The sequence below is a fragment of the Acanthaster planci genome, linkage group LG02 (assembly GCF_054643075.1).
Source record: "Acanthaster planci isolate LZ-2023a linkage group LG02, COTS_SCS, whole genome shotgun sequence".
NCBI classification, from domain to species: Eukaryota; Metazoa; Echinodermata; class Asteroidea; order Valvatida; family Acanthasteridae; genus Acanthaster; species Acanthaster planci.
Genome location: NC_141778.1, coordinates 17,862,165 through 18,384,556, shown reverse-complemented (window position 1 = coordinate 18,384,556; position 522,392 = coordinate 17,862,165). Strand labels below are relative to the sequence as shown.

The 522,392-nt window shown below is 41.1% G+C and overlaps 27 protein-coding genes, 5 long non-coding RNA genes and 2 pseudogenes across 68 annotated transcripts; 15 read left to right on the top strand and 19 right to left on the bottom strand.

The window, feature by feature from the left end:
• The first annotated feature begins 2,907 nt into the window (after positions 1-2,907).
• On the top strand, positions 2,908-16,552 carry LOC110989359 (uncharacterized). Of its 2 annotated transcripts, XR_015424335.1 has the most exons (4): positions 2,908-3,088; positions 5,720-5,808; positions 6,238-16,380; positions 16,419-16,552. It is a non-coding gene; the product is annotated as an uncharacterized LOC110989359 (long non-coding RNA). The 2 variants fall into 2 exon arrangements; XR_002599598.2 differs by having other exon boundaries at positions 2,937-3,088; positions 6,238-16,552.
• LOC110983827 (uncharacterized) lies at positions 16,525-134,707 on the bottom strand. Of its 10 annotated transcripts, XR_015424325.1 has the most exons (8): positions 134,480-134,707; positions 112,390-112,478; positions 111,027-111,105; positions 82,660-82,763; positions 59,302-59,466; positions 46,454-46,618; positions 33,478-33,642; positions 16,525-20,073 (listed from the first exon to the last, which is right to left on the bottom strand). It is a non-coding gene; the product is annotated as an uncharacterized LOC110983827 (long non-coding RNA). The 10 variants fall into 10 exon arrangements; XR_015424327.1 differs by lacking the exon at positions 112,390-112,478; XR_015424331.1 differs by lacking the exons at positions 112,390-112,478; positions 134,480-134,707 and adding an exon at positions 128,213-128,231.
• LOC110983826 (neuropeptides B/W receptor type 1-like) lies at positions 71,817-77,447 on the bottom strand. The gene has a single exon (XM_087133635.1). It carries the CDS (start codon positions 75,568-75,570, stop codon positions 74,338-74,340), a length of 1,233 nt encoding a protein of 410 aa, XP_086989761.1. The 5' UTR covers positions 75,571-77,447; the 3' UTR covers positions 71,817-74,337.
• A 3,824-nt stretch (positions 134,708-138,531) lies between the features above and the next one.
• LOC110983795 (neuromedin-U receptor 2-like) lies at positions 138,532-149,303 on the bottom strand. The gene is made up of 2 exons (XM_022243358.2): positions 147,341-149,303; positions 138,532-147,027 (listed from the first exon to the last, which is right to left on the bottom strand). Exon 2 carries the CDS (start codon positions 146,124-146,126, stop codon positions 144,948-144,950), a length of 1,179 nt encoding a protein of 392 aa, XP_022099050.2. The 5' UTR covers positions 146,127-147,027; positions 147,341-149,303; the 3' UTR covers positions 138,532-144,947.
• Positions 149,304-151,786: 2,483 nt separating this feature from the next.
• On the bottom strand, positions 151,787-178,790 carry LOC110983804 (iduronate 2-sulfatase-like). Its single transcript, XM_022243369.2, has 8 exons — positions 178,646-178,790; positions 175,891-176,027; positions 175,152-175,332; positions 170,669-170,757; positions 168,975-169,237; positions 168,165-168,348; positions 161,108-161,234; positions 151,787-160,104 (listed from the first exon to the last, which is right to left on the bottom strand). Exons 1-8 carry the CDS (start codon positions 178,710-178,712, stop codon positions 159,188-159,190), a joined length of 1,965 nt encoding a protein of 654 aa, XP_022099061.2. The 5' UTR covers positions 178,713-178,790; the 3' UTR covers positions 151,787-159,187.
• Positions 178,791-179,927: 1,137 nt separating this feature from the next.
• LOC110983813 (DOMON domain-containing protein FRRS1L-like) lies at positions 179,928-187,169 on the top strand. Its single transcript, XM_022243379.2, has 5 exons — positions 179,928-180,475; positions 183,947-184,048; positions 185,187-185,334; positions 185,629-185,766; positions 186,527-187,169. The coding sequence occupies exons 1-5, from the start codon at positions 180,227-180,229 to the stop codon at positions 186,580-186,582; spliced, it is 693 nt and encodes a 230-aa protein (XP_022099071.2). The 5' UTR covers positions 179,928-180,226; the 3' UTR covers positions 186,583-187,169.
• Positions 186,707-194,922, bottom strand: LOC110983812 (DOMON domain-containing protein FRRS1L-like). Its single transcript, XM_022243378.2, has 7 exons — positions 192,661-194,922; positions 191,833-191,895; positions 191,313-191,523; positions 190,568-190,675; positions 189,373-189,526; positions 188,400-188,576; positions 186,707-187,413 (listed from the first exon to the last, which is right to left on the bottom strand). The coding sequence occupies exons 1-7, from the start codon at positions 192,816-192,818 to the stop codon at positions 187,349-187,351; spliced, it is 936 nt and encodes a 311-aa protein (XP_022099070.2). The 5' UTR covers positions 192,819-194,922; the 3' UTR covers positions 186,707-187,348.
• Positions 194,923-196,584: 1,662 nt separating this feature from the next.
• Positions 196,585-197,613, top strand: LOC110983788 (alpha-1B adrenergic receptor-like). The gene has a single exon (XM_022243351.1). It carries the CDS (start codon positions 196,585-196,587, stop codon positions 197,611-197,613), a length of 1,029 nt encoding a protein of 342 aa, XP_022099043.1.
• Positions 197,614-197,976: 363 nt separating this feature from the next.
• LOC110983767 (major facilitator superfamily domain-containing protein 6-like) lies at positions 197,977-227,305 on the bottom strand. 6 transcript variants are annotated; one of them, XM_087130285.1, is made up of 8 exons: positions 227,254-227,305; positions 224,508-224,711; positions 223,215-223,592; positions 214,730-214,876; positions 210,547-212,106; positions 209,408-209,608; positions 202,324-202,508; positions 197,977-201,368 (listed from the first exon to the last, which is right to left on the bottom strand). In XM_087130285.1, exons 2-8 carry the CDS (start codon positions 224,596-224,598, stop codon positions 201,168-201,170), a joined length of 2,763 nt encoding a protein of 920 aa, XP_086986411.1. In that variant the 5' UTR covers positions 224,599-224,711; positions 227,254-227,305; the 3' UTR covers positions 197,977-201,167. The 6 variants fall into 6 exon arrangements, with proteins under 6 accessions (XP_086986411.1, XP_086986414.1, XP_086986426.1 ...); XM_087130288.1 differs by lacking the exon at positions 227,254-227,305 and adding an exon at positions 227,003-227,143; XM_087130300.1 differs by lacking the exons at positions 224,508-224,711; positions 227,254-227,305 and adding an exon at positions 212,638-212,692 and having other exon boundaries at positions 223,215-223,290.
• A 340-nt stretch (positions 227,306-227,645) lies between these two features.
• LOC110983766 (centrosomal protein of 135 kDa-like) lies at positions 227,646-246,833 on the top strand. 2 transcript variants are annotated; one of them, XM_087130273.1, is made up of 22 exons: positions 227,646-227,828; positions 229,869-229,997; positions 230,501-230,635; positions 231,451-231,732; positions 232,086-232,236; positions 232,510-232,766; positions 233,086-233,226; positions 233,458-233,550; positions 233,835-233,897; positions 235,409-235,582; positions 235,931-236,008; positions 236,737-236,888; positions 237,168-237,283; positions 237,887-238,097; positions 239,029-239,197; positions 239,688-239,798; positions 240,427-240,612; positions 243,893-244,102; positions 244,461-244,663; positions 245,220-245,324; positions 245,444-245,679; positions 246,236-246,833. In XM_087130273.1, the coding sequence occupies exons 1-22, from the start codon at positions 227,781-227,783 to the stop codon at positions 246,268-246,270; spliced, it is 3,285 nt and encodes a 1,094-aa protein (XP_086986399.1). In that variant the 5' UTR covers positions 227,646-227,780; the 3' UTR covers positions 246,271-246,833. The 2 variants fall into 2 exon arrangements, with proteins under 2 accessions (XP_086986399.1, XP_086986406.1); XM_087130280.1 differs by lacking the exon at positions 230,501-230,635 and having other exon boundaries at positions 246,236-246,831.
• Positions 246,834-251,595: 4,762 nt separating this feature from the next.
• Positions 251,596-257,944, bottom strand: LOC110983794 (lengsin-like). Its single transcript, XM_022243357.2, has 2 exons — positions 257,122-257,944; positions 251,596-255,026 (listed from the first exon to the last, which is right to left on the bottom strand). Exon 2 carries the CDS (start codon positions 255,003-255,005, stop codon positions 253,641-253,643), a length of 1,365 nt encoding a protein of 454 aa, XP_022099049.2. The 5' UTR covers positions 255,006-255,026; positions 257,122-257,944; the 3' UTR covers positions 251,596-253,640.
• A 446-nt stretch (positions 257,945-258,390) lies between these two features.
• On the top strand, positions 258,391-261,711 carry LOC147799979 (lengsin-like). Its single transcript, XM_087133191.1, has 2 exons — positions 258,391-258,695; positions 259,014-261,711. Exon 2 carries the CDS (start codon positions 259,057-259,059, stop codon positions 260,236-260,238), a length of 1,182 nt encoding a protein of 393 aa, XP_086989317.1. The 5' UTR covers positions 258,391-258,695; positions 259,014-259,056; the 3' UTR covers positions 260,239-261,711.
• A 2,147-nt stretch (positions 261,712-263,858) lies between these two features.
• Positions 263,859-267,326, top strand: LOC110983805 (lengsin-like; annotated as a pseudogene). Its single transcript, XR_015424389.1, has 2 exons — positions 263,859-263,986; positions 265,167-267,326. The product of XR_015424389.1 is annotated as a lengsin-like (transcript).
• A 2,126-nt stretch (positions 267,327-269,452) lies between these two features.
• On the top strand, positions 269,453-274,699 carry LOC110983815 (lengsin-like). Of its 2 annotated transcripts, XR_015424388.1 has the most exons (3): positions 269,453-269,610; positions 271,430-273,622; positions 273,659-274,699. XR_015424388.1 is itself a non-coding variant. In XM_022243381.2 (2 exons), the coding sequence occupies exon 2, from the start codon at positions 271,465-271,467 to the stop codon at positions 272,668-272,670; it is 1,206 nt and encodes a 401-aa protein (XP_022099073.2). In that variant the 5' UTR covers positions 269,453-269,610; positions 271,430-271,464; the 3' UTR covers positions 272,671-274,699. The 2 variants fall into 2 exon arrangements, 1 of the variants encoding a protein (XP_022099073.2); XM_022243381.2 differs by having other exon boundaries at positions 271,430-274,699.
• On the bottom strand, positions 274,671-277,058 carry LOC110983792 (P-selectin-like). 2 transcript variants are annotated; one of them, XM_022243356.2, is made up of 4 exons: positions 276,840-277,058; positions 276,356-276,529; positions 275,183-275,356; positions 274,671-274,852 (listed from the first exon to the last, which is right to left on the bottom strand). In XM_022243356.2, exons 1-4 carry the CDS (start codon positions 276,907-276,909, stop codon positions 274,671-274,673), a joined length of 600 nt encoding a protein of 199 aa, XP_022099048.1. In that variant the 5' UTR covers positions 276,910-277,058. The 2 variants fall into 2 exon arrangements, with proteins under 2 accessions (XP_022099048.1, XP_086989318.1); XM_087133192.1 differs by having other exon boundaries at positions 276,903-277,046.
• Positions 277,059-277,805: 747 nt separating this feature from the next.
• Positions 277,806-299,415, bottom strand: LOC110983783 (phosphatidylinositol-3,5-bisphosphate 3-phosphatase MTMR8-like). 2 transcript variants are annotated; one of them, XM_022243338.2, is made up of 15 exons: positions 299,291-299,415; positions 296,072-296,188; positions 289,454-289,616; positions 288,868-289,025; positions 288,199-288,327; positions 287,629-287,763; positions 287,063-287,195; positions 286,305-286,414; positions 285,843-285,968; positions 284,919-284,968; positions 284,283-284,483; positions 283,706-283,840; positions 282,889-283,015; positions 281,798-282,190; positions 277,806-280,619 (listed from the first exon to the last, which is right to left on the bottom strand). In XM_022243338.2, the coding sequence occupies exons 1-15, from the start codon at positions 299,339-299,341 to the stop codon at positions 280,389-280,391; spliced, it is 2,259 nt and encodes a 752-aa protein (XP_022099030.2). In that variant the 5' UTR covers positions 299,342-299,415; the 3' UTR covers positions 277,806-280,388. The 2 variants fall into 2 exon arrangements, with proteins under 2 accessions (XP_022099030.2, XP_022099033.2); XM_022243341.2 differs by lacking the exons at positions 296,072-296,188; positions 299,291-299,415 and adding an exon at positions 293,666-296,032.
• A 198-nt stretch (positions 299,416-299,613) lies between these two features.
• nup58 (nucleoporin 58) lies at positions 299,614-312,612 on the top strand. Of its 3 annotated transcripts, XM_022243344.2 has the most exons (12): positions 299,614-299,714; positions 300,203-300,336; positions 301,070-301,246; positions 302,185-302,413; positions 302,855-302,920; positions 303,446-303,700; positions 304,090-304,208; positions 304,742-304,824; positions 306,263-306,461; positions 306,974-307,387; positions 309,723-309,774; positions 311,656-312,612. In XM_022243344.2, the coding sequence occupies exons 1-11, from the start codon at positions 299,629-299,631 to the stop codon at positions 309,734-309,736; spliced, it is 1,776 nt and encodes a 591-aa protein (XP_022099036.1). In that variant the 5' UTR covers positions 299,614-299,628; the 3' UTR covers positions 309,737-309,774; positions 311,656-312,612. The 3 variants fall into 3 exon arrangements, with proteins under 3 accessions (XP_022099036.1, XP_022099035.1, XP_022099034.1); XM_022243343.2 differs by lacking the exon at positions 309,723-309,774 and having other exon boundaries at positions 301,073-301,246; XM_022243342.2 differs by lacking the exon at positions 309,723-309,774.
• Positions 312,613-312,807: 195 nt separating this feature from the next.
• On the bottom strand, positions 312,808-315,783 carry txndc9 (thioredoxin domain containing 9). Of its 3 annotated transcripts, none has more exons than XM_022243346.2 (3): positions 315,676-315,783; positions 314,092-314,586; positions 312,808-313,823 (listed from the first exon to the last, which is right to left on the bottom strand). In XM_022243346.2, exons 2-3 carry the CDS (start codon positions 314,541-314,543, stop codon positions 313,616-313,618), a joined length of 660 nt encoding a protein of 219 aa, XP_022099038.1. In that variant the 5' UTR covers positions 314,544-314,586; positions 315,676-315,783; the 3' UTR covers positions 312,808-313,615. The 3 variants fall into 3 exon arrangements, with proteins under 3 accessions (XP_022099038.1, XP_022099037.1, XP_022099039.1); XM_022243345.2 differs by having other exon boundaries at positions 315,624-315,762; XM_022243347.2 differs by having other exon boundaries at positions 315,601-315,720.
• Positions 315,784-315,863: 80 nt separating this feature from the next.
• Positions 315,864-318,485, bottom strand: LOC110983789 (uncharacterized). The gene is made up of 2 exons (XM_087133372.1): positions 317,875-318,485; positions 315,864-317,204 (listed from the first exon to the last, which is right to left on the bottom strand). The coding sequence occupies exons 1-2, from the start codon at positions 318,467-318,469 to the stop codon at positions 316,669-316,671; spliced, it is 1,131 nt and encodes a 376-aa protein (XP_086989498.1). The 5' UTR covers positions 318,470-318,485; the 3' UTR covers positions 315,864-316,668.
• A 746-nt stretch (positions 318,486-319,231) lies between these two features.
• Positions 319,232-325,446, bottom strand: LOC110983810 (carboxypeptidase B-like). The gene is made up of 11 exons (XM_022243376.2): positions 325,222-325,446; positions 324,694-324,775; positions 324,199-324,312; positions 323,900-324,028; positions 323,412-323,513; positions 323,003-323,125; positions 322,062-322,181; positions 321,868-321,958; positions 321,065-321,270; positions 320,674-320,761; positions 319,232-320,276 (listed from the first exon to the last, which is right to left on the bottom strand). Exons 1-11 carry the CDS (start codon positions 325,311-325,313, stop codon positions 320,071-320,073), a joined length of 1,353 nt encoding a protein of 450 aa, XP_022099068.2. The 5' UTR covers positions 325,314-325,446; the 3' UTR covers positions 319,232-320,070.
• Positions 325,447-326,777: 1,331 nt separating this feature from the next.
• Positions 326,778-334,583, bottom strand: mrpl28 (mitochondrial ribosomal protein L28). The gene is made up of 8 exons (XM_022243377.2): positions 334,426-334,583; positions 332,452-332,557; positions 331,950-332,103; positions 331,560-331,701; positions 330,627-330,773; positions 329,446-329,578; positions 328,317-328,368; positions 326,778-327,490 (listed from the first exon to the last, which is right to left on the bottom strand). Exons 1-8 carry the CDS (start codon positions 334,546-334,548, stop codon positions 327,427-327,429), a joined length of 921 nt encoding a protein of 306 aa, XP_022099069.1. The 5' UTR covers positions 334,549-334,583; the 3' UTR covers positions 326,778-327,426.
• Positions 334,584-334,920: 337 nt separating this feature from the next.
• On the top strand, positions 334,921-376,121 carry LOC110983798 (uncharacterized). 3 transcript variants are annotated; one of them, XM_022243361.2, is made up of 51 exons: positions 334,921-335,185; positions 335,931-336,025; positions 336,924-337,076; positions 338,083-338,100; positions 339,028-339,133; positions 339,643-339,754; positions 340,039-340,175; positions 340,882-341,131; positions 341,921-342,194; positions 342,860-343,003; positions 343,548-343,729; positions 344,018-344,133; positions 344,508-344,705; positions 345,306-345,494; positions 346,943-347,107; positions 348,257-348,478; positions 349,215-349,492; positions 350,000-350,196; positions 351,822-351,872; positions 352,734-352,881; positions 354,223-354,397; positions 354,921-354,981; positions 355,390-355,462; positions 355,967-355,994; positions 356,368-356,423; positions 356,663-356,719; positions 356,985-357,062; positions 357,328-357,465; positions 358,197-358,287; positions 358,871-358,969; positions 359,308-359,492; positions 360,601-360,721; positions 361,246-361,355; positions 361,879-362,076; positions 362,337-362,450; positions 362,995-363,108; positions 363,292-363,385; positions 363,624-363,698; positions 364,532-364,584; positions 365,552-365,771; positions 366,551-366,697; positions 368,311-368,525; positions 369,234-369,426; positions 370,334-370,414; positions 370,836-370,888; positions 371,361-371,495; positions 372,140-372,276; positions 372,620-372,882; positions 373,149-373,226; positions 373,873-374,020; positions 374,644-376,121. In XM_022243361.2, exons 2-51 carry the CDS (start codon positions 336,015-336,017, stop codon positions 374,781-374,783), a joined length of 6,681 nt encoding a protein of 2,226 aa, XP_022099053.2. In that variant the 5' UTR covers positions 334,921-335,185; positions 335,931-336,014; the 3' UTR covers positions 374,784-376,121. The 3 variants fall into 3 exon arrangements, with proteins under 3 accessions (XP_022099053.2, XP_022099054.2, XP_022099055.2); XM_022243362.2 differs by lacking the exon at positions 338,083-338,100; XM_022243363.2 differs by lacking the exon at positions 351,822-351,872.
• LOC110983828 (uncharacterized) lies at positions 375,912-379,593 on the bottom strand. 2 transcript variants are annotated; one of them, XM_022243408.2, is made up of 4 exons: positions 379,499-379,593; positions 378,159-378,317; positions 377,767-377,808; positions 375,912-377,409 (listed from the first exon to the last, which is right to left on the bottom strand). In XM_022243408.2, exons 1-4 carry the CDS (start codon positions 379,534-379,536, stop codon positions 377,154-377,156), a joined length of 495 nt encoding a protein of 164 aa, XP_022099100.2. In that variant the 5' UTR covers positions 379,537-379,593; the 3' UTR covers positions 375,912-377,153. The 2 variants fall into 2 exon arrangements, with proteins under 2 accessions (XP_022099100.2, XP_086989193.1); XM_087133067.1 differs by lacking the exon at positions 379,499-379,593 and adding an exon at positions 378,761-379,333.
• A 155-nt stretch (positions 379,594-379,748) lies between these two features.
• Positions 379,749-424,463, top strand: LOC110983772 (uncharacterized). Of its 6 annotated transcripts, none has more exons than XM_022243316.2 (3): positions 379,749-380,123; positions 380,448-380,529; positions 416,506-419,466. In XM_022243316.2, exon 3 carries the CDS (start codon positions 416,795-416,797, stop codon positions 417,677-417,679), a length of 885 nt encoding a protein of 294 aa, XP_022099008.2. In that variant the 5' UTR covers positions 379,749-380,123; positions 380,448-380,529; positions 416,506-416,794; the 3' UTR covers positions 417,680-419,466. The 6 variants fall into 6 exon arrangements, 5 of the variants coding, with proteins under 5 accessions (XP_022099008.2, XP_086988833.1, XP_086988830.1 ...); XR_002598779.2 differs by lacking the exons at positions 379,749-380,123; positions 380,448-380,529 and adding exons at positions 386,573-386,824; positions 388,562-390,209 and having other exon boundaries at positions 416,506-416,795; XM_087132707.1 differs by lacking the exons at positions 379,749-380,123; positions 380,448-380,529 and adding an exon at positions 386,553-386,824.
• On the bottom strand, positions 380,745-384,149 carry LOC110983773 (uncharacterized; annotated as a pseudogene). The gene is made up of 2 exons (XR_015424275.1): positions 383,897-384,149; positions 380,745-383,226 (listed from the first exon to the last, which is right to left on the bottom strand). The product of XR_015424275.1 is annotated as an uncharacterized LOC110983773 (transcript).
• On the bottom strand, positions 408,859-410,785 carry LOC147799978 (uncharacterized). The gene has a single exon (XM_087133787.1). The coding sequence runs from the start codon at positions 410,783-410,785 to the stop codon at positions 409,844-409,846; it is 942 nt and encodes a 313-aa protein (XP_086989913.1). The 3' UTR covers positions 408,859-409,843.
• LOC147799977 (uncharacterized) lies at positions 411,448-414,044 on the bottom strand. Its single transcript, XM_087132708.1, has one exon. The coding sequence runs from the start codon at positions 414,008-414,010 to the stop codon at positions 413,021-413,023; it is 990 nt and encodes a 329-aa protein (XP_086988834.1). The 5' UTR covers positions 414,011-414,044; the 3' UTR covers positions 411,448-413,020.
• Positions 424,464-425,141: 678 nt separating the features above from the next.
• Positions 425,142-450,081, top strand: rnf14 (ring finger protein 14). Its single transcript, XM_022243380.2, has 8 exons — positions 425,142-425,367; positions 427,219-427,369; positions 440,590-440,636; positions 441,527-441,678; positions 442,435-443,007; positions 444,157-444,385; positions 445,700-445,872; positions 446,381-450,081. The coding sequence occupies exons 2-8, from the start codon at positions 427,233-427,235 to the stop codon at positions 446,573-446,575; spliced, it is 1,506 nt and encodes a 501-aa protein (XP_022099072.2). The 5' UTR covers positions 425,142-425,367; positions 427,219-427,232; the 3' UTR covers positions 446,576-450,081.
• LOC147799975 (uncharacterized) lies at positions 429,929-437,111 on the top strand. Of its 2 annotated transcripts, none has more exons than XR_015424290.1 (5): positions 429,929-430,068; positions 430,469-430,527; positions 432,140-432,253; positions 433,692-433,750; positions 435,690-437,111. It is a non-coding gene; the product is annotated as an uncharacterized LOC147799975 (long non-coding RNA). The 2 variants fall into 2 exon arrangements; XR_015424289.1 differs by having other exon boundaries at positions 429,994-430,133.
• Positions 430,561-435,889, bottom strand: LOC147799976 (uncharacterized). Of its 3 annotated transcripts, none has more exons than XM_087132800.1 (8): positions 435,703-435,889; positions 435,305-435,372; positions 434,734-434,820; positions 434,443-434,502; positions 434,254-434,334; positions 433,981-434,043; positions 432,949-433,548; positions 430,562-432,247 (listed from the first exon to the last, which is right to left on the bottom strand). In XM_087132800.1, the coding sequence occupies exons 1-8, from the start codon at positions 435,887-435,889 to the stop codon at positions 431,732-431,734; spliced, it is 1,662 nt and encodes a 553-aa protein (XP_086988926.1). In that variant the 3' UTR covers positions 430,562-431,731. The 3 variants fall into 3 exon arrangements, with proteins under 3 accessions (XP_086988928.1, XP_086988926.1, XP_086988927.1); XM_087132801.1 differs by having other exon boundaries at positions 430,563-432,247; positions 432,949-433,545; XM_087132802.1 differs by lacking the exon at positions 434,443-434,502 and having other exon boundaries at positions 430,561-432,247.
• A 632-nt stretch (positions 450,082-450,713) lies between the features above and the next one.
• Positions 450,714-456,830, top strand: LOC110983790 (E3 ubiquitin-protein ligase RNF14-like). Its single transcript, XM_022243354.2, has 6 exons — positions 450,714-451,001; positions 451,860-452,011; positions 452,596-453,075; positions 453,581-453,809; positions 454,134-454,417; positions 455,004-456,830. The coding sequence occupies exons 1-6, from the start codon at positions 450,818-450,820 to the stop codon at positions 455,172-455,174; spliced, it is 1,500 nt and encodes a 499-aa protein (XP_022099046.2). The 5' UTR covers positions 450,714-450,817; the 3' UTR covers positions 455,175-456,830.
• A 918-nt stretch (positions 456,831-457,748) lies between these two features.
• LOC110983799 (uncharacterized) lies at positions 457,749-486,618 on the top strand. Its single transcript, XR_002598782.2, has 4 exons — positions 457,749-457,850; positions 459,496-459,735; positions 461,825-461,910; positions 483,701-486,618. It is a non-coding gene; the product is annotated as an uncharacterized LOC110983799 (long non-coding RNA).
• Positions 486,506-507,132, bottom strand: LOC110983801 (uncharacterized). Its single transcript, XR_002598783.2, has 3 exons — positions 507,001-507,132; positions 498,377-498,483; positions 486,506-497,985 (listed from the first exon to the last, which is right to left on the bottom strand). It is a non-coding gene; the product is annotated as an uncharacterized LOC110983801 (long non-coding RNA).
• Positions 507,133-509,789: 2,657 nt separating this feature from the next.
• Positions 509,790-510,782, top strand: LOC147799974 (5-hydroxytryptamine receptor 4-like). Its single transcript, XM_087148739.1, has one exon. It carries the CDS (start codon positions 509,790-509,792, stop codon positions 510,780-510,782), a length of 993 nt encoding a protein of 330 aa, XP_087004865.1.
• Positions 510,783-522,392: the final 11,610 nt, after the last annotated feature.

Sequence of the window (522,392 nt, the reverse complement as noted above, 5' to 3'; positions counted from 1 at the left end):
GACTGTCGATGGAGATTTGAATTGTTTGATTAGGTCTTATGGATGACTAGTTTGATGTTTGCGTTCAACCATGCTTTCAACATTCCGAAGTGAAAAGACAGCAAGGAAATTGTTTTTGTTTGCTTAAAGTTTTATTGTTTGGATGTCAGGGACTGAAGTGCAAATCTGAGTACAAAAAATGAAATGTTCTTGAGATTAGATTCAGTAATAAGGTTGCTTTTTTGTTCCTGTCTTAATCTTCGAAAACTTTCAGGGTTAAATCCTATTAGAGAAAAGATGGAGCTTTGTAGACTTTTCTCTAATTTCAATGCTGATCGTATATACCAGTTGGACACATCTGATTAAGCTAAACTGCCAACACAGAGAGATTAGTTAATGATTGATGTTGCTGGGCGTACTTTGCCCTAATCTCTGAACAGCTAGACACTTCAAACATTTTTCCCTTAATGTAATTAATCGGCACTTCATTTAATGGAACTGCCAAAACCTGCACAATATCTGTTAATGGACGTGATATTTCAGTCCTCGATCTAAACACAGATTGACAAGTCTGAAATTTATTTTGGAGCACCGTGACAACCCATTAAGCCCGAGGTCTTAAAAAAACAGAGTCCAATATACAATACCTTCCTGTTTTTCTCACTGGAGCCACTATCAAAGGAAGGCTGAGGTTTGGTTTTGTAAGCAGGAATATAATCTCGGTTTTGCTAATAATGGCAATAAGTGGCCGAGTCTTGTTCCGTGTCAGTTGAATTTTTTTAACCTTAGCCAGAGAGAAAAAATGTTGACGAGAGGAATCGCTGATTCCTTGGCTTCCGCAAGGACTGAGGATCCGCACGTAGCACACACCACGTTTACCAATGTTATTTCAGTCGATTTTTTAAAATCAATTTCCAACATTGACAGCATTTGATATACCTTGCAAATGTGATCTTCCTTAAGGGATGTTTTTTGGATGGCCATTAGTGTCTGGTTTCAGTCTTGCTGTATTCGTGCTGGTAAGCTGCATTCGCTGTCATTAAGCTGACGGGATTCATGCTAACTTTTTCCTGGATGGAGTGCATGAACATCACCGAGAAATTTCGTCAATATAGTGAAGTAGATAAATGGACTTACATGCAAGGTGGTGGTGACGAAGGTACATTTGGGGGGATTTTTTGACGGCGAAAAAATTTACATAGTTGATTGGCTAGATAAAAAGCAGCCTCTGGCAGCTTTTGTATACCTTCAATGTCTTCGAATCTTGGCCCATCTGCAGCCATTGGTCTTGGCGCCACTAAGAAGTTTCGAGCTTTCCTGAAACCGAAATCCAGGATGATGTTCACATCACATCAGGCAACTGGCCTTTGCGCAAACTGATCTAAGGGGGAGAAATTATCTGAGCATGCCATGTCGATTTTTCCATAGAATGTGGTGAAACGGCACGGACAAAAAATGGAGTTAAATCGCACAGACGTCAATTAAATTAAGGTGTTTTGACATTTGTGTTTGACGCAACGGCCTAAATTGGAGAGAACATCATCCCAGCTAACAATTTGACGTTGTGACGACGTTGCCACAAGGTCACGTTTTCGTTTCCGCAACGTTACAAAAGTGACGTTGTAGCGACGTAAAAATGTCGACTCCCAGTTTCGTTGCCACAACGTTATAACACAACGTTATGAAGACGTTTTTACAAAGTCAATACAACGTAATGTTTTGACGTGTCTACAACAATGCTGCAACCTTCAGACAATCACGTTTTTACAACATTTGGGCACGTAATAGCAACATATTTACGACCTGATTTTTACCAAGGCACAACATTTTGGCAACTTAATGGGCACGTAACAGATACGTCTTTACAACCCTGTAGGAACCCGACCACGACTTAACTGCCACATTACTGCAACCTTGGCGAGGACGTTTGTGCAACTTGTGGGTACGTCAATACAACTATGCAGCTTCCTAAATGCAACGTATATGACACTGCATTGCAACACATTTGGAACGTAGTAGCTAAATGTAGTTGTAGATACGCGTATGCAACCTCTTTGGGACGTGATTACAAATTGATGAGCACGATATTGAAACCTATTTGCAACCCTTTGGGCACGTCTATGCAACTTTAATGTAACATTCCAGTGACGTTACTGCAACGTCGTGAGTACAACACTACAACATTGGAGGGACGTTTTAGCAACTAAGTTGGTACGGTACTGAAACATTTGGAGCGTTACTGCAACTTGTACTGCAACCATTTAGACACTGTACTGCAACCATTGTTGACAACATTCCTGCAACTTTGAGGGCACCACTTATTTGAAGCTTAGTGGCTGCACTTATGCACATTTTTACATCAGTCCTACCACATTAAACATACCTGTCGACGAATGACAACAAAACAACTGAATCAGAATTACTTTTTTCTACTTTTATTACAAAGTAATTCCACGTGTTTTTTGGGTCTGTTTTATCAAAGTGAACAGTTATGGCATGTTTCCAGGCTCTGAAATATCAAACAAGATAAATATTTACGGCAAGACAAAATTGGGTTGGTACAAACAGCTGTGGAACTTGGGGGGGGGTGCAGTTGGGAGGCCGGGCATCAGCTATTAAACGGTGTATAGCTTTTTTCTTTTTGCCTCTTTAAGTACTATTAAATACATTTGGTTGTTGGGACGTCTAAACATGCTCAAAATCTGCCGCCTTCATATTTTTTCTCACAAAAATGGGGGATGATTCAAAAGCCCTTCCCAGCCTCCCCCCCCCCAAAGTGAGGAACATACCCCCACCCCCAGGACTACGCTCCAGGTAAACATTTTGGTTTTTCATTTAAAAAGCCTCCATATTTTTTCAGTGGTTCCTTGCCATGTAACAAGTACCAGCCGTGTTGCTTGGTGGAGCACACATACTGTCTCTCTGGATTTTTGCTGTTTCAACTTAAAACAAACAAACAAACATACATATTCCGCCATTTTTAAAAAAAGTCCATTCGTGCACAGCGCCATGGATTTTTCTCACAAATTTAAACTTTTGCTGCCCTTATTGAATTCACTCAACTACAGTATACGCAACACGCCAGCATAACGACTGATACAACCTCAAGGTATGTTTAAATATTTCTTAAACTGTCTTGTGTTGTTAATAGATTTATGTGAATCTTGGTATGGGCCAGTTTTCGGACGGGGCACGTGTTCCGTCCGGTTGGGATGCGCCATGCGCGCCACGGTTACGCCGAGCCCCACACGTGTACGGCTGTGGTGGCTCTCTTTTACAATCTGTCTCTTATCTGTCGCCACCTCAGCCTTACTTCAAGGCATGTCTTAAATGCCTGAAATCCAAACTGCAGGATGTCTCAAACTTTGAATCCTACTCGTAGGCCTATCTGAATATTTTTCAAAATGAGAATGACCAACTATTCCTCATAGTTTGATCTTTTATATGAGCTCCCTAAAGCTTTCCAAAACCGAATATTTTCCGATGTAAGCCTATGGCGCTTTGAAAAACCTGGCCTGTGATATTTATGTGTAGGAGCCTGGCTTATGTGCTGACCGTGGGTGTCGCAGTTTTGAAAAACGAAGGCAGTGCTTCATGCGTCAGATTTCAAGGCACCCAACAGGCGCTCTGGTGATAGGATGTACCACACAAAACTGGTTCCCTGTCACCTTGCGTGACAAATGAACAAGAAACCAGTGAAATTAAATTTGAATAAATAATGTACCATGCTCCACACACGTGCTGTGGGCGTATTGTACACTAGCAAAATGTGCGCGCAACTTATTACTAAGCAATACCGTGAAAACATCTACGACACCCGTCGGGTGCCTTGACTTCCGATACACAAAGCACTGCCTTTACGGTTTTTCAAAATGGCGACACCCACGGTCAGGCTATCACAGGCGGGGCTCTTACATTGGAAAATAGGCCTGTACGGTTTTTTAAAGCTTTAGGGTGCTCATATAAAAGTCCAAACTCTGAGGAGTATGCCGGTGTAAGTAAAATTGTTGAGTCATTCTCATTTTGGAAGATATTTGGATTCAAAGTTTGCAGTTTAGATTTCAGGCATTAAAGACATGCCTTGAAGTTGGGCTGTGGTGGCGACAGATAAGAGACAGATTGTAACAGAGAGCCACTATAGCCTACGTGTGGGGCTACATAATATGCCGTAATACCTGGCATGCCTGGCCCACTGGGAAAGGAATCCTCCCTATCTAGGCTTTCCGGACTCAGGACTCGCGAAGAAAACAATACTAAATCAGTTTCAAGAAGATAGCCCTGAGAGCTTAAAACAATAATTTATATGTATCCAAGGTAGTCACAGTAGTGCCAGCGTGTCTGGTCCCAGCAGGGTCCGAGTAACAAGGACTCTCTACAAATAGAGGTGTAGCATCCAAGAACCCTTCATAGTCCTTCTCAACAGATTGCTCTCCAAATACATGTAGCTAGTACACTGCCGTACCCTGAATCAAATTCCTCAGAATTCACCCCCAAAATGATCCTTAAACTGTCTAATGCACTCACTGTAGGATTCAGTGGGAATTAAAGATTCCAATGATTGTGGTAAAGTTTACTTACATTTGGGGGAAAAGAGCAATTCCCCTTCTAATCAGAAACTCTCCTGTTGCTGGGTTAGAAATCGAAGTTGCCATCTTCTTGTGCTTTTCAAAGTGTATGCAAAAGACAGAGTATTGAAATGTCATGAGCGGATCATTGAGAATAGTTTTAATTGATCATGTCCATGCCTAAGTGATAAAAAAAACAATTTGTAGGGTCCTAGTTACTCGGACTATGGCATATCCAGGTCTTGGATTGATCGGGGGGTGGGCAAAATGAAAATTTTTGAAAGAATTCCATATATGGAAAGCCTATTGCTAAAAAGTCGACTTAAGCAGTGAAAATATTGAGGTAATCACTTAAAAAACACAGTTTTTAAAGAGCAGTCTCCGAGGTTTTGTGCTTAGTGTGTTATGTGGCGTTCCGTATATGGAATTCTTTCTGAAATTTTAAACTAAAAAATCCCATTACCCCTCCCCTGGCAGTTATTTTTAGTCCAAGGAGCGAGATCTCTAATGTTATAAAGAGAGGTACATGTAGGTGTCTTTAAGTGAAGACTGCGCGTCTTTCAATAATCCATAGTATTTGTTTTTTCTGCCTGTTTAATCTTCATTACCAGTTCAGTAGAAACTCATTGAGCACCATGCATTGGCTACCAAAAAGTTCAAACCATTGAAAACCATTGAACATGCATGTACCTGTACATGCAGTTAATGTCATTGTACAGGTTTAAAATGACAACTCCTACATGTACATGTACATACACCTGCTGATCCAAGTGATTTAGATATCCCATTAGAACTTGTTTGTCATTTTCTTAATCCTTCCTTCACATCAGCTACATGTACATGTCACAGCTTTGCTTACGCTCTGTCATTTGTATTTGGGTCATTCCATGAGGTTGGGGCACAATTTGTGACCGTGTCCTCGTTACTTGGGTAACTTTTGCAATCTGTCATGATCTGTAGAGTACGTCATTTATTCTGTAAAAATAACACACACCTCTGTATTTAGCCTTGCAAGATGTATAATTTGGAATCCTTATGCAGGGAAATAGCTGTTCATTTTTACGGAACCCACGTAGCAATAGACACCATCACAAACTGTGCCCCAACCTCATGGAATGACCCCTTTGCACAAGAGTAAAAAAAAGATTTTACTCCTTTTTAATTTTTTTCTTCAGACTGGAAATATTGCCATGACTTGCAAGCTTCTTTGGTAGCAGTGTAACGTGCACATGGTTGATCAGTGTTGCAGAACTAGCCTTCCAAGGTGAGATTCAAAAAGATTTTGTTACTCCGCATACATGTTTCTACTTGTAACATATACATATAATTTGTCATTATTTTCCAATTGGCAGTCAAAATGCCATTTGTGTTACCTTCCATGTATAGCCTGAACGTGCCTTTCAACTTATTTAGCATTGATGCCATAATAAATGATTTCCAAATGCTAAATCGCTCAAGGAATTGTACCAAATAGCATTTGAGACTAAAGAAGTTGTTTGTTGGCATGTCACTCAATCAAGATTCACCTTCACTGCAGTGTTCCTGTTTGATACATTTGTCCCTCAAAGCTGTAAATTGTGGCACTAAATACTTGCACCACAAGGGTTGTACATGTATATGTAGTCAGACTGGCGGACAATCTCAGTTGACTTATTGTTTTGTATTTTTTGCTTTCCTTTTGATATACACACAGAAGAATTCTTGCCACAGTGTTGATGTACATGTTACATGTATCATCATTCAAGAGAGGAAAATTCTTCAGAGACACAGGGGAAGCCACCGCAGGTTGATGATATCAGTTGCCATACTTGAGGCCTCAACAATTTGCTGAAAGTCACTGTTGGCTCGACATGTCACCTGACCAAACAGATACATGTGTATGACAGTTCCACGGTGTGGTTGCTTGATGTCACCAGAGGTCTCTGACTACCACTGCTGATTTGATGATGTGGGTTTTTTGTGGTCATTTGGATTCCTTCACCAGCACTACCATTCCACAGTTTGGACGTCGAGAAGTATGAAGATGCAGTTCGAACAGAACTAAATGGACGAGACCCTCAGACCCCTTAGGTTAACTTGGTGCTAGTAGTGCTTGTCCCACAAGTTGTTTTTTGCAGTTCTGCTGGACCATCTCTGTTCTGCTGCCATTGGCCAGATACTCAGAAGAGGACGCAAAGAATGAATCAACTTGAGTTAGGCAGATCTTAGTCTGTCAAGTTTGGTGTTCTGTTAATTGATGCCAGTTACTCACAGACGAGTTTCAGCTTTTAGAATGAATGCTGCGGTACATGTTTGTTTGTGCATTCATGTATGTGCCTGATTCAACTTGTCTTGTGATGTCTCTGTCTACCAAACTGGATAATGCAAGAGCCATCCACGCTAAGTATAGAAGGATGCAGTGTCAGCCTAGATCAACCCCTTCTTGTTTGAGATTGAGCAAGATGGAGAGGCACTCACTTGCTCTAAAGCTGAGACCTATCCAGCAAGCACACCAACAGCCCTGTATAATACCTTCATTGCACAATTTGATGTTAACTCTTGCGGGATGTTCTGAGTGGTTTCTGCAGGTCTTCCATGTCTTAGTGACTGTGCAGATGAGCTCAGCTTGGGCACATGTCCTCTAGCAGAATGTCAGACAAACCCTTCAACACAATTCATCTCTGCCCATGGCTATGATACATTCAAAGCTTGGGAGAGAGAGCAAGTTTGCCGATAAGCCCTTTCAGACAATGGTGTGATGGATGATCTATACCATGACTTGCTCCAAGGAAGGAACAAAGTGTGCTTGGGAGATGCAACAGTTGCTAAGGAGATGCCAGGGATGTGTGCTGCCACAGCCTACTGGGATGGGATGACATGAATGCCATAAATGAACTGACTCTTGGCAATTTGAGGCATATACTGCCATGGACACTCGAACACAGCATGGAACTTGAACTCTTAGAATATGTCAAAGAGCACTTGACCTCTCTTGCCTGAGTGTCATAAGGAATCATTAAGGTTTTGTTGGATCACAAAAAATCATCCTTGGGTAGGCCTACTCTAAGCCAAGTATTTCAAGGATAATCCTTACAAATTGGTCAGAGCAATGTAATTTGTTTTTTTCCTACAATGTACATGTACTCAATGAACAACACTATACATGTACCATAACGGAGACAAACTGGTACCTCCAGTTGATTGAAAATGAATGTAGACTGTCTGGTGGACTTCATCCTTTCAAAAAGAATAAAAAATTCTGGAAATGGTTATCAAATTTCAGGGCACCCAAGGGCAGGAGAGGTGGAGTATTAGACAAAGCTTGAGATGGAAAGACATTCACCTGAAAGGCAGTCAACAACTTCCCTGAAGATTTTCATTTATTTTCTTTCATTCTTTCTTGTACCAGAATTCCATTTTGGCTCCATCTCTTAGTCATTTTGCTGTAAAATCTATTGTTGATAGTACCCTTTTAATCCTTGGGGAAAACAGAGTTTCTGTTGGTGTTGATCAAATTTCAATTTTAATGAAACAATTTATGTTGACTGCCTTAAGGTATGTCAAAATTATACCTTATCTGGTCATTGCCAAGGTAACTGGGTTCTCACAAAAGCAAACTGATTAATTCTGGAAATTTTTGGCTTTGGTTTGCATGTTTTCAGTCTGCACAAAATTGTGGCCCCTCTTTAGATGAAATGTGAGGGGTCATACAATTTCTTTTCGAACATCATTCTAAATCAGATTGAAATCAGTGCTGTGTCACTCTGACTTACCTTACTCTGACTTCCATCAAAGAAGTTTGTGTAAAGATATCTCAATCCCAGAAAATGCAGTAGCAAATTAGACACTTTGCTCCGTGTAACAAAATCTCTGGTAGATCAATTGCTTTCAGAGGCTCCTTTATTTGTCATCAATCCAATTGACTGTTTTTGTGAGAGTCGGTTATGTGGAGTGAAAGATAATCGGAAGTGATTTTAAAAATGCCTGGATGGTAATGCCTGTATTTTATCTGGGCACAAGATTGGTCATCTGTCATGCCAGCTAATTGTTGAGAAAAAAGTGTTGCTGTTTTGAATTGATATCTGCATATTGGATGCTGATAGAAATGCCAGTCATGGTCCTACTTCGCGCTTTGCTTGCCGAATGGTACATGTACAAATACCTGAGCTTGAAATTTACATACATGTACATGTACATACAATTTTTGTCTTATTTAAGAAGAAAGCAAAAAGACAACCTTTTGTCATTGTTTCAGACAAACAGCAAAAAAAGTGCATACGTTTTCATTTAGTTTTACAAATTTGATGATTTATTTCCTTTGATACAGAACACTTAATTTCAAATGTGAGCTTGTCAGTACTCCATTCAAAAGATTTTTTGGCAAAGTCATTTGGTGTTGTTTAAACTGTTCACGGCACATGTTTATTTGAAATTTGGAGATACATGTATGTTATCTCTGAGTTACCAGCTAGCTCTAATATCAAAGTAAACCCTTGTGTTTCCATTTCTGAGTCATCTGTTTTGGAAGATTACTTTGATCACACTGGAGCACTTTATCTTGAATTGTGTAACGGTGCATCTGATCCTAAACTCTAGTCTCCTTTCAACACAGATCAATCTTGTGCCCACCATGTCATTCATTTTTTGTATAACCAGCACTGGCATGTAAGTCAAACTTGAAGGTATCCATTCAGTTGGACTCTTAACTGGTAGTTTTCAGGAGAAGTACCTCATCACAAATGCTGTCAAATTCAAATGTGCACTTGTCAGCATTCCATTCAATTTTTTTTGGCAAAGTCATGAAATTCAGTAATAAAGATACATGTAACATGTTTACTTTGGAGAAATGCCAAAAGATTCTCAAGAAATTAATTCTCCCAAACTTATCACAAACAAACACTTGCATCATTTCTCTATCTCTGGTGCTGATTGTACGATTTATGCCATCATAAAAACCCAATACATGTAACAATGTATAACAATCTATTACTTCATGTTTCACCTACAGGCATTCCATCCTAAAATCACTCGAAGCCCAATGCATGCAGGTCCCCCCTGCTGCACGCCCGGGTGGTGTTCCCCGCCCTGCAGGCACCGACAGGCCTGGTGAGTCACCCCTGCTGTCTGTCATCGGCTGGTGGTTGGCTGTTCTTTGTGTGTGCACCTTCTTCCTGCTTCTTGTTGTCTGGGCGATCATGGATACCTCAGTTGACTGCAATGGGTAAGGATCACTTGTGCTCTTACAGTTGGCTTGCTTTCCTTCAAAGGAGCTGGCATCGAGGCTGCTTGTACGATGTGTTACCGTGGCAACCAATGAATCCATCCTGCACTCTTAGGATTGCGAATTGAGAGATAACTCTTACACCTACTCTTGATCTGACACCCACAACTTCAGATGTCCTCAGTTACATCGTGTTTTGAACCAGACAGAGGAAATGTTTACCCATGCTAACTTTTTGTGAGTTATCTCTGATGTTTCTCAGTGTTGTGAATTTTGGGACAATTGTCGTAACTCCTGTTTGTGTTGATAACTTCCTTGTGCAACTCCTAAATTGATCTACATTGTATTGTGTTACCATGTTCCAAGACAAACCTGTTCTCAAAAGGACAGAGCAGACGCAGTCATCAAAACTGTAATAAAATGAAAAAGGTGTGGACGGTTTATATTCCTAGCCATAATATCTGTATGATTTATTCTTTGAGCCATGCCACTGAAAATGAGATCATTTAAACCAACCCTCTGCTTTTTGCCTTTTGTACACTCACTCGCAAGGCAAACATTCTTGTAAAAACTGAAAGACAAAAAGTTCCATTCCTAATCTCAGAGCCGAAATTGTAAAATAGTCCTGCTGCACGTGAGACACTCTGGTTTAATCACAACAAAGCCAAAACTGATTCCTGATTGAGAAGCTATTGCAAACCATTCAAAAAGATTTGAATTCAGTCTCAAAGAAATTGTATCTATCTTTTCGTTTTGTGAAAGAAAGAAAGTTGAAGCAAAAATTCATCTGAAGTGAAATCAGTAGTAAGGAAAATAGGCAGTTGAATCTGAGTCCAGTTTCAAGATTGCCACTGCTGTTATTTAGCTATATCAATTGTAATAAATCAACTTTTAAAAGCCATTGTGCCAACATCTATCTGTATTAAAAATGAAATGTGTAGCTCAACTTTGAAAATCCATTGACACCAAAATATGTTTGGGAGAATTAAAACAGGTAAAAGGAAACAAAGAAAGTCCTGTGAAAGGCCAAACTCTTGAATTTACAAGGAGAAGTTGTGCAGAGATTGGGAAACCATACTGCCTCCTTGCCAGATGATGGATGCGGTGGACAAGATGCCCTCTGCATCCTGACAAGAAGCTGTGGTGTCAGACACGGGGAGCCAGTCCTGCCTAAAGGCATCCATGGTAAGCTTAATTGGAGTTTGAAGGATCAATTCATGCACTGATTGACAAGGTTGTACATCCTCACATCTTGCCCATTGAACCCAAAGTCCCAATTGTGTGTCTCATGGCTAGGAGTCATGCTGCCTGTATGTCTGTGTAATAAGATCCAATGGCTCTGTGCATGTAGTCTTCAGTCTTTGGCAGTACTGTGTGTAAGGGCCCATTTACACTGACGAGTGGCAACAGAAAAGTGGCTATGGTAGCAATTACAGGTATGTACAAATTGGAAATCCATCCAGTATGCGGATCGTGACATTAATGACTTTCAACCTTGCCAGTGGTGCCCTCATGGGAAGAGTTGAATGCACAAATGAATGCATGCCTATTCTCACTTTAACACTCTGAGAGCTAGTTCATGATGTCATACGTAATGAAGCCACTGATTGGTCAGTCTCAATGTAGAATCTTTGAAAAGTCAGTGATGTTTCCTAATGCAGCAGTTTATCGTCCTGCTGCAGGGTTTGTCTGCTCTCAGTGTAAAAGCAGTGAAAGCAGTGTGTGCAATATTTGTTACAATTGGGAATTCTATTGCCACTTGTCTGTGTAAATGGGCCCGTAGAAGGGAAAAGGTTACCTGAAAAGTTGACCTGTATTGTTACTGAATTCTTGATGAAGGCATTGACAGTGAAAAAAGATATGAACACTGTTGATTCAGTGAACATGCCACTCTGGAATATGCGACTCAAAATTGTTCTCTCCTCTTGGCTTGTTTTCCAAACTTCTCGGAATCTTCATGAATTCAAATCAGTGGCAGAGCTGTGAGAAATCAAAAAAGTCACTCACTGTTGCAGCTAAAGACAAACCTGATTGTCTGGACAGAGAGAAACAGCCTGTATCAAGGTGCCATCAGTGATCAAGAAAGGCATCACATCAAATGATACAAGGCACATCAATGGATAAAACTTCCACCCGTGTCAGAGTTCCAGTGATCATGAGTGCTTGAATGCAGCACAGTGAAGTGCAATTGCACATTGTAATGCCGTCTGCACCTGGGCCATGATAGCTCAAACTATCAAGCGCTAGAATCTGGAGAGCACATGTACCCCAGTGGATGCCAAGTAGCATTCTTTGCTCTCTAGCAGAAGTGAATAAAAGTCACAGATTCTGTGATGGTCATTTGATTTATGTGAGTCGCAGGTAAAACAAGACAAACTTTACATGCCAGCAGGCCAACAAGATATTGTCATATGGTTTCATCCCAGTTTAAATGCAACACACAGTTGAAGGGCTTTAATTAGCTTGCCTTACAACTGTACTTGGCCCAAAGGATGAACTGGTCTTTCCAGTATTAAGCAATGTGTCCCAAACAGTTCTTGACCTAAATGCCAAATCTTTAAAGCGTGATTGTTTGGAAAATTGTAGTCCACATGCAGATGATCCAAATCAAAATTACAGTCGACTCTCGTTATTACGAAATCAGCTAAATTCCGGTTATAACAAACAAAAGTGTGTAGTCCTGGCAAAAACATGCAATGAAAGACATTTGGTTGAAAGAAAGTAATGGTACCCCCTCTCTGTACCATGCTATTCAAAATTTCAGCCCATGACTAAACTTGTGCAAATGAAAGGAAAAAAGACTACAGTGCATTTAATTGTAAACCTTCATCACCAAATGTACATGTACCTCATCAATTGAGGCTTTGTAAAGAAAGACAGGCTAAGGGTACATGTACTTTGTACAATGGATTGTTCATACTTAGTTCTCATGAAAGAGTACTTGCTAACCACAGCCTGTAAATCTTGTGCTTGTTCAGTATCCTGCCCCCAGCAGCTAACATTGCATGTTTATAGGTGGAGAACGTTTGGGACCTGTTGCACTTCTATTGCCAAAGACTGAAGACTAACCAGCTCCATGCATTTTTTTCAGTGATGTAGTAGACAAAATACCAAACTTGCTCAGGCAATGGTTGCAAATGTACGTGTACATGCAGAGAAATGTGTTTCTTTTGGCAATCGTGGACGTTCCTCTCGTCCTCTTATGTTCATAACTTTTTTGGAAGGCCTCTAATATGCTTTGTACACGTTTGGCAATCGTGGACGTATCGGGAATCGTGGACGGTCATTAATTCTTTTGTTTAACGTCCACAATTGTTTGGGAACATCAACGCATGTGTACCGTGGCACTTGCATGTGATTAATTCTCTTGAACAATCTAGTGCAGTGCTACACACCCACTACTTGAATGTACCATTCAAAAGTGGTGTAAGCACCAAATCTTGATTTCTGTCACTCTAGATATTACATAGGGTACCGCCTTCTTGTAATCTTTCTATGCAACATTCTGTGTAATGTTGCATCTGCTTCTATATGTACATCATTGAATTGATTTTGGTCAGATGTCAAAGGTAAAAGAAATGGGCCTCTATTTTGATACAAACATGACATTCAGAATGCACTGGTACTGAATACTGGTTACATTTAGCTTCCAAACTGGATTTTATCAACCCAATTGGTTGGAGGAGCATGACTGTAAGGATTGAATCTAGGAATTGCAATTGAAATAAAAGTATGAACAACTGTTGTGAAAAATACACAACTGCAATAGATTAAGGTCAAGGAGCCTATATCTTAATACAAACGACAATGTTAGAATCTGCTGAGAATCTGTTAGAATAGTAAGATTTTTCTGAAAAAACTGTCAAAGATGCTTAAATTGTAGGAAAGTTGATACCAAACCATAGAAAAAAAGTTATTGCTTGTTTGCAGTAACATATGGCATGTTGTCAGTATTTTTCATCTGAGAGCACAGAGTGTGATGCCAGATCGTCATACCAGTTACAATCAGTCATGTTTGTTTCAGAAAGGCCATTGTTAAACAGAATTCAATGTCAAAGGTCACTTTGCTGAGGCAGGCTCTAAGAAACTCTGCACAGTCGGATCAGAGACCATCATGTTGCTTGAAAATGTTGACCTTTTTGCAGTGTTGACAGTAAAAAATGTCTCGCATGTAAGTTGCATGAAGTGCTTCGAATATGAAGAATCATCAACCATTTGTGCCACTTGTTGGTTTCAAGTAAATGCTAAATGGCATGTACATTTATGCTCATATGTCAAAATAACTGCTTTGAAAAAGTAGTTGACCGAAATAAAATAGATACAAGGCAAAAAACCCCACAATTTTACCGAATTCTTTGGCATCCAAGCTTTTGAATGATTAGCACACATCACTACTAACATTGGACTGACAACGAACAGTCTTGAAGAAGCATCAAATATGATTACATATATATGCTTCTGATGCCAATTCTGGCCTGTATTCAAGTTTATTTGTAATCTATCCTGCTTACAATCTAACAACTTATCGCCAGAGTGCAACTACCTCTCCTTGAAGAAAGTTCAACCTATGTACATGGAAAAGTGCTCCACTAGAAGCAATGGCATAGGTTAGCAACAAAGGTGGCACTGAGGACAACATGCAATCAAGAAAGATTAGTTTTTGAACCTTTTCAAGTCAGTACATTCGTCACTTGTCAGATGCATTACTTGCATATGCACATCTAGACAATCTGTCCTTTTGTGCATGAGTGACACTGTTTTGAAATTGGCTCACTTTGAAAAATCACAGCTTTTCTTGTGGCCTGCCTCAGCTTTGCATGTGAGCTATACACATGCACAATCCATTTGTTATGTAGACATGCAGTGTATGTGTACCCCAAACATTGCCATGTTAGAAGACACACTATCTTTGGGTTGATAGGAGTGAGGATGTATAACCAATTGTACAGTGCATTGAATTGATGAAAACTCCAATTAAGCTTAACCATGGGTGCCGTTGCAGGAGCAGGACTGGTAGAATCCCTGTGTCGTCACGACGCCACAGCTTCTGAGGATGCTGAGGGGTAGGTAGCTGCCGCATTCACAGTGGCATAGCCGGAAATGGGGAGCCGTGCCTTGGATGAAAAGGAATTCCTGAAAAAGTTGCCATTTTAAAAAGAAAATAAAAGAAGAAAAAACGACTCTGGACAAAAACAGTGTCCAAAATCCAGCCATCCTTTTCTTCCTACAAGGGCACTGTCTCCAATTGGGGAAATTGCCCAAGAGAAAAACCCCACTGCTATGCCACTGCACACTGTTTATCTAGCAGTGAGGCAGTATGGTTTGTTCCCCATTGCATGTCTGACTTAAAACCATAAAATGTACATGTGTGCAATGAAAAAATGAAACAGAACCAACTGCTACCTATTTCAATTTCTTATTGATGGATAAATGCTAACTAATTTTCCACAAAATATAACAAAGGGTTTGGCCTTGTGTTAAAGTTGTCCTGTATTTGCAGTTGCAAAGAAGATAATTGAAAAGTAGATGAAAGAGACCATTCTTTCAGGAATGCTAGAATGCGTCAGAATACTGGTGAATACTCTACATAATTGATAGAGCAAAATAAGACGGATGATGGCATAAATCAACCTTTTAGTCTTACCATGCGACACTTTAAGAACATACTTAGATATTTCTGGAAATGAACCAATTTATGGCGGAAAAGAAAATGCTTCTCAATCAGGAAAATTAAAAGAAGAAAGCAAGTGGTATTTTCCCTGATTCATTTGACTTTTTTTAATTGTAAAAGTGTAAAAAAGAATTAGAAAGACTGTTTGCCCAGCAAAACTAATCTGTATGTGCAGCTAAAAGGGACAAATTCTGTTTCTTTTTGATCAGATTTCGGCTCACAAGTCATTTCTAAGGAGTCATTTTGTGTACTTTAAATAGAATGAATTCGTATGTATGAGGGATTAGCTCTGTAAGCTAATCGGTGTCCACACATGACAAATAGTCAAGTTCACTGGGCTTATACAGACTGCTTTTTGAAAAAGGAACATGGTTTACACAGTACTTGTAGGTTGTATTGGAGTTGTCATGGAAGTTATTTATGTGGACAAGAGCTACGATAAATGCCCTACAAATTTGTAACATTGTCAAATGTCGTAGAAAGCTTGCAAAACGTTAGAGTGTGTTAAATGCTTCATCTGGTTGATTCAGGCACAGAATGTAACTTGTGGCTCTGGAAATGTCGGTTGCAAAGATCATGACGAGTAGCCCGTGTGGGAGGGTTCTCTTTAATGAGCAATTCTTGGGAGTAATGGAGTGATCACTGGTATCCATAGCAACACAGAGTATAAACAACCAAGATGCCGTACTTTGATAGAAAAGCAATGCCGATGGTAAGAGTTCAAGTGATCCTTGTCCTGTTGGAGTTAACTGAAGTCATTCATGAATGCTTGGATTTCAAGAGTGGGGAAATGTGTGCACATGAAGAAAAAGCGATCACTAGTTGGTGCAGATAGTTAGGGGGACTCCCTGGTCTGAAGGTGTCTGTAGGGCGGGGACACACCACTTGGGTGTGCAGCAGGGGGGGGCCTGCATGCATTGGGCTTTTTTTTTGGCTGCCCTTAGAGGTCAAAGTTCAAAGGTCAGGTCAAAGTTCAAAGGTTGGGTCAAAGTTGAAAGGTCAGGTCAAAGTTGAAAGGTCGGATCAAAGTTGAAAGGTCGGGTCAAAGTTGAAAGGTCAGGTCAAAGTTCAGGAATCTTAATTTACAGAAAACACATTTGCACAGTATCTGTTGGAATAAAGACTTTATTGAAACTATTTTCTTTACGCATCACCCAATGGATTGCCAAAAGTTTCAACAAAACAAACTGATATAACCCGCTTGTTTCATGTATCCATATTTTGGTCTTAAAAATTTACTCACCATGCCCAGTCTGCTTAATCCCCACCCACTGTTTGGCCCACTTCTGGTTAAATTAATTTGTCAATGGTCTTTTATGAACACGCTGCATCAAGTTTTAACAAGTAATGTTCACTTTTATATAGCGCCCTCTACAGACACATAAAAAGGTCTTTTAAGGAGTTTCTTAATTTCAGAAAGACTACTGTAAATTCAACATACATTGATAGGGAAAAAATCTCAATTGTTTTTACATTTGATGCAGTGTGTTCATTGGGGCATAGAGGGGAAAGCAGAAGTTCAAGACATAAGACCTGCTGTCCATTTCAGATTTCTGCAGTAAGAAAAATATTTGCAGAACAGATACTTTGCCAAAGTTCCAACTACAGTGCAACATACATGTAACTCTTAATGGTTCCAAGATGAACATTTGCCGTCAAGTGTTACATTTAGAAATAAAACCCTGTTACACAGGCGCATACAGATTTAATGGCCAATGGTGAACAGTGTAACTATAAACATAAATGTTTTCAAACACTGCCAACTTGATGCAGAAATAGAAAGTTAACTGCAAGGCTCTAACTGCATGCTTGGAAACTTGCGAAATGGACAGCAGACCCCCTACAGGAAAGAAGACACCATTCAGAACCGGAAGCTTGTTATAAACAAATTAAAACAAAGTCTACAATGGCACATCATGTAAAACGTAAGCAATATACACACTATTTCCTTTCCAGCAAATGTAATCCGAGAATCTTTTATCAGTGTTGGACACGTTGTCTACCATTGATTACTGGTTTGGAGTTCCCAGGTTTTTTTTAGTTTGCATTTTTAAATGAAAAAAAAAAAAAAACACAACAAATGAAGTATTCTAAAAAGTCGGGTATGGCCAAAAAAAGTCCCAGCTTCTGGTTAGCTCACGTGTTGACGTAGACCTGCGCATCAGCCAAATAAGTTTTTTATTTGGTATAAATGATGTTGAAAAGCTGCCAAACTTGCTTAATCAAGTGGAATCCTGCTACTGCATAAATTTAACGTGTTTTTGATGGGGTACAGTCGAGTAATATGTACAAGTTAAGGAATTGCTGAAGTTCCCCAGTCGTTTAATTGGACACTCTTTTCAGATGACGTCATTTCTGTTTTATATGTTTGCATCCGGTAACCAGACAAACAAGGTGGTCTCATGTCCCGTGTACATGTACAAGCTGAAAATGCTTTTAAACTGTAAAATTGCAGGCGCCAGTCTATATAAGTGTCGGTGCACATCGGAAGACATCGTGCGTTATCACACATCAGTTCAAAAAAAAAAAAAAGCTGCATCACTATACCACTTTTGGAGCCAACTTCCTCACCAGAAACTCGAGACCTTTTTGGGGGGCCTAATATCGGTCTTGCAAAATCTGTCCGGGCCCCAGACAGAAATTAAATGAGTACATGAATAAATCAAACAAATTTAAAAGGGGCTGTCAGGCAAACATTAAAAATAAGAAAAATATTGTCAAGAAAAAAAAATTTCTGCTAACACAAAGCTGGAAAAATGTTTCATCAATGGTAAACAACTTTAAAGGCAAAACCCATAATTCAGAACCTACCATAGAAGTTGGTAAAGTAACTTGCATCCACTGTCACTACTGACTTTTCAAACCTCTTGAAGGCTAACACTGATATCTTGAAATCATCAGCTCTAACATGCACATATTGAGGACTTGGTAAACATTTCAAAGGAATACTTGGCTGCAAAATCACTGTTTAAATTGCAGGTCAGTTATGAATACAATCACAGAAAAAGCACAGTAAAATAAAAATACCGAAAGTCCATTTTGTATTAGTGAACACACTGTGTCTAATGTACAATATACAGTATATCATGTGTATTATATGCCATTGTAGACTATACACTACAGTGTACATGTATGATAATTTGAAAGTCACTTTGTACTTAAACACAAAAGTTGTTCAATTTATACACGACTGAAATTTGAATCACCAAGAAAACCAGGCACATGTCTGATGATTATCTGTTCTTGTCAAACTTTTATCGCAGGGCATAGACGAACAGGAATCACAGACAAAACCATACTCTTTTTTGAATTACTATTTTTACAGCATTGAGACCTTTCCAACAGTTTTAAAACAATTTATTTAAAAAAATGTCTGTAATTCACATTTTATCTTGACCTGGAAAAAAAAAACTTGTCCCGAAAAAAAAAAACAATGTTGATTAGATGACTTAATTAAAGTCGTGCTACTTAATGCTACTTGAAGCAACTATCCAGTTAAACCCTTCACAGACATGTGCCTGGTTCTTTATCTAAAAACTTTTTTATTCATATCTAGAAACTACACATACATTTGTTTTATTCATTTTCAGTGACTAGTGAAGTGTAACACTGTTAAAGCTTTAAAAAACCTCAAGACTTTAGCAATGATGTGACCTGCTCCATCCAAATCAAAACTTCAAGATTTACAACACTCAGCTCTCCTTTCAACATGGAAAAGTGGACTTTTTGTTATTGTAGTTATCACAATCACAAGTGGGAATAGAACTAAGTCATTAAGTAATTGGCATTGCAATTTGTATATTAGTACCTTCAACATTTGGAATAGTTTCTGACAAATCTCAAATCCAAAAGATGTTTTGGGAAAGAATTCCCTCCCCCCATATGTTCTCCAGTATTTCCACAGAGCAGAAATAAATGCCGAATGTTACACACTTCTTTTAAGCAATAAAAAGCAGTCTCAGTTCCAAGTCTTTTATTTTCCAATGACATCCTTGATGGATGCAGACAACATGCTTGAGGCCATGAACTTCAAACAGCCATAACATGAAAGCCCAATATCAGATTTAATTTGTGCTTTTACGTGCATGACTAGTTTCCAAAAGATCAAGCATGTGACGACCGAGTTCTTTGGAAGTCCCATCCTCCCTTGGCTGAGAGATGGTCTGAAAAAGCCAAGCTCTTTGAAAGTGAAGTCAAACCTGCTAAGGCTCTTTTTGTGACAGTTTGCGCTTCAAAGGTTTTCTTTAATGATGCCACCCTTCGATAAACTGTCATTTCTCAACTTACTCCTGATTTCGATAGAGCTGGTCACATAAATAACTCCAAGCAAATCCACAGCAATGTAAATATGATGGGTGGAAGCCAAATAAATCTTAAATTCATTCTAATTTAAAAAAAGTACAAGAGTTTCCAACTACATGCAATGAGTTTTCTCCTCAAAGGGCATTTTTCGCAGGGGGTGAAGTAGTGGCGGGATAAAGTGGAAGAAAGATTGCTATGGATTTGCTCTTTTCATAAACAGTCCTAATGCAGAGTCACACCAAGTGTTCCCCTTCTTGCAGGCAAGCAGGTCCTCAACTGATGCAACAGATTCTTCATATCCACAGAATAGCCACACAAGAACCCTGCATCAGTAAGTCTTGGGGTAGAGGCATAAGCTGTTGGGGAAAGAAAAACAATGCAGCAGAAATCAGTTGGTCTTGCAAACAGGTGCATCTATAACAACACACACGATCCTCACCTAACAGCTGATTTTATCACTTTTGTCAAAGTATTTGTCAAATTTTATCAAATACATGTATTTACTGTCATTTTTTGAGCACTTATCCATAAATATATATGTTTAATAGAAAATGTTATGAGGACCCAAGTGCTCTTTTGGAAATGCTGAAATTGTTTTTCTCTAAGTTAGATTACTTTTCAAAGTGACAGTAGCACATACATCCCCTTTTGATACTTTCCTGCTGCTGTCAGGCGTGGTTTTGCAAAAGACTGAGCAACTTAAAGGCAGGGATATCATGGCTAAAAAGCCTACTGATTACAAAGAAGAAATGTATACTTTCTTTCATCTCCATTTCTACATGGAGTTTTTGTATTTTTATTTCTGCCATAATGAAAACAGTTTTATTGAGGTTACAGTTGCCAGCCAAAAATGATATTTATGAAAGGATCCAATAAAATGAGTCTTGAGGCCAGTTTGATTTATGACTCAGTTTGGCAACCCGATAAAAACTGATACCACATGCATACAAATTGTATTTGGTTCCTGTTGATATTGTGTAAGATGCTTTTAAAGACCTTTATTACTCAAAACAGTAGCTCTTGTAACTTGAGATTCATTTTGTTCTGGTGGGTCAAATTAGAGGGAAAAGCGTTAACATCAGCTGTTAGGGATCAATCTGTCACATTTCATTTGCACACACATTTATTGAAACATTGCCCTACAAAGACAAATAGGTACAACATTGCTACACTTCAAGACGAGAGTGTACATATTTAGATTCAAAATGCATTAAAACAATTAAAATTATTACACAGAACATATATTAACATTTGAGGACAAAAACAGAGGGCAACATCTAGTTAAGTGGTGAAGCTAAAAGCTTTTGCATTTGAAAAAACACCTAAGAATGGTTTTCAATAATTGGAGAAAAATGTTTGGTAGAGAATCAAGCCCAATCCCACATTTTCATTACAGAAACTTGTATCCATCATAGTCATACTGCAGCACACACTACTCTAGACAGTTACTATTAATTGCCATACATGCACTTCCACCTGTTACTCTGGTAGTACTGATTGATCTAAGCCATGGTTTTTATTTCAGTTTTCTTCAAACACCGTCTTAGCGTGTGTTGATTTCGGTTTTAACGACCCATATGGATGAAAGCTTTTGGAGTCTCAGTTATACAATACCTTTAAAAATGAGATGTGCCGTTGTGCAATAAAGCATGCCACTGTCAATTTTGTATAACGAAACATTAAGTGAGCATTACGTGTCCATGCATGGGGATTAAAAATTATTGAAATATCCTTGCATTATGGTCTTAGGTTTGTCCAAGTTCAAAAAGGGAATCGTATTAAGATTGACAGAAGAGCTATGGGGAGTGTCAAATATTCATGATTGTCTCTGACAGATTCTTAGAGTCTGCGGGCTAATCAAAGAGGCCTCAGAACCCATTGTGACCTGCATGCTTGAAAACGAAGCAAAAGGGAGAGGAAAAGGCATGAAAATGACATGTACAGTAGGCCATGTTGAATCCAATTCATTTAAGTGTGGCAAACGTGTGAAAGAGTCAGCATTTATGTCAAATGTCGAATTTAATTGTCAAATGATAGTTATATTTAATGGAAGATGACGTGGTGGAGAGACTGATGTATGCAGGATTTTAAGGAGTGTCGTTGCTATCTTTGGTGACAAGATCATTGTTTAGTTAATCATAACATTTCATTTTACAGTTAGTTTTGCTGTTCCGTTTGATGATTTCACTATTCAATGGCAATTTTGACCTTCAATTTGCCAATTTCAGAAATTATCTTGCCATTTTCACCATTTCGTTTTGCAATTTCACCATTAATTTGGCAATTTCACCATTTTATTTGGTACGTTTTCCATCACATTTGGCAATTTCACCGTTCAATCCCGCAATAGTCGCCTTGCCAGTCAGCTATCCTCCAAAGCAATATTATTACTTGATTCAGCTGTGCACCATTCGATTTTGTGGATTCTTCGTTTGACTCTGCAATTTCACCATCCAATGCAGTGATTTCGTTATTTAGTCTCCAAATTCTGTTTTAAAAATTCATGGATGCACATCAATTCATTTTTCTACCCTGTTATTTCATTTTACAAAAACTTTTAATTTCCTGTTGCAAGTTTGTGTAGATTAAAAACAAATGTTTGTTCCAAACGATGCTGGAGGCTGCATGCACATGCAAAAAACTGCTACATGTAAAACTTTTTGGGGTGTTGAAATGTCACTTTAATTTCATGAATTTTCCAGCAACCACAAATCAGATGATGACTCACTGCCACTTGGGATTTGTTAAAATGTTTTTATGCTGTTTGTGTTGAATTATCATCCTGAAGTACATGTATGTTGCTACACATGCGCATTCCAATATGTCAGACTCAAGTGCAAATTTCATTTGACTGGACATGATGGTGGCATGACATTTGATGCCATGCCGTGTAGCTGCCCTGTGACATGACAGAGGCTGTTGTGATAGCACAGCAGGGTCGTACTCAAAGCTTTTGGGTTAAATCACGTGTTTCTGCCGCAATTAACATGGTGTTTGACTTTCGACAATTCGACATGGCAGAAGCACATTTGACACTGGCCTAAATATCAGACAGACATAAAATCAGAAACAGATCAAGACAGAATGTAGAAAGTTACACACTACATGGAATGAAATAGTCATGGGCAAAGATGACTGCCCAAAAGGGTGACAGTAAATTGATCAAGACTGGTACAGAATCAGGAAAGTGTGCATTGAGGTACTGGAAGGCTGTCTACCTAGAAACTGAACTGGTTGTGGCAGGCACATATAAGTTTAATGAATGATTACTTGATGGCTCACAACTTGGGCAGACACGAACAATTTCTGTTGACAGCGCATGGCCTCATGTCAACCAGAAGAACCAACTAACATGAAAAGTTTCAATGACTTCATGTTACGTGCGTAACTTTGCAATTTGATCAACCAGCCAATCAACGGACTACACCTCAGCAAAAATTATCTGTGGATTCAGAGAAAAGAAGGCTGAATTGTTTTTACACTTATTGACATTTACAAACAGGTCATTATATAAATTTGGGGTCAATTTTTTTCCTCTCCCTGTTATATCTGACAAATAAATTTTGTAACTTTAAAAACATTCATAAATTTCTAACTGATTAAGTACTACAGATTTTCTACCGAATGAATAAATTAGTTAAAAATCAATTTTAGTTACATGTATATTCTGTGTCAGACGGGTCAGGTGTAAGGAGGACAGAAAAACATGTCACATGTCAGACCCCATATTTCAAGAAAGGCCCCAAAATCGTTGCCACTAAATATTCTACGCAAAGTAACATTTTAAACTCTGGCAAAGTATTAAGTGAGAACTGGACTTTGTCGGTACAACATTCATATAAAGAATAAATTGTGGTCAATAAAAAAAAAAGGTGGTAGCTTCTAAGGTTAAGGGCAAAATAACCAAATACGAGGAATTTTTGACTCTTTGGAAATAAGGGCACTATTCAAACCCTCTGCTTGCCGCCACATGTACATGTATGTATGTAACCTAGCACGGTAAAACAAATCTATTACATCAGTTCAATGTCATCTTACACAGGTAATGATAAGCACTCCCAGTGTACTCAAAGCTAATGGATGCTTTTCCTGTTGCATAGGGATGATACATTCAATTATGAAACTGTTTTTACCTTTGAAATGTCTATAGTCAAACAGGAAGAAAACAAGCAAAGGCAGAGGGTATACTCCCAATGCACATACAGAAATATAATGCGGGCGCACCACACTCGGGTTGAACTGGAGGAACCGTGCGAACGTAGCCAACCACTACTGGTCCATATTGCCTGGTACCCAGGTTACGTGTAATGCATGGGTTACCACAGAAAATTGAACTCTGAGAGCAAGACCTATGTTTTACGATACGCCAAGAATTAAGGAGTGATTTCATGTCTGTGCAAGTAAGATATACACATGTATGTTCATACACGCGTAGCGCTGGGTGACATGAGCCGGTGATGAGCGATCAGCCCTGATGAATGCCCTGGGCATAATTAACGTAATTCTAACACAAAACTAATCATAAATTGGATGCCATAATCCCACATACTGTGTTGATATTTTGAGCTATTATTGACATGTTAGTCAGACACGCGCTGTGATTACCGTCCATGTCAACAGTGAAAATGAAATTCACTCTTTAACCCTAACCCTCCTCAATCCTCCAACAGGTGAAGGATTCAGGAGGGTTAGGGTTAAGTGAGCCTCATCCATGAACAACGTTGTCCGAATGGAAAACCATCCAGAAAGTCTGTAAAGATAGCTTTGAAAAGTTCAAATACTTTGGAAAGGCCTTCAACTGGAAGTAAACTGTCAAATGAAAAAAAACTAAGTGAACTTTCTATGGTTCCAACCTGCTGATTTTCACGTGGCCCATCCTGATCCTATTAGATTTAAGGTTGAGTTTTGCAATTCAATGGGACACTCTAGATGGAACACTTCTCTGAGACATGTGCACACCTTGACTGCACTATTTTGCAGGCCCTAAAACATTCCTTTCATCACTGGCTGCAAAAGGGGAGGGGGGCAGTGGATCGACTACTGTTTCAACTTGGGGGGGTCCTATAATTGATGAGTCAGTAGCTGATGCCTGATGGTCTCACAACTGGCACCCCACTTTGAAAGTTGCTCTGATGCCATTGCCTTAAACTACAAGTGCTACAACTAAGTGCTCCAAATCCATCAAGGCTCAGCCTCTCCATGATTTAATAATAAAAATAGTAAGTTTTTATAAAGCGCCCTCCATAAAAATGATCTCAGAGCCCTGTACAACAATATATACTACAAACTATAACACCCAATAGGCCCTAATTAAAAATCCTTACATATTACAAACTACAGGGATCAATTAAATAAAACCACAACTATTTAAAAATCAACATAAAACTTATTTCACTTATAACTAATCTTAAATAAATATGTTTTAAGAGAGGAATTAAAAATATCATATGATGCTGAAGCACGTATCGGCAGGGGCAATGCATTCCAAAGACAAGGTGCACAAGCCTGGAATGCCCTGTCACTGTAATACTTATTGCCCCGTACTGGCTGAAAGAAAGTTAAACTTCCCTGGGAATTCGATCTCAACTGATGACCAACATTGTGAATATGTATAAGTTCTTGCAAATAGCAAGGAGCCAGACCATACACGATTTTATATGTCAAACAAAGAATTTTTATCCTCTGTGAGACATGAAGCCAATCGAAGCTCTTTCAATACCGAGGTAATACTATCATACTTATGAATCCGCATAACTAAACGAGCGGCAGAATTCGGAATGGATTGTAGTTTAGAAGTTTTGTTGACATGAATACCAAACAAAAGGCTATTACAATAATCCATTCTCGAAGTTACAAAAGCGTGCACCAGCCTTTGTGTAATATTGGAATCCAAAGGAGAAGGAATTTTTCCGATCTTCCAAAGTGCAAAATATGCCTTCTTGCACAAATCCGAAACATGGACAGACATAGTACCTTCCGAATCAAATATTTTTTTACACTAAGATTTGATGGTTATAAAGCCACCACACTTAAAATGACTACATGTACTTTGTAGCGTTGACTATATCAATTATCAAAGCATGAACATTGATGTCATCAGGCGAAGTGGACATATGCTACACTACTTCAAAGTCGGAAAATAATTACATGCACGCACTTTGCTGAACTGGACCCCCAAACCACAGTCTGGGGTTACGCCTTCTCCGCAGCTGGGAACTGACACCCAGCCACACCCTGATGTTAGGCCATTCCAAGGATCAGGCGCCTCCTAAAAGAACCTTGCCAATGCATAGTGCAAAACAGTACATACTCTGGGTGTTTCTCAATGCAGATGCTGCAGTTAGAGCTGCACAGTTCATGTACACTGTAGTACAACTTGCATGTACACATGTACTATACAAATTGCGGCTCAAATTGTAAACGTACACAGTCTTTTCTTATCACTTGGCTGGAGCAATTCTGCAGGAGTTTTGAACGCTGTGCAGAGCTAATGAAATTACAATACTTCCGCCCCATTCCAACTGAATTTGTTGCATCCCATAGCTAACAACATACATGTAGAGTAGGAATCCAGTTTGGCAATTTTTAGCTTCATCCATCCAACAGAAACTTGTTACTGATGACATCCTGATACCAGGCTTTCCTTTTAAGGATCAGGTGCTTCTTATGGTGGTACTGTATATTTGATGAGGTCTTACACATCGACTCCCTGAACATGCACAGGTTATTCCTATTCCATCAGAAAGTCTCAATGCTTGGCTTCTCATCAAGGATGGTGTCACCTTCACAACTGGCATATGAATTTTCCAGCACAACTCACAAAACTCACTATTGACCTCAGCTCATGAGAAACTACTTCCAGATATTTTTCTGTATCCTCCAAAATCTTCCACAGTGCAGGAAACCATGATACATTCTTTGTACTATCATTTTCATGGTGCATCTCTAAGTAAAATTTCAGTGGTAGAAACCAACCGACTTGTGAAAAATGCTGAAGATTTAAGGTTCAAAGGTTCTTACAAAAATCATTAAAGGTTATTTTGAAATCAAAAACAGACTTCTCCCAATTTTTCCACTTTTCTTTTGCAAAGCCAAGGTCATCTGCACATATTTCAACTACATTTAATGTCCTAATACAAGAAACACATTTCAAAATATCTGATCCATGACATACACTTAACAACCATTACAGCTGTGGCAATGTTGCCAGATCTGCAAAATGTCTTAAAACAGAAGTTTACACACAGAAGTCAGACGTGAGGAAACATAGACATGGCTCTTGTTTCTGATTAATTTTGAACCCTCCCTCCCTACCAGGTTTCCCCAGATATATGCTAATAAGTTCTATGTTTTGTCTGACATTTAATGACATTTAAAAAAAGTGAATGTGGTTTATTTACTTGGTTAATCTTAGTGATAATCCTGGCTACAAGTCTGATAGACGGCTTCACAAAATGAATGTTTTGCCATCAAAAATAACATTAATTGCCTAGAAAATTTACTATATCCAACATTTTGAAACTAAAGTGATTTCTGCTAATGGCAAGTCACATTACTTTTGCCAAATACTCTTAGGACCTTAGTTTGGGCACAAAAAATGTGTAACTCCAACAGAACTTGTTCAAAATTATTTCATTTGTATAACCAGTTTTTTGACCAATACACTTAAATTTAGAATATTCTTGCCCAATTTAATCAACCAATATTTTTCAATAAGGACCTCTCAGTTCAAATTGTAAACAGGGAATAGGTTGTACTGACATTGGAATGTGCAAAATCAGAATATGATGCTAAATTGCACACAGAAAAATAATTAACCCTAACCCCTAGGGTGTATGTAAAATTGTATTGAAATTGCAGGATTTGGGACTGTTAGGGTTAATGTTCTGTTCACCAACAAGTGTTAGCAACGAGCAGACATGGTGTCCCAAATCATGTTGGCACAGGATATAATTGCTCAGGGCTGCCAATTTTGAGAGAGAGCTGAGAATAAGAATCTGGCAACACAGCACGTGAGCGTGAAACCTTAATGGTGTTGGGGTTTGGGGACTGCTTAATTAAAGATGCCAAAACCTTTAGATTCTAGATGTTGTGTGGTTTGATTGGAGGCAATTTCTGACTACTAGTCCCATGTTAGCATATGAAAGCTTGAGATAACCAGAAATGCATGAGTCTCATGCTCAATGTCTGTGAGTAAGCAGCTCTATAAATAATCAATATTCAACCTTCATGTACTGCACCTACGTGGTCAAATCTGCATAAACATTTAGCTGATAAGGTCAAGCTTTAAGACTGAAACAAATGGTAACAACTGTGCACCAGTGTAAAAGTTGCACGCCACTGATTTGAGAAGCCTTCAGCTCTAAATCCACGATGCTTTGATGCAGTGTGCACTTTAAAAAAGAAGCCACTGGTTTCAACTAAATTTTAGAATCAATTAGCCTGCTGAATTAAAGGAAAAAAATGATTGCGGTAATTCTAGTTGTCTCCGCAACATTAGAAGCAAATACATGTACATATATACTTGTACCAGCTCAAGTATGACATTTCAATTCAAAGTAGACAGCCTTCTCTTCTCAGAAACAATAAACTCTGACCTGGAGATATTTTGCTGAATATTTCTTGTCTCTAGGAAGATTTGATCAAATGAAAAGATATGAACGTGACAGTTACAGAATTCCTGTAGAAAATGTGAGGGGTAAAAAAAAGAAACCAAGTTGCTTTAAATTTGATGCGAGTCAAAGAGAAGAGAGTTATGAACTGCCAATTGGATTGGCACAATATTATACTGTGGAAAAGTTTTGAAAGAATGTAGTTGTGAGACAGATATATGAATATGCATGAGCTTAAGGGGATAGAGAGATGAAGTTTTCAGAGATGTAAGAAAAATTGACAGTCCTTATTTCACATTGCAAAGATTGTACTGTAACTGGAGAGCAGGTAAGATTTCCAGAAAAGAAAGAAATTGCTTGATATTTGTCTTGAAATGCTCTATATTTCCATAATAAGTAAACTTGACAAAACTTTATTTCCTTGCCAGTAAAGGCTAGGGCCTATGCAAATATTCTTTACTAAAGATGTTTGCAACAATACATGAGATATTTTACTAAGAGTGACTGCAATGAAGCTTAAATGTACATGTGTATTTGCCTGTATAGATTTGGCGAAGCAAGAAAAGTGAGAACTTTTTACCTTCATTAATCTCCGACCACAACTATACTGCAGGAAAGTGAGGTATGCAGAGCTTACAAAGAAATGTGTATTAACCAGTTTCCCTTTGAGGAAACAATTGACCCAAATTTCATGGGAAGAAAGGGAAGTATCTGGAAGTATACAGGAACTTCTCAAGTTGGTCTGATAGAAATTAGAGACAATTTCAAGCCATCTAGATGTGGGTGACTTCCACAAACTGGCAGGCCAATTGTACTTGTCACTGAGGCAATATTAGATGATTTATCCATGATGAATATGAAGAATTATTTATCCAGATAGAAATGACCATGTAAAAACCTTTAGATATGTAGATGCAGTGACGTAGTTGTGGTGAGGTGATAAATGCAACTTTGATTACAAATTGCACACTAGTTGTTGCGTACATGCATGCGAATGTGCGTGCATCAGGAAAGTTTGAGAATAATAATAAAAGAATTTAGATAACAGTGAAAGGATAAATCTTCTGTTAAGCTTACAAAGAATGTATATGTAGTGAGGAGATGTTTGGCATTTGAAGAGGAATGATATTGTTTAGGCTTTGGAGAAAGAAGTAAAGAGAGATTTTGCAAAGACAACCTCTTGAAATGTAACTATTTCTGAATAATTCAATGATATCTGAGAATATCATCTGGAAGTTCCCCTCCTTAAACCCTAAACTTGGGGGGGGTAGAATCTGCCCCCATCTCCGTGCATTTTTTACATGAGCTGAGCCTTAGCTGAGTTCTCAGCATAATTATTAACCAAATGATGATAGAAGACAGATAGAAGTGAAATAGAAGACATCAAGGGGCCCCCTATCGCAGTCCAACAGCTGCGTCAAGAAAAGAGGAGGATATGAATACCGACAAGATAAAGATTAGTTGGAAAGGACAGAATGTCAGTGGTTCTTACATAAATTAACATGTAGTTAAGTCTATGAGACATTAACCTTGTTTGGTTTCTTGTAGTTTGAGGTCAATAAGAGATAATTAGGAGCAGCGTCTGTGTATATTCTGCTTTTGTTGGGTTTATATAGAATTTCATTGCCTCTCATACAAATTGAGATGGCTGAAGGTTAATATAGGAAGCGTCCACCTCCAAATTTGGGAAATACACTTGAAGAAATAAATGTTACCCAATCACAAGAGAACTTGATTAATAACCCACCTCAATCCTCTGAATCCTTCAGGTGGTTTTGGAGGATTGAGGATGAATGCAGTTTTTGAAGTTGGGTTATTGGAGGATTTTGGAGGATTGAGGATGTGGGTTAGGGTTAGGATTTTGATGGATGTACATGTAAGGCCATACCACCCAGGCAGTGGCCAGACCAGGGTAGTATTCATGGCCCTCCAGGCAATTAATGCGCAAGTTCAAGAATGGTTGAGGGAATTCCTCAATTGCTGTGTTCAGTGTCATCCAATGATATCACAGATAGAATATTTGGAAATACATACAAAGTATCCCTTGTTGTTTGGTTAAAATTTGAGTGCACGTTTGAGTGGTAGATGGCTTCAGTATGGGTGAGGTGCTTATCTGTAGATAGGAGAAAGTGCCCCTCATGTTAAATGGATTCATCATAATGACTATCAGCTGAAAGAAACAAACACATTGACCCTCTGCTATTATAAAACTTTGGCCAATCAGTTATTGTACATGGATAAACTAGGAAATGGGATGCTAGGTCCAAGTTTATTTAGTGTACATATATAGTGCGTACAATGTACATGTATTTATACTCAAAGATGCATTCTCGACACAGTTGTCCTGTCAGTCAAATCAGTCAAGTGACATACGATATGTCTACATACTGCACAAGGAGAAGTGGAAGGGATTTTTGACTGTGACTGTTACAGCAAAAGGAGGGTTGAATTAATTGCTTTCCTGTTCATGTGACACAGGTTGAAGTAATTTCTTTGTATTTGATTTCTGATTACATGTTCATTTGCATCATTTGCAATTCAAATTTATACCCTTATATCTGAAGGGGCACATGGTGTGATACTGTTCAAAACATGGGAGATAGTTCCATAGAGATGTGAAAAATGGTACTGTAAGTATGCATGGCACATGAGCAGCTGGGCACATGGATGCCTGGGTGTTTTTATTAGAATTAAGATTGATTATGGAAAAGAACTGCAGTAACAGTTGAAGGTTTATCTTCTCTTCTTAAAGAGAATGTATTGAATTGGTGTTCAGTTTGCAAAGAGAAAGTCTAGGCCTATTGTTTGGGATTTGGAGAAAGAAAAAGATAGATTTTGAAAAGTAAACCTTTTGAAATGTGACTGTTTCAGTTGATTCAGCAATGTTTGAGAACCACCCAGAAGTTCTCAATCCTTCTTAACTTCACATGAAAATCTGTGATTTGGAGAAAGACACCGTTATTCAGGTGCGCAAAATTTATTTATGAACTGTTGATTCATCCACTGAGTGTGTTGCAACAGCATTCAGGAAAAAACCACATACACGTACATGTACAAGTGTACATATCCCAGCTAAGTAGTCAGTTGTATGAAAGATTAGAGTTTTGAGAGGCATCTTAGGTGCAGAGTTCTAACACAGAGATCCTTGTTAGGCTTGTTCTTGATGTCTTGAACTGATGATGTACATGTAACACTCCTGGACTTTGACCATTCTTAAACATTTGTTGGTGTTGAAAGCAGTTAAAGTAGGCTTTGGGCATGAGTTCAATTTTGCATGTTAAAAGTTTAACAATTGTCCTTGTCATAAAGTTATAGCAATAGAGGTTGAATTGCAAGGAAGGTTAAGTGCTTGGAAAAATTTAGAGTTCTGTATTCAGAAAAGAAAGTTTGTTATCAGCATCGAAAAACTGACATAATAAAGCTTGTGCATGAAAAGAATTGGAATCAACTTTGTAAAAAGATATCTTGCCAAATTTTCAGATGAAGAAATCGGGTTCTTGTGTATTCAGAGAGTATAACATGAAAACAGATTTTAGTGAACAAGGAAACCTTACTTTGGAGAGAGTTCTGCAAAAAAGGACATTACAAAGAATACTGTGGGTGAAGTTCTTGGTTCGTATTATTAACACCAGAGAGAAGTCCCTTTCAGCTTACTATTGGTAGAAAATAAATATTTAGAAATAGAAATATACCTCACTGAGCAGTTTCATTAATGTGCTTCTGATCTGATTGAGAGAATAACTTGGAGGAAAAAGGCACAAAGGAAAAAGAATTCCACTGCTGCTTTTCCCAAGTTCAGAGGAAACCTTAAAAGACATCTAGTGATTAGAATATTTGGTTTGATACTCCTAAATATGAACTTGATCAATTTCATATGTGTACATGCCCTCATCTGAACTAGCTAATGCTACACAGGAGATAATGTGAAGGGTCACATGTCAAGCTAATGACTGGTAGTCGTAGCAAGATATTTCATGTGACATGTACATGTACAACAGTGCACATACGTGTATCATTCAATTTACATTCAGTGGCATGTAAGCCTATGATGTAATATCAGAACCATAGATCAGATCAATTTTTCCTGAAAAATTGAATGGTTCTTATTGCAGGGAATACAAAATTTATGCACTGAGTGGGGTAGCTGCCTTAATTACGCGGCCCTTTATGAATAGTTGTTCAGTGCTACACATCAATTCTACTTGTATTTGGCCCACTTGCACATGTTCTCGCCGCTTATGTAAAATAGCAAGAGTTACAATGAATTCAACTGAAATATTATTGCCTTCCAGTCCATTTGAAATGTGCATGGCAAGGAACAACCTTCCAATGGATTTATTTCTTGGCTGATCAATTTTGCATACTGCGTTAGTTGTTATACTTTTGGCTTTTGGAGGGGCCTGGGCATGGGTCAACCTATGTGATCCACTAAAACAGGATGACATATTTTGCATTGCACTTGAAAAAGTACGAATGACAATACAGATTATCATGTCAATTCTGCTGTTTTAGAAACCACACCCCATTGTGGCGTATTTAAATGCAAAAAGATAGTCACTAAGAATCTATACCACATGCTTTCCCCCAAAGAATCATTTCTGAAGTGAAGAAAACTCATGGCCCACTCCATCAAAACTCTGCTCAACAGCAATTCTATGAACACATGAACATTTGTGTAGTTTAAAGTTCAGCACTTTGTGAATCTTTTCACACATACATGTAGAGAGGAAGCAATAATTCTGAAGGCTGTAGGCAGCTAGCTGCATTATTCTAACACTTGTATCCAATTTTTCACAATGTTGTGTACAAAAGATAGCCTTTGTTTGTGCTGCCCTAAATAGCAGGACTGCCTTTCAACTTCAAGTAAAGCCAAATTAACCAACAAAGACAAAAACTCAGTTTGCATGGTTTCAGGGAATCTGCTGCAATTTCACGGACAAACACCGCATGACAGTGAACGCTATGTGACTTACTGGACTGAACTGACCCAATGCAGGTATAACTACTGATGTGATACATGGGCAAAGTCGCTCTGCAGGTAGACGTACATTACTTGTACATGTAATTCAAGCAGTTAAATGCCTTGGGTAACAGTTTGTTACACAAATTCTTGCTGTGACGGAGTGGGCCCTACTCTGTTTGACTCACCCAATAGTAGAAGGCTGTTTGATAACAAGTGATGTATCCTCATAGTGGGTAGTCTTGAGATTACAGGTGTAAGCTTAAATGTGCGAAGGCTGTACATGTACGTGCTTGATTAGAGATGTACCCTCATGGCTGGCAATTTTACAGTCTACAGGTGTGATCTTGTATCTGTGAAAGGAAGAACATGGACTTGTATTCAGCTGAAAAGAGTTCATTATTTCACAGAACCATACTTCATGCTTGACCACTGGACTTAAAATGAGTTGTGAGCTCTATAGATCTAGCTCAGCGCGGTACAATGAAACATAGTGATTGCAGTGCCAAAGTTGAAGTTGTCAATCAACAGTTTCAGAGTGTCTCTACACAAGTGCCTGATGGAGAAGATACAAGGCTAGCAGGAGACAGATTCTATGAAACTTCCCAGCTTCAAATTATTGTTAAGGGTGTTGAGAGACAGCTTATTAATAGAGTTCAACTGAGGCACCTGGACCTGATGACGTGATGAGGCACCACCTTAAATTAGCAGCAAAACCCTTGGGTCTTATTCTTCAGGATTTATTCCAAACTTGAAATTTCGCTTGATAGCAGAGTAACACCACTTCTTGTAAAATGGCAAATGTCATTGCAGTCTGAAAGGCTACGTAATGAAGTATCTTCATTTATATAACATCTCCGTGGATTGCCAACACTGGGTTTTGTCCAAAGAGATTTACATTAACACAACTTATCATGAAGTGTAACCTGTCACAACAAAATGAGCGGAAAGTCATATTTCGCTCCTTTTTGGTTCTGAGGGTTTAAACTCATCCCAGTGGGCATACGACGCGTGAAAGACATCTTTTTGTGGTTGTTATGTGGTCGTGTGTCGTAAAGTGGTCGTGACAAAAAAACGACGTCTTAAAGACGTCGTTTTGCAGTCGTTATCAAATCATCGGTACCACACATACAGTGAAAGGAGAAAACGACGTCTTAACGACGTCTTTTTTCTCTATTTGAATTGTTTCCTTCATTTTACAGTCATTATCAAATCGTCAACATACTACAGAAAAAGAAAAAGATTTAGATAACTTTATGAAGATTTTGCACGGTGACTTTTAGTTTGTCTCAGATTTTGCCGGTTCTCACTCGGTTTCACCGCGGAAGGTCCGACAAAGCAATGGCATACAGTGTATTGCAAAATCCCGCCTGCGGCCGCAGGTGACTGTTCTGTTTGACTGTTCTCATCTATTCGTCAAGAGGGATGTGTGAGATAGTAATAGTGCGAGTGTCCAGTTTACAGGGAAATTTTAACACAAGAGGAAATGCGAGTGTGGTTTAGTACACTTGCTTGTGACTTATGATTATTTGCAGTGGATGTGACCCTCAACCCCCTGGTCTGATTTAAAATAACATGACATTAAAATACCCCTACATTTAGAATGGATGAGGCTATTTTCTTTCTTTGCCAGCTGCATGCTCGCAAGTAACGACTGGCTTCGAGCGTGTGCACCGCCCTACTATAGTGGCTCTGGCTTAGTCTTAGCTGGTTCCAGCCTTCCGAGTAGACTCTGAGCATGCCGACTGGAACCAGCGATGGCAAAGACTGAGGTCATGTCCAAAAGACAAAACGGGCTTCCAGAACTACGGTTAGGTCTATTGACTTTGGCGTCTACAGGTATTTCCAATGGAATAAAGATCTTCAGGTCAGGGAACCAGACTACTTCATAATTTTGTCCGTGCTTTGAATTAACTGAGCTCGAGTACATGTACATGTACAAGTATCACTGCAAGCAGCTTGTCCGTTTAAAGAAGAGTAAGACAGGTTAGGCCCTTCCTTAAAAGGTAAGTGCTTATAAAATGTAGTTCTTTTACGTATTGGCATTGTTGGTGAAGCAGAGGTCAGGCTTAAATGCAATAATTTTAATCCTCAACAGTCAACCGGGTTGGCCACGGTTGTTTCCTACCTCCATGGGTGGACTACAGACAGTGTTTATTCGTAGTTGTACGTAGACTCGCAGTCGTAGTGCAGTAAGGAGCATCTGGGCTAGCCACAGTGCCCATACTTCAGCGTCATCAAATATGGCAAATACGAACAGCGTCAACAAATCTAATTTACCCTTTTAAGATTAAACGTTATACCATTGTATTGGTGAGACTAAACTGTGAAAATGTAATGGCAGTACATGTATGTGATGCAATGTATATTGGCCACTCGATGTAGACATGTTAGAGACAGTTGGTGGCAGAGAAATTCTTTTTCATTTTCAATCACAATGAACCTGCACACTTAAGCTCAGACGTGGTGTAAACAATGGTAGAGGACCGGTTTATTTGCTGCCACCAAAGTCCTTATAGTTTTTACAAAAATAAATTGTCTTATTTGTCTAACATTTGCAGAAAGTGTTGCATCACACGGCACAACAGTGTCTGCAGTAAGACAACGAATAGCGAAGTACCTCAAGCTTAGTATTCCTACCAGAGACAAACCAAGAGCCCTGAGTAATTCAGCAGGCATGCCCAGCGGATAACTGTGGGACCAGTCTAGTGCATCAGATGGCCTGTTTCCTGGCTGTTTCATATATTTCGGTGATATTTAACTAATGAGCATAAAGCCTATTTTTGTATTGGGTCTTATTTGAAAACTTTAAACCTTTTGTTGTTCAAGTAAAATATGTACATTGTTTCCTCGGGTTTATTTCCTCAGGTTGAAGTAATGAACGCTGTTTAAAGTACGGTTATAACAAAATTACACGTCTGATCGTTTTTTGGGGGGAGGGGGGCTTTGGTAAAATTGTTTGCGGGATTAAAACACGTACAGTGATTTAAATTGTAACTGACTAGATCATCCTGTTCCAGGATAGTCTGTTTTCTAAAAATTTGACAAACCACTGCATGAGACAAAATTTTCTCAAAAAAGTGTTCAATATTTCCATTTTTTTTAAATTCTAAGCCAACTCGATTTGAATTGTCTTATTAGTACAAGCATTCATCTTTTCATCAACTGATGTCTGTTTTTCTACCTCTCATAAATGCCATTACATGTACATCTAAAACGTATTTTACTAAGTCTTGCCTGGTTGGAAATGTTTTGTTCTGCCAAATATTCAGTTACATGGCTTATACTACATGTACATGTACTGTGTGTTTCCCATTCTTGCCTTGTCCGTAAAAGTAAAACCTTTTAACTGCTTTTATCCAGGAAGTGTAAACACAAGTGTACCTTGTTTCATTGTCACTTTGATCGTGCCGGGTGCAATTGTAATGGTCCGTCCAAAGCCATTGAATTTACCAGAAATATTATTGGTACATAATATTTGTGTAGACCATCATTTTCAGCAAAGTGTGCTAACAGGTTATTATAATATGAAGAATCAGAGTTAAATAAAAAAAATTGTTTAGTTGTAAACAGTCGCTTCAGTCAAAATTTATTTTATAGCCAGGCAGCGTGTTAAGGCATGTGAACTTCTTTTTATCATAAAAAAGTATAAAAAAAATGACTCGTTCAATGCAGATGTCTTTTTTCCTTGATATTTGATGGATAAAAGACGTCTTAATGCTGACGTCTTTTACTGCTCAATATGCTGACGTCTTTTATTAGTCGCAATGTTGACATCTTTTATTAGTCGCAATGTTGACGTCTTTTATCAGTCTCAATGTTGACGTCTTTTATTAGTCTCAATGTTGACGTCTTTTATTAATCTCAATGTTGACGTCTTTTATTAGTCGCAATGTTGACGTTGTTTACTCGTCATAACGCTGACATCTTTTTCTAGTCGGACCACTGACGTCGTTTACTTGTCAGGATGCCGACGTCTTTTGGCTTTGCATATACAACTCAAAAAAGACATTAATAAGACGTCAATATTGGACGTCTTTAAGACGTCATAACAACGTCTCGTGCCCACTGGGATATTGAAGTTGAGGTCAATTTTGGGGTACTGTAATACAGTTAAATCTCGATAAGTCGAAGTTCAAGGGAATGGACGAAAAGTTCGAGTTACACGATGTTCGAGTTATCGAAAGTTACATGCTTCGGTGCACATGCAGCCTTACTGGCTTACGGCAGCTGGCCTGCAAGCTGAGTCGAACACAAAGTGGATTTTAGGCTATCCCTACTGTGCAAGTTTTCCTCAAACATCATCATTAAACATGTTTTTATGTGGTACATTAATAAATAAACCAATGAAGTTATGTACCGGTACCTGTGTCTATGCCTTGAGAATTCATTCTTTTGCTTTGCTTGATCGGGCTGTTACTGCATAAAGCAGCGTGCAGGCTGCGCCAGTCGGTCAGGGTTTACGTGCTGAGTCACGTGATACATGTACAAAGCGCTTGAGGGTGCATCATTTGTGCCTGATTTAGGTTGCATCCGAATCTCTTGTCTAGAGCAAGGTCTTGGTATTCACTCCATTCGAAATGCATGACGCGCAGACAATAGACCTAGCCATAGCTCTGGAAGTCCGTTTCAGACACGGCCTTTTTTACGGTTGCGGTTGATGCCGACCCAGTGCTTGTCGACGTGACAATGGCAGCCCGTGTGAACATGCTCGGCTCATCAAAGAAAAAGCCGTGCGCCTGACAGTAGTGACTCATAATGAAGGCAAGCGTTCTTTCACCACTTTCTATTCATCATTTTTCAGTGTTTTTTTTTAATTGGCCTACCAAAACTTCGAGATAAGCGGCTTTAGTGGTATTGACGCTTCGGGTTACGGATAGTTTATTGTACATAAAGGCCTATTCTTTTATCGGCAATACAGAAAGACGTCAAGGTAAACAGAGTTTCGACTTAACGGCTTTGACTTATCCAGATTTTACTCTATTTGGAAATAGTAAGCCGTCTCCAATTTTATTAGAAATATTTCACATGATCACGCATTTAAAATTATATTTTCTCAGCAGTTTTTATGATAGAATTATTGGTACCTTGTCAGAAATGTTGAAACAATGTCGGGAACAAAGACGCAAAGCCCCCCAAATAATGTCACATTGTTATCTCATACTTTTACTCCAAGTGTTCCAAATACATACCATTGGGAAAGCTCTCCTTTACTGAATTCAAATACACCAATATCTCAATTTTTGAAAATTCCGCCTTTTAGCTGATTTTGTGGTGACAGGTCACAAATGGGAAAAGCCTTTTATGACAGGCACACTGCTATAGCTGTTTTGGATAAATTCTCAAAAGCCTTCAAGTTTCCCCAAAGATATTTTAAAGCAAGCTTTATCACAATGGCACAGTAGGCAGCTTGCTTGAATGGATAAAATTAGTCGATGGGTGTAGGCCTATACCCAAAAAGTAGTTGAGGAAGGAAAGTCCTCAATACTTGTCCAAGTGACCACTGAACTCCCATTGAAGGATCAGGATGGGTCTGCTACTAGGGCCCCTATTCCTAACATTTATGATCTACTGACAAATCCGTCGTCAGATGATGGGTCTTGTACCATCTGTACAACACGATACCAACAAATTATAACGTACTTTGAGGCTTAGCAGAATATCAAAGGCCTCTGATAAGTGGTTTAAAATTAACTAGCCACAGAGCCTAATGCACTCCATGTTTTGCTGGGTGTGTGACCGTAGTATGTGTTAGCCTGATGGTTCAGTTTCCATGTGGACGGAAACGGAAACGGTTCACTTCAAAATAGGTTTATTAAAACCCACAGGCTACATACCGCCTTAAGTTACATGTATGTTGAAGATTATATATCACTTTAAAAAATAAGTGACCGCATAGTAAGTTTACAGTCTGCCATACTGCTGATGAAAACAAAGCAGAAACATCGAAATACTTCGGTCCCCAACTCCTTCCGACCATATTCCACGTCAGATTAAAAAATGGCAGGCCGTCACTCTCGTGGTCATGACGTGATTCAATTTCAGGCAGGTTGCAGCACGATCAATGAACCAATCAGAGAACAGCCATTTTTCTCACTTGTGAAAAAATGCAGCTGTTCGCACACCTCGATATGTTTTAATAATTCTTTAACGAGTACCAAAGAATATTCAAATATGTATTTCAAGTCACTTGTTTCAGAAAAGTAATTTCTTATACCGACTGTCCTCTGCATGATGCATGAGACTCATGTGTCATCCCTACAACTGTAATGAACTCTTTCGTTCTTGAATTCCCGGAGGAGGGAATGCTCTCTCTCTTCCCTTCTACAAATTGATTGTGGTAATTCTAGTTGTCTCTGTAACATTAGAAGCACATACAAGTACATATATACTTGTACCAGCTCAAGTATGACATTTCATTTTAAAGTAGACAGCCTTCTCTTCTCAGAAATAATAAACTCTGGCCTGGAGATATTTTGCTGAATACTTCTTGTCTCTAGGAAGATTTGATCAAATGAAAAGAAATGCAAGTGACATTTACAGAACTCCTGTAGAAAATGTGAGTGTTAAGAAAAAAGAAAGGAAGTTGCTTTAATGTGAGTCAAAAGGAAGAAATTATGAACTGCCAACATGGATTGGCACAATATTACACTGTGGAAAAGTTTTGAAAGAATTTTGAGAGAGAGCTGAGAATAAGAATCTGGCAACACAGCACGTGAGCGTGAAACCTTAATGGTGTTGGGGTTTGGGGACTGCTTAAATAAAGATGCCAAAACCTTTAGATTCTAGATGATGTGTGGTTTGATCCGAGGCAATTTCTGACTACTAATCCTATGTAAGCATATGACAGCTTGAGATAACCAGAAATGCACGAGTCTCATGCTCAATGTCTGCGAGTAAGCAGCTCTATACATAATAAATATTCAACCTTCATGTACTGCACCTACGTGTTCAAATCTGCATACAAATTTCGCTAATAAGGTCAAGTTTTAAGACTGAAACAAATGGTAACAACTGTGCACCAGTGTAAAAGTTGCAAGCCATTGATTTGAGAAGCCTTCAGCTCTAAATCCACAATGCTTTGATGCAGTGTGCACTTTAAAAAAGAAGCCACTGGTTTCAACTAAAGAATAAAATCAACTAGCCTACTGAATTAAAGGAAACAAATTGAATTGATGTCTGCAACATTAGAAGAAAATACACGTACATATATACTTGTACCAGCTCTAGTATGACATTTCAATTCAAAGTAGACAGCCTTCTCTTCTCAGAAACAATAAACTCTGGCCTGGAGATATTTTGCTGAATACTTCTTGTCTCTAGGAAGATTTGATCAAATGAAAAGATATGAACATGACAGTTACAGAATTCCTGTAGAAAATGTGAGTGTTAAAAAAAAGACACTAAGTTGCTTTAATATGAGTCAAAATGAAGAAATTATGAACTGCCAATTGGATTTGCACAATATTAAACTGTGGAAAAGTTTTGAAAGAACGTAGTTGTAGGACTAAACTCAAGTGGTGAGACAGATATATGAATATGCATGAGCTTAAGGGGATAGAGCGAATAAGTTTTCAGAGATGTAAGAAAAATTGACAGTCCTTATTTCACATTGCAAAGATTGTTACTCAAAGCACTGTAACTGGAGAACAGGTAAGATTTCCAGAAAAGAAAGAAATTGGTTGATATTTGTTTTGAAATGCTCTGCATTTCCATAATAAGAAAACTTGACAAAACTTTATTTCCTTGCCAGTAAAGGCTAGGGCCTATGCAAATATTCTTTACTAAAGATGTTTGCAACAATACATGAGATATTTTACTAAGAGTGACTGCAATGAAGCTTAAATATGTACATGTGTATTTGCCTGTATAGATTTGGCAAAGCAAGAAAAGTGAGAACTTTTTACCTTCATTAATCTCAGACCACAACTAGACTGTAGGAAAGTGAGGTATGCAGAGCTTACAAAGAAATGTGTATTAACCAGTTTCCCTTTGAGGAAACAATTGACCCAAATTTCATGGGAAGAAAGGGAAGTATCTGGAAGTATACAGGAACTTCTCAAGTTGGTCTGATAGAAATTAGAGACAATTTCAAGCCATCTAGATGTGGGTGACTTCCACAAACTGGCAGGCCAATTGTACTTGTCACTGAGGCAATTTTAGATGATTTATCCATGATGAATATTAAGAATTATTTATCCAGATAGAAATGGCCATGTAAAAACCTTAAGATTTGTAGATGCAGTGATGTAGTTGTGGTGAGGTGATAAATGCAACTTTGATTACAAATTGCACACTAGTAGTTGCGTAGTTGCGATGTGTTTGAATGTGCATGCGTACGTGCATCAGGAAAGTTTGAGAATAAAAATATGTAAAGAATTCCAATCAAAGTGAAAGGATAAATCTTCTGTTACTACAAAAGAATGTACATGTAGTCAGTTGGTGTTTGGGATTTGATGAGGAAGGATGTTTTTTAGGCTTTGGAGAAAGAAGTAAAGATAGATTTTGTTGCTTCTGAATGATTCAATAATATCTGAGAATATCATCTCGAATAGTTCCCCTCCTTAAACCCCAAAGAGCGGGGGGGGTGGGGTGGAATCTGCCCCCACCTTCATGCATTTTTTACATGAGCTGAGCCTTAGCTGAGTTCTCAGCATAATTATTAACCAAATGATGATACGGATGAAATACAAGACATCAAGGGGCCCCCTATCGCAGTCAAACAGCTGCGTCAAGAAAAGAGGAGGATATGAATACCGACAAGATAAAGATTAGTTGGAAAGGACAGAATGTCAGTGGTTCTTACATAAATTAACATGTAGTTAAGTCTATGAGACATTAACCTTGTTTGGTTTTTTGTAGTTTGAGGTCAATCAGAGATAATTAGGAGCAGCGTCTGTGTATATTCTGCTTTTGTTGGGTTTATATAGAATTTCATTGCCTCTCATACAAATTGAGATGGCTGAAGGTTGAAATACATGTAGGAAGGGTCCACTTCCTAATTTGGGAAATACACTTGAAGAAATAAATGTTACCCAATCACAAGAGGGATTGATTAATAACCCACCTCAATCCTCTGAATCCTCCAGGTGGTTTTGGAGGATTGAGGATGAATGCAGTTTTTGAAGTTGGTTTATTGGAGGATTTTGGAGGATTGAGGATGTGCCCTAAAAAAAGGCCCTAGTGGGTTAGGGTTAGGACTTTAGATGGATGTACAAGTAGGGCCATGCCACCCAGGCAGTGGCCAGACCAGAACCCATCTCTCAGGCTTTCCAATCATGTATTTATCCCCTTGTTTGTTTTTAGTATAATGAAGTATTGTTCTTTTTATATTGTTAATACGTAGACTGTATATATCAGTAATTATGCAAATGAAATTCAAAAAATTTATTTTATCAGTTAACTTTTTCCAATTTAATTTTGTTAATTTTACTTTAATGTCAGTTAATATGTGTTTTGTATTTCAATTAGTCTGGAGAGCCCCTTTGACAGAATTTATTTCTTTTGGGCAATCCTTTGGGAGCTGATTGGAATTCATGTTAGTCACTGTAACTGTTTCTTACTTTGTTTACTTACAAGTTACTGTCCTCATAACCTGTTTTTCCTGAGAAATGAATTAAATGTAAATGTAGTATTCATGGCCCTCCTGGCAATTAATGTGCGAGTTCAAGAATGGTTGAGGAAATTCTTCAATTTCTGTGTGAATTCTTCAATTAATGTGCGAGTTCAAGAATGGTTGAGGGAATTCTTCAATTACTGTGTTCAGTGTCATCCAATGATATCAAACATAAAATATTTAGAAATATATACAAAGTATTCCTAAAGTTGTTTGGTCAAAATTTAAGTGCATACGTTTGGGTGGTAGATGGCTTTAGTATGGGTGAGACGCCCTCCTGTAGATAGGAGAAAGTGCCCCTCGTGTTAAAATGGATGCATCGTAATGACTATGAGCTGAAAGAAATAAACACATTGACAAAAGCAAAGCAAATGAAGGAGTTTGGAGTACGGTTCTACAGTTGTAAAGCTGGCAAAGGTCTTCCTTGAGGGGCATATGTATGAAACGGAAGCAATGTTTGCAATGTAAATGTAGCAGATACATGTACATGTAAGTAGGGAACACTTTTTGTAGGCTCTGTCTATAGGCTATTCAGAACCCTATGCTGTTACGAAACTTTGGCCAATCAGTTATTGTACATGTATAAACTAGGAAATGGGATGCTAGGTCCAAGTTTATTTAGTGCATATATATAGTGCGTACAATGTACATGTATTTATACTCAAAGATGCATTCTCGACACAGTCGTCCTATCAGTCAAATCAGTCAAGTGACATACGATATGTCTGCATACTGCACAAGGAGAAGTGGAAGGGATTTTTGACTGTGACTGTTACAGCAAAAGGAGGGCTAAATTAATTGTTTTCATGTTCATGTGACACAGTTTGAAGTAATTTCTTTGTATTTGATTTCTGATTACTTGTTCATTTGCATCCTTTGCAATTCAAATTTATACCCTTATATCTGAAGGGGCACATGGTGTGGTACTGTTCAAAACATGGGAGATAGTTCCATAGAGATGTGAAAAATGGTACTGTAAGTATGCATGGCACATGAGCAGCTGGGCACATGGATGCCTGGGTGTTTTTATTAGAATTGTTTAAAAATGATATTATGGAAAAGAACTGCAGTAACAGTTGAAGGTTTATCTTCTCTTCTCAAAAAGAATGTATTGAATTGGTGTTAAGTTTTTAAAGAGAAAGTCTTTTGTTTGGGATTTGGAGAAAGAAATAAGATAGATTTTGAAAAGTAAACCTTTTGAAATGTGACTGTTTCAGTTGATTCAGCAATGTTTGAGAACAACCCAGAAGTTCCCTTTATTAAGTTCACATAAAATTTGTGATTTGGAGAAAGACACTGTTATTCAGGTGTGCAAAATTTAATTATGAACTGTTGGTTCATCCACTGAGTGTGTTGCAACAGCATTCAGGAAAAAAACCACATACATGTACACTTACAAGTACAAGTGTACATATCCCAGCTAAGTAGTCAGTTGTATGAAAGATGAGAGTTTTGAGAGGCATCTTAGGTGCAGAGATCCTTGTTAGGCTTTTTCTTGATGTCTTGAACTGATGATGTACATGTACCACACTACTGGACTTTGACCATTCTTAAACATTTGTTGGTGTGAAAGCAGTTAAAGTAGGCTTTGGGCATGAGTTCACTTTTGCATGTTAAAAGTTTAACAATTGTCCTTGTCATAAAGTTATAGCAAATAGAGGTTGAATTGCAAGGAAGGTTCAGTGCTTAGAAAAATTTTGAGTTCTGTATTCAGAAAAGAAAGTTTGCCATCAGCTTTGAAAAACTGACAGAATAAAGCTTGTGCATGAAAAGAATTGGAATCAACTTTGAAAAAGATATCTTGCCAAATTTTCAGATGAAGAAATCGGGTTCTTGTGTATTCAGAGAGTATAACGTGTAAACAGATGCAAGTGAACAAGGAAACTTACTTTTGGGTAGAGTTCTGCAAAAAAAGGAAATTACAAAGAATATTGTGGGTGAAGTTCTTGGTTCGTATTATTTACACCAGAGAGAAGTCTCTTTCAGCTTATTACAATGTATTGGTAAAAAATAAATGTTTAAAAATGGAAATATACCTCACTGAGCAGTTTCATTAACCCTAACCCTCCTGAATCCTTCACCTGTTGGAGGATTGAGGAGGGTTAGGGTTAATGTGCTTCTGATCTGATTGAGAGAATAACTTGGAGGAAAAAGGCACAAAGGAAAAAGAATTCCACTGCTGCTTTTCACAAGATCAGAGGAAAACCTTAACAGACATCTAGTGATTAGAATATTTGGTTTGATACTCCTAAATATGAACTTGATCAATTTCATATGTGTACATGCCCTCATCTGAACTAGCTAATGCTACACAGGAGATAATGTGAAGGGTCACATGTCAAGCTAATGACTGGTAGTCGTAGCAAGAAATTTCATGTGACATGTACATGTACAACAGTGCACATACATGTATCATTCAATTTACATTCAGTGGCATGTAAGCCTATGATATAATATCAGAACCATAGATCAGATCAATTTTTCCTGAAAAATTGAATGGTTCTTATTGCAGGGAATACAAAATTTATGCACTGAGTGGGGTAGCTGCCTTAATTATGCGGCCCTTTATGAATAGTTGTTCAGTGCTACACATCAATTCTACTTGTATTTGGCCCACTTGCACATGTTCTCGCCGCTTATGTAAAATAGCAAGAGTTACAATGAATTCAACTGAAATATTATTGCCTTCCAGTCCATTTGAAATGTGCATGGCAAGGAACAACCTTCCAATGGATTTATTTCTTGGCTGATCAATTTTGCATACTGGGTTAGTTGTTATACTTTTGGCTTTTGGAGGGGCCTGGGCATGGGTCAACCTATGTGATCCACTAAAACAGGATGACATATTTTGCATTGCACTTGAAAAAGTACGAATGACAATACAGATTATCATGTCAATTCTGCTGTTTTAGAAACCACACCCCATTGTGGCGTATTTAAATGCAAAAAGATAGTTACTAAGAATCTATACCACATGCTTTCCCCCAAAGAATCATTTCTGAAGTGAAGAAAACTCATGGCCCACTCCATCAAAACTCTGCTCAACAGCAATTCTATGAACACATGAACATTTGTGTAGTTTAAAGTTCAGCACTTTGTGAATCTTTCCACACATGCATGTAGAGAGGAAGCAATAATTCTGAAGGCTGTAGGCAGCTAGCTGCATTATTCTAACACTTGTATCCAATTTTTCACAATGTTGTGTACAAAAGATAGCGTTTGTTTGTGCTGCCCTAAATAGCAGGACTGCGTTTCAACTTCAAGTAAAGCCAAATTTACCAACAAAGACAAAAACTCAGTTTGCATGGTTTCAGGGAATCTGCTGCAATTTCACGGACAAACACCGCATGACAGTGAACGCTATGTGACTTACTGGACTGAACTGACCCAATGCAGGTATAACTACTGATGTGATGCATGGGCAAAGTCACTCTGCAGGTAGACGTACATTACTTGTACATGTAATTCAAGCAGTTAAATGCCTTGGGTAACAGTTTGTTACACAAATTCTTGCTGTGACGGAGTGGGCCCTACTCTGTTTGACTCACCCAATAGTAGAAGGCTGTTTGATAACAAGTGATGTATCCTCGTCATGGGTCCTCTTGAGATTACAGGTGTAAGCTTAAATCTGCGAAGGCTGTACATGTACGTGCTTGATTAGAGATGTACCCTCATGGCTGGCAATTTTACAGTCTACAGGTGTGATCTTGTATCTGTGAAAGGAAGAACATGGACTTGTATTCAGCTGAAAAGAGTTCATTATTTCACAGAACCATACTTCATGCTTGACCACTGGACTTAAAATGAGTTGTGAGCTCTATAGATCTAGCTCAGCGTGGTACAATGAAACATAGTGATTGCAGTGCCAAAGTTGAAGTTGTCAATCAACAGTTTCAGAGTGTTTCTACACAAGTGCCTGATGGAGAAGATACAAGGCTAGCAGGAGACAGATTCTATGAAACTTCCCAGCTTCAAATTACTGTTAAGGGTGTTGAGAGACAGCTTATTGATAGAGTTCAACTGAGGCACCTGGACCTGATGACGTGATGAGGCACCACCATAAATTAGCAGCAAAACCTCTTATTCGTCAGGATTTATTCCAAACTTGAAATTTCACTTGATAGCAGAGTAACACCACTTCTTGTAAAATGGCAAATGTCATTGCAGTCTGAAAGGCTACGTAATGAAGTATCTTCATTTATATAACATCTCCCTGGATTGCCAACACTGGGTTTTGTCCAAAGAGATTTACATGAACACAACTTATCATGAAATGTAACCTGTCACAACAAAATGAGCGGAAAGTCGTATTTCGCTCCTTTTTGGTTCTGAGGGTTTAAACTCATCCCAGTGGGCATACGACGCGTGAAAGACGTCGTTATGTGGTCGTGTGTCGTAAAGTGGTCGTGACAAAAAAACGACGTCTTAAAGACGTCGTTTTGCAGTCGTTATCAAATCATCGGTACCACACATACAGTGAAAGGAGAAAACGACGTCTTAACGACGTCTTTTTTCTCTATTTGAATTGTTTTCTTCAACAAGCAATACATGAAACACACGACGTCTTTACGACGTCATTTTACAGTCGTTATCAAATCGTCAACATACTACAGAAAAAGAAAAAGATTTAGATAACTTTATGAAGATTTTGCACGGTGACTTTTAGTTTGTCTCGGATTTTGCCGGTTCTCACTCGGTTTCACCGCGGAAGGTTCGACAAAGCAATGGCATACAGTGTATCGCAAAATCCCACCTGCAGCCGCAGGTGACTGTTCTGTTTGACTGTTCTCATCTATTCGTCAAGAGGGACGTGTGAGATAGCAATAGTGCGAGTGTCCAGTTTACAGGGAAATTTTAACACAAGAGGAATTGCGAGTGTGGTTTAGTACACTTGCTTGTGACTTATGATTATTTGCAGTGGATCTGACCCTCAACCCCCTCGTCTGATTTAAAATAACATGACATTAAAATACCCCTACATTTAGAATGGTTGAGGCTATTTTCTTTCTTTGCCAGCTGCATGCTCGCAAGCAACGACTGGCTTCGAGCGTGTGCACCGCCCTACTATAGTGGCTCTGGCTTAGTCTTAGCTGGTTCCAGCCTTCCGAGGAGACTCTGAGCATGCCGACTGGAACCAGCGATGGCAAAGACTGAGGTCATGTCCAAAAGACAAAACGGGCTTCCAGAACTACGGTTAGGTCTATTGACTTTGGCATCTACACGTATTTCCAATGGAATAAAGATCTTCAGGTCAGGGAACCAGTACTACTTCATAATTTTGTCCGTGCTTTGAATTAACTGAGCTCGAGTACATGTACATGTACAAGTATCGCTGCAAGCAGCTTGTCCGTTTAGACAGGTTAGGCCCTTCCTTAAAAGGTAAGTGCTTATAAAATGTAGTTCTTTTACGTATTGGCATTGTTGGTGAAGCAGAGGTCAGGCTTAAACGCAATAATTTTAATCCTCAACAGTCAACCGGGTTGGCCCCGGTTGTTTCCAACATGTACCTCCATGGGTGGACCACAGACAGTGTTTATTCATAGTCGTACGTAGACTCGCAGTCGTAGTGCAGTAAGGAGCATCTGGGCTTGCCACAGTGCCCATACTTCAGCGTCATCAAATATGGCAAATACTAACAGCGTCAATAAATCTAATTTACCCTTTTAAGATTAAACGTTATACCATTGTATTGGTGAGACTAAACTGTGAAAATGTAACGGCAGTACATGTATGTGATGCAATGTACAATATTGGCCACTCGATGTAGACATGTTAGAGACAGTTGGTGGCAGAAAAATTCTTTTTCATTCTCAATCACAATGAACATGCGCACTTAAGCTCAGACGTGGTGTAAACAATGGTAGAGGACCGGTTTATTTACTGCCACCAAAGTCCTTATAGTTTTTACAAAAATAAATTGTCTTATTTGTCTAACATTTGCAGAAAGTGTTGCATCACACGGCACAACAGTGTCTGCAGTAAGACAACAAATAGCGAAGTACTTCAAGCTTAGTATTTCTATCAGAGACAAACCAAGAGCCCTGAGTAATTCAGCAGGCATGCCCACCGGATAACTGTGGGACCAGTCTAGTGCATCAGATGGCCTGTTTCCTGGCTGTTTCATATATTTCGGTGATATTTAACTAATGAGCATAAAGCCTATTTTTGTATTGGGTCTTATTTGAAAACTTTAAACCTTTTGTTGTTCAAGTAAAATATGTACATTGTTTCCTCGGGTTTATTTCCTCGGGTTGAAGTAATGAAGGCTGTTTAAAGTACGGTTATAACAAAATTACACGTCTGATTGTTTTATTTTGGGGGGGGCTTTGGTAAAATTGTTTGCGGGATTAAAACACGTACAGTGATTTAAATTGTAACTGACTAGATCATCCTGTTCCAGGATAGTCTGTTTTCTAAAAATTTGACAAACCACTGCATGAGACAAAATTTTCTCAAAAAAGTGTTCCATGTTTCCTTTTTTTTAAATTCTAAGCCAACTCGATTTGAATTGTCTTATTAGTACAAGCATACATCTTTTCATCAACTGATGTCTTTTTTTCTACCTCTCATAAATGCCATTACATGTACATCTAAAACGTATTTTACTAAGTCTTGCCTGGTTGGAAATGTTTTGTTCTGCCAAATATTCAGTTACATGGCTTATACTACATGTACTGTGTGATTAATGTTTCCCATTCTTGCCTTGTCCGTAAAAGTAAAACCTTTTAACTGCTTTTATCCAGGAAGTGTAAACACAAATGTACCTTGTTTCATCGTCACGTTGATCGTGCTTGGTGCAATTGTAATGGTCCGTCCAAAGCCATTGAATTTACCAGAAATATTATTGGTACATAATATTTGTGTAGACCATCATTTTCAGCAAAGTGTGCTAACAGGTTATTATAATATGAAGAATCAGAGTTAAATAAAAGAAAAATTATGTTTAGTTGTAAACAGTCGCTTCAGTCAAAATTTATTTCATAGCCAGGCAGCGTGTTCAGGCAGGTGAACTTCTTTTTATCATAAAAAAGTAAAAAAAAAAAAAACATGACTCGTCCAATGCAGATGTCTTTTTTCCTTGATATTTGATGGATAAAACACGTCTTAATGCTGACGTCTTTTACTGCTCAATATGTTGACGTCTTTCATTAGTCGCAATGTTGACGTCTTTTATTAGTCGCAATGTTGACGTCTTTTATTAGTCTCAATGTTGACGTCTTTTATTAGTCTCGATGTTGACGTCTTTTGTTAGTCGCGATGTTGACGTCGTTTACTCGTCATAACGCTAACATCTTTTTCTAGTCGGACCACTGACGTCGTTTACTTGTCAGGATGCCGACGTCTTTTGGCTTTGCACATACGACTCAAAAAAGACATTAATAAGACGTCAATATTGGACGTCTTTAAGACGTCTTAACAACGTCTCGTGCCAACTGGGATATTGAAGTTGAGGTCAATTTTGGGGTACTGTAATACAGTTAAATCTCGATAAGTCGAAGTTCAAGGGAATGGACGAAAAGTTCGAGTTACACGATGTTCGAGTTATCGAAAGTTACATGCTTCGGTGCACATGCAGCCTTACTGGCTTACGGCAGTTGGCCTGCAAGCTGAGTCGAACACAAAGTGGATTTTAGGCTATCCCTACTGTGCAAGTTTTCCTCAAACATCATCATTAAACATGTTTTTATGTGGTACATTAATAAATAAACCAATGAAGTTATGTACCGGTACCTGTGTCTATGCCTTGAGATTTCATTCTTTTGGTTTGCTTGATCGGGCTGTTACCGCATAACGCAGCGTGCAGGCTGCGCCAGTCGGTCAGGGTTTCCATGCTGGGTCACGTGATACATGTACAAAGCGCTTGAGGGTGCATCATTTGTGCCTGATTTAGGTTGCATCCGAATCTCTTGTCTAGAGCAAGGTCTTGGTATTCTCTCCATTGGAAATGCATGGAGACGCGCAGACAATAGACCTAGCCGTAGCTCTGGAAGTCCGTTTCAGACACGGCCTTTTTTACGGTTGCGGTTGATGCCGACCCAGTGCTTGTCGACGTGACAATGGCAGCCCGTGTGAACATGCTCGGCTCATCAAAGAAAAAGCCGTGCGCTTGACAGTAGTGACTCATAATGAAGGCAAGCGTTCTTTCACCACTTTCTATTCATCATTTTTCAGTGTTTTTTTTTAATTGGCCTACCAAAACTTCGAGATAAGCGGCTTTAGTGGTATTGACGCTTCGGGTTACGGATAGTTTATTGTACATAAAGGCCTATTCTTTTGTCGGCAATACAGAAAGACGTCAAGGTAAACAGACTTTCGACTTAACGGCTTTGACTTATCGAGATTTTACTCTATTTGGAAATAGTAAGCCGTCTCCAATTTTATTAGAAATATTTCACAGGATCACGCATTCAAAATTTTATTTTCTCAGCAGTTTTTATGATAGAATTATTTGTACCTTGTCAGAAATGCTGAAACAATGTCGGGAACAAAGACGCAAAGCCCCCCAAATAAGGTCACATTGTTATCTCATACTTTTACTCCAAGTGTTCCAAATACATACCATTGGGAAAGCTCTCCTTTACTGAATTCAAATACACCAATATCTCAATTTTTGCAAATTCCGCCTTTTAGCTGATTTTGTGGTGACAGGTCACAAATGGGAAAAGCCTTTTATGACAGGCACACTGCTATAGCTGTTTTGGATAAATTCTCAAAAGCCTTAAAGTTTCCCCAAAGATATTTTAAAGCAAGCTTTATCACAATGGCACAGTAGGCAGCTTGATTGAGTGGATAAAATTATTTGACAGGTGTAGGCCTATACCCAAAGAGTAGTTGAGGAAGGAAAGTCCTCAATACTTGTCCAAGTGACCACTGGACTCCCATTGAAGGATCAGGATGGGTCTGCTACTAGGGCCCCTATTCCTAACATTTATGATCTAGTGACAAATCCGTCGTCAAATGATGGGTCTTGTACCATCTGTACAACACGATACCAACAAATTATAACGTACTTTGAGGCTTGAGCAGAATATCAAAGGCCTCTGATAAGTGGTTTAAAATTAACTAGCCACAGAGCCTAATGCACTCCATGTTTTGCTGGGTGTGTGACCGTAGTATGTGTTAGCCTGATGGTTCAGTTTCCATGTGGACCGAAACGGAAACGGTTCACTTCAAAATAGGTTTATTAAAACCCACAGGCTACATACCGCCTTAAGTTATGTTGAAGATTATATATCACTTTAAAAAATAAGTGACCGCATAGTAAGCTTACAGTCTGCCATACTGCTGATGAAAACAAAGCAGAAACATCGAAATACTTCGATCCCCAACTCCTTCCGACCATATTCCACGTCAGATTAAAAAATGGCAGGCCGTCACTCTCGTGGTCATGACGTGATTCAATTTCAGGCAGGTTGCAGCACGATCAAAGAACCAATCAGAGAACAGCCATTTTTCTCACTTGTGAAAAAATGCAGCTGTTCGCACACCTCGATATGTTTTAATAATTCTTTAACGAGTACCAAAGAATATTCAAATATGTATTTCAAGTCACTTGTTTCAGAAAAGTAATTTCTTATACCAACGCTCCTCTGCTTGATGCATGAGACTCATGTGTCATCCCTACAACTGTAATGAACTCTTTCGTTCTTGAATTCCCGGAGGAGGGAATGCTCTCTCTCTTCCCTTCTACAAATTGATTGCGGTAATTCTAGTTGTCTCTGCAACATTAGAAGCAAATACATGTACATATACACTTGTACCAGCTCAAGTATGACATTTCATTTTAAAGTAGACAGCCTTCTCTTCTCAGAAATAATAAACTCTGGCCTGGAGATATTTTGCTGAATACTTCTTGTCTCTAGGAAGATTTGATCAAATGAAAAGAAATGCAAGTGACATTTACAGAATTCCTGTAGAAAATGTGAGTGTTAAAAAAAAGACACCAAGTTGCTTTAATGTGAGTCAAAAGGACGAAATTATGAACCGCCAACATGGATTGGCACAATATTACACTGTGGAAAAGTTTTGAAAGAATTTTGAGAGAGAGCTGAGAATAAGAATCTGGCAACACAGCACGTGAGCGTGAAACCTTAATGGTGTTGGGGTTTGGGGACTGCTTAATTAAAGATGCCAAAACCTTTAGATTCTAGATGTTGTGTGGTTTGATTGGAGGCAATTTCTGACTACTAGTCCCATGTTAGCATATGATGACAGCTTGAGATAACCAGAAATGCATGAGTCTCATGCTCAATGTCTGTGAGTAAGCAGCTCTATAAATAATCAATATTCAACCTTCATGTACTGCACCTACGTGGTCAAATCTGCATAAACATTTAGCTGATAAGGTCAAGCTTTAAGACTGAAACAAATGGTAACAACTGTGCACCAGTGTAAAAGTTGTAAGCCATTGATTTGAGAAGCCTTCAGCTCTAAATCCACGATGCTTAGATGCAGTGTGCACTTTAAAAAAGAAGCCACTGGTTTCAACTAAAGAATAAAATCAACTAGCCTACTGAATTAAAGGAAACAAATTGAATTGATCTCCGCAACATTAGAAGCAAATACATGTACATATATACATGTACTTGTACCAGCTCAAGTATGACATTTCAATTCAAAGTAGACAGCCTTCTCTTCTCAGAAACAATAAACTCTGGCCTGGAGATATTTTGCTGAATACTTCTTGTCTCTAGGAAGATTTGATCAAATGAAAAGATATGAACATGACAGTTACAGAATTCCTGTAGAAAATGTGAGGGTTGAAAAAAAGAAACCAAGTTGCTTTAATGTGAGTCAAAATGAAGAAATTATGAACTGCCAATTGGATTTGCACAATATTACACTGTGGAAAAGTTTTGAAAGAACGTAGTTGTAGGACTAAACTCAAGTGGTGAGACAGATATATGAATATGCATGAGCTTAAGAGGATAGAGAGATGAAGTTTTCAGAGATGTAAGAAAAATTGACAGTCCTTATTTCACATTGCAAAGATTGTTACTCAAAGCACTGTAACTGGAGAACAGGTAAGATTTCCAGAAAAGAAAGAAATTGGTTGATATTTGTTTTGAAATGCTCTGCATTTCCATAATAAGAAAACTTGAGAAAACTTTATTTCCTTGCCAGTAAAGGCTAGGGCCTATGCAAATATTCTTTACTAAAGATGTTTGCAACAATACATGAGATATTTTACTAAGAGTGACTGCAATGAAGCTTAAATATGTACATGTGTATTTGCCTGTATAGATTTGGCGAAGCAAGAAAAGTGAGAACTTTTTACCTTCATTAATCTCAGACCACAACTAGACTGTAGGAAAGTGAGGTATGCAGAGCTTACAAAGAAATGTGTATTAACCAGTTTCCCTTTGAGGAAACAATTGACCCAAATTTCATGTGAAAAACGAGGAATTATCTGGAAATATACAGGAACTTGTCAAGTTGGTCTGACAGAAATTAGAGACAATTTCAAGCCATCTAGTTCTGGGTGACTTCCACAAACTGGCAGGCCAATTGTACTTGTCACTGAGGCAATATTAGATGATTTATCCATGATGAATATTAAGAATTATTTATCCAGATAGAAATGGCCATGTAAAAACCTTAAGATTTGTAGATGCAGTGATGTAGTTGTGGTGAGGTGATAAATGCAACTTTGATTACAAATTGCACACTAGTAGTTGCGTAGTTGCGATGTGTTTGAATGTGCATGCGTACGTGCATCAGGAAAGTTTGAGAATAAAAATATGTAAAGAATTCCAATCAAAATGAAACGATAAATCTTCTGTTATTACAAAAGAATGTACATGTAGTCAGTTGGTGTTTGGGATTTGATGAGGAAGGATGTTGTTTAGGCTTTGGAGAAAGAAGTAAAGATAGATTTTGTTGCTTCTGAATGATTCAATAATATCTGAGAATATCATCTCGAATAGTTCCCCTCCTTAAACCCCAAAGAGCGGGGGGGGGGGTGGAATCTGCCCCCACCTTCATGCATTTTTTACACGAGCTGAGCATTAGCTGAGTTCTCAGCATAATTATTAACCAAATGATGATACGGGTGAAATACAAGACATCAAGGGGCCCCCTATCGCAGTCAAACCGTATCGTAGTTTGAGGTCAATCAGAGATAATTAGGAGCAGCGTCTGTGTATATTCTGCTTTTGTTGGGTTTATATAGAATTTCATTGCCTCTCATACAAATTGAGATGGCTGAAGGTTGATATACATGTAGGAAGGGTCCACTTCCTAATTTGGGAAATACACATGAAGAAATAAATGTTACCCAGTCACAAGAGAACTTGATTAATAACCCACCTCAATCCTCTGAATCCTCCAGGTGGTTTTGGAGGATTTTGGAGGATTGAGGATGAATGCAGTTTTTGAAGTTGGGTTATTGAAGAATTTTGGAGGATTGAGGATGTGCCCTAAAAAAAGGCCCTAGTGGGTTAGGACTTTAGATGGATGTACAAGTAGGGCCATGCCACCCAGGCAGTGGCCAGACCAGAACCCATCTCTCAGGCTTTCCAATCATGTATTTATCCCCTTGTTTGTTTTTAGTATAATGAACTATTGTTCTTTTTATATTGTTAATACGTAGACTGTATCAGTAATTATGCAAATGAAATTCAAATAATTTATTTTATCAGTTAACTTTTTCCAATTTAATTTTGTTAATTTTATTTTAATGTCAGTTAATATGTGTTTTGTATTTCAATTAGTCTGGAGAGCCCCTTTGACAGAATTTATTTCTTTTGGGCAATCCTTTGGGAGCTGATTGGAATTCATGTTAGTCACTGTAACTGTTTCTTACTTTGTTTACTTACAAGTTACTGTCCTCATAACCTGTTTTTCCTGAGAAATGAATTAAATGTAAATGTAGTATTCATGGCCCTCCTGGCAATTAATGTGCGAGTTCAAGAATGGTTGAGGAAATTCTTCAATTACTGTGTGAATTCTTCAATTAATGTGCGAGTTCAAGAATGGTTGAGGGAATTCTTCAATTACTGTGTTCAGTGTCATCCAATGATATCAAACATAAAATATTTAGAAATATATACAAAGTATTCCTAAAGTTGTTTGGTCAAAATTTAAGTGCATACGTTTGGGTGGTAGATGGCTTTAGTATGGGTGAGACGCCCTCCTGTAGATAGGAGAAAGTGCCCCTCGTGTTAAAATGGATGCATCGTAATGACTATGAGCTGAAAGAAATAAACACATTGACAAAAGCAAAGCGAATGAAGGAGTTTGGATTACAGTTCTACAGTTGTAAAGCTGGCAAAGGTCTTCCTTGAGGGGCATATGTATGAAACGGAAGCAATGTTTGCAATGTAAATGTAGCAGATACATGTACATGTAAGTAGGGAACACTTTTTGTAGGCTCTGTCTATAGGCTATTCAGAACCCTATGCTGTTATGAAACTTTGGCCAATCAGTTATTGTACATGTACATGTATAAACTAGGAAATGGGATGCTAGGTCCAAGTTTATTTAGTGTACATATATAGTGCGTACAATGTACATGTATTTATACTCAAAGATGCATTCTCGACACACTCGTCCTATCAGTCAAATCAGTCAAGTGACATACGATATGTCTGCATACTGCACAAGGAGAAGTGGAAGGGATTTTTGACTGTGACTGTTACGGCAAATGGAGGGTTAAATTAATTGCTTTCCTGTTCATGTGACACAGTTTGAAGTAATTTCTTTGTATTTGATTTCTGATTACATGTTCATTTGCATCCTTTACAATTAAAATTTATACCCTTATATCTGAAGGGGCACATGGTGTGGTACTGTTCAAAACATGGGAGATAGTTCCATAGAGATGTGAAAAATGGTACTGTAAGTATGCATGGCACATGAGCAGCTGGGCACATGGATGCCTGGGTGTTTTTATTAGAATTGTTTAAGAATGATATTATGGAAAAGAACTGCAGTAACAGTTGAAGGTTTATCTTCTCTTCTCAAAAAGAATGTATTGAATTGGTGTTAAGTTTTTAAAGAGAAGTCTTTTGTTTGGGATTTGGAGAAAGAAATAAGATAGATTTTGAAAAGTAAACCTTTTGAAATGTGACTGTTTCAGTTGATTCAGCAATGTTTGAGAACAACCCAGAAGTTCCCTTTATTAAGTTCACATAAAATTTGTGATTTGGAGAAAGACACTGTTATTCAGGTGTGCAAAATTTAATTATGAACTGTTGGTTCATCCACTGAGTGTGCTGCAACAGCATTCAGAAAAAAACCACATACATGTACATATCCCAGCTACATGTAAGTAGTCAGTTGTATGAAAGATTAGAGTTTTGAGAGGCATCTTAGGTGCAGAGATCCTTGTTAGGCTTTTTCTTGATGTCTTGAACTGATGATGTACATGTACCACACTACTGGACTTTGACCATTCTTAAACATTTGTTGGTGTTGAAAGCAGTTAAAGTAGGTTTTGAGCATGAGTTCACTTTTGCATGTTAAAAGTTTAACAATTGTCCTTGTCATAAAGTTATAGCAATAGAGGTTGAATTGCAAGGAAGGTTCAGTGCTTGGAAAAATTTAGAGTTCTGTATTCAGAAAAGAAAGTTTGTTATCAGCATCCAAAAACTGACAGAATAAAGCTTGTGCATGAAAAGAATTGGAATCAACTTTGAAAAAGATATCTTGCCAAATTTTCAGATGAAGAAATCGGGTTCTTGTGTATTCAGAGAGTATAACGTGTAAACAGATGCAAGTGAACAAGGAAACTTACTTTTGGGTAGAGTTCTGCAAAAAAAGGAAATTACAAAGAATATTGTGGGTGAAGTTCTTGGTTCGTATTATTTACACCAGAGAGAAGTCTCTTTCAGCTTATTACAATGTATTGGTAAAAAATAAATGTTTAAAAATGGAAATATACCTCACTGAGCAATTTCATTAACCCTAACAGTCCTTAGTCCTCCAACAGGTGAAGGATCGAGGAATGTTAGGGTTAATGTGCTTCTGATCTGATTGAGAGAATAACTTGGAGGAAAAAGGCACAAAGGAAAAAGAATTCCACTGCTGCTTTTCACAAGATCAGAGGAAAACCTTAACAGACATCTAGTGATTAGAATATTTGGTTTGATACTCCTAAATATGAACTTGATCAATTTCATATGTGTACACGCCCTCATCTGAACAGGCTAATGCTACACAGGAGATAATGTGAAGGGTCACATGTCAAGCTAATGACTGGTAGTCGTAGCAAGAAATTTCATGTGACATGTACATGTACAACAGTGCACATACGTGTATCATTCAATTTACACTCAGTGGCATGTAAGCCTATGATATAATATCAGAACCATAGATCAGATCAATTTTTCCTGAAAAATTGAATGGTTCTTATTGCAGGGAATACAAAATTTATGCACTGAGTGGGGTAGCTGCCTTAATTATGCGGCCCTTTATGAATAGTTGTTCAGTGCTACACATCAATTCTACTTGTATTTGGCCCACTTGCACATGTTCTCGATGCTTATGTAAAATAGCAAGAGTTACAATGAATTCAACTGAAATATTATTGCCTTCCAGTGCATTTGAAATGTGCATGGCAAGGAACAACCTTCCAATGGATTTATTTCTTGGCTGATCAATTTTGCATACTGCTTTAGTTGTTATACTTTTGGCTTTTGGAGGGCCCTGGGCATGGGTCAACCTATGTGATCCACTAAAACAGGATGACATATTTTGCATTGCACTTGAAAAAGTACGAATGACAATACAGATTATCATGTCAATTCTGCTGTTTTAGAAACCACACCCCATTGTGGCGTATTTAAATGCAAAAAGATAGTCACTAGGAGTCTATACCACATGCTTTCCCCCAAAGAATCATTTCTGAAGTGAAGAAAACTCATGGCCCACTCCATCAAAACTCTGCTCAACAGCAATTCTATGAACACATGAACATTTGTGTAGTTTAAAGTTCAGCACTTTGTGAATCTTTTCACACATACATGTAGAGAGGAAGCAATAATTCTGAAGGCTGTAGGCAGCTAGCTGCATTATTCTAACACTTGTATCCAATTTTTCACAATGTTGTGTACAAAAGATAGCCTTTGTTTGTGCTGCCCTAAATAGCAGGACTGCCTTTCAACTTCAAGTAAAGCCAAATTTACCAACAAAGACAAAAACTCAGTTTGCATGGTTTCAGGGAATCTGCTGCAATTCCACGGACAAACACCGCATGACAGTGAACGCTATGTGACTTACTGGACTGGACTGACCCATTGCAGGTATAACTACTGATGTGATGCATGGGCAAAGTCGCTCTGCAGGTACGCGAATATTACTTGTACATGTAATTCAAGCAGTAAAATGCCTTGGGTAGCAGTTTGTTACACAAATTCTTGCTCTGACGGAGTGGGCCCTACTCTGTTTGACTCACCCAATAGTAGAAGGCTGTTTGATAACAAGTGATGTATCCTCGTCACGGGTCCTCTTGAGATTACAAGTGTAAGCTTAAATCTGCGAAGGCTGTACATGTACGTGCTTGATTAGAGATGTACCCTCATGGCTGGCAATTTTACAGTCTACAGGTGTGATCTTGTATCTGTGAAAGGAAGAACATGGACTTGTATTCAGCTGAAAAGAGTTCATTATTTCACAGAACCATACTTCATGCTTGACCACTGGACTTAAAATGAGTTGTGAGCTAGAGCAGTGGGGTAAGAGACAGCGCAGTACAATGAAACATAGTGATTGCAGTGCCAAATTGGAAGTTGTCAGTCAACAGTTTCAGAGTGTCTCTACACAAGTGTCTGATGGAGAAGATACAAGGCTAGCAGGAGACAGATTCTATGAAACTTCCCAGCTTCAAATTATTGTTCAGGGTGTTGAGAGACGGCTTATTGATAGAGTTCCAACCAGGCCACCAGGACCTGATGAGGGACCACCGTAAATTATGGCAGGAAAGCCCTTGGGTCTTGTTCTTCAGGATTTATTCCAAACTTGAAATTTCAGTTGATAGCAGAGTAACACCACTGCTTGGAAAATGGCAAATGTCATTGCAGTCCGAAATGCTGGGATATGGGTCTATCAGCCACTGTAACTCCCTTGTGTCACTTTGCTTAAACATGTCATTTTCAGTCACATAATGAAGTATCTTCATTTATATAACATCTCCGTGGATTGCCAACACTGGGTTTTGTCCAAAGAGATCTACCTAAACACAACTTATCATGAAATGTAACCTGTCCCAAAAAATGAGTGGAAAGTAGTATTTCGCTCTTTTTTGTTCTGAGGGTTTAAACTTATATTGAAGTTGAGGTCAATTTTGGGGTACTGTAATACAGTTAAATCTTGATAAGTCGAAGTTCAAGGGAATGGACGAAAAGTTCGAGTTACACGACGTTCGAGTTATCGAAAGTTACATGCTTCGGTGTACATGCAACCTTACTGGCTTACAGCAGTTGGCCTGCAAGCTGAGTCGAACACAAAGTGGATTTTAGGCTATCCCTACTGTGCTAGTTTTCCTCAAACATCATCATTAACCCTAACACTCCTCAGTCCTCCAACAGGTGAGGGATTGAGGAGGGTTAGGGTTAAACATGTTTTTATGTGGTACATTAATAAATAAACCAATGAAGTTATGTACCGGTACCTGTGTCTACGTCTTGAGAATTCATTCTTTTGCTTTGCTTGATCAGGCTGTTACCGCATAACGCCGCAGCGCGCAGGCTGCGCCAGTCGGTCACGGTTTCCGTGCTGGGTCACATGATACATGTACAAAGTGCTTGAGGGCTCATCATTCGTGTCTGATTAAGGTTGCATCCGAATCTCTTGTCTAGACAAAGGTCTTGGTATTCACTCCATTGGAAATGCATGGAGGCGTGCAGACAATAGACTTAGCCGTTGCTCTGGAAGCCCGTTTCGGACACGGCCTTTTTTACGGTTGCGGTTGATGCCGACCCAGTGCTTGTTGACATGACAATGGTAGCCCGTGTGAACATGCTCGGCTCATCAAAGAAAAAGCCGTGCGCATGACAGTAGTGACTCATAATGAAGGCAAGCGTTCTTTCACCACTTTCTATTCATCATTCTTCTGTGTTTTTTTTTAATTGGCCTACCAAAACTTCGAGATAAGTGGCTTTAGTGGCATTGACGCTTCGGGTTACGGATAGTTTATTGTACATAAAGGCCTATTCTTTTGTCAGCAATACAGAAAGACGTCGAGGTAAACGGAGTTTCGACTTAATAGGCTTTGATTTATCGAGATTTTACTCTATTTGGAAATAGTAAGCCGTCTCCAATTTGATTAGAAATATTTCACAGGATCATATATTTAAACATGTTATTTTCTCAGCAATTTTTATGATAGCATTATTTGTACCCTGTCAGAAATGTTGAAACAATGTGAGGAACAAAGACGCAAAGCCCCCAAAATAATATCACATTGTTATCTCCTACTTTTACTCCAAGTGTTCCAAATACATACCATTGAGAAAGCTCTCCTTTACTGAATTCAAATATACCAATATCTCAATTTTTGAAAATTCCGCCTTTTAGCTGATTTTGTGGTGACAGGTCACAAATGGGAAAAGCCATTGATGATAGGCACACTAGTGCTATAGCTGTTTTGGATAAATTCTCAAAAGCCTTAAAGTTTCCCCAAAAAATTTTAAAGCAAGCTTTATCACAATGGCACAGTAGGCAGCTTGATTGAGTGGATAAAATTATTTGACAGGTGTAGGCCTATACCCAAAGAGTAGTTGAGGAAGGAAAGTCCTCAATACTTGTCCAAGTGACCACTGGACTCCCATATCGGATCAGGATGGATCTGCTACTAGGGCCCCTATTCCTAACATTTATGATCTAGTGACAAATCTGTCGTCAAATGATGGGTCTTGCAATTACCACCTGTACAACACGATACCAACAAATTACAATGTACTTTGAGGCTTGAGCAGAATATCAAAGGCCTCTGACAAGTGGTATAACGTTAACTAGCCACAGAGCCTAATGCACTCCATGTTTTGCTGGGTGTGTGACTGTAGTACGTGTTAGCCTGATGGTTCAATTTCCACGTGGACCGAAACGGTTCACTTCAAAATAAGTTTATTAAAACCCACAGGCTACATACCGGATTAAGTTATGTTGAAAATTATGTATCACTTTAAAAAATAAATGACCGCATTTTAAGCTTACAGTCTGCCATACTGCTGATGAAAACAAAATAGAATGAACATCGAAATACTTCGGTCCTCAACCCGCTCCGACCATATTTCACGTTAAATTTAAAATGGCGGACCTTTCACTCACGTGGTCATGTCGCGGTTCAATTTCATAAGGGCAGGGTGCAGTACGATCAATGAACCAATCAGAGTTGTGCAAACCATTTTCGGCATTTAGGAATAGGGTCCATGAAGTAGAGCGGTCACTTTTCTTGCTCGTGAAAATACGCAGTTATTCGCACACCTCAGTATGTTTTAATAATTCTTGAACGAGTACCAAAGAACATTCAAATATGAATTTGAAGTCACTCAAGTTGTTTTAGAAAAGTAATTTCTTATACCGACTGTACTCTGATTGATGCATGAGACTAATATCATCCCTACAACTGTAATGAACTCTTCCGGCCGATCTAGTTATCTTGGGCCGTTTTCCAATACTCAACTTTGTCTCCGTCTCACGCTTCGTCCCCCAAACCAATCCCCGATCGTGGCCTGAAGCGTTTAAATTAAATTGTATTACTGTACGTTTTTGCTCTTTTGCATCTTATTTGATTTTTTTGTGGCACTATTAGACTAATTAGTGCGCTTACAGCTTCAATGGTGGTAAAAAAAAACAGTTGAAGCCTCAGACGCCGGCGCAGTTGAGTATTGGAAAACGGCCCTGAATTCCCGGAGGAGGGAATGCTCTCTGTCTTCCCTTCTACAAAATAGTACAGCTTTTTCAGGTTACTGTGAATTTTATGCTAGAAAATCCCTAAAGCTGGCTTAAAACGCCAATATTAACGCAATTATATTTTCAATCTCCAATTGATGGCGTCTTAATCCCTGTTAAACAATGAGATTGGCGGATGAATTTAGTGGTTAGTCACAATGAGTAATTATTCAAAATGAGCCAGAGTATAATGATTTCTGGAAGGGAGAATTCAATTCAGCCTCCAGTGATATAGCAATGGTCCCCATAATGGGCAGATGGGGGGGGGACAGGGCCTTGCCTTAAAAACGGAGCCAAAAAAATGTAATAAAAATGACAGATGGCGATATTTTGGCTCTATTCTCTTTTCATTTCTATTCAGTTCTCTTCTTGTCAAAATTGTTGGAAAAGACCTTGAATGCAGCCCAAGCTACATTCTAACCACGAAATTATAGCAACATTAAAGGCCACAAATTTAAAGGTTATATGAAATATTCAAATGTTGTCGTCCCCCAAAACGAGTTTGGTGCTGGATCTGCCCTTGGGCTTCCATACAAGCACCCATGGCAGCAAAGAATTTCGGGGGAAAAACAGCCAATTTGCTGCTAAGTACCAAATTTTTGGCTTTGTCTCCGTACAAATTGCCTCGTCACAGCCAAAAATTTCATCTCAGGTCTTAACCTCCACGTTCCCAAACTGACAATCTGACAACCCCCAACTGGTCACATCTCACCAACTGTCATTTTGAATGCTGGTGCCAAAATACGATTAATAATGCTAACACCCATGTTATTATAGTTGAAAGTTCTTATTATATTCTTCAAGTTATGAAATTAATGAAACCGAGACGGGTTTGCGAACTGCTGATCAAACAAGTTTAGTAACACAAACAGGTTTGATATCAATCAACGATGTCAGAAGAAAGGGGATACAGAGAAAAAGTTACTGTTGAAAAAAAAAGAAAGGCAAAAGGTCGAAATTGAGAAAAGGTGAAAATCATGGACCAAGCGAGCAACCCTATGTTTCAGAGACTCCCAAAATGAAAGATTATATTTCCAATATAAATAACATTTCACGGCTGAAAAGTTTTTGGCCTGGTTTTGTTTTGAGTAACTGAAACTCACTTTGTGTGGGATTTGAATAAAAAAGTGCACCGCAGAGTTAATGTGTATAGGCCCTAGTCGGCACTGTAAATATTCCCACAGTCCACTGTTGTAATATACAGTGGTATTCGTATACGTTGGTGTACTGGTGGGCTGACTTTTGTTTGTAAGATTAGTAGAGCCTGAAAGTATAAAAGGTCAAGCAGTGAGCACCCGAAACCCTCGCGCGGCCCGCCAATGAGGAGTTTCCATGGGGCCACCCTATCATGTTCTATAATTTTAAGAAAAATGAAGCCACCCAAGAAACACTCATGTAGGAACTTTACCTCAAGTAACATTGCAGAAAAGCTACCTGGGTGTGGGTAAAAAACAAAGTCAATCATTAACGACCTTTCACTTCCGGTATTATCGTCCACACGTCTACTTGGCTCTTGCATTTTTGCTTTGATTTCATGCGCTTACGTGATGGGAACGAGAATGAATAACATTGCACAGATTGCAGTTGATGGGTTTTAGATTCAGTCGAGCAGACCTGACACAGTTGGATGGGAATATTTATCTCCAACTTTTTTGACAGGTAGGGATGGGCAATTGAATCACCTGCTCATCATTTACATGGTGAGAAAAAATTAAGCGGATTGTAAATTTGTGGAGGACTTCCCAGCAACCAAATGTATTTAACATAGCACTCAAAAAGGAAGACAATTATTTTAAAAAGGCATCAACACGCTGTTTTGATATAAAGTTCTGCAGGAGTGTATTACAGATGTACATCTGTATCATGAACATCGCCCCCTTTTGCTGTAATGATATCAGTACCTCCCGCTTTTCAAAAGTCCATGGCTGCGCAGGTCATCTTCCCACAATCACCCTTTCCACATCCTCCAGTTCACGACACATTAAGCCTCTGGTCGTCAGCTGATCAAAATTACTATGAGGCCGATGAATGAGGTTTTAAATTTACAGGGGTATTATTATACGTTACTCTGTGATTTGACATTTTTCGAAAATCCCCGAAGGAAGACCTCTGTCATCCTTTGAAAGTAAAGCTGGATTTCTTACTCTTTCTCACACTTTTTAATATGTACAAGATTCACTCCCAAAATCCCCGTTGGGAAAACACATTTTGGTTGCAGATTAGACCTGTGATTACTGTCCATCATCCCAAGTTATAGAAGTATTTGTATTCTCCATTGTCTTGGAGGTTTGTCACCAAATCCCCACATCACAATACATGAAATCAAAGTCAGATGTTAGTCAAGAGACCTCTTGTTGTTTATGAAAGTCCCCAACGCATGATATTCCTTACGCATGCTTTTCCACCGTATATATCTCAGGAATACTGTAGCGTAAGTGCGCTTTTAAAGGCAAAGCTTAACACGATCAGATATCGGGTTCATGCATTAAAAATTTTTACCATTTCACTGCGAAATTTTCAAAAGAAACCATAATTACAATTTGTGACTGCTGAGGTGTCTTCTTTTTCAGATTAAATCGCTGATATATAGTTTGAATTTCATTGAAAGTTAGGTCAGTGTTTCACATGGCAAATGATGGACATTTTAAATGAAATATCCAAAGATAAATCTGAAAGAAATATGACTTTTTCAACTTATAAAGAAGAATCTCCTACACAATGAACGCATTTCATGACACAACTTTCATTAAAAACAACATTTTATGGAAAGAAGTGCAACTAAAAACTATCATCATTCGTAATGAAGTAACCTATTAAACCCAATGCTCCATTTCTGCGAGAAATGAACTATACAGCGATGTCGTATAAAACACAGGTCCTGAACTCTGCGAGTCAAATGTTTTGGGTTAAGCCTTGCCTGAAGACTTGGATTATTACGTGCAATTCAGGAAAGTCTTCCCCCACTCCGTAGGACTAAATTGAACCTCAAAGGGCAAATTCAACTCAATTGCTCCGAAATAGCCATAAAAGATGGGGATTACTGCATTTAAAGAAGAGCATTTATCACAAAATTAGCTGACAATTATACTGGGTGATCAATGCATAGGATTTTCTACGGTTGAGACTATGCTCTTCAATTCTGTATCCAAAATTACCAGAGAAATATGTCTTGATTTTTGAAGTCTTTAAATCACATCTTAAGCTTGGAAAACTAAAGAGGATCAACTCGTCACGAATGTTCTTGATATCTGAAAAATGCAACAGTAAGTCAAGAACTTGAAACTGGCGCAGTTGTTGAGAGCTGAGCAAGAGAGCATGCTGCACATCGTTTCGGTTTTCACCAAGTTACGCAGTCATTTTCTCCTTTAATATAAAAAGAGGCTATAATGACCGGTGCAACAAAGCTGGATAAAACCACCCACACAACTGAATACACCAAAAGCATCCACAAGATTCATGGTACAGTCTTAAGCCGATGGCTTATTTCGTAAGGATGGAGGGAGATCAGGCCGGCAATTTTGGTTGTATCCAAATCAACTCGTCCACTTCAATTTCCAACGAATATCGAATAAAATTCACAAGAAGTCGCCCTCCTCAATGTTTCATCTGCTTCTGCGTGCAATGCAATTAGTTGTGAATGCCCACAGTGCCTTTCCTGTGTATCCTTGGGCGGCAACACTATAACCTAACGTGTTCATGTATCGGCTTTCATTACTTTTGTTTCAGTATGCCGACAAATTAAATCCATTTCAACCCATTTGAAGATTCTGGAATTAACTACTCATCCACGTCCATCAAGAATACAGTTCATCACCGTTTGTTGTTTGTTTATAACCTTCAGCAAACAGCATCTTCCCGTGAATAAAATATGGCAATAACATTAATAGGAACATGTATGCACGTTGAGATTGAACATAACTGCAGGGATATTTTTATAATCAAATTCTACGAAATGTAAGATTGTGGCAAATACTAGCCCCCCCCCCCCTCGCCAGGGCAGAAACCAATTAAAGAGAGACTGTCGTCACTGGATTTATTGAGCAGCAGTAAGACAAACTGGCAAAATGCACGAGGCAATATATGCTTGAATGTGGTTGAGCGCAGAACAAACGCACCCAGCCGCTCCTGTGGTAATATTCAACTTTCAATATGGAATTCTGGCGATCGTAGCTCTTGAGGTATGCCCTAGACTATAAGGACCCATTTTATCAAAGGCAGGATTCTTCGGGGATGCGGACAGTACAGGCCCGTGAAACAAAGTGAATATATAATTTTAGGTAAAGGGCTGATTGGTTACAAAAAATCACATATTTCTATTCACTGCACTGGTATTGCGTTGGTGTATGTTCCCTCTTGCCATTTCGAACTATACGAAGAGGCCATACAGGATGTCGGTTGATACATGATGCAAAATCCTGCAGAATAAGGCAGACAGAATTTGTCATTTTGCTACATTTTAAAAGCTACCAGGAACTCGGGATGGGGTAATACAAATCAAAGAAGATCGTCTGCCTGTAGGTATACGGGCAAGCTCACTTTTGAACTCCATATGGTGATATGGGTCACTGAAGGAAATTTAATGTCAAATTTTTGCCTTGGTTTGTAAAACAGTTGCATTAACGGAATACTAGTCTTACAAACGTTGGCCAACCATTTATAGTTCACTTATGACATTACGAAGGGACATTTTACATACGCATTTTACGCATACGCATAATACGCAGGTATACCTTAATGACACGGTGTTCCTGCTCCTTATATAGCGATGCTAATAAAAGAAAAGATATGGTTGTGTAAATAAGCTGTTTTTCAATTTAAAAAAAAAACCGATTTCTCAACGTTTAATACCAATACAAAATGTGCGGGTAGACATTTGTTATATGATCGACATCAAATGCATGTTAAATTAAATTCGAGCGACGGCAAACAGAGTTATTTAATGCAATACGTGCCTCATTTTTTCCGAATAACTTACAGTCCGTGAACCGTAATAGATTTTTATTTTAAGCAGATGATAGGGCTATGTAGGCTAACATTTCTAATGCATGTTGCTTAAATAATTTTAAATTAAAACTTACTGCCAAGTCATTGTAAATTTTTTTTTTCCTTTTTGTCTTAAAATGGACAAATCACAAATCAAGAGAAACGCAGATGATAATTACTCTTGGAAAAAAACACAAAATATCCCAATGCATCTCTGGGCTCTCTCATGGCTATGAGAGTAGCTTTAATACACCAGACCACTGTTAAGCTTGATAATGCTCTGTGTTAATTACTTGCGCGACGAACGGAACCTATGTACTTATAAAGAATAGGATAGGTAAAAGCCAGTTATTGGTAATTAACTGTGCAGAGTACCTCCGACTGGCATTGTACTAGATAATTCGCCAATTACAACTTTGACAGAGAAATTGCTAGCCCTTTGTTCATTTGCGATCATCCGCTGCAATTTTGAAACAATGTCATACCAAACGTAATTACATAATGGCCTGAAAAGGTAATTACATTCATTACAACTCGGAAAAGCCGTTTCTCTGTCAAGTCAGTGTGGAACACTATATGTTTTAACAAACAGGCTTGCAGAAAATGATAGAACGTGCAGCGGTACGGGCAGAAAGGGTACCAGGTCCATCCCATATCTCCGAGGTATTTCCGTGAGCTCTCGTCCTATAATTGCATCTGCTCCCTACAGTTTACTAGACGTCAACTCATTTGTGTCTCCAGGTTAAATCATTAATACTCGCATAGAGGCGGCGAGCGATGTACGCGATAATCCAACAAGATACTCAATTACCGTACTCGTGTGGAATTGCCAAGGGCACTTGCAGTGCGAAGTAGTAAATGTATCCCACTGCTTGCTACACAACCTTTTAACGATGCATTTTTTTGAAATTCAAAATTTAAAAATTGGCTCTCTACACATTTGAGTTCACTGTGGTATGCAGTTATTACATGTACAAAATCAATGGATAGCCGTTTTTTCAAGAAAAATAAGGCAACAACCCTTCGCTGCAGCTGGAAGTAGGGACACTAAAGAGAAACAATGCTCACCAGTTCCTAGATTTATATTTCTTTTTTAAATTTAACCTATTCTGCACCACCGGGTGGAGGCGTATATAGGTCCTATGTCATTACGACCAGTTTAAATGGTATGTAGGGATCAGTTTTGGGCAATACTCGAACAGCTATCGTGAAATATTTGAAAGATGACTTGATTAATAATTTTTAGTTACACAAGTTCTGTTCTTATGAAAGCAGGTTATTAGAATATTGATTAGAGACACCCAATAGGCCATATAATATAGTCCCTCTCTCTAAAGCGGGTCAACGCGAAGAAGAACATGCACGAATAATGGCCACTGGCATACGCACAACCGAAAGCATCAACATGCCTCTCCTGTCAGTCTGCCTTCATGATCGTCACTTGCCCGGGGTATCCCCTTGACTTTAGAAGCAATACCTACTCGCGGGAATAATGGGGTATCATATTAGGGACAATATTATGATATTATGATATTTGCTTGCTCCATCGTAGAATTTTCCACCACATTATTCATCAAAAATCAAGGTGAGGGTACGGTTTCAAGGTTAGCGGACCTTTTAGAAAATTGAATTTGTTGGATGCATGAGAAGCTTGAGACAAATATAACAGGAGTGGTAAAATGGTAACCGGGAGTGAATTTGCATAATTTTCCTATCACTACAGCAGTGCTGCAAATTAGCCACGCAAACATGATTTTTCCAACCGTCAAATGGTCGAGCGCCGTAGCGAGTCCGCACGTATTTGAAATCAATTTACGACGGTTGCTCTCCGCGGCTCTTTGGTCTTTGGAGATGATTGACCTGCACGTAAGAATTACCTTGCGCCCATATCCATTAACCAACCCCGATCACCCCTACAAAACGTATAGGCCTACTTCGGTGTTGTGATGGAAAAACAGCAGTCTGTTCTGTTTCAAAGAAATTTCGCCATAAGATGAGTAAACAATGCAAGCCAGCGCCTCTTGCTTGAAATTTCATCTGATCTAATAATACCAATTTCATTTCTTCCATGAATTATCATTTAACCTTTTAAAATAGCAATGTATGTAGTATTACAATTTTTCAGGAAAAAGTAGCTTTGGATGTTTGTACAATTTACTTTGATCGGTTTTGGTTATAACAATTCTGAGTATAGATGATAGTTACTTGTCGAATGTTATTTACATGACATCTGATATCCTCTCGTGGTTTTATTCTGCACATAGTTACAAGGTTGCTTTTAAATGATCCCAGACAAATTTCGTGACAAATTTTCGTTTTCATGTCGTCCAGTGTGTTATTTTAATCATCATCTTTCATGCATGACATAAGCAGTCAGTAATCCAGCAAGCTAATCGACAAGGCATCTGGCAGCGCAAATTTCCAGGAGCGAAACCACGAAAAACAAAAATCACTACAATGAATCGTTTTAGCCAGTCAGTCGAATATTTTCCAGTAAATCCTGTCCCATTTTCCGGGCGAAAGTCTGTTTTGTTCCCTCCTTGAATGGGCCAGCTGCTGCACCTGCTCATCGGTAGCTCGGTGTCGTAGCTCCCACGGCCCGGGGAGGTGGCGGATAGTACTAAGCCTGGGTATGAAACTGGGCGAGGGTGAGGCTATTGATTTTCCATGTACTCGACTCTGTGTCAATATTTATAAAACATGCACTGCAGGCAAAGAGACAGACTAGCATTTGGCTCCAGTAATGTACCGCATGCACAATTTTATTTCCTAACAATTGTGTTAATAAAGGTGCGGGGTCAAGGGGAACATGCACTCCAATCAGGAATTATTACTTTGTTCTTATTCTTTTGAATTCTATTCTATTTGATCTGTCTTTTATCAAAATGCACACAGGCGGTGTTGTGTCAATTTTTCTACAGTACATGTACAAGAATAAAAATTACTGAAAGTGCCGTACGTTCTTCACATAGGCCTACATTAAGTTCGCAGTCTTCATATCATCATGAGTGTGAGTGCAGTTGTGACAGGGTCAACGAATCTGAAAATTGATCCAGCTTTGAAAAGTAGTCAACAGTTCATGGTTACGGTGAAATTTTCTTTGCAATGGTTCAACTGATATTGCAATGTATCAGATAGTGTGTGTTATAGAGAATTTAGCAAAAGAAAGAAAGAAAGACAACCCCCCAAAAACCCAAAGCAAGACAAAACAAAAACAAGCCAAATAAACAAAGTAACTTTATTGTTGCACCAGAGGTCAATCACTGCATGCAAGAGGTCATCAACATCTTCTCGATCATTCTCTTCATTATCATGACCAACCATCGGCTAATTGCTATCTCTGCTCAGTCTGGTTGGAATCCTTTAATGTAAAGGTCAGATCGCGTGTCACGTGTCGTTAAAATGTCATTTCTTTCGAAAGGTTGACTGAAGAGAGAAAGAGAGAAATTTTTAAGGCTATGAGTAATGCGTGCCTTTTAAGGAACGTATTAATAATTTATACTGAGAGATTAAAAATAAATACTTAGTCAAAGGCAAAAAGCTGCCCACTTTGAAATAAAGTATGATTTTGAACTGTATGATCAGACACAACGAGTACATCCGTGCGTTGCTGTGGGCTAAGATATAAAAATGTATGGAAACAAAATACAGACGAGTTGAAACGTGCTTGGGATGTTTTTGTGGCGAGTTGAAAAGCCTTGTGTCATTTACAACGAACACACAGTATCTTAGTATGGCAAGTTTGAAACTGAACAAAACAAGGAACCAAGCTTACGAAAACGCGCATTCACGGCACGTCTCCGAGTTGCAATCGAGTCGGGGTAGGATCAGCACTGTTTTCAATTACCCTCTTAAATCTCGCGGGACTTTGGCGGCGTGAGGCAAGCATTTAGACTGTTACTAGCAACGGACACGGGTCGTACTGTGGACCTAGCTCTGCATACGCGTGTGAACGAGATAATGTACCAAACTGTAAATCAGAAGCACCAGGAGCAACACTCAAGGGATAAATATGAGACAGTGCTCAGCCTCGAATCGAATGACAAGTCAGCACTGTAATTTATTGAGATTTACAGGCAAACACCACAGATCCACAATTAATTGGAAAAGTTTGAACGATACATTTACAGCCAGACTAGAGGGCAATTATGAGAAATATTACACATCGTGACCAAAATATAAAGAAAGTATGTAGGAGCCAGAAAAACAAAATAACTGACCGCAGATGGGATGACGCAGTTGAAAAAGCGAAGTGATAATAATTGCCAATGCCGGCAGGCTGAAATATAAATTGAGATGGGCTCTTGCTACATACATTATTGATTGAGGCCGAAAAGCATGTAGACAATAACAGCAGCTTAGCAAGGACCTATCTGTTTTTCCTTTGGAAAGGCTGATTGACAGGGAGTGCAGAGAAAGCCATTACATACGGGGGCCAGCCTGTTCCATTCTATTTCAGAATGCCGGAATTTGTCAGGATCTTAACAACTTGGACGTCGCTTCAGGATCTCTGTAAGTGAGAGTAACCCGAGGGTTTAAATTCGGTTATATTCCGAAACATTAACAGCAGGAAATACTGAGTATGCAACAAAAGTAAAAAAAAAAGGGTTTAAAATTTGAAGCTATCACTTCAGTATATGCATGCGTTGGTAAGTCGAACAAGCAAGACATGGATGAAGAGAAAGGCGGCAAAGAAGGAAGAAATTTTTAGGTAAACGAGCCCGTATTCTGAAATAAATAAGAGGGTAGAAACCGGAAGAGGGCGCACGTTTTAGCCCCCCCCTTCAAGAACGAGCGAAGAAATACATAATAGCCACGTTAACATGTTCGGCTGGTGTAACTGACTACAGTTAGATTTCATACACTTCACAATTGTCCATGAGAGAACACACATATGGGGGCAGTGTGACAACTATTACAACCCCCTCCATTTATTGCCAGTTAACCCCGTCGGCATCAGAGCGGAATTTTGCCGAAATGGTACAACGAGACATAGCCGAATGACGACAAAACAAAAACAAGCGATGACGATGGGATTGTTGTTAAAACATATATACTACTGGCACAAAATGGCACCGTACTTTATCACTGTCAGAAAATGTGGGTAAGTGGTGACAGGAGACAATTTTTTTGCTATTGCCTTCTTTTCAAGCCAAGGGCTACATTCTCAGATACGCCTACAATGACAAGATTCGGTTTCTTTCATAACGGCATAAGTACCTAGCTGTAAGCTCCAGGTTGTTCTGCGCACTGCAAGCCCTATAGGCTGTTTCCCAGGTTGGAGTTCAGATATTCTGCTCTGGTTTTTTTTTTTGCTTTATATCTAAGTGTCAACTCCGTCCATTAACCCACTTTTCTCCCTAAATCACCCGGAGTTTTACCCAAGGCTATTGGCTTGATTTAAATCTGGGGGGATTTATTTTCGCAACTTTTCCTTGTCTTTAGAAGAGCATCAAAGGGCAGTTTCATTTTGATTTTCAAAACTGATCTTCGACAAAAAAATGCAAACAGATGTCGACACCAACATTTAATAGTAACATAGGATTTCAGTAATAAATTTATACTATCGGGCAACTTAAACTAAAAAGGAACAAGGAAAAAAACTTTAAATTTGCGACTAAAAGAATACTAATTTTTATTTTTAAGATATTTAACCTTTTCCTGATTTTGTTTGAAAAGCGATTTCTTGGGTGAAACATGCCACAAAATATATACACACAATACAATCAAACTGATACGATATGTGTACTGTTAATCATCAGACCAATGTGTCGCTGATTCAGAAAACTAACTGAAAGAGGCAATTAAATATTGAAATTATGTACAACTAAACAATCAATTTATCTAGAAAACAAACACCTCCTTCAAGATTACATGTACTTAAATCCAAACAACACGTATAACGCTTTACAAGCTGGAGATCTGTGGATTAAAAATAAAACATACTTCATATGATTAGTATGTAATACCAACCCTATTCGTGTGAACAGCTAGCATAAGAAATATGAGCAATGCTTTTGGGAGAGTGTTCTTGTTTTAAAGCCACTGGAAAGTACGGTAGGCAACATCTCTTTGTGAATAATCATTAAATCATTTGTTGAATTAAAGTTTTAAGGTATACCCCTAAAAAAACGTCTTTTCGGCTGCAATTTCCTCTTCTTAACAAGGCTGCTTATGCACAAACACGTAAACAACAAATTTTGGCGACTCGGCCTGACTCGAGCCCCAACGGATTACTCGACTCAACTTGAGTCACTGCTAGCAATGACTCAATTCAAGTCCCTTGTCATAAAACTCCAGTCGATTGAAGCTTCCTTAAGGTGGCTCACTCGACTCAAGTCAAGAGGTCAGTACCTAGTCGACTCGATTCCATCATCAGAAAACTCTACTCGAGTCACAAGATCAGTGGTGGTACAACGCTAAAAGAGATCGCTCAGAAAATACCAAATGTACAATTTTAATGAAACCATTTTTTGGTTTCATTATTTCATCATTTGGTTTCTCATGGTGCTAGCCACATCCCAAAGGGCGTGGCTAGCACCATGAGGGGCAGTTTTTACAAGTTGGTTGAGCAAAAACCTTGCGTCGATTGACCACGGTGGCTTTTCTGCTTGAGGAAAGTACTCCTATCTGAAGTATTGGCGTTTGGGGGCCTGGTAGGCACGTCCTTTGTATTTTGAGAAAATTCTCTGGTCCGACCGGCTCGGCTGCATGTGAACACCACTCGGAAGGCCCTCCTGTAGCGAGGATTAGCCACGTTGTAGATGAAAGGATTGATTGCCGAGTTGAGATGCACCAGCATGCGGCAAACCTGCATGGCCGACACTATGTTACCGTCGAAGGTGGGAAGGATCATCACCAGTGCCGACAAGAGCTCGTAGGGAGCTAGACAGAGGAAGAACACGACCCCCGTGGCCACCACCATACGGGTTATCTTTCCCTCGATGGAGGATCTGCCGGTGGAGGGCACCCGGCGAGCGTGTGGACGGGCTGAGGTGCACTGCACGGCGCGGGTGATCTTGACGTAAAATGCGGTGTTGACTGCCATAGCTAGCACGAAGAGAACGAGCTGGATGCTCTTGGCAACGATGGCAATCCACTCCGCGGCCGGCCGACACTCACCGACGACTCCTGGGTAATCCAGGTAAGCGTCATTGTCTGGCCACAGGAGGCAATAGACTCTGTACCGGCAGCAGGACGCAGAGACTCGGAGACTTGCCATGGCAAGGGACAAGACCCAAGCCCCAGTGGCTAGCCTGGCCGTCCGTGCCCTCAGCTTAGCCCCTTTGCTCTGCCGCTGCTTCAGGGGCCGGCAGGCCGCGTTGAATCGCTCCGCCGAGATGCAGGTCACCAAGAAGAGGGAAGAGAAGAAGCAGAGGTCTTTGGTGAAGGGGACCAGAATGCAGCCGGTGGGGCCCTTGGGCAAGTCGTCGTAGACGAAGGGGGTCCGCGTGTACTGGTGAAGCTTTTCCCCAATCGAGACGACCAGGAAGGTCATGTCAGCCACAGCCAGGTTCACCAGGTAGCAGTTGGTGATGGTTCGCATCCACTCGATCCGTAATACCACAATCAAAAAGGCCACGTTTCCCAGGAGCCCAATACTAAGAATGAAGGGAAGGATGATAGTGTGGACTAGGGTATCAGACCAGCTGTAGGCATATGTGCCCAGGAACCATTGTGCATTCACCTCATTGGTTAAGTTATATGTGACTTCCATTGTCAAGCAAATTGATTGTGTTCGTGCGTCTATAAAGTGTATAGCATCCAACGTATCATTCAGTTCTGACATATTAACTTCCCTCTTTCCCTTATTTCCACAGCAATCATAACTCACAAGCGGAAGACGAACACCCAATGCGTATCACAGATGTAACCGTAAACGATAAAGCGAGTCGTGTTTAGTACCACGTGGCCGCATTTTTCTTTCAGTGGAGGTTGCGTGGCAGTTGTAAACGAAGGGCTAATGTAAAGATATCCGCTGATGACAGACTTCAAGTCTGTGTGCATGTATAGCACTGAATCGGATTCTTTCTCCTACTCGCACTGCACTGGGATAGCGGGTGTAAAGGGTCTCACGTGTTGTTCCAACATCCAAGATGGGGCTGTTAGCGCATCGTTGACCGATGAGACGGGATTAGTCCTGTGACATGTGCATTACGCACGGTGAATTCATGCCATTTCCAAAGCCATTACAAATAGATCTGGGCTTTCCTCGTGATATCAGGGCGATATGGGAGTGGCTTCTACTAACTCTTCCTTGGCGGGTTGGCTGGAAGTGGTTAAGGATTACGAGCTAGGAAGTGCAGAAAACAGACAATAATGAGCAGATAAGTGTGTCGAAAATTACAAAACATTCTAGATGGGAAAATTGGGCATTGACGTTTTCTTAGTTGTAGAATTTTTAAAGGTTGACGTCATTTTGCTCAATTATTGTATGTAAAATTGCATGTAAGGAAGGAGCAAATGAATTCACATAAAATGAATCAAGTTATGAACTGGTCGTCATCTCATTTACGGGACTGTATTCAATCTACCAACTTGTGCCAAGTTTCAACAGGAACCTCAAATTATCATATTCGTCTCGCATTACAATTTTGTAACAGCAACAAATTGTTTCTTCATCGTCAAGAACCGTCTCGGCAGTTATCATCTGGTCCTGCGTTGGCGCCACCTTAAGCCGGTCGTGGACCTCGCGTTACAACCTCATGCCGCGCGGCCACTTGTGTCAACGTCCACTCTACTTAAGTGTGTGGCTATCCACAGATGTTTTCCTCGTTCACGTCGCGAGCAGTTAACTGGTTATATCCCAGTCGAGGACACAACCAGTCCTTCGACGCACAAACCGCGCGGCAGACGTAAGTGAACTTCCAGAAACTCAGCAGTTCGCAGGGAATTCCCTAAGGTTATTTTTGGTTGAAGAGATGATGCCTGCATGTCATCCATATCGATCCATTAATGGAGATTTCACGGCGGTAGCACGAGCCTGTCTTCAGGACCGTGATTCTCAAAGAGTGCACTACACGTCAAGTGTAGAAAACTGAGTACTGATTTAAACAGACTAGATACTGCAGTTTGTCAGTGTTCTCCCTCTTATGGACAACACTGCCTTTGCACCGACTCTAATGAAGGAATTGTCACTTCTACTCTAGCATTGCTGCATACGATACCTTGTCGACGAAGCCGTATTGGAAAAGTACGGATAGACCATATAGGTCCAACACCAATGGACAACCCGAAAGCAGGTCTTTCCACAAAGTGATGAAACTCGAATGACGTCAGAGGGTTTATCTGCTGCGGATATATCGAAAATAGATTACGCCAGAAACAATCCAACACTTGCACTCGTCACAACGTCTACCATGGTGGAAGCGAATCCCAACAAAGACTATTCCCCGCACAGGACAAGGCCAGGACGGTGCAACTGAAGAGAGTGAGGACGGTAGGCGGCCGTGACTGTCATTAATACAGAAAGTCTCATAATTTAAACTCATTACTGTCGAAGGTGATTCAATTGACTGGTGTGCATTACATTTAATCACAAGAATGTTCTCATCAATTGGCATGGTTTCTGCCTCCATGATTAAGGTTATGTCCGGCCCGTTTTAGGTTTCTACGGTTTGCCCACAGATAAAGACACGTGTTGAAATTCACTTGGCAAATAAAAAAATTCTCTCCGCTAGAAGGCGCTCTTCAGACTTTCATTGGAGAGAGTTATCCCCAAGTTTTATTGCAATCTACTTCCACAGTGGTTCGCTATCGCGATGACTTTCCAAGGTGCCATTCTGAATTGAACTCTTTGAAATTTGAAGAAATATAACAAAACTGCCGAACAGACAAAGATAAACAGAAAACAAATTCACACAAAACCCTGAAGGGGAAACTCAATATTCTGTCTGTCAGACGTCAATCAGTCTACCGAAACCAATTATTCACAAAATAATTTCAGATTTAAAGGAACATGGAAAAATATGAACGGTTTAATTCCAAAATGAAATGTACGCCATTCAAAAATTGAGTACTTTGTCCACTAAGTACTTAAATACAAAATGAACTGAGGTACCTGAACGTTATTTCCACTCATCTGACTCTTTCAGTTTTTTTTAACTGAATAAAACCTCGTCGAATCTGGCTGGCGGCAATCACAAGAAGGTGGAATTCAGAGGACTAAAACAGCGATTATCTCATTTGCGAAATATACTCTTCATGTTGTATTTCATTTGCGACATATAAAAAAAATAAGTTTGATCCTGTTAAAATGACAAATGATCAATATTAAATTAGGCCTATGAGATACTGTTATGTGAAATTTCCTTTTGATTATACCATGCACTTAGCAGCCACAGTTCAAATATTTTAAGGCTTAGACCATTTGCGCGCACCTGGTGGCCATCATTTGACCACCTAACACTTTATGTAGCGCCATCTACCGCTTCACGCAGAAAGGACGGCTTCAAATCTCTTCAAGTTTGGCGGAAGGAATTGCGCCCTCTTATGTCTGATCGGACCCTCAACAAGTCACGTGTAAGCACATCAGCCCAAACCGTACATTTACAATAAAATAGACGTGTTTTCACTATTTGGGTCTAGTAATATGTTGATATGAAGAAGCAGGAAATTTATCAAAAAGACAAAAACTTGGTTTTTATTCAATAGGGCCTATAATTTTTTTCTTAGTGGACAGGCACAGGCCTGGACCTTTTAGGCCGATCCTTAGTGGTTCCCCAAAACACCCCCCCCCCAAAAAAATACCAGGAAATATATTTAAAAAGTCATACGACTGATTTTTTTTGTTTTGAAAATAATGAAACTAAAACCCCGTTTATATGTCAAGCTTACATGATAGAGGATTTGTATATATTAGTGCTGGAGTAGGACCAGCAGAGCTGGTACCCATTAACAAAATTAATAATTTTGTCGTCCTTTGCCAGCTGAGCTTGCTGCAGTCAGAATTATGATGGTGAAGCAAACGAGATTAAATGGCCTCATGTGGTGATATGGAAGATTATGCTGATGATGTGACCAAATTGGGTTGTCAATTAATTACACAATCCAGGCAGGTGGATGTTTTGTCAAAAAGCAATCACTGCACGGGCAGCCGTCAACATTTGGTTGAAGTTTTGATTACAATTCTTGTGCTGGAGGCTATCCCGTCACATACAGTGCGTTTAGAGGGTTGTTTTTTTACATCAAGGTGTCTCAGGAAATTACAAGTGACTTTGTCCATGGAAGTGAAGGAGATATTTCAACTGGGCATAAACATAAGTTCTTTCTTGTACATTAAACGGTTTGAGCGTTTCTAAATGCATAAAAATTATAGGTGAAGAAAATATTGCCAAACGTCATGTACGCTGCATGTATTCTGGCTGCGTCTTCACTTAGATTTAGACAAAAATAGCCTTGAGTTTAGTGTTGCGCTAAGCATACATAAAACGCAAAGAGGCCTACCTAGCAGACTGAACTTGACTCTCTGAGGTCAGGATACGGAAAACGTGTACGCGACGAGTGAATGCTACCGTTGGGCTCATGTTGTAAAGGTCATGAAACACTGGCTGTAAATTAGCGCTCACGCGATACCTTAGACCGCGTCCAAATAGAGCCTGAAAGTTGACCTCTGATGGCGCGCTTCTAGAACCTTTGGATATGAAAAATAACGTACAAAGATACTAGAATTTGTATTTTTTGGGGGGTTCAGTTAATTCTTTGAAAGATCCAACTCAAAAATGGGGCTTTTAAAAATATTTGCTAGCATATCAATTTATAGAAACTGAAAAATCACCTGACCTAAAAGAGAAAGATCCTGCCAAAAATTGACCCATCACTTCCCAAAAATGAAGAACAGTGCAATGCAGCAGTCTCGTTCACAGATGAACATTTACGGTTTGAATTTTTATGGTAGTCTGTCGGTAAAAGCCGAAAAAAATGAAAACATTTTCACACTTTTATACTGTATAAGGTAATAAACTTAAAGCAATATTTTATTTCAACGAGAGATTCTGATATTTTATCTAACTTTTGCTAACAACAACTGCGTGATGTCAACTAAACAGAATCTGGAACCCATCGACTGTAGGTTGGTAAATCTTTGCAAGGTTGTACCACCTCGTTTTCAAGAAAGCACGGCGAATGAAAACAAACGTGCATGAACAAGGAGACCTTGGTACGATATCGTCGTACGTGAAAGGTCGTTAATAAAATTCGTTTTTTACCCATCTCCAGGTGACTTTTCCAAAATATTACTTGAGGAAGACAAACCCCAAATTCCAACATGAGTATTTCATGGGGTGGTTTCAATTAAGAATTATTCTTTCAAAAATTATCGAACGTGACAGGACGGCCCAATGTAAAATCCCCACAGGCAGACCGCGCAAGGGTTCCAGAAGCTCGCTGCGAGACCTTTTATTTTCAGGCTCTATCACTTGGCTACGGCTAGAATGAAGACACAAGTCAATGGAAAATGGATGAAGACGCTAACTGGCGGCATTCATAGGTGCAGATGTTTATTCGAACCACAGTCGGGTAATTTGGTCCAGGCCTTATTGGCCTCTTGTCTAGTCTCCTTTACATATACTGTGCAAAGTCTGCACAAATTGCGGGGTAAGCCCTCTGAAGTGGCCTCTTTCGAGAACATTTGAGGCGACTAATACATGCACGTACAGGCACAATGATCTTACCTAACTCCGAGAAGCAAAACCTTGATTAGTTTCTTGTCAACAGTGCAAGTCTACCAATTTAAATACAGAGTGCCAATGTCTCAATGTCTTCGTTAAGTTGAGCAAGGCCCAAAGCACGGGGATGCTGCGCTGCATTGAAACCAACGGATGGGGGGGGGGATAACTACCAATTCTCAGGGAAAAAACGGCCTGTCATTTGCAAGTATTGGTTTGCAGTGTTCCTGGCCACCTCGGGATGTTGTCCGTCCACTATGCGGTTACAAATACAACAGTGTTAAGCAATGTAGCGCATACGAACTTACGTGGAGGTACGGCGTTTGGAGCTGTATCCCTTTACGCCATAATTGCCATAATTGCACAGCCGTTTCTCAAACTTGGGCTTCAATTTCTGCTCGTGGCTTTTTTGTGTGTGGCCGGCATTAGAATTATTCGTTCTTGTGAGCCTTGAAAGGTCATACCGAATGAAAATACTGCAGAACGTCGTGTAATTTTAAGAAATCGTACCCCTAAATGATAGGTGGTGAAAATCAATGTTCGGATCAGCTTTGCTTCGCATTTCTTGTAATTCGATATCAGCAGAACTCTCGGTATTCGGTACGCTTCTCTCGCAATTCTCCTTTATCTCTACCGAGAGATTTTTAGTGGTCTCTCCTTTTCGACTCGCCTGTTCAAGTTTTTCCTGAGAGAAGTGCAAACAGAATAACCACTTCGCAAAGTACCGGTAACTACTCAGCGAGAGCAGAGCAGTACATGGGTGTTATACCGGAAATCGATCCGGACAAACTGTGTTGGGTTAAAGTCGGCCCAACGCTCCAACGCTAATACGCGGACGCACTGGCAAAACCATGGTTTTCCAACATAATACCCAGCTCCAGGTTGCTAGAAGTGAATTTGCTCGTTGACACGGCCTTATACGTGACTGAGTGGATTGGCTTATTTTGAGCTGCATTTTTGAATTCTCAGTTGCACCATGGTTGCACAGAATCGACACAGGTCGACATGTTTGCGTGACAGAATGTACGTGCATTAATTAAACCGGCGTAGAGGAATTTACCCACAAAGCCCTCCGACACTTGGACTTCCTTTACAAAATTTTGTGAAGGCTATAGACCTCTTCGCCAATAAATTCATAATTATGCACACATGCGCACAAATGGCCTCGGCGGCAAGAAGTTTGAGCGGGCCATTGAAAATTTACAGGTGCGACTTCGATGATCATTTTCTCTCAGGTTTTCTGAGGAAAAGGTACGATTTTAAAATCTTTTTACAGAGCACTAAAAATTCCACTTAAGGTAGAAACTAATAGCGAAAGCGATTTAACGGGATTTTCTGAAGAAAAAATGAACAAAGTCAGAAAACCTGAGAGAAAATGATCATCGAAGTCGCACCCCTGTTCATTTTCAATGGCCCGCTCACACTTCTTGCCGCCAAGGCTATTTATGCGCATGCATGTATAATTATGAATTTATTAGTGAAGAGGTCTATAAGCCCTTCTGAGCGCCCTCAAAAGACGGTTGGAACGACTGAAACAAAGTGGTAGACGTGAAACACTCGAATACGATCCTATTGGCGGCCATCCTTCTCCAAATGTCATGCAAAGCCTCCTTACGGTTTGAATACTTGCCACATATTACAGGAGTGTCATTAGAAACAGCCTTGGGCAATGCATTTGTTGACTATGCCGCGGCTCAGCAATCAAATTACAGTGGCCAGATCTAGCACATGTGCTACTGGGTCATTCTTGGGGTAAATTAAATCTAAAAACCTTCATGAAAATGCACTTTGAAGAACGTGAAAACTTCGCACTAATGGGACTTTGGCCGCATACCGGCCCAAACGATAGCGAGGCGCCCTTTCCAGAATCCAATCAAGTGGGCAATCGGAGTGTCTGGCAGCATTGCCTCCCAGATTAGGACCTGCAATGCCTAGGGGATTCAGCAGAATTGGTTTTCCTGTCTTTAACGTGGAGAACACATAATAGAACACGTCTCCGACTGCATCTCTGTGCCTGTGCGCCTGACGCAGTGAGCGATGATGTACATGCCAAAAGCAGGATGAGAAAAAATGGCGCGTTTCAGCAACGAAGACAAAAACAAATCAGGCATTTTAAAGATAAAATGTTATATTTACGTTAAAAAAAAAGCATTGAATGTTGATTACCATGTCTTGCCATTTTTTTTAAATTCAAAGCTCTTATCCCGGCTTACGATTATTGGACATGCGAGTCATCCGTGGAATATTTCTGCCGTTGACAAAACCCTTCAGTCCTAGGCAATCAGAGGTCAGTGGTTACCGAGCAGAGACGGCGAATCTGCGGAGAGAGAGAGAGGGGGAGGGCAAAGTAATTGTTGGACGCCATAAAATTTGAACATTTCTGTCTGTAATCTTTTATGACCTTTCTGAAAAGTGAGGATGCATTTGGAACTTTCTATATTTTATTGGAACGGAAACAAATTAGTCGGAAATTTATCTCATTATTTCTGAAAAACTTTCTCTTTGTGGAGGGGACAGGCCTACCCCTCGTTGCCTCCTTGATCTGCCGATGGAAAAAAGAAGTGAACCAAAGCACGTTTTACAGTGAATTGACGCATTTATGATATTCTCAACGACCCGTCACGCTTATGAGGTCAGTACACAGTAAAGAAAATGGCTGTAAATATCACCCTTTTAGTTTTATTTATAGACGTGACCGTGCCTGCTTCCCCCGTTCCACGTCCAAAGGGGGCCTATGCATTAATTTCGATCTGGGGTCCAACCTACTAAACGATGTGCGAAGGAAAATAATAAGAAAAGGTGAAACGTGACACCACTGTTAACTTACAGGGCGTTTGTGGCATGACCAACTGAGAGAAATTTCAGTCAGTACCACATGCTGAATATGTTTTGGTTTTGAATTTGAAAACAAATTTCGGGAAACCATTTCAGCCTGAGGTGAAAATAAAAATTCCACAAGGAGAGTTTCAAGCGATGTTAGTGAGAATGCTAGTCTACATTCTAGCTTGCAATTTGACCTGTGCGTGCAAAGCCGGTCAAAACAAAAATCGATGTTTTCCTGAGTTAGAATCCCGTCCCCCACAGCCCTGAAACCCGATTAATGCTGCCGTTGACAGTGTTTTCTGTATATAGTCGTCTCTCTTCTTCCCCTTTTGCGGTCAAGGCAGTTTCTTGGCAGAGCTTGGGCACAGGACAGGATCTAATTTTGGGCATACACAGAGCAGTAGCAGTCACATGTCGATGGACCGACGGGTCACTTTAATATCTGCCGACCTCACCCAGGGTTCGTCAAATTCACGCCGGGCCTTTGACGGAGGTTCTCTGGTGGATAATGCCTTTCGACAAGTAAGAAGATACTCTCGGAAAAAAATTAGTCGGAGAGATTCAATGGACCCCAACAAGTAAACAAATCCAACAAAGGAAGATCTAGACTCAACAAAAAAGTACTGGCGCGTAAGTGTTACCCAATAGCGCACAGTTCAATAAATCTAGAGATAAATTATATGCCAACTGCACCGAATTAATAAAACCTTGTCAATTTTATATTCATCTGCAGGCGTCGCCATAAAGGCAGTGGAGACTTCACATAGGCCTACTAAAACTTCGTATTTTCTCAATAGGCTGCAGAAAGGACCGACTTTTCAACGGCGATGTGTAGGGCAAAGGCATCGACCCTATACACTCATGGTGCACTGTTTTTCAGCGACATGCATGCAGTCAGGGAGATTGATAACATGATCGTCTCCACGCTCCAACGATTGCAAAGCTTGACCGGCACCTGTGAACACCGGGGAAATCATTGCAAGATCTTGGGAAATTAATAAATGACTAATGAAGTCCGGCGTGTATTTCATCTCCATCTTTGGTGTCGATGGACTCAAAGGGGGAAAGAATGGGCGCTATCGTCCAATCTTTTCCTTAAATTTCTATAAACATCGGGCTGTACATAATAAGGGTGATACAGAAAACACGGAATGTTCTGTGGAAAGAAAAGTACTTAAATACAACTGGATTATGCCAGAGGGCAACTTTCAGATGAAAATAAAATAAAACGGGGAAAACGCCTGAGACCCTACTTACAGCAAACCTGGAGCTCCACTTTAAAGTAACCGTGCAATAGGTTTTTATGACTTGTGTACGTGAAATACTGTTTCAGTTTTCTTTACACGTGACAATGACTGTCCCCCTCCTTTGTAGAAATATTCTGCATTTCATGCTGATGAAGATTTCTATATTCCTGGGCCAAAACATGATGTCATTCACGGCACAACGGGAGTGTACGGTAGCTTGGTGTATACCACGTATCACACTTTTCTACATCTGCTGGCTGTAGGTTGGTTTTCATGTTGAACGGATTGTTTGGGCAGTAACAGTGACCAACATTACTTTGAAACATTATTGGTTGATGATTTAAAAGGATTGATATTCGCAATGTTTCTACGCTCCTTGACAAGGAGTGCCTTATATCACAACATTAAAATAGCGCCCTCGTTCATAACGTTATGAACATATTTCTAAGAACTGGAAAAACGACCGAGCTTCTTTCATTTCAAATGAAAACCTGCATTTAAATCTTGTTTGTATTTTGACACATTACTATACATGAAAACAAGTTGAGCTGACTCTCCACTGTATGTTTCCTTTAATTTCTCTCCGTTTCAAGAGGGGTTGGCAACGACTAACTAACGCTTTTCGTATTTAAGAGAAGTATATTGATACAGCATGCCCGTAATATTTGGTAATAGTCTGTGCACAAAACACTGTCTGGGTAATGGTTGTCATTATGGTTATCGCATGGCTGCGCAAACCGTCATTTGACAATCAGAAAAGGTGGCATACCTGAGTAAAGCTCCACATTGTAAAAGGAAACTAGTCAAAACATCACGATTGGCACGATTTCATCATGGCTGGCTCCAAAGGTCATCGGTCAAATTGATACCACTCACACAGTCAGTTGATTTTCTTAATAAAATTTTCTCACCGACGCGGTGGACGCGGCAGCCTCAGATTCTACCTGTTCGCGATATCACCCCCATAAGTTGTGACTGAACAAAGCGTTTTTAAAATTTCCTTAAAGAATATCAAAAAGGAATGCTTCAATAAATTCCAGCTTACATACCCCGAGCCCTCCGTCTAGATTTTATCGTGGGTAATAAAATGAGACGTACAAATAGACACATTATGTTTTGCACGACACAAAACAAAAAATGGAACAAAAATTCTAACAAACGCAAATTGCTCTTGTTTGTTTGTGTATTAAACTATGCAAATTTGGGACAGGAAGTATAGTGGATTTTGTAACAAGCTTTATATTGCGAGGGATGGATGAAATCATCTTTGCATCTGCAAAGTAAGCCCGCACGTCACTGATGCTGAATATCAATGCTTCAGCCCGGTACAGACGTCTGTTTTTCCTCCTCCAATCGACGGGGTCCTTCACCTGCAGACTGGTGGTTCGACGCACCTGGCCAGATGTCATACAAACACCCAGTATGCAAGCGACGGATGTTACGGATTTCGGTGCGATGGAAGCAAGATAAGCAGAGCAAAGGAGCGACAACGGATCGGCGGAGTTCTCGGGGCACGTGGCAGCTCCAACTCTGACGATCTAACAACGTTATTAAACAAACCCCCCGGTGATGTAAACTCGTCCCCACTAACAGTGTGCTTGACGCGAATGGTAACGAAGAAATGATGTATACTCGCAGGTGCTCAGGTGGATGAACCACAACGAGCATTCATTGATGTTTTATTGAGAGAACTTTTTTTCAGAGGTATTTCTGTATCGTTGAATTACGAGATGAGATGGCGCCATTCCATCCCCAACTCGATACTCTGCATCATTATGGACACCGAGTGTCAACAAGACGGGCCGTTAATTTATTTATTTTTTGTACTTGGTAAGGAGTGCGCGTCATCCCGCCCAGCGCACATCCAGGAACGCATCACCTAAAGCCTCTGGCGACATGAATTTCTATTGAATCTGGTAAACTGAGTTCTTTAAATTCATGTGAACATAACAATTTGAATTCTACATATTCTACTGCTGCTATACCTCATGATTCAGGGCAAGATTTTGCATAGTTACATACGAGACACCTTGCATAAACACACTGTTTTCAATGGATAAGAAGGGCACACAAAGGAACCAGTCCATTCCAGAGATGGTGGTCGCTATGCAAAAACTTGCCCCGAATCGCGAGGTATAGGAACAGTGTCTTTAGTCTAGGGAATTCAAATCGTTATGTTTATGTGCAATCAGTTTACCAGGTTTTATTCAAATTTAATTCACAAACGGCTTGTTGTCACGTGAATGCACACAAAATACAGAGGTTTGCGCACTGGAGAGTTTGAAAGGTCGTCCCAACCACGTGCGTCACCTCTGCGCGACTTAAGCTTCTTCACCCAGTGACGCAATGCAGTGAATGATCACATACCGGTACGACGGAACCAATATCCTGAAACAAAGTCCCTTACATTACCCCCAAAACACTCTGTGCGGTTCTTCAGTCTTTCACGGCGCTATTCTGAAAAATGAAGACCATTGAGGCTTATATTGAAACAGAAAAGAACATGAAGCTTATATTCAAAGGGCCAGTATGTAACATTCTTTTTTTAGCCTCGTTTTGACATTTAGGGAGTTTCACCGCCCTCTACGATTATGCTAAATGTAAATATTCAAGAGCAAAAAAATTAACGTCATCTTTGGCAGAATTTAACGCTAATATAACTGCTTCTACAGCCTATATCAGTATTTGTAGGAGGTTCAATTGTTCGATTGATGCCCAAACGTGGAAACGTGTGTCAATGATCGAAGAGAACCTTTTTGGTCACCATTCGCACGAAACATCTATTAATAGATGTTGTTTTGACATCAAAATAGCATCGCCCATAGTTGTAAGAAGCTCGTTGCAGACAGTAATAAATGTGAACTGAAAAACCTCGGCCCACCAAATTGATTAATTCATTTCTTTCATACCGGTATGTGGAAAGGATACTTTGGCAAGATGAGTGGAGAACAATTTTCCGGGTCCCCTCAATATACCTCTTAATCAAATGTCCCTGTCAACGAGAAGAAAAATAAAAACTGTCGGCCCATATCATAGGATTCAATTGACAAGGATGAGACGCCAAATGCCAAAAGCAATTAGATAAGGATTTCATCGTCATGTATTGGCTTTTCTACCCCACTGGGTAAAGAGCACTACATAGAGACTCATAAGCTCCTTCACATCGCAGCTGTTATATTTTATGACTGTGCCGACGGACGATTGTGTACTTGTAACGATGCCAGAAAGCGCTTTTATGAATTCCATACAGGTTTACTGTATAAAAGTGTGGTTATGGCCGTCTCTATTAAAAGCCCATTGCTCTTGGAATGTTTTGCTGATGCTCTGTGTGAGATTTACGGCTTTTGGAGGCCTTTGGTCACAATCTTGGGTTTCAAAATGCGATAAAAGGATTATTGGTCAGACGAGGAAATGCAAGACGCAGGAAAAAGCCAAGTAGCCTTGTAACTGGGTTACAAAACAACAGGACAAAATAATCGCTGGCGGGGTCACTGTCTGTGAAAAACCACAAGAAAAAAAAGGGGGGAAAGAGATCATGATAAAGCTTCCGACAAATTGAAGGGGAACTGAGTACAAGAGCTTGAAGCTTGTCCTCTGGTAAACATCTCAGTTTACACAAATGGTACTGCAAAGAACTCGCGACAACTGTAGCATCCTCAATAAGGCGGCCAGGCCACCGGGACAGTCCTCAACCATAGTTATGTAGGCGTCTTGAATTTCTCAACTCCAAGACTACTCTCTTAACTTTGACAAAATGGCCTAAAGAACGTCAGGCACAGGACCGGATGAAGGGTGCATGAGGACAGAAGGAGTCCAGCTATACTCTCGAAAAACTGATCGTGCCAAAGAAGTGATAACACACTGAACATGTGTAAATTAAGGAACCAGTTACCGAGTACCGATTGTATGGGGTTTCTTCTGCACTGCTTTCAAACTATTGCTTCGTCATCAAAGGTGAAACGTACGTCGGTAGAAACGTGAAACGATAATGCACTTCTCATTTACTATTATCATATACTGGCATTGATTCCCATGCATTAAAGCAGTTTCTATTGCTGAATAAAAGGTGGGGGACATGGGACCCTGTCCCCATTCAAAAGGAGCAAGTTGGTTTCGAAAATCTAATGAGGAAAGGGCAATGTTGATCTGTTTCCATTTTCTTTCCTTTCAAAAGCGAGTAAACAGCTCCACAATGCAGCCTCATCAAGCAAACAGGCCGTATCAGGTTTCTCAACAAAAGTTGCAAATTCCTGCTCCTCAAATCATAAGTTCAGCCCCGAATGTATTTCTGGATACGCCCTTGTCCTCAATCGATGCAGTTGACAAACAAGCTTGGGAGTGAAAACATCGATTTGGAGCAATTCGTGAAAAGGCCAATGGGCATTACAGTTCTTAACATTGCAGATTCAGTTGCTTTTAAAAGTCTCTTTTAATACGCAGTTCCTGTGGATTCACAGGCATATCTCTCTTCTTACCACGAGATTTTACGGACAGAGACTTGCAACAAAACGTAAGCGGGTAAAGTAAGGCGAGTACGATTATGTTTGGCCAAATTTGGTTTCGTTTGTTTTATTATCTTATAATGATGGATGTACAGAAATAGTGAAAAACAATATATATCAGGAAAATTTTCATTGAGAAGAGACTTCACTTTAAATGTATGCAGCTTCATAAAACTGAGCCACGACTTTTTAAACTACACTTTTCAAAAACTCACTGCTCAATTTTCCAAGACTAAAGAAGCAAGCCACTCACCTATACATGATCTCTTTATTTCTCTTGTGTTTTAAAGAAATATTAAGAAGTCAAAAAAAAAAAAAAAAAAAAAAAAAAAAGAGAGAGAGAGTGAGAGAGAGAAAAAGAAAAACAGATTTTATTGATTGGTTTCCGTTCCCCGGAGCACGTGCCTGTAAAACCAAGCGCAGAGTCACGCCAAATTTACCAGTTCGTTCATGACGAATGCCCCCAACAAAACATCCGGTTGGCAGGCCGAACGCGAAACCATAGCAATGGGCCGAGCGAGTAGAAAAGCACGAATCGAGCCATGACCGGACGGCGGAGAGGCACAGACCATCAAGGGGAAAACCTGAGTCGTCGGGCAGAGTCAGCATGGCCACTTCCGGGCTCTTGGGTCGAGAGGGTGGAGGAAGGAAGGGTGAACAGGAAGGGTCCGCCCGTCGATGCTATCTGTGGAATTCCCCTGACTGTCCCCGGACTGCCAGAACAAGAACACTCTCTGAAAAGAAGCGTCCAAGTTCCAGAGCCCGATTCTCGAGGGATGTATAATTGTTTGCGTTTTTAGTGAACAACTGACAATCAGAGATGCATCAAAGAATAAACGCAGATGGTGCCAGTGTTGACTGTTACTAAAATCGGCTTCCGTTAGTACATGAAACTACAGTATAAAAAATTCCCAAATAAATGATCATGTTTTACAAGTATCATACCGTTGTAGCCGACGACTGTTGATTCCCCATGTTCAAGTACGCTTTATTAAACTAACTTTATCACTAATGTTTTCCCCAGGGGTTCTTAGAGGCATGTATCGCCGGTATTGGCATCATGAACTTGGGAAGAGGACCAACGGTCCGGTAATAGTGGCCCCACTAATGGAAATTTAAAAGATTTACACGGCCCCCGAATCGATTCACCTTAAGCCACAACGACTGCCTTGGGTACCAACTCACGTACTTTTTCAACAAAGCGTTTGGTGGCAAAAGTCATATCCATGACGAAAAAGACTAATCAGACGGGTGGAAATTGGGACGGCTGGGCCTACATGTGTCGTCTGCACAGAAATGATGATGACGCAGATGGCACTCATGCTGCGCTGAGTGACTGGTCCAAAGAAAAAATGTACATACAACAAGGAATAATTCGGCGTAAAAGTTTGGAAAACGGGTTGGTAATTTGAGGCAGTCGGGGAAGCAAGCTGTGATTTGAAACCATCACCGCGATTGCCTTGACATAAGCGCTGACTAGGCCTACAGGTCAAACATATAGCTATAGGTATAAATCGTCCAATCTTCTTTCAGAGTTTACACACAACGCCAAACCACTGAGCCTGTTTTGGTGTCTGTTTTGTTTTATGCCTTGGGGAAATACACTCTTCAATCCTGACATGAGTTATATTCAAGAGCATGCCCGAAGAAAGATGCGAATGCAGGACAGAGCTACATTAGCCACGAACTCTTTCCTCGATGGGGCAAGTAACCGGAATGACCTATGTTGATTTGCGTCTGGATGTGACCCACATCTATTGGTCACTGACGCCTTCTGATTGCAAGTGGTCACAGTGCAAGACTCTCATAACTGATTGCTAAGATAACCCAAAACATCTTCACAAATTTTGATGCCGGGCTTTGGCCTTAAACGCCAACGTATAATATCCACACTGAATTCTGAATGTAGTCTTACCTTTGTTCCCCCCCCCAGACTTCTCGGACCGCAAGCGCAAAGCCTAGGATAAAATTGACATCCACGACCCAAAGCTAAATAATTGATTAAGCCACTACTTGCGATACCCGCTGCATCCCTGGATTCGTGCCAGTCCCCCGATTTGGGACAACGCGGTGGTAGAGTGTAAGAGAGACGTCTGCAGTGGTATCAGCAGGAAGTGGTGGGATCGCGTCTCACCCGAGCAAGCTTATGATTTTTTGCAGCTCTCGGAGCACACTGAGAATACGATGTGAAAATATACGTCAGTGTAAGTTAAAAACCTGGTATTAAATTAACACCCTGGCGCAAAGCTGAATATCACTGAGCATCAAGTACAAAGACTTTAACCCTAACACTCCTGAATCCTCCAACAGGTGAAGGATTGAGGAGTGTTAGGGTTAAGGTAGTATGCCCCATTTTGCGTCTTTATCTGACAAAAAGCGACCCGCTTTCAAGAGCAGAAATAGGCGCTATAGCAGTCTCCATGGCCGGAGAAGATAGACGGGTTATTAACGTCTCTTTGCCATTTGACGTCCAACTTCTGTGATGAAGTTGAGTTTTACGCTAATAGTTGGAAATAGGATTGAAAGATTTCAGCATTCGTCCTTTGTGGTATGCATGGCACTTTCAATTCCCACAAGTTTCCACTACATTATACAGGCATATAAGATGTAAACAAAGAGATGGTGGACAGAATGCATCACAATTCCTTCATTTAGTCCTTGTTTTTCAATGTCAGGAAAGGGCCGCGGTTGGAATATCCCTTCTGTCAGTAACCAAACGGCAAAACACTTCGCGAATTATCTGCATTCATCGCAGGCCCAATATTCCGCGTCTGGTCTAATCGAGTGGGTAGGCGAGCGATCCCCGGGCGACTCCAAAATCACTCGCACTGAAACGCGGTCCCCGGTCCCCCAGTTCACTGGGGGCTACGTGACCAATATCCCGGGGATTAAAGGAATTCCCGCCGGCGTCATTCAATCTGCAAGAGGGGCTCCGGGACCCGTCCAACTGCGACGGCAGGGGTACCTTCATCATCATCAACTCTCCTCCCACGGGAATGGTACTGAGGCTGGAATGAGGAGTACCAACACTTGTACATGGCCGTCTGCTCGTCAATATCTGGATATTGATTTCCAGGTATGAAGACAATCGTGGGTACAAAGATGAGAGTAGATAAATAAAGTATTTTATTCATCGCTCCCTGTACAAGCTAACACAACTTTGCAGTGTCAACACATTCGATTAGAAGCTTTCAAGGCCGTATTGGCTTTTGTTCTTATTCCTAGGCCCGACTGGCCGAATGCGTACGTCAATTATGAATAAAAGCTCAGTATAAACCCAGATAGATTATAATTTTTTACATAATTGGATCAAGGGAATATTACACCTTGCCTGCTTAGCTCAATGTTCACCCCTATGGTGTATGTCGATTAATATAGTCAATTAATGCATTACAGGATCCATGCAATGAGGTTTTCTTAGACTTTTTGTGCAACTTTACTCTCAACAATCTGTAACAATCTGATATCATCATTTGGCTTTGTGGTATAGAAAAAAAGCACTTCAAAAACTCAAGAGGTTGTTCGTTCCCGCAAAAGAGGGCGCTTTTGCTGGGACGTCAATTTGGGAGGACACTGCTCAGTTAATACGCTTTTCCCCAAATTTGCTCACTGAAAACATTTCCGAGGAGAGGTTGCCTGTCGGTTTATTACCATTTACTTACATACCAATGATTCACAAGCGAAAAGGACAATATATAGTAGCTAATTTCAAAACGTCACGTACTTTTTTGCGCACAAATCAATGAAACAATGAGATTTTTTCCCTGGAATGACAAAGCGAATTTGTTTATGAACATGGGACTTTGTATTAGCATAAATATAAAAACGCAACACAGTTCCTCTCAGAACAGCAAAACGAAAATTGCAAATGACTTAATTTGAAACATAAAGGCGCATCTTTGAAGATTGTATTAATATAGTTGCACTGCAAAGATCCTTTAAATGCCAGTGCACATGGTCTACAGTGATTGCTATATGACCTACGGCCTTGGTCTCAGGCTCTGCGCACAGTTATACAAATAATATGTGCCCTACCCGAATCAACGACAAAAACTGTAGTTCAGGGGTCCGAATTCGGTGTCTGATTTTAAACGGAACGTACTCAGAGCTACCTAGCCCCGAACATGATTGAACTTTTGCAATTCAAACAAAATTCACAACTAAACAACAAAACTCAAACAAAATTCACAAGCAGAATCCACTGACGATACACACACAAAACGTTTTTGGAAAGGAAACGAAATGGACCCAAAAATTCGCCCGTCTCATTAGTATGTTTGGAAATGCAGGTGTGGTATAGTGTCCTGTGTGTGGGAGGGGAGGTGGCTTGACCCCAAGGATCCGATCTGACCTTGTTCTTCGACCTTGACATTTTACTTGTCCAGACGGTGCAATGTTACTGTCACTGCAAGTTACGTAGGCTGCGAGCCTCGGACGCCCTCTATTGACCGAAACAACAAAGAATCGCATGGACTGAGCTTGATGCATATGCCAAAAAATTTGGATCCAGCCTTACTGAAACAACACGATATGACTGCAAGCAATAAAACATCACGCAATGTTTAGGATGCCCTCTCTATGTTAAACAGCGTGCTTGTCCGTAAGTTCTTAAATAGTCAGCCTAATCCAAGTTGTGCACACGTGAAAATCTGTGTGCAAAAGAATAGTTAAAATAATTTTAGAATGTTTGAATTGTAATGCATGTTAAGGAATCTGCACAAAGAAAAAACGTATTTAGGCCTATGCCCAATATTCGCAAATAGTGACGACAGCACCGAAAATGAACGAAACTGATTTGGATGTTGTTGGTTAAAAAAGGGAAATTCCTCCCGTTGGTTAGCCTACAAGTGAACGTTGTGGCTATACCAGACCTAAAGATCTCTAAAAAATATTTTGAATCTTTTGGACCGGTAACCAGACTAGTTCTTAATGCAATTACGCACGCACAAAAACTCCCCCACAGTAAGCATCTCGACAACTGAAAGAACTCGATATTACCTAGCAAATCAAACTTACACAGCTGTTTCAGCACTGTATTCTGATGTATGTAATTACCTCCTGCCATGACATCAATGAAAATGAAAAATTTGATAAAAAATGACAGACCTCAAATGAGGATTAAAACTCAGGGACACGGATTTGCCAAGATTGGATACAGATTCACTGGAAAAAGGTGCTCCGTAATTCATAATTATAATGCAGCTGAAAATGTAAACAAGAATGATTTGGTTTGGCTACACTCTTAAAAACTACAGTCAAATTTGACTAGAAAACAGTCAAATTTGGCTAGGCATTTAGGGTCAGCTGGGCGCAACTAGAAATTAGCCAATATGACCAGATATTTCTTGTCAGAATTACTGACTACAAAATTTAGTCACATGGATTAATTAAAATATTTGTCAATCCCTACCATGTGTCGAAGTTAACATGACTAGATTTCTTGTCAACCACACTTTCTACAATATGGGTCAAGTCCTATTACACATCCCAGTCATTATTACTAGATTTCTTGTAAAACATACTTTTTGTCCAATATAGCCCTTCTTTGAAAAGCAGAAATATTCTAGAAATATTACCTCTAAACACTTCCATTAGGTTCTCCATCCCCATTCCCTTAATGTGTCTTGAACAAACTTGTCCATTCTGGTAATCTTGACTGAGACCCTTCCGGTACGTCGACGTTGTCCAGTAAGTACGTAACATACATGTAGGCCTACATGTATGTACAGTACAGTACATACACCGTACATATACATGTACTGTACATACAGGCCATGCATGCGTCTGCTCGAAAAATAGTGTCCTTTTGAACAGTGTAGGAAACCCGTACGTATGACGTAGATCGCGCGCCACTAGAATATTAGTCACGGCTCATTGTTCAATGAAGAGCCTAGTAAAAACAGCTTTCGTTTGGCGTTAAGTTCCAACACAGTGACTAAATTTCCAGTCAATTTGCAAACACTAGGAAAACTAGTCAAAAATTTGACTATCGACAAGAACATAATATCAAATCAGTGCTCTGAAATATATGATTGCCGAGCCTTACCGAGTTCCTTCTTCAGGGCAAGCAGATTCAGTTCTTGGTTGTTTTAAGAGTGTATATATCCGGTTCGTAGCTGACTTCGTCACAAAGGTGGACGCGCCACAATTTGCAGGCTCCCATTGGACGATAGCTTAAGTTGCGCATTAACTTCCGGTTCCATGGTTCCGTGTAAACGGCGATTAGTATATGTAACTCTTTTTACAGTGTATGTGCAGTGGGTTTGGTCAAAACTGAAGTGACGTCACACTTACGAACCGGATACATAAGATACAATCTCAGGGGCGAAGGTATTGGTCTAAAAATCCACTTAGGGGCAAAACAAGGAAGACGAAAGATATATGATTATTACAACTGTATCCATAACGGTCGGTGTTCAGACAGAAAGCCCCCACTTCCAATATTAACGTAGACGAACTGATACATTGATCGCTGATTACTGGCCGCGTTTCTTAGCATGTATGCTGGATTGTGCTGTTCTGTTGTGTTCACCACGAACGCCCTGGCATATTTAGCAAGTATAATCACGTTATCCATATGCCTGCTCTCCCTCTCTCGAATTGTAAATAGGGGCAAAAATAGCAAGTCAAATTCTGCCAGATTCCTGTAGCCCGTGTGCAAGTCTTAATTCCCACAGCGCCGACCACTCCAAACATTTCCTGAGAATGATTTCATATTGTCCTATTAATTTCTTGCTTATAGGTGGGCCTTTTTAAGAATTCTGAATCTGACATATTGATGCTCAAAAACTGTGGCGCGCCTAGGCATAACTTCAGAGTTATTAGGCGGAACGGCAGACGCCGCGCATAGTCGGTGCCAAGAAGGAAAATAAACAACGCCGTGGACTGCACGATTACTGCAAAAATAATCCGGCGGAACCCACCCGTGTGGTTTCCCCTTCACGCCCGTAGCGACATGTACACGCCGGCAAATGGCGACCGAGGTGAATGAACGAGGAGTGTTTGTTTACTCAGTAAGTTGCAAAGTGTCACCAATGAGATCCAGGGTGTGAGATTCCTATAATCAGAAAAGGCGTAAAATATTCCGGCTGATTGTTATCCACTTCATCATCAAATTATGGGCTGAGCAATCGGCGTGAAATCCTGTCGGCTTGCGTCAAGTTACAATGAACATCAGCCGTTTTGACTGATTTATAACCTTAGCTTAAAAAACATCCGAAAAACGTAGTATTTATTGCGCATGTACGGGAGATAAGACTTGGTGTATGTCTAAATATATTGATTGCTGATTATTTTTGTTTAGTTTTCAGTTGAAGAAACACGTTTCTTATGATAAAATCCAAAAAAGCAGATGACTCTTTTAAAAATCAATACTGTACGCATGAGACTCAGGAGAGCTGTGTAACGCATCCTGCTGCATCGTTTGCAGTCATCCTATTCACTCTCGTAGTCAGCGACACTTTCAACGCCAAAGTAACAACTTGGAATGTAACAAGGTTTAACCACAAACCATGGACGTAAGGGGGGTTGGGGTGGGGTTGGGGTGGGGTTGGGGGTATATATCCCCAGTGGGACGGACCACTGAATCATCCCCTACATTTTGTGGCGAGAAAAAGAAAAACACGCGGATGGTGAAGAATTTGTTTGACTTGCATGCCAACGACCAAAATTTATTCAATAGCACTCAAAATGGAAAACAAGCCATAAATATGCCGTTCTGACGTAAGACAGGCCTACTGCGTGAATGTAATGCATATTGCAGATACACCTCTGTATCATGAACATAACCCCCTATGGCATAGTGTCAGATAGTTTCAGCAACCCTCCCCCCATTCTCAAATTTCCATCATGGCAAGTTACCCCCTACGAGTCCCCATCCCCCAAATTTCCAGCCAAAATTTTCCCACTGCCGCAAAGAATGCATGTTGGTAAATATAAATTATCACAAAGACAATTGATGTAACCACAACCACGTGAGAAGTACAGAAATCGTGACAACTAGCAGAATTACCAAGTAACGATGCCTACATCTCCTTATTTGGTACTTCCCCCCAAAGCATGTCTGCCCTACATAACTTTGATTTCAAGAGCACAAAACCCTATCAAAGTTATGAAAACAAAGACATTCACGTCTTTGCTGAGCACATACTGCAAGACGGGAAAGTAGCCGAAAATGACGTAAGGTTAACCACCCAAATACCACTTTCCATCGGGGATTGCACAAAGAAACCTTTTTCTTTTCTTGCCCCCAAAACGTTCAAACATCATTGCAGCGCATACCACTGCATTGGTGTATGACTGTGCCGTAGCTCCACCCATAAACTCAACATAACATGTACAGACCACATGGATGAAGCAGACTATTGATCCATACGATTTTTTTAGTGTGCCATGGTAAAATGCAGAGCCTCATAGGGAAAAAGATTGCTTCTGTTTTTCTTTGTTACAAGCGGATTCAATTCATGCTGACTGTCAAGAAATTATAATTGGAAATACGTTTCCCCGAACTGAAAGAATATAATAGTCGATTTGATAGGTTGAGGCACGTCCATTAGAGCAGACAGATCTCAGCAACTAAAGGCTATTTTGCTTCGCGCCGCTACCCATTGATTCCAGACAGCCGAAAAATGAAACAATTTGCCAAAAAATCCAACGTAGTTGTTTTTACATTACCTAGAAGGAATCGATTTACAAGATTCATTTTTCGGCACTGTCTGGGAATGTTTGGATAGCTCACGGGGCGAGAGCGGTTTAGGCACACCAAGAATTGACAACACGCACGGCTGCACAAGGTACCCTTTTGCGGCCGCTGGGAAGCCCTGGATGAAGGAGTTACCAAGAGCCGGTCTGACGATGACGTGCACTGGCGTTATAATAACAATAATGGCGCAGAGTCGGGCTGGCCCCCGACCACGCTCAGAGTACCGTTAATTATTAACGCCAAGCTGCCGTGTCATATCAACCGGAATTAATGTTTCGCTCATCGCCTCATGCAGCTTTTGATCAATACAGTCAGAGGCGCGTCCAGAGTTAAACACTCAGATTCGGTAGAAATAAATCACTGTGTTCAAGTGCTACAATCAGCAAAGACTAACAGATTTTCAAAAATCCTTCAAACTCTATACTTTGTATTGAGAAGTAATGTAGGTTGACGTCTGCTCTTCACATAAGCACAACAGCGGTTCAATATAGCAAGCACGACTGCTTCTCTATCTTGGACGTAAAGATTTAGTAAAGTGAGCTTGCGAGTCTTAAAAAAGCCTGGCCAACTGAACTTTACCGAAGTATTTTCAGTTTGATTTCTATTGTAGTAAAAATGGATGTCCGGCGAAAAGCTTGTCACGTCGTGAATTTTCGGTTTAGACAACACAATACGTTGGTTCAGTATGTTTATCCTTTGTTTGAAATTCTCCAAAAATCTAATCTCTACATTACAATTGAATTCATATGGGATGAATTCCTAGACGTTCGGTTTCAGATGTTAATCTTTATTAACTTAGCTTAAAGAACACCTTTGGAGACCTTAAAATGAATTTCTTGTTCCCACATCTAAAATGAGCGGGAAGCCGGGAGCCCTAAAATCTAAAACACGACGACGGCTTTTGTATTATAACATGTATAAAGGACAATACCATAGATCTTCTACGAAGAGATAACTTGAAGTTATCTATTGCTGTGCATGATGAAGACACTGTAGCACTCTGTTCCTACCAGTAACCCTGAAGCAAGTCTGCCCTTAAAACATTCCTCGAATGCTCAGCAAGGATTTCTTTATCGAGGATTTCTTTTTTCAAGGATTTCTTTATCGACGTGGGGGTGTAATGCTTGAAGCATGCATACACCCAACGCCTCTCTCATCGGTGATCAGTCTTTTAAATTGGTCAACTACACCATGAAGACGCGGATACTTTTGCAAGCCGTCAAATATTGATACAATCCAGGGCAGCCTGGACCCTTGACGAGAGTTTCGTTTTAAACGGGACACCAATTTGTCCGTAATTACACCGCACTGGAGCAGTCACGACATATGCATGACAAGCAGCAACATACCTCTGCTTGGACTGCATGGATAAGATTAGAATAAAGACGTTTCTATTATAGCATCTTTATTCGGACTGTCACTTAAATTCTCTGTCTTGAAGCTGTGCAATTTTACGAAGGGCTTTGTCAACATTTATTGGAAGCTGCTCTTTCCAAAATTTTACTGTCACTATATACTAATTGAGCTCATTGAAACTGTTCGCATTAACTCACATTAAGGAATTTTATGTGTTTTGTAGAATTTTGTGTCATTTTCGAGAATGAGCAAAATCGATCTGGGTCGTGCTCACACTTATGCGCAATAAATACAGCAAACAGTTACAAAAGTTGTTTGTTTTTCACAGTGTTCATCCAGGTAAATCCACCATAGCTTCATGTCGGCCAACGATCGACACAAATTGCATGACCACACGAAAAAAACTGAACGAAGGAAATCTATGGTTAATGATGCGTGCATTAAAAGCATTCCATCATCATTAATGACAGGCAAACTGCATCAGGATATTTCATGCTGCTCTGCATGACTCAGAGGCTCAAATCGGGCGGCTTGTTCCCGTATGTTCACGAACAGTTCGATTTGTTGTTCGTGGGTCGGCCGCTCGAACGCCGGGAAGAAACAAAGAACATGCAACATGGCGGCGTCCATGTACGTTACTCGACAGTTAAGGTTTGGATGGGTTGAATTCTTTTCTATATACACAGGAACATTCATTTCTGTTTTTGGAAAAATAATTAATGTCAATGTTGCAAAACTTCCCATTGTCTACATGGTCTATGGCTTTGGAAGCCACCTCTCCACTTTTTGCGGCTGTCCAAAAATCAAAATCTCACGAGTTTTTCCGTGTGTTCCTGTAAATCCCTGACGAGGAGTTGGTGTGTGATCCTGTTCCGAGAACAGTGTTCTTGAGTCGTGTTCCCGCCGTTCGAGCGTGAGAGCAAGAAGCCCGTGTCAAGAACAGACCGCCCGAACTCGACCAGAAGACCTAAAGAAATGGTTGTGGTAACACAAGTAAAGAGCCGTCGTGTTCTGGTACGAGGGAGGCTATGAAGATTGTGCCCCAAATATTTCAACTTCTCTCCAACCCATACTATGCCATGGCAAACGAGTGTTTTCCTGAGATCCAGGCCGCAGCATACAACTAGCGTATTAATCCCGTTGAGGAGATTATTGCTAAAGTACTCATGCAGAAGCAAAACTTGAGAGCCTCTTTTCAGAAATTTTCATTTCAAAGCCATTCGTAACAAACAGTTTCCGCCTTAAGTTTTTGAGGCCCTTCGACCGAATAGTTTTTTTGGGGGGTGAGGTTCTTCCCCTAAATATTACCGCACTGTACGTTTATGCCGTTTTCCTGTGACGTAAACGAGGGAAATGTATGCCACTCGGCATTTTTTTATTATTGATCTCAGGATCAAAAGTGGTCTCTTTGTCGGGACAGTAATCGAATACTTATCGACGATTCTAGTCACCTACAGGCAAAGCAGTATCGATCATTACCCTTAAGTGTAACATTAACCCCCATGGAAGCTGGGTTAATTGCATCTAGTCATGCCGTATCGGAAACAGTCGGGGTTAAAGACGTAACATAAAAACGACTCGATCTGATGTCTATCGGACAGTGCGTTACATTTTAGGCGCACTGCACAAATCTCTCTCTTGAGAGTCTCCTCCGCCGAAACCATTACAAAATTCAACGCGGCAAATGTCATAACCACTTACAACTGCGGATCCCTTGGATATCTTGCCACAAATTGACAAATTAACCGTGAGTATAACGCGGGCACCTGGCATGACATCAGGGTATTTATACAACATGCAACTTGATGGTTTGCGATGATGCCATGTACGACACACAATTTAATGAAAATGCCGGTACCGAAAGACTGCCGTTGACTCATTTTACTTTCATTACTGTAACACTGCCTCTCCAAGACTGCCATTTAGTGTCACGGCAGAGCCACGGTTGCTTTCCGGTCACGTAAGAATGCTGTGTTCGCTAGCCTACCGTGTCTTTCCAAGTAAGGGGGGGGCTCAGATCAATTATACGCTGCGAGCACTTAGGGAAAAAGTGTTCTGTGTTTTTCATTTTCACAACGGGTTAATCTTCATAAATGCATGCTACGCCTATATCTATGGCTTCACATGATCCATTTAGAGAAACAAGTAGATAACCAAGTGGATGAAGAACGTTCATTTTAGACAGACAACATTCAAGCAAATTGGTTGTCGGCTATGTGCACTATGATATATGAGCTACATATGGACGAAACCGAGTGTGACAGGTCCTACTCAGTTAAAGAAGAACGTAAAGCGGAGGAAAACTGAGAATGTCAGGATACAGAAGAATCGTGTGTCAGCATTTAGAAGAATCGAATTTTGATATCGAATGACGTTTCTACTTATTTCAGGGATGACACAATGGGCCCCCACTCGCCTGTATACCCAGCTCTTGGGAATTTGTTTGACGACTCTAGTGTTTTCACAGAAACTCTACCCTAAGACAGTCTTGCTGGCAGTATTAGGATAGTGAGTGGTTAGCATGCATAATTCTGCCCACCAGGTGTCACCAAACCTCTTGCTTGCGAAGTCTCACGACCGCCTCGCTTTTCCTGAAGAAATTTCACACATGATCTGCAAATGCATGGGTAAGAGAGGAATGTTTTTTTTCCCTGATACAGGTCATTCGCTGCATTTCCACGTGAGCAATCCCACGAGGCGGCAGACAGTGTTTCAATTTGATTTCATGGTCACCCTGATTGGGGAGAAGCGAGCGTCAACATCGCTGTTTTTGGAAGGCTTAAGGCCGCTTCATACTACAGGCGAATTTGAAAGCGAAGCGAATTTGAAGTCAAGAAAGATCTGCGGCGCAATTTCGCTAGAGTTGAAAGGTGCTCAACTTTTGCGAATTCGGAGCGCAAATATTTGATCTGACGTCACAAATACGGGTGTTTCACAATAGTGTGCCTCCAAGAGTTTGCAACGCGTTGGCCAATCACGATGCGCTTAATCTGTCGATCCAATGCCTGTCTGGAAAGGGTCGACAGATTTCACGCTTTGGCCAGCGTGTTGCAAATTCTTGGAAGTGGGCTACTGTGAATTGCCCGTATTCGTGTCTGTGTTTGCTTTCGCGTGAACAATATGAGCCGACGTTTACGCAAAGATACAGTACCCAGACGAGTGGTGAGCCTCGAGATGAGTGCCCTCCTTCCCCACAGGGCAGATGCTGACTCGAACGCTAACCGAATGAACTCTTTCGTGGATTTATCCCTCGGGTTTCTCTTCACGGACGAGTTTTCCTTTGAAGTTTGTGGTAAAACATTTTCAGGGGAAACGATTTCCCGACAGCGTACCCTGGTTAGAAGCTCAGTTATGTGTAATATCGCGCTCTGTAAACAACCTTTTCGCGCCGCCGCTGCTCGGCACTGGGCAACAAATGGGTGTACATGGAATAGTGGTAATATGTAACCACGTGAATGACAACGTGCACATGCCAAGCACAACCCGGCAAAGCGATGGTATGGCACGCACGCGTCGTCAAAAAGTTTAAAATATGACCCAAACCGACTTCAATTCTCATTTATATCCCGAAATGAACACTGTCAAAAGTGCACAGGTGAAGCAACCGAAAATTCCTAGAGGACTGTGCAAGTTAATCATCGTTAGACTGTTTCCAGCATTTTTAAAAGGTTTTCTTCTCTTTTTTTTTGCATCTCCTTCCGGATTTGATAAATATTTTGGCGTCCTGGAGAAAATATTGTATTTGCAATGTCGAAAGTCGACTTTTATACCTATCTCCATCTAAAGATTCGTTCATGCGAACAGTTTCGATGCGTCCTGATTATCCTTTTCGCATTTCTGACACTCTTTTGGAGGGCTCCTAATGGCTGTTTTGGTTGTTAAAGTAATGACAATGTCCAAAGGTAAAGTCTTCAACTTGATTGCTATTTCAGCGCAGAAAGTTGTCATTTGTTCTCTTGGTTTACTGCTCAGTTGTGACTTTATTATGCTCCTTCATTTTGCGTACACGCTGGACAATGGGCAAAACATGCATGGAAATTGCTAGAAAAACTATTATCAACCAATTTAAGTTCGAAATTCTTAGAGGTGTTTGCGTACATGTAGAACAATAATTAGTCTTTTTCCTTGTCAAAGAGATAACACATTAGATCGGGCACCAAAAAAGGAAAGCACAAAAAGGCCTACTCTCGTGCACATCCCCGTGGATCGAAGGATGACGCATACCTCGAAGATGGATGAGGCTCGTACGGAGGACCTATCGAGATTTAGTTACAAGCGCTCTTCTGAATGTTTTCTGTACTTCCATCAGATTGGACTCGACATATTTGTGTGCCGCGTGCACTTGCTCCGTAATTTCGAGAAGAGGGTGGGGGGATCCTCCGTGCAAACTGACCCAAGTTTCACGAGGGGGGGCATTTGCGTGATGCCAAGGGGTGGGTAAACACGCAGGACTCGTGTAACCGCCGCGGGTAAGTACGTCTGGCCCCGGTGAGGTGACGCCCCGGGTGTCGCTACGTGCCTTCTATTCTGAGAGATGGCCACCAATATTGACTGAACACCAAGCGCCGTGTTTGACTGTGGCTTTCCACGAGCAAGCCAATGTTTTACTCTCCATTTAATCTCTTTGTTGATTAATACTGCCGATATGTATCTGATACATCAGGCTTTTCACTGAAAATTTTGTGAATCGTAGTGGGAAAGAGTTCAAAGATGGCAAAAAATTGGAAAAAAGTACAAGACCTACTCACCAATAGCACTTACGACACAAATACAAGAAAAGAAACTAAATCAACAAAGAGATTATTATCTCAACGCTTTCTAGATCTGCAGCTTTTCTGTGAGGAAGAGCAATATGAATGGTATGCTTCCACTTTGACACTACATGGAACGTTCTGTGAAAACGAATGCTAATATAATAAAATCCTTAGTGACACATCTCTTCAAAAATGCCACTTACCCAAACGTTAGTAGCCGTAAACCTACTTGTCACTAAAATGATTAGCTGTTTCGAACAAGACCCCCAAGACTGTCACTTCAAAGGAATTTCAGGCGTGTTGTGAAAATTGTGGTAGAAATTGTTAATATAATATAAATGTAACAGATATCAACCCACTCGTCAAATTCCGTGTTGTTCCACTTCGATCTACCGAATTCAAACGCTGACTAAGCTCACTGATGACATTTTGACCACACTGCTAAAGGTACACCGGCTTTAATCAATCGTTGTGTCCGTCTGACATGATTCCCCTTACCTTCGTTTTGGTAATTACCTGTCGTGTCGAAAGAAGTAAGCTGAAAAAATAACTATTTGCACAAAAGTCATGGGTAAGAATTGTAGTCGCATATTTTCATTTAAATTGCGGGCGTTTCGAATTCCTCATCAGAAAAAAAAACGGGTTGCGCCTAAGAGGGACAGACATAGCGCAGCATACATGTACAGGCTACGGTTGAGATTCGGGCAAATATGCGAAATCCCAGCCAGGTGTTTTTTACCCAGCGTGCGTCCGCTTCAGTCAAGGCAGGAAGAAGTGGCACAACGACAGACCTCATCAGCGATGATCCAGTACCCGTTCTTGACAAGCTGGGTAATTGAAAGTTGCCTGCAGCCATTTTACCAGAGACATGGTTTTTCTTCCGCGTGAGCGCACGCGTGTCACATTAAGTTGTATACACAAGAGGGCAAATTAGCCAAGTTCCTTTTCTTGTGTGTTATAAACTACCTTCTTCTCCCTCTAATCCATTAAATGTACGTTAGATGCCTCGCATGAACTATTGACACAGTACATGCAAAATTCAGGAATAATATAGAAGCAGTCTAGTAGAATCATTTTTATTTATTCAAAGGTCATTGTAATTTTTCTAAGATATACCGGTATACAAATTGCGTTTACTGTCGCATCATTTGATTTGTTGTATTTTTATATAATGTACAGTAACTGTTGGTACATTTGCTCCGAAATGGAGTAATTCATTTGACTGCACAAGTCAACAGTCCCGAGTAGCGTAATGGAGTCTCTTCAATCCGAGTGATATTACGGAAGCGACCTAGGTAGATACATTTTTGTTTTGGGTGGAGACAGGCGTACTTAATGTAAGGCGTGTGTGATACCGTACTCAAGAAGCATGCCTGGTGACAGACTATTAGGAATGAAAACAGGCAAGGGAAGACGGAAAATACAGAACGTTGTCGTTTCCATTTGACGCTGATCATTATTTTGTAATGTCAAACAAATTCTGTCCAATGATAAGTCCCGAACCAAAATCAATTTTTCCTACATCTCATCCGTTACAGATACGGATATTCTTTCAAGACCAAGAGCATCCTTGAATACAGCAAAACTGCCATTAGTTGGATTGTCGGATTCCCGATGTCAGATTTTCGTTATAATTGCAAAAAAATGCACTGAGTTAGGCCACTAAAGCGACTGCGATCCAGAATCGTTTTGAACGATCACAGCAGTCCACCTTTATTTTCAGCGTCTTGTGCGTAAAGTCGGTTCCTATTTCATACGTCGAGCACGGGAATCTCGGGAACCTTGGGAATAAATCTTACTTTTGCACGATTCTGATACACCGTTCTGAACTGGATGTGAAACTCTCCAAAGCCCTTTCAAGGGAACATACCACATTTTACTATGACTAGGTCAGACACGTGAAGCTCTCGAGGGAGAGATAAAAGCTCTCAACTTGTAACGGGAGAGTTTCCGTGCAGATGACCCGTGTGATGTTGTAGCAGAATCACTGATAAAATATTAAGCATGTCTTGCTCAGCGCAATTACTATTGGCGTATCCTGCACTTCATATGCAGGCTCAAGCGTCATTGTTTGTTAGCTTTTATGTTCCATTTTTGCCAGATGGAGGGGAATTTAAAGAGAATCTATGCTTCTCATTTATCCCTATATGTTGGTATCTAAGAGATTAGTCAAATATATGTTAAAAAAAATGTAATACATGTATATCTGAAAGTTTGATCCATTTGGGACACATTAGGACCTGACGTGGTCGTAAACACATTAATCAATAGTGTACAAGAAGTCCTTGTTCGATGAGCGGTGTACTCCTGGCTAGCTCATCTCCCGTGCAACACATCAGCAGCCCGCGCCAAAAGAAAGCAAATACACAAAACAACCAAACCCAAAACAACGCGAAACAAAGAAAGAACCAAACGCGAAAGTAAACCATGGACTCTGCATATATGTCCCTTAGTTGCATTTATCACCAAAAAACACCTGAGTAGCTGAAGTAGGAAGTGTTTTGCTTTTTAGAGGCGAGCTCTCGGGTCAATGGGAATCCAAGAGGTCTTTCGAGTGGTTGCACCGAATGGAAATGACTAGCACTAACTGGGAGATCTTCAGTCTGAGCAGTTGGAGAGATCCCCGACAGGAGAGGCCGAGCGAGGCGGTCGTCAATTTGGCCCCCCTTTAATTTCAAGCGGAATTAGTTTCCCTGGGTCAGCAAAAAAAAACACGCCCCCATGTGCCAGCTTTCGAGGGCTGGCCGCAATGCAGGCTATATATAGGGACATCGCTCGAAGACTGAGTGTCTATATTGCAAAAGGATTAGATGCACTCCTCTAGCGCGTGTGTGCTTACACCTAGTGGAGTATCAGGGTATTGGGCTGAGGGGTGCACAATCGAGATTTTTACAAAGCTGACTGACTAGATTTTTTTTCATCCGTTAAAGAATCCTCATTTACCACCACCATAGTGCCACTTCTAAAATGCTGGCGCTTATAATTCCTTCAACACTGGTAACATGCGTCCGTTGCTCATAACGTATTTGATTAGGCTCAATTTCTAACTGGCTCTGACTGTGCCCTACTAAAGAGATGAGTCGAATTAACACTTCAGTGCCAAACTTAATCTTTCCATTGATACAACACTCAACTCTCAGAGCTATTGGATAGTGCACTTCATCACTGCAGAATCATGTAGAACAAAGTATACAGAAACTCTATTGCTTGTTTAAAGTTGCATATTTATCAGTACAAATTAAGGGAATTTTGCGAGATATAAAAGGGGTTATAAACATGCCTCATAATATGTGCACGCTTCCTCTAAAAATGGTTAGAGGCTGAACATTACGTACAAAATTCGTAAATGGTACCTGTGATCAGTTTGTTTTAACACAAACCTTCAAATGCATCTTTGCGTCTCAGTTGACCTTATTTTCAACTTTTGTTTCACTGTTTCAAAGGGTATTTTAGTGTGTTTTTGGTTTTTACGCCAAAATGAGTATTCCATATTCATTTGCAAAACTGTGATGTCATCCCACCCTTGAAACGGTGAATGGATTCTCCCTTACATCATCAACGGCCTACTCTGCGTTCAGGTCGCCAACACAAGATATTGCTGCCAGGTCATGTTGCCGAATTAAGCCCCTTAAAAACACACGGCACTTGTGTGTGTCAACACGGGTAATGGCACCTTTGCGCTTGATATCGCGTATAGATTTCTGGTTCATGCAAAATGCATTTAAAGATGCGGCGCGATTTGATTTGATGCGCTGATAAGATGTGGGACACCGAAGTATCGCACACGAAGCCGCATTCGCGCTGCTAAATCAAACGTTTTTGCCATCAAGCTGGAGGGCACATTACATTGGAGATAACTGTCGAGTCTATGTGTGTTCCCTTTTTCCAAATACCTCAACACCAAATGAAAGGAAATACGTTCGTGTTGACAGAAGAGATGAGTAGCTGAACGGCAAGTCTACACGGTATGAACCTCTGCGCGCACAAACAAAAAGCAGATGGAAAAACAAACGTCCATTTCGCCAGGATATTTTGCCTCCCCCCCCACAATTTTCTTTCCCATGTGTAAAATTTTGTGTGCCCCAATCAATGGAATGCCAGCCTTTTGTTGACGTAGACTTGTTTGAGAATCCATCGATAATTTTCAGATTCTCTCGCAAAGAATGCCAAACGATAGAAAAAATCCCGGCGCAACAACGTAGCTACTTCAGAAGAAATATCACGAATTGCAGGTTTTGGTCTCGGGTATATTGGCACGAGATTCTGCGGGCCGATTCACAATAGTCCACCTCCAAGAGTTTGCAACGCGTTGGCCAATCACAACACGCGAAATATGTCGAAACTTTTCAAACGTTCACTGGGTCATCAGATTTGTCGCACTGTGATTGGTCAACGCGTTGCAAACTCTTGAACGTGCACTATTGTGAATCGCCCGTATTGACTTCAAACTCGAAGAATATTTTCCTAACTGGAGAGTTGAATGCAATATGATATCTCGCAGTCCATTGAGCCGTGATTCCCCAAACTGTCAAGATCGGATGATGAATGTGTGGGACGCGATGATGAAAATACGCCTTGGTTTGGCGATTGTCTTCGCTGGAAATGCTAACGGGCTGCATCCTATGTGGTGACAAGGAAGAAAAATGCGAGAGTGCACTCTGACAGGGTCATGTTGTTTGTCATCTCCAAGGTTTAAATGAAACAGCTGATACGTGCCACCCCAGGCCGCGATATACGCCATGTCTTGCACCAAAGTGGCCAGCGAGGTGTGTACAACAATTGTTAGTGCCGTTATTCCCCGATGCGCCCAGCCGCTCCTCAGCGGAGGGATCTCCGGAAGCGAAGCAAGTCGTCAGAAGGGAGAAACACTTGCAAAGATGTTTGAGGATCACGCATCCACTTTTACAGTAGGCCTACATCAAACTGCTTTACATTGGTTCTTTTCATAATCCATCGAGAGTATATCAAACCTGAGAATGTGATTTTGGAAACTAATCCCCCACTCATCAAAAAAAGCAGCTATGATCTCATCCAGCCATATTCAACGCCACTGTAAAACTTTAACAAAAAATGTCAAACTTGTTGTCCTCTTTTATTTTTTTATTTAGCTATCAACAAGGACAACTTGAATTATTTAATGAGCGGTGGCTCTCCACCCTCAATTATTTAAAAGCATTCATCTTTTCTGAGGGTTAACCCCCGGTTAATAGCCCGATTGAGTGGTGTATGAGCCATGCTGGAGACAGAAAACGGTTAGGATAAAAACTCCTTTAGCTTGAGGCCAATGTGGCTGCAGTGAAAGATTGACTCAATCACTCGTATGAAGCTACCTGGTCGTCATAATCCGCCTCTCTCCCAGTCATTACTCGGTTCAATCCGACTTTAAAGAAAGAAGTAAAATATATATCGCGGGAAAGAAAAGGCTTGCAGAGAGGCACAAAAGGGTAAAAATAAGTTTTCGTTTTGGTTCTTCTGGTAGATTTTGTAATTGGTTATTGGCTCGATTTTAAAATGTCAAGGGAACCGGCAATCGCACGCGGCGGATGTCTGTGCGAGCAGATTTTGTGCTTAATTCATGCCATCAGCATTTTGACACACCAATCAACAAACGTCTACCTTAAGTGAAAAAAGTTAACTGAATCCCATCGAACAACTGACGGCTCTAATTTGCCTCCGTGCTAAATCGTTAATGAACACGTGATAATAAAACTAGGTTTCAAAGTGACATTCTTGAAACGAATGTCATTTATGTTTAGTGAAAACTTACAATTCATAAACTGACTGTACACGAGCGGCAGAAGTTTGAATTTTATCCGATCCGAATATACCCGACAGTGTCAATAGACCGTAGCGAAAATGCTACCCCTGGGATGCTTGTTGGCGTGTTGATAGTATCAGCGCATGTTGGGTTGTGGGTATAAAAGGAGGAAAAAGAAGAGTTTGGTCAGCTGGCTTGCGGAGTGTAGTAGGTAAGGAAAAGCCTACAACTTGGATATCTGTGGTTCAAATCACACAGGGTCTTCTTTTGTCCAATTTTTCAGTCGGTTTCCTGTCAGAAAAGAACAATCTGTAAAAGTTATTTAAATTACTGCCGAAGTTTGCGGCCTTGAGGTTTGGTTTTATTAAAGGAAGAATACGCTCACTTCAACGTGTAATCGACTTGAGCCTCGCATAATAGCGTGGCACTCATACCACATAATACGATATCTTCTTATACTTGCACGGTCCGAATATTGGCGCTTTGCATAATATGGCTCGTTCATTAACCGCTGTGGCTATTCGGATCGTGTGATACATCCACGCGTTCATAATCATTCTAAGGCCCGTATATACCGCCTCTTCTAGCTCGTCGCCGATTCATGCTAACGTGTGTTAATCTTTCAAGTCCAGCTGCAGGGACAAGCTTGGCAAGAGACGCTCGTCCGTTCATGTGGAAAGAATTGCGGAAAGGCTTCGATTTGCACTAAGATCCTTGAGCGCAGATTCCACACAGGTATCATTAGATAGAATCCCTACCGAACTTATAGATTTGCCTTTGCCAGGCTATCGGAGCTTAATTCACATCTTGTTAAGCAATCAAATCTCAAGACCTTAGTAAGGTTTTGACTGAAAGATTACTGCTGAAAATGCGATTACAGGTTTCTCTAATCAAGGGCGACAGCGTGTAACGACTACTGCACGGGGCACATAGTTATCTAATAAAGCTCAACCACCACCTACGTCAAGACAAACGAGAACACGGCAGTCTGTTAATCCAGCCAATGTCCTAATTCAAATTCGTGCACTTTGCGCAACATTTGCAGAGGGCGCCACACTTCGTGCACTTATGGCATAGGGTATACCGTACGGGTCAAGAACATCAGCCATGCTCGCTTAAAAGCCTGTATGATTTTTTTCAACCGTTAAACGGTATTTATTATTTATCACGACTCGTCAATTTTTACATCGTGATACTGCATTATTCAAACAGAGATGCAATAAAGGAAGGCAGATGCTATCAAACGCAGTCTCACTGGGGATTCCTTGCAGGGAAAATCAGCCTGATAATTGTTTCTTAGAGAATCAATAATTCACATACATGTTATTAAAACACGTTGGTGACGAAGGAATCAATCAATCATGTAATGGTGGTTTTTCTTATTAAATACACCGATTAAAAAAGAACCAAGCAGAGCAAAGCTACTCCGTTTAACTTACCGCTCCATCAAACGAACGATGTAAAAGGTCATGACGTGTGTTGGCAGCATTTTCTGAGAGACAGCATGGACGAACGAACCTGAAAGTGAAACCAAAAACAAGGAGAAAAGAAATTGTCAGAGTGATTGAATCGAAAATGTCAGAGTTCCTGAAACTTCAGTTCGCCAAAGGGAATTTAATCGCCCCGGATCAGCTTGCAGTTGGCGTTTAAAATGCTCTTTGTAGTTTACGGAATATATTCTTTGTCCACTTAGACCTAGATAGAGAATAATACGCGATTGTTCAGAGAGGTGTCGAGTACTAGTAGATATTTTATATCCGTGAAATGTTCTAAATTTGCTCAAATTGGTAATTGTAAAACGGGCTACGGGTTATTCCACGATTTAAAATACCTTGAGGAAACACTGTTGGATGTGTTATGGGACGAATGTAATTGATTCTTTTTTATCATGTAACTGTATTTTATGTTAAAGTACACACTCGAAACGGTCTGCTTACATTATACTTCTGCTGAATGATGTCTCCAAATCGACAAGCAAAGAGACAATCGTGTGGTTGAGAACTGAGTTTTCAAGCGAACGTATCACTGGAATCGGACGGATACGTTTAATAATTGGCAGGTATGTTAAAAACGTGGACTTGTGCCAGAGGAAACTCCGTGATGACAACGATATTGGTACTGCGCCAATGACGACTAATTTTGTCCCCTCCCCGGTCCATGTCGTACCGGCAACCGCTTTAGTCGACAGTCTACCGGAATGAAAGTCTGAATCGGCGCTTCTGTGGTGGCCTTTTGTGACTGAGAAACCCGCCGGTGATGCATCGTTCTGCTTAAAGGACTGAGGGGTGCGACGACCGTAATAAAACGGAAATTGCACCGGCAACCTTCCTCTATTAGCTGGCAATGCATTATGGCCAATTACCGAATTTTCGTTTTTTTTTTGAAATAAGAAAACTGCAGATGAAATGAAAGAGACGGTCGGTGTCTCCTTTTGGCTTTATTAACTGCAAACACCTTTCAATAAATGATTTTGATTGAGGATCTGCAAGGGATTGGGAATCACACGAAAAGACATCAATACTCCGGACTGATTGGAGAGCTTGACGGTATGAGATTCCATGATTTCATTAATCACATTGGGCAGAGGGTTACTAAAGAGTCGCGTCTGTGTAATGGCCGACTGAAGTATTGAATAAGTACCGATCCACTCACCACTGATGCAATTGTGTCGTAAAAACCCAAGTGATAACGACCATAGAAAAAATGTCACCCCTTGTTCAATCGAAACCATTCGCCCACGGTTTGTCGACAGCGAAGACGACGAACTACAGCATTGCCCAGTAACGAGGTTCTCCCGCTTACCGAATCCCAGCAGACGTGACACTGGCGCGGCTTGAGGCTGTCGAGTACCCTGCTCGCAGCAGGAACTGCCTCCGTTGTTTTGTCAGCTTCTGATTAAAAAAAAAATCATCGAGTTAATATCGAAAACGCCCCCCTAATCTTGTTCTCCCGCAATTTCCGTCATGTCATCCGAATAACAATGATTTCGCGGTTTCCCAAAGGCTTTCAAGTCCGCTGAGGAAAAGCACTGATTTCCGGATCTCTATGGGCTGTCCGAGGGGCAAATGACCCGAGAGACGGGTTTACAAACAGGTAGGCTGATAATTCTCTCACCACCATTTTCTGAAATTTGCATCGTGCAAAAAATACCATTAGATCTTGTTTTGGTTTTTCGCACGGTATGCACCCTTCAGCACAATATTGTTTGATATATATATATATGAAAGCGGATTGAGGAGGTTTTTTTGCCAGAAAACAGTTGTTTTAATACCTTGCAGCTTTAAAATCACCCTGGTCACTTTACAAATTGATCCACATTTCTCACGATCCACACTCGCTCCCCCAACCGGAACACGTGAAAGATGACTTTTCCTTTCCCATGTCAAACTTTGTTTCCAAACTCCCCTATATACAGGACGGTTGTGTAAAGGTTGCTAACCCAGGTTAAAGGTTGTGTAAAGGTTCACATGTAATACTGAATAAACAACCGTTCCCAAAACGTCAGTCAGTCTTGATCCTCAAAAAATATTCATATTTAAAGCTAAGAGAGGGAAACATTCAAAAGTATTTTATAGAACATCTTAAATCATAAATCCTTCATTCAGCCGTTGATTTTTCAAGAAAGCCATTTTGATCGCTGTTCCTGAATCTGTGTTTAAAAGTGTGAAATGTCACATAACATGTTGTATTATCTCAATTCTGGAGAACTTCAAAGCCTTCCTTCAAATTGTTTATAAAGTGTGAAATAAAACGTGAAGGTCTATTTAATCATAAACCGTGGTTATGAAATTTATTTTATTGATTTCAAGTCTACTCCCAAGATCTTGAAATTAAGTTTACCTCGGTTTCAGCACGGGGTGGGGGTGGGGGTGGGTGTGATTTACAACACAGTGTGACACCAAGAGGTTGCCACGGGGAAGGCCATTTTTAGGTTTACAGTCGACAAAAGGATCGCCACCTTACAGCGATTTGCGTTTGAGCTTATGTCAAAAGGCAACTCCGGGAAGTTTTCGGGTACATACAGTAAAATGAATTAAAAGTGCTGTTTGAGATACACTTGCGAATGATCCAGGTTTTGAAAACCAAACTGAAAATAAATGATAAATCATAAGCTTTGATTAAATCCCAGGAAAATTCATGAGAATGACACTGTTTAGAACCCTTGATTTTATTCAACCATCTGCTGACAAGTAAGAACGAATCTGTAAGCCATTCCAGTTTGACCCAGAAATTTGTTTGCTTAAACTGTGGATCTGGGCAGTCACTTGTCAAACAGGCAGAGTCTGGTTTAGATACTCAATCGTCAGGGATTCCTCTATCGGTCAATTATTCATAGAGTCAGTCAGGCAAGAAATAACAGCAACGAACTATATCCGGAGGGAATATAAGGTCTTCCCTTTCTACATTACAGTCGTACAAATTTTTCCTAACGGGCTGATAATCTAAGGCTGGCCTGGTTACACAAAAAGCAAATGAGCGTTCAAAATTTCTCGTATAGGTATCAAACACTCAAACAAAAAAGCACTACCTCCAAAAAGCAAATGAGCGTTCAAAATCTCTCGTATAGCTATTAAACAGCCAAACAAAAAAGCACTACCAGCAAATGAACATAATGCTAAATGAAAACACGACCCTTAAGGTAATGGGGCAAAGGTACAATTTATGGTAAACTCTGAAACCAACCAAAGGTGGAGGATTAGATACACTTTGGTCGCTCATAATGGCAGGCAATATGGGTACGGTGAATACTTTGGTGAGGAGTAACATCAAAGTTAAAGTCTAAAAATACAGCACCTAGAAAGCTTTTTAAATGCCACATCTCCTGGAATTTGAAAGACACACGAATGAGTGAATAAATTTTGGTAAAGGAAATTGTTAATTTATGAGCTGATGGTGTTCACAGCCTTCAAATACGCACATTATTTATTAAAGGTGACAGTAGAATTTTGGACGTCATAAACCACGTTGCACAAGGGCTTTTAGTGCAGGGTAGAATTTGGCAAACCGGTTGTGCTTTGATTACTACTAATGATTATTGTTACTGATTTATTCTGGTAATAAAACCCAAGGATTCCTCAAAAACGCCAACATGCACTATACCTCGCCAGCCAGACAAAACAAATAGATGGGAAACGGTAAGAAATTTAAAGTTCTGAGGAGTACCAATACGTCGACAACACTGTCATGACAACGTTAAGTCCTCGCACAGCTTTTTTTTTCTCAACACAAATGGGAAGGTTTATAATGGGGGAGAGATATAAAGAAATGATTGTGTGAGACAGGAAAACCTTCAAGGTTACAAATCAGGTTGAAAATAAATTTAGATTTATTCTTGTGAAGAAGAACGAACATTCTTTTTGGGGATGTTTCACACACCCTTAAATTTCATTGGTCATCAAGGGTCTCCCAAAAGACGTCACCCAGTTACTTTCACAGAGCGTCATCAATGCCAACATGCAACGCTCGAAACAAGATTTAAAGGAGCTCGCCGCATTAATTCATCAGCAATACGTTCGCTTTTTCGGGATGGGTCATTCTGTAAATTTGGGGTCCAATTTTTTCCTGTCCCTGTTACGTCTGACGTATTTTTTTAATGTTCAGAACTCATTCTTAACTTTCCAAGGTTGGATAAATACTGCAAACTACCTGATAAACTAATAGAAATCAATTTCAGTGAGATATCCTTTCTCAACGTATACATGTCAGGTGTAACAAGGACGGGAAAATGTCACACGTCGAACCCCACACTTATAGAATGACCTAGATACATTTTAGTTGGAGCAGTAAGTAGAAAGCCACAACAACTGAAAGGCCACTGTTTTTCAAGGGATTTTGGGCTTTTGCAGCTTATGCCTAAGTTAGATAAAGTGCACACTAGTCTTGTGCACATCTCAATCATCCACGTCTCTATTGCACCCGTTCTAGTCTCTCCGAAAAGTAAGGCAGCCAACAAAATTATCCAGTCCTTGGCATCCCCCTCAAAAAATGAAGGCAGGAACTGTGAAGAAAGGGAGCCAATTGTGTTGTCTCGTGTCAAGGGACTATACTAAGCGAATGGTGACCAAGGCACGACCGTAATCGAGCAATCTATCATGGGACATAACCGCGATAAACAAGTCAATACAGAGCGGTCATGAAACCCTCTCCACACATCCTGCTTTCAGCGATGAATGAGATTCCTTATCATTCACGCAGATTTACCCGCGTCAGACGCTGTTCAGAACCACGGAGGTAATGCATCTTGAGCGCGCACCAGACAACATGAACCAAGAGCCTCTAATGAGTGTTGAATGGCACGGAACGATCGCTTTATTTACAACATTTCGATAGAAAAACACTTCCAAAAAAGTAAATAAGATTTTTATTTCCTGAAACAAAAATTTTGACTTGAATGTGTTCTGACTTTATAGTGGGAACGCATGCATTACAGGTTACACTAATTGTAACAGCAACGATAGGGTGGCGATTGAAACTGCTATGAAGCGAAACACGTTGACATGAATATCTCATTTAAAAGATACTATTTACGTGCATAACTTTGAATAAAAAAACCTAAGTCTTTTCCGATTTGGAATCAATCAAAACTCTTTTTATTTTGCCTTTGAAAATTTTGATGCTGTCTTCCTTGCGATGATAATATTTGATTAAACATGGGAATAAATCACTCAGTCTGCAATGCCATTACAAAACTGAAACGAGCACCAGACGTATAATTGTTTGGGGATGCTTTATATACTGAATGAAATGAAGTTTGAATCTTACTGACATAAACGGGGAAATTCTACTTGAATCCAAGCCAGCAATTTCCCCCTTGACGCCAATTCATTTAGTTAATTGCCTTTATCTAGCCGAAATAAGTGTAATTGGACATTTGGATAAAAAAAATTGTTGGAAGAGAGACATCAGACCTCAAACAACCTCTTTTACAGATCGTTCTTGTGTACATTACGCCTAAAGCTCTTTCAAGTTTGGAAGTCTCTGCGGCCCTCGTAAAGCTCGGGACTCATACGCCGCAACTGAACAACCGAGCCCTTCTCCCACTTTTAGTAATTTTCACAATCGAAATCCACCTGCAAGTTGTTTGGGACGAGTCTGCAAACCCGAGAAGTCTGACCGTAATAGCCCCACAGAAAATCAGTCAAGATCGCAGATTTAGAGTGAACGATGGGAGAAGAACAAGTTGAGTCGACCGCCTTGTTGCTTAGCCTATCGCAGTGATGTGAATGACCCTCTCTAAGCACCGCTGACAAGGTAAACCTGACGGTAACAGGGTGTATGAGAGATAATAATGATTCAAGTCAAATGCTTCACGTGTACTTGGAATGTAGTTTGGGTCCTGGAGCGTATGCACGGGGAAACAAAAACAACTGCTGCCCGACCAGGGAGAGAAGTGGGTTTTCGAAGGGAAATAGCTTTGAATCCTATACGTGGTTTCTCGATCAAGTCATTGAGCATTCATGGTATTTGAGTCCTTCATCGAATATAATGAAAACATCTTGGCATGCAAATATCCCCAGGCCTGCAAGCAAATCACCTGCTTCTGTAGGTTGGGCTGTGTGTGCTGAAAAGAGGTAGGGGCGAATGACTCGCTAGTTTTGATGACATGTTTTTTTCTGGATTACAAAATCATGTAAGGAATTCTTTTTGTAACCAACTTTAATTACTACAGGAGGAATTTTATCTTGTTCTTTAAGTGGAGGAAGTAATGGGAAATAGATAAAAATCGAGACATGTTACGTAAATGAAGCCTCATTTATTTAAAAATGGTAAAACTGTGGGATATTAGAGAAATGGGGCCAAAGTTATTACGCTTCGGCGAATCATCACATATTGATGAATAAAGATACCACTATATCAAAGGCCTCCTCGTCTTAAACGTTTAAATGGAAATTTGAATGGTTAAAATTGAAATTGAATAATTTATTGGACATGAAAGACTACAGCAGATGTGAGACCAGGAGCCAATGCCGGTGTTAAAAAAACAAATTAAAAATAGAAACAAAACTATGCTTAGAACTACCTGAACATCGGGGCCTCACTTAGGTCAGCAATTGTAAAAACTGAAATGTGATGTCTTGACTAATAAACTGAGCGACGTCTTATAAATAAAACCACTGTCTCGTTCTAATCTTTATCAATTTAAAGCAACACGGAAAAGTGGGTCGGCGTATACGTTTAATACTACTTTTTCTGTTCGCGTCCTAGAATCATTCACTTTTCAACAGTGGAAGATGTTGCCTTAAGGGCTGATCCAGAATCTTTTCGAGGGGGGGGGCATAAGAATATTCTATATGTATTCTGTTCTGGACTGTCCTGAGGCATGAGGCTTAGTCTGCAGAGGCTTTCCACACGCTTCTGGAGGGGAGACAAAAAGACCCCAAACGCCCAACTGTCATACAAGACCTAGAAAATGCATTTGAACTCAAAGTTGATCATTCACGAAGCAAGCATGAGTTGTGATCATCACTTTACGTCGAGGGCTCTGACGGTAATGAAGTATCCGCTCCGAGTGCAACAAAAGAGGGCGTGCTTTTTTGGGACTCGCCGCATAAGCGCGCGTTTATAATGGAGATCAGTGGCGCGTTGGACGCGGAGCACGCCGAGTACGCGTAACGAATTTATTCCTTAATGTATGGTCTTTGCGTACACACAGAACGAGTGTAAGAACCCGCTTGGAAAACTTACAACCTTCTGCCTTTCTTTTGCCGCTTGGGGGTGCACTTCAACTCGGTGCGGATAGCCTTATTGGTGTGAGACTCAAAAACAAAAACAAAAAAAAAAACCCCACCTGAGCTGTATTTTTTGCCTCCCCGTGAAAGGTCAGGTCCGAACGATGGTGGCTAATTACCAGTTTTCCTTGCATGTATCCGTTCTTCCCCGGAGGCTATCTACTGGCTAATTACCGTGCTCTGCCACAGGCACAGTTGCAAGGAATTGCTGGGTTGACGCAGAGACGATTTTGGGGGACGTATGAGTGACACTTGATGGGGTCTACGGGGAATGGTATGCCCGACTACAACTCATGCGCGCCAGTTAATTCTGCATTGTGCTGTGCATTGAAATGCCTTCTTGGAGGAGCGACTCGTCTCTGTGTTGGCGTTGCAGGAAACCTCTATATCGAATCACGCAGCTGAGTTCATTTCCATCTGAATATCCCCCTCTTTTAAAACTCAGCTCAAAATGATCGTGCCCGTATGTCGTTATCGAGAGTAATTTGACGAAATTTAATTTGGCAGTGAAATACTATATCGGTAAACATCCTCGCTGTACCTACAGGCCTTTTGCATATTGAAAAATAAAAGAAGTTGATTAAAGTGTGAAGTGAAGGTGCATTATATGCGAGCATATAGCCAGCAAAAACTAAGAGAAAAATGAAACCTTTTGTCTACCAGGAGGCTATTCACAACTTTTAGGTGTAGTGTTAATAAAGTCTTGGAACTGGCCGGACAAAGGTAATAGAAAAGTTCAAATGCTTCAGTGTTCTTCGATCAAGCGACTCAAATGCGGATATTTCTGAAAGCATGGATCACGTACGTGCTATTTGGAAATCAAAGTAAATAGTATCAAATTTCAATGGTTCTTTCCACTTGAAGACTTGGCCACAACAACTCTTAAATTTCACTGAAGTGTCGACTTGAGCGTGGGCGAAGTTCCTATCTCAAAGCTTTATTTAGTTCAAGTAACATCCCGAACAAACCCCACGCATGTTAGGGTCATATAAGCCTCACCACAGATTTAAAAACAAAGTTTTTTTCGAACCCTATACCCCCAACCCCAGACCTCTAATTCTCCAATCCTACTCTTATGCATGCGTACCCTTTGTCAAAATTTTAGCTTTTCAAAACCTTTCGCGACGCCGAGTAAATTGACAAGCTGTCACATCTTTCTGACCTTGTTATTTCCTGACTCGGGCTGCAGTCGAGGCGGCAGAAAGATTTAATGATGTCTTAGTTAGCCTTCAGACTTAAGGCGTTGCCGTGGCAACCGATAAGACGTCCTCAGCCGTATGCCCTACCTCGTCCCCCATGCCTGGTGAAAGTATCACTTGAGAATCTGAATGCGTTCTGTACCAAACACCACAAGGGAAAAATTAATGTAAGAGAAACTAGAATGTGTACGTTTTATCACTGTCGACGTTCGGTTTCGCTATAAGACGTAGGACGACTGCAGAAGGAGTTCCTGCAGATGTCATAATGCATGCGTTGCGATATAGAAAAAGTTGAACCCATCTTTATATTGCTTTATGTGCCTGTATTTAATCACAAAAATGTCGCGATCCGTGGCTAAACAGGTGTTTCGGGCATGCCGAACAAGATTTCCTGTTTTTCTGAAGGAGCTGTAAGGTTATTTGATTACGGTATTTTGCGAAGAATACTGACGCTTAACGTGACTTGATGCAGCGGCAAACAAGTTCATACGCAGCATGGGAATAAATCCTTTCGGGGGGGCTATTGAATAATCCCCCAACTTTTTCGTAATGAGAAAAAATTAACCCGAATTGTGAAGATTTTCGGACTTCTCAACAACCAAAATGTAGTCAATGGCACTTAAAAAGGAGAACAATAAAAAACATACATATGCCATTCTGATGTAAGATTCTGCAGGAAAGTAATACATATTACAGATGTACATCTGTAGATATGTCATATCATGTCAGCACCCCCCGGTCCAATTTTCAAATTTCCTTGGCGGGGCAAGTCATCCCCCCACAATTCCCCATCCCCCATCCCCCAATTTCCGGCACAAATTTACACCACTCGAGTTTACACATAAGAGCACCATAGAGCTTGATATCACTTTCTGGTTGCATTATTGGCTGGCTGAAACACGGTTAGGCGGGGTTCACTATTATAGGTTAGTGCATCACATGGGTCTCAGCATCAACAAGACACGCTTCAAGACATCCCGCGTAATATCATAAAACACCAACTCTACAACTCAATCTAGGGAAACTATGAAAGCTGTCACTTATTGTTACATTGCTGTCGAATTGCTCATGATTGTTGAATCAATATATAAAACCCTGAAAAATTTCCTGCTTTGATATTTTGGACAGAGGTGTGTTGTTAAACGCATATGGACTCCATAATATACTTGCTCCTAGTACATATACGTTTATGCCCCTGTTGGGCCTGTGAGTGACCACAAAATGGCCCTATATCCCTGGCCCGTAACCTGTAGGACTCTTTTTCTGGTCATTGTAGTCCCAGAGCTCGCATAGACCTGTACCAGTAAACCTAGTTGCTAGTCCAGTATGTGGATAATATTCAGTATACCTACATAGGGGGCAGAGATACAGACCACCATGTCCATAGAAAAAGAGGATTTCGCGGCGGTCATGAGGCCCGACTAAATACAACAAAAGTGGACTAATTATGTTTGGAGGTAGGATTTCATATACAGGTCTGTAGAAATTACTTAGAAGGCGTTGGATTATTAATTTTTAGGGCACTGGTTTCTTTTCACCCACGAACTAAACTCAAAACTCTCACAGCATGGGAAATATAGCGTAATTTTCAAGGCAGATTACGTGCAAAGTCATGATTCAACGAGCAAAGCTGTCCACTGGCTGGGTCGTTTTTGTGTCCTTTCCAGGCCAGGCTGCTTGCAAAGGCACTGTACTATATGCATCATGTCCACCAAAAAGGGGGCGTTACATCACAGGTATGGCCACGCAGTTGAAGTTGCAGGTTGACCAGTTCGGCCCCGGTCTTTCTAAAATGGCCGCCGATAATTAGATACAGCTTCGTGTAGCTTCGCACGTAAACAAGCCCTTATAGCAGTAAGGGTTTTTATTTCTAGAAACGTTTCAAAAATTCCTTTTCTCGGCGAAAGACTTCCTAGGAATTCACATGAAGCTCACTATGATGTGACGGGTGCAGTGCAGGCGCACGCGCATGAATTCAAAAGTGTTGCGCTTACGTCTGATCTTTCCAAAATATAGCTTCATTATTGGATTTCTTGTGTGGCTCTTCGACCGTTATAATATCCAATCTTTACAAAGGTATGAGTGGTTAACACACAGGAAACCCAAATTGGGAAGACAATCCACTTCATTTGCTCAACCTTCACCCCACACGCAACTCGGTCTATAATGATTGGTTCACGCACGTGCGCGTTACCTTTTGGTGTCTTCAGTTGGACGACGCATTGTACATGGAGAGAAACAATAGATAATTATGAGCCAGTTCGGTATTTCAAAACCCAAGGTTTTTCGGGAACAAAGCGCGCGTGAGTCAGGGTATGGTTGCGCTGATAGGATAGACTACCGGTATCTCGTGCGCTTGTATCTGTTCCCAAATAGCCTCGTTTTGGGCATACGCTGATGGAATACCGAAGTGGCTCATTACACGAGCAAGGATACATGCGTACGGATACGCGCAAGGTAGACGCGCCTCCAATCGTTTTGCCAATGATTTTCATTACCCCCGGTTTTGTGTTTTGCCTGACTGAGGTAATCTAACATACCTAGTGTGGACTTGTGAACAAATGATGTCCACGCGATGCAGGATGTGGAGACGTTCTGTGGACTTACCAATGTCCACTGGACGTTTCCCCTTCTCTGAAAAACAAGAATAGAGGCATTTTGGGGTAGGGGTCATCAGTCGTAGAACGAAGAGGAACAGTCTAGGAAACCTTTTACGAAATCCAGCTGAAAATCATCGTGTTCCCAGTTCAAAAAAAATGAGTATTTTCACGGAGTTTTTTTAATAATTGCACACACACACACAAAAGAAATCTCCACACTAGGTATGTAGGTGGGTGTGTGTGTGGGAGGGGGGGTCCCGTGAAATCAAATTTTAAGGTAGTGCCCTCTATTGTTGGAGGCACCCCGGCTTTATTGACTGCAAGTAGAATTGGACTGCTCAAGTCCCCACACTCCGAAGCTATCGATTGAAGGGTCTCTCGAATTGCTAACTAGCAAGCATAAAAAAGACCGACGGCGTACAACTGCACTTCTGCGACCGAGTCGGAGCATGTGCATGCACCGTGAGGGCTTTCAGTTCTTCGGCGACGGGCGGCTTATTCACTGGCCCAGCCACAGAATTCATTCGCGAACGTGGGCTGTCTGGCTTACTAAGGTGCCCCCCCAAACAACGGATGAATGGATATTGAACAAAGCTAACAAAAGCTTACCCCAAAAAAGCCACACCACTGAAAGCTGGTGCCCCCCAATAAGATGCTGGTGCTCTCTTGTGCCCTCCACTAGTAAAATCCTAGCTACGCCACTGTTACTAAGAACTTAGTAAACATTGACCGAGACAGCTCTCGAACACCCCTCATGAATACCATTCACAATGCAGAAAAAGACACGTTGTGGGGAAAAAGCCACTCTGCTGCCTTTCCACAGGCAGGAAGTGATCATTTCTCATGCACTTTGAAAGTCAACACTTTCACTTGAATTTTTTGTATACACTATACACGCCTTTATATGTGACTTTATACCTCCCTACAGAACTCAATCAATTCCATTCAAAAACAGCCGCGTAGCCAGGTTTTTCCGTTGCAAATTATACTTTTTATGCAATTCAGAAACAATGGAAAGATGAAGAGCCAATTTAGGATTTTGTGTGCCGTTCCAGCTTTGCATGCATGATATATTTTTTCGCCGTTCCGTTCTGCATTCACAATGGTCTATCTGCCGTGCAGGTTTCGCTCTTAATTTCTCTAGTCAGTCGTATTTTGCTTCTTTTCACCTCGTTTGCTACGCTAATCGTCAACAGTTTGTTTTTCAAAATCCTACCATGACATTGCATCACCACGCCAAGGTATTATGTCGTGTATCTTTTCATATGCAATTGGAGAAGCCTGGACTGTAGTCCTAGCGCCATCCCATCTGAAAAAAAGATTACTTCGGGTATAAAGTTAACCAAATATTAAGATTAATTTCCCCAAAGAATTTAATAAAATTTGATAGTTTGAAAATAATTCCTCGGTATTTTAGATATTTTCGCATAGGCCTATTTCTTCTTCGTCATTTCTTTTTCGTCACTCCCCCTAAATTAAGGATGTTCAAATTTTCACACGGTACCAATATGAAATCTTGTAAAAAGTCGTAGCGGCACCCGCAAAAAAACCCAGTCTAATTAACATCGTGAGGAATCTTCAACACAGATATCGCGCACAGGGAGCATCAACAAATTGGACAACTTTTCTCAATGTAAACAAAAATAGAAGTAACAAAACGAATTTAATACAAGTGAGGACCATTAGTTCACCCCGAGAAAAAAATCATTCTTAAGTGGGTGAAATATCCGTCACAATAACTTCAAATATGACGTTAGAAGAGCAGGGGTGGAGCAGGTTGCAAATCCAGAGTGCATAGTGCCCGCAGGCATCGTTCCAACCATGACTTCCATTCTACACATGTTGCACACATTCAGTACATACAACATTATTGCATCACCTGGCATTCGCTTCCACGCCTGAGGATTGCATTGGAGACGATATGTCGTGGAAAACATCATGCCCGTGCACGTTGTAATAACAAGTGTCATGACAGTGACAGGTTTAAAAAACTTGGGGGAGAAAGTGAAATCTGTTTGCCTCGGTCATGCCGTTTTTTCCATGACTTTTCTCTGTCTTCTTGTTTAAGGAAAGTACACGTAATTCCAATGTATAATGACGTCGGTTATATATTTGTAGAAACACTGGTTTCCCTTGCCATTAAAGGACAAGCTTGTGACAAAGACATTCTTTTCGTATAGGGAGTCTAGAGAAATAATTCTGTCATTTCTCTGATTCTTGGAAGCATATTTGGACAAAAACAACCCGCAAATATTTGTGTCCTCAAACCCGTGGCTCAATTCAGAGCTCAGTGTCGTCACAGAAACCACACCAGGGGCGGATCCAGGAGTTTTTCCGGGGGGTGGGGGTCAGGCTAGAAATGTTTTTCAATGTCTCAATTTTGCAGACAAGCGGAAACAATGAATGAAACATTATACATGACATACATTGTTTACAATGGTATTGGTGCCCTTGCTTTTTTATGTCAAGAAGAATGGACGAGGAATTGTGGATTGCCGAGCTTCTTTGCACGAATCGGCAGTTCTGAGTCTATTCTCCGACTTGTACTATTTCCCATTGTTCACGAAAATGGAGTCCTGAGTCTATGACGCTCTCGCCTAAATGCACACCTTTGTTCCATTCATTATTGTGCATGGGCTGTGGCTACGTGAAACACTGAGAGAATTTATGCAGTCAACACCGTCAATGCTGGATACATGTTCTACTGTTTTCCTTTTGCGCCTTGGAGTAATTACTATACTTGCGCCATTACAGCGAAACCTACCAGACTATAACTTCAACATGACTCTTTGAAATTGAGAAGTGCTATACCAACATCATGAAAGTATGGTGTGCACTTTTCGAACTGCTTTACAAACCACTCAAAATGAGGTTTACTGCCATAGTTCTCATGTATGAATCATTACGAAACACCCACTTATTACATATTTTCATTTCGTTTGGAGAATGAGCAGACTTGGATTCAAATTACGATGCAAAGTTTGGGGTAAATTAAAGCATTTTTTATAAAGCGCACATATCCATCTAAAATTGCTTTTAGCGCTACAAAAATTAACAACACAAGAAAATTTACTGGCTAACTCTTGAAGCGAGATTATACAAGTACGTCTGATAGCCGTTTAAGTGAACTGAGATATATGTCTTGGACTCTCCACTCAGGGAGCAGTAATCCTGACAGATTTTCCTATGATCTAGGAAAAACTAGAGGATGTACCTGAGTTTGTGTCAATTCAATTGAACTATAATCCAACATGTCAGAAAGACTGGGCAAAACGTAGACACAGAAAAACAGCCAAAACGCATAAAATTTATTCCTTATTGAAAGGTGAAGAGAAAAGTCAAATCCCTAATCCCTGTTGTTGTTGTTGTTGTTGTTATGTAGGAGTTAGGAAGAAGGTCCAGTTTCAGAGGCAGGAGGAAACCTGCGAGAGCGAGATTCAAATTCTGCTGAAACTCTTGCTTTAGAAAGCACTGATCCTGAAAACACGAAAGGTAAGAAATTATGCATCATTTTCTATGGAAAAAGGCAAACATACACTATATGGCCGAAGTGTGAGCGTTCGTTGTATCACTTGAATTAGCCCATCGTGCCTGTTACGAGGGCCGGTAGAAGAAGTGTCATGGCCGGAGCACCATTATGTTTGAAAGGGCAGCGGGTCAATAGCGTTGCGGTTCTTTCCTCGCTATGCACCAAAGAGGCCCGGATTCGAGTCCTGGCTTAGCCCAGGCTTCAAGTGCATTTGGTTTCCAGTCCAGTCTCGCAGGTTTCCTCCTGCTTCTAAAGCTGAAGCTTCTTCCTAACTACGTAATGTGATGCTGATTAATAAAGTTTATTAATAAACGTATATTCATTGGCGCGAATAGCCTGAGTAGCTGAAAGCGCCATTAGAACAATTATGTTTTACCCCAACCCTCCGGTCACAACCACTTTGACCGAAGGGGGGTGGGCTAGCGTAATTCTTCGTTGTTACAAATTTAAATTAATTGTAGATTCTTCACATTAATTTTTTTTTCCTTTTTGGGGTGGGGTGAGGGATCCTCACCTGCACATATTTCGTTAAAGTGCAGCACTGAATTTGTCTCGGACATAATTTTTCCCGAACTTTACACTCTTCCTCACTGTATGAAAATTATTTGATGTCCCTTTTCGGTGAAGTGTATCGAACAGTAGAGTTTTTACGTCATCGAAAATTTACCGTGCATTCCTGGACAACTGAGGGTGCCGATGCTGTGATTTCATTCAAGGAAGAGGAAGACATATTGAAGTTGCAGTGCATAAATGTTTCTGTTCAAATTGTGAACCAAACATTAACTCACTGAAAATGGGTTGCATGCTTCCTTATTGCTATAAACTCACGCAACATTGTGTCACCAAAGAAAAGAACCATGCGGCCGGCAAAATCTAAAAAAAGTTTTTATGCGCAAACCACTGCAACACGGGATGACAACACAGTTGCTCATGAATATGAGAATATCATTAGCATGTAAACAAAAAGGCAACCAAAAACCCTTTAAAAGAGTGAACCAAAAATTAAAAATAAAGTTGAGAGAAACACAAGGTGCATTTTGGAGATGTGTGCTTAAAAATTGCATCGCAGCTACCCTTTAACGGCGGTGTCGACATAAAAACCACTTATATTTTAAATTCAACTGTTATGTAGCGAATGCAATAACAAAAGGCACCCGCTACGTTATTTTGGGAATGCTCTCTGGACAGGCCTGTCATTTCTAATACAATAACCGCAATATCAAGTGGTAAAGTCTCTTGATAAAATTTGGACACTGACATCACCACATACGGCTAATGGAACTTAAATGCGTGTCATGTCATCTTCAATAATTCATGCATCTTATTGTGACATGCGTAGTGGCATTGGTCACGACATGTTCGATGAATTTGGGTGTAACGTCTGCATGAAAGCTACAGAAATGAGTTCAGGGTGCGCAAAGAAGCCACTGAAGACGCTTGTCATGCCATCTAAGGATAATGTGAAAACCATATAATGAAAAACGGTGAAAAGGCAACGCAGTCAATGGAAAACGAGTTCTGCAGTTTTAGTGTCACGCATGGGATGAAAATAAGGGCTCCTAGAAAGCCGTGGTACAATCTTGACGTTCAAAGGGGAATCAGAGGAAGTAGAAGGGTGGCGAATTCAGAACTGCCAAAGTCAAGTGGAATATGTTCCAGTGGGCCGTACTTTAATTCTACAGAGCACGATACATGTTTTTTGTCAGGCAGTTCCTGTTTTAGATTTCAATTTAAAGGACGGAGCAAAAAAAAAAGAAAAATCTCCCGGAAAACTGTGTGATTTGTGGGAACAGAACAGCCGGGTACCCTGTGCACATGCACGCCCCGGTGAGGCCCCGGGCGGCGTCACCACGTTTGACGCCGCTGTTGATTGTAATCTACACATTGCTGAAGCAGTGGCTGCAAGTTCTTGTGGCGATTTCTCCCGGAACAAACCTTTCCAAAATGTAACAGAATCTAGGAGAATATCTGTCTGAGGATTTTCTTTTACCTTTTGTACAAACAAGCAAATGGAAACGCGGGTGCGACTTTTACGCTTAAAAGGTGGCTACCAACAAGACGAATGCTGAACTTGTTAACCGGACTAGGTGCATGCATCTCCCATATCATATTGCATAAAGTGTGCTAACAATACAAAAAATAGATGCCTTTTCGGATGTAGTACCCTTCCAGGATCGCCATCCACATTTTGGTCTTTACTCTGCCCACAAACTTGGAATCAATTTCCCTGGGCTTGCCCTCAACTTTAGACTGGGCAATACTTACCTTTATTTGAAATTCAACCTCGGTCCTTAATTTCTATGACGCGAAGTATAGCACCATCCGAGCTGTCGTTCCTTTAAAAAGGTTCTCTGTTTGTTTCGCTGTCCGTTTTGCTCACAATTTGAAGTAAAGAGAGAAAATACATTATCTTTCGATCAGGTCCAACTACAAGCATCTGACCCAGCTTAACAATACACACAATGTGTCTTGAGATGATGGTCTACCACATAAGACTTGACCGCCGTAAGAAAAGCTAACATTTTATACTACGCATAATAACTTCATTTTTATATTTCCCCCATGTACCTTTCTACCCATGCAGATTCGTGCATCAGATGATTTCCCTGCTGGGCTATCTATACATCTCGACTCAATCTTCCGGTCAGTGGTAATTCCTCAACATCTTATCTCAGCTGCATCCTCACCTGTCCCCACTGTCCTCTCCTTGGTGCTTCTATACCTCCCACCTTATCGTAAGTATCTGCCTGTGCCTTTCTCCAGGCACAATGTGTTGGAAATTAACGAGCTAATCCCACCCCAGGAGTGTGTCCCATAGATATTCTGATGGCCGCCTAAAAAAAAGATCAAAGGAGAAGAACTCTTCTTTCGTCAACCAGGGCTTGCATCGAAAACTCTCTCGGGATTTGCAAGAGTACACGTACTCCCCCATCCCTGGGCTGTCTCCTTAACCACAACATTGACTATAAAAATGTTTTGGTCTCATACGGAGCGTGGCACACGAGGCAATCGACCGAGCACGTTCCCGTGCGACAAATGCAGTGGAAACCATGCAGTTCCCCCCCCCCCGAACGCACTTTGCCTATACAAATAAATTGGCGTTTCCTCGTCAGCATGCAGTCCCCGCGGGTAATCTCTTGGGTATGCTTCAGGTTTCAGAAGGGGAGGGTTCTTAATCGTCAGGAAGATCCTTTCTATCGCAGACTGCGATTGAAGACGTGTGTCAACTCACATCGCAAGTGTAAGGCTTTACAACAGTCCCTGCATTACTGTGTCTGTACTGTACACATGTAAACATTCAATATTTTGTACTAAACATACACAGTGAAAATAAATATAAGAAATGTATAAAGGTAAACGGGCTATCGGTTATTCATCTGGGATTTCCCTTCGGCCGATCTTAGTGTACGCAAAGATAGTAAAAACTGGTGTGAAGACTAGATTCACAATCACCAGCACCGCTCACCTGATGAAATGGACAAGCAACAGCTACTGCACGAGTGGTTATCAACAATTTTCCTTCCGGTAAAGTTGTTCGTTCAAGAGATTGATATATTCTACATTAATGAATAACACGGCCTGTAACACAATGACAATTGGAACTGCCATCTCGGTGTCTCCCAGAAATTACATGATGCCCATTAAACTAGATGCTGTCTTTCTGCTATATCTTGCTTTTTTTGCTCTTATTTGGTTTATTATTATTTATTTCTTCTTCACCCTGGGGAGACGTATCAGAGTTGAAGCACCGTTTTCCATAGGTGCCCAGCAATCACAACATTAGAAATTCACTAACAATAGTTAAAAACTACTCACCAAAACCTAAAAGTCCAATAATACACAACACTAACAACAAAATACAAACATACGAGGCACATAATTAAAAACAACAAAGAAGACAGTGAGAAGTTGGCACAGGAAAGTAACAAAACATCAAGATTAAACTTAAAAACAGCAAAAATGAGGTTTACGATTTAATGTAGGTTCCAAAATGAGTTTTTAAAACTCACTACTGATGTAGGAAGGAGACACTTCAATGGTGTTGGAAGATCATTAAATGCACGGGTTCCACCAACCACAAATTTACGTTCTCTAGAGTTAGTTTTACTAAATGGAACAACAAGGTCATCATAAGAAACAGCCCTTGTACTACACGTATGCTTGTTGGCAACGTGGATGAATGATTGCATAACTGCGAAGGTAATTTTATTGTGAGACTATAAACAAGAGATGATGAATGGCGGATACCAGACAGAAAGCAAAGGCTTGTTCATGGCCTGGTTTCTTATTTGTCACAATAATATCCATATGCAGCTATAATTAAAAGGTTGAAGAGAGAGAGAGAGAGAGAGAGAGAGAGAGAGAGGAGAGAGAGAGGAGAGAGAGAGAGAGGAGAGAGAGAGGAGAGAGGAGAGAGAGAGAGAGAGAGAGAGAGAGAGAGAGAGAGAGAGTAAAATAACCGAATATATCAAGGGAGAGCGGTGAAAGAAAACAAAACCAACATCAGTCTGCACACATGCTCACAAAGCAAACAACTACAAAACTCAGAACAAAACGAAAACGAAAGCTACACAAAACTCAGGTCTTATTGGAAGTTATCCTGTCCTCCAGAGTCATAAAACCAAAAAACACAGGGTAGATATCGGTCTCTCCCTCCGAGAAATCAGCTCAGTCGCACCAAAGACTACCGGGATTGTCCAGGTTATGAAATAACAATCCAATAATTCTCTCTGATGAAACGGTCTTTTCAGCCTCCTGACAGCTCTGGATCAAAGTAAAGACTTTTTCCTGTCTCATTTTCACCTTACCTTCATGAGAAGTGAAAATTAAGAAGTGACTGACAGATAGTAACGAGGCCAAATCCCAGATTTCGCTGCTCATAACTGCTAGGGAATACGGTGTGGGTATGATTCTGCGGCGAGACAGACACACTGAGAACGACAGAATTGGGAGCGTCGTATCACTGGACATTCACGATGACCCTCTTTAATGGTGGAAAGCTGTGCGTTAGGGTTCCTGTACAGAGCAACTGGCAAGGGAAATGTGGCTCCGTACACTAGTTATCATATTTCTTTCCGCCATAGGTGAAGAACGCAGAAAATGACTAGTGACAGCGTTACCAAAGTCACATCAATACGCTTTCCTGTATTGGCATACCCGTGTACGCCCAATCAAAAAGACCTTCGTAGAACTTTCATAACCTCTTCTATGGGAAGCTGAATAAATTTGTAAAACACCGCGGCGTTTCTCTTCCAAACTGTTCAGTACATAAGTATGCCCGAATAAAAGTCAGTAATCATTGGTAGTCACGACAGAATTCGTATAAAGAAAGGTGGTCGTGTAGTTGTCAAGACATAAAGTTTGACACTCACATATTGTTTTCCTTAAAGGGAGTCCTAGTCAGCACGAAAGGCCAGTTTCATGAGTTTTACAGTAAACAAAAAACAAACAAACAAACAAACAAAAAAACAAACAAAAAAACAAACAAACGAAAACCCGCTACCTTTTGAAAGCTCTGGGCGTGGCAGTGTTTTAAAGAAATCGTCACCTTTTAAGTAACAGCCGCTGCGTTCCCCTGGTCAAAAGATGGCACGACTGTTATAGGCGACAGTGCTCAAGCCTCCCCCGGGGGAGAGAGTGTGAATAGGGATATTTATTTCAGAGCGCCACCTTTAACTGCAGTTCCTTACAGGTACAGGGTTCGTAGTATTTAAACCATGTCAGTCACACCTAATGAGGAACTACCACGCCAAACGTAGCGCCTTCGTGTCCAGAAAAACACAACCACTTTTATATTTTTGTATGTATGTTGACTGTATTTTAAAGAACCTACACTGGACATTTTTTTCTAAAATTTGTAGATTTTTTACTTATAATTTCCTGAGACCGATGCAATAGAGGATCCATTTCTTATTTCCCCTACATGTCAACGTCATTATGAAATGTTGAAGTAGAATATTTTGGTTGACCAGGAAATCTAACACAGATTTTACCTTGTGTCCAGAATATTGGCAATACAAGATTCATACCGGTACTTAAAATAATGACGATGCGCATTTCACATTTACAGTAATTACTGGTACTGTTAATTATGACAAATGACAAAGTTACATATTCCTATAGATGCATGTTAACCATGATGTTAACATAAACGAAAGTCACACACTGTATGTGATAATACAAACACAGTTTGCAGACAGAAAAAACGCCATAACCTTAAAGCACGCATTGTTCTCACGTGCCCGTCATTTTTCAGCTTATGCACGGAAACTAAGCTGGCATAACTAATTAGATGCATGCACCAAAGGCGGGAAATTGCCTGAACCGTGATTGCCAGTGAAAAGATGTGTGAACGCTTGTAAACTAAAATGCATAAAAGTTCACACATGATAATGCGCCTTGAGCACCAAGCAGGGTGGATACGTTCGCAACATAAGAAATCGGTACTATTGTTATTATTATTATCATATATGTTGGGGCAATTCTTTCCCCACATTGGCCACAATATTAACTCAAAACACACTGACACAAATGGTTAACTATAAAATAACTTCTGGTTGACGCTGCCTTTGTAAAACCAGAAGTTGTTTGCATTATACTATGGTCGAAGTGGACATAAATTCAGACATCGTGTGTCTTTAAAGTCTTCGTAGAACTGAACAACTCGGTAGAAACATCTGCCACTTTTTTCAGTCTGTGTCACCACGAAATCGATACTTTTCTTTCGATTCAACCCAAAACACCCTCCAATAACAAATCCTGGCTCATATCAGTAGCTGCAGAGAGGAGCTGTTAACGAACCGATTCTGCAGAAGTCAAGACCCGGACTTCGAGACAATTTCATCTTGAAACTCGCCCCCGTGGGATTCACACACTTCCTTCACGGATAGGTTACGGCTTTTGCCGACAGCCTACACGCTTGACATAATATCTTCAGGGAATAAATACGGGAGGCAAAGTCTCCGAGACCCACAGGACTCACACTACACCTGCATCAGATGAAGTGAAACAGAGCAGGCCCATGAGCCCGCAGGACAAGGGCATGCGGTGTTGGACAGTGAAATATACCCCACAAGTGTAATTAGTTGAAACCGACCAATGAATAAGACCTAAGAAGCTAAATTGCCGTGTTTATGAAAATGTTAGTAGCTGAAGAAATTTCAGTAGGTGTTGAGTTTGTAATGGCATTTATAGGTCTCGCAAGGTTTTTTGAAGTGAATTATTCATTTATTTTATATATCTGCTGACAAAAATTTATAAATTGAGTAAAAGGGGAAATCGCCCTAGTCTGGACAAAAGTTTGAACAAAATGTGATCATTAATATGTTAGTAAAACTATGATACACATGATGTGAAGTCTGCAATTAGATTCTGTTGTGGGTTAATTACAATCTTCAGAGTTTTGATATTTGTATATAATTCGACTCAGGTTATTAGCTTTTGACGGACAATTCCCACTTCAACCAACCCCTGGCTATTTTGGAATACGTATGCTGACGACTACGAGAGATTTGATAACACACTCTTGGGAAAAGGAACAAAACCCCAATTTTCTTTTTTGTCATTCTATGAATTCTGTTAATATATCACAAGTTTAATATATAGTAAGCGTAGGCCTATAATAACATTTACTTAAAAAGAGTCTTCCGTTTCACAAAGGTACCATAAGGTGCTCTAAAGTGACTGACCAAAAGTAAAGTCGACATACCGTTAATGAATTCTTGGTCATTTTGTTGAAGGCTTTTTCCAGAAATAACTCGATTCAAGTGATTTCGTAAGACTTATTGGGAACACAAATACCACTACATGGTTACCAGCCTATACTGCCGCACGGTATACCTAATTGGCGTCAACCGTCGCCGCCAACTACTAACTTATAAACATGCAAAGCACCAAAGCATAATCATGAGTCTAAAGGAAATATTCTGAAAAAGGGGTTGATTTCTGTCAAACAGTGTTTGTTTTTCGTTGAAATATTGAGAACGGTTAGACAGCTTGTAGTGTCACACCAGCTTCCCTTACATGCATTTTGCTGCGGGTCTGTTTCAGACAGCGAAGGTATCTGATGAATTCAGGCAAAAAGTATATTTACTTCCTAGTTACTACTGGGGGATTACAGTAATATCTGGTCTTAAAATCCAACAGCTTAGTCAAGATTCCTTGGCCCGGGTAGGTATCGATTGAATGTAAATTGCAACCTAAGTTGAGTCAGTATAGTGCCTTGGGTGCCTTTTCCATCCGATTCCTTGAAGTGAAAAGTCGAATGAATTCCAGAAAAAAGTACCTAAGCCACTATTAATTAGTGTAACCGCAGCCACCGAACAGAAGTCAGTCTTGATTCGTTTTTCGACAATCTTAATTTTTACGACACTTCTGCTTGTTCGTTCCAGTTTATTTTAACTGCTTACGGCTTATAAGTCAAAAATACCGTTTGCAACCTCAAGCGACTTTCTTTCTACAGTTGAAGGATTGAGGAGTACTTTCGTGGAAGTTACCAGAAAATGGGAAATCCTGATTAGTTTTGGAAGTTGAAGACATTTATTGTTGACCCGTCTGTATGGTGTTTGCGCGTCCGTGTGCGCTCATCATGGTCTAAAGTATAGATCTCTAAGCAAACATGAGCCCCAATTAAACAGATGATAATGATCATTTGGTTTCACGCAAAACAGCTACACTCGCGAATCTGACTATGCAAGCAAGGCGGTCAAAGTTCATACATAGGCCTATCAGTAGAACTCGACCTGACGTGTAATAAATCGTCTCGACAAAATGGCGGGCTTTCTGAAACCAGGCCAATTCTGCATACGAGCCTCAAAACATACAAGGCTTACTTACTGCGCTGCTGTGTTCTCCCACTGCCAGTTCCACTAGTGCAAAATTCTGCTTCCGTCAGTCCAAGCATAGAGTTTGTAGCTCAGTGGTCCAAGCGACTCTGAGGATGTACAGGCAGTGCTGCTGAAGTCCAACGTTGCTTTCTTGAAAAGCAAAATCCATTCCAAGTTTTGTCGATTGTTGTCTGCAAGTACAGCTACGTCGTCTCTTCCTCCAAAGCCATTTGCACATACAAGCCTGCGCGAGCACATTGTAATGAAGCGCGTGAGCCACATACTGTGCATTTTTGTCACTCAATTCAACAGGTGCTGCAGCGCTTAATTTGCATATTTCTTTCTTTGAGGTGAAGCGGGTTCCTACTGAAGTAGCCGGTGGCGTGTTCTCATGGTGAAGATTCGGGTTTTGTTTGCAAATGTAAGTAAAAATTTCGACGGTTTGAATTGGCGTGAGTGTTATACAAAAGAAACTGACTACTGCAAAAAAAATCACTCTGGCGAGAATTTTAGAAAAAGTAACAGTGCACTTACAGGCAGTGTGGACAAATGAGAAAAACGTGTAGCAAGGTTGGATGTATACCTCGTTCCAACATCAGTTCAAATGAAAGTACTTTGTGACGTCATCTGAATTTCTACCTCGTGTTATGTCTCTGACATGGCATAAAGACACCTTGGGAACTCTCACCTTCGATATCACTTTTGGGCATTCATACCCAATCCAGGCCGAAACTGCACCCGAATTTTTGGGCCGAGAGCGGGACTAAACCGGGCCTGAGGTAGCCACTATAGCCAGCGTCTCCATATAGCCATATCTCATGGTATTCTGTGTGAATTGGTTGGCAATAGCCCTTTCAGGCGCGACTTTCCACCCACAGCTATAATTGCACTCCGTTTGCTTTTTTTTTTTGATGCAAGGTTGGGCTGTTTACAAAGCAAAATAATGACGTTAATTGACATGGCATAAACATGTGTGAGCTAAGGGCTCCCAACTAAAGCCCCGCCCGCTTCCAAAGAGAAGCCATTTTTGGTCTGTAAATATCAGAGACGATCAAAAATATTTGTGCCCTTTCCGTCCCAAAGCGCATAGCCCCCTCCGGAAAATTGGCTTCAACCTCGACTATATTCTATAAAGGTTGTATTTTAAAATATCAAATTTTTATTCCCTTAAAAGCCCACCGGAAATTATGTTCTATAGTTCCGCCATGCCAAACCTCTTTCATAAGCAAACGGGTCATCAGCAATCGATACTGGAATATCATTTTGCCAACAGATGCAAATAATTGAGAGCGTCTATTTGTTATGTGATATTTTTAGCGGGAAAATTTGCCACGTCAAATAACGGATTTGAAACACAGTCGACCTGACTGCGCCGTGCCACTCCCAGAATGCTTTACCTTTAGGGCCCTTTTTCTTTGCCAAGAAATGCAATGCTATCTTTTTTTCTAAACGGACAATGACTGAAGGTAAGGAACAACACTGTGTTTAAAAATACGACCTTCCAACCAGCAGAACCAGCTATTTCATTTTTAAATTGCGCAAGGATCGTGTGTCTCTTTACAATATTTGAGAGAGCGAAACTGAGATATTGTATTTAACTGCTTTATATCAAACATCTGTGTCAAAGAAACTTTCCGTTGAAACTCAAGTACTGGGATGACAGCAATCAAGTAACTCATTGCATATAGGTCTTAGTCATCGTTTCAACGTCAGAGAAAGAGTAACAAACTTTGTCCTTTTTTAGAGGACCATTCGTGACCATGAATAAGGTTCGGTGTACTATAAAAAGTAAAAGCACCGTTGCATGCTGTCAATATTTGTTATAGCGAGGCCGACATTTACCAGACATGCAGCCAACTCGATCGTGTTACATGGTGGATTGTGTTTAAGATGGAAAAAAATCATTATCTGGCTTTGTTCTGGTCATCAATATCTCAGAAAGGTGGAGGCCATCGTTTCATATGAGCCAATGACCGGCGCTGTATGACACACGGTATGAAATAATTACACGTCACATGTATATGTTCCAGAGGTAAACAGTCCGCGAGGGGGTTTATGACTTCGCGAGGAAATACTAATAACGCCTGACTTCGGTGGGCAAACAAAGCCGCGGCTTTGTCATGACAGACTTACGGTGAATCCAAAGTGAGGTGCGGTTCAAGAGATGAATAATCTTTGGAATTGAATTGACCGTTTTGGTGAATGAACACCTCATTCAACCGTCGTTTGTCTTTAAAAAGTAAAAGCTGGAACGAAACTGCGTGGCACTGAGCATGCAGACTTCCAGCTGCAGGAAAACTGGTTCTCATTCTTTGGCTGCTTGAATGAAGAACAGAGCAGAATAAATTATCCCGAAGGTGTGACTAAAAGTTGACTAACCTCATTGTGTTGACGGAGTTTTAATAGGCTTATTCAACTCTTCCGCAGTAATGAGTCACACTGCATTCATCTGTTTGTCCTCCATGATTCAGTCATTATCATATAACCTTCCCGCTTACCCTTCAAAATTGCCAGCGGAAATAAATGAAAATCAATGATGATCACACAAATCTAAGATGTAATAATAACTGCACTGGGACGCACTGCTCCCTCCAAAAAATATAACATTTTGAGAGTGAACCCTGGTGTGCCATAGTCTCAACATTAGAGTGCCTTCGAAAAGAAATATGAGTTTTAAATCTGGACAAGAATTGTATGGATCCATAAGGCAGTTTGTAGGCAGCCTCCCTTCCGGTATTCGAGTCTATGAATGCCATAGCCCCATTCAAAAATTTCCCGACTTACAAGACTTCTTGCCGGAAGACATGCTGCCGGTATAGCATACCGTAGAAAGGCATAGTCTTCAGTAGCTCCCGGCACCACTTCCCCTCTTAAAGTATTCATGACGAAGAAATTTTGGTTTATTTTGGTCCCTCTCCATTTTATGGCAAGTCTAGCCTTCATCCCCAGGAGCATGAACTTTGTAGTCAGCTACACCTTATTGCTGTTGCGTTAATAAGACCTCTGAAACTCAAAGCCGAGGAAAGATTAGACTTGAATGGTGATGAGTCCTCGTCTGGTTCCATGCAGAAAAAAAACAGGGATTAAGCACCACATGGTTTTTAATTACACGCCTTTCAGAGAGACTCAAGAGCGAAAAGAGAGACAGAATTTTGTTCTTTGGCACACAACAACCTCATGTTTGTATTCCAGGCAGCTAAAGATTATGCTACGTTGCCAGCGTGGAAACTACATCTAAGTTCACACGCTCAACCACTGACTCGGCACTGAACTATTCCAAATATCCGCTCAGAAATTGGCGCTGATTAATGTTTCATTGCCTCTGATTAATGTTTCATTGCTGCATTTATTTTCAATTTGGTGGATTCACGGAAAGGGTGTAATTGCTGCTGCCCTAGTGCTCCGTGTCTAGACGGCATATGGTATCGAGCGCGCTCTCATAAAAAAAGTCAGTCGCATACCATCCAATTTTGGCTCGGCGGCAATGAAATGGGCAGTTCATGCACGCTCTCCAGTGATGGCTTTGTCTTCCCTACAAATGCACATGCGCGCATGTGGCCGGGGGGGGGGATTCTCCTTATAGGGCCTATGCAATAAACACAATAAACAATGGAATGCGATCTCTTAACGTAGGGCCAGCTGAGGAAGCGAAGCTGGGCTAATTCCTAACAAATTTTTCCATAAAATTTGGAATTGAAATTGAAAGAAAAAAAAAGAAGTGGCTGTCTTGACGTTGTAGTAGACAAGACTGGCAGACTATTTCTAAAATAAGACATGTTCATTCTCCTTTTTGAAATCACGAAGGGATGAGGTGGAGACCTTTTGGGGCTTTCTACACGCTTTGGGAAGAAAGAGACATGAAAAAGGTCACCCCAAATTGCTTTTCACTCATTGTATTTCCAAAAGCCACAAATGCCCCTTCAGAAGGCGTGGCCTTCATTCCCCTGGATATGCCAAAAAAAGAGGCCGGGGCTTTGTAAGTTGGCTTTATAAAGTGAAATATAAAAGGTGCAATATGGGAGTGGAAGCGAATGGTTGACAATGGAATGCGAAGCAAAAATATTCATTCCTTTAAAAAGAAGCAGATTTTTATTTCAGTTTGAAAAAAAGAAAAGACTGTGCATGGCTCCACATTGCAACGACACCATAACAGACAATTTATTTTCAGATACTGTACAACTTTTGGAACGACCAACATTCCTTTTCGAAATCTGTCTGAATATAATTCATTCCCGGATTTTTGCATCCGCCTCATACTAGTCCAATAATGTCAAGTCAATAAAACCAGACTGACTAAAATGCTTGAAACGAAGAGCCAAGGAGGGAAAGCACCAGAGGATCCTATGCACACTTGGTATATGCCCACACGGACTGTGTGGGAAAATCGTACCAAAGTGATCACGACGCAAACAGAAACAGCACCAAGCCATGCCACAACCACTGCAGCGGGGGAAAATTAGTTCAATAGATGCGGAAATTTTATCCGAAGCAGAAAGGCGAGGAAAAATAAGTTTAGGGAATTTTGAAATAGTATCCAAAGCACAAAGGATTGGGCTTAATACCGCCCGGTGTAGTTTTCCAGTCCAGATTTCCATGGTGAGTGATACCGCTCTTCCCCAAAGGAAAAAGTTCGTAGAAGGAATCTAAGATAATATTTACAAAACGTACTAGAGCATACACGGAATATTACAACATTACAAATTGAGGGTTTTGCAATATTTTTCACGACAATCACATTTCAAAATCAATGTTTAGTGAGCAAAAATAATTATAATGGAAGCATTGGCTACAACATAAGACAAAATGGTCATCGCCGAAGAATTTTAATACACAGCTTGCTGAGAATAATGCAGGTCTATACAGAAGTAAAATAAACCGCAACAGGCCTACATCAACAAAAGAGATCCTACAATAAATATGATATTCAAAAAAGCGTGTTTTATGTTTTATTTTCGACAGTCGTTCTGTTCACTACACCATCAATCAACAGACAACAGGCATATTTGGGTTCGCTGGAGGCAGGAATGTCAGTGCACGTGTACAGAGCTTGGGGCTTTTATTCTCCATTTTGTTTATTACATTTCGGCGTGACAACAGAAGACCATTATTTTGCCGCTGAACGCTCACGGACGGACTGGCGTTTCTGTGGCACTGTCTCACCGAAATCATTAATTTCAATCGTGCACACGACACAGAAGGTTATTAAACCGCTTCACTGACAGACACAGTGCCTTTCACGCCTTTTCGTTGCATATTTTGCGGGTACCTAATAGGTTATCTCGGTTAATTATGACAACTTAGCAGCAAAATTTAATCACTTGGTTATTCTATTTCGGGCACAATTGAATGCTGATGCAAATAGTCATTTGTTTTCATTTGATGACACGGCCAGGGTACTGATGTGTCATTCGATTTAACAAAAATAGCAATCAAATTTAACATTTAAAAGAATGGCATTCAAATTTTGCAGAAGCTTTTCGAGGCATGTGTGTGGTCATTCAAAATCATTATTGGGCAGGCATCTGTCATTTGTGCAATCTATAAAATAGGAATCCATTCAGAGAATAGATGCCATCACCTAAGTGAAGTGCATGCAGTCGTATAACCATACGAAAATATATATGCCAAGATGTCTGACACACCAACAGATTGATGGTTGAGGAAGAACCTATATAAAAAAGAAACCTGAGCTAAAAACATAAAAAACACCCCAAAAATAACAAACATTATTGTTTCACAAACGCAAATTAGGCCTTGGTTCGTTAGCCTAATTAAGATCCCCCAAAACAAAAGAGATAAATGAAAAATATAGGCTCATATCAAATTCAGGGAAACATAAAAATGAATCAGGAAGAAAAGATTTTCCTCACTTAAAGTGAAGATACAAAACAGTTGTTTCGTTTAATCAACTTGTTTTTCTGTTTGTTTGCATTTTGTTTATCACACTTTTAGTGAAATCGATTGCAACTTTTGGAAATTGAAAACAAATCAACAGAAATCTCGAGTCGAGCCAGCTTTGCTAAATTGAAAGATAATTGTACATCATGAAAAAAACGACGATAAAGCCAAATTAAAACCGCTGCTTAAGGAATTCGAATGCATCAAAACGGAAATGAATGCCCGAGTTCTAAATTTGTAACACACTTAAATCTGGAGAGGATGGCTTGAAATGAAGCCCAAGAAAATTCAATTAGCTGCTCATCAGTTGCTGAAATTGACCGAGAAAGCCCACATCAAAATGGTTCAAACGTGGAAGAAAAATTACAGAGGAGAATTTAATTCAGTACTGCCAGATTGCCACCTGAACAAAATGGGTCACACATAAAAGGGTTTTCCTTGTAAAATTCAAGGCCAATATCATATTCGATGACCATTTCGTCCCGTTGCGCTTAAACTTAAGGAATCTTATTTTGAATTAGTTCCATCCTAATTTTTCTGCAATGTTATTCACCACTGCAGTATTATATACTCGCTTCATACCTTGATTCGGCATCCTTGTGTGCCAGTTATGATGGTATTGAAGAAGCAATTTAGTCTTTTGTTATCCATTTCAGTGATTTGTTCTCTACCGTTTCTTTAGAGGAAAGGTTAATTGTTCATGTCAGCCATGAACAATCTTTTGCCTTTTACTTCTTTAATAATTCATATTGTGTTATGGGCTTATTTATGGGATTTGATTTCGAATTAGCACCATTAAGGATTTCTATGTCTCCAAGTTTATTACGTCATTTACAGTACTCTAATTCTTGCTATGTATTTTCGTCTTGTTCGTCGATTACGTTGGTATATAAATCAAAAAGCAAATTTTTCTTTTGTTATTGAGATTGGTGATTTAGTTTGTTAGTTTCTCTCAAGGAAAGTTGAAATGTTAATGTCATTAATATAGATATGTAATCTTTTGGACGAATACTAATACAGGCACATCACGTTTAAAAAACCCAACATATTTGCAATGAAGTGATTCAAACGCAGTCCAAGACTCTTTTCAACATTTTGTTCCTTTGTTTCTTATTTTTGTGTGCTGATGGCCAGCCACGGTTCGCCAATCGGAAGTGTGTGACCTTTGACATTTACTTGTGTTGCGCCAAAGGCTTTTGGCGCGTTCGAGTATCCAGCCTGCATCTCCCTTAACCCTAGTCTATCCGGTTAAACTATACTCAAACGCACCCGTAATGAAATTTGGTGGTGCAAATTCGCAATCGAATTTCGCACCATATGGGTAACGAGATTTGGCAAAGAAATTGAAGTAGCTTTCCAAATTTTGTATGACAAGCGCTATATTTACCGGTTAGATCCATAACATTAAGACGAATGAAAATATCTATTTCCCAACAGACAATAAATCTTCGACAATCTTGGTTTACCCCCGTACAAAGTTGACGTTGCATGTAGCTTTTTTTAGTGTTCATGTTTAATGCAGTAAAGCCTTTTTGAATGCAAATCCAATTCTTGCATCGTGTTTACCGCCCAAAAGTGAATTAGTCTCGATTCTTTGACGTGGGACCGAAGACTGCGTGTAATTTGATAAAGAGTCCATTAGCGGCTCCTAATTAATTGAGTTTTACCCTCCCTGTGACTCTTCTGACATCAGTCAGTTAGATTTCATAGGGCACTCATTATTAATACAAGTTTGGTCAATTCCAGCAACCGCCTCTCCAGAGAGTGAATACAGACACTGCTCAAAATACAAAATACAGAGAAAGGAACACAGCGGCAGGGGCGCAGCGTGCAAGGTCGTACTTCAAGTCAACCGACGTCATGACTTTGCATGATTTTTGCATTTCCCTCTCGTTTCGCATACTTTTCTTTTGGCGCATCCGGAGACTGTTGCCCCCCCCCCCAGTTTTCCCCAAACGCCAGGAAACCTGATGGCGTTTGTGTTTCCCGGTTAACATGCTCTGGGGAAATCAACCCCAACTACACAAGATGGCACAAATTTGGCAAGAAACGAGAGCCCAATGTATTTCACATGAGCTCTACAGAAAAAAAATGCCTCAATGGTAACTTGTAACTGAACAAAAAATGGCGCATAGGCGTGTAATACACAGGCCTAGCCCCGCAAGCTGACAACTCAAAACTAAATTAAGCAGGAAAGATGTCGTGCAGTGGGTCATTGTAATTGATAAACGGCCGTTTCTGTACTTTAACAATTATCATAATATCGACTACTATCCAGACTGTATAATAGTTTTACTACACTTTTCAATTATTCACAATACCGATATACGCTAGATACAAATAAGATACGATCTAGGAAACTATATATCGTGGTACGAAGATTCTCACCGAGAACTATATGTATTCTAAAAAGTACTATCAAAATAAAATAAAATCGAATCACTTTATCCAGAAATGGAACAGTCCAGCATGTGTATCAGACGTTTAATACCACTTATTACAATTCCGTTTATTCATAAATAGACCCTTGAGTATAAAACATCAACACAACTTTTGTATAGCCTGCACGCACTGTACACCATGACATTAAGCTTGATGCGTTTTTGGAGTTCATAATTATTCCACGTGAGTTACTGTTTTCATCCCCATGGCATCGTTGATTCGATGAACCCCCTGCTATTACACTTGGGAGGGATCGACTGGGGCACGTCTGGTTGAATCAAGGTCGTTTTCTGTCCGCGTCTACGGGGCAAATGATCCCCAGATAGTCGTCACTAGCAATTTGTTTACCATCACACATCAACCAAACGAACAGACCAAACTTGACCTGGCTAACTGGGTAACTCATGATCAAGGCCCGTTCTATCCCACGATCTAACTACTTGAGCGGAAGCATGCACCGTCAAAAATGAAAGTCGGTGTCTTGCAATCAGGTCTGTTTGTTTGTTTACTATTGTACAATCCATCACACTAGATTTCTCTGCAACCGTGGCCTATAGAGACCTGAGATAATGAGTGAAATAATTTCACGCAAACCTTTCCTCAGACATTTTTGCCTACCCGCCCGTCTAGTTTTCATAAACGGTAGTACAGTATGACGTCACTGTGATTCTGGGTACATGTCCGCGAGGTGCAGTCCAACGCCAAGAGGCTTCCCAGCATTGCGAGAACTTGTCGGTCAACCAACCTGTCCGTGTCCATGATACGTGCGAACATGTCGGTAGGCGGTCCGGACACATATCCCTGCCTGTCAGTCCACCACCTGTTACTGGTTGCTTGAGTCAAACCATACATTCATCTTTATCAGTGTTTGAAAATGTGCCGCAACTTTGTGTATACACATATGCCAACATCATAACCGATCGCTACTCTTTACAGCCATGGTGTACATTACGCACTTGAGAACAGAATAAGAACAACCCCACCCCCGAAAAAACAAATAAGCAAACAAACAAGCAGCAAGAGAGACCAGACCAACAAATATGTACTCATCCCCACCCACTGTCCTCCCAAAAATTACATGAAACATCTTTACACAGGAACACATGGGCGCGTATCACCGTCACTAAAGTGCACTGGACGTAGATTATACTAACAATTGTCAAAGTACTCGTTGACATGGCTCATTCCAGTCACACCTATAACTCTGACCTAAAAATGACAATTACCATTTTTGAAAGCTCTGATTAACCATGATATAACACACAAACGTGACTTACTACCTACATGCACGTAGATTTTAGAATCTCTAGTATTCGTGTGTGACCTATTAAACACATTTCGCAAATTCGTAAGCGCGTCCTCCCATGACTTCTTCCCACAGACCTTGATCAGTGATCAGTTTGGAAGTGCAGACTCTAAAAAAGTTGAGAGGTTTAATAAATACTTCCTGGCTGACTGGGGCCGCCCCTTGCCCGCTGCATGCCCTGAGCAGTAGGCATTCAACCGCTCGTGGGTTGAAGCGTCTTGCCATTAAAACTTGTAAGGGTAAATATGTGATTTACACCGCGAGTCACGATCCTTCACGAGTGGGAGAGTTCAAAGTGAGGTTGCCGTTAGCTCAGCATCGACTCAGAAATTTTGACAACGCTGCAACCCAGTGTCGTCAGTTAATAAGTACTTTTCTGGAGTTATGGTCTACATGTCAAAAGAGAAAATGAAAACAAAAACTAGCTTAACAAACAAAAATTTCCTTTTTTCCCCTTTCTAACTTGGGAAGTTAACCATTTTATACCTTTGGTAAAATATATCTAAACCTAGACTGAGACGTGAAACAAACGGAACAGAATTCCAGTACCGACTGAGTTAGCGATACATAATGGCACATGTCAACAGCATGCTATCTTCATTAATTTAAATACGGAGAGATTTAACTGCCAACCCTCCGTAGACAAAAATGTCTAAGGTCCTAATTAAAAGTTATCATCCCAGACAGTTCTAATTCCCGATGATAACCGTAAGGAGTCTTTCGTATTAACTTTACCAAAACTGAGTGGCAGGACGAACCACTCTGACAGGGCTTAATTTACGGTAATTTCGACGAAATTACTTCTGACTAAATATTTACATGTTTCTCTCCACTACGAATCTCCTCCGCGTACCCTGCAATCGGTTACCGCTGTGGTGGGCCGATCTTTCATTCGATTTAAAGGTATACTCAGTTCGTACTTTACCATGTCCGAGGATTTTGACTTGTAGCAGGCGTAGGCAAGCGCATACGCTTTGCGATACTTGGAGTTGGTTACGCCATAGATGATAGGGTTAACGGTGGAATTGATGTACAGCAACATGCGGACACAGTGTGACCAGGCTACATTGATTTCCACGCCCCCGGACACGGACAGCAGGGAGGTTAGCTCAAAAGGGAACAAGCACATGAAGAAGACGCAACCGTTAGCAACCAACATCTTGGTGACCCTGTTGCGTATGCGTTCGTTGACGTCCTTGCAGCCAAATTCACTCCCCTTGGCCACAATGTGATTCAGGGACATGATGATTCGTATGTACATTAAGGTGTTGGCAGTCATGGCCACGAAGAAAGGCACAGTTTGGACCAGGTTGACCGCGGTGGGCATCCAGTCCTCGATGGGTTGGCAGAAGCCGATCACCTGTGGGAGCTGGCTGTACTTGGGGGTGTCCGGCCAGGCAGGGATGTCGTACAACGTCAGGACGCAGTAGCTGGGAACGAGAGAGCTGGCCAGGAGGATCCCTCCCAGCCAGGCCCCGGCGATCCATCGCCTGGTACTGGCTTTGTTCTGCTGGTGGCTGCCTGAGTGTGGACGGCAGACGGCGTTGAAACGATGCAAGGACACCAGGGTGACGAGGAACAGCCCGGTGAAATAGACGGAGTCCAGCAGGAGATCGATCAGGACGCAGCCGACGGTCCCACGGAACGCCTCGTCCAACATGAATGGCGTCTCCATATAGTGCCACAACTTGTCCCCGACCCCCAGGGTCAGGACCAAAATGTCGGCAATGGCGAGGTTGAAGAGGTAAGCGTTCACGTTGGTCCTCATCCAGGCTACACGGTACATGACGAATAGGAAAGTAAAGTTGGTTACCAATCCGACGACCATGATACACGGCATGACAGCAGTGACAATGGCGACTTCCATCGCGTCGTACCTCTGTAGCCGTTTGTCCGTGAGTACTTTTTCCCAGAAGTCATCGTCTTGAACTGATGAGTTTCCAGACTCCATGTTCACGTAGGGTTTGCCGGTGCCACCGATTGTTACCAAACTCTCAACACCACTAGCCATTGTGATCTACCTGTTGGGTAGTCTTGGAAGTTGTGAATATCAGTCTTTATGAGAGTACACAAACCTGCACCGAATCTCAGACTGATGTGCCGTGCGAGGTTTGGGGGCAATGCAAACGCGCGATGACGCTTTTATAACCGAGCATTTCAGTCGTGCAGGGTAGATTTGACCAATCACATTGCCTAATACAGTCTGGTGATTTAAAGCTGAGTGTGTGATGCTTACAGTCTAATTCCTGACGCCACGGCTAGTCCAAACATGACTGAAATTGTCGACTGCGCGCCGTGTGTCCACCGCTGGACCACAGAATATTCCGTACTTATGTCAATGTTTCCTCTAGACTCCAATTAGTCTCCGTCCATCGAATCGAGACTCATTTTCTATCGCTCAGCAACTTACATGTAAACGTACGCGAACGGAAAGCATGCCGTCGTTAACTGTTCTTGACGACCTCTCTAATAATGTTTGCAATGATCATCTGAACTCGGTTATTGCCCTGGTACCGTTAGCAAACTGCAGGAACTTCAGGACTCCTTCCGCGAGCCTAATGAGGGCTGAGGCAGACGGCCGACTGACTCACAAGCACTGCGTCCTGCAGTCATCCGTTCCGGTTTACCAGCCAAACACTGCCATGAGTCAGTGTCTGCCTCTCTTTTCGGGCTTCGATGGCGATGCGCGATAGGGTGACTGGGTCGCAGATAATATCCGCTATCTCTCTCTCTCTCCCTCTTTGGTCTAAAAGAATTCCCCGGAGGCAGTAGCGGCATGGACATGAAAGAGGAGGTTGATACGAGGAAGTGTCTGGTCTTTTGATACACTTTTATATTTTTCTCTTTATGTATCTTTGGCTCAGCCTATCATGCAATTGTACTGTTCCGATCAACGTCACCCAAATCACCATCTGGACACAATGAAACACGGTGAATAATTATGCAGTTTGATCTCGGATTTCGCGTGTTACTTGTACGACACGCACACCGTCAGCGTCAGTCAAATAAAGTTTCATGATATAGTAACATAACACAGGCTACTGTACTGCAAACAGGGGGCACGGGCGGACGGTCGATTAAGACTGGGCCGATGTGCCAGCTCATCGGGGGATTTCAACTACCCCGTGGACGTGCGGACCGGTGTGCATGTCACTTGTACTGTCTTCAGCAGACGTCGATAATTCTTCAGCAGTCCAAAACTGAAAAATAAAATGAGAAATGTACCTGTGGAGATCGCCTCGCTTCTCTATACCGGCATCTCAGTTCCGACACGACCAACCAGATACGAATTTTCATTACGAGTCGCACTTAACCAGGCACGGCCGAGCCATTAAATCGTACGCTACACCGTCCAGGTATATCTCCCAACTGGCTATCGCTTTACCTGCCGAGCCCTGTACATACATGTACAGCTGCTTCTCACCAGCGTGTTAGTGATGCTTGGGCCGGACTCTATAGTCCCTGTCACTTCCACCCAATCAATGCGCTCTGAATTTCGGTGCGTGGTATATACTGCCCTCTACTGTCGGATGCGCTGCACTCGCAGTAGCATGTGGCCAGTGTGACTAGGGGTGTTTGAGAGGACTCTGCGATGCTTCTGCCATTGAATTTATAGGCAATCGGTGGAATTAATCAAGATTTGGACAATGCCATAAATCATTCCCATTCAAGAATTCCTAAATCTTCACAAGTTCTGCAGAATTGAGACAAACCATGAACCTAAAAAAAGAATTGCCAGAAATAATGCCACAGCTTTCGTAAACACCAGAGCAGGCTCGGGAATGGATTTATTACCGGGAATTATGCTTGCTTTTTATGTAGAATAATATAAATTGAAAAAAAAAATTGTCACGTATATCAGCAGCCATATTTCGCAGTAAAATGAGGTAAAGTGCACTTGACAGTTCAATCTTTCTCACACATGGACACGTCTATAATATATTCCAACATGTGCAATTTATTACATCGGTGGTGACAGCGGTGCTCGAGCGTGAAAATGCAATTTCCTTTTCGACAGACAATATAATAGGGAGGGCTTTATATTATTTTATTGTATTATTTTTGTTTCCTCCACGCACTGCGCGTTATAGTTTTCGACACAAGGTTTATCGGGAAAAATTTCCTCGCACGTGAATTTTGTTCATTGTTTTGGTCTCACTCTACCGGGCACTAAATTCCTGTTAAAAGACATTTTAGGTATATATTTATATTACAAAACTGCATTAAATTTATATTGCATTAGATTCCTTCTATCAATTCTTGTATGTATTTATAAGAAATAGGTGTAACAAGATTGTAACATTAATTTTCGAGCTTGTATTTCTGCTTAAGGGCTTGTATTTCTGCTTAAGGACTTGTATTTCCGCTTAAAGGCTTGTATTTCTGCTTAACGGCTTTTCAATACAGAGCTCTAGAGTTCAAAATTTCATTAATAATATACAGACTGACACGGCATTAATTCTAATATCTTCGTCATATTCATGTGCAATATGAACCTTTTAGGTGAAAATGACCGCACATTTTTTTTCTATCGAAGACACTCAATGCAAGCAAACCTCGGGAAACGCAAACAAGGAACTACGAAACAATTATCATCAATCCAATATAACAGTCAGCGACAAGACACATATTTTCCATGCAACAGTCTCTTCAACACCGCGACACAGCTCACATAATCATATTATTATTGCAAAAACGGAATGCTAAATGATGATGAAAATAAACAATTCCTCTTCGGGTAAGGGTCTACTGCGAAGCAAAACACCTTTTGTGGGACTTGTGCTAGTTGTTATAGGCCTACACGGTAAAAAAGCTCCTGTCAAATTCGTAACATCTTAATCTATTTAGAAAAATATAGCCCTGATGGCGACAGTAAACCTTTCCGGTACGGAAGCTATTAGTTTCCATTAAGCGCTACTGCCGCAGCCGTCGGGTGGTTATTCATCATGTACAAAGTCAGCAATTTCCACCGAGCAAACTATATGTCGGGGAAAAAAGGGGTTAACAATTTCGGAGAAACTGTTACGCCAGGAACAATAATGAATGCAAGACCAAGGAATCACCGACAAATCCGTTTCCTAAGAGCAGGGGGCAAGAGCGGTGCAAGAGGAAGCTTCGAAGGGAAATTTTTAAAAGCATTTCATCCCCGAAGGAACGTCAAGATGAACCGTGATGCAGCGCCCGACAGCTGCCAAACCAACGGCTTCCTCGCACTGAGGCCATGGGGAAAAGGGAGGCTCCAGTCAATGTGGTGTAAAGGCGTTCAGTGTCGTGCTGGAAGCACGTTCGGGCAAATTGCGTTGGTACGTGCGGCATCGCGGCCAAGTGAGGTCTACCGACCACAGACATCGTGTCAAGTTGTACCGCTCCCGCAAGGGGGAATCGAATGCGATTGATGGCCAAAATGTTATCAAGGAAATTGAAGCCATGAATAGGTGCCGGGGAAAAAAATTGAAAAAGTCCACAAGCGCCCTCTGCTTGAATGATTTCTCACGTACGTGTTGTATTATCTCAACGACTTTATGCCACTAACGACACACAAAATATCTTTGCCGTGCAAGATTATGTTCCCTGAAGGCCGTACGACAGCTTGACCAATGTGAGGCCATCTTATGCTGGACACAAGGGTTAGATAAGGTCCCGAAGCCGACCAGTTCGAGCACAAACTTTGCCATGGACAAAACGTCCGGCTGCTTACCATGGGTATATCATGCACTGTAAATATACCTTGAAACTTGACATGGGGTTATCGTGATTTCCAAGATCCATTCCTTACAGAGACTGTCCGCGTAGAGGCCGGTTCACTCTTTACGCAAAAGCGCCCCCGAACGGAAAATGGTGTATCTCACATCAAAATTAGTGCTGCAAATGCGCAAAAGTTGAACACGTTCCAACTCGAGCAAAATTTCCGGCAAATATCTTTATGGTGTCAAATGTCGTTTCCCTTTCGCTTACACAAGATATATGAATTACGACCTTCAATATTCCATCATCCCGTTACTCGAGCAGTTTAAAAATGCAAATCCAGTGCGCAGCATGGGGGGGGAGATGATCCGATCGGTCCGTGGCCATGGTACAGTACGCACGCTCGCCATACGACACTCCCCAGAACACTTCACAGGTTCAATGCCACGCAACAACAGCGTCACCCTAACACGGTTAACCTACATCATGGAGCAAAAAATAACACTGGCTGTGTGATAAGAGGTGGATGAGTGGGTCATTTCATCCGCGTGCTGTGATTACAGATTATCATTCACAACCTCATCACCATGTGGTGCTTCTCCTTGGGGTGAATTATCAAGAGATAGGGTGGGTGTTGAGGTGTACCGGGATTTAAATATGGTACCTCTTCGTTAGCTGTGGAAATGATTTATACACGTTGGAGTTCGGAGCTTAATAGTATGAATCATGGAGGAAGGAAAGAATCTGCGTTTTTTTGCGTTGGCTGATTAAGGGGAAACTCAGGCAATCACTCTGATAGGGCCATGAATAACCAACATAGCATGTTCCTCGGTGTGACTCAGCGTGCGTGGTGTAAACACGTTAACCAATGCAGGAACGCGATCCTGACTCATCAATAAACGCGGCACAGGGAAGGCATTAGGATTACAAGGCCTGCAAAATTCACGTACGAGTTTCCATGCTGGTTGTTGGCGCGTATACAGGCCTTGTTTTTAAACTGACAAGTTGTATCTAGCTAATACGATGGTAAGCCTATATCATACGCCCTTCAGTTCCATGTCAAGGAAACAGCAGCGTACTAAAGTGGGCCTCCAGGATTATAAGGCAAAATACTGACTCACTGTCGACGACGAATCCAAAGCGAACTTGACAAAGTCGTCGCGGCAAATTTGCCACAATTTGACTGACTCCGTTCTACTTTTTAACGGCTTGGCAGCAAAAGTATCTACTGTGATATCAAGTTATCGAGAACTATGGCCGTGTCCGAAACGGGCTTCCAGAGCTAGGGCTAGGTCTATTGTCTACGCCTCTCCACGCATTTCCAATGGAGGGAAGACCTAGACCTACAGGCAAGAGATTCGGATGCAGCCTGTAATACAGACGATGCCTTGAAAGATTTGAAATAAAAGATACTTAGCCAAAGTGGAAACCGGTGTTTGGCATCAATCAAGTGCAATGTGACATCATGTGAACGGTTTGAAGATGTGCCTTCAAATCCGCTCCTCTCCCAGTCCGATGCCCGACCTTTTCCTGGTGACTTAACTACGAGATTTGTTGAACAGACACGAAGCAGCACACAAAATGTAAGCCGCCGCCGTACCTCGAATCGTCGACCGAGAGTAAACCCGGTTATCGGGATGGGGGCGCTTGTTCTGACCAGAAATGACCAGGAGATTTCGACGCGTGCAGGCGGTCGAGAAGGGGGAAATCGATGCCACGAGTGACATTAAGTGTTCGCTGTTACTGGGAAAATTGTCCAATTCGTCGAAAAATTTGAAATGCGGTTACATTTCTGACCAAAAACGTTGGGTCAAGTTATTCAGCAAGAAACAACACCGTCTCAGCTTGCAGTATTCTGTGTTGTAGAGTGCATTTGCATTGTCTGGGAGATTAACCAATCTGAAATGGAACAGTGGATAATAGAAATATTCCACATTTTTGTATGTACAACAAAAGTCCAATTACGAATTGCAGTGAGCGAATCGATTTAAACGCAGCAGGATTTTAATGAGTGATTAATCTGAAAGAATCCAAACTTGAATTTTATTGTATATAAACTATCAATTATTCAAAAATATCTTAATAATTGCTTAAATCATTGGAAATCATTTATAATTACTATACATAAAACTAAACTGACACACGCGCATATTTTCCAGTACTATAATTTGAAATTTATCATTCCTTTTTCAATGTACTGTCAAAGAAGTAATAAAGCATTGAAAAATGACTATACATGTCAATGAAAATAGTTTGTCTGGTTTGGTTGAGGTAATCTTTTAGTACTATTCACCTCAAACACTTTGCAGAATAACTAATGGAACTCAAATTTCATTTCCGTCATTTTTGTACGAGACACAACACTTACAAACACCTAATCCTTTCTGTCCGACCAAACGCAAATTACGGAACACCAGTAAAAACCAAAGTGCATATGTACCTCGATCTGCGAGGTATTCCCACTGTACATTAGTTACATGAGTTTTACATCCCACGGCAATACCATCACAAGTGACCAATCAGACCACGAGATAAAGTGCCGCTGAACCCAATTCTGCTTCCTGATTGGGCAGGCAACTAATGCTGCAATTAACTCTCTTAAGAGAACACATACATTTGGAATTATGGTTCCATCGAACTTTCTGATTGGTCTATAGTGCTGATACATCATGTGAGATTGTAGTTCATACCTGAAACAACAAGTCGTCAGACAGCGGGCAACGCTTCACCTAAAGTAAATATACTTTTCATCCGCATAATTAACAGTTGTACACTTCCTAACTGATTCAGTATAATATTCATATTGCTGTACAATAATGCGTTACATCTGAGTACTGACAATTAGTTTATTTAATAAATTGTACAAGTTAATTAAATCTTTTTCTTTAATAGAAAATAAGCTGGTAATGTTAAATGGCATAGTTAATAATCAATGCCGCTTAAATAGTTCATTCTTGACACAAAGAGCGTACATTTCAAGCACTTTACCAAATTTATGTAACACAAAGTAAGGTACTTCTGTTTGTACACTAAAGAATACATTAATGGAAAAACTCCAGGCGAGAGAGAAAATAGACAAAGTTAATATCAACTTACAATCAATATACACAACGCAGACGTGCGACTTTCTCGCAGTGGAATGCATGAGCTAAAAATAATCTTGCAACTTGACAATGTCACAAACTTCCAAGAGCCTGCCAAAACCAAGATTTGGTGGGAACAGAGCCGTCTGCTCATCATACAATCGAGATCGAATAAGTGGTTGAAGCTCTACCAATCCGACCAGCTATTCTTCTCCTACTTGAGCAATAACATTAACCCTGTCAAAAAAGGTACTCTAATTTATCGGTGTGGTCATTACTTCAATAACAACTTTCATCAATCATACACAAGCTAACATGCAAACAGTACTTTTCATTCCATTTCAAGCAAACAACTTCAATTAACCATCGTTATTTCACCTGACGCTGTTCAAATACATGTTGAACTGCAATAAGCGCTACGCACGCAAGCAATGAGACCAGAGCTTGAACTAAGGACAATCACACCACACAAGGGCGAGCCAACAGCGAACCCTAATGTAACTATCTGAAACCAAAACGAACAAATGTGCGACACCAGCTCTTGGACTGGTGCATAAACAGACAACCAGCAATTTAAGGTTCAGATTTGCTAATGTTCGTGAACAAATTATACCCCAGAATAAAATGATAAAAAAATGGTGAGCAAGATAAAAAGAAAACGAGGACGGTGATTACTGAAAGGAAATCGGAACAGTAGCTAGCTCACTCAGTGAAATGTGTGTTTTTGAAAGGTCACGTTTGAATCCAGCTCCAACCTTTTTTTCTCTTTTTTTCAACTATAAGAAAAACGTAATTCTCAATAATGCAAATATAAAGGAACACAACTCTTTCCACTGAACTTGTAAGGTAAACATTTTACTATATTTGGCATCACAGTTTTGGGGAATTCTGCTTTATAGTAATGCCAATAGTTGGATATCTAAATTCATCACACAATCGGTTTTGTGCTTATTTGGCTATGAATGCTTTGAAAATTCTTCGCAGAAGTTTAAATCAGAATATACAATTTCTCTCTTAAAAAAAACCCAGAATTCATCCGTCAATGATTTAACACACTTGAAAGGTTCTGCATGTTAACGGTTCATGCAGATCACACACCTTACCTCTATGAAAAAAAATCATCAAAAATAAAAAGGTTGCTAATTATCAAATAAAATGGCTAAGTAATATTTAGTATCAAAAATAAACTGCTTTGTTTACAATGACTTTTCAAATAAACAACAAAATGTCGAGGGAATGAATCCAAATATTTGAACAGTAAGACAAACTTAGGAATAAACTGTCAGCAAAAAGCAAAATGAAAGCTTACCATGAACATGTACAAAAAATGAGAGATAACTTGTAAATGTGCAAAACAAATACCACTTCAATCGTAAGTTTAAAAATATTTGGCTGGAAAGTGTGACTTGAAAAATACACAAAAGCACAACGCATGAATTATCGAATGTTAGTTAGATACTAGAAAATTATTGTTACACTCACACACATCTGACACTCGTGAGACACCTTTTATTATGATGCTGTAAGTGGACAAGCATGAATCCATCCAGTACGGAAAAGTCAAAGGGCATCCAAGGTTATTTCAGAAGTGACCAAAATGGCATCAAATTACTTATTAACAAGGAGCAAAGTTTGATATTATGGTCAAAAATCTTGGAGGGATGTGATGTTTACTTTTTTGTTGGAGGGAGCACCATATCGAATAAATATTTGCAGAGGGATACTACCCACCACTTGCCTGGAAAAAGACAAATATTGTGATGAATTATTGTGGAAAATATTGATACAATATTGTCAGTGGATTGGTACTTATTCATAGGTGCATTTCTGTTGGTGACTTGCAGCTCTGATCAGATGCCAATTCCTACATGTGTCACATCTAAAGACAGACATTTTGAACGTTTTCGCAACTGTTCAGTTACCACAGCCTAATTGTGTCAGTGTCTGATCAGGTCAAAGTCTCCATGTCTCCCCCACTCACATCAGATAACGTGCATGTTGTTATTGCAAAGCATGAGTGGAATTTGTAAAACTCATGACCCCTAAAATAGTATGACCACCACGCTATACATGACAAAAAAATGTGACCAACAGCAACATCAATTAGCTTGATGACTTATAAGCACAAGTACAGCCTAAGGAAAGTCATAGAACAAACAAACAAAACACAAACAAACTGACAAACAAATCAACAAACAGCTACAAACAAAACCAGATAGATTTGGCCATGTAAGCAAAATCAACTAGCTTCTCACATCTGCTACTTCTTCCACTCCTATCCGCCAACTTCTTGTTTTATATATTTGTTGCTCCCTTTGGGGGGTAAACTTTTCTAAGTATTTTGTCCTTTTATTTCTTTTATTTCTTACAACCTGTCAAATGGGCGACCCCCCCAAAGTATATGCAAATCAGTCAAGAGAATCCAATCACTATGGCCTGAAAAATTACATCATCAAACAAAACAAAACAAAGATAAAAACTTGTTTTCACTGTGCCTAACATTTTAAGAAGCAACAAGAGAAATGAGACAGGTTCTTCATTGAAGACAAAAAAAACTTACGCACAATACAGACGATTTGCAATACAGTGTGCCACTAAGAGTCTGCCGCAGAAAGGCCACTGTTCAAGTTGACAGTCGACGTGCTGCCGTGATTGCACGCACTTTGGTACGTAATTTAAGGATACATGTATTTGATCGATTGAGTTGTTTCTTGCACAACACAAAAGTATTATTTTGACTACTCTCTAGTCCACTGTAACACCCATTTTGCAATAAGTGATTTCAAATTGTCAACCAAGGTAAACAAATATTTGGAAAAATTGAAGTTTCCTGCACGCAGTGCAGTTAGCGAATGAGACTTTGTTGACCATTTATCCCATAATGCATTACAAAAAAACCTTTCCATGACAACCTCTTGGTGGCGCACTGCATTATGAATCACCCATGAGAAACTACTTTAAGACACTGATCTTTGCTTGCTCTCTCCAGAGGACAAATTTCAGTGAATCAAGCTCAAGTAGCCACACAGCGATGATTGATTAGTTGGAGAGTATACACATACATTAAATGCATCTGTTAGTCTCACATGCCATGAACCACCTTCCTATGTACAATGTTGCAATGGGGCGGTGCAGTCATCAGGGAGTTTCGCAGAATGGTGGGTGGCAACCACATCGCGGTGATGAAAACAACTGCAATGAACGCGCAAGTACATACTGATCAAAGGAACGATTTTCTAATCCACTCCTCTGACTGGCTGGTGCACGCATACGTTGCAATGGTCACTGTTTTCATCGGTTACTACCCGCCACTTTGCAAGAGTCCCAGATGCCCGCGCAGCCCCATAAGCACGCAATAGTTGGATTTTGTTGATACATCAATTTACAATAAAATGGGAAAAAAAGTATATAACTTATAAAACATGATTGCATTTTTGAAAGCAGCTAATTCAGAGTCTGCTACTCTGCATGTATCAATGCACACACAATGATTATGACTTATTTTATTGTAGGTTGGAAGGCACATGTTGACTTGCAAATATTGTGATAACATGCCAGCCCAGTATTTCAATGTGGTGAGGTTGTCTGGGATAAAAACCACCTCATGTCATGCCAGCTCCAATACGTTCAGTGGATGCGAGCTGGCATATGGCCAAACCGATAGGGTACATGTAGATCTCTCACATGCGATTGATTATCCCAACTGAATTACAACATGTGCTGTTGGAACACCAAACTGACTAGTAAGAGAGATCAGATTCCAAGTCTGAATTTGGCAAACATGAGAGCATACACAGGCTGCGGAATGTTAGTTTAACTTACTTCACAAACAATGCAATATGCTAAACTAACACTAATTCTGCCAAGAGTCAATTTCGGCCCAGCTGCCGGCTCCAGAACTAACCGCATTTGGCCAAAACACTCGGTACAGATCTTGACAAAATAACAATTGCGAACTTAAATGGCTGTTGCATCACTAGGCATCCACTACGGCTGGTTCTTACTTGGTGTGAAAGTAAATTTGAGAAATCAAATGAAATATTTACATAGGAAACTCCCAAAAGTTGCACACATTTTATCTCAAGCGAAATTCGCGGCAAATGTTTCATGATGTCAAATCGCTTTGCTTTCACATTATTATTGACTGGCATTAAAGGATGTCTCTTTAAATTCTCCCTATTACTTGGCCAAGCTGGCACAGGCTGGCAACACATTGTGGGGAAGTTGTCATTTGTTAGGACATTGGGGCTGGAGTATGGGGACTTTGGTTGTGTTCCCACAACATTTTAGGTCTTTGCAATAATTATCCTGTAACGCAAATTTGGTCCACAACACTGCAGCACAAGACTTTGCATTTGTTCAGGTGCATGATGCAGTGTATGCACATTACTTTTTCCGCAGAATGTGCACAAACCCATGGCTTCTCTGTGGAAATGAACCACATGCTCTACCACGGTCATAATATTATGCAAGTTCATTGCCTGAGGTTACAGTCACGGAGAGTCTTTACTTCATCAACAGATTCTGTCTTTTGATTGGGCTGAGAGTGTGTTGCTGCACTCGAAAAAGGACTTCTGAAAAACTACTTTGCATGGCAACCATTCCCAACCAAAATACTTTCATTAGCAACAAGAACTCCACATCTACATGCATACATGTATGCATGAAGAGAAGTTGAAAAATGCATGAGTGTGCAGAACCCACAGGTGAAGTTTGTAAGGAATTTTTTTTAATATGACTTCTTTCTCTGATGGTACAGAAAAACTAGCCTTCCTCAGTGACCTTCTAAGCGTTGTGATTCCCTCAGCGTTGCTTCACAGTGGATCACCTAGGGAGACTAAGTTTACTTATACCATTCACAGCAGTCAATATTGGTGTGATAGGCCACTGCTGGAGTAAACGATTTTTTTTTTTACAAAGAAACGAGCATCTCACATCACACATTACCATGTGAGCCGTAAGGAACAGGACACTCATTCATTAATTCTTCGTTATTGCACTGCCATCATTCATTTCTGGGAAAGTGGGCAAGGAGACGGTAGCACTGTGGGCACAGGGTGGTTAAGGCAAAACTAACAGGTGGATGGGATCCCCTCTTATGATAGAGTGGCTGGACACATGTGGATTGGGTTTTCAGTCTCTACCTGATTCCGTGGGTTTTACCCAGAATATTCCTCTGGGGTTTTCCTCCAACCTCTGAAACTGTAACTGCTTCTCACTGTCTCCTCTCTACAGGTTTCTTCAGGCATGCGAGCTACAGTGCCTAGGGCACTTTTGAGGAATCCTTGGTGGCATTACCAGAAATATAATGATAATACTTCTGGCCTCGATTTCAAGTCAGTACGTACTGGACGGAAGCTACAAGTGCTATTGCATTCAGGGACACCATCAGGGTTTGCATTCCAATTGTGTACATGCATAGAAACAAGGTACGCTGATAGTAAGGCCAGTATAAATATTGAGTGGTAGGCCTGTCAAAAATACGAGGCTAAATTGCATACCTAAACATTAAATGATCGTTCAATAAAAAAAACAACCCCCCCCCCAAAAAAATGGACTTTGTCCCTTAGAATCACTGTATATACATGTACATGTATGAAAACATACCACATTTATATGTTTCTTAGGATCTCATTGCCTTGAAAACAAAGTGCACCTACCTGGCTTGCTGTCGCGGCCAAACTGACAACATTATTCCCAAGGAACATTAAGATTCATATCATGATGGGTGGCTGCACTATCCAGCCCGGGTCATTTTTCTTGGATTGCACTTTACAGCCATTACTTCAATTTTAAACTGGCACTGCAGAGAAGCCATTAAGCCCTTCTCTTGTGTCGCTAGCATGTCTGTTAGACCACTTGCATTATAAAAAAATCTTTTTTTAGTCGATTATCTCCAATTAAATTTTGAAAGAAAAGAAAAATTAAAATCTCCTCTATGCCTTCAACTTGGTTGGCATTATTGTATTTTGCGTCTGAGATCATCTCCTCTCTCTAAAACACTGATATCAGAACAAAACCCTGCTTCTTTAGCTAATCCAAAATGAAGTACTCTACTCAGTCTTTTCCCTAAATATACGACCCATCTCCTGTAGGTTATGTGATCCGATGAAAGGTTAAATAATTCAGGCAACACTGAGCTCGTCAGACTAACATAATTTGTTATCGCAACACTCATCTAGAATTACCACCAACATACGACAACAGATACTGAATTGCATTGTGGAACACTAGAAGGGTAAAAAAGTAGCTTACAGTTTATAGTACGGTAACATTTCAGTTGCTAGGAATATGCCATACTGTATTAAACTTGCAACACTGGACTTTGATAGAAGAAATGACAAGCCATCTTGACCACTTGGAATACAGCCACTGCCCTGGCGAAAGCATTGCCGCTGATTGAAGATGCACTGTTACTGGTCAGCCAGCTGGCTGAGCTGGTTTGCGCTGTCGTGGTCGGCTCGCTGTCCTGAAGGACTGGCAGGGCATGCCTCCAGCCCAGCCGGAGCTGGTGGGACAGTGCTTTGACAAGCTGGATGTTGTCGGGGCTCTCAGCCACATTGACATTCTCCTCGGGGTCTGACCCGTAGCGGTAGAGCTCCCTGGCCAGCAGGCCTGACCAGTCCACTTGATAGTTGGTGTTGTTGAAGGGCAGCCACTCGGCGTAGCGGTGCTGCTTCGTCCGCATGGAGTAGCCCATGATCTTGATGCGGGCCAGCGAAGGCGTGTTGGTCTTGTGGGAAGGAAAGAACGTCGGGCGTGGGTACTGGCTGAAAGCGGCACTCTTCCAGTGCTTGATTTTTGGCTCGCTGGGACGACCAATGGCTTGGTGGATTAAAGGCACTGCACTGACACCCTCTGTACAAAAGGTGACATTTGTGGGGGAAGCAGGGCAGAGAGGGGGGACCAGTAACCCGGCCAGCTCGGCCAATGTTGGGAAAACGTCGACTAGCTCCACCAGGGCGTCACTGACAAACCCTGGGGAGTGTCGGCGAGGGGTGGACTCACCTGTCAAGTAGTTGGGAGTCGCGTCAGCTCTTGCCTGGTTACTGCGGTGGTGGGACTGGGCCGTGGTGAAGGCACTGACAAGGGGAAACTTGCGATGGTGTAACGACCCAGTCACGTCAGTGACCCCTGGCACGTGGAACATGAGTGGGACCCGAGTTGCTGAGGCAAAGTTGCTATATTTAGACCATTCCTCGTGCTCCCCCAACTGCCATCCTGCAAAGCAAGATGGTTGACGACTACAATAAATATCTACGATGACATGATGCTGATTAATCAGAGAATCAATAATACATGCATAACACCGATTGATCAAAATTCAACACTACGCTGATTGATCCAACAATCAATAATATTACACTGACTGATCCAACAGTCAGTACAAAAACAGCAATTTAACAATAAATTCTATTGTACTGATTGATCAAACCATCAATGCTATGACATCGATTGACTCAACAATCAATACTATGACGCTGATAACACAACATTCAATTCTATGACACCAACTGTTCTAACAATCATTACCATGAACCGGGTTGCTCCAATAATCAATACCAAAACAGTTATGGATTTCGAAGGTCCTGGAAAGGTCAGGGTTCAGCCTACTCAACCCCTAAAATTCAAATGCCCAGAACCAATCAACTACATGTATAACTACACATGTGAAAAAGAGAAAATAAAATTAGGGTTTTCATTTCATATTTCCGGACTTGGATGAGAGATTTTGTTGTCATTCTGTAAACATTTCATTACACCCATTTTTACTACACTTAAGAGGTCTCATATGGGTGAAACATCTTGAAAAATTGTAAATACACTCAAAAGAACCTCTCAAACAAAGCAGGAGGTGTTTGAGGATTTTGTAGGATGAACAAAGGAACAGCCTAGCCACTTTTACTATTCAACGAGCCTGATGTCCTTTGAAGGTTTAAATACATATACAAAGAAAGTGCCATTGGAGGAATGTGAAGGAAAACGACAATTAAACTTCAACTACGGTAAAAAAAAAAACCATCAACAACATGAAACATTGCCTTATTTCTCAGATTCAGTTCTCATTTAAACTGTACAAATTAAGTTAGAAACACATAATCCATTTTAGTTTATAGCTGAATTCCAAATACATAGCAGAATTCCAAATACATGGCAGACTGTTGGAGAACAGTTGGAGACTTGTTGGGGAGGGATAAGCATAAGATTTCTATAACTTACGCACCATGGTCTCCAAGCAAAGCAATGATGGTATTATCTGCCAGACCCTCCTCTTCTAACGTGGACAGGACTCTGCCTACTTGGTAGTCGATGTAGGAGGTAGTGGCAAAGTAGGCTTGCCTCATCAGCAGCTAAAATGACAACAAGGACACAAAATCTGCTTAGCCACAACAAAGGTTTGCTGAACTACATGTATAAGAGGGTCTAATTTTGTGGAGTTGAAAGCTAGAGAAATTACTGAGCAAAAAAAATAATTTCCTAAGCAGTTCACAGGTTACCAGCCAAAATCTTGTGTAATATATAGCGTCCAACTGATTTTTTGGAATATAAGCAATTTTATCTGGTATTTGTGAACTGAAGTACAGAATTTGCTTATGTTGTAATCTCCAGGCCTGATTTCCAAAGAGCTGGGTCAAATATATAAATGTGGTGTTTGAGTACTTCTGTACATGTAGAGTCCATGTGTTCTGTTTGAAGTATAAGGACAAGTACTTTACTAGTACCTCCTTTGAATAAATAAGCCCAAAGAGTCCTGCTAAGGTTGATCTTATACCAAAGATGTTTTGTGGTCAGTAGCCTGGGCACGTATGGCCTTTAGCAGTGCATTCAAGGCTACACAAGATCAAATCGGTCAATCTACACATGTGCTCTTTATAAACTAACTAGATTACAGAGTAATTATTATTGTAGGTTGTACTGCTTGTGATGGCTTCATGTGCGAAGAGAACTGATCTGCTAAAAACTCGTTACTTTTTGTAGACAAGATTACTGAGTTTAAGTGAACAAAACCTGAGCTCTAGTGAAGAGCTCTGAAGTGAAATGTTCCCGACATATAAACATTGTGATATTTGAGATTTATTTTCAAGTGGCAACTGAAGAGATCCTGATTAGGCAGTATGCTTCTATGGAAACATCTAATTCAGATCCAGTTGCAAAGAGCATTAGAAATTATTACAAACAGGGTCCACAGGGAGTAAAATGCAACCCTAAGTCTGATGGTGTCACATCCAAAATTAGGAGATTCAAGGAATAGGAGCCAAGTCTTTAAAAATTTCTGGATATCTACACATGTAAATGTAAAGCTCTCCATCTTCCAGATTGCAGAGATAACTGTACAACAATTTATCACAGAGATAGCTATAAAACAGAATGCGATTTTGTCCATTTAAACTAAGATTGTCACAAAAATGAGGTTCTGGAAAGATTAGTTCAGCTTTTGTTCTCATAAAAGGGATATTGTGATCTTTAAAAGTTACTTGGGACACCTCCAACAATTACCAAAATTGCATGGAGAGAAACAGACAAATGAAGAGAGGAAATATAAGCATGAAAAATGGCTCACACACAACAACCCCAAAAGGAACCTGAGAGCATGCCACCTACTTCATATCAAACAGGCTTTTCATCATCACCAAGGAATGAGACGGAGAGCGGTAATATCGAATTTAAGCCCCAGCATTGTGTGAAAACAAAAACGAATAAACACAACTCCTCTACCAGGACTAGCCCAAGTTTGTGACTGGTATGGACTCAGTAACAGAGCAGGAGCAGCTCCTACAACCTTACTGCAACACTCATTGATTTCAACATTGTGTCTAAAGATGGCAAGAATTGATCACCACAAGCCAGCAAGGGAAAATTCTGATTGGACGGAAAAACTCTGTTATTTTTACTTTGAAAGAAAAAGAGACGCAACTCTCTCTCCAAATAAGGTTGGTGACAAAGTCTGCCAAATCAAGGTCAGTCATAGAAGACCACTGTGATTGTTGCAGAGCAAGTTGAATATCACTTGCAGCATGTTACCCCGAAGTCAGAACATGGAGTAAATATTGCAAAGGCAATCTACAAATTTTTACTTTCAAATATAACTAGAGCAAATTACTGGTTGTTGGGAGGATATGGCCTTAATGTCATTGTTTGATGGCAGGCAGGTGGTCTCTATCACCTTGAAATGTTCCTAGGAAGACCACTGCAAAGGCAGACATGCATATTACACGGCAATAAACTACCAATACTCTTTACCCTCTCTGATGGTCATACTGCAGGCCGGCGGTCATACTGCAGGCCGGCGGTCATACTGCAGGCCGGCGGTCATACTACAGGCCGGCGGTCATACTGCAGGCCGGCAGTCATACTACAGGCCGGCAGTCATACTGTAGGCCGGCGGTCATACTGCAGGCCGGCGGTCATACAACAGGCCGGCGGTCATACTACAGGCCGGCAGTCATACTGCAGGCCGGCGGTCATACTGCAGGCCGGCGGTCATACTGCAGGCCGGTGGTCATACTGCAGGCCGGCAGTCATACTACAGGCCGGCAGTCATACTACAGGCCGGCGGTCATACTGCAGGCCGGCGGTCATACTGCAGGCCGGTGGTCATACTGCAGGCCGGCGGTCATACTGCAGGCCGGCGGTCATACTGCAGGCCGGTGGTCATACTGCAGGCCGGCAGTCATACTACAGGCCGGCAGTCATACTGCAGGCCGGCGGTCATACTGCAGGCCGGCGGTCATACTACAGGCCGGCGGTCATACTACAGGCCGGCGGTCATACTACAGGCCGGCAGTCATACTGCAGGCCGGACATCATTCAGTGGACAATTAGGAAAAACATTATTGAAGGAGCAGTTCTGAGTCATCCAGACAGGACGTGGGAGCCTTATGAGCACTGATTTTGGTTACTTTATTTTTTTAAAAAAAGAGAAAAACTAGAGAAAACTTCAAGGAAAAAAGAAACCAGAGATGAAACCTTTAAAAATAACTTGGTTCGCCATAACTCGGCACTTTTGGGGAGAAATTTCAATCCATTTTTCGGTTGGGCAAAGTTCTTTGGGGATTTTTTTTTCAATATGGTAGTTTTCAATATTGCCCAAACATCATTCTAGCCTATTCTGAACTTAAAATGCAAACTGTTTTGAAATTCACTGCCCCCTACTGCATGCTGGACACTGAAGACCTAAGGGCAGATCCAGGGGAGATGGGAACAACGGGGAAAGAAAATATTTCAGAAAAATTATGCCAGGAAGGCAATTTTTTGTCCATTTTCTTTCTCTTCCTTTCAAAAGCTTGTAAAAACAACAAATTCAGCCTAAGCTACATGTACCATAAAAGGTTACATACAAACATTTCCAAAATCCCCCCCCCAAAAAAGCCCATTTCGCCCCAACCTCTGAAAATTTGGTTCTGTTTTGTGTACACCCTCCAACATCCTTCGATCACATATTTGGCTGGATCACTCCAATATATCAAATACGAGCAAACCAGAATGCAAGTGAGGTGTGCTGGCCTAACTGGATGTTGTTTGCCGTTAATGAACATCATTTAGATATATTTGGGGCTCCACTTCCTTCATTCTTTGGCTTTCTGGGGTTTCAGAGATTATATAATAGCCATGACTGAGGAAATTAAGCACTACAAAATTGTCGGCTTCGGCAGACTGGTAAGTCTTCTGCACTGAAAATCTGTCCATCAGTTTGTTTGGGGGATTTGTAAAAGCTTTTCTGGCTTTTTGAGACAGATGATTATCTGTGAATATCAAAGCAGTTGTTTTTCTGTTTTTGATCCATCACACGAACATGTTGAACACTGTCACTCGTGTCTACTCCACTGACTTTGATGAGTTCTGTCCCTACAGAAATTTTAGTATGTCGCTGGAGTTTGTCACGCACCCACGGCTAAATAAATGCAGCCTCCCTCTTCAAATGTTTGCTACCTGAGAAGACAAACTCTCTGACACATGCATGTTTAAGGAGACAGGGGGTATTCAGCATACAGGCAGAAATCCTAGGCTATTTGGCTTCCAGATCAGGCAAATAAAACTCTGCATGTCCTTCCTGTTTGTGTAGACTACTTCAAGTTTGCTCACACATTATGAAAGCACCTCAAACCTATCAAGCGGCGAAATTCAGACATGAGAGAATCAACAGAAAATTCGGACAAATATTTGTATTTTGCACTAATGCATTAGTCTGCAGACAGACGGAATCTTCAGACGTTTACCTTTCAGATGAGTAGACTCAAGGTATTAGAAATAAAATAAGTGACGTGTTTGCTGTCTTACACTCAAATGTATAGAAGTGTGATGTTGCCATGGACCCTGGGTGTAGCTACTCCCCTTTATGGTAAAAATATCAAAGATCACTTTGAGTAAAGGACACTTCAGTGCGACTTCAGCGATGCTGCCATGCTTAAGCTATGACTCTTTAGGTGCGTGGATATTTGCTTGAACATAGGTCATACACCCTGTGGGTGTACACAAGGCTCAGCATTGCTGGGGAGCGTGGCCTAGTGGTTTGGGGGGTTAATAATTCCCAATAATAGGGTTGGGGATTTTAAAGCCAGAAACAGGGTACAGCCAGTGACCTTGGCCAAGTCACTTTACTCCAAACTTGTCTCTCTCTCTCCACCCAGAAGTATCACTGGGTGCCTGTAAGGACAGCGAGTATTGTTGTAGTTGATTAGTAAGGTAGTGCTGTGTGGAGCTGTATACTCTTCGGGGATCTGAGATGGGTTTTTAGGAATGTTTCCAGGACCTGCGACCAGGGATAACAATGATGATGCCCAACATCTGAAGTGCCACTACTGGCGGATACCGTAACGGTGACGCATGTTTACTACAATATCTTTATTATCATCTGCAACTTAATTTTCTTCTTGACTTATTACCTGCTACGACTGAGGGAGCTGTGACTAAACAAAAGCACCAAAATATTTTTAAAACAATCAGTTTCTTATCGGACACGTACGACTATAGAACAGGTTGTTCCATGTTGCTAGCGAGAATTTCTTCTTCCTAAATGGTGTGCCTTCTAGTCTCAGGCCACATCCAAATCTGTTGTCTAGAGCTACAGTACATGTACGTCTGGGCCTCTGCTCCATTGGAAATATGTGGGGATGTGCTGACAACAGACATAGTAACCGTAGCTCTGGAAGCCCCTTCAGACACTGGATCACTAAGCCACATAGCACTATCCACAAGTCCTTCAATGAATTGGCATCGTGCCACTTCGGAAAATACCAACGCTGTTAGGCAATGAAGAATGCTGCCATATACAAGCTGTATGCTGGTGATCCTAAGCACTTGAGCTATGAGCCACTGGACTTAAAAACAGGTACTTGTGAAGCAATCAATCGTTCTCTGAAAGATTTCATAAGTGGGTCATTAAGTACAATGTGTCCAAGTGCCCTTTGGGCATAACACAAAGACTGTTCTGTGTATCAACTTCAAGAACAACAAATAATTACTTGACACTCAGCGAAAAGCCGTCAGATTGTCATTTGAAAAGCAACATACCAGAAAACAATATGAAAGATATGTTTGCTATTTGACTTTATCTTTATGACTTCAAATATGTTACAAGTACATGTATCTCTACATTTATATGTATATAATCTGGAATTTTTATCATAAAGCTGGTTCTAAAAAGGCACTTCTGAAGACCCAAATCTCATTGTAACTTCTGATGTTTTGTTACAATGCATTCTACACACTGTAAGCTCTTTAGGCCCTTTTCAGAGTTTTCAACTGTACACATAGGTTAATTTGTGTTGAAAAAACTCTGAAAGACCCAGGTATAAATTTGAGACCATCTCACAGTTGATGAGGATGTTGAGGAACTTCAACTGAATCTTACATGCTGTTTGGTTGCTTGTCAGTTGGAGCTGAAGGCTAAACACATGCCAGCCTGCGTGCATGGAGCACGGCAGTAGAAAAGTATACACTTTGGGCTGACCTGTCGTAAAATAATGGTAGCTGCATGAGAATGGCAGGTTTGACTCTCACAAAATTGGTGTTCAAAATGATCACAAACAGCTCCTGAAGACACTCATGAGGGCTTAACTCGTAAAAAAATGCAGGTATCAGGAAAAGTGTCGGGGGGAGGGGAGATTCCTCAAGCTCTTACAGGGATTAGTTGCCTCAAATGTGAAATGGAGTTTTGAGTTGACGCTCAGTGGTCTCAGACAATGACAGTTCTTTGGAGTCTGGGAATGACATTGACAAATAGAAGCCAGATGCCCGATGAAGCCAAGGTCAGATGCTGACGTTTCCAGAACCAAGACAAAGACAGAGTTCCCACAGACATCTGAAAATAAAATTCCTTGACTTTCTAGGACTTTCAAGGAGCTGAGGACTACACTATGACAAGCTCCAAGACATTTAAGCATATCAAAGAAAAATGTTTAGTATTAAGAACTAAAAGGCTGCCGCTGTCACAACAATAGACTGGAAAGGATATAGCCTGTAACTTTATCATTCCCTTATCATATCAAAAGTAGCTCATCATAAATAATCCTTGCATAATCTTGATTTCAATGACTTTTCCCATGAATGTTTTTCTCCTAACAACAAAGATCCAATTTTCCTCTAGTTTTCCATGACTTTTCCTTAACTTTCCATAGAGCTACCGTTTCCAGAACCAAGACAGAGAACATCAATTTTTGGCAACAAAGGGGAGGAGGTGTGTTCCAAATTGTAGATTTGTCCCTGTCTTGGACTTTTAGGCTTCAAGTGCATGAATTTTGCTCCAAGTTGAGACCCTTAACCCTAACTTTCCCAAAGATCCCCTAATCCTCCATGCATATAAAAGTAGACGATTTCAGAAGGATACACCGATCCAAGGTTTTGGGCTTGGACCTTGTGTTGTTTGCACACATTTGGACCTAGATCATGCTGGAAATCTTTCAAACTGCTCCATGACTTCATTCATAGTATTTAAATAAACTGTCTGGAATTGCCAGAAGACTGCGAAGGACTGAGGCAGTGGTTACCCCCCCCACCGAACACATTAAAAAAATACATGTAACAGGGGACTCTAGAGGAACACCGGCTACTGACAATTCTTACATGGAAGCAGTTGGAGGATTTTGCAGGATTGAGGTTGCATCCTTGGTGAAAGGAGTTAGGATAAATGAAGCTCAATGCAGCCTCCTTTGTCTGTGATATAAGCCTGTATTTGTGTAACATGAGGCCAAGTTTTGAAGCTTGACATGAAGAGGTACAATGTAGACGACACACAGATGCAAGTTTGAGTCTGGTTCCCCTGCCCTACAACACTGACTTACATGATACTCCTTGGGCATGGGCTCAAAATAGTTAGGTAACTTCTTTGAGAGTGGAATGTCCTCGCCGCGTCGGACGTCCTTCCAGTGTTCCCAGGCCACAGGGGGAAGGTTGACCGTGTGGAAAGCATTCTTGGCTATCTGCATGCTTTCCACAGGGTACAAGTCTTTGTACTCCTGAGGGTACCTGCACAGTCAATGAGATTTTGGGATACTGTAACTCAAGCTAAATTGTGCTTGCTTGAAGAGAAATCATATTGGAATCAAAGTCTTTGCACTTGACTGGGTTTCAGCTAACTTGTCTGCTTGTCTCACATCTTTAGCAGGTGGCCACCGCGAAGGAAGCACATATTCAGATATTAAGAGTTTAGGGGGCTGGTACATAGCCATGTTCTTGGAGTTGGGGTGGAAAAAGAAGAAAGACAATACAATTTGGAAAAACCTTACACAATACAAAAAGCAAAAAGGCAAGAGATAAAATACTCAAATGCTAACCAAATCAGGTAGAAGCTGACTATAAAAGCAAATATGTCTAAACCGGATTTGGCCCCAGAACACAGTGGTACGGGGTGCTTCATCCTCTCCACAGTTTACATACCACTCTAGTCACTTCTTTATCTCACCTTAAAGGAAGTCAGTTTGTAGTATTAAACCTACATGTACAGCCAGCAAGAGGGGTGGGTTGGACCTGGTGACATGCGTCTAAGTTGGATTTGAACCCAGTCCACAGAGACACACGGTGCTCCACCCAGCCACCTCCACACACATTCAAACGGATCACCCACCACCACTTCGACTGCCGGTGCGACTCACCTGAAAGGCAGGTGGGGTTTGTAGTATCCGACAGCCAGGAAGAAAGGCAGGTGGGGCTTGGTGAGTTCCTCGGGCAGCGGAGTGTTGTTCTTCCTCTTCTTTTTATTTCCGCTCTTCTTGCCACGGGTCTGGGAAAGACTTTGTAAGATGGAGATGGCGTAGTCAGAGGTCTCGATGTCGGGTAGCGTCCCCTCTGGCATGTGGGTGACGTTGACAGGGCACATGGTGTAGGAGTAGAGGGCACCGTCTGCTCCTGGGCACAGCTGTGTATGGATGTGAGAAAATACAGGTACGGCCAAATGAAAAGAGTAGCTTTGGGGTTACCCAAACTAACCCAGAAATGAATATTTTTATTAAAAAATGAAAAAACCCAGAAACTTAAACATATGGTGCAAACCCCACAGCCTAAACTTTGGTCTTTTCCTTTTTTTTTTTTAAAAAAAGCTGGTTGGCTCAAACAAGCAGCTTCCCCTTGTGCATCTCTACTAACAACCACCTGCTTTCAAAAATCGGACATTCAACTAGTCAGCAAGAGAAAACACAGTAAGGACACATATGCCCTTTAAAAATGTACAGTCTGGGCTCTTGGGGGTTTGGCACCTCGAAAAATAGATTTCCAAACTGAACTGATGATTTTCTAGGACTACATTTGTTCTGACCTTTCTAGTGAGACATCACTCAAAACTTGAACACCAATAAGTAATCAAATAATTGGTTTCAATGTTTGAACTGTCCTGTTCCTAATGCAAATTAGAAGCCAGGTGGGAACTACGTTCGCATGCAGTTTTGCGACTGCACTTTATGAATAATAATCTAAACACAATACTCGGCCATGTGTGTACGCTATATACATGCCAAAAGTGACAGTGCATGGCTCGGATTGGACAAGTCGAAAAATGCTTGATGAAAAAAGAACATACTACTCGGCCATGTCACTAGAATACTACCAGGCCATGTCACTAGAATACTACCCGGCCATGTCACTAGAATACTACCCGGCCATGTCACTAGAACACTACCCGGCCATGTCACTAGAACACTACCCGGCCATGTCACTAGAATAGAACAGATACAGAGACCTCACTGTTGAGCACTTTACCACTAAGGCCTGCAATTATGAACAAGCAACTTTGTTTGGTACAGAACATTATATTCCTTCAACCTTAATTGGAAAAGAAAATCAGTAAACTGGTGAGAATCTGTGAATGTGATGCTGAGAGTCAACCCTCAACACTGGACATCACAAGTCATCAGGCTTTTTCTGTCATGTCAAGCTCAAGTAACAACTTTGACGGGCAACTTTGAAAGCAGCTCTGACACTGCACTCTGGCCACTTCAGACTGGAGGACGTGCAAACACAATCTGGTGAGTGGTGACCTACATACAGGGGAATGGCTGTAGGGGTTAAAACAGTGCAGTGTGGTTTCAGGGAGGAATGCTAATATGACACACATGTAAGTAACCTTAAACTGTACTTCCAGGCAACAGCGTAATCCTGTCAGAGGGCTGCTTTTGAAAATGAATATTTGAAGGCTACAGAGCCCACTAATTCAGAAAGCTTCTTTGGTATGCTGTAAAAGTGGTTGCAAATGCCAGGTAAGCTCCAATAAAGCACAGCCTGGTACATTAATTTTTTAGTTCTCTCAAACATTGTGGAACAAATCCTCTGGGAGTTTTTGAATTCCAGCCCTTACCTTGATCCCCTTCTCTCTCTTTGACGTGGGCCGATGAACTGGAATCGACCAGCTCAGTGGGTAGTCATCCGTGAAGTTGGAACAGGCTCCTGTTTTTTTTCCCAACAAAACACAAGGGAACAAACATCCTGGTAAACAAGCTGTCCAGTGAGCAGTCGAGCAGAAACAAGCCCCATGATAAATGGCCTTCTCTTCCTACTTCATATATATCATAAAGGTGAGCTTTGGAATATTCAGCATACAATGGATGGGTTCCACCACGTGGTTCAGTGCACTGTGCGACTGGGAGACTGCACTTTTACCATTCTTTCTGAACTTCAACCAATTCCCAGGAAAATGTACCACACACTAAATCCAAAATAGATGAGCACAAAATATGACATGGAAATATGTGTCACATGAAAATGAAAGAAATTGCCAATTTTACATTTTGTGCTCGTCAAGCCTCATACAGCTACATGTAAATTATCTGTCATACGGTCAGGAAACTTATGCACAATTTCACATTTTAATTTTGCATATGACTTATTCAGACCTAGCCCTCGGTAGTCAACATTCCCATTAGTCAAAAAGTAGACTAAGTTTTGATGTGTCTGATTGTGAAGCATCCAAATTTAGTTTCCAGAAATATACAAGAAATGGAGAGGCAAAGATAGGAAATGACTGGCCAGATGAAACGTCCCGCAGTGCAAGTAAAGCATGAAAACTGATTAAATTGCTGTCCAAAATTTCAGGGCTGGTCAACTTCATCCCAGCAGATGCAGAATTTTAATGCTGTCAGGCTGAGGACGATGCTTGCATTATCCAAACAAGGAGATGAGTGCCCTGACAATAGCTTCAATGAAATGAGGACAGCTCTCCTCAACAAGATTGCAGACGACAGACGCTGTCTCCACTGATGAATTGAGGGTTTTCGCGGGGGGGGGAAGGGGAGAGGAGGGAAAGAAGACCCAAAAGCAATTTTAATCAAATGAGGCCCTAGTAGCTGAATAGGGCCTTATTGACCGTTTGTCCTTGGTAAAAAATTAATGTGTTATGGAAGGGCCTGCTGGAAATTAAGCCAGGTGGGAGATAATAGCGAGTACTATTCTTGCCAAGGGCAGATTCAGAACCAACTTTTGATGGAGACATAAATTGGGGGCAGTGCTAAAAATTGAGAAGTTTTTACGTAGACTTTTATGGCCTGAGGAGTGCGTCTCCAGGTGGGTACCTGTAATTATATACATAATCCTCCTAAAACAGCTTGATCTTGTTATTCTTTAAAAACAGAAAATTTGGGTGGGTGCAAGGGGGGGCAATGACCCCCACTGACCTCTCTCATGAATCCTCCAATGAGTAACGCCGAGCCTTTCAATCTCAATATGCAAGGACAGTACCAAAAACCTCACACACATATTTACATGTACATGTACTGTGAATGAAATACCTCAGCACCCGAAGATTGAAAATCTTTGCGATGAAATGCTCTTGAAATTGTTTTCAAAGTTGTATTTTTCAAAGTGCATTCACCCTTCAAGATTTTTTTGTAACTGATTTGATAGAATGACAGGAAAATGACAATGATATAGCATTCATAGAGAAAACCTCCCATAATATTGACAAAAGCTTATAACTTTTTATGTAGCATTACAACACAACATCTGCATTTGCATGATTTTTTTTCCAAAAGTTAATAGAGGGATTTCACATTGCATATCCGCATCGAAAACGAGGCTAGTGTACATGTATATCTCACTGTGCCGTTGAGGATGTGCGTGTGAAGCTGACACATACAGCCTCATTTTCAAATGCGGAAATGTGCAGTTCGTTACTAAACGTGTTGTATTGGGATCCCTCAATGAGCCTCTTTTATAATTCCTAATTTCTGCTGATTTTAACCTATCAACAATTTTTTTCCATGGCATGCCAGGCCGATCAGTTGTCTTAAAATCTCACCGAGTAAATCACATTATACATGTACATGTATGTGGGCACATGAACGGCTTAAAGCAAAACTTAATCTGGCTTAGCAATCCTCATGCAATGTACAAGTACATATCCGGATGCATACTTACAAAACGATTTACAAGGTACACGGAAATGTACATCACTACATGTACATGTACAAGTACCTCCCAAGTGTGCCAATATCACACGTACTGTACAAGTTGTAACACCCAGCTGTGGTAATGAAAGTCTGTATTCAGGCGCTCACATTCCACCCGAAGTACAAATGTACATGCACGTACGGTAGATCTTTTACATGCAAAATCAGCTGACTGTCTCATTCTTGGTACTTGCATGTGTAGTACACATACATGTATGTACAAATGCTATACGCATTGATGACACTGATGTTTCTGTAGGCTACATGGCAAACGACAATACTTCACGACATGAACTCACATGCTTCCGCATGCCTGGTGTTCTGATTGTCCACAATTTTTGATGAAAAATTTATTTAATCCTACATTTTGAAACAACAAAAAAATTTTTAAAAATCAACAATGTCACTTGAATTCAAAAAGCGATTAAAGCAGGTGACCCAAACTGATCACAGGAGAAGTCAGCCTGCAAATGTTACAAAATTGATTTCTTGTTCACGGTAAGACCCTCACTCAAAGCACGCCCAATCATGCCAATGCAAGTAAGATACGTGTTTGCTGCAGGGTAAGATACACGTACATATTACTTTTCGCACTCAGGATCTGTGCCCCATCTACAGATATTATTTGGCCTTGGTGCCTTACCTACTAGCTGTGGCAACCTCTATAATTTTACTTCATGCAAGGTCGAGGGTGACGTTGCTCTATAAATTATCAAATTCAAGGCCTGTCTTTCCTAATGCGAGTACTGTACATGTACATGTGCTTGCATGGTCTCTGTCAGACAGTCTAAGGCATGGGTGTGCTCATAGTAAACAGTACATTAACCTCAAAAGGGCTGTGGGGGATGTAATCTCCCCCCCACTACATTTTGTCCAACATTGCCTTTGTGCATTTGTTTGGGAGCTTAGCCTTTAGGATTTTTTAGGGTAACTTTTTTGGGTCATTCTGACACCATTTGGTGAATACAGAATACACCATTCTTGCGTGGCGTGCATTTTTCCCGAGACAGGTCAGCCAAAAATGTACATGTATATCATTTCCTCTGTGGTGCTCAATGTATGCAGGCTGGCACACATGTACATGTAGCCTTGAAATTCACATGACTCAAACAACAAAACCATATGTCCAATTGAGTTCAAACTTCACAGTTGTAACACTGAGTGCCTTTACATGCACACCAGTACCAAGTTTCCAAAACAAATTGAGCATGGCACAGCTACATCACATAATGCAGGGTGCACAATAAATACATGTAGTAGCATTATACATGTACATGTACATGTATTCGTTTTCATGACTTAGTTAGTGCAAGGTTTCGTGAGCCACTCCAAGGGAGGAACGCGGGATGGGGGAGATGACTGAGTTTATAGCAACCCTTGGTAGCCTCTAACTATATTCCAACTCTGTTCCTTGTCAAATCAGTCCAAGGGGGAGAGAAGCCTTTTGAGACACTTTGCTACTTTGGGGAAATGTTCCATGACTTAGAGAGCTATCACAATATTTTCCGCAGTGAACAAGAAAATCAGGAAATCTCAAAGTTTTCCAGAGGATTCTCATCATCTCATCGTCTTGTGACAAAAAAGATCACCAGAGTTTCTGAGCAAAGAGTTTAGTGTCCTGATGTCATTTTGGTTACGGCTAAATCTACGGCTTATCAAGTCAGTCAAGTAAATAATAAATCTAACATTAAGTTTGCAGTGTCAGAAATGACTTGAAACTGGGGTAAAGGGAGATTTATTGATCAATGAGAACAGTTCCAAATTCACATCAATCTCAAGGAGCCCCTCTAGTGACACACTAAAGACCTGCACGAGTTGCTTGTTCCCAAGTGGTGATTTGAGGGTATTGACAAACTTGCTGTCATTGCGTAGCATGAAAACAAACAGCACACACCTTTGGTTGTGGATGGAAGACATCCACAGGGTACCATCAATTAATTATAAATCTGTTCAATGTTTGTGTTGACCTTTTTGCAACATCCCCTTAAAATCACCAATAGATCTGAAACGAAACCAGTTGACTTTCACTGGCAACAAGCGCACATGGCCAACGTGTTCTTGTGTGTCATTTCCCTGTTTTGCAACATCCCCTAAAAATCACCAACAGACCCGAGAAAAAAAGTTGACTTTCATTGGCAACAACATGGCCAACGTGTTCACGAGTGTCATTTCCCAGTCTTGCAACTTCGACAATGATTACATCCCGGAAAAAGGCTTTTAAAAGAAAATGTGACAAACACTGTGTCCCCACTTTGTCCATTTTTCCATAAACTGAACCATCCTAATTCCAATAGACTAAACCTATCATGTAGCCAAACCAAACTTTTCTGCTGGCCAATTAATCCACTGATTCAACAGGGTGGAATGTTCAATTTTCATCAGACCGTGTCTCCGTACCTTTGTGAAAGACTTTGCCCGTCGACACTGTGAAGTACCCGTTCTCCTTGAAGTGCTGGGGCAGCGTTGTGAAATTGCCGGCCGAGTCTCGCCAGTAGCTGGACCTGAAGTCCCACAGGAGGGTGGAGTCTGGCCTGCGACTGGTCAAGAATGAGATTCTGCTGGGGGCACACAGGGCTTGCTGTTCAAACAAAAGTGACCAAGCAAGCAGCTAAATTTCACTCGTTTTTTTCAGGCCCTGTCGGAATAACTTGGCTGAGGCTTGCAATTACACACAAATCTGAGGATAACGGCTGCAGCCGCAACAATAGACTCGTTTGCAATTTCCAGCCGCGTGTCAAGCAAACTTTAAATTACAGCTACATGTAAACATTGGGTAAGAAATGATAAGTCAAAATACATTGTTCATTATACCAAATTGAAAAAAAAAACCAGACGACTGTAAAGAAATAAGGACGTGGACGGGGAAAAACTTTATTGTTTTGCTCAGCTTAATATTACAGAGACAATAATGGCATGTACTCATCCAATATTCAGCACTCAATGCACACTGTTCGTTTGCATTCATGAGGCCTACGCGTGCCAAGTGCTCTTTTTCTCAGATTTTTCAAGTGGACCAGAATCAACCGAACACAGTTCCCCTACAGAATCCATTTTACATACTGAACACATTCAGCTCCAGACTGAGGCTTTCGTACTGCAATCAAACAAGGGCACTGTACTCGGCCCTGCACTGTACCTGGGCATGGGCGTCGGTGAACCGAATGGATCGAGCTGCCAGCTGGTCCATGTTGGGAGTGAGGACGTGCTCCCCATAGCTGCCCAGGGCTGGCCGGAAGTCGTCGACGATCAGGAAAAGCACATTGGGTTTGGAGTCTGTCAAAAAATACAGGTACAATTTACTGGTGTGCTTTCAGTGGAGAAAAGTCTCGCAACTGGTCAAAATTTTGTCAAACAAACTGGTTGGATTTTGCATGGTTAGGGCCGCTTGGAGGACACAATGGAAGATGACACCAACAAAATGCATCTACTACTGTTTTAAGTTCAGTCTCTGTTGCTCCTTGACTGACAAGGCAGCAGCACAGTAAGATGACATGTGGGTGACTTACAAATTAGCCTCAACCTTCCTCAATCATCCAAATTCCTCTGAGCAGTTTATGGAGGATTTTGCAGGATTGAGGCTGATTGACACAAAAGTGTTAATCAGTTGGCCATGCATAAACTCATGTCTAGATTAGATATGAAGTCATCTGCACTGCTCCATGATATCATTCAACATCCTCAACACTGTTTTAGTTTAGGAGAGGTTTTTGGCATCTGGTTGTATCCAGTTTTTTGCTGAAAGCATTTGAAGGATTTTGAAGGACTAAGGATGCATCCTAGTTAAAGAACAAAGGGGATTAGGGTTAGGCCTAAAATTAACTGTTGTTAGAATTTATGGCTCTGAAAGTATCTAATAAATATTTCAGAAAACAACAAAATTCTTTAAACGATGGATTTGCGCCAGGGAGATGTAAATTAATTTTGGATTTTTGCCCTGCCCAATGTGTATTTTAACACTGTATACTCAGTGTATGCCTCCAAAGGCTTGTGGAAAAACCCACAAGCGTACTCGGGTGGGACTTGAATCCAAGACCTCCTGCTTACTAGTGAGTCAAATTGGCAAGGTAGTTCTTTCCTCGCCTTCCACCTCTGTGGTCCCCGGTTCGATTCCCGGCCCGGTCCACATGCGGATTGGGTTTTCAGTCCCTACCTGACTCCGTGGGTTTTACCCAGAATATTCCTTTGGGGTTTTCCTCCCACCTCTAAAACAGTAACTGCTTCTTACTGTCTCCCCTTTACTGATGTTGGTGAATATGGGTCATTTGGCAGCTGCCCAAGGCGCCCTTGTATACCATCAACTCAACCATGTTTAAATGTATTCATTGTTCCACGCTTAATGTCTTCATTGTACAGTGCATTGGAACATACATGTACAGTGTACATGTATCTGTATGAAATTTGCGCTTTATAAATGAATAAATTATCATTATTAGTGCCAACGTCTTAATCACTTGACAACCGAGCTTGCCGGTGTCAGCTGGCTGGTTCGAATCAGATGTTGCAGCGGGTACCATGATCAACTATTTCAGGGATTTGTGGGTCTTTTCACATTATTATCCTTGCGGGCTGCAAATTCGATAATTGATCATGTGCCCCGAAGGACGAAGCACGGACGGCAAGCCACTTGCATATCACATCATGACGACAGTGCAGTACATGTACATGTATGTTTTATTTCTCAACATAAACATCAAAACAACATAACCAGTTCATTAAAAACTAAAGAGTTTCTTGAATACCTGCAAATGAAAAGTTTTTAAAAGTGCCGACAGTTCCTTGGATATCCAGCCCGTTAGCTCAAGGATAGTGTCCATGACATGGATGTCACGCGGCCATATGGCCGCCTATAGCATCTTCATCAACCCCTTACTCTATAGTCAACGAAATAAAACTGCTCATATTCTTTGCTGAAAAGACAAGACTTTTACTGATGGGATTCAACTATTTTTGACTGTATTTGAAAGGGCAGGATGTACTATCCCCTGCTATGTCTGATACATGTATTTCAATCTGAAGGGAAATTACAGTCTAGTGGCCCGGTTAAAATAGGCCATGGACAGACCTGTGAAACTTTTCTCCAGTGGCACGAAAAAATACTTCAAACATATGTTGTTGGGGTTAAAGGTTACATCAACCATATTAGGAAGTTTCATTGACTTGTGGGAGGGGGTGAAAGTTGTGTCCATATCAATTAAAAAACGGGGGGTTGTCAGGCAACACTCCAATGAGGGGGATTCTTAAGTTTGCCTCTTCATGACCGGTACTCACTCCACACGTGGAGGGAACTTCAAGGAAAGATTAAATCACCTTGCAAAGATGCTTTTTAAAAAATAAATCCCCAGAACATCAATAAAATAAATACTTCACACACAGGCAAAAATTATCGAAATTTGTTTATTTACACCATATTGCAGCTTCCCCAACAGACAGTCCATTCCATATCAAAGGATCAATGTACATGTACATGCACAGCAGATGGAATGGCTATGTGCTTTGCTATGCCTACTATAGGCCAAGCCTATGTATGCAAACATCAGTCACGTCACGTCAGTAAGTCATTATGCATGTTATGAGAGTGAGGATGATTTTGTAAGATTGTTTTGTTAGGCTAGGCCCCACTTGGTTTATGAAAAGGGGACGATAATTAAATCTTTCCAGACATATAAAATCATGTGAGTGTACCATGGCCTTGGGTCTTCAAATGTAACTCAGTGGAAATTGTGATTTTCGTAGGTAGGCTACATGCAGAAAGTCTACACACGAGAAAAAAACACTATTCACGAAATTGGTTGAACGCAGTGAACACAGTGGATACTCGGAGTTACTGTCGAGCGGTCAAACCTACTTGACGGCGTTATCAAAACAGTTGGCAAGAAAGAGAGGGCCCCTACCGTATTCAGTTACTTGAGACGCAGCTGAAAGACTGATAAGGAATGTTACAAGTAGGATATTTCTCATGTTTTCCCACCCAGTGTTGACCTGTCAAAATCGGAGTACGCATCATGACCTTCTTTCTATCTAACGGATGAATCAGCGTAGCGCGAACGTTGAGGGCGACATGAGGTTTTACAGCGCCGTGATTTACATGTACATGTACTATCTTTGGATTTTACGGGCTACGAGCGTGGGCCAAACACACCACAGGGCGTGTTCGATTTGAAAACGAATCAAAAATTGAAAAACAAGTCGTTTTCGGTTCATTGTGAAAAAAACAAACAAACAATAAAAAAGCGCACAAAACGAGTCGTTTCTCGTTTTTCCATTTGATACGAAAAAATGGAAACAAATCGTTTATCTTTTCACACTTTTGGCGGCAAAATACAAACAACAATCCCCACAGTCGTGGCTTCTCCCTTTCAATTTGTTTCGGGTTAGACGCCCTTTTGCTACCCAGCAATGAAGGCTGTCTGTTGTTAAGTGTGCATTCACAGGCTGGAATGCTGTGACTGAGACGTGTACTCGCGGGAAGCGATAAAGCAGGCCTAATAGGCGGCCTATAGATCCGAACGTTGAATAGTCTGCTTCCTCATTATCTTCTATTTCTGATGAGGGCAGCTAGCACTGAGTATGAATTGAGAGTTAAAATGAACATTTCAAATTTCGAAAGTTTTGGCCCTCTAAAACAATTACCCTCCATGCATACTTCGTTTCTGTATCCACCTTGGAAGAGAAAGGAGCTTGCAGACTGTGGGACATTTTTATTCAACGACTCAGAAGGGTTGAGAAATTACTTTTTAATGTTTAAATTTTCTATGTCATCTTTTCTAAAGTGTATCTTTCAATTTTTTCCGTGTGGAGGAGAAATCCATTATGATAGGCGTAAGACGCTACAGTGAGAACAGCCTGAGAATTCGTGAGCCTCCCCCGGTGTGTGCGAGTTGGTTGCCTCAAATTTGGTGAAACCTAAAGTTTAGCTTCATATTTAGGCTAACACATTTCATTTTATTGTGTTGAACTTACCTACTTTCCATCTGACTGACTGTAGTCAACATTGATGAAAACTGGTAAGTCTATTTTCAACCATGACCCCAGTCAATGCATCTTATTTACATGCAACGAGTTGGAGTAAAAGGGATTTGTTCTGCCTCCGTGTTTCAATATTAGTGCAAGCACTGGTGGCGTAAACCACAATTCTGTCTAGTACGCCAATTTATGGCCAATCGTGCGGGATGGGGACTCTTTTGTAGATTAATACTCTATTTGGTAATTTCAAGTCGCAATTGTTGTCAGACAACAACACTACAATATTCTTCAAGGACGTTTGGGGCTGCTTTCGAAATGAATTAGATTGAAGGAATGAACTCTTCTGTTATTCAAATACATTTTTAACAGTCTTTCTAGAACTTTCGACGGGCTGCAAGCTAGACGGTCACAGACGTGTCGAGGAAAAGTATCGCGCGAAGTTGACGTTCCGACTCTTTCAGCCTCGAAATCTGAACTGGCTTGATATTTTCTCCCGAGCTAGCTTCATCATGGCAGCCAGAGCTTCGAGTTCTACCATTCTTCTCATTCTTGCAATGATGTTGATGCCACCTTGCAAGGCCGACTACTTCTGCGGCATCAACAACGCATGCTACATGATTCCCAGTGGATGTACCTACGGAAACTGTGACTTTGAGGTGGTTTGGAGTCAGCAAGCCAACTCTACCAAGTATGACTTCAAGATCGCTGCAAGGGCAACAGGTTGGGTGGCTATCGCCATTACCCACGATAAAAAAATGGTAGGTCGAATGACGCCCCTCCCCCTTCCTGCCAGAGGAGCAAACATTGACCGAACTTACATTTTGGAAACTTATTTCATGTTGTCCCCATATAACGTGGTATCATTTTAGGACTCAATGTATGTCCGGCTATCTTCTTCACAGTGGAACAGTATTAAATGAACCAAGGAGTTTTATGTAACGGGCGAACGAAAAATGAAATTAGTACCTAGAGACGTACCTCGAATCGGTTGGCCACAAATTAGTGTATGTGTCAGATGAAAACAAGACTTATGAATTCCTGCATCTTTAAATGTTTCTTTGTTGTTTTTGCTTAGCTTACTGTAAACTCCTCCTGTGTGTTCGCATTGCTGTGTGCATCGCATTATGTACATTTCTGCCCGTGACGTCATGTATTTAGTCGTCTGAAATTTACACCGTTTTTTGGGAGGGATGGGGATGGGAAAGAGGTCCGTACAGTTGGATAGCAGCTAGCAGTATCCTGTTTGTTTGCGACAGTACGGTTAAGCATACCGTGAGGCACAAGTCCGACACGGTTTGTCATTTTGACCGGCACAACGCCATTTTTGCTGGCACGCTGCCGCTTTTCCGGCACATTGTCGGTTTGGCCGGTGCATGAGCGGTTTGGCCAGCGCGTAGCGGTTTGACCAGCACTTAGCGGTTTGGTTAGCACATTGTGGTTTGGCCGACACTTATGGTTTGACCAGCGCAGTTTGGTCAGCACATTAGCAGTTTGACCAACGCTTATCGGTATGACCCGGATATTGCTGTTGCTTTTAGCGAGACAGTACGGGCTTGGCGGCACATGCATGATCGGAAGGAGTTTCTCCAGGGGATTCGGCACCCACGCAACGCTGTCAAAATATCCCGTAATTTTCTGGAAATTAATTGGAAGCAATAAATGTTAACGATTTGTCTTTAAAAGTCCAGACAAGTTAGGGTGAGGTGGTTTTCTGCGTACGGAACTCCATAAACTTATCCTAAATTTGTAATTGCAGTGACCACCCGTTTTTACGGGAAATCACTTGGATGCATGGGGGCTAGGTAATTTCCCATAAATACGTGGCATTTTTACTCAAACTGAAACGTGGACCTATTCAAAGTTTGAAAATTTTCATTTACACTTTTTCTAATGAGAAACCGTCAGCGAATACTGAAAAACAAACTTAAGTGGAATGCACCCCGTGCCTTATTTGATGAAAGGCCAATTTGGCCAAAACCTTCGAACCAGATTGACTAAAGCCTTCGGTCAAACCAAGAAAACTCTAGGATGGAACACCTCAATTCGCTCTCGCAAAAATAGCCAAGCCGACAAGACAGTATTCATATTTGATAAAAATTGTGCCGCCATTTATAAAACCAGCTCCAGGTCCTGACAATATCAAAAGAAAAACGGATATGAACAAGATAACTCTTTCCACCCCTCCCTTTTTTAACAGAGCCTGAATGCCACATACTGAACCAATTTCCGGTACTTTGGGGGACACCCTCTCCTCATAAAATGTAGGCCTAGGCGATAAAGTAGCCTTAATGTGCCATCACAAAAGGTTCGGGGTGTAGAAAACGCAGTGACCTCTGTTTTTGAAATGTCTGTAGGAAATGGCCCGTGTCAAAGGAAATTTCTTTGGAGTGTTTTCAAATGAAAACCAGATTGGAAATCAGAAGATTAAATGAAGCGTGAGTTTCCGGTCAAGGAACCTGGAACAACTCTGGCGCTTTTAAAATTAGACCCATACCCTGTTGTGGTGAGAAAACTTCATCACACGTTTCTTTTGAGCCTTTTTATTCAAGTGGGATATAGCTGTAGCAACGTTGGTGCGACATCAAAAGCACAGTTACTAACTTGCCCGAAAGTTGTGCATGCTCTCAGTAATCGTCCTCAGTGTTTGGTTTTTATAAAAGTTTCACAGCGTGTCCCCCCACTCCACTGACGTGGAGTTGTTTCCTTTTAATGGCATTGTTCCGCCTCGTCTAGATCTATTTTCGAACAAAACAGCTGCGAAAGACTTTGGAGTTGATGGTGGGGCTTACTTTCTAAGTTTCACAAGTCCAGTGCAATTTCCGGGGATAAAAAACCTGCTGCAATGCAGGTTTCCACACACCTCCCGTAACTAAAAAGATCATACATTCCAGCGAGTGCCTCACGAATCTGGGCAGTTTTGCCATCATTTTCACGAGTGTTACAAGAGTGCAAAGACCACAAAGAGATGATTTCGAATTCTGTGGTTGTCATCACCATAACGTCCAATATTTTTAAAAGCTTACATCCCTCGTCCTAGCATGCTGTTTATACAATCTTGTAAAGTGTTGGGGGACCAAAGCCAAACCAAATAGGTGTCCCCCTTCAGATTCGTGGAGAATTTGTGGACATCCATTCATTGTGTACGATCTTCTACATGTGCTACCTCTGATTTTGATAATTATTCTGTTTTTCTGAATGACATTGGTGGTAAATTTTAGGCTACTGATTTTGTGTAACGATAAACGTTATCGGCTTTTGTATACAACTTACTGGAGGATTTGGTGACAAAGTTTGAGAACGGGACACACGCCCCGGTGCCAAAAGGTAAACGGGGTGGTGGCTGAGTAAGAGGGTGTAAGTTAACAGACACTCTACGTGAAGAATTGAAAGAGACGTGCACGGGACAGTGCATTTCCTGCTGTCAGAAATACCAAAACATTTCCGTGAAGAAAAACGTTCTCTCTGGAAATGAACATGGCTCGCGATGACCTTGCACGTATAAAAGAGGTAATCTCCACGGGTGAGGAACTCTAACGCTCTGCTAACGCTGAAAAAAAGACCAGGAGACACAAAACATTTCGAAATTATTTGCAGGCGCTGGAAACTATTGTGTTTTTTTCACTTATACGTGATTATGTCCTCCACCAGCTGAGGACGTGAGTGAAAATCGTACATTTAATGGGGCACATCGGACACGAACCAAGTTTCGCAAACTTCGTAGTCATCCTTGGGAGAACTTAGCGAAATAAGATCAGTTTATTAGTTACAACGCAGTCATGTAAGGTGCTAAACATCAATAAATATCAAATTAATGTGAAGTGTCGTACGATTCGTGCGAATATGTACTTTACACATTCGGCTTCGGGGGTGGGTGGATGCAGAATCAAATTTTCGAAGACTGGGTAGGCCTATGGGGGAACCAAACTGTTTTCGAGCTTCAAATCCATCACCACGCTTTAAAAAAACACACAAAAAAAAACACGCGTGAAAAATCAATTTTAATGTCATGAGTACAGAGGCCTGATTGATATCACGCGTATGTGTGTAGCATTGATCGATCAGCACAGGTGAAGAAAAAGGAAAGTAACTGTCGGTGCGATTTGATATGTATCAGGGATATTTCCAAAATTCAAATTTTTCTCTCTTAATCTCTTAACGCAGGTGTCGTTGCACCACATTCCATTTTGGGATTCAAATAATTATTCAAATATTCTTTATTCCTAAAACAGGGAGATGATGACGTATACATGTGTAGCGTAAACGAGACCGGCACGGGGTCCAAGTTTGAGCATCGCTTCAACAGGGGAAGGGCCAACATTGCAGGCAGTGGGGTAAGTTGCATTTGACGGGGGAGGGCGAAGCGACCAATACACCCAGTATGAATGTATAATGAACCGACTTCCCAGCACCCGATATTTCAATGGTTACTACGCACGTCATAATGCCCCCCATTCTGCAAATCATACTGTCTGGACACAACAGCCTCCTTATAAGCAACAGCCAGACTGTGGCTTTGGCGGAGGTACTGGATCCTTTTGGTTTCCATGCATCGAGTTCTGCCCCTGCTCAGAAGTGGAAGTAACAAATCTGCGGGTGTACCGTCCTCCATGATTCGATTAACTTCCACCATTATATAGAGGAAGGGAGACTACTCTCTGCTTCCACAACGCAGGCCTGAGACGATGACCATGATTCGAGTAGCTTTCACGTTCGATAAGAGTCAACCTTATCCCCCACGGTCGCGTTTATTTGACACAGCCTACATGTACTTGGCCTATGATAGGTTGTCTGAGGACATCTACATGATAACTTGAAGCTAACTGAATGCACCCTAGACTTGAATCAAGTCGGAGTTACGTTGCTCTTCCCTAGTCAGCCATCCCATCCCTTGTCGGCAGCTCGCATAACCTTATCATACGCCCTCATTACACAAGAGGGCGCGCCGTGCGAAGCAAGTAACGGCGCGCGGTCTTCATTATGATGTGTATCCAAAGCATAAACGAAGACGTCACAGAGATCCCGTCTCGAGTTAAGACAAAGAAAACTGAGCAGAGAGGCTGCGTAGTGTATGTTGTCAGTTATCTACTAATCACAACCATGATCATTTCTCGGGCCACAGTCAGTGACTTGTTTCTGTGAAGGGCCAAAACGTCAGTGCTCGAACGTGATCGGCCGAACGCATGCGCACAGATTGCATATGCAACGATTCAGTTAGTTAGGTTAGTAGTAGTTAGTTCGTGCACAAATTTTGTGAAAAAAATTGGCCCTTGAAAAAGGCGGTGAATATGAATGAAAACGTTCACTAGCCATGATTAAAGTCACTGGACGGAAGCTCCGGGACCGTCTACTGAGGACATCCTGACTTTCCTTGTCCTCATTTCTCACCAAAGTCATCCACTCCTCAACAAAAAGTCCCAAAATAATGTGATGTCAATGGCTTTTCATCTAAATTTGAAAATCTTCCTACAGGTTGGCGTTGTGAACACTGAACTTACAACCAAAAATGGCGTGGTTAGCTGTCGATTTGAGCGGGACTTGAGTGTGACTAACAATGGCGTGACCTTCAACTTGACCACTGATTGGTACATGTTCTTCGGAAAAGGCCCTCTGGTTTCAGGTCGAGTATCTTTCAATAAACTATTCGAACTTTTGACAAGCGTGTTGCAATGAAAACTCTTGAGGTTTCACAGTAATCCAAACCGATAATAAATAAATGCCAGGGAAATAGTGGCATCTTTGTCAATCCCCCAATCTTTCTTTTATGAGTTGTTGTTGTTTCTCTCGAATTCTTTGATTTTGTTTTCGCCGTAATCCGGTCTCAAATTGATTTACACAAAAAAATTTTCCTGCGACTACTCGGGATTTTCTCTTTATAGAATAACCTAATTCCTCTCGCTGTGGTCATTATCAGGTAATCCTGTGCAGCATGAAAAAATCCCCATGGTCACCAAACAGAAGGTTGACTTCTCGCTGCTCCCAATCATATCCACGGATGACCTGGAAGATCCCCACGTCGAAGACGATAATGGCGCCACTGCCCATCGAGCAGGTAGGAAACGGCGGCCCTCTATCTACCACCTTCCTTCGGAGGGGAGGGGGGGAGGTCATTTATTTATTGAATACCTTATTACGTGCACCGCGTCAGGAATTTTCCCCTGTTAGCCTTTCTCTTCCTTGCCGATGAGGGAGCCCTTAGAGTCAAAGCGCAAACGGGGGATTCTTGCTATTTGAGTGTTCCGTAGTATGTGGAATTGCCAAACATACATGGAGAGCTATTGAAAGGCTTATCCTGGCAAGGTTTCCATTTTATACGAAATTTTACAGTGTACAAGTCTAAGACCCGTTTCAGGCAGCGTTTTAGAGTCGCACCCAACCAAACAGAATTAAGAGTGACTCGGGTCGACCCAATTAAAGTTTGGTTTCAGAGAGACAAACTTAATACATACATTTGTACTGGGTTCGGCCCATGAAGTCGCCCTGGTGTCGTTCCGAGCGCCTTCAAGTGTTGATCTGTCGCCTGTTAGCACGCCTGGTTGCTCCTAATTATTTCAGACGTCGAAGTTTTGCCGTATTTACTTCAATATTTGATTTTCATTTGGTTCGGTGCGGCTGTGGAACGCCTGTCTGAAACGGGGGTAGTTTTGTTGGAGAGTACATGCACTTACAAGAAAACCCAAGAGGCGGTAACTAACATTTTCAATAAATTCTTTTAAGTAACTACATATATATTGCCTTTCTTCATTAACTCATCTTAACTCCTGAACAAAGTGTTTTTAAACAACCATTTTCCTGTCTTGCATCGCCAACAGGTCTTCTGCTGGTGACGTGCAGCATCGTGGCCATTCTGACTGGTACACAGATGTAGACATGGGACATCGTCTGTGAACCGATGCAAACTGATACGCGTACTCAGTGCAAGGTCCTCTACGAGCACGCGTTATTTTTGTACTTATTGGGATTTACTGTAATTTCTATTTCTATGCAGTCAGACCACTGCGATCGGGAATGAGGAGTAATTGATAGGATTTTCATATAGTCATTCTTTAGAATAATTGGTGAGGAACAATTCTTTTGGATGATAGAAATTTGTACAGAAAATCCGACACTGTGGTAAACAAAACGTACCTCAGAGTCATCTGTCTCCGTGTTTAACATGATTATCAAAATTATTTTTCGGTATAGTTTGATTTAATCAGTTATATATAATCAGTTATATTGACTCTCTCATCACAATTTTTCGCTTCATAATAATTTCAAGATACGAAATCGAGATTTCGATCATAAAAGTTCGGCATAGCTGCACTTATCACCTTTAAGACTGCTAATTTGAATGTAAAACTTCAGTCTCTCATTTTGACCATTTTAAAAATGTACACTAAGCATTACGTATTGGCTACTTTTATCATCAGCACATAATCAAAATGACAATAAAATTGCAGTAGTCGTAAAGAATTATTTTTGAGACGAAAGAACATCATTATATTAGCCTACTAAACAGACTTTTAAACTGATTTTTTTTCCGTGCTAAAGTACAGGCGTAATGCCCTGTATCAGCGCCATTCAGCCTTGGCGGTTCCGAAAACTTCCTCCTAGGAAACGTGTACAAAATTGCGAAGCTTGGCCCGCCTTGTCTAGTTCCTGAACCAGAAGATGAGCGAGATGGACAGACCAACGAACAGAGCCATCGCAAAGTGAACTGAAACCAGAGAGCAAACCACACAAACAAGCGCTAAATGCTATAAATCAAGAAGTATCAAAATTTGTTGGTTTAATGGAGGCGCCCTTCAAGCCTACCAGGAGTCGTGAATTCGGCAAGCTGTGACAAGTTCCAAGCGCAAGTTCAAGTTGGACACACAGGTCGAGTTCGGGCGACCTGTTCTTGACACAGGTTTCGCGTTCTCGCTCTCAAACGGCGGGAACATGACCCAAGAACACTGTTCTCGGAACAAGTTCACACACCACCTCCTTGTCGGGGTTTTACACGAACACACGGAAAAACTCGTGAGATTTGATTTTTGAAAAGCTGCAAAAATATTGAGATGGCTTACAAAACTGGAAACGGTCGTGACCGACCAACAAACATCAAATCGAGCTGTTCCTGAACATACGAGAACAAGCCGCCCGAACTCAACCCAAAGGTCTCCATTTGCAAAGGTGCTCGCTATCTTTTTGCGAGCCATTTTGTGTCCCCAGTGTGACTCTGGATTTGTGTAAGTGCAACACTAGACACTCGCGCCGGGGGGGGGGCGAAAAACGTTTACTCTGCTGCCAACTTTAAATGACCACGTGGTGCAAGAGTACACCACCGCCTTGATTGAGATGATACTTTTGCAAAACCGAGGGTTATAGTCTTGGAGTTGGTGCACTCAGCAGTTCTTGAGCCCTAAGGCCTGATCAGATGCAGAGTTGCACCATGATTAGGCAGAATTGCATGTTCGCAGTTACCCATACCAACATTTGTTTCGTAAAAGCACTGTTTATCTGGGGATACACCATGTGCTTCACCGGTCTCGAGAAGAGACTAGTATTCATGCCTCCTACAAGCTTCCCCTGATGAAATGTTGGGAGTTTCTATTGGAAATCAAACCTCCAGAACCACGACAGTAGCCTTTATTCAACTCGAGTTTCCCCAGCGTAGTGGGAAAAAATTGTATTAAAAAGGAATGTGCTTCCTGGACTGACCTGTGTGTTGATGGCCACCGTTGCTGCCGCCCTCCCTCTTCTCGTCAGAAACTCCTGGCTCATCTTGTCCATGTGACTGGGAGCGAGATTCTCCTAGGACGAAGATTTCATCGAGGGAAGAAAGAGTAACCTTCCTGTCCGTGATTGATGGGTTCTTGGAGTGTCGTACCGGTTGACCTGAAAGATAAAAACCCTTTATTCAGATAAGGATCCTGACAAGATAGGACTTTTTTTCAAAAAGGTCACTGTCTATATTCCAAAGTCATCTCCAACTTGGGCCTTATAACAGGCTGCAGACTCAGTTTAAGATACTGCACCATTAAAGCCAATTATTTGGAACTTTAAGGTGGAGTTCGGGCGGCCTGTTCATGACACGGGTTTCTTGTTCCTGCGCTCGAACGGCGGGAACACGACTCAAGAACACTGTTCTCGGAACAGGATCACACACCACCTCCTCGTCAGGGTTTTACAGGAACACACGGAAAAACTCTTGAGATTTTGATTTTTGAGCAGCTGCCAAAAGTAGAGAGATGGCTTCCAAAGCCATAGACAATGGGAAGTTTTGCAAAATTAACATTAATTATTTTCCGTAACACAGAAAAGAATGTTCCTGTTTATATATAAAAGAATTCAGCCCATCCAAACATTAACTCTCGAATAACGTAGCCTACTTGGACGCCGCCATGTTGCATGTCACTAACCACCGGCGATAACCGGTTGTTTGTTCCCTGCGTTCGAGCGGCCGACCCACGAACAACAAATCGAGCTGTTTATGAACATACGGGAACAAGCCTCCCGAACTCGACCAATGGGACAACATGGTGTGGGGGCGCTGTTGACTTTATGTAATAATGCATTTAGGCCTAAGTCGCGTGTGCCTCAATGGCACCTTTATCAACAAACTGCACAGTGCCTGACCCTGTGCAAATTTGGCTCGACAGTACCGACTGAGAGTAGCCGATCTGCTTCTTACCAGATGAAGTGATTGGTCCTTGGGCAAAGAGCATAAACCAATCAAATGACAGATCGAAGGTCATGTGGCTACTGTTGAATACAGTGACTTCACGTGTCACGGAGCATTGGAGTATGCCGTCTGTAAAAGATGCACTGTTTACGGTGATGCCTTCCTGCGAAAATGTTTTCATCAAAACTGCATGATATAAACTGTCCTCTGATCTCACGCTATAATTTCATTACTTCGTAATTGTTGCTATTTTTACAAGGTCCAACAGGATGAGATGATAAAAGCATTCCCTATTTCGTGGGAGACGTGGAGAAGAAAGCCACTGCAATGAATCCATAAACAAGTTCGGGGGACAACTAAAGTTCCACCATTGGTCATTTGCCTTTTTTAACAGAGCCTGACCTGAAAGTAAAAAGTCACGCAGCGAGCTTCTGGAACCCTTGTGCGGTCTTCCTATGGGGGTTTTACATTGGGCCGTCCTATCACGTTCGATAATTTTTGGAAAAATAATTCCTTACTGAAACTTCCCCATGAAACACTTATGTTGGAATTTTGCCTTTGTCTTCCTCAGGGAATATTTTGGAAAAGTCACCTGGAGATGGGTAAAAAAACAATTTTATTATCGACTTTTCATGTCCGGCTATATCGTACCAAGGTCTCCTTGGTCGTACACGTTTTCACTCGCCGTGCTTTCTTGAAAACGAGATTGTACAACCTTGCAAAGATTTACCTACCTGCAATCGATGGGTTCCAGATTCCGTTGAGTTGACATCACGCAGTTGTTGTCAGCAAAGGTTAGATAAAATATGAGAATCTTTCTTAAAAGTGGAATATTGCTTTATGTTTATTACTTTATAAATTATGAAAGTGTGTACAATATTTTGATTTGTTTTATTTCAGCTTTTACCCACAGCCAGAAACTGTGCTTCATTGCCTGCGTGGCTGTAGTCTCGGCCATCATTCGTGTGACGTTGTTCAACTGTGGCCGATCATAGGGCAAGCTCGAGCGACGACTACTTGAATAGGCCTACTGGAAAATTTTCCTTGGTAACTTGTGCACAAAAGATACCCTGGATAACACTCAAATCGCGGTTGACATACATGACTTAATGGTCTTATCGTCGTTGCTCAAACTTGATCTATGTTGGCGGACCATCCTAGGAGCTTCGTCCGGTTTAAGCACAATTTTGCCTAAATAGCTTACCAGTTCTGCCGGCAGGTTGGAGTATCCGTAATTGTAGCGGTGCTCGAATCGTGCACCGGTCGAATTTGCGCCAAGATCTGCTATGCACATAAGGACATCATCGCCTGCCTGTCGAACAAAACAGCAGGATAAATGATACTTAACCTTAAAAGGCGACTGACACTGTCTTCCATCCCAAGCAGAATCTTTCCGAAAGCAAAATACTCCTCTTATTTTGCCATTGATAAATTCAGCTTGGATTGAAACATCAGGCCTTCTAATTTGGAAGCTTTGTTTATTTCCGGACACTCCAGACGTCAAGTAATACAGTGTGTATTCATCAGTTACTGATTTCTGGAGAGAGTTTTCTGCTTAATTGTTTGGCCTGGAAAAGGCTACCAGAAAATACAACTGTCAAATAATTATGCTTCAACATCTCCCTCCCTAAAAGACTGTCGATCATGAAAATATTCACCGCGATCGAATAAACACATTTTCCTTTTGTCCTTTTGAGTTATGACATTCTAATACTTGTCAACAACTAATCGAGTACAGCGAGCAAAACAAAGATAATGAAATACATGTGATGAAATATTTTGCTATATGTCCATTAAGCCCGTGGAAAGGAAATGGTTGAATCGTATAACCCTCCTAGTCACAACTTCTTAACTTCTTCCTCATCCACATTTGGTCCTTCCACCGTGGTATGTGTGACAACTGACTTCGCTGTATCGAGTGAATCAATCTACGTGTTTCCGTTACTTACCATTGCCTGGTCACCGGAGAATCCAACGGCTACCCATCCATTGCTCCTACCGAGGAACGCAAGCGTTATCTCGCCCGTCCCTCGATCGACTGACCACTCGGCTGCGTAATCACAGGCCGTGCCAGCGCAGTCCCGTGGTCGGCGCCAGCAAGCCGTGCCCTGGGTACAAACGCTGGACGAGTGGGCAGCAATGAACGCAGGCCGAGATGGGCTGCCAGGCAGGATCAACAAAAGCAGAAATGTGACAATTCTGGGAACCGACATCATGTCACGCAAATCCCGGGCATTCATTAAAAAAAATCACACGGGAATCACGCTGTTTATACGTTGGAAATATTTTGAGCGCATACGTTGTGGTATCTTGAGTATCTCAAGAACTTATCTCTACTAATCAGTTGCGCAACGCTACTACTTAGAGCTACTTTATGGCGCCACATCCAACAAAAGCATCAAGACTTCGATTTTCAATGCATTCTATAGGACGATGCGGTATGGTTAAGTACATGTGTGGAAATCTTACCATGATTGTCTCAACAAAGAAGTGAATACAATGAATCCCGGTGCCACTAATACAGCGAGGACACTGCAAGACACGGACAAAAACGTCGATAAAAGGATTCGGGTCGAAACTCTTGGCGCTGGAAAACACACTTTGAGTTCAAAAGACCATCTTATGGAATCACCGCTACAAAAGAACCAATTCGTCTCCTCAGTACACTCAAACAAATTCCCACAAACGGAACCTCGTACACATGACATAGTGAAGAAAACAAAGAAATTTATCGTTAAAATTAACCGCAAAACAAGCCAGGATTATTTACTCCTAGGCCTATGCAGCAAATATAGGCGCCCAATTGCCAGTGTCAGCTATACTTACTGCTATTACTACTAATGTTGCTGCTGTTACAGTAAACAACAACAACAACAAAACAAACAATAAACACAAAATAAAAAGGAGGGGCGCCCGACATTTTCAAATGAGGAGACAAATGGAGGTGCAAATTGAAGTATAAACGGGGTATACTTGAGAGATAATTTCTGCCTTTATGATTATCAAAGAACGAGGTAAAAAGAAAAGAAAGGCAGGGAAATGAAAAGTATCTATAAAGAATATAGGCTACAAACAGGAGTACCCTTGATTGACTTCTGAACATCACAATTTCCATGTCACTCCTGCAGAGAATGTAGATTTCTACAAAACTACCAAACAGCGTTTTTTCGCTGAAAGGGTAGCTGTTTTATAGTGAGTACATCCGTGATAACTTTTTTGATTGGGGGCAGTACAAACTCTTAATTAATAAATTAATATTAGTTTTATTTTGGACTCAATGCCCTTCAATGGCACTACCTTATCAGGGTCACAGATAATCGCCAATAGTCTGTGACCCCTCTGACGTCGACGGTCGGAAATACGCCCAGGGCCCACGATGGTTGCTTAGAAACTGTCAGGAGCACAGCACTTTTCCCCTTTATGGATGTCTGTGCTTGGACCCTTTCGCTGCACATACTGCATCAAAGCATTAAGCTATTAATCAACAACACTGTAATAGTTAATGGTTAGTCATCAAAATTTTCACATTCTTTCAATTAGCGTTTTTTCCCTTTACTAAGTGTTTACTTTTAAGATAGACCTACACCAAATTAATTTTTAGGTCCGGACGATGTTCACAAAGCATGTAATCTAACTATTTTGCAAACCCTATAAAACAGTTATGATGAAGTCTCTTTATGTGTGACCTCAATTTCCTCTCAAGATGATAAAGACATGTGTCTCCGAAATGGATGGCTCTTGACGCATGACCGACTAATTGATTGGATCAATTAAAAAAAATCCACACAGAAATGCATCACCGGCGGGTTGTTTGTCACTTTGCAGTGGCCTCACCAGAGTATTAAACCTCATTAAACTTTTGACCTATTAAAGTATAGCCGCAATGAATTTCTCTTAGACACAATATCTCTGCAACTGTATACTCTTCTTCAATTTCTGAAAAGTACCGTAATGAATGGGTAACCCCATGAGGATATCGACTGTTGATTATTTTCAACCCTAAATGCAGTGAGAAATTATCCATGCTTCCCTGCACAACCACGGGTTCTGTTGTGACGTCATCCAGGAAGACAATACTTCAGTGCATTACTTTCATGTTTAAATTGTGTTAAAATGTACTCACTGGAAACATTTCTCAGAAAGAGCTGACTGCTGGCTCATTGCTATGCACTAAAACAACAGTAAATCACCTTAGGAGAAATATATTGCAGTAAATTCTTTTAAAAAGTCCAGACGTTATTTGTGTACAAACCAATATAACATCGAGGCTTGCTTCCTAGGATGACGTCTCAATTTAGCTCATGAATATGGATAAATCATTAGCATAAAACACATGAAAACAGTAAAATACCCTTTGAAATAGTGGAACGCAAATTTAACTGAGTTTAATTGATACATATAAGTGCAGTTTGAAGGTTTGTGTTCAAAAAATTCCATTGCAGCTACCTTTACAACTCTCTGGGCTTATACGCTGTGTTTTGGTGCGCCTTAAAGGCAACATAAAAAATGAAAACAGCAGGTCTACGGGGACGGAATTCCAACTTTACGTCTGAAAGGGCAGACGAAGAAATGGACTTTAACCTGTAGCTCACGAATGGTTTTTTTTTTGTTTGTTTGTTTTTGCTTCGCATTTTAAAGTTTAGTTCCGCTTTTCAGTCTGCTGAAATCTACCTTGACAAGCAAGCAAAAGGCTTTCGGGCTTAACAAAACTGGAGCACCAATAAACGACTATTTAGAGTGATTTGTGGCTGTGTTCCACAATGCCGTCATCCATTAAAGTAACGTATCCGCCTCGAGCAGAAGCCGTATTGGTTGGGAGTGCTCATTTTGTTGGTAGCTATGCGACTGTAACGCGCGCATTTCCTAGTTGTTCGTGAACCAGCAAAAAGTTCAACTCCGACCAAAGGCGCCTCCGTTGCTAAGAAAATAACGCCCTCTCTTGGTCAAACTCAACTGACCGTGCCAATCAAGCTTATGCAGTTCGCTTTGCTCGTCCCCCACCTTTCACCTGTTCATGCAAACTTTATGCAACGGAGCGTGTCAGCCAATTGGAGCTGCCACAAAGTCATTTCCCGTCCGTCCGGACGGAACCATTAGTTGATAGGCTGAATCCGCTCACGTTAATTAAGATTTCGCGGAGGCAGCGGACACCAGTTTCCGCAGTGCACATGATTTATATATAGTGTGCAATCAGGATGGATCCGAAGTTTATAAATCTCCTGCGACTAGATCGATCATGATGAGGTGAATAAACACACACCGGTGATATGCTCGGTGGTACATCCACCGGCTGTGTTTCATTCCCACACCATGGAAATACTTCCGTCTAGATTAAGAGCCTTTGCCTGTTCTCTCTTTCCAGTTTGTGGACGGATGCCTTTCTGGTGTTTCATCATTCTGAGGGTGTCTCAAAAGCTTCTGGCAGTGAAGGTCTTGAACCCGAAGCTGTCACAGAAGAACAGAAAACAATAAAGACAAATTGGTTGGGAACTCCAGAAACTATGTCTTAGTAAATCGTGGACGGTGGTGGGGGTTTGTCCCAATCCATAATAAGCGCAGGGGATTCGAGAGTAGGTAGAAAAGTTAGTCAAAGTGAACGCGGGCATAACCATTCGAGCGGCGCGCAGAGTGCTTGAAAAAAGACTGGCGAGTGCTCGTCAGGGCGACCCCCAGATGAATCGACTTTCTCGCTGATCTTTTTTTCAAAAGGGGGGCCTTTGCGTGTCGCTTGTAGACTTTATAAATTTCATTGTAGCGATCACCTCGACTGAAGCCTAGGGTCAGTGTGGTGGAGAGCCGAGAAAATAACTCTGCCAACTTGACGCGTGCCGTTCTTTCCCGCGTCTTGACGCCTTCGTGTGCCAGCCCTTCTTACACGCCGCGTTACCCATTTTCACAATGCTTTCCTTCTTCACAAGAGTCAGAGCACTGGTTTGCACGGACTCTTCACCAGATGAGTTCATAGTGAAATGAATGAGGAGACGGATAAAAGTACGTGCTCTGACCCTCCATCGGACAATTCTGATGAATGAAGGAAGAGGCGGCAAAACAATTAATTTAAATAGACCGTATGAGGTACGTGAGCACCGCCAAGGTCTGTGTCCGTAAAAAATGTACCCACTTCGACTTCTGTCCATTCTGGTTTTGCTCGACTTTTTAGTTCTGGATTCATTGATAAATGCTGGGAAATGAAAAGCGTCGTTTCATTTGAAACGTATGATCCTTACCGAAAAAAATGGGCCGGTGCATTCATGATTCGATCACTAACAATCGCGGCATGACAAATCCACTTCCCGAAATTAACTGAACGAATGCTTCACGAAGAGAGGGTAAGCATCGAGACTTGGTTAATGATTTACAAAAGCAATCTACCGGGGGACGCAGGCGTCCGCGGGACCCACTCGAGATGCCGAAGGGAGAGCTGAACAGAGTGGACTTTTTTTTGGCTGGAACCGACGTCCATCGACCGCGAAATGTTTCGGGCAACTCAAATACGTGGCTTTGCTGGCATTCTCTTTAGTTTCCAATTAGTTGCTGCTTCACATGAAAATATCTTGACATGGTAGATAAAAAGTCTAATAATAGTACAAAAAAACGAAGCTTCCCGAAGGATGAATGATCCCCGACGTTGTTGCGAAGCCGCGCTGATGCATTGGCCGGAGATAGCTAGTATAGGCCTATATAAAACCGGTATCAGAAGCTCCAAAGTACGACAGATGCAATAGACGAAAGGCCAAATCTTGCTCAGCCAGTCGCGTGCACAGGCGGAGCAGCTATCCAATTAAACACTGTAATAACTGAATGTTGACTCATTAATTGACACACACACGAAGGGTTGTTGACGCTTTCGACAACACGGTCTGGGATGGTGCTTCCACGAGTGTTTTCAACAAGTCGCAAAACGATTTGATAAGTTAATACAACTAATGTGAATGTTGATTTTCTCTGTGAAAACACGAACCTTTGGCAATCGGGATGGGAAATTAAGGTGAAAAGTGTGAAGAGACCATCGTTAGGTTGTCTGCGGTCGGTATTCGCTGCACGGAGCGGTCCTGTAGTAATGACTAAAAGAAATCGTTCGAGAATCAGCACGAAAAGCATAATCGCCATCACTGTAAGGGACCCCAAGAGGTAAACTGGTTGCATCAACAGTAGAAGCATTTGTTTAATGGAGTTTACAAGAGCGCTTTAACTGGAGATCACAGCCTGCAGTGCACAAAAATGATCAGCGAAGCAGCTAACGGCAGTGATGCAGGTGGTCAAGGAACGGACGTGATTATCACACAAGCAGAGATAGTGATTTACGTGATATTTCTAGTGATCGAGTCAACTGTCTCTATTCTCGGCAGCGTTCTGGTCTGCGTGACCTTCACGTGTATTAAGACTCTGAATAGCAAGCCCACCAGTAAGCTCATTGTCAACTTGGCCGTAAGCGATGCGGCCATGGGAGTCCTTGTGTTACCCTTCACCGCTGCTACTGTGGTGAACCAGGCCTGGGTCTACGGGAACGTCGCGTGCCAGATCCAGGCGCTCATCAAGACCTTTCTGAGTCAGGTCCAGCGATCCACTATGCTGCTCATCGCGGTCGACCGCCTCCTCCGTATCAGGTTCCGCTACAGCTACGGCATGAGCCGGCCCAACGTCATGCTATGGCCCATCCTTGTCACCTGGCTGGTGAACCTGGTCCTGGCGGTGCCGCCGCTCTTAGGCTGGGGAAAATTCGAGTGGCTCCCCAACAAACCCTCCTGCACCATCAACTGGCTGGCCAACTTGTCCTACTCCATCGCCTTCCTGACGGTCTTCGGCTTCTCCATGCAGTTCGTCATCTCAGCCTGTTACGTGTTAATCTTCCTGAAGGTACGCGCCAGCAGGAGGCGCGTGCAGCAAACGGCCATGCTCAGCCTGCACGGCGAGCAGCCGTCGGCATCGACCACAGACCGGTCGTCTTCACCGGCGCCCGCCCGGCGAAATCCTGCCGCCAATCCCTTCATGTCCAAGGAAGAAATCGCTGTGGCCCGGACCATGATCATCCTCGTCACCCTGTCCACGGTACTCTCACTGCCGTACATCGTCTGTAATCTCATCTCCCTCATCTTGAACACTCAACTGTCCTACCGAAACGAGATCGCCGTTGTCATGACCGTGTACTTAAATAGCTGCTTGAATCCTGTGATATACGGAGTAACAAATTCTCGTTTCAGGCAAGGATTCCGGACTGTGGTTCGTTGCTCATGCCGGGGTGAACGTTAAATGTCCTGAATAAATATTTTTGGAGATACACATGACAATTTCCTGAACAGGTTAGTTTCAATTTGAAGATCAGCGATAAGCAATGTTTTGAGAGGTACCAACGTCTGGCAAAGAAACAGTGCAGTGTAAAATACCAATGATGAATCGAGACAAAAATGAGGTTTAAATAACTAGATAACTTTTAGGAAATTATTGAAGGTCTAGAAGAGAACCAACGTGCAGGAATGTTTTGCAATTTGGCATAAGAATATCAAAGTTCCAACTGGATATTGAAATTCTTGAATGAAATCTCCCGTTGTAACAAAGATTAACAATACACGTACATGTAAGTACTTGCTTATTCACAAGACTGGCAGCATACCGTTAAGGAAGCGTAGGGATTGCACATGCGTACACCGTTTTATTGGCATTATTGATTGCATAATACAAGAGACATCAATCACCTCTTCCATGATCAACCACGGAGCGATTATCACAGGTACATCCATTGAGATGAACTAAATCTTTAAACTAACCTGAGTGAAACTAGGGAATAGGAAATGACCGGAGCGACATGGATGGAACTTTGAATCACTTGGTTGAGACTAGGGTGCATCATGGGGGGATAAAAACACATTTATTCCTCCATGGGTGCATGAGTCAACGTGAGTACACAGATCAGGTGTACAGGTTAATCACTTCAACTCAAACCTATACAACACATTCTTCTGTCCAGATCATAACAAGTTGTACATTCTTGTATTGCACTTAGTGTCGCATGTGCAGTCGTTTCAGTACATTTTCTTCGATCAGTCAGGATCATTTGCTCGAGAGAAAATCAGCATTTCTCTGACGTGCGACAGAAAATAATACTTATAAGACAAGTACATGTAGATAAAACAAGGCGTATAAATTAGGATTTATACGTCCTTGGGATGTATGATATACTTAAGTGTTTAATACCATTTATAAAGTATTGTAATGGTATTTTGAAGTCCACATAGAAAAACAGTAAATAGTGTAACTTCAACATTTCACCTTTTCCCATGAAATAATGCACATAAGTCACGTCTTGTCAAATTTGTCTCAAACTAAAAATCTCCTTGAAGACCATCTTTATCATAACTGGGTGGGTAATGTCTTATTATAAAAGAATCCATTTCGTTTCAAAGTCGGAGAAAGAGGGCACCGTAAATTTTTCCACCGTCTGGTGGTTCCCTGCGCTGCATGGGCACCGCCCTCTATTGGCCATTATAAGGTAGTGTACTGTAATTGCAAGGTGCAGACAGCACATCCATACTTTCCAACTGGTGCTTAAATCAACTTATCAACTTCAGTGAAATGGCACCTGTAGTCTTCGTCACAACCTAAGCACATAAATTCGTTTTCAAGTTTGGTTTAATTAAAAAAGGACAAAATTTCTGTTGACTAGAATCCTGACGTGGTGCACTGCTTTGACATCCTCAATAATAACCAAGGTTTTCAAAAGTTGGATGCAACTCCCTTGTGTACAGAGTTTGAGCTCACACTCCACAAATAGAATTGACCTTGTACAACGCATGCTAGTTGTGCATGCAATACAAAACTGCACACACAAAGGTTTGCCCTCCTCATTTGGGAGCTGTGAATTTGCCCCAAACACCCTCTACAATTCATGCGGGCAGTACACAGAACGTCCCCCCCCTCAATACAGAATACCGTTAAATTAATAAAGTACTTCAATACATGTACAGAAAAAATGAAAGAACATATAATTGCCCTCCTTCCTTGCGATGACAAATACATACACAACCTCCCATCTTCCAAACAATCCTTGTCCCTTTTTTTATAACGTATTCTCACTGGATGAGTAAAATGTATCCGGTTCGTAAGTGTGACATCACTTCAGTTGAAACCACGCCTAATAATTCATGCATTGATCGCCGTTTACATGGAACCATGGAACCAGAAGTTAACGCGCAACTTCGGCGATTGCCCAATGAGAGCCTGCAAATCGTGGCACGTGGGCCTCTGTGATGAAGTCACTTTACGAACCGGATACTGAAAATAAATACAGACTTTAGTGAGAGTGCACATAGAAACGGTTGTATTTTTAATACTGGCATGTTAAGCAATATTCGTCTCCATTAACATCTGATTCTTCTCCATCAACATCTGCAGTATCTTGGAGACTTGGGCAAACTTAAGTCCACTTACACTCAGGTTGTTTTTCCCCTGCTTTTCCAATATTCAAGACACACGCTGCGGTATTTGGCATGTTAATTACCCTGCAGACAAGAGCTGTGACAACTCAAGCGAACGAGTCACACGTTTTGGCGACTTGATTTGACAAGAGTCCCAACTGAGACACTGCGAGCAAATGAGTTGACTTGAGCCACAAAATTCACTAACCCGCAATAACACTACTCAAAGTGGTTAACACGTTCATATATGTGAAGTTTGATAGCATACCGTTTGGTTAGATAGACTAATGCATATACTGGCCTTATTGGCAGAAAATACCTTGAGTAAGGATTCATGTCCAAACTGAAATGCCGAGAGGTATTAAAACCAGTCGGTCGGTAACGAGAACAAAGATCTTTTATGAGGATCTGAACTGCCAAAGAAATGCAACATTTTCTCAAACTTACAAATATAGAGTGTTCATTTATAACTTTTCCTTGGGAACATGTATGATTCAACATTTCTCTTGCAAATAATGTTAATATTTTTAATTTGTTGTCAACCTGGTCATTTTGTCACCTGAAGTCACCCAAGGGTGAAGTGACAGAATCAAGAGAGAACTTCCCATACCAGTTCAAATTGATCAATTTGGAATGTGCTGCTCCCAGCCTCCAAAAGTCATGCATAAGTACGGGTAACGTTTTGGCAGATCTCAAGAGAAGCACTTTCGTTAGATAGTTAGTAGATTTTCTCAAGAAAACACTGCCTTTGGAACGTGAATCCTTTCATCGTCTTCATTCACACGACAACTTCTGAAGTGAATCACAGTGGAGTTCACATCCCCATTCAGACCATCTCCACCAAAATGACTCATTAAGATGAGGTTTGCAGCAGTACCGAGCATCTCTCTTGAGCGAGTGGGGTTCAAAGCGCAGAATTGGCAAACACTGTGCTCTGTCCACTGTCAGGAGAATGCAGGGGAGCCAACTTTGAGGGGGGGCTTATATGAAATGAGCAGTTTCTAACATTGGAGTCCTAATGTGTGAAGCAAGGGAGCTGCTGGGGATGGGGGGGGGGAACCGTGCCAGTCCTGGGTGGAGGGCAGAGGGGGAAGGTGCCCAGTGGTATGGAAACTCCACAGGATGCGGGGGGGGGACTGGGTACATGTACGTCCTCCATTCTCCTGACGACAGAGCATGCTATCTTATTACTACATTCCCCATGCATTCAAAACCTTCAATTCATATGTAAATTGAAAATTGCATGTTTCGGAACTTTCCAAAAAGCAAGTCAAATTGCCTGTGTCCAAACATGCTGTTTTTGGTCGCTTCTGGGATTGACACACAATAATTTTCAAGGCAAGATAATCAGGTACATTTCCCTCGCCTACGAAGAGTTCTTCCCCGCTCTCTCTACACCACTGTTTGCCTTCCTCCCTTTCCATCATTGTCACATTGTTGAACGGATTCTCTGCCCACAGCCGGGGGCCGTCCCTCCCCGCTCATCTCCAGGACCTCTTGGCCGGCTGCTGGGAGACGTTCCTCCATACGAAGAAGCTTGGAGAGACTGGAGCTGCTGGGAGATGCGTTGTCTGTGTCATCCTCCGGAGAATCCTGGAAAGAGAAATGATAGGAAAACGTAACAAGACAAAAAATCATTTGTAAAGTTTGCGAGAGGTACATCTATTGTGAGTTGTGGGGTTCTGAAAAGAACTAGTTACATGTAACTCCAAGTTTTGATCGGTGTGCTCTTTTCATCTCCAGGAGAATGCCAGCCTCTGTGATGCCCGGAATGAGGTTGTAGAATCTAAAGTAGATGTTGACATTAGACTGGAGAAATAGGGATGCTTGGCGGATGCAAAATGCTGAGATGGTTATGCCAAACATCCCATTGATGTTATGTATAAATGCATTTATCTAAGACATGCGTATCTTACATGTTAGAAGGCTCAGTGGCTTAAGTCGAATCTGAGGAGATGCCATTCCTACTTGAGGTACAAGCATTTCGGCGAGTCGCAGCAACCTGCATTGACCTGCGTACAAGTGTTGTGCCACCGTTTTCTAAGGCTTCTAATTAATTTCAGTTGCTGGTGCAGTCTGTACATGTGTGACGAAAGCAACTTTGCAGGACCAAGGGCTCTGGCCATCTTCATACAGCGACACACACTTACATGTAACATAGATTCGGGTCTCCACTCTGTGCTAAACCTTCCCTTCCCTGGTAAACGGACATTAATGAATGGATCGGCACCAGGGAATGAAAATGCCAATTGCTTGACTATGCGGTTTAGCAATGAGTTAGTTTGGTATATCAAAAAAACATGGTCATTTGAAAACAAAGCACGGGTGAAAGTTAGTGTAAGACCACACTGACAGGGCAGCTCCCGTGAAGGTATTGCTAACCTTGGACACCCCTCATTTTGGGCATGTGCTGTTGGAATATCCTGTTTTGCTGTGCACATGAATTCATATCCAGCCCTGTCTTGTGCAGAATTGCAATCGTGCCTACATGTAAATAAGAAATCATGTTCTGAGAACAGAGGGTACGTGATGGCTCGGGACCCTTTACCGGGATGTTGGGCATAGGCATCTTGTGTAGCACCGGGCGGTGGGTGTGGTAGGTCCTAGTGACAGGTGGACTGTCAGGATGGGATTGGTCGATGGTCGTCATGGTAAGCTGCATCTGTTGGCTGTCCATGGCCTTACACGTATCACTGTCCAGTTCAGACAGGCAGCTGCTCTTCCGTCTACCATCTGTCAAAGGGAAGAATTTGCAAGAGAAAAATGAGATGAAAGATAGGAATTTTTCAATGGCATCTGTCCAATGACCTTGATCCACCTACATGTAGTGTACGTATGTATTGCAATACAGTACAATACTGTACACTACAAGGTACTGCAGAACAGCAATCATACATGTGTGACAATTTACAGCAAGTCAAGTCACCACAGAGAAAAACATATTCATTCTTTTTTAAGCCATTTTATGAGAGATATTTTATTTCTAAAATGTACAAAATAAAAAATAATTCTTTCTTCTAGAAACTAACACAGTCCCTACAGTTGTACCTTTGTATATAACAGCCAGGGGGGTTAAAAATTAAACACTTGCAAAATCTGTTGGGGCGAGTGCCTTGTTCCAATCCCACTTAACCATAGTTTCATTCCATTTAAACTTAACTGAAAGTGTAACCAATCAGGTTTTTGTCATGCTTTTGTTTTGTTTTTTCAAATTAACATATCAGAAATCAAGTAACACCTAAACCATCCATTTCTTCATATCTGTTAGCATAAGTACATGTCCAAGTAAGTTTTTACAAAGAGTGAGCAAATGATTATAAAAAAAATTCTATTTCCTGTATACGTCAACGTGCAGGTGCATGAACATGTGTGGAATGGAGCAAACTTTGCAACAAAGCATGCTCAAGGGTGGTCAGAGACCAGCCATTAGTTTAACTTTTTGGCTAGCCATATGCTGCCGGTGATATTTTGCATCTGTATTACGTTCTCTCCTCTGAGCCACAACTTGAGAGGAATGGCGCCTGTTATCTGCTAATGAAGTCCCCGTCTTTTCTGAGCCATCCGCAGCTTACAGCCTTAACACCTTGGAGTCTTCGGGGGAGAAAGTGGATACTTCTTAACCCCGGGCAAGCCAGGGCCAATTAAGGTTGCTGTTACATTGCTGAAGTGTTTTTTTTTTCCCGGAGATTTTAACAGTGCAGCACTCTGCTTCTGCGTCCTTCCATGCGAGGGAATTGCACAGGGGCACTGCGTCTTGTGGTTTTAATGGCCAGATCATCGGGGGAATACGCGCAGCAGGAGGTTGGCTAGCGTGCGATTTCACTTGCTGCATCAGTGGCAATTGGATTACAGCACATCCCCTAACAGAATTGTCTCCGACTCTCTGAATGTCAAATGCCTTCATGCATGTACTATATGAATGTTACTATGGAAATGATTGGTGTAGTTAATAACTTGCACACAGGAGGAAAAACATGGATGGCGCCTAAATAAGTAAATAAAACTCAAACAGTAAACATTGACAAATATTACAAAATGCCCTCCTAAAAAGCCAAAGAAATGAAAAATTCATTTTCAATTTGATAATCTTTTGGCAAGAATAATTTAAAGCACCTATCAGATTTTCAGTACAAGGGTAATTCCAGACATTAGGGGTCCATTTTGTTTGTTTCCCTGTTACATCTGACATATGATTTGGGAAGTTCAGAACACAGTTTCTAATTTCCAAGAGTGATGAATTAATGCAAATTATCTGTCAAACAAATAGTAATAGTCTGAAAACAATTCTGATGATATTTCCATGTCAAATAACAAAGGTCAGATGTAACAGAGACACAAAAATGTCACACTTTTGGACCCCTAATTTCTGGAATTACCCCTAAAAAAGAATGTTGATTTCTTTCTTGTTTTGATGTTTGTTCTTACATATGTACATGTTCTTACATGTACATCAGCCTGCTTTCCAGTCTTAGGACCATGCGCATTCTCATTCTCCCCCTAAATTTCAACGCCTGGTGTGAGCTTCACATTGAAAATGTGACTCATAAAATACGCCGTGCATACGGAGCAAGGTCAGAAACAGAAACACCGTGTGGTCTGATTCCGACACTGAAAATCCAATGTGTACTGCTGTCTGCCCAAATGTCAGCCTGGGTGACTGCAAGTGCACAATTTCAAAAAGCCATCACAAGGAACGTGTTTACACTTCATTAGAAGTCCGTTTACACTTATCAAATGAGAAATATAAAGGCACTATCAGGCTCAGTGACTTGTCAAGCGTTGTTTTGCTCCTAATAGGCTGAGCTCAGCAAACATGCACGTACATGTATGTTTGAATTAATTTAATTGAATCAATTTATCATTTGAGCGTGGCAGACACGGGGAAACAGTGTCTTGTTTTCAAGTTCTGAGAGGGCAAATAAACTTCTAAGGTCCGAAAAACGTCCATTCTGCATTGTGCCATGTACACTGTAAGCAATGTCATTATGGCACATGACCAGTGAGTCATCAATTACTTGAAGTGTTCTAAGGGAGCTGGGTATTATGGACAAGAAATGTGTGCCATGAGAAGCAACTCTACAATATGCTATGTACCGGTACTTGAGGGCTGGACAAATGTGCACATACATGTGCATGTAAGCAATTTATCCTGATTTGGCGAATGAAACATTGTACTTCTCACTGAATCTGGGCAAAATCTAGTTCAGGGTTACCTCTTGTAATTACATGTTACTCTGATTTCACTGAATGCTGACAAGTCAAACACTGGCACACATTAAAAAATCTTAATCCATCCTTATTTTCAACAAACACGTACTCCTCATCTGAAACTCTTTTGAATACTCTTAAGCTGAAAGTTGCATGCAAAATATACACTTCAACAGACATTCATCTGAACCAACCACAAAAGTGAGCTCTGAAAAATTGCACACAGAAAACAACGAGATGATCCCACTTCCAGCATTGCCATGGAGTGGCGGGGGACTAAATCTAGGCTCCTTATGCATGTTTGAGATGCAATTTGGTAGAATGGGGTTAATGAAAATATTGACCACACAGCTCAATCCAGTCTGGATGCAGAAGAAATCCAATTATGACACAGGTTTTTTTTCCTCACCCTGCTCGGAATGATAGCCAGCTGGTTTGCCGATATCTGTCATTGACACCACCTGCAAATTATTGGCTCCTGGGCTGTTTTTCTGTACATATTAGCTCAGTATCGCCCGAAGGGAACAGAAGGCTAACCCCTCCCAGTGACTCCAAATTTGATTTGTTATTAATTTTCTTAATGACCTAGGAGGGACGTGCGCTACCGCAATGGAGAATTATCAAACCCAGAGAGAGAATGAAACCATGACATTTTGGAGTCGCTTTTGAGCTGGACTGTAGTATCAAATTGGGAAACAGACACCCAGACCATAAACAGTCTATAAAGTGGATAGAGTTGGGATGTGTTCACGGTTTACCAATCAACCTGACTTTCTTACACAAGCACGGCGTGCCAATGGACAAATGACACTTCTTTCTTATGTTTAGTCCCAGGATGGTGATTAAACTGTGAAGTGCAAGCCTCTACAGTCTGTCACCTTGTAATGGCACTGTGATCACTGATAATCAATATTCTCTTTTATGATGCAGAACTGGACAATGCAGAAATTTTGACGACAAAAACACCTACAAAGAACGGAATGTACAACAAAAGCACTGAACACATTTTGTAAGAACTCTTCCCAAATCTTCCTCTACTATGACATGTCCCACTACAGGGTGCCATGTCTAATCCTGACATCCATGTCCGATCCTGACATTGGCAGCAGTCATGTCCCCTTTTCCTTTCTTCTATTGCAACGCCTGTCCAGCTCAAGTGGTTTAACACCCCTACTGGCTTGCTGCTGCCATCCATGGTCTGACAGTAAGTCAGGCGTTGCTGTCTAGGTCAAATTCCTCCTCCAGGAATATGACGGTGACATTCCTTTGTACTTCAACATTCAACAGGCAAATAAAGTCCTACCCTCGAACACTAAATATCTGAACGCTACCTTCTCTGGAAGTTCTGCAAATTCCTCAAAACCCTCCAGATGGATTTGGAAACCCCGACAGATAAAATCTAAAATGTGTAGTACAAGTACAAAATTATCACTGTCTGGCCACTGACTTCAATTTTTATGTTCAAGAAATAATGTGAGGCTGTGATGTGCATGTACCAGCATAAGCACATGTACCTGAACTCGGCATCTTCCAGCAGATCAGTTATGTACATGTACATTTATGCCTGCCGTGATTTACATGCATGATCCACAAGGCTGGACTTCCAATAAACAAGCCATCAGCTACAGCACAGCACAGTTACAAATCAATTTTTTTCTTAACATGTTTTAATGCACTTGTCCCCACATACATGTTCATATACTTGAGTACTGTCCTGACCCTTTCCAGAAAAGAATGGAATCAAAGACATGAAAAGACAGGAAACCAATCACTCTCCACATATTGAGCCGAAGAGACTACATGAACCATATACATATACACGTGTATATACAATGTACATCATTTATGTGCGCAACTAATCCTTTGTTGATAGGCATTAAAAATGGATTCTCTCGTTAATATTCCAAAGACACTTTGCACTCGGTCAGGTACACCTACAGGCACAGGTGATCTGAACCAACAGAAATCATGCCTTTACAACAAACAATAACAATTAAAAAAAAGAACTGTATTGGAGAGGGCAAAACTTCATGTAGGTACAATGTACATTCAAGCATCCTGCATTCACGGAATGGCCCCATTAAGTCTAAATGTTTCATATATTGTTAAATTAGTCAGAAAACTGAAGTGTATGACTGTAAACACTGTGGAATTGCATATGTAGTCAAGGTTGTGTTCATCAAGCGCAGTCCACAAGGCAACAAAATCCAATGTTGAATTCTGTTGCAGGTTGTTGCAATTGGGGTTTATCATTTAGCATTTTAGCATAGCATTTAGTGAGGTGCCTATGGAAAAAGGGTTGGATATGGGTTTATGAAGTTTCAAAGTAACTATGTTTTTAAAAATTTATGCAACATGCACGTGTATCTGAGAAAAAGGAACTGAATTTACTCCCAAGCTCCCTTTACTCATAATGAGCTTTAAAGAAAGAGTTGGCCCCGTGCTTTGGCTCCAGAGCTTCAAGGAAGGGCGTGAAAGAAATGAAACCCAAGCCGGGCTTGGCAGGACTGCCTGCCCATGTAGCCTCTGGGACATGGAGGGATAGTAGAGTATTATTGTGCCAGAATCTTCCCTTGGGGGAGGGGGAAGAGGCCACCTTCTTACTCTGGGGAAAAATCTTGATTACGCACATGCCCTACCATCCTAATGACTTTCTTCAGGTTGCCAAATTTGTGGGAGGTGGATTTTTGCCAGGAACCGCATGCCTAATGAAGAACAGGGGGACTCTTTCCAGATTTTTTTTTTGAGGACTGAAATACATGTAAGTACATGTAGGTCTACATGTAGCTCCATTGAAAATAGTGTAAAATCAACCAAGTTTGGAGCCCCATGGCAGGCAACTGAAGTCGCTGAGGCCTCTCAAACAAAAACAATGTGTTATTTGGTCCTTCAGATTTCATTTGATTTTCAGTTTTTAGTACTGTAGGTTAACTAATGAATTTTTTAATTATCCGCCAAAAACAAACTCAACCCCAAAAAGTCACTGTTCCCAAGTCTTCTCAGCAGCCATTTTTCAAATGACATCCCTCACCTTCCTCGGGCTCTTCTGACAAATTTTCAATCATATTTTTGTCTGCTTTGCCACCAGATGAGTGCCCCTGAATCTACAGATGATCCTGGGCCATACTGGCACAATCCCACCATTTGCTTGACCCCTCTTTTCGAAAGAATCTGTTGGGGTACTTTTCATGCGCCTTCGCCTGGCGTAGAATTTTACTTGAATTGGGACACTGCACCCCTAATGGTTTGGCCCAACTGCTTGCACTCACCCGTGCGATGACTGCCCAATTAGAGCCACAAACCACAGCATGCTCATGCGCAGTGGACCAACCACGTGATTGCAATGCAGAGCTTTTGCGTAGCCAAATCTCACTCCCAAAAAATAAACAAAAGTTTGAAAATAAAGAATGAAGAACAAAAAATAAAAACAGACACCAATACGATTTTTGTTTTTACAAAATTGTATTGAAGCGCAAAAAGGTGCGCCCTCATATGATGAAAAAAGTCGTCTGACTCATCAGGAAACCCCGTCCGAGTACATATGTGCAAGGTGCTGCGGTATCAGAAATGGGACCACCACAATGCGTCACACATGCACAACGCAAAAGAAAGATTTGCCACACAAAGGTACACAGTCTAAATGATTTACAGTACATGTTGTGTGTTATTTATCAGCCGATTGACAACAAAAATCCTCTGCAAAAATGTCTTTCTATGAACAAAAACTTGTGGCACCAAAGTATAAAATAACCACAATGTCATTTCAAAAGTCGTCGTAAGGAGATTTACGGTAACTGTGCATCAGCGTATAGGTACATGTTATGATACACATCGTAATGATGACTTAACTTCGAAAGAAATCTGGACCTTCTTTTCACTCGAAGTTCGGATAACTCGAATTTTTTGTCCATTCCCCAGATATTCGAGGTATCGAAATTTTACTGTACTTTAGAACTAAACATGAAAATGTACATATATATATGTAGCTGTAACAGTGTAAGCATAAACCATTGGTCTGGGGCTAACTCGGCTCCCAATGAAGGCACAGTTAAGACCTCTACCCATATTTAAATGTATTTAATGGTCAGCCAAATACAGTGTGTACGAGAACATATACACTTGGTCATGGCTGCATACAGGCTGACGCGTAAGGCCATGAACGTAAATTGCTTTGATGCGTGTGTAAAATCAAAACTATATAACAGATTAAATTGAAAATTCACAGATGTGATAAAAGAGTGTTTTTCCGTACAAGCCAGGGTTTCAAAAGAATCGGGCATGTGACAGGGAGTCCGGGGGGAGGAGTGGAATCTGTCTCCCCTGGCTGGGAGACAGCCTGAAAAGCACCGCTATGTTAGGGTTTAATTGCTGCTTCACGACCTGAAAAACAAATGGACTTCTAAGTATTGGCTGTCCCTACTCACCTGTGCTGGAGGGCTCTCCCCTGACCAGGGAAAACTTGCGATACATGGCCAGCGGTCCCTCCACCCCCTCCACCAGAAACCGACGTAGCAGAAAGTAGATGACCGCGGTGCCCAGGCACGTGAACAGGCACGCCCTGAACAGTGTCCGACTTCCCCATTCCTGATAGACCACACCCCCTAGGGCGGTGCCCACACCTCTGCCTGTGGAGATTTGGAGATGATGCACCTCAGGAGTTAGTTTCACATCTTAGAACTGGAAATTAGTTCTTAGAACCTGGAACCGGATATCTATTTTTATAACAGTCAGGTGTAGACACGACAAATGGAATGTTATGACTGAGAATAATGCAGCTTAAAGTTAAGCGCTTCTTTCAGAGAGGCGATGTTAAAACCTGTGAAGGTGTCGTTTAAAAGAAATTGTTAAAAAATGGAAACAACGTCTACTTTTACATGTAGCATCATGGCACCGGTATCTTGGTATCAGCTAGTGTTGTAGTCAAGCCTATCACTATGTACATGTAGTCATTACTGTAAACATGGTAAACAATGACAAAAGAATGCTTTTGTCACAGCTCATTTGAATAACTGATGGCTTGGTTTAAGACTGGATGTCTTGCAGGTGTTTGTGGCAGGCTTACTGGGACTTCTGGTGGACTCAACTTCAAAATCTGCACATAGCACATACACCGTTAACATTCACGTACAGGGACATGGGACATGTTGAATTACATCAGGTGATTCTCTTTCTTTCAACATTACTTCTCCTTTGTTATCTTACACAGATTTTCCTTACTTCACTGCTGATGTCTATACATGTACAATGTAATTCAACTTTGTGTCTATTCAGAGTGTGAAATAAATGTGAAGAAATACTGATACATAAATAAAAAAAAAAAGATTATCATCACACTACTACATGAGAAGTGTCATGCACGTCGACAAGAACAAGTATTCCAATACAATGAAAAAACTGAAGTGCCATCCTCTGAACTGGTCGGCTGGAAATGGGGAGTGCCATGCTTGACAAAGGTAGGCTCCCTGATAAAACTTGAGGCCTTTGCTAATGTGGAAAAGCATGCACCAATAGTTGAACTTTCCTTAAATTTTCATTGAATTTTGCTCAAAGTGAGTTGCCTCACCTACTCCAACATGGAATGCTGAGATGACTGCCTGCAGGGTGGTGGTCATTCCAGTGGGGGCATTGGCACTGGCAAACGATGTACAAGCTGCCCAGAAAGCACCGTAGGTAAACCCATGCAGCAGTTCAAATGGAAGGACCAGCCATGCATTGTTGATGAGGGAATAGCCGAGAAATCGCACGGCATAGCACAGCAGCGTCAGATAGGCAACCCCGATGTAGGTGATGCGTTTGATGATGCGGCCTGCAAAAAACAAGAAGGGCACTTCCGATATGCAGTTCACGGTAAGAGTCAGGCCCATCAGCATGTGCGGCCCGTGGATTTCATCCAGGAACAGAAAGAGGAATGTTCCGGTGATGCCAAAGGACATCCCGACCACTGTGACCACCAGGAGGAAGGTCACAATATTTGCCTGCATGAGCAAGCTACAGAGGTTCTTCAGCATCTTCTTGTTGGCCGTGTGAGGCGGGCTGACAATGAAGAAGCTGCACGCAAGGCAGACGGCCTCGAGGACGGCGAACAGGTAAAAGGCAGGGGTGTAGTTGACGTGGCTGGAGCCTCTGCTGAGGGTGTCGATGGCCACGCCGCTGATGAGGGCGAATGCGCCCCAGCCCACGGCACCCCACATACGCTGCTTGCCATAGTCCTGGGGTCTAGTACCCAGCGTCAGCATCAACGTGGAGTCCATCACAGGGAAGACGTTGCAAACAAATACCTTGCTGGACAGGATCAGCATGACCACCAGACCAAAGACGTACAGGTTGCTGGCGTGCGGTGACGTTGCCAGCTGCGGCACAGCTGTCAAATTGGAACAGGTGCACTGCTGCCAATGCAGGCACTCTCGGAGACTCTCAGAAAAGTTTCTTGCAACTGTTGAGCACCATGAATCGCCATCTCTGGTTTCATTGGGACACTTACTTATTTTTTTGCCCATGCTTGAAATATTTGCTCGAATGGGAAGGCACAATACCCTGAGAATATGACCTTGCATTAGCTGCTTCTGAGTCGAGGTTTTATAAGTACTCTGTATAGTTGCGTTGGATTTAATAGGAGGTATCACCACTGGCCCCAATTCAGGGGGCACGCACAATGTACAATATAAATTAAACTCTGATGTCAAATTTGCTGGCATATCAATTCCACTCATCATAACTGCCGTGTCACAAAATTCTGTGCAGACATCTGCTGTCACATAGTCACTCGAGTCAGAATGGTTGCAGAATGAACTCTGTGCCCAAGTGGGTAAACTGCAATTTAAATGCCAATCCAATTTCAACAGCAGTTCCTGGTCAGTCCCGTAACTGTCAGAGGTACTGTTGCTGGCACCCGGCGCTTCGGCGGTAGGAATGAACATGATGGCAAACATCAGTATGCTGCTTCCCGCGATGGATACAATCAGCAGGAGTTTGTGCTTACTGTACTTGTCTGCCAGACTGCCCCAAACAGGGCTGGCTGCAAAACTGATGCAAGGTTCCAGACTACGGACGAGGCCTGTCTCGGCGATCGTCAGGCCCAGTTGGCGCATGTAGACGGGCAGGAACGGGATCAGGCAGGACATACCTGCAGGGGTACAAACGAGAAAAAAGTTTGTCCTTGAGTCAACCCTGGTACAGATTGATGCTACCTCCCTGCCTAGGTACACATTCATTGATACACACAGTATAGACAACAAGTTTAGTATGGATGTAGGAACACAATATCCTTAATCTTTGGAAAACTTACAAACAGCTAATTTCCCTCAATAAATGCAACTGCATTACTGGTAGGTTGTGATACTTGAAACATTGATAATCTATTTCGAAATTTTCGAGGGCACTGTTTGACGGTGGTACGTACAATGTACATGTAAATGTTCTTGCCAGTAAATGCAAGTATTTAATTTTGGCTGATTTCTGTATCTTACAATGTGGTTTTTTTTTTTACTGCAGTCGGCAACATTCCTGCAGCAACGGAATGGCACAAACAGGGCAGGAACTTCAAGGGGGCAACTGGTATTTTCCAATACTAGTACAAGTGCCCTTTGGATAGGGTAACTGCCTTGCCCCTTTAAGAATGAAGCTCCAGCCAAGCACGACATTCTATAAAACTCACCCACAAAACACAGCCTTCTCAAGAAGGCCGCCATTTTCTTGCAACCCGACTCTGACTATTGCACAATAATTCATAAAAACATGACATCTTTTTCAATTAAAAAACTTTAAAAAGGAAAGAAAAAAAAATAAAATGAACATAATGCTGCGACATCTGTAAACAGAAATGGCATTTGTAATGCAAAACACCACACCATCTGGCAAAATAATTCACTTACTACAAAATGGACCTCTCTATGCCATTTTCCAGTTGCATGCACCGAGTGTATGGTGTTTGATAAATCTCACTGCTTTTGATATTTGGTTTTTGCCCTTTCAATCTGTGAAATAAAGCAATTTCTATTCATAGCTGGCCATATTCTATTCATACCTGTTTCACTTAACTTGTTTGCCGAACTACCTGTATCCCGCACAACACTGCGTAAATTTTTTACATGTAGAGTACAAGTCCAAGCCTAAGTAAAAAATCCTCCATTTCAGTTTTGCAGTTACTTCACTTTTGAGCAACTTTATTTTCAGAATTGACCTGACTCCTCAACAAGTACACAGCAATGCCAATGAAGCATGAACAGCCAACTGTCAACTGACACGGTCTTTTCGAGACACAACAGGCCAGACTGGATACTGCAATATCCACGTACCTGTACATGTATGAAGGGCGTGGAATAATATCCAGGCCATTATTGATCAGCACATTACACGCGTGAAGATGTGAAGGTCAATAAAAATGAAGATGTGGCCAAAAAATGAGAGAGCATACATGTACAGGTATGACGAAAAATTGGGATTCATGCCAAATGCTATTACATGTGCAATGACAATGTATGTACAATACCAACACTAAACATAACCATGTGCTAACCCCACTAATAAAGCAGCTTTTTATCATATTATGCATACAATTACACTGTACTGTCAGACAACTACTCATACATATGTAGGCCTACAGCTGCCAGAGAAAGCTACCCATACGGAATTGAGCAGATGGCATTTGTCATTCAATGAAAAGGCATCCAGTACATCATCTAACCAAAACATGTACAGTACTTCTGTCTGATTTGGCGCATTACAGGTGAGACCGGATTTCAATGTTGGCCATGTTTAAAAACGTCCTTCAGTCATGGAAGAAAACATTTCTTCCAATGCAAGAAGAAAACAATTACAAATTTACCAAAGACAAACAAAGAAGTGCAGTCAAAACCAAATCCAAACAGTTACTTAAATGATACAACTTAAATGATGCAATCTGTTTTGCATTAACAGCATCAAAAGTCAGGAAAAATTCCATTTGAATAAAAACACAGATTAATTGCAGTGTATGCCATGTACATGTACATGTAGTTGCGACATTTCTGCAGAGGAAGTAATCATTTCATTTATTACTAAATGATTGAAATGGATGATGGGCTCTTTGATCAAGAAAATCTGTACATCATATGTAAATCAGTGGAATGATCCACATTGGCACTTTGTCATTACTTGAAGCAAACCAACAACCTGTGTCTTCACTAATCAATAATTCCACTTAAGTCATGAAGTTGATCTAGGAATCAATGGTCTGTAAACACTCACCCCCCCCAACAGCAGATAATCTATCAATCCGTCAACCATCAACAGTACTGAGCAATTACAGATTCATAAAAACATCAATGATCTGTAAATATGTAGATTGGTTATCAATTGGAGCAACAAGCCATCAAACAGTTGACTGATAAACAAACCAGGAACACACACTTTGTCAACAAAAAGATCAATGAGTAAGTGGATCCCCAAACAAACTTGACCCCCTTTGTAGAAATACAGGTAGCCACAAGTCACCAGAGAAATTTTTTTAAAATCCTGCACAATGTAAACCAACAAGGAACCTTCTCTATCTGTCGTGCGTATTTCAAAGAGCTCAATCTGTTCTTTCCCAAACAAACTAAAACTCCAATGTGGCTCTGGTGACCTGTGACACATTATTCACAGGTAACAGTGGGTCACAAAATCGGAGAGAATTTTAATACTGTGAACATCAGACTGCATTTCTCAGTGAACAAAGCATTAAGGTGAAAGGAGTAAAGACCAACCTGCCAAAAAGAGTAAAGACCAACCTGCCAAAAAGAAGAAATACACTGCTTTAAACGGTAGCAGGGCACGGTTGACCTGCACATCTAGCTTCATGGCTGCATGCGGGCCGAGTGTCGGGCAACCACTAATGAGATGCAAATCACCGCTTGACTCATCCTCAGGCCGGTATTCTGGTCCAAGAGAAAAGACAAGGAAACGTGACTGGCAGTGCCTCATGAATAATTCACAAAGCTCAGCTCCTATATGTAGCGGAACTCAAGCGCCGATCCCTCCTTCTAAAAAGTACTAGAGTAAAAGATATGGAGGTTGATAATCATAACTGAGATACAGAGCTGAAACACTCAAATTTGTCTGATTCTGGGAAACTAGGCTGAAGCAGAAATTTTGGACTTTATATTTTGATGTGTTTAATCAAGGATTCTTTACAGTGTTTTAATACAAAGTGGTACATGTACCATCAATTATATGACAGTAGGGTCATTCTGGGCCAATTCACACAATTGCCCAAATAACCTGACTCGGTTTGAACATGTATGGTTTGAAGCCCCAAGTCCTGCTTTTGTATGTCATTCAATTGTTCTTGTTTTATTGTTACATTAGATCGAGGGTCTAATTGAATGAATTCATGACTTTGCTCCACATACACTGTATGAATAAGGAGATAGTATTGTACCTTTCCAAACTTGACTTTGCACTGAAGTATTTCCACAGTAATCAGACCTTCAATTGAGGTAATGTGCTCCCAGTTCAGTAAGGCCAATGGTTGAACCAGTGGGCACATGTTGGGGAATTTCAGCTTCCTGGTTAAGGGCTGAAATTTGATTATTTCAAAGCGAGAGAAAGTTTCAGCTATACATCCAGGTCCTGTACATGTACATGTAGTTGATGTCAAATCTCAAACAAGTGACGCAAAATGAAACGGATTAATGTCAAATAATTTTTACAAACAATTCTTGGCTGTCTAACCGGTCAATGGACAGGTCATTGCTCTTCAAATTTCTTATGTCAGTGAATGGTATCAATTAACACTCTGTGAGAAGGTACAAAATCATAAGAGGTAGGGGGCACAGTGAAACCTACTGCCCTAATGGACCCATCTCTAATAGTATCGTTGCCAAGTTTCACAGCAGGACATGTAGTATGTACATGTACATGTATGCACGTGAATGTGGCAGTGCCGTACTTTATACTTCATACATGTGTACATGCATATGTACATGTGCACTACACTCCACCTGAACATGCCAACTAACAGCGGCGGAACAATTTTCAAAGTGGGCGACTAGTTGTACGACCGTCACATATCTGCCATGAATAAGCCGACCCATTATAAGCCTCACCCCATTATAGGACCTGCAAAAAAGGGGATTTTTCCCTCCCTCCCCCTGTCAAAAATGTGGAGGAGTGGTCCCCCTGGCCCCACAGCTTCTGTCACCAGCGCTACTCACCGTTTCTGTAGCATATGTACATGTATTGTGTACCATAGGTACTACTACTGGTTCCCCTACACCTACATGTGGGCCCACATGGTACATGTACATTGTACACGTATATCAAATCTTATTACATGTACACTGTACACGTATGTGGTAAGACTTGTACAAAGTGGCTTATTTCTGAAAAACAAATTACAAAGGCATTGGTATTTAATGCAAATTTTTAATTTATCTTGACTGTTAAGATCTACATGTATATGCATAAATTAGGGATATACATGTAGATGTACCACACCTTGTTCATATTTTATGTGGTTACCTTGATGTTTCAATTCAATTTGCTAAATTCATGAATTTGATATTAAGTACGTACTGCATTTTGGGTGATTGGTCATTCCATGCCTACTGTATGTGTACACATACCAGTACATGTATACAGTATGTTATCAGTTGACTGAATCACAATGAACATATTGCTGATAAAGTGTCCAACTGGTTCCTCAAACTGCATTAAAGTAGGGTACTGTGCGATGGCTCCAAAAAAACAACAGAGGGAAGGGTTGAAAAAGTATTTTACTAAGTTGTTTAAGAAGTTCAAAAATGATACCGGTAAGCTAGCAATTAAATATTTAACCCTAACACTTCTCAATCCTTCACCTGTTGGAGGACTGAGGACTATTAGGGTTAACTTTGCTGGAGTAACATGCAGTTTGTAATGAAATGGATACAGAGCATACATGTACCTGTACTGGCAGTAGATACATACAAATTTTTCAGTAAGTAGATGGGGGGAGGGGTTACCTCCTGCAAGTTCCCTTTTCAGTAAGTAGATGGGGGGAGGGGTTACCTCCTGCAAGTTCCCTTTTCAGTAAGTAGATGGGGGGAGGGGTTACCTCCTGCAAGTTCCCTTTTCAGTGAGTAGATGGGGGGAGGGGTTACCTCCTGCAAGTTCCCTTTTCGATAAATAGATGGGGGAAGGGGTTACCTCCTGCAAGTTCCCTTTTCAGTAAGTAGATGGGGGAAGGGGTTACCTCCTGCAAGTTCCCTTTTCAGTAAGTAGATGGGGGGAGGGGTTACCTCCTGCAAGTTCCCTTTTCAGTAAGTAGATGGGGGAGGGGTTACCTCCTGCAAGTTCCCTTTTCAGTAAGTAGATGGGGGGAGGGGTTACCTCCTGCAAGTTCCCTTTTCAGTAAGTAGATGGGGGAAGGGGTTACCTCCTGCAAGTTCCCTTTTCAGTAAGTAGATGGGGGGAGGGGTTACCTCCTGCAAGTTCCCTTTTCAGTAAGTAGATGGGGGGAGGGGTTACCTCCTGCAAGTTCCCTTTTCAGTGAGTAGATGGGGGAGGGGTTACCTCCTGCAAGTTCCCTTTTCAGTAAATAGATGGGGGAAGGGGTTACCTCCTGCAAGTTCCCTTTTCAGTAAGTAGATGGGGGAAGGGGTTACCTCCTGCAAGTTCCCTTTTCAGTAAGTAGATGGGGGGAGGGGTTACCTCCTGCAAGTTCCCTTTTCAGTAAGTAGATGGGGGAAGGGGTTACCTCCTGCAAGTTCCCTTTTCAGTAAGTAGATGGGGGGAGGGGTTACCTCCTGCAAGTTCCCTTTTCAGTAAGTAGATGGGGGGAGGGGTTACCTCCTGCAAGTTCCCTTTTCAGTAAGTAGATGGGGGGAGGGGTTACCTCCTGCAAGTTCCCTTTTCAGTAAGTAGATGGGGGAAGGGGTTACCTCCTGCAAGTTCCCTTCCCCCCTTTTTTTACATTCACGCCTTTCCCTTTCATCCCTGTTTTCTTTGTGCTCTGAAATGGTTCAATTTAATCATTTCTGTACGTTCAGGTTAGAGCACCCCCTTTCATAAATACCAGGTATTTACCACACCACTGTCTTTTCTCACATCATCCATGCATGGAAAAGAAAAGATTGAAAACTTTGTAAATGAATGGAATACTTTTTCACTTCTGCAGTTACTTTTATCTTCATGCATCGATCTACATGAACAAAAAGGTTCATACATGTACATGTAGAGGTTGAAGCACTGAGGCGGAGATGGAGTACATGCGCTTTGTGTTGCTAGGACAGGCTTGTGTACGCCTTTTGTGCAGTCAATATAACTAACTTAAAACTAGAAAGAAGAGCCTCCAAGGCATCAGGTATATGCATAACCTCTATTAACAGTGTTTTCAGCTACGAATTTAAAAGAAGTTCAGACCGTCACCTGTTTTAACAGTTCAAAAAAAGGTGATCCAAAGGATAAAAAAAAGAGAAGACAGTTTGTAGGCCTTTCCCTCAGATCTTAAATCACACATTTTGTAAGAAATCATGAACTGACATGACTGATATTGCGATAATTACAACATTGCTTAAAGGCTATGCAATATCAAGTTTACATCTGGTCTGAGAGACTAGGATTCTACAAATCACCTCTTTTAACACTTCTACTAGTACTACCACAGTATCAGCGTAACTACAATCCTGGACAAAATAGTTGGAACACCTTGTCAATGCTTGTGGGATGGGAAGCACAGTGAAAAGATCCCCTCTCCCCCATTCAATGTCGCGGTCATGATTTATTAGACCAAGATTAAGCCCAGCTTACCCAATGAGAAACAACATTGACAGCGGGGGTGAGGGGGAGGCATGTTCCAATGAGATTTGTCCAGGATTGTAGCTACAGTACATTATGTGGATGTACTGTGTGTATTACCGACAATTATTATGAATGACCACGGCCGCCTGAACTGGCTAGGGCCAGGCTGCGGATTTATTATTTCTTATTTCTCAGGGAACAACACATAAATATACTCAAACACAAATTGGGAATAACACCAAAAACAGATCTAAAAAACTGATAACACCCCGAGGGATTGCCGAAAAAGCGAACTTAATCGCTGTGTAGAGGCTCTCCTAAAATGATAACAGTTACCAGGTTGGGCAAAAGTGGGACTCACAAACAAATAAGGCACAGTGGGGAAACACAAAGGTAGAAAGTTATTGTGGGAAGCAAAAAGGGGCAATTTTTGCTCCTTTTTCCTTCCCACAATGCCTTTGTAGCATTGTGTAAAATCACCCATGCAGTAATTGCGAAAAAAATTAGCCCAAAGTGAAAGTGATGAGAGTACTGCCAATGGACATGATGGACCAACCCCGAGGACAGCTGATGCGGTCATTCCGCATTCGTGCTCAAAATTTGACACAGGAACAAAGCAGCAAAGCACCGTTGACTTGTAATTTCTGTTTTTCTGCACAAATTAGAAATGAAATGAAACGTTAACTCACTTCGGTCGGCCTCCTTTCTGAGTGCTCATCGCATGGATATCATGGAGTGTCACGGCTGCGCGCGCTTGCTCGGAGCTTTGTTGCACAATCTCACGTATGTGAATCGCCAATGGAGGGCGCTATTCATGAGCGTGCGGCGCGCGGATCGGAGTAGCGAATTTATCTTCGTTCGTGCATCGGATTCTCAATATTATTGACAATTTTATTGCCAAACAGTTCGTGACATCTCACTCATATACACCAGGTAAGATTGTTTGATCTGTATACTTATTTGACGTTAGTTTTTACAACCATCAGCAGAGCAGTTGTTCCTCAACGTGATCTATCATATTTGGCGGTCCTTTTGAAAACCGTTTGGCCGTCATCAGTAGTGACAGTACAGTGGTCATGCTTGTCAGTGTCATGCATGAACTAATCCCCCTGCATGCGAATGCTGTATAACTGTTATTACTCGGATCCTATATTATTGCGGTAATTGTATTATCGTGGTATTGGAAAATTTGAAATTTGCGTTTTCAGCAAGTTCCTAATCAGCAATATTCACCCAGGTAATCAATAGGTTGTACATATATCCTGAGGATTAGTCTCATGAAAACAACAGAAGAGTAAAAATTTCGCAAGGTTCCGTAAGGTTTGATAGTGTTTAATAAAACTCTGAAGATACCTATAACTTTTCTGAAATTCGTAAATTTTCCTTCATCTTGTTTGTCATTACCTACCGTCTGTCTCTTTAACCAGTAGAGCCTGGAGGAACAGATCACAGCTCCGAGACTGTCCCTTAATGTGGAGCAGTCCCTTTATTAGGTCCTAGGGAACAAAAGTCCCCTAAACCTGAAAACAGGGAATGTCCCCCTTAGTGGGGACAATTTTTTTTAAGTGGGTTTGGAGATCCTACTATTGCCCTGGGGGTTCTTTTGTTGCCATAATTAGATTCAGCAGAAAAAACACCCAAGGTTGCCGTTTAAAAAAAAATCATACCGTTTACTTCCAAGATTATGAGTAAAAGTATGCAATTTAGCATAAAGGGTGGGAAAAGACTGTATGCGAACAATTTTTCCAAAATCATTCCTTTACATATACATGTACATGTACAGTATACTTCATCGAGTGGCATTGCACAAAGTTCATAAAAAACAATTTAAACATCTTAAATGAATGGAAAATGTGGGAGAAAACAAAAATGATAATAGTGCGTGGATATTTTGACCCAAGGCCACTTGGGCAAAATGTTCCCTTTTAAGGGGACATTCTCTCATTTGGGGGGACTGGTATTGTCCCCAAATAAAGGGAATTCTCCAAATCCAGGGACAGTCCCTGAGTTGTGATCTGCACCTCTACTGTTAACAGGTATTTCTAACGTCGCCCTGCCCTTGGATATCCATAGCTAGGTTCTCATATGTCAATTCCAAACTGGTCAAAGGTGTCTAAAGGGGCATCTTTGAGGGGAAGACTGGAAAAAATGGAGCCAATTACTGGTAAAATGGAACATTAATATTACAAAATGAAGGTACATGTACATGTATGTATTTTGTTTACCCTGAAAACAAAATCGTTCTGTTATCCTTATTTATACATGTACATTTAAACAAAACGCTGTAAAGGCCATCGTAGACTCCATTTCCCAATACTGCGATAATAGCGACTCCACTTCCGCTCACATGCGGTGCACTTGTAGATTTTCTGAGCTGTCGTGGAGGAAAATAAATTGAACCACAAACAAAATTGTATGATTCAGGTTAAAAAGTAAGAGTTAAACAACAGCAAGGATAGGATAATTCAGGAAGGTGAGCGAGCAATCTTTATTTCGATTGGGAAATGTGATAACTACCACAATAGCAGAGTAATCCATCCTATAGCGTGCATGACTAATCGCGTCCCATGCACAAATGGTGCCAGATACATGTAAGTGGCAAGAAAAACCTGTCTCCATAATATCCTCTTTTTTTTCCAAACCATTCATATGATTTATTGTACTGCTAATTGCACATAATTTAAATTTTCTTTTTCTGATTGGATGCTCTGGTCCAGTCCTGGAATATTTTTAAATGAAGTGGTTATAGTTAAAGGCAAATACAATGTAGGCCTAATATTGCTTCCAAATAGACCATGTATAGTTATGGCATTGCACAATTTTCATTGCCAATCTATATAAGGTTTCGATATGGGATTTTTTCCATTTTTCTCTCCATATTTTCTCAATCTGATTGCATGTTTACTTTCTATGTTTTCTGTTTTGGTCAAATCATATGCCTGGATAATGTTTTCAGGCAGTTAAAGTCATCCGACTGGTACAAAAAAGTAGACAGAAATCTGTAGTGAGCATGTTGTGTGTTGTGAGCCATGGCATGAAACTAAGATTTACCACGTAAGTTTTTTAAAAAAATCAATGCGCATGTTCAGTTGCCAAGCCAGTAACAAAACAAAAAAGAAAAGATGGGACTGATTCACGGTCCAGAGTCCACCAGTCTTGTTGGTTTTCACAGTGGCTATAGTTTTGGAAGTTTAGACAGGTTACTGTCTACTTTTGTCGCACCACTCTGGTGTATTAAAAACAGAAACCAGACCAGTCTACAACGAAAGGATCTCAGCCTTTATTACCCTTTAAAGAAAATCCTCCAGGGGTATGAATCTACTAAATGAAAAAAAATGGGCCTACATGTACAAGTATGTTATTGTATGTGTGTACCCACTGAGCTATCCCTATTTCATGATGGTAAGTGGAAATTGAAACCTAGATTGACCGTGACGATTGTGCAGTGCTGATTTGGGAAAGGACACTTCACAATTAAAACTATGGAAATTTGGAAGTCGCATTATGTTTACCATAACTACATGTACAGTGTAACTGCGTCTTTCACTCTCGAGACTCAAATTTTTAACCATTCCCCTATCAGTTCAAGCAGGTTCAAAGTTTACAGTTCAACAATGGCCACACTAGCGGAGCAGAGGTTCACTGCTCTGCGTAAGCGTCTGGACCAGCTGGGCTACCGTCAAGCCTTAGGCATCGAATCTCTCCCCCTGGTGGAGAAACTCTTCAATGATTTGGTGCACACAACCAGCAGCTTGAAGAATGCCAAACTGCAGGTAAGAAGAGGGAGCCAGACTGGAAACTGACATGCAAAACAGTATCTCGGTCTGAGAAATCCCAAATAATCAGAAATACAGATCCCAGTGGCACTGGGTGCATGGGTGTGACGTTATCCCATCCACAACTTAAATACTTTTTTCATTCCATGTAATAACTGGCTTTCTGAAAACTGTATACATGTAGGTTTCTGTGTGATCTCTTACTGGTGCAGGTGTAGTGTAAGCACAATATGAAAACTGAACATTGCATAGCTTCAGATAACTTTTCCTCTTTACTTTAATCATCATGTTGTAGCAATATGCTAAAATCTTCTTCACGTTGAAACTTATAGAATGAAATTGTCTTTCATACTGAAACATTCATCTCCTATTTGAGAATATTTGAAATGGTGCTTTTGCAACCTGGGAATTTTTGGGGGGGTGATAATTGGGATGAGTAATCTTTTCCATTGCCACTGATACCAATCCCAAATTTCTCTTCCAAAAGTTGCAACATACATCCTGGTTTATTGCCGTTGAGACATCTGTTCTTTGCTGTTGACTTCAACAGCTTTATGCAACCCCGAAAAACTTGGATTCTAACCCTGGACAACCCCCCCCCAAATTTCAGAAGACCTGGATCTGCCCGTATTGGGACTATTTTTTCACTGATTCTTTTTCAGTTTTGATTAAAATTTTGCTTAAGATGCTTTAAAAATGAAACAGTACAGAAACTGACCACAGACTTTTATCTGCAAATCACCATCTTTCCTGTCACTGAAGGCCAGCCGTGCCACTGATGAGAAAACTCCAGTCTGCACGGACGAGGCGTACCGCAGTGACAACGCCAAGCTGGTGCGGGAGAACAACGATCTCCACCTGCAGCTCATCAAGCTCAAGGAGGAGAGCGAGGCCACCATCAAGGACCTCAAGGCAGCCGTGCGCAAGCTGGAGCATGAGAATGCCGACCTACGCTTCCTCAACTCCCAGTTTGTGCACAAGGTGCGGGCGCTGGAGAAGGAGGCCAAGGCGAAGGGAGACCGCATCAGCCAGCTGCAGGAGAAGAACTTCCAGGCAGTGGTGCAGACACCAGGTAGGTTGGACTTGTAGACCTGTGCTGTATGTACGAATATTCAATCTATTATTGAGTAGTCTAATATTTATCTTTCAGTTCAAATATTTGTAGGCATAATGCAGTGAAATAAAAAAGAAAACAAAAGCAATTTTTTGTGACTAAATTCCCTTTTTAACCATATCCCGCTGGGGAGCCCGTTTTCGGGTACCTTGGGTTTGTATGCATAGCTGGGATGCCTGAAATCGGACAAAAGAGCTTGGGCCTTGTAACAAAAAACTGTACTTGGAATAAAGACAGAGCTGCTGGGAATTGCCAACATTTTTTCAGTTGTCAATAGCGAAGGAAATCCGTCATTATTTTGAAAGACTGTTTGTGGCATTCAGCACGAGCGGACTACCAACGGGGACAAAAGTGCACCAGCACTCCAGAGATGAGTGATACAATACCGCTGCACGCTAATCTGGCCCGTATTGAAAAGACGCAGAAGCGCACTGTGCCAGTTTCGGGAACAAAAGAAACTTATGTAACACCACACAATCTGAGACATCTTTGACATTCAAATGATGTGGTTAAAGGTACATATACTTATCAAACCTGCATAAATGTACATGTAATTGTGTCTTTAATCCATCACTGTCAACAGTCAACACTTTAAAAAGGTTAGACTCTAAAGATCAGCTTCTGTCAGACAGTAAGGAGCTTGATACTACAGTTATAAGCGCAAAGAATATGGCATTATATTACTGCACAGTGCTCTTCCCGAGAGAAAGGAATTTCGGAAAGTCACAAACCAAAAATGCTTTGGCACTGAAGGTTTTTCTGTGAAGGAACATGTGTTGTGACTCATTGCTTTCTCCATTTGACGATGGCAATGCATATTCTTTAGCTTTGGAAGTGAGATGTTAAATCCTGCAAATTACTCATGTTCAGACTCGTATATTTTTAAAAAATTTTGACCTCGGCGCAGGCGGCCGCAAGCGGCACATCCCCTTCCGCCGTCAGAGAATGGACATCGACAGCACCGTGCCCGAAGATGGTCCCCGTCCATCTGTTCAGGCCGAGAGGCAGGCTGCAGGCTTCAGCCCGGATGACCCTTACATAGCTGACCTGGTGAAGATTGCAGATAACAGGGCAGAGACTCTACAGCAGGAGGTGGAGAGGCTGAGGGAAAAAGAGGAGAGGAACGAGAAGACAATCAGGAGGCTGACTAAGCAGGTGAGTCACACATGGCTTCTCACTGAGTAATATCGAGTCTTCATGTTACTCACCAAGTGTTGCAAGTTTCAATTTCAAGGATGGAATTCCAGCTAGAGTGAGTGGTTACTTGACATCTTTAAATCCTTAAGACATGCTAAGTCATGCTGAGTCAGCAATTTTTGTGATCCACTTTCTGTTGCAGAGCTCTGGAGCAAACTATTTTGTGTCAGAGTTCCATCTGGCAAATTTGGAATAATTGCCAAAACTTTTAGCTGAATGCACATCTTTGCAGCCTTGGTTTTTATTATATGAAGTTTCTAAACATACACATTTTCTCCCCACTCGCTCAGGATTGTAAAGACTGTAATATTGTAAATACAGTTTGCTAACAGTGATGACTGGCTACTGAAACACTGTAGTATGTTTTCGTTTACTGCATACCACATAAATTGAAAGGTTTGACTGCATGACGTTTGCATTATCTATTGCTTATTTCTTGGTACGACCCAAATACTGTGTGATGTTGAAAATTCCGTGACGTTTTTCAATGTAAAATGTATAAATGTATGTCATTTGTGACAAAACAGCACAGAATATATAGCAATTGCAAACTACAAGTATGCCAGTCTCTTCTTTTTAGGGGCTTGAAGTTCAGTTTTTTTAATACTGTTTCAGTTAACCCTTGGACATTGGGATTGGCAAAATCTTGAGCGAGTTCAGTCAAGGACCACTGGTTGCCTAGTAGCTGGTCCAGAATGTACCAGTAGTTAACTGTGTCTGCATGTTAACATTTATAGGGTAGCTGCAATGAGTTTGTTTTAACACAATCCTTCAAATTGCACCTTTTTGTCTCAGTTAATCTCATTGTTAACTTTTGTTTAACTATTTCAAAGGGTATTTTGCTGTCTTTTTAATATTTATGCCAGTGAGTATTTCCAAAGTCATGCATTTTGTAGGTTTTGCTGGGCTAAATTTTCTCGTCTTTTTTAAGTGGTTGTTGTTTATGTGCATAGCAATAAGTGGGCACCAGTGCTTTTCTCAGAAATATTTTCATTAACCCTAACAGTCCTCAGTCCTTCACCTGTTGGAGGACTGAGGACTGTTGGGGTTAAGTAAATTCTGGGTTCACAATTTTAATAGTTACCCATGCAATGAACTATGCCTTCCCTGGATGACATCACAGCAACAGTACCCTCAGTTGTCCAAGAAAGCATGGATAATTTTAAGAGTTGTAGTAAAGTGCACCTTTCTGTGCATATGAGAGTGTAAAAGAGTGTTCATACATTGAAGAAGAGTACAGAGTTGCAGAAAAATTGTGGCCAAGAAAACTTCATTGCGGCTACCCTTTGAAATGCAAGCATCCTTGAACCAACTTCAGGTGTCTCTGTAGGGAATGTATGTAGAAGTATGGTCCTGGTAGCCTGCTGTACAATTTGATCAGTAGAGCAAAAGACCAGTGACTGGTCTCAAGAGGCCCACTAGACTAGTCCAATTTGATAAGAGCTGAACTAAGTTTGTGTGTAGTTTCCACACACAAAGTTGTATATATTTCAAATTATTGAACATCACATATTCTTAGAGTTTGTTGAATTTTAAGCTTCGACTGCAAATGTGGATATGATACGTGGGCCCGTACGTGTATATAATGCATAACTGTCAATTTTGGTTTTACATCATTACAGTTTTCTTATGGATAACTCTCTACTTTGAGCCGGCACATACACGATGTACAGGAAATAATCATGGGGCTATGCAGAGTACATGTAGCTCCATTATATGATCAAACATAAATAATGAAATAATACCAGCTACAAATTTTCACATTTTCCTATTTGATTCTTTGATAATAATAATAATAATAATGGCCATACTTGTATTTTTAAAAGTGCCAAACGTCCACCATGAATGTGATCAAGGTACTATTATCGCTGCACATTACAGAAAACGAGAGGCTATAATACTAAAGAGGTCACGAAGTGGTCATTTAATCCAAAAGAAAATAATTGGCTACATGTACATTAGTAGGAGTGCCTTCAAAAATTTCCTGTATGTTGCAGCCTGGGCTTGTGTAGTTCTACATTTATAACCTGTTGCCTAGTCACCACAAAATTTCATTAGAGAAAGACCTTCAGGTACATGAACATGCAATGCAAATTTATATTAGACTCAGGTGTAGATGTAGACCAGAGGATTTCATTCACTGGCAATATTCTGCATAGTGTACCACAGAGCTTGTTGCACAAATTGAGGTGTACCTGTACATGTATGACTATACAGCCAGGAACACATGGTATGACACATACAACCAGTTTCCTTCCGCCAATAACTGGTTGCAAATAATTCCCAGTTGTCTTGGGAGACTTTTTGCTGGATTCTTTTCTCACATTACCAATGGCAGTTGATTTCATCTGAAATGCATCAAAACAATCAGGCAACAAACGAGAAATTATACAAACTGTGGAAATAACTACATGTACATGTAGGTAAATTTGTGTGCAAAACATACCACTCAGATTGCGTAGACTTGAAAACCCCCTCTGTGAATAATGGAATCTCCCATTGTCCCTCACAACTGTTACCAAGCACGCCACTCTTTACAACCCCTCTCCTGGACTGACCTTTGATCAGGCCAATCCATATGTAAATAAGTATTCAAAAGTAGTCACTGTGATTGGACAAGGGAAGTTATTGACAAGCTGAGTTGTTGAATGAAAGGGGACGAGACCTGGATCATTGATAAAGTGGAGAGAAGTGGCATACACCAGGGATTTCAGTGGTGATTGTTGGGCATAACCTCATTAGCATGTGGGGGTCAACACTCCATTGATAAGCGTGGGTGCCCATCCCACTACACACTCACACACTGCTGCATGCACACAGCTGTTCAACTGCCGTTAGGTTTAAAAACCAGGATCTAATTCCTTCAGCACACTGCTGGAGACTGTGCAAGTTGGAATGTAAAATGTCAGGCTTGTCTACATTAGTGAAGATTATTTAGGAAGTTCGTAGTGACTGGTTTCAACCTGGGAAAAAATGGCTGATAGCTCTAAGCGCAAGACTAAGCCTAAAAGCAGAAGAAAGGTAAGTTGCTTTGAATAGGCCCTTGGGTATGGCAATTATTGGAAAGGAACTCGACTCATTATAGTATCAATTATCTCTCCAATCTGCGTAATGGAGTCGTACATCCTACATTGCAATCGGCCTCTCTAGCAGGTGACAGGTGTTATTTATTTCTGATGGTACCCCTTCATTGTCATCTGCTGTGCATGTAGACTATAGAATTGATTTTGTAATTTTATTTCACCATGGAGGAATAAATCGCGCACGGTTTCACAATGCCTCATAAAATTACCTCATTGAATTGCTTTTTTGTCAATACATGTATGTGTGTGGCATTTGTTTCTAATGTCGCGGAGGATTGCATGCTGGTGAAATGCCAGACACGTGCATTTTATTTGTGGTGGAATTTAATGCGCTCACTGTGTAAAATTGATTTAAACGATGGCTATTTTGTGGTTTCATTTCAGTCACCCTACCTCTAAGCCTTTTTTTAGTCCACTTTCATCTTATTCTCTCTTACATTGTACCATGTTAATGAGTGTAACTGATACCTCCGATTGCTTAGGGCCTTCACAAAAAAGTCACAGTGAAGGAGACAATGAAGAAATGTTCAAGTTTAAGAGGTGGGAAGAAAAGCCCAGATAACTTTATCTAAGAAAAACCCAAGGAATCAAGTACCGGTAGGGAATGAAACCCTCCATGGAGCTGTTTGTAATTTCACAGAATCTCGTGGGATTAAATATTGGTTGGGCCATTGTCCTTTTTAGATCAGAATTACCAGTAACTAGTGTTTTGTGCTTATTCTAATCACTGGCCAGATGATCAGGCTACATTTTGAAGTTGCTACATTTTGAATTAGAAATAACAGTTCTATAAGTTTATTGTAAAAGCGTCAAGAATCCTCTGAGGAATAAATGTACATGTATTCAACGTTTCTCTTGTTGGGTCAGTTATCAACTTAAAAGATAGACCCAAACCCACACAAGATTTCACAATAACCCCAGGGAAATGACTATTGTACATGTATTTGGAGATACCACACGAGTTGCATCAGAGCATTGAGAATGGTCAGGTGCTACTCAAGGAGAGCTTAATTACACCTTTGCCAACAGTGAAGTGCTCTGGGAGACCTGGAAATGTACTGACCTGTCAACTTCTTGAGCCATTACTGGGAATAAATTGTTTTTGTGTTCACTTTGGACGATAAATGTACATTGTGTGCAATGGAATTAACACTCCAACCCTGATAATGCTTGTACCTGCGCCAGATTTTCATTGCTTACTCTGAAGTGTATTTAGACAGTGTCAAATGTTGGAGAAAATGGTGCTAAATGAAACTGTGTGAAAGCAAGTGCCAATCTTGTCATCTTTGTGTGGACCTGAGAACTAAAAGGTCCACATAATGCAGGTTGTGTGAACCTTGTGTGGACTAAACCCTGTCCCCACAAGGGATTTCCCTCTCTGGAAACCAAGTTTAGGAGCACTGTGGGCTCAGGTTTATCAGTGACAAAAAGAAGAGGTGAAGTTAAGGACATTGTCAACCAAAACCCAGTGTAAAATATTGTTTGCTGTTCAAGAAAAATGGGTAATTGTACATGTACGTAACATGAACACGTGTGCCATTGTAAATGATTCCATCAGTTTCCACCTTTCCAATCACTGAGTGACTAAGAAGAAAATAATTACTCGACAAATCCATACGCTTAGTAAAAATGAGCGGGGAACTAGCCACATGCAGAAAATATCAAGTGTCATTTAGTTGGTAACCTGTATTTTCTCTACAAGTCTTTCCTAAATTCAGCAAAGTTCTTCCATCAACTCCATCACATTCGTCTCTAGTCATTTGGCCGAATGCACGGGCAGTGTGCAAAAAAGTCAACAGCACTTCTTACCTATGGAGTCCAAGGAGTAAAACACTCAACACCAATTCTATCTTGAAAGTACAACTATCGCGCGTGTGCTCAATTGAAACAGTTACCCGTCAGCTTCTCCTGCTGCCAGTCGGGAGTGCTCATGCACAAAGAGGTCAGCCCATTCTTTTCTCTTTCATTGGATCCCCAGGTTGAAACACGGGACAGCGAGATGAACCGTCTGTCACGGCAGCTGGAAGGAGGCCGCCCTTTTGACGTTGTGTCCACAGAGGCAAAGAACAGGAGCAATGAAAGGCTTATATCTCATCTGAATGTACAGGTTGGTGATGATTTTGCACTTTAATTTGCACAACCTCGTAAGAAATGGTTCAACACGATGACGGGTACTGCTTTATACTGTCTGTTTAAATTTGAACAGTTTTATGGAAAAATGCTTTTAGAACTTAAATTAGGCAACTAGAAATTGGGGAGGTTTCAGTGTCAAGACCAACCTGGCATCGCCTGCGCAATATCCCCAAAAGGATGGGAGGCCTGCGTGTAAAGGTCCCCTCTGTTACAAGTTGAATTGAACCGACAAAATTTGGATTATCCACCTGTAACGAATAAAAATACCCTCAAGTTTAGTGTCACCCCGAGATGCATTCCTGATACGCACATGTACATGTATGTGATGATACATTTGATAGAGAAGAAATCAACTAGATGATTATTATTTTTCCGTCAGTCATCTGCTTCAACCACTTATCTTCAAAATAGAACCTCAGAGAGAACTTTCATACTTTCCAATTGTGGCATTGTTTCCATGCTGACTTGTTGGACAAGGAGTCACCAACATGCACTTGTAATCGCAATCCACATACGTCAGACTGCATTTGTGCCTGCGTGCCCATTAATTTACACCTCCACTTGCCAAGAAAGAATGGACAGTGGCAGTGCACATGTAATTGCCTCACAAAGGTATGCAATGTGCTGAATTGGTGCTGGTTGACTTGTTGTGGTAGTGTATTTTATTTGCTCTCTCTGTGAAAGACGTTACTTTGCAATACACGTACAATAAAGTTTGTGTTTGAAGAACATTGTCGAGGAATCTGTGTACAGTAGCTGTCTTCCATATCAGTGCTGGATGATACTGCAATGCATGTGTACGTAACATGTTTATATTCCCACAAGTTGGTGTGAGTCTGCCTGCTTTACTGTGAATAAAGTCTGTAAAACGATGCACTTGTTAATGAACTCCTTTGACAACGCACAAGTGCTGCAAATGCACTCAAGTAACAATACTCCTGACAATGAGAGCGGAATTGTGTTGAAGGTCAGCTATTTCATTTCTTACATGTGAATAGTGTACATGCATGGATAGGTTTGAACAATGACCATGTGTCAACCACTTGTTGTTTATCAATCAGTTGCCTCTCAAACTGATGATTTTTTTCTAAACGTGCACGCATTAGGTCAGAATTGGAGCATGCTTTGTATATTGCTTTTTTCATTTGTGCATGAAGACCCGCCACTCCTTTCCTCCCTCACAGCAGGAGCATGAACTCTGGATAATTACATACATGTACACCCTCAGTGCTGTGTGAGCAATAACCTAACAGCAAGCGCATTTTTATATCCAAAAATCTTGAACTCGCTCTTCACCATATACATGTAAGCTTGGAAATGTACATAAATTGTACAGGTCTCAAACTCTGTGCTGCAAGAAGCCCATAGCATCATGGGATGGAACCAGTGCAGTATTGCCGCAAATCGTTTGACCAATCTCTCCACAGATTGACTACCTACAACAAGCCAACCGGGATGCTGAGCGGCGCCTTCGCGAAGCCTCCATCGCCCGCGACAACGCCGACCAGAAAGCCCTGGAGCTCAGCCGGAAGAACGAGGAGCTGGCCGAGGAGCTGCGCAGTGTGGACCGGCTGGCCCACCGGCTGAAGGCCGACAAGGACAGCGTGATCCGGGCGGCCGACCAGGACGTGATCGAGGCCAAGGTGGAGCTGCAGGAGACTTCGCGGGAGGTGGAGGTGCTGGATCGGGAGCTAGAGCAGCTGAAACAGGTGCTGCACAAGAAAGTGAAAGATGGAATATCTTATCTGGCAGGCAGAATTAGGAATCCTCCCCTGCTAGAAGCAAACCACTGCCATTACTGGCCATTGTACAATGTTGATGCATTACCTTGATGTGTCACCTTATAAAATTCTGCCTAATTAAATTGCCTACTCCAAATATTTATATATATGAATTTGGACTTGACTTGCTTAAGATTGGATTTGAATTTGCCCGCACACTCATCTGGGTAAGACCAAGCTGTCTCCACGACTCATTATTATAGAACGCATTGTTTGATTGCATGAAATTGCCTTTAACTACATTGGACTGATTATTTGACTTCCCGGTGCTTTCTTTTCAGGACAATAAGAGTCTGGTTGCTGACATTGATCAGGTCAATCTGGAGCTTTCACTTCAGAAACAGGAAACTGAGAGGGTGCAAGATCTGTTAGTGAGGGTCCAAGATGACAAGAGGTGGTTGAGTGACAAAGTCAACAGGCTCACGTCAAATGGTTGGTGTACACTATGTGTCCATACCATGATTAATTATTAGCTGATCTATGTCTGCAGATTTAGAGCCATGCTAAAAGAACTTATTTAACTCCTTAATTCTGTAATTATACTGCCATAACACCATGATTTCAAATCAGCCGAAGGAGCTGCCACCTAACTGGCTAGTTGTTATATTGGTTCACCTCTGTTTTCATTTCTCTAACTCTTTCAATAAACCTTGGCTTCTGATCTGATCGTCATTGGTATTCTGACTTGGTTTTATTTGGATGCAGAGAGAGAACTTGTTCTAGAACTTGAACGGATCAGAAACAAAGCTGGTGGCAAGGCCAAGACCAAATCCCCCACCAAGATGGACACCTACCTCAAGAGCCTTGAGGAGGAGCGGAATTACTACAAGGGGGAGGTGGATGTCCTGAACAAAGTGCTGAAGGGGCAGCACCTATCCCTGTCTGTTTCCAGAGACCGGAGTCCGACCAGGTCCGGACGAGGAACCAGTCCGTCAAGGACACCCAGCAAGATGGACAAGAAGGTAAGATTGGGCTGTGCTAACAAGTTGAATTGAAATGCCCTGAATCTACAGAAAAGTGCATTTTAAGGAGTGATGTTTGATAGAATGAACTGGTTGATTGTTGAATGAAACCCCTTGGTTGAAACCGATGCCTCTCCTAATCCTTGTTCTGTCATCATTATTTGCCACAATGTGGAATTTCAATATGCCTCACCTGTTGTGTGCTGTGTTGTCAGAAAGTAATGGCAGTCATTGAACAAATTATTGGGAGTGATACCCTGAATTTTATTATTATAGTGTAACACTCAGGATCCATTCACTTCTCCCTGTTTTCATCTAGTCTGCCTCTCACTATGAGGCCATCATACGTGTGCTGGAAGATGAGAGGGATTTTTACAAGCGCGAGTATGACACTCTCAGGGTGATCCGCTCGTCCGGCAGTCCCAAGAAATCCAGCATGTCTCCCGCAGCAAGGGACAGGGTAAAGTATTGCTGCATTCAATTTGAACAGTTTTCAAAGTAAAAGGATTTTTGGTGAGCTGAGAAATTCCTTGCATTCCTTAGCAAAGACAAAGCAGTACTTGCACTTGCTGCGCAGTGATGTTGGTGTGTTGACCTACCCTGTTCGTGCAGACTGACTTGACCCAAGCTGGCCTGACCTGACCCAACATGACCTGACCTGACCTCTGCTCCTTTGGTTCAATGCACACAGAGTGTAGCCGAGGATACTGAGATTATCAAATTGAGAAGAGAGCGCGATGAGCTACAATCACTCCTGGACAAGTTTGAGAGGCACCTTGCTGAGGTAGGTGTCACTGCTAGATTAACGAAGCATTAAAAAAGATGCAGGCCAAATATTTGGTTCTGGAATGGTGGGTGATTCTTTATCTAGAAACTCCCAACAGTTCGTTGAATATTTCACGTAGGAATCTAGGCCAGGACACGAGCAAAGGAGGATACAGCCTTCAACTCTTATAAATGTATGCTGTCCCTGGGCATTCAACTGCTTCACTTATCTAAAAAAAATCTTCAAACTTGAGTTTGTTATTGTCATGGTATTTTCTCTCCTTTCAATTTGTGTACCTCTAGATTCAAGCAAATGTTAAAGTCCTGACAAACGAGAGAGACAAGACAAATATTTTGTATGAACAGGTAAGGCACCAAACTGCAATTTGATTTGTGGACTCAGTGAAGCGGGCAGTCTATAGCCTACATGTAGCGGCAAGGGGTAACAAGTGAAGACACTTCCTCACTGAATACACTTCTTCACATTTGGATATTATAAATGGAATAGGGAAGCAGGTTTTCAGACTACATGTAAGTTCAGGAATGAAATGTTTAGCCCTAACCCACTAGGGTGTATGTAAAATCATATTGAAATCGGAGGATTTGGAACTGTTGGGGCTACAGTGCAAAAATTGGAAAATATTTTTTAAATCAGATCTGTGTAGAAACGAAAGCATGACACAAGTGAACTTTGGACATAGAAACTGAGTGTCTGCAGAGTGAACATTCACACTGAGCCTTGTGGTAAAGAAGTAGGTTTTACCTCATCTTATTAGAGCACTTTGGGTAATGAACTCAGGGATTCCTCAACAGCACCCTAGGCACTGTAGCTCACAAGCCTGAAGAAACCTGTAGAGAGGAGACAGTGAGAAGCAGTTACAGTTTTAGAAGTGGGAGGAAAACTCAGGCAGAAATTTCAGAGTATAATCCGCAGAGTCAGGTTGGGATTGCAGACCAACCCAATCCATGTGTAAACTGGGCCGGGAATCGAACCTAGGTCACATGGATGAAAGGCAGAAATTTCAGAGTAAAACCCGCAGAGTCAGGTTGGGATTGCAGACCAACCCAATCCACGTGTAAACTGGGCCGGGAATCGAACCTAGGTCACATGGATGAAAGGCAGAAATTTCAGAGTAAAACCCGCAGAGTCAGGTTGGGATTGCAGACCAACCCAATCCATGTGTAAACTGGGCCGGGAATCGAACCTAGGTCACATGGATGAAAGGTAGAAATTTCAGAGTAAAACCCGCAGAGTCAGGTTGGGATTGCAGACCAACCCAATCCACGTGTAAACTGGGCCGGGAATCGAACCTAGGTCACATGGATGAAAGGCAGAAATTTCAGAGTAAAACCCGCAGAGTCAGGTTGGGATTGCAGACCAACCCAATCCATGTGTAAACTGGGCCGGGAATCAAACCTAGGTCACATGGATGAAAGGCAGAAATTTCAGAGTAAAACCCGCAGAGTCAGGTTTGGATTGCAGACCAACCCAATCCATGTGTAAACTGGGCCGGGAATCGAACCTAGGTCACATGGATGAAAGGCAGAAATTTCAGAGTAAAACCCGCAGAGTCAGGTTGGGATTGAAGACCAACCCAATCCATGTGTAAACTGGGCCGGGAATTGAACCTGGGTCACATGGATGAAAGGCAGAAATTTCAGAGTAAAACCCGCAGAGTCAGGTTGGGATTGAAGACCAACCCAATCCATGTGTAAACTGGGCCGGGAATTGAACCTGGGTCACATGGATGAAAGGCAAGGAAAGAGCCACTATGCCAGCCTGACTCCCCACAGGTTTGTCCCCCCCACGTAGAAACCTCCACTCCACTTAGAATGGGAAAAACATTAATTTATGATCAATGCTTGTCCTCATTCAGGCAAACAGCGAACTGCAACGACTGCGGCGAGAAGCAGTTAAGTCGCCCAAGACATCCAGAGCCTCCGTGGCAGCTCAGTCCATCCTGCAGCGGGTGGAGCTGGAGAGGGATGAGGCCCTGGCTGACCTGAGAAGGATGGTGACCGAGAGGGACAGCCTCAGAGAGAGATTAAAGGTCAGGGATTATCTGAGTAGCTTCTAACAGTCTGTCACAAGTCAAAGGCTGGAGGAACTAATTGATTGAATTGATGAAATGGGTAAGGTCCTGGCTGTTCAAGAAGTGATTAGAGCTAGGCCATTATGGGGTCTGACTCAAACTATAAAGCCTTGACCAAGAGGAGAAGTCCACTTTCTTGCATAAGTTGAACATCTGCATTGAAACTTGTCATGTTGAGCAACTGCATACTTGAGAATTGGTGGGGAAAATTTTCATACCACCTGTTCCATGAGTTTGAAAAGTTTGCATAAAATGCTGGTGAAAATACTGTAAGAGGCTAAACCTTGTTTTTCTCCTTTCATTCAGATTTCCACGGACACTCATTTGAATGAAAAGGCGCGTCTTGAGCAGAAAGTTGAAGACTTGGAAAAAGCTGTTGAACATGTGAGCACTTAAAGTTTACTGAACATGCTGAATGCTGTTATGTTTTGGTCAGTATATGCAATGTGTGCTCACTGATGTCACTGTACGTATGTAGCACGTTATGTCCTGATGGAAACTACACGTACATATATTTTTGACGTTTCCTAGACACCTGTTTCTCGTATACATTGTTGGTATTTTTTGGCAACTGGTAATTAAAAAAATAGTTTGAACTTATATGTACATCGGAAGGTAGCGCTGTACATTAAAGTCAGTGATGAGCGGAGATGATTTAACTTGACTTGACCTGTACTGAAATTTTCAAGTCCGTCATGAGTCAAATAAAAGGACCCAGTTACAAGTAACAGAGTGAATTATGGCAAAGGAATACCGTTGTCACAGTGCATTTGAATAGCTCAAGACCCAACCATTGAAACTAGATGACTTTTGATCAACTTGTAATGCACTGAACTGTCGGTGCCCATGTTGAAGGGGTTGGAAGTACATAGGATCATTAGCATGATTTTTTTTCCTTAAAAAAAAAACAGGATTACCAACCAAAATGTTCATGTGTTTTACATTGCTTGTGACTGGTGTTCAGCTGGTGTTTGCTTTGCATGCACTCGTTTGCCTGTCTGCTTTAGAACATCACATGGTCTAGCTCAAAGTTGGAAAGGTAATAAGTAAAATTTGTCACCTTGCCTGGCAAGCAGACTGATTGCATATATCTTTCATTCAATCCACTGCAGGCTGAGCAGGACCGCAGTAGCCTCCAATCCAGGGTCCAGTCATTCCAGGCTATGATATCCACTCTGGAGGAACAGGTCCGCTCCCAGGCTCTGCGGATAGAGGAAGCTTACGAGGAGTCTTCCCAACACAAGGCCACCTCCACTCAGATGAGGTTAGGCGATGACTGCCTTTTGCTCTGTGGCTTTCAAATTCACATTTTAAAAAGCTCAGGGGAAATGCCTCTTTAGAAGAATAAAAATGAATTCTTCTGACACAGAAAGAAGAGGAATTTCAATTATGTTTGGGTCATTTTCAGCTGTAGACAATTACAGCACAATATATTTTCCACTTCAGAAATTAATGGGCAGAATTATTGAATTCTTCCATATTTGGACTTGCCATTTTAATAGTAGTTTTGGATGAATCACCTTGATCCTGTGTTGGGTTGCAGATTGCTAGCTGAGCAGGCAGAGACATCACTAGGGGATCACCAACGAAGGTTGAACCAACGTTCAGGGGAGTTACAAGCAGCTGACGAGAGAAATGCCCGACAGGAGGAGCGTATCAGTAAGTAAACTATTCTGGATTACCTGTTTACCCTCTGTTGCCTCCTAAAGATTTTGCCGTGAAATCCATCCATTACAAGGGCGTTTCTTAGTAACTGAATGTTTTAGAAGTGCAAACATAACTGTCGGAAAAAAAATAACATGGTGTCTGGTTGTAATCATTTCATTGGATGAACTTTGAACATTCCTTTCTCTGTTTAAACTATTTTGCTCTGATTATGAAAATGAACTCTAGCTAAAGGAAGATCCGCTTGCCCTGTCCAATTTTTGAAGCATACAAATATAGTAGTACGTAGTATCAGTCAACTGTCAAATGTAGTATACTGCACAATTACCATGTGTGTGAAGGTAGCAAGCAAATTTGGCAAGAAAATCTGTGATCTTTTGAATGGTCAGTTGATAAGTAAAACAAGCGTTACTCCTCGGTGAGTGATACAAGTATTCAAATCACCGCAGCATTCCATTCTCTACAGTATGAACCTGAAGTTCTTCACTTTTACAGACAGTATCATTTGAAGGGAATTCAAGAAATTGACCTTGTGACATCAAGACGACTTGAAAGTGCCTTCTATATAGCAATCCCAATATCTATCAATTTCTCCAGCCGATTTGACAATAACCAACAACGCCTTACACGATGAGGTGAGGCAGCTTCGCGGGACCATCAGCTCACTAGACAGAGAGAAGGACACCCTCCAGAATGCAGTCGATGACAAGACGGAGAAGATTGCTGCCTTGGAGCAGGAGCTGCTTGGGAGAGGACGGACGCTGAGTGACACCAGGGCAACACTGGAGGATCTCCAAGACAGACTGGAGTAAGCAAATGAACCGTTTGCAATTTAATGAGGGATAATCTGGGATCGTGGTATTTTCTACTCACAGGGTTCCCACGGTCATGGAGAATCTTGGAAAAAAAGTTGACCTAAAAAGTGATGGAAGTCTTGGAAAATTGGGGGAAAAAATAGGTAGCCCTGAAATCCTGTTTTCAGAGGGAAAAAAGACTTGGGGAAAAGTCACTGGCATCAAGATCATGCTAGGTTAGGTTTTGATGGGCTGCTTTTGATGTGATAATGGAATAATGATGAATTGACTGGCTATCCTTGTCAGTCTGACAGCTGTGGCATTCTTCCAGTTCATTGTACTAAACAACTTTTCTGTGTAAAACGGCATTAAATGTTCATGGAAATCTTCATATTTTAGTCCTGGAAAAGTCCTGGAATTTGGTTTTCAGATATCTGAAGGAACCCTGTACTCAGCAACATCCAACTGTGGAATGGTCTGAAGTCTTGTGCCATTCTCACCCGCTGTGAACAGTGTGTTGGTGATAGGGAATACTTGTTGCTGTATGGGGGGGGCTTTCTCTGTAGCATGTGATGTAGCAAGTCAGCACCAGATGTTATTCTTTACTTACCACACAAAAAGCACAGGTCACCCAGAGATACTTTCTGTACTTGTGTCGTGCTGTGACAAAATCACAAACAAGTTTGTGCAAAAGACAGATTCTTCGCTTTTTACCTCACTGTCAACGGAAAAGCAAGTTTGCACACTTGTTAGAAATATAAAGCATTATGTTTTCTGTACACATTTTAAATGCTATGACTGATGATTACTTTTTCAGGATCAAAAAGTCAAGCTTCCTGTTCAATATGATGGGGAGATTCACAAAATTTAATGAGAAAACTGTCGTGCGTGGTCACCCAAGATTTTAGTCGGCGTATTATTGACAGCTGTTTCACCACATTTCAGGCGTGCCAATGACGAACTGGGAACTAAAGATCGTGAGGTGCGCAGCCTACGCAGGCAGCTAGACTCATCACGCGATGAGTTGACGGAGACAGTGCGAGGCCGAGATGCTACCATGAGAGAAAACAGGAGGCTGCAAGAAGACTTGGCAACAATGACAAGAGAAAACCAGGTAAATAATCCTGATGAAAATTGAACATTGTACACCTTTTTTATTTAACTTGTTTAGGGAAAAATGCACTGAAGAAATATTTTATCAATTCTTATTTAACCAGGGGCCCCAGGGGAGAAGACATTGAAGAAATGTTCACTTTAAGAGGTGGGAAGAAAAATCCTTTTAAATGTTTTGGGGAACCCATGGACACCCACACATTGGCCTGTTTGGTGTCAAACCTAAGTCACAGAGGTGGAAAGCATGGAAAGTGCCACTTCTCCAACCTGACATTCCTTGAAATACTCACTCTGATGTTGTACGAATCAGAGGTACACGGGACGCTATAACACTGCTGTTGGTATTAAACCAGTCAGTGTAGAAGATTCAAGTTCGCTTGAACATAAGTGGTACATTTTTTCCCCGGAGTTACCTGGTGGAGTTTTGCCAGGAGTATTGCCAGGAGACCCAAGTTGGACTTGATGCCTTACACTCTGTCTTGTCACCTCAGGCAGTCAATATCGAGCTGGAGGAGGCAATAGAGGAGAGAGAATCTCTCAAGGAGCAAGTTCAGGAGTACATCGCTGAGGTTGCTAGGATCGAGGACTTGCTGGCTGCCAAGGTTGGGAGGAAAAAGGCAGTGTAACGATGATCACAAGGGACTTGTATTGGGGTTGTTTGGGTGTGCCATCCTTCAGAAATGAAGACAGAACAGGAAAACGGAAAGACAAAGTTTTCTTGAGAGAAATTAGTAGAATTGAGAAAACAGGAAAATTTATGAACATGCGTTGCTGTGTTTGATTACTTTGTTTAGTCGCATTTGGATATTGATACCCATCTGATTTTGACTCACCCCAAAAAAGAGATAACAAAATGTGTTATTGCCCATTACCTCTCGAATCAGTTGGAAAGTGTTTATGCTAGTTGAAACAATGCAAACACCTGAAAATTGTATTTGAAACTTCCATGCACAGTGCAGTACTGAGACCTTAGTAGAAGATAACTGTTATCACCAAGAGTAAACTGCCTATTGTTGGGCCCGTATCCATGTTGCTGCAAAGCAGAATCGTCGCTTAACCAATTTCCATGCTAAGCAAAAGTGAGCAGAGAACCAGTCACAATTATAAACGGTCACTGCATGGCAACTTGACTTGTAGCCTGTTTTTTGCTAAGCGTGTATTTTGTGAGCTCAGCAAATGGCAGTGCTCAGCAGTTGCGGGTGCAATTAATGCCTCACTTGTCTCACTCAGGAGCGTGAAAACAGGGACCTGCTAGAGAACTACCGCTCTGCCACCTCAGAGGCTCAGCGCTGGGAGACAGAGGCCTCACAGCGCTCCGGGGAGACGTCGACCTTCAAGGTGGAACTGATGACCAAAGATGCTGAAATGAAGAGACTCAGGGACAAGATCACCCTCCAGGAGAGAGACATCCAACAGGTACTCGGACATTCAGTTATTTGTTCAATCTATCGAAAGTCCATGCCAACCTTTGTTGAGCACTTGCAGACAGTAACGATGGACTGGTGCCATTTTCTATTCGGCAGAATATGTCACGTTTCTAAACTGACTAGATAACATCGCCATTTTTCATGTTTAAGTTGGAGACCACAAACGCTGACTTCTGTGGCTAGTCGGGTGGGCATTGACAGATGACGGCAGGTGGTAACCATTAGCCTGGTTTAGGGTTTTGGGGAGTTTAATACATGTAGGTTACATTTGTTGTACAATTTGTTTATTATTGGTATTATTATTTATGTGGCCAACAAGAGAAACAAGTAGATTGACAGAGGAGAATATATAAAAACTATACATACAAAATTGAAAATGGAGGGGGTGGGGTGGGATGGAGGGGGTGGAGGAAGGTGGGGAGGAGGGAAGGGTGGGAGCAGGGGTGTGTTTGTATGTTTTACAATCACTTCGCCCATTTGCCACTTTGCCCACGCACCACTTCGCCCACGCACCACTTCGCCCACGCTGTACATGTACATATCAGACAGAATGCACCACCACCACCACCTTAACTTCACTTATAAAAGTTGAAAATTTGAGTATCACGGCATTGTAACAAGTAAGTGTTACACCAGCAGAATTATGATGTTCATGGGGAGAGTATATGTATGATGAATGATACATGTATGTGGCGACCACTCTTGATCAAAGAGATCCATCGTCATTTCTGTACATGTATCTGTCTTTTTCTGTTTCTTTTCTTTTTCCTTTTGGCCATTGTCAAAGTAGTTCTACAAAAGTACAAGGCTCACACATGCATCACCACATGCACATGCATCACTCAACCAACCGCGTTTCTTTGGCTGAATCCTCATCTGAAACAAGGCTTTCTAACTTAAAAATGGGTTATGGGCAATCAGGACGATGACGCAACTTTCAACTTTTACAAGTGAAGTTAAGGTACGTGACTTGGCGGTGCATTCTGTTGGATATGTACAGCGTGGGCGAAGTGACGCGTCGGCGAAGTGGCAAATGGGCGAAGGGGTAAATGGGCGAAGGGGTAAATGGGCGAAGTGGCAAATGGGCGAAGTGGTAAATGGGCGAAGTGACCGACACCTGTTTGTACATGTACATCATGTACAAAAAATAGATATATTAGGGGTGTTTTATCTAGCTTTGGGCTTGACTTTCTTTCACGTCACATCAGTTACTTTTCTACATAATGTTCATGCCTAAACCATGTACATGAACTTCGACTTTTCAGACATATAAGTTTTTATGGGCGGGGTATATAACAATGTTTTCATGTACATGTACATGGCTATTGAAATTTATATGCACTTTGGGTCCACACAGGTACCATTTATGACAGGGATTACTTGGAATATTGATAGCTTCCATAAATAGAAAGTTATATCCACAAATTGTAATTTATCTTTCTTTTGTGTACATAACCTGTTTCAATGTGTCGGACTTGTACATGATAGGAGTGTACAATGTATTACGCTAAAATTCATTGTATGCGTGCGTTAACTTGTGCAATACTATAAAATATTTCCAGTAGACTGTATACTTCATTGTGCGTAATCCTTCAATAATACGATTTCATAATTTCCCTCTCTTGCTTTTGTTCATCTTTTCCTGCTGATATCGATCAATTCCACATATCTGCAACCCATAGTATATGTATTATAATAACCACATACCTATTAAGGGAAAAAGAAGATCTGATGTTCCAAAATATTTTCATTATTGACAGGTTTATGCCGAAGTTGAAATTATTAAGTGGAAGTTGTTGAACAACTATGTATGGCACATTTTGATTGGTTTTCAATATCACATTATATTAAATTCCTTCCTGCACTTGACTCTGACCTCAATCAATACGGGTGATTCACAATAGTGCGCCACCAAGAGTTTGCAATGTGTTGGCCAATCATAACGTGCAAAATTTGTTGACCCTTTCCAACCACGCACAGGGTCGACAAATTTTGCATGTTAATTTGTCGACCCTTTCCAAACACGCACAGGGTCGACAAATTTTGCACATTATCACACACACATTGTGATTGGCCAACGCGTTGCAAACTCTTGTTGGCGCACTATTGTGAAACGGCCGTATTGTGAAGAATAACAGGCTTGTGGCAACACAGCAAAACATTACAGAATAAAAGTCGCTGCGGAATACCAGTGAAGAGCAGAGAACAAAGGAAAGAGGGTCATTATCTGATGCAAGCCACTCATGGGATATCCATCAACTATGACTTGTATTGAGTCATTATCTAATGCGAGCCACACATGGGATATCCATCAACTATGACTTGTATTGAGTGAATAATGGTGGGGTTGTTGCTCCACTAAAACCACACAGCCTTGGGAGTACTTCAACGTATCAGTGGAGCCGAAGGCATTTATGGTTAGAATTGGCCCCTTGACAACACTAATCGATAATAAATGTATCGGTCAGACCGTTCTGTCGGACACCTAGGCAATAGGAATTTGGAAATGGTGCCTTACTTTCATACCACCTTTCCAACATGCCCAGGCATTGCCATGGAGCGATGCATTGCTACCATGGCTGGCCATTGCTCTTGGCTGTGTCAGGGTACCGGGTACATTCAGCCTCCACAGACTGATTAGTCCCTCTGTGTGTTCGTAAAAAACAATAGGAACCACTGATGGGGGAGGGCCTGTACACAGCACCTGCCTCTGTGAACATAACTTGATAGACTGGTTCCCGTTCCGTACGTAGTCTCCAGACGTCTTATAGGCGTCCTCTGAACGCGGGGACTGGTAGCGGGTGATGAATCCAGCAGAATCCTGCCGAGTGTATGTAAATGAGGAAACGATTCCTGCTCAATGCACAAATCAAGCAGCAGCTGATAGCATATTATTCTGTTTCTTCATTACCGAAAAAAACTTCACCATAAATATTTCATACATCTAAAATTAACACAATGACCACTGACTTGAGATAAGTTACTGTCAAATGATCTATTGATGAAAAGGATTAAAAAATATATTACCTTTACTGTGATCGACAGAGGCGTAGCAAGGATAGTTACTTGTGATTTATTTACTTTTCGCTGCAACGTAATTGGTCTGACAAAAATTTAAATATTCAGCATCCAAAGCTAATCGCATATGTTAAACTGCAGCTAGCTATCGGTCCCTCTTTAGTCCATCACAGGGCCAATGCTTTGTTGCAGTTGGCTTTTAATAACCCAATTGGGTAAATCCTGAAAATTTTGTTCAATACCCCCCTCAGCACATATCAGCAGTCCAAGCCTACGAGCTGCAGGTGTCTAGCCTGACAAGGTCCATCGCTAACTTGGAGGACAGCGTCAGACAGCTGCAGGACGAGAAGGAGTCGCTCGTCCAGGACCTCTCAGCCGTCAGGGATCTGTGCGTTAAGCTGGAGAACACAAAAGAGGCAATGTCACGACAGCTGACCACCAGAAACATTGACACAGAGCAGGTAGGACTGGAGACGTTACACCTCAATGGGAAGTAGGAGATCTGCAGAAATGAGTGGGGTTTCAGGCTCCCGATGCCTTGTTGACGATGCAGATAACAATTTTTTTCAATGTAGAGATCAGTCACCCTTTTTTCTTCATGCATGACAAATGTCAACCATACAGATGAAAGATGTCCTACTTGTCACTGTGTTCCATTTTTCGGAGACGATAAGCCTTGGAGTTGAGCACATGTAACTTGAATTAGAATTCAGGAGCATGACATGTCTTGTCACAGAAGTAGTCAAACACGACTACTTTACACCATGATCCACACTGAGTAGATCAAGTTTAACCTTGTCTTCATCGCCTGTTGAACAGCTTGAGTCCACAGTAGAAGACCAGAGGCACGAGATTGAGATGTTACGCAACCAGGTGGTGACAGAGAGGGCCTCCGTGCGTAATCTGGAGACTCTCCTCTCCAACAATAGAGAGAAGGAATTCCAAGCTCAGCTGGACAGCCAGGAGCAGCGATCCGAGCTGCAGCTGGTCAAAGACAGGCTGGCGTTAGCCGACAGCAAAGTGTATGTCTCGTTGCATTTTTTTCTTTTGTTCAGTGGCACGGGCAGGCAAGCATTCAAGTTGATCCATAGAAATGCTAAGTCTTACTGAGATTATGGCACTTTCTAAAATGAGCTTCCAGAGCTGCAGCGTCGCTATTTCAGCATACTCCCAGGTATTTCAACCTCTCAAAACACCGACTTCACTCTCAAAAGATAACAAAAATTAGTGCTTATAATGCTTTATCACTAAAGCTGCAAAAGCATCTTCACAGTTATTACCCCAACTCACTGGACCATGAGGTCCATTTCTGCAGAAGCGCAAAAGTGCTAGGAGTTGATCTCTATCCTGGTAGCTCATGTACACTCCCGGTCGGATAGTGGCGATTGTGGTCAATTGTCTTGCCCAAGGAACACAAACACTATTGTACCTCTGTGGTTTCAAACCCACGCACCGTCACACGGGTCGAACACCAGAGCCGGTGCACCACAGTACTCTGGTCAGGTTCAGAGTTTCAACTACAGATGCAATAAAATTCAGGATTTTTAAATTTTTCCTTTTTGGTTGTGTTGATTGCAGTCAGAGCCAGAGCAGGGAGATCCAGACATTGAGATCCAGGGCAGCCCAGCTGGAAGCAGACCTGGAAAAAGTCCGACGGCAGCTCACCAGTGAGCGATTCGATAAGTGAGTGTAATTCTCTCAGACCATGAAATTTACACAGCACAAACAACATTGTTGTGGTCATTTATTTGTCTCATGTATTTATATAGATTTTTTCACTGTAACTGTATTTTTCTTGACAGGGAACGAATTTCACAGGAGCTTCGTCGATCCACTCTCTCCCCATCCACCGTTGAGAACGCCAGCTACACCCGCACCTCCCTGACTAATCACACTACCTCAAGGAGGTCCACCAGTCCGCCCCGGTCATCATCTCCAACCCTCAGGTCGCTCTCGCCCAGCAAGTCGGGTCGGAGGTCGCCTGACAGGTCGATCCTGAAGTCCTCGCCGGCCTATCGCTCGTCCTCGCCCGAGAGAAGTACGGAGGATGAATTTTCAGATTTGGATGGGTTTAAAAATGGCTCAGTCAGGCACAATGGGGCAGGCAGGGACCAGGGGGAGCCCGAAGTACCCCGTTTGAATTTGTCGTGGTTGGTGAGTCTGGAAAAACTCGACAAGTCCGTGATCTCATCCTGAGTAGAGCTTTCTCTATCCATTTATGTTATCACTGTGTGCGGTGACTCTGCTCGTCATAAGTGTAGTTAGGGGCAGATTCTGTTCTCCTCTTTCCCTGGTGCCCTTACGTACTCCTGTGTTACTGATCATGGGTATCATTCATTGCATGACTGGGTCTTTTGTTTCAATAGATCGATCATTCAGGCCTAGCCCTATGGGTGCTCTGTGATTTAAGTCAGACATGCTAGCATGTGTGTCTAACCTGTACAGCTGGAACACTGCCCACTAACACAGCGGACGTGGCCTTCCGCATCAGGTCGTTGACCTTTCGTGGATCTTATCATCACTATGTGGATATTCCTTGTTATACTTGTTTCCATTCTAATTAATGTTATATTCACATTCTCACAACTGACTAGGACGATGTTCATACGTCTGTAGTAGGACCAGGTAACCTAGCCATTTCTGTGCCACACTGTGCTTTGTCTTGCAGCTTTAGTCACTAGATGACAAACTTGAGGTTCAGCATGAAGGTTTTGGAGGGTTGACAAACTTCAAGTTACCACCTTTTTAATTTTGCATTCTCCCCTTGTGAATTTTCCCAGTAGAAAGATAGTTAACAGAGTATACAGTTTTCATTTAAGTGATTTGAGTTATCTATGTTATCTGCATGGTGTGGTTTGAAAAGAATTGTATTGATGTGTCCCTTTTTCCAACGCATTTTTTTTTCCAAGTGTGATTGGCTGATGAGTGTTATAGTTGTCAGTCGGCAGTTTGTATTCTGTTAGGTGAAATCAGTTCAGTCATTTTTTTACTGACCTTATTTTTAACTCATTTTGTTTTACCTCACACGCTGCACTCAAGGTAAATATTCACTGAACGTGCATGTTTTCATGCTGCAAGCAAAGTAACTTGATGTTCAGGTTGTGACAGTGTTTCAGTAGTAAGTGATGTTCATCACCATTTCCAACTTGGTGACTTCAATCGAGTGTGTAATGAAAAGAATTTAACGTCAACTCGTTGCTCTTTCTCAGGGTGAGGAACGGAAAGAGATCTAAAAGACAGCAACTTAAATCATTGGTGAGTTCGTTATCTTGGTCTTTTATGTATGCAAAGCACAACCTTGACTCTTGTCTCAAACATAGTCATGCACACGCAGTTGACCTTTTTTTTCTCATCTTTCACACATGGCCTCTGATGAAAACCTCAACGTTAAGCCAAAAAATTATGTCTGATTCGAGTATTGCAACTGTTTGTGATCTCTAGTGTATGCTACAGGATCAACTGCGCAGGAAACTGAACGAGTGCCACTGCCGACTTCTGGCGGGACTGCAGGCCGCCTCCCCGGGACCTTATGAGCCCTGCAGAATCACCTGTCGCTGGTGCATACAGGAGGATATAGAGAGAGCTAGGCAGCTACGGACTGACGAGTGTTGAAGGGAAAGGCAGGTGGTCGGAAGAATGCAGCCTGCAGCCTCCTGACTGGGTAAGCTTCAAGAGGACACACAGTGAAATTTACAAACTAGGCAATGGCAGCTGGGATACATACAAGGGGATTTCAAGAAGTCTGTAGACTCCTTTGGTGAGGTACGGAGCTACAGAGGTTACAGAATAGGTTTAGGTCTTGAAATTCTGAGCCGAAGAACTAGAGATTGCACCTGGGAAAAAAACACATAGTTTGAAGTCTGAGACTTAGTAATTTCCAATTGGAATGGGACATGGAGTGAAATGCTTGCTCTGGAATGCCCATAATGCATGTACTTGCCAAAAGAAGCAGATGTCGGTACAAATCTTTTCCAATTTTAAGAAATATATTCATATTGTGGAAGAGGAATGCCATTGAAAGACCAATCTCAGGTTAGTATCAGTTACTTTTGAAATGAAACACATCAGACCTTCCCGTAAGTCTCAACTCCCACGGTACCATGCTGTATTTCACAAAGAAAAAAACATGACCAGCTTTGTTGCAAAGAGTCACTTTGAGTGCAGAGGCCAAGTTTACACTTGGCAGGCCTGCTCCTCTCATAAGCTCCAGATACATTGTGTGCTCAAGTTTTCAGGTGTAATTCCCTAAGGTCCACAACCACATGTCCATCTGATACACTTGTTAAGTCTTTGAACGGTAATTTTTCTCTTGCAAGCAGCTGGCTTTCTGATATGCATACATGCAGTGTATCCTGAATGTACACGTCTCCTATTCCATGCTTCCTGCCTATTGCTCAGGGAATGTGGAAGAAATAGATGTGAGTTGTAGCAGTGTAACCCGATCATGAAGGGGAGGGGAGTGTAAAGTGAAAGAAAAGCAAAAGATACAAATTCATCATTAGAATCCTAAGACAGCGCCCCCAAACAAAACAAGAAATGTGTAAATACCTTTTCTAGAACATCGGCACTTTCAATTCCTAGAAACAAAACAAGACAAACAAAATGTCAACAACATGTCTGTAGGCAAAACCCTCCCCCCTCCACAGAGTAAGTTACTGGTGAGCAGCTGCTGTGGCATCCATCCACTCAAGGGCTTTAGGAAGTCTTGATGGCTTCATCTTATCTTGCATTGGAGGTTGTGACTTAGTGGCATGTCAGAATGTTTGATCATTTCTAACAAGTTGGTCAGTTGGAGTCAAGTTATCTGTAAAGAGGTAAACATGTCACAGCCTTGCACATTTTTTTAAATTATCTTTGAGAAGTGGGTGTTTATCATATTTCTTCATAGTCAACAGGGGAGCTTGAAAATTCGGCATTTGAGCTAAATTCACCCCAAATCCTTCTAAATAGAGTTCATTGAAAATTGTAATGGGTACTACGTGTATTTGCCACTCTCTGTGTGTGCCTTTTCTATTGTACAAGTTTTTTTTTAAAGAAAGATGTAAATTTCCACATTTTTTAACAAAAATGAAATTTTCAATGACTTTGGCTGAGCCAGTCCCAAATGTTTCAATCTTCCCGAATGAACCTTAGAATTTGGCTTCATTAGTTTTCATTCCTACCTCAGTTTGTGCGTATTTCATGATGCTGTTTTAGCCTTTTTGTGTGCAAAATAGGAAATAAATTTGCCGACAGTTTCATTGTTCTGTGGAATTTTCTCACCTGTCAATTTTGTCCATTGTAAATTTAATTCTTATGCGCTAATGTAATGTAAATGAATTTAACAGCACCAGCAAAGACACACTGATATGTCGTGCCTTTCTTTTTAGTCGTGTCAACATTGTCCATTTTGATTGACAGTAATTAATTTGGTGTTTGTGAATTGTCTTTGAAAGGTTGTGCAAAAAAAGTTCATAAATGTTGTTTTGTACCCTGGTTTTAATTGTAACAGTCACTGGAAAACGAAGAAACTTTAAGGAAACTTCACGACTTGCCATTTTATATTTATGTATATAGTTACCTGTCTGTAGAGATTTATTTATTTAGTTACATATGTAGATTGTGCACCGTCCGCCATCACATGTATTGATTAATGTGGTTATGAATGTCGAAGACATGTGGCATTGATGACATTCCTGAAGGTGATGTCAAGCCACCCAGCAGGCATCTGAAACTAATAAGACGTCTGTTTTTAATTTATTGATTTCAATTTGAAGTGCATAGAGCCCAGAGACACACGTAGAATACAGCTGAGTATGGTTTGAACACATTGTGCCTCATAAGCTGTTGTGGTATTATCCAGATCGCCTTTCTTGAATCAATTTTTCCAAGCTGAGTGAAATACACAGATAAGAAAAAGCAGTGAGAATGTGTGATTTGAGAGAGGGAAAATGTTCCCGTCATGCCATGGGCAGAGATCCGTTGTGACCTGGGGGGATTACCAATACATGTGCATGTTTAATCACCCTTCCCCTAATTGAGGTGGGACCTTGGATCCTGCCTCCATGTCATGCTTCGCACAAGGATGACCTTTCATCATCCCCCCACACGTGACAAGAAATCTCCGCCCATGCGTCATGGGAATGCTTTAAAAATGCATCTGTATTATGGATATTATGTTTTGTGTATGTAGATAGACATTTCCAAGTGTTCAAACCATTAGCCTAAACTGTTCAAACAAATACATGCTGAATTGGTTTCTTTGCTCAAACATTCCATGCTCGATAATGCATACAGGTACAGCAGCTGTGATTATCCAATGCACGAATGAATTACAGATGATGAATGATGAATGCGGTATATACTCGGAGCCAGTGAAAGATTTCTTTGAATCACCCCATCCTTATATGGAAAGCTCACAGTTAAGGAGCTCAGGGATTGGGCTGTTTGCAACAGGGATGGAAGGTGTCAGCCCATCGGGGAAAGAATGTTGCTGTGAATGCTGTTTGTTATTGTTGTCGTCTGTGCTTGTTTCTCTCTTAGTCTGAGCGTGGAGGAAGGACACAGGAGTTGTTACAAACTCTGACACATCAATTGCTCGATGATCATCGCCGCCCAGTCAGACGAACTATAGTAAACATTTCAAACATTCCTGATTACTGCCTGCAGCTCAGCCAGACAAGTGGGGCCAGTTATATCGTAGAATATTTGTAATGTTTTCTTTGCAATTAACTAAAACTTATCGCAGTGACCAGTGAATAGAACGAATAAATATGTAACATTAGATTTACTTTTGCCGTCGTGAGTAATTGTTTAAAAAGACTTTGATTGACTTTTCCATTATCCCTAAAATGTTAATTTCATTTTGTCACTCCAAAACATCAGTTTTCAAAGTCTTTGTACAGATTTGGCTCAGACTGGCCAACAACATGTTGACGTCCATGGGACAGTTAAGTTCACGAAAAACAAAATGTGCTGTTGCATCACAGGGAGTGATCATGAGATCTCATAAAATACCATTTTATGTAAATACTGTAATAAAATGATAAAAATAAAATACAATATCTCATAAACAACTTGGCCATTTATTACCAAAATAAGTCCGGAACTTAAGAAAGCGTTCGATAAGGGCAATAACTGCACATGAACACTTTGGGTACACAGTCTAATAAGAGCAACTGCGCAAGCATTAAATTTGATGTCAGATCACACCAAGCACCAACGACGGCATGAATATTCATCTTCCTATACTACAGTACACAATGTTTTAAGGATGCAGATTACCGGCGAAAAATTGCTGCGATGATGATCTTGGGGTACAAATTAAAGGGGGCTATGATCGTGAAACAGGTGGTGCGTAGCAAGCCGTCGCTCCCCTCTGGCTATGGGCATACCAGACATGCTAGACAGCGGTAATTGGCCAGATGTTATAGCCCTGGCAGTTCAAATTCTTTCAGTGTCCTTCCTCCATGGTCTGAGCAAGACTGAAATTTGGACAACCGCAGTCGCGAAGTGACTGGATTCGGCTGGATGTATAGGACATTGATTTAAAGACAGGTGACTTGGTAGACTTTTGCTACTGCAAGTTTTATGGAGTGATCACTTCTTCCTCTGCGCTGATAAGCCCTGTCAGTGTTTGGCCTTTAACGAATATCTTGAAGGACGAAGCGTACACCGAGGTGTGACTACCAATTTCATTTCAGGACACCAGCACCTTCAATGCAAGTCTGTAAACCTTTACTTTCCATGTACACCAGTGAATCCTGCACAGCAACATTATGACAGGGACGCAGGCACTATTTGTTCCACAAGATGTGGCTGTGTTTGTGAAATGAAACGTTTCAACTCAACAACCGGGGGAGGAAGTGTATCTAATAGTGACGGGTGTTAGTTGTTGGCTCAGTTGCCCAAACTCAGCAGCCTATTTTTAAACATCGGGACAAGTTTGTTTGGGATAGATCGGTACAAGATCTATCTGAAAATAAAGGAGGCTACGATGTCACTGATTTATTCACTCATTGAATGGTTTTGCACAAGGAGGTGATTTTGAAATGTGTTTTTATGTGATTTACGCATATACGGTTGTCATAACTATCTAAAGAAATAAAGCTGTCTTATTAAATAAAAGATATTAAGTGTGATTGTTAAATTTATTAGAACACCATCAAATACACATTTTCTGGCAAGGCCTTTGCTACAAAAGCCATACTTAAAACCACCACGTTGATGTTGAAATAACATCGACTTGTAAAACCTATACATTGCAGATCATAACTACAAATATCTCTCCATTTTTATTTTTCATAACCCAAGTACCCCTCAAATGTTCTCTAAATATTCTCTGATAACCACCACGTTCATTTTGAAATAACATCGACTTGTAAAGCCTATACATTGCAGATCGTAACTACAAATATCTCTCCATTGCTTATTCTTCATAACCCAAGTACCCCAAAATATGCTCTAAATATTCTCTGATAACCACCACATTGATTTTGAAATAACATCGACTTGTAAACCTATACATTGCAGATCATAACTACAAACATCTCTACATTACTTATTTTTCATAACCCAAGTACATGTACTTTATCGCAAGCCCTCCCACACCGACCGGTACCTCAACAGCGCCTCCTTCCACCACCCCAAGATCAAATCATCAGTCAACAGAGCCCTCATCCGCCGAGCCTACAACATATGCGACCAAGAACACCTGCGCAAGGAACTCCACCACATCTCCACGGCACTCCAACGCAACGGATACCAGCCCCAGCAGATCAAAACTCAAGACCCAAGATCAAGTCCCCCCCCGGCCGTCGGGTCCCCTATACCCAAAGCCAACTAGATAAGGCCCCTAGTTCGGTCACTCTCCCCTACCTAGGACGTACCTCCCACCACACCCAGCGTATCCTGAGCAAGCACAACATCAAGGTGTTCCACACAACCCCCCTCAAGATCCAAGGAATGCTGACTTCTCACAAGGACCGGCAAGATCCACACCGCCGACCAGGTGTATACAAGATCCCCTGCCAGTGTGGCAAAGTGTACATCGGAGAGACTGGTAGGGACCTCCCTACCAGGATCAAAGAACACAGAGCCCATGGCAGAAAGGGGGAATATGAGAAGTCAGCCATCATCAAACATTCCCATGCCGAAAACCACACCATCAACTGGGAAGAAGCCCACCTCATCGCCAACATTGAACAGTGGTACCCAAGACGCATTAGAGAAGCCTTGGAAATCTCCAAACACCCCACCGTACCTCAAGACATCGGCTTCTCCATCAGCGATATCTGGCAGCCCCTCTTCACCTCCCGGTCTGATGGGTCCTCTATACCCTAATACTAACCCCCCCGCCCAGGGTCTCCTATACCCAGGCAAACTTCCCCCACCACAGCCCATGACCAACTGACATGCATCAGTACCCAGGAGGATCCACCGTTCCACCTGACCACACAGCAGGATCCATCACACTCCAGTACCTCCAACCAGCATATAAGCCCCTATCCCTGTCGGCATCTCATTACTTCCAAAATATTCTCTACACGCTAAAATACACATAAACTAATGAAAAGGTTGAAAAAATATTCTGCAAGCATAAACACAGTACCCTGCCCTCCGAATACAGTAACTGAAGGCGAAGAAAGTTACAAATGCTGGACTAACATGAAGTGAAACCACGAATGTGTTAATGTATACTTATAAATGTACTGTGTTCAAAATCTAGCTGCTCGGTTCTTTAATACGTATCCAGACCTTTCAACCTTTGAAGCCAACTCTGACGTTTCTGAAAAAATCAACTTCAATAATTATTATCTGGCACCTTTTAAAGTACTGGTTCGAACTTTGTATCCAAAGTGATGGATACTTGGAGCTGAAGGTAGCTGCACAAGGTTCAACTATGCAATGTACACGTTTTAGGAGGTGAGTTAAGTAAGCTGGATCCCCAACGAAATTTGAAATCACCATAAAAGGAAATCAAAGACTGGTGATTACTTAATGGCCGATTGACAAATCACGCTATGTCATTTCAAAGTAATTGCGAAATTCCCACTCTGTGTCCCCGCTGTCTTGTGCCTCCATTCCCTTCTCAATCTCGTACCGCTTGACGGCTAGGAATGCCTTGCAGAACTCTGGCCCAAAAGCCTCGGCGATAACGCTGTCTTCCTCAAAGGCTTCCACTGCCCCCGAGAGAGTACTGGGAAGGTCGCAAGTATCCGCCGGTACGTCTGCCTGAACGTACGCGTCCCCGGTCACTCGCGTGGGTAGTGGGAGTTTCTTGGTGATACCATCAATTCCAGCGGCTACTGTAGCGGCCAGGCTCAGGTAAGGATTGCTGCCGCTGGCTCCCATTCGATTCTCCAAATAGGTTCCCACTTCACCTTTTACCTTGAGCCGCAAGGCGCATGTCCGGTTGGCTATTCCCCACGTGGCGTTGGTCGGCGCGAAACTGAAAGGTTTGAATCGTTTTTGACAGTTTGTGGTTGGCGCCATCAAGAGACTGATTGCCGGTGCGTGAGCGAGGATACCGGCAATCCAGTGCTGTGCGACTTCTGAAATGTTCAGATCATCTTTTGGGTCATACATGACGCCTTTCTTTCCTGAAGCATCCCAGAGGGAGTGACAGAAGTGGGCAGAACTCCCGCACTGATCCTCCCACGGTTTGGACATAAACGAGGCGATGTAGCCGTGTCTCTGCGCAACCTCCTTAATAGTTGTACGGTAAATATGTGCGTTGTCAGCTGCACGGATTCCGAACGCCGGCTTGTAGGTGATCTCCACTTGGCCAGGGGATAATTCAGTGTCAAAGGCCTCGACATTTACACCAATCCCCTCCAAATTTCGCGAGAATGCATACAGCAAATCTGCATCTCTGAATATGCTCAGAGAGGACCTCAGGTTTCCCTTGTGTAGGGGTTTCTTAGTCTCTGCGTCGACGACATAGAACTCGTGCTCGTGTGCGGAAAGTAAAGTATAGCCCAATTCCCGAAGATGTTCCAACTGTTTTCCGGCGATATATCGTGGGTAGGACGTCAAGGGATTGCCACGGTAGGTTGGCTCTGTCAGTACCAGGGCTGTGTCTGGCAGCCAGGGCACGAAGCGGAAGGTGGCTAAGTCTGGTAAGAACACCCCGTCGTCCCAGCAGATTTCGGTGCCATAGCCTGTACCCAAGACCAGGTTGCTTGAAGTGTCCATGCCAAAATGAGCCAGTGGTATGTCGATGCCCTCCGTGAATTTTTCTTGGACGTGCCTGGATGGTATGACTTTACATCGGGATATACCATTCATGTCGCCAAACTCAAGGCGGACGTATTTGATTTCCCTTTTTTCCAAGACGTCAAGCAACGTTGTCATGTTCAGGTAATCAGTGTTCAGGGCGTCCATTGCCGATCGTAGGTTTTACTTCTGAAAAGAGAAATAAGTGAAAAGTACAGACTGTTTCACACATAAAGTGCGCGCTAGCCCTTTGCCAGGGCATTCGTGGCTTATCGGGCATTAGACCGAGGGGCTAAGCTACAAAGTCGCGAAGCAGCTTCAGCGGAGACTGCACATGTCGAATGGCGAAGTCAACTTTTAACACTACCCATTCAGATTGTCTCTAATCAGCATGCTTGAACAAAAGCATCATCTTGTTGGTATCATAAGTAATGAAAGAGGACAAAATTGGCTTACAACGTACAAACTGTTGAACAATTTACTGAGCAGTACTTCGCACCAAACTTTGTTTGATGAGGGTGCAGAAGAAAAGTTCATGAGGTGGCATATGGATTGCAGCTGGGATGAAATGGATCGTTTAATCTGTCACCACATGAACATTTCTTATGCACCCCGCGGACTTAAATCCTTCAGAATTCGTTCTACGCAACGTCTGAATAAATTCCCAAATAGCTGCCCATTTATACCACCTACGATATAAATTCTGTGGGATTGTTGACTAGAAAGTTTCATTGACCGCGCACACTGCATGAAACGATCTCCTTTTTTTCCTTTGCGCGCTGTGGGCAGGGGCGAATAACCGAAAGATACTTGATCGCTTTACTCACTGTAGTAAATGGACACAAGAGGGCGCGAAGCAAGTAACGACGCGGGGCATCCACATATCTAAAGCATAAATGCAGACAACGTCACGGGAAAATCCCGACTTGAGTCAGGTCAACCAATCACTGGACAAGTTCCACCAACCATTCTGCATCTGCAATATGTTTGGAGTTAAAGAAACAAATGGACGACTCACCCAAAATATGACGGGATTTCTTCAGCCGCGGCAGGGGTCTTTTCCCGAGAACTTATTTAATTGATTCAATTCAAATTACTAAATAAATGCCCGGCATACAGCACAAAGTTATAATATACCGTGTTCTATCTTTTTCCAACAAAATGTTGTTAAAGGAAGTTTCGTGACATATAATAGATGATACAGAATTATAGGTTAGAGCGTCATCTAGGGACACGCCAAACCAAAATGTTTAATTAAGGGGCGACTTTGAGTCAGTCCAAATCGTTTTGGTTTTAGGCAACGTACTTTACCAATCTAAGCTGTAGCACCGGGGAGAAGACATATCCAATCTGATGAGTCAGTTCTCCCTTCAATTCTTATGAATTCGACTTATGGACACGAAAAGAATAGTTAAGGGCGGTATAATCGAATCCATTAGGTAATTTTTATGAAACAATTCACGTAGGCCTATTAAGGACTAAATGGATAAGTTTATGTAAGAGCAAGGCTGGTAAATATGGATTTTAAGGTCAAATTTCCTAATTATCGAACATTTACATTTCGGCTCATGGAAAGATCGACGTCTGAAACCAAGGCGTTCCACAGCGGTTCCGCCCGGCTACAAAAGTCGATCTTTCGACGTTTCATGCATGCGGTCGCTGGTGTTTCATACGTCGCACTAATCGACTCCCAGGTATGGTGTAGTTCAGCGCGACTCGGGGTTTGCTAACCTTAACCGATTTCAAGAACAACTGACCCCAACTGTCATACTTGACATTTGGTGCCCGCCGATAGATTTTATATACAGATTTCATGGTTGTTATACGTCCTGTTAAATCACTTGCAATAGAAGTTGAGAATGGCGTTGCCTGTACTTAGCTATTTTAATCAAATTCCATTATGAAAAAATGACATTTGTATTTTAAGAGGCACAACCAGCAATATAAATGATAAAAATACACATTTCAACTCTATAAAATAATGTCCAAATTTCAAAAACCTCCTCTAACTTCTGACGCATACAATAATAATGAATAGCACTCATGCAGTCATGTGTATTATATTCTAGAAACTTTGGGTCGTATTTGGCTCACTGAACTGATGTTATCATGTTTAAAATACAATAAATCATCCCCCGCAGCATCGATACACATTTTCAGCATCAAACGATACTCACTGAGAGATGATTGGTTTGAATGTAACACGGTGTGCCTCTCTGTTCACAGAGGAAATCACAGGAAAATACAAGACTACTGAAGGCAATTCCTCAGCAAGGCTACATACCTTTTGGTTCTCGATGTTATTTGGAATACTTCGTATGGGTGAGGCAGAGGTAGCGGAAGCAATGTCGACGTGCTGCGAAATATATCAGCCAAAAATCCCAACAATTCGTGTAGGTGATGCGCTCACGAAGATATATGCTTAAAAGTGCCACACTACCGTCGGTACTCCGTCAGGGTACGGGTGTACTTGCTCCGACTCGTGTCTACTTGTGAGGAGGCTGGCACATCGCGAGTCAACCTTTTAACTCTTCCCGACACATCAGTCATCCGAAATTATCAAAGCGTGGCAAGCATGAAGCGCGTTTGAATATCTAGGGCCAATTACACAGAGCTGCTTCACTCATCAGAAATGCAATAAAACAAAGAAAGTTGCTCAGCCAAAACAGGTTACCAGCCATTAGGTCTTGGTATGTGTATACATGTAGTGCTTTTTTACTGGTACTCTGTTCATTACAACAAATTGCTCAGCAGGAATTTATCCGAAGCAGCTCTATGAAATTCGGCTTTTTGACCGTCAAAAGCACATGCTGCTAAAGTTAACTTGTTTTTCTTACAAAATTTCATACAAAATGTATGAAATATAATATATTTATACCGTTGAATGTGGGTGTTTTATATGTCGTTTCCCTGTCCACTAAAATTGGCCATCAATCAGTGATCTCAACGCTGGTTCTCATCATCAACTAGGCGGGATTTGGCGTCAATGAACCAACGACGGATCACCGAAAATGATCCAGACCAGTGTGAAATTCGAAATTAAATCCGAAAACCCCCAAAGTCCCTTAATTAATAACATCATTGACATGAAACAGATCAGGAAACCATGACCTATTCTGCTTTCTTGGATCAGCTGTTATATTTCTCAGTATGACAGCAACTATCATCTCAAAATTAAAATTCTAACCTCCCCGTGTGAACTTGGTCAATGTGAGGACTGGGACGTCCAACGCAATACAGACAGCTGTTACTCACCAGAACCTAATAAGCATAATCTCTAAAGAGACATCAGCATCATCAAGCAACCAAGCAAGCATATCTGTGGCATTAAATGGATTTTGGTATAAAATAATCAAAGTGGGGCGGATATCCCACGATTTCAGCATCCCCCTATAAACACTGCAATTTTGAAAAACGAAGTGGTATAAAGAAGAAGATAATTGTGTTTGGTAATTTCAAAATCTGTCCGTTGAACTCGCCGAATTTACGCTTCGTCGGAAGGAATAATTGCAACAGTAATATTCGAAGGACGGGACCTTTTAGATTCACATGTACATATTTGGGGGCACTGGTAACTGATTTACCTGTTTCCTTGTATCGTAAATCCTCTTTCAGTTTAGCTTACAATTATTACTTCAAAAACAGTATTGTTTCACAATCAATTGTTCGTTAACAATGCCTAATTTGAAAAAGCAGAACTGAACATTTAAGTTTCGTCTTTCAATGTCGTTTTATCAACACAGCTTGCACGACAAGTATAAAAGAGAAGCATATAAGAGAAGCAATACACTGTTGCTACCACAGATCAACCCGACTCTCAGAAACAGAACTCCTGTGCGCACGTCACTCAAGTATACGGTAAGGATAAAACTTTCTAACATTGACTCGTAACACTCAAAAATAATCTGGAGTGCGTGAACAGTTCTACTTTTTCCTACAAAATTACAACATAAAGATATAACTGCCTAACCACGGTTTCAAACCTTTTTCCCAAAATTCGCTTGAATTTTACCGTGTCCAAATTATTAGACTCTCTAATACTCTGTCATTTTGGAACGCACTCTTTATAAAAAAAAGTTGTTAAAATTTGTACATGCCTTCTGAGTTCCTGAAAATTCGGCAATCGTAAGCATACATCATTCTCTGAATTCAAATCCGGAATTGTATTTCTTGCAGTTCGCCTCATTAAGCCTCCTCAATCGGCTCTCCTCTTAAAAAAATGGCTGATTTCCAAGGTGCGCATTCTGTAGTCGAGCGTCTTAAGAGTGTCGACGCCGACTTGTTTCTTTTCGAAGTGTGCGACTTCTTCGGGAGGCCACAAGATGTCTGTGTTCCCCGCAGCAAGCTGGAGGAAGCTGTCGAGGATGGCTTAGAGCTTCCCGTCCGCGCAGTTTTCAAGGAGTCTTCTAATGACAAGAATGACAACCTCGACAAGATTTGCTCCATTCGGGCCGACCCTACCGCTGATATCCTCCGACATCCTTTCCACCGTAGCATGGCATACGTCCCAGCTGAGCCCTTCGTCGATGGAAGCCCTCTGACGAGCTACCCACGATTCGTTGCCAGGAAGCAGCTAAGTCGTCTTGCTGGGCTTGGCTTCTCTCTCAAGTCTTCTTTCCATTTGGAGTTCTTCTTGCAATCAAAGAAAGCCGGTATCCAATACATCGGGCGAGAAACCCTAATCGGCAATTTCTTTGACGCACTGGAGCGCACTGGCAAAAATTTTGAAATAGAGAACCTCCACGTTGGCACGATGGCCAACCGCATGGATGGAACCTTTAAAGAGGTGCTAGGGATCAAGTCAGCCGATTACGCCCAATACTTTAAGACCTTTGTCAAGGAGGCTGCAGATACATTTCTGCATGAAGCATCAGTTTTGGAGAAGGCAAACCTCTCACTGTATTTCCGCCACTCTCTCTGGGATATCAAGGGCAAGAAATGCCTAATGGGTGATCCAGACAGCCCCCTGGGACTGTCCGTGGCTGCACAGCATTGGATGGCTGGAATCCTGGAGCACATGCCGGCCATCGTCCGATTCACCCATCCAACTCAATCTTCCTGGGATCAAGTGGAGCACGAGCAACTCAATTGTCGATGGGGGACAGATAGCGCTGGGTCCTCGGTGCGTCTCCACAGAGGCGAGGAAGGTAAGACCTTCGTGGAGACCCGCCAGGGAACGGGCCGATGCAACCCGTATCTCCTTATGGCAGCGGTGGTGGCGGCCGGAATCGATGGCATGGAAAAGAAGCTGCCTTTGTCAGAGGCTGGAACTGAGAACAAAAAGATGCCCACGACAATCGCAGAAGCTACGGAAGCCTTTGAGGCAGACGAGGTACTTCTGGCAGCATTTGACGGAGGGAAAGATTTCCTCCCTCTTCTGAAAACGTCACTGACACTGTAATGTTAGTTGGTGTCAGTCGTGTTTCCAGTCAACGTTGCAGATTTTAATTTGGCCCATCTCAAGTGAAGTAAAATGGAGCGTTTCTCCGGAAATGAAATCAACAGAGGTCTTGTAACAAAAATTGAATTAATTTACGGATTTGAGCCGTTAAATGTAACTAGGATTTATAACTTTTATATGCATCATTCACATTCATGTACCACAAAATTTATAACAACTGCATGGTGAAAAATTTAAGTTATACATTTGGAGCTTCAAAATGATCAGAAACAGCAATCGTCTGTGCCTGCCCTTTATTATTATTGTTATTTCATTCAGAAATCAACCAACTAAGCAACAATTGTACACAAAGAAAACAAGATAGGCCTACGGTTGATTCATTCTGGGATAACCCAAGAAAGCCAATTACACAGGCTTATTTGCATTGGGGTCCCTTAAGTACATGTACGGACAAATTACACATAAACATAACAAACGAAACATGAAAAAATAGTAAATTATCAGTCCATTTACCCATTACAATCATATTCAAGACTCCATATTATTTAAAAATCGAAACAATCAAAAACATAAAAAAAATATACTGAAGTCACTTACCCCTTCCCATCTAAAATCCGTCTTAATAATTAAAAACACTACATTTCTCTACTGATTGGCTTTTTGTGATAGATGTGACTTTACTTGTTTTTTAAATACGCAAAGACTGGAGATGCTTTTGATGTTAGACGGCAGTGCATTCCAGTCTTTAATAGCTGTAACAAAAATGTATTTCTACTGGAATGAGTTGGAACAATGAAGTTAAAAAGACTTTTCCTTGTATTATAAGAATATCTGTCAAACACACGGGTAAAGTTGTCAGACATATATTTAGGGGCTAAGTCATGAACCACTTTAAATAAATGACTGAGTTTCAATTGAGTCACCCTATCCTGAACGTTAAGTAACCCCAGTTTATCAAGTTCTCTCTGACCAATATGGGCCATTGAATTTTTGTCCAGTATGAACCTAACCATTTTATTTTACACAATTTGAAGTTTGCTTTTCATTCTTATGGGTAATGCAGAATACCATGATGAACATGAGTAATCAAAGTAACATTGAATCAATGCAGAACAATGCAAATTTTAACCTAATTTTTCACTGAGAAAATTAGCCGGTCTGTAAAAAAACTTAAGTCTATCCCCAGCTTTCTTAATAATTGAAGTAGCAATGCGTTCACCAGATAAAACAGGGTCTAAAATAACTCTTAAATATTTAATAGATAAGGATGAATTAACCCTTTCTCCATTGTTAAACCCAAAACAGCATCAAGGATTGGGACTTAGGTTCGGCGTTAGTTTACGGTGGCAATATTTGTAACGTTTGTGAGAGTCTTTGCATGTGAGTTGCTCTGTATAACTAGTTCAGATAGTGTAGTGTAGCAATCATAAAAAGGTAAATTTTGTAATCCAGTTTGCATGAATTAACATTTACCCGGCCAAGTTTTTGCTCTTCGTGTTATGCCATTAAATTGACTCGTTCATCAAAAACGGTGATGGTCAGCGGTTATAAATGACATGACTATCGCCAACATTTTAAAAACCATCTATGCAAAAATGATATATCAATTATAAAAGAATGACAAATATGCTCATACGTTGCTTGAGAGGATTTCCTAATAGCCTAGTTTATTGCTCCGTGTACGTGTAATAGCTTTAAGTATCTCGGATAACCTGATGGTATTTACTAAGGCATAAACTGGCGTTGCTGTGTTAATAACTACGAATTTTATCAGACTGTATAGCACAAAAAGCACAAATTCTTGTTTGTGAAAACCAGGATTAAATTTGAAAGACGAAACAGATCAAAATGACAAAAGAAAGATTATCCACAATAACTGCGAGCGTACAAGAAGTCCGTTTTTGTGCATTTTCTCTATTCGGAAAGAACTTGATGACAAGTTTATACTTATGATGATGACAGGATTATACTTATACAGACAAGTAACTATCATAGAGATTAAAAGCAGCGCCTAGAAAACTGATCATTAATAACAACGGAAATGACACCGGAAGGATAAAAGGAGGACTGTAATTATTGTGATTGTAAATTTTACATTCCAATTCAGTTCAGCAACTTTAAAGGCCACGGACCTGGAAATGAGCCATACACAGTGAGTGATCCCCTACCCGTTCCTACAATTGCTATCTTAACCCTCCCCCCAACTGCTATATGGACTGTCAGCCAACCTATCATGACTACAGGGCAACCTGAAGTTAGCGTCAAAGATGTATCGCTGTACCTTACAAGGAAACGTGCAAACGTATCTGGTTCAATGAAAATACGTAGCTCTAGACAACGAGGGGCATGGTTGTGCAAACGAGCATTTTGCTTAAGGTTTAGAACTGAGGATGTCGATGTTTTCATGGGTAAGGTCAAATGAAAACAATACACCTAACGTCACACCAGCTTGCAACGCTCTTTTTATGCGTACTTATGATACCGCTGCGTTGATAGGACCGACACTGCACGTACGTAACAACGGATGTCCTCCAGTGACCCTCTATTCCTTGCTGGACAGACTGATAGTAGTTTTAGATAGAGGTAAATCAAAAAGGTAAACGAACATCATTTGCAAACGAAAAGATGACTTAAAATGCCGATTGCCCATTACTTTAAAATTGGTCGATCCAGGTTAACGAGAATTTCACGACTTTGACTGCCAGGAATTAGGGCGTCAGTCACGACAGCCATTCAGCGGACCGCCCGTGTAGTTTCATGAACTGAGACGTAACCATCAACCCAGATCTTCTTTCTGCTTTCTTCCATCATTAATTTCAGTTAGTTTGTCGAGGGCGGATCCACAACCCAGTTTTGGCGAACTGAAAAAAGGCCAAAAAACTGGGAATTTGTTAAGGTCAAAGTGTGAAAGCTCACTCTCAAAAAGAGTGAGATTCCTTTGTAAGATCCACTCGAAAAGAGTGCAACCCACTCCAAAAGAGTGAAAATAACTCTAAAAGAGAGGCAAAAAAGAGGCAATAAAAGACCACTCTTTTTCGAGTTTTTCACGTGGTCGCTTATTTGGCTTCTTAGCAGAGTGGAACTTTCACTCTTTTGGAGCAGTTTTTCTTTTTGGAGTAGTTGTATAAAGGACACACTCTTTCTGAGAGTGGGTGTAACCCATCTGACATTTGTGAAGGGTGGGGGCTCAACGTTATTGTAGGGCTTTTTATACGCTTTGAGCTGACAGGAATATGAAATATTCCCTCTTAATTAATTAAATGCCCCATTTTGGGGTTGGGGCCCAAGGCACGACCCCTGTTACCCCCCCCCATCTGTCCATGGCGTGCGCCAATCAAGTATACGGATAATTTGGAGGTTCATATACCGAATCTAGTTATTACGGAAATAAAAAGCTGCAAGTTGATCATGACGAATAACGAAAACGAGGACTATATTTTGTGTGTGTGGTTTTTTTTTCTTCAGATTTCTGTTTCAGTTCTCACTTCCCGGATCGTTGCACGTTTTTGCAGTTAACTCTTTCTTTAATACAAAACAGTTACTGCATGGTGAATAAATTCTATACTTCCTCGTTCACACCATTTAGGTAAATCAATACCCATGAAACAAGGAACTGAACTTTGTAGTTGATATCATTTGCTTCCTTGCGGTAAGAACGTAAAAGCAGCGCGCCATAAAATCGCCGCTCGTTGAGACGTGAAAGCTACTTACTACACGTACCAGTGGCAGCTTGATAATTATACGTCATGTAAGTACCCAACATTTTATTTTTGGATTTCAAAATGTGCACATCGAAGTCTCTACTTACTTTGTAACGAACTGTTTTTATTTAAATGATAGAAAAGGCTGTTGTCTGGTGTTGTAACTTGTTACACTTGCTAAATTTCTTTGTGAAGAAACATTGAAACTTCAAAATGAACATTATGAAGCATTAAAAGAAATTCCTTAAAATGACCATACCCCAAACCCCACAATTGTTTTTTTTGGGGGGGGTGTCAACAAATATATCACAAGGTGTAGTGCTTTTTCTTAAATAATACAAATTTCGGACTATGCTTTATACGTGTGAAGTAATGATAATTTGTAACTTTGTGTATTAGTGGAGGTAGTTAAATCAAATTCGTACGATATATATTTGCAAATTTCGGTTGAACCTCCCAACGTGTTTAATCGATTTTAGGCGTTTCCTTGCTGGGTAAGGTCGTAATCAACGAGCTCTGTGGTATACGAGTTAATTAAAGAAACATTACAACTTTAAAATAAGCATTATGAAGCATTTCAAAGATACCTCAAAATGACTACTCCCACAAAACTATATCTTAGGCATTCTGAATGTAGGACACCTGTACGACTACCATTGACCAGGTGTGTGTTTTTTTTCAATAAGACAGACTGTAACTGGAATCCCGTAACCCCCTCCCTTCCCCAACAGACTTACAAACTGACAACCCATGTCCTCTTGCTAGACATCGAGAACTGTTTGATTTGCTTACAAAACAATAATTTACGAGATGGAATCGAAGCTGTTGGAAGTCAGTGTCGTGCTTTTGCACTCCCTCCCCGGTGCACATGCAGGCCCAAAAGTGCGCGAACACGGAAATTGCCAACGGTAACAGGGCAAAACGAAAGTAATTCAACATTCCCTGATGAAGGTCAACATGGGCAGTGGGTGACTGGGTGCGCACGTGCGTATCCTCAGGTCGGGGATTGCAAAAGGAAACGTTTGCAATTTACAAGCAGGCCTATTGAAAATGGGACTGTAAGGCTGGGAAATTTTTAACTCTCTCACACTCTGTTATTCTGGAACACACTTTTGATGTAGGACTCTCTGTTTGAGATTTGCATACGTCTTTTGAGTTCCTGAAAATTCGGCAATCGTAGGTATATTCTGTTCACTGAAGTCAAATCCCGACTTGTATTTCCTGCAGTTCACTTCATCAAGCCTTCTCCATCGAGTCCGTTCTTAAAAGAAGATGGCTGATTTCCAAGGTGCGCATTCTGTAGTCGAGCGACTTAAAAGTGTCGACGCCGACTTGTTTCTTTTCGAAGTGTGCGACTTCTTCGGAAGGGCACATACTGTCTGTGTTCCCCGCAGCAAGCTGGAGGAAGCTGTCGAGGATGGCTTAGAGCTTCCCGTCCGCGCAGTTTTCAAGGAGTCTTCTAATGACAAGAATGACAACCTCGACAAGATTTGCTCCATTCGGGCCGACCCTACCGCTGATATCCTCCGACATCCTTTCCACCGTAGCATGGCATACGTCCCAGCTGAGCCCTTCGTCGACGGAAGCCCTCTGACGAGCTACCCACGATTCGTTGCCAGGAAGCAGCTAAGTCGTCTTGCTGAGCTTGGCTTCTCTCTCAAGTCTTCTTTCCATTTGGAGTTCTTCTTAAAATCAAAGAAAGAAGGCATCCAATACATCGGGCGAGAAACCCTAATCGGCCATTTCTTTGACGCACTGGAGCGCACTGGCAAGAAATTTAAAATAGAGAACTTCCACGTTGGCACGATGGCCAACCGCATAGATGGAACCTTCAAAGAGGTGCTAGGGATCAATACTTTAAGACCTTTGTCAAGGAGGCAGCAGATACATTTCTGCATGAAGCATCAGTTTTGGAGAAGGCAAACCTCTCACTGTATTTCCGTCACTCTCTCTGGGATATCAAGGGCAAGAAATGCCTCACGGGTGATCCAGACAGCCCCCTGGGATTGTCCGTGGCTGCACAGCATTGGATGGCTGGAATCCTGGAGCACATGCCGGCCATCGTCCGATTCACCCATCCAACTCAATCTTCCTGGGATCAAGTGGAGCACGAGCAACCCAACTGTCGATGGGGGACAGACAGCGCTGGTTCCTCGGTGCGTCTCCACAGAGGCGAGGAGGGTAAGACCTTCGTGGAGACCCGCCAGGGAACGGGCCGATGCAACCCGTATCTCCTTACGGCAGCGGTGGTGGCGGCCGGAATCGATGGCATGGAAAAGAAGCTGCCTTTGTCAGAGGCTGGAACTGAGAACAAAAAGATGCCCACGACAATCGCAGAGGCTACGGAAGCCTTTGAGGCAGACGAGGTACTTCTGGCAGCATTTGACGGAGGGAAAGATTTCCTCCCTCTTCTTAAAACGTCACTAACATTTCTGTAATGTTAGATTTGGATTTGACCCAAACAGTGAAGTAAAAAGAGCCTTTCACTGGAAATGAAATCACCACAATTCTTGTAACGAAAGTTGATTATTAATCAATATTTACGCATTTGAGTCGTTGAATTTAACTGGAAATTGTACTACATGTATTTATACAACTACACAGTCAAAATTAATGTCATCTGTTTTGAAGTTCAAAATGATCCAAAACTATTAATTATCAAGCCTTTTAACCCCAAACAACATTCGGGATCCAGACTTTGGTGATATTTGAAATGTTTGTGAAATTTGCATGTGAGTTGCACCTTATAACTGGCTCAGATAGTATCGCGTATAACACTCATAAAAAGGTACCGTAAAAGTTTTTGTTATGCAGATTGCACGAATCAATATTAATGGGCCCATTTTTGCTCTTTGCGTTGTGCTAAGTGTTAAATTGGCACGTTCATCATGAACAGTGATGGTCAGCTAGCGACTTACAAATGTCATGAATGTCACCCACAAGTATTGTAAACCCACCCATATGCATGTTATGTAGAACGATATAGCCTATGTTAAAAGGTTTATATTAATTTAAATGCCAAAAATGCTGATATAAAATATGATGATTTCCTAATAGCATATTTTGCCTGGTACACGTAGTATAACCTGATTTTTACTTTTTATCTATTTGAAAAGAACGTGGTGACTATTTTCTTATTGTTGTTTTTAGTTTGGTTTGGTTTGTTAAAACAAATGTCCATGTTCTAACTTTTATTGCCAAGGGAATATAACAAGACTGATTAGAAACAGCTAAAAGTGATTTTGAAATTTAGAGCAGATTTACGATTACAAGAAGATTATAAATAGTTATTGTTAGAGATTATAAAGACCTTACAAGTTGATCATAAACGACGCCGAAAATGGCATCGGAGTGATAAAAGGCGGACTGTTATGTTTTTATTGCAAATTTTGTGTTTCAGTTGATTTCTCTTGCCACTTTAAAAGGCCATCGGACCTGAAATGAGCCACCACTTACAGTGATTGATCCCCTACCCGTTTATACATTATTGGCTATCTTAATCGAACAGTGTGCCATATTTCCTTTCTCGTGAATCCCCGGTCACCCACTATATAATTACAGTGTTCTGGACAAACACAAATTTCATGATGAATAAGTTTGAAACTTCCACTTCTGCGTTAAGTAAGTCGATAGCCCTAAAACACGGAGCTAAACTTGTATACTTGTAAAGTTATTTCCATCTGTGGTGGTGCAAACTTACAAGCGGCGCCTCATAAATTGGCGGTCATTGCGAAGCAAGCGCTTCGATGGGGTAGCTCGGGGTCGTCGTCTGTCAGAGGAAAATCAAATTGAAAAGTGGACATCATGAGCAACTTATTAAGAGATAACTTAAAATGATGACTCGCCCAATACCCCCGAAACTGCTATATGGACTAATCTAGGTCAGCCATCCTATCACGACCAGGGCAACCTGAATTTAGAGTCAAAGATGGGATCACTGTGCCTGTACAAGGAAACATGCGAACAAAATACTGCGGGTGATAAGTCAGCATGGTTCAATAAAAATCCGTAACTCTGGACAGTGAAGGGCATGGTTGTGCATAAGTGCATTTTGCTCAGGGTTTAGGAAAGAGGATGTCGATGGTGTAAAGGATAAGGTCATATGAAAATAAAGCACCTAACGTCACACCCGCTTGCAACACTCTTATGTGTGTGTGGTGCAGCTTTCAGGGCTCCAGTTTCAATTCAATTATGTTTATGAAACTTCACGGTTGGCCCGCTGAATGACTGTCGTGAATACAACCCGACTTTTCAGGCTACGTAATTCGTGATATTTTCTTTGACCTGGATCAACCAATGGGGAATTTGACGTTTCAACTCATCTTTTCATATACGCACGATACTCCTTTTACTTTTTTCAGACTGATCCACTATTGTTCTGTCCGGCAAGGAAAAGGCCGTAGGTCACTGGGGGACATCAATATTTACGCACACGCAATGTCGGTCCTTTCAGTGCAGCGGTATCATACGCCGACTCACGCACATAAGGGTGTATTTGCCTGCAACTGGGGACCCCCTATTGTTCCTCTTTTGTTTGTACTTAAACTTTTTTAGAAGACCACCCATATGTTTTGTACACAGTTGTCAATCGGGGACCCTCTGTCAATCGGGGACCTTATTGTCCTCTATTGTTCAGGGTCCCCAATTGAATGCAGAAACAAACTCACACACACCCACCCAATCTAAGAACCCACATCTTCATGCTTTCATATAATGTTTGAATCCTAAACCTCCAGTTACTTTTTAATGGATATACGAAGCAACGCTGTCCTTTAACAATGCTTAATTCGAAAAAGAGAGATGCACTCTTTGGCAAAAAAATGAACTGTGTGCATTCCTTTTGCAACATACCAACATAACAAAAGAGGCTGCAAAAGAGAACTAATGTGTTCCGTAAGATATCCGTACCCTGAGAAATATAATTCCCTTGCACATGGCGAGGGCAGATCCTCCATTCAGTTTCGGCTGATCCATTTTTTTTTTCGGGTGGAGTCCGAAAAGATTGAAGATTTTCTTCATAGCCTTTAATTACATTTCTGAGGGGTTAGGCTAGAATTGGGGGCTTTTTACACGCTTTCAGCAGGAATGGAAGGGAAATAAATCTTTCCTCCTTTATATTTTGAAAATATTGCCCCTTGGGGTGGGCCCGGAGCATGGCCCCGTTCCCTGGGATCCGCTAATGGCGTACACCAATCAAGTTGGCCCCTATATACGGATCATTCGTAGAGCTACATAAATTGTACAGTTTTATGGAGATTAAAGACTGCAAGTTTATCATGATTGATAATGAAATAAGGACTATTATTTTATTTGCAAAGTTTCTGTTTCAGTTCAGTTCTCAGTCACTGACGGGGCCTGGAAATGCGCCACACCCCCCCTCCCCCTCTTGCTCAGCTGATATCTGCAGGGATTCCTACTTCTCGGATCCTCGACAAGCATATTCAGTTAACTCATTCTATAGACAAAACAGTATAAATGTGCAAGTTCTATACTTCCTTGTCCACGCCATACAGGGAAACTGATACCCAAGAAACACGGAAGTGAACTTGTACTTGTAGTTGATTCCATTTGCTTCCGTCGCGGTGTGAACATAAAAGCAGCACCCCATCAAATCACCGCTCACTAAGATGTGAAAGCTACTTACAACTTGTGGCAGCTTGGTACTAATCATGTAAGTACCTAACTTTTTATTTTCGATGTTTTGATGTGCACTTCGCAGTCCATAGTAACTTTGTAACGAACTTTTTACGACAGAAGGATGGAAACGGTTGTTTTGTGTTATCAATACAAGGGCTACTGTCAAATTTCTGTATAATGTGCGCTGCGTAAAATTTCAGACCATGCTCATGTGTGAAGTAGTGATAATTTTGTCTAAATTCTACTTCTGCGAGTTGAAGGGAATTTGTATCTGTGTGCATTTATGGAGGTAGTTAAATTAAACTGTTATATATTTGCAAATGTACGTATTTGGTTGAACTTCCCAAAGTTTTAAATCGATTTTAGGCTTTTCCTTGCTGGGTAAGGTTGCAAGAACGAGCTCTGTGGTAAACGAGTTAAATAAATATAACAACTGCAAAATAAGCATTATGAAGTATGAAGCATTTAAAAGATACCTTAAAATGACGACTCCCTGTTCCCACAATACCCCACAATTTGTTGATTTGTGTCAACAAACTATCACAACTTGGGCAGTGCGAATGTAGGGCATGACTACCAGGTGTAGTTGTTTTTTAAAATATATTACCGGTACTGTATCAACTGGAATCCTACTACCCCTTCCCTTCCGCAACACACATACAAACTGACAGCCCACCCCTCTTACTATACTTAAAGAAGTGTTTTGTTTTCTGTAAAAACAAGACGGGATTGAAGCTGTTGGAAATCACTATTATGGCTTTGCGTTCACTCCACTAAGGCCTTAAATGTGTCGCGGGCACGGAAACAGCGAAAAATCACCAGGTGAAACGAAAGTAATTCAATAATTCCTGAAGGTCAGCATGGGCAGTGGGTGAATGGTTCCGCACGTGCGTATCCTCAGGTTTAAGTGGGATTGCGAATGAAAACGTTTGCAAATTACGGGTACTGAAAATAGGATTGTTACATCGGGAAATTTTGTGTGTGGATGAGTTTGTTTCTGCATTCAATTGGGGACCCTGAACAATAGAGGACAATAAGGTCCCCGATTGACAGAGGGTCCCCGATTGACAACTGTGTATAAATCATATGGGTGGTCTTCTAAAAATGTTAGTGTACAAACAAAAGAGGAACAATAGGGGGTCCCCAGTTGCAGGCAAATACACACTTGTGGGTACATGTACGTGGTGATTTTTAACAGAGATTTTTAACATCATTGCTTAATATCAAAATACGTTGTAGTTAAGTATGACATACGTCCTTCACACATAATAGTTTGAAGAACGTTTCCAGGGAGGGAGTTATTTCGTTGAAAGAATTCGATCGTGTTGTGCACAGTGGTTGTGGAAGATCAAGAGGTGGACTTTTTTTACATATGATGTAAGATATGGGGCGGACAGAACTTCCCGCCTTTGTGTTGGTCATTGTTTGATCAGAATCTCAGGAACTCTTTACAGAATTTGGGGGGGGGTAGGTAACAATAATCTAGAGTGTGTATAGGGATTGGACATGGGGGGTACCCGTTTGCCCCATATCGTGCGCGATATCACTTTTTAGCGTTAGAACTTTTGAGATTCTACTGTGAATTACAGTCCTTCCAGAAATCAGTATTGCGCCTCTTCAACCTCTTTCCGTACCGTGTAAGGGAGATGGGGTCACTTTTCATTTACATCCGGATTCTAATCCAGGACGTTCCATCGAGAATGAATACTGCCCAAATAATTTTTTTTAAAAATACAACATCTATAGGTGATTCTACATTGATTCTTCATGTCTACACTGAAGTAACAAAATATGACGATTGATTTGCTGACCAAGATACTTGGAAATCTTTTTGTTATATTATATTTCAACAGAATCTGGACTAAAAATATAAAGCATTAATAAGACCATGGCCGACCACGAGGACGCAGACTCGATCATCATGCGAATGAGGAACTCCGGTGCAAATGCCATTCGCTTCGAGATCTCCGACTTCTTCGACAGGTCTCACTCCACGGTCGTCCCCCAGAATAAATACCACCAACTAGCCACCGAGGGGCTGGAGTTTCCGCTTCGAGGGGTCTTTAATGACACCGACAACACCTTCAAAAGTGTCTACCACGAGAAGATTGGTACCCTGAAGCCTGATTTCGACAGCACCCTCCTCCGACTTCCCCTTAGCAGAGGTGTGGCTTTGACACTAGCTGAGCCTCAGCTCGACGGTAATCCCTTGCCCACCTACCCTCGCTACATCGCACGGAAGCAGCTACAGCGTCTTAGTGAGCTCGGCTTCACCCTCAAGTCGGCCTTCCATCTCCAGTTCTTCCTGGAGGCGCTAGAGGAGCGCATCTCTCCAGATCTTCTCGCCGATTTTCTCGACGTTCTGCGAGGTGTGGCCATTGAGCCGCTGTTCCTTAATACCGGAAAGCTCAACTACTACATCGATGGGACTTATAAGGAGAAAGCGGGAATCAAAGGGGCTGACAATGCACACCTCTTCAAGACCTTCGTGAAAGCGGCAGCCGTTGATAAAGGTTTAGACGTCAGTTTCTTCTCGAAGTTTCTTCGCAATCGCCAGATCCAGCAGAACTGCTTCCTCTACTTCCGCCACTCCCTGTGGGACGCCGAGGGTAAGAAGGATGTGACACACGACCCAGAGAGCCCAAGCGGCCTCACTGAAGTCGCCCAGCACTGGTTGGCCGGTATCCTGGAACACATGCCGGCCATCACCCGCTTTATGTTCCCAACCGACTTCTGCTGGAAGCACCGCTCGACCAAGACCGAGACCGTGAACGACAAGTGGGAGAAAGACAGCACCGGGTCCTCGGTGCGTCTCCACGTTGGCGGAGAGGGCAAGACCTTCATGGAGACCCGCCAGGGAACGGGCCGATGCAACCCGTATCTCCTTTTGGCAGCGGTGGTGGCGGCCGGAATCGATGGCATGGAAAAGAAGTTGCCTCTGCCAGAATCCGGCACTGACAGCGGGAGAGAGATGCCGACGTTTTCCAGAAAGGCTATGGAGGCCTTTGAGGCAGACGAAGTCCTGATCAACGCTCTGGGGGCGGGGGAAAATTTCATCAAACTTCTTAAAGCCACGTATCAGGACATCGATTAAAATGGGGTGTGAGGCAATTTCGCTGAGCACGTCTGTTCTAGTGTTCTTGACAGTACCTGTAGCCACATTATTGACCAACTACATGTATTTATGCCAACTATAGTATGCGAACTATGATAGGCCTACCTGTTTGTGACTTTGCACTGACTTGAATTACCTGTTCAGTAATTTCTCTTAAATGAGCAAAATCGGAGCAAGCAACAGTAAACTGAGCTTTGACTCCCAGACAGCATGGTAATCTTAGTGTATAAATCGAAAATGATACATGCTGTTAGCTGTACGAGTATAACAATCTGATCATTAGTTTTTAAGTGTTACTTTTCACAGAGAGTTTGGATAGATTATAGAAACTTTTCTTGATTTAAAGAAAGTTAGCTGATTGATTGACACAAACATTTTTTCTTTTCTGTTCTATAAAACAGAGCAAAAATCGTCAATACCTGTGGGACAACCAAGCATTATCAGACAAACACTGAAACAGGCCCATGGGTCCATTTTTGTGGCTTCTTATAACAACATTTTATCTCCCAAGTGGTATTTGCAAATTAACAATAACAGAAACGTAAATCATAAAAACCATAGGCTTGGCTCGCGGTGACATTTTACATGCAGGGACTGCAGAGAGATGAGAGAAGTTTACAAATGGCCGTATAGGCCTAGTCTCCTCCCTTGATCAGTTGAAAGGGTTTATAGGTATGATAGGCCTATAGTGAGCAAGGTTATTCTGTTGCAGAAAATTAGCTTCAAATTACTAAATTTTAGACTCTACATCGTCACTTATACAAAACCATCTATATGTGTTCTCTTTAATGCTTAAAAGTTATTCGTTTTTTGTGGTAATAACGCCATTTGACGGCGCACTTGCATGACACGGTTCTACTCAGCATTCAAAAGACACAGGCCCACATTATACATGTACATCATAATCATTGTGTTAATGTATACCATGGAGGTAGGAAATTCCTACCTCCATGTGTATACCATACAGTACATCGTATGTCGTTTCCAACAAAAAATTATCCCACTCACCGAGGATTACAGACGTCTCTTTTTCGGCAATACAAGCCAACTCTAGCAGCATTATGTGATCCTGCTGGCTCTCCATGTCGGACTCTCCAAAATCAAACAACAGCCACAACGCCACATTTCAGTTCTTACGAACAAACTTCGTGAAAAAGATGGTGCGAACATCACACGACTTGCTGCGTTTCGGCCATTTTGAAACTCATACCAAATTTTTTTTACCACATGCACGCATGACCAATCTCAAGAACTTATTTGTAAATGTTAAGCTACGTTATATCAAACACTCTTTTAGCTGTAATCAATATATATGTTTATTAATTAAGTAACAATAAAAGTAAATATGGTTATTTGTCAAGAACTTTGTGAGTTAATATTTTTTTAATTACGTTAACCACGCTTGACGACTATGGTAAAAAGTGAAGTAATTTGCATATGAATAGCGCCTCAAGTTATGCTGTAAAGGTTTATAGGGATGATCTGTTGATTCGGAAACCAGGGCCGTTTTCCAATACCCAATTCGTCTCCGTCTCAGGCTTCGTGTAGGAAACCAATCCCCGATTGTGGGCCTGAAGTGTTTAAATTGAATTGAAATACTGTAATGTTTTGCTCTTTTGCTTCTTCATTGATGTTTTGTGGCACTATCAGACTTACTATTGCGCTTACAACCTCAGAGTCAGGAAGTAAAAAAAAAAAAAGTTGAAGCCTGAATCGGGACCCAAGTCGAGTATTGGAAAACGGCCCAGATAAGGGCTTTACTAATTATTCATTATAGTGCAAAAAATTGAAAAGAATTTTTCTTGAACATAAAGTCAATGATGTTTTTAGAATCTTTCAACTTATAGCCATCACTGTCAAACATTAAAACCTTTTCAGGTTTACGGACACAAGTATTACTGTATTAGAAATTATCTCCGAAAAATGTGATATGAATCAAATGACAGGATATTTTCCAGGTTTCTGAATAAAATCTTACTTTAACTCATGACATTGGTCACACAACTGGGATACTCGTCACTCCAGGCGCCATCTTTGCACGTGATTATACTCTTCCCTAACAGCTGATAGCCCTCCAGGCATTTGAAATGTATGACGTCACCGTGACTTGTACCTCCTGTTGAAACGGAGTTTGACAGAGCCGGAATACCCATACAGTCAGCTGAAAGAAACAAACACCGGCTGCTAATGATTAAAACAGAAACCTGGCGTATTTACCCCCCCCCCAAAAAATAACTACGAGAAGCTCGGTATCGTAACTGTTTTAGCTACACGCCCGGAAAATCTAAGTTTTATCAACAGATAATAAACTTCACAATGGTTTAGTGCCAGCACTTGCCACCTGTTACAAATTTATATTATCGTATTATGTATACATGACAGTGAGTACAAAATAGTTAGTATTCATTTAATTCATTTAATCAGATTAATTATTCAGGGTTGATTAAATATGTATACAAAGATGCCGAGTTTAAAGGAAACATAAATGCACCGAAGCAAGATGGCACTGGGCGGTTCCATTGTCCGTTCCGGCAGGTGACAGCAGCAGCCCCGACCAAACTATACCCAGGCTCACAGCTGAAGAGTGCCACGGTACCGTACTTCTTTGCTGCAGCAGAGACGGACACGGCGCCGTGTGCGGGTGCTGCTATTCCCGGACAGTCAGCTGTTAAAAATACAGATTGAGGAACTTGAATGCTACAGGCCCATTACACAAGTGAGTTGCGGTGGAATTCCGCTCTGTCAAAAACACAGATAGCAGTTTTCTTATAGGTTGTGCACACTCTGAGCGGTCAAACTGCGCGGTCACTCGATAAACCGCTGCGTTTAGAAACCTGAGCGATTTTCCACCAATTAAAGATACCGCGCCAAAACTTTCCGTTCTGGCCAATCACCGTTCTCTTTGGCTATGCATCACGGTCTGGTTGCTACGTCATTACGCAATGTTAGTAAAAATGAATACCAAACGGTTTTGCGCTCCTGTGTAAACCACGTACCATGCGCCGATGGAGATAATCCCGGGAAGTTTTTTCAGTTTAACGACAGTGGGATGGGTGAGGAGTATGGTGACAAGGGGGGGGGGTTCTTATCTCCGAAGGTAAAACAAATTTTATATACATAGGCCACTCTTATTGTAGAAGCGCTCCGTTCTTTGTCGTCAAAGTTTAAATTTGTTCTGATGGAGGGGGGGAACCGATTGTACAAATGTATTTTGTCATTTTATGGATTTTCTTAATCATTTATTGTATCTGCTGGGACCCATGGGAGATCAGTTTTGATACTGAATGGGAAACCCAGGGTAAATAAGATAATAATAATACTAATAACAGAATATCCCGGTGACCCAAACAGTTAAATTTTACTAAATTAATTAAATGAATTTGAATTTAGGAGTCTTAGCCGCTCTTCTTTACTGTGCCCTCTTCATTTCACAAATACTTTTTCTTCTCTAAAATGCAACGATGTCACAAACTTTTTTTTGGGGGGGGGGATTGCAAAAATCTGGAAAGGGGTGGTGATACTTTAACACATCCCAAGTAAAAACTAGGGGGCAGGTCCACGCCTATGCCGTCCTTTATCAATTCCCTCAACAGTTACAAAGTCATCGTCTGTGTGCTGAATAGAGTGTCACAGTCATTATCGCGAAGATGTCAGTCTCACTTACCGATGCACTGGGGTACAGGCAGGGACCATTCACCGCTTTCTTGGCAGACGGACACAGGGGAGCCCACTCTTTCATAACCGTCGGGACAGTCAAAGCTCAGTTTACTACCGGGCGTGAATCGAGACGGTCCCCGTCGCGTGCCTCCTTCGGGCAACCCAGGATCAGAACATTCAACTGAAAAGTGATGGGAAAGACTGGTTAAACAATGCATTCCAACATCAGTTCCTGACGAAAAAGATTGACGGCACAATACATGCTCTTTAAAAAGGGCTCCCTAGACTTCAGGTCGATTAATAGGTGTTCCACTTAGAAATCAGCAGGTCTGTATTAACTTTTGTCAGATGGACATGATGAAGTTGTCAAGGAAACAGTTAAGAAATGCAGAACGGACAAGGTCCATCCAACAGAGAACAAGTAACCGCTTCAGCTTGGGAAGAGCATTTTACACCGCCATTTTGAAAGCTAAGTTTGACAGAGCACTTACCTTCACTCCCTGAAACAACCGAAATAATTTCAATCAGAACCACGACAACTATAAGCACCGCACCTCTCATCGTTGGTTCAATTTCCCACAAGATGGTTGAAACAAAGACCAGTACCAGTCTCCTCTGAATTGTTGCCAAGTTCGTTTGGTCCGGTGTGTCGTCGGTGATGATGCACACAGTTAGAATGACCACGGAGGAATGACATGGCAAAAGGTGGTACAGTTTTGTTTGCCGAGGCTTTGTTAAAAGGGAGGTCTCCGCCCAATACGACCATGGAGATGTTACCTCCATGTGTTTACTTAGTGGATTAAAGAGAGTAGACTTCTCATGTGTTCCAGTTTGTGGGCAGCATATGCAGTGACGTAACTGGAGGGTGGCACAGGAACGTGCCCCTGCCCTATTTGAGATTTTGAAATGTGCACAGCTCAATTATGTAAAGGCCACAATTAATTAAGCTTCAGTACCCCTTTACCCCCCCCCAAAAAAAAATCCCAAACAAACGTGCGCACCTCGGCAGTGGCGTATTAAACTTGGGGGCATATTGCGGGGGGGGGCACTCGTTTTCCAGAGAGGCAATGGTTCCAGCCACAGTCTAAGCAACGACTAAGGCTATGACCAGAGCTTTCCCTTATGTAATTTCAAGCGGGGTGCAGGACACAGACCTCGATCGGGGGGCCGTGCCTCATGTTCCCAGTGACCCCCCCGGGTGCCCCCATCAGAAAGTTCCCCATTGACGCTACTGTGCATATTTACGGAGACCACTATGGAAGGGTATCTGAGATCTCTTTATCAGCCATCATTACGTATAACTGACTCTTCCCAAATAATGTCCGACGGACGGGAAAATTCTTGGGAAGGTCTTTTCTGGGAGGAGGGGGTGGGGACAGATGTTAGAGATCCTTTGTGTCTTTGTACATGTAGTTTGCGAAGATAATTTTGAAAAAAGAGTTGGAATACACTGTGAATCTTTTACTTTTGCTGTTTATTCTCCAATTTTCATGTTCTATTTCTAATCAACTCTCAATTTATAATTGCTAATAGAATTTTAACATAATATTTTCCTTACAATTCGTCAAATATATTTTAACATTTTATCCATTATAGCAGTATAGTTCCGTGGACAAATTCCACAATCGCAATTCGCAAGAATAATGACCGACCCAACGATTATCAAAATCCTACAATTGCACACATTACTCAAAAATAATTTACAATATTATTTACATTTTAGAGCAAATTCCTGGGCAAACAGTGCTGTCTGTACACTAAATCCTGCTCCATCACCACTAGACAATGACTGATAAAGTGTACATTTCAAAATCCTCATTTACCGACAAATAACATTTGACTTTTCAAGAAAAAAAGTATTTCTTTCTCTCTTTTTTTTTTAACTTTCCCTTTTGGAAAACAGAAAATTGTATTTCTGTGCTACTTTCTACATACACAGGCCAAGCATACCAACTTTTCTTTTAACTTTACCAGACAGAATTGGCGTAAACCAAACACTTCTAAAAACAGGAATCACTCAGTGCAACCCCATTTCTGCACTACATCGCTCTATGTATTAAACTGACCTTTGCAGAGATAACTTATCTCTCTCCCTACCAACACTACCCTGCAAGCCATAGGTAGTAATGTTCTGGACAAGGACTTGTTCAACCAAAGAAGCTTTCAAGCTATTCTAGTGCTAAAAGGTCGAACACCTTTTTTCAGATCTGGCTGAATAAACTGTTGGCCATTTCACGAACTTGATGTCAACTGTACATGGGTGCTCTTCAGAGAAACTTCTATCATTGCCGTCTGTATTACCACAAGTGGCTAGGGCAGGAAACCATCCAATCAGAACTATGGGCATCGTGCACAAGAACCTCCTCAGCTGTGAACATCGGGCAAGGTTGAACCGACTGTCTGGTATCCACCACAATGATTATTCAGTTAGAATGACTATGGCTTACCCAATCATGGCTATGACCAATCATTACATCACTAAGAAAGGCTTCATGGATTTGTGTGTTATGGCCATCTCAAAATCAAAATAGTATATGCAATTTATCTTTTGACAGACATTTTAGAAAACTTTACAATTCACAGGAGTTGCGTACCATTCATTTGGCAAAACACTGCCCTTTTCCACCTAACACTTTCTTCCAAACCAAATAACAGGAATTCTACATGTGCAACAAATATATGAATACATGCATCCTTCACAGTGAGACAGCCTGAAAAGGAGGAAAACTGCCATAAAAATTACCATATACAATTGCGTCCTTCTAACTAAAGCAAATGGACAAATCTATCCATAAATTGTCGAGAATGTGCGGATACGAATTGCGTACAGAATGAGGCAAGCATCACAAACTCTAAAATCCAAATTCAAAAATGAAGAATAAATAACTGTTTCTTAGACAAGTTTCCTTTAAAGATACAGCTAAATACAATAAAATGTAGGGGTATAAATATAAATATCGGTGCTTACTTGCTTAGGTCATTTTAAATTTCTGATCTGCTCCATGTACAAGAATTGAAAAGCAATTTTCTTTAAATCATTGTTCCCAGCGATGCTTATGGACTTGTTTATGTATTTTTATACATGTGGGAGAAGCTCAGTGATCTTTGTTATGTAATTATTAAAACTTACCACACAGTTGTTTTACCACAGTTGTGCCGAATTGGAGCATAAGCCACGGTTTGTATAAGTCGCAATTTGAGATTGGGAAAGAGGGCTGCATTGCAAGTGACTGAACTGGCATCCTACTCTTAAAGCGAGATCTTTCATCTTTCGTGCAAATGGCACAGCTGATTTCTTTGTGTTTAAGAGTAGCCCCTTTTAACGATTCCCAACAAATATTATTTGATTGGCATTGAAATTATCCATGTAGGCCTACATCCTTTTGTGGACTGCATTCAATTGCATGTTAACCCTGTCACCATACCACATCTGTAAACACCCAAAAATGAAATTAAAAATGCCAAGATTCGTGGATGGTCTTGTACATGAATCTACATACACCAATTAATTTATGATTTGAAATTTTCCAGGTTCCCAGTGCGCTCATTTTGTTCTGCTGCACAATTAACATGACATTAAGAGCTGTACATACTGACATGAGCAAACTTTGTTTCTGTGGCATGTGATAGAAATCCCAAAGGTTTGATTGAACAAGACCAAGTTTGATTAATAACAATGGCACATTTTGTTAACGATGCATATTGGCGACAAGTACTACAGTCCTGGCTCCCTGGTTTACACTTCAATGGGCGAGGCTACTGATGACTAGGATGCAAGCAACTTTCATTATCTGAAAAGTCGGTGAAACTTAAAACCATGGTTGACTAACGGGCATTCTAATGTAAATTTGTCAAATTTTGATTACTCACAGACTTGACTGAATTTGCTCCAAATTTGTGAGATTCAGGATGACACTTCTAACAGACTGGTACCTGTGACAAGAATACCCCTTTCCCACTGTTTGATGCCACACACACTTAAGGAAACCCGACACAGACGCTGGCAGTTTCAACGAGAGACCCTCTGGGGGAGAGGGACTTCAATTGTGATTCTCGTTGATGAGGTTGTCCAGCTGTGGCTGGAACGTGGTGATGGATGGGGACGTGGGCTGGGATGGGGGGGGTGAGGCGGCGTCCGATGACCCCAGCTTCAGCTCCTTGTAGCAGGGCCGGCAGACCGCTACGGGACGCTCATAGAAGTGGCCTGGGAGCGTGGTCTGCTTGTCGATGCACCTGATGCAGAAGACCTCACCGCACTTCCAGCAATGGTACTAGATGACGGGAAGATAGGATGAAAAATTAGCTGTCATGACTACCAAAAGGGATATAAAGGTGCCCTTGATAAAAGACAGTACACGGATGATGGGAGAAGGCAAATTAAAGTAGACAACTTTAAGATACAAAGCACTCAGGTGCATGCACAAGAGTGACAGATAATATAGAAAAATGGGCCCAAAAATGTTCTGCACACGACAGGGAATCAAGATTGAAGCAAAGATTTGGAAAGATAAGGTCCAAAGTCAGTCAAAATTGTTCAGTGTTAACACTTTTGTTTGTGGGTGGTGAGTGAAAAAGAAGCCCAACACAGAAACTTCAAAATAGACCATTTGAAAAGGTTTCCAGACAAACCTTTAACTGAAACCCAAAAAAGTATCTTAACCACTTCCTGCCGGGGATTACGGATCCAGACACATATGCTTTATAACGTGGCCGGGGCCTCCTAACTCGGACAAAGGGAACAGCACCTTGTAACAAAAGACCGTACTCAGAACAAAAGACCAGGGTGCTGGGCATCACTGACATTTTTTTCCTCTCAAAAATGGAGATAATCTAGCCTTGTTTTGAAACAGTATACCACAGTTTGGGGCATTTAGAGCGAGCGGATTACCTCCATGGACAAAAGAGCTCTACCACTGCAGCGATGAGCCACACAGCACCGCTGCATGCTAATCTGGCCCCTATTGAAAAGAGGTCAGTATCGCACTGAGCCAGGTTTGTGAACAAAAGAAAGTTATATAATACCGCACAATCTGGGCTCTTTTTACAAGGCTGCAGGCCTGGCTGAAATACTCGGGCGTCAATAGATGTTGTCTGTCAGGCTAGAGGGACCACCAGACAGTCCTTCACGTGTTTGTAAGTGTCCAGTAAATGAAGATAGGAATTTTTAACGAATTTTGAAAACAGAAAAAAATGATAAATATCCCGGCCCAGCATCATCAACATTGATAACTGCCCCGGAAGGAAGCGGTAAAATACGTTTTGGTTAAAAATAGTTGATTTAAAGCAGCTTCTTTCCAGTGTTAATTCAAACCACAGCACATGCACTAACATAAACTCAGAGCAGGTGAAGTACATCACCTTTGGGGATAATTCACAGAGTCTTTTTGGCCTGTGTACGGTTACGGCTAAAATATTTGACAGACTTGAAACAAAACATTCCAGCTCTCACCTTCCGACTGAAGTGATCAAATGGGGATGAACACACACACTGACGAATATTCCTGAATCCACGCCAGTTCAGGCTCACAGACTCCACAGCCTCGGCCAGCAGAGATGCCGATAAAATCTCCCCACTATCCTCCCTCCGGATGTTGATGGGCTTGTTGGGAGAATTCAGCAACAACCCCTGGTCTGCTCGCCAGTTGTCTGTCATTGCACTGCGGTGGTTCTCCAGAGTCTTGTTGTCTGGCGGGATGGAGGTGTCCAGCTCTTTCTCCGAGCTATCCTCTGAGCTGCTCTCCAAGGAGCTGATTTCAGGTAACGAGGCAGCTTTGCCATCAGACAAATCCGACACATCGCCATCCTCGCTAACACCCAGAATATCCTTTAAACATGAAACTTTCTGTACAAAAGTAAGAGGGAAACTGGACCGTTATTCATGATGGCAGGAAGAGGTAAACATTAATCATACCCATGTTCTTGAACAGTGAGCATCATGTGAACTTGAAAGACAGTGCTTAAAAACAGTCTTTAGCAAAATGTCATGGCTAGGTTGAGCAGTACACAAGAAGTTTACAAGACCTTGATTACAAATCAAATCTTTAACCTTAAAATATGAGGCAAACTGATGTTTGAAAAGCATCATATTCTACATTATCTGTCACAATTCTGCTTATGATTGGTTTTAGTTGAAAACAATTTAATTCAAAATTATTTTTTCCATTTGTTAAGTGCCTTTAAAATGTTGAAGTTTTGCACAGCACTGAATCAAGCCTGACAGAAATTTTCAAGTAGTTTTCTATCTACAAGTAGGATTAAAAATGGCTGCAAAAATAAATTTCACCATTTCAGCCTCGTAAAATCTATCCATAAAAGTCTTCACTAGCAATTAAAACTTGATAATTTAAAACATTAATAAGCGGATTAAGTCAACATTCCAATGGATGCATTAACATGATTGAAAAACTTCTCTACTGCTGATTACAGCCTCACTCCCAGGCTTTCCTTTGGTTATCTAACTAAAACAGAAGTTACAGAATACAAACGTAAGTTGGCAGGTTAGTGTTAAGTTGGTTGGTTAGTAAGTTTTCCAGCACTCACATTTTCTAAGAATTGGACGTGGTCAGAGAGTGAAGAGCTGTGGTCCTTCATGGCATTGAGGATATCAGCTATTGGCTCACGCGGGTGTACGCCGTTGTCATAGCGATTGTACATCCCCCTCCAGAATCTAGACAAACCAACCAATATTTTAAAAATTACAGTCCAGAACTAAAATAGTTCCCAAACAGAAAGAGGACAATAACCCTTGCTATCTGGATTTTATTTGCCATAGCAAGTGTTTATAATGAACATTTGTAATCAGTTCAGGAAGTTCACAATAAACTGACTAAAAAGATCACACATTGAAAAATTCAAACAGGTAATGATTTGAGGGTGGGCATTTCACAAAAGTAAATGATTCATTTGGTTCTACATGTGAGTAATGACAGCCACATTGCAAGTTATTCATAGCGATAATAATCATGATGGGAAAATGATGAAGCTGATGAGAGCTGAAATGACGACCTTTCTGCACACAACAGGATGCGTCAAAATGCACCAATGAAGTTTGTGGCACCGTGAACTGCACTGGATAAACTGAACATGGCCAAATCAAACTCTGCCCTTCATTTTCACTGATAAATGCAACAATACAAAACAACTTTTTGCCACGGGAGAATTTTGTAGCTTTTGGCAGGATGGGGATAACAGACCATTTAATGGGCGTGATGTGTTTAAAAGAGACCTCCTCTAATAGAATGTACATATTAAGTAGTGGTGAACCTGTGAATTCCCCCCTTCACCCACATGCATCACCCATTGACAACTTGGGGGTTACCCCATCCTCTAGGGGCGAATGGCTTCATTCAGCACCCACCTGAACATCTGTGGGGTCAGGTTGGGCCTGAGGATGCCCCCCGTGGCTGGTGAGTCTGCCTTGTAGAGTGGGTTGTAGTAGTCGGCCATGCGCTCCTGCATGTAGGCCCACAGAGAGTAGGTCCTCTCCGATATCCTGTGGAAAAAACACAGAGCCACATACTTCAGTCAGCATTAAATCTGCCTGGACTTCCGTATCTAATAATGTAATTTGGTATTTTTATTTAAGCTATTTGAAAGGAACTTCGGTAATCCTAACCAGTGTTTGGATTTCAGTTTTTTGTATCTGAGATTCTGGTTTTGTTTCTCAAATTTATGTTTTTTATTTCTTGTTTAACCCTTTGTACCGGGAACGTCCACAGCCGTGGCTTTGTGTGAGGATTAGTGCATACCACACATACAGTCTATTCACCATGCCGCTGCTGGTTCAATGGGGCCTGCTGCTAGACAGAGCTTTGCATACTGGGCATACCACAGCCCAGCAGTCATGGTCAAAAGAATCCCGGTGCAGAGGGGTTAAAAGAGATTTAAAATGTAAACAATATAAAGTATTGGCATGACAGGCAGCGGGATTTCACCTGTTGTCCACGCGGTCCTTCTCACAGTTGCCAAGGAAGTTACCAAACTGGCAGGAGAAGACATGGTCATGGAGCTCCAGGAGGAACCGTTCATTAAACTGGAAAGCACAGGGGAACTGCTGGGTCAGCTGCCAGACGCAGTCCACAAACTGCGTGAAGACCGGTGAGAACTCGCGGGAGTCATATGACACCAGGCCGCACCTGTTCCCGATCAGGCACAAGAGATGAGTCTCTGTTTTTTAACACGGTTAGTCAATGAGCCGTTAAAAGAAGCTACGTGTAGTTCAAGGCACAAACCAGCTGTTAAATGTCTTCTACCTAAATGAGACATGTCCTAAACACTTCTGACAAGCTTTGACAAAAACCTTCAAAAATTAGCCAGCGTATCCATGCACTTTTTTGTAGACTTACACATGTGATATCCATTTCCTGCATAGTAATTTGCCATTCCCAGAAATAGCCATGCTACACCTGGCTTAACATTTCACACCTTCAGGCCCAAAACATTAGACATTCCGGAACTGACTGTGTTGTTATATATTTCCTTTGGAGCCCAAATGCACTTTATGTGCAAAACATAGGAAACTGAAAGAGACAGCACCCTTGCTAAATACTTGTATAATGGATTTGACTAACCTGTCAAGAAACTTGTGCCCAAATGCTAGCCATTCCTTCTCTATTAAAACCTGCAAGAAAAAATCACACGATGAGAAACTTCAAGAAAAATACAAATGAACTCGCAACACGTTGCTGATTGCTTTCTTGAAATTTCATTCTGGAAGTACAACATGCATCTTAACCATGCTAACCACATGGAAACGAATGCCACGTACTGAGTTTCCTCTTTTGCTTTTTTGACATACAGTACTGTGGCTTATGGAATTCACAGAATTGATCACTTTGTGGTAAATGCATGCCTCTGAACAGGCAAACTTCTTGTGGGGCACCCTCCTAATAGAGATTTTTTGGTGACATAACACAAGGGGCAAAGGCATTTCAGGAAGCACATACTTTTCGAATCTGTGTATTTCTATTACAGAGAAATGTATAGAAATCAGTGTATTTCTGTATTGGCAATTTCATGTACGCTCGTATGTCGAGAAACTTTGAAGACGCACACACTTCCGTGCACACCTGTGTAAATTGAAAATTCCAAAATCACACGACTGAAAATCCTCTACAGGGCAAGGTTTGAGAACTTATCTGACAGGATTGGTTCAGAACAATTCAGATTTGGGCATTGGTCAGAGCAATACTTTACTTAACGCAGCAATTTACCCCTATGGAAATAGTAAGATTTATGACCAAACACCAACATGTAGCAAGATCCTGTGTTTGTTTGTATGTTTGTTTGTTTTGGGAGGAGGGGATACTGTGACGCGGTCAACACTGTACACCCTAGTCTCTTTACTTTAAAATGCATCTGGATGTCTCAAGATTTTGATTCACTGCAAAGAACGTGCTGTGGAAGATTCCTGAACGCACCATGGGAAAATGCACAACTCAAGACTTAAATGACAGCCTATAATGAATAAAAGCTAGTCCGAGCTAAGCGCGTACCTGAAAGCCCTGTATCGTTCTGTAGTATGAATCAAGTAGTAGACTAGCCAGAGAGCATGTCTGTGCGGTCCGGTCCCAGCCATCAGAGCAGTGGACTAACACACTAACACCCTCATCAGAGAGAGCCTGTAAAGAGATTGGTAAGGAAACAGGGAGACCAGTAACAAAGCTGTTCCTTATTCAGTCCTAGGCCCCATGGTAATTTCTGAATAAGTCTTTGCAGCATGAAAATCTACAGTCATTAAGTACTCTGTGGGGATGCCCTAGGTCCAGGAAAGCGAAGCGATGTGCTTGTACCTGACCACAATTTCACGATTTCCTGCCAAAGTTGGCCAATTAGAACTTCAGCTACCAACAATGAAAGGTCTTAATTTTTGACATCCAAGACTGTGAATGACTGAATGACGGGGCAACTTTTAATACTTCTCTGAGGGGAGAAGGAGGGGTGCAGAAAGGGTTTACCCTTGCAATGAAGGCTGAGGTATCCATTATAGCCTTGATGTGTTTGAGCCAGCCGCTGTTCTCTAGACCAGTCAGAAAGGCTTCCATGGAAGGATTCTTCAACTCACACACTGACAAAAAAAGATTACTCAAGATAATATAAAATGCCCCGCCCTAAAGGGCTAGATATCAACAAAAGGCCGAATGGATGCTTGTGAATGAAACTATCAATGAATTTCATTGTACATGAGGTCAGGAACATTTTCCAAGGTTCCTGAAACTATATAAATTTATATGTCTTAACCATCCTGTCTTCCTAGCTGCTTAGTTCTGAGGGTTTATAATGAACAGAATGCAGTGACAATTGTGCACTTGATTTGACCCCATGTCAAAGGTCATGAAGTCTGTGTAGTGGTGTCTGACTACATCTGGACAATGGAATAAACTCGCAACTATGGCAATTTGAAGCACTATACAGAGCTGTTAAAAAAAACAGAGGGATGAAGTCGCAATTGTCAATGAAAACAAAACAAACTGAATAAGAGTAAGAAAACTTGACTAGACTCTGACTATTTTTCCTAGAAAACCTAATTAGACTCCCAAATGTCATAAATTCCTTCATAACCTCACTGCACTGCTTCCTTTCCAAAGGAGTAAAATCACAGGCTCATAAAATTTGATTGCACCAACCTGCCTCCTTTGCCTACATGATATCACATCATACTCTAGACACTTTCCAGAGAACCCATTCGTCAGAGATCTCACCGATTCCTACTCACCTTCTGTAAGCTTTTGCAGGCTGTTCCTCATTACGTGGATGTTCTCGATGCCCAGGAACTTGAACTTGATGTTGGTGTAGAAATCCGTGCTTTCGTACCCCTTCCCTGAGGCTTTGTTGACCATGGCATTAATCTAGGCATGAAAACAGACAGATTAACAAATGATAAGGAAGGGAAAGAGTTCCGTATCCCACCACCAAAGTTAAACAAATTCTACCGTAACTTGCATTTTCATTCGAGATAAGGCAGCTTGGGAGAAATTGGAATTGTCTGTGGACAAGTTATTTTGGATCATATTTAAGTAGCTGTTGGTGTCTATAAAACATTAGAATCGTGGTGGCTGGATACAGAAGATTTTCCAATGGAAAGACCGATGTTAATCATTCAAATTCTTCCACATAGTACTAATCACTTAGAAATATGTTCATCTTTGATATCTACTACAAGTATACCACACTGTCCATTCAGTTGTGGTAAGAAAGCAAATCCACAGACACTGTTACAGAATTCATATGAACGTGGTCAAAATCGGAAACATGGCTCACAAAACAAAGACATGAGCCTACCTTTGGCCTTGTGTCCACAACGTACATGAAAGTGCTTTTGGGATTGGTCTTCAGGATAGCCTGTAACATCTGCTCGTCCTCAAGACAGCGTGCACTGAAGCCAGCCAAAGGCTGGCTGCAGCGAGACATGCTTGCCTGCAAAGAACAGGAAACAAAACAAAGACAGGTTTGACTTCATGATGCAGTCATCATCACTGAAAGACAAAAATCTGAAAAAAAAAGCCATTTGATAAAAACAAACACCCCAAGAAACAAACCAAAAACCACTCCAAAACAGAACTTACTAACAATGCCTAAGTCAAGACCCCTTAAGACCATCAGAAGACCAAACAAGACCATCGTACACTCTCCTGCCTGGATTCAAGTCACAAGCTATTCAACTAAATCGCAACAAAAGCATTCCTACATCACTGTTCACCGCGTTACTTGTGAAAAATCTTATCTTTAGTCTCGAGATGGTCTATACTACAACACTGTTTACGCACACAAAAAAAAAGACCAACTAGGAATGATAAGTTTCGATCAAAGATGCAAATCCAGACTAGTACCCTTCTCTCAACATGCACCTACATTGTTATCTTTGTGGAGGTAGGACAATACTGGTAGTCTGCCCCGGCTGCGGAATCGGGCACTGCCTACCAACACTGGAGTACTGGCTGAGACGGGCACGTGGATCACCTTGGGATAGGTGTCACAAATCTAAATAAAGATGATTCATAAAGACCATAAAATAAATCGCATCACAGCTAAAGTGTGAAGAATAAATTGGCAAAAAGCTGTATGTTGTAAAGTTAGATTGAAATGCGAGCAACACGCAGCTTTACGCACAACAAGCTGCCACACCTTGTAGGACCACCTTAGGTGGCAATGGAGAAAATCTTCCCAGTTTACTGGAAGGCAAAGTTAGATGACTTTTCTATTGACTGTGGCAAATATTTTTGACAGAGCAATTCCACCCTTCAGCACACTGTATTGTTTGCAAAGTTCATGCAGCAAAAGTAAGATGTCGATTTAAGAATATCTGATGTTTGCCAAACTTTACTCAGTAATGAGGTGTGAAAAACGTTATCAAAATCTCCGATGACACATGAGTGGACGGACTTCAGTGCTCTGCCAGCCAACCGTGCTGTCTCTCACAGTGTAATTTGGGTTGACTACCGAGGCGTGCAACCTCAGGGGAGGGGAGGGTAGGAGAGGAAGGTATGCACCTAGACTTGCAGGCACCCTGTCCAAATTTACCTCGTAGTTCTTGTTGACTGATGTGGCACACCAGTTGCCATTGGGGACCCCCATGCGAGCGTAGTCGGCCTTCAGATCAAATGGGTCCCAGCGGGCAGGCAGGCCAGTCTGGAAGCTGGCTGACTTGTAGTGAAATGCGTAGACCTCATTTAATGTTGCTAAGGGTAAACAAAAAGTGGAACTAAAAGTTTACTAGTTAGTACATTTGCCACCAAAAAAAACAACAGGAAATGATTGCAGAATTTTTGTCACTACTTACGAAGAAGTACATTGCACATGCTTGAAAAATGCCTTCAAATCTCTGTGCATGTATACTGCATATGTTCCCACTCTATTAGGAAAACACACTGCAATAAAAATACTACTTTTGAACAAATTAGAAATGTTCAAGCCACCATATCTTTACAATACTGTCTTTCTGTTTTGTGATAAGAGTGTCTTTGAATTGATGACTACTCAAAGCATCAGTAATTTATACTACAATGTGACATTCAGCTCCAATATCCCGCTTGTTTTAACATGGTTTGGTATTCTACTTATGCGTGAAATATCCCGTTAGCTTTTCTTCTTTGTACTTCTTTCGGACCTGGTTTGGAAAGCTTCTGCAGGGACGTGTACAGCTCCTGGCAGCTCTTCTCTCTGGGAATCACAAACGTCGCCGTCTGGAATGTCTTACAGCGGATCTGCAGCGGTGAGCCCGATGTCGTCAAGGGCAGCTTCTCCACCGAGGAGATGTGCATGTGCTGGATCTGCAACAAACCAATGCAGTGAATGTGGAAGAGAAGCTAGGCCAGTCTCTGAGTAAAAACCAGTGGCTTCACTGTAGACTTTTCCAAAATCCTTGGATTTTTTTTTCTTTAGCTCAAATCTTTTTGAATCCTCACATAGTGAAAACTCTGCCAAAATCTGACTGCACTTTCTGTGCACTTGAACTTTTAGCACCAAGAATTAAGCATTTACAAGTACCACAAATTCACAATGTACTATTGGCTAAACTTAACATGTAAGGTACATGTACCTTGATAAACTTTCATAAACATTCAAGTTTATTTAGAAAGATGTGGAAGAGTTAGGCTGTTAGGACTTCAGAACCAACTTCAACATTTGCAACAGTTCAGAGATGTTCCACAGTAACTCCCAGTAACTTCCCCAGAAATATACAACTTAAAAAGTATAAACAATGGGCTACGACAAAACATCCCCTGCAGTTTTGTTATTTGTCATACTGTAATTTACATGTGGAAAAGAGCAGTTGATAGGCAACTTTTAACTCAAAGATAAACATGTACTGTAAGTTATGGCCCTTGGATTCAATGCCCAATTAAACCCTTGATGACGGAAACTTTTCCTGAAAGCCAACTCCAAGAATTCCAGCCTTGCTTGGCCACGAAGGCCACCTGCCAAACCGCAAATTCTCGGTTTGTGGCCCTGCGTGCTCTGCATGCTTTGAATTACACAGTGAAAAGGATCATTGTTCAGTGGCATACGGCTCTACTCACGCTTCCACATTCCCATTGCCTCTTTTCAAAGTGGGAATTATTGTGAAGCTGGTGATTATGATGCAAATTTGGTCTTTTTATTTCTGGGCTACACACAAAGGCCAATCACCATATATACAAGAGCCCGGGTCTGCCTTCTTTCACCGTGTTCGCTCGAGCGTGGGCCGAGAATAATAGCTGAAAAGCGGGCTGAGGATCTCAATTTTTACCACGGCTTTTACCGTCATCTGTCGCGAAGGGGTTAATTAAACTCTGTGCCCAATTATTAACTTAAGGTTGCCAGGTTCTGGATTCTGTACACTGGTATTACATGCACAGCACATTAACAACGTTTTCTATTACAGTCAAAATCTGCCAAACAGGAACTTCAACATGTGTGACTGTTTTCTATTTTGTTTATTTTTTCTTTTTTTACTTTTTGTTTTACATGTCTTCAGTTACCTTTGCATTGTCGTTCCAGAACATCTAGCAATGTCCAAACAATGCAAAGAAATTACAGAATTGGCATTCGTAATCTGCCTTTAACTGCAGACTTCGAGAGTGGAATGAAAGCCCTCAAACATTTCCTGGAGTAATGTAAGCTCAACAACACTCAGTGATTGAACATAACCAAGTTGTGACCTACGTGTATGTCATGTATGTACATGTACATGTTCCTTTCCATTTAAAGTCCCTATTAAATGTGATACCAGGGCAACATGTACAAGTTCACATGAATCTTGCTGTCCTTGGTTACATGCTGCATCCTTTTGGTCGCTCAAACATGTCAAAGAACTCATGTGGACAACTTTCTCTCAAATTTTCATCTCAGCTTAACTACATGTAACAGTCACTACACATGGGACTGTTCTAAGCAGGAAATACCGGTACTCTGCAATTTGCCAGTACATATGCATGTGTACTGGTATAACAATGTTCCTTCAACCCTCGCCACATGCCATATTGTGATAGGGCATACTGACACCTACATGCATGGTACATCATGTCCATGAGTTCTTTACAAAGTCAACCACTCACAATGTTTACTTTGAGATTAGGCAGTAGAAATTATTGACTGTCTGCAAATGTGCTTACAGTAGGCCTACACTGGCAAAACCTAACACTTTTGTGTACTCAAAACTACAGTATATGGGGATCCAGCATTAATGCAAAGGCACAGCCCTCTAAAATGGAGGTGAAACTTGAATACCCAAAAGGGCATATTTCTATCACCTGGGTAAAAAATTTCTGCCTTTCAAATGATTTAGAAGTTTTTGTAACTTGTTGAGAGCAGAAGAAAATGACGTGTACTCCCCCCCTAAAAAAAAGTGGGGTTGGGGATGCCAACTGACCCCTTTGGATTCCCTACATTGCACCCTACGTTCTGGGGTGGTACATGTACATGTACAAGTATATTCTCCACCCAACCATACATTAATTATCAGATACTCTGATTCTGAATTCAGCAGGGATGACAAATTCCAGGGTTTGTGTGAGAAAAAATGGTGATGTCCTAGTAATTTTTGTTTATACCGGTAATGGCGGCATTTGAAAAAATTATACAACTTTCAGATTGTTAGAAAATTACTTAAATTGGTTTTAACAAAAGAAAGTTTAGTGCCACCTCAGTGAATAATATCAAAGAGTTTGTGTAAAAAGAGACATTCTTGTTTTTTCTGAATAAAAATCAAATGCTTTCCACAGCCTACATGTAATGGTAGAGCCTACAGTACGCACTGTACATGAACATTGTATGTGTCTTGGTCTTCACACTACATGTCCAAGCATACATGTATGCATATAATGCATGTCATGGGAATAAGAAGACGTTTTGCCAAATGCTATATATAGCCACTACCTGGAAATAATCTGACCCCAGTGGGAACCGAAAATGTGCACAGGTTTACAAATAATTCATTTACGGTTTACGGTTTATTTCTTAATACCAAATAGAAAGTCAAAAGACTAAAAATATTTGGTTTACAATATACACAATAAGAGGTTAAAATTGACATCAAAAAAAATAAATTAATAACTGAATATTAAAAAATTGCACAGAGTACGATACTTAAAGAACAAATACCACAGATTAGGCGAATTAACAATAATACATACTATAAAAAAATATGCAGTAAAAGACAGAGCCAACAAATAAACGATTACACCAACATACAAACCAACCAACATAAATACATGTATATGTACCAACCAACCAACCAACATACGAAACGACCAACATATCAACAACCGACATACCAACCGACCAACATACCAACTGACAACCTAGACAAGCGATCAACAAAACCACCGACGAGCATACCGACCAACCAACATAAGCGACCGACATACCAACCCAACGACCAGAATGCTAACAAATCAACAATCAACAGACATGAACAGGGTCAAAAAACACGAGACAACAGGGGGGATATGTACGGGAAAAATAATAATAATTTGAAATGAATCAGATTTAAAACTCATCATGGAAACCTGACCTCTTCTAGAAAAGAGGAACTGCCAGTAATATCAGACACAGGTACATGCATCGCCTTGGTTGTGTGTTATCCATGTCACGTACATACTTGTACATACACACAGTATGTACATGTACATGTACATGCATGCAAGAAACTTGAATAATAATTAACACAGAAAAAAGACAAACATTAAAGGAAACATGCAATTTTTCACACATTTCACATTTTTAAATAATCCACTACTTAACCCAATTCTAAATTTCCATCATGCAATTCTACAGTTTCTTTATCCTTTAGATTATTATGCCCATGCAAATCTGTACATTTTACATGTATGAGCTAACTGTGATGTCATCCAAGGTAGACACCTCAGCGTGCAATGTACATATACATATAAAATACATGGTGTCACTGTGGTAGAGCTATTTTTGTGGTGTTGCTTGCCTGACTTTTCTGTCATAACTGTACTGTTAGTTTAGTTTAGTTTACTTTTATTATTTGTTGTCAGTTCAGTTCATGACAGTACATTCAAAAGTTTTCCAACAAATTTTGGGTACTTATTTTGAACACCCAAAAGGAAAAGTGTCTTTTTATACTGGAAATACAGCAAATGCCCTTATTTGGCAGGAAAAGCCTCAAAAACATTTCCAACGAGAGTAATCAACAAGAGATGCTACACGCAGACGTGTGTAGTCATCTTACATGTACATCTTAAGAGTAGAAAGTTGCACATAGATTGTTTTAAAACTAAAATTCACATAATAGATCCTTAAAGTGCCTGACAATTTAAACATACTATGAGGGGGAAAATCGGATATACACGTTACGTACAACCAAACTTACATGTACATGTAGTTTGTACTTCCTGTGCACAGTGCCAGACCCCTTCAATTAGTCAACGGAGAAGGTGGGTGACACTGTATTAACACCGGATTTCTTATTGTTCCTTTGAACTGATGGTACATGTACATGTACTTGACGGTTTCATCCAGGAAAAGCTGATTATGCTGCCAGTTATGAATCAGACATCGTCAATTGTGTCCTTGTTCGTGTGTTCGAGGCAATACTTGTACATGTACAATGCATACGTGTCTATGCATCGCACCATGGAATTTTTGGTTCTTTCTGTTCAATGCACATAATGTACATGTACCTGTACATGTATGTACATATGCACATACACCTCACCACAACAAGCAATGTATGAATGTAGGCCAGGCCTACTACATGTAGCATGGTACCGTAGCTGGTCTTTTACATGTCTCATAAACCGTAATGTAGTGAAATGAAGCATGCACAATACTACAATGTACATGAACATACATGTCCTACGAGTACACCGTGTACATACATGTACATGTTTATTTCCAGATAATCATTGTTTCTCCACCCTTTGCTTGCATACATGTACATGTGTACGTATTTTGTCTTTTGATTACGCATATACATGTATATATCATTAACATTTCATTTACGCACAAACACACAATGTACACGTACGCACACATCTGAAAGACTCAAGGGAATTCACATACATGTACATGTACATGACTGCTTACTGCTGTATACTTAATACATTGATCCACACTTTCACCTCCAGTTTACACATGGTGACACACATCTGGTTACATTTTTGTCCATTTTTCTGTGAAGTACATTCAGCATCGCGAACACTGCACCTCTGGTGCCGTTTCATACCACACTCGGTTTAATTTGCAGTGAAAAAAGTGCACACCCTTGGGGGGAGAAGTGTTTTCTGGAGCTGAACAGCAAATGCACCGGTGGCACTCTTCCCCTGCATGGTCTAACACTTGGCAATTACGGATCAATAGGCATGTGATTACATTTAAAGGGTGGCTGCTCACATCTGAGGAGCTGACATTTCTGCTGGGTAGAGCAGGTGATTCCAGTATTGATGAGGGAGGAAATCACACAATCTGCCAGCGGAGTGTAATTGGTTCTGCACCTCATTAGATGAATGCGTTTTACGGTAAAAATGTCAAGATATTCAGAAAGGAAGTTGGCTAATGACTCCAACCCTCCCCGGACCTTCAAAACCCATCAATAGGTTCTGATGAATTTTGCAGGGCTAAAGAAGGTAGAGCCCAGCCACTAAACTTTGGATTTGGGGCTGCAGGACAGTTGCAGCATACTGGTACATGTAAGGAAATGTGCTTTTGGTTGCCTGCATAAGTGAAGGAGTTTAGAGGATCTCAAAATGCTCACTGTAAAAAAGCTCACGGTGATCAACAGCGTGTTCAATTATTTCTCCTGTGGTTACTAGTTCAGAGCGACTGTGTTCGATTTGACACTCACATGACTCACAAGCTTACTCTAGCCTTGCCTAAGCAACCAACCCAGTTACTTGGGAAGTATTCCACGATACAATTGTTCGAAAGTTGAGAAGGAAAGCCGACACCACTGTAAACAATTCAGAAGATGCCGAATATAGTGGCAAATTGGCTCAATTTAACTAAGCTCTGTGAAAAAAAGGCAAAATCCATGTACATGTATATGTGATTGGATGTCTGCTGCTTTTGACCATTCGGATTCATTTAGCAAATGCAACCAATGTACTTGGTCTGGGTACTTCAAGTAACTTAAGACCCCCTCAATCATTCCACATACATACTGCATACATGTACATGTATATGCCCACCTAACCCTATGTTGACACCATGGGTAAGCTTGAGGGACGTACATGTAATCAAATGCTCAGCATGGAAACTTTAATTTGTAACTCAAATTTGCCAAAAGGTAACACCTGCTCTGTGGCATTATGATGTGTTCAGGCCTGTATGACTACAGTGAACCACTGTTGCAATCAAAATGTATACACAAGTGTGTACATTTATGAAATTTGCTGTCTAAAATGTCCAAAGTACATGTACACTGTACCATTTATTAGCTTACTACAGTAATATTCTGAGTAGCTAAGTTAGGGAGGCCTTTTTGCAAACAATACATACATGTACATGTACCAAGGATGTTAGGAATAAATAATATAGAATTTTGTTCAGCCACCTGAAATAACATATGTGTTCATGCTCTGTGAACTGGGCATAGTTTAAAACAGTGAAAAAAAAATGTTACATTCGTGCAAATGAATTCCAGTATTCTGTGAAAACACTTAAGGCTATACTGGTAACAAGAAACCTATCTATTCCTACTTGTTACTTCAGGCACACTCTGCATTCATGGTGGAATTTTTTCAGTGTTTTTCATCTTTTTTTTTCTTTCTGGTCTCACCCAAGTTTCCCTCTTGCCAGCTGGATCCACAAATATGAGATGTGTGGCTGTCAGGTAGAGGTTACCCAATGCCGGTTTCCGAGTGTTAAATCGATCCAGCAATCGAACATCTTCAATCTGCAAAAACAAGCAACATTTACTTAGTGTTTGCATAGGATTTTTTTTTTCAGGAAGTTGGCATCAGATTGCTTCCCCTTCAGAACACCCCCCTCTCCAGGACACACAAATGAGTCCAATCCTGCCACATTGAGGAATTCAGTAACTGGTGGAAAAGTTGTGGTACATAAAAAAAAGGCTGACATCCGAGCGTAAGAGAGTTAATTTGATTTGTGTGCTGTCAGTCTGTCTAAGACATTTTGGGGATCACACATGCATGTAGCTCAGCCTCAGGTTGGCTGAAAGCAGGCCAAAAGGGTATTAACTCAAACTTGACAGTGTTTGAAACTTTTGTGTCACTTTTATTTCCTTAATGTATTCTTTCAGCATTCACTATTCCAATCAAATGTTGATTTTTGGATGGCATCTGTATACATTTCAGTGCTTCATGAGCACTTTCACTGAAACTGATAAAACTTGACTAAGCCTTACAAATGCCTTTTGATTATTTCAAAACAAGTTTCCTCGGTTTCGATCTCATGTTATCTCTGTAAGTTACGTGGAACAACTACTGCATACTGTACATGTAAGTGCACAATATAATGTACAAATGTACACTGAAGATTTAAACTGCTCTTATTTCCGACCCTGCGAAAGAGAAACTTTTACAGCTATGCTATTTTGTACATGTGAATGTATAAGAAATAAAATCACATTCTTAGATGATATCCTCTTACGCTGTAAATGATGCAACAGACTATAACAAAGACATTCACTTGATCAAATCAAATCTACACTCAGGCATGACCTAATTTGGATTAATATCAATGTCTGCTTTCATAGCAACCATTGATTCACACCGGTGTTCTAGCTGGGACCATTTTAGTGCCGGGTAAATTTTTGGATTACAAAGCACAGTGAGCGCAGCTCTTAATGCTTTCTGATGCTTGAAATACGATCGAATTGGTACATTTAAATTTTCAGTAATATTTCGGTTCATTTTTTGGAAAATCCGTGCTGGGTGGCACAGCCAATTTCAACCCTGAGTGCCGAATGAAAATTTGCAGTACCCGGTGGTGCAGCCCGGCACCGCCCACCGCAGCTAGAACCCTGATTACACAATGACAAGCAGCAGAAGTGCTGACAGCATTGCCGATTTGCCAATTATGCTAAAACGGCCAAAGACAAGCTCTACAATTGCAAGCCAATTAAATAAAGAACATGAAACCCAATTACAATGTCCAAAACATCAATTTCTACATGTAGTAAATAATGTAGAATATATTCAGCTACACAAAATACAATGTAAACAATTGGGGGGTGGTTGTCAACCAATGGCATGCTACTGCATTAGAAAGACAAACAGGCTGATAAATGTCTACATTACCACACTTCAGAATAAAATATTTTAAATCTTAATCAAAAGAGGTTAAAAGCAAGGTTTCCTGGACAACATAATCTGACACTCACAGCATTCCCAGTTATCGACAAGTTCAAACATACATGTACATTGTATATTGTACATCTACAGAGGATGCCTTGACATTATGTCCATAGTATGGAGGTACATGTACATGTAATGTCTGTTCATTGATATTTAATATCAGTTTAATAATAATCAGTTCTTATATATTACAGAATGTCTCTATGCACTTATGATCATTATCCATGCACATTGGGCTCACAACATCTGAACATTCCTGAAACTATCTCAGCTCCCTGGGGAGTATACAAGCCAGATGCTGCCAGCACAAATGGCTGACCATAATCAAGTATTTATCAAAGCACGTGTGACCCCAAGATGGGGATCGCACGTGCGATCTCAACGGTAGTATATTTATTTCCCCAACCTAAAATACAATGTACATGTAGTTGCATTATTGTTGGAAATCAAAACTGAAATTATTTTAGCAGGACATTTCTCTCTTTTTTTATGATCCATGACTCAAGAGGCCTATTTTAATTGAAATAAGTTCAAACTTGTAAAAAGGTCTAAATTCCATCACATGAAGACATAGGCCTACTGGTCAAAGTACCACTCCACAATGACAATGTAAACATACATGTACATGTATATGTAGGCCTATAAGAAGATTTCTCACAGTCATGACAATAAAATGTCTGACCCCCCAAATCACTCATTGCATGTGTTCAGTTGCCAAAAGTGAAACACTATACGCAAACTATGCAAAGTACTAGTAAAAGAAATTGGATTTATTAACATGTTGACATGCATGATCAAATGCAAAGGAATAATGTGTGTACATGCAGGGCCTATCATATTGTCTTTGCATTGCATAATCAGTGAGGGTGTAATTCAACCGGTATCCTACAACAGACACCACTAATTTTCAGGCATTGTATACTTGGGACCCCCCCTCCCCTGTTTGTTTGTCATTTTATTTTTAATCTTGCAAAACTGATAAGTCACCCTCAAAAACAAAGGCAAGACTCTCTTTTATCCTACGGTCATTGAGCATGATGTCACAGTCATCTACCGAGGTGAATTCGAAAGTTAAAATGAAGCTTTCCCTTCTAGGAACAGGGTCCCCAAATTTACAATCCCCAATTTTTCCCTGCAGTGACTTACACAAATAGCAATTTCAAAGCAAGGAAATGTCCTAAAAGTCAAACTTAGCAGTGACAAAATGTACAAATATTCACTAACATGACTATGAAAACACTTTTTCAGACCAGTCTGCTAAGGTTAGGTTTAGGGTGTCAAGCATGCAGTGATAACAATTAGGCCTACATGTATTATGACATGGAATTCTTTCCATTATAATCAGTCATGTCAGCGATAATATTTGCAATCACAGCAATGTCTTTATCATGTTTCTAATGTCAGACTGGAACATTTTTGAACAGTTAAACATGTCATAAAGAGCTGTCGGCCATGCACTTGCACGATATGCCAGTTACATTCCTTCTTCCATGCTTTGCAAGATACAAATGATGGGCTGCAACTTACAAGGCGGTGAGCACGGGTTAAGCCTGGCATGTTATGACGCGTTATGCATGCATCATCTGATCATGTTCGAATTCTTCCCTTTATTTCAAAGACAATAGCAAATTTACCGTTTGCAGAAAAACTTTGCCCTAATTACTAGTAAAAATACAAACCTTCGGTGTTGTGATGTGCTCCATTTGGGGTAAAAAAATGAAAATTTTCATTCACAGAGTTCAATCCCTTCTTTGCCACGATATCGCTCGGCCTCCATGACACACTTCCGGTTAATTTTAGTCAGTACATTTTAATAAATAATTCTGTTTAAGTAAGTCAACAAAAGGTGTTAATTTATTTTTATCTCAAATGTTAGAATTTATTTTATTTCTTAATTTAATAAAATATTTATTTTACATCTTTAAATTTATTTTATTTCAAAACATTCTTTTAACAAATTCAGAGAAAGAAACATAATATTTTCATAGCCTAGGTCAGATCTTTGACCTCAAGAAAAATGGCGGCCTCCGGTGGATTTTCCTTCGGTGGTACTTCTTCACTTTCAACTACAAAACCAACAGGAATTACATTTGGCACGCCATCGTAAGTTTGGCATATCAAATTAAACATTATAGTGATATATTTGGAACCTTTTGATGAACCGTTAGATTTCATCTTAAAAAGACCCGTGAGTTATTTGTCATGAGGTTGAAATGAACATGTTGAATAAACATCCACTGATCCAGCAATACAATTACAGTACGTCTTCCACGAGGGGGCGCCCCAGTAATGAATTGGTCAGTAAAGTAAAGTAAAGTAGGCCTGGGTGGCAGTTTAATTTAGTGGCTTGTGGTCCTTTTGTTGTGAAAAGCAAGGTAATTTTCAGCCATCGATGCCATCAAGAGTTTTTTCATTATAACCAGTGTTAACTTTGGGAAGTTTGGCTGAACATCAAATGTCAAATTTGTCAATTGTGCAAGCCCACTGGTCTCGCTGGACAGATCATTTTAATACGCCATTGTATCTGTATACAATTCTGTTAATTTGTGCTTATTAATCGTTTGACATTGTACATTTAATTTATTAAATAGAGCGGCAACAACAACTACATCAGGCCTGGGTTTAGGCATGCCGGCTGCCGCAGCATCGTCTAGTTTCTCACTGGGTGGAACCAAGACAGGTGGATTCAGCTTTGGGGGAACAGTAATAAGCACCACAACCACTGGTATGATAGACAAGCTTAAACCGTTGAATCTCTGGTCAGTACATGGGTATAAGTTTGTTTCAAATGTGGATCAACGGAGTGATGTAGTCCCTGTCCAAGGCCACAGTCCCTGGCCAAGGCCATTGCTGTGTCTGAGGCCACAGCAGTGTAGACTCATATCCCATGATATCCAGAATGGTTCTTAGAAAGTTTTGTGTTTGACTTGACGTGAGCTGTGCCCAGAAAATGACTTACTGTGTCTTTGGGGGTCTTGGACTGATGACTGGGCAATCAAGTGTGGGCTTGAGTTTATTGAAAAAATAGGTTGGAGCCTGTGTTCAAGTTGTGCTTTATAATTCTCTTGTTTCTGACCTTGAAATATTTAGCTATTTTTGTGCTGCTGCAGTAGACTTACTTAATCAAAAAACCTTACGCCACCCTGTGCACGTTTGTTTTTAGCAACGGCTGGAATTTTTTCCAGCTTTTTAAATAAAATTTAGTATTGAGTGGTTAGTGCAGCTAGCTTTCTACTACACTCATCGGTGATAACGTCAAAATTGAAAAGATCAACATTCATACGTACCATATTTACCATCAACCAACAGTGGTACATTTTGCATTGGAAGATCTCTGACTGCTGTTTACAGCACAGTGCTTGCAAAAAGAGTTTTTGCTAGAGTTTTCTCAGAGAACACCAGAAACCTGGTGGTAATCATGAGTCTCTTGTATGTATTACCCCAATTTGTGACTCTAGCAGGCACAACAACCACTGCCTCAGGGGGTCTGTCGTTGAATCTTGGCCTGAAGACAACCACCTCAGCCTCAGGCTTTAGCTTTGGAGCCAGCACAACGACCAAGCCGGGCAGTCTGTTTGGGTCTACTCCAACAGCAGGAACCGGAGGCTTTTCTCTAGGCGGGACGTCGACATCAGGTAACCTAGAAGTGGAACACTTCCATCTCTGGTTCAGGGCTCCCTAAGGGATACGTGTAGCTCAATTGTAGTCCAGTGTGTCTGAAAATTGTAAATGAGTCCATCGCAGGTTTCATAAGATCCCTTCCCAAGACTAGTCATAAGAAACAGGGTGGACATTGACAAAGGAAGGCTTATGTCGCCATTCATTTGAATAGCTAGTCATGGACTTGTAAAGGACTCAAATCAAGTACTTTTTAAACCCACATATACAGCTTGTCAGACCGGGGAGGAAGAGGAAGAAGGTAGGGTTGAACCGGGGTGCGGGGCAAGGAGGGTAACTTTAAGTACTCAGTAGACTAAAGTGGCATCAGAACTAAATAGGGGACATCTGAATAGAATTGTGCCCCTTTTCGGGTAGTGTACTTCATTTAATTCTAACCCCTGAGGATGTATGTAAAATCGTATTGAAATTGGAGGATTTGGGGCTGTTAGGGGTTAATGAAGCCCCTCTTGTGTGTATTCATACATTGATGGAACCATGGACTATTTCCTTACTGTAGTGAAGTCCTCCTTGTGCCCTACATGCACATGCATGTGAAGCTTTTGATATATCCTGAAATGACATGATGAATACAGGAGAGGCTCAGAATATTGTGTTCATGTAACAGAGGTGTAACAGGGATGTTGTTTGAGTGCAGTACCCATGTGAAAGATCATTTTTCCAGTTCTTGTTTCATGCCAGTTGCTTCATCCCTGGAAGTAACTTTTCTGCAGTTGAAACTGTCACATTTTACTGTCCAACACCCACACGCACATAAAAATTTTTCAAATATAAGTGGAACTGGTCTACTTCTAGTAGCATAACATTCTGTAATTACCTTGAAAAGGAAATTCAGTAATTTCAGGAATTAATAACTGCTGCAATTTTGTCTGATTGGTTGTGTGACAAAATCCAGGGGGGCTTAGCCTAGGTCTCCAAAGCACTACCACAACCTCCTCTTCGGGGTTGTCTTTGGGCGGCTTATCGGGAATCACCTCCACCGGTTTTGGCCTAGGGGGTGGCACCACCGTCACCACCACCCCAGCGTCGGGCATCAGCAAAGGGCTGGGAGGGGTGGACCCGTCTTCGTTGCTGGCCACTTCCAGTACAACAGGAACCACCGGTACTGCATCATTGGGCACCAGGTAATATGCCTTAGCTAGAAAGTCCTGTTTAATTTATCTGCTTTGAAATGTTGTTACAGTGCTACTTAAAAAGTCTGTGTGTGAGCAAGCACATGTCGCTCTTTATTTTGAAGAGTAGAGTGCTGTGTATTCATTAACTGACTGATCCATCCGATGTTTAAGTTTAAACTATATTTGGTGAGGATACAGTACATGTAAAAACCAGTAAATGTTGAAATAGTACATGTACCGAAGTCTTAGCAACCAAATTTGGACTCTTATGTCAGTATTGTTCACTAAAGTGCACACTGCATATTGAGTTTAAGTGAACATTTTACTGACGTATGTGCAGAAGTCATTTTTATGCCTGCTGAATAACACACAGCATTTTTCAGTGTAAATTCAGATGTCATTTTTTTTCCCTATAAAAAGGTAACTTTAAATTTATCTTTCTTTTCACAGTGATAACAAGACAATAAAAGAAACTGCCCTACCGCCAGAAATTAATGAAACAGTCACATCATTCAAGTAAGTTATAGCTCATCTTCGTTGTGTAATTTCATTTTATAATTTGCTTGATTGGGTTTTGGTGCAACCATTCATTCAGTATTAAGCACAAGAAGGAATTTTTGTTGTTGGAAACCACTGCTCATTATCAAGTAGTATCAGGAAGACCAGTATAATTGTATATTGTTATACCTCTGTCTTGCATGCTGTAATTTCATTGGCCCATTACAATCATGTGACTGGTCAATACGAACACATATTACCCTCATCCTTGTGCATATCACATTGTGATATCAGGGACTGTTAATGAGACCACTTGCATTCATGGGTCAGGTGCTATATTCTCCTGTACAATTAATAAAGATAAACTGTAGCAGGTGCAGGAAACTGGCATACGTATGATACGATCAGCTGTCGCCAGAGTGTGTTCATTCGTCAATGGCTGATTTTTATCTAGGTGATCTATCATTAATCCCTTGGATGTTAAAACATCATATCTCATATCACAATTTTTTATTAGCATTTCATCAATGTTCTTCTTCTCAGGGAGTATGTTGAGAAACAAAAGGCCATCCGTGAGGAGATTGCTCGCTTCTCGGTCAAGCCCTACCACCGGGTGCGGGAGGATATCGCTGCCCTGAAGCAGCTGCTGGCCGTGGTGTCCAACGGCTTGCAGCGCAATGCTGGGGCCGTCCACAAGCTCAAGCAGGAGTCAGCCCAGGAGCTGAAAAATGCAGAGACAGCCCACCGCACCCAGGAGATCCCCCCTGCCCTTCAGCTGGAGAACTACGCTCCCACCGAGTAAGTGTACTCACCTACCCGTACCCATAGGCTGATACCTGATTGAGGGCCTTCTTTCATTGAACTGCTAAGTACTCAAATGTGCTAAGCCCCAGAAATATCTGTTTAGTGAAAGCAGATTGCCAACTAGAATAGCAAAGCAAAAACAAGTCTGTTCCTAGCCAGATTACCAGGCAAGTGTTAATCTCTGGTTTCCTTGGCAGGAAATGACTGTGAATATTTCCATCTCCGAATCCATCACAGGTTGCACCCTTTGTATGTAGATGAAATGTGACACTAAGAAACGACACACTTCAGCACTGATACCCTGGGGCAAATTTTCATGCTGTAACAAGCAGAGAGTGTAGTCATATACAAAGTTCATGACACTTATTTTCTGCAATTGTCAGGTATTTCCAGAGACTGACAGCGCAGTTTGAGGAGCAGATGCATTTATGCAGGCAACAGATTGAACAGATGGAGAGCTTCATGGCTGCCTTCGCACAGCCCAATGTCTACACGCCTCAAGGTATGATGCATACCGCATGGCGCATTGTTCTTGTTGGCCCATTTCTTTTCATTGTGTAATGTACTGAGGCACATCAAAATTCCTCAACACTCTAAAGTTTAACGCAAGCTGACACGTTCACGATAGCGCTACAAACCTAGTGAGGACATTTGTCTTCATGAAGTTAAGAAAATTGAAAGAAGGTACTCATTTTCCTCTTTCTGTGAACAACATTCTTCCAAGCTAGAGTGTTTTTTTGCTTTCCTTGACTGTTGCCCTTCATTTTGCAATGTAGCCCTAACTCTGTGACGCTAGCCCTTATTTTTGGAGCAGGAGAATGCTGTGTGGGCCTATGCTGATCCACACATATTCACTACCTGCACCTGTCTTGCACCTACCTGTCCTGTGTGGACATCTTGTCCACACAGGGAATTCTAAAAGCCCTAAAAATCAGACTGTTATCAAAACAGCAGCCTGCAAAATGATTTTAGCTGAAATCAAAGACGACTGTAAAGTGACCCAATGCATTTCTTTCTATCACTTTGGTTCGGCAGAATTGGCCACGATACTGGTGAAGCTGAATGAAACTTTCATTGCTCTGGCTGCACAGCTACAGTTGGTCCATGAAGCTGTCAGAGTGAGTCAGAACAAAAATATCCACTGTTAGTGTCTTGCAAACCATCTAGGTTGAAGTAAGTAAAGTGTGTTATCAAAAGTGTCAAGCGAGGAACACGAGCATAGATTATGCAAAGAACATTGCACCATTTCTTTTTTTATAGCTACTGTACTTGCCCTTTTATCAGTTCATGGGCCCTTCTTATCGTACTAGCTCTATTGCCCACCACCTCACTATTTCACGTACATCTGGTAATTGAGTGAATGGATTGGGCCTACAAGTACATCAAGAAGTTTCCAACGCTCTAGCAGTTCTTTGAAGCTATATCAGTCTATACTGTGCACTCAAATAAAGGCAAGAGTTCGTGCTGGTGTACCTTTCAACTGTCTCTTCCCACAACTGTAATTCTATGTAACTTCAACTTGTCAAAACTCCACAGGCCTGCGTACGGTATGATTAACACTGTGCTTAACGTTTACAAAAGGTCCTTGTACAAAGAGTTACAAAGCTCTTAGTCTTACAGAGGCTTCCAAATTCTTTCCTTCAATTCCTTTCAAAAGTTTAACCTAGGAGAAAGATGCAGAGATTGAAAAAACTTTTTTCCTCCATGGTCCATTCCGCTCAACTCGTGAAAAAAAACGAATGATGCCATGCGTTGGCATCCCATCATTACAGCCTGAATGCCTGCAAACAACAGAGGGTGCTATCGTGCTTTCACGGGACTGATTTGGGCACCAACAGCTACGTATACTGATACTCTCAGCAAAATTACCTCCTTCTTCAAATTCAAGTTGGCCTTTGAATTGTTTCAGCTGGGACTATCTTGGTTGCAACTTGACTTGAAAGATTACTTCTCAACCCCAGCTAGGGCCAATTGAATTTTTCCTCTTATCTGTCAAGTGCTAGTACAGATTTGTTACTTAACTCTTAGTTACTTGATCAAAGATGTCAAAATGATCCATTGAAATTTGTCCTTTAATTTACACCTAAAAATATAGCTCTCCAGGACTCAATTTTATGTACGCAAATATATTGCACAGAAAATGAATTTGCTGGGCAAGAAAAACTGAGAAATAGTCACAAGCAGTGTTCATCCATGACACGTTGATAGCTAGCCTGTGTTTGCTGAGCAAACATCTGTTGTACTTAACAACATATTACGCTCAGCAATTCCATGAATTGCCTCTTGATATTTGCAGCTAGGCACTGCAAAGCGTTAAAATAGGAGTTTAGTCCTGTGTACATATATCTGAACTTCTTTTACTCTAAGCAATGTACTGTTCAGAACTGGTGTACATTGTTGAATGCCTCTAACCTTTGTTCATTTGTTCAATGGTTTAGGCAAGGCATTTTGGAGTTCAGTAAAGAAATTGAATCACGTTACTAATGTAGGTTTTTAACAAAACAGTTCTACTGGAGAGACTGTCAGGCATGTCAAATAACCTGATTGCATTGACAGGCTCAGAAAGAGCAATATCTTAACTTCCGTCGAGTCTACCACGGCGAAACAGACAACGTGTTTGCCCTTCAGAAGAAGGTCGCCGAGAGAGAGCAAAAGATGGCCGCTCGCCCAACCGGACCACAAGCCTTTGATAACATCTCCAATGCTGCTGCCATCGCCATGGCAACTGCTCTTCAGACAGCCCAGAGACCGACAGGTGAGGGTCTTGTAGAATTCCAGAGACTCTGCTTAAAATCGCGAAGACAGAGAAGAAGAGAATATTAGAGAAATCTTGAAATTTCTGTGCGATATGTTCAGGCTTTTTTTCCAAGTTGTTATTTTGTATTACCTTGAAGATAACCTATCAACCACAGGAAGATAGCTTAAGGGTTGCTACACATTTCAAAATGGCACATTGTCTGATACAAAACTTTCATTTTCCCCTGGTACACAAAAATCTTTAATTATGTCTCATATACATGCACTGTATTTCTGGGCAACTGAGAAATCCTTATCATTCGATCATACAGTACATGTAGGTAAGCTAGCCCAACACTATTTGCTATGTGACAGTGACAAACAAGAAAATAGCTGCAAGTTACTTGGAAAGCTGTACTAACATTTAGCTGCAGATTCTATGGTAATCTCACTTTGACTCTCAGCCTGATGCTTAGTTGTGTGTAATGAAAGTTGCTAAACATTTCTGTTTTACTTTATTTTTACATTTAGGAATACAGGGTGCTGGACTAACAGGCCCCTTCCAAGGTGGCATAGGGGGCACCACCGGCTTGGGCACTGGAGGATTTGGAACAGGCACCCTGGGCTTGGGAACAGGCACTGGCCTGGGAGGTGGACTGGGCGGGGGACTGGGTGGAGGACTGGGTACCACGGGGGGACTGGGTGCTGGTGGATTGGGCACCGGGGGCTTTGGGACAGGTGGCTTTGGCACCCAGTCTACCGGGCTGGGCAGCCAGACGAGCGGACTGGGCACCGGGCTGGGCGGAACGTCAGGTTTCGGCACCAGCAGCACCTCATTTGGGTTTGGCACAACAAAGCCAACCGGCACTGCAGCCAGCTTTGGAGGCAGTTTGAGTGCTGGACCGACGGTTGGAAGCAGTTCCTTTGGATTTGGCGGTGGATCAGGTAGAATCCTTTCTCCCAAACGTAACTTTCCAGCCTTCCAAGTCCCATGTTGTGTGAAGTCGAGCACATCCATTTTGTCACTTTTTATAAATTTGCTTGTGGTTAATTCTATAAGTTTGGCACAAGCGGTGTTGCACTACCATTTGGCAGATATGACATGTAAATTGTTCCTGTTTCAAACATCGTATTTGTTTATGAAAGACTCAGTTGTTGAATTAATCATTTCTTCTGTAACTTGTTGCCACTTTTTGGTCGAGTCATTTTGTAAAAGCCGTGTCTTCATATTAATTTCCCTTTCCACCCGCCTTTCTCTACATTCCAAACTCTTTCCTTTTCGGAGCCATCACATATCATCTATTCGTTGAATCAGAATGGTGCACTTTTGTCTTCCCAAAATATGGGAGAAAAAAGCATGTTTCCATCTTGCAAGTGGGAGTTGAAATTAACCCAGGCACCTGCTAATGTTATCAAGATGAGATGTCATGCCCAGTTCACACTAAGAATAATTCATTCGTGCATGCCTTACCCTGTTAGTTCCGTTAACTGTCTGTACCTACCCCCCCTTTTACCAAGCTGATAACCTTTTCAGGTAGATGCACAGTATAATTGCATCAGCTCAGTTACTGCAAAGTTCAGTCGCCCTTAAACTGCCCCATATTTGCTGGAAAGTAAAGGCTTCAGCACCTGATTTTGTGTCATTTTGATTGCTTAAAAAGTGTAGAGTTCAAGCACTATCACACAACATAGAGCTAGATTTCCCTTTGTTGTTTAACTTCCACGATTAAGCAAATAGTTACCTGCACAGTGTAAACAGATGCCCCTGATTTATATGTTGGTGGTTATTAATGGTACAATCCATCATTTGTCGTCTGTGCATTTTGTTCCTTTGAGGCAACAAAATTACTTAAAATCTAAGTACGGTGCCTGAGAATAAACTTAATGAAGTCTCAGCTCAGTGAATTCTGTATATTTGAAGAAAAAAAATATTCTAGGATGTCGATTCCATATCAAAGTGCTCAGTCTGTGGCATAATTTTGACAAGGATTTTTGCATAGCCTTTATTGCTATGCACTATTCTTATTGCATAACATTTTGCTACGCATGCATAGAAATTTTGTGAAAGTTGCACCTGTGCTTAATAAAGAAATCTTAGTTTGTTTCATGGCTGTTTACTCAACATGGAGCCTTAAGACAGTAAGTGCTTAAACTGAAAGTTTTGTTCAACTGACTGTATGCACAAAATTAATGAGGTCAGTGCACGGATTTCCCAGCTTGTTTGGGGTATTTATCATGATCCCCTGCACTGCGCACGTGATCTTGTGTGCTGTACGCTCAGGGCCTACGTGTATCTACCTTCGCTGATTTCCTTGCCAGCGTTAGCGTAACGTAATTCGCGTACAGGCCTGGTTTCCAAGCTAGCCAGGCCAAGGGTGGTTCCTGTATATATGTAAATATGTGCTGTATGACTCCTTCGGCCTGTGTGGCAGGAACCAGATACACGTAGACATAACGTGGGCAGTAACAGAGTGAGTGTCACCGGCACCGTGTACCCATACCGACAAATTATATTAGCCGCGCACGTTTGTGTGACGTATCAACACTTGCGCATGCTTTGAATGACAATTATTTGCCAAAAATACATCTTTAGGCACATCATTGGAAATGACCTTTCATCGTTTGCAAATGATGGACTGTACTTTTAATAGGACTAACAGATATGAAAACAGTAGAGATCTTTGTGTATGCCAACTTGCCATGTCATGCTTCATTCTCATTCCTAGACATTTCATGTCCCAACTCTTTCAAATCATCCTCTGTTTTCACTGACCCATGTTAGCCAAGGTTCTCTTCATGCTATTAATTTTCTTGGTATTTTGGCCATTTAGTTTGTTTCCAACTCATATCTGTATCTCTGGCTTTCTTTTTTTCTTCTGGTCTGCTTTGTCACAGTCAGCTTGTGTAAGCAGTGTACTCGATACTGCTCAGTCCTGTACACTCACAGTACTGCAGTGCACGCAATTTCTTAATCCATCATTTGACTGCGTGGCTACAAATCATTAAATAATTCTTGCCTTGGAAAAAAATATTTTGTATCAGAACCCCCCCCAAATCTGAACCGTTCGAAAATAAATGTGCATGGCATGACCACAATTATGGCTCTGAAATCTTGCAACTACTGGTGGGACCTGAAAGGACATGCCCATCATTCCCACCCGCAGCTTTTTCCCGCCTCCAACAAACACCTTCTCTTACTTTGTATATGTGACCAAAATGAATCATCCTTCTGTTTGTTGACGGCGCATTTTCATACATCTCCTCTGTCATTACTCCGTAGCTTTCAAGTTTTAGGTGTTCCTCTAAATAAACCGCTTGAAAGTCTCACCTCGGTGAGTGACTTCCTTGCTTGTTTTCCTGTAATTTTTATTCTTTGTTTCCTCCCTATCCTCACGACATTGACCACTCACACCCAAACCTGTTGACACCTTCATCTCCATACTCATCATTTTAAAGCTGCAAGCTGCATTCATTAGTATTAAATACGCTTAAAACCCTAAAATCTAAGTTCCAAAACAAACATGATTGAGACCTCACCTTCCAGTACTGTGTTCATTGGGTCTTCCTCATATTTCTGGGGTTGACGTGTTGCATTCCTACGTGACAGGTATGTTAGTTGTGTGCAGGAACAAAAGAGGGGGCTATGCACCCAGTACATGTACATGTCGCTTAATGAGCGAGGACACTTGGATGATCAAAGTGAGACACACTGTACACTTGTGTGGCTGTTGTTTTGCACAATGTGAACCAAAGGTCACCAGCAAACCTGAACATGTTACATAACATGCTGTTCACGCATCATGTATGTGTTTGCCAGTGGAATGCACTTTGTGGAGGGGATGATGTTGTACCTGTATATGAGTTTCAAAACGCATTCCTGGATGCAACCCACTGTATTCCCGGGCAAAGCATTTCTAAACTGTGCGATTGGGATCGCTGTTAGAAGTCTTAACCTGAAGGATGCGATTAGGTGAAGAGTGTGGTGCAGTCGGGTGATCTGAGCGATGGTCACAGAATTGCTTTCTGGCTGCAAATAGATGATGATTTGCATTGAAATTTTAACCAAAAAAAAGAAGAAAAAGCAGGGTCATAATTAACACTTCAGGATAGGATAGCAACATTATTGCAGGGCAGCCCACCTTCCTGGAACCTTGCATGCAGAACACTGGCTGATGAGCACACTCTTTTTTTTTAAGTTCCCATCTGGTGCTTCAGTCTGGTATTGTGAGTTCAGTGATTTGTCCAAATAAACAGCGGACATTTCAGGCCAAAATGCTGCATGCATTAAGACTATTGGACTTTTAGCACCTTCACCTGGCAGCCAAGAAATTAAGACATTGGCAAGGTGCAAACCTGTGTCGTATTCACACATATCTACAGCCGACAACATATGAAAATGAGGTGGCCTTATTTTCCTTTCAACTCCACTTGAAATACCCTGTTGTCGTGTGGTGTTGGTTGAAAAATGCTGTGAGGCTTTGTTAGAACAAGGTTATTTTTTCTTCAAGTTTCAAAGTAGCAGCCTTGCTATGTCAAACTGCCTGTTTCATTTAAAGATCACAATAAAAACATATTCATGCTTGCATGAAATTACTCCTGAAAAAGCCCGTGTTGAAAAGTGACTTGTCTTAACAGTTTTTGCAAGTTCACTTCCAAGTCCAATTTGTGAACTATCTTGCATAAGCAGACCGTTAAAATACATGTACATGTATTGTTCATGTATTCAACATAGTGCATGTTCACCCATCTTTCATTTGAAAGGTTGTGAATATTTTAAGCATTTTTATATCACAATTGGCTCACTTTTGCTGCAGCCATGTTCTCGCTCAGTCACATCTTCATTCTTTTGCTTCAACCCATTTTCCATTGCAAAGGTTTTTGCTTGCCTGTTTATTTTTGCCCATCTGCCCTTTTGTTGTCTTGCTATCTTTTTGATAGGTGACATTTTTGTAAAAGACATTCTATTGGAGTTTTAGCCAACTTTCATAATAGGCATAGTAAAGTCTAAATCACATTTTTATTGTTTTGATGTCAGTACAATCCACAGCCTCCCAGAATGAACAAAAATAATTATACACTGGCTTTGTTGATTGAGAATTTCACTGTATAAATAAACGTTTATTTATTGTCTTAATTTTCTCGAACTTATTCTCAGAAAAACTCCCTTTGGTAAATAGTGCTTTCTTTTCTATGTTTCCTTTATTTCACTGGAGGTTTGGGAATGACCAATTTTGGCTCTGCTACCACGGGCAAGCCGCTTCAGCTTCAGAAACCTCCCAGCAAGTTCAGGAAGGGAACCAGGTAGAGGAAACCAAAGGAGTCAAGGCTTTGCATCTCTATACAGTTGAAGTCCTCGCTCATGTATGATACATCCTCACTCATGTGATACGCCCTCAGTTCTGTGCTTGTCACATCCCAGGATTTAGTAGTCAGTGTTCAATAGACATCAAAGTAAATCAGAGATGGCAGATTTGCATACAGTAAGAGCCATGCCAGGAGCCTCTGAAAGTGTGGACATGGACCGTTTCCAGTTCATTGCAGTATTTCTGTGCGCATGTACTGAACAACTGATTTGGACAAGTTTTCTAATAATGTCGGGGTGCACTTTTACATAGCGTGGTCATCTTACCGCACCTTGACTACAGGTGCTGCTGCAGTCAGCAGCAAAATTATACCTTTCCAGTCCCAGGTTTTGTGCAAAATAGTTTGCTGTACATGTTAATAAAGAATAAAATTTTCTCTCAAGTTCACCAGCCCTTCAAAGAATTCTGCTTTCACCTTGGAATTGTCCTGTAATGTGAACCCTGTGGTATTTTTTTTGACAGCAACCTGACTTGGCCTCCCCAGTTTTGAAGTTTTTGAAAGGGTGTTGCATGGCATACATTGGGCATCTTGTCATTATTTTGATGATGTGCTTTTAATATACATTATTGGGTGGTTGTTGGTAATAGATTAAGCCTCCTCTGCATGTGTTACCGATGGTGAGGTCTTTAAGGTTTTGTTGTATTTCACTTGAGGCTTTTTTTGCTAGTTGAGATTAATACCACAACTGCTTACGTTGACCTTCCTGTGCTAAGCTGATGAAATGCCATGCCATGAGTAATGTTTAGTTTCTCTTTCTTTGTATTCGTAAACAGAATCTTATCAATACATCTGTACAAAAGACACAAGTCTTGTTGGTTTCTTGCTTTAGAGAGTGATTTATTTTAGTTTCGTTTATGTTCTAATGAGACTAGGGTGTAGAATCTATACCTCTTGACAGACACCATATTTGGCTCAAACTTATTAATTTATGATCATTTGATTTATAACTTCTGGTCGCTTAAATAGTACCCTTGATAAAAAACCAAGTGAGAAGAAATACCCTCATTTCACTGTATTTAATACAAGGCTTGTGTAGCCTCAAGTGAAAATAAAAATCACTCATACACACATTAGTGCACAATTTACATTTATACAAGACATTTAGTTAAAACTTTCAACAGCTTGCATGTCTTTTCCAACAACTCGCAGACCAAGGAGAAAGAAATGACGTTGACATTTTGTCCTTTGGATAGTTGGAAACTCCAGTGAACACTTGAAACTCTACTTAGCCATAGCCAGATGTAACAGAAGCTGTATGGAGAGCAGTGTTACAGGCTCAACAGTGAAAATGAATGATTTTGTTACACTTCCTTTGAATAGCTTTGATTTGGCTTGCAGCTTATGACTATGATGGACTTGACAATGACACTGTAGTGTAAACTGGCCTAAGCAGTGTACATGGACAGATGAAATAACAGTACCAATGTAACTGTACATTGGTTAGAATCCAGGTTTAGTGAATACGCACTTAACTGAAAGTAAGAAAAACATTCACACAGCCTGGGCCTGTATTTAAAAACTGCAGCTCTTGGTCAACAACTTCAATATTTCTCATACCAAGGTGGTTTTTTTTCGTGTAATGGGGCCTTTGCTTCCATCAAACAGTCAAGCCATACACTCCCACCTGAACACAGCCACAGTGACAATGGCAGGTGCTAGTTATTTTGAGGCATGCAGTCATTTCTGTTGAAGCAAGATGATTCAACAACAGCTGACTAAATGGCAACACAGAGACGGAGATTGGTGCAACAGAATCCAGCCATCCAGCACGAAAGCATCGACATGAAAGAGCGGAAACAATTTCTCTTTCTACTCAAGATCTGAGTCCGAGTCGTCGTCGTAGCCACTCCTGATTGTCTTTTTCTTCTGCGGTCCCAGCAGCGACTTCTTGCCGCCGGAGTTTCCGGCGACAGGAGGCTCTGACAGGTTCCCACTGTACTTGATCATGTCAGCGCAGCCCAGACGCCACTCCAGCATCTCTGTGGGGAAGTCATCTGTACCTCCCAGGTCATCAAAACTATTCCATGAAGAGAAGATGGGGTTTTAAGCACCTTGGAATAATTCAATCAATGTCTGAATAAAAAACTGAAAATCTGAGTCCCTTCTTTGGGGAACGAGCACATCAAAATTTGATGTTAAAGCTGGAAGTTAACCAATAACAACAGTTTTATTCAAAAATCAAGAGATCAGTTGGTTCATTTCTTTAATCAAATGAAATTACTATGTACACAGTGCTGTCAGAATTTGCATGTTTAACATCAAAGAATTTTAAGATGCCCACTTACCCGACAATGTAGTCCTTGGTTTTGCCGCCCATCACCAGGGCTATCGTCGGGATGACGACTATCCGCAGCCTCTGTGCCAGGAAGGGGCTCTTCTCTGCATTGATCTTCAGGAAGCGCGTCTCCAGGTGCTTGCCAGCCAGGATCTGCAGGTGCTTGTCCACAATCTTGCAGCGGAAGGCGCTGTCACGGTAGAAGTGGACGACGACCCGCTCGCTCTTCTTGCACTGCTCGAAGAAGGCCTTCTCATCAGGCAGCTCCTCATAGCTGCCGTGGTGGGCTGCCAGCCACTCCTGCCGCTGTTGCTGCTCCTTCTTCATGGCGTCCAGCCGCCGCTGGCGCAGCAGCTCCATCTCCTCCTCATCCATGTTGTCAAGACGATGAAGCTCTGCATCCACCTGCTCCTCCACGATCTCTGCTGCCTTGAGAATTTGTTGCTGCAATGCTTGCTCCATGATTTGGGTTTTTCAGTAGGTGCACCTTAGTTCCAAAAATGATCTGAAAAAAAAATTAAAGGAAAACTGAAATTCTTTTTGTAAAAAAAAAGTTGACCTACATTAATTTCCAAGTAACAATTCAATTCCTCAGTTCAAAAGTTCTTATTCTGGGCAAAAGGGATGATACAGCCAGACGGGCCTCCATTCAACACAATTTTGAAATCCACCATGTCTGGAGTTTGCTTTTAAGTAGAACTACATTTGTATGGTAGTTTCTAGAAAAGCCAGAACGAGGAGCTCCATAATTCTTGGTGCCCATGTGCACAAACTTGAGACTTGTCTGATAAATTGTGTTTTCCAAGTACATGTAAATGCTTTGGGAATTTTCTCGGCTAAACTTCACTTCTTGGGATGTGTTATCACTTTTTGACGGCTGTTATTAGTGTTATAACATTTTAAGGGAAAATTAGTGTTGTCTATAGGCCTAGGCCTATATCATATATGGAACTCTTCCCTACATGACGACTGACATGATTGATGTTGCATGATCCCCCATTTCAAAACAGCAGATCACAATCTCTCTACCAATCTGATGCCAGAAATCCAGTACATGTTGTGTACCTCCCACTTCGAGAAACTCAAAGGCACACCGGGTGCCTTCAAAATTACTAATGTAGAAACTAGGCCTAGCCTAGCCTGTAGGCCTAGCATGTTTCATGTTAGTGAAGAAAAGTATCATATCATCATATTCGGCCGCTAGTCCGAAATGTCCAAGTAAGTAACTTGCACTCTTGCGACCATGTCCAAATGTTAAAAAACGCGATCTGCAGGGTTCAAGTTACTCGGAGTACTACCACTACCAGTGACTACATATAAGCATAGTTAGCAGGATAAATGAAGCGTCCGGAAACTGGTCAGGTAAAAAGTACCATAAACCATGCAGCCTAGGCTTGGGAGGGCCGACACTGATGTAAACGTTCATGAATGAAGTTAGACCTAAAAATCCAATTAAAATCAAAAATCTTTTTGAAAACTAAAATACGCATTTACACATGTTACAATAAATATACACTACCCTTGTTGAAGTTTGATACTCACAAAGTTAATAAATTATTTGAGTAAATTATTGGTTGATTAAGTGTTGCTTTACATGCGCATTGTACAAATTACAAACACGACCGACTTCCGATTAATCGTAACCAAGATGAGCTTTCAAAGACTTTTCTTGATTGGCTGTTCTCTTAAGCGTACCATTTACTGTCCAATCAAATAAATGCTTGGAAAATTGAGTAATCATCTGGTTCCCCGTAACATCTCCGACGGGGTACTCTATTAGTACTAGATGGAGTCAGTGGAATAAGACTGTATCCAACGTTCAGAATTCTAGATGGCGCTAGTCAACTTTAACGGCGCTATCCGCCGCTATCCAACTCTACATAGGTTGGAATAATAGTAAATCCGTCAACCTGGGAGAACTTACGATTACACTGGTCTGAAGTTTCACGATTACGTTGAATTTGTCTATATTTATACTTATCAATCAACATGTTGTTATTAATAAACTGACTTGGATCGGGTAGGAGCTGTGGAGCTATGATGGATTTAAGTGAAAATAACAATACATTTACATGTAGATGCAAAGAAAGGCACATGAAGACTTAATGTCCAATCTAATTTCATAGCCTACGGTACACTGTGTATTCATCGTACTATAATGCACAAAGCAAACTTTATAACACTTGATGAATACTGGTCGCTGGAAAAGTCGAAGCTTATATAGGCCTACGTAGCAAAGCAGCAAAGCTGGTTGGAGTAAACAAATTTTATGTGAAGTTAAGCTCAAAGACGGAACTAAGCCAAGTGAAGTTAATGAAGACTCAGTAGTACTGATGAGACATAAGGATACTGAGATTTTCAGTCGCAAATCATTACTGAAATCTAATTGACATTCTCATAATACAGTTTATATGCACTCGACCGATCTGTAGGCTCCCAGTCTGAGGTTTGGTTCACGGTGATTGAGAGTGTTTAGTGAGGCTGAAACAAGAAGAAAAAAATTTCCTCTTCAGTTGCTAAAGATCTTTCCCCGTTAAGTATTATAATATTTATAACTTAGTCTGACTTCCAGTTTTTAAATTTATTGTTACAATGACCACTGTTCAACATTTAAGAAATCCTTAAAGCTTTTTGGAACATCCGCTACTCTGCCAGTTCCCGTGAATGCATCTGCTGACAATCTTCTTGACATTTGACGGGTGGCGCTCTCTCCACTAGCAACAGGAGGCAAGAGAGAGAACTTCGGCAACTTCAGTCCCGTGGCTTTTGCAATTTCAGTTCCTGTACTGTTGTCCATTTTATCATCGAAGTCGTGGATTCCTTTCAACACTGGACTTGGCGGCCGCTTGGGCAGTCGGGTCTCACAGACGAAAACGACAGACGCTGTCTTTCGCACTTCGAATTGTGATCCGGTTTGCGAAGACGGTACAGTTTGATTCTGGCGCGATTTGCCGGTTCCGTTGGCGACGGCAGTCTCGTCTGGTACCGCATCGCATAGAATATCTTGGCATCGTAGGCAAAGGTGACATTTGTGGCACCAACCTTCGAGTCCGACGATTGGGTCGTCTGCTACACAAACTTTGCGTCGACACTGCAGGCACGTGGCTCGGAACAAAGCGGGACCTAAAGCAAAAGAGAAAGTGTAAAGTGATGCATAAAAATGTTGCACAGTGTAGTATGCCCACTGGTATTTGACAACGCTTGGAAATTTCATAAGCCTCGCCTGTAGCCTAAGGAATATACATCTTGCTGTACAATAACCTAATTACAACGTACTTAGCAGCGAAAACTGAAATGTAGCCGGCTAAGGGATATCGTAGTCATCACTCTATCATTCAAGCCTTCCTTTTGAGTTCAGTTTTCTGATATCAGTCGACTTATATCCCCAAAACAAAAGCGGCCGGCTTTTACTCGTCGTATTTCTAGAATAAAGTAAGGATTTTTTTGGGTTTAGTTATTATTCAATTTGAAGGATATGACTTCGAATAAAATTCGGAGTTTTTTTTTTTATTTCGAAATTTGCGATTTTTTGAAAAATGGGAAATTTGGGAAAGTTAAAATAAAGGAACAAATTTAAAATGTCGAGAAATGTCAGAGACGGATTGGAAAAAAATTTGCCTGTTGCCACTAGGTCTCTTGAAACGTCCTCTTCTTAAAAAAAATTATCAGTTCCGGTATAAAATAATAATTGTTTTTCTGGGCCTCTGGGGGTGGCTAATTCCGCGCCTCACAGGTGACAGAACCGTCTGTAATGATAGACGTATATAATTATTATCATCATCATCAGACTCACGCTTTGAATGAGGCATTTCGTAGTCAAACAAGTGATCGACTTCACAATAGCACGTCCCACTTCCAGGAACTTTGGTGTAACATCGGATGTTACTGGTCCTAATAACGTCGTACACATTGTGATGTAGGCGACCCTTGTCCATAGCCATCTCGGTGATGGTTACATTTTCAATTCTCACTGAGTTCGGCCCGAGTCTCTTCACCTCGAAAAACTCCCTTACGGCCCTCTCGACCTCCGCATGCATCCGGTAGAATTTGATCTCAGACAGGAGAAACGCCTCGGTGATGTGCTCGGGCACCGCGACGACCTTCCCGTATCGGCCGTAGTTCAGTAGCACTCGCAGGGCGTCCGCGTCTCTGTCGATCCGGTAGACGCCATCTGAGGGAGACGCGTCCTTAGACACGTCGTCGTCGTTTGTCTCGTCGTGGTCCAACAGGAGGGAGAAAAATTCACTCCGGAGTCTTTCCAGGCTGGCCCTTGTGGTCTCGAGCATGGTACCGCCCAGGTTGAACTTTAGCCACTGCGATTTATCGAAGATATCTTGGGCGGGAAAATGCTGGGAGTCGGCCGGCAACTCTTGGTTATCTTGCGCCATTTTGTGTGGAGAGTCATATTTTTACGTATGTGCATTCTCTGTAAATAAAATTGACAGAGGTTATGACTTAACTAGATAAATTTGTTGTTAGGGGGATTTTTGTAGTAAAATGCATCGTCAACTCGAATTGCAATAAACACAGTCACAAAGCTCATGGGAGGGTCGATCAGTGTTTCCTTGGCTAAAATAAACCATCACAAAATGATATAGATCTCACTTTTGAGACTCACTAACTGCGTTTTGTTCTTTCAAGAAATTCACTTACTTTCAGTGCATCTTAAAGTCCTATAGCGCGCGTTGAAGAATTGCAACTTTAGCGTGATAGGTATTGCTTACTCGATGGCAGGTGCCGAAAGAAAAATCGTCCAGCGCCGTGATGCAAGTAGCTGTCACATTAAAATAGTTCCATTTATAGAACATGTAATTAATCATTCATGAGTTCGTGCCACTTGTGGGGCCAACACGAAGAGGCATATTAGGTGCGATCGATCAGGACATAATAGGACAATCTTAGAGAGGAATTTAGGGCATAAATGGCCGAATCAATAACGAGCGTGACAAATGACCCCCTCGATCTGGTTTGTCAAAATGTCATCCAGAACACTGCAGCCTAATCGCTGCTCCCCGCTCGAAAACTGCACCATACTACATGTATGTCCAGAATGTGTGATTATCAAGGGCTGTGCTAAATAACGGTGCTGTTGGTGATTAATGTAAATTATACGCATTCTTTACAGATATATCTAATCCCGTGCGCATAGCTTCGTGTTACTGGTTTCTTTGTAATTTATTTCCAATCAAGAATCAAGAACTGGTTTGATGAAATATCGAGTTTTAAAATAAAGTTGCCAAACTTCACAGACTTCGCCCACAGAACGCTGTACACACTCCTCAGTAACGACAATGGATTTCTCCTAACGTTTAACTCTTTAGAAAGTGCACTAAATTCAAAATCATAATAACCTGTCATTAAAGTGTAATTACGCATGTTGGAAGCTTGAACTCTTGAATATTGCCATATATTCATAATCGGTGCTCATGAGATATCTTTGAAGAACTGAAAATGCGCTCTTTGAAAATTAATTAACGGTTACTTTATTTACGGAATAACAAAGCAAGCACTGTTTAATTTTACGAAGTTAGGCTTCAAGAGCGTCATCATTGTTTGCTGAGTTAAAACGAAACTGAACGACTGTCACTGATCATGTCAGACTAAAAGAAGTACATAGCGCCTTTAACCGGTTAGGAGTATTTTTTTTCTTGCTTAAGTCCCAAACTTCACACTTTTATCGCAGTACATTGTAATTTTATTTCGGTCTTTACAACTGTGCGTTTTATTCAGAGTGCTGCCAAATAAAGTGAATTCCCCAAATAGTCGGCTTACTCATTATATGCATTTAAAACAAGATTCAGATTAACTCGTAGTGTTAAAATTTTATGAAAATGACTCTTAATTGTAAAATATCATACGGAAAATTTCCAGTGGCCTGAGAACGTTTGAAAATTGAAATACCATTCTCATTATTATGCCGTGGTATAAGTTTCAAGCTATCCCAAAATCCCATCTGTAATTTGCCACAACGTGGATTAAATCTTTGTTTTTAGTTCTTGATCGGGTGCTGAAGTTTTTCCTTGACGAACAAGCCGTAGGTGACCAGGCCCGCCAGCGTCTCTGTCCCCGAGGGGATGATCTGATCAGCCGGTAGTAGGAAACCGTGTTTTCCGGTGTCTCGCAGCTCCACGCCGTACGAGTATGTGATGTTTAGCTTGGCATACGTGAAATCAGCACTTGATCCAGAAGACAAGTCTGAGTAACAACATCCGCAAATTAAAAAACACATCACAGAAATCCCTTATCGATATAAATTTATCATAAAGGTCTAGCAGTGTACCGTTTTCAGTACGGTCATACCGTAGGGGGCATTACGACCTGAAAAATTAATTGGAAAAGTTGAATCGTGAAATATCAAGGCGAACGAACAGGAAACGAACAACACTTCTATAGTTTTGAAATACTTTTTGTACGAATTTCATTATATTTTGCACTCGCAGATATATTAGTATCACGTAGGCGTTGGCTTTTTTTTTTTTAAATAATTCGGTTACAGGTTTGCTAGATTACCAAAAAGATTTGCTAAATTACAAAAAAAGACTTAATATGCCTAATTGTTTATTTCGGACAGTTTCAGTACGGGTGAACTCACAGTTGATGATATTTGCTATCGATCCACACTTATACACTGTTCCATATACCGCCTCTAGCGCTGCAATCGTTTCCTGGCATCCTTCGATCTAATGAACAAAAAATATGATAATGACGATTTAATGATAATTAAAAAGGAAACAAATACAGGTCCTTTTTTATAAATTGGGAAAAAAAGACAATTTAACAAAAGCAATTATACAAACTTGGGTACTTTTGCCACAATTTTAATTGATGGTTTAAAACTCATTCTTTTAATTTTCAAGTTTACTTCTATGCATTTACCACCAATGCCAATAATCTTCAGTCTTTTCCCCTCCTAACCAGTTCAATGTTTTGCAGTGGCCTCGGTACGCGAAAAGTACTCGACTACAATACTGCTACTCACTCACCAAAACCTTGTAATCTGGAGGCAGTTCTTTCGTGTAGGCGTACGGCGTCATCCACAGCTGACTGTAGCTGTGGAAATCGATGAAACCCTTGAAGGAAATCCCAGGTTGTGAGATCAAGAACTTGGCAACATTCAGCACCTCCACAGCGAAGAAGGGGAACGGACCACAGTAGGTATCATCGCATGGGTTGTGACTCGCACCTTTTTCTGCAGTTGGATAAGCAGATATTATAGGTGGTGCTTCGAGCTTAAATCTCTCCACAGGACTGGATGGATTAAACGTTGCATGGGTACGAAGCACGAGTGCTCCGTAGGACCTTCGAACTATTTCGTCGGGAGCCCTATCATGGCGGTTTGATAAGGGGAAAACACATGTACCATGCACGCATTTCATAGTGCTCGTTAGCCCAAGAGCTTCGATCGCATTTAATTAAGCTATGTAGTAGATACTATGAAGAGAATTCGGCGAAAGACAGTAAAACTTTTACAAACTGTCTTCTGACTGCGTGCATAGCTATAGGCATGAGTGTTTTGTGGCACACTGCGGTATTGTCTCTGGCCTTTTTCCCACCTCCCGAAATTTTGGTATAGATCTCAGTCACAGTGCCGCTCCTGTGCGTACTGAATCCGTCCTTGTATCTCAATGCCTTCAAATGTTATGTATTTTTGCGTTTTGCGTGTTGCTAAACTGTGACTGGAATACTACTGAAGACTTCCCGTTTTTTCAGTTATTCGAATCTCTACTTTTTCCCCAAAGAGTAGCTATCTGCCCGGCTCTTTGGAGTTGTCTTTTGCCAACCTTACCGGCAAATTTGACAGGAAAGTTCCGGTTGGGATCCAAACCGACACAACTTGTTCCGGTGTTCTTCGTTCGAGTCTTTCGCCATCCTCTTGCCTGTAGATTTAAGAATCGGCAAAATTACCGAGTTAATTGTAACAATCAAACAGTTTACCTTAAACAACGAAGTTTGAACATTTTGATTATAGCGTTCAGGTACCTTTGGTTCCGACGTCCAGGTATAGACGTAACCATCTGGGTTCACCAGCGGAACAAAAAACACATCGAACGTGTCGAGGATGGTCGTCACATTCTTGTCCTTTCCGTATTTATCCAGCATCTGCAAGCAAATGTGATGTTTCATTCAGAAGAACTGGGAGAAAAGAGCGGTTTTATTTTGTACCGTTTAGCTCTCCGTAACTGATAAACTGTCCATTTTCAAATTGAGCCCTTAACAGCTGTCGTATCAAGGTTTTTTTTTAATCTCCTTTCAACTCCGTACCTTCTGCGCAGTTTTAGAATCTGCATAACTTCAGTGTTTCAATAAATAGTTTGCCAAACAAGATCAAGAAGAATAATTTAGATCGTGTATAATGCGAGTAGTTTATGTAAAGTGTATTGAAATATACCGGAATTATTTAGTTAAATTTGGCAAGCTATTTACTATTTACAATATTTGGACAATAAAGTTATTTTTTTCCGGTTCATACTTGGTGCGAAAGTGAACACAACAGGAAATGTTAACCTCAGATCAACTATTCGAGCTGCAAAATTAGATGAACAAATTTTCAGCTCAATCGAACTTGGCTGCAAATATTTCTTGACATCAAATTCGCACTGCTTTAGCGTTCGCCTGCATTAACCACGACCTTTACGCGATAAGTTTAACTTGATGAAATGTTGTTGTTTTGTTTTAATGGCGCTTTCAGCTACTCAGGCTATTCACGCCAATAACTATACGTTCATTTCATAATCTTTATTAATCAGCATCACATTACAGAGTTAGGAAGAAGGTCCAGTTTTAGAGGCAGGAGGAAATCGGAGTACCCGGAGAAAAACCTGCGAGAGCGAGTATGGACTGGAAACCAAATGTACTTAAAGTCTGGACCAAGCCGAGACTGATGAAATTTAAAATAACAGACTTCTTTTTAATAACCGTACAGTTGCCGCCATGAACATGACAGTTGCCGGTGCAATCCACTCTCTTGCATGCATGCCGCTTTGGAAGTAGAGGGCGGGGCGAAGCGTTGCATTAGGTGTGTTGCCTTTCATTGCGGTGCTGATCTGGTGTTTAAAAAAAAATAAAACTGGATCAAAGTTCCTCTCAGAAACAAACTCTTAAGAAAGTTACTTTCCAGTTTTTCCCTGTAAGCGTCTGTGGTTGTGCTCAGCTTTGTTTGCTGAATTCTGTAATTGAACTGCATGCCTTCGTGGTTGTACTACTGTTTTAAGAAAACGCCTGGAATTGTCACTATTTTATGCCGATTGAAAGAACAAAAGTGTAGGCCGCAGGTAAGAAATTATTGAAAGCCTGTCAGTGGGTAAATTTTCACGATGGGAATTGTCTTACCTGGATTCCATTGACGGTTCTACCTTCAAATGACACTCCCAATTCATGCAGACGAGTTATTTTAGGATAAGCGGCAGTGATGTTTCTTGTCCATTCTAAAATCTGACAAAATCAAAATTCGAATGGTCGAAGTATGCAGGTAATCACTACGATGCAAATATATTTCCGATGTACACATGCTCAGCATGTTAGACTGGAATTTAGAATTTTTGCTCAGTGCTTTATCTTGACGACCCTTTCCCACTTTGAAATAAAACCTAAAATTTCTACTCTGGCAATATTGCGTGTACTTTTTTGACCGACGCTCATATAAATACCGAAGTTCTAAGTTTGGTAAATGAGACTCATCGATTCACCTGATTTTTCAACCGACCCCATTCGTACAATAGCTTGCAAATATTAATATGTTTGGCCAGAAAGTCCCAGTTCATGCTCGTGAAGACCCTTTACCCGTTGACCGCGTTTAAAAACGAAGCTGAACTTTGTACCTCTTCATAGGTATGGTATTTGCCATAGTCGAACATGGTAGGCTTCAGTCCAACTGCCCAGATTTCGCTCGGTGCAGATGCACCTGCCATCTGCTGTTCCGCCAGCTCCTGTACATTCTCTATTTTGGTCTGGAAATAAAAGCAAAGATGACTGAAGAAAACATGCAGGGCGCACAAACTAGTCCAACTAGTCTGGATTTTTTTTTTCAAAGAGATTAGCACTCTTACCAACATTGAAGTATTTTATTGTAATAAGAGAATGGAAGTGATGGAAAATCATCCCTCGGTGCCACGTTTACCTCTGTTGTGAAATTTCCACCCTCTAGGTGTTTCCGAAGTTGTTTTATGTGACTGGATGACACCATCAGATCAACTCCTTGCCCGGGAGCACGGGGGTAAGTCCAGAAAGAAACCTACAAAATTGAGGAGTGGTCTTTAGAATTTAAGGTGCTTTTCTAAAACACATTTGTCCAAAGCGTTTGCAGGCAGCCCAACTTCCCCCACAAGGGTCATTTAGTATATGGTAAGGCAATGGGTATAATCTTGCAGCAGGTATAGTTCGAGAGAAACATCTATACCGGTGCTGAACATTTCACAAGCGTAGGCAGGTCTGCCCTTGGAAGCGTCGGCTTAGAAATTGATGATTGGAAACAGAGCTTAAGAGAAGATTTCATCAGACTCGGCAAAACGTCTCCAAATAATGAACACTTTTCTCCAATAATTCCAGGCCCAATCCTTATTTGGGGCTTTTAATTAATTTGCATGGGGTCAAAACCGATCGTTTCTGACTTTACCTCAAGATTTGGTTTCGTCTGAAGGAGATGTAGCATCTGAACATCATCCTCTGTCCGTGGAGTTACCGTCAGAACTTGGTGCCTACGTAAGTTAAGCATGATGACATGGCAATTTTCTATCAAAATTATTCTGCGCGCCTCACTTTTCAACCATGCACATGCAGCCAATCTTCATAAAGCCAATTAGGAGGAGGGTCCAATGATGAGGTACGTGCTAGTGTCATTGTCTACTCAATAATTTTCTGGGAACGTTTGGAACGATATAGTCTTGATGGTGTCAGATGCTTGTTGGAATCCACTTCGGACTATGCCAATGGCGTGGCCTACAAGCAACTACAGGTGGTGAGACCGTTATCCATTTATTTCGGAGAAAGTGTGACGTTATGCCTACGCATGATGCCCAAATGGGGCTAAATTCCTCAGCCGACGGATGCTAAACTTAGTGTGCAAACTTGGATTGTAGTTGAACGTCAGTGAACGTTATAAAAACCCCTTTCATTAGAAAAATTCGAGGAGAGAAGGGATTACCTTTCCGTCTCTGATGGCACCCCCACCACAACCAACAGAAGTGAAGCGCTAGCAAAGAAAGCAGACAAGAAGCAAAGTATATACCGAGCCATCGCTGCAATCTTTTTCCCGTCCGAGTCAATCCCTTCACTTCAGCTGCCTTTCGCACAGTGACAATGGACCACGTCCCATGAGCAAAAATTATACCCTGCAGTTTGCGTGACTTGTTGAAAACCTGAAGGCATCTGTTTCGAGAGAATTGTGCAAATAAATAAAATCACGTGCATCGCGTGGTGCAGATCTTGTGGCACTTGAGTTCCCCTCTTAAAGATAAGCAAAAAGTTTACACCCCACGTCACGCGGTGTCTCCTCTTATTTTCATGGATGTATTCCATTTTATATAAAGACCTGTGATAATAATGCCCCAGGGGCCTACTCGTCTAATTAATTGCGACAAGATTCGGTGACCTTCTGTACCGTATGTCCAAAGTACTACGCTTACAAGAATATAAAGGGTTATAAAAGGTTGTTTTTGGACCAATTTCTTGTGACTTAGTTTCCGACCATAGACCTCGAACTGATGCGGTTTCACCATAGGCAGAGGTTGGCCTTTCCCAACCCCCAAGAAAATTATTTCAGATTTTCAAAACATCCACCGAACACTTTCTGGTTCTTGAACCGTGCATACCTGTCAAAACTGTGCACGATTGCACAGTTGGACTGCAATCCCTATATTACAGAAAAAAACTGGCTATTTGGGAGGATATTATCTGCCCTCTATCTTGATCCATATCCCCCACACTTTGTCACACTACTTAGTGCTCTGAAGGTCATAGTTGCATCATCATCTCTTTTTTTTGTCTTTTTAATGTAACGCAGCGACAAATTTGTTCGCAGTAGCGCGCCCACTCGGAAGTCCTGACTTCTTTCGTTTGTTTAGTCCCTCGTGATCCGTTTCGGCTGATTGTGGGGATCAAGTGATTGGTCGTTAGCCTGATCTTGACCTTTTGACGGCTCACCATGAGCAAAATGATGATGCAATAGGTTTGAGCGTCGTTGACGACGTCACGAGCGCGTTCGTTTTCCTGCAGCTGTGACAATGTGTGGGGATTGGAAACAGTATTCGCCTCGATCAGAAGTACCCCCTCATCGGTTGCAACATTGAAAAGAGCCGCGTCGGTTGCAGGTGTTCAATTTGTTGGTAGCGATACCGTGACGCGTGCGTTTCCTAGTCGTTCGTGATCCAGCGAAGTTCAGTTCTGACCAAAGGAGCCTCCGTTGCTAAGAAAATAGCGCCCTCTCTTAGACCAGTTCGAGGCCCATGGAATGCCTGATACTGCTGCGAACGAAATTTCTTTGTCTACCCATTGAGCACGTTTTTGCATCTAAAATTCAAGACTTGGAGTTGTTTGTACATTCCAAGATCTGAGCCTTTTTTGGGGGGGGAAGGGGGGTCCGGTTTGCCAAACAGAGGGGGCATAAAGGGAAGTATCCGAGGCAAAATCATGGGAACAGGATGGAGGGTTATTGCCTTTTTTACATGAAGGTAATTTTCCACAAAATTCACACACCCACTGTGTGATACACATGTACTTTATTTTCTCTGTTTATATGGGAAAACTTCATTTACACCGACACACCACAATTATCTTTCCCTTTTTCATGTGAAATCTGTTACTATGGTGCATCCAGGTCAATGACTATGAGAAAAATCAACGTTCAATCCTAACAGTATCTTCACGTCCAAACAGTCCACTGCTTAAATTCATCACTATTGTGACTATTGAGTGACTATTGGGTGACCATTAAGACAACAGCTGCATAAAGCAATAGGGCTCAGAATTACTGTAAATCGCAAATAGTTCACATCATTATGCCATGTAAAAACCATTCCAGGGAAGGTTTTCTCAACCAAGTATTCACGTCTGGCTGTGGTTTCAGCTCCATGATAAGTCACAAGTTGAGGCCATAAGTGCAGCTACACTGTATTGCAAAGGAACAGGGAATATTGAGCACTGAAGCTAAATTCAGCAGATATTGTCAATGTGTCTCGGCAGTAAAGGGTGGAAAATGACTCTGGGCCCGAGGTGAAGTCAGAGCCACAGCTCTTATTAGCAGATTACTGCTCTCTTGTCCTGACTGTAACGCTGGGGCTCATCTTCCCCGCTGTGTCACTCTTGGATCATTTATAAGCATCTCCACATGAGAGATTTATCAACTGGCCTGCTATGTGCTGGAATTTTCATCGTTGCTGGTTGAACTCCGTCCAAAAATTCTGCTGATGAGGGGTCTGAAAAGCAGAAAATAAATACAACAAATTCATTCAAAACTGGCTTTTGATCAAACAAATCGAGTTGCGAGTTTCCACATAACCTTTAAACAAACATTGCACAAAGGAAATCAAGAGTAACTGTCAATGTTTTCATCCACGTCTTGTTTTTAACCACTTGCTGCCGGGGACTTCTATTCGAGCACCATGGGTTTATACGCAGAGCCGGGGTGCCCGAAATGGAACAAAAGAGCTGGTCCGTGTAACAAAAGACTGTACTCGGAACAAAAGACCTGCTGCTGGGAATTGCTAATCCAGCCGCATTTGAAAAGACGCCACGCCCATTCACTGGGGACAAAGGAAATTACGGAACACCTCACAATGCTGGGCTCTCTTTACAGGGCGGCAGGAAGGTTATCTGTCAGCTCAGAGTAGACACCAAACAGTCATTTGTGTGGGTGTAAATGTCCATTAAATGAAATGATGAATTTTGGAAGAATTTTGAAAACTTAAAATCTTGAAAATCACCCGTATGTGTGCACTACATTTTTAAAAGCATCAAGTGGTTAAGGATGTTAAATTAAGTGGTGTGTTTTGAATTGAATTCCTTTTGACCTTTGACAGCCAAATTTTCATTTTCTTTAGTCATTAATTTCTTGGCAAGAATGTTCGTAAGACACTTGTATCTCTTTTAAAGTATTTTTGAAGGGTGACCATCCAACGTACTAACAAATGAACTGAAATAACATTTCACAAACTTCAGTTCCACAGGAGTTTCATTTCCCTGAGGGCTTTACTGGTCCCTTCTAGTACAGAGATTCTTTGCAAAACTGAAGGCAGTACTCACTTGTGTTCCAAGCCTTTGGCTAATTCGTAGGCACCTCTGTCCTTCTGCTCCTCTGGGGAACAAGAAAGCATGTTGAAGGTAAGCATAAATATAAGTATAAGAAATAGATGTTATCAGTGTTGTACTATCTGCTCCCTTTGGTGTGATTTTGTGTTTTAAAGGGTTGCTGCAATCAATTTATCTTTATACAAACCTTCAAAATACACCTCTGTGTCTCAGTTAACCCCTTCTCAACTTTTGTTCCAGTATTTCAAAGGTTTTTTGCCACCTTTTTGGCTTTTGTGTTAATTTAGTATTTCCATATTCGTAAGTAAAGCTGTGATACCATCCCAGGGAGAAAACCTGAATGTTACATTCGTTTGTACACAACAAATCCTCAATTTGGGGGACTTTGCTGGACTCAATTTTCTCTCCTTTGCTAATTGATTTTTGTTTAAGTGCATAGCAATAAGTGAGCACCAACGCTTTTCTCAGAAATGTTTCCAGTAAGTAAATTCTGGGTTCACAATTTTAATAGAAAAGCCTGCACAATGAACTATGTTTTCAGTGGATGCTATCACAGCAACAGCGCCCTCAGTTGTTCAGGGAGGCATGGATACTTCAAAGTGTTTTAAAAAAGAGTTTTCAGTGCATTTAACCAAATGGGAGTGTAAAGAAGTGATCAAACATTACAGAAAAGTATAAAAAATGCAGAAAATTATGTCTAAAAAAATTTCATTGCACCTACCCTATCAAAAAAAAGAGAATGCACCCAAAATTTCTAAGAAAGGGAACAAAGGAATGTATTTCTGCTCCCTTTAAACCCTGCCCCCTTCTACGCCAACGACAAAAAACCTTATCAATTTCACAGCTGTTTCATACTTCAGGCAAATGTGGAAGTAAAGTAAATTTGACGTTGATACACTTGCAGCAACATTCACTTGAGTTGAGATGTGAAATGTCTGATCTGACATCATAGATTCACATCTGTGTTTGTGCCAACTATGAACCAGCTTTAGGAGTGTGTTAAAAACCCATGTTCAGTCGACTTTATCTCCCAGTGTCGTTTCAGTACAGAGAATGTCCCGTTGGGTGATAGCACAGTGTTGTACTTGCTGGATTGACCAAAGGTATGTAAAAAAACACATACCTTTTAGTTTTGCGATGAGTTGCTCCGTTAACACATCCTGTAGCGGTCTGAGAGGATTCTGCTTCTCCTCAATCAGACGCTGCTTGGCTATTGCCTGAGATTTGGTAAGTCCCACCCACTCAGCCTCTTCTTTCTGTGGTGATACATTAATGTTCGTAAGTTTGAGATTAAAACAAAAATATTCACTTCTTATCGAAGTGAATAGTCTTACATGTACACTATAGTCTTACAATAGTCTTACATGTACACGGGATGTCGTGTATGCTGCATCGCAGCACACGCACTGCATCTACACCCACTGCGACATCCTGACTGCTACTGCGTACCCATTCATGGACAGTCCAATTTCTGACTTTTCCCAATAACCACGTGACCACAATAACCACAGAAAGTGATATGTCATTAGAAAACCCAAGTGAAAACAGAACCGACATGTCACGGCGAACACAATCGGCAAAAAGACAAGATTTGCTACACAAAGATACACGTACAGTTTAAGCGGCTAATTTTATCTATCGGTAGAAAGAAACCTTTAGGTAACAAAATACTACATGGAGTGTCTAAATGTTGATTAGTTGTGTCCTAAACAACACCATGAGACTAAATAAAAAGTGGGAAATAATCACTACAATGTCACCTCAGCAAAGCCACGCGGCTGCGGCTCACTGTGGTGAGCACGTGTTTGTGATCGCTCTGCATGGACGGTCCAGTGCGTGTCTGCACTCTGTGTGATCGCTAAACTAGTGGTGTCCAGGATGGCTGGCTGATCGCAATCGCAGCGTGGCGGCCTTGTGATGCGGTTTCATATGTGATGATTTCCAAAGAATCTAATTTTCCAAGGTCAAGAGTGCTGTAACCACAATCATTTCACATGCTGTATATGGTTCTCGGGGCCGAAAATCGTGAGCGTTATATCCAGAAAAGCGTTGTAAACGGGAGCGCTATAACCACATAAAATGTACACAGTAAATGGGGGTGCAGTTGGGGAAATGAAAATAGAGTGGCTATCGATAAGAACGTTATATAAGGGAGCGCCATAATGGGAATTTACTGTAATGTAAATGACAACATCACAATTACATCTCAAACAAAAACTTTGTAAGACCAACTTGGGTAAAAACTGAGCAGTTCACATTTCAAGGCTGATGCGATGGGATATCTGAAACAACTTGCTTACTCACTGGTATGACAAAATCCTTGTATCGCTTGTAGATTTTTTCCCTCTTTTCCGGGTCATTCGGGTACACCTTCTCTTTCTCTGCCAGTCTAAGCAGCATGTGTCTCTTGAGGGTCATACCCAACATTGAATTCAGTACCTCTGGGGGAGTCTAGATACCAGATGCAAAACATTAAAAAAAAATGTCTGACAATGCTCAGGTTTTCCAAATTTCCATTTCCAACAGATTTTTCATATTGCAAAACTGGTGTTTGTAATAGATGGGTATAAAACACTTCTTCCAGCTGTTAAAGATAGAGCTCATTTCAAGGTGAAAACCAATTGAAAGGAATTATGAATCTGGCTCTCTTAGATCCTCAAGAACAGAGTTGGGGTTTCTATCGAAGAATGCAGGTGAACAAAAATTCTGAGGCAAAAATGCTAGATAATTACAAACTAGCTCTCTGTGTAGCCTTTGGTACCAAATCTGGGGCAAGCTATTGAGAATGAGGCCAGATGAAACGGATAGCAGAGTCCGTCCTGTCCATGCACTTTTTACCAAGATAACCCAATTCAAAGCCACAAATTCCTGTGTGTTAGGCTGTACCTAAATCACCTGTTGTGTGGCTATTGCTTAGCTTTTGACATAGACATGCTAAGACATATATAACTAGCCAGGGACCATAATGTCCATTTCAGAAAGCTGCTTGCTGGGCACAGTTCATTGAAAGCCTCCGACAGTTCCACGTCTTTGAAATACCAAGCTGACTGATTGTTCCCGCAGAAGTGTATCAGCTATACCAATGAAGATCAAGACCACATCACAACAAAACAGAACCCATGTACCTACAGGAGGTAACCAAGATTGTAAAAGTGAAACCCATGCACCTATAGGGGGTGCCGTGAGTTCTCCTTTTATCTCATGCCAACACCATTCCCTAAAGCCTTGGCACCATACCTTGAGAATGTAGAAGTCGAAGCCATAGACCTCATCAATGAGGTCCAGCGTTCTCAGGGTGACAGTGATGGTGAAAGTGCGGTCCAAGATCTCGCTGTAAAATTCCTTCTTCAGCAAAAAGGGCTTCCAACATTTCTTAATCCTAAGTGAAAAAAAAAAGATTAAAAGGAAATGTTAATAGCATACTGCCAATTCTAATAACTCTCGCAAAAACTTTGATGAAATTGTTTTTGCAGGACCAACCACAAGCACCAGGTGAAAATTGACAAAGGAATGTTTCTGTTACAATTTGGTTCATTTGAAGAGCTTGTAATCAGAATACAGACTGGAGGTCTTGTGATCTGGCCTTTGGGTCTCAACTACAGCACTGGCATGGCAGGGCATTTATACCTGACTCCCTTGGTTATGTTGGACTTGCGGAAGCCGTACACGTATCCCTCTCCACTCCACAGACCCAGTTGGCTGTCCTTGGGGTGGACAACCTTCAGTGGTACCCTGTTGTTGCGTACTCTCTCCCCTGTCACTGGGTGTTTCCTCCAGTCACCTGAAAAAATACAACCAAGGTGCATTTGCTGGCTGAATTGTAATAAACCATCAAATCTGGCACTATCCTATTTTTGCAAATCAAATTCCTAAGTTTAACTTATGGGGATTTTACAACAATTTTTCACTAGTAAGTTCTTAGGTTTCAAAAAGTGGTAAATCCTGCATTTTTTTTGCCATCAATGCTAAATTTCTGATGTTTCATGATAGGGGTATTGATCAAACGTCACATTTTACAAAGTCCCTGATTGTATACACATGGTTTCCTGTTAGGGCTAGCACAAACTGACCAATACATTGCTATCTTCAGTGTGAAGCAGCTGTTACATAAGCATTTGCATTCTCTTACTTCCGGGATCATTCCAGTAAAGTGCTGGAGGCTTTGCACCTGGTTGTTTTTTCCATTTGAAATAGGCTGGTGGGAGTCGGGATGCCAATCCTTCACTATAAAAACCCTGTCCAAAAATGAGAACAAAATGATAATCGGAATCTATTGTTACAATAGTTTAAGGAATAAAAAAATTGAGAGCAGTGCTTCATACTTTGGAAATTCATGAAAATTAGCTTAAGCCAATCAAGCCCCAACGTCCATGACGTTGTGAAAAAGCAGACATCATATCATAATCACAGAGTACAGCAACACTTTTTATTACAGATAAAAAAGTAACCATTCTTTCAAACCAGAAATGATTTTGTTAACAAGGGGGAATTTAATTCTTTAAATTGGTAGGCCCTATAAGAAAATAATGCAGGACCAGATCATTGCAAAATATATCATTTTGTAAATTTTCTTGTCAATCGAATATTTTGAAATATGAGTCTGGAACAAAGTTTCTTAGGAAATACTTCAAAATTGCACTAAAATCTCCACAGACTCTGTACACACCAACAAACAATGACAAAGTGGAGTCTGGACAGCTGGATTGTTTCTGCTCTGAGCGGAACAAAAGAGGGCTTTTTTTTTACAGAAATGGTAGGGCCTAGATTTTCTTTTTAAAATGTTTAAGCCATCCAAAATTAGGAAAAATCCAAAACTAGGAAAACGACAGTACTAGTAATGGGCCCAAGTATTGAAGTATCAGTACTTAGGCCGTCATGTGTCGGAAATAAATGCATAACGGTGTATTGGCACGCATAAATGATCGGGATCAGGTCAACTTGGACCCAAACCAACTCGGACCCATTCCAACTCAGACCCAGGACTAACTCGGACCCACGCCAACTTGGACCCAATACTAACTCGGACCCACGACCATCTCGGACCCACAACCAACTCGGACCCACGTCAACTCGGACCCACGCCAACTTGGGCACATCTCGAGTCAACTCGGACCCACTGCGTCTTATGGGTTATGGTTGCACTACACCAAAGGGGTCCAGATAACTCGACCATTTGCCAACTCGACTTCGGACAACTCGAGGTCGAGTTGTCTTAAAGGTCGAGTTGTCTTAACTGTCGAGTTGTCCAAAGTCGAGTTGGCAAACGGTCGAGTTGTCTGACATCCACACCAAATATGAGCCTGTAGACCGAAATAGCGCCGACTCTTGAACCTCGCGAAGAGGCCTTCATTTTTTTTGCTGGAAATTCAAGATTATGGCCAGATCGATCACTTTTCATTTCAATTTTATGAACTTTTTTAATTTGCCTTTTTCCGAAGATACCCCCCTAATAGTAAAACTATCATCCCTCGAGATTATGGCTCCTCTTATTGTAAAATACCGTGGGATAAAAAAATATTAATAATGAGCTCGCGAGCAAACACACAATGCTTCAAAACCATCTCCAAGTTTAAGACAATAGAAAATATTCCACATTTTTATTTACCTAATGATTTGATTTGGGTTGGACTCAGGGTGGGTCCGAGTTGGTCGTAGGTCCTAGTTAGTATTGGGTCCGAGTTGGTTGTGGGTCCGAGTTGGTCGTGAGTCCGGGTTAGTATTGGGTCCGAGTTGGCATGGGTCCGAGTTGGTCGTGGGTCCGAGTTGGCATGGGTCCGAGTTGGTTTGGGTCCGAGATGACTCGAAACCAAATGATCTTGTACGCCATGAGCCGTTTTCAAATACTCAACTTCGGCTCCGTCCCAGGCTTCAACTGTTGTTAAAATAGCTGCTTTTGAAGCTGTAAGCGCAGTAATTAGTCTGATAGTGCCACAAAACATAAAATAAGATGTAAGAGAGCCAAAAATTACAGTAATCCAATTTAATTTAATCGCTTCAGGCCCACAATCGGGGATTGGTATTTGGAACGAAGCCTGAGACAGAGGCATCCAGTATCAAATTACTTCAGACATGTTAGAACCGCAATGCAACCTTTTTGGCTTACCGGCCTTTTCTTTTTGTCGAATATTATTTTCTCTGGTTTAGGTGCCTTTTCCAGATTTTTAGCAATAACGTTCAGTTTGTTGGAGATGTTTGCAGTTACTGACCGCACTGACGCCATTTTCATTCACAAAGCGTTAAATAAATGACATGGCGTAAAAGGAGATTAGGACATCTAATACAAAAAAAGACACGACGAGGGCATCCGATTATCCCTTTACGGGATATGTTTTACAATGTACAGAAAACTCTGTGTGGCTCATGTTAAAGCTACTGCCATTAGCTAATTAAAGTCTAATGTTTTCATAAATACATTCTTTGTATAATTGACAACCTATTAATATACTCAGTTCCGATGATATTTTGTGCAAAATTGAATAAACAATATAACAATGTTTCCAATATACTTTAAAATTAGCTAAACACGTAGAAACAAAATAAAAATGAATTAACCTTTTAGCCAATCAGATCAATGATCGAATAAAAGCACGAGAATCGTATCCGGACGACACTATCAACAACTGAACTAGAGCTTGAGCGAGTGGAGGATTGTGAGATTCGTTTGAAACTTTTCTCTGGCGAATTCAAGATGTTTACCAACAGCAAAGATGTTTACAGCAAAACCTATTCTCAATTTAGATTGGCATAGTTGCAGTGTTTGTGGCCAAACCCCCAAAACAGCCACTGACGGCGGGAAGAGCCAAGAGCTTCATATCATTCCTGTCGAACTCTTGCGCGCAGACCCTACCTGCATGACCTGACAAGTAAGTAGGCTTAGGTTCAGTATTCTGAAAGAAAATCTGTAAACTAAGGCCTAAACGCTTTCATATTTTTCCTACTAAATTTGACTTCCTAAGAGATAATCTCGATTTCTGTCAATGCGGGGAACAATAAGTGATATATGTGTGCCTCCCCCTGAACCCCAGAGTATAGGACATGCGTAGCCCATGATTCTTCCTGGAACAGGTTTAACATTGTTTCAAAATAAGGGTAAAGTTGATGATATATTTTTGACACCCCTCGAAAGTTGCAGTTGCCTGATGTGGAATTCTCCCTTCTCCTATTTTTGTACTGTCAGATGTGCAAGGGACTTATTACTGAACATGCTGAAGGACATTTCAAGGTGTAAAAATGTTAAGACGGAACTTTTTATAAAATTCAAACATTTTGCCCAATCTTGGCCACAAAGGACTTAAGTCTATTCATTATGGACCATGTGTCATGTACATGTATTTGCAGAATCATGTCTTACTGGATATATTGATAATTCAAATTATAATATGAAGGTATGATTTCTTGGGATAGGTGCCATAGCATAATGGTTTCAGTGAGATAAATGATTCAAAGTCACGGTCAGCTGTTTAGTCACATACAGTAGAGGGCAAAACTTCCGAGGGTGCATACTTTTTACTTCTGTTAGGTATAAGTACTCCAAGTTTTTACAAACTTTATAAGTTCAGAAGCTGATACTTTGATGACTGGAAGGAATGTATGTTTAATCTTCTTTAGAACTCCAAGCTCCATCTGAAGAGTCCCAGTGGTACTGGTAGCTGTAAGTGACACTTGGATGCCTTTTGTGTAACGCTGGAAACAATGGCTGAGGAGTAAGTGATATAGGAACAATAGAATCTACGTAACATCCGCTCAGATACATAGCAGTTGTAGTCGATCAATTTTAAGGTTGATGGTAGCTTTTGGATAAAACTGTGGAATCTACAGTATCTCTTCTTTGAAGAAATGTGATTCTTTTATCATAACACCATGCAAATCTTTGAGTCATACATAAGAACAACTTTAATGGTGGCCTAGAATGTATCTGAACTTGTGTCTATTGCTTAAAAAGTTTGGATTTTGTTACTTGAATGCCAAGGCAAAACTCAAAGCACTAGACAACTACGTGTACGTGTCCCTTTTTCTGGCATAGTCTGATTCAAATTGCCCTGCATTCCATAGTTGTATCTTTTTCCTTAATGTTGTGAAGATGGTGTTTTTATAATTTATTTTTTCTTAAATGATATTCCGTACTTTTAAACCCATACAGTTATACCTTTGCGTATATATTTATGCAACCTATTCCATTTTTCAGTTTTGTGCATGTTTTTGTGATACATATTTGATGTGTGCTTTTATTGTCATGTGAATGAACACATTTCTGGGTGTTATTTCTGGTCCAACTAGCACTGCAGCTTTGACAATGTGCATTGTAACTTCAAGAAAGTTGCCAAATTGGTTTGGTTTAAAGTTGACACCTAACCACAAAACAGGGCTCTTATCTCCATGAGGCCATAGCATTGTGATTTTAACCCTTTCAGATTTCCTAGACATGGTTAAAATCCAATGTGCAAGCCTATTTGATTTTTATTGTCACGTGTAAGCTAAGTGTCACAGTGACATATCTCTGCACATTTGGAGAGCTTCGAAGAATGCCATCAGACATCGGTTCATATTGGCCTCCAACATGCCAATAAATAAGAAATATATTGCTTTCTAACTTCATTTCAGCCGCGGTGCATTTCGGACCGGCTTCCGCCGGGCAGAACTCCTCCGTGTGCAGAAGGAGATTGAAAACATTAAGAAAAGATCCCAGAAAGAGGTGGGGCTTACCAAAGAACAGCTGAAGGAGGCAGAAGAGAGCAAACAACATGTGATTATCAGGTACCAAGCTGTAAAAAGACAGAACCAAGTGACTGTTTCACTGGGTTTGATTCCTGGATGGAAGAAAAAAAGAGTCCTAAAAATAAGCATTTTCTGCACTGAACAGTTTAGAGACTGATACTTGTAATGTGAATCAAGGTAATTTTGGCACGAGCTAGGGCTCTGTACTTCTGTTGGGCTATTTTGGTTCTAGTATGGTTTAGTTTTCTCTGTTCAATCAAAGTCGAAGAGGTGATTAAAGTCTGGCCCTTTTGATTTCTGCTCGCAATTGATTAATATTTGATAACTAATGATTTAACCTCTAAGTTCAACAAGCAAAGGAGATGGATAGTATGGAAGGTACTGCAATGGAAAAAGTACTTTGATAACACATGCACTTTTCAATAACTTCAGGGAGCATCTCTAAACTCAGCAATTGTAACTTCCCTTTGGAATATTACCTGATTTGTGCACCACATTCCATTAGGAGGATCCTTAATGGAGTGAAAGTGTTCACATGTTTTGACTTACACCCTCACCAGCGTTGTAGTTGAGTCCATCTCAAGTCTGTTTGCAAGTCTTGGCACAAGTCCTTTCACAAGACCAATCATGAATGTGAGTAGGGTGAGCAATGATGAAGGCATGCTTTGGTTTGCTCACAGTTCATTGAATGGCTGGGTTACTTGGCTTGAGACTTGATGACTTACGATGGAATTGCAGAGACTTGTGATGATGGACTTTACTACGACACTGTCCCCTTTACCAATTCTTGATATTAATATCTTTAAAAAAGAGTGAAAAAAAGAAAGAAAATCCCCAAACTAAAAGGCTTGCATTGTGCAGGTAGTAAATGTGAATTTGTAATGAAAATCCTTGGTGCCAGTTAAAGTTGAGTTTGTAACCTAGAATGTTACTAATTGTTTTTGTTCTTTGTTTTTGTTTGTTTGTTGCTTTAATTTGCAGCATTAACCATTGGTGGCTTTTTTTTATCTTTTACTTTTTGTATGCATGCATGCCTCACCTGCAGCAACAAGGTCAAGAATGTGTATGTAGTATCAACTCAATCCTTGTGTGATCTGTTTGTTTCAAATTAATGTCTGTTCCACTTGAGGTCTACTGTCATAAAAAAAGTGACAGCAGTGCTTGAAAGTGCTGCTCCCTCACCCTCTCAAGGCTCTGGTCAAACCCAGACCTTTTGACAACTTTGAAAGAGTTTTGACAACTCTGAATGAGTTTTGACAACTTTGAATGAGTTTTGACAACTTTGAATGAGTTTTGACAACTTTGAATGAGTTTTGACAACTTTGAATGAGTTTTGACAATTTTGATGCTGAAGAGTCTATAGCTGTGATTCAGTTTGGAGGTTTAATGCCTGTTGATTTATCTAGGGGGTGGGAGAGGAAAACACCTGCCATTTGGTATCTGCACGTAGTGGACCTTTGGCGGATTCATCAGTGTGTTATTGATAAATTGCCATGGATTGCTAATCATAACTAAAGACTATAACCAATGCATGGGACAGTTTTGTAGTTGAGTCTATCACCTGTCCCTTCTTAAGTCTGGGCACAAGTCTTTTCACAAACTCATGTAAGGTGATGAACCAGACGAGAGACTGCCTTGGCTGCAGTTCATTTGAATAGCTTGTGACTCAGCTTAAGACTTGTACATGTGATGGATTTGTAATGGACATGCAGGGACTTGTGATGAACTCAAATGCAGCAATTAAATGCACGCTCTTGCCTAATAGTTTGCTAGGCTGTGCTGGCACTAACATCTTTTTCCAAATGAATGAAACTAGTTTTACCCCTGAAATTAAAACAGAAATCTGCAGTTATAACAGCTGAGGGTATCTTCAATTGAATTTAAAATTTAAAGAACCCTGACTTCAGTTATTTTCCATTTTCCCATCAATACAGTCCTTTCTGTATTTGAAATACACTAATGATTCATAAATAATTTGTTTTCAATTTAGAGAACTGGCTCTAGATTTTGGCAAGAAAGGCATGCCATACGTTCGGAAGACAGAGCCTCATTTTGAGGAATCTTTCATCAGTAAGCCTGTGCCAGTACAAAAGCAAGTGAGTTTGTGCACATTCACTTGAAAGTTGGTTGCTTGTACGTAAATGTGAATACATGTATATGTGTAAAACAGTGCAACACACATTGCATCCTTTATTAAATCTTGTAGGAGTACATATATTTCACATAACTACCAATTTCAGCCCCATGTACACTTTACATTGTTGATATTGATGGAGTCATTGACATGTGCAAAGGTATGATTCACCTTTAGTTAAGATAGAAGGCTTCATTAAGGGAATAAATATGTGCTTGGGCTGGTCTTAAACATGTGTTTAAGACCGGTTCAGGAGAACATGATTTAAGACCAGCCGAACACATATTCATTCCCATTTGCAAATACTTTTTTATTTGGAGAGTCAAAAGAGGTCAACGTATGATGGATGTTAATACACAGTCACATTACGGGTTTTGACCAATAGGAATAGAAAAACTGTTCCAGGTATTTATGAATTCCCTTTAATTAACATCGTCCCAGTAATTCATTCTTTTTTAAAAATTTTTTTAGGAACCAGGAAGTCTACCCCCTTACAATGCCTTGGATAAAGAATACACTATTCCACCAGAAGGAAAGACAAAGAAATTTCCCTACAGCAAGGAAGAAACTATTACAACTGAGGGTAAGTTTGGCCTGAAATAAATAAATATAACTTGTCTTACATTTTGGCTGGGGAGCTTCTTGGTGAACACACACAAATTGCTGTAAACCAGTGGTACGTCTGGAATGATAGTTGCTGGGCTGTAGGAACCAGGGAGAATAAAAATGCTACAAAACTCGTTTTTGGGAGAGAACTTTGACATTAATTGCAGTGAGATCTTGAATGTGTTTTCCCTTTTTCCTTCACCACAGTCATTCGAAATGAACAACCCATTTTGTGCTACTCGTTAATCTTCCTTCCTTCAGAAATGCATATTCCCCACGTGCAGACCCTTGGTGTTGTCCCATCGCGAAGCACCAAGGAGATCGAGACTCTGCAGTTCAGGATGCAAGGCAAGCCAGCCATGGCTAAGCCAGACTCAGAGATCAAAGCCATTGAGCAGGTCAGTGGAGTTGTAGTCATTGTAGACTTACCTGTTGTGCTTCTCCTTTGAACCTTTATTACTTTTCATTTAAAGGAGAGTATAATTAGAATAAAATTGTTTTATTTTGTCCGAGCCCAGAATATGGGGGATTTCTGGGTTCTTTACATATTTCCTGTGATTTGGAATCCTGATTTTTCATCCGACGTCCACATTTGAGACAAAGAAAGTACTTTTTGTCAGGAAATTCTGTTTTACTGTAGAACTGTTTATTTTGTAAGTTGTCTTTCCCAGAACTTTCTGTTTCAATTTTTTTCTTTCTCCTTCAACCCACAGAGAGTACTGAAACCCTATTTCTTTATTTTTTAAGAGTTTTCAATTTTTGAAAGCTTTTTGTTTAATTCCAGGATTGATCATTTCTTACCCTTATTTTTGAGAGCACATTACATATGGCTCCGTGTGTAAACGAGTGCACCTGTAATGTTGATATTTTCACTAAGATTGTTGATGTTAAGATCACACATTAATGTGAAGGTTTGTCTGTGGTTTAGTATTTGGTACATGTAAATTTACAGTGTCATGTGGTCATCTTTGCGAATGTTCTATAGAAGATGCTGTGGTGAGGCGATTTAATATGTGCCCTGGCACTGTCTAGATTAGGAGTTAGTCTGATTCAAGAATTAACAGCATACAGCAATACAATTGTATTGATACTATTAACTTCCAGGCCAATCTAGACACCTACCAAGAGCCGACCCTTTCCGTCACTGCCAGATCTGAATCAGCTGCTGACTCTGCCAAACTGAAGCCAGCCGAGGGCGACCTAGCCCAACAGCTGGCAGGGAAGCCATCCAAGCCTGCCATTGTTGCGATGGCGGGCACTTTGGCCCCCGTGAAGTTCTCCCAGAGGGCCAAGCCGCCTGCCAGACCCACATCGGGGGCCAAGACGCCCGACGCCCCAAGAAGAAAGATTAAAAGTAAGGGGATTGAAGCGGAAGTCTCAAAAACTCGTAACACTTGAAAAATGTAATTCAACGATGGAGGACATTTCTCTGCAATGCATGTTATAATGTAGGGTACACCCATATATATCACAGAGACAGGGTCTCATTTTTTTAAAACTGTGTATTTAAAACTCAATGCGACAAAAAAAATCACAGTTTTGGGGGTCCAGCAGACTCATAAAGAACAACAACAGCTGCCCTCAATGACGATGGTTGAACAGATGATGACTTGGCTTAATAATCCAGCCTGGGAAACAAGGTTTGGAAAGTCATTTTCAATATTAGTCGGATGGCAAGAATCATGTTTATTTTGGTTAAGTGTGTTTTCAGTTACACATAAGCCAAAATTTGACACAAATATCCTCCATCGTTGTGAGAAATGTTTGCCTTTGAATGCTGCCTTTGGCTGAAATTCACATAGCCACCAAGCAGAAAACATTACTTAGCAGAGTTTAGTGCTGAGCAAAGAGTGTGGAATGCCAGTCTGAAGGGAAACATTTTGCATGGTAATTTGGCTGGTAACCCATTCTTGCTAATCACCTGTCATCTGTACCTAGTAGCTCCATGGCCGCCTAGTTGAATTCAAGTCTGAAAAGTTTTGGCTTTGGCTAGCCATAGTGTATTTGTGTATTGGAAATACATTCTAACAGCTAGGTGGTGACTTCCATAGACTTGCTTGTTATTGCCATCCATAGCCATAGCCATCTGGATGTAGCCCACATTACCAGATTTAAATCTCTGAATCTTATCAACTTTGGACAGAACAAGTCAAGAGCAGCAAGAAGAGCTCCAAGAAGGCCCGCTCGGAGATGACAACCCCCTGGGATGACCTGGACTCTGAAGACTCGCCTACTTACCTGAGTGACGATAGCGAAGACCTCAGCAGGAGCAGGTCTGGTTCCAAAACCTCGTACCACAGGAAAGCAAGGTCCATGCGGCATGGGTCGGCAGGGTCCAGTGGCTCTCATAAGTCGGCAAGTGAACTGCTGGCAGAGGCTCAGGACATTGTTGGACCCGATAGCTTACCAGTCTTCAAGTATGTAAAAAAATCATCATTCCGTAAAAAGCATATTCTGAAATTGTGCCAAGTGTATGCACTAAAATGAAACTTGTCATAATTTTTGCCTTGAAAAATCTTTATTGCAGGGGAAGTTTAAGTTGTAAGAAAATCTAAGGCATATTTCTGCTCGTTGGCTTAAGTTTCAACTTGCTTTTACAGACCGCAATTAGGACAATAGAACTAGTCATAAGAAACTATCTTTTCATTTAATTCAGCAGTATTTATTTGCGACCATGCTGTATTGGCATACCCCTTATACTTATGATATACTGACTGACCAACCACTGTCAGTGCATCGTACTCATTGACTTTTCAGAACAGGTTTGCCAAACACCTACAGGATGTCTGCCTGTCTCGGGCATTTTTGTTGTTTGCCATCTATGTTCATGAAACCAGGGCAGACAGGCCTTTATGACTTTAACTGCTGTTCGGTCAGATGTGTTTTCATTAGATTGACTGACTGAACCATTGCAGTAAATTACAGCCTGAAGAAGTTCAGGTGTGAGGTGTAAGAACTAATTGTAGAGAAAAAATAGAGTTTTCTAACTTTGCATCTTTGACCTGCTTTTGATGGCCTCTCATTTGCACCTTCTCATCAACCATTGCCCTTCTGTTTCCCCTCCCCCCCTCGTGATTGACAGGAGGAGACAACAAGCCAAGCAGGAGAAAGCTTTCGAGAAGAGAGGCTCCAAATTAAAGGTGGCAGAGACAGAGAAGGAGGACACGCCCAAGGAGCGATCGGTGGATGACATCATATCCTCCCTCAAAGCAGCCAGGGAGACAGGGTTAGTCTTGGTTTTTTCCTTTGCTGTTGTAGTCAATATGTTTTAGATTTCAAAAACAGGAGTAAATGAATATGACCAAGTAAAAAAATAAAATACTTCCTTGTCCCCCATCTCTAATTAAAAAAAAGAAAAAGTTTTTCCTTAGATTTGAAATGTAGATTTGACTTTGACTTTTTTTGACTTTTAGTTTTGACTTTCTCTCACAGCATATGGAACTATAAATGTCAGTCGTAAACCGTCGTAAACCTGTTAAATGCGGTTAAAGTTTTTTCATCTTCAAACAAAAATATCAGCAATAGCCTATGTAATAAAGAATAAAGGAAAAAAAGCCCCCACCCCATTTAAAAGAACATACCAAGACAAACCTTGGTTTGCTTTACACGGCCTACTGAACTGAGGGAATGAATGATGAACCTATATTTCAGCGAGTGTCTCACTGCCCGACAAATGGCCCCATTATACTTGAACATTGTGATCATACAAGAGATCAAAATGTGCTTATTAATTACTGGAACACTAATCAACTTTTTTTTCCTACTTACAGAGGAGTAAAATCAGAAGCCGACATCAAGATCCAGCAGATAATGCAGCGGGTCCTGTCACGCACAGCGGCAGTGCTGGAAACAGAGCAACAGGTCCCAGAAGGGATGGAGCAAGAGGAGGGGGAGGAGGAGCTAGACGGTGCCGAGGGGGAGGCTGACGTCAGTGAACAAGACAGCAAAACTGGTATTTGTCTGAAGTGAATTTTTTAAAATCTTTTTTGCTTAAGATTAACTTTTTTTTCAGGACTTTCAGAAATCGGATGTCGCAAGGGAAAAAGAGATCTCTTAAAAGTAGGATACATTTTCTACAGTGTGCAAAACTGTTATTGACCAAAAATTTTGGAGTCTGTTCAGACTTGATACCATTATGAATGAATAATTTAAGCTTGGCTTGTTTAACCTTAAAATGTGGCCTTTGATGGTACATTGGTGAAGTCTGATTGTAGAGATGAATGTTGGCTTTTTTCTAAAGATATTAAAGACAGTGTGCCAGTCATCACAGTCCTAGAGAGTACCAGCCAGGCATCTTTTGGGATGTCGGATCAGGATGCTGTCTCTGTCAAAGTGGAAGATGCCAGCAAAATTCAAGTAGGTGGTCGTAATTGATTTCTGAAACATTAACAAAGATCTCTGAAGAGAGTCGAGATACACCTTTCATCTCTTCACAGATTGGTTTCATTGCCCAACTGCCATTTTACTTTCCGTTTCTTAACTGATTCCTCTGAAATGTCATTTCCTACAGTGACTGACTCCGAGATTATACATTCCTTCACCTCTTTCTTCAAGTTTCTTCAGACTGAATTGTAGCATGTTAATTATGTACAGTTTTTGAGGAACCTTTATTTTTAGTCTGTGAAATTAACTGAAGATGTAAAGCATGATAGAGTGTCTGATATGTTTGAAAAGGTTTTTGTGAAATACCTAAAGCAATTTTAAATTGTTAATACTCTGATTTTCCCCAGGCTAGCACCGAGTCCCTTCCCAAAGCAGATGCTGACAGACTCGCGACGTCCGACTCGAGGATCACGCAAGATGCAGTAGGGGCAGAGCAAGCCACCGACGGACACAAGGAAGTCGGCTTCAAGCCGTCTGTGGTGTTCCAAGAGGAACCCACAGAGATCAAGTGGGAGGAAGAGATGGACCTACAGCAGGCTTGGATGGTAAGAGGACAACTCCAGACAGCATCTATGAAGATGATTTGCTTCCAAAACGTGTTGGGCAAATAAGCATGACTCTGAATGTAGCGATAAAAGATTATCCTATTTTGAACTCACTTCTGTAAAGCAGATTTTCTACCTTTCACTGGGTTTGCGGAATGCTTTTTGGTCAGCAATGAAGAGGGATGCAGCATAGCAAACTAATTTGCATTACTTCCATTATTGTATTTGGCATTTGCTTACAGAAAGTGAGCTTAGAGTCTTATAAATCAATTAGGGCTGTGCTGAAAATTCAGATATTGGATTAAGCATTCAATATTTGAAGTTCCTTTTTAGAATTGAATATGGAGGCTGTGCGTGGTGGCCATCTTGCAAAAGCAGTTCTTCTGTTCTACAGGGAATCCGCCTTTGTGCATACCCTGTGGAACAAAAGCACCGGCCTGTAAGATGACAGCAGTGAAAGCCCTCTACACAGAGGCAAAATGCTTGTTTTTGATAACAAAACTGCACTCCACAACCATCAAAGGCAATTTGGCAGGGAATTGAACTTGAGACCAACAGTAGGCAAGTCCAGTGCCTGACCCTCTTTTTTACCCTTCCTAGGACCTGCAAGTGCCTCTGGATGTCACCTATGAGGAGATCATGAATGTCGAGGGGGAACCTCAGCCCTTGGTTCCCAGGAGAGATGTCAGGGAAACTGCCAGGGACCCTGGGGCCAGGCCCACTGTCCAGAGCTCCTCGGTGTCCTTCCTCTCCAGCTGTGCACCTCAGGAGAAAGTGCCAAGGGAGGAGGTAATTACAGACCAGTCCTCTAGTTGAGTACTTCGCAAGTACTTCATTTATATTCTCATCACAGATACTGTAACAAGTACTGTAACTACTAAACGTGGGCATTGACATTGATCAAAGGTTGGAAATTAAAGAGATATCTCCTCCCCCTAACTTTTGAAAGTGGGGGATATGATATTGATTAATTGTTCCCCACCCCTCTCTCTTGTTGCTGCATAGGAAATGAAGGCTTAGATTTTACAGCTTGTAATAGCTGAGTTAAATGCCTCCCAATTTAAAAACCAAGCCCAAATGATGATTGTAGTGTCCACGGAGCATCTAGAATCCAAAATTTTCTGGGGCCCCTATGAGGTTGGCCCCAAATTCCATGTTGTTAACTGCTCGCTCTGAGCATTGCGTTCACGTAGGTTTGCTCTAGGTACTGTTATGGACCTTTACTGTCGTCCGAGCAGTTTATTATTACTCGTGGGCTTTCTCTCGGGGATAGCACCGATCCGTCATTTGATAGCGTGGCGACAGTGCTCATCCCGCATAAAGTCGAGTGTAAATGTACATGCCAATATTACTAAACACTATTTCAGTAAGAGAGAGACGCAGGAAACGTCTTCAAGTCCAAACAGTTCTCCCTTTATTAAATTCAACACAATCTTTAAACTAGGGGACGTATCCCGAGTAATGCTTAACCCCGCCCCTTAAAAGCGATTGGATAACTCGGCTGATACACTTACCCCTGGTTGGCTGAAAGTTTTGTGCCGTACACGTATGCGCCCGGTCACTGTACTGTACATTTACCATGTCACGCGTGGCCACACCCATTTTCCAACAGTTGAAAAGTGCGCCACTTGCACTAAAAGAATATGCGCACTAATGGACGTCCCCGGGGCTTCGCAAAGACTTTTTATAACCATTCTACCATGACATAATGAACAAGGGATGAGCGTATACAGTACTATGCCCTCCCCCACTTTTCAGAAGTGACTTATGCCCTTGAATGTGGGTGCACAACAACAAAGGAATTTCTTGGTTACAGGCCATGCATGAGTAGCTTGTGGCTCACGTTAGCACTCATGCAGCAGTTGTGAGTACTTATGTAGTACTCGACTTCAGCACTGTAGGTGACTCTATTCATGAAATGAGATGAGGCTGTTTGGAAAGGTGTGTCACATGTGTGCACTGATTTGTGAATGTGAACAATTTCCATCGGGATGTGCACAAACCTAGAATGGCTCCTCAGTAGAATGAATGTTGGCATGAGCGGTGATAAAGTTCTTTTGTCTTGGTTGTTGCCCCTAGGGTGTAGTTTTGTGTGGCCTCGTCTTAGATTCATCTATCTATATTGCAGTAATCCAACTTCCATGGATAGTTTTGCTTGGCAGAATATATACATTTGTATCCTTGGAAATAATGATGGCTTATGATAGTGATAATAAGAAGACTTGTGCCTTTGACAGAGAATTCCAGATACTAGACCAGAAGGCTACCGCAACAGCATCCATCACTTCTGCACCATCCCAGCCCAGCTGCCCATCCCCGGTAGCCTGCAGCTAGCCACACGCATGTATCACACGCCCAGCAAGTACGCCGGTGTCGCAAAGCTAGCGCCCCCATCAGTCAAGGTCAGTCAGTCGACCTGGGCTGGAAGACAGCGGAGTTGGTTGCCAAAACTAGATTTTGCTTTCGAGATGTTGACATAGATGTGTAACAGCTTTCATATTTTTTATTCTTACATGACATCTTTCAGACCTTTGTATGAAATCTGACCCTTTGAATCTAAACTCCTTGTGCACGTACAGCTTTGAACAGTAATTCACATAGTAGCTCAGTTGTCAGATAGTAATTCATAAGTGTCATCCAGTTTATATCTTTTTACAAAGGCAGTGGGTATTTAGCTGTCACTGGCAAATTCAATTTAACGATATTCTGCTGCGTACATGCTCACTGACTGGTTTTTTTTTGTACTTAGAAATTCTTACTGTGACAGATCTTAGTCTGATTCTGCACCAACAAAGTCATTTTAACTTGGTATTCATGAGGTGGTAATCAGACTTATTTCCCTTTAAAACTATCCCCCAGAGTCACGAGTCAGAAAAAGAAAATGTAATACCCTGTAATCAAATGTTGGAATCAATTTCAAAATAACAAAGAAAGAATATTCTTAATTTTGGTGAGCCCCAAGAATGAAGTTGGGAATTGAACCCCGTGGCTGGGTACCATGAGATGTGTGCGCTATCCACCAGTCCATTGAACCTCTGGTAATTTAGTGTGAAATTAGTTACCTTTATAGGATTACGCATGTATATGCATCAAAGAGGGTGCTGTCTGCTTGTTGCCAGCCAAATGCCTCTCAGTTACATTGGGCTAAATATCCAATGTCTTCCATGAATTGCCTCAGAGCTCACTGTTCAGTTTGGTAAAATCACTGATCATGCCACAGACCTATCTTGATATAAAAAGAATGCAAACTTATTAAACAAGTGGTATAACTTGAGGGTTTGCCCTGAGGTACCTCACCAAACCCTGCTCAACTTTGCAAAACCTTGAGGTAAGCTTTGAGTTTAATACTGCCTGTGTGATTTTGCATCCCCCCCCTCAAGTATGCACCACAAAGTGATATATCATGCTTTTAGAAGTCTCTTGTGTTCAAGGTCTGTTTGTGGTGTGTACCTTATCAAGGGGGCCAGTTGGTGGTGCAACTGGTGACATATGTTAAGTTCACCCTAAACTTTCTCCTACTTTGACTCTAAACCCTCCTTCTCGTGAAACAGGAAGCGAGCGTCTTTGAGCACTCCTACACCCAGACTCTGAGGTCTACCTCCTCTCGTAGCCAGAGCAGTCAGGCAGCGTCAGAGAGGACGACCCAGTATGCCATAGACCAACAGCAGCGACTGATGTCGGCTGCTGCCCAGCGAATCCTGAAGGAAGCCGAGGAGACTGCAGGGTCAGACACCCAGACTCTGGAGGCATGGGAGAAGAGGGCCCAGCAAGTGGTGAGTTCACTGACTATTTTGTAGTAAGGGACATATTCCAAATCCGGAGCTGCATCCGAATCTGTAGTCTAGAGCTAGATCTAGGTCTTCTCTTCACTGGTAATATGCAGAGACAGGCAGATCATAGACCTAGCCGTAGCTCTGGAAGACCATTTTGGACACGGCCTCAGCTTCATTTTCATCTACTTCTCTTCATCATGTTTTTGAGGAATGAAATTGGTCCCCCAAGTTACTCTGTGACACTCCATTTTCTTGCTAAGGAAACATTCAATAGGCTAATAAGAAGCAAAAGTTGGGACAAGCTTTGGTTGATTCCAAAAAGTAAAGATTTGAAACCGATTGTGAGTGCAAGACGGAGCCCAGGTAAAGAGATGAATTTTGAAGAAGGCCAAGAATCCCTGCCTCAACTTGCTCCGGATGCCATCTTGACATTTTAGTCTTGATGACCTTGTGCAGGTCAAGTCAGTCTTCAACTTGCTAAACCTTTGCTGTCCACTGCATTTTGCCATCTGCAGACATAATGAATTGTGTAGTCCATGACGACCAGTAGAATTCCCTGGGCTGCCAGGCCATTGCTTGGCTTCATTCGTGTCACTAACGAAAGGTGGAACTTATCAATTCATTGGGTTTAGACTGGCAAGGTTGAAGTCCATCAGTGGGGATCAGTCTAGAGCTTGATTGGCAAAATCTTGGACTCTGAAAACAAGTTCTTGCATGCAACTGTCTTTCCGCACAGTTTGATGATGAGGAGTTGGAGATTGCTGGCCAGCGGATGCCTCTTAGACAAGATCAGTCCCGCCTCTACTGGACCCCAGCTCCGCCCAAGATGGACCTGCCCTCCGCCTATATCCGCAGCACCCTGTACCCGGAATTCCAAGGGGCCATTATGGAGGACGACAGCGACAAGCAGACGGTGGCAGCAGGGGACCGACTGGAGGAGGAAGGAGCCAGTGATGTGGGCATGGGCGGAGCTTTAGAGGAAGGAGAGGAGGAAGAGAAAAGTGATGCCCATAGGTAGGAAATTTGTTGGAGCTCTGGTAGCCCGTTTCAAAAGTGGCCTTGTCTCTGGGCATACTGGGGGTAGGTCTAAGTTTTGCCGGGTTGGATGTGGACACATGCCGACGGTAGTCATTGTCCCAGGTTTGGAAGCCTATTTTGGATACAGCCACTTTCTGCAGTAGAACATATATTGTATAAAGGATTGAGCTTGTCTAGTCCTATCACAAGTCCAGTGTCAAGTTCTATCACAAGTCCAGTGTCAAGTCCTATCACAAGTCCAGTCACAAGCTCAGTAACAAGTAAACAGGATGAACAATGACAAAAGAATGCATTTGTCAGTTCATTTGAACTTGTGACTTAAGCTTGTGACTTTAAACAAGACTTGAAAACTTGCGATGGACTTTGGGTAGGCTTGCAGGGACTGATAGGACTCAACTACAGTCCCAAAATAAAACAAAGTCCTTCGCAGTGCAACTGATTTTTTTTCCCATTATCTACCGCATTTTTGCTGTCACCCATCAGACCCCTACAGCCTCAACACAGGTCCTGGGAAGACCTGACCAAGCTGGGCTGGCTCAAGAGAGAAGCAGCTGCCGTGGCCAAGACGCCTGGCCCAGCTGCGTCAAAGGAGGGCGACAGGGAGGCTTCGCCGAGCGAAGACGAGCCACAACAGGAAGGAGAAGCGATCATGCCTGTGACACCAGCAAGATCCAGCTCAGGTATGTAACGCAGTGTTGAAAGATGCCTAGTTTGTGTCTGTTTCTTTCAAGCTTCTGTGTCCCGAATTTCTAATATCGTGCACCTGATGATATTCCGTCATTTCAGAATACAGAACTTCATACTCTCTCAGTTTAGCCAGATGTGAGAATGGACTGATCATAGTCTGAGGTAGTAGATATCAAAATATAGTGTGTCCAAAACATGTTGGATGAGTTCACCCTCAGGTGGAGCATTATCATAAACTGCTGTAAGGGGAAGTTTTGGTGGCATTTTTTACCATGTATCGATGCCGAAGTGGAATCGTGTCATGAAACGAAACTTCAGGTGTGTGCATCTACTTTTAGTTGAGTGCGCACTTGCGCACACTTCGTTTACACAGCCTCTGTGCGAGTTCGTAGGCCGTGTTCGAATCAACTGGCTGTGGCAAAGAGTAACACATACATCTATGGGAAGTGGCTGCAGCCATTAGCTAGTGGCTCTCCATAGGTGCAGGTATTGTTGCCAGCCATAGCCGTTACATTTAGACATCTCCTGTTAAAGCAAACGTCTGAGAAGAGTATGATTTTCATTTCTGCTGTGACCTTTTGCTGTGACCTTTGACATATTTGTTGTTTTTTTTGTGTCAGTTTGCATTTTTCTTTGCATGAATGCATGGCGTGAATTCTAATGCGCAATCAGTGTGTAAAAATGCTCCTCAGTAATTTTCAAAATGTGGAACCCATGCTTGTTGATGAGTTCATCCAGTCAGAGTTTTAAAAAATATTTTCATGCATGTGCATCGGTGTGAATTTTTAATCACCAATTTGCATCAGAGAGCTTTTGTAACCATAAAAGGCAGTAACATTTGAAAAATAAATGCTGCTTGTTTAAAATTGAGTAATGCAGAAGTATAGTGAAAATTAATCATTCGTAGCCACAAAATATGGAATGGAATGTTTGTACCATGCACAAGTCCTGTTGAATCGTTTTTTGAGCCACCATCTTCTACCATATCCAAAGTCCAGTCAGATGGGTCCTTTCTGTCAACATACCCAGTACACATTCAGTGAGAACTGAGTGCAAGATATTGCACAGCTCATACACCAGGAGTAACATTATATGATAAAACATAGGAAGTACCCAGTGGTACCTGGTGGTCTGCAGTGTTTATCATAGAGTGTACCCTTTGGTACCCAGTCACGCCCAGGATTCTGTACTGGTTTTCACAAGCAGCACCCATTCAGTACCCAGTTCTGCTCTGCTCATGAGTAATACCCATGTGGTACTAGTTACTCAGTGCTTGTCAATGCATATTACGAGTAGTACCCACTGGTATCCAGTCACATCTTAAGCTCTCTACTGCTTAGTACAAGGTGTACCCACTTTCCTACCCAGTCTTTATATGAAATATAAAAAGGGTATTCATCTAGTACCCATTTTGTTATATGATGTATAATAAGGCTACCTATTTGGAACCCAGTAATTTTTTATACTGCTTACTATGATGTACCCATCAGGAGTAGGCAGAACTAAGAGAACCCAGGTAGACAAGATACCTTCCATCTCCAAATCACTCCCTGCACACATTGCACTGTTTTTCTCTGTTCTCTTCTCTTGTGTGCTACACCATTAATCCCCTAAATAGGTGTGCCCAGCCAGGCAACCGATGACACCATCAGTAATGTGCTCATACATGGTAAGTAACCACGCATTCACTCCTAACAAGTACTGACTTTAGCTGCACAGTGATGCTAGGCCGGTAAGTGCACATTGGGAAGAGAGATGGGCAATGTGGACTTTTTAAAATTGAGATCTCATGCAGTTATCAGCAGCTCACGGCATCTCTTGCATGAAAGGCGTTGTTTGATTGACGTTGAGGTTATGTTTTGTGTGTTTTTGCCATCTCCCGTGATTTTGAACAGTTGTGTTGTAATTTTACGGTGTGAATGAAGTCATCCGGTTTGTAGCAAATATTCCAGAATGCATTGTGTTGTGTAGAGTTTTGTAAAGAGACTCCCACAGGGAGTATCTTTCTGCCTTCGGATTACACTCTGAATATCAGCTCTTTGTGTTCATATCTCACATTAAATATTCTCAATCCAAGTAAAGTAATACTTTCTTATACTTTCTTTCTCCCTTTCTTTCAGTCAACATACAGATTTCATCTCACTACTGACCACATGCAGTTTTTTATTTCACAATGAACAGTTTGCTTGGCATTAAATGGAACCTTAGCTACATTGGAACATTTCTAAACAGTGACCTTAACAGTAACCAAACAGACAGGGATATATGACCTCATATATTTACTTCTCAAGGGATTTTTCCCTCTCAATAAAGAACTATCTAGAAAGAATTTTATAAACTACCGTTAGGCTTGAATGACCTGTTAAATTAGCCAACACAGAAATCCTTGTTTCAATCCTAGGAGAACATCGAGGTGAAGAGATATGAAACAAACTGGAAAGCCAGATGCTCCCATTTTAAGAATTTGAGAAGCAGGACACAAGAATCTCAGGGTTGTAAAAATTGGTTTTTTTATGCCATGATGTAACAGTGAAGTCCTACACAAGTGTGAGTGAATTGCGCCGCAAGTTCTCCCAGGTCACAACCTCCACCAAGGAGGAGCGAGAGTCGGAGGAGCAGGCGATAGTCATCGAGGTTGCTCACACCACCGATGCCATTGACACGCTGCCACCAGTGAGGTAGGCACTTTCATCTGGTAATCTGTATCAATGGTCAGTATAGTTTTGCTCTGAACGTGTCTGAATCAACTCAGCTCTGATGGACAAAGGAGTCTGTTGTGACCTCTCAGGCCTGCATTTATCTCCAGTTTCAGTAGTCTTAAACAACTCATCTTGAGAAAATTCTTCTTCCCCTCGGTCAAATCCATCACAAGTTGCTCCTAGCTAGTGCTGATAACCGTTCATACTCCTGGGGAGAGAGAGTAAAGTCGCGGTGAGGTAGTTACGGTTAAAAGACAATTACTGGAATGTCACATCAGGGCTTGCCCTTTATTTTTCCGAAAGTAGCTCGCCGGGCTAGTAAATTGTGATTTTTACTAGCCCGCAGAGATTTTTACTAGCCCATGAAATGTGTGAAAAAAATAACAATTAAAGCAGGTTTTTGACTTAAGAACGTTGTTGACTGTTGTTTATGGTTGACTAGAAATCATTGTCGCTGGTAGTGGAGTCGGGATATTCTTCCTCTTTGCTGTCACAACATTAGTCTTGGTCCACCAAGACGTTTCTATCAACCGCTATCACGTTGGGTGATAGCGGTTCGTGGGTAGGCTGGTTCCCGTTCCCTACTCACTCACCAGGCATGATTGTCCAATGAGGAGTTTGCGATCAGTGGTACGACGAAGTCACTTACGAACCGGATTGCACCAGTCTATGGACGCAGTATCGGTTTTTGGTATCTGGTTCCCAGTACGAATTGTATGTTAATTATATTTGTCATGTATAGGGGTCACTGACTACTGGAGAAACTATCGTTGATGATAGGTACTAGGTACAATGTACACGTACATTGTCCCAGCACACAATACAGGATTCAAGGTATGAACGTGTACATATTTTAGCTAGCCCGCCGGGCAAGTTGAGAAGGGGTTTTTACTAGCCCGCAGCCATTTTTACTAGCCATTGTACGCCAAGCTAGCGTTAAGTTCGAGCCCTGCACATGGTGCCATGAACCTGTGTGTTGTAGACCCTCGTGACAAAACTTGTTGCAGGTACTGATGGCTGCATAGAAGCGCATGCAAATGCAGTGTGCTTCAATGACCCATGTTCTAGTGAAGATTGCAACTTTGTCAAAGAGGGCTTTGACCCTGATCTTTGGATAAACCTTCGTGTGAATCACAGTATTTGTGTTACTTAGGCAAGACAATTGCCTCTCTCCACTCAGGAGTATAAACAGGTATGTGTGCGGGTAGAAAGGAGATTGCAGTGTGAGGGACAATTATTCTGGAGGGCTGTGAGATCTTTGCACAAGGCATTGTACAAACACCACATTGTGACTGTTACTGACATTGTGTTTACTAACAGGCGTACCCAGTCAGCTCCGGCACTGGCAGCAGAGTACGACACCCTAATCCTGGATGACGACTTTGACACCTGCATGCAGGAGGTACTGAAGCAACAGCAGCAGATAGAGGAGGCCAAGGCCGCGTTGCAGCGGGGCCCAGAAGAAGAGGAGACGGAAGATGTCATCGGGGAGGCAGTAAGTCCATGCTTAAACCAAAGGAGATTTCTTTGACACATCGGCTTGGTCACTCTGGAAGTTGTTTCATCATTTATGAAATGTAAACAAATACGGGTGATTCACAATAGTGCGCCACCAAGAGTTTGCAACGCGTTGGCCAATCACACAGGGTTGACAGAAAGGGTCGATCAATTCCGCCCTTTGTGATTGGCAAACACATTACAAATTCCTGGGGGTATACCTTTGTGAATCACCCATACTGGAGACCAAAGTATCATGGAGGTTCAACAGCATATCCTGTGCAAATGTCAACGGGAACGCAAACCTCATGTGTTGACATACACGCAGACTTGTCCTGTACACACTCTTATTTTTCCTCCTGCAACATATTGCTAAACCTTGTTATTTTGAAGCAGTAGATTGTTGTCTGTCTGTGGAATTGCTTGATATCAAAGTGTAGCAAGTAAAACAGATTGCCTATGGTTCCACTGACACTGTAGTCCACATTGTTAAGATTTGGTGTGGTGTCTATTTGTTGCAGCTGGTTACCATGGCGAGAATGACGCCTCAGTCTTCCTCTCCAAACACCAGCACCCAGAAACGTGAGTATTAATGACCTTAGATGAAAAGAGGGGCCCTTTTTTACGCCTCTGCTCCCCAGTAAAGGATTTCTATTCATGAGTAGTATTCTCTTCAAATTGAATAGCAATGACGTTGTTCAAAAGCAGTGGTTGGCAACTGATTGTTTTTCTGAAATACCTTGTCCTTGTTGCCAACTATCTCTGTGTGCACATTTTATCCACCTGAAAATGTCGCCATTGTACTCAAACAGGAGTATTGAAAAGCCATGCTGTGGAACAGAGTCAGTCGTTACTGAGATTTGTTTTTTCCACCCAAGCAAAGTTTGACTGCATGTGGCTTTTTCCTGGGGGGGAGGGTGTTTGGTTGTTTTGTTATTGTTGACATCAGTTACTGGGTCTCAAATTGTGATTTTCCTGACATTTCCACAGCTTCCTCTCCGACACTGGCTGAGAAAGCCCGGATGGCTGGTATGAAGTATGTCTTGTATCCCAAGAACAGAGGGTAAAGGATTTTGCTTGTTTGCTTTTGTTGTAGTTTTCATTTTGGTATTAACCCCTTCACGGCGGGATTATTTTGACTGCGACTGCTGGGCTGTGGTATGCCGTGAATGGAGGGCTCTGTCCAGCAGCAGGCCCCATTGAACCAGCAGCTGCGTGGTGAATAGACTGTATGTGTGGTATGCACTAATCCTCACACAGTGGTGCAGTAGTAGCAGTCCTCCGTAGCGAAGAAGTTAATAATGATGCTTGTACTGAACATGAAAAATGTTGGATAAAGGCCTAACATGTCATGTTATCAGCCAGCATTTGTTCTTTTGAGCTCTATGCTACATTATGGTGGTCATTGCTTTCTGAAAGTGCAATGGAAAAATAAACACTCTCCTTTCCCAACTTGGGTTTTGAAAGAAATGGTGGTCATCAGTGTTATGTTATTGCAATTTAGACCAGCAAAAGAATGTTTACTGGAAAGAACGTAATTCAACCTTTTCTCTGTAATATTTTTTAGGAAAAAGAAGAAGCGACCACTTGATCCAGTGAGTAATTCTCACCTTTCCTTTGATACTTGGTCATGAAATGATTGTAAACAAAAAGGAGTTAGTCATCTTTTTTTGTTGAGAATTGGTCGGCTGTCTTAAATTGTGAGATGGGTCTGTTACTGACTGACCAATGATGGCACATAAAAAATAAGTGTAATCTATGATTACGCTTAATTTTATAATAATATTTATAATAATTTTATAATAATTACTTTCATTCTTTCTGCTTACCAACTGTAACAGCAAACATTTTCAGTACTGATATCTGGCTTCAAATCTAACATCAAAAAGCACCTGTTTCTTTTCTTGCTACCGCTGATTCTCTCACTCTTGTGTTTCTTGACAATGTCAATTTTTTTCCAATGATCAGCGTCGCCTTGATGCAATTGAGGCTTTTCTGAGGCAACCACCACGAAGAATACACAGGTTTGTGTGACCTGACAAATCTTAGAATTGAAAAAGATATGAACAAAAATGAGCAAAGTGTAAAATCTGTAGGATTATACATGTACATACATGTTAACACATGCTACTAGTTTGGGCACCATCATCCCGTTCCAAATGATTTCCTCACTTGAAATTGTCAAGTGAACATTGTGACAAATTTTCACGGTTTAGCTACGTATCTGATTGTTGACATTTTCATCACCTCATTTCTCTCTTAGGTCCAAGAGTCTACCCAAGGTTAAGATGCCTGTTCCCTGGGTCCTACGAGTGCCACCGTAAGTATATCAGTGTTTCCCCTGTTGTCGGATGCTTACGGACAGTCACGTGGCGTGCTTTTTTACTTCAATCGGGGTAGTTTTGGGGTGCATCTCAAGTTTTGCTGTCAGTTTGTGGAACCCATCTAGTGCGTTGAACTAGATGACATTTTGTACATTGAGATATCTTGCATCTGTGATGCTGGCTGTATTATGTATCACCAGCGACATCTTCAGTGTATTGGTTATTGACAAGGGTGAGGTTTTGTCTTGTCCATGTTTGTAGGAGGGTCCGCTCAAGGAGGAGAGGCAGTCTGCCTGACCTGCTGGACTTTGACGAGTATGTCAGGGAAAACAGAGACAAGTGAGTCAAAAATGTTACTTAGAATTATTTATCAAGATTTTCTTTATAAACATTCATACATTTGAATTGCTTATAATTATTTGAACATTCAGTATACATTGAGGCATGGATCCTGTCTATTCACTAAGCCCTGCTGTGTATGTAGTTCTTGTGGCCTCGGGAACATTTGAAAATGCACAATTCACACAAGCTGCCAAATCAAGGGAAACTTTGGTTGAAGCCGTATTTAAAGTTAATGGATTTTCTTTCTCATGTGAACCTGTAGGGATGACATCGACAATCTCCGGGAGTGGGTACGAGGAATCTGGGATGCTTGGTTTGATGAGGTGTTCCCTCCAACGGAGGCAGATAGTGAGTCCGACTTTGAGGAGGAGGTATCGCCAACAGTCTCTCCAACGAAAAGGTACCTTCTACTTTGAACTTGATTTTCTTTATTATAAGATGTGCCTTTTTCCTTCATCTGAATTTCCAGTTGTTTGCTTTTCCGTGTATGACAAAGATTCATTGAATAAAGAGAATTGTAAGATGAAAGGATGTAGAATTTACGACAGTCTATGCACATGGTATTTCTTTAACTTTAACTTTGCTAAATCCATCACAAACCAAATATGAGAATACATATCTTCAGTAGTAACAATTATTTGAGAAAAGTGTATGTTGTACTCATTGTTGTAGTCGGGTCACCAATGTCGAGTCAGATTCCTGAGTCTCAAGCCTTGAGTTTGAGTCCAAGTCTTGGGTCATGATCCAATGTGACTCAAGTTGAGTCCGAGTCATGAAAAATGTGACTCGAGTCTGTGAGTCTGAGTCCAGGATTCAGGTTATACAACACTGATTGTACTTGAGTACAACATGGTACCGTTAATTATGCTGTGTAGCATTGGGTTTTGGAGGATTCTCAAAGATTAGTAGCAAACTATCAGTGCTATTTTTAATGTAATTCAGGAATATAATTCATGTTGGTGCCTGGTTCCCACTTTTTTGGATGAATGATTTTTTGTGGTAAATGAAATAGCTTGCACAATTGTATGCTGAATAGACTCCTTTTCCATTCGGAAGTGGAGTCAACATTTCTGATTCGCAAGAAAGGCAATGTTTTTACCTGGCCACACCTCTTTCTTTGATTCCTGTAAGGCGGGGATCAGCAGCTAGCAGTGCAGTTTCTGTCGAGATTGACACCACCGAGCCAATCATGGAGACAGAAGAGGACAGAGAGATCGTTGAGGTAGGCCACTGGTTAAGACTTGGACCCATCCTTTTCAGTGCTAAAAAAATCCCTGGTGCTGTAATGGTACTTGTTGTGTACAACGTTTTTGGATGGTTTGATCTGAGGAATTTACACACAGTTGTGGTTTATAATACTATGAGTCCCGAGCTGGACCAAGAGAGGGTGCAATTTTCCTACCAACAGCGGCTCCTTTGGTCGGAACTGCACTTTGCTGGTTCACAAATAGCTGTGAAATGCACGCGTTATGAGCAAATTGAACACTCCCACCAACGTGGCTCTTTTCAACCGATGAGGGGGTGCTTCTGCTCGAGGCGACTACTGCAGAGGACAAGGCATCATGCTCTCCTCTGTAAGCACTTTCCATGTACTGAGCACAGACACCACAGGACTGACATCCAAGGACAGGGAAAACCTTTTGTTCTCTTTGCACTGTCAGTCCTCCGTTGTAAAATGAAACGTGTACAGGGATGCAAGGTAGCTCAAGAGAGCATGTCGAGGATGCTTCACCAAGCTGTGTCCTGTGTAAGATCTGCAGACTTAGTCGTAATGTAAAACCACGTCCTTCCTTGACTTTCATCAGTGGCTCCATGATGAGGTATTGCAACTGACTGCGATCATTGAAAAGTCACCCAAACCCTCGCCCTTTGACCTCTGCCGACGTGGAGCCATGTATCGCAAGGTATGTTAGAGTTTCAAAGTTTTCTTCCTTGCAAGAGTCCAAGCACTAGATCACAAAATAATTTATGACTTTAGATTCTTTCAGGTTTTTGAGAGATAATTTTAACGAGAAAAGTACTTGAAAAGTACATGTACTTTGCCAAGTACTTTTGTTTGAAAACTTTATGTTTACACAACTATAATTGTTTGAGGTCATCAATTTTGTAATCATGCATTTTGTATTTTACCATCCCATGCCAATATTCTCCAGTTTTATTCGCACCTAACCAGTTCAATATTTGGCAGTTAAAAGGGTACTAGAAAGACACTCCACTACAACACTGGCTTGACTCTTTGCAGCTGGGAAAGTTGAAGCAGGCGTGGGAGGACCTGAACCAGGCCATCCTACTGGAGCCTCAGCTCCTGGACGCCTACTGGCACCGCCACCTGCTCTTCCTGCTACGCCATAAGCAGACCAAGGCCCTGGAGGACCTCAACACCATCCTCAAGATCAACAAAGAGCACGTGGGTGCCTACAGATCAAGGTCTGTCTTCCTTCGGCTGGGAATTTGATTCCATGTGTCTTGGTGTTAGGGAGCGCCTGACTTGCTGAAAGTTACGCTGTGTGTTCCTTGGCATTGCTAAACCAGTTTGCAGCAAGTAATTTGGAAACCTGTAAGAATTTTTTCCTTTAGTTACGCATAGGACAATTAAAATATAGTTCTGAAGGCGGTGGCGGATGACATCCATCCACATCCCTACATATGAGTGATTCCTATTGAGTTTGTGTACACAAAGAGGCTGGAACTAGCCCGGAGTATTGAAGTTGAGCATGTGGAGCCCTCAGGCCAGAGGGCCAGTGTAGCAATATTACTGTGGAACACTGTGTCATGAACACTGTGTACAAACACAATAAGAAATGTTGCACGAGTTTTAACAAACGACACCTGGTAGCATTTGTAAAGTCTGGCTTTGCAAAGGGCCATGGTTGTGGTATCCTGTCATTTTAAAAAGTTTGTGTTTTGAACTGAAAATGATATCATCTCTGGAACAAATTCATTGTAAAATAACACAATTCGAAGAAAATCCTCAAAGAATAAGCTCATATTTTAGGAGTAAAGTCTTATATAGTTGGGTCATTCCAAGAGGTTGGGGCACAATTTGTGACGGTGTCCATTGTTACTTGGGTTCCGTAAAAATGAACAGCTATTTCCCTACATGTGGATTCCCAATTGACATTGTTATACATCTTGCAAGGCTGAATACAGAGGTGTGTGTTATTTTTACAGAGTAAATGACCCACTCTACAGGTCATAAAAGGTAAAAGTTACCCATGTAATAAGGACACCGTCACAAATTGTGCCCCAGCTTCATGGACTGACCCAGTTAGACTTCAATGGACCATCAATGGAAGGAGCTTTCTACATAGAGTGTCTATGTCAAATTGTTGGAGGCCCCTGTTGGAAAAATCTGGCTGTGCTTTACACTAAACTTCAGAGAAATACATTTTTGAAATGTTTCATCAAAAGGGCAACTTTAAATCAAAAATGACAACAAATATGGAGGAACTATGTTTCCTCGATCATCATTTCACACATGGATGAATTGTCAGTTCTTGTACGTAAATATTTTTCTTTAAATTGACAACTGCAGGGCAGAGATATTTCGTCAGAGAGGCGATGTAACCATGGCCATCATGAATTACACCCAGACCATCAAACTGGATCCTGAAGACCACGAAGCTTACTACAAACGAGCTGAAATGTATGAAAAGGTATGGCAAATTGAACTCCAAGAGTTTAATAGCCAAATGTCGTGTAGTTGGCCAGTTTTTGAGCTGACAGTAGCCCAATGCCCTATTTTACCATCATGAACCATAACATTCAGCTGGGGCATGACGCCCTACTTCCAAATAAATCTGGACACAGTCATTCTGTCAAGAAATGTGACCCACCGCAGAAAATGAGTTTTAAGGCTGCTTTTATCGTGATCTGATCATAGTTTGCATTGCAAAGAACAAACCAGGCTCTCTTCCTTTTTTTTTTGATGAAAAAATAGACTTTACGTGGGTGAAAACATCGAGGGTTCTCATTGATTTACGTTGTGCAGGATTATTTTAAAGGTCTTCAACTCAAAAGTGGCTCCGACAACTTGTGACTTATTTTGGCCCTAGAGGATTGCAGGGAAGTGACTAGGCTAATGCCAAGCAAGACAGATGCTATTTTCATGGCTGAAGTTTGAAGAAAATGGCTTGATAATGTTTACTGAAAATGTTACTTGTTTTCCTTGTCTTTGCAGCGAGGCGAGATGCTCTTGGCCCTAGAGGATTACAGGGAAGTGACTAGGCTAATGCCAAGCAAGACGGATGCTATCTTCAAGAGAGGCATCTACCAGTTTAATACCAACAAGTGAGGATCATTGAAAATTTACAAGAATGAGCATCTTCACATTTGTCATTTTAGGAGTGGTGACAAGTCTTTAAGCAGTCTGCAGTAGAGAATTTGGGAATATTTGAAATGTATATATCTTAGATTGTAGGTTCGTTTGGGAACATGAATGTGGAATTCATGTTAAGTACAGTGTATTTGCAGTGAATGTTTGCCTTTTTAACTTTGGAAAATTTGCAACTTGACAACTCACTCTGACATCACTCATACGCTTACATCATGCTTCATTCACACAAGGCAAATTCACTGGTACCCTGTAGGCAACCAAATACACCCCAAACAACAGAGACACTGAGGTTAAACAAAGTACATGTTCTAAATGTGTAGCAGAAATCCCTTTGAGTAATAACATGAAATCAATGCTGTCCCCCTGTGACATTGCCTCTAATCAATACTAGTGTAAGTTTTTTCAGGGTTAAGTTAAAATGCAATTTAATTTACGAACCTCACAAATTTTAAGTCAATTTCTACCTGTCCTCGTTAGGAACTGGATGGCAGCCATCAAGGACTTCACTGAGCTCTTGGCGCAGGAGCCAGCCAATGCCCTGGCTAGGACGTACCGTGGGCGTGCCTATGCCAAGCACGGTCACTTTGTCCTGGCGGTGGAGGACCTGTCGTCAGCAATCCACCTGGACCCACTCAGCAGCGTGGCATTCTTCCACAGAGGCTGTCTGCTCAGAAGGTAAGGAGAAGGGTCATGTAGAGGTTAAAGGTCCTTGGCACTTCCGGAAAAATAAAGGCCATTGTAATTGTGTAGAAGCTAGGAATCAGTCCAAAGTAATGATGAAACCTGATTACTAAGTGTGAAAATTCCCATTGTTGTAGAAACTCCTCAACTTCTAACTGAATCTTTCCAAGGCTCATCATTCCATTATTGGTATTTACACTGAGAGATACAGGAGGTCCCTTGAGTTATGGTGTATAACTTGACTGCTGTTACAGGGCAAACCCTAAGCAGGCACTTCAGGATCTGAGCGTCTCTGTTCTCCTGGATGACAGTGAGGAGAACGTCATGGCTTTCTTCCACAGAGCTGTGTTATACATGGACGATGACAGGTACTAAACTTCAGTCTTTATTTCAATTTACTGGTTCAGTAGTGCCATCAGCTATCTCGGAAGACCCATCTCATGGCTCAGGCATTTAATTAGTCTTTCATTAATTTTTCTTTGTTTATGTAAGACTAATTCTAGTATATGTTCAGTATGTGCCTTTTTTACCGCATATTTAATGTATATTTGTTGTTATTTTTCTGTGCATCTGGTGCCTGGATCGCCTTCCATTAGGTGGATACGTACGCTTTACAAATCTTCATTATTATTATTATTACTATTCAATTTACAAGCAATTTTTTGAAAGCTATGTTTAATTGATCCAAGGAGTATCCACAAAACCAAATTTATTGTGAGTTGGAGAGCAGGGATTCCTTGGAGTTTCAGGCCAGGATAGCACAAAACTAGACTCGAATCCCACTCTAGTAAAAACAAAAATTAGGTCCAAGTCACACCTTGACTGGAGCTCTAGCTTTAGTGTAGACAGTGTACATTTGCATCTCTCTAGGTCCTGTGACCGGTGTATTCGTTATTATTCTCCCTTGATCAGATACGAGGATGCCATTGCAGATTTTGAGAACGTCCTAAAGCTTGACAAGACCATAGCTGCGGCCCACGTGAACCTGGGTCTCATCTACATGACCAAGGTGGAGAACTATCACAAGTAGGTCACACTTCTCTCCTTTGGACAGATGAGCAAACAGTCAAGCTTTATGGTGTGAGTGTGGAACAGAGATTCGTTAGCTTGTTTTCTTGGTCACTGAAACAGTTTAAGTACATTTAGTCTCTTTCTCTTGGTGACCTTAATCTTTACGTTGTGGTGTTTATGGATCTTTCTGTTTTACAGAGCAATTCAGAAGTTCACCAATGCCATCAAAGTGAACCCCATCTACGTCCGTGCCTTGGTGTGCAGAGGGGAGGCTTACCACAAGATTCATGATGTAATAACCGCAATTTCCTTGAGAAAAGGCTTTCTGAAGAGTTAACAAGAAATCACTTTTATATGTAAATTCTGCCTTTAGCATCAAATATGTGATTGATTTGCCTCTATGTATATTCAAGTCTCCTTGTCATGAAATTTTTCATGAATCTTTGAAGAGTAATGTAATGCATCATTTCAATCAGTTTCCAATTGCACCAGTTGAGAAACTGTTTTGAACATTTTAATTTCCTCTTCAGTTGAAGAATGCCCTGCTTGATTTCACCAGAGCAATCCACCTTCGACCTGACCAGCAACATTATTACATGTACAGGGTAAGTCTTGTCTCACTGATCCCTATAGAAACCCCTTTGTGTTACCAAATGTCTTGTTGGATCAAAATGTCAGGCTCTACCAATTTTCACAAATTATATTTTTCACGATATTTCAGTCAGTAAGTCATTTGTAGCAACTTTTTCGTTCTCAGCTTTATCTGTTTTAACCACTTCATGCCGGGGTGCCCGGTACTGGAGATGTTGGGTTTATACGCACAGCCAGGCTGCTGGAAATCGGACAAAGGAGCTGGGCCTTATAACAAAAGACCGTACTCAGAACAAAAGACAGGGCTGCTGGGAATTTGCCCACATTTTTTCAGTTGTCAGTATCGGAGGTAATCTGCCACTGTTTTGAAAGAGTATACCAGTGTTTGTGTCATTCAGTGCAAGTGGATTACGACTGGGGACAAAAGCGCTCCGGCAATGAGCAATACAATACCGCTGCATGGTAATCTAGCAGCATTTGAAAAGACACCAGCAGCGCACTGGGTCAGTTAACACCGCACAGTCTGGGCCCTCTTTATAAGGTGGCAGGCTTGACTGAAGTACTCGGCCGTCAATAGATGTTGTCTGTCTGATTAGAGTATATAGCCACCAGACAGTCATTCGTGTGGGTGTAAACGTCCAGTAAATGAAGTTATGAATTTTTTGAAGAATTTTGAAAAAGGAAAATCTTGAAAATCCCCCGGGAATTCATCACGCAACTTCAAATTAAACCCGGTAAGTGTTTCAGGGAGGAATGATATTTGTACCAACAAATCATATCAATTGATGCTCTTTTTCAGGGTATGTTTCGCATTAGAGTAACCCACAACTATTCCTTGCAATTTCAGGGAGAAATCTTGTTGGAAATGAAGAATCTGGAATTGGCAAGCTTCTGTGTAAAGTAAGAGTTAAACCCTCTCTCCCAACAGTGACAGGTGCCCTAAGGGCCTCAAAGTTTTGTGTGTATGCGCCCAGTGTGTAGAGTTAAGTGCCCTCATCATAATTGCCGTCATAGCCACTTTGTGGACAGTCATTTGCACATGATTATCTTTCAGTTCAGCATCCTTTCTTTATTATTTGCATGCGATACCCCACAAATTTAAATGCATCTGGGAATGTGACAATTAACACAGTATGCTCAAAAATTCCATTTCAAATCAAGCACATTTAGAAAAATTTAACAACTGACTTGTCCTTGTGCAGAACACAATACCATTTTGGTGCAAGGAACTCAACTTTTCCAATAATGCACTGCAAAAGTGGCCTGTCTATCTCTGTGGTAATGTTTGGATGGTGTACTTATTGTGAATATGTTAAAGTCTCGATATAAGAAACCACTCATCATTTTGTGACGGTCATTCCGTCAGATACTCTCCCCCCCCAAGTTTAAAAGCAACCTCACTCGCAAAGAAGAGACAGGCAGGTGGGAAGTTTTTCAATTGGACTTGTATACGTGCCTGGTGCACTTGTGAGGACCGTACATTCAAACAGAAATTGATCGCACACACTCAGCAGCACGTTCTGCCCCAATTTGCATAAACTTGTGCATGTACTCTGTGTATTGGAGACTCTGAGACGCTTGGTGGCGGCAGACACAACGGTCCTTTTTGGTTGATGTGGGCATACACGTGCAGTTCTAGGCATGCGTGTTAGTGAGCATGCGCACAACTATGGAAAAGGACCGGTTTGTCTGCCGCCACCATGCGCCTTAAAGTCTCCCATTCCCACCAAAGGAGCATTGTTGCAATGTACAGCTGGTCTTATCTTGTTCCTTGCTAGGAGCATTGGTTTCTCAAACCGTACGGAAGAAAGTTCTATAAACAAATAAAATTCTTGCTGTTTGATTGAATTTTTGTTTGCCTCCATAGACATGCAGCGGCCCTGAGCCATGGCCTGGGGTCCTCTGCCACCCAGCAAGCCGCCGTCCAGTCCTTCCTCCACAACTACACCAAGGCCATCGATGTCCTGTCCACGGCCGCCCGCTCCCACCCCACCGCACCGCTCTTCATCCTGCTGGGCAAGACGCAGATCAAGGCCAAGAAGTACAGGGATGCGGTGGACAGTCTGGAGAAGGCTCTCAACTTCATGGTGAGGTGGCACCTGGGAACTTGGCCGGCCAGCCGGCCGGCCATTGGTCTCTTGGGAACCACTCTAGTGTCATAATCTCACTTGGCTTTAAAGCGTTAAGCTGTCCCAACTTGGTATATTTGTTTGGGTGGGATAGATGCTCACCTTCAGGAATGGTTTGTTACTGTCAAGAATACATAGGGACGAGCATTGGCACATGTAGACCTCAAAAGGCCTTAAATTGAGTGTACAAATTTCCTTAGTAACTAAACTAATTATCTTTACCACCTGCTGTTTGAAATTACATATGTAAAGTATGCACTTGAGGGTCAAACAAGGTATGAACAAGCACTTGGACATCATTAGTTTTTAATACAAGTTTAATCTATCTCTTTATCAAATGATTCCGCTTATATGATATACTATGAGTATACCTGTGAAACGATTTATGTTATACATGCTCCTGGCTGGTTCCAAGTTGATTCTTTAAAAGTACATACATTTTTGCTGAGTAGTCATTTCACTGAAGCAACTGACCCTGCATTGCTGATTAGGTGGGGTATTTTGTTTGTCCTGGTTCACATTGGACCGAAACCCTGAAAGTTGCTTAGCACTGAGAAATGGCCTACCGGCCCAAATGCATGTCATATATATTGTTTCTGGGGGGTTCTGAGTTTGCTCTTTGCTTATTTAGTACGTAGTAATTTTTCCGAGTAGTCATTTCTCTGAAGCAGCTCCAGGAAATTGGGCCATAGATTGCTGATTAAGCAGTGCATGTCTTCTTGTGCATCATCGGACAGAAACCCTGGCAGGAACGTCAGACTTGGCCCATGGAAGCAGCCGAGGTCAACTACCTGATCGGCATGTGCCAGACCGAGATCCCCAACTACCTTAAGGCATTTGAGGCCTTCAACAATGCCATCAAGATCAACGGCGATTACCCTGAGGTGAGATGCACAGATGTATAGTTTCTGTCTGGCTTGTCCTTATTAATTTGATTAATGATAGGATGTCATTGGAGTGCTTCAACCAACAACAGTGCACAAAGGACATGGGCCAATGTCAACATTGTTTGACTCTGTTGCATAGCAGTCATACACAGCTCTAAATCATTGTATCTTGTCCAACCTTCCTCAACCAAGTCTCAGAACTCTCGTCTTTCTTCTCACGACATGGGACTTCTTCAGCTCCTCTACTCGCACCGACCTCACTCCCCAAATATAAACCATATTTCAAGTCATAGCAACCAGTATTAAAAGCTATGCATAATAACCAGTGTTGGCCTGGAGGACTTTTGGGGAGAAATGCTTGACATTATTCTGCAATCTCTGCTCTTATCAGATGAGAATGAACATATTGAATTATCTTGCAAAGACATAGAGTTTGAAATGGCCAAATTTTTGTATCTTTATGACCTCCATTGCAGGTCAACTTCATTTCATCTTACTAGTCATCTCTATTATTTTGATTAAATTTTCAAAGGAAATGGGGCTAGAGTCATACTCATGAACTCATGCGTGTTATATGTGTTGATGACTTTGATAACGTAACAGCCTTACAGTTGATGTCTGTGCAGTGAGCCAGTTCAGTATTTCAAAAAGGCAAGACCAAAGCACCTGACGTTACACCACCTCAAACATGTTAGACCAAAGCACCTGACGTTACACCACCTCAAACATCTTAGACCAAAGCACCTGACGTTACACCACCTCAAACATGTTAGACCAAAGCACCTGACGTTACACCACCTCAAACATGTTAGACCAAAGCACCTGACGTTACATCACCTTAAACATGTTAGACCAAAGCACCTGGCGTTACATCACCTTAAACATGTTAAACCAAAGCACCTGACATTACACCACCTCAAACATGTTAGACCAAAGCACCTGACGTTACATCACCTTAAACATGTTAGACCAAAGCACCTGACATTACACCACCTCAAACATGTTAGACCAAAGCACCTGACGTTACATCACCTTAAACATGTTAGACCAAAGCACCAGACGTTACATCACCTTAAACATGTTAGACCAAAGCACCTGACATTACACCACCTCAAACATGTTAGACCAAAGCACCTGACGTTACATCACCTGAAACATGTTAGACCAAAGCACCTGACGTTACATCACCTTAAACATGTTAGACCAAAGCACCTGACGTTACACCACCTCAAACATGTTAGACCAAAGCACCTGACGTTACACCACCTCAAACATGTTAGACCAAAACAACTGACGTTACACCACCTCAAACATGTTAGACCAAAGCACCTGACGTTACACCACCTCAAACATTTTAGACCAAAGCACCTGACGTTACACCACCTCAAACATGTTAGACCAAAGCACCTGACGTTACACCACCTCAAACATGTTAGACCAAAGCACCTGACGTTACACCACTTCAAACATGTTCAGTGCAGGAACACCTCAAACATGATTCGTTGTAAGACGGCTTTGATAGGGCTGACTTCACACTTGCAGACTGTCTTTGATTTGAGTATGCGTTATTGAAATGCTGGCTCATTGCTTGGACACGCCTCTCCTGGCAGGCCTATTACCAGCGGGGCCTGACACGTATGAAGTTGCGTCAATCCAAGGGCATCCTGGACTTCAACCGTGCCCTAGCCCTCAACCCCAAGCTGTTCCAGGCTTTCCTGAGCCGGGCCGCCTATTACGGGATGAAGGGGCGCTACTCCAAAGGCATCGTCAATTGCAACGAGGCCATTAAGCTGCAGCCAAACAGTGTTAGAGCCCACCTGTACAGGTAATCATTTTAAAAGAAGAACTTTAAACCAAAGACGGATTCAAACCCATGATCACTGAAACACTGCACAGGTACAGATAGGGTTGTTGAGCTCTAGGAGCCACGAGCTGGACCAAGAGAGGGCGCAAGTTTCTTAACAACGCTGGCTCCTCTTTGTCAGAACTGCATTTCGCTGGTTAACAAACAACTATGAAATGCACATATTACAGTCACATTGCTGCCAACAAAATGAACACTAATGACCATTATGGCTATTTTCAACCAGTGAGGGGGTGCTTCTGCTCACGGCAGATGATGGCAGTTTCAATGTTTCAGCATTTGGACTCTGGCTTTTCTATGTTGGGCACATGCACAATGAAAGATAACTATTTGATGATGGATAGCATTTAGTTAGTGAAAGCCTTGGCTGAATTCATCCCCTAGCTCACAGCAAAACAAAATGACTAGAGTGACTTTGATAGGACAAAGTTGTCAGAAAATGATCGGTAGAAAATATCCCAATTCCCAAAGGGCAATTTCAAGCGACAACTCTCATAATAATGGTTTGACCACCGTCACTGGGAAAACATTGGATGGTTGATCTAGTCAAACACAACTTCACAATGCAAACAGTTGGCCTTGTCACTCCTTTTGTTGTGCCACAGACAAGTAGATGCTAGAACATGGACAGAGTCTCGTCTCATAAAATGAGGTTGCATCCTTTTTCAGGGGAGCGCTCAAGTACTACATCCTGGCCTACAAGCTGGCCATCAAGGACCTGTGCAGGGCCATTGAGATCGACAACACCTGCTCCCTGGCCTACTTCAACCGGGCCGTCTGCTACCACACCACCAAGGACTACGGCAAGGCGCTGCGGGACTACGGCATTGTGCTCATGCTGGGAGAGGCCAACGCCCTCAAGGTCAGTCAACCCAGATAGGTGGTAGGCTCATGCACATACCCTGCAGAGGGCGTTTTTGGTTTCCCTGTCTCATATTGAGTGCGAATGAAAGTCCTGTGTAGTGCATTGCTCATAGGAACTAATCATGACCTCAGCTCACAGTGATTAAGCAAGTTTCATAAGTAAATATGTTTGAGGTTACTTTTTGGGCTGAAGGAATCCTTTACTAACTAAAGTAGGGAGCCCCTTTGGTATGTACACAATGCATGCAATTACTTCCTGTATCAGCATCCTTGCCTGTGGAGTAAACTGCCAAATTATATTCACAATTCAGTGTCACCTTCCACTTTTAAGGCAGCCGTGAACACACCTTTTTATTGATTGTGATTGGTTTTTTAATCCTGTGCGTTAAGTGTAACTTATGTTTTATCATTCTTGGTGTGTTGTACTCTATTGTACTTTCATATAGTTTTAGTCCTCGTGGAATCATCTCTTCTGCTGGTTTAATCTGTAAAGCTCATTGATATTTTGCACACATGCATTCGTTAATGTAGTGCACTATATAAAAAAATGAATTATTATTTTCGCTGTCAACTGTCAACTCGTAAACCAGATAACACATTAATCGTACAAATGTCTGCTGATGATTAGAGGGTGTTGATATGCAAGGATGGGATACGTGACAGGTACCTTCATCACTTGGAGGGGTTCTAGTACAACTGAGAATCCCCGCACCCAAGTCCAGTATCACACGGGGGTGTGAGAATTCAGCTTTTTAGCTGATTTCAGCCTTTTTTGTTCAGATGTTGTGCACCTGCTGTGTACAAACGTGTGGGGACTTGCTAGATTTTAAGTGGCCACTCGTACCCCTGATCACAGTAGATGTGACTTTACCTTCTCTGTGCTTGAATGACTGTTTGACATACAGGTGCTGATCAACAGGGGGTTGATGTACTTTGCCCAGAAGGATTACAGGAATGCCAGGGAGGACTTTGCTCAGGCTGTCAAGGTCTGTATGGAATCACCCACTAATATGATCCGAGTTTGGAAACACTCCATGTTGTGATGTTTTTATCCTTTCTTTCTTGGTATTTTATGTATTCATGTTATCCCGAGCAAACATGAACCCTCCCTGCTGATTTATTGATCAGTGATTGATATACACGGGGCATATCACACTCTGTTAAAGTAATTTGCAACTTCAGCACCACCCATTTTGGAAATGTGCCAATCTTGCATACATGTACAGTAGGCCTTACCAGTTGTATAATTTACAAAAGCAAAATTGCTTTAAGATAAATTCATAGGCCTGCCTTGCTAAATGCTGTCTTGTTGCATTTGTCTTTCCTTACGGGACAACTGATATTGTACTCCCCGACACAGAAACAAGTTGAGAGAATATTTGACTGATATTTTTTCTGAATTTGCAGATGGATCCCCGGGACCCTAAGATCAGACACACACTTGGTCTGTGCTGCCACAAGTAAGGCTTTATTTGTATAGTCCTTAGATTTGGTTTTTCATGGGTAAATTGGTTGCACACGCCAACTGGCGTGGAAGGTTTTCAGCCTAGTTTCTACTGAATGTGCACAAAACCCATTGCTCGGCTGAATGTGCACAAACCTGTTTTTCAATTGAATGTGTACAAGCCCATCATGTAGCTGAATGGTCACAAACCCATCTTTCAGTTAAATGTGCGTGAACCTATTTTAAGTGAGTGTGCACAAACTCATTTGTTTTTCAATTGACTATTCAGAGACTAATTTTTTATTAATTTACATGTACACAGACCTATTTGTCTACAGAATGTGCACAAACATCTATCTTTTCAAGAGAAATGCACCTGAGCTCGGGTTTGCAACAGAAAGGGTGTTATATGTCTTTCAGTGGCCAAAGTAACTTTGTTTACTACTAAAGGTGCATGTGGTTAGCACGTAGTCTTTTTTGCATCACAGACTTAACAAACTAGAAGATGCTGTGACCGTCTTCACCTCTGCTTTGGAGGTTGATATGTTCTTCCTGGATGCCTACATTGGCCGGGGTAATGCCTTTATGGACTATGGCCATGAAATCACGCACCAGATGGCAAGGTACGTTTCAGGCCGCAGTTTCACTGTCAAGTGACTCTAAAATTTGGAAATGAAGACAACTATAACCAAGAGTGCCTGGTACAGCAGAAGATATGGTTAGGACCAGCAATTAGACGCACAGGTCTCAGATGGACACTGGGCAGTCTTGACATCGTTAAAGTGAATGGGAGGAACTAAGCCATTCTAATAGAAGGGTGCATGAAACTACAGTCTAACTACATTGCATTGCGGTGCATTCATTTTGTGGCTAGTTTTTTCTAGGGATATAGATTTTACATGAAATACATTGGGATTTTTATACAGCTTGTTCTGGTATTCACAAAAATGAGCTTCGTGGAGAAATCAGTTTGAAATTGTTTGATCAACAGGTGGTTTACGTAAGGAAAAAAGTACAAACTCTCCATATTTGTCAACTTGAAATGCCTACCCTGCAGTTTTTATCTTTGCTAATTTGACAGTTTAAGCATTGAGCTCTGTTTCATTCAAAGCGGCAGTACGTAGGCCAGACTGAACAGGTTTCGCAGCTCACTCTGGGTACCATCCTTTCTTGCCCTTCTGCATGGAGTCAGCTCTTTGTCAAGACTTTGATTTGTCAAGTATTAGAACCTGCTGGTAAAACTGGTATTTCTATCATTGCACCGTAGGCGCGACTATGAGAGGGCACTTCATCTCAACCCCCAGTGCCTTCCAGCGAGAGTCAATTTGGCCTACAACCTGCAGGTCTGCGGCCACTTCCAGCAGGCATGGAAACAGCTAACAGCCTGCCTCAAGATCAATCCGAGTAAGTTGAAATGTACCGAAAGGTCTGAGACAGTGAACTGTGAGAGAAATGGAAAGTTACAGGTTTCCTTACGGAAATGCATGGTCTTGTATTGGGAATCTCAGATTTTCTTGGACTCATGAATGTTGGAGTATTTTAACACTGAACAGTGCTTTGACCATGTCATAAGTCAAGCACAAATCAATTACAAGTCCTCCAGTCTGAAATCACAAGCTATTCAAATGAACCACAATACTTTCCTTCTGTTATTGTCCGCCCAGTTGCTTGTGACCCGACTTTTGTCGGACTTGGGCAGAATATGTAACTGACTGGTAACAACTCTTGACACAACTTTACCCAACAGATTACAGGCCGGCCCTGGAGGGGCGCGCGGTCGTCTGCCTCCAAATGAGCGACACTTTTGCCGCATTCCAGGATCTCAATGCCGCCCTCAAGCTGGGGCCATCGGCTGAGCTGTACACCAACCGCGGTGTGGTGAACCAGTTCATGCAAGACCACCACAACGCCATGCGGGACTACCAGTCAGCCGTCAAGCTGGATCCCACCTATGCCTTGGCCTACTTCAATGCTGCCAACCTGTACTTCCACAACCGGCAATTTAGACAGGTACAGGATTTATGATTCTCTGCCGACATTCAAAAATTGGTGGAAGGGCATGCTAAGCTTACTTCTTAGAGAAGCTGTGCCCTTATGATGTTTATAATTTGGAGACTTTGGAAACCTCATAAAAAGTGCATTACAAAGACGCATAAATTTGTATGAAAAAAGCAGAGCTGGTATTTTAATGAATAAATCTTCATAATTATTCATCAGATGTAACCACAACAAATGAACCATCCAACTGACATCACCATTACTTCTGTTAATTTTAGGCCATAGACTTCTACAGCAAAGCACTGGAGCATAATCCCAAAGATGAATCAGCCATTTTGAATCGAGGAATCACAAAGGTGAGTCAGTACTCTGTATAATGCTTTCACTTTAGTAAAAGAGAATTGCACGTAATGGAAGTCATTACAGCCATAGAATGGGTCAGAGTGGGCAAAATTAATGATATGAGTAACAGAGAAATTTGTACTTGCGCATCACCCTGCCCTTTGAAAATACAATTGAGATGGGTAATGGAACGCAACATGGTTTCTTGTTCACTTTTCACCATGAAACAAAGATCAAGCCTGCCTGCTCATCAACAGTCACACAATTCAGTGTTTATATTGCATTGAGATGGTGGATGTGACTATAATTTGACTGTTCATCAATTGTACTTGAATTCATGAGCATGGATGCAAGCAGTATCAGGCATCAGTAACTGGTAAACCAGTGGTCCTTGATGGGACTTGGTAGAGGAATGCTCCTGTTGTTTGTAGGTTCTGGTGTTATGAGTTTCGTGCAGGGGAATCCCTTGATTAGTAGTTAGGTTTGAAATTATTTGCACTTTAATTGAAAAGCACGGACACCAAGAATGCAGCAGCTGGTTACAAACCACAGTCCCGGCTTGGACTTGGTCAAGAAATCTCCTGTTAGGGAGACTTTTTCCAGGTCAAGCCAGTTCGTGCTGGGGAATGGCAGGGTCACATGCTGTGTCTTTTATTGCAGGTTCTGATGCGCGACGCACGTGGGGCTCTGGAGGACTTCCAGCTGGCGGTCACTATGAGCCCCCTCTCTGCCCACGTCTACTTCAACCGGGGTAACCTGTATGCCTCCTTACGCAGATACGAGCTTGCTGAGAAGGACTACTCAGAGGGTAGGACAGACAACACTCACTGACTTGCCTCAGTTGCTTATGGCTGTCTAGTTCTCTGGACGTCCCACACACACAGCACCCCAAGCAGGACCACGCAGTTGCTAATTTGAAATTAAGTCTTGGATCAGATTCTCAGACCAAAACAGTCAAACACAGACTGAAAGGTCACTCCGAAACCAATGATAGGTTCAAATTTGGACTTGTCTTTACACACCCTGGCTAGATTCTGCAATTCAAAGACTCTTTCCTTATTAAGTCACACTGACCCTTGACTTGTGCCTAGACCCAGTGCCTCTCCAAGACCAGGTGTGCATCTTAGACCATCAATACTTCAGTATACTTGATATCCAGGGTCAATTCTGAGCTCACTCCTGTTGTTTTTCCAATTGTTGAGACACCTCAAGTCTAGTTTTCACTGACCGTGCCTATGGCTGTTTACAAGCGACACATGCATACATTTGCAGTTAAAAACCTGTCATTACCAACACACACTTTCAAGTTACAGACTGCTATTTCTGCATGGTATGGAAAAGTTCCCGGTATAGTAAATTTGGGTCAACGAGCCATGGCCAGATTTCTGAGCTTTAAACTTGAATTTTTTTTTTTCATTTAAATTTCGACAGCTCTGAAACTACAGCCAGATGATCCTTTGGTGCACAAACGCAGGGCAGAGGTGAGAGGAAAGATTGGCAAACGTGCAGATGCTGTCCAAGACTACAAGAGAGCAATTGAACTACAGAGCACAAGGCATCTCACCAACTGACGATACCAGCAGCTGGATGAAGACATCACTGCATTCAAGAGAAGTAAATGCATAGCAGAGAGCATCCCACGAATTGGAAGACACAGACTCAGACCACTGGTCCAGACCAGAGAACAGTCTAATTACTCAGCACGAGGCATTGTGAAAGTACAAGCTGAACATCTTTATATAGGAGAAGAAATTGTCACAGGAATCGAGGATGGAGACTGCAGTTATCCATGGCTCTGGTACAAGTTTCTCTCGTGGTTTCATGAATATGTATAGGGTCAGAATAGTATGCCATGATTGGATGTTGTCATTGACCTCATGTACTCAAGTTCAATAGGGCTGCATACATGTACAGTAAACTCCGGCTATGTCGGCACTCTCGGGACTCAAGAAATTATGACGACTTACGCGAATGCCGACTTGTGTTGTAAGTCGTCATTTTGCTGACTTACACACACGCATGTACGTGTATTGCCTATGTGTATTATGATTCCCTGCACTAATTCAATGGCTTTGATTTACCCTGGTTTCTTTCTACCTCCATGGTCGATCCCAGCAAATTCGTTCTCGATTATTATCCTCACGGGCTGCAAATTCGATAATTGATCATGTGCCCCTAAGGACGAAGCAAGAAGATTGCATCAGAATTGGGAACAACTCCAAAAGTACCAACATCAAACCTGCACCATTTGCATTGTAAATCATCTTCTACTATGATTTCTTCAAATCACAGCATTCCATCCAGTGCTTGTGAAATGTTCTGTAGCAAACACATTTATCTTGAAGTAGGTTAACGTGTGTGCGTTGCTAGAAACTGTATTATAGTGTAATTTATATTCTATGCATTCCAAAAAGATTAATAGTAAGTAAGATTAATGATTCCGTCCAGTTCAGTCTACATGTACTTGTCTTTGTCATGGGAAGGAATGAAACTATAACCGGGTCATAGAGTTCAATGTATGTAGAGTACTTGTAGGGTGTTGGGTAACCAACAAAACCAGCATGCAAAGGACATGATAGTGAATGAGTAGGAACCCAATATAAACAAGAATCCGTCCACATCTTCCATCAAATACTTAGCATACTTAACAATTTCCGATGAATTTCTTAACAATTTCCAATGATTTTTTTGCCCCAGCATTCCATTCAGAACTTCCATTTTTCGGAAGAAGTTTAATTTTACAGATGTTTTCAAGTGTACAATTTGATATAACTGATCCATAAAATCAGAGTTTTTTACTTGGAGCTCCATTTATTTGTCTTACATTGTGAATTATTCTGTACATAGGAGTGAAATACATTCAAGACAAAAGTTTTATTTAATTAAAACCTTGCGAGTTGAAAGTGAAACCGGCGTGGAAGTTGTGGTATGATCACTATTTAAAAGGTAACAATTCTCTCCGACGATTTAAACTGAAACAGAATCAAAGTCAACAAAGGAATGACAAAGCTTTTATAAGCTTAAACTGATTTAAAGAACAGATCAAAGGCGTAACATTTAACATACCAAAACCACACAAGACGTTAATTCGGTGAAACTTTTAAAAAGGACTTCCAAGCGTGCAAGTAAAATAAGAACACATGGGCATTGGAAAGTTCAATCCAAAATTCCACGTTTCTTTAGACATTCAGTACTGCGTACAGAATGAGAGAGTTTTCAAATGTACGAAATAAAAATAAGTTGAAAATCAACTTTTCTGCTTGTAGCTGATGTAAACTCCCACCTGAGCCATTTCATCTTGCCAAGTAATGCACGTAAATTGTTTGCACTGATGTTATACACACAATGTATTTCCCACCACCATCTCTGATCTGACATCTCTGGTGTGGTACTCTGCATACAGCCGGTGTTGCTGTCTTTGGCTTCAGCCATCCACTGTGCCGTGCTAATGCCCCCCAAAAACCTAAGCCATCGATTCATACATGTATGTGACCTGTCTGACAGACATCAAAGACCACAGAGTGTTGTGAGAAATGTGTTGTAGAGTTTTCCAAGGACCTGTGCCTCAAAAGGTGACTTACACTAAAATTGTATAAATACAAGGATAAACCCTGGAAATTTAGCGGGCTTTATATTCTGAGTATGCCACTTGAAGTACATGTTATACAGTAAATTTCTTTAAATGTCACTTGGCCTTACCACAATGCTGCAGAATTACAGCTTCAAGGCCATCTGTGGGCAGTGTGACAAAACTGACCAGTGCGGAAAAACAAATTAGAAGGTCAGTACTGTTTGTCTAATTAGTTGAAAAGTGTCCGCCACATACACGTGCAGCAAGGTTACTTGCCCTACTTCGAAACTCCAGTGTTGGTACACTAAGTGTGAGTTAACGTTGGAACTGGGGTCCGATTTTCTAACCTCTGGGACCATAGATGCAAGAATCACCGCCTACGCTTTTTGCGGGGGATCTTCTTCCCTCTGTCCGAGTCGGAGCTGCTGCTGCTGCTGCTAGTGCTGCCGCTGCTGCTGGTGATGGTGCTAGAACTGTCAGAGCTGTCGCTGTCAGAGGCATCACTGCTGTCGCTGCTGGAGGAGTCTGAACTGTCCGAGTCCGTGTCGCTGGAATCGCTGTCCTCACTGGAGTCCTCATCGCTGCTACTGCTACTTGATGAAGAGCTTGCCTTGCGCCTCTTAGATCTGAATACACAAAGTAAATCAGGCATCAGCCGAACCATCGACTATACCCGGAGTGGAGATTTTTGTCTTTGCGACAATTTTAGTGTATTTTGTATGTTGGAGGGTGAGCAAAGTTGGCATGATTTTGTTTTGGCGTGTTTATCTGCACTCAGGGTCTCAATCAGATCTCACACCATTGACGCCAAACTCTAAATTATGTGAATGCCAATGGGTAATACGTGTATTATGAAAAAGTTGAATGATATTCAAGAGCACTGCAACTCAAGCTGGTGGCTATAAGGTGCACACAGCAACTTTGGGAGAGAACATCTGATTCAATTTTATCTTCAAAGAGCAAAAATAAGCTTTTGTACTCACTGTTTGCTCTTGGCATGTGCTGGTTTACCATCTGTTTTGGGTCTGCAAAAAAGGAAATTATGTTTAAGATCAAAGTATCAAAACAGTCATTTGGCATTTAGCATTCCAGCATGAGTCCCCCAAAATTAAGACATCAGTACGGTATTCTGGACATTTTGGGTTTAAATCCTGGTGATGTAAATCTATTTCAGGTAAGTTAGCACATGTTTGCTACCTCTGATGCATGGAAACAGCATCAATCTTACAGTCATGACAGTAGATTCTAATTCTTACAAGACACTGCAAATGATTGCGACTAACAGAGTTTGCAGAGTGTTAGTTAGCATGAAATGGACTCTGAAGGTGTGCACAGTGCAGTGAACAACCCTCTTGATCTGACCCTTGAAACTTACACAAGTTGTGTCTCGGCCTGCTCTTTTGCCTGCTTGATTTTCTTGTTGAGGTGAGACATCCGTGAGGTTCGCTGGACGTACTTTCGCTTTCCTGAACATTCATAGGTCCAGTGGCCAAACTCAAGGCATTTTTGGCACCGGACATTCTCCTTATTTTGGCTGAGAAAAGTAATGAAACAGTTCATGGATTGGGAAAGAATGTTGCATACTGACTCCACCTGAGTGTATTTCCTAACAAAATTGGGAACTTTTTTCAGTCCATGATTCATGTCTTTTCAGTATGTTCAGCATTTCTGCAATGACCGACTTTTATTGAGATGATACATGATGAAAAAAACTGGTTGCAGGATGCAAAATTCTTTCCACCAATTGTGCACACTGACCAATTACACTTCCTGAACCATGTACAATGTTATAACGTCCATTATGGTATAGTTGCCAGCTCCCTAATTTTGCCACATATTGTCAAGTCTCCTTGATTTTCACAGTAAGTGGTGAACTGGGGAACCTGGCGACTGTACCATCATGGACATTATGTTTTATGTGCTGCCCGTTGGGTGCAACCAGTCAATCTACCGTTATGTTAATCTTTGTTTTCCTACCTCCATGCCTGATTATGCTGCAGCATTGGCGATGACTCTGTCGTCAGCAATTTCTCTCTAATATCACGTTCTAATTTCATGAATTTGCAGCTGGGGAAGACTGCTTCAATTGTTTACAAATGAGAATGGTACTGGTAGCTCAAGGCTATCACACTCATTACACTCAACATCAAGCATTACTCATCACTTGATCATGCACACTGGCTTGGTTTGATCATAATTAATTCCAATAACTCCTCCTACAGTGTCCTACGACAATAGTCCTAGACCTACATAGTCACTACCACCATAGAGGAAGGACACGGAAGGAGTTTGAACTGCCCGGGCTGTAACACCTGGCCAATTACCGCTTTCTGGCATGCCTGGTATGTCCATAGCCAGAGCGCAGCAAATGCTTGCAATGCACCATCTGTGTCACAACCACGAAACCCCTTTGTACCCATTATCACTGCATGAACGCAAAAGAATGTTTTCTTTTATTTATCTGACTCGGCGGCGACCATCATTGAACACTTTGAAGTGCCTGCGTTGCAACTCCTTCTGTGTCCTTCCTCTCTATGGTACCACCAGACAAGCCAGACTACGCCACTTGTTTACATGTACCTCGTTCTAACGTGATTTATATGCTTCGACTGGGCTCACACAAGAAAAATTCTTTTGTGATTCTATTTAACGTCAATGGTAAAGATCTTCCATGTAACTGATGAATAAGGGAAAAGACCGATTGGGAAAACTCACTTGTTCTTAGCTTTCATCAATGCCATGTGAGTCGCCATCTTGAACTAATGCAATAGCGCCCTCCATTGTTGAGCATCTGACAGCGCCAGCATCGCGATTTTACTAGTTAACTTTCATCCAATCAGAGGGCGCCTTATTCGCACTTTACTGAAAAAAAAACCACCTGCGCATCATTACACGATAAACAACACTGGAAGCCATTAAAGTGCGATGTATGACACGGGATGCTAGACTATGCATGTTTAACGTTTCCACCAATTAACAGGCTTGTCATGTCAGGCCTGATGTTTTGTCCAGGCGGTAAAACGTCTGCTTTTCCAGATGTGTAGGTTAGCGTAGCCTCTGAACTGTGATGCTGACGAGAATTTAAAATCTAGGATAAATCAGTTTCATATCTATGGCTTTGAAAAACTGTGCTGTTGTCAAGGAATGCATACTCTGAAGAATCAATCCATCAGGACGGAGCCTGGTCAAACAGACTGATGAACTTTGAAAAAGAAACACTGTTGATGTACCGGAACCTGCAAACCACACTAACGTGACCACGGTCGCGCGGCCCCAAGGTGCAGTTTGATTTTCGCCTCTTGTGCGTTGCTGGAGCAACATTTCTACCTCGAATTTCACAGTAAGTGAAATTTCATAAAGATCTCAACAATCCCATTCATAAAAGTAGTTTACCCACTACAAAGTTTCACGGAAATTTTTTTTGTCCGATTTCCTTCGAAGTGCAAATGAACTCTTTCATATTGATGTGGCACTTTCAGAGATTTGTTCAAGTGCATCTTACGCAACACTCAGCGTAATTTGTATCCAACTTTCGGACGCCACCATGTTTAATTTCAGACTTAATTTCGTGATACTAAAATCATTCACAAAGGTTAGCCAGCACGTATTATGAAGGTAATAATGTTACTGTTTAACTGAATGCATTTGAATTTTTTCATCAAAGAGGTTGCATGAGGAAAGCCAAGGGAAATGTCGAAGTGCGCCACGTTAGGGGACACTACCATAGGCATTATGGCTGTAACCAGGTAAGTGATCTAAAATCAAAGGTTTGTTATCTTGCCCTAATGTGCTAATTAATGTAGGCCTATTTTCAATTTAATAAACGCAGTGGCACCACATTGCAACTTTACAGGTCTCACTACCATTACATTGTTGAATACATGTAACATTGTATTCTCAGACCAATGTACATTACACAAAAAACCTTCAGATCCAACTGCTCAAGAATGAAAACAATGTGTTTTCTGTTATCCCATGTAATTTATTCACTTTCATTTTCAGAATTGTAAAAATAAAGTTCACATTCTAATGCATTAAATCAGAGTTCCAGGTGAGGTTAAATAAATGCAGAACTAGTTTATGAAGTCGGTCAGCAATTATTTGCACCAAGAATTGATCCTAAAAGAATCACACAAACACCACCAATTGTGTTCATGTTATTCTGTGAGGAATTACAGTACAGATCATTCAGCGGTGGAATTGATTTCTTGATATATGAAAATCAGCCTAATCCAGCCTAATCCTGGCAGAGTACCACTGAAAGCCATCTAAACATGTTACAGCTAGTTGCACGATTGGCAAAACTATAATTGCAGAATTATAGTGCATGTGTGTACTATGAACGAACAATAAATCTCTGAAAATAATTTGCTATGTTTAATATTTCATAAACTAATTTAAAATTTAAATTTAACAGTCCAACAGGTGTATTAGTAAAAGTGCATGCTTGTCAAATATATGTACTGCCATACTCACATGAAGAGTAGTCATTTCACATAAAGCACATTCATTATTTTGAATAAGGCAACATTAGATGCAGTTTCCATTGATCTGCACTTTGAAAGTCCTGGAAATATTACTAAAATGGTCACATCTGCTTTTTTAACACCTTGTAAAGCACTGTAACATAGGGCAAAAACTTTGGAAAATTACTGAAACATTCAACACACTTATAATACACTGCTGATACATAGCACAAAAATGAATAGAGAAAGTGAATGGGTTACTACAATTACAAACAGGCAAAAATTACTAGAAGAGGGTTTTACAAACTTCTGATTCATGATAATGCCTACGAAATCACAGACTGTGACAGCCTGTAACCAAGGGATAACTTGAATGTTTTTGGTTTAAGCTGCTAAATTCTCATTCAACCTTCAAGTTTACTTCTCATTAAACTTAAACAAGACTTGCTACTTGCTGTTTATGTAATCAAACTAACATTAAAAATCACTGGAAACATAATATATTTAGATGGGTAATCTATGTCCAAGCAATTTTTGTGATTGTACAAGTTGTCTACTGAATGAAATGACTCTTTCATTTTTATCTTTAACTTTTCGCTCTTTATGCTCATCAAAGGTACAAATGACACAACATTCATTCCAATTATTTTTTGTTAAATGTGAATGCCCCTGCCTAGAATACAAGAAATTTAAAGTTTTTTTGTTCTCACATTCAAATAGTTCTACTTAAAGCATGTACACATGAGGATGTTAAAAGTCCTGAAGTGATAAAGTGCAAACTGTACTGACTTCACAACTTGTCTTGAACAACTTGACATGTGGTTTTGGATTGATGAAACACTTCTCATGGTTTGCGATAAGGCCACTCCATTTGTACATGGCCATTTATGTGAGTACCATTTGCATCTGGTGGTTTTAGCAGTCTGGTCTCCAGGTATGGTATTCGACCGGGCACCCCTGGGTGGCTTACAGCGGCTGGACCATTTAGATCAAGGGTACTGACAAGAGACAGACTTGGCCTGTTCTTACGTAGCATCACAACTGACACAATGCAGGACTGCATTGGAAGGAGTTCAAGGGCGCTGGAGTAATTCTGGATGATTGTGGAATCCTCCCCAGATGGTATTGCTGGCTTGCCGTGCCACTCGTGCACCACACAAGCCCAGCAGTGTGGGTGATCTCCCTGAAACACTCCCAAGTCTCTTGGTTCTTCTCACTGTCAATGTGCAGTACTACTGCTCCCGGCTTCAGCTCTCGGAGGATTGCCTGGAGGAGAGAGCTCCTCCTAGGGTCATCTCGCATAAGGGCAGCCACAGCTGATAAGCACTTCACGAGGGTCACAAGTTCAGCCCTGCGGACAATGTCCAGTACTTCCCTTTCAATGGTGGTATCCTTTACGAGATCACAGCGAAAGTAATTCACAGGAAATGGATCAGGAAGTTTCTCCCAAATTGCATCCCAGGTAGTCTTCCAGCTTGGAAAGGCATCTATGACACTACACCTCAGCGTAGCCACTGGAATGACACCAGTGTCCCGGAGAAACTTTGTCAAACCCACAAGGTCAGGAGCAGGCCCACCACCGATACAGCAGACCTGTAAATATTTCATCTGTCGCCATCTCTGGATGATATAGGATAACGCTTTGCCTACTAGTGGATGCAAGGCTACGTACACCATGTAGCAGTGCTGCACGTAATAGAGAAACACGTAGGCACAGCGGTTGGCAGCACTGTCCCACTCAGATCTTGACCACGGTTCTGTTTCGCCAAGATTACATCTGTAAGTCTTTGAGATGTTCTGCAGAGCCTTCTTCACCATGTCAGCTCGGTCTTGGTTGGACTGCCCTTCAACATGCTCGAGCAGATCGGGTAGAATGTCACTGACCAGGTCACGAAAGAAATCTGCAGCTTTTTGTGACTGGAGGGACAGGACACTCAAATCTAATACTACATCCATCCTGTTGGGAACACTTTGTACCTGTAACAAAAAATAAGGTGGTGTAAACAACTACCAGAAAGATGAAGGGTGTTTATTTTGAGTTTGTTTTGTACTTTTGTGACTTGTTACATCAAGAGCAGGACATTCCAAGTCCAGTACCACAGTGAACACATAACCTCCCTCCAATGTGCCAATCTTGATCAAATGACTGTCCAAATTACATGTACGTACATGTGTGTTCACACCAATGCGCTCAGTAAGCTGTCATTGCAAAGTGAAAACACAAGAGGAATATGTGTACATGTATTAGGATATATACAGAGAGGTGTATTGCACACCATTACAAGATGGTCAGTATTCATGTTGGCTCCAATTTGCAACATCCAAAGCTCCTTAGTTCAGTTATCACAGAACTGCAAGAATCAATGTTTGTCATTACAAACATGTATGCTTTCCATTCATTCTTTCATAGCAGTCAGGCAACCAGGCTTCTGAACACTTTTCCATATTTATTTCAGAAGGTTTGAGAATCACCAGTCTGGTCTCCTGCCTGCTTGCTTGATACCGGCTGTGCAAAATGTTAAACTACAAACTGTAGATCTTCATTGGTTCAAATGATATTGCTACAGTAATGAAGTCACACACAAATGGAGTGTTTGTCAGTGGATGTCACACTGGTAGTTTAATCGAAGACAGGTTGAATACTGACCGTGGAGTGAAGAAACACAAACAGACTAACGATGTCATTTGATGACAAACTGTAGATCTTCATTGGTTCAAATGATATTGCTACAGTAATGAAGTCACACACAAATGGAGTGTTTGTCAGTGGATGTCACACTGGTAGTTTAATCGAAGACAGGTTGAATACTGACCGTGGAGTGAAGAAACACAAACAGACTAACGATGTCATTTGATGTGGCGTGGTACAATGTATGCAAAGAACGACGGAACATCTAGGCCAAAGTCTTCTTGAAACCATGTTGAAACAAAAATGGATTAATGGCGGATCAGTGGAAAATTGCACGAGACGTACATCATGAACATGTAATTTATTGTATTAGGCATAGGTACCTGCGAAAATTTGAAACTTCAAGTTCACCTCAGTGGCTCTTCAACGCAACACGCACGACTGTTATCAACGACATGCAGCACAACGTCCCTATAACGTTACTCAGCAAGTTCGTAGGCCTACTGTGGGATGGCGCATTTTTACGGCGCAACAGCTGGCGAAATGTTCAGTAACCTATTTTTAGAGCGCCCAACTTCACGGACGTCGTCGGCTTTAATTAAAAGCACATGCACAGTTCATGCAGTGGCTGTGTGGGTACAGCCCGGCTAAGTGATGTCAGCTTGTTGCAACTAACTGTAGATCAGCGGCACATCTCGAGATTCAGTAGCCGAAACTAAGAGTATTACATACATTAAGGTACCAACCGGATCTCGAGGCCGTTTTCCAATACTCAACTTCGTCTCAAGCGTCGTTCCCAAAACCAATCCCCGATCGTGGGGCTGAAGCGTTTAAATTACATTAGATTACTGTAACTTTTGGCATTCTTGCATCTTATTTGATGTTCTGTGGCACTATTAGACTGATTACTGCGTTTAAAGCTTCAAAGTCAGCTAGTAAAAAAACAGTTGAAGCCTGAGACGGAGCCAAAGTTGAGTAATGGAAAACGGCCGGAGATTCGCACGGTATGGTGTATGTGACATGACACTTGACTGGGTAGGAAAAGCACACCGCGAGGCGCGGTGGCTGCGCATATGTCAGTGCATAATTCATTGAAGCTGCATAGTTGTCAGCTATCTTTACTTACTTTTGTTTTTCATTACAAGCAACAGGAAATTTCAACATTCGGTGCGATAAAACTTTTTTTAAAATTCTGTTATTTTCTTAATGTCAAATGTATAATTCAAACTCTTGTGTCCTGGACAAGTTCTTTTTGTTAAAACGGCAAATTTTGAAATGTTGGAAAGTTCTTCGTAATTTGTACGGTGCAATGTGTACCAAATAACTATACACTATAGAAAGTAAGTTTCTGAATCATACCATTACTTAAACTTTGGCAAGATCTGTTGCTTTTCTTTGCTGATAGTGTCGTACCACGTATTGTAAATGTGAGTTAAACTTTTTGCTGCCTGGGCCATGTGGGTTGGGAAACTTTAGTCAGCGGATTCGGGCAGGTGGGGGGACACCATCGCGTGTGCGCCAGGGACTCTTTTATTATTTTTTTGATTATTTTCTTTTATTATTACATGCTGCATAGGCCCCTGTTTAACCAACGTGTTCTGAGCTTGGGGTGTCTGGGACATTAAGAATAAGTCCAATTCCCCAGTGCGTCATTGTGGAGAATTCAGGTAGGCCTTTGACACCTGATAAACGGGGCTTTGCATCAAAATAAAAAGGCCAGGATCGATGAAGGAAATTAATGCAAATAGCCAGTTCGTTACATTTACAAAAGTCTTAATATTGCATTATCTATTCAAGCTGCGACAATAGGGGAACTGATGTAGTATTCATGACTTTAATAAGTGCAGCATAAGAGGCATGCCCCTAAAACATTTTCTGCAAGATGCTCTTCCAACCATTTCATTTTTTGATTTATGTATACACCAACTGCAGGTTTTGTCCCCACGAAGGTTGTACACGGCCGGTGCCGGTTACATTCGTCCCATCCCCGTATTAGTATATTCACTAGCAGTCTCACACCCCATATTCGCCCTAACAGATTCATGATGCGCAGCCTTAAATACTGAGCAATGCAATGGAATGTTCATGTAGTCGATGCTCTATAAAAGAAAAAAAAAAGAAACGCAACAGAAAAACCATAATCTCTGGAAAGTAGGAAGTGCATGAAGTGTGAGGGTACTGCAAGGACACCAAAGGGACAAGGTTGCTTGCGGGGTGCATTCCACCAAATGGTTGTATTTCTGCGCGCGAGCTCATTAATATTTTGTGATCCCACGAGGGTTTTTACCGTAAGACATGCCATAATCAGGAGGCATCATATAGAAATATTTCTATAAATCCCGAATTTGGGACTGACAGTTTCCAGTTCGGGATATTTCTTTCACAAAAATCCCAAAATTGCGGGCCTATTTTGGATAGAGGCGGGCGGTTACATTCAGAAATGAGCGCTTAGTTTTACTGCTGTTTGGGGGTATCTTCCTTGAAAGGCGAATAGAAAAGTTTTTCGCAGGTAACCCCCATGAAATTGAAGCGAAAAGTTATCTTCTGGCAATAATCTTGAATTTCCAGTAAAAAAAACGGAGGCCAACCTCTTCACGAGAGTCAACAGGCGGCGCTATTTCGGTCCGATTTTGCACTGTGTTCTGTGGGTGCGTATTTGGTGTAGTGCAACCTGCGGACACGTTTGTTAAGTATCGGGAATCCCCATGTTGTTATTTATAGATAAAATGTAATCAGCGCGTACACGGAACAACGTGCACACACAACAACGCGAAGCACAGGCAGAGAATACGTATCAAAAACCCACAACAGCTGGGTATGGGCAGACAACAAGCGACAATGAATGAGGACCATTGAAACATCGGGTAGTCACAAGTGTACAACCCCAACAAATTCACGTAGACAGCATAAGGGTGATCTTGGTCAACAGGATATGATCTCATCAAGGTAATCTAATTAAATGAATGCGCATAAATCTGCCAGTAACATGGTGAATGAAGTTTATCTGTAGAGACCCATTTAGTCTGTAGTGATCTCCTTGACTTTGCCTTTTAGTAAAAATCAAAATGATCAACATTGCTTTCAAATACTTTTAGCACGAGAGTTATGTTCTCTCGAAGCACTGTAAGCAGTTTATGTCTTCTGCTTTTAAATATCAGATAATTATGTATTCCCCCGTTGCCTAAGCGTGTGGTAGTTCTTCTTCGGAAAATCAGTTGAATTATTTCATCGATTTCTCGTTTGGGGATTTCCCACATCCAGAAATCGCTTTTCTACTAATGTGTCAGACTGGTGTATTTCCACATTCTCGAATAATTAGGGTGGCCCACTTTTGTTAATGGGGCTACGGCCGTGGGTTTGAGTCCTGTTCTTGCAATCCCAGACCTGTTCAACATGAAATCGTGCTTTAGATTAAAAGGAGGCCCGTGGATTTACTGAAATTCACTCAGCGACGAGCTCAAAGTTGAAATAGACCGATTGCGCCCGATAAATCACGTGACCTACATTGGGTATCACTCTCATGAGTAAAGTATGTATTTAGTAATAAATAATGTAATAAATCTAATTTATGGTACAGTACCCAGCATATTAGTAGTCTGAGTACGGTACCTACCGTCGGCTTTACTTTTGGTAAATGATACTCGTGAAACACTTTGCTTTTGGTTTTGTTGTATTTGAATCTATCACAAGTCCAGTTACAAGTCCCTTCAAAAGGTCAGTCATAAGTAACTGGGTGAACAATGACAAATGAATGCTTTTTTTCACAGCTCATTTGAAGAGCTTGTGAATTGGCTTAAGACTGAATGACTTGTGATGGACTCGAACACAACACTGGCTCCTAGTGGACGCCGTGTTTGTTGAAATACCCACTATAGGCCATTTAGCGCAATTGGTCTATTAATTAAGAGTCGGTTTCCGTACGCGCATGCCGCCTCTTCAGAATGCGTGACCTGAGTCGCACCGAACCCAGGTTCCGGACAGGGCATAGACGCTAACAGTACAGTGTGCTTATGGGAGCAAAAAATTAAATTTAAAAAAGCTCGTGTTATCAGGAAGGAATGCCTGGCATCATGTAGGACCTTAATTGCTTCAGTGTTTCAATGATAAAAACCTAATTAAGGTTGAACTGACCATGCTGATTTTTGCAAGAATGGATCCAGCAAGGGTTGATTTTCTGAGTTATTTGAACTCAAGTTTGAGTGCAGGGAGTCGGTAGGCAAATTGGAATTTGTGATGCTTCCACTCACATTCTAAAATAATTGCAATACGGGCGTTTCACAATAGTGCGCCTTCAAGAGTTTGCAACGCGTTGGCCAATCACAGTGCGCGAAATCTGTTAACCTAATGCGCGTCTGGAAAGGGTCGACAGATTTTGTGCGTTGTGATTGGCCAACGCTTTTAAACTCTTGGAGGCGCACTGTTGTGAATCGCCCGTATTAACATTAGTTAGCGGCTGAAAGATGCAGGAGTGTCCAACCCCAGTTGCTACTCATATGTGTGAATTTACTTGATGTGTACTTTCACACACAAACGTTTTGGACCTAGAGAAAACACCCAATTTTTAAGTGGGAATTATGCAATTATTACTCGCATTAATGGTTAGAGAATCCAAATCATAAATTTACTCTGGCTCATAGACAAAGCATCTAACCTGTAAAATGTGTTGCTACGACCTACCAACAGATACAGCGACAAATCGGTATGGATTCGTCTCTCCATAAAATAGATCCACAAGATGCTGCTGATTACTTTCACTCAGTCGTGAGCCATGCAGTTGACGGTCTGTTGGAACGAGTTGCAGGTGAATCAGACACAGAGAAGTACGCACGGGTCAGCTCCTCTCTAAGAGAAATTTCCTACTTGTACAAAGAGCGACTGAAGGACGCCGATTCTGAGCTTCGAACGGACTGGAGTGAACCTGTCAACCAGTGTGCTTATGTGTACTTGTACTTCATGCAACACTGCTACATGATGTACATGGCGATGCAGCCTCTGTTGAGTCAAAGATTTGGTCACATCAGGGCTAGACTGGAGTACAGGAAGGAGCGTCATCGTCAGCTGCGAGTATGCAGCATCGGTGGAGGCCCGGGGTCAGATATTGTCGGTTTGAGCAGATTTCTGGAAGACAGCGGTCTGTTTCCCGACTCTTTAGAATTCACTGTCTTGGATAGATGGAAAGATTGGGCTCGTGCGTGGTGTGTAATCAAAAGACAAGTACCGTCCAGTGTCTCTGTGACGTATAAAGAGTGTGATTTGGTGACAGATGCTTGTCTCTCAACTGGAGTCTTGAAGAGACTTCGAGAAGTTGATATCCTAACCCTAGAGAAATCCTTTTCTGCGGTAGTAGCGTTTATGGAAGAGGAAACTTGCCGGAAAAGGCTTCTAACCATCCTCTGTGAATTAAAACTGGGATGTATAGTGCTCTTCATCGACAATCGCCGACATGACCTTGTGACGGCGCCCTTCTTCAACCTGTTTGCTTTGCCCGCTGGTCTGAGACTTGTTAACCAGTGGGAAGGACTGCCAAAGGTACCAATACGAGGATATTCGAGACGAGTTGAAGAATTTAAAGATACCGTTGACTACAACCCGATGTCAAGCTGCTTGGTCACTAATCTGTTGTTTGTAAAAACTCGACCTGGCAGCATCCCTGGAACTGGCCGAGCAGGCTTCAACTATGAAGTGTATCGTCGTTCAGTGGACAACTATGGTGGATTCTATGAAGACACACCACTTCTTAAAAAGATCTGGTGGGAAGACCCCAATAGCATCATACCTGAGGACAGTGATACAAGATTGTTTGACTCGGAGTTGGTAGACTTCGACAGTTACAGCTTCTTCGGCTTCACGGAGTATGGGCAATTTGAGATAAATTTCAGAGACATGAGGGCAGAGCAGAAATGCTCCTGCTGGGCAAGGGCTACGAAGACTAGGAGGAGGAAAAGAAGAGCGGAGATAGAAAGGGAGCAAAGGATGAAAGTTGGCCGAGTGAGAGTAACTGCGAGGACGAACAAGAGGAGGAAAGACATACAAAGAGACGTGCAGACAGAAACACCCAGGGAGCACAGGGAGGCCATATTGAAGAGACACTCAGTGCACGCTAGCAAGGAGATGGCAAAGATCAGAAGAAAGGAGATACGATGCAAAGCAGAGGAGAGAGAATTATGAATCCAGAACATCTCAGTCTTTTCCCTTAATCCCCATGGTCATAGTAAAAGTCTGCTGGGGAACGGAATTTCTCTCCATGAAAACCAGGAATCAATTTGGAACAGGTGAAGCATCATAAACGGTGACGACGTGGGTCGGGCAGAACAAATTCGCTCCCCAAAACGTAAGTAGAAGGCATCCGTTTATTTGTCTATTATAATATACAAATTACTGTGGTCCTGTCCGTTTTCAGTTTTCCTGCTTTTAAGTAACGCGATGGATTGGCCATGAAAGTTCGGCCTTCAAGAGTATAATCACACCAGATGCGCACAAGCAGGTTGTGTCCCCTAAAAAAAGTGTACCCCCTGCGTGTTCAATAAAAAGGGCTGTACTTTAACAACCTCGATATTTCCTTAAACGACAATACAAGCTGTCAATTTTACACCAATTTAGCATCACACTTTTGCAGTGTTCTCCCGACAGTTACAATATTTTGAAATTGAAATGAAAGTAAATATTTGGGTTGCTGTTCAACCACATCATGTAATCATTCACCATTGTTAATGCGTTTCTGAACCACTGAACCACAGAGGGCGCTGCTGCTGTAATGTCAATCAGAGAGGGCAATACTCAGTTTGTTCAGATTGTTAACCCAGTGAGCGATTTCATGTTAACCGTTTGTACAGCAAATTCGCTATGCACTTTTTTGTTTGCACAGCAAAAAAATTGACTTTGTATAGCAACTGATCGATTTTTGTTTAGCAGTTTCTGTTGTAGTTTAAATCACGTTAAAACACTAAGCTTATGTCGATTATTGTTCGCCATTTTGGCCATCTCACGTGCAAAAAAGGTTCCAGAATCGTCCACAGAAGAATGCGTCATCACTGGCCCCGAAATAGGTACAACGGCAAGTAACTTCACATTTACGTCATACCGCGGTACCAATGTGGACATGGCCTATGGCGTCGCCCGGGCCATCATTTCGAAATGCGCACCTTTTCGAGGTCTGAACATCCATTTAAAACTGGATCGCAGATTGTCCAAAACACGTCGCATTTTGCGATCCCGCTAAAAGGGAAATCGCTCACTGTAACCTACAGTTCGTTCACCGGAAACATTCCCGAGAAGGGTTGATCACTTGCTTCTTTCCACGTACTCATCACACAACGATAAATCACAAGTTAACACAGCAAAATTCCAACTTCCAATATTCACAAATCAATGCAAGATTAAGATTTAGGGAATGACCTGGAAATTTACATTAGCCTAAAAATTGGAAATAAGATTAATATTGAAAATAAAAAAAACAACGGTGCGTTTCCGTGGATTGCAGTACAATATTAGCACTGCATAATAGACCCTCTAACTTGAGAAAGTTAGACCAACAGACCGACCAACCGACTGACCCCTTATCCACACATTTGCCCTCAAGACAGTAGCATACACAGCAAGCAACCGATCGACATATCAACAAGTCATGGATAGGCCACCTAAGGGTCCACTCAGAATTTTCGATGTTTTTAAATTTCTGATTTTCTTCGAAATTGTTTTGACCCACCCATCCACTTGCCTTTTTGATTGTTTAAAAAAAGATTCTGTTCAAGACTTCAGCAACCTTCAAACATCGGGTTTCACTGAACCGCTGAAAATAAGGACACCGAAACCTCAACATAAATATGAAATGGAAAAAATGCCAATGCGTAAAGAGCAACCTCATTTTGTGAACTAACTTGCAAAAATATTTCTGTAGTTTTTATCCTTTCATGTTTTGGGGTTGTCGAAATTCAGAATGTGTCACGTTGTCGTGGGGGTCACTGGCTCCCGTCCGTTCCATGTCGTTCTCGCTATTTATAGCGTTAGGAAACAGTTTACTGTGCATGCATCTCGTGTGCTTCCTCACAACTTGCGCGATGAAGTTGCTTCACGTTCGTGTGATAGCCTCCTTTCGCAAAGCACCACTTATATTTGATTCCATGCACTCTCATCTACACAAATATTTATGAAAAATGTATTTTAGACGACACGTACAGGTACGTGTTCGCGGTCAGATTATGCCATGTATGCTGTAAGGTGCAGGTGGACATGTACAATGATTTTACATGGTTACCTTGTAGTCAGCATACGACGGGATGGATCACAAACATGTAAACACATAGACCACCAGTCTTGGGCGTATAATTAACCGTGATTTTAAAAGTGTGGGCAAGCAGTGGGCGGAACCATTTATCTCCATTGGGCGGAACCATGTCTTTATGTCAATGGGTGGAACGATGAACGGCAGCGCGTGACGCTGTAAGATTGCGTGTATTTGTTAACGTGTGTTCTAAAAAGACGGTCCCTTTTTACTCTTTTGTACTGCTATCTCTTCTTTTCAGATGTTGAAACTGCACTGTTTTGAATCTGCACTTGGCCAGATTAACTAAACAGAGGATTTTTTTTCACAATCGGGAATGATTTCATAGCATTTAAAGGCTGGAATTCTTAAACTGTGTGTAAATTCCCTATACCGAGGGGTGAATGTACCCACGCTTTTGGATTTAGTCGGGTGCCGTCTCGGCTACCCTACCCCGCCGTTGTTTTGAATAGGAGCTGCCCGTCTATGTGTTTATATATGTCCGTGGTATAGATTTAGCCCAAAAAACCACCTTCACCCATGGAGTTTCACACCGTACGTGATATGCAGGTCGTTCTATCCGTAACTAGGAAGGAAATTGAAATAGTGACGAACACTTATACGGATCGCTGGCAAGGCGCGTTTAATTGACGCGAGTGAAAAGGTCGATTTGTTTGTCTTTTTTAATGAAAGGTTAATTTCGATTTTCAAAAATTTACTTTGACCCATCCACCCACTATTTCGAAAAAAAAAATCGAAATTAAAAACATCGACAATTTTGAATGGCCCCTAACCAATGATTACATTAGCACTGAAAACACAAAACCCATCCTCATTATAATATTAGACGCCTTGCAACATTGGCACCATGTGCATACGTGTTCTCCTTAAATTCCTACCATAATCATACAGTGCACTGTGAAAATAACAGGTAATAAAACCTACCATTTTTTTTATAAAAGATCAGAACACTGTGTCTTCACCTTTACTGATGATGGAAACAAATCATATGACCCAGTAGAATCATAGCTAAGTTTTATTTATTCAACACCAAGCAATTTGCATTCGCATCTCTATACAAACCTGGCACATGTCAAGGATATAAGCATTTCTGTATGATCGTTCTACCTTGTCTACAAACTAGTCTAGTGTTGAAGCAAACGGCAAAAGCTGTTGGCAATTACAGCAAGGGCTCCCCACTGCACAATGCTATGTTTACGGGGGAGGGACAAATCCTTAACCATTGAAACCTGCAGGAATGGAATTACATTACGAACTAATTGTCTGACAGAAGTCTTGTGTACGTGTTGGGACTCATGTACTTTACATGTACATGTACATTGTATGTGGATGATATGGGACAAGAACAGATAACGTGGGTGCACGTGTGGACTGTATGATTCACACTGTGTGGGCGGAGGTGCGAGCATTGATTAGTACTGCTTGGCCATGCGATCCCCGGTGCTCTCTATGTTTTTTCTCTGTTATACATAAGTAGAAACAATAAAATTGGATACAGAAGACAAGAATTACAGATAATTATAATTATTAGACATGATCGTGCAGCAATACAAAAAGTTGAAATAACATCCTATACTGATCTAGATAAACAAAAAGATACAGGGAGGAGCAAAACGTTTTAAGTGGTCATCACCAGGGATGAATGCTTGCAAAAACCGAAAATTCTTTTGCTTTAAATGAAAAAAGATTGTCCTCTGCATGCATTTCTATAATTATTTAATGTCACATTGATCTTTCAAGAATGATTTCGAATCAGAAAATAAAAGGCTTTGGGCTTCAAATTTACACATGTACAAGTAATACTTACTATTAAGAAAAACATATATAAGGAATGTGGTGGGGACACCACACAAAATTTCAAATTGCCAATACCAGTATTTACTTAGATTTAACAATTGATAAAACAATTGACAAAATTTTGGCATGACAGAGTTGGAGCAACATGTTCACAGTCATGAAGACGTAAGCTAAAGCTTCGGGGTGTTTACACCAAGGGGTCGGTAGGGGAGTCTTTTCCACTACTTTTAGAAAGAAAGTCAAGTGTTTGAAGGGATAGATCCATCATTTGAGACATTTTGAAATATGAAAGGATTTTAGGCGAGCTTAAATTGTAAATTTATAATATTTAGTACCTCAAGATCCTCGTCCTCCAAACTGATATGCATATGATGTTTTAACTATACTTAGGAATTTCTTTCCAGTCATAAAATGTTTGCTTTTTACGTATGCATTTTGCACTATCTTCGTATATGATTGTGTTTATGGGGCATCACTGTTTGCTATTGCCGTTTCGTTAAATGACGACTAATCAGATCAGACAATGTCTAGTACTTAACGCTATTTTTTAAATTTTAAATCACTGTTGTGAACTCCAAATGGGTGTTATGAGGTGTCAAGTCCTTTGGCATTGCATTTTTGAGAATATTCGATTGGTGGGAATTTACCTTGCAAACGGTCAAGCAAAACTGTAACTCACAACAGTTGCGTGCTCCGCAGAGAAATTTCCGCGTTGCTAAAAATAAACTCTCATTGCCCCCTGCGAATTGTTGACATAAGGTACTGCATTACAATGGTGCCTAGTTGTTTGCAGTGTGTACACGCTACGCACGTTTAGCAAGAAACACTTTGCACGTTTTGTTATATGGCGAATCTGTAGTCTTCAAAATATGCAATATTAGAAAATAAATGTTTGCATATCAGCTTTCACCAGTTTGGGCCGTTTGACTTGCCTCAGGATGAAGCTGTATCCGATACGTCCAGTCTTTTACTTCAATTTTAGAAGAGGAACGTACTTTACTGTTCAGGTCATTTCAGTTGGCGTCGGGAAATGAAGTATAAATAAACATACAATGTATAGATAACACATGCATAAAACGTTGAATTAATATTATGTACACGAAGCCAGCCAGCTAAGTGCTAAGCTTAAGCCCCATTATGTGACATTAAACTTTAAGGAGTTAGATAAAGAAAATATCAATCAAAACAATGGCATTTACAAATATAATTTTTATTGCCGTTTTACGATGCGATCTCTAATAACATTCAAAATATTGAACGCATGGGCGGAGATTTTTTGTCATGTTTGAGAGATGATTTCAGCATATCGCATAGCCAGTGACTAAAAAAGTGTGAGTGTGTGGGGGGTGATTCTATTAGTAACCCCCCCCGTCAAAAAGTGTGGGGGATATATTCCCCATCCATCTCTGCCCATGATCGAATGGATCACGAGAATCGGTGAAACGGGCAACTCAAGTCGGTTTCCGTAGCAGCATAACCGAGACTTTGCAGCTATCCATGGGTGTGATACCAGTCGCTTGGGTGATGCGATTGATAGACCGAGAATGGCTGACGCTGAGCATTGAAACTGTTCCATGCCATTCGAACAGACTCTCGGTGACGCCTCCGGCCCTGGCGATGCTCCGGAACTCTTGGTGTTGGGAGTAGTACTGGTTGTCGATGTACAGCACGAGAGCGCCGGGTTTCATCTCGCGGAAGATCTGCCGAAGGAGGTTTCCGTGAGCATCGTCACTCCTCATGAAGGCAGCCACGGTTGAGTAAAACTTGACCATAGTGATGATATCGGCGGACCGCACTGTGCTGAGTTCAGTCCTGGTCAAACAATGCCTCTTCGCTGTCAAATCTGCTCCCATGTATCTTACACCGGAAGTATACCGCCCTGGATCCTCCATATTGATGATTTCCCATTCGATCTCCCACTGTGGGTATACATCAAATATTGCGCACTCCAGTGACACTGGAACAATTGTTTCACAATTGTTGCTGTCCCGGAGAAACTTTGCCAGGCCAACCACGTCTGATCCCGGCCCTCCGCCAAGGCAACATACATGGAGGCGATATTTATTTAGGCAAAACTCTTGAAACGTTGGCAACGATTTCTCTAAGCTCCAATAAACCAGGTAGGCGTGCATCGCGAAGAAGCGGCAGATGTACGCGCGACGATAACTAGCATCACCCCAGTTGATTCTGCTGCTCGTATCACGAAGACAACTTCTGTAAATCCTAGAAATTCTTTGCAGGCACGACGAAATGTCGTCTGTAGTGGCACCAGAGAGCCGAATGAAATCGAAATAGTTACCGACAACTTCATGGAAGTAACTTGCAGCATCTCCGTTCTGGCTTAACGACAGTGACTGAACGCTAAGTGTAATATCATCCACGCCATATCGGTAATTTTCCATTTTGTTCAAATTTGTAGAGCTCTGTTACGTGAGAAATAAACGTCTACTCAAGCACGAGCCTTTTATACGGGAACATATCATACGATTTGTAACCGTTTGATATTTCATCATCATACAGGGACGGCCCCTTGATGTAAGCGGTCCACAGGTGACCTTTAATCACAACATAATGTTTGCTGAGTTTAGCGGAAAATAGAGACACACATTGTTGCAGATTACAATCCACCCCAAGCTGAAGTGCACCCCAAATTTCATGGACCCAAACTGCATTTCTAAAAACACATACTGATGTTCAATTTATCGCATACATACTGTATGTACATGTACATATAGCTTACCATTGAGCTTGGTCACAGCTTGGAGTACTACCGAAAGAAATGTACGAAGCTGTACTATACGAGGCTGTATTAGGGACGTGATGAAAAAACGTTTTTCTTCTACCCTGTGCTGACTCCTACGGACGACTTGTAAGTCGTACGTAGGCCTACGACTTATATTTCGTACGTGTGAGTTATATGTCGTACGTACGAGTTATGATTTATAAGTCGTACGACATATTCGTCGTACGAATTTTTTTTTAACCATGTGCCTGTAATAATACAGCTTTGTAGAAATGGTATCCAGTTGTTTGGGGTTGTACAAGACAGAAAGAAAGGGATCTGTTTTTTTTCCCGATTTCTCAAGTGCAGAAAGCAGCGAATCGAATGGGTACAGTTCATGTACATTGGACATTAGTACGTGTTTGTACTAATGCACAGGCTCCGTCCAAGAACACTAACAATGTAGTTTATACTACTTATGATGGAAGGTGGCATACTAAGATAAAGTGATCGCGCATGCATAAGAAAAAAGGTTTAAAAAGTCTTTTTACAAAATGCCAACAATTCCACTTTAATTAGAAATTCATAGCAAACACTATTTATTTACTTACTTTACTTACCTTATTTCCACACAAAGGTGGAGGGACCACTAAGGAGCACAGCTTGTCGAGTAGGGGCTCCTATACAGACATAACTGGACATGTAAGACAAAAACGTTACATATCATTCACATATAACAATTAACAAAGAAAAAGTGTATATAAGTACGTGTACATGAATTCATAGACAAATAAAATAATAAAACCTGTAATCTGTAGCCTGTAAGGCTCAGTTTTTTCCCTTGTAATTATTCAGTAAGCACTTCTTATATTTCTGTTTAAATAGCGACAAGGTGGATAAATCTTTTCACAAACCTAATGAGTCCACAGCTTGGGACCCTCATGCTTAACTGTTTTGGTTGCAAGTTTCGTGCGTACAGAATAGAGATAAAACTCACTACACTGCTTTGTAAAAAGGTAATGGATTTTATCATTTTTTTATGAACATTGAGCTTATGTAGTTAGGTACATTAGTATTATCTATATTTGATGGGATTTTCTGAATAAAAACTGAACAAAGCCAGAAAACCTGAGAGAAAATGATCATCAAAGTTGCACCCCTGTCTATTTTCAATGGCCCGCATTTACACTTCTTGCCACCAAGGCCATTTGTGTGTATGCGTGTTATGAATTTATTAGTGAAAAGGTCTATCCGCTCCGAGCGAAAAAAGGCGTGTTTTGGGGGTACTTGATGAAGCGCACAAGTATATGGGCGGATCCGGCCCCCTTTTCACTCAAGAAATAAATCCAAAAGAAGAAAAAGGGGAAGGGAGAAGAAGTAAAGAGGGGGCCATACTGCTTGAAATTGCACCAAAGAGCGCTTAGAATCCAATATGGCTCCTGTCCCTACGCCGTACGGGCATTTTACTATTATTGCTTTAGTTCACCCCCCCCTTTGGAAAATCTGGGATCACCCCCCCCCCGCCCGGAAAACTCCTAGATCCGCCCTTGGTTTCTCACAAAAAGACGAAAGTCTCACCGGAGAGTAAAACCTAGTTTCGAGAGGTCGCCAATTGATCATGTGATGTGCCACAAGTACATGTATCATTTCCAATCGAGTGCGTTGGCGATTAGTCTGGATACCAGACCCAATGACTCTGACTAAGCTCTTCCGGGTATAGTCTACTAATTCCAGCTCCATTGAAACCAGTGTAAAAACAGCACTGTTCACGGCCCAGTAACATGCATACTAACATCCCTGAGATTTCTCAAACACAAATTAAATTATTGGTCCCTGATCTTTTAATTTCTTTTCAATTTTTTGTGGGTTAACCAATTACATTTTTAATTATTCCCACAAAACAACCCCCCAAAGTCTGCTTACAGCCATTAATTAGAAGTACATGCGGGCTGTTAATGTCGGCGGTCACGTTGAAAACATGCAAGAAACTCCCCCCCCCCCAAAAAAAAAATGCGTAGGTTGGGAGCAGCATTGTGTTGTATGTATGTGGGCAACAAGCAAAATCAAAAACACATGTCATTATATCGTCTGTTCTTCAGTTTTGGCAATTTTTCGCCGACATTTTGCGTAAATACTTTTTCAAACATTAAAAATTGACCGAGCATTTCTGGACAAGTGAGGGCACTTTTGCTTTGATGTAAATCCGGGAATACATGGTTCAGGTTGCGTGTTTTCATGTTCAAATTATAAACCCCAAATTTGCTATCAGGGAAAAGGATTTTTGCTGGATTATTGGCATATACTCACACAGAAATAAAATGCCAAAGAAAATGAAATCTGTCATAGCAGTGGTTAACAAAATCTAGAAACTTTCTTTACACAAATCAGTGCAACATTGAGATTGAGTGCCTTGGATGACATCATAATTCTGCTCATGAATATGTAAATAGCATTAGCATAAAACCAAAGAAGCATGACAATATAAAATTGCAATACAAAATATTAAAAAAAGGTTAATTGAAACCCAAAGATGCAATTTCAAGGGATTTTAGTAATATTTATAAAAAATAATTCTATTTCCTGGTTCCTTTAAACACGTGCATTTCATAGTCGTTCGTATAGACCAGCGAAGTTTACTTCTGACCCATACATCCATCCATCTCTTAATCCATGGTAAATGGCACCCTCAGCTTCGCCTAGAGTGCCATTTAACCCCCCCCCCGTGTACAAATATGGACCCCTGCACAGCTGGTTACAATTGCTAAATGGAGGTCCACCCCTCTTTCTGCAGTTGGGTCAGGGCCAAGATGCGTTACGCACGACAAGGTTGACGAAGAGTCCCGTGGATTGATCTTTGCATCTGATTATTTTATTTTATTTCCGAGATATCTTCCAATTTTTGCGAAAGAAAGAGACCCTAAATACAGTCAGAAAAAATAATAAACTTCTTACTTACCAAATTCCCATACAACAAATTATGCATTGTTTAAAAGATGCAGTCGTGTAAACAACTTTTATTTTGTAGAGACAAAAGAGTTGCCCATGTATTTTAACACATTAACGTAGACAATGAAATCTACTATGGATGATCCTTACCAAGGCACGATAACCTCAATGGGGTCTTACTAATTACCGTCAACACACTGTAATCACACGATAGTAACGCCAACACAGTGTCAACTTCCCGAAAATACAACTTTAATCCACAAACGAAGCATAGAAGTGTAATACTTGGGCTGAAAGAGACCTTCCAGTAGTTGGAGGTCACAAATCAATTTGCAAAATGGATTTTTTTCACACACACAAAAAAATCTCTAGGGGTGCAGTCCACTAATTCAAGAGAGAATTTCTGGCCAGCTCATTAGCATTAAAAGTGCCCCCACAGTATCTTTTTAAAAAGGAGATTGTATGGCCCCCAAAATGGTGAGATTGTGTAACTCTTTGCCAGAATCTACTCCCAGGGGTCTTTGGGCTTTTCTGAGAGCAGAATGGCTAAAAAATACTGTTGAAAAATGGTCCTAAGTGCCTGAGTGAATTTGAGGGTTGCCACTTGAAAAATGGCTGCAAGCAGACTTTGGAAAAATCACTTTTTTGGGGTAATTTTGTTTTGAGGGAATAACTCAAAATATAATCGGTTAACCCACAGAAAATTGAAAAGAAAGTGAAAGATTATGGACCATACAATAATTTCACGTGTGTTTCAGATGCCTCAGGGATGTTGGTACGCATATTATTGGGCCCCGAACAATGCTGATTTTAAAATCAATATAGCAGAATATACAATATATATTTTACAATATATTGTAAAAATCAATATAGCAGAAACAACATCATAGATTTTATTTAACACAGTTTTTGTCATGAATGTCTCCCTAATGACCGATGTCTCCCTAAGGTTGTAAAATTTACGACAACATTTCTCCCTAATGACCCATTTGTAAGAATACGAAAAGGGACAATTATTCAACGTTAATTAAGAAAAAAATACAAATGTAGTAACTTTAAAGGAAAAAGTGTTGTATCTTTATCATATAATATCACCACCCCTCTAGCATAATGGTATGGTCCCAGTTGCCCCAGAGGCAACATGGCCGCTGATTTCTGAGCTGTTCGAAGGACGCGATTCGGCCAAATTAAAACGGCAATTTTCCTATCCTGAGTGTAACCAGTTGAAGTTTAGGCAAAACACCCCTTCGGCAAACACGTACACGTTACGGTCGAGTACCGCAGTTTTGATTTTAACATGTTTTGAGGGTGTTGACGGTGTGTCGACGGTCCGTTGCGTGTTGACGGTGTGTTGACGGTAATTAGTATGACCGCCGCAAAGTGTATAATTTAACACTAGAGCAGTTCGCTCTGTTAGCCTCAAAGCAGCCCTTGCCAGTGTTAGTAGCGTCTAAGTACAGTTGGCAACTTTTCAAAGCAGGAAGTCAAACAAAAAAGGCAAAAAGGCCTCATGTTCCAACGTGACTGGGCCAGTTCATCTGTTTACTCACATGGGCTGTTCCGTTGTTCTGGTCATACTCCTTTTGTATAACAAAAAAATGCCAGGTTTTACTAACGCTAATTCCACAATTATCACTTGGTAAATAAATAAAAGGAATGAATCAAACAGGTTTCTGGTGGAATTTCCTAAACGGGTTCCCAGTACCAGAAGTAGGGTGAAGTGACCAAAGGGAGTCATGAAAGGCTCTCCGATTGGAATGGCACCTCCGGAACTTTAGCGACAGTATACGTGCTGACGTATACCAGAAATAAACTGTCTGCCAGTCGGGAGCGGATCCAGCTTCCCATATCACCTTGAACTGGTCCCTGTTCCTATTATATAGGGACCAGCAGCTAGCTGGCCTCTCGGATTCGTTGACATGCAACCTTTCGGAAAAACTTCAGAAAAGTTTTGTCCCTATAGTTATGGAAGCGTTTATCCCTGGAAAACACGTAAATACTGTTTGAAAGTGTGTTGCGCGTGGAAATGACTCAGAGAGTGTTAATCGTCTCTAGAAAGTCTTCCAAAGATTGTCACGTGACAGTGTGTCATTGTTGGTTTGATATATATGCCAATTTCCTCATTAACATAAACCTAGTAGGATTCCTCCGAGATCATAGACCTTTTCACTAATAAATTCATTATTATGCACGTATTCTCACAAATGGCCTTGGCGGCAAAATGTGTAAGCGGGCCAATGAAAACGTACAGGGGTGATAAATTGATAATTTTCTCTCAGGTTTTCTGGCTTTGTTCATTTTTTCTTCAGAAAATCCCATTAAATCGTTTGCTCTAAAATAACACGAAAGGAGACCGGCTTAGACACGCCAATCTCGTGCGCACAGGAAAAGTCACGATTTAAAGTCGTTTTACAGAGTACTAAACATCCTGCTTAGATTAGAAACTAATAGCAAAAACGATTTAATGGGAATTTTTGAAGAAAAAAAATGAACACAATCTCACCAAATAATGATTTATGCAGATAATTTTGTGCTTCCATCCACTTTTACTGACTGAAACAAAATCACGCGACCTAGTGTTCTTCGGCACCAAAAGGACCTGTGCCTGTAAGGATATCAAAATTTTTTGTGTGGGCCCTAAGTTTAAAGGGCCCATGAAAAGTGGTTTTTATTACTTTTAATAGAAAATTGTTCGTTTGTAAACGATACCCAGAATGTAAAAGTTGCTGTTTTGGTTAATAATTGGGAGGAAAAAGAATGTAAAAGTTTTGGGCGAAAGGGCCCCGCCCCGAGAGGTATCTTATTAACCCTAACCCGCTAGGGTGTATGTAAAATCATATTGAAATCGGAGAATTTCGGACGATTATCGGGCTCATAGAAAATTTGCATTGACCTTTGTGACAGTGCGCTAGTGCGTCTATGCTTGTCTTGGGAGATCATGCCGACCAGATGTGTTGCCACAGGCTGCGGCAACACCTATAAAGATGGGCCAATCCTGCATAACTTTCCAACCAAAGCGAAACTTAGGCGAATTTGGCCATGGTCAGGCTGACCAGAGCCAAATGGTCAGGACCGATAGCGAGCTCCGAACTGCGTAGTTCGCAATTTCAGCCCACAGTGTTTTAAACGATTTAAACGATTGCTGAAGCCAGGCGCCACACAGGCGATCTTTGGGAAATCAAAGAAAGCCCTTGAACAAAGACCAAGAAGAGCTTTCCTGACACACGAACGACAAAGGATAAGAAATGCTTCCAAATCGGCCCGGGCTATTACACCCAATACACTTGTATGCCTGACTGTAATTCAGCTGCTACGTCACACATAACGCCATCATTTGTCAGGATTGAAACATTCATTTGAGGGGTCAGTAAAATGAACCACGACAAAAGGAGTTTTATTTCATTTTTTTCATCCCTCTTAGTGTTTTTTGGCATACTAATGAATATTTGAAACAATAATAATTGACAGTTTGTCCACAGACGTCTTCATGGACCCTTTAATTGCTCTACCTTGACTACAACCTAGTCATTAACACGTTATACTTAGTGTATAAAAGTGTTAATACGTTTCCATTTGCTTAGCGCAAACGGAAAAAGATGTTTACAGTTTCTACTGAATAAGTACAGACGCACTACACACTGAACGATTCTAATTTTTTTATGGGTGGGTTGGGGGACATATCCATTGAAACATGTGAAACAGGAAATGGAATGACATTAGAAATTAGGTTGGACTGATTGTGTGGGGATCCGTGGCGTGTGACGATGGGACAAGGACAGATCACGTGGGTGTAGACTGTACGATTCACACTGTGTAGGCTGTGGTGAGTAAGAGACTGATTTATTCTTTGCAATCCTGTGTTGAATATCATACCGATCCTTCAAGAAAGAAAAGAAACGGCAATACTAGCTTGTAAAAAGGGACAAAAGTTGGGGCAAGGAATTTGTTGTGAGGGAAACCAAATGAAATTTCAGATTTATACGTCTGGAAATTTATTTGAATTTGAATTGAATTAATTATACAATGGAGGTCTGACCGAGTTGGATCTAAGCAGTTACAATAAAAAAGAAATGAATTGAGGAATCAGGGTGTAAGTTGTGTCAACTCTAAATTGCATAAGTACCTCAAAATCCTCATCCTGTAATATCAAATAATCCATTTCAAAACGATTTTTCCATATCTGACTTGGATTTTTCAGTCACAATGTTGTAACTATACTGGAGGAATTTTTCTGTACTGAAATACGACCAACTTTTTACATAGAAACCATTGTGTTAATCACAAATCCATTCCTGGAGAATCAGAGCTCATTGTAATGCAGTGTCATGGAATGGTCGCAATTGCATGGCGACGAGTTACACAGTGTCGAATACTGCACACGAACCACATTAGCTTCAAATTTCATAAGCTTCACCATTGTGAACTTGAGAAGTTTGTTACGAGTGTGAAGTCCACGAGTACTGCTTGTTCGATAATATTCTATTAGTTGGGGGTACTTCGCAAACGATCAAACGAAAAATGGAATCCAACTGCCTATGAGAAATGCGATTCGTGGTGTGACTCACTAAGGTTGCGTGCTCACGGAAATTTTGGCGCGGCTTAAAATAAACCCTGTTACATGCCCATTCTATTTGGGCATGCAACAGTTGTTTACATTGGGCAGGCCTCTTGCATGACAGTTACATTAAAATATTGCATTGTCATTCGCGGTGTCCACATGTCTATGTTACGTGTTCCTGTGTACAGCATGCCGATAACTGCGATACACTCTGTAGGCTCTGAAATAGGATGTTCTCTGTTCAATTAAATGTAGCCTCACCAGATTTGTCCATTTGACAGGCCTCAACAGGAAGCTGTTCCTCTTGGTTTGCAGAGTTTTCTTACCAAGTCCATGTATTTATTATATACAAAGTAATGTGGTCGGGTGCCGCTCAATGTCACTGGCCAGGACCAGTGAACGCCATAATTTTTGAGGGAAACTCTTCACCTCAAAGGATCATTCCAATTCCATTTCGGGAAATACTGAATGAAACATGCACCACCATGGACAAACAGAGCAATCTAACAAGGGTAAAAACTGAAGCCCAAATAAACTTATTATTTGACGGAAAAATCACGAGACTCAGTAAAACATTAAGGATTTCATTTTTCTTCCAGAAGTCTTCTTTTTTCCCAGAAGACTTGTGTGTGTACTGTTTTTGATGCAAAAGATGACAACAGAAAAATACAAACATCAATAGCACATGCATTTACAAGTTAGTTACCGTTTTTCAGTGAGATTTCTACTAATGTTAGAAATGTTGAATGGATCGGTATCGAGAAGGAGAACCAGTATCGAAAATCCCATTCGGTTTTCGAAGCAGCATAACCGAGACTTTGCAGCTATCCATGGGTGTGATACAAGTCGCTTGGCTGATGCGATTGATAGACCGAGAATGGCTGACGCCGGACATAGAGACTGTTCCATGCCATTCGAACAGACGCTCGGTGACACCCCCGGCCCTGGCGATGTTCCGGAACTCTTCATGTTGAGAGTAGTACTGGTTGTCAATGTACAGCACGAGAGCGCCGGGTTTCATCTCGCGGAAGATCTGCCGAAGGAGGTCTCCGTGAGCATCGTTATCCCTCATGAAGGCAGCCACGGTTGAGTAAAACTTGACCATAGTGATGATATCGGCGGACTGCATTGTGCTGAGTTCAATGGTGGTCAAACGGTGGTTTTTCGCAGTCAGGTTTCCTCTTAGGTATCTCACGTTGAAAGCAAGTTCATGTGCTGGACTCGTCCCTTTGAGGGCTTTCCAGTCAGTCTCCCACTCTGGGTAAATATCGCATATTGTACAATCCAGCGTCACTCGACTTGCACTGTCCCGAAGAAACTTTACCAGGCCAACCACATCTGATCCAGGTCCTCCACCGAGGCAACATACGTGGAGGAAATATTTATTGTTCCAGAAGTGGAGGAACGCTGTTAGTGACCTCTGCGAGAACCAGTACACCAAGTAGGCGTGCATCATGAAAAAACGGCAAATATATGCACGACGATAACCAGCATCACCCCAGTTGGGTCTGCTGCTGGTTCCACGCAGACTACTCCTATAAATCGACGAAATGGCCGTGAAGCTTGACTGAATATTATCTGCTGTTGCACCAGATAGCGAAATGGAATCGAAATAGTTACCGACAATTTGATCAAAATAAACGGCTGCCTCTGTGTCCCGGTTTATTGACAGTGACTGCAAACTACGGGTAATGTCGTACATACTATACCGGTAATCGGCCATTTTGTTGAAACCTCTGCAACTTGAGAAAAGATCAAATACTAAAACACCAAGCCTTTTTATACCAAGCACGTCATCGCGTGACCGCAATTTTTTTCTGAATGTTGCAATCTAAAATCCACTATTTCATCATCATTTAGGGAGAATCCCTTGACGTAACTGAATTGGCCTACATGTAGAATGTTGTACTCAAAGAACTTCACTCTAGCGGGTACTTGTTTAAAGCACAATGAAATTGTAACGCAAAAGTTATTATTGCAAGATTACTTATGCTTAAACGGGCTTAGCAAACAGCTTTCATCGCTGTATCCGTAGCCTTTGCTCTCCGGGCGAGTTTGAAGTTTGCACCGTGATATTAAGAAGTGACCTCTTGTAAGAAGACTGTTATCTCAGTCATTGTTTAAACTGAGTCAGCAATTCTATGTTTACCTCCACAAAGCTCATTGTAAAATGGATGTATACTAATACTTTTCTACAAGTTAAGCGAGGTGAAAGGAAAACTACCTCAAGTAATCACCAGCCTTTTTTTCACATACAGCTTCTGAATGGAAACCTAAAGTTTTCGAAATCCAGTGGGGTCTCAAGACACCTGTGGTCAATTACATCAATGGTTCACATGGAGTCTCTCATTCCGTTTTGCAGCAGCGAGTAACATTTTCTAAATCAAATGGGTTTTCGCAGGAGCAGTATCGATACCTTCCCGATTTTCATCGGTTCCACGCCAGTCGTTTGGGTAATCCGGTGTATGGTTGTCGAATGTGTGTCAGGCATGCACATCTGGAGAGGTCCGTGCCATTCAAACAGACATTCACTAACACCTCCAGACGAAGCCAACAGGTGGAATTCCTCATGTCGATTCTGGAAACAGTTGTCAATGTATAGAACAAGAGCACCCGGCTTCATCTCTCGGAAAATCTGTCGCAGGATGTTGCCCTGAGCTGGATCCTTCTTTATAAACGCATCCACGGTTGAGTAAAATTTAATCATGGTGATAACATCGGCTGATCGTACAGAAGCAAGCCCGGCTGAGCACAAGCTTCCACCTTTTAATATTAGATTACTTTGCAGGTACTTCACATTCACGAGAAACTCGTTTGGGTTGGCCAGTTGTATTTGTTCCCACTCACTTTTCCAGTCGATGTGAAGGTCAAATATGGTGCAGGTTATATGGAATTCTGGGATGAGGCTGCTGTTTTTAAGAAACTTGACCAGGCCAACCACGTCAGACCCCGGTCCTCCACCGACACAGCAAACGCCAAAGTAGTATTCCGTGTCTCTCCAGCCATCAGTGATGAAAGCGTGCTTTGCGAGCGATTTCTGCAACCCACAGTACACCATGTAGGAGTGCATAGCGAAAAAGCGGCACATGTATGCACGGCGGTTGCTGCTGTTGTTCCAGTCAGTTCTCTTGCAAATGTCTCCAAGACATTTATGGTAAATTTTCGAAATGGACTTGTTACATGATGTCAGCTTCGTGTCTGTGTTGACTGAATTGAAATATTTGCCTGCAATGCCTTCAAAGTATATTTGGGCTCCGAACTGTGAATCCAGCAAGGACTCGAACAAGTGAGCGTAGATCCCACAGAAACGGTTCCCGTTCAACGCCATTTAACACTACAATACAAATGAACCTGTCGCAGAGGAAATTCATTATATAAATTAACCTGCATAGTCAAACATACCCCCTCTCTGTAATGTTGTATTCGAAGCGCAAAACTAAAGGGTGCAGTGTCCCAATTCAAGGAAAATTCTCCGCCAGGCCGAGGCGCAGAAAAAGTACCCCCAGAGATTGTTTCGAAAAGAGGGGTCTGTTTGGGCCAGGAAATGGTGGAATTGTGTCAGTATGGCCCAGAATCATCTCTGTAGATTCAGGGGCACCCATCTGGGGGCAAAGCAGACAAAAATGGGATTGAAAATTAGTCAGAAGAGCCCCAGGAAGGTGAGGGATGTCATTTGAAAAATGGCCGCTGGGAGGGCTTGGCAACATTCACTTTTTGGGGGGTGAGTTTGTTTTGGGCGGATAATTAAAAAATTCATTGGTTAACCTACTAAAAATTGAAAATCAAATGAAATCTGAAGGACCAAACAACACATTGATTTTTGTTTGAGAGGCCTCAGGGACTTCAGTTGCCTGCCATGGGGCTCCAAACTTGGTTGATTTTACACTATTTTCAATGGAGCTTGAATTAGTTCAGTGCACCCTTAAGGGAAAATACTAAACATTTCACCCCAATGGGAATCCCCCTTCACTGAAACAAAATTCTCATCCCCAACAGCATGAACAGGAAACGAAAGCGCCCTCACCGTCAACTTTGGTCATGACTGTCACTTCGCTCGTCGCCTGGCGCGCTTGGTTTATGGGAAGGGCTGATGGCTGTGCATGCACTGTGTCATGTGTGTTTGGCTTGTTTGTGCACAACCTCCGACCGCGAGGTTATCACTTCCTGTTAGCGAAACGTTATTTTAAGTTTTGGTAGCCAATGACAATGTTTTGGCACAAACAAAAGTGTCGGCGTAAATGCTAACAAAAATTAAAAATATAGCCTTGGTACAATCGTGGTAATTTATCTTCTCAGGAAGTATCACTGATCACGTGTTTTGGGAGAATATATTTCAAATCATTGGTTAGTTTGATCAATTTTGGATGAGCTAATAAAGTGTAGTGATGAGAACATTTTCAGCAAGGAGGAAGAAAAAAAACCATATCGAATTGATAACCGTCAAATTTGAGCGAGCTCGCGCGCCTAGCAGGAATTTGCCCACAATGCTCTGCGAGCCGTTAGCTGTAACTCCGCGTGGTGCATTATATTCTCCTTTACTAAAATCTGCAGAAGGCCATCAGCCCTTCCCAGCGCCCTATTCGGGCGCTTGGCGACGAGCGAAGACAGTCACTTTCTCCATAACAAGTACAATTGTGGATTATTCTGCTTTATATGAAATAGCCTTTGCAATGACATAGTTTCATTCCGTGGTGGTTTATTGTTTAACAAATATGTTGCAGCCAAAGTCTAAATTAACATACCATTTAAATTCAAAAGCAGTTTACAAGTCAAATTTAATTAGGGGTGAATCATCCGCTGTTTAAAAAGGGATCATTTTTTGCCGAAGAAAGATTAAAGAAATGTACGTTTTATTTCCATCGGAACTCTAAATTGTGTTCCGTCATTTGTTCATTCGTACATAAAGTTAGAGCATCTGCTAATATAATTTTAAATTAACTTCATGCAACTTAACTCGGTTATCTTTCGCTGTAGTAATCAATCATTCTGTTGATTATGCGCTTGTGCGAAGTCTATTAGCAAGCTTAAACTGCAAAAATTAGAAGATCTATTAGTTTTGTACATAATTCGATCTGCAAATGATTGCGTACAAAGTATTTACTTTTGAAAAGTATGTCATTGGAATGTTTAAAACCACTGGCTAAGTCAGAAATCCAGTTTAAGTTTGAAAAATACTCGTCAGGATGGACAATGAAACAGTAAGCTTAAAGAAAACTATAAAGGGAATAAATATTTCCATTATTCGATATTACAAAACCTACTGTTTTTGTGACATCGTATAGATTAAAAGGAAAGCTGAAATTATACCATAAAAGGATCGGGTTTGCGGTGACAAAACACAAAACTGGTAGAATATTCCTTCGCAGATACAAGACATTCCTAACACTGTACGCGAAGGGGTTTTTGGAGAGGAACTTGGGGATATATGATATGGTCCACAAATTTACTTTTCACATGTTAAATGCGTTTCCTATAACTGATTGTGCGTCATTCAGCACTACATGTATACTTGTCATTAGATTACACTTCCTGTAACTAAATTTACTCAACAACCATCTCAGTGCTAGGTTTGGACATGGGATTTCCATCGTCCTTTTAAATGTTTATCGGTGACATTTCCATGCCTACCATCTGGCCAGAATCTGTGGGTTTGCAACGCTCTCAGAATGTGAAGGGTTTCCGCAGGAGCAGGACTGATACTTGGCACCGTCTCTTCTGCTTCACGCCAGTCCTTTGAGAAACCTGCTGCCTGACTGATTCTGACTGGTCGGGGATCAACTCCATTCTCAGCTCACCGTGCCATTCAAACAGACATTCTCGGACACCGCCCGACGCAGCAATGCTCCTGAATTCCCCGTGTTGGTCCTTGTAGCGATTGTCGATGTACAGCACCAATGCCCCCAACTTCATCTGTCGAAAAATTCGTCGAAGCATTTTCCCACGAGCGGGATCCTTCCTTATGAAAGCAGCCACGGGTGAGAAAGACTTCACCGAGGTGAGCAGATCTGCCGATCGGATTGCGGCAAGCCCATCCTCGCGCAGGCGACCTCGTTTCGTTATTATGTTGCACGATACGTATGTAACGTCCACCGGGAAATCTCGGTAAGCATTTCGCATGTTTTGCCATTCATTCTCCCATTCAAGGCACTGGTCGAGTATGGTACACTTTATTTGGAAGGCTGGTAGAAAGTGTGAGCGGCGGTTTAGATACACATGCAAGCCAACCACGTCAGACCCTGGTCCTCCACCGATGCAACATACATTCAGGTAAGGCTTTCCCCACCATGAGCACGTAATGAGACTAGTCAGTGATAACTGTAAGCAGCGGTAGACCATGTACGAATGCATCACGAAGAAACGGCACATGAATGCGCGACGGTTAGCAGCGTGACTCCAATCGGGTCTAGGCTTTTCGGTAGTTCCAAGATTGTTGTGGTATATCTTTGAAATGGATTTTAAGCATTGTCTCAGTTTTACGTGTCCGTCGGTAAAGCGAAAATACTTGCCGAAGATTTCTTCAATGTATAGTTGTGCTTCCAGTTGTGGATCCACAAAGCCCGTTGTGGGCCACCAGCCCCATTGGTACATGTAGTGCCAGGCCATCTTGAAACTTTTCTCAACTGGAAAGTGTTTTTTTCCTGCGCAGCAACGTTTGTGATTTGGATAATGAATTCTGCAGTGTTTCATCATATCGGGGAATAACCAAGACTGGAAACAGGAACTGTACTCTGACTCATCTGCTTGGTTGCTTGTAGTCTTGGCCCAAGACGTTACTTCTTGATATTTACCCGTCACACTATCTGTAGAACGAGAATATTCTATCTACAGAGGGCGCAATTTACAGGCGTATGAATTTTTATTAAAATTAATGTCAGTGGAGTTATCTCTCTTCTCGGTTTCTGAGCACGTCAGACAAATCCAAATGAACTGATATTCGATTCGAAACATAATCCAGTACAGAATCGAACACATCGTGGGACGAATTAACGTTCGCAGAGATATGTCGACCAAAACAGATAAGAAGGGAATAAAGTTTGTGTGCAGGTGGGGGAGCCCGAAGGTCTGGAAACCAAGACTATACAGAAAACACATGGAAAACATCTTATGTGGATGAGGAAAGAGCAGTGGTAAAACTAGTCGTGAGAGGGCGCACCTCCACGCAGCACGCTTGGGACCATAGACATAAAGAACCTGTGGCTTATTTATGTCTGTGCTTGGGACCCAGGAATGATCGCTGAAACAAGATGACTTATAGGTGCTCAGCAGGATTTTAATTACCCAAACACAGCAAGCACTTACAATGTATCAAAGTCCTGTTCATATCTCCCTCCAAACGCTGTAAATCATTGAGACAAAACAATAAATACAAGTACGGGTACAGTGCACACTTGCAAAATTATATTTACAGATTTTGATTGATATAAATTATATATTATATTCATATAAATTATTTTTTATGACTACAAATTTAGAATGCACAGTTATGTTAATGCTTTGAGGAGAAAAGGTATCAATATTGCAAAGTGAGCATGTACTGGGTGGTGTTATGCAAATTGATTATCAATTGTTGATTAACTCGGGTAAATTGGACCAATTGTAGGAAATATTTGCCCAAGATTGGCTCTCTTTATCCAAAAGAGTAGAAAAACACACCTGCCCATCATACGACTCTTTATAATAGTGGAAATTAATCCTCTCCTTCACAAGTACTTTTCATCGTTGGCCGTATAGTACAAACAAAACGAAAAACACTCGAAATGATGTAAACCGACACTCTAAAAGAGTTCGAAAAAACAACCCCAAAAGGTTGGCCTCCCCAGTGATCTTTAATCAAGTGTATTTTTTCTTCCACACTGAGACGCTAAAGACAGTTGATAATTAATTAAACTCAAGATGGGCAGTAGATATACAGTAGTAAAGCAGGTGGTATTTTCTCTTCTCCGGGCAGAATTGTAAATACTCTTACTTGTAAGCATATTTTTTTTTTAAATAATAGGAACAAAAATTGAGATTTTAAAAACCCGGACATGTGTTCATTAATAATTCATGTCACTGTTTGCAAACAGGAGACTCACAGGGTATGCGCGAAACGTTGAACCTAATGGTTCTTTTCAGCACGTGACTCACTCTAAAAGAGATTTATAAACATGGTATTGCCACAAACCTGCATTTCATTGCTTCGTCCACCATAAACACCTTCAAATCATGTTTGAACTTAAATGACTTTTTGGCATAAGCTGTTTGGCAAGAAACGCCCGGGCATTGCTATAAATATGCTTGAGTTTAAATTACAAGATAAAAAATAAGAAATTGCACTAAAATTAATGATTTTTAATCAATCAATTTGTCCCTACAAGTTTCTCCTTACTGTACCGAATGAACATTCCGACTCCACACAAAGTTTATCTCTTCAAGACTAGAAATTTGTACGATTGTCGATGGGGGCTCTCGAATTTAGAGAATTTTGATTTAGTGAAATTTTTTAGTTGCCAGGAATAAAGATCCTCAAGCCTGTCCCAAACATCTTAAGTTATAAATTGTGATTTCACTGATCAACGTTTCTCGTTAATCTTTTCCCCTTTTTCTTTTATAAAAGGATTTTTAAGTGGCATTCGACGCTATGGACTTTGGTATGCACGTATATTTTGAATCACTGTGAAGCTTCATGCTTGTAATACAGACAATCCAAACAATGATCTATGATTTTCCATCACAATGTGGCGAGAGTCACCAAATAACCAACGAGAACACAAAGTCAAAGAATTTATGTACATTTTTTCCACGTTAAATAAAATCGTTTTTATATACTAACTACAAAAAGTAGGATCGGCTGCCGGGCTACTTTCGCATGAGCATGACCGATACACTACAACTGGTCAATGGTTCCACGCCAGTTCTGCAGGAAATTCTCTCGACGGACGCAGTGGGCATAGAAAGTGTCCCGTGCCACTCGAACAAACACTCTCGGACGCCTTCGTCCCTGGCTATTCCTCGGAGTTCCTCGTGTTGGTCGGCGTAGCGGTTGTCGATGTAAAGCAGAAGTGCATCTGGTGTCATCTCTCGGAAAACCCTTCGGAGCTTGTTCCCATGAGCAGGGTCCTGTCTGATGAAAGCAGCCACGGCTGAGAAGGACTTGACCATGGTGATGATATCTGCTGATTTGACTGCAGCCACTCCTGTAGTGCTCAGGCAGGTGTATTTCGATGTCATGTCACCCTCAAGGTATTTCATGTTCACTGGGAGCTTATCAGCGTTGGTCCTTTGCACGATTTCCCACTCGTTCCTCCACTCAAGGTACAGATCAAATATCGTGCATTCAAAGCGGGTAATGGGAATGAACAGTGGGCTGTCTTTGAGGAACTTCACCAGGCCCACAACATCAGAACCAGGTCCCCCGCCGATACAACACACGTGGAGGTAGCCCCTCCTTCCCCAGTTCCGAAGAACACCTTTATGATCTGCAAGCGACTTCTGCAATCCACAGTAGACAATGTAGGATTGCATAGCGAAGAAACGGCAAATATATGCTTGGCGATTGTTGCCATCCTTCCAGTCGGGTCTTGTGCTTGTGTTACCGAGGCACTTTTTGTAGATGGTTGAAACTGACTTTACGGAAGATGGTATTCCTGCATCGATGTCAGTATTTTCGAAATAGTTTTTAACGATGTCGACACAGTGATTTGCTACAAATGTGTCATCAGCTAGTTCCAAAGCAGCACGCCAAAACCCGTTTCCTGTTTGATCCTTCTCCAACAACGCACGCAAGATCACAGCCAACTCTGTCCTGCTAAAAGCCATGATGAACCTCCTCCAAATGAATTCGAACATGAAATGAGTCGTACCAAGGCTGCATGCACATACATACGTACGCCGTATTATTTTATAGCGCAAAACGCAAAAGGTAACGTAATCGTGTTTCAACAGCTAAGGGGGAAAACCCGAGCTACCTAAAATAGCACAATGACTCATCACTCACTTCTCCAGACGCCGTGTTTTTTCATTGCACAATTGTCGGGGATACACCATGTACCGGTACTTTCCAATGTGAAACAGTTCTCGCTATAGTCTTCAGGGGAGAATAGTCTTCACGTCTTGTGAAAGCTCCCCCTGTTAAAATGTACAACTGAAATTGCTAATGAAAAAACTCCGAGGGCCATCATTGTAGTCTTTATTCAAGTCGAGTTTCCCCAGCATGCTGTGGAAAAAATATTCGCTTTCAGATACAACAGGCATGACATCACACCGAAGAGCCAAGGCTCTATGGCATCAGTGCAACACTATGACCGTGTATGGCTAACAGCACAGCTACTACCAGCTACTTAGGTGCTGTAGCAAATTTTGCTAAGTCATTATTTTGCGTAATTATCATATTCTTGAACTGGGCCTTTGGAGAAACGTTTCTTCAGTTTACTATTGCACCCCCTCCCCAAAAAAAATCAGTACAAAAATGACAGATTGTGAACAAAGCTTCAAATTGATGTTTGTCGCAAAGTTCATGGTAAGTCACATTTAATACGATTCCTTATTTGTGTTTGTTTGCTTGTTTGCTTAGGTGGAGACGCTTATTTCAGGCCTCCGTGGTACGCTATATACTCGCAATGATTTGCGGCACCTATTGTTACGAAATGTTTGAATGATGAAAATTAATTCATCATCCCATGTAGGCAGCATACCAGCTAAATTTGACCACTGTGGCGAGGTCACCAAGTCTAGTTCTCGAACCAGACGATTCAAACTGTTTGGAAATGTCTTAAGGTCTAGCACCCGCCACGGTCACGTGACAAAAACCGGAGGAATCTAGCTGTTTACGAAATTGGAAGCCCTGATCCGGGCCAGGGGTTCAATGCCATATTTCTTCGATTCCCCAATTCCATGGCTCTCAGGACTCTCTAATATAGAATATTTCGAGTGTACAACTTTTATCAATGAGCTCGGCGGACATATTTCTGGCCTTTTTGCGTGGGTGCACCCCTAATCGCATACTGTGATTCCCATGGCCACGGTCGCTTAGCTCCTGACATGTCTCAGTTTGATGTGGAGAAATAAACAGCGCCATCTAGGGGCTCTGTGGATCAGCGCATAATTCATTATTACGAATTAGTATTTCGTTACTTCGAATTACTAATTCATTAAAACGAATTAATGTCAGGCTGAAAATTTATACTTGGGCTTTCGTATTTTAGTGGACAACTGCCTGCCCTCATAATGCGACAGGGAATCAGCCTAGAAATTCGTAATAACGTGGATGGCGCAACCTCGAACAGACTTCCGGCTATGTGGTGAGCATAGACATACATAACCCATTTATGTCTGTGGTGGTGACTAACAAAAAAACACGCCCCCTTACTGTTCAGCCTGAAGTGGGTACCATTCTTTCGGTGAACTTCAGGTTCGCACAAATTTACACTGCATGTACTGATCATGTATAGGGCACCAATTCACACTCATCTTTTGATCGTAAAAGAGACCTAAATACTGGGTCAGTGATTACCTGACCTGGGACATTTGAAAAAGCATGCGTGCATCTGATGATAAATTATCGTGTTAATCATAAACAGAGAGTGGCAGTTGAAATGGAACATAGGCCCTATCACATTATCATGTCTCAGAGCAAATCGAAACTGGTGATTTTAAAGGACGTGTATGTGGCAACTTGATTACCAATATTGTTGACTCCAATGTTCGGCACGTTAATAAGTACTAACAAATATCTACACTGTCATCCCCATTGCATGGACCTAATGCTATCTACCAGGAATGAAGTCTGAAATTAAGTGCCAAAACTTGCAGAAACAAATCGTTTATATTTCTGAGGATAGGCCTAAAAAATGACTCCTGGGGCGTCGTTAAACTGTAATCCGGAGACTGATCTCAGTTTTGTCACAGAAATTTCGTGAAGTGTTCACATTGGTGGGTATAGATGCCACAGAAATTGGAGAGTTTGCAGCGTCTCATGTGTATACATACCTTTGGAATTACCAAAACGAGGGGCGTAGACCACAAGTACCGCTAATATTCAGCACGTTTCAAGTAACCGATCCGCCATTGAAGTTTGATCCAATTTCTTATAACTTTCTTATAACTTGAGTTGTTTTGGATGGGTTTAACCATCCCGGGCCCTCTCAGAAAAGGCCAAGGTGGCGCTATATGTCATCAATAAAAGTACCCACATGAACTTGGACAAATCCAGAACCAAGTTTTAAGGTAGGGATTTTTTCGGGGGCGAGGCAGAAAGTTTTGGAATTTCAATGTGTAACCTGAGTGATAACATCTTGTTTGATAACACGGTCGGTTTATTGTTGCTACGTTTGTTTCATTTTCAGAATGAGGATGGATTCAACGGAAGTTAATGCCGCTGTCTTTGTCCGTGGTCTTTTGGGGAAGGTTCTGGACGACCTTCAAGCTGAGGTTGACGGGCCATCAAAGAATGATCGAATCAAACAGTCCATACAGAACATCTCACAAATGTACAAACAGGGACTCTCTCGGGCTTCCACTAATTTTTGATCTGACTGGAACGATCCGTCCAACCGCTGCGCATACGTGTTCTTGTACCTATTGCAACACTGTCACCTTGTGTACCACTCGATCCACAAGAGTGACATATCGAAAATGTTGTCGAAGAAGAAGAGGCTGAAGGTGTGCTGCATCGGCGGGGGACCGGGATCAGACGTGATTGGCCTGACTTCCTTCCTCCGTGAGAACAGCAGCCTTCAGCAATCCCTGGACTGTCTGGTCTTGGATCTGTATCCTACCTGGCGAGACACCTGGCATTTAATCCGCCGACACATGCCAGACGGACTCAATTTGAGTGTAACTTACCAGGGGTGTGATCTTGTCCAAGATTCATCGGTAGGGGGAAATGTGCTGGGATTCATCCAACAGGCTGACATGCTAACCTTTGTGAAATCCTTCTCCGCAGTCTCTGCTTTCTTCCGAGCCGACTCGAGACGTGGGGATCTCCTCCGATCTATCCTTCAAGAAATAAAGCCCGACTGCTTTGTGTTGTTCATCGATAACAAACACTTGAGGGACAAAGAGTTCCAGCAGCAGTTTGCCTCCAGAGCGGGTCTGAAACTGGTGTTTGAATACCGCGGCACACAAACACTGCCAAATGTCGGTCCGTACACCACCACCATAAAAAAGTACAGCCGTCTTCTGGACTTCAAGCCACTGCGTACCTGTGATGTACTCATCCAAGTGTTTTGCAAAGAGTCAGTTGGTGCAGTCAGCAGAGAATCGCAGCCAGTTTCCCGTGACAGTCCGCTTCCTAGCAGCAGCACCACCACTACCACCAGCAGCGCACGCCGAAGGCCCGCACCTCCGCCTGCCCCATCGGTAGTGCGTCAGGCAGCTCCGCAGCGATGCCAATACCTTCTACAAAATTTCTTTGGGTACGAGAGAAGGGAACCAGAGATTTCTGAACCAGTACAACCTGCCAGACAGGGGCTATCTTTAGCTTCGGCCGGTATGTTGTTGGAGTCAGTGTTCTTTTGATCAGCTTTTTGCGAAATAAGTAAGCCTTTAACTGAGGCGTAAGATCGTTGACTTTAATATACCCTTTTTCTGGTTTTAGAAATAGTTCATAAACAATCGATCGTATAAGTGTAAAATTACTTTAAATTATCATAGTATAAACTTATGATTTTTTTCATCACCTTTTTCTGTACTTAAATATCACTATGTTGTACTTTATGCTATCCCACTTTTTATTGTTTTGACAAAGGGATTAAAGTAATTGTCAATTGAATGAACATGTGAAACAGAAAACGACTAAAAACGGATTGCTTTTGTATATAAACACCGCTGTTGTACTTGCTGTTGCCTACAGATATACGAGCCAAGAAAAGGCTAGAGTTACTGAATTATCTGGCTACCATTATCTGGAAGAAAACCTGCAGACGAACTAGGTTAATCAACACGAAACAGTGGTTTTTATAATCTGGTTTGTAAGAAAGTCTTGCGAAATACATGTTTAGCTTTTCTCCACATGCCGTACTTCTGTTGATTGGTTGTCTTCAGCCGAAACAATTTCTAATTCACTGTCGAATTATTTTGATGTACATTGTATATATTATCGCACCATGTGCCAACTTGGTACAAAAGCAATTGTATGTAATTGCTTTATGAAGTAGTGTTTCCCAAAGTCTATTTACTTTTCTTAAGAACACCCAAGTATTAATACCTCGGGAGAATTGACGATTGTTATGTGGCACATTTGCATTAAATTGAAAATGTTCATATATAGTGGCACGGATCACGTGCTTTTGTGCGATCTGAACACGGAATATAAAACATGAAATAACATATTGGAAAGATGAATTCAATGGATTAACGTTAAAAAGAATAGCTTCTGGTGAATTTAAGGCATGATAGGAACAAATTTGTGCTTTTTGATTAAATAGTGTATAGCCACTACTGAGTGTCAAGAAATAAGTGGTTTGTTTTGGTCGTGCTCTTAGGGGATCCACTCCCAAATGTGTCCTGTAGTGGATGCAGATTTATACACTTTAACGTATACACAAGTCATGGTTCCAGCTGACAGTTTTTAAAATCAATAATTAACATAGTTGGGGCTAAATTTAAAAAAGTGGTCTGCTGGAAGTCCGTGTTTTGTTTTGTCTTGCTCTACATACCCGAGAGGAATCGTGAAAGCCACGACGAGCCTGGCGTTGCGCTCATCATGTCGATGTATTTGTGCGCATTTGGAACGAAGGCTATTGGGTTGCAGTGGGGGATTCCCCGGGTGAGCAATGTACTTGGCTTCCGTACTGAATAAGGATCGGCTGTGCACTCGGGCACTGCTTAATAGAATTGGATTGCACTATTGTTTGCTGTTTTATTAACTACTCTATTGATAGATTTTTGTGAGCTTCGTCTGTCTTGTAATTTGTAAAGTCAAGGTAAGTACATATATAATTTCTGTTATGTCCATATATTATGGAACGTCATCAATACCGGTACAAAACCTACTTTTTTTTTTACAGTTTTTTCGTTGCACTGCCGTACAATGGACTGTTGCGATAGTTATATTAAATACAGCTTCACTCAAATATTGAGCTTTAAAGGGTAACTGCAATCAAATCTGTTTGAATAAAAATTTTCCAAATTTATGAGCATAACTGTGATGTCATCCCTGGACAAGGCCTAAATGATACATTAGTTTGTACACAAAAAAGTCATATCATTTTGTAGATTTCGCTTTACTAAATTTTCTCCTCTTTGCTAATTCATGGTGGTTTATGTGCATAGCAATAAATGAGCCCCAATGCTTTCCTAAGAAATTCGTTCAGTAAGTAAATTCTGTGTGCACAGTTTTTAATAGAAAAACCTAGAACTATGTCTTCCCTTGACGACATCACAGCACCAGCGCCCTTAGTTGTTCAGGAGAGCACAGGTGATTTGAATTGTTGAAGTGAAGTGTTGATTTGAAGTAACCAAATGGGAGTCTAAAAGAGTTTTCATACATTGGAGGAGAGTACAAAGTTGCAAAAAAAAATTGTGTCTAAGAAAAATCATTGCGGCTACCCTATTAAGAAATACTCTGATTGAAAACGGTTGTGTAAGGCGTTGCTCTTTCGTGTGAAAAAGGAAGGTGGGGTGATCGTGTAATTCAAAATACGCAGTCATGTATGTTGTGTAAAGACTAGTGTGAAATTAGCACTATAGAGGCTGCGCTCATGCATTGAATTACCTGACTAACATAAGGTCAGAGCGCAAGTTGTGCACGTAACCTGTGAGAGGTCATGGCATTGAACCAGCCTATATGGAGCTATAGGTTTGAGTAAAGAAACCGGAAATTAAAGGCACTAAACCGACGACTTCGTGCTCTCAGTGTTCTGATATTAAAGTGGGTAAAAAAGATTCTTCTCTGTCATTGCAAGAAATATTTCGTTTGTCTCTTAACCGCTTTAAGTTAAGGCTTCATAATGTGAAGGTACGCTTTGCACGTTTCGCGCAATTCTCTGCCCCTCTTCGATCGATGCGACATCTCTTTTTGGTGACCCTCAGTGAAACTTGCACAGCTTTTTAAACATTTGACATCTCCGATGCTTTTCCTGACTCGAGGATACTTGTAATGTCATCACCGGAAGGCATATTTTTTTTTCTGTTCAAATTTTGAACCCTAAATTTCGTCGTAGCAAACGTCTTTACTAAATAATGTATTGCAACAACAAAAATCACCAAAGTAAACAGTTTCAGAAATATCCAAATTCGGATAAATGTTGGTGCAGAAAGGGCTTTAACACTGAGGTGTGAATGTGCCTTGGATGACATAACTTGTAGTTTGCTCATACGCAAACATGCATCAGCAAGAAACGAGATTCCCTTAATTGAAACGGCACAACAAAAATTGAAAATGGGGTTAAATGGAACAAACAGGAGTATTGGGGTTCTGGGGTCGAAATGTTGCAAATTCGGTGGGTATCAGTGACTTGACTTTTATATGGCATGGTTGCGCGTATACACAAACCTGAATTGTATTTTAAACAGTGGTCCACGTGTTTATTTTAAGAAGCATACTAACACTGATGTCATCAGTATTAACTTCCCCTTAGGGGCGATGTGCCAGCTACATTTTTTTTGGGGGGGCACAGAATTATGAAGGAAACATTGACACCAGAAAGAGGATGGGTGCTTGTCATTTGTCGTTTGCATCAATGACTGTCCATTGGTTTTCGTATTATAAATTACCATTTTTACTGGAATAGCCACTGCCCCCCAACACGTGGGTATACTGGAGGTGTAGACCTTCGGTTTTGGAGGAGGACCAAAGCCAATTTAGGATCACATGGAGGACCATGCAGACCGATGACCTTAATCAGTAGCTTAACGTCTGAAAAGCATGGACAATGTCAAATGTTTGAAAAAACTGCAATTTGCAATTAAACTGCATTTTGCAATTAACCCCTAAAACGTCAAAAGCGTGTCAAATTGAAGGGTATAGATTTTCAACAGAAATGCTTGTCTAAGAAAACTTAATCACCAGAACCCTTTGAACGAACCTCCCAAAGTGACTTGTGCCACCTTGTGCACAGAAGTAATCAATCAATCAAATGCTGCTGAAACTAATCAAACGTCATGAAAAAAATAAAAGGATCAAAATAATGTTTATAGTCTTATTAATACACAATGATATCCATGACAATGACCTTAGATGAAAGACAAGTAAAATTAAACGAGGAAGAAGATATTGAACTTAAAAATTGAAAAAAAAATTAAAAAGGTACATCAGGAAACGTACTGTTAAATTGAGAGAGAAAATTCTTGTAGAATAAGAAATGATGCAGTCATTCAGAAATGAACAATGAAGAGCCGCGTCGCCGTTGCACCCTATGCATTTCTCGTCATATATTTTTTCTTGCTTTTAGTATTTTGGTCATGTCTTGCGCAGGCTTTGGCAGCAGTATGATATAGAATTCGACTCTCTACGTGAGGGTTTGGTGAATGTCATACTCTTGAAATGGCGAATATTCCCTAAATTTTCCCTTTTGAGTTTTAGGCATGATTTCATGCACTATCCCTCACTTTGTTTCATTTATCACAGTATACGCTTCCGAATGGACAAACAAGCGAGAGCAGGGGAGTTTTTCCGGTCCGTACTAACAGACGTACTGGATGACCTTAGAGACGAAGTTCCCGGCAGCATATACGACGAAACATCCAAGAATGAGGAAGTCAAACAGTCCTTGAGGAACATCTCTTTTCTCTACAGGACGGGACTTTCCTCGGCCTCTTCGGAAATGCGCACTGACTGGGACGAGGCAGCCAACCGCTGTGCCTACGTGTTCCTATACCTGATGCAGCATTGTAATCTCGTGTTCTTCTCTCTCCAAAACAGTCTGTCCGAGATCTCGGCTGAATGGCGTTACAAGCACCGCCTGAAAGTTTGCAGCATCGGTGGCGGACCTGGATCGGACCTGGTTGGCCTGACTACGTTTCTCCGTCAGAACCACATCTTTCCCTCTCAGCTAAAGTGTCTGGTCCTGGACTTGTATCCTAGCTGGAAAGATACGTGGGACAGAATCCACAGTTGCATCCCAGAGGAATTCGAGGTAGCCTACCACAGATGTGATGTTGTCCGAGACACCAGAGTTCAAAGGGATGTGCGCCAATTCATCCAGGAAGCCGACATGATTACCTTGGTGAAATCGTTCTCGGCCATGTCCGCTTTTTTCAGGGCTCACCCAAGTCGAGGTGAATTCCTCTGTAATATCCTCCGCGAGCTGAAGCCAGGCTGCTTCGTGCTGTACATTGACAACAACAACGGTGGTGATACTCAGTTTCAGAGGGAGTTCGCAACCCGAGCTGGCCTGGAAGTCGAGTTCGAGTCTCGTGGTGTCCAAACGGTACCGTCTGGTGCGTATTCGTATGTTATCAGCAGGTATTGCCGCCTTCTGGACTTCAGTCCAATGCGAAGCTGTGATGTGAACATCCAGGTATTCTGTAAGGAGTGGGAGGCTCAACCCCGCTTGAATCCCAGCGGTGATGTCTACAGCGTGTATACCACAAATCATTACGCCACACCTTTGGTGTTTTCACCAGCCAAGAAACCTAACACTGTTAGTAACAGATTTCTGGCACGCACGTACAAGTTTCCCATGCACAGAGTACCGGTACCGGAGATGCGTGCTCCGGCCGTCTCAAAGTCTTCCAGAAAATCCGATGATGGCCATCGGCATGACCGTAGCGGACCATCTCTAGGCCTACTCATGGTAATAGTAGGATTTTCTGCGCTTGTGGCCGTTTGGGCTGTCCGGTATTTTTATAAGTCCCGAGAAACATAATGCCTAAAAGACTGACAGTTTTACTGATCAAGAAACCATCCTATAATAACATCGTGTAATGAGACGATCTTGTACTTACAGTATAACTTTGCTGGATATAACATTGACTAGAAACTGAATATGGACAAAATTAGGTTCCTGGATTTATTCTGAAGCCAACTCACCTTGCAGTTTTGAGCGCTACAGATATTCTCAATGGGAGGTAAAAAGGCAATATAATAATAAAATAAATAATAATAAATAATAAAATGACTATGTAACAGTCCATTGCATGCACAATGTCTAGGCCTCTGAAATCCATCACGTCAAGTTTTAAAAAGTTAATTTTGCAATGTTGATTGTATCCTATTACATGTAGTTAGTGTTCATTATTTTTGATCACAAGAAGTATCGCAGTAAGCTTGACTTCTTTGCTATTAGTAATATTTCAATTACGTTCAGTAAACACTAATTTACGACCCCGTAGGCAAGCTCATCGTTCTTGTCACAAAGGGAAGGGGGTAGTGGCCAAAATAATGTTGTTTGAACTTGGCAAATGGCTTCTAACAGACGTCATCGAGGCATCAGGGCAAGTTTCTCCTTGCAGAAAGCACTGGCATTTTAGAGCCGGTACTGCCACTTTTGCTTGGTTATTGGTTGCCACGTTTAGCCATTATGGTTATAGAGATATGAGTTTCCGACTAAAACAAACCATTACGTAGATAACTTCACCTCATGCCAGTCACCGCATTAAATGAAATCGTATTGGGGTATGTGGAGTAAAAAATCCAGTCATGCCCATGTAGACGTTAAAAATATCCAAAATAAGTTACAAAGAATTTCATTGCTTTATCTATTTTTTTAAGAAGTCGGCAGTCATAGATGACGACAAAAACCTACCGGCTCACAAGATTAATAGGACATAATTATATACACGATTGATCAGAAAAAAAGTATGTTAGTCTTACCCAAAACAAATGATGACAAAGGCTAATCGAAATTTTCTCCACTGAATATAAAACAGGTACTTAACCTAACAAGTACACAAGTATAACACAGTATTAACGTGTATCAAAATATATGTCAGTATCAGATAAAATCAGATCAGAAACTCCATCTTTGGAATGTGTATAAAATGTGTGTAAAAGAACGTGGATACAAAGAATGTGACCTCAACAGCATGTATCTTATTAGTCGTTTGCCTCCGCTTAAGTCAGTTAAAGGCGGATTATCATCAACTTGAACTTAAGGCTGATATGATTCGTAGGTTTGATATCTTTGGATACTGCAAAAATGTCACTACGGTATCATTTAAACTGCACAACTATCTGCACTTCTCTGTGGGTGTTCATGATTGGATTTCCGCTTGTCATGATTAGGCCCACGCCAATGAAGAAAATTTATGTAGTAATTAATAATACACGTATAATGCGACTTATGTGTGTTGTTTGACTCATGTAAATGGTTCTTAGCGACCAAACTAGAAATACAAAGTGGCGAAAATCGAACAGAGTGTTGAGTAGGCCTAAGTAGTGATTTGAGGGCAGTTACCCCCTTAGAACACTTCACACAAGTTTGCGGTGCCGGGGACAACCGACCATCTCAAGGGGAAGCTTTCATGAGACATACGTGGAGACCGTGTTCAAAACAGGCTCTCATCGGCTAGGTCTTATGTGCACCTCTCCGCGAATTTCCAGTGGAATGAACACTTAGACCTAGGTCGTTTTCCAATACTCAACTTCGTCTCCGTCGCAGGCTTCATTCCCAAAACCAGTCCCCGATTGTGCGCCTGAAGCGTTTAAATTACATCGGATTACTGTAATTTTTGGCTTTTTTTCATCTCATTTGATGTTCTGTGGCACTGTTAGACTGATTACTGGGCTTACAGCTTAAAAGTCCGCTAGTAAAAAACAGTTGAAGCCTGAGACGGAGCCGAAGTTGAGTATTGGAAAACGGCCCTGGCTCTAGAAAACAAATTCGCCGGATGCAGCCCTAGTCTTCTCTCAAGACTGGAAAAACCCTTTTCCCATTGGTATTAGCAGTCAGGTCTTGTTCCCCCCCTTGTAAGTCAGGTACCCCTTTTTCAGCAAATGGGATATAAAGCTGACAGAAACGGGAACCTGACTGACCTTACCGGCGGTGGCGCAATATAGTACGTGTACATTCCTCAGTTTCACTGCACCTACTGCTGTCATGTACGTCGCGCGCCGTATGTACGCACATGCAGGTAGTACACATGTACAGTACATGTACGTCGCGAGTTCTGTATAAATTTGTTGCACTTGCTGTCACCAACGCTGACAACAAAGTTACTGTATTCTCGTGAGAAAAACAAGTTTCTTCTCATAAGCTCATCTCAAGCGTTGGCATTTAATCTCTGATAGGACGTTTACTTAGTTTTGAGGAACCAGTAACTTGGTAAGTGACGTGAGATGGGAAAATTCCGGCCACCCGGCCGGCCCAATTCAGTTGGCCTGGCCCCCAGACATTGGCCTACTACGTTCATGTATCGATACACTACATGTACATCATGTACACATGCAATGAAGTCACTAGTGCACATCTATCAATAGTATCATGTCTATATCCCCAAGGGACTGTGAGTGACAGTGACCAGAAGAAGGTCCCATTTCGGCCGAGGGAAATAGGACTCTCTCGGTCACTCAGAGTCCAGAGGGGCATGCGTATGGGGGCGTGGACTAGTGACCACATTGCCCACTCAAACTAGAAAAAAGCATTCAGTGTTTTTACTGTTTTAATTCAACTTTCATTAGCACTTCAAAAATTGCCCAAAAATTGAATGTTCATTTTAGTTTTCATAGACACACTCCAATTTTGAGTTGCTGTATAGGCCTACAACTAAGAAAAGACATCCTCCCGGGTTAACTGCCAGAGGGCACAATAACCAGTCACAAATGTTAAGGACTAGTATCTGACTGCACACTAGTCTCTGGACTTGATGTGTGCGCGCAATGTCTAGGTGCGTGTCAAGTCAAGCTGATTCCAAATTCATGTACTAGCCTACATGTGTATTAGTGAACCGCATGTGACCGTATTTTAGTCAACCAGGATAAAGAACCAAGAAGGGGTGTGTTAGAAAAATATATAAAACCACAAGTCTTTCACTTATAAGTTAACCCTGGTTTTAAAAAGCGTGGGCAGGCAATGGGCAAAATGATGGATGGCAGTGCGTTTAGTGCAACTTACGGGTGACGCACCGTAGAGCTTCTCCTTCATGTTTATGGACGCACTTAGGCTGCCTGTACAGTTTACGTGTGCTCTCAAAATGAATTTATTTTTTCTTTCTCTGGTACTGCTATGTCTTTCCAAAAGTTGCAGCTCTGCATAGTTTTGAATCTGCATGGATCAGATTAAGTAAACAGAGGATTTTTTCACAATCAAAAAATGGCTTCTTAGAATTTTATGGCTGGAATTCTTCATTCTATGCATAAATTCTCTATACCGAGGGGTGAATTAGCCCACACTTTTGGATTTACAGGGATTCTCCCTGAATGACTGACATGTTAATGAGCTGCCAGTTTCTTTGTCTCTTGAAATTATGCAGAATAGTAATGAGATCAAGGTAGGATAACTTGAACCCCTGACATACCTGGTATGGCTGTCAGGTCTCATGTACACATGTAGGCTATCTTCGGAAAAGGCATGCTTTTGTTTGTAAAGCTCAATCTGTCCTTTTAGGTCTAAATTGTGTAATTTTGTTTCTTGCAGTTTGCCTAGTCTGAGTAACTAGGACCCCTCAAATCACCTTTCAACATTTGAAAATGATCGGGCAATACTCAGGAAAATGTTTAAAAAGGATGATTCATATGGTCCTAGTTACTCTGACTACAATTTTCCAATAGGCCTATTTTACACTGAATATCACAATGACATGTATTACTGTACAATATTTTTGCCATACAAAATATGCCGAGTAAAGTTAAGTGAATGATATGCCACACCATTGCATATGGCCAAAAATAAAGAATACTCCCGCTATGTCAGTCCAACACCCAAGCTTGGGGGAAAGAGTTCCATACATGGACATCTCTGGCACCTTGTGTACAAATCCTGTGAGACTTGGTCTGAAAAATTATAAGTGGTTTCTTAGTAAGTGCTTCTGTATTCTCCCAGCTAAATTTGAATTTTTATGGCACGTTGTCACTTTCTGATGGCTGATAAACTGCTGCAGAGGAAAGTTAGTGGTGTCTGTGAACGGAACTTTGCCCAGTACTGGTTCAGTGTAATTATTCTAAGATGGTTCCTCAGACTCAGGCCGTATCATGAGCAGTGATGATGCAGAGGCCCAAGCCGATGAGGTGACAGCCCTGGCTAGCATCTACGAGGAGAGGATATTTGTCGCCGAAAACGACAACAATGGCGGAGAGTTCTCGGCTCACTTGGAACTGCCGGAGGAATACAGTACCGCCCACATGTAGGTCCGTTTCCTCGCGAGCAACGAGCGAGCGCGAGCGAGGAAATTCTGTAACGAGTACGAGGCGCCTCGCAAGCTAACGAGGGGCCTCGCAAGGGAAGCCCCTCACTCGCGAGTTTATAACTAGTGGATTACGATCTAAACGAGGGACTCGCTCGTTGCCAGGTTGCGTGCCGGAACACAGCGAGTATCCCTCGCTCGTAAAGCTGTTCGTAGTTGGGCAATGCGGGTTATCAACGTCAGTCTTCAGTGCAAAGAACGGTGAAAATGTGCCAGCAGCCTAGCTGCCTGGGCGCGGCTTCAACGGACCGGAAATCGGTTGGGATAAAATAATACGCTCGTGTCTGACACATCGTAGTTAAGCTGAACGATTTTTTTTCACTTATATTACTGTTCCCATTTCGAAAACGGATCTGTCAATTAAAATTGTACATAAAATTAATTGTAAATTATATCGGTCTTTCTCTGGGTCAGAATTTGTTATTAACATTCTTCATTAAAAAGCGCTCAACAACCTGTATATTTAAGGAAATAGAATATTTACTGCAAATAACAAAATGACATTTCCTTCCCCCATCATTCAACACTTCCAACTGCTTCAGATTTTTTCCCAGCTTTATCAAGTGAGTGTCTGTTGTGACTTTATCTGGCTCTTGGAGGTGTCAACAGAATATGTGCAGCGGTTGCTACTATGGGAAGTCAATTATTATCTACAAGATATTATCATGGACTCCATGACATTAAGGAGCCGCCTTCAGAAGTTCAGATCCTACACGAATTAGTTTATTTGTAACTTTTCTCATAATTACAGTCGGACAGCGGTCATTTGCCGAGCACTTATTATTGTGTTTGTCCGAACAAAACAAAAAATGGTCGGACAAATTTTCCAAGCAACATCAAAACAGTATTTGGGAATATGGTGTCCGATTTATTGTTAGTTTTGAGTTAGAATAACGTTAATTATGCACCCGTCGATTGTAATCCCGGACTCGGGGGACCCAAGACTTTCGAAAATGTAGCGGGGACGTACCCGGGGATGTCCAAAAAAGGTGGCCTGGGTTGTACAATGGCTGCCCTGCTGACCCGGGACGATAGCAGGGATTGGCCGGGGTTGTACAATTTGTTACACCGTCTATCGTTAAAATTTTATAGCACTGAGCTTCGATATGAAATAAAAGGTGTTTCCCCTACCCTGACAGAGGAAAACCTGACAAAGATGACTCCTCATTTTCATGATTTTGGGATCAGTGCGTGCAAAATACAGACCTTTCTTTTTTTACAAACATTGCCGTCACTTTCTATGGACTGCTAAATGATTAAAACGTGTGGTAATTTAACCTTTCAACCAAGTACATGTAGCACTGATCACGTGTCTTTTGGCGATACATTTCAAATCATTGGTTATCTTGATCAATCTTTAATAAACGAATGATGTGTTGTGATAATTGTCTCATGGGCCGGCACTGGCCATGGCCACATGTACATAACGAGCGTTTCAATTGGTCAATTGGTCTCCACACAGCGCGTAACAAATTTTGCTATTGGATGAATTTCTGTAATTATTTCTGAGACGTCCGCAAAGAAAGAGTGTAGCAATTTGGGTCGGCGGCCCCCAGCCTGATTCTAGTGCTTCAGATACGCGGACGAATGTTTCGACAAAATTTGGTGTAATTATAGCAGCTGCCCCTTGCTTTCCTTTATTTACTTTAAATACCACTTATATGGGTATATGTGAATACAAACATGTAGGCCTATACTGTAAATCTGAACTGCAGGTAAAAAAAAAAAAGCCTATCCTGTTTGCAATTACCCTCTTGGAAAACAGATTTACCAAGAAAGTAAACAAACTGCTGTAGAAATAGGCCTATTAAGTATTATTAAGTAGACCTATTCCACAAAATAATGCATGCATAGGCAGTTGTTATGACTGCATGTAGAGCATTAGATATGTAGCACAAAATTAAAAAGGTTGGACATGAGCCGCATAGAGCGAGTATTGAATATGCACGTCCATGACGTCAGCAGAAGCTCAAGCACTGTACCGCAACACTCTGACTGCAAGCAACGTTTTCGTTGTCCACGGGCACAAACGTACAGTAACGTCATGGTCATCCATATTCATTGCTCGCTGACTGTTGATTGGTACCCGAGACAACCAGGGTCCTTCAGGTACACGTGTGTAACATGGGACCAACTCAAAGTCAACTTGTCCAAATCCTTGAACCACTTTATTTTTCGTCAAAATCAGAAATTAGACATGAACAACATTTTTTTCTGGAAAAAAAAGTTAGCATGGTTTGTATTTATTTCAAATTTGTAAATCTACACATCACCCCGTATTTCCGACCTTGTCACATTTGGTCCTCCTCCAGCAACAAATTTTGATCGGAAATACGGTAAGTTGAAGCAGCTCAAATCTACTACTGAATACAGCAGTCATCATGGCGGTGTGGTGTAAACGTTATGTACAGTAATGTACGTACATGTACAGTACAGTACATGTGCTGTACGTGTGATGGGGATGGTGTGGTGGATCGGAGTACATGAACCATGTTCTGATATATCGGAGCTGCCTTGGAAGACATTTTTGTGAAATCTCCAGTTTGGGCATGGAGCTACAAAGTTGTTTTTCGTTCACAGAACCATCGCAAAGCGGCGGATGGCTTCATTCAGACTTTCAACAGGTTCAGTGGACGATCGTCTGTTTTCATCTTATTCATACTTAGTACCTGGACCGGACCAAGTTCATGTAACTCTCCCACCTTTTCGTTTTTGATCGTTGTGCAAAGTTTGGAAAGATAAGCTTTTCCTAATCATGGACATGACGGAAACAATAATAAGTCTGTTGACAAGCATTCTGACAGTTAACATTTACACCTTGTATCACCATTAGTCATCATCATTTTGCCACTATTCATCATGTTAATTACCATCATCAGTTCAGAGGTAATGTCTCATACAATAATATAATCATTTCAATCATGTCAGCCTATACAAAAAGCAGAGAAGACTGAGTTTGGTTAGCCAAACGTTTTCCAATTTTCTTGTGTATGTTTTTACTTGAAAATACCTTGATATGTGAAGAATGTTTCAGATTCTTGGTCTCTGTGGACAATGGATTTTGCACAAAACCGCTGAATAGGGTAAGTCCTATAACTCAAGAGTGTGCTAAATTTTAACTTATTCTCCCTCAGAATATTAAAAAAAAATATTTTTTTAATAAGATGGCTTAAATAATTTAATCCTGGTTATGCTCACAATAAGGGGGCTGCTGTTTCTGCCTTGTCCTTCAGTGGGTGTGTGTGTGTGCACTTCCACAATTCTTGTCAGTGCAATAACTTGAGAATTCTTTATCTTGTCGACTTCAAATTTGGTTTCTGGAGTGTTCTCTGCGGTCTAAAGAACCCTATCGAATATGGTTGCAAAGCAATGAGGTCAAAGGTCAAGTTAGCAAAAACAATAGAATACCTGTCAGCGCAATAAGATAAAAAAAGTTAATCTTACTGACTTCAAATTTGGTGTGTGGATTCTTCTCTATGGTCTTAAGAACTTTATTGAATTTGGTTGCAAAACAATGAGGTCTAAGGTCAATTAAGCTAAAACAATAGAATACCTGTCAGCGCAATAAGATAAAAAAAATTAATCTTACTGACTTCAAATTTGGTGTGTGGATTCTTCTCTATGGTCTTAAGAACTTTATTGAATTTGGTTGCAAAACGAGGTCTAAGGTCAATTAAGCTAAAACAATAGAATACCTGTCAGCGCAATAAGATAAAAAAAGTTAATCTTACTGACTTCAAATTTGGTGTGTGGATTCTTCTCTATGGTCTTAAGAACTTTATTGAATTTGGTTGCAAAACAATGAGGTCAAAGGTCAATTAAGCTAAAACAATAGAATACCTGTCAGCGCAATAAGATGAAAAAATTATCTTACTGACTTCAAATTTGGTGTGTGGATTCTTCTCTATGGTCTTAAGAACTTTATTGAATTTGGTTGCAAAACAATGAGGTCAAAGGTCAATTAAGCTAAAACAATAGAATACTCATCAGCACAATAAGCTTGAGGAACTTCCACTTTGTTTCCCATCAGTTTCTCACACCTGAATTTTCCAAATACATGTACTCTTAGTACCCATGTTTTACTTGTTAATATTGAAATGTGTACACAACTGTTTCATGTTTACAATGGAAAATCAAGAGTTTGATTTTGTAAAATTAATGCCGGCCATCTTGAAAATAAAAAGCCCCTCCTGCCCCTTTCTCATAAATCCAGCTAAGCATGTTTGTTTGGTACATGTATTTACTTTAATTTGCAAGTTAGAATTGTTTGTACCTCACTGGGTCTTTCTAAATGTCTCCTTTGGGCTTCCTGCACAGCCTTCTACATCCTTCATCAATAGCAGTTACACACTTTTTGCTCCAATAAACCTCATACTCCTGCTTGGGTATGGAAACATACTTTTCAACTATATCCTTGACAAACGTCAATCTATGAGGATCTAACGTATCCTTCCCCCTGACCCCCCTACAGTTAGATCTCATCATCTCTGACTCTGTAAATAATTCCCTTATCAAAGTTAATGCAAAATTAGGAATTGAGGATCGTTTGTTGAAGATCTGCATGATTTTTTCTTGTGAAATTAATGACTCCTCAGTACCTGCCTGAAAACCCTCAATGTTCGGTATAGTTTGGATTTGAATGTAGTCTGAACTTGTAGTGTGAATACCAGTAGCGCCACTACTCTTTTCCTTCAGGAGGAGCTGAAGAAGCCTGTTGTTTTCCTCAAGCAACTTCCTGTTTCCAAGGGCCAGTTTTGTTAACTCCTCCACAGTCTTCAAGCAGGGGCATGAGTTACAATCAAGCTACATGTAAGTAAAAAAAGAGTACAGGTTTAAGTTAGTTTTCATCTTAAGCAAAGAAAAGTTACATCTTCATTGTGCATTTCAGCACCTTTTGACCTTTTCAGCACCTTTTGACCTTAAAACCCCCTTTTTTATATCGAAGTTAATACAACACGCGCACAATTCTGTGTGTAAAAGGCATTACGGCAGAACCAGCGCGTGAACCAACATGCGCGCGTACTCCATTTGTTTGTACTGCACTTCTGGTTCACAGTGATGTCACACTTCGGTACTCTATATACTTTTCTACTAACCGCATTTTAACTTGGCTGTCTCACAAGTTACAATCCCAACTACATGCGTACATACATGTAATCAGTGAATGAGCGATTCATTTTGTTCTGCATAAAAACATCAGTGTATCTGCTGCAGATGGTATTGCCTTGGTGTTTAACTGACATGTCGTGTTTAAATGTCGTGTTTAAGTGTTGACATGTCGTGTTATAAAATGCTCATTTGAATTCAGAATGTCTGCACCCAGCTGCAAAGGATGAGCGTTCTATTAATTTAATCCAGCCCCGATGTTGGGCTTTCCATTTCCCATTCATGTAATCCTCAGTGATAAGAACTTCATTTGAGTTAATTAGTTTTGGCAGTTTGTCAAAGAATTTTAGAAAATGGTTTTGCTACAAAAAGAATACAAAAGCTAACAAGTGATTTACCTTTGATAGGTCGAGTGAACCCAATTGCACACTGCTTGAAGTTGAAGGGGAGGGTACTGGAGAAAATGGCCAGTCATGCTCTTCAGGTAGCCCAAGCATATCATCATGCAATGTTGACTGCCACTCCTGTTCTGCTTGGCCTTCTGAAGCCTGCTGGCCTTCTGAGGCCTGCTGGTCTGTGGGACCCTGCTGATCTGTGGGTCCCTGCTGATCTGTGGATCCCTGCTGGTCTGTGGGTTCCAGCTGATCTGTGGGTCCCTGCTGATCTGTGGGTCCCTGCTGATCTGCGGGTCCCTGCGGGTCTGTGGGTCCCTGCTGATCTGTGGGTCCCTGTAGGTCTGTGGGACCCTGCTGGTCTGTGGGACCCTGCTGATCTGTGGGTCCCTGCTGATCTGTGGATCCCTGCTGGTCTGTGGGTTCCAGCTGATCTGTGGGTCCCTGCTGATCTGTGGGTCCCTGCTGGTCTGTGGGTTCCAGCTGATCTGTGGGTCCCTGCTGATCTGTGGGTCCCTGCTGATCTGCGGGTCCCTGCTGGTCTTGGGGTTCCACCTCCATGGGGATTTCCTCATCAAGTCTTGGTGCAACTAAATTCCATACCTGCTGCAACAAAATATTACAGGGCTCAAGCATGTCTCTTTGAAATGCATGTAACTAACTTGCAGAGGAGCCCCAGCATTGAATTATTTTCTGTAGTGTAGCATATCCCACCTGTTGTTCATTCTTTCAATAATCACATTTTACAGGTTGATGAGGAATTGTGGACTGTAAGCATGATCTTTATTTGAACGATTCTGCCCGAATGGTAAGTGGGGTATTTACATGCTAGAAGTGAAATGTGTGGATAGGAAAGCCGTAAAATTTGGTCCTTATTTTTTTTCTTCAGTAGGTGATGTAAAAAGCAACTGTAGAGTATTTTTTTTTGTCTTTTTCCTGTATCTACACAAGAAATTTACAAAGAATAATTCAGAAAACAAAATAACGTAAATAAACTGTATGTGTCCTTGCTCTTTAAAGTAAATTACTCAAACCAACCGTATTTGTTATGTCGCAGAGTGGTTCCAATGGCCCGGCCCCTCTGCATACAACTCTTGCAGCCTGGGTTGGAAAGGGAAAATGAGTAAATACTTAGTTTTGAAGATGGCCCAATAAATCAAAACATGCATCTTTAAATAGTCCAAACAGTGTGGAAAGAAACATGTAACGTAGTTGCAAAGAGGCTTAATTTTGACTTTTATGATTTTTTTTCTTTCATGAATGAATTTTTATTAGCTCATAAATTAAAACGATCTACTTATACCATCATACCTCCTTCTTCTTTGCCTTAGTTGCATTTTTCTCCTGGACCACAACCTTCGCTGTCTTTATTTTCTTTGCACATGCAGTTTCCTGTGAAAAGGGCAAGAGATATATATTTAATTTCACATTTCAAAAAAAGAAGAGTTAAGCCAAAATCAAATTTTTATTACATGTTCCTATTTACTTATTAAAACATACCGCTGTGTCCTTGCGCTTAACACTGCAACCCTTTTGCTTCGTCACTGTTTGCTTGCATGCCTGGAAAGAAATGGCCACGAAAAATGTGCATTAAGCGTCCATTCTACGGTTATGCATGTTAGATTTTAAATAACGAATGACAGCCAACAGTTTAAAGAAACATGAAATCGCCAAATGCATATAAATCTCCTCTCGTCAAGAACTACTTTTGACGCCACATTTGCGATTGATTTTGGTGGTTGCAATGACCCAGTAATGCATTAACTAAGATTCATTAATTAAGATATTTACGTTTGTCTTTCTGTTTCCATTCTGGCTCCCTGTCATCTCGGTTGAATTCTCATTCATACTGACGTCACTACCCGACGTTGTGACATCCTAGTCAGAGTGAAATAATTACGGTTAGATATGCATGAGTATTGATACAGTTTTCACAGAAGGGACGTAGATTCTCACAAACTCGTGTGTATTTACGCTTTTTGATACTTAAAGGTGTGACGCATTCAGCGTCAGCAAGTTGGGTTTGAGCTTTCAGAATAAAAAAATGACAGGAAATCCAACTGATATACTAAAATATCTAATTAAGTATAAAATACAGCAGTTTGCAGCAAAAGTGCGACGAAAAGTCATTGACAGAATGAATACTAAGGTGCTTGCCATGTTTGCATGATAATGAATATCAAGAGAAAACATGAAGTAAAATTTAGTGAAAAAGTGAAAATTTAGATGCGGCTGATAAATAGTACGGATAAAATAACTGCGAGGTAACTGTTTGGAATACGAAAAAATTTTGATTCCACACTGCCACAACAGGTTTTTGAAAAGTACACATATCGATAATCAGTGGTATAAACGCACTTACCAGACAGTTTTTTGAAAGCTGAGGTACTGTCATCTCTCGTTGAGCACGGAGGAGCTCGGAATGGTCATCTTAAAAGAGAGACATTTAAAGACTTGCATTAAAATACATATACTCTTGAAATGCTATTGGCAATTCCAAACATTAAACTTTCGATATCTCATAGTTGTATCACCAAGTCATCCGGTTCACTTGATCCGAGGGATCTTGTTAATTGGAACCAACACTACCTTGGACGCATCGCACTCGTGCCAGTCGGAAACTAAGTTGAAATTTCAAAATACATGTACACTGTATGTTGGTTGACATAAATCATTCTTTACATTAAAGATTTGTTGGCTATCATATACATTGTGTTAAAGTTAACATCTGTCTCTTTTCCCCCCAGTTATTACACTCACCGGAAAGCAGGATGATTTTGCCAGGAACTACGCTGTTTTCCCAGCACACTTCCACAGTTTCTCCGACTTTTAGCATTGCTTGCGCTGTGCCTCTTGTCAACTTAGTGGGAAGGACGGCAGTTGTGCCTTCGTCAATAAAATGTATGAGGGCTTCACGAAAAACTTTCAATTGACGTCGAATCGACATGTTGGAATGTTTGGCGACTGAAGTGCAAGGAAGACAACTTCAAAATGCGATGATTTTAGCAAGCCATACGACGTGGCGTCAGCGTTTCTCACTGACGCAACCTATTGTTCTTGTGAATTGGATATGAAATAAGCAGAGGCTCGTGGACCTTTCAACCATCAAACCACGCCCGACGTAACCCCCCCTCCTCCTTTATTGTTAACCGACGATAGGCGGTCCGTTTCAACTCCAAATGTTAAAGATTAGGTGTTCCCACACCGTGAGAGGCTTCGATCGATTGTAATCTGGATAGTGAAGAAGTTCTCACAACGGAGACTTTGATGTCTTTGAAACAGTGATTTGCGTGGAGAAGAAACTTAACTTACTAATCAATAATCCGCTGATTCATGCAGCGCTGTTCTAATGACTGTGCATCGCGGGGAGGGGGGGTTACGAGGAAAATGGACAATAGATGGTACTTACTGGTGTCGCGCCGCCAGAGGTTTCAATGGCGGTGATTTTTTTTTGAACGGAACAATAGGGACTTGGAACTTCACAAATCATAAAGGGACACCCAAATTAAGGGGCTGCAGTCACTTTTCTGTCAATTTATACGGATGGGAGAAATTTTGCCAAAGTTATGAAGAATTTTCTAGGTCATGAAATCAATTACAGAAAACTTCATCAAAATTGTAGTTTTAGTTTGTAAGAGGGGACAGTACCGGTAGTCGTTTTTCTCGTGAAAGCATACCTTTACGTGGGGTACAAAGCGCAAAGGGCATATCCACAAGACCTTGCAAGGCCCAATGTCCGTTTGTTTTAATCTGAGTACGTTTTTAATTAAATGCCGTAGATCCCAACCAATTGAGAAGTGCTTACAGTAGTTAAGATTATGGCCGCTGAAACGTCGATGGAAGTAAAACATTTTCGCGAGCAGAAACTACTCCGTAAGCCTGCCACCCATATACCAATACATGTACATGTACGAAAACGCTAACCCCTCAATGCCCACATGAATGCTCATGTACATGCTATCCATTTCTCTTTTTAACCCCATCCGTGGCGGTTTAACACATGTTTTTGTTTCGGTATTATTTTTGCCGCGTGTACCAAGTCTAACTTTGTTAAATCTTTCAAGCAGTTTGGAAAGTTCTGTATTTTTAATTTTATGCATCAACATGTACGGCTATTACGCCCACAAATTGATTAAAAATCCAGTTATTCGGATCTACCGGAATTTGAATTCCTATAGTCTGACATGAATGGAAATTAATAGCAAGCCATTTATTAGGTCTATCTCTTTTATAGATATGGCGGCCCTGAAAAGAGCCGTTGGTATGAATGGGTGTTAATACCCAGATGCGCAGCCCTTCCTCTCCACCACTACCGGCATAACCTTCTGTAGGTGGTGTATGTACTTCTTGCACAGTTCTCGGGTCGGTGTCGTACTCCAAAATTCCAGGATACCTGCCTTCAGCTCTTCAGCAGTCTTGGGCTTCACTCGCCTTCGAAGGTGGTGCTTGAGCTGATGCCACAGGTTTTCGATGGGGTTGAGGTCTGGGGACTCAGCGGGAGTTTTGAACCAATTTATCCCGTTTGCTTTCATGAACTCAACTGTGGCTTTACTAGTGTGTTTGGGATCATTGTCGTGTTGAAATCTGTATCCGTCAGGGAACACAGTGTTTGCAAATGGAAGAAGTGTATTTTTCAGGATCTCTTCTTGGTAGAATTGACTATCCATGATTTTCTCGAAAATGAGCACTTGAGTAACGCCCCGTGTTGAAATTCCCCCCCAAACATGGACCTTATAGGGATGCTTTGCCTTTGGTTTAAGTTTTCTTGGATTGCCAATTTTTCTAAACGTAAGTTTACTATGGGACTCCATCTGTATCGAACACTCGTCCGTAAAAATGACATTGTCAAAGGTCTCGTTCCGAGCCAATGCAGCTTGGCAAAATTCGAGCCTTGACTGTCTGTTGGGGATGCGAATCAATTGACAATACTTAGTCCCCGTTTTGACCCACTGAAGTTTTTTCCTCACTCGCTTTACTGTTGAAAGGGAGACCTCAACCCCTTCGTCCATTAAGGCTCGCTGAATGTCTTGGGCTGTTAGCTCGTCATCGTTCTCATAAAGGGTATCTATGAGGTCGAGATGCTGCGGTTGGAGTCTTGAGCTTCGCCCGGGCCTTGGCTTGTCGGCAAATCTTCCGTGCACCTTGTAGCGCTGGAGAAAACGCCGAACTGTGCGTGTCTCTGTTCGGAAACCATCACCTAAAAGTTTTCGGCGAATGGCCGCTGGAGAGTGCCCATCTTTATCAAGGCAGATTATCTGGTGTTTGACGACTAGAGGCAGGCGTGACATGATGGTCAGTGTTAGATGCTGCAGCCGGTAGAACTCATGTACATGTGTTATGGAAACTAGCTTGCTACATTCATCCCCCCACACTTTATACCCTAGCTTAGAATCTGTTGCACCACAGTAATTACAGGCGTTGACTCATCCATTCACTGGGGAAGAAAATTAACCGGCAACGCTTACCAGGCTCAGTTAGGTGGAGTCTATAGGGTGAAAACTTCCTATTCACCATATCTTTAATCCCCTTGGCTTAGCGGCCCCTTGTAACACTCATCGTGGTGAGCTGTCGTCGGTCACGAGTACCCCTATGCCATTAATAGTTCCATCTGTATACACTGCGTGTATATATTGCTTAGTACTAATAAATGTGGTGTTTGCTTTTTTATAGAAAACACTTGTAAAAGTATGGAAATGTATCTGGTTTTCTTGGCTGAAATCATCAAAACAACAGTCAAATTTATTAACATGCTTTATCATTTAAACGATATTTTTGGGTTCGTTGCCCCCATATTCTATTTAAGATGGTACACATTACAGTGACTGAAAGAAAAATCCTTTAGAAAGACGATTGTTATTTACTCAATGAGGAATACTTGTGCTAATTTAGATTATTCCAGTAGTTTATCTTCGTCATTGTTAAGAGGTTTCCTTTTTCAGGGGACATTATTATTATTTCTAATTTATACTGGGTGACTCATTCAGTTCTTAAAAAAATAAACTGTTCTCCCATGAGTCCTAGTGAACAATCATAAGATATAAGACAAAGCGGATTAAAATGGAACCAGGTAAAACTACATATCTGTAGATAAAAATACTGAGAATAATTTAAATAATATGAGTAAAGAAAACTAAGAATATAAAGTAAGCAGAGTATCAATTATAAATTTACAATAAAACATTACAGGGAGCTGATTTTTAAAATTACTTAAACTTGTTGGGACGGGATGCTTTATCGCCACAGGCAGTTTGTTCCAAGCCTGCACATCTCGAAATTGGAATGTTCTCTTCCTAAACCCTGTCCTTTGTTGAGGGAGACAGAGATTTTCCTCCACACAATGCCTAGTATGATAAGAGTGCCGATTGCTTACATAAGAAAACAAAGTGCTAAGGTAATCTGGAACAAGGCCACTTAATCATTTATAAACCATCATATTCAGATGGCGTTCACGTCTGACGTGTAAGCTCCCATCCCAACTTGTTATAAACGAAAACACGAGGTGTACTTGGTGGAACCTTCAAGATGACCCTTCCTGTTCGATTGAACAAAAATCGAGACGTTGCACTAAGGTATTGGCTGCCTTACACCCCACAAGGTCACAATAATCAAGTCGAGTAAAAATAAGTGATTTCGCAAGAAGGTTAAGTTTCCTTACGGGCAAATAGTTCCGAACACGTAGCAAAATTCTAATTCTGAGACGCAAGATTCAAGACATAATCGGGGGTCAATCCATTTGTCAAAATTAACCATTCCAGATCCTTCCCCGTTTGCTGGATGGCCCTAACTTGCATCTGAAGCTATTTCACGCAATGAAAGAATAGTCGGGGCCAATCAGTGGCTATCACATTTTACTCCTTAGGCCCACCATGTCATTTATCCCCTCTCAAAGTATATGATGTTTATAAGGCAACTACGGTGGAAGCTTTTACCCCCTTAAAGTTCACATTCACTGGCTTGTGCCTAAGGTACATTTACAATTACAACTACGGAATTGGTCGGCACGGCATGTCAAGTTCATGCCAGCACACGTAAATGAAACAGATATTTTTGTTTTCAAATTATGTATTATTTTGTCTTGTGCATTTCTTTAGGGTTTTGAAAACTGTTTATAATTTGTGTGAGTTCCAGTTCTCATTGACGTTTTTTCTAAAGGCCACTCAACAGCAATTTTTCAAATTTTCATTCAGCTACTTTGTATAAGTGCACGAAGTTCCAATTTTCATCGTGTTACATTATTCGAAAGTGAATTTTGGGCACGGACTTTTCGTCTCTATCAGGTAAGGCTATTTTACTTCAGCTTATTTAAATTATTACATCTTTAGAACGGAAAAGACAATTCCAATAGTCACGTCACGCTTTCGCTAGCGCTGATGACGTTTGGGGAGCGATGACCCAATTCGTAAATGGTCATCGGAGTGCAAACTCCCGGCTCTACGCGGATCTCCCTCGCGCACTACTCCGTTTGCGAGTCACTCGCTCGTTCCTCGGGAGAGTCACGCGAGGCCTGTAAGCTACCCGACTCGCCTCGTTTGACACGCGCTCGTTCCTCGCACACACGCGAGTTTTAAGGGAAGGCCCTCGCCCGTTCCTCGCGTGTGGATCGAGGGCCCTCGCTCGTTAAAGGAACTAGATGTGGGCGGTACTGTATTTCATCAAGCTTGACGGTCCACTCATTCAGCAAGCCAAGAAACATGGTGAGATCACGGAGGAATTTGTTAATGCAAAAAAATGAGTCCTTCATATTTTCCATGACTGCGAGAGGTCCAAAGTCATTTTAAAAAAGGGGGAGGGACAGCAAAATAGACTGGTGCATGAAACTACTGCATGAACGTGTGTGAAAAACAAATCTAGTTCCTTCATATTTGTCCATATTCTCTCATAGTCAAGCCACCAGACCAAGACATCGAGAGAGGCCTATTGACTACTTGCCTTCTATTGTACACGTACATGTATGAACTAGCAATGAGCTCATTAGTGCATGTCTACATGGATGTGCCCCAAGGGACTATGAGTGACCAGAAGATATTCCTCTTTTCTCCTGCAGGAACCTCTTCTGGTCACTTGCAGGCCCGAGGGGGCATCGACGCACATGAGTAACCAAATTATGCCAACCCATATGTTCTGTTGCACACCATTGTCCAAACTGAAATAAGAATTTTAAGAAACTTGTCAAAGTTTTATAATTGAACTGATTTAATTCAACAGTTAGCATTAGCAATTGAAGGAGCGTACTTAATAGTTTCCCTAGGTTCAGTTTTCTGTTCACTGTTCGCACCAGTTAGAAAGGGAGTATGGTGAATTTATGCATTTGCAGCGTCACTCTTGATGTGTGTGTGCGCCATTCACACTGACACAAATTTCATGCACTGGCCTACAGGTGTATATGACAGAACTACTAGCCTGTTACATGTGTAGACTGCTGTAGACATAGGAGAAAGGGGTCTATGGACTACCTGCCCCCTTCTACAGACTGCAACATAGAAAGAGAGGGGTCTATACGTGTACACTACACCACTTGCCCCTAATTTCAAGTCTTCTCCCAGCTTTGTCAGGATTTCTGTAATAATGAAGTGTTTCCTGTCAGGTTTGAAGTTGCAGGAGGGTAGCAATGGCAGCTCTCTTCTGCGCATCAACCACCTGCCGCCCATCGTGCTCAACTTCCAGTATCCCGAGGACTATCCATCCAAGTCTGCTCCTTCCTTCACTCTGTCCTGCAAGTGGCTGAGCGTTGATAAGGTCTGGTTAAAGTTTCGTTTGCGGTTTGTGCCGTTGAGTGAAACGTCTATGAAGATACCCATTAAGAACTGTTTAAAATCCACTTGATTTAAAGGTGGGACTTGATTGAACTTGTGTGGTTGAAGTGTCACTTTTCAGTACTGATTGGCATTGTCGTGCAAGGGCAATTCCGAATGATAGCGGAAGTTTGGTAGCCCATTGCTGACTACTATTTTTAATTGAAATTGGTAGGAAAGTACAGCAATAAATAAGACGTGCGTGTACCACCTATAATTGCCGCTTGTATTTTGTTTGTTTTTTAATTGATTTGTTTACAAATCACAAATAGCAAGCTCTTAAACAGAATGACAAATTATAACTTACATGGGTGCATGGAACTGGCCATAATTACAGTGTCCTGAAACCTGCAGAACCGAGTCCAGGAATAAAATGTCCACAGGAGCCGTGTAGTATTCATAAACAGTAGTTGATTACTGTAAGACTACACTCATGGTTGTGTGTAAAAATAGCTATATCCCCAGAGGACGGCCAGAGCATACTGGCCAAAATGTCACGTTAACACTCACCGGTTCTTTTAAGAACCACACCTCGCCCAAAAGAGATCGATTCCATGGTGTACCTGGAAACCTATTTGTCATATATCCCCAACAGTCCCAAGTCCTCAGATTTCAATGAAATTTTACGTACACCCAAGGGGTTAGGGTTAAACAGCATTCATGTTTATACCATCCCTTTTTTTGCTCCCAAAATTTCCAGCTCTCCAAATTGTGCTCTCATTTGGATCGCATCTGGGATGAGAATCGCGGTGAGGTCGTCATCTTTCAGTGGACACAGTTCCTCATTGATGAAAGCCTACAGATTTTGGGAATCCAGTCGCCTCTGTTGTTGGACGTCAGGAAGATGTTGCGTTCCAACTCAGTAGAGGCTCGAGGAGCCTGTCCCCCGGATAGAACAGATGAGCAAGCTTCCCGACCTTCCTCGGAAGATCAGGACAAGGGAACATTGCTCTGTGATCACGAGAGTGATCCAGACCATGCCCCTTTAGATCCCCGCGCTGTTCAAGACATCGGCAGCCCCAGTGTCCTCTTACTGACGCTGATCGAGCACAACAGGGCCGAGCGACAGAGGGTCTTTGATGCTTCCCTGTACAGTTGCCTTGTCTGCTTCTCTGAGAAACTGGGTTCTCAGTGTATCAACTTCCAGGGATGCAACCACGTCTACTGTAAAGACTGTGTTAAGGGTTACTTTGAGGTGCAAATCGAAGAAGGGAATGTCAAGGGTTTGAACTGCCCCGACACGGATTGTGATTCTCCTGCTTTGCCATCACAGGTAAAAGCTTTGTTTTCAAAATTTATTTTAACTCTTTCTCGTAACGAACCCAAGGTTCCCGAAAAGAGACACTAGCCTACAGACCAAATGAAACTAAGAGGGATCGCAGGTGAAGATTTTTTTTTAATTCATAAAGTGGAGGAATGAAAGCCAACGAAAAAACTATACTCAAGGAGAAAGTCACAGAATCGAATACACACTGAAAATTTAATCAACGTACCAGCCAAGTGGGATTCAAACTGGGCCACAGAGGTAGAAGGTCAGGAAAGTACCCATGTATCAACAAGACTCCCCATAGGCCAAATAATTTGGCCGTCCCAGGCAAATGTGTGGATTAGAATGACAGTCCCTACCTGATTCCTTGGGTTTTCCTGAGAACATTAAAATTTTATCTTGGGTACTCCTCCTGTCTCTAAAACTGAACATTTCATGATTGTCTTCACCTTCAAAAACCTGTCCACTCCAAGCGGAATTAAAGAGGGCGTATTCATTTTGTACTCACCACATAGAGATGCCATGATGCGCTCAAGTATATGCGTGTTTGATGCAAAGCATGCTGAGTACGCGTAGCTAATCTATTGCGGCATGTATGGTCTTTGTGTACACGCAGAATGCGTGCATAACCTGCTTGTAACCACATGTCTCTCTTTCCCTGATTGGGGGTGCACTTCAGCTCGGGGCGGATTGGGAGAAGAGTTCCTTCACCTGATAGAGCTACCCTTGTTAAATAACTGATAAAGAAAACTCTGTCATAGAGCCTTTTCGAAACGAGTGGATTAGGCTTAGTCTTCGGCTTCGCTGGTTCCAGTCATTTTGAGGCAGCATTTGAAACTGCATGCGGAGGATCTGACTGGTACCAGGGAAGCCAAAGACGAAGCCTAATCCACTCGTTTCGAAAAGGCCCATAGATTGTTCCACTACAGTGCATCCATTATGCAGCTGCAGCTATGTAAGCTTATACTGTCCTTTAGATTTCAATCATAAAGGTCTATTTCACTGATGTACATGTATATGCAAGTAGTAGACTAACGTGGCTGTGTACATCTTTGGTCAATATCATTTGTAGCAAGGGAGTGCAAATCACAGGCTAAGAGGTCTCAGAACCATTATAAGTATCTATTGTCAGTCATGTTTTTCCATATCCTCAAGGTTCGTGAACTGGTCAGCAAGGAGCTGTTTGCAACCTACGACCGCCTTCTGCTACAGCGCACCTTGGAAGGAATGGATGACATTGTCTACTGCCCCCGTTTGTCCTGTCAGTGTCCAGTCATGAGGGACAAGGAGACCACGATTGCGGTGTGCTCCGCCTGCGCGTATCCATTCTGTGTGAAGTGCAGAATGGCGTACCACGGTGTCTCCCCGTGTAGACTACGGAAAGGTTTGCTTTTTGGCAGAGTTGTAGTTTAGACTATCACGAGACCAGACATGAGACCATTCACAAGACAAGTAACAGGGTGAACGATGACAAAGGAATGCTTTTCTTGCAGTTCACTTAAATTGCTTGTGACTTGAATTCAGACTTCTGGTCATGCAATAGTTTTGTGGGGTCTTGTGATGGTCTTAAGAAGTCTGGACTACAGTACTTCCTTTGTGTGGCATTCCGTCTACGTCTAAAAATGAAATGCTAATATCGACTGTTATATTAAAAAAATAGTTTATAAGGCCTAAGGCAGGAATTTTCCTTGAGGACATCTTTTGTTGAACTTTGTAATCCTCTTAACCACATGAAAACTTTTTGACACTCCTGTTTCGTTTTATCTTTTTGAAAAGTGCCTTTTATTAAACATTTACAAGTATCTATGCTTTTCTGACAAATGAGGGCAGAAGTGCTTTCTGAATGTTATTTCAGGAAGATTTTGTTCATGTGGTTTTGTGTTCAAATTGTGCGCCCAAAATGCCCATTTTTTCTGACAAATTTGGTCCTGAAGTAACTGTGACATGGAGGTTTCTTTCTTGAATTATGTCACGAATATGCAAGTGTGCGTTAACAGGAAAAAAAGAGACAAAAATGTCCTTGAAAGTGGCCAAATGAAAATTGAAAGTTGAGGTAAACGGATGAAAAAGAGGTATTTCCCAGTACTGTATTGTAATAAGCAATTTCTGTTTAGGTCCTTTAACTTAAAAGAGCTGGATTATTTTGGACTATCTCATAGCCAGGGGAGGGGGGGAATTTCCTCCCAGAACCTGGCTGTCCCATACGTGATTGCTGTAAAACTTGGCATGCACATAGAGCACTTCCTCATTACAGATGTTTCAACTTAAGTTTCAACTTAATCTAACATGTGGCTTTGTTGTTACAGTCATTGGAAGTTAAATCCACGAATGTCAGCCAATTGTCATTGAGCACCGCAGTGGAAAAGTGTACATTATACATTTTTTGACTGACGTATCTCAGCAAAATGGGCACTGCGCGAGAACAGTTGGATTTTCCCAAAAGTGGTGTCAGAATGACTGCAAAGAGTTACTGAAAGAATTCCTAAAGGCTCAGCCTGTGCAAAATAAAATCACTGTGGAGATATCCGAAGAAATGTTGGGGGGAGAGCAGTTTCTCTCCCCTGCCTCTTTTAGGGTTAAGAGGACTTGTTTTGATTGTGCATGTAGTTCAGTAGTATCTGGCAGTACGATATTCAATAGATTATTGGTTCAATATGGCTTTAGTAATCAACAGAAACGTGATTTCATTTGTCAACAGAGGAGATCTTGAAGCTACGAAAGGAGTACGAAGAGGGAAGTGTGGAGCTGAGGGCCAAGCTGGAGCAGCAGTTTGGCCGGCGCGTCTTCCGAGAGGTTCTGGAAGAGTTTGAGTCACAACGGTGGAAGGACGAGAACAGCAAAGAATGTCCCAAGTGCCACACCAACATTGAGGTCAGCAACTGGCCCAGTAGAGTCACGCAAATCCATGGTGTTCCACAAAACTTCTTTCGCACTCCCTTTAAGAAGTCCCTTTCGTTTCTTGAGTTCTCGCTCAAGTTGAAGGAGGGTCTTTTACAAAGCTTAGCTTGCGGTGTGAGTGAGATAGGCACGAAAGTATCTGAACCAGCTTAGAATTTTTGGCACTTCATATATCAAAGGCACTAGAAATTGTGCCGTTAGTACAGGAATATACATTTAGTAGTGAGCATTTTTGACTTGTTGCGATATTAACCAATTAGTTGCTGCAGTTGCTGTAGTTTTGTATTCATCTGAGAACAGGGAGTCGAAGGTAGTGCAGGGCCAGTGGGTTAACCAATTTTAGAAGTCGTTTTCATTTGGAATGTGCATGAGTTCTAGTGGACTAGGCCATGCTACATACCTGTTACTACCTACATTATTTCCTGTCGGTCGGGAACCTGTCTCAGTTGTTCTTGTCCCTACCTGCATATTTCCATTGCAGAAAATTGACGGTTGCAACAAGATGTCTTGTTCCCAGTGCCGCACGTTTTTCTGCTGGGTCTGCCTCAAGATCTTGTCTCACTCTGTGCCGTACCAGCACTACAATGATCCCAAGAGCCGTTGCTTCAATCAGCTTTTCCACTTTGAGGGACCAGTGGCTCGCGTTGTCAGGGATGATGAATGGATGTTTGTGTGACAACTGCAGTCAACAACATGGGCGGTCCAGTTACAGAGTTAATGTCAGGTACTTTTTCAAGGTTCAATTTTAACTTCAAATCCAGTGCCCTCATCCAAGAATCAGTGGCGTAAGAATCAGATCAGAAATGGTTTAGTAGAACTCACTCTCCTCAAAAGAAAAGTTCTTGAGATGTTAATAAGTTCTGAAGCAGTTTCTAAGCCTTTTAATTGTTAGAAATATATGGTCAGGATTTAAAGTGTTGGAGCAGTTTCATTATTAAAGTTAACTTAAAGTGGTTAGTATCTACCATCAGTGTTTCTAGCATGGTTCCTACAGTTGTATTCTGTGTTGTAGTCGAGTCCTGGCCCAAGTATTTTATGGGACAAGTAACAGGGTCAACAAAGACCAGTTTTGTCACAATGTTAATGGATAACTTGTGATTTGACTCAAGATTGGATGAGTTGTGGAGGACACAGAGAAATGTTTACTGGGCCTCAACTGCATCAGAGCTGTTCAATAATAACATCTCTTGGAGGTGATACGCTTGATATGGGAACAATCCCACAACTGTGCTTTTTTATGCAAATTTATTCTTTAAACACCTTGAAACTGAAGAATCTTAAAGAGCTTTTCAGCTCGTTCACACAGCAATGGCACGTTATGTCAGTTGTTGTAGGCCTGTCCGGGAAGTGATTGATTCGGACGTAGAAATCAGCCCTCTGTAATTTCTGTGATGCCGGCAATTATGAATGAGGCTGAATAAAATTGTTTAAGAGAGAATTTTTCTCTTATTTGCAATTAGAATAAAAGTGCATGCAGACTAACAGAAGTTGCAAACAGCTGGGACAGAGGTGTTGAATGCAATTTTTGAGAAATTAATTTGTCCTTTCAGGTGAAGTTGGTGAACTGAAATTGAAGGCAATCAGAGCAGCAATAACTACACTGGACAGCAAACGAAACTTGCCATTTCTGTCAAAGGCCACACATAAAAATTCAATCCATAGAAAGAAACAATTTTTGTACACAGGTATGCTGCAACACCCCTTACTAATCACATGCCCAAAAGCAAGTGATTATCTTAATAACAAGAAGAAATTGACATGCACAGCAACTTGGTTACTGAATCAAAAGTCACAGAATGTAACAGAATGAGCCTTAAGTTTTACGCAGAAATCAATGTTACAGGACGAAATAAAGAAGTCACAATCATATGTGTATGCATAGTCAGCAAGGATGGCATCCCTATACAGAAACCACTCGTGCACATCATTTTTACAAAACAGGTGTTCATTTTGTTATTGGTTGTTTAAAATGTTGTCCATTCATGGGTCATTTTTGCTTGGAGAGTGTTTTTGTGTGTGACTTTTGATTCAGTAACCAAGTTGCTGTGCATGTCAATTTCTTCTTTGTTATTAAGATAATCACTTGCTTTTGGGCATGTGATTAGTAAGGAGTGCTGCAGCATACCTGTGTACAAAAATTGTTTATTTCTATGGAGTGAATATTTATGTGTGGCCTTTGACAGAAGTGGCAAGTTTCGTATGCTGTCCAGTGTATCTAACCATGATTGGAATCATTGTGGTTGTAACAGAAGCAAGACCAATGGTATACTTGAATAGAGAGAGAACTAAAGCCTCTTAGCTATTTGTGCTTTTCTTTGAGGTAAAATTGTATAGTGCAAAACGAAGTTAACCAAAAAATAAGTATTTATAAAGTTATGAACTTGAGCACTTCTGTGGTTCTGTGTCCAGGTGGTTTTCAACTTCTTTAGCACCATACATGGAAAACAGTTGTAGTATAGGGCTGCAGCTTCCTTAAATCCTTAAGAATTCCTAAGAACCTGGTAGTCAAGGGCGTATCCAGAACCAAATTTCCACGGTCCAAACCTTTTTTTTTTGAGGGGGTCCAGAAAATTTAGGAAGTTTTTCCTGAAACCTTTTATTGCCTTTCGGGTGGGGGGAAGGTGAGGCTGTGTATGAGGCATTTTACACACTTTTGGAAGGAAGGGAAATAAAGCAGGACAAAAGAACAAGAGTAGAACAACCATTATGAAACTTGGGTATGAATTCAATCTATTTTTTGTATGTCACAAAATGGCATTTGATTTAGTGGGTAAAATGTTCAGTGCTCGTTCCTGTATTTTGGGTGATATAAATACATGTTTATTGACACAAATTTCATTTTGGATCCGGAAGTATTTTAACTTGAAATTTCACACTCTGTAGCCTCGTGCCAAGATATCTCGCAAAGCTATGTGAACAATCAAATATCAACAAATGCATTTTCTCAAAGGAATAGGATTTGCGGGGTTTTTTGTTATTTCAGTATTATTCACCAGGATTTTCCTGATTTTCAAACAATCTCTTTTATCGCTTGAAAATCCTGTGTAAACCATAAGGGTGTTTGTACATATAAAAGTGAAAAGAATGTGAATTCTAAGGAGTTCCTTCAGGCAAATACAAATGTTTATTATGGACCTGACGTTGCTGTGGAGCCCTCGAAACATTTGGTCATTATTTCATGGATATCTCATTTTTCTCCAATCTCACCCCTGCTTGCGTTTTTGAACTCGACAAACCACTTTTCCGCAAAGTGTGTGATTATTTAACGACGTTCCTCTCCTTATTCGATTTGTCTATTTCCGTTCTATGCTTATATTTACCTAATACTGACAAACTGTCGTTTTATATTACAAAATTATAATCTCAATGTCTTGTTTGTTAAATCAAAATCTTTATTTTTCTTTGAAAAGAGGTGGAATAATTTTTATTTATTATTCGAAGCTTATTCAAGCATTGATTTCTTGTATGTGTAGCGCTCAGTTGCCGTTTTTTAGAAATTGTTTTGGGGGACTAAGTTCTCAAAAAATCATGGAAGAGTTTGAAAATAGAAAAATGAAGCATTCGTTAAAATATGAAGACTTGTAAAAGAATTGCTTAGATAGTTATTTTGAAAAATTTAACAAAATATCCGTCAGTGAAAAAAATCACAAAAGTGTGTTTTCTGAAGGGAGCGCCAGAGGGATAACTTAGATCTGTATGACGTGTTCTCGTGATAAGAGAATTAAAATGAGCAATGCTTGAATTATGTTCTTTGTGCCTTTTTATTACATGAACCGAAGCAAAAACAAAACAAACATATCGAAGCTAATATTATCTAAGGCGCATTCGCAGTGAGAGTGTATCCAGGAATCATTCGGCAGGCAGAAAATAAGGAATTGTTGTTTTGATGTGCGCCAGGATAAACAGCGCATGCCCAAAGAGAAAGGCGTCCGGGGTCATTCAGACGCGCGTGCGAGCTCTACCTTATCAGTGCGGCCGTACAGGGACTTGCGCGCGTGCTTGTTCCCAAATGACCTTGCTTGTTTGAAAAACCGATTCGGGCTCATTAAAACTCATTGCTTCGTTGGTAAACGAGAAAAGGTACACCACAGCAAAACTGGTAAGGCTTTGCGCAAACTTGACAAGTCTTGTAGCAAAGGGAAGTCATAGGTGGAAATAAAAATCTTGGTTTGTTTTGTTAAATTTTGTTTTGTTTTCGTGTCTGCGTATTTTATTGAGTTTTTGTTTTAAAACGTGGAAAAAGCTTATCCTTCTCATATTGATCCTCCATCGTCCCGAAGTAAGAGGCCCAAACCCCACCCACCGCCACTGGTTGATCGGGGGGGGGGGGGACTCAAAACCATGCCCCCAACCGGGGAGAGAAACTTTCCTTCAATTAGAAAATAAAGAGGACTATTTTAATTTCCATAACAGTAGCTTGTAAAAGGCCTCAAAGTGTAGCCTCACCCCTCGGAATGGTCATAAAAGGAGGATACTTAAACTCATTCCTGAACGTTTGGCGCATCCTGGAAAAAAGCTACTTCCTTTCCTAAAAAATTTGTTCAGGATCCACTCCTTTGCACACTCCCTCCCCCCTCCCCTCGGCCCCCACGGGACAGAACAAGACGCGGCATCACACTCTGCTTCACATAAAAACAAAGACGCGTGGCTCATATGTATTTCACAATACCGCGTAACCGTAATTAAACAACCCCACAAAGGTCGAGCGTTCGGGTAGGGATTTGTTTTAGTGCGGCTGCTCGTACCGAGGGTCATAGTGCAATTTCGCTCTCTTGTGCAATGCGTCGGTGAACAGTACTGCACCGCAGGAATCACAGTGGAACACTATAAAAACAAAGGTCTTCCTGAATTTCGGTAGATCCATTCACATTGTGCAGGCTCCAAAGTACAGCTAACTTTGACTCTATCAAAACGGGAGATGGAGACTGATGACCAGGTTGCCCAGGCCGATGAGGTAACAGCCCTGGCCAGCATCTACGAGGAGAGGATCTTCTTGGCCGATGGAAACAACGGTGGTCATTTCTCGGCGTACTTGGATCTGCCCGAGGAATTTTTCATTGAACTACACGAGGCTTCACTGGTTCATCGAACCAGAAAACTTGGTTAGTTTATCATGTTTAGTTGAACCCCCATGCTCTGTGCTCTGATGAAAACATCAGGTCTAACCGGTTGGTGTCGGGGAGGGAATGGTGAATGAAAGGGGAGCTAATTGTTGCTGGATGTTTTGACTGTGTTATGAAATGCAATTAATTAACCTGAACGATGCCAGACTTCACTGACTGCATCCAGCAGCACAGAACCATGGAATGACGCCTGACAGTTCGAAGTGGTGAGGAGTCTTTAGCTGATCGGGGGTTGGTCAGAGATCCCCCTCTCCCCCCAAAAAGGATGGGGATGATAACTTTTGGGGCGTTTGTTTTGAAATATGAAGAGAAAAGGGTGATTTGGGGAATACTTTAATTTCCCTTGTTTTCCCAGAGAATGAGAAAAGCACCGAAATTTATCCCTCTGATCAGAAAGTCCATAAAAGGTTATTACATACAGGAAATCTGATTTTTTACGCCTCCCGGAAAACTGGGTGTTGGATCCGCTTTTGTGGGGGTTACGACTTTAGTCCTCCACCCGGTATAGAGGTGAAGCACTCGTGTTAAAATAGCGATATACTGTTGATTTTCAGCCCTACGCTAGCAAGTAGCTGGTATCAAGCAACTTTGCAACGAAACTATTTCAGCTGTTACTGGTTCACACAATCTTCTCCGTCATGTAACCTCGCTTTACAGTAACCCAGCTATAGTGATAAAGTGGCTGGGATACCGACCCTTTTGCGATTGTGTGAATCTTGGATGCCACTGGTTGAGGTTTAATTGCGTAGGGCAGGGCAGGGAATGCTAGCTTTCGAGTAGTTCCAACTGCCATCTTGAAGACTTGCCTTGTTTATGGTGCCTTTTGTTTTCTTGCAGGTTGTCGATTGGAGGAGGGGTATGAAGGTAGCTCTCTTCTGCGCATTAACCACTTGCCGCCCATCGTGCTCAACTTCAAGTATCCTGAGGACTATCCATCCAGGTCTGCTCCTACGTTCACTTTGTCCTGCAAATGGCTGAGCGTCGACAAGGTCTGAATACCCTAAAACAGACAGATTTCTCTGAGAGGAATTGCGACCATTTTTCCATAGACTCTTATTTGTGGAGATCTGCTTGTTTCACTCAACTTGTGTGAAAGCTTAGTGCAGCTGGTTAATAAAATTTCCCAAAGAGCCTTTTCACTTCTATTTAGATTTTTCCAAAACGTGTCTTATTTCCTTTTCTCTTTGTTTGCCTGGAAAGGTAGAGCCCAGATCTTTCTTCTTTTGACGCCAACATGACGCGTACTGAGCACACATTCCTTTCAGTCTCATTTTTCCACGCCACACGTTTGGGCAAATTTTCACATTTCGTCTCTGCGATTTTTTTTTCAGACTGATTGCTCTGCTCTGGTCAGCTTTTCATATACTGTCGTTTGAAACACTCACTACAAGTTGCTGTTTCCTTGCTATGCGTTATTTGAAGTAGATAGTCACCTCTGATATTTCATCATAGTTTCATCATACATCATTTTCATCATAGTTTCGTCATCAAAGTTTCATCAACTGTCGACAACAGCAGTCGTGGAAGGTGTAGGTAGGTTTACTGACTTCTTGAAATGTTTCAAAATTTGCAGTTGTCTGAGCTGCGCTCTCATCTGGATCGCATCTGGGATGAGCACCGTGGTGAAGTTATCATCTTCCAGTGGACGCAGTTCCTTATTGATGACAGTCTTTGGGTCTTGAGAATCCAGTCATCCCTTTCCTTAGGTAGTGCCGCCGTCCAGCTTGCCCAAGGCGCCTCCACGGAGCTCGCAGACACCTCAGGTCCGCATTCAGTTAAGAACAAGTCTGTGAGAGGTGCGGGCCAGCTTCTACAGACGCTGATTGATTACGACATTTCCGAGCGTCGCAGAGTCTTCGATGAATCGATTCACAGTTGCTCGGTGTGCTTCAGCGAGAAAGCCGGTGTCGATTGTGTCATGTTTCAGAGTTGCAACCACGTGTACTGTAAGGACTGTGTGAGAGATTACTTCATGGTGCAAATTAAAGCGGGGAACGTGAAGGCTTTGAATTGCCCTGACACAGAGTGTGATTCTGTTGCCATGCCATCACAGGTAAAGATTCGATAAGATTACATTAACGATAATTAGAGATATTTAGGGATAATTTGGAAGTTAAAGTGCAGCGATAGAGTATACTGATCGGATTTCCCAAATTAAAAATCTTTGGTGGAAATGTTGCATCATTATTTGACGTGGTTTTACATGGCGGAATTGATGAACCGCACTCACTTTCATTGTCTGGCATTCAAACTCCCTTTATACCTCCTTATCGCGGCCTCGCTGAAGTCAAGGGAGATCATTCTACTCAGTCATATGACAGATTTGTATGAGCTAAATTCATCTGTTAGATTGATTAAGGCCTGATGAGGATCTTATTAGTTCAGTGAAAAACCTACAGTTGGTTGTGGGAATGGTTGAGGAAATCAGACCAGATAAAGCATCTGTAAGATTGTAAAGGCTTGTATTTCCTCTGGATAATACAGTCATTTACATCTCGGGGTATGCTTGGGGCTATTCTATGAAAAACACGCTGTTTATATTCTCCATTATCTTCAAGGTTTACGCCTTGGTTGGCGAGGAGCTATTCGCAACCTACGACCGCCTTCTACTGCAGCGCACCTTGGAAGGAATGGATGACATCGTTTACTGCCCTCGTTTATCCTGTCAGTGTCCAGTCATGAAAGACGGGGAGTCTTCCCTCGCTGTGTGCTCTGCCTGTGGATATTCTTTCTGTGTCCTTTGCAACAGGGTCTACCATGGAGTGTCTCCGTGTGTTGCAAGTGAAGGTGCGCCCCCATCAGAGTTCGGGGAGAAGTGTAAATTGTGGGATGGGGAACAAGCGAATAGTTGGTAAAAGACAACGTGAGTAATACTTACATGGAGAATGATGAGAGATGACGAACGATGTAGGCCCTGAGTTTGGATGCGTGGGTGTGAAAAGGTGGCGCCGGGCTCTGGTGTATATTTGTAAAAGAGTCCCACATCAGCACACAGAGGTCAGCTTGGTTCAACCTGTACACTCTACTGGGCAGTGATCATGTTGACTTCGACGGTCAAAGAACAGAGTAGGTCTACTCGTAAACTAATGTACAATTTTATCTTTAATACAGAAGAGATCTTGAAGGTTCTTGTGGAATTTGAGGATGGCGATGAAGACTGCAAAGTCCGACTGGAGAAGCGCTACGGCAAAGATCTCTTCAAAGACCTACGGGAGGAAGCCGAGGAGAGGCGGAGGCAGGAGGAACTGGCGGAGTTGGGGCGTTTGAAGGAAGCGGAGGAGAGGAGAAAAGAGCGGGAACTAGCCGAGAAGGAGCCGCTGAAGCAGAGAATGCAGAACCAGAGATGGAAGAACAACAACACTAAACAGTGCCCGACTTGTGGTACGCATATCGAGGTATGTACACGGTTTTGTCCTGAATTCGTTGGATCCGGGGGAAACAGCAGAGGCGTCTTCCCCCACCCGAAAAAGGATCCAAAAAGAAGTCTTAGGGGAAAATATTGAAAAATGATTTATTTTGGAGTAGACCTATTTCATTTCCCTTCCTTCCAAGAATGCAAATCGATTAAATTGAAAGTTCCCTTGCTGAAGCATTTGAACATTAAGAAAGAGTCCTTTGATTTCCTCATCCGAACAGCTTGTTGATAAATAGCCTAATTCTGCATTACATGGCCCTCCTTAAAGAGAATTAATTTAGCTGTTTCAATTAAAATTAACATCAAACACAGAAACAAATTTTTTGTCCGAATCCTGGGCTTCCTAATTGCCATCTGGCTTTACACACTATACTGTTTTATCATCTTTAAAAACCACGCGCCACGCACTGGCCTGGGACCAATCAGAGTGCGTGAAAAACTTTATTAGATTTGACGAAGTTAGTGTAAACAGAAACAATTCGGTTTTCTTGGTGGCACACTGTTCCTATTATTATATATACCGGTACATGTATTCCCAAACAACTTCCTCTCTTTTTCTTTCACAGAAAAATCAGGGTTGCAACATGATGAAATGTACCCATTGCAATAAGTCGTTTTGTTGGAGGTGTCTGCAAGTCTTGCCGCACACGTATTCCTGCGATTCGGTCTTTGATTATTTACAACAGGCGAAAACAGCAAATGAAGAATCGACTACAGGAATTTTAGCTAGTAGTTGAAGAGTAACAGAAGTGAAGAAATGTGCAATTCTAAAATTTGTCCATCTGCTGATAAAGAATAAAATGTTCCATATATATGTATAATTGTTGTTGTTGTGAGGTTAATGGCACCTTTGGCACTATTGTGCCCTTTGTGCCAACTTCAAATACAGTAGCCAAATCCGTCCTGCATTGACTTTGACCAAAAACCACCACCTCATCAGAATACACACCTCTACTGATCACCAGATTGCCATTATTTGTAATGAAACAGAGTTCAGTATATGATGTATGCCGATGACACACAACTTAATTTTACATGTCGGGGTTCCGGGGAATCAATGGGAGTTTTGGAGCAGTGTTGGGGAGAGATCCGTCTTTGGATGCGGGATAATTTGCTCATTCTTAATGATGGAAAGACGGAGTCAATTAAATTTCACCTAGGTTTGCTCTTAATTGTGCCTGGGATTACCCGGCGTAGTACGTATTGGTGATGTCAACATACATCTTTCTGCCACCGTCAATGATCTTGGTGTCATATTTGACTCGGGAGGCACTATGTCTGTCCATGTTTCGAATTTATGCAAGCAAGCATCTTTCGCACTTTAGAAGATTGGAAAAATTCGTTCTCTTTTGGATTCCAATGTTACACAAAGGCTGGTGCACGCTTTTGTAACTTCGAGAATTGGTTATTGTAATAGCCTTTTGTTTGGTATTCATGTCAACGAAATTTCTAAAATACAATCCATTCCGAATTCTGCCGCTCGTTTAGTTATGTGGATTCATAAGTATGATAGTATTACCTCGGTATTGAAAGAGCTTCATTGGCTTCATGTCTCACAGAAGATAAAAATTCTTACATCGTGTATGGTCTGGCTCCTTGCTATTTGCAAGAACTTACACACATTCACAATGTTGGTCATCAGTTGAGATTGAATTCCCAGGGAAATTTAACTTTATATCAGCCAATAGGGGGCAATAAGTATTACAGTGACAGGGCATTCCAGGCTTGTGCACCTAGACTTTGGAATGCGCTGCCACTGTCGATACGTGCTTCAGCATCATATGATATTTTTAATTCCTCTCTTAAAACATATTTATTTAAGATTAGTTATAAGTGAAATAAGTTTTATGTTGATTTTAAATAGTCGTGGTTTTATTTAATTGATCCCTGTAGTTTGTAATATGTAATGATTTTTAATTAGGGCCTATTGGGTGTTATAGTTTGTAGTGTATATTGTAACAGTTGTACACTGCTCTGAGATAATTTTTATGGAGGGCGCTTTATAAAATTATTATTATTATTCAAAATCTGTGGGGTTATACAACATTTGGAGGGCGACAGCAAGTTTGTTGAGTTGGGGGGGCTATGTCTCATAATGGGTAACTCTACTTGTGCTAGCTTAAAGAAAGCTAGGGAACATTCTTGGGCTCAAATGAATTAAAAACAGAAACAAATTTGATATAACACGACGGCACCCCACGAAACACTTTGGAGATACTCAGGAACACTCAGTAAGACCTTAGTGAATGAACTACTTTACTCCTATGTATTTTTAGTCCTATTTATTTTTTCCAATTTTAAAAGTATTTGATATAATGTAGGCCTACTTTATAAATATCAACAAAAAACGAGAGCAATACGATTATTAAAATAAAATCCAGTGGTAAATGCAACTGGCCGGCTGTTGTTTGAAAGCTGATTGAGCACACCTGGTACCCTGCTGCATTTGTAAGACATTACCGCTACGAATGCGTTACTTCCAAGTCTTTACTGAGAATTGACCTTCACCCATGGATTTGCACAAGGACATGATGTACAGGTCATTCTATCCGTACGGTAAATGGGAAAGAAGTTGAAAAAAACGCTGTATGGTGCGATGCTTATTCATGCAAGTCATTGATCAAATTCTTTCTTTTTTTTAAATGAAAATTGACATTCGATTTTCAATAAAGTACCTTCACCAACCCACCCACTTTTTGAAAAAAATAAATCGAAATACAAAAACATTGACAATTTTGAACGCCCCCAATGTTATTAGTTAGCTTTTGTAATGTCATCAGTTCCCACTTTTCTTTTTAAATGTGCCGCCATTTTGTTTCTCACACTATCTTTGCAGCCATCATTTTGTTTCTGACACTGTTTTCGCAGAAGTACAAAGGCCCATTGGCCCATCTGCATAATTACACTGTTGGAAAACTGGCTTGTTAAATTTCCGAAGACTTTTTGCTTTTTTTGCCATTTAAGATGATTGCAGATTATCCATGCCGTGACCTTTTCCTTGTCCTTTAAGTGGAAAATATTTAGGAGTTTGTTGTTTAATCCCTGAATAATGCTTCTTTTTAAAAATTAAATGTCATGTAGTTTAAGTTGATAATACCCTTAAAGCTAGTTTGAAATAAATATAAGACAAAACTTTGTCAGATGTCCATTATTATTGAGCATCAAAACACGCCGAATGTGCAAAAACCCGTATTTTCATTTAAACATGTGGCTGTTCTTCGTTTTAAACCCTAAATGCAAAAGAAATGCCGAACTGTCATTGGTTCATTTTTCGCGCCTTACGTTGGTCTGTTGGTGGAATGCAACGACGTGACCACGTGAGGCGAAGGCCAGCCATTTTGAAATTCAACATGGAAAAGAATCGCTACCCAAAATGTGGATATTTCTTCTTCTTTTTTCCAGCAGTTTGACGGGTAAGCATGCCCAGCTACCATTTTATGAATGAAACGAAGGCTTGGTGTATGTATAGGTTATAATAAACTTCTTCAAGGGGACCGTTTAGGACCTAGTAATGGACTAACGTTTGAGAGCTTATTTTTATAGGCCTCAGGCTCATGAACTTTACACTTGGTATTCAGTTAAGCCTAAAAAAAATGCATATCGTGTCACCAGTGCTGCCTCACACGTACGGGAAGACCCTAGTAAATGACAGGAATGTCAGCTTTTGAGAGTGTACATTAGTGAACGTTTGTGGCTTCTTAATGGAGAATACGCAATTTAAGAAACCTTTTTCACCATACAATTGATGAAGGGCAGAAAGCACAAGCCTACATGTACATGTATGGCATACATGCAAATACATGTATGGAGGCTAAATAAGTTGATTTTTTTTGGAAGTGACCTTGGAGAGGATGTCAAGAAATGTTTTGATGTGAGTTTGGATTCCATTGGACTCTGCAATTTTAGTGCAAAGTAAAGAAAAATGATTTGAAGGGGGACTGTTTCGAGATATTTTTGTAATGCAGAACAAACTGATTATTTTGGACGCAAAAATGAATGTGGATTTAAAGTGAGAAGGTCTACATTCATATTTTTGTAAAATCTTTGTTCTTATTCATGCCATTTTTCAATGAATTAAAATGATGAAGTTCACTTGATATTTCACAATTTTTGAAATTGGGAATTAAATAGAGGAGCTACAATGTCCAAAACAAGATGAATTTTAATCACAATTTCCTTATTAAGAAAATATGTTTCCGAAGAAATAGTGCTGTCACTCATTTATGCATGTTGTTACATGGGAAAAGTGTACCTGCAAAACTGTTATTGAATAATCGAATAAAAGCTGTTCTCTTCAAACTGTGTTCATTTGTAGATTGTGGATAAAATTTGAAAGAATTCCATGAAAAGTGTTCCATATACGGACATCACGAGCTTCCCTGTAAAGAGTTCCATATATACGGACGCCACTTGTCGCCCCTTGCACAAACGCTATGAGGCTGGTCTGAAAAATTCTAAGTATTTTCTAAGGAAAAGACTTGGTACATGTAGGTTCCCTCCAAAATTGAACTTTTCTGGACATTTTTTTGCATTCTGATGGTTAATACGTCATTTAGAAGAATAATCACTGGCGTCTGTACATACTATATTGAACTCTTTCCGTTTCCAGTAGTTTATGAGCCATCAGAGAATAATAAGATTTCCTGAAGTTAGCACTGACAATGTTGAACCATTTCTCAGAAAACACTTAAAACTATGCAGACCAATCTCGCAGGGTTTGTTCACAAGGTGTCAAATGATATCTGGATATCAAACTCCAGTGATGGCTGTTGCCATAAGGGTGGTTTTTCCTTAAGCCACAAACTTTTGAACATTTATTTGCTGTTTCGAATTTCTTGTATACTTTGCATCCATCTCAGACTTGGTGAATGTTTCTTGTGCTTAACAGAAAACCTCTAGGAGACAAATTATGGTCAGTGTTAGAAAATATACAGTGGGCATTTGGAGTGCAGGAAACTTCAATTAGAGGATGAAAGGAATCCTTTTGTGGTAAATTTGGATAATTTTCTTGTTTCTTTTTTGTATTTTATAAAAACTTCCTTTTTTTTTATAAATCAGACAGGATTACCTGGATTCAAAACTGAGAGCAGTGCTGTGGCATGTATTGAGAACAAGGGTCCCAGAGCAGGACTGGAAACCTGAGCTAGCTGAGCAATGTTTCACTAAAAGGTGTATGCTACATGTAGCTATGAAGAGAGATGTGCTCGTACACCTTACAAAAAAGTGAAGCTCTTCATGCAGAGCAACACCTCAGGCTCCAGCAGGCCTAGGCTGCTCCCTTGTAGGCACATTGGCATGGTGAGTATGGCTACCCAGAATTAGAACATTTTGTGACTGGCTTTGTGTGAAAAACAAGCATATACATGTGTATGTTGTGAGTTACAGCCTGAGTAAATGCTAGAGAGTAAATAAATATATTTGTATGTTTCCGACGCCTCATACATGTAAGTCAGATGTTTACGAGCATTACGTTATGAGCTTATGAAGACGGCACTAGGAACAAGACTCGTTCCCGGTGCAAGAATGATGTACTATTTATGACACATATACATGTACAAACATTTTTAAGATTTCAAAAGTTTTAGTCAAAAAAATGCTTTTTATATTTGGCGAAGTATCACACATCATTTTTACATGTAGTGGTATTTTGGATTAAACAAATACTGGACCAGTGTACGAACTGTGCAAATAGTCTGCTTGATTTAGTTTTCCTAACAGGATCAGTACCGTGGGCACGAATAGGGAACAAAGTTGAATCTTGCTGGCAGGGACACGTCGCGTGGGCCTGCACTCCTCCATGTGTCATAGTCAATCGCAATGACGCCTCATTTTAAGTCTGACTCCTCGTTGGTCCGACGTCAGATTTATGAGGCATCGGACCTATGAGGCGTCGGACTTATGATACGGTCCCAGCTTAGGTGATCAATTTTGCAAAGCCATAGTGTAGGGTTCAGGGCCCGCTCAAGGGCACAGGAAATTTGGGCTTCTATATGTTCTCTGGTGCAATCTTGGGGACTTTCCGGACCATTTGCTTCTGTAATTTGGCCCCAAATCTGCTTATAAAGTGAAATAGACAAGAATTTTCAGTAACACCGTAGAGCCAATATATACATACGTACTGTACCATAAAACTTGTTTCATTTGTGGTGCATATATATATATCTAACAGCATAACTCTACTGATTCTGCTAATGAGTCGCACCTGGTGGCCTTCATGAGGCTTCTGCAAAAAATTAATATGACGTATTGGGATAAATACACCCTCAGTAAGTTTATGCAGAAAATGTAAGTTTATGATGAAAATTGTATGGTGTGTATTTATTCAAAATGCCATGGACATCGTCAGCATACATTACAGGCTGAGTTTGAAAAGATGCCTTCTTTTGTAAAAAAGATGAATGTGGTAATTTTTGTCATGGGAATTTTATTTGGATAGTCAGATTTTAAACTCCGAGTAGTCAGCTGGTGTAAGTAGAATTGTCTGGCTGTTTTTATTTCTGAAAAAAAATTGTGTTCAAAGTTTCTGACAATCTGCACTAATTTATATAACGGGTTTTGCCCTTACCCAACGTATATAATATATATACGTTGGGTAAGGGCAAAACCCGTTATATAAATTAACATCTCCCTAACGCAATAATACATCTTGAAAATCTGCACTAAGCTTTAATACAAGTAGGGCTGTACTGGTGACAGTTAAAAGACGAATTTCAAAATAGAGACATGATGTGAGGCCCTACTTGTACATGTATGTGTGGGGCTAAGTTGTGCCCACTGCCCATGTCAGGTGCATGTCGAATTGTTATGGTAACGATTCTTTAATCCTAACCCTCCTCAATCCTTCACCTGTTGGAGGACTGAGGAGTGTTAGGGTTAAGTTGTTGTTCATTGAGTGTAAGAGCAGCCATGCCGTTACAATTGTTTGTAACCAGATTGAGGACTCAGAGGGGGAGAATTTATAATTATCACAACTAAAATCCATTTCAATATTGCCCACCATCTTGTTTTGCTCCATGCATCCTAATCATGGATGCCTTCAGTGTGGTCCAACAAGCGTCACTCACGTGGACCAACATGCCACGGGCATGGAGAAATTGGCCCTTAGCATGCGCCGCGGCGCAACCACCTACCAGGCTACCAGTTGGGTTGCAGCGTTCGAGCTACATGTAGCTACTCGTGTTAATTATCCCAGCTCACATGCGGGGAGTAGCCGTATACTGACATCAGATGATGTGCCATTTCTTAACTAACTCAGAAAGGATGCAGTGTAAATATCGTGCTTTTATTTCATTCACATCTCAAAAAAAGGGGGACTCATCCCCCCCGGTGCATGCCGACGGCCATCAATGAAATGCTGTCACAGTTATTTTGTATTTTCCTCCCACAGATACATGTACAAGATATGTCACAGGTAGACTGATCACAAGAAACAAGAGTCCCTTCTTGCAAAAGTCTACAGCCTTTTGCTATTGGGTAAGTCAGATACAACTATTGGGCTCACTCCATCAGAACCCAAATATGTGCAACCAACTGTAACCAAATGCATTTTGCTACTTGAATCACCCTTGGAGCATTACAGTGCCCATCAGTGTGTGTAGTTATGCCCGTACAGGGTCCACTGAGTGCAGAAATGCATGTACTGTTTACCCTATAAAATGCAGTGTATCTCTTGCAGTATTTGTCAGTGGAAATTGCAACATATTCCTTGAAACCATCAAAATGAGATTGATTGTGTTGGTGAATTTGGCGTAATTTCAACTTTAAAGGCACTCCAGCTTAGGGCAGCACACAAAAAAGACAATCCGTTGTACACAACATTGTAAAAAATTTGACTCAAGTGTTCTACTCAAGTTAGCTGCCTAGATCAGCATTATTGGTCTTCTCAATGGAAAAGTTCTCAGATGCTGAACTTTTTAACTTGGACGGCATTTCAAGATGTACTTTGCATAAGGGAGATGTTAATTCTTAATTTAATGACGGGTTTTGCCCTTATTCACCGACATATTTTTGGTGGGTTCTAGTCTCACCCGAGTGAGATTGTACATTTTTTTGCAAGCTTTCGGACAAACACTGTAAATAGAGTGATGAATATATGTTGGAGTAAGCTTAGGCAAAACCTGTTATTAAAAATTGGATAGCATTGTTGGTGTGCACAGAGTTTTGATGGAGTGGGCTTCATAATTTTTTCCCTCTTGAGAAAAATACTGTAATGATACGCTAGGAAGTTTTTGGAAGGAGGGGTATGTGGTAGACAGTGACTGTAATTGTGCATTAATTATTTAATAGGCTACAACAGGGAGTGGTCTTTCAAACAGCAGAATTGAAATGATAATCTATATTATTCATAGTTTTTAAGTACAACATGATATGTGATCCTGTTGTAGTGGATCACACAGTCTGACCAACCTTTCAATGCCTCCAGGGCCCATTACAAGGCAAAAGTATCAGCTACATGTACATGTAGCACTGAATATGAAATTGGACGATCAAAAATAAATTCATTTGGAAGGTCATATGTTAACATGGCAGCGTACATAGTTCATCTTTGACTGTGTAAACCGCACAAGTGCATCAAGTGTACTTAGAAGGGGCAAGCACAGGGTTCCAGCCTAGTGCGTCAAATTATCAGCTGAGGTAAATGTAGAAAGCAATGGGTAATACATACATCCCGTATTTCATTGCACTTATGATACAATTCAGAAACATTATGTCAGCCATACAAGAGCTGTATTGGCTAATAATGTTATCAATGGACGATGCAAAACGGCAGCAATTTTGATTGGATGCCCAAGGCAAGGCTGAAAACTGCTGAACTTGCAAACTTGGCTTTGCCTTTAGTCTGCCCGGTGACGCTGCAACCACCAAGAGAACGTGCTTGCTTAATTTGTGTGGTCACCTGCCTTTAATTGAGTCATAGTCAGTGTTCTAGCCATGATGGGTGACGCCGGCACTGGCACCACCCGGCACTATAAATTTTCCCCCAGCTCTTGGGTTCAAATTGGCTGTGCCATCCAGCATGGATTTTCAAAAAAATGAACTGAAATATTGCTAAAGATGTACCAATTTGATCATATTTCAAGCTTACAAAGTCGCAGTTTTGCACTATTTTGCAATTTTAAACAAGTAAAGACATAAGAAAAATATTTCTCATTTACTTTGTATCAAATCAGCTGCAGATTGCAAAAGCATTATTGTAGACATACCTTCACAATGACGTTGGGGAAAATCCCTTCTAGGATTCCCTTAAAAACCCAGCTATGGGCTGTGAGAGCTCTGCTTACTGTGCTTGCTACCCTTTGTAACCCAAAAATTTACCTGGCACTGAAATGGTCCTCGATAGAACACTGGTGTAGCACTTCTTTGCTGCAGTAGAATTTTGCCAGATCCACAAGTTTTTGCAAATCTCGATTAAAAAGTGGCAGTTGATATGCTCAGTAAAAAGACTGCAAATTTGCCCTTGGCCATGTCGATGCATACACTGTGCTGTAATGACCAAGCTAATGGAAGCTGTCTGGCTGGGAAAGAAAGACTTGATATCAAGTTCTAGTGGATGCAAAGCCATAAGCTAGTTGTAGAATCTTTTTTGTGCAAACTTAACAAAATGACATGATTTCCTCCTAGATCTAATTTAGTCACATTCTATAAACTTTCTGGCTGAATTTTTTTTGCATAGTTACATACATGTATCCTTAGATAGTTTGTTCAAATACGGTCAAAACATCCACTGCGGTCCAGCAAAAAGTGGTGAAAAATGTCAGATGTTCAACTGCATTCTGTCCTTGGAGTTTAATTCCCAGTAAACATTTCCAAGCTTAAAGGTTAGCTCCTCTTCACTTTGCCAAAGCCTCACATGCTTGGTGTCTCTGGAACTAGCAGGGTGAAGGCAGGTGCAGTGATAATGTGAGTAGGGCTGTGCCGAATATCCGAATAACCAAATATTTGGTCGATTGTCGAATATTGGAATATTATTTTTGGAGTTCAAATATTCGAATGCAAAATTCATGAAAAGTAACAGAAACTTTCCTGTTGTTTTAAATGAGAAACATTGCACTATGAAGGCTTTGTTTCAAGCAGATTCAAATGAAACGAAAGGCATCTGAAATCTTACGATTTTAAAAGTAAATTACTCTTTAAACAATTTAAAGGAATAGAAAATTTCAACGGCTATATGTCTTGTTCATCTCTTAAATCTTGCTAAATCATGGCTGCATGGAGATACTCCTAGATGTGAGAAGCTATGATGTTGATCATAATGTACAAATGTGTGTGTTATTGCAACCCATTTTGTGTATGGTTTGTTCATCAACAATCTGCCGGTTGGTACAACCGAATATTTGGATATTCGATCAAAATGAAGGTCGAATATTCAAATAGTGAGTTTTTCAAATTGACTCAGCCCTATGAAAAACAGGGACAGCATACGTAATCCAAGTTCATGTAGTGGTTGTGGGCGATATCGCAATTCACAGTACAATATTGTCTCAAAGATAAGGTCAGAGTCACCTTCTTTCTGAAGGAATATCAAAGATCTGCAATCATTTTTTTAATATTGACAATTTTTTTTCCATCCAGTGAGTTTCCAGAAAAATTACAGTACTTTGTTTCATTGATTTCCATCACCAACAACAACTTGCTGTAATATGTACACGGACATTCATGTGCATTTGCTTCATGTGCAGCAATAGCTAGTTCAAACGAGTGCATGTCTTTGTTGCGTACATGTAGATGTAAGAAGTGTTCATATTTATTAGGCATGTTCCACTTCGTCATATTTAGGAGTATCAAACCAAACTTTTTGTCAGTAAGATTTGTCCTTCCCAAAGTTATTCTTTTTATAACACTTCACAGTGATTTATTTTTCTGTTTTTTTAATAAATACATGTACATGTACCACCACATTATACCTTATTTTCTACCAGGCTGGAAACTGACTAATAAATGTATTACAAACCAAATACTTTACCCTCCTTTACATGTACCTTTGCCATATCCATATCAGTTCACTCTAGAACTGTCCAAAGGCTTCCTTCATTGAAACAATCTATAAAATTTGCATGTTACTCTCAAACTGCTTCCCAGCAACATCTTTAACTCTAAAACTTGGCAAATATATTTTTGCAACTGCTATCAATTTTTCCATAGGTATGCTTTTTCTTCTGTCTTTTTTCTTTTCTAACAATAATATGAACAATTTTCAAGAATCTAACTTCACTTGAAGTTCAACCACTTCTGCTTGTACTTGATTATAGAATGTTGAAGTAGACTATTAAGGTTTCTATTGTAAAGAAATGTTAAAATTGTTTCAATCATTGCCAGAACCCAAGGTTGCAGTCTTGCATCTGTAAAGAATGCCAAACTGATTTTGAGAAAGCGAAGCTGCAGCAGATGCTTTTCTGTACTTTGTACCGTTAGCACTTGGGACATTGGAATTTTACTTCACAGCATGAGTAGGCGTGTTTCTGGGTGTGTATTGGCATATAAGCTTGTTGGTTAAACGTTTTGGTGCCAACATGCAGTAATGAATTCATACCCAATAGCCTTGTGTTTCCTTTATCATTATTACGGAGCCGCAAGTCTCCAAAATAATGATTTTTCTCAAGTAAACTGCTTAAAACATAAATTTTTTAAATTAAGGAAATTTCCAGTAGTATGGTAATTTTTTAAAATGAAGAGAAAGTCCAACAAATATCCTTTTAAAAAACACTTTAACAAAATGCCTCCAGAGTGTTGATTACTTTTTTTGCCTCACATTGGCAGTGAGACAGTTTGCAGGCTTTTGCTAATAGCTGTTGCAAAACACTGCATGGATGAACAAAAAGTTCATAAATTTTGCTCAGCTTCTAAATGACAGGTCATCTGTCTCTTTTCCACTTTCCTAATCCCTCAAATCACAGTTTAGCTTCAGCTTCTCATTACAAATTTTCACCCTTTACTAACTTTACTTACATGTACTTTAGAGGATGAAACAAAACTCTGGCTGACTTTTCAATTTATATCATATCTTAATCTTTTTAAGTCGGAGTTAACATCTGCCTTCGAGTCTTTAAACCCAATGTACTGACTTTTTCCTGTGGCTCTAGGTATCTGACCAAACTTCAGTGATTAAATCATCTTCTAGCTTTGCCTGTTTGTGACAAGTAAAATCAACCTGACAGCTTGTGGTATAAACACACAGGTCATTGGAAATGTTCTTTAATTCTTGCCACAAGAACTCGATGAGACGGCTCTTAAGTGGTACTTCCAGATCATACCTTTTCTTAGCTTGAAACATGGGCCACTTGTTTCCTTTTAAGGAAATTCTCCCAAACCCGTACATGTACTGTATACATGTAGATGTGTTCCTTTCCTCACTTTCCTGCAGTTTGCTAGTACTATGAGTCAGTAAGGGTAAAGTGTAGCAACTTCTCATTTTTCTTGCGCTCCCTGCTCTGTGTATACAGGCAGAGCACTGTTTCACTCATTCTGGGTCAAATCTAGGGTATTGTTCAAACTTCTGTAGTAAAGAAGATTTGCATAGCCCTTATTGGAAAAAAAATTTCCTACAAAGCATGCTGATTAGTTTCCTCTATTTTTCCTTCTAAAAAATACCATCCCAGCCATAATGGTTACTCAACTTTAATTTCCCTTCCAAAAATATCTTCTGTGTGATGGTTAGTCTTTTCAAGTCCTTTCTGAAAACTATCCTCCTTGGAGTTATACTTAGTCTCCACTACTTTTCCTTTCCAAAAAAAAAAATCATCCTTTGTCTGATTGTTTAATCCTTCCCTATTTTTCCTTTTTAAAACGTATCCCCCTTTACCCTTCCTAAAATGTCCCAGCCATTAGGTTTCTTGCATACATGTAGTTTTATAGCCCGCAAAACAAGTACTCCGCCAAAAAAAAGAAATTTTTTTAAAGTTTGATTGGCCTGATTTGAATATATTAGGCTACAATGGGTTCACTCTCCTATTTAACTACATCTGGTAATCACTTTTCATGTCCAGATGGACAAAGTCTGAATCTTTGATCAGTCCTCTTTCCCAAATTGGCATATTCCTTTGATGGTTCTAGACCTCTTACATTCTGTCTCAGTTAACAATGAGTGGCATATCAAGAGGTACATGTATATGTCTTAGACTGAGTAGGACCTTGTGTCCACTCTCATACAGAAAGTATTGATACAGCCATTTTTGCCTTGTTGTGAAAGGACTCTTGTAAACTGATTTTTTTTCTTTTATCTCTGAAACTTTATCTACTGAAGCTCACATCTGTCTCACTGCTTGAGTTTCATCTTGATAAACAGTCCTTTTCAACTTTCCAAACCGCAATATTGTGGCAATCAAATTGACAGGTTACAACTCTCTTCTCTCTCGGATTCGCCTCAAAGAAACTCATTTTCTTTCCGAAGTCAAACACATTTTATTTTATCAAAACTTTCTACAAATGGTATTTTCCTCTTTTCATTTTCACAAGCTTAATAATTTTCTTTAATCTATGACAAGAGAAGGCTGTCTGCTAGGAAACTCAAACAATTTGAGCTTGTGCATGACATTCATTTTTCAAACAGTATAAACGTACAACCTGGCTGACATCACACGATTAAACTTACTGCAATCAGCACAAGGCTTTTCATTACACATAAGTAAGTTAGCTGTTTTGTTCAGGTTTCTCAGTCAAACTCATTCAAAATTTGTGGCAAGTGCTCAAAATTGTAGGCTGATGCATTGTTGCCTACGAATGTTAATTTTCACCATGTGCTTGAATTCGAGAACTTGACCTATCAGTGTCTAATGTTTGCTACTTGTAGCTGTTACAGCAAATTTGAACATGTACATGCAGTACATGTACAGGTTGAATTTGTACATATGTATTTTGTGTGGTATAATGCTATTTAAGTAATATTGTTGCTACCAGTTGTCGCTGAATATGCTTGTCATGCACTCAAATTTAGCTCATGTTACATGTTGAAGCTTTGCTTCTGGATTACTGGTTCCAAATCAGTTACACTCTGTTTATTTTCTGAAAAGATCTCAATTGTAATTTTTACCTACCGGCACCAGATTTCAAGTTTCATGTATTAGTGTGAAAAGAAGCAGTTCTTTTCTTTGTACAAGTTAGTATAACATGATCATAATACATATTTTCAACACCAAACTTAAGTGTGCTGTTAATAAGTTTTCTGAGTCCACGAGTGAAACTGAAGGGGGCTGGTATTTCTGGGGAAAAAGATGGACTTGAAGAGCTTCGGGCAAAGAAAAAAGTAAATAAAAAATGAAAGATGTAGGCAAATTTTAGACTAAATTATAGTATTTGCTCATAGGCAACCCTAACCCCCTATAGGCTTCTGCGCTAGAAAGCATACCGAACCTCACAAAATCCAACAGGTACATACATGCACGTGTCTTTGTACTTGTACATGCAGGTCGCTGTACCAAACCTAATAAACTCCAACAGAATGAGCCTGTTGGAGTTTGAGTGATATGGTATGGATGAGTCTATGCAGTATACATGTGGGATGACTTGCTCTGTTGTACCAAACCTGACAAGATCTGTTTATATGACTGATAAATCCCATACTCCAAAAAGAAGAGTACAAACTGTGAGGTTACCGGGTCAAAGGTACATGCATGATCAATCTTAAATCTGTCAACTTTAAAGAAATCCAAGTGCAATTATCTATTTTCTAAGATCTGTTTCAGTGCATGCATTTTACTCCTTATGTGTGGGAATTAACATATACATGTATCGCTCAATCAGCTGAATTGTTACCACGTGTTGGTATATGTAGATAAAAATGTCCCACTTAATTGGTGGATAATTTTTATCCATTGAATACTCGAAAAAGAGGAATACAAACAACCCATTTTATGGGACTGGTGCAGTTGCTTTTTCAATTAACTTGGGATGTGTGAAGTGATGAAACATCACAGGGGACTTGATAATACATCAAATTCATTCCAGAAAGGAATTCACGTGTATAACCTAGTGCTAAATGTAATTTTTAAAAAATCATATTTTATTTGTCTTGATTTCGAAGGGTATATATAATTTGTTGTACTGGTTAAACGTTTTGATTGTGATAGGTGCTCTTTCATTTTTTTCACATTCTATACTAATTTCCAGTGTTTTTAGACAAAACTAGAACTTGAAGACTTGAAACTCTCATGATCAATCATAGATAGAAGCAGAGTACTAGAATTATAATCATAGCATGCGAATGCTATGACAGTAGCATGCCAAATAGCATTCTCTATAGCACATGAATACTATAGCTCATTTAAATAATTCAGGCTTCTGACATGCTATAAAACTGCTATCCTCAAAGAATGCCACATAGGAACTGAATTCTATCAGAAAGCAGTTCTCATAGCATTCACATGTTAAGAGTGCATGTCATGTGCATGCTAAAGGAATGCTTAATAAAAGCAGTCAAGTTTGGTAAGAGCAAGCATAGCCCAACACTTGGTACAGCAAGCCAGAACCCTGTGCATGTGTCCCAATTAACTTGCACAAAATCCAACACCATCTCCCTGTGCCTTTCATCCCAAGTCTCACAAAATTCAACACTAAGTTCATCAGGTACAGTACCAAACCTGCCGGAAAGGCTTGTGGAGAAAGGTTCAGAATTATTAGAAATAGGAACCATGCCTACATGTATATGGTGGCTCACATATACACGTACAACAGGTGATTGCCACTTTCAACCCTGTAAAAGGCCTCCAGTGATCCATCAGAAGATGAAAGTCCTGTGGTTATAATCTCACCCCTAACAGTCCCAAATCCTCTGATTTCAATATGATTTTAATTAAGGTTGAACCCAACTGCAAGGTGTACTCTTCAGATATGATAATACATGTATTGCCACATGTTTAACAGATGTTACGAAAGGGCTGTGTTCTGTAATGTCGCATACAATGAAAGGTTGATCAGTCCTGACTGTAGTTTGAGCAAAGCGTGGATTACAGGCAAAAGCAGTATTGTAGATTTTCATTGCTCTCTCTTAAATTTTTCATCGTGTGGTAAATTGTAACAGTTGTATTTGACTGTGACCAGTGTGGTTGTATCAATGTGTAATCCATGCCAACCACAGGTTTGCCAAAAAAAGCAAAAAAAAACCCCTGGATTTTGAAAGTGTGAAACTATTTTTCAAGGCTCACTATAAGAAACTTTGAACCCTAAAAATTCTTCACTTAGGAGGTTTGGAAAACTATGCAGGATTCAGGAAAGCAAAGCCTTCCACCTGTGAGTTTGCATACATGTAGATGCATCTTGAACATAAATTGTTAAACTCATTCAAGTTTTGGAGGAATCTGGAAGGTTTCTGAAAACAGTGCCGTGGGAGTTGAGGTTGATGGTGATCAAGCCTTGTCTAGTTTAGTGCACTGTTTTCATCAATACTGCAGTGCTGTCATGTTTAATATGAGAGAAACTTCACAAGTTGGTTATGAAGATGGTGTTGCCATCCTTGACGAGCAGCCCAACATTTAATTGGGTTGCTGGAGGACACTTAACCTTTTGATGGAGTTATAGGCACAACCTGTATGCATGCAGGAGTTGATGTGTCGGAGCTCATAGCACCATCGTCATCAGTAGTGCACAAGTTCTGTTGGAATGATGAAGCTAATTTTCCAAACTATGGATCCAAACTGGTATGGCACAGTTATGACAAATTCAGTTGACTTGTGTGACAGTGAGCCTGAACGTTAGAATGGCATTGTGTCATCCTACATGTACATGATTGGGTATACATGAGCATCACAATCTGTCTGTTGGGGAAGTACATGTACATGTCACTTAGTATTGTACCCCACTCTTTGCTACATGTAGATTGGCAATAAATTCAGTACCCCTCCAAAAGGTTTTGTTTCATGATTTGTAATTTGTACTACATGTACATGTACGTGAACTGTGCAGCTCTGCAGCGTCTACACTGAGAAACCCATTTGCACTATCAGTTGACATGGTGGTGTTAGGAGGCGCCTGATCCTTGGAATGGCCTAACATCAGGGTGTGGCTGGGTGTCAGTTCCCAGCTGCGGAGAAGGCGTAACCCCAGACTGTAGTTTGGGAGCCCAGTTTAGCAATATACATGCAGTTTTTGGTTTTGATGATTTAATTTGTCAGCATGTTTGAAGTAGTGTAGCTTATGACAAGATTTGTCTGATCATAAAAAAGTTGAATGTAAATGCTTTTTTAATGAACAGGACAAAGTGATCTGAATAGTTCAGGTTGTTCGTGTACAAATGAGAATTTGTATTACAGTCAGGACACGCATTTTTTTAATAAACAGTGTTCCACTAAATTGCCAAAAATCGCTAAAGAAAGTGGTTGAGAAACGCATCATAATTTTAAATCATGTAATCTCATTTCTGCCTGTTTGATTATAAGTAAATAACCAAGAGTCTCTATGTTAATACCTGTACATGTACATCACCTAAATAGTGAATATTTGTGATTGCAATAAAAATAGTAAGAATAAATTCATGAGGTGACAGATGAAATGTTTGATTCCACTATCACAAAATTGAGTGGAATGGAACTTTCCATGTATCACTGAATGAAATTAGTCTGACTGTGGCATGAATGTGAAACATCCATTATTTGTTGTACACAGTACAGTACCTGCATAAATCTCCTTTTGTTAGGGGAACACATACATGTAGGTCCTAATCGCATATTAAAGTCTGTCATTTTGCCAAACAGGATAGAGATCTAAATACATTCTGTACTGCTTTGTCATGGGTGGGTCATGATTAATATTTGAAATTAACTATTAGACTGTTTGGATATGTACTTTATTGTGACAAGATTCATGAACGTAGCTTTAACCCTAAAAGAGCCGAGCTTTTGGGGGATTTCAAACACTACCCCCCCCAAAAAAAACTTAGCTGCCCCATGGCAGTCGTTCTGAAAAAAAGGCCCTCAGTATCAATACTACGGTGAACTTCAGTTTTAACTCAGTCAAACTTGTTTTTGGTTGCAGTAATTCATGGCCACATTTAAGTCAGCTATGATGAGCACATCAGTGGAAAATCCATCTATTCTTGACTGACCCATCTTAATTAGCACAAGGGATGTAATATTGCCCAAGAATGATATATATCTGTCCGATTTTCACAAACTTGGTGTCGCAATGAAATGGCATAAAAAAACTTTGAAAGGCTCAGGGCATGAAACAACTTGCGTCAGTGACATAGGAATAAATGTCAATGGGTGGCTACCCCCTCCCCTGCTCTTTTAGGGTTAAGTTCATCACTAGGTAGCCTATGTAAATGCAGACATCTTGTCAATAAAGGTTTAATTGTTTTTCGGTTTAATATGGTTTGATACTTAAATAGATACCTGTAGATCATCCTTGGTGTAACAAGAAAAACATAACTTTATTTTGGTTGTGCTTATTACAATGAAAGTATCATTTATCCTTTTAGTGAAATTTTGTTTCATGTTAATCACTGACAGCCTACTGATTGGTACAAGTAGCACATTTACATGTATTGCAGTTTATTTCATTGTTTATTTTTGTCATTGATCTACCTTAAGCTACAATGTATGTGTGGATGTAGCTTACAAGTAGTTCTCAAATTTTATTGTAATACGTGTACATTGCCGAATTTTTTTGACAGGTGAAAAGTCACTTTATGTTAAAGCACAAGCAGTTTAGGGGTACAGTACCCAGTGCCACAAATTCACACACTTTACTGGTGTTCAATTCTGTGTGGTTAGGGAAGGTTAAGGTTAATGTTACTTTACATGGAAATCATCCAGTCCCATTTCTGCTCTTTCGACATGAGATTATGTAACATTTTAATTTTTCTCTGTCAGAATGATGCACTGCTAAAGTCAAGTTCTCGACTTTATTTGCTGGTGACATATACATTGCTAAATTTCAACTGATACAAAAACAATGCAGCTCCTTCATCTCTCTGAATTTGCAAATAGTTCATTTGTATATTGCTCTCCTAAGTGATTCTTATTGTGGAGAAATAATATGAAATCAGTTTAACTTTTGTATCAGTCCATTATTCGGATTTTATTTGTAAGTTCTCTCTTGTCATTGAGGCCATGTGTGTGAGTGCGCAGGTTGTAATTTAGTTATCAAGTATCATCCACAATATTAGAATAGAATGCCGTTCAGGGTTAGCTCAGTTTTCCAAGCAGACAGCCTTCCAGATTTCAGCACTTTCATGTACACGGTCATGATTCTGTAGCTGTCTTGATCCTTTCACCTTTGTCCTCAGATGCATGAAATCTTTAGTCAAGTACCCTTGCCCCTAATTAGCACTACACACTTTTTGAAGCCATTAAGTGTGTAACTAGATCTTGGTTCTCTCTATCTCTGTTTCTTGATAGTGTCTCTCTAATGCTTCCTTTATTTTCATGTCTTTGTTTCATGCAGGCCATAATGAGTTCTGAGGTACTTTTGACAATCAGACTCATTCAAGAATCCTTTAAAATGATTCACAACATTTGAGATGGCCCTAAATAACATCACCTTCCTCAGTCCTTAATATCATACCCTTATCTGTGGAACCTTGACATAAACTGGCAAATTTTACAGTTGAGTGAAATTTGCACTTATCTTGCAGGAGTTTCCTTTGACAGTTAATATAATTATACAAAGTGACACTTCTGTATTAATACAAGGTAGATCCATCACCTTTGTACATAACAAAGTTAGAAATCATGCTTTACTTTGCTTTTACTATTCCAAGCGACTTTAGCGATTTTTTTTCAAAGTGTCAAGTTTGTCTTAATGAAATTGGACTAAGTAGAATGCTGAATCCTCAAATGAAGTAGTCGATCATTACCTTCTAGTGTTCTTGCAAAGACAGTTACATGTTATAAAAAGTTCTGTACAAAATAGTCTTGGGTTCGCTTGACTTTGATTGAAGGTTTACTTGAGACTTCACTTGACTTTAGTTGACAAATTAGATCAATTTCGTGTCCAAGTCCCGATGTTACATTTTAGATAAATCCTTATCTGGGTTTGTTGTTTGTCCATAGAGGCAAAGACAAGCCAAGGTCCAGCAACCAGCCCCCCCCAAAAAAAAAAATTGCATGAATAAGAGTGCAATCAAATAGCAAGTCACACCAATTCTAGGGATGAGTCGATTCGAATCATTCACCATTTGAATATTCGACCTTCAATTTGATTGAATATCCGAATATTTGTAACCGGCTCTAGGAAAATGGGTAATAAGTCGCCAGATTCAGGTTATGAGTTTGTGATATGGCTGGACTGTGTACATCAAAAGCTATAAGTTGATATATAAATGACCCCTGTAATGCGCTGCATTCTGGAGATATATAGACATTTGTATATCCACATTTTAGGATTCAATAAAAGCACTTTTTGAGAAAAAGCTCTTGAAGTGTAGCACTCAAGTGGAAACACAATGCTATGTAGGATTTCCTACTGAACGATCAGTTTCTCATCTTTATTCATCACTATCCATGTTTTCAAATTCTGAAAATATAAATATTACAGAAAGTATTGAAGGAAAAAACACAAAATCACTTTTTAAAAGAAATTTTGCCCTCTCAAAATAGAACAGGCCAATACGTGTTTTGGTATTGCGCAACTTATCACCCTTTTTTGCAGAGCTGGTCACATTTGGCCGCACCAACTGGCAGATTACAATAACACACACAGTTGTACATTATGATCATTGTAATAGCTTCTCACATCTAGGACAATCTCCAGCCAGGATTTAGCAAGATTTAAGAGATGAACAAGACTTCTTGCCCTGTTAAAAATTTCCTCAACTGAAAGAGCTTGTTATCTTTGTTCTGAGCTTCTTGGGCTTCTTCGCTCATCATGCCAATCGGTAGAACTGAGGATGAAATTATTTGTGCTCCGTGGATCAGTAAGACATGCACACTGACTGGCATTTTGAACCAAGGATACAGTTCAATGCACAGCTTTGCAGTATCCAAACAGTAGGGTCCAAATTTTTCGGGGTCTATGGGTAGTCCTGAGGATAAAGCGATCAGAATTACGTGAAATCTATGAACTACATTCTTGTCAAGACCGCAGATGTTGGAGAATTTTGTTTTAGTGTTGAAAGCTCTGCGTGCAGTATTTCTGTGATTTGAAGTTCCATATCCTGGCTTCGGTTGGTCAACTTTCAATCCAAGTTCTAATCTAAAAAGTTCTTGAATCTTTTTCTTTGTCTCTGCCATGACTGCTCTGTCCTCATCTGACTGTATCCTCCACTTTTGGAAGGGAAGTCTATATGCAATGTGAAACATCGTTTTGAAGCAACAAATCCATTTGTGTAGGGCGGCTAGAGTCCAAATTTGTATCTGTCTGAGACAGGTTGTGGAAGATGGTGTATATTATTGAAGTCCTTAGGTGTGGCCCCACAAATGTAACATCACATGGTTGAAGAACTTTTAGTAGTTACATTGATGACTTTTTGGTCAACCATGGTGAAGTGAAAATTGTACTTGACGTAGGCGGTCTCCTTTCTAGCTAATTCGCCTTCTACTTGAATGTCAAGATCAACTATAGGTTGAAGTTGCTGGATTTCCGTCTCCTTGTTCTGATGTTTTTCCTGGGATAGCTCCTGTGTTTCTTTTTTTATTGTAGATGGATTGGCCGACAAAACTGCGTAGATAAAGGAACAGGGTTTTCCCATATCACTCGTTCCCTGTATTTCAGTTGCAATGGTACAAGTGTGGTGCAAATCAGACTGTTCTGTAGTTATGAATCTTTGTTTGTACTCACTTTGACCCGATGAGCCATCAAAACCCCATTTGCAAATTAAATAAAGAAAGAGGGGATGTTCATCATTTGGTACCTTCTCAATTAGTTAGTGAACATTGTCCAGTCGTTGTTCCAATATATGAAGGGCTGTATGGTCTAGAAGACCTTGTAGAGAAATTTTGACCGACTTTTCGCTCACATCTATATTTTGTGGTTAGCACTTCTGCTTTACTTGTCCAACAGCATTGCAAGGCGGGTAGACATCTGCCTTTTTCTCTTTGGCGGCTGTTCTCAAGGTTTGATACACAGTCTTGGTCAAACTGGTTTCAATTAAAAGGGCAAGTGCCTCGTCTGGAGTAAACTTCTCAGGTGCAGGTGGGGATGAGGAAATTAATTTTCTTAGCTTTGTAGGTTTTGACGGACTCTGAATGGTAAATTGAAGAGCATATCTTAAGTCTGGGTTCATAAGCTCCTTGAGAAGCTGCAAAAAGAAGCTCTCGATGCTCACTTTCCTGCAGCAGTGTTTGGGCCCTCCGTTGTTTTGATCGCTTGGAAAGTAAAGTCCAATCCTTGCTGGGTCAACCTGCTCCTGAACCAGATGCTCCCTCATCAGACCTAGAAACTTCTTTCCCTTTAGAGAGCCAATGATAAACTTCCAGTGGGAACAACACCTCTGCTTGTAACCACTCTCCATTTCCTCTCAAACTGAGATTTGTTGCAGCTACAAGCTATCCATTTTCCCTTCAGTCTATACAGAAAACTGTACATGGTTGATTTGATCTTCTCTTGAATTTCCTCTGGAATGCCCAATTGCTGGATACCGTGATATTCAGAGAAAAAAAACACGCATCTCCCAAATGAGACTTCAGTGTTGGATAGATCCCCTGAAGACCTGATAGCTTCAGTTATAAGCTTTCTAGGTATGGATGCCATGCTGAACTCATGAAATTATTGAATGAAATTGACTTGGTCCCGATATTGCATTTTTACTCAACTAGTGACAACTTGCAATTAACTACTGGGCTTTCAAGGGGTTTGGTTTCAAATCGGTTAATTCAAGGACCTGCAGTCTTGTCCCTGGATCACACACGTCAAGAATCACTGACAGTTGGGGACTTCAAATATATTTGATTTTAAACAGATACCCCATGCTTTTCTCCGGATGATAATGCTGCTTGGGTGAAAACCGCATGGGAATACTCCATGCCTCGGTACGAGGCCATTACAGTGTTTTTGGGGTCAACAATACGTCAATGGTCATGGGCAATTTGGAACTTAAATGAGTGCTTGATTTTAAACAGGTATTGATGGGCTAGAAATGTATACAAAATGCTTCTTCTATTTGTTGTTGTTGACTTGTACATGGTTTTCTGTCTACCTTATAACGACTACAAACAAATGAAAGACGACCATGTCTACAGAGCATGTTGTTTTTTGCCGTAGTGGTAGAAGCCTTGAGGGAAATGCAACCTGTCATGTTGTTACATGCGGTTGAGTCCAAACAGGTGCATCGGAGCACCTCGCGTACCACTTTAAAATAGAATATCTTCAAAAGTCGCAAAAAGTTGCAGGCTTTTGGAAAATATAAAAGCTAAAGCGGAAATCAACGGGAATATATATTTTCTTTGCGTGTGAAAAAATAACGCAAATCTTAAACGAATTTTACTTGACATTTGGAGCTTTTTCAGACTTTAAAAGTGAACAGGTTATGAATCTTATTTTCATAAAATACAGTTTGTAAACAACATCCAAGCCAATTTCCATGGCGTTATCTTTTGCATAGTGACCATGTCAGTAAGTTAAATTAGACGTCAAATTTTATAACTCACGTCAGAAATGTTGTATTTTTAGTAAATAAATCAGAATATCGCCCGCGGTAAAGATTTCTGGTCGTTAATTTGTGCATGTAAAGTACCCCTGGACCATTGGAAATAAAAAAAAAAACCACAGCATTGATTTTTGAACCAATCACATTTCACCTAATTTGGTGCAGTTTGACCTTGAACTGGCCCACTGTGCGCTGGTGCCACTGAAAGCTGAACTTTAATTAGTGTATGTGCCATTGTACATTCTCAATCAAAATCTAAACATGCATGACTGTGTTAATGCGCAATTACTGTAAGCCTTCTTGATAAATACAGGGAATAGGGTCCTATACAGTTGTTGTACTGCCATATGTGTAAGACCGGACCCTACCTATCATAACAGTAGCAGGTGGTATCTGTAATGCACTGTTAACAAACACGTACATGTACTGTACATGAACTTTCAGCCAATCGTTGTGTTGGACAAGCAGAAGCAGGGTGCTCTGTGAATTGACAGTACAAACACTAACAACATGCAGAGTCAGTATACTGCACACAATGTACCATATGCCATGGTGTGATGCCCTCTGTGGGCAAAGCATTGTGCCATTCATAGTTAAGAAAAAGTTTACACCAACCATTGCAGCTTCATCCACAGCACAGGTGTCTTGTTAATGGGGAACCAGGCCAGATCATCTTTTCCAGTACACTACTGTTCTTCTGCATGTGCAACCAATGTGTGAAGATTCTTGCACACAAGTTGGGAAACATATCAAAGAGTGTCAGCTTTCATAGGCTTGCACTTCTTGTTCTTAGCACCATCACCTATCACTGCGTCAGTACAATGTAGATCACCTGTCTGGGAATTCGGTGACAGGTGCAGTAGTTGATGTACGTTGGAGGAAGGGTGTGAACAACAGCTAGTGAGGCAGCGTCTGTGTGGGGTACAAATGATGGCATCTAAGTCGGGATGTCTGGCAGACTGCAAGACTGTAGTAGTTGTGATGAAGGGATGAAAATTGAACACAAAGACCATGAAGAGATGCCAAAAAGTTGCGAACTTGGAGCCAGCACTGTGCCTTGTCACGTTTGACAGCATGTGGTAATGCATTCCAACATCTTGATGAACACTTTTTGCGAGCAAGCTAGCCCACATGCCATGACCAACCACGCAGCGGCGAGAATCTTCTCTGCAAAAGCATTAAGGTGATGACACTGCGTCTGAAGAAGCACGGCCGTACGTGATGTACACTTGACAAACCCTTTGTGCATTTAGTTGTGACATGGCGGCCACCGCTTACCTCTCCAGACAAACACAAACCCTGAAATGTCACCCTGTCAGTCTGTGGACATTTTACACGTATATAGGTACCGGTACATGTACATGTACCAGTGGTGTGGGACACCCCTACCCTCCCCCCCGCCAAAAAACCCCTGAAAACCAAGGAAACACTCACGCAAGCTAGACACACATGGTTAACACGGTTAACTGACAGGCATGAAGTTTTTTTAAATGATCTAAATTTCTTATTCACCACAGTTGTGGTTGACTGACAGGCTTTTCCATCAACCACATGTACCAAAGACAAAGCAGCCTGATTCGAATTTCCCACTTGCTTTGGGGAGCATCTCATGGCCTTTGTTTGAACCCTTAGGATGTAAATACATGTACATGTAGGTGAATAGAAATCTCAGTCCAGTACTAACACGTGTTCTGGGAATTAATACATTTATTAACCTTAAACTTTTATGCAGGCTGTGTAATGGAGGCATGCACAGACACGTCTAAGATGGCGCAGGCTGTGTAATGGAGGCATGAACAGACACGTCTAAGATGGCGCAGGCTGTGTAATGGAGGCATGCGCAGACACGTCTAAGATGGCGCAGGCTGTGTAATGGAGGCATGCGCAGACACGTCTAAGATGGCGCAGGCTGTGAAATGGAGGCATGCGCAGACACGTCTAAGATGGCGCAGGCTGTGTAATGGAGGCATGTGCAGACACGTCTAAGATGGCGCAAGCTGTGAAATGGAGGCATGCACAGACACGTGTAAGATGGCGCAATCTGTGTAATGGAGGCATGCGCAGACACGTCTAAGATGGCGCAGGCTGTGTAATGGAGGCATGCGCAGACACGTCTAAGATGGCGCAGGCTGTGTAATGGAGGCATGCACAGACACGTCTAAGATGGCGCAATCTGTGTAATGGAGGCATGCACAGACACGTCTAAGATGGCGCAATCTGTGTAATGGAGGCATGCGCAGACACGTCTAAGATGGCGCAATCTGTGTAATGGAGGCATGCGCAGACACGTCTAAGATGGCGCAGGCTGTGAAATGGAGGCATGCGCAGACACGTCTAAGATGGCGCAGGCTGTGAAATGGAGGCATGCGCAGACACGTCTAAGATGGCGCAGGCTGTGAAATGGAGGCATGCGCAGACACGTCTAAGATGGCGCAGGCTGTGAAATGGAGGCATGCGCAGACACGTCTAAGATGGCGCAGGCTGTGTAATGGAGGCATGCGCAGACACGTCTAAGATGGCGCAGGCTGTGAAATGGAGGCATGCGCAGACACGTCTAAGATGGCGCAGGCTGTGAAATGGAGGCATGCGCAGACACGTCTAAGATGGCGCAGGCTGTGTAATAGGGGCATGCGCAGACACGTCTAAGATGGCGCAGGCTGTGAAATGGAGGCATGCGCAGACACGTCTAAGATGGCGCAGGCTGTGAAATGGAGGCATGCGCAGACACGTCTAAGATGGCGCAGGCTGTGAAATGGAGGCATGCGCAGACACGTCTAAGATGGCGCAGGCTGTGAAATGGAGGCATGCGCAGACACGTCTAAGATGGCGCAGGCTGTGTAATGGAGGCATGCGCAGACACGTCTAAGATGGTGCAGGATGTGAAATGGAGGCATGCGCAGACACGTCTAAGATGGCGCAGGCTGTGAAATGGAGGCATGCGCAGACACGTCTAAGATGGCGCAGGCTGTGTAATGGAGGCATGCGCAGACACGTCTAAGATGGCGCAATCTGTGTAATGGAGGCATGCGCAGACACGTCTAAGATGGCGCAGGCTGTGAAATGGAGGCATGCGCAGACACGTCTAAGATGGCGCAATCTATGTAATGGAGGCATGCGCAGACACGTCTAAGATGGCGCAATCTGTGTAATGGAGGCATGCGCAGACACGTCTAAGATGGCGCAGGCTGTGAAATGGAGGCATGCGCAGACACGTCTAAGATGGCGCAATCTGTGTAATGGAGGCATGCGCAGACACGTCTAAGATGGCGCAGGCTGTGAAATGGAGGCATGCGCAGACACGTCTAAGATGGCGCAGGCTGTGTAATGGAGGCATGCGCAGACACGTCTAAGATGGCGCAGGCTGTGTAATGGAGGCATGCGCAGACACGTCTAAGATGGCGCAGGCTGTGTAATGGAGGCATGCGCAGACACGTCTAAGATGGCGCAATCTGTGTAATGGAGGCATGCGCAGACACGTCTAAGATGGCGCAGGCTGTGTAATGGAGGCATGCGCAGACACGTCTAAGATGGCGCAGGCTGTGAAATGGAGGCATGCGCAGACACGTCTAAGATGGCGCAGGCTGTGAAATGGAGGCATGCGCAGACACGTCTAAGATGGCGCAGGCTGTGAAATGGAGGCATGCGCAGACACGTCTAAGATGGCGCAATCTGTGTAATAGAGGCATGTGCAGACACGTCTAAGATGGCGCAGGCTGTGAAATGGAGGCATGCGCAGACACGTCTAAGATGGCGCAGGCTGTGAAATGGAGGCATGCGCAGACACGTCTAAGATGGCGCAGGCTGTGAAATGGAGGCATGCGCAGACACGTCTAAGATGGCGCAATCTGTGTAATAGAGGCATGTGCAGACACGTCTAAGATGGCAAAGAAGTCAGACAATCATTTTTAAAAACATTTGAAACTAGCAAGATGTATTTCAAAGTATTTTACAAATTGAATAGCAAATGCTAGGGTCTGCAGCTTTGCATATTTTTTCCTCTGTTTTGGTGGTTTTTTTTAGGTCAAATCCCCTGGCTTTTGGCTAATCACATGTGTCATGCATTTTTCTGTGTTAGAGTTACCAGTGTACATTACATACAGCTACATGGCTTCCTTTGGACACGTGTACGATGTACATGTACATGCATGCGAACACAAGTTCGCATGAACTTTATACAGGCTACACCTCTTGTTTGACACTATCTGTCGCGAGTGCAATTGTCATCAACTTTGAGTTGACATCATCAGTTATAAATATGGTTCTTTTATTTAAAGCAATTTGTAATGTTTCGTAAAAGTTTAAAATTTTATGTTCAGTATAGTCATTACAGCAGTGTTCCACTGCAGCATATTTCTGGAGATTTCTCCCCAGTGCAAGGTTGATGCTTTAACCTGTCAGCTATGCCTCTGTGCAACCACTTCATGTTTTGTTTTTGCGTCCTCTGGTGCGAAGTGGTTAAAAGCTCATTGAATGTTTTAAGGCCATGCCAAGTACCCGGGTGCCCACAACCAGACCAATGATGAAGGGTACCCGGTTCCATTGACTTGAAACTGCCCCAATAAATGTCGACACACATTTCAGAAAGGCAAGCATCCCATTCTTTGCTATTACTTGCTGATAAAAGTGTGAGAAAAAATCTGAGTAAAATGTGTTTTGAGTCCATTTAGGCTCTCCCCCCCCCCCGCAATACCTGCCTGTTAAAGGAATCGGGTACGCAGTTGGATACTATCCGTGAATGCTTACCACTGTTGTATGTATTCATGCTCAAAGCTCACAGTGGCAAGCCTAATTAAACCTTGTTTTTAAGTTTGATACATCATTAAGACTCGCAGCTTCCCTCTGTCTAAACAGTCAAAAGAGGAAACTGGCAAGTATATGGGGATGGTTTGGAAAAAACAAACAAGTGCAAACAAAAGTAACTTGCTCAGATTAACTTTTACTTCCAGAGTGACAAGAGGAAGTGTGGTGAATGATAGTGACATTTATATGTCTCTGCTGCCATGTGTGCTGCAATGTCCAACCGAGTTGTGCTGAGGAAATGGAAATTAAACTTTTTCTCCACTAAAATGTTCCCCTTTTTGCACCACTACTAATATTTTTTGCAGAAAACACTTTTTATGAATGCCATTTTTGGATGAAAACTAGATTTTTCATATAGGAAAAACATTCTTATTGTGAGAAAGAAATGAGTACAAGAATCAGATGTAGAAATGGAAGTAAGAGATTGTTCTTTGTTCGTGATTAGCAGGCCAAGGAGCCGTGATATCACTGCCTTGAAGTTGTTCAGTCACCAAAACTAAGCCTAACAGTAGGAAAGTGTCGTGAGCAAATTTATGTGCTGTTGGCAGTTGAAAAGTAATCACACTACAAAGAAAAATTCATTTCTAGTGTTTCAAAAAACAGACAAAACAAAAACTTGAGCTCACATAGGAAAATCTATTAGTAAAGGATTTATAACCCTCCTATGCAAAAGATGCATTCTTGACAAAGTTGTCCTGTCAAAATCAGTCGAATGACCCCTACATGTCTATGTACTGGGGCAAATCAAGTGGAAGGAATTTTGACTGCAACAGTTATAGCAAAGGAGGGTTTTGATTAATAAGTGCTCCAGTTATTGATATTTCGTACAATCTGACAAACCTCAATGAAAAAGGTGATAAAGATCAGCTGTTAAGTGAAGAATCCTCTGTGTTCTACACGTTTACCTCTGTCTGAGACCTCAAATTTCTGCTTTTTTTTGTCCAACAGATGATTTGTAATCAGCCATGTCTAACTTGAGACTTGGTGATGATGCTGACTTCTTAAATGGCCATCCAACAGATTTCAGGACTCTGTGCTGTCATCATTTGAGGAACTTCTATCCTCCAAGATGGGGAACACTTGATGTCTACCGTACCTCCATTAAAGCCGGTTCATACTTCATGCGAAATGCACAATGAACTCAAATTTGCGAGGGCAGATCAAATATTTGTTTTACGAATTTGCAAAAGTTGAACATACATGTATTTCAACTTGAGAAAAAAATCACTACCGTTTTTTGTGATGTCAAATTTGCCCCCAGTTGAAAAAGTCTGGGGGGGGAGCTTCTGCCATCAGCAGATTACATTTTTACCCGTGAAAAATGCACTTTGAGGAGAACTTAATTCATGCAGTTGGACATTTCTTTGTATAGTTTTGCCAAACTTTCATGACCAGTCATGTTTCCATTGCTATGGATTTGCTTGGAGTTAATTAAGTGACCAGCTCCATTGAAATCAGGAATAACTCGAGTAATCACTGCTTCTTGAAGGACAGTGTTTAAAAACCTTCGAAGCATGAATTGTCACACAAAGGAGTCTTGGCTTATTTGATTTGTTATCTTGTGATAGATTTGTCAGAAACTGTTTCTAAATGTATGACTACATAGCAAATTACTCAAACTTATTGGCCTTCTTTCTCTCTTGTGATTACGCTACAGCAACTAAGAGAGCCGAGTGTTTTATTTTTCAAAATTTTGATTTGAATGGAGCAGGTTACATTTATCCTAAAGTCTTGAGCTTGTATGAAGCTTCAACTGTGTTACATTTCACTAGGCACTGAAACATTAGTACAAAGATGTATGTGCGGTATGTAGTTATTAAAAAAATTAATTTCTTCTTCAAAAAGCAGGCACATGTCAGTAGGTTTTTAGTTTGAAGTAAAGTAACATCAATTAGGATGAATGATGAAGGCAACTTATCAACAAAGGATGTTCTGGCAAAGTTTTTTTTTCCAGTACAAGAATAATTTGAGGAACATTGCTTTGTTGTCAACTGGAGATATTTTTCAGTGATATATAAAGGTTTTTTGGAAAAGACGCAGCATTTAAAACCTATGTAGTGATTTGAAAACATCGGTTTCAAATGTGATTCCCGTTTGCCCTCATTTGCAATAAGTTTTTAATGTGAACTTGGAGATGTTTTTCAGACATGTGCCTGGTTTTTGGTTGTTTAAATTTCTAACTTTTTTAATGGGAGACTTTGAGACGCACAGTGGCAGAAAAAACAAGGGTCCTTTTTGGTTGATGTGGGCATGCGCGTGCAGTTCTAGGCATGCGTGTTAGTGAGCATGCGCACAACTATAGAAAAGGACCGGTTTGTCTGCCGCCACCATGCGTCTCAAAGTCTCCCATCGAAAAGGTGACTTTCAATTTGTAATGTATGTAGAGAGCTACATGTATATGTAGTCTACAATGGCACATTATCATACACATGGTGATTCAGTGTAGAGTCATAAATGCGCAGATGTGTTGGGCAATGTAAACTGGGCCATGGGTGATACTTTCTGTACTGATTTCTGTAATGACATTCATTACTACCCAGCTTTTTATATAGCATTTTTTTGGGGGGGAATGCACTTTTGAATTGTTTTCTGAGGTCTTAATATGTTCATGTGGTAGCTGGTTGATTGCCTGCCTCCAAAAGATGAAAATGTTGACAATCCAGCCCCCCGCCTGAAAAAGGGAATTTAATTTAAAAGAGTGGTTGCAAGTTAATTACACCAAAAAAGAGAAAGCTAAAGTTGTGTTGGCCAGTGCTGAATATACATGTATAAATCCCAACTTCATAAGAGCTGTTTTTCATCGTGGACAACATATTTTTTTCACAATCTGTCCTGAAAGTCCCTTATTTTTTTCAAATTACACTTGTGTAATTGCTGTTTAAGGCATGATGATGGGTTTTCATGAAAAATATGTTTGACGCAGCTTTTTTAATTTTCGATTTAAAAATACAAACTAAAAGAAAAAAGTCACTCTAAGGGATGGTTAAGAAACAAGTCACCAGTGGTAGACAATACGGAAACTTTTGATCCTAATTGCTGAAAATGTATTGTATGTGTTACGCATGATGTGCCACTGTAGACTTTTTTATTGTTTGCAATAAATTTGTAGGTCTGGTTTGTGTGTCTTTTTTCTTGGGGGGGTCTGCTGTCCATTTCGCAAGTTTCCAAGCATGCAGTTAGAACCTTACAGTTACAATGTAACTCTCCAATTCCGCATCAAGTTGGCAGTGTTTGAAAACAGTTGTATCTATGCTGTTCATCGTTTTGTATGCTTACTGGACACAGACTTGTTCCATTTTGACAGCATATAGGTTCATTACAGAAGTTGTACATGTATGTAAGAGTTCAAGTAGGAGTGCTGCAATTGGATTTTGGTGAAGTATCTGTTATACAAACAATATGTCATAGCAGAAAACTGTGAAATGGACAGCAGGTCTTGCATCTCAATTCGTATCTTGAATTTCTGGTGTTTCCAGTCTACATGTATGCACCAATGAATGCACTGCATCAATTCATACATTTAAGATTTTTTCCCCTCACAAGTTTGTTGTTTACACTCATCCCTTTAAGTTCTTCAAGTTGCTTGAAAAGTCATTTGTCTGGAGGGCGCTACATAAAAGCTTACAATGTGATGTAGTGTGTTCATAAAAAGACCATTGACTAATTGCAATCAATCGTACTACAGTGGGTAGTACTCGATTAAACATGTAGGCATAACAGTGAGAAATATTGACACCAAAACGAGAATACATGTAGATGAGTAGAATGGGTTGGACCAATTTAATTGTATTAAAAGTTTTAGCAAAGTAAAATACTGGATAATACAGTCAGATTGTTGAGTTTCAATAAATATGCTTTCCAGTAGATACTGTTTATATGGCGTTTTCTGTTAATTCAGATTCATGAACTCTGACCTGACCCTTGAACTTTGACCTGACCTTTCAACTTTGACCTGACCTTTCAACTTTGACCTGACCTTTCAACTTTGACCTGACCTTTCAACTTTGACCTCTGGGGTGGCCAAAAAAAAAGCCCAATGCATGCAGGCCCCCCCCTGCTGCACACCCAAGTGGTGTGTCCCCGCCCTACAGACACCTTCAGACCAGGGAGTACCCCTAACTATCTGCACCAACTAGTGATCGCTTTTTCGTCATGTGCACACATTTCCCCACTCTTGAAATCCAAGCATTCATGAATGACTTCAGTTAACTCCAACAGGACAAGGATCACTTGAACTCTTACCATCGGCAATGCTTTTCTATCAAAGTAGGGCATCTTGGTTGTTTATACTCTGTGTTGCTATGGATACCAGTGATCTCTCCATTACTCCCAAGAATTGTTCATCAAAGAGAACCCTCCCACACGGGCTACTCGTCATGATCTTTGCAACCGACATTTCCAGAGCCACAAGTTACATTCTGTGTCTGAATCAACCAGATGAAGCATTTAACACACTCTAACATTTTGCAAGCTTTCTACGACATTTGACAATGTTACAAACTTTTAGGGCAACTATCGTAGCCCTTGTCCATATAAATAACTTCCATGACAACTCCAATACAACCTACAAATACTGCATAAACCATGTTCCTTTTTCAAAAAGCAGTCTGTATAAACACGGTAAATGTACTATTTTTCATGTGTGGACAACAATTAGCTTACAGAGAGCTGATCCCTCATACAGAGGATTTCCATCTTTAAAATGTACAAACTACATATCTAAATGAGTCCTTTGTAGGACTTGGGGCCAAAACAAGAGGTCACTTTACTGTGACAATGAGCTAATGAGACCAAATTTGTCCTATGAAAGCTGCAAATGCAATATGGGGGAAACCAGTAACTCAAAAAAAGAGATGTATCACACAGCAGCAAGCAACCAGCAATTGAAGCAAGGGGAAAGAACTTGCTTTCAACTATTCCTGACTGAGAAGCAGTTTCATTCTTTTCATTCTATCTTTTGGATAATAATAGATAAGTAAAAAAGTACATCAAGTGAAAAAGCAATATGTTGTGCCATCATCGGTCAGTTTACAAATATTTGAACTTTGCAAAGTGCAACCACCAATATAAAGATGAATAGTTGTATTTACAATGCTGTTTTGTTTTCTAAATGTTGCATTTGATTCCAAGTTCTCATTTTTTTGTTGTTTGAACCAAAAAATATTTCAGACCAACAAGGCCAAATTCAATAAATTGTTTATTTTTTTTTTGTTGAATTCCCCTCAATTGGGATTTGGAATAAATACTTATTTGTTTTTGTTTTTTCGGTTTAATTGCATTACTTTTTCCAGATCTGTTTTTGTTGGTTTTCCTTATTTTACTACAGAGAATTCTCACATTGCAATTGCACTTTGGTGCAAATCATACTGCCTCCCTGCCAGATGAACAATGTACAGTGGCATAGAAATCAAGTTGATCTCTCATTTTGAGACAGGGACCCTGTTGGAAGAAAAAGGTGGCTGAATTTTCAACTCGTTATTTTATGAAAATGTCCATTCGTTTTTGCTTTCTTTTTCTTTCCAACACGGCCAACATATTGGTTTCAGCAATTCCTATATCTATCAAGGCAACACTCCCCATTTTTTTGCTATGCCACTGCGGATGCGGCAGCTACCTACCCCTCAGCATCCTCAGAAGCTGTGGCATCGTGACGACACAGGGATTCTACCAGTCCTGCTCCTGCAACGGCACCCATGGTTAAGCTTAATTGGAGTTTTCATCAATTCAATGCACTGTACAATTGGTTATACATCCTCACTCCTATCAACCCAAAGATAGTGTGTCTTCTAACATGGCAACGTTTGGGGTACACATACACTGCATGTCTACATAACAAATGGATTGTGCATGTGTATAGCTCACATGCAAAGCTGAGGCAGGCCACAAGAAAATCTGCTTTTTAATATGGATTTGATTTTACACTGTCAGGTTTCTTTCAAGCGCCTTCAGGCTTATGAGCTACCGGTACTGTGCCGGTGGACTTTTAAGGAATCCGTCGTTTCATTACTAGATATATCTCGTGTTGTAATACATGTAAAGACGGAGTCTTGGTATATGCAACAGTACGCACTGCATCGGACCACTGTTGAATGTACTGACATAAACTTTCCAAAAAATCCCCAATTTAAATAGTATGTTGGCTTTGATATCTGCTCTGTTAACAATCCATGCCACTGCTATTTAAAGTGCAACACTTTTTATTCATGTGCAGGGATGAATTGTCTTTGTACCCTGCACTGTAGAAATAAATGTTCAATTATGGGCAAGATAGATTGCAATTTCATTTGAGTATATGTTTGATGAACCTCCAAGATTTGTGTACATTCAGGAAATAGAGCCTGAATGACCCCTGATGGCACCCTTCTGGAACCCTTAGATAGGAAAAGTAATGTGCAAAGATTTTAGAATTTGTAATATTTTCTCGTTCAGTTTCTTTTTTAAAAATCCAACTTGGAAAAAGGGCTTTGAAAAATATTTGCTAGTATATCAATTTATAGAAATTGAAAAATTACCTGACCTAAAAGAGAAATATCCTGCCAAAAATTGACCCATCACTTCCGAAAATCTAAATACATGAAGAACAGTGCAATACGGCACTCTCTTATGCAGATGAATATTTACGATTTGAAATATTATGGTAGTCTGTGGGTAAAAACCAAAAGAAAACATATCAAAATATTTTACATATTTTGATAATTTATAAGGTAATAAACATAAAGCAATATTCTACTTTTACGAAAGATTCTGATATTTTATCTAACCTTTGCTGACAACAACTCATGATGTCAACTCAACGGAATCTGGAACCTATCAACAGCAGGTAGGTAAATCTCTGCAAGGTTGTACAATCTTGTTTTCAAGAAAGCACGGCGAGTGAAAACAAACGTGCATGAACAAGGAGACCTACATGTAGGTGCGATATCACTGGACGTGAAAGGTCGATACTAAAATTCATTTTTTACCCATCTCCAGGTGACTTTTCCAAATATTACTTGAGGAGGACAAAGGTAAAATTCCAACATGAGTGTTTCATGGGTGGTTTCAGTAAGGAATTATTTTTCCATAAATTATCGAATGTGATAGGATGGACCAATGTAAAATCCCCATAGCCAGATGGTGCCAAGGGTTCCGAAAGCTCGCTGAGTGACCTTTTACTCCATACGGAAGGCCTGTTCATCTTGAATCACAGTTTGGCGTCGTTCACTGCTCATTCCAAACTTGGAATGCTAAATTAGTTGCCAATACTACATTTCCTTTTGTATTTTCTAATCTTTTTCATGTTGGTCTACATCTTTTTAATACACGTAATTATTTTGACATGCAAGCGTACATGGACATGCCTTTTTGTTTTGTTTTTTTAAGTGGCATCAGTGGTTGGCAATGCTTAAAACTTGAAGCACTTCAAGAAAACTCCCCTCTAACGATTTTTAAAAACGTTTTTGGGAAAAATTGAGTCCACTCTGCAAATACCGTCAACATTTTTAAGCAACATGGTAAAGTTACTCATTTATGTTCGCTTATGATCTCTGATTTGATTGTGCAGATTTTCTTAGGGCCTGCCTCAGCTTCAAGTACATACTACATGTAAGTGACCTTTGACCAAAATGGGCCTCTTTGATGTAAAATATAAGATGCATAAAGCTGACTGACTTTATTTCTCAGTGAAATATAACTGATTTAAGGCTATACCAAACCTTACAGCTTCAATGCTTAAATTAAACTAAAGGTAATATCCTACATGTACATGTACCACCCCCAAAATGTAAAATCTTGTGGGAGGGGACATCAAACTATGAAGTTTTATAACTTAAACATTAGCAGCATTTGGAAAAAGTAACCTTCCCATAAGGAAAAAGGTTACAAAAATCGACTAATCTGGATTGATAAGACAAATGTATCACTTTCTGTACTCTGAACATTTTTGTGGGTGCAATGTTACAAATAACCTGGCTCTATATGTGTTTTTATTTTTAAATGGAGTCCCTAAGCATAATTCTTACAGTGCTGATCCTCTAACTAATTTGGTTGATGAGATTTGCATGTATTCTTTATACTGTGTGTCAATGTTTGTATCAAAATAGAGGCCTGTTTCCTTTATCTTTGACATATGACCCAAAGTAATTCAGTAATGAACAAGCTGGTGCACAGCCTTGCAACATCACACAGAATGTTGCACAGAAAGATTAAAAGAGGCTGGTATCCTAAGTAATACCTGATGTGACAGAAATCAGAATTGTGTGCTTACAACACTTTTGAATGGTACATTCAAGTAGTGGGAGCACAGTGCTACACTTGATTGTTCAACAGAATTAATCATGTGCAACTGCATCAGTACAATTATACATGTACTTGCAACGGGTTGCTTGAACGAGATTAGTATGAGCTTTAAGTTTCTACTAAAAAAAATACATGGAGCTGGTTAGTCTTCAGTCTTTGGCAATACAAGTGCAACAGGTCCCAAATGTTCTCCACCTATAAACATGCAATGTTAGCTGCCGGGGGCAGGATACTGAACAAGCACAAGATTTACAGGCTGCGGCTAGCAAGTACTCTTTTAAGAGTATGGCAGAGTACAAATGAAATATCATACAAAACAGACATTCTTTTCTTCCGTCTTCTGCCACAAAGCCTCAAATTGGTAATACATTTGGTGATGAAGGTTTGCAATCAAATGTTTTTTTTGGTTTTTTCCTTTCATTTGCACAAGTTTGCTTTTGAACTTTACTGAAACTTAATATGCTATACCAGTGTGAACCATTCCTATAACATTTGTTCAATCCTTGAAGGTGTAGGCATTCAGGTAAAAACGTGTTTGGGACTTGTTGCATACTACAAAAAGACTAGGCTGTGGTCAATTAATCCAAGCTATTTGTGGACCTGAACGTCTTGAAAGAGGAATCAAGACACGAACGACGTGTTGCAGTGAAACTGGGATGAAACCACATGACAAGATCTTGTCAGTATGCTAGGCATGTAAAGTTTGTCTTGTTTTACAGTGTACCTGTGACTCACATAAATCAAATGACCATCACAGAATCTGTGACTTTTATTCACTTCTGCTAGAGAGCAAAGAATGCTACTTGGCATCCACTGGGGTACATGTGCTCTCCAGATTCTAGCACTTGATAGTTTGAGCTATCATGGCCCAGGTGCAGACGGCATTACAATGTGCCATTGCACTTCACTGTGCTGCATTCAAGCACTCATGATCACTGGAACTCTGACACGGGTGGAAGTTTTATCCATTGATGTGCCTTGTATCATTTGATGTGATGCCTTTCTTGATCACTGATGGCACCTTGATACAGGCTGTTTCTCTCTGTCCAGACAATCAGGTTTGTCTTTAGCTGCAACAGTGAGACACATTAGAGCCCTACTGCCAATGGCTTGAATTCAGCCAGTCAGTCAGTTTCCAGATGTTTGGAAAACAAGCCAAGAGGAGAGAATATTGAATCACATACTCCACGGTGACATTTTCACTGAGACAGCTCTGAGCAGATTTCGAGTGCAGCTGTATCTGTCTCTAAAAGCCAGCAATTTCACCAAATTTCACTGTCAATGCCTTTATAAGGCATTCTACTACAATTCAGGTCCACTTTCAGGTAGTCATTTCCTTTCTAAGGGCCCATTTACACAGACAAGTGACAACAGAATCCCACACAGTAACAAATATCGCACACAAGGGATTCCTATGAGGCTGTTTTTATGCTCAGAGCGGGAACAAAAGAGGGTGTGTTTTTGAATGAAATGGACAGTCCTTTGGTATGAACTCACTGCATAGGAATGCAAGTTTATGCCCATTTGATGTTGAGCACGCAGAGTACCCGCAACAAACTTATTTTGGAATTTACTGTCTTTGTGTGCACGCCGAATGCATGCAAGAACCCAGTTGGAAAAATTTATACCAGTCTGTCTTTCTTTTGCCAGTGAGGGTGCACTTCAACTCAGGGCAGATATCGAGAGCAGACAACCCGTACAAGAGGTTGACAGACTGTTGTATTCAGAAACCTGAGTGATCTTTGCACCGAAACTATGTGTTCTGGACAATCAGTGCCCTTGTTAGGTACATGTATGACAACACAGACTGGCCAAAAGACAGTTGGAGTGAGAGTAGACGTGCGTTCATTGAGTCTTTGATTCTTCCTATGGGGAACACTGGCATGGTCGGAAGCTATCAGCATACCAAATGGATTTCCACTCTGTGTATAACTTTCTCATTGCATAACAAACCACTTTTCTGTTGCCACTCGTCAGTGTAAATGGGCCCTCATCACACAGTATTGCCAAAGACTGAAGACTACATGCACAAAGCCATTGGATCTTATTACACAGACATACAGGCAGCATGACTCCTAGCCATGAGACACACAATTTGGGACTTTGGGTTCAATGGGCAAGATGTGAGGATGTACAACCTTGTCAATCAGTGCATGAATTGATCCTCCAAACTCCAATTAAGCTTACCATGGATGCCTTTAGGCAGGACTGGCTCCCCGTGTCTGACACCACAGCTTCTTGTCAGGATGCAGAGGGCATCTTGTCCACCGCATCCATCATCTGGCAAGGAGGCAGTATGGTTTCCCAATCTCTGCACAACTTCTCCTTACAAATTCAAGAGTTTGGCCCTTTCTAATGATGTCCCTCATTCCTTTTACCATGTTATTCCCGTTTTGATACACCAGAATGTATTTTGGAGTCATTAAATCTGCTACAATGAGCAGTGCATTTCATTTTTAATTCACATAGATGCTGGCACAACAATTCCTCAAAGTTGATTTATTCCAATGAAAATTGGTCCAACGTTTCAACTTCATTTTTTTCTCAACAACTGGTTTACATCTGAATAACATTGCTTTTTCACCTCAGATCCTTTCACAAACACTACTCTGGCACACTTTCTTTGAGAGTGAATTCAAATCTATTAGATTAACTTTCAGTTTGCAACGGCTTCTCAATCAGGAACAGGTTTAAAGATAAAGTTTTGGCTTATTTGTGAATACAAATCAGAGTATCTCCATGGCAGCAGGACTCTTTTTGGATACTGGCTTTGAGATTAAGAATGCAGTTTCTTTCAGTTACAAGAACCATTTTATGAGTGAATATTTTACAAAAGATTTATGTGTGCTTCCAAAATCAGAATAGCTGGTTTTTATGAGCTGATGGCTCAAAGCTAAAGATTTCCTGGCTTGGAAAATAAACCATCTACACCTCTTTCTTTTTGTTAATGATGTTAATGACTGCAAGTGCTCTCTCTTTGAGACGTTTTTTAGGAACATGGTAACACAATACAATGCAGATCGATCTAGGAGTTGCACAAGGAAGTTATCAACACAAACAGGAGTTACGACAATTGTCCTAAAATTCACAACACTGAGAAACATCAGAGATAACTCACAAAAAGTTAGCATGGGTAAACACCTCCTCTGTCTGATTCAAAACACGATGTAACTGTGGACATCTGAAGTTGTGGGTGTCAGATCAAGAGTAGGTGCAAGAGTTATCCCTCAATTCGCAATCCTAAGAGTGCAGGATGGATTCATTGGTTGCCACGGTAACACATCGTACAAGCAGCCTCGATGCCAGCTCCTTTGAAGGAAAGCAAGCCAACCGTAAGAGCACAAGTGATCCTTACCCATTGCAGTCAACTGAGGTATCCATGATCGCCCAGACAACAAGAAGCAGGAAGAAGGTGCACACACAAAGAACAGCCAACCACCAGCCGATGACAGACAGCAGGGGCGACTCACCAGGCCTGTCGGTGCCTGCAGGGCGGGGAACACCACCCGGGTGTGCAGCAGGGGGGGCCTGCATGCATTGGGCTTCGAGTGATTTTAGGATGGAATGCCTGTAGGTGAAACATGAAGTAATAGATTGTTATACATTGTTACATGTATTGGGTTTTTTATGATGGCATAAATCGTACAATCAGCACCAGAGATAGAGACATGCAATCATTTCTTTGGCAGCGATGAATTGGGGAGAGTAATTAAGATTTGGCATTCCCCATGATGCACCTGTGAAAGATTCCTCGAAAGAAATATGTACATCTGCTTGAACTTTAGGACTTTTCGCCCAAAATTCCTCTAACAGGAATACATATGTACATATTTATTGACAACTTCAAATTTGAATCCTGAAGAAATTTGTGGAATTGAGTTACCAGTACTTTTCCTCAAAGTACCGGTTGAGAGTCAAACTGAATGGATGATTTTACATTTTAGGTACGTGCTGGTGCTGATCATACCAGAAATGCATAATAATACGATGGGCACAAGACTAGTCTGGTGAAAGGAGATATATGTTTAGAATCACATGTACTGTGAGAGAAAGTAAGTTAAATTACAAGTACTTTTGTGCAATCAAGAGTAATCTTCATAAATGACCCAATGAGAACAAAAATATAAATTTTGTTTTGATATCAGAGTTGATAACTCAAAAATTGTACATTTCACATCGAAACATTCAACAAGTACGTAGAACACTCTTTGAAAAAATGCCTTTCAATCTTTGAATAGAAATCTGAATCAGAATAAATAAAAACAGCAACGTTTCTCAAAGTTTTGCTAATTGCAAGCATGTACAGTTTGCAAAATCAAATAATGGCTCCTTTTTCATTGTTTGTTGAATGTGGCGAGAAAGTTTGACAAAAAAAATGTCTTTTGTTTGCTTGTTGCTCCCACTTCAAATTTGAAGTAGATTTTTATAGTTACATGTAAATTGTCAAATCCTCAGGAATTCATACTCCACACATGTATTTGACTTTCAAACTCCACTATTTGTTGCTTTAGGCAACAGCAAAATAAGACAACAGATTGTTTCTATCAGCATTAGATGTGCAGAGATTCATTCAAGAAAAAAAGAAGGTTCACCACAAATTAGCTTCAATGACAGATGACTAATCTTGTACCCAACAAAAATATTACCACACAGGCATTGTTAAAATCACTTCCGTTCATCATATGCTCAACGTACAATGTAATTGGCTCCCACAAAACATTTTTGGATCAGCAAGCATTACATGTATCCACAGATTCTGTAAATGATGTAACATTGTAAAGTTGCTGCTGAAATTTGTTAGATCAAGATTTCTTTAAGCAAAATTCTGTGATGGGAGTCAAAGTTTGGAAAGCCAAAGTGGCACAGCGCTTATTTCAATCTGATTTAAGTAAAATATGACTCCTTATACATGTATATGTACTTCATCTCAAAAGGGATAACACATTTCGTGTTGGTTGAAAACATGCAAACCAAAGCAAAAATCCACTGAATAGGCTGGTTTTGTGAGAGCCAAGTTACCTTAACAATGACTTGATATTAAGGTATCATTTTGACAACACCTTCAGGCAGGCAACATCAATTTTTCAGTTTTTTTCCCAAATAAACCCCAACCATTCAGAACCCAACAAGTTTATGCAGGACTTCAATGGTCTCGGGGAGGGGGGGTTTAGGGTTAATTTGTGCATGATTTCAATGGTCCCTAGGGGGTTACTTTTTACAGAACAGAACAAAGAATTGGAACCGAAATCGACTTCCAGTACAAAAAAGAATGAAAGTATGAAAAATGGAAATAATTGAAAGTTTTCAAAGAGGTTGTTGACTGCCTTTCAGGTGAATGTCTTTCCATCTCAAGCTGTGTCTAATACTCCACCTCTCCTGCCCTTGGCTGCCCTGAAATTTGGTAACCATTTCCAGATTTTTAAAATCCTTTTTGAAAGGATGAAGTCCACCAGACAGTCTACATTCATTTTCAATCAATTGTGAGGTACCAGTCTGTTACAGCTCATGGTATAATGTTGCACATTAACTAGGAAAGAACAAATTACAAAGCTCTGACCAATTTGTAAAGATCATCCTTGAAATACTTCACTTAGAGTGGGCCTACCCAAGGATGATTTTTTGTGATCCAAGAAAACCTTAATGATTCCTTATGACACTCAGGCAAGAGAGGTCAAGTGCTCTTTGACATATTCTAAGAGTTCAAGTTCCATGCTGTGTTCGAGTGTCCATGGCAGTATATGCCTCAAATTGCCAAGAGTCAGTTCATTTATGGCATTCATGTCATCACATCCCAGTAGGCTGTGGCAGCACACATCCCTGGCATCTCCTTAGCAACTGTTGCATCTCCCAAGCACACTTTGTTCCTTCCTTGGAACAAGTCATGGTATAGATCATCCATCACACGACTGTCTAAAAGGGCTTATCGGCAAACTTGCTCTCTCTTTCAAGCTTGGAATGTATCATAGTCATGGGCAGAGATGAATTGTGTTGAAGGGTTTGTCTGACATTCTGCTAGAGGACATGTGCCCAAGCTGAGCTCATCTGCACAGTCACTAAGACGTGGAAGACCTGCAGAAACCACTCAGAACATCCCGCAAGAGTTAACATCAAATTGTGCAATGAAGGCATTATACAGGGCTCTTGGTGTGCTTGCTGGATAGGTCTCAGCTTTAGAGCAAGTGAGTGCCTCTCCATCTTGCTAAATCTCAAAAAAGAAGGGGTTGATCTAGGCTGACACAGCATCCTTCTATACTTAGCGTGGATGGCTCTTGCATTATCCAGTTTGGTAGATAGAGACATCACAAGACAAGTTGAATCAGGCACATACATGAATGCACAAACAAACATGTACCGCAGCATTCATTGTAAAAGCTGAAACTCCTCTGTGAGTAACTGGCATCAATTAACAGTACACCAAACTTGACAGAATAAGATCTGCCTAACTCAAGTTGATTCATTCCGCATATCCCTTTCTGAGTATCCTACTGCTGGAAGCAAAACGGGTATAGTCCTTCAGTGCTACAGGCAACAAAGGACTGTTTTCTGTTTGCAAACTTGTAGGACGAGCACTAGTTGTACCTACATGTATAGTCTGACTTGAGGGGTCTGCCCCAATCAGTTCTGTTCTGAGTGTGCTCTTACTACACAATATCCAAACTATGGAATGGCAATTGCTGGTGAAGAATCCAAATGTCTAATGCCCACATCATCAAATCAGCAGTGGCAGTCGGTGACCTCTGGTGACATCAAGCACCCCACACTGTGGAACTGTCAGTGCACATCATTTTGGTCAGGTGACATTTTGGGCCAACAGTGACCTTCAGCAACTTGTAGAGACCTCAGGCAACTGGTAGCATCAACCTGCAGTGACTTCTCCTGTGTCTCTGGAGAACTCTCCTCTCTCGAATGATGATACATGTACTGTACACGTACATCAACACTGTGGCAAGAATTCTCTGTGTACATGTAAAAGGAAAGCAAAAAGAACATTTAACATTAATTGCCAAAGAAAAAATGAATATCAACTGAGACTGTTTGACTAGATTTATTCTCCCTGTAGCTCATGTACATGTATATGGTGGCTTGATCTACAGCTGTTGAGCAACAAACATGATAATTGTACTAACCAGGTTTTTCTGTAGTAAATGTGCAACTTTTTGGGTGACATGACTAAACCCCAACTAATCTTCATTTCATGATGCTGTTTGGCACAATTCATTGGATGGTTTTGAAATGAAAACACTTGTGGCATCAAAGGTAACCAAGCTGGCAGGCAAGTGTACAGGAAAAGAAACACTTGGAGCACTTGTTATTATAGTAAGTAGAGTGATAATCTGCGAATCTTACCTTTAGAAGACTGGTTCTGTGACAATACTGTTACCAAAATAAGCTTGCACGTCGTGGCTATTTTTCCAGACCGCAGCAGCAGGTGTCTATGATGTAAATGGCTCATACTGGAGTAAAAACAGGAGGAAAATCTTTTTTTACTTTGGTGAAAATATCAGTGAGAAAGAGAGAGAGAGAGCAAGGAAAGCTGTTAGTTGTAGCTATGGATTAAGAAAACAGAAAAGGCATTTCAATGGGTTCATAACTGCATACAGTTCATGTGCATAGTACATGTACATGTATGTTCAATGTTTTCTGCTACAGTGTACAATGTAAGTTTGAACCTTTTTCATTTAGTGCTGCACAGCGTTCTATGAGTTTCAACTGGTAATGAAATTCATTATGGAAGAAAAACGGCAAGTATGGATTATTTTAACAGGCAATCCTTATTATTAAGACAATCCTCTCAAACATCACAGAACGTTTTCTAACAATAAAAGAATTGTGAGAAAGCTGAAAATTATTTCCATGTCCTCCACTAAATGATGAGAAAACTAGTGCGAACTGAAGAAAATTTTACAAAACGAAGGAAATCCAAACCGCAAACATACATGTAATTCTCACACAGTTGTTCTCTGTTTATCTTTTTAACATGCAGTCCAGAGTAGGCCTATACTGGTCCAAGTACAGGTACACTGGTGATGAGTCTGAGTCCAAAGCACCGAGTACGAGTAAATGTACATTCAAGGTCGAGTACTGGGCTGAGTCGGAGTATCGATGCATAATACTTAAAACAAACACTCAATGCAACAATCGCCTTTACCAAGTACTGTAATTAACACTTTCCAGTTTTAATTGTGCAGAAATGTTTACATATTGACAGATCAATAAATTCCATGTCAGGTTGTGTTCACTGAGTATTTTCATCAAAAACAATGGCCAAACAAATCATGGATAACTGGGTAGACACCTAAGACAACTATTTGTTGCCAAGACGGAGACATTTGGGTAGAAAAATGATGAAAATCATGGAACCTCATGTCTAAGAATTACAAAAGAGACAAAATAAAGTGCAAAAGGATAAAACAAAATCGCAAATTGGAAATCGCCAACAAATTCAATTTTGGAAAAGCTACCAAAAATGCAACAAGACCTAGGCCACAGTCAGTCCACGTGTGTACCGTGGGAAATGACACACTCATGCTCACGGAGCATGAGTCGACTCATACATGTGCTAGAATGTCCTATAGTAAAAGCTGTGAATGCAGAAACACATTCAAACTCATCACCAGGGTTGTCTGATTTAAAATCACCGATTTAAATCCTGACTTATGGTGTAAATCAAATGATTTTTTTGAAAAAATCACTGATTTAAATCAACATACATGTATTTAATTTTTTGGGTAAAAGGCAAAAATGTTTCAATTTTTGAATTTTTTGGTACTGATTGGAAATGTTGCAGCTTTTGCACACTTTAAACAGCTAATCCCCCCCTCTGTGAGCTTTCCAGTTCCTAGTATTAAAGAAGTACATGTATGAATGCACATGAGTTACACAAATCTGGGTTGGCAAGATTTTTACGTTCAATTCTGTCCACTTGTTTTGATTTAAATCAGCTTTTTGGATTCAGTAAGTGTAGTTGATGCGAAGGATTTATAATTATGATTTAATTATGCTTCATTTAAATTGCCCACTTCAGAGTTTAACCAGAAAAGAAGGCAACAGAAGGAGTTAGAACTCTGGCACTTCAAAGTGCTTGATGAGCATTGCCACCTGGTCAGACAAACAATAGTAAACATTCCCAAAATGCCTGATTACTGCCTGCAGCTTGGTCATACAAGTGGGACCAGTAACATCCTAGCAATATTTTGTGTGTTTTGTTTGCCATTAACTACAACTTATCACCCTGACTAGGAAATCGAGACAACAAATCCCCAACATAAGATCATGAATAAACTTTTAACTTTGATACGCTGTTCCATTATCCATGCAATGTTTTCTAATTTTATTTTGTCTCTCCAAAACAACATTTTTCACAGTCTTTGTATGAATTTGGCTAAGACTGGCTAACAACATGTTGACCATCATGGGACAGTTAAGTTCATAACAAACATAATGCGCTATTTCATCACAAGGAGGGCTCAAGAGATCTCATGAAATACCTTTTTGTATAAACACCGTAATAAAAATGATTCAAATAAAACACAATATCTTATAAACAACTTGGCTATTCATTCCTAAACTACATGTAACTCCAGAAGAAAGCGTTCGATAAGGGCAATGACTGCACATGAGCACTAAGGCCACACAGCCTAATACATGTGCAAGCAACTGCATAAGCGTTCAATTTGATATTGTTTTCAGATCATATAGTACCAGGCATCATCGATGGCACAAATACATGTATTCAACTTCCTATACTGCAGTGCACAACATTTTAAGGAGGCAGATTAACAGCGAAAAATTGCAGTGATAATCATAGGGTACAAAAGGGCTTATGGTTGTGAAACAGGTGGTGCATAGCAAGCATTCACTGTGCTCTGGCTATGAACGTACATGTATCAGGTGTGCCAGAAAGCTGTAATTGGCTAGATGTTATAGCCTGGGCAGTTCAAACTCCTTCTGTGTCCTTCCTCCATCATGTCCATGGTTTAACGTGGTAAAGTATCAGTGTACATCAACCTTTTACACCTGTACTTCTCTACAAATACATGTATTTCATTGAAATTAGAAGCGTTAGTCATTATAGCTAAAAGCCCCTCAATTCATGCCCTTAATAAAGTGATTTTTAATCAAGCCTACAGATAACTCATTGCTCCTGTGGAGTTGGATCACAAACAAAATGAGACTGTCTTTTGCACACAGTGCAAGGTAAAATACCAGCATTTTGTACCTGCACACGTAACATGCAAAATATATACATGTACATGTACAGGTATACTGTACCTGTTGTTCATGGCATGTTTCTCACTCATTAGTCATTTGATGCATACATAAAAAAGTATTCTATTAACAAATTCGTGTGAACTCTACTTTTGTCAAAACTTAGAGTTCGGTTTAAAACCTGGTATGCACTTTGTCCTTGGTATATGCGCATGTACTTATCTCTGCAGGAAGTGTCTTCTCTGAGGGTACATGTACCAATACAGGTGTGATACTGCATGCATTTCACCAAGGCTAAGACATGGTAGTTAGTGAATTGAATCGAATTACTTGATTTAAATTTCTTAATTTAAGTCCAAATTTGTTTAATTTTGTCACAAAACAAATCAATAAAAGAAAACTACATGTACAGTATTCCAAATGCAGCTTATTTTCTTGCTTTTGAATAGACATTTGAGCCACCTTGTCTCACATTTTTATAAAAATTTTTTAAAAACTTGATTTAAATAAAAAACTGACTTAACTAAAAACTTATGATTTTTTATTTTTTTTCTAATTACCGGTAACAACCTTGCTCATCACACATCACCCAAAAATGCTATCAATAAAAAGTGAAGTACCTGTACCCAAATTTTTTTCTCAAGTACAAGGGTTGAGTACTGGGTACCGAAGAGTTGAGTATGCCCTAAATCTGAATACAAACAATCAAGTACAGGCCAATTTAAGTACAAGCCAAGTACAATTTATTTTTGAGTACTGATCAATGGGCGGAGTACTCTCGCATACTCGAATTATACTCGTGTGTGAATACTCCAACACTGGTGCGGCCTTTGCTGGAATACTCAGCTGCCTGGGGCCCACACTTAAAGGGTAATATACATGTACAGTACACTGTATGTACAGTTTGGAGCAAGTGCAGAGACAAACTGCAAGATTAATCGTCAATCAGTACAGTTAAACAACAGCAACTGTCACAAATCTGCTACACAGACTTGACTGGCCTTCACTTGTTCAAAGGCAAAGAACACACAGATTAATTGTCATGTACATGTACAAGATAACTACGGCATTGGTTGATATACCAGCTGAAAACTAATTGGTACCAACAGGTGTATGTAAAGAGCAACTAGAGGAATCCAACCCATCCCATGGCCACAGAAACCATGGCAACAACTCCAGCTTGACATCTTTGGCCCTGTTGAAGCCACCCCTGCCAACCACCATTTCCTTGTTGTGGTGCATGACTTGCACTCCAAATGGCCAGAAATTGCCACCACAAGTACAGTGCAGTCACTTCTGCTACTGTGACCAACATCCTTCAGCAAATGTTCATGAAATGGGGCCTTCCAGAAGTCATCATAACTGACAATGGGCCACAATTCATATCCGACCAGTTTGCCACCTTCGTCTCCAGCCTCGGTATTGAGCATCGCCTTACAGCCTGATACAACCCACAGAGCAATGGTGGTGTCGAGCGCTTCAACCGCATTATCAAGGATGGTTTGAAAGCCAATCTTGAAGCTGGCAAAACATTTGATCATGCCATCCAAACCATCCTCCGCACCTACCACTCGACCAAATACTCACTGACAGAAATAACATCTGCAGAACTCATGATCGGCTCATGACCTCTGCCTTCCACTGGACATTCTCAAATCTCCAGTACAGCCTAATGCCAAGGTAGCAGCCCATGCATCATCAATTGCACAACGCCTGCAGAACATCAAGTCCTACACCGACACCAAGCATCATGCTCAGATGCCACAGTTCCAGACTGGTGACTGGGTTAGAGTCAAATGCCCAAGCAGCAGTCAAAAGCTGGCATCCTCACTCTCGCCGCCAAAGCAGATTGCACGTCGGTTCAGCCCCAGCACCAACCAACTCAGTGACTGTACCCATTGGAACACCCACCGACTTGTTGCAACCCACACTCAAGCACCTCACCATGACAACAGCCTTGACATACCGCTCTGCTTTCCCTTGGACATGCCCACCACTACACCAGCTCAAGCTCCACTCCGCAGATCTCACCGCGCTCGCTCCCCATCCCATCACCTCAAAGACTTTGACTGTTCGTGAACTGGGACTTTTCCAAAGGGGTGAAATATTTGTGTCTGTAATTCATCTCATTGTTTTAATACTTTCTTAAGTAAGCCTGAGGGTGCTATTCAAGTTTCATGTTACATGACCATGCCCTTCGGCATCCATGTTGGTTTTTTGGAATACAGAAGTCCTACACTCAGTAACATCAGTTCGTGTCCCTGCGCCCATTCATTTCACAAACATAATATGCGGGGAATATTCCCTGGAGCAGAATGGAATTTTGTAAGCCTGGGAATTCTTGTTCGTGCCGGAGCATCAAGATTCCTAGACTTGAAAGGCATGTCAACAGCAACCAACCCCTGCTGAATCTTACAGAACATTGTGAGTCAGACAATCCTACGGCCTACATGTATCTTTAAGAATTTCCCATTGTAGAGTTTTCAGCATACATTTAACTCCAACACTTGAGGTCTGATGATGCATGCCTCCGTACAACTTCCAGCTGGTTACTTTTTGTGTATGGATCCCAAACTGTTGAACAGTTTTCCACAAGAGGCCTAAGAGGATTTCTAAGCTACACGTAATTGCTTGATGTTTTGTACGAACTTTGAGGTTGCGTCTCAAGAAGTTCAATGTGGTTGTTGCTTTAGATGTAATATTATTGATGTAGTTACTCCATTTTAAATCATGTGCAACAGTGATGCCCAAATATTTGCATGATTGTATGTGTTTGATTTCATGACTATGAAAGGTGCACTTATACATGTAGTTGATGGGACTTTTCTTGCGAGTTATAGGCCTACCAATTACTTGACATTCATCAGGATTAAATTCCATTTGCCAAGTCTCCTCCAAGGTAGCCAGGGATTAAGATCCTCTTAAAGAAGATTAGAATCACTTTCGTTCCGAACTGCAAGTGACAACATTGTGTCATCTGCAAAAAGACGTGTTGTTGAGGTGAGACCACCAGCAATATCATTAATGTAGAAAAGAAAGAGGCATGGCCCAAGTACTGATGCCTGTGGTACCCCAGAGATGACTGGAACTGAGTCAGAGGTGGCACCGTCTATGAGCCCTACATGTACCTGGGATCTGTTGCTCAGGAAACTGGAGTTTTTCCAGAAATCTACAATGCCCAACCTTATCAAATGCCTCAGAGAAATCAAGGACACACGTCAGTCTGTCAACCTCTCTGCATATTACTAGCGATGTCGTCCAGAAACTGAATTAGTTGGGTTTCACAAGGCATTTTTGCAGGAAATCCATGCTGAAGTGGGTACAAGAGAGCTGGATGATCTCACTGAACAGATTGTGCTCCATAAGTTTTGATGCCACACATGTGAGGCTGATAGGACAATAATTTGATGGGAGATATTTCTGACCTTTCTTTAGGTACGTGTATGTCACAAACTTTGTTGAACAGCACTATCAATTTTGTAATTGGCCTCGGTTTTTTTGGGTTTTTTTGCCGGTCTGATTTTAAATAGCACTCCAGCGCAACCATGTTGGTATTTCCCTGTGTCTAAAAATAACGGAAATTACACAGAACCCACTTTTCTGTGACGTTTTCTAGTATGTACCTGAAATACACAAAGTTTGATGATGTAATTACAGGTCGGTTATTTTATTTTGTCCACAAAATGTTTGTAAAAATCTAGTTGAAATTCACTCTTCTCAACCGGGTCATATATCACATCAGAATGGTCATCAAACCATCAATGATTTTATCAAAGATGACTTTACTTTTTCTCTTTTCAATAGCTGTTTGACTGTTTGATTATTTTTAGTTGATTTGTGAAATTCGAAAGGATTCTATCGATTTTCACATTTTTTTCCGCCGGCACGATATGTATGTGATCTCAGCTTTATGCCTACATGGTACGATTTTCATTGCAATTATGGCAATGAAATTGTTTTTATTGCTTCTGATTGAATTTGATGGATTTTCTAAAGTGTATAGATGTTTACGGTAGATTTTTTTTAATTGGAAATGACAGTTTCATCTGTGATGTTTGAAGTTGGAAAAGAAATTGTATTGCTGAACTTTTATTGGGAAAATGAAGCTGTATGTTAAGTGTGAGTCATGTGACCTAATACCACTTCCTGATTGGCTAAGAGTCTTTCATCAGCTCTTCTCAGCTTAGTTTTACTCATTTCCAATGGACATGGATTTTAAGGGAATTATAAAACCATAATATTTACTTTGGTAAAGATTTTAAAAACTTTTTTCTTTTCTTTCTGAATTTTCTTTTACTATTTCTATCATGCTTCTTAAAACCTAAAAGGAATTTTTGTTTCAGTCACAATCCATTCTGTGTATTCCCTGTACAGTTTGTATTGCCTGTACAAGATCAAAAGATAAGCATTGGCCTCAACTCACGTCTCTTTCTCACTATAACTTTCTTATTTTTTGTGAGAAGAGGGTCATCTTGGTGTCACTGGAAAGCTTTATTCAAGCCCTTTCCAATGGTATAGCCTACAGTGCAGTGGCATTTACCTGTAACAACTTTTGGACTTGTAACATACAGTGTATCCATCACCATTTGACAAGAGTTTGTTGACTTGCGCTTCGATGAAACCAAACAAAACAAGATTCAGGCTTATGATGTGCATGCATGCATGAGTGACAGAAAACGTTGGCCGCGCTAGACTGTTTCCTGACCCCTCCCCTGCAATTTACTAAGTCCGAATGCATCAATGAAAATGCGATTGGGAACCAGACCAGAATTCTTTAAACACATGCTCAAGCCTGAGCTCAGGGCGTTTTCGAAACTAGTGGATTAGGCTTAGTCATCGGCTTCGCTGATTCCAGCCATTTGATGCAGCTTTCTAAACTGCATGCGAGGCTCTGACTGGAACCAGCGAAACCGAAAACCAAGCCTAACCCATTCATTTCGAAACATCCTTAACCCTAACCTTCCCCAACCACACAGAATCAAACAGTACAAAAGGGTTTAATTCTGAGGGGATAGGTCTGGTAGGCCCATAACAGCTGGCTTGTGCATTGGGTTTGGCATACCTCAGAAAAACAAAGTCCAACAGCTTCTGTGCACAAAGACCCATATGGGTGGGCAGGGACGAGAAACAGATTTTTTAACTTCGCCTAATAACTTAAATAAAGAAACAAAGTCCACTTTCTCAAACTAACTGACATTTTGACCCTAAGGAATGATTACTCAATCCTAATCCCCTAGGCCTACAATAGGTAAATTTTGACAATATTTAAGCAAGAAATCTCAAATTTCTAACCCGAGTTTGGCAAAAGACAACCACTCAGACTCAGTCAATCATGCCATTTTGTTTTTCGTCTGGTTACCCAAATCAAGCATTTTGGATTCATCAAAATAAATCTCCATCCAGGGCAAGGAACCGGACTACATTTGCTTAATTGTTGTTCACAGCTCAGTGGGACGGTCATGTACACGTACGCTGCCGTTTTACCCAAAAAAATGTCTCCCCCAAACCAGAAGCCCTGTTCTCAGGTTCTCTTTTCTTTCTGATATGAAAAAGGACATTCCCAACAACTTGTTTAGATAGGTTTTTTCGAAAAAAGTAGAATTTGTTCCCTTATAATAGGAACAGGGTGCTAAAGGTAATGAACCCCAACTTGAGTAGGGCCTACATTATACATGTACATGATGATCTGATGATGCGTATATGTTACTGGCGTATTCTGAGTCCTTAAAACTAAAACACCAGAAGGAAAATATAAAACATACCTCGGGGTTCCATCAGCTGTTCTGCTGGAATATCGTAGAGAACTGCAGTTGAGTGAATTCAAGGAAGGCAGTAAAAGTGTATGAAAATCTTGAAAAATTCTGAAAGACGTGCACCAGAGCAATTTTAAAAAATGGCGGACAACGTACGTATGTTCGTGTCCCTTGACGTTCGTGTACTCCACCAATGTAGACGGGTAAACAATGCGCCCTCTACTTTTTAAATGAAAACAAAATATTCACACTGAACTTCCCCCCCCCAAATAATAATAAAGTCATCTCGTCCTTTATTCTTTTATTTTATTGTTCTTATTTGCTATATTTATTGTTTGTTTTGTTTTATTTAAATTATTTATTTCGTGTGAGATTTTTACCCCTTTCAAGTTTAAACTCACCACAAGCTTACTATTTGATTCAAAGCTAGGGTGTAATACACTCTCCTATTTGAGTAAAAATTGAATCACCCCTCACACATTTTAGTGGCGAGAAAAAAGCAAACAATTTTCAATCATTTTCAGACTTCCTAACAAGCAGAATGTATTCAAATACACTGAAAACTGGAAAACATGTCGAAAGCTCTAAATAGGGGGGCCTGCCCGGTTTGATGTTGGGTTCAGGAGTTTTCGTAAACTGTGTTAAACCAAAACTGTATAATGAACAGCGCCCCCAGGTTTCACATGGTGCCAGTACCCCTCCACAGTCCCGGCACAAATTCACGCCACTGGTTCATGCGACCTTAAAACGCATACATGTACAACATTGCACTTTGATAAAATGCAACAAACGTGGAATTCTGTTAGATTGCAATATGTTCCTCATGTTGTTTATTGTGTGCATTTACATTAATTCTTACAGTGCTTATAAAGTCCGAAAGTAAAAGGTCACGTAGCAAGCTTCCGGAACCCTCGCGCGGTCCTCCTATGGGGATTTTACATTGGGCCGTCCTATTACATTCGATAATTTTTGAAAGAATAACTCGTAACTGAAAGCACCCCATGAAACACTCATGTTGGAGTTTTACCTTTGGCTTCCCCAAGTAATATTTAGGAAAATCACATGGAAATCGGTAAAAAAAACCGAATTTTCTTAAACGACCTCCATGTTTATGCACGTTTGTTTTCCCTGCCCGTACTGAAAGGAGATTGTACAACGTTGCAAAGATTAACCTATATACTTGCAGTCGATGGGTTCCAGATTTCGTTGAGTTCACATCACGCAGTTGTTGTCAGCAAAGGTTAGACAATAGGCCTATATTACAATTTTTCGTGATTGAAGTAGAATATTGCTTTAAGTTTGTTACTGTGTAAAATATTTTGATATGTTTTATTTCGGCTTTTACCGACGGACTACCATAAAATTTCAAACCGTAAATGTTCATCTGTGTACGAGACTGCCTTATTGCACTGTTCTTCATGTATTTTAGATTTTCAGATTTTTAGCAGGATATTTCCCTTTTAGCTCAGGTAATTTTTCAGTTTCTATAATTTGACACACTAGCAAATATTTTCCAAAGCCCTTTTTCCGAGTTGGATTTTTAATTATAGAAGTAACTTAACACAAAAAAATATTCGAATTCTAAAATCTTTGCACGTTATTTTCCGGAAGCGCGCCATCGGGGGGGGAATCTTTCAGGCTCTTTTAATTAATTAGTTGGTTAATACACTCTCCGACTAATTTCCATTTCCCCAGATTGGTCTCTCAAATAATCAACAGAGATCATGTACATATTAAATAGATACCAAATACTCCTCATTTAAAGTATCTCAATTTTGGAATGCCTGCTGGGCACATTCAAATGGAAAACTCGGTTATGCGTACAGCTGTTGCACGGCTCTTTGTGTACTTGGACTTTCGTGTTGTTGAACGACAATCAACAAAGTTTAAAATTTTAACGCACAATCAGTATACGAACGTTTCGTTTTTGCTTGGTGTAAACGCAAAGGCGTGCACAAGTCATGTCCGCGCGCTGTGGACAGATGAATTTTGCTTAGGTTTTTGATGCGTCAAACTAAAACGTATTCACTTGATGTGCTGTTCGTATGCCCCATTGCATTTGGTGGAAATCCAGTATACTGGGACTTCTATCCATCTCATTTCATTTTATTATTATGCACTTTAACACACACTAATTCAAAATGTATTCGCTCAAGACAGCGTCAAAGCGTCTAAATCCACACAGGGAATGAGCAGGTATAACGCTCCATTTATGCAATATAATAGTCATATGTTGGACAATCACTATGTATGGACGGTAACCCAGACATGAATTGTTACGAGTCAAACACACAGACATCCTTTATCGGTAGTTGACAAAATAATTAAAACTCCTTCTTCCAAGTTAATATGAATGCAAATTATACGCCGCTAAAAGCGATTTCTCTGAATCAATTATGCTGTGATGGCTTAGCGCCTGAAGGAGACCAGGGGAAATGCTGTAACTGGATTTACATTTTTTGCTCCTTTGCCGATAATGATTGGACAGCGATGATGGTAGAGTCATGAATCACTCCGCTCGAGCGCAGAATCACAAGCGTTTTCGCACTCTCGGCTTGACAGAAAGTCGAGCATGACGCGATTCAGTACCATGAAGAATGCAATGACGTGACGGTGGTCATGCTTTTGAGGGATCACACGCTGGGATGGCGAGCTGCTTATTAAAGCACAACAGGATTGTAACTTTTGCACTAGTGATATTCTAAGTAGGTCTATACACAAGAAATGTGCTTAGACAAAAAAATGCGATATTACGTTTGAGTTCCTGGAGACTTGGTTCGTACCAAACGTCGTCTGACATGGTAACATTCGGAAACGGGACGGATTCGAGGTCAATGGCTTTCGTTGCTATCCAATCGTCGTTCATGGCTATCATCATGTTATCCGCCACGCTTGGGAACACCTTGGTCCTGCTTGCGCTGGCGAACTACCGGATCCTACGGAACAACACCACGGTGTTCATCGCCAACCTAGCGGTGGCCGACCTGTCTGTCGGCCTGACGGGCATGCCATTTATCCTGGGCTCTAGCATCGCCAACCGATGGATCGCAGGGGACGTGTTCTGCACCGTCAACGGCATCACCAACGTGATCTTCTGTGTGGCCAGCATGCTCACCCTGGCCGGGATCGCCCTGGATCGTTACTTCGCCATCGTACACCCGTTCCGCTACCTGGAGCTCATGTCTGGGCGTAGGGTGGCCGTAGTTCTCGCCTGGGTCTGGTTGCAGCCCCTCGCTCTAGCACTCCTGCCCTTTGCCTGGTCCTGGTCTTACTACAAATACTTCCACAATGAATACATCTGCACCATAGACTGGGGTTACAGCCCCAGCTTCTCCTGCAGTATCTTCGCCTTGGGCTTCTTTGCTCCACTAACCATCATGTTCTTTTGCTACTTCCACATCCTCAGAGTGGCCCGTAGACAGTCCCGGCTGATCGTCGACATGGAGTCCATGGGGTCCAGCGAGTCGGCCTTGGCGACCCGGCGGGCCCGACGGCTCAAGAGAGACGCCAAGGCGGCGTTTATGCTCCTTGTCTTAATCGGCAACTTCATGGCCTGCTGGCTGCCCCATTTCGTCGGCATCCTATGTCTGGTATTCACGAGGAACGACTGCCCTTTTTCGGATGCCGTGTTCACGACGACCACCTGGCTGGCTATGGCTAACTCAGGGCTTAATCCCGTGATCTATGGTTTATTGGACGGACGAATTCGGCAAGCCGTAGGTCTGATCCTGCGGTGCAGAATGCGCGAAAGGCTGAAGGACCCGAGCATCGTAACGATAAACACAAATTAAAAGCGGCAGTGGACTCACTTTACCCGAGAGTTACAGCAAATAAACGAGCTAGGCGCTAGCGGACCTGGGAGCGTGTGCCCTAATAGTCATAGAGAAGACTGGCGACCAAAAACCGTGATTTACAGACGTGCACTGAGTGCGAAAGACTTCAAATATTTCAATGACAGGTTCTAACGACTTCATATTAATGTTGAAATGGAGAGACTGAGAATAAAGTATCGGGAAATGTCAGACAAAGAAGCGCTCAAACATTTTAAAACAGGTCTAGCACATATGTCTCAATTCATTTAAAATATTCTTGTATAATCTTGTTTGAAGAGTTGGTCGTTAAATTTTCTTGTGTTGTTAACTGTTTATAGCGCTATTAGCAATTTTAGGTGGCTATATGTGTGCATTTTATAGAAATTCTCCAATGTTATTGCATCGTAATTTGAATCCAAAGTTACTCATTCTCTAAGTGAAATAGCACTCCGTAGTGAGGGGGCATTTCCTCATGATTCATACATAAGAACATGTAAGGATCAACGAATCTCCTTTTGAGTGGTTTGTGAAGTGGTTCGAAAAGTGCAAACCATACTTTCATGAAATTGATAAAGCACTCCTAAATTTCATAGAGTCCTGTGGTGGTTTTAGTCCGATATGTGCTGCAATGGCACACGTATTTAATAATAAATCCACGGCGCAGGATGAAGAGAATACGAGTACACTGTATATATCCAGCACTGAGTGTTGACTGCACAAATACTCTCATGAAGTTGATATAGCACTCCTTAATTTCAAAGAATCCTGTGGTGGGTTTGGCCGCCATGGCACACGTATAATAATTAATCCAAGGCGCAAGATGAATAGAATGCAAGTTTCCAGCACTGAGTGCCGACTGCACAAATACTCTCATGAAGTTGACATGGCACTCCTTAATTTCAAAGAGTCCCATGGTGGTGTTTAGTTTGATATAGGTTTGGCTGCCATGGCACACGTATAATAATTAATCTAAGGCGTAAGATGAAGAGAATGCAAGTATCCAGCTCTGAGTGCTGACTGCACAAATACTCTCATGAAGTTGACATGTCACTCCTAATTTCATAGAGTCCCGTGGTGGTTGTAGTTTGGTATAAGTTTCGCTGCAATGGCGTTTGTACGATAACGAATCCAAGGAGCAAGAGGAACATGCAATTGCATGGAATGAAAAGTCAAGAAAATTTATGAGAGAGCCGCAGTATAAATTCATCACAGTGACAACGCAAAGAATATTGATGGGACTTTTGTTCATTTAGGAACGTTTGGGCACTTATGCCCCCCAAACTTCGACGCTTGATTACTTCGTATAGCTGTGTCGATATTAATTCACTGGTGATCTTCCCTCCACTGAGAGACCATTATGGCGGCTTTAATGGGGTTTCCGCCTCCAATGTGGTAGCCTAGTGTTGTGCATGGAACCCACAGATAATCAAAATAACCTTCCCAAACCATTACTCACCTCAGGAGATGACTATAATTCAAGATGATGGTTTTAGGTTCTATTAAAGCGCATGATTTGGCATAGCTCAGCTGAGGGGAAGATGTCAAGGCAACTGTCAATAGCCATCGGCATGATATGCCACCATTCTCGCGCAGAAAACACACGCTTCAGAGGTCCCATTTGTGATGAAAGAAGATGGCCCGCGAAATGATAAAATTGATCTCGTCCAGGTGTCAATTTCCTATTGGAAGGAGGATCGTGAACGATGGTCGGCACACATTGTGTTGGTATTTTCTTGTCATCTTAACCAGGTAGGTCAACTTTTTTTACTTTCGAGCATCCTGAAAAAAGGATTCATACGGGAATAAGCTAGCGCCATTATGGAAAATACACGTTTTGTGTCTGTAAACTCTCGTTCGAACCTATTAACTGAGGTGTCCACTGACCTTAAGACTTCATGAAATCAAATTAAGATTAATGGAAGCGTAAAGCAATAGTAATATTAAATTTTGTGGCATTTCTGTTTATAATATTTCAAACAGTGTTTATTATGATGGTTTGTACGGGTAGGTGTTGCGTATGTTTTTTTTTTTCAAAGCTTTTTAACGTACCTTGGCGAGATAGCCAGGGTTAATGACACTTGCACTCCACACAAATACAATCTTGCTTGTAAAATTCCCGTTTATCATGACACTGTTTTATGTAAGGCTTTCTCAAGTTGAATTTAATCGAAATCAACACAGGATGTCTTCTTGTAATTATGTGTGTAGGTATTATACCGTGTTAGGGGAAAGTGGGGCTACTAGGCCACTAAGCACATTCTTGATTTTAACCATATTCAATGATCCAGGAAAAGGATAAAACTACTCTTAAATCATAACCAAAACACTTGTTTGTTTATTGCAAACAGCTGAAATCAATTACATTAATGAAACTTATGAATATCTAACTCATTCATGCAAAAGTGGACCACTAGCCCCACACCAGGGGCAAGTGGACCACATTATAAAACCTTAAAACTTGCCACCAAACGAGTACGGAATGAATGTTAGAATGAGTAAATGGATAATAAAACACTGAAAATAGCAATCGTAATTATCTCAGAAGCACCAGAGTTCAATTTAAAAAATTAATTAGAAAACTCCTATATCATTCCTCCAGTCAGGTAATGTCTGGTTTTTGCGATGTTAAGCTAATGGAGTTAATTGGTTCGGGCATTTTTATTATCCTAAATCATGATTTGAACTTTTATTGCTTTAAATTTATTTATATTTTTCATTCGGGCCTCAATTTATGTTCAGCTTAATCTCTGAAAAAAATAAATGTAGTTGTTTAAACGCAACTGGTCAATTTCATAACCTTTCAATTTAATTTGGTCTATGAGTGGGCCAGTTGCCCCGATGACCCACTTGCCCCACCCTCCCCTAATGCCTAAAATCATGACAATTTCAAATGAAAAGTTGACAAAGGTAAAAATATATAAACCAATGTGACACCAATATCGTTTTAATATGAAAACCACATTTCATTTGGTTGATTTTGCATGTGGATTAATTTTATACACTTTTTAGTCTTTCTTTCCTGGAAAATACACTTTAATAAACGATGCAAATACGATTCATAAAGCCTACGCCAAAGATAACCGGCAGCTTCATTCATCTTGACATGAAAATAAAGTTTGTTCTTGTTCGATAGTATTTATTCATACGTCGTTTCCATTTCCAAAAGAGCATTAGTCCAAATAAAGTGCAAATTGTGGGGAAAGCAGTACTATAAACGGAGATTGTTTTCCAACCTGTTTAAAATTTCCAAGAAACTTATCAAGATGTCTCCAACAAATGGACTGAGTTGTATTTTTATAATTCAATGTATGTATTATAATGATTCAGAAGTCTAAACAGGAATCAATTTCGTCAACCTGTCAATCAAGAAAACATCGGTTTGCGATGTTACTGGATCTTGGAATTGTTTCTTTTTCGTTCATATACTCTTTTGGAAACTTCCATGGAGGATGATTTTGAGGGAAAAAGAAGTGGAAAAACGTGGGTAACCTTTCACTGTGTAAAAAAAAGAGTGTTAACGTTTTGAGGAAAATGGTGAACGGAGATAAGAGGAGGTTATTGATAGAAGCAATCAATCCGATGGCGCCAATGTTGGTTGGATTTTACATTATACGCGCCACTGTTTTCACGACTTGTCGGGAATGTTAGAATTATTTTTTTTTTTGATTTGTTTCATTGTTTTTTCCAAACATCGTACTTGACCACTTTGACACGCCTCCATAAGCAAGACATCATTAATGTTAAAATTCAATTATGCCAGGGACAGACATCTCAATAATTGCATTTTTGCATTTTCACAAAGAAGATATGCAAACGTGCCTTCCCTTAAACACGAACAAATCGTAGGCTGGAAAGGCATAAAAATTGGTCCATGCAGAATTTTGTTTTCACGAAATGACACAAAATTTTCAGCTGCGTACGCGTAAGCATATGGAAAACACATTGAACATAAGGTCCAGAAAGTACGAAAACGTGGATTTTCGTTTTGGTACGCACATCTCTCTGATAACGGAAGACTCAACACAGCACAGAAAATACCCGCATTTCAACCCGACACAAAAATAACCATGCGGGATTATGCTTACTCATAAATGCGTGTATATTCAAAAGAATAGTATGGCACGTGACAGTAGACGATGTCAACAGATAAAACGCTGTTACGGCCGTCTTTTTGCGTCTTATACAAATACAAAACGACCTTAAATACAATTTAAAAAAGAACAACATTTTTAAAAACGTGGTATAGATTTGCAGGTTTACAATTATATTTACTGGACAGACGCAGGTTTACACAACAATCGATTCTGTTTTTGTCAAATAATTAGTCTGGTTCCCTGACCTGCAGATACACTGGTACAAATGAATGTCAAGGAAGGACAGAAATCAAACTGACGGGATCAAGCAATGGAGGAATTTCTCACTATAACCTATTATGGCCTTATTGAGGGACGAGCGGGCTTTTTACACGCTTTAGGAAGTAAGGGCAACCTTATACAGTTCACCCAAATCGCCTTTTTTGTCACTATATTTCACATATATAGAATATGCTCATATAGAATATATATAGAGAGAATACGCTCATATAGAATATAACGCCAAAATCACTGGTGACTTCTAACGCTGAGAATCGAGCTCGGTATTTAATGGCACATTGACTAGTGTGGACTCACATATTCCCTCGTAAACAGGCACTTCTGTTGCCTTATACATGTAGCCAAAAAATGATCTTGGTCTGTCTATACACCTGAAGCCCGTGGTTGGGTTGCGTTGGTTTGGTTTGGTTTGGTTGTTTGTTAGGTTGTTTGTTTGTTGGTGTGTCTTTTTTTGGGGGTGGGGGGAATCCTGTCACATCTGACATATGATTCTGAAAGTTTAGAACACTTTTTGTTAATTCCAAGAGTAATTCAGTGTGCAAATTGCCTGCGAAACAATCAAACTAGTTCGAAGTCAATTTCAGTGATATTTCCGTGTCAAATGACACAGTTTAGGTGTTACAAAGACTAAAAATGTCACACCTTTGGACCCCGAATTAGAATGACCGATCTCCAAAATCAAATGCTAACGGAGACAAGCTCTTACAATTTTGACATCTTCGGGGTAGAGAGGAAATTCTCCTGGTATGGTCTCGTAATACCGGAACTGCAGGACTGCTACATTCCGAAGCGTCTGACCTTCGTATGCGCCTGAGAAGCCTCCAGCACAATTTAGCTTGTGCTTTCCTATGGTGCTCAGTGGGCTGTGCCTTCCCACTGGCTCCATAAGAAAGTGCACTTGTGAATAAAATGTTACGTCACCTTACCAGTGCATGGAGCAATTAAATGGCGAACTAAGAATGTGGTGCCACACTATTTTGCGCTTGTACAGTTTTGATCCTTGTGAGTGGTAACCCACAAGAATTTCACAAAATTTTAAAATTTACTCAAAAAGGAGGAACTTTCAAGTGCCATTCATGTGTCGCAAATTAAAGTGTTTTATATAAGAAATATACGGTCGAAATTTTAACCCAGGAAACTGAATTTGGTTGAAATGGCAGTGATTTGGAATTTTTGTACAAAAAAACAAAGGAAATACATGTACCCCACAAGTACATGGGCAATGGCTTGATCTTTCTGTGATACGCCGATCTTATCGCAATATATTCCGACAATTCCGCCATCAGTCAATCGCCTTTTCTTTCCTTTTTATTTGTATTAATCGGACTGTTGTACAGCTAGCTGGCCGGAAAAAGAAAACAGTCAGGATCGCCTAACGAGAATGTCATCCTTAATTTCACTGCACAAAATTAAGTTCCGACGTCGAAAAAGTCAATTTGATTAAATCTCTGCCTCGGAAAACCACATTTGCACACATCATTCAAACGGATATTGTAAGTTGGCTTTTAATTTCTAAAAAGGAATCCCAGTGATTAATGGCTTAGCAAACAGTTGTCAAGCAAGTGAAAAAGTGGCACCTCCTGAATGCCTTTCGAAAACATCTTGATTACATTTGTAGGGGTGATCCATCACTACGAACCATCATGTGATGCAAAATGTGGGGCTACACGTCAAATTCTTGCAAAAGCGTCGCCTGGATTTTTTTAAAAGGAGGTTAGAAAACTGCCAGTGCGGGGAACAAGGGGACGGGGGTGAATTTCATTTTTTTTTTGTTCACGTAGACTGGTGATCTTTATTTCCTTTCATCCCCGTAAGAAATTATGGAAACATGAACGGCACCCAAGTTCACTTTTTGAAACGTATACTTCCACGCGCGACATTAGTAGGCTATCGCAGTTTTAAGGGATCTTGTGTTCAAGTAAGAATGATGCAGTTTTTAGGTACCAATATAATCCTATTTCTGGCCAACATGAAACGGATTTTATAATGACTATTCTTTGCTTTCTGAACGGCTGATCGCTCGGTTATTTTTTGTTATATTTCAAAGCAAGTCATGCGACCCATCATTGCCTGTACTAATGGACCTAGGTCGACTGGGATAGATATCATTTGGAGGGCCGTTACCGGGTAAAACTAGACTAGTCCGCCCATATTTGAACCAATAAATTTGCGGAACATTTGCGGAATGGAATGCCACATGGCACAGCCTTCACGTCAATCCTGTTACGGTCTTCACCCTTTATATGACATGGACTGTCAAAGCCCTCCACAAAATCCATGCACCTTTGTAGAAAGTAGGAGGAAGTGACAAGCTGCAACACACTCCAGGGATGCACCATTTCTGATAGCCTTACCTCTTTGGCTGCACCAAAATTTGGTTGTCTAAGGTTAAAGCAAGGTCTAGGTCTTCCCTCCATCGGGAAAGACGCAGAGACGCGCCGGGAGGCAATAGCCCTACCTCTGAAGTCTGTTTCTGACACGGCCAAAGACTTAAACGATGGCAAGATAGGGCCTATACCAAGCAAAAAATGCGATTATAAAGCACACGCGATATGTACAATTAAAGGTATGAGGCAACCAGAGACGTGTTTCGAGAAAGCTGCGACATTTGGTGTGGACCCCGTCGTGTTCGTTATAGCGGCGTTCCACTGTACAGCCACTTCGTTGATGAATTTGATTTTGTGAAACATGTCGGCCATAGAGTGCACACTCTCATATCCAGTTTTAGTCATTCGAGTAAACATAATTGACGTTCATTATTGGTTTATGAGCTGTATTACAAGCCAGAATGCAGCTTTGACTGAATAACTGTTGCTAACATAATCAGCAGATTCTCGACTCTCTAATGATACCAGGCGAAATTCGCTTTAATTATAGATCCTAATCATGTCAATGTGATATTCGACATTACCACACAGGATGCATAGCTTCAGAATGCAATTAAATAAGTCAACATATCTCCATATCTAAGGTAAGTGTTTAACAGATAAATCGTTTCTGACGTGACATGAAATGCGATTTAATATAATATTAAATTGTTGCAGAATAGTAAAACAAGATGCACACTTTCACGTGAAAAGTGCAAATTCTATCTGACATAAATGCAGAGCATTTGAAATGACTGACATAAGCAGCCGACATAAGCAGCCTTTAGACTGTGCGACTGCTAGATCAAAATATCTGTGGTACATGGATTGTGTTCAGGGACGGATCCAGGAAGTTTCCGGGGGGGGTGAAGCCAGAGAGTTTTTTAACCTCTCATTTTTGCGGACAAGCGGAAACGATGATGAAACATGACACGACACACGTCATTGTTTATAGTATCAGTACACTTACCTTTGTACACTTTAGTTACTTTTTTATTATTTTCCCATTTTTAAAAACTTTTTCCATCTTGGGGGTCATCTTGAAGCAATGGTGCATGTATGCAGTGCCTCCATGCTGATCATTGGCCTTTTAGACTGTCCTAAGGCTTACGTTTAGGGTCTAACTCTTACCCTTACGGCCGGAGGGCAAAGGCCTTGGCCTTGAGGGGCCAGAGCCTTGCAATTGCAGGTCTTTATACTTCAGGGCCCATCGATTCTGAATTTTCCAAGGTAGATTTATTTGACATTTTGCTGTTCTGTGAGCATACAGCTTAAGTCAGGTGCGCACTGTCTGCAATGTCTGCGGTCTAATAAAGTCTAATGCAGTTTTGTTATGGAGCGAAGGAGAAAACATCCTAGATTTGTACGCTTTCATTCCTACAGCATAATTGTGACCGTGATAACTTACCGTGATAGTTGCTGCTTCCAAAAAAAAAAGAAAGAAAAAGAAAAAAGAAACCCAAAAAAAATCTATAATAATTTTCTGTACAATATACGTGTCAGAGCACGGGGATAAACACACCACAGAAAAAGTATTCACTTTTTTCATGGGACACTGCATTTAACTCTTCTAAACCAACAGAGCAAGTGAGATTGACACTATGAATTTCAGCACCATAAATTTGCAGTTAATTTGCAGTTTCACTGTGAAATTGTTTTTTCACTGCAACTTCATGGCAGTTCACGTGGTGAAAACATCGTGAAAATAATCCTGGATGTGACCCCTTGCCGACACCTTGAGGTCAAGTGAAAACACCTTGTAAATGCAGTGAGCCCATCTAGGGGGCCTTCCTCATTAACTTTGCGGTGGGGCTAATCCTTTAAATTCTTGAAGGACCCATTGTCTCATAAAAAGTACCATTACCTGTCTTCTTACTGTGGTGGTGACAGGTGTAAATGTACACTGAACACCCCAATCACAATGTTGGCATCCTTGCAATGTACATGTAACCCCGGCCAGGTTGTTCATACACTACATCATGGCCTGTAGCTAAATGAGAACATTGTAGGGACTTCAGCAAAACGACTCCCCACAAATTATGTCACCTCACAGAAACATTTATTTCAATTTTGTAGCATATCTGTGATTTATATTTAATTTGCTTGAGTAGAGTTATACTCATGAATATTCTGGAAATTCATAATTCCCATGGCCATTATGATTACTCATCGACAATTAAACAACAGTCAGCACCGATTGCACACTGTTATGCATGATGTTGGAGCAGAAAACACTAGTGCCAAAAAGAATGTTAAAATTTGGGGGAAGACGCGGACTAATGAAAATTCTGCTTAAGGACAAGTAAAAAGCCATCACTGCTGCTTGTTATTCCACCACTTTGTATACAGTTTCACAGTCTTTTGGCAATTCCATAATTTGATGTGGTAACTTCACAACTTCAACATTCAATGTGCCTTTTGCCCACAAAAGTTGGAAATATTCATATGTCTTCTGGTATGTGGTCGGGGGGGTCGTTGTGACATCTAACACCAAGTTTCGTGAAATTGTATGAATCGTGTCACAGTTTAGAGCTGGGGAAAAAAACTTGTGTCCTTCCTCCATGGTTCTACATAAGCAAAATGTGCTAATCAACTTTTCAGCTGCATCCGGCAAATTTGAGCCATCGTGCGTGTATCCATCTCTTCTCACAGCTCAAAAAAGGAAAAATCAATCCTGTCTTTTCTAGGAAAGACAGGATCCTGTGTTCACAAAACACATGCTTTACATTCACAGCATGTGGAAAGAAAGTTTTGTGGTTTTCACAAGTTCCCTTAGTAGTAGGAAATAGCCGGTTCTGGACCACACGCCCTTTTCACCCCCTTTCACCCATCACACGCTACGCTCGCTCACCTTTTGACCCCGGCGCAGCTCGCTTTGCTCGCTGTAAACAACTCGTGACTAGCGCCGCTCGTTTTGCTCGCTTCACTGACCTTGAACTTTTGACCCCAGCTGTAAACAACTCGTGACTGCCAATCACTCACAAACAAAAAGGGATTTCCCCTTGCTACAAGTCGAGACTTACCCGTTATAAAAACCCGAAAAATAAATAAACAAACAATAATAAAAATACATAAAAATAAATGGTAGATCAAACTACAAACGTGAATTGTTATTTTTGCAAAGACACGAGAAATTCGATCGACTTGATAGATTCGTACGATTGCTTTCGTTGTTTAAATTCCAAAAGTTTACGCAAATGCATCGATTGTAAAGAATGCCACAATTGTCACCAATGTCAAGACTGCATCAGATGTAAGGACTGCTCCACCAGCGACGATTGTGGTAGATGTATAAATTGCGTGGCTTGTTTCAATTCATACGACTGCAGAAATTCAAATGCCTTGGACAGTTGCGAGGATTGTTACGAGTGCGCCCATTGTATCGAATGTTTTGGTTGTACCTACTGCACCTGCTGCGTAAATTGTGTCGAGTTGGAAGGAATGGATCACGTGGTGCTCGTAGACGGCAAGCATAAAAAATTGAGGCACGCGCGACAAAACGAGCCACTGCCCGATTCATCGACTAAACTCGACGCGGACTTATACAAAATTGGATTAATTATTAAATACGACGCTGATGTCGAACATTTAATTAAAGTAGAAATCCCACCCGAATAAAAATGAGAAAAATTTTGGTCAAAGCCGGAAAATCAGAACCATGTCAACTCAAGTATTTATCGTTTCAGACGACCACGAGCGCCTAAATGCCGGCACCTGCGATCCCAATGTTACCTATGGCCCCTTTGACCCGAGTAAATTAATCATTTCAAATCCCGTGGTTAAAGAAGGGATCTATACTTCGCCCATTTTTTACCATCACAACGACCAAAACAAACGCCTGTTGATTATGACGACAGAACCCTGTTACGGTATAAACCCACTTTACAAATATGGCACTCGAGATAAAACGCCCGAAAACACCCAGGGCCGTCAAATTTGTTACCAGATACAATCACCTACGGCAAGCGTACTCGATCACATAAATTTGGCTGTTTATAAATTTATCGAATTTCAAGGGTCTAATCTCCCGTCTAACACCGTAATTGCCTACAAAGCCAGTCACGATGTCGATGAATTGAACAAGATCGAATATGTAGTTAAACCGCCTTATACGGCTAAAACCCAATGTACGTTAAAATAGATCCCTTTGCTTCGCTATTTGATCACAAATAAATATCTATCAACTCGTCAAATATCGATAAATTTATCAATAAGAGATACGACGCGCAATCATTTATTTGTGCAAAAGACGTGTACTACGGTACCCACGGTTCACTGTCTTGCGGAGCCAGCGTCAGGTATAGAGTGACAGCAGCAATGTTGAAAATTAGAAACGACGGTCTAATTTCGAGTAAGTCGGCGTTGCAAGCGTTTAGCAGATTTGAATTAAAAGACGATTAAATTTGAAAAATCAATTTAACCCCGGTTATTCCTCGGAAACGGGGTTAAAGTTTTTTTTACTTTAAATAAATAAATCCTTATATAAAATGACAACCGACGCGGAACTTTGCCACTTGCTGAATCTAAAGGAAGTACACATAGCGGGATCAGAAAAACAAAGTCAACCGATGCCCGCTTGCGACCACCAAATAATTGAAATAGATGAAAGAAAGGCTTGTAAACATTGCAGCCTAATTTTGGGGTTTGCTTCGCTCACTTCGTACACACCCGCCGACATGGGAGATCGGTACTTTAATCATCACGTTTGGAAGAAACCGCCACCACCAAAATCGAGAAAAACGTTGCAGAAGTATAACATTTCTTTTAAAAACGGCGAAGCGGGTGAAATAGAATACAAGTTAAACCAAGTTTTAAACGGTAAGATCTCTTGAGGTAAACCGTTGAAGGCT

Bases quoted from the DNA above. Each gene is read 5' to 3' on its own strand.
- LOC110983826 (XM_087133635.1), bottom strand. From the start codon at position 75,570: ATGTCAGAACTGAATGATACGTTGGATGCTATACACTTTATAGACGCA.
- LOC110983795 (XM_022243358.2), bottom strand. From the start codon at position 146,126: ATGGCTAGTGGTGTTGAGAGTTTGGTAACAATCGGTGGCACCGGCAAA.
- LOC110983804 (XM_022243369.2), bottom strand. From the start codon at position 178,712: ATGAGAAATATCCTACTTGTAACATTCCTTATCAGTCTTTCAGCTGCG. The intron at 161,235-168,164 runs GTAAGTCAGTGT...TTGTCATTTTAG, and splicing joins CCATGCCCAAGGAGTATCAT to CTGCTGATGAGGCAAGCCTA. The intron at 160,105-161,107 runs GTGCGTAAGTTA...CTTGCTTTGCAG, and splicing joins TGCTTTGCTTGGAGACCATG to GATGGCAGTTGGGGGAGCAC.
- LOC110983813 (XM_022243379.2), top strand. From the start codon at position 180,227: ATGGCAGCCAGAGCTTCGAGTTCTACCATTCTTCTCATTCTTGCAATG. The intron at 185,335-185,628 runs GTCGAGTATCTT...GGTCATTATCAG, and splicing joins AAAAGGCCCTCTGGTTTCAG to GTAATCCTGTGCAGCATGAA. The intron at 185,767-186,526 runs GTAGGAAACGGC...CATCGCCAACAG, and splicing joins CGCCACTGCCCATCGAGCAG to GTCTTCTGCTGGTGACGTGC.
- LOC110983812 (XM_022243378.2), bottom strand. From the start codon at position 192,818: ATGTGCAGCGAAAGGGTCCAAGCACAGACATCCATAAAGGGGAAAAGT. The intron at 191,524-191,832 runs GTAAGATTTCCA...CCTGCCTGGCAG, and splicing joins TCTTTGTTGAGACAATCATG to CCCATCTCGGCCTGCGTTCA. The intron at 190,676-191,312 runs GTAAGTAACGGA...TTTGTTCGACAG, and splicing joins TCTCCGGTGACCAGGCAATG to GCAGGCGATGATGTCCTTAT.
- LOC110983788 (XM_022243351.1), top strand. From the start codon at position 196,585: ATGATCAGCGAAGCAGCTAACGGCAGTGATGCAGGTGGTCAAGGAACG.
- LOC110983767 (XM_087130285.1), bottom strand. From the start codon at position 224,598: ATGGACGGGGACCATCTTCGGGCACGGTGCTGTCGATGTCCATTCTCT. The intron at 212,107-214,729 runs GTTGGTCTTTAC...GTACCCCTGCAG, and splicing joins GTATTTCTTCTTTTTGGCAG to GTATGTCCTGCCTGATCCCG. The intron at 209,609-210,546 runs GTGAGGCAACTC...AAATCTCCACAG, and splicing joins AGCATTCCATGTTGGAGTAG to GCAGAGGTGTGGGCACCGCC.
- LOC110983766 (XM_087130273.1), top strand. From the start codon at position 227,781: ATGGCTGATAGCTCTAAGCGCAAGACTAAGCCTAAAAGCAGAAGAAAG. The intron at 232,767-233,085 runs GTAAGATTGGGC...GTTTTCATCTAG, and splicing joins CCAGCAAGATGGACAAGAAG to TCTGCCTCTCACTATGAGGC. The intron at 244,103-244,460 runs GTAGGACTGGAG...CCTGTTGAACAG, and splicing joins GAAACATTGACACAGAGCAG to CTTGAGTCCACAGTAGAAGA.
- LOC110983794 (XM_022243357.2), bottom strand. From the start codon at position 255,005: ATGGACGCCCTGAACACTGATTACCTGAACATGACAACGTTGCTTGAC.
- LOC147799979 (XM_087133191.1), top strand. From the start codon at position 259,057: ATGGCTGATTTCCAAGGTGCGCATTCTGTAGTCGAGCGTCTTAAGAGT.
- LOC110983815 (XM_022243381.2), top strand. From the start codon at position 271,465: ATGGCCGACCACGAGGACGCAGACTCGATCATCATGCGAATGAGGAAC.
- LOC110983792 (XM_022243356.2), bottom strand. From the start codon at position 276,909: ATGAGAGGTGCGGTGCTTATAGTTGTCGTGGTTCTGATTGAAATTATT. The intron at 275,357-276,355 runs GTAAGTGAGACT...TATTTTTAACAG, and splicing joins GCCTGTACCCCAGTGCATCG to CTGACTGTCCGGGAATAGCA. The intron at 274,853-275,182 runs GTGCATTTATGT...TGTTTCTTTCAG, and splicing joins CCCAGTGCCATCTTGCTTCG to CTGACTGTATGGGTATTCCG.
- LOC110983783 (XM_022243338.2), bottom strand. From the start codon at position 299,341: ATGAAAATTTTCATTTTTTTACCCCAAATGGAGCACATCACAACACCG. The intron at 288,328-288,867 runs GTAAATTTGGAC...ATCTTTATTTAG, and splicing joins CAGTCAACAAGAACTACGAG to ATTTGTGACACCTATCCCAA. The intron at 286,415-287,062 runs GTGAGTAGGAAT...TTTTTTTGTCAG, and splicing joins CCTGCAAAAGCTTACAGAAG to TGTGTGAGTTGAAGAATCCT.
- nup58 (XM_022243342.2), top strand. From the start codon at position 299,629: ATGGCGGCCTCCGGTGGATTTTCCTTCGGTGGTACTTCTTCACTTTCA. The intron at 303,701-304,089 runs GTAAGTGTACTC...TGCAATTGTCAG, and splicing joins GAGAACTACGCTCCCACCGA to GTATTTCCAGAGACTGACAG. The intron at 307,388-311,655 runs GTAGAATCCTTT...ATTTCACTGGAG, and splicing joins TGGATTTGGCGGTGGATCAG to GTTTGGGAATGACCAATTTT.
- txndc9 (XM_022243346.2), bottom strand. From the start codon at position 314,543: ATGGAGCAAGCATTGCAGCAACAAATTCTCAAGGCAGCAGAGATCGTG. The intron at 313,824-314,091 runs GTAAGTGGGCAT...TTCATGGAATAG, and splicing joins ACCAAGGACTACATTGTCGG to TTTTGATGACCTGGGAGGTA.
- LOC110983789 (XM_087133372.1), bottom strand. From the start codon at position 318,469: ATGGCGCAAGATAACCAAGAGTTGCCGGCCGACTCCCAGCATTTTCCC. The intron at 317,205-317,874 runs GTGAGTCTGATG...CTTTTGCTTTAG, and splicing joins CGAAATGCCTCATTCAAAGC to GTCCCGCTTTGTTCCGAGCC.
- LOC110983810 (XM_022243376.2), bottom strand. From the start codon at position 325,313: ATGGCTCGGTATATACTTTGCTTCTTGTCTGCTTTCTTTGCTAGCGCT. The intron at 323,514-323,899 runs GTACAAAGTTCA...TGATTTTGTCAG, and splicing joins AATACCATACCTATGAAGAG to ATTTTAGAATGGACAAGAAA. The intron at 321,959-322,061 runs GTACCTGAACGC...TTAAATCTACAG, and splicing joins CCTGGACGTCGGAACCAAAG to GCAAGAGGATGGCGAAAGAC.
- mrpl28 (XM_022243377.2), bottom strand. From the start codon at position 334,548: ATGAAAATGGCGTCAGTGCGGTCAGTAACTGCAAACATCTCCAACAAA. The intron at 331,702-331,949 runs GTATAAATGCCC...TTTTTCACTTAG, and splicing joins AACATAACCAAGGGAGTCAG to GATTAAGAAATGTTGGAAGC. The intron at 327,491-328,316 runs GTGAGTACTGCC...TCTGCTTTTCAG, and splicing joins GCCAAAGGCTTGGAACACAA to ACCCCTCATCAGCAGAATTT.
- LOC110983798 (XM_022243361.2), top strand. The intron at 347,108-348,256 runs GTCAGTCAGTCG...CTCGTGAAACAG, and splicing joins TAGCGCCCCCATCAGTCAAG to GAAGCGAGCGTCTTTGAGCA. The intron at 354,982-355,389 runs GTGAGTATTAAT...ACATTTCCACAG, and splicing joins AAACACCAGCACCCAGAAAC to CTTCCTCTCCGACACTGGCT.
- LOC110983828 (XM_087133067.1), bottom strand. From the start codon at position 378,840: ATGAAATTAGAACGTGATATTAGAGAGAAATTGCTGACGACAGAGTCA. The intron at 377,809-378,158 runs GTAAGTTTCAAG...CCTTTTTTGCAG, and splicing joins CAGGCCGAGACACAACTTGT to ACCCAAAACAGATGGTAAAC. The intron at 377,410-377,766 runs GTGAGTACAAAA...TTGTGTATTCAG, and splicing joins GCACATGCCAAGAGCAAACA to ATCTAAGAGGCGCAAGGCAA.
- LOC147799978 (XM_087133787.1), bottom strand. From the start codon at position 410,785: ATGGCCTGGCACTACATGTACCAATGGGGCTGGTGGCCCACAACGGGC.
- LOC147799977 (XM_087132708.1), bottom strand. From the start codon at position 414,010: ATGTTCGAATTCATTTGGAGGAGGTTCATCATGGCTTTTAGCAGGACA.
- LOC110983772 (XM_087132704.1), top strand. From the start codon at position 421,744: ATGGACAAACAAGCGAGAGCAGGGGAGTTTTTCCGGTCCGTACTAACA.
- rnf14 (XM_022243380.2), top strand. From the start codon at position 427,233: ATGAGCAGTGATGATGCAGAGGCCCAAGCCGATGAGGTGACAGCCCTG. The intron at 427,370-440,589 runs CAGTACCGCCCA...GGCGGTACTGTA, and splicing joins TTGGAACTGCCGGAGGAATA to TTTCATCAAGCTTGACGGTC. The intron at 444,386-445,699 runs GTTTGCTTTTTG...ATTTGTCAACAG, and splicing joins CCCGTGTAGACTACGGAAAG to AGGAGATCTTGAAGCTACGA.
- LOC147799976 (XM_087132800.1), bottom strand. From the start codon at position 435,889: ATGTCGATTCGACGTCAATTGAAAGTTTTTCGTGAAGCCCTCATACAT. The intron at 433,549-433,980 runs GTTGGTTTGAGT...ATTTTGTTGCAG, and splicing joins TCTGCGACATAACAAATACG to CAGGTATGGAATTTAGTTGC. The intron at 432,248-432,948 runs GTAAATCACTTG...ACTTACATGTAG, and splicing joins GTTCACTCGACCTATCAAAG to CTTGATTGTAACTCATGCCC.
- LOC110983790 (XM_022243354.2), top strand. From the start codon at position 450,818: ATGGAGACTGATGACCAGGTTGCCCAGGCCGATGAGGTAACAGCCCTG. The intron at 452,012-452,595 runs GTCTGAATACCC...CAAAATTTGCAG, and splicing joins AATGGCTGAGCGTCGACAAG to TTGTCTGAGCTGCGCTCTCA. The intron at 454,418-455,003 runs GTATGTACACGG...TTTCTTTCACAG, and splicing joins CTTGTGGTACGCATATCGAG to AAAAATCAGGGTTGCAACAT.
- LOC147799974 (XM_087148739.1), top strand. From the start codon at position 509,790: ATGGTAACATTCGGAAACGGGACGGATTCGAGGTCAATGGCTTTCGTT.